General features: G+C 47.2%; 8 protein-coding genes, 8 long non-coding RNA genes and 2 pseudogenes across 77 annotated transcripts, besides 70 other annotated features; 8 read left to right on the forward strand and 10 right to left on the reverse strand.

Annotated features, from left to right (window-relative positions):
* Positions 2,824-4,023: an enhancer, noted in NCBI's record as "P300/CBP strongly-dependent group 1 enhancer chr1:23515051-23516250 (GRCh37/hg19 assembly coordinates)". NCBI's record gives its function as "activates an origin of replication core promoter dependent on BRD2, BRD4, P300/CBP, MED14 and CDK7 cofactors, with strong dependence on P300/CBP, by STARR-seq in HCT116 cells {active_cell/tissue: HCT116}" and the evidence as "EXISTENCE:reporter gene assay evidence [ECO:0000049][PMID:35650434]".
* HTR1D (5-hydroxytryptamine receptor 1D) lies at positions 6,161-31,768 on the reverse strand. The gene is made up of 2 exons (NM_000864.5): positions 31,557-31,768; positions 6,161-9,267 (listed from the first exon to the last, which is right to left on the reverse strand). The coding sequence occupies exon 2, from the start codon at positions 8,483-8,485 to the stop codon at positions 7,352-7,354; it is 1,134 nt and encodes a 377-aa protein (NP_000855.1). The 5' UTR covers positions 8,486-9,267; positions 31,557-31,768; the 3' UTR covers positions 6,161-7,351.
* Positions 56,748-56,948: a silencer, noted in NCBI's record as "peak115 fragment used in MPRA reporter construct". NCBI's record gives its function as "represses an SCP1 promoter by STARR-seq MPRAs in K562 erythroleukemia cells {active_cell/tissue: K562}" and the evidence as "EXISTENCE:reporter gene assay evidence [ECO:0000049][PMID:32103011]".
* Positions 58,995-59,612, forward strand: RPL29P6 (ribosomal protein L29 pseudogene 6; annotated as a pseudogene).
* Positions 60,608-60,808: a silencer, noted in NCBI's record as "peak116 fragment used in MPRA reporter construct". NCBI's record gives its function as "represses an SCP1 promoter by STARR-seq MPRAs in K562 erythroleukemia cells {active_cell/tissue: K562}" and the evidence as "EXISTENCE:reporter gene assay evidence [ECO:0000049][PMID:32103011]".
* Positions 62,742-63,036: a silencer, noted in NCBI's record as "tiled region #9970; HepG2 Repressive DNase matched - State 3:PromF". NCBI's record gives its function as "represses a minimal TATA promoter and a strong SV40 promoter by Sharpr-MPRA in HepG2 cells {active_cell/tissue: HepG2}" and the evidence as "EXISTENCE:reporter gene assay evidence [ECO:0000049][PMID:27701403]".
* Positions 77,543-78,377: an enhancer, noted in NCBI's record as "OCT4-NANOG hESC enhancer chr1:23589770-23590604 (GRCh37/hg19 assembly coordinates)". NCBI's record gives its function as "activates a minimal SCP1, AML or CMV promoter by ChIP-STARR-seq in naive and primed H9 embryonic stem cells {active_cell/tissue: H9 hESC(naive and primed)}" and the evidence as "EXISTENCE:reporter gene assay evidence [ECO:0000049][PMID:30033119]".
* Positions 95,575-99,784, reverse strand: LINC01355 (long intergenic non-protein coding RNA 1355). The gene is made up of 2 exons (NR_110616.1): positions 99,376-99,784; positions 95,575-98,676 (listed from the first exon to the last, which is right to left on the reverse strand). It is a non-coding gene; the product is annotated as a long intergenic non-protein coding RNA 1355 (long non-coding RNA).
* A 19,169-nt stretch (positions 99,785-118,953) lies between these two features.
* Positions 118,954-158,550, reverse strand: HNRNPR (heterogeneous nuclear ribonucleoprotein R). 23 transcript variants are annotated; one of them, NM_005826.5, is made up of 11 exons: positions 158,477-158,550; positions 155,118-155,283; positions 152,756-152,874; positions 152,020-152,127; positions 147,784-147,897; positions 137,822-137,998; positions 135,794-135,929; positions 132,749-132,954; positions 127,819-127,968; positions 125,467-125,588; positions 118,954-125,332 (listed from the first exon to the last, which is right to left on the reverse strand). In NM_005826.5, exons 2-11 carry the CDS (start codon positions 155,272-155,274, stop codon positions 124,720-124,722), a joined length of 1,902 nt encoding a protein of 633 aa, NP_005817.1. In that variant the 5' UTR covers positions 155,275-155,283; positions 158,477-158,550; the 3' UTR covers positions 118,954-124,719. The 23 variants fall into 23 exon arrangements, with proteins under 23 accessions (NP_005817.1, NP_001095868.1, NP_001425493.1 ...); NM_001102398.3 differs by having other exon boundaries at positions 132,749-132,963; NM_001438564.1 differs by having other exon boundaries at positions 155,118-155,286.
* Positions 158,023-158,092: a silencer, noted in NCBI's record as "silent region_409". NCBI's record gives its function as "represses an Ori minimal core promoter by ATAC-STARR-seq in GM12878 lymphoblastoid cells {active_cell/tissue: GM12878}" and the evidence as "EXISTENCE:reporter gene assay evidence [ECO:0000049][PMID:35858748]".
* Positions 158,103-158,462: a silencer, noted in NCBI's record as "silent region_410". NCBI's record gives its function as "represses an Ori minimal core promoter by ATAC-STARR-seq in GM12878 lymphoblastoid cells {active_cell/tissue: GM12878}" and the evidence as "EXISTENCE:reporter gene assay evidence [ECO:0000049][PMID:35858748]".
* Positions 158,483-159,067: an enhancer, noted in NCBI's record as "H3K27ac hESC enhancer chr1:23670710-23671294 (GRCh37/hg19 assembly coordinates)". NCBI's record gives its function as "activates a minimal SCP1, AML or CMV promoter by ChIP-STARR-seq in primed H9 embryonic stem cells {active_cell/tissue: H9 hESC(primed)}" and the evidence as "EXISTENCE:reporter gene assay evidence [ECO:0000049][PMID:30033119]".
* Positions 158,483-159,092: a biological region, named in NCBI's record as "H3K27ac hESC enhancer GRCh37_chr1:23670710-23671294".
* Positions 158,973-159,092: a silencer, noted in NCBI's record as "silent region_411". NCBI's record gives its function as "represses an Ori minimal core promoter by ATAC-STARR-seq in GM12878 lymphoblastoid cells {active_cell/tissue: GM12878}" and the evidence as "EXISTENCE:reporter gene assay evidence [ECO:0000049][PMID:35858748]".
* Positions 171,045-171,274: an enhancer blocking element, noted in NCBI's record as "230 bp MIR1 fragment used in the reporter constructs". NCBI's record gives its function as "blocks activation of a CMV promoter by a CMV enhancer when located between the enhancer and promoter in transfected HEK293 cells {active_cell/tissue: HEK293}" and the evidence as "EXISTENCE:reporter gene assay evidence [ECO:0000049][PMID:26216945]".
* Positions 171,100-171,233: a mobile genetic element.
* Positions 171,609-172,444: an enhancer, noted in NCBI's record as "OCT4-NANOG hESC enhancer chr1:23683836-23684671 (GRCh37/hg19 assembly coordinates)". NCBI's record gives its function as "activates a minimal SCP1, AML or CMV promoter by ChIP-STARR-seq in naive and primed H9 embryonic stem cells {active_cell/tissue: H9 hESC(naive and primed)}" and the evidence as "EXISTENCE:reporter gene assay evidence [ECO:0000049][PMID:30033119]".
* ZNF436 (zinc finger protein 436) lies at positions 173,714-184,102 on the reverse strand. Of its 3 annotated transcripts, NM_001077195.2 has the most exons (4): positions 183,632-184,102; positions 182,239-182,331; positions 181,308-181,434; positions 173,714-177,487 (listed from the first exon to the last, which is right to left on the reverse strand). In NM_001077195.2, the coding sequence occupies exons 2-4, from the start codon at positions 182,269-182,271 to the stop codon at positions 176,235-176,237; spliced, it is 1,413 nt and encodes a 470-aa protein (NP_001070663.1). In that variant the 5' UTR covers positions 182,272-182,331; positions 183,632-184,102; the 3' UTR covers positions 173,714-176,234. The 3 variants fall into 3 exon arrangements, with proteins under 3 accessions (NP_001070663.1, NP_001357581.1, NP_085137.1); NM_001370652.1 differs by lacking the exon at positions 182,239-182,331; NM_030634.3 differs by lacking the exon at positions 183,632-184,102 and having other exon boundaries at positions 182,239-182,601.
* Positions 181,802-182,096: a silencer, noted in NCBI's record as "tiled region #11811; K562 Repressive DNase matched - State 1:Tss". NCBI's record gives its function as "represses a minimal TATA promoter and a strong SV40 promoter by Sharpr-MPRA in K562 cells {active_cell/tissue: K562}" and the evidence as "EXISTENCE:reporter gene assay evidence [ECO:0000049][PMID:27701403]".
* Positions 181,802-182,241: a biological region, named in NCBI's record as "Sharpr-MPRA regulatory region 11811".
* Positions 182,042-182,241: an enhancer, noted in NCBI's record as "active region_358". NCBI's record gives its function as "activates an Ori minimal core promoter by ATAC-STARR-seq in GM12878 lymphoblastoid cells {active_cell/tissue: GM12878}" and the evidence as "EXISTENCE:reporter gene assay evidence [ECO:0000049][PMID:35858748]".
* Positions 182,562-182,821: an enhancer, noted in NCBI's record as "active region_359". NCBI's record gives its function as "activates an Ori minimal core promoter by ATAC-STARR-seq in GM12878 lymphoblastoid cells {active_cell/tissue: GM12878}" and the evidence as "EXISTENCE:reporter gene assay evidence [ECO:0000049][PMID:35858748]".
* Positions 183,237-186,105, forward strand: ZNF436-AS1 (ZNF436 antisense RNA 1). 2 transcript variants are annotated; one of them, NR_033691.1, is made up of 3 exons: positions 183,484-183,779; positions 185,405-185,475; positions 185,779-186,105. It is a non-coding gene; the product is annotated as a ZNF436 antisense RNA 1 (long non-coding RNA). The 2 variants fall into 2 exon arrangements; NR_033690.1 differs by having other exon boundaries at positions 183,237-186,105.
* Positions 183,392-183,461: an enhancer, noted in NCBI's record as "active region_360". NCBI's record gives its function as "activates an Ori minimal core promoter by ATAC-STARR-seq in GM12878 lymphoblastoid cells {active_cell/tissue: GM12878}" and the evidence as "EXISTENCE:reporter gene assay evidence [ECO:0000049][PMID:35858748]".
* Positions 183,552-183,621: an enhancer, noted in NCBI's record as "active region_361". NCBI's record gives its function as "activates an Ori minimal core promoter by ATAC-STARR-seq in GM12878 lymphoblastoid cells {active_cell/tissue: GM12878}" and the evidence as "EXISTENCE:reporter gene assay evidence [ECO:0000049][PMID:35858748]".
* Positions 184,983-185,568: an enhancer, noted in NCBI's record as "NANOG hESC enhancer chr1:23697210-23697795 (GRCh37/hg19 assembly coordinates)". NCBI's record gives its function as "activates a minimal SCP1, AML or CMV promoter by ChIP-STARR-seq in naive H9 embryonic stem cells {active_cell/tissue: H9 hESC(naive)}" and the evidence as "EXISTENCE:reporter gene assay evidence [ECO:0000049][PMID:30033119]".
* Positions 191,662-191,956: an enhancer, noted in NCBI's record as "tiled region #9848; HepG2 Activating DNase matched - State 1:Tss". NCBI's record gives its function as "activates a minimal TATA promoter and a strong SV40 promoter by Sharpr-MPRA in HepG2 cells {active_cell/tissue: HepG2}" and the evidence as "EXISTENCE:reporter gene assay evidence [ECO:0000049][PMID:27701403]".
* Positions 192,451-192,520: an enhancer, noted in NCBI's record as "active region_362". NCBI's record gives its function as "activates an Ori minimal core promoter by ATAC-STARR-seq in GM12878 lymphoblastoid cells {active_cell/tissue: GM12878}" and the evidence as "EXISTENCE:reporter gene assay evidence [ECO:0000049][PMID:35858748]".
* TCEA3 (transcription elongation factor A3) lies at positions 195,175-239,014 on the reverse strand. 7 transcript variants are annotated; one of them, NM_003196.3, is made up of 11 exons: positions 238,831-239,014; positions 233,343-233,405; positions 232,170-232,275; positions 231,515-231,656; positions 222,930-222,992; positions 212,058-212,221; positions 211,811-211,867; positions 208,145-208,299; positions 201,539-201,685; positions 198,612-198,683; positions 195,175-195,740 (listed from the first exon to the last, which is right to left on the reverse strand). In NM_003196.3, exons 1-11 carry the CDS (start codon positions 238,897-238,899, stop codon positions 195,732-195,734), a joined length of 1,047 nt encoding a protein of 348 aa, NP_003187.1. In that variant the 5' UTR covers positions 238,900-239,014; the 3' UTR covers positions 195,175-195,731. The 7 variants fall into 7 exon arrangements, with proteins under 7 accessions (NP_003187.1, XP_011540355.1, XP_006710927.1 ...); XM_011542053.4 differs by having other exon boundaries at positions 195,637-195,797; XM_006710864.3 differs by lacking the exon at positions 195,175-195,740 and adding an exon at positions 197,696-198,334.
* Positions 197,382-197,598: a silencer, noted in NCBI's record as "fragment chr1:23709609-23709825 (GRCh37/hg19 assembly coordinates)". NCBI's record gives its function as "represses an EF-1alpha promoter that drives an FKBP-Casp9 reporter gene in an ReSE screen in K562 erythroleukemia cells {active_cell/tissue: K562}" and the evidence as "EXISTENCE:reporter gene assay evidence [ECO:0000049][PMID:32094911]".
* Positions 218,296-218,345: an enhancer, noted in NCBI's record as "active region_363". NCBI's record gives its function as "activates an Ori minimal core promoter by ATAC-STARR-seq in GM12878 lymphoblastoid cells {active_cell/tissue: GM12878}" and the evidence as "EXISTENCE:reporter gene assay evidence [ECO:0000049][PMID:35858748]".
* Positions 233,408-233,966: an enhancer, noted in NCBI's record as "NANOG hESC enhancer chr1:23745635-23746193 (GRCh37/hg19 assembly coordinates)". NCBI's record gives its function as "activates a minimal SCP1, AML or CMV promoter by ChIP-STARR-seq in naive H9 embryonic stem cells {active_cell/tissue: H9 hESC(naive)}" and the evidence as "EXISTENCE:reporter gene assay evidence [ECO:0000049][PMID:30033119]".
* A 117-nt stretch (positions 239,015-239,131) lies between the features above and the next one.
* On the forward strand, positions 239,132-243,249 carry LOC124903875 (uncharacterized). Its single transcript, XR_007065535.1, has 3 exons — positions 239,132-239,427; positions 240,444-240,526; positions 241,978-243,249. It is a non-coding gene; the product is annotated as an uncharacterized LOC124903875 (long non-coding RNA).
* ASAP3 (ArfGAP with SH3 domain, ankyrin repeat and PH domain 3) lies at positions 242,829-298,897 on the reverse strand. 9 transcript variants are annotated; one of them, XM_017001687.1, is made up of 25 exons: positions 298,738-298,897; positions 270,388-270,460; positions 270,147-270,292; positions 266,963-267,037; positions 265,745-265,794; positions 256,767-256,878; positions 256,452-256,537; positions 255,921-255,996; positions 255,653-255,739; positions 255,368-255,477; positions 253,427-253,496; positions 253,013-253,100; positions 251,690-251,738; positions 251,396-251,586; positions 251,177-251,310; positions 250,826-250,920; positions 250,117-250,294; positions 248,799-248,884; positions 248,520-248,635; positions 247,892-247,959; positions 247,691-247,798; positions 247,343-247,538; positions 245,962-246,184; positions 245,301-245,391; positions 242,829-244,196 (listed from the first exon to the last, which is right to left on the reverse strand). In XM_017001687.1, exons 1-25 carry the CDS (start codon positions 298,804-298,806, stop codon positions 244,122-244,124), a joined length of 2,652 nt encoding a protein of 883 aa, XP_016857176.1. In that variant the 5' UTR covers positions 298,807-298,897; the 3' UTR covers positions 242,829-244,121. The 9 variants fall into 9 exon arrangements, with proteins under 9 accessions (XP_016857176.1, XP_047280437.1, XP_016857177.1 ...); XM_047424481.1 differs by lacking the exon at positions 298,738-298,897 and adding an exon at positions 298,302-298,445; XM_017001688.3 differs by lacking the exon at positions 298,738-298,897 and adding an exon at positions 298,302-298,445 and having other exon boundaries at positions 247,628-247,798.
* Positions 258,462-258,756: a silencer, noted in NCBI's record as "tiled region #12987; K562 Repressive DNase matched - State 8:EnhW". NCBI's record gives its function as "represses a minimal TATA promoter and a strong SV40 promoter by Sharpr-MPRA in K562 cells {active_cell/tissue: K562}" and the evidence as "EXISTENCE:reporter gene assay evidence [ECO:0000049][PMID:27701403]".
* Positions 288,604-289,105: an enhancer, noted in NCBI's record as "H3K4me1 hESC enhancer chr1:23800831-23801332 (GRCh37/hg19 assembly coordinates)". NCBI's record gives its function as "activates a minimal SCP1, AML or CMV promoter by ChIP-STARR-seq in naive H9 embryonic stem cells {active_cell/tissue: H9 hESC(naive)}" and the evidence as "EXISTENCE:reporter gene assay evidence [ECO:0000049][PMID:30033119]".
* Positions 289,106-289,605: an enhancer, noted in NCBI's record as "H3K4me1 hESC enhancer chr1:23801333-23801832 (GRCh37/hg19 assembly coordinates)". NCBI's record gives its function as "activates a minimal SCP1, AML or CMV promoter by ChIP-STARR-seq in naive H9 embryonic stem cells {active_cell/tissue: H9 hESC(naive)}" and the evidence as "EXISTENCE:reporter gene assay evidence [ECO:0000049][PMID:30033119]".
* Positions 298,280-298,729: a silencer, noted in NCBI's record as "silent region_412". NCBI's record gives its function as "represses an Ori minimal core promoter by ATAC-STARR-seq in GM12878 lymphoblastoid cells {active_cell/tissue: GM12878}" and the evidence as "EXISTENCE:reporter gene assay evidence [ECO:0000049][PMID:35858748]".
* Positions 298,850-298,959: a silencer, noted in NCBI's record as "silent region_413". NCBI's record gives its function as "represses an Ori minimal core promoter by ATAC-STARR-seq in GM12878 lymphoblastoid cells {active_cell/tissue: GM12878}" and the evidence as "EXISTENCE:reporter gene assay evidence [ECO:0000049][PMID:35858748]".
* Positions 298,970-299,019: a silencer, noted in NCBI's record as "silent region_414". NCBI's record gives its function as "represses an Ori minimal core promoter by ATAC-STARR-seq in GM12878 lymphoblastoid cells {active_cell/tissue: GM12878}" and the evidence as "EXISTENCE:reporter gene assay evidence [ECO:0000049][PMID:35858748]".
* Positions 299,210-299,309: an enhancer, noted in NCBI's record as "active region_364". NCBI's record gives its function as "activates an Ori minimal core promoter by ATAC-STARR-seq in GM12878 lymphoblastoid cells {active_cell/tissue: GM12878}" and the evidence as "EXISTENCE:reporter gene assay evidence [ECO:0000049][PMID:35858748]".
* Positions 317,628-318,462: an enhancer, noted in NCBI's record as "H3K27ac-H3K4me1 hESC enhancer chr1:23829854-23830688 (GRCh37/hg19 assembly coordinates)". NCBI's record gives its function as "activates a minimal SCP1, AML or CMV promoter by ChIP-STARR-seq in naive and primed H9 embryonic stem cells {active_cell/tissue: H9 hESC(naive and primed)}" and the evidence as "EXISTENCE:reporter gene assay evidence [ECO:0000049][PMID:30033119]".
* Positions 318,463-319,296: an enhancer, noted in NCBI's record as "NANOG-H3K27ac-H3K4me1 hESC enhancer chr1:23830689-23831522 (GRCh37/hg19 assembly coordinates)". NCBI's record gives its function as "activates a minimal SCP1, AML or CMV promoter by ChIP-STARR-seq in naive H9 embryonic stem cells {active_cell/tissue: H9 hESC(naive)}" and the evidence as "EXISTENCE:reporter gene assay evidence [ECO:0000049][PMID:30033119]".
* Positions 319,478-345,499, reverse strand: E2F2 (E2F transcription factor 2). 10 transcript variants are annotated; one of them, XM_047448091.1, is made up of 8 exons: positions 344,808-345,499; positions 338,649-338,754; positions 336,103-336,322; positions 335,179-335,337; positions 333,282-333,396; positions 330,601-330,793; positions 324,205-324,414; positions 319,478-320,451 (listed from the first exon to the last, which is right to left on the reverse strand). In XM_047448091.1, the coding sequence occupies exons 1-8, from the start codon at positions 345,057-345,059 to the stop codon at positions 320,444-320,446; spliced, it is 1,263 nt and encodes a 420-aa protein (XP_047304047.1). In that variant the 5' UTR covers positions 345,060-345,499; the 3' UTR covers positions 319,478-320,443. The 10 variants fall into 10 exon arrangements, with proteins under 10 accessions (XP_047304047.1, XP_047304048.1, XP_011539172.1 ...); XM_047448092.1 differs by lacking the exon at positions 324,205-324,414 and having other exon boundaries at positions 336,109-336,322; XM_011540870.4 differs by lacking the exon at positions 324,205-324,414.
* Positions 335,067-336,266: an enhancer, noted in NCBI's record as "BRD4-independent group 4 enhancer chr1:23847293-23848492 (GRCh37/hg19 assembly coordinates)". NCBI's record gives its function as "activates an origin of replication core promoter dependent on BRD2, P300/CBP, MED14 and CDK7 cofactors, and independent of BRD4, by STARR-seq in HCT116 cells {active_cell/tissue: HCT116}" and the evidence as "EXISTENCE:reporter gene assay evidence [ECO:0000049][PMID:35650434]".
* On the forward strand, positions 336,196-342,685 carry LOC101928163 (uncharacterized). Its single transcript, NR_110799.1, has 3 exons — positions 336,196-336,251; positions 341,196-341,336; positions 341,671-342,685. It is a non-coding gene; the product is annotated as an uncharacterized LOC101928163 (long non-coding RNA).
* Positions 342,553-342,749: a silencer, noted in NCBI's record as "fragment chr1:23854779-23854975 (GRCh37/hg19 assembly coordinates)". NCBI's record gives its function as "represses an EF-1alpha promoter that drives an FKBP-Casp9 reporter gene in an ReSE screen in K562 erythroleukemia cells {active_cell/tissue: K562}" and the evidence as "EXISTENCE:reporter gene assay evidence [ECO:0000049][PMID:32094911]".
* Positions 342,768-342,897: an enhancer, noted in NCBI's record as "active region_365". NCBI's record gives its function as "activates an Ori minimal core promoter by ATAC-STARR-seq in GM12878 lymphoblastoid cells {active_cell/tissue: GM12878}" and the evidence as "EXISTENCE:reporter gene assay evidence [ECO:0000049][PMID:35858748]".
* Positions 344,905-345,053: a silencer, noted in NCBI's record as "fragment chr1:23857131-23857279 (GRCh37/hg19 assembly coordinates)". NCBI's record gives its function as "represses an EF-1alpha promoter that drives an FKBP-Casp9 reporter gene in an ReSE screen in HepG2 liver carcinoma cells {active_cell/tissue: HepG2}" and the evidence as "EXISTENCE:reporter gene assay evidence [ECO:0000049][PMID:32094911]".
* Positions 345,591-345,730: a silencer, noted in NCBI's record as "silent region_415". NCBI's record gives its function as "represses an Ori minimal core promoter by ATAC-STARR-seq in GM12878 lymphoblastoid cells {active_cell/tissue: GM12878}" and the evidence as "EXISTENCE:reporter gene assay evidence [ECO:0000049][PMID:35858748]".
* Positions 354,103-354,397: an enhancer, noted in NCBI's record as "tiled region #6048; K562 Activating DNase unmatched - State 1:Tss". NCBI's record gives its function as "activates a minimal TATA promoter and a strong SV40 promoter by Sharpr-MPRA in K562 cells {active_cell/tissue: K562}" and the evidence as "EXISTENCE:reporter gene assay evidence [ECO:0000049][PMID:27701403]".
* Positions 354,149-387,966, forward strand: LOC124903876 (uncharacterized). Of its 2 annotated transcripts, XR_007065538.1 has the most exons (4): positions 354,152-354,318; positions 366,250-366,361; positions 366,567-366,681; positions 367,836-367,920. It is a non-coding gene; the product is annotated as an uncharacterized LOC124903876 (long non-coding RNA). The 2 variants fall into 2 exon arrangements; XR_007065537.1 differs by lacking the exons at positions 366,567-366,681; positions 367,836-367,920 and adding an exon at positions 387,013-387,966 and having other exon boundaries at positions 354,149-354,318.
* Positions 359,004-359,298: an enhancer, noted in NCBI's record as "tiled region #7496; K562 Activating DNase unmatched - State 12:CtcfO, and HepG2 Activating DNase unmatched - State 8:EnhW". NCBI's record gives its function as "activates a minimal TATA promoter and a strong SV40 promoter by Sharpr-MPRA in K562 cells, with weak activation in HepG2 cells {active_cell/tissue: HepG2 | K562}" and the evidence as "EXISTENCE:reporter gene assay evidence [ECO:0000049][PMID:27701403]".
* Positions 362,760-369,208, reverse strand: LOC105376859 (uncharacterized). 2 transcript variants are annotated; one of them, NR_188656.1, is made up of 5 exons: positions 368,738-369,208; positions 366,186-366,339; positions 365,887-365,979; positions 365,031-365,722; positions 362,760-363,709 (listed from the first exon to the last, which is right to left on the reverse strand). It is a non-coding gene; the product is annotated as an uncharacterized LOC105376859 (long non-coding RNA). The 2 variants fall into 2 exon arrangements; NR_188655.1 differs by having other exon boundaries at positions 368,524-369,208.
* Positions 363,159-363,709: an enhancer, noted in NCBI's record as "H3K4me1 hESC enhancer chr1:23875384-23875934 (GRCh37/hg19 assembly coordinates)". NCBI's record gives its function as "activates a minimal SCP1, AML or CMV promoter by ChIP-STARR-seq in primed H9 embryonic stem cells {active_cell/tissue: H9 hESC(primed)}" and the evidence as "EXISTENCE:reporter gene assay evidence [ECO:0000049][PMID:30033119]".
* Positions 368,887-369,376: a silencer, noted in NCBI's record as "silent region_416". NCBI's record gives its function as "represses an Ori minimal core promoter by ATAC-STARR-seq in GM12878 lymphoblastoid cells {active_cell/tissue: GM12878}" and the evidence as "EXISTENCE:reporter gene assay evidence [ECO:0000049][PMID:35858748]".
* ID3 (inhibitor of DNA binding 3) lies at positions 372,192-373,767 on the reverse strand. Its single transcript, NM_002167.5, has 3 exons — positions 373,393-373,767; positions 373,201-373,285; positions 372,192-372,681 (listed from the first exon to the last, which is right to left on the reverse strand). Exons 1-2 carry the CDS (start codon positions 373,690-373,692, stop codon positions 373,226-373,228), a joined length of 360 nt encoding a protein of 119 aa, NP_002158.3. The 5' UTR covers positions 373,693-373,767; the 3' UTR covers positions 372,192-372,681; positions 373,201-373,225.
* Positions 372,637-372,766: an enhancer, noted in NCBI's record as "active region_366". NCBI's record gives its function as "activates an Ori minimal core promoter by ATAC-STARR-seq in GM12878 lymphoblastoid cells {active_cell/tissue: GM12878}" and the evidence as "EXISTENCE:reporter gene assay evidence [ECO:0000049][PMID:35858748]".
* Positions 373,707-373,966: a silencer, noted in NCBI's record as "silent region_417". NCBI's record gives its function as "represses an Ori minimal core promoter by ATAC-STARR-seq in GM12878 lymphoblastoid cells {active_cell/tissue: GM12878}" and the evidence as "EXISTENCE:reporter gene assay evidence [ECO:0000049][PMID:35858748]".
* Positions 373,707-374,080: a biological region, named in NCBI's record as "ReSE screen-validated silencer GRCh37_chr1:23886059-23886305".
* Positions 373,834-374,080: a silencer, noted in NCBI's record as "fragment chr1:23886059-23886305 (GRCh37/hg19 assembly coordinates)". NCBI's record gives its function as "represses an EF-1alpha promoter that drives an FKBP-Casp9 reporter gene in an ReSE screen in K562 erythroleukemia cells {active_cell/tissue: K562}" and the evidence as "EXISTENCE:reporter gene assay evidence [ECO:0000049][PMID:32094911]".
* Positions 383,325-383,859: an enhancer, noted in NCBI's record as "H3K27ac-H3K4me1 hESC enhancer chr1:23895549-23896083 (GRCh37/hg19 assembly coordinates)". NCBI's record gives its function as "activates a minimal SCP1, AML or CMV promoter by ChIP-STARR-seq in primed H9 embryonic stem cells {active_cell/tissue: H9 hESC(primed)}" and the evidence as "EXISTENCE:reporter gene assay evidence [ECO:0000049][PMID:30033119]".
* Positions 389,023-389,112: an enhancer, noted in NCBI's record as "active region_367". NCBI's record gives its function as "activates an Ori minimal core promoter by ATAC-STARR-seq in GM12878 lymphoblastoid cells {active_cell/tissue: GM12878}" and the evidence as "EXISTENCE:reporter gene assay evidence [ECO:0000049][PMID:35858748]".
* Positions 390,702-391,973, reverse strand: LOC107984928 (uncharacterized). Of its 2 annotated transcripts, none has more exons than XR_007065539.1 (2): positions 391,703-391,973; positions 390,702-391,599 (listed from the first exon to the last, which is right to left on the reverse strand). It is a non-coding gene; the product is annotated as an uncharacterized LOC107984928 (long non-coding RNA). The 2 variants fall into 2 exon arrangements; XR_007065540.1 differs by having other exon boundaries at positions 391,693-391,973.
* Positions 406,510-407,709: an enhancer, noted in NCBI's record as "MED14-independent group 3 enhancer chr1:23918734-23919933 (GRCh37/hg19 assembly coordinates)". NCBI's record gives its function as "activates an origin of replication core promoter dependent on BRD2, BRD4, P300/CBP and CDK7 cofactors, and independent of MED14, by STARR-seq in HCT116 cells {active_cell/tissue: HCT116}" and the evidence as "EXISTENCE:reporter gene assay evidence [ECO:0000049][PMID:35650434]".
* Positions 406,510-407,737: a biological region, named in NCBI's record as "MED14-independent group 3 enhancer GRCh37_chr1:23918734-23919933".
* Positions 406,963-407,242: an enhancer, noted in NCBI's record as "active region_368". NCBI's record gives its function as "activates an Ori minimal core promoter by ATAC-STARR-seq in GM12878 lymphoblastoid cells {active_cell/tissue: GM12878}" and the evidence as "EXISTENCE:reporter gene assay evidence [ECO:0000049][PMID:35858748]".
* Positions 406,966-407,737: an enhancer, noted in NCBI's record as "H3K27ac-H3K4me1 hESC enhancer chr1:23919190-23919961 (GRCh37/hg19 assembly coordinates)". NCBI's record gives its function as "activates a minimal SCP1, AML or CMV promoter by ChIP-STARR-seq in naive H9 embryonic stem cells {active_cell/tissue: H9 hESC(naive)}" and the evidence as "EXISTENCE:reporter gene assay evidence [ECO:0000049][PMID:30033119]".
* Positions 407,738-408,508: an enhancer, noted in NCBI's record as "H3K27ac-H3K4me1 hESC enhancer chr1:23919962-23920732 (GRCh37/hg19 assembly coordinates)". NCBI's record gives its function as "activates a minimal SCP1, AML or CMV promoter by ChIP-STARR-seq in naive H9 embryonic stem cells {active_cell/tissue: H9 hESC(naive)}" and the evidence as "EXISTENCE:reporter gene assay evidence [ECO:0000049][PMID:30033119]".
* Positions 409,467-409,656: an enhancer, noted in NCBI's record as "active region_369". NCBI's record gives its function as "activates an Ori minimal core promoter by ATAC-STARR-seq in GM12878 lymphoblastoid cells {active_cell/tissue: GM12878}" and the evidence as "EXISTENCE:reporter gene assay evidence [ECO:0000049][PMID:35858748]".
* Positions 411,055-411,852: an enhancer, noted in NCBI's record as "NANOG-H3K27ac hESC enhancer chr1:23923279-23924076 (GRCh37/hg19 assembly coordinates)". NCBI's record gives its function as "activates a minimal SCP1, AML or CMV promoter by ChIP-STARR-seq in naive H9 embryonic stem cells {active_cell/tissue: H9 hESC(naive)}" and the evidence as "EXISTENCE:reporter gene assay evidence [ECO:0000049][PMID:30033119]".
* Positions 412,651-413,448: an enhancer, noted in NCBI's record as "OCT4-NANOG-H3K27ac hESC enhancer chr1:23924875-23925672 (GRCh37/hg19 assembly coordinates)". NCBI's record gives its function as "activates a minimal SCP1, AML or CMV promoter by ChIP-STARR-seq in naive H9 embryonic stem cells {active_cell/tissue: H9 hESC(naive)}" and the evidence as "EXISTENCE:reporter gene assay evidence [ECO:0000049][PMID:30033119]".
* Positions 413,449-414,246: an enhancer, noted in NCBI's record as "H3K27ac-H3K4me1 hESC enhancer chr1:23925673-23926470 (GRCh37/hg19 assembly coordinates)". NCBI's record gives its function as "activates a minimal SCP1, AML or CMV promoter by ChIP-STARR-seq in primed H9 embryonic stem cells {active_cell/tissue: H9 hESC(primed)}" and the evidence as "EXISTENCE:reporter gene assay evidence [ECO:0000049][PMID:30033119]".
* Positions 414,247-415,044: an enhancer, noted in NCBI's record as "H3K27ac-H3K4me1 hESC enhancer chr1:23926471-23927268 (GRCh37/hg19 assembly coordinates)". NCBI's record gives its function as "activates a minimal SCP1, AML or CMV promoter by ChIP-STARR-seq in primed H9 embryonic stem cells {active_cell/tissue: H9 hESC(primed)}" and the evidence as "EXISTENCE:reporter gene assay evidence [ECO:0000049][PMID:30033119]".
* Positions 415,410-415,469: an enhancer, noted in NCBI's record as "active region_370". NCBI's record gives its function as "activates an Ori minimal core promoter by ATAC-STARR-seq in GM12878 lymphoblastoid cells {active_cell/tissue: GM12878}" and the evidence as "EXISTENCE:reporter gene assay evidence [ECO:0000049][PMID:35858748]".
* Positions 427,086-427,135: an enhancer, noted in NCBI's record as "active region_371". NCBI's record gives its function as "activates an Ori minimal core promoter by ATAC-STARR-seq in GM12878 lymphoblastoid cells {active_cell/tissue: GM12878}" and the evidence as "EXISTENCE:reporter gene assay evidence [ECO:0000049][PMID:35858748]".
* Positions 433,278-433,778: an enhancer, noted in NCBI's record as "H3K4me1 hESC enhancer chr1:23945502-23946002 (GRCh37/hg19 assembly coordinates)". NCBI's record gives its function as "activates a minimal SCP1, AML or CMV promoter by ChIP-STARR-seq in naive H9 embryonic stem cells {active_cell/tissue: H9 hESC(naive)}" and the evidence as "EXISTENCE:reporter gene assay evidence [ECO:0000049][PMID:30033119]".
* Positions 433,779-434,279: an enhancer, noted in NCBI's record as "H3K4me1 hESC enhancer chr1:23946003-23946503 (GRCh37/hg19 assembly coordinates)". NCBI's record gives its function as "activates a minimal SCP1, AML or CMV promoter by ChIP-STARR-seq in naive H9 embryonic stem cells {active_cell/tissue: H9 hESC(naive)}" and the evidence as "EXISTENCE:reporter gene assay evidence [ECO:0000049][PMID:30033119]".
* Positions 433,785-434,054: a silencer, noted in NCBI's record as "silent region_418". NCBI's record gives its function as "represses an Ori minimal core promoter by ATAC-STARR-seq in GM12878 lymphoblastoid cells {active_cell/tissue: GM12878}" and the evidence as "EXISTENCE:reporter gene assay evidence [ECO:0000049][PMID:35858748]".
* Positions 440,054-440,173: an enhancer, noted in NCBI's record as "active region_372". NCBI's record gives its function as "activates an Ori minimal core promoter by ATAC-STARR-seq in GM12878 lymphoblastoid cells {active_cell/tissue: GM12878}" and the evidence as "EXISTENCE:reporter gene assay evidence [ECO:0000049][PMID:35858748]".
* On the forward strand, positions 441,600-454,834 carry MDS2 (myelodysplastic syndrome 2 translocation associated). 10 transcript variants are annotated; one of them, NR_167901.1, is made up of 7 exons: positions 441,600-441,803; positions 442,047-442,264; positions 442,773-442,863; positions 443,747-443,823; positions 453,375-453,517; positions 453,946-454,061; positions 454,655-454,834. It is a non-coding gene; the product is annotated as a myelodysplastic syndrome 2 translocation associated (long non-coding RNA). The 10 variants fall into 10 exon arrangements; NR_167910.1 differs by lacking the exon at positions 453,375-453,517 and having other exon boundaries at positions 454,594-454,834; NR_167909.1 differs by lacking the exon at positions 453,375-453,517.
* Positions 472,041-472,090: an enhancer, noted in NCBI's record as "active region_373". NCBI's record gives its function as "activates an Ori minimal core promoter by ATAC-STARR-seq in GM12878 lymphoblastoid cells {active_cell/tissue: GM12878}" and the evidence as "EXISTENCE:reporter gene assay evidence [ECO:0000049][PMID:35858748]".
* On the forward strand, positions 485,043-485,510 carry EEF1A1P48 (eukaryotic translation elongation factor 1 alpha 1 pseudogene 48; annotated as a pseudogene).
* Positions 506,034-506,353: an enhancer, noted in NCBI's record as "active region_374". NCBI's record gives its function as "activates an Ori minimal core promoter by ATAC-STARR-seq in GM12878 lymphoblastoid cells {active_cell/tissue: GM12878}" and the evidence as "EXISTENCE:reporter gene assay evidence [ECO:0000049][PMID:35858748]".
* On the forward strand, positions 506,045-511,101 carry RPL11 (ribosomal protein L11). Of its 2 annotated transcripts, none has more exons than NM_001199802.1 (6): positions 506,045-506,095; positions 506,878-507,025; positions 508,073-508,179; positions 508,926-509,057; positions 510,064-510,174; positions 510,610-510,691. In NM_001199802.1, the coding sequence occupies exons 1-6, from the start codon at positions 506,090-506,092 to the stop codon at positions 510,637-510,639; spliced, it is 534 nt and encodes a 177-aa protein (NP_001186731.1). In that variant the 5' UTR covers positions 506,045-506,089; the 3' UTR covers positions 510,640-510,691. The 2 variants fall into 2 exon arrangements, with proteins under 2 accessions (NP_001186731.1, NP_000966.2); NM_000975.5 differs by having other exon boundaries at positions 506,072-506,095; positions 506,875-507,025; positions 510,610-511,101.
* Positions 511,816-512,437: an enhancer, noted in NCBI's record as "H3K27ac-H3K4me1 hESC enhancer chr1:24024040-24024661 (GRCh37/hg19 assembly coordinates)". NCBI's record gives its function as "activates a minimal SCP1, AML or CMV promoter by ChIP-STARR-seq in primed H9 embryonic stem cells {active_cell/tissue: H9 hESC(primed)}" and the evidence as "EXISTENCE:reporter gene assay evidence [ECO:0000049][PMID:30033119]".
* Positions 538,261-538,320: an enhancer, noted in NCBI's record as "active region_375". NCBI's record gives its function as "activates an Ori minimal core promoter by ATAC-STARR-seq in GM12878 lymphoblastoid cells {active_cell/tissue: GM12878}" and the evidence as "EXISTENCE:reporter gene assay evidence [ECO:0000049][PMID:35858748]".
* Positions 542,617-542,766: an enhancer, noted in NCBI's record as "active region_376". NCBI's record gives its function as "activates an Ori minimal core promoter by ATAC-STARR-seq in GM12878 lymphoblastoid cells {active_cell/tissue: GM12878}" and the evidence as "EXISTENCE:reporter gene assay evidence [ECO:0000049][PMID:35858748]".

Consider the following 549,358-nt stretch of genomic DNA (forward strand, 5'->3'; position numbering starts at 1 on the left):
ATGAACAAGATGATGGCTGGGGGGACCTCAAAATCACATTTTATGGGGAAGAGTTGAAGGAGCCACTCTCTGACTGTGGTATATAAAATACTGAAGGGGTGCAATGTGTCCACTTCAAACATCTGAAGAGAGCACGTGGGCTTTGAGAACTAGGAACCAGGGGCTGCCACTTCTGGGAGACAGATTTTTCTTTCCCCAAAACCAAGGGAAGCTTTCAGTCAGAGCTCAATAAAGAACAAATATGCATTTGATCTCAGTCTGTCCCTAATGTGCTTTTAAGCTTGGCAAGTTCCCTCATGACTTTGAACCTCAGTTTTCTCACATATAAAATGGGCATAATATGGAACATGCAGGAACATGCAGGCCTCCCAAAGTGCTGGGATTACAGGCATGAGCCACCACGCCTGGCCAAGTTCTAAGTTTATCTTCAATTTGACTTTTTTTTTTTATGTTATGAGGGAATCATAGAAAGCATGTTTAAAGTGCCGAGTGGGCCAGGCACAGTGGCTCATGCCTGTAATCCCAGCACTTTGGGAGGCTGAGGTGGGCGGATCACGAGGTCAGGAGTTTGAGACCAGCCTGGCCAGTATGGTGAAACGCCCATCCCTACTAAAAATACAAAAATTAGCTGGGCATGGCGGCAGGTGCCTGTAATCCCAGTTACTCAGGAGGCTGAGGCAGGAGAATCGCTTGAACCCGGGAGGTGGAGGTTGCAGTGAGTTGAGATTGCGCCATTGCCCTCCACCCTGGCAACAAGAGTGGAACTCTGTCTCAAAAATAAATAATAAAAATAAATAAAGTGCCAAGTGCAAGGCCTGGCACCTGACTAGTTTTGGGTTAGTGTAGCTATGGTTAAAAAAATACAGAAAGGGTAGGGAGCGGTGGCTCATGCCTGTAATCCCAGCACTTTGGGAGGCCGAGGCGGTCGGATCACGAGGTCAAGAGATCAAGACCATCCTGGCCAACATGGTGAAACCCCGTCTCTACTAAAAATACAAAAAAAAAAAAATTATCTGGGTGTGGTGGCGCATGCCTGTGGTCCCAGCTATTCAGGAGGCTGAGGCAGAATAATCGCTTGAACCCAGGAGGCGGAGTTTGCAGTGAGCCGGGATCGTGCCACGGCACTGCAGCCTCGCGATAGAGCGAAACTCTGTCTTAAAAAAAAAATAGAGAAAGGTGATGAGCACCCTCTCAAACAACTGGTACAAGTGTTGCCAAGGAGGTGGTAGAGGCTGATGGCTAGCCATGCTGGCTCTCAGGTCATACTGCTAGATGTAATTCTGACTTTGCTATTTATTTATTTTTGTTTTATTTTTTGAGATAGGGTATTGCTCTGTCACCCAGGCTACAGTGCAGTGGCATGAACATGGCTCACTACAGCTTCAACCTCTCAGGTTCAAGGGATTCTCCCACCTCAGCCTCCTGAGTAGCTGGGACTACAGGTGCATGCCACCAAACCTGTCTAGTTTTTGTGTTTTTTTGTAGAGATGGGGTTTCACCATGTTGCCCAGGCTGGTATCAAACTCCTGAGCTCAAGGAATCCGCCCACCTAGGCCTCAGAAAGTACTGGGATTACAGGCTTGAACTATCATGCCCGCTGTCTTTGCTATTTAGTTGCAGCAATACCTTGAGTGAATTACTTAACCATTCTGAGTCTCAGTTTACCCATCTGCAAAATGGGGATAATAGTAGTTCCCACTTCACCAATTATAATGCATAAGCTGCTGCTCTGATGTTAGAGATCTGATTGGGATTGTCCTGGATGACCTTGAAGGCCCTCTCCCATCTGATACCCTCTAGGTCTAGAATTCCTACTCCTTCCCTTGGGAGCAAAATAGACGGGGGCCAGGGAAGCAGGTAAATGCACTATCTTAAGACCCTCAGATGCAGAGGACTACTCACATCTATCCTTGCCAGTGACCGTGTAAAAAGGGCACTTCTGCCTTCCTCCCCTCAGTCCACCTCTTCCTGTGACAGGTGGCTGGAATGCACCTGAGGGAGCTGAGGGCGTGGGGTGCGGCACAGGCTTGGTGGAGGACCGGCTGTCTGGCTTTGTAATCTGTTTCATGCACTTTGGTCCCCAGAGGAACTGTGAGCTCCATGAGGGACCCAGCTGCTGTATGGAGAACAGAAATTAGTCAACAGCATGGGGAGGATCAATGGGGAGGATCAGAGGTTGCCAACTGGTGGCCCAGAGGCCAAACCTTGTTCACAGGCTTGTTTGGTGATCTACATAGTTGCACCGTGTTTTCTGTGTGTGTGTGTGTGTGTGTGTGTGTGTGTGTATGTGTTTAGTTAATTCCTTATAAGCTAACTGTGGCCTAGTCTCATTCAATAACCTCCCCCAGTTTTGAACGCTCCAGAGTTGAGCATAGGCCCCAACCACCCTGAGGTTAACATTATTATTACCCACATTGTACAGAACAAACTGAGGCAGAGAGACATGAAGCAAGACTGTGGAAAAACTGGGACAGGTTCATTGGTTCTCAGATCAGTGCTTTCTTCACTGCTTTATGCTGCTCCTCAAAGCCACATGCCATTTTGACCCTGGCCATATCCCCTGGGGGTTAAGAGTGAGGATTCTGGGCTGCAGCTGTGTCTTGAATTCTGGTCCCACCACTTATCAGCAGGTGAAAATGGGCAAAGTATTTAATTTCTTGGGGCTTCCAGTTCCTCATCTGGAGGATAGTAATAGGACCAACTTCATGCAGGTTAAATGAGTTAATGCTCATAAAATGCTTAGGGCAGTACCTAGGTACACAGTAAGTGCTCAATAGACACTTGCTATTATCGTTACTTGAGTACTGGCTGTGTGCCAGGTACTAAGAGTACAAAGATCAATGAAATACCCTGCGGGGCTCCTAGTCTGATGAGAGATCATGGGACAGTGACATGCACCCTAAGGATGCTGACTGAGAAAGCAGAGGTGGGCCACGGTGCCCAAATATTTACTCAAACGTCAGGATTCACCTCCTGCGGGCTGCAGCCTGTTGCCATTTAAGCTGACCTGAGGCCTGGTGTGATGGTGCATGCCTGTAGTCCCAGCTACTTGGGAGGCAGGGGCAGGAGGATCGCCTGAGACCAGGAGTTCCAGGCTGTAGTATGCCATGATCATACCTGTGAATAGCCACTGTACTCCAGCCTAGGCAACATAGTGAGACCTCACCTCTAAAAAAAAACAAAAACAAAAAAATGGACTTAGGGTCCTGTGACCAGGGAACAGGATTGGCTGCAGGGTGGGCACTCTGCAGTGTCTGCCCACTTACATACACCATAAATTAGCAGAGTCCTGTGTTAGACAGGAACCTGCATCGTCACCATCACGCTGTGTGTGTGTCTGTGACTAAGCGTGAAGGAATTAGGGGCATGACAGGGATGGGTGGGAAGAAGAGGAGAAAGGCTCTAAACACAGGCTTCCCCTATGGTCATGAGAAACAAGTTTCTCTTTTTTTTTTTTCAGATGGAGTTTCGCTCTTGTTGTCCAGGCTGGAGTGCAATGGCGCAATCTCGGCTTGCTGCAACCTCCGCCTCCCAGTTCAAGCAATTCTGCCTCAGCCTCCCAAGTAGCTGGGATTACAGGCGCGTGCCGCCATGCCTGGCTAATTTTGTATTTTTAGTAGTGATGGGGTTTCTCCAGGTTGGTCAGACTGGTCTCAAACTCCCGACCTCAGGTGATCCACCCGCCCCGGCCTCCCAAAGTGCTGTGATTATAGGCATGAGCCACCGCGCCCGGCCTAAGTTCTAAGTTTACCTTCAATTTGACTTTTTTTTTTTTTGAGACAGGGTCTTGCTCTGTCACCCAGGCTGAAGTGCAGTGACACGATCATAGCTCACTGCAGTCTCAACCTCCCCGGCTCAAGCAATCCTCCCACCTTAGCCTCCCCAGTAGCTGAGACTACAGGTGTGTACCACCATACCCGCCTAATTTTTGCATTTTTAGTAGAGATGGGGTTTCACCATGTTGCCCAGGCTGGTCTCGAACTCTTGGGCTCAAGTGATCCTCCAGCTTTGCCCTCCCAAAGTGCTGGGATTACAGGAGTGTGCCACTGTGCCCAGCCCTGCCTGGGTGATTCTAATGCAGGTGGTACAGGGCTGCGCTGGATGATGTCTAGCATAAGCTTCAAATCAGCATGAGATTCCTCTGGATAACCAACCATCCCCTAAATCTTCGCCTCCCGCCTTTCCCTTTCCTTCCTGACACCCCATATTCCTGCCCCTCATTCTTCTTTCTGTGCCCAGAGACCCCACCAAATATTACAGGTCTCTGGGGCTCTGTTACTGCTCTTTTCTCCACCTGGTGTGGCCCTCCCTACCTTCCTCTGCTCTGTCCCATCTCCCCCAAGAGGTCTTGTCATACCTCCCCTCTCTTGGGCTCCTATCTATTCCACATGGGCTCAGCTTTTGGCAGTCTGCTGAAGTGTTCTCTCTTTATGAAACCTTCTCTAATATCACCTAACCATAAGCAGGTTTCTTTTATTTTTCTTTTTTCTTTTCTTTTTTTATTTTGAGACAGGGTCTCATTCTGTCTCTTAGGCTGGAGTGCAGTGGCATGATCAGGGCTCACTGTAGCCACAGCCTCTCGAGTAGCTGGGACTACTGGTGCGCTCCACCATGTCCGGTAATTTCTGTTGTTGTCGTTAGAGACGGGGTCTCCCTATGTTGCCCAGGCTGGTCTCAAACTCCTGAGCTCAAGTAGTCCTCCTCTTCAGCTTCCCAAAGTGCTGGGATCACAGGCATGAGCCACCATGCCCAGCCCATAAGCAGGTTTCTTTACCTCATCTATAAAATCAAGATGACAAGTAAATGAGAAAGTGTAAGCAAGGAGCATTATAGGCACTTAATAAATCATAGGTACTATTTTTATATTGCTGTTTGACGTTGAGTAGGTCAGTTTAAGAGCTCTTGTGCCAAGCACTGTAGTAACTTATACAGTAACTTATCTATTATTATCCCCGTTGTATATTTGAAAATGAGACAAAGAGAGATAAAGAAACTTTTCTAGGCCATGTGTGGTGGCTCATGCCTGTATTCCCAGCATTTTGGGAGGCCGAGGTGGGAGAATTGCTTGAGCCCAGAAGTTTGAAACCAGCCTGGGCAACATAGTGAGATCCCCATCTCTACCGAAAATTTTAAAAATTAGCCAGTCATAGTGGTGTGAGCCTGTGGTTCCAGCTACTCAGAAGGCTGAGCCTGGGAGGTCGAGGCTGCAGTGAGTCCCGATTGTGCCACTGTACTCCAGCCTGGGCAACAGAGCGAGACCTTGTCTTAAAAAGAAAAGAAAAGGGCCGGGCTTGGTGGCTCACACCTGTAATCCCAGCACTTTGGGAGGCTGAGGAGGGTGGATCACCTGAGGTCAGGAGTTCGAGACCAGCCTGGCCAACATGGTGAAACCCCATCTCTACTAAAAATACAAAAATTAGCCAGGTATGGTGGTGCATGCCTGTAATCCAAGCTACTCGGGAGGCTGAGGCAGAAGAATCGCTTGAACCCAGGGGGTGGAGATTGCAGAGAGCCGAGATCAGGCCATTGCACTCCAGCCTGGGCAACAAGAGCAAAACTCTGTCTGAAAAAAAAAAAAAGAAGAAAGAAAGAAAGAAAAAGAAAGAAACCTATCCAGGTTCATCCAGGAGAAACTGGCTGCAGTCGGATTTGAGCTGAGGCATCAGGTCCTGAGCCTTTTTTTTTTTTTTTCTTTTTGAGATAGGATCTTGCTCTGTCACCCAGGCCAGAGTGCAGTGACATGATCATGGCACACTGCAGCCTCAACCTCCCATGCTCAAGCAATCCTCCCACCTCAGCCTCCCAAGCAGCTGGTACTACAGGTGCACACCACCATGTCTGGATAATTTTTGTATTTTTTTGTAGAGGCAGGGTTTTGACATGTTTCCCATGCTGGTCTTGAACTCCTGGGCTCAAGCAATCCTCCCACCTTAGCCTCCCAAAGTGCTGGGATTATAGGTATGAGCCACTGAGGGTGGCCACTGAGCTCTTAATCATCATGCTATCCTTACTTTCTCACATCCTGATAGGAGATAACAAGTGCCAAGGCTGGAGCGTGGGACCTGGCCTGTGGTAGGTGCTCAACAAATGCTAGAGACTGAATTGAGTTGAATGGTTTCTACATCCAGGGAGAGGGGGAAAAATCACCCAAAGACATTACTGGCCATGATGTCTCATGCTTTTTATTTGATAAGACTCAACATCTCTAATGAGTTTTCAGATCTCTAATGAGAAAGAGATGTTAAAAAAAAATTCAGAAAAAAAATTCAGAATGGTGTCCCACTCAAAGCTTGCGGTGGGTGGGGGGTGGGCGTCTAAAGCCGGTCAATCTACCTCAAAGGGGTGATCATGGGTTTCAACTTCAGAATGTGAAGATGGCGCAGGCATATTGGGGAAGAAGGAAGGGTACAGGGTAGTCAATCTGGTCCCAACCATCCTACCCCCGCTACCCCTAACTTCTGAATCTCTCTCCAAGTCACTCTATATCATCGGCACTGCAAATACTGTCTTTCTCTTCACGGACAACTGGGAGAGATTTAATCTAAGAAAGACTCAGTGGAAGAAACGCATGGATATTATTTTCCAATCAAGGTGCCACACAGAATGGAGACCCATCCTGGCTCCAAATTCTCTTTCAATTCAGGTCATTAATCTTATTCACCCTCCTTTAAGCTCCATATAGATCTCAGGTAGACCAGAGAGCCTTCCCTCTGAGTCTGGGGTCTTTTCTATAATCAAACAGTTTCTCACCTGAACTGTATCAACCAGGAATCTTGTAGGTCACACACTTCTTCCAACAAAGAGGAACTGTGAAAACATTATGTTGGCCAGGCACAGTGGCTCATGCCTGTAATCCCAGCACTTTGGGATGCTGAGGCGGGCGGATCACGAGGTCAAGAGATCGAGACCACCCTGGCCAACATGATGAAACCCCGTCTTTATTAAAAATACAAAAATTAGCTGGGCCTGGTGACACACGTTTGTAGTCCCAGCTACTCTGGAGGCTGAGGCAGAATCTCTTGAACCCGGGATGCGGAGGTTGCAGTGAGCTGAGATTGTGCCACTACACTCCAGCCTGGCGAGAGGGCAAGACTCCGTCTCAAAAAAAAAAAAAAAGAAAGAAAATATTATGCTAAGTAGTGAAATCTTCAGTCCTGCCCCCCGCCCCCCACCACCCACAGCTCTTTCAGAAGTTAAGAAAACAACAGGAAAAAGAACAATTCTGTTGATTGAACCAAGACTCAAGATACCATGAATTAATCCAAGTCTCAGAAAATAATTAAAAAAAAAAAAGACAATCCCGATGAGGTTACAGGACACAAAAGATAACAAGAGTCATCACCGAATAAGACTAGGAGGCCTTCCGGAAAGGGACAATTTTCTGAAAAGCTTGCCGAAACTCTTCATTAAACACAGTGTAGATTATTGGATTGATGAGGGAGTTTAAATAGCCTAGCCAGGTGAAGAAGTCAAAGAGCGCCGGGTGGATCCAGCAGGAGTCCCGGCAGATGGGGAGGACCAGAGACACCACGAAGAAGGGCAGCCAGCAGATGATAAAGGCCCCCAGAATGATGCCCAGGATTTTAGTGGCTTTCCTTTCTCGAGCAGCAGAAATCCTCTTGCGTTCCAGGGCACTGTCAGCAAGCTTGATTTTCACGTGGTTGAAAAAGAGAGGGGAGCCAGCCGAGTGCGAGTGCCCCTCATGGAGGCTGGAGTTGAGCGAGCAGAGCGAGGACCCGGCAGAGCCTGTGATGAGGTGGGCCGTGGTGAAGCGCTTCCCATAGAGTGAGGGTGGATTCAGGATGCGGTTCCGGGCAGCCCGGTAGATCCGGCCATATAGGATGATGAGCAACACCGAGGGAATGTAGAAGGCCCCACAGGTGGAGTAGATGGTGTAGGAGATCTGAGAGGTGTTCACCAGACAGTCCGACATCTCCTCCTGGGCCTTGGCCTGCCGCCAGAAGAGCGGGGGGATGGAGATGCAGATGGAGATGGCCCAGACAATGGCGATCATGGTGGCCGCGTGGCCAGCCGTCCTGCGTTTACTGTATTCCAGGGCATCTGTGATTGCCCAGTACCTGTCCAGAGCAATGACACAGAGATGCAGGATGGAGGCTGTGCAGCACGTGATGTCAGAGGACAGCCAGATGTCACACAAGATTTGGCCAAAGTTCCAGGTGTGGGTGATGGTATAGGCGATGCTGATGGGCATTACCAAGATGGAAACCAAGAGGTCGGTGGTGGCCAGGGAGCCAATCAGGTAGTTGGCAGGGGTGTGGAGCTTCCTGGTGAGTAAGATGGTGGTGAGTACAAAGGCATTGGAGAGGACTGTGGCCAGTGTGATGACGGAAAGGACCACGGCAAGGGAGATCTTGAGCGCCTGGAGGGTCCTGGGATCCCAAGCCTCTGAGGTTTCTGTGGCATTCAGGGATCTGTTGGAGGCCTCCTGGGGAAGGCCTTCTGCTGACTGGTTCAGTGGGGACATGCTAGGTGGCTCTCTCTTCCCACAGACCTCCACACATTTGGCTCCTTCCTTCAAGGTTGTCCTGACAACAGAGCAAAGTCATCCTTCTGCTTCACACTGGTGGGAGCCGTACACCAGAACAGACCACAGTGAAAAGGTCTCAAGACCAGACTATTCTCTAAGTACAGTTGCAATAAAATAAAATTAAATAACAATAATAATAATAATATTAAACAAGACCGGACTATTTGAAGAATGCTGAGACAACTACCAGCTGGTAGTTAAAGGTCTTTCCTAAACCACAGGAATCCCAAGATGTCTCAGGGTCCTGGAACTTTTCCCAGCAGATGGTCATGCCCAGGGGACACATGCTGAATTTGTTAGACAATTATCAGGGGATCACACCCAGGTGGGCAATGCCCTGGGATTCTTGCCTTTGGCATCTGGCTCTTTTCAAAGCTTGAGACATTCGTGTGTTTAATGAGAACTTCAGAATTCCCCTCACAGTAATTGAAACGATTCTGGATTTAGGGTTGCTTCTGAGGAGCTTTTAAAACTAGACACAAAAAGAAGTTCCAGCCGATTCAGAGAAGCAGTCCAGTCAGCACAGCAGCTCGCGGTTTTCCCAGGTTCATCTTGACGCATCCTGAGCTACTTAACTTCGGTTCCTATCCCACTGATCGTTTTAGAGCCTGAACAGACAAAACATCCTGGTTACCAAGACTCGAAGAATGCATAAGCTGGGACCAGGCAAAACAAACAGATCACTGTGGGCTCACAGAGCAGGGACACATTCAGAAGATCTGGGATTTAAAAAAGAAAAAAAATAGAGTTAGGTTCTAGAAGGACAATGTGGAAGCCTGAAATGAACTATATGATTAAAAAGATACTACTTAAAGCTGGCCATGGTGCTGTGAAACTGGCATTCTAAAAAGTATCAGAATACAGGGAGGGTGATGTGCCCCACCCATGCAATTCCCAGAGGGGACAAAGAGTCGTAGCTTTTGGAATCATCACAAGCTTGTTAGAAGTACATGAAATCAGCTCTGTAAGTTGTGAATCAGAAAGCATCATTTTATTTATTTAGCAACAATGGAAACAAAATAAAACTGTACACAGGGAACGATAAAGGCCATCAGGAAAGAAACCAAATTGTTACAATGTATTTCTCTACAAAGTATGGGGGGGGGTGGCCCTTTTTCTACTCATTTGAATTTTCCAAATGTCCTATAGTGAGCATGAATAATTTTTTTTTTTTTGAGACAGAGTCTCGCTCTGTTGCCAGGCTAGAGTGCAGTGACGCAATCTCGGCTCACTGCAACCTCTGCCTCCTGGGTTCAAGCGATTGTCCTGCCTCAGTCTCCCAAGTAGCTGGGACTACAGGCACATGCCATCACGCCCAACTAATTTTTGTATTTTTAGTAGAGATGGGGTTTCACCATGTTGGCCAGTCTGGTCTCAAACTCCTGACCTCATGATCCGCTGCCTCGGCCGCCCAAAGTGCTGGGATTACAGGCATGAACTACTGTGGCTGGCCCCTTGAAGCTTTTTCAGACCTTGTCCTATGTACCTTTTCTTCTGGTTGTTCATTTGAATCCTATATAATAAACCAGTAATTTTAAAAATCATTTGTTTATTTATTCATTTTGAGATAGGATCTAGCTCTGTCCCCCAGGCTAGAGTGCGGTGGCATGACCACAGCTCACTGCAGCCTCGACCTCCTGGATCAAGTGACCCTCCAACCTTAGCCTCCCAAGTAGCTGGAATTACAGGTGCACACCACCGTGCCCAGCTAATTGTTTTTTATTTGTTTGTTTGTTTTCACAGAGGCAGGGTCTTGCTATGTTGCCACGGCTGGTCTCAAACTCCTGGACTTAAGCGATCCTCCAGCCTTGACCTCCCAAAGTGCTGGGATTACAGGTGTGAGCGGCTTTAGCTTCTTAACGTTTTAAAAATCAATCACCAGCTGGGTGCGGTGGCTCTTGACTGTAATCCCAGCACTTTGGGAGGCCGAGGTGGGTGGATCACCTGAGGTCGGGAGTTCGAGACCAGCCTGACCAACATGGAGATACCCCGTCTCTACTAAAAAAACAAAATTAGCCATGCGTGGTGGTGCATGCCTGTAATCCCAGCTACTCGGGAGGCTGAGGCAGGGGAATTGCTTGAACCCAGGAGGTGGAGGTTGCAGTGAGTCAAGATCGTGCCATTATACTCTAGCCTGGGCAACCAGAGTGAAACTCTGCCAAAAAAAAAAAAAAAGAAGGAGCAGCAGCTAAACCTGCAATGCAGTATTTTCCCTCCCACTCCCCAAATTTGTGGGTGCTTCATTAAAAAAAAATCTGCCTGGAGGAGAGGGGAAAGCCTCAGTTTAAGAAAACCAATCCTAAGCCACCAACTCCAAAACATATATTACAGTTTAAAGGATATTATAACAATATCTTTTGAAGAGCTCTTGCTATATTTCAGGCACTGAGCTAGCTTTGGGGCTAAGAGTCATCCAACCTGTAAAGTGGGCAACGTGGCTCCCAACTTATAATGACCCGACCAATGCTCAGAGAGGTGATGTCACCTGCCCAAGGCCACCTGGCTGGAAGTGGAAAAACCAGGTCCAGAGCTCTCAAGAAATTTCTACCCTTGCCTACATTGCCTCAGTTGAGGATGAAAAGCCTTAAGGCACGCGTGTATAGCTGGTGTGATGACCCCCTCCTGCCCCCACTCGCCCCAGGCTCCACCCCAAAAGCCTCCGGCTGAAGTTTTGCTCCCATTTTGGTTCATATGGAAAATGTGAACTCTGGTTGGCTCGTTTGAAACTTTCTTCCCTGCAGACAGTCTGGGTGACTGAGGTGCGTCATTTCCCAAGGAAGCCTGGTGTGCCTGCCCCACAAACTCATGCGGTCACTCCTTGAGTTCCAAGCATTCCAGTGACCTAATTTCAGTGAAAGGCGTGGGTTCAGAAAGGCTCAAGGGGCTGGTGTGTGTGTAAGCCCTCCAGCCCTCAGCAACATCTTGGGAAAAGGGACAGGGACACAGGGACAGGAGCAGACAGACTTGGTTAGGAAGGCTAGGCTGTAGCTTTGCAAGAAGTAACACAATTGAGAGGCTATCTCCCCTCCTGCCTGCTATCCTTCCCCATTGTGAACAAAGGTAGGAGAATTTCTCATAATCTAGCTACCTTTGGAGACATGGACTGTAGCTCTATAAGCAACTGTCTCTTTCCCGTCACACTTCAAATAATAAAATAAAAAATACAGGCCAGGCGTGGTGGCTCACACCTGTAATCCCAGCACTTTGGGAGGCTGAGGCGTGTGGATCACCTGAGGTCAGGAGGTCGAGACCAGCCTGGCCAACATGGTGAAACCCCATCTCTACTAAAATGCAAAAATTAGCTGGGCATGGTGGTGGGCACCCAGCTACTCGGGAGGCTGAGGCAGGAGAATCACTCGAATCCGTGAGGCAGAGGTTGCAGTGAGCCAAGATTGCACCATTGCACTCCAGCCTGGGCGACAGAGCAAGACTCTACCTAAAAAAAAAAAAAAAAAATTAAAATGACAATGAAGGCTGGGTGTGGTGGCGTATGCCAGTAATCCCAACACTTTGGGAGGCCCAGGTGGGAGGATCACTTGGGCCCAGGAGTTCAAGACCAGCCTGGGCAACATAGCAAGACTATCTATTTTAAACAAAAGAAAAAAGAAAGAAAAATTAAAATGACAAGAAGATACCATTTTCACCTAGTAGAAAAGTACAACATTTTAAATCTGATCATGTCATGTCAGTTAATAAGAGTGTGGAGCTTGGGAGACTGAGGCAGGAGGACTGCTTGAGCCCAGGAGTTCAAGATCAGCCTGGGCAGCACAGTGAGATCCTGTCTCTTAAAAAAAAAAAAAAAGTGTGGGCCGGGCGCAATGGCTCACGCCTGTAATCCCAGCACTTTGGGAGGCCAAGGCAGGAGGATCATGAGGTCAGGAGATCAAGACCACGGTGAAACCCCGTCTCTACTAAAAATACAAAAAAAAAAAAATTAGCCGGGCACAGTGGTGGGCGCCTGTAGTCCCAGCTACTCGGGAGGCTGAGGCAGGAGAATGGCGTGAACCCAGGAGGCGGAGCTTGCAGTGAGCCGAGATCGCGCCACTGCACTCCAGCCTGGGTGATGGAGCGAGACTCCGTCTCAAAAAAAAAAAAAAAAAAAAAAGTGTAGAGCAATTTTCTACCACTAGTAGAGTAAAAATTGGAGAAACTTCATAAGCAAACAATGTGGTATTATTTCATAAAACTAAAGATGTGATGACTACCTCATGATTCAGCAATTCCGCTGCTGGGTATGCATGGCAGAGAAACTCTTCTGTGTTCACTAGAAGACAGCAACAAGAATGGTCCTAGTAGCATGAAATAGCAAACAACTAAAAACAACCAAACGTCCATCAACAGCAGAATGGTAGCATATGGCGTATTCCTATGATGGAGGGCTACAGAGAAGCAAAACAGAGTAAACCACAGCTACACATACCAAAATGGTGATTGTCACAAACAAGGCAGAGTGCCAAAGTCAAAAACACGCAAGAAGAAACAAACTGTTAGGGAGATAAATATATGTGGCAAAACCATAAGGAAAAGCAAAGAAATTATAAATATAAAATTCAGGATAGTGGTTACTCCTGGAGGGAAAAGGAAGAAGGAATATAATCATAAAGGGTTTTAAAAGTTTCAATTATGTTCTTTTCACGATCTCGGCTCACTGCAACCTCCACCTCCCAGGTTTAAGCGATTCTCCTGCCTCAGCATCCCAAGTAGCTGGGATTACAGGTGTGTACCACCATGCCCGGCTAATTTTTGTATTTTTTTTTAGTAGAGATGGGGTTTCGCCATGTTGGCCAGCCTGCCTTGGCCTCCCAAAGTGCTGGGATTATAGGCGTGAGCCACCATGCCGGGCCTTTTTGAGAAAGGGTCTCACTCTGTCACCTAGGCTGGAGTGCAGGGGCATGATCACAGCTCACTGCAGTCTTGACCTCCTGGGCTTAAGTGATCCTCCCACCTCAGCCTCCTGAGTAGCTGGGACCACAGATACACACTACCACTCCCAAGTGATTTTTAAATTTTTTTGTAGAGGTGGGGTCTCCCTATGTTGTCCAGGCTTGTCTTCAAACTCCTGGACTCAAGCAATTCTCCCACCTTGGCCTTCTAAAGTGCTGGGATTACAGGTGTGAGCCGCCATGTGTGGTCTTTTTTTTTTTTTTTTTTTTTTTTTTTTTTTTTTTTTTAGAGAGAGGGTCTTGCTCTGTCACCCAGATATAGTGGCACAGTCATAGCTCACTGCAGCCTTGAACTTCTGGGCTCAAGTGATCCTCCCAACTTGGCCTCCCAAAGTTGGGATTATAGGCATCAGCCACCATGCCCAGCCTGATGTTGTATTTTTTAAGTAGGTGGTGAGTACATTAATATTAATTGTTATTCGTGTGTGTGTGTTTGTACTGCTTTGTAGGGAATGATGTATTTGTGATTTTTCTTTCTTTCTTTCTTTTTCTTGGCGGGGAAGGAGTCTTCCTCTGTCACCCAGCCTGGAATGCAGTGATGCAAATCTTCGCTCACTGCAGCCTCCGCCTTCCGGGTTCAAGTGATCCTCCCACCTCAGCCTCCTGAGTAGCTGGGACTACAAGCACGTACCACCATGCCTGGCTAATCTTTGTATTTTTAGTAAAGATGGGGTTTCACCATGTTGGCCAGGCTGGTGTTGAGTTCCTGACCTCAGGTGATCTGCCCACCTCAGCCTCCCAAAGTGCTGGGATTACAGGCATGAGCCACCGTGCTCGGTAGTATATGTAATTTTTCTCAATCTATTTTGTATATTATGAAAAAGAACCCTATCACCAGCAATAATATATTGATACATTAATACCTATTGATAATTTTTAGTGCAGAAGATCTGCACTCTGGTCCCAGCTCTGCCACTGACCAGCTGGGTAACCATGGGCAAAGCACAGTCTCTTTGACCCTTAGTTACTTCCTTGGTGAAATGGGAACAAAAGCCTGGCTCTGCTGTCCGAAAGGAGTATTGAGTAGCGCCAGCAAGATCATGTATGTGTTGTGTTGTAAACAGTGGAGTCCTGAACAATTGTCATGATGCTAACAAAGAAGGAATACAGTGGCTAAGAGCAGGCATTCTCAGCTCCCAATTCCTACTGCTTCGCTTTCTTGCTGTGGCCACTGGGCAAATCACTTCACCTCTCTGAGCCTGCACAGCCTCAGTGATGGAGATGATAATCCAAATCTCACAGGAGTTTGGGGAGAACTGTCAATATCATGGAAACCAAACGCTCAATATAGTCAATGGTTTCTTTTTGTTTGTTTATTTATTTATTTATTTATGGATAGGGTCTCCCTGTGTCGCCCAGGCTGGTCTCAAATTCCTGGCCTCAAGTGATCCTTTCACCTTGGCCTCCCAAACTGTTGGGATTATAGACCTGAGCCACCGTGCCTGGCCTTGTAATAAAATGGTGACCACAAATGTGACTTCTCTGGTTCTCTATGGTGCATCCAACCAAATTCAGGTCTCCAGGCAACAACATCACTTCCCTCACCAGAAACAAAGTATCACTGCCCGTTTTGGTGAGAGATGTCTGCCATTGTCAGAAACCCAGACATACCAAGGAGCTTCCTCCCTGCCCACCCATTTTCCCAGGGGCCATGACAGCAGCAGCAGAAGCAAGGACCTTTCTCGGCCCCCACCTCCACCTCCAGGCCACAGCATCTCCCCTGAAGTCCAGATCACATGGACTCCAGCCACACCATGCCTCTCCCAGCTCTGGCATCTCTGAAGAGGGGTGGAAAGAGAAAAGCAGACAGACAGACTTATGACCCAATCCCAGCCTGTTCCAGAGACCACTTTTGATCACAGCTGATTGGACCAGGGTGGACATGTGACCCAAAATGAGCCAATCAGATTCTCTCTTGGGAATTTAGAATGGAGACCATGGGGAGCTGGGCTGGATAGAAGATGGGGGAAGATAAATCTGCAGGCCAAGGGTCCTGAGGCTGGAGTCAGGCTGCAGCCTTTACCAAAGCCAAGGAAGGTTTTGGGGGAATAGAAAAGCCAAAGGTAAACAAAAAGCAGGTCTGTAGAGAGGGGCAGGAGAATGGAGCAGAGAAAGAAGCTGAGGGAGAGGAACCACCTGTCCTGGGAGAGGAGAATGAAGGAGGCTTCCAGGCCAGGGAATACTCCTTCCCATCCCTGTATGTCCATGAGCGACCTTCTATCCAGGAAACCTCATTTGTACCAACTCATGTTTTCCCAGCTGAGCCAGTTTACACGGACACAGCAGCCTCTGAGAAATGGTAGTAAGACAAGGAACTTTCTTCTTCTTCTTTTTCATTTTAAGAGGCAGGGACTTCCTCTGTTGTCCAGGTTGGAGTGCAGTGGCATGATCATGGCTCTCACTGCAGCCTCGATCTCCCAGGTTCAAGTGATCCTTCCACCTCAGCCCTCCAAGTAGCTGGGACTACAGACACAAGCCACCATGCCCAGCAAATTTTCAATATTTTTTTGTAGAGATGGGGTCTTCCTGTGTTGCCCAGGCTGGTATGGAACTCCTGGGCTCAAGTGATCCTCCTGCCTCAGCCTCCCAAAGTGCTGGGATTAGAGGCTGAGCCACTGTGCCCAGCCAAGACAGGGGACTTTTGGTTCCTTCCCACCAACCAATCCCTACTGTGGGGTCCAAGTCCTTTCACCTCCTGGGCCCTTCTTCCTCATCTGTAAATTGGGATAATGACATCTTTCACCCAGAATTGTGATGCGGCTTCAATGAAGTAGGGAGAACATGCCTAGCACAGTGGCTGGCACACAGCAGGTGTTTTTTTAATTTTTGTTTTATTTTTCGTGGTTTTTTGTTGTTGTTGTTGTTGTTTTGTTTGTTTGTTTGTTTTTTGAGACAGAGTCTCACTCTGTTGCCCAGGCTGGAGTGTAGTGACCCAATCTCAGCTCACTGCAACCTTTGCCTCCCAGGTTCAACCTATTCTCCTGCCTCAGCCTCCTGTGTAGCTGAGATTACAGGCATGCACCACCACAACCGACTAATTTTTCTATTTTTAGTAGGGGGTTTCACCATGTTGGCCAGGCTGGTTTCGTACTCCTGGCCTCAAGGGATCTGCCCGTCTGAGCCTCCCAAAGTGCTGGGGTTACATGCATGAGCCACCGCACCTGGCCAGCAAAAGCTGGCCTCTTACAAAAGCAAAAGCTGGCCTCTTACAAAAGCTTCCTATCCAGGGCTCATTCAGCCTGCAGGAAGATCTGTTGCCTCCACTTTCTGAGGGCTCTTTAACTAAGTGAGTCATAAAACCTTGCCAGGAACAAAAAGGATGTATGGGTTTAATGTGTCCTTAGAAGCCAGTCTCATCTTTTTGGAAGAAAAAAATAAGGCTCTGTGATAAAAAGATTTGTTGCAGTAGAATACATCCCCCACACAGTAATTTGTGGCTGTTCTTTCTGTAGAAGCTGTGTACACAGATGAGTGAGCTCTGGATGGAGAAATCACTCTGCACAAATCAGGACAGGGCTTTATATTTTACAAAATGCACCCACAGGTGTTATTTCATCTCATTCTCTCTCCTGCATGGGACCTCCTACAGCCTCAGTTTTCTCCTCTGCAAAAATCAGGGTATCAAGTCTACCTCCCAGAGATATAATGAGGATTGGATAGAATACATGTGGGAAGAATCTGGAAAGTTTCTTTCTTCTTTTTTTTTTGAGACAGAGTCTCACTCTGTCACCAAGGCTGGTGTGCAGTGGGGCAATCTCGGCTCAATGCTACCTCCGCCTCCCAGGTTCAGGCGATTCTCCTGTCTCAGCCTCCGGAGTAGCCGGCCACCACGCCTGGCTAATTTTTTTATTTTTAGTAGGGATGGGGTTTCACAATGTTGGCCAGGCTGGTCTCGAACTACTGACCTCAGGTGATCCCCCACCTCGGCTTCCCAAAGTGCTGGGATTACAGGCATCAGCCACCGCGCCCGGCCAAATCTGGAAAGTTTTAACATGGGTATGGGTGTGTGTGTACGTGTATGCATCTCCCCCATCTCATGCTCTCTCTTTCTACCTGTATCTGAGTGCCAGTTTTAAAATCTAATCACTGTCTTGAGGTGTAAGCAAATCAGTCTTGCACCTCAGTTTCTCTAATCATAAAATCTGGAAAATGAGCAGGGCATGGTGGCTCACGCCTGTAATCCCAGTGCTTTGGGAGGATGAAGTGAGATCACTTGAGGCCAGGAGTTTGAGACCAGCATGAGCAACATAGCGAGACCTCATCTCTCCAAAATATTTAACAATTAGCCAGGCATGGTGGCATGCATCTGTAGTCTTAGCTACTTGGGAGGCTGAGGTGGGAGAACTGCTTGAGCCCAAGAGTTTGAGGTTACAGTGAGCTATGATGGTACCACTGCACTCTAGCCTGGGCAACAGAGTGAGCCCCTGTCTTAAAACAAACAAACAAAAACCTCTGTGAAACATAGAAAATAAAAAGTCACCAAACTTCCAGCCCAGTACTTCCATTCCTAGCTGTACATCCAAGAAAAACATGTGTGTACGTCCACCAAAAGATACATGCAAGAATTGTTCACAGCAGCACTATTCATAACAACCCCAAATTGCAAACTACCTAAACAAACATCTACAGTAGAACGGGGCCAGGCACAGTGGCTCATACCTATAATCCCAGCACTTTGGGAGGCCAAGGCAGAAGGACTGCTTGAGGTTAGGAGTTTGAGATCAGCCTGGGCAATACAGGGAGACCGTCTCTAGAAAAAAATGTTAAAAAAAATTAGCGCTTGCCTACTGCCATGTAAGACATGACTTTGCTCCTCCTTCGCCTTTCACCATGATTGTGAGGCCTCCGCAGCCATGTGGAACTGTGAGTCAATTCAGCCTCTTTCTTTATAAGTTACCCAGTCTCTTTTTTTTTTTTTGAGACGGAGTCTCACTCTGTCACCCAGGCTGGAGTGCAGTGGCACAATCTCGGCTCACTGCAAGCTCCGCCTCCCAGGTTCACGCCATTCTCCTGCCTCAGCCTCCCGAGTAGCTGGGACTACAGGCACTGGCCACCACGCCTGGATAATTTTTGTATTTTTTAGTAGAGACGGGGTTTCACCGTGTTAGCCAGGATGGTCTCGATCTCCTGACCTCGTGATCCACCCGCCTCGGCCTCCCAAAGTGCTGGGATTACAGGCATGAGCCACCATGCCCGGCCACACTCATTTTTTTCATGTGGAAAATGCGAACAATAACAGCACCAATGTCACATGACTGTCACATGAGTGACAGGTAGGTGACTTGCCCAAGATCACATGGCAGTTTAGTGTCCCTCTCAGCTCAGCTCAATGCTTCTACTGCCCTGTGCCACCTCTCCCTGCCCCCATCAAAAGGAGTATTTTTTTTGTCCCTTGATTCTGGGTTCAGCATGGACTCGCTATGGCCAACAGAATGAGGCAGAAGTGACAGTAAGCCAGTGCCAAATGTAGTCCTCTAGAGGCTGTGCATGTTTCTGCTTGCACTCTGTCATTGCCATCCCTGGGCTATGCGCACTGGTCCCTGCAGGGAGAGACAAGGACGTGGAGCAGAGCTGTTCCAGCCAAACCCGGCCTAGAACAGAGCCTCTCACACAACCAGCAGACACATGTGCGAGCCCAGCTAAGATCAGCAGAAATGCCCAGCCAAGGGTATCTATCCAGAGGAAAAGAAGTCATTATACAAAAAAGATACTTGCACATGCATGTTTATAGCAGCACAATTCGCAACTGCAAAATCATAGAACCAACCCAAATGCCCATCAATCAACAAGTAGATAAAGAAACTGTGATTTATATGATGGAATACTATCCAGTCATAAAAAGGACTGAATTAACAGCATTTGCAACTACCTGGATGAAACTGGAGACTATTATATTCTAAGTGAAGTAACTCAGGAATGGAAAACCAAACATTGTATGTTCTCACTGATATGTGGGAACTAAACAATGAGGATGCAAAGGCATAAGAATGATACAATGGACTTCGGGGACTTGGGGGGAAGGGTGGGAGGGGGAAAGGGATAAAAGACTACGAATAGGGTGCAGTGTGTGCTGCTTAGGTGATGGGTGCACCAAAATCTGACGAATCACCTCTAAAGAACTTATTCATGTAACCAAATACCACCTGTACCCCAATAACCTATGGGAAAAAAAAGTACTCAGCCAAGTTCAGATTAAATCAGCCAACCTCCAAATACATGATTTGTAGTAATAAATGCTGTTGTTTTAATTCACTGAGTTTGAGGGTAGCTTGTTACACAGCAATGCCAATTGATAAAGTCCCTTCATTCATTAAGTGTGTGTTTTTGTTTTGTTTTTGAGACAGTTTCACTCTTGTTGCCCAGGCTGGAGTGCAATGGCGCTATCTTAGCTCATTGCAACTTCCGCCTCCCGGGTTCAAGTGATTCTCCTGCCTCAGCCTCCCGAGTAGCTGGGATTACAGGCATGCGCCACCAGGTCCAGCTAGTTTTGTATTTTTAGTAGAGATGGGGTTTCATCAGTTGGTCAGGCTGGTCTCGAACTCCTGACCTCAGGTGACCCACCCTCCTCAGCCTCCCAAAGTGTTGGGATTACAGGCGTGTGCCACTGCACCTGGCCTCTCCATTCATTGAATGACTTGATTCTGTCCATTCTACTGCCCACACCTAACTGTGCCTTGACTCTTCTCTCCCCCTCCACTCCCACTGCCACTGTTCTGTTTCAGGAGAGTGAAACCATCCTTCTTGGCTTCAATGGTCTCCCAGCCTCTACCCCTGGCTCCTCTCCATTCTCTAACCATATCCCACCCAGAATCTTCCTTCCTTTCTTTTTTTTTTGAGATGGAGTCTCGTTCCGTCACCCAGGCTGCAGTGCAGTGGTGCGATCTCGGCTCACTGCAAGCTCCGCCTCCTGGGTTCACGCCATTCTCCTGCCTCAGCCTCCCGAGTAGCTGGGACTACAGATGCCCACCACCATACCCAGCTAATTTTTTTGTATTTTTAGTAGAGACGGGGTTTCACCGTGGTTTCGATCTCCTGACCTCGTGATCCACCCACCTCGGCCTCCCAAAGTGCTGGGATTACGGGCGTGAGCCAACGCGCCGGGCCCAGAATCTTCCTTTCAACTAACAGTCTGACCAGGTCACTCCCTTAAAATCCTCCAGTGGCTCCCACTGCACCTGGGATTAAGCCCAGGCTTCACAGCTTGGTTTAAGAGACTCTTCATGAACTGGTGTTTCCTTCCATCTCCAGCCCCATCTCCCAGCATAGCTGGCTGTGAACTGCATACTCCAGCAGCACAGACCTGCCTGTTCTTCTGCCAGTACCCTCCTGCCATACCCCAGGCTCCGGTGCTGTTTCCTGCTGATCCTTTGTCCCTGCTGTGTCCTCTGACTGGAAAATGTCCTTTCTTCAGTCCCCTGGCTACCTAATTCCAAGTCACCCTTCAGAGCTAGGCTCTGGTGTCTCCCCAGGAAGCCTTCCCTAACCTCCCCCCAAGCCCGGCTTGGCTCAGGTACCCCTTTCCTGAGAGCCTGCCACCCTAGCTCTCACCATATTAGACTGACTCTGACACAGTAACAGGAGCTCCTTGAGTGTCTCATTCACCCCTATAGCCCTGACGCCTGGCCCAGAGCAAGGGATCCATACCTGTCTATGAAAGGCTCCAGGAACTGGTGGGGAATGGGCCCTGAGAACAGAGCACACGCCTGAGAGGCAGAGGCCCTGGGCTTTAGCTTGGCTTTGCTGCGAACTTTCTGTGTGACCTAAGATAAGTCAGTTCCTCCTCCGAGCCTCAGTTTCTCCAACTTGAAAATGAGGTAGTTGGACCAGATCAGAGATTCTCTTGGTGAGCATCAGAATCACCTACCTTGAAGAGCTTTAAAAATACAAGTCAGGCCGGGCACAGTGGCTCACATCTGTAATCTCAGGACATTGGGAGGCCAAGGCAGGCAGATCACTTGAGGTCAGGAGTTCGAGACCAGCTGGCCAACATGGAGAAACCCCGTCTCTACTAAAAAAAAATACAAAAATTATCTGGGTGTGGTGTGTGGTGGTACGTGCCTGTAGTCCCTGCTAGTCAGGAGGCTGAGGCAGGAGAATCGCTTGAACCCAGGAGGCAGAGGTTGCAGTGAGCTGAGATCGTGCTACTGCACTCCAGCCTCGGTAACAGAATGAGACTCCATCTCAAGAAAAAAAAAAAATCTGTTAAAAACAACAACAGATATCTAGGCCTCACCCTCCAGGGGGCAGAGCCCAGGCACTGATTTTTGAAAACTTCTCAAGTGCTTCTAAGGTAAAACCAAGAAGAAAAACCACTGGCCTGGATGATACCTAGTTATCTTCATCACTGACAATTTGGCTACCTTAAAAAAGTCAAAGACAGGTGAAACCTGTTTTCAAGGCCTTTGCAATGCTTAGGGAAATAAGAGGCCCCCAGTGCCTTCCTGCTTTCAGCCTTGCACTGGATCTCTACAAGTCTTCAACAGGCAAGAGACCACCTCAAACAACCAAACACACTGTTAAAAGGCAAGAGCCTCTTTTTTTTTTTTTTTTTTTTGAGGCGGAGTCTTGCTCTGTCACCAAGACTGGAGTACAGTGGTGCGATCTCAGCTCACTGCAACCTCCGCCCACCAGGGTCAAGCAATTCTCCTGCCTTAGCCTCCTGAGTAACTGGGATTACACCATGCACCACCACACCTTGCTAAATTTTGTATGTTTTTAGTAGAGACAGGGTTTCACCATGTTGGTCAGGCTGGTCTCGAACTCTTGACCTCAGGTGATCCGCCCACCTTGGCCTCCCAAAGTGCTGGGATTATAGGCGTGAGCCACTGCACCCGGCCTGCAAGAGCCTTTGAAGTTAACAACTCACTATATTCGCCCATGCTGTGGGAAAGTGGGTAAAGAGGTTTTAAATTCTTACCATCTGGCCAGGCACGGTGGCTCATGCCTGAATCCCAGCACTTTCGGAGATGGAGGTGGGCAGATTGCTTGAGCCCAGGAGTTCAAGACCAGCCTGGGCAACATGGCAAAAGCCCATCTCTACAAAAAATACAAAAATTAGCCAGGTGGCTGGGCATGATGGCTCACGCCTGTAATCCCATCACTTTGGGAGGTCGAGGCGGGTGGAACACCTGAGATCAGGAGTTTGAGACCAGCCTGACCAACATGGTGAAACCCTGTCTCTAATAAAAATACAAAAGTAGCTGGGCATGGAGGCACATGCCTGTAATCCCAGCTACTTGGGAGGCTGGGGCAGGAAAATCGCTTGAACCCAGGAGGCGGAGGTTGCAGTGAGCCGAGATCATGCCATTGCACTCTAGCCTGGGCAACAAGAGCGAAACCCCATCTCAAAAGAAAAAAAAAAGAAAGAAAGAAAAAAAAAATTAGCCAGGCATGGTGTCTCAAAAGAAAAGAAAAGAAAAGAAAAATCACCAACTGCTCCTATCATTACTAACTGGGGGTGGGGGAAATGAATTAGTGCACCCATTTTACAGACGAAGAAACTGAGGTCCAGAGAGGTAAAATGACTGGCTCCCAGCCACACAGGTAATATATGGCACAGCTGGGATTGAGAGCCAAAGTTCAGAAATAAAATAGCCACTATTGGCCATGTGTGGCCATTGGGCACTTGAAATGTAGCCCCTGAGATGTACCTGGTTCAAAAAAAGAATGTAAAAAAAGAATATAAAATATCTCACTAATAAATGTATTAGTTACATGTTGAAATGGTAATATTTTGGGTGTAGTAGGTTAATAGAATATATAAAATTTTCACTTTTTTTTTTTTTTTTTTGAGACAGTCTTGCTCTGTCACCCAGGCTGGAGTGAAGTGGCACAATCTCAGCTGACTGCAACCTCTTCCTCTCTGGTTCAAGCAATTCTCCTGCCTCAGCCTCCTGGGTAGCTGAAATTACAGGTGCGCACCACCAGCATGCCTGGCTAATTTTTGTATTTTTAGTAGAGACAGGGTTTCACCATGTTGGCTAGGCTGGTCTCCAAATCCTGACCTCAGGTGATCCGTCCGCCTCGGCCTCCCAAAGTGCCTGGGATTACAGGCGTGAGCTACCGCACTCAGCCTAGTTTCACTTTTTAAAAATGTGGCTACTTTGAAATTTCCTAAATTGAAAAATCACATTTGTCACTCTTGTTATATTTCTATTGGTCAGTCCTGCTCTAGCAGTGGCTCTCAGTACAGGTGATATTACTCCCTAGGGCTCACATCAGGAGTCTGTCCTCAGGGAACTGCATTTCCAGGGAGGGGGTTGGGACAGTAGGGGGGGAGGGCGCTATGTGGGCATGGGGATGAGGAGGGGTCATAATGGCCCCAGTAGTAAAGTAGTGGCCAACATTTATTGAGAGTTTACTATCTGCCAGGCACTGTTCTAAGCTTCTCATGTATTAACTCATTTAAGTCTGACCGCAACCCTCTGTAGTCAATCCTATTATTATTATCAATTATTCCCACTTCCCAGGGGAGGAAAGTGAGGCTCAGAGAAATGGCTTGCCTAAGACCCCAGAGATAGGGCACTGTGGATCTAGGATTGGAATCTGGGCTTGCCCGACTCCATGCTCCACCATCCATAAAAGGTGCCAGGTAAAGTCAATTCCACTTCTTTCTTTCCACAAATACCTACCCCACACATTCAAGAAATCTGTACTGGGTACCTGTGATGTGCCAGGCTCCATCACTATCACCTGAGCAGGCCCTCTCTCTGACAGGCCTGGTGACGGCAGCTTGGCACAACCCAAAGGAAGGGGAAGGAAGTGGTGACTGGGCGCTTCTCACACTTGAATGTGTACATGCATTACCTAGGGATCTTATTAAAAATGAGGATTCTGATTCTGTGGGTCTGCAGGGTTTTGTTTGCTTGTTTGTTTTGGGACAGGGTCTCACTCTGTCACCTAGGCTGGAGTGCAATGATGTGATCTCGGCTCACTGCAATCTCCCAGGTTCAAGTGATCCTCCTGCCTCTGTTTCTTTAGTAGCTGGGACTACAGGTATGTGCCACCATGCCCGGCTAATTTTTGTAGTTTTAATAGAGACAGGGTTTCACCATGTTGGCCAGGCTGGTCTCGAACTCTTGGCCTCAAGTGATTCACTCGCCTCAACCTCCCAAAATGCTGGGATTATAGGCGTGAGCCACCACGCCCAGCCAGGTCTGCAGTTCTGACAAGCTCTCAGGTGATGCCTGCCACACGGTGGTTGTGTGAGGGGTAGCAGTAGTGTCAGCCCTGGGATTTCAGAAGGGTATCAGGGTGTCAGATGGGAAGGACTCTTAGGAATCATCTAGTCCGACTCCCTCATGATGCTGACAGGAATTGGGCTCAGAGAGGGCAAGACACTTGCTCAAGGTAACACAGTGTGTTACAGGCTGAGACCAAGTCTTCAGACTCCCACCAGCGCTCCTTCTACTGGCTCCTGCTTGCAACAGGAATTTGAGATGAAAGAGAGAAGGCTCTCAGGCCCATTTCACACTATATGCTTCTGGCATTTTCAAGTCTCCCCCCCAGCTCTCATCTGAGTTTCCACACCAGGTGAGTAATCCTGGGAGCCGACTGGCAGGGCTGACCATACTTTGCAAGAAGCCTTTAGAACTGCATCCCCCCTATACTGGAGCCCAACCTCTCTCTTCTCTTCTCCCCCAGATGCTGCACACCTGGGTCCGCAGAGAACACTTTGAGCTGATGGAGTGAATATTTCCAGGACAGAGGAGAAGCTATCTTCTCTAGACTGGATAAACAAGGTACTAACAACAGGAATTCATTTTCTTGAAACCAAACACCAAATTTGTTAGTGTTTACAGGATACAAACTTGCTATTCATCATCTGCTTTTTCTTTTGGGAGCCACAATACAGGTGTGATTCAGAGCACAAGCTTTGGAGCTAGATACAGCTATGGAGTCAGGTAGACTGAACTCACGTGTCAGCTCAGCCGTTTTTCTAGCTTTGTGACCTTAGGCAAGTTACTCAACCTCTCTGTTTCCTCATCTATTCAACTACAATATACTTAAAGCCTACCACATGTTGGCATGAGCAATGCAGATGTGGACTCTCCTCTTAGGAGGACTTACAATGGCCCTGGGGAAATGATCCTGCAATGAGGACCACAGATATGATGAGGATAACAGTGGGGCATGCAGGGAGCTATGGGAAGGAAAGTAGGGGGACAGGTAGCCTGCTGCAACCCTGAGGTTTCACTGTGAAAGTGGCTTTGAAGCTGAGCGTGGGAGGACAAATAAAATTAACAAGTGAAACTGAAATTTCATACCATGTCCCGAGTTAAAAACAAGGAATTAGCAAGTGAAGAGAAGCTGGGTCCAATGATACCTATTCCACAGGATTGAACCTTGGAGAACTCTTCCCTGCAATACACTCCAAATCCTTTTTATGTATGTATGTATGTATGTATGTATGTATGTATGTATGTATGTATGTATTTTTATTTATTTATTTTTAGGCAGGCTCACTCTCTCTGTTGCCTAGGCTGGAGTACAGTGGCATGATCATGGCTCACTGCAGCCTCAACCTCCTGAGCTCAAGCCTTCCTCCTGCCTCAGCCTCCCAAGTTGCTAGAACTGCAGGTGCACCATCATGCCTGGCAAATTTTAAAAAAATTTTTTTATAGAGATGGGGTCTCCCTATGTTGCCCAGGCTGATCTTGAACTCCTAAGTTCAAGTGATCTTCCTGCCTCAGCCTCCCAAAGTACCAGATTACAGTTGTGAATCATCATGCCCAGCCCCAAATCCTTTTCTACATTTCCTATTGTTTACCTATCCAGACATCACACAGCCCGGTCATTTCCTCTCATCCTCCTATTCACCTGGACTGAACAAAAGACCCCACCTCCAGCCCACCTCTTGGCTGAGACCTTTGGCTGCAAAAACACTGCAGTTCTGTCACTTCCTTGAGTCTCTGCGCAGGCTATTCCCTCTATCTGCTCATCTCCCCCACCCTCTCGGGAAGTTTCCTGGTAACTAGGGAGGGACCTGATCACTTCCCTTCTCTCCACGCCACTGGTCTTCTAATGTATACATCACACTGGACTCCCCTGGACTGGAATCTCTTGCTTACCCCACCCCTGTCTCCTTGCTGGACTTGAATTCTGGAAGGAAGGGGCAACTCATGCCATGAAGCCCAGTGCCCTGTGTGTGGGTGCCCATCCCTCTCACTTACCATCCAGCTCCAACTTCACTCTCAAGACCAAGTTTAACTCTCCCCTCTTTACTGAAACTTGTCCTCCTCCTTCTGCCCAAGTGGAGCCAGCCTCTCTCTGTGCCAACACAGTGCCTCGCGTTTAGGATTTGTAATACACATCTCATTATCCTGCAGTCCAATGCCTGTGGTCTGTCTCCCCATAAGATGGTGCATTCCCAAGGCAGGGATACGGCTTTGTTCATAGCTATATATTTTAGGCTTAATACTTACAGATGCTGAGATTTACTCAAAGAATGAATAAAAAAAGAATACTGACAGTTTCACCTTTCTTTGACCCCTCTCTCTGTACCTCTGGCCCCAAATATCCTTTGGTCATCCCTCCTTTATGTCCCACAGGGGCTCCAAACTCAAGCCACCTCACTCACAGCAAGCCCTCCTGAGTGCCTCTTTTTTTTTTTTTTCTTAAGACGGGAGTCTCACTCTGTTGTCTAGGCTGGAGCACAGCGGCTCAATCTCCACTCACTGCAACCTCTGCCTCCCGGGTTCAAGCGATTCTCCTGCCTCAGCCTCCCAAGCAGCTGGGATTACAGGTGCATGCCACCACATCCAGCTAATTTCTGTATTTTTGTAGAGACAGGGTTTCACCATGTTGGCCAGGCTGGTCTCGAACTCCTGACCTCAAGTAATCCACCTGCCTCAGCTTCCCAAAGTGCTGGGATTACAGGAGTGAACCACCATATCTGGCCAGCGCCTCCTTTGTAGCAGACCTTATCCTGTTCTTCCACACCTAGCCCAAGCTTTGAATTCTTCCTTACTCTCTTCCCCAGCACTTAACCAGTTATTTCATAAAAACAATAAGGGTTGGGAGGTCGAGGCTGGCGGATCATGAGGTCAGATCAAGACCATCCTGGCCAACATGGTGAAACCCCGTCTCTACTAAAAACACAAAAATTAGCTGTGCGTGGTGGTGTGCGCCTATAGTCCCAGCTACTTGGGAGGCTGAGGCAGGAGAATCGCTTGAGCCTGTGAGACAGAGGTTGCAGTGAGCTGAAATCGCACCATTGCACTCCAGCCTGGGCGACAGAGACAGACTCCGTCTAAAAACAAAACAAAACAAAAACAATAAGGAAGCAGAGGCTCACATATCAATGGCAAAGTCTAGGGTCTTTCTCTTAATAGGCCAGACCTTTCACTCCCCTACACATTCTGTATTCTCTCCCTTGTCTTCACTAAACATGTTTGGGGCATTCATGTCTTAGTTCAGGCTGTTCCATCTGCCTAGAAGAGCAATCTTTCCCATTCCCTTTCATACATATCTGTTGTACTCCTGTCTGCTTTCTAAATTTTTTTTGTTTGTTTTTTAGAGATGGGGTCTCATCATGTTGCACAGGCTAATCTCAAACTCCTGGGCTCCAGCAGTTTGCCCACCTGGGCTTCCCAAAGTGGTGGGATACAGGTGTGAGCCACGCTACCCAGCCCCTCTCTCTGCTTTCTGAGGTCCTTTTCAAAAGCTACCTCCTCCAGGAAGTCTTCCCTGGACAACTGAGTGCAAAATCTCTCTCCTTTAAGCCCTCTCCCGACTCCAGGTTTGTTTGTGTCTCTCATTGCCTACTGCTGGAAGTTCCTTGAAGATTTACCTATTTTCTTCCCACTCCAGTGTTCAGAGCACAGTAGACTGGCAAATAATAGGAAATAACTTCTCTTGTAAGGCTCAAGTAGGCCCTGGAGAAAGATCAGTATTTCCTCTTCTCCATTTAAAGTTTTTGGCTGGGTGCAATGGCTCACGCCTGTAATTCCAACACTTCGGGAGGCTGAGGTAGGAGGATCACTTGAGCTCAGGAGTTCAAGACCAGCCAGGGCAACATGGCGAAACCCCATCTCTACAAAAAATACAAAAATTAGCTGGGCATGATGGTGCGTGCCTGTAGTCCCAGCTACTCTGGAGGCTGAGGTGGAAGGATGTCTTGAGCCCAAAAGGTGGAAGTTGCAGTGAGCCCAGAGTGCACTGCTGCACTCTAGCCTGGGTGACAAAGCCAGACTCTGTCATCATTCATTCATTCATTCATTCATAAATAAATACATTTCTCCAACAGCTCCCACTTCACTCTGAATAAAATTCAAAACTCCCATGGCTTACAAGGCCCTACGTGATCTGCTGCCACCCCGGCCGTCTCTCTGACCTCATCTCCTACCAGCTGCCCGTCTTAAATATCACCCCTTTGGCAACACCTTGACCAGCCAACATAAAGCAGCTCCCCTCCTCCACCACATCACCCTGGTTTATGCTAATTTTAGCACTTAACCTGATCTGATATTTTCTGCCTGTTTGTTTATTGCGTATCTTTCCCCACACACCCTCCACCTGCCCCATGCCCTGCTAACATACACCTCCTGTCTAGCTCATCCCTATATCCCCAGAGCCTAGAACAGTGCCTGGCTGAAAATAAATAGGTGGGTCAACAGCCTGAGGAGCGATCTGGGCTAGAGGCATACATGTATGAGTCATGTGCATAGAGGTGATAACTAAAGCCAATGGGGTGGGTGAGATCACCCAGAGAGAGTGTCTACTAGGAGAGGAGCAGAGGGCCTGGGGGAGCAGAGCATCTAAGGGCTGTAGAAAGGAGAATGAAGCCGCAAAAAGATGAGGGAACAACGTAACAGTGTCAAGTCACAGGGGCCCAGAGAAGAGAGTGTTTTGGGGAGAAGAAACAGTCAGCAGTGTCAACTGCTGCTGAGAGCAGTGAAAGACTGAGCAGGCCAGGCTCCATGGCTCATACCTGTAGTCCCAGCATTTTGGGAGGCCAAGGAGGGTGGATTCTTTGAGCCCAAGAGTTCGAGGCCAGCCTGGGCAACATGGCGACACCCTGTCTCTACAAAAAATGCAAAAATTAGCCAGGCATGGAGTCGCATGCCTGTAGTCCCAGCTACTGGGGAGGCTGAGGCAGGAGGATCACTTGAACTCAGGAAGTTGAGGTTGCAGTGAGCCATGATCACACCACTACACTCCAGCCTGGGTGACAGAGCACCACCCTGTCTCAAAAACAAAAACAAATAAGCAAAAAGACTGAGTGGTGTCTGCTGAATTCAGCTTCCTGGAAGACATGGCTGACCCCTGCCCCTCTGTGGGCCTTAGACGGGAAACATCTGTGCAATGAAAGAGACCTCTCAGGTCTGGGAACTCCATACTCTGAGAATCTGTATTTCTGCTCACATTCACATTACTCTCACCAAAAAGAATAGTCATCCATCCGTGGCCTAGGAGAGAAGGGATGAGCCAGTGGTCCCGCCCTCATTATTGATCCATCAGGTAACTGACAAACTCTAAGGAAGCATCTCTGTTTTTCTGGCCCTGTACTAGGTTCTGGAAGGCGGTGAGCCAGCAGGCAGGCCTGGGACTGGGAAGCCAGCACTAGGGCTCAGGGCTTCTGTGGCTGCAGAGACATGATCTCCATCCCCCACCCACGGGCTGCACTGGGACTTACTTGTTCATGAGATCAAAGCCTTGGTCTGACAGCAGGGCCCTGAAGTGCTTGTAGAGGTTGTTGTAGGGGTAGAGGCCCTAGCCCCTGCCAGTCAAGTCCAGCTGGCCTGGTCCCTCCCTCCTAGCCACCCTCTAGGTCCCAGCTTCCTGGATGTCTCAATGACAAAGGCTGCCTACTTCTCCCCACCAGTGGAGCAGGACTAAAGACTGAAAAAGGCTGGCTACCCCAATGGCCTCACTTGCTGCTGATAAAGTGTCCCCAAATGTCCTTGTGAGGAGGGCTGAGACCCCAGCCAGTGGCTGTGTGATCCAGAGGACAGCGCAGACCCACACCACGGGCTCAACTGGAAAACACTGGAAGCTGGTTGCAAGGAAGAGTGGAGGGGTTGCTGCTGCTGCTACTCAGAGAAATGATGGCCACTAGTGGCTGAGCTCTGGTTTGGAGCCAGGGGCTGTGCTGAGTGACAATCCCATTAGATTTGTACAGTAAGCCTGTGGGGTGAGAATTGTTGTCCCCACTTCATATGGGAGGAAACCACACCTCAAAGAAGGTAAGGGCTTTCCTGAGATCACACAGCTAGTAGGTGGCCAAGGCCAGTTTGCTAATGCAACCGGGACCCTGACTGAGAGCCCTGCTCTTAATCCCGAACTTTCCCAGACCTGGGGACTTTAGTCTTAGATTCTTCTACTGGTAGTGTGACCTTGGGCAAGACGGATTCCCCACTCTCCCCATTTGTAATAAAGCAGATTTCTCAGTGCCCTTCCAGTTCCGGCATTATGTGATTAGCTAGGATTTATACAGAACTTTACAGTTTCTAAAAAAAGCATCTAGCGGGGATCTCACTTATTTCCAGGGACCCTGCAAAGTGAGAGAATGCCCCTCTATTTGACAGACGTGCAAACTGAGGCTTGGAGAGATGCAGTGACCTGCCCAAGGTCACAGAGCCGGTCAGCCCCAGCCCGGAGCCAGCCGGGGCTCCACACCGGACCCCCTTCAACTCTCTCCAGAGAGGGGAGGCCCCTCCGCGGCGCCGCGCCCGAACCTGGCCAGCAGGGGGCAGCGCCCGGCTTCCCTTGGCGCCCGGGGCCCCTCGGGGGGCGTCGCGGTCCCCGGCCCGGGGGTGCTTCCTGCCCCTCCAGTTCTCGCCTGGGCGCTGGGCACCCCCAACGCGCGCGTGGGATCCCGCAGCCTCCCTGGGCGCTGCCTCAGTCCTCCCTTTTCTCCCGGGGCTCTGGACGGCCACCCCCGGTGGCCTCCCTCCGGCCGGGCAGGTCCTCCGGGACCCTCTCCCTGGCGCGCGCCCGTCCGAGGGCACAGAGAGGCGGGACGCCCCGGGCCCCCGAGGCCCCAGGAGGGGCGCCGCTCCCGGCCTCAGTTCCCCGCGGACGGCCGCTGGGGCCAGGCTGCAGACGCGGCCCCGAGAGCTTACCCGCTGCCCGGCGGGCAGGTGCGCACACCCGGCGTACCCGCCCGATCCACTTCCTCGCGCGGCGTCTCCCCGTCGCGGCCGCCTTGTCTCCGCCGCGACCCCCGCCGAACTCGGGGGCCGCCCGCCCCGCCGCCCCGGGGCCCTTTCCGGCTCGCGCCCTCGCGATCCCGCACCTGCCTCCGCCTCTCCCAGAGCCCTGCGGCTCCTTCTCCGCGCTCCCCTTCCCGCGCCCGCCGCTCCTCCTTGCTCCCTCCTCCAGCTCCTCCCTCGCCGGGCTCCCTCCCTACTCGGCCCCCCGCCCGCCCGGAGGAAGGCTTGGCCCCCGGCCTCCCCGCTCGGGATGGTCCGGAGCTCCGAGCCCCGGCCTGCGACTCGTAGCAGCCCCCGCCCAGCACCCGGGGTGGGTACGCGCAGCGGAAGGGAGGTGGAAAAGGCCCCGGGCCAGCGCTCTCCGGCCCCCACCTGTAGGAGGGCAGGTGGGCTGGCTCTGGGGTAGGGGTCTGCAGGGAGGTGGGCCATGCCCAGAGACACTTGGTGAAAGTCCAGCCTCCCCTATCCGTCCGGGTCCCCGGTGTTCATTCCTAGTTGGATTTTTGTTTTCTTCGTCTAACAAATATTGATTGATCTACTGTGTCAGGCATGTTCTAGGCACTGGGGATACAGCAGTGAACAAAACAGAGGTAGACCTAAGGGAGCTTCCGTTCTGTTGCGGGGAGACAACACATTTAATACGCAAAATGCATAAAATATTTATAGAGGTAAAGGGTAGGGAGGATAAGAAAGCAGAGAAAGAAGGTAGGGAGTGGAAGTGAGGGCTCAGGGGCACCTCCCTGCAAAAGTAGCATTTGAGCAAAGTTAGGAGGTGAAGGAGTGGGTCTTGGGAAAGACCCTGAGCCGGATGGTGTCCAAGCTGGATGAATGGAAGGGGGCGGGGGGGGGGGGCGGTCAGAGAGGTAGGGGAGGGACAGCTCCCAGCATCCTTCAAAGGACAGATTCCGAGTGCCAGCCCCCAGCCCCCAGCAGGTGTTTGGGATGCTGAGATGAACCAGCCTGGTTGCAGAGAACCAGGGGAGAGAGAAGACTTGAGCACAAAGACAGGACCAGCAAGAGGCTTCCACTGAAGACAGTGAAGAGGCACGAACACCGGCCATGGCTTGTGTCCAGGTTTCTCGCAGCTCATGAGGAACTGGCCTTGCCTTCTGTGTCCTTACCGGTTTTTTGGTTGGTTGGTTGGTTGGTTGGTTGGTTGGTTTGGAGACGGAGTCTTGCTCTGTCGCCCAGGCTGGAGCGCAGTGGCGCGATCTCGGCTCACTGCCACCTCCGCCTCCCGGGTTCAAGCGATTCTCCTGCCTCAGCCTCCTGAGTAGCTGGGACTACAGAAGCGTGCCACCTGCCCGGCTAATTTTTTGTATTTTTAATAGAGACGGGGTTTCACCGTATTAGCCAGGATGGTCTGCATCTTCTGACCTCGTGATCCGCCCGCCTCGGCCTCCCATAGTGCTGGGATTACAGGCATGAGCCACTGCGCTCAGCTCCTTACTGGGTCTTTATCTGCTTGTTCTTCATGTGTTTTGAAGCCTGTTATTAGTTAGGGGCATTAAGATTGTTATGTTATGTTTGTTTGTTTTTTGTTTTTGTTTGTTTGTTTGTTTTTTAGAGACGGGGTCTTGCTATGTTGTTCAGGCTGGTTTCAAACTCCTGGGCTCAAGTGATCCTCCCGCCTTGGCCTCCCAAAGTGCTGAGATTACAGGTGTAAGCCACTGTGGCCAACCCTGTTATTTCTTCTTGATGAATTGACCCTTTTATCATTACGAAATGACCCTCTGTCCCTGGTAACATTCTTTGTCTTGAAGTCTCCTTCACTGGGTGTAGGGAGAGGCCAGCAGCACCTGCCGGCATTGGTTTATTCGCAGCCCACACAGCTGTTGGACATCTGGCACACCCAAAACTCAGCAGCTCATCTAGACTTTCTATTCTGTGTCCTTCTGTGTCCTTCTGTCTCCACATAACTCTCTACAAACCTAGCCCTCCCCTCCTTTCTTCATGCCCCACCCTCTTGGTTTACCATTTGATGATTGGCCTGGAGCCTACATCTCTCTCAATCTCTCTCTTTTTTGGAAGCCTGTGATCAATGATCATTAATAATGCAAACATTCTTTTCGTCTTAGCACAAATCCCAGGCAAATAAATCACTGGCAAATAGGAGTTATCGGCAACCACACCTCGGCCTCCACTCTACTCAGGCCCTAGGTTCTTTTCCCAAATAGGAAATAGGAAGGTTGAGCAATGAAAAATGTAGGCATTTCCCAAAATAGGCACTGCGGCTCATGCCCCAGGTTGAAGTCAGGAAGGAGGAAAGGGTCCTGTCTACACAGCCGAAGCACTTGCAGCTGCTGTTGGGGTCCTAGCCTAAGATCCTGCAGTTGAAAAATCCAAATGGCAGAGTAAATACAGACACATCCTGGGTGTGTGTCCTCAATGAAAAGACCCTGACAGCCCCAGAAGCTGCCCTGGTCAGGGCGAACCTTGGGCAAAACTTGTATGGCGGCCGGGCGCGGTGGCTCACGCCTGTAATCCCAGCACTTTGGGAGGCCGAGGCGGGCAGATCATGAGGTTAGGAGATCGAGACCATCCCGGCTAAAACGGTGAAACCCCGTCTCTACTAAAAATACAAAAAATAGCCGGGCGTAGTGGCGGGCACCTGTAGTCCTAGCTACTTGGGAGGCTGAGGCAGGAGAATGGCGTGAACCCAGGAGGCGGAGCTTGCAGTGAGCCGAGATCGTGCCACTGCACTCCAGCCTGGGCGACAGAGCGAGACTCCGTCTCAAAAAACAAAAACAAAAACAAAAACAAAAAAAAAACTTGTATGGCATCTCAGCACCTTCTAACAAAACATCTGCTAACAATGTTGAACAATACAAGCCACTGAAGATGGTAAATGACACTGGAAAGCTGGCTGAAGGAAAAGGCTGGGTCTGCTGGAGAGGGTTCACTTCAGCGTCTGAGCCCTTACCCTGGGCCCGTGGATGTGTTAAGCACAGTCCCTGCCCTCAAGAAGCTCACAATCCCCAAGGGAAAACCCACACACAGTTAAGCATAGCACAGTGGGGAAGACCAGGAGAGAGGTAGCAGGGGGCCCACGGGGCTCAGAGTGGAGCACCTGGGAGGTGGGCAAGCAGTCAGGAAGCAGCTGGGAAGGGTACCCCTGTGCTGAGTCTTGAAGGATGAGTGGGAGGCATCTAAGCAAAGAAAGAGCAAGGGACGTGGAGAAATTCCCTGGCAGAAGGAATATTTGTGCAAAGGCATGGAGGCTAAAGAGAATTCAGTTAGGGCCACTGCAAGTCTTTTGGTATTACTAGAGTTGTGGAGAGTGGTTGACACGAGGCTGGAGGAGTAGGAAGGGGCCAGCACGTGAAGAGCCTTGAATGCTAGGAAAAGAAGCTGGGCTTTATCCTTAGAGTGATGGGAGCCAGGGAAGGGCTTTGAGCAAGGGAATGACATGATTAGACAGGACAGATTGCTAATCCCTGATGCCCTGAAACTTAATACTCAATTTTTCCTATCAATTGCCCAAGATCCCTCTTAAATTATAACCAATATATTTATTTGAAAGCTTGGTTTTTCTCAGTTTCTTACCCTATATATGCATCTCAAAAATGTGTAAAGTACTCCAGCATCAGGGGAAAAGCACAAAACTCTAGGAACTTGTATGTGTGAAACAAAGTGGCTCATTAAAAGCTCAGAATTATTTTGAAATCTCATTTTTATTTTTAAAATCTACAAAATTTTTTGTTTTACTATATCAATGTTTAATAGAAATAAAATATTTCAAGTTACTCACCATTGAATAAACTTGACACTATTGGGGAAAAAAAACTATAAGTCCAGTGATCAGACTGGGTCTGAATCTCAATTTTGCTGTTTAATAGCTGTGCAATCCTGGACAAGTTATCTAAATTCTGCGAGCCTCATTCTGCCCATCTGTAAAATGGTCACAATTAAGCATACCTATCTCATGGGGTTAGTTATGATGAGGGCCACGTTGAAATCATGCATCTGAAGTACACAACACAGGACCTTGCACACAGGAAGCTCTTCAGGAGTATTCCCCATGACTCTACTTATAGTTGGGATGCCACACTTTTCACAATGATTTTGTGTTTACCTCCCCCAATATTATGAGTTTCTAGAGGCCAGCTTGTGTCTTACTCACCTAGGTATCCCCAGTGCCTAGCACTGAATCTGGTACATTGTAAGCATTCAACCAAGGATGGATGGATGGATGGATGAATGGATGGATGGATGGATAAATTAATGAAAAAAGAAGACACCCCGCCACTCCTATGCCCATAGAGTGCCCCTCTGCTTCAGAGGTGGGAGTCAGGCTTATTCTTTTTTAAAGAGGGTTAAATGAATCGTGTGTCTGGGGACAGGTGTCTGGGGCAAGCTTTGTCATTAGACAGTCTGTGGTTTGCAGTTTCTTCAGGAGAGAGCTGTCTAGACAGAAGGGAGGAACAAGGACTGCATGGGAATCAGGATCCTGGGGAGGGCTTCTCAGGGAATGGGAAGCCCGGGCTTCTCGCTCTTTTTTTCTTTCTCATCACTCAGGATCTGGCTGAGAAAATATGCTACCTGCCCCTAGCAGTGGAAATAGGTTCATAGCTTTTACCTGAGGATGACAAAGAGGGGTACAGCAAACCCCTCACTAGCTAGCAACAGGGTAAAGTTTTTTGTTTGTTTTTGTTTTTGTTTTGAGACAGAGTCTCATTGTGTTGTCCAGGCTGGAGTGCAGTGGTGCGATCTCAGCCCACTGCAACCTCTGCCTCCCAGGTTCAAGTGATTCTCATGCCTCAGCCTCCCGAGTAGCTGGGATTACAGACACGTGCCATCACGTCTGGATAAATTTTTGTATGTTAGTAGAGATGGGGTTTCACCAGGTTGCCCAGGCTGGTCTTGAACTCCTGAGCTCATGTAATTCACCCGCCTAGGCCTCCCAAAATCCTGGGATTACAGGTGTGAGCCACCATGCCTGGCCTTTGTGTGTGTGTGTGCATGTGTGTGTATGTGTGTATGTGTGCGCCAAGCACTGCACTAAGGGCCTAACATGCATTCTCCTCTCCATTGCCCTCTGGGGAAAGTACTATTGTGTATTTCCACTCTATAGATGAAGGAACAGACTCAGAGATTAAGTAACTTTCTCTTGCAAGGGTAGTAACAGGACAAGGTCCTCAGTTACATCAGACTCCCCATGAATCAGGTATCTGTCTAGTCAACAAATAATTTGAGCATCTTCTCTTTACACATTGCTGTGGCAAGTGGGGTGGGCCAGTAAGGATAAGTAAGATGTGATTTCTACTTTGAAGAAGTTTCTAACTTGAAGACGGAGATGAAGGCTTCCTTATCTTTGTATTCCCAGTTCAGGGCCTGGCAATACAGTGACTGTTGAATAAAGCACAGGTCGTTAGAGCTAGAAGGGTCTTTGGAGTTTGAGTGTGTTAATCCTGTTAATTTACAGTTGGGAAAACTGAGACCTAGAAGGAGGAATTACCTGGAAAACACAGTTAGGAGAGGAGCTTGGGCTCTGCAGCCAGCCTACTTAGTTTGAATCTCAGCTCTACCACTTATTAGCTGTGTGACTTTGAGTTGGTCACTTAACCTCTCTGATTCTCAGTTTTCTTGTCCAAGAAAGAGGGAATAAAGTTGTGAGAATTAAGTGAGATCATCCATGCTTAGGGTTTAGTATCATCCTCATTATTATTATTGTTATTTGAGATGGGGTCTTATTCTGTCACCCAGGCTGGGGTGCAGTGGCACGTTCTCAGCTCACTACAACCTCCGCTTCCTGGGCTCAAGTGATTCTCCTGCCTCAGCCTCCTGACTAACTGGAACTACAGGCACACGCCAGCATGCCTAGCTAATTTTTTATATTTTTGGTAGAGATGGGGTTTTGCCATGTTGCCCAGGCTGGTCTGGAACTCCTGAGCTCAAGTGATCTGCCCACCTTGGCCTCTGAAAGTGCTGGGATTACAGACGTGAACCACTATGCCTGGCCCATTATTATTATCATTATTTTATTTTATTTTTTTGAGAAGGGGTATTGGGGGAACCTGCCCCCAATATTTCAGCATAGGTTCTTTCTATTTTCCCTAAGTGTTGGCTGGCCTGAGAAATAAAGAGGAAGAGTACAAAGAGAAGAGTTTTACAGCTGGGCCACTGGGGGTGACATCACTTATCAGTAGGTCTCTGATGCTCACCTGAGCTGCAAAACCAACAAGTTTGTATTAGGGATTTCAAAAGGGGAGAGGGTGTACGAACAGGGAGTAGGTCACAAAGATCACATGCTTCAAAGGGCAAAAAGAGAACAAAGATCACATGCTTCTGAGGAAACAGGGCAAGGACAAAAGCAAAGATGACAAGGCAAAGGGCAAAATTAGAATTACTGATGAGGGTCTATGTTCAGCTGTGCACATATTGTCTTGATAAACATCTTAAACAACAGAAAACAGGGTTTCAGAGCAGAGAACCAGTCTGACCTCAAATTCACCAGGGTGGGGTTTTTTTCCTACCCTAATAAGCCTGAGAGTACTGCAGGGGACCAGGGCATATTTCAGTCCATAGGACAGACACTCTCAGAGTGGGCATTTATAGACCTCCTCCCAGGAACGCAATTCTTTTCCCAGAGTATTAATTATCAATATTCCTTGCTGGGAAAAGAATTTAGCAATAGCTCTCCTACTTGCACATCCGTTTATAGGCTCTCTGCAAGAAGAAAAATATGGCTCTTTTTGCCCGACCCCGCAGGCAGGCAGACCTTATGGTTGTCTTCCCTTGTTCCCTAAAAATTGCTATTATTCTGTTCTTTTTCAAGGTGCACTGATTTCATATTGTTCAAACATACATGTTTTACCATCAATTTGTACAGTTAGATACAATTATCACAGTGGTCCCGAGGTGACATACATCCTCAGCTTACGAAGATAACAGGATTAAGAGATTAAAATAAGACAGGCGTAAGAAATTATAAGAGTATTATTTGGGAAGTGATAAATGTCCACATTAAAATGAAATCTTCACAATTTATGTTCAGAGATTGAAGTAAAGACAGGCATAAGAAATTATAAAACTCTTAATTTTGGGAACTGATATATGTCAATATTAAAATGAAATCTTCACAATTTATGTTCTTCTGCCATGGCTCCAGTCGGTCCCTCTGTTTGGGGTCCCTGACTTCCCGCAACAAAGGGGTTTTACTCTGTCATCCAAGCTGGAATGCAGTGGCTCAATCATAGCTCACTGCAGGCTCAAACTCCTAGGCTCAAACAATCCTCCTGCCTCAACCTCCCAAGCAGCTGGGACTACAGGCACATGCCACCACAACTGGCTAAATTTTAAATTTTATGTAGAAATAGGATCTCCCTATGCCCAAGCTGGTCTCAAACTCCTGGACTCAAGAGATCCTCCCATCTCAGCTTCCCAAAGTGTAGGATTACAGGCATGAGCCACCACACCCAGCATGTGTGGGGTTTAGCATAACGCTTAGCACACAATCCCGCAATACATTTTGCTCTGATTACTATTAAACAATTGCATAGTGAGTTAGTAACTCAGGGCTTCCTGACTCCCAGTCCAGTGCTCTTTCCAGTTCCCCATGGTTCCTGCATCTACTGGAGTATAATCAGGGGAGGTGTGGGGGTGGTATGTGTGTGATCACATGTCCGCTGTCCTTGGGGACAAGTGCCTTGTGTCCCCCAGCCCATATCTCAGTGCCTCTCGCCATGCCTCTTCTCTGTCTTTGAAGCCTTCCCCGTTCTCCCCCCTTGACCAGAGTCCAGAGACTCAACCCTAAATGAAACACGCAATGAAATGCCTGATAACATCCTTTCACCTCCCATTGCAATTTCCTCTGGGCCAGATGGGGTGAGGCTGAGCCTGGGAAGGAGCCAACAGGAAATTCCCGGGGAGCAGCAAGGGATGGGTGTCCAAGGGCAGTCAGTGATACCATCTCCAGCATCGAGCCTCTGAGCCAGGAAGAGACAAGTCTCGCAGGAGAGGTTTTGCTGTTTGTTTTCCTCGGGCTTGACTTCTAACGAGAGAATTTAATTAAGAGCTCGATTGCCTCGCCTGGGGAATAGGAATCCGAGGGGATGGCAGAGCTGAGGCCGGTGGCCGAGGGGAAGGGAGGGAGGGGCCTCTTTGGACTCAGATTGAACTGTGATGGGCTTAAACTGCCCCAGAGAAGTTCGGCTCACAGGGTCTTTTGGTCTAATCCCAAAACAAGATTCTTCTCCTACAGGAACTTGTAAGTTTTAGATTCTGTGGTGCAAATTAAAAGACATTTAAACCAGTCAAGGAAACAGGCAAAGTTTGATATTCCCAATTGTTCCCACTCACACTGTTAAAGAAAAAATTATTCTTATTAATAATAAGGCAATGGTGGGCTGGGCATGGTGGCTCACACCTGTAATCCCAGCACTTTGGGAGGCCGAGGCAGGTGGATCACTTGAGGTCACGAGTTTGAGACCAGCCTGGCCAACATGGTGAAACTCTCTCACCTGGGCCTCCCAAAGTGCTGAGATTGCAGGCATGCACCACACCATACCCGGTTCCCCCGGACCTAGAAGGAGGCCTGCACACATTAGACCCACAGTAAGTATTATTTCCTGAATGAATAAAATAATATAAAGCAGGCTTATTAGTTTCCTCACAGGACTGTGTGAGGTTTCCAGTTTGTTCACAACCCAACTCCTCCCTCCCCTGCTCATCTGCGAAATGAGCATAGTAAAAGTATTTACCTGTGTTGGCAGGCGCATGTGAAACCATGCCGGTCAAGTGTTTAGCATGGGCCAGGTGCATAGTAAGTGCCCCAGAAAAATCAGGGGGTTGAATAGACAGTAAAGGTTTACTCCACACTTGTGTGTGATATGGAGAAAACTCCAGAACTCAGGTATAGGATGCAGGAAGACAAGGGTCTGCAATGGGGGAGTCCAGGCAGGAGGCTGTCGCGAGAGGTGTGGGTCCTGACTCCAGGCAGTGGTGTGGGGAAAAAGATGAGGAGACAAAAATTAGGACTATTTCTGAGAAGTTCACTAGTTTTTTGTTTGTTTGTTTTGTTTTGTTTTGTTTTTTGAGACAGAGTCTTGCTCTGTCACCCCGGCTAGAGTGGGTGATCTCGGCTCACTGCAACCTCCGTCTCCCGGATTCAAGCGATTCTCCTGCCTCAGCCTCCCAGATTCAAGCGATTCTCCTGCTTCAGCCTCCCAAGTCGCTGGGACTACAGGTGTGCATTACAATGCCCAGCTAATTTTTGTATTTTTAGTAGAGACCGGGTTTCACCATGTTGGCCAGGCTGGTCTCAAACTACTGACCTCAAGTGATCCCCCCACCTCGGCCTCCCAAAGTGCTGGGGTTACAGGCATGAGCTACCATGCCTGGCTGAAGTCCGCTAGGTTCTAACTGGACTGATCCCAGACTTAGGGAGAGACACAGAGAGCATCCTCAGATAACCCCACCACCTTCCAGTCTTGTAAGTCACCCCCCATGTATTGGGCTAACAGAGTATTCCAGGACAACACTCCTCTGAACATTTCAATCAATAAGAGAAGGCACTGAGGTCACTCAGGGAAACAGAGGAAGCTAGGAAGTTGCAAGCACTGCTTCCCTCTCTGCTATGTTCTTCCGCACCAGGCACAGCACTTAAGTAATTCCTTAATTAATCTATATAACAGCCTTTGGGGAGGGGATTATCATGCCCCATGCCCATTTTATGGATGAACAATCTGAGGCTCAGAGGACTGAAAAAGCTCTCCCCAGGTTATCTCGGGGAGCTGCAAAACAACAACAACAACAACAACAACAACAAGAGCCACCTGTTAACAGGGGATTACTGGATACCAGGTGCTGTCTTCAGAAGTACTTTGCATATGAAGTCTCCCAGTCCACCCGTGAGGTCTGTGTACTTTGTTATCCCCATTTTATAGGTGAGGAAATAGCACAAGAAGGGTGGACACTTGCCCAAGGTCTCACGGCAAATAAGTGACATTGCCAGGATTCTAGTGTAGGGGGCTGGCTCTGGGGCCCACATCGCTTGGTCTGAGTCTATTTCTCCAGCTATGAAATAGGAATCGTAGGCTGGGTGCAGTGGCTCATGCCTGTAATTTCAGCACTTTGGGAGGCCAAAGCAGGTGGATCGCTTGAGCCCAGGAGTTTGAGACCAGCCTGGGCAACAGGGTAAAACCCCATCTCTACAAAAAAAATCAAAATTATCCAGGTGTGGTGGTGTGCACCTGTAGTCCTAGCTATTTGGGATGCTGAGGTGGGAAGATTGTTTGAGCCCAGGAGGTCGAGGCTGCAGTGAGCCATGATCACACCACTGTACTCCAGCCTGGGCGACAGAGTGAGACCTTGTTTTAAAAAAAAAAGCAATAATAACATCTACCTTTATAAGATTGAGGTTAAAGGAGCTTAGGGAGAGTAGCCAGCAGTGTGCCTGGCGCCACTGACAGCTCTGAAAAGTTACTTCCCTGCCTTTCTCTTCATTATACCCCTGAAGTGCACAAGGGCCTTGTTCTTGAAGGGTTTTCCTGCTGAGTGCATGCGTGTTACATTCTCATTATAGAGAGGAATCTGGTAATCTGGTAAGGAGTGGGTTCTTTCTCTATGTTGAGTTGAGCAGAGAGAAAAAGGGCTGATGTGGTAAACCCACACACATACCAGTCTCATCACCTTGCAGTCTCATCATACCACTCCCACAGGGATCCAGCTAAGCTGAAAAGCAGGACTGAATTCTAAAAAGTGGCTTGGAAAAAAATAATAATAATACATGAATGCCGCTTCTAAATTTAACCTTCAGATATTGTGGAAAGAGCAACTCTCATCTCTCCAATGACAAGACAGTTTGACAGTCTCTGAAATTCAAGGGAACTTTCTGGAATGGATAATTAACAGACACATTTGAGATTCCTGAGCATCCTTTCAAAATCTCAGGTATTCTTTTCAAAACATAAAGAACCTCCAAATTCCATGTAGAAATAAACATCCAGGCCAGGCGCAGTGGCTCACACCTGTAATACCAACACTTTGGGAGGCAGAGCGGGGAGGATTGCCTGAGGCCAGGGGTTCAAGACCAGCTTGGACAACATGGGGAGACCTCATCTCTACAAAAAATAAAAAATTAGCTGGGTGTGGTGGCATGCACCTATATAGTTTTAACTACTCAGGAGGCAGAAGCAGGAGGATCGCTTGAGCCCAGGAGTTAGAGGCTGCAGTGAGCTATGCAGTGAGCTGCAGTTCAAGACCAGCCTGTGTGACAGAGTGAGACCCTATCTCTAAAAAAAAAAAAAAAAAAAAAAAAAAAAAAAAAAAAAAAAAAAAAAAAAAAAAATTCAAAAGATAATTTCGGTCCAGACCCAGTGGCTCATGCCTGTAATCCCAGCACTTTGAGGCCAAGGCAAGTGGATCACCTGAGGTCAGAAGTTCGAGACCAGCCTGGCCAACATGGCGAAACCCTGTCTCTACTAAAAATACAAAAATTAGCCGGGTGTGGCGGTGCACTCCTGTAGTCCCAGCTACCTGAGAGGCTGAGACAGGAGAATCGCTTGAACCCAGGAGGCAGAGGTTGAAGTGAGGTAAGATCAAGCCACCGCACTCCAGCCTGGGCAACAGAGTGATACTCCTCAAAAACAAACAAACAAAAAAGATAATTTTGAATTAGAGTTGATTTTCACCCATCAGACTGGAGAATTTAAGAAAGATTGATAATATTGAGTATTGGCTAGGGTGTGAGGAAATGCCCCAGGATTAACTACTGGGAGAAATGCATATTCAGGCAGTCTTTTTTTGGAGAACAATTTGGCAGCATCTATCAAAATTGTAAGTAAGCATGCCTTTTGATAATTTTATTGCTAAATACCATCTTACAAAAATACCCTCCTAAATACACACAGTTGAATGTTTATCATAGTGAAAAAAACGAAAATGCCCTAAATGCCTTTGACTTGCCTTTGGTTAAATAGATGATACTGTATCTACATTATGAACAACCATAAAGAAATTAAAAATAACTCAGTAGATTTCTATATATCGATATGATAATTTTCTGTGCTAAGTATGGTAAGTTTCTAGCATTTAGCTAGAAAAGTAATCCTGAAAAGAATCATAGCAAATTGCTAACAGTGGCCAGCTGCAGGGAGAAGGGGATGGGGCCAGTGCAAGGAACTTTCCCTTTTATTCTCCTATGTACAGCATTGTTGGCATTTTTTTACAGCCCTGTAATTTGTATGATTTAAATAAAAGAAACATATTTGAGGGACTGAGGCAGGAGGATCACCTGAGCCCAGGAGTTTGAGACCAGCCTGGGCAACTTGGGGAGACTCTGTCTCTACAAAAAAAAATTTTTTTTTTGAGATGAAGTTTCACTCTTGTTGCCCAGATTGGAGTGCAATGGCGCCATCTTGTCTCACTGCAACCTCCGCCTCCCAAGTTCAAGCAATTCTCCTGCCTCAGCCTCTCGAGTAGCTGTGATTACATTTGCTCGCCACCACATCCAACTAATTTTTGTATTTTTAGTAGAGAACGGGGTTTCACCACATTGGCCAGGCAGGTCTTGAACTTCTGACCTCAGGTGATCACCCGCCTCAGCCTCCCAAAGTGTTGGGATTACAGTTGTGAACCACTGTGCCCGGCCCAAAAAATTTTTTTAAATTAGCCAGGTGCAATGGTGTACACCTTTAGTCCCAGCTATTTGGGAGGCCGAGGTGAGAGGATGGGTTGGATCCAGGAGTTGGAGGTTACCGTAAGGTATGATTGCACCACTGCCCTCCAACCTGGGTGACAGAGCAAGACCCTGTCTCTAAAAAAATAAATTAAATAAAGAAACAAAGGAGAAAACAGTAATCCTGAAGCTTGTGAGCAAGCTGCTTTATATCAGCAAGGTTCATGCTTTACCTTATGTAAGAAAAGTTACTAAAGTTATTTCTGGCTCTACTATTCTACATTACTTCTTCTTTTTTAAAAAGCATTTTCTTTTCTTTGTTTCTTTTTCTTTTTGAGGCAGGGTCATGCTCTGTCACCTAGGCTGGAGTGCAGTGGCACTATCTCAGCTCACTGCGGCCTGGACCTCCCAGACTCAGGTGGACCTCCCAGACTCAGGTGGTCCTCCCACTTCAGCCTCCCGAGTAGCTGGGACTGTAGGCACATGCCACCACATCAGCATTTTCAGTGAAGCAAAAAAAAAAAAAATTTCTTTTTTTTTTTTTTTTTGAGACAGAGTCTCACTCAGTCACCCAGGCTGGAGTGCAGTGTCCCGATCTCCACTCACTGCAACCTCTGCCTCCGGGGTTTGAGCAATTCTGGTGCCCCAGCCTCCTGAGTAGCTGGGACCACAGGCCTGCGCCACCACGCCCAGCTAATTTTTATATTTTTAGTAGAGATGAGATTTTACCATGTTGGCCAAGCTGGTCTCGAACTCCTGGCCTCAAGTAATCCACATGCCTTGGACTCCCAAAGTGCTGGAATATACAGGCATGAGCCACCCCACCCGGCCCAAAAAATGCTTTTAAACTAAAGGTTTTCCAGCCTGGCTTGAGTCAGGATCACCTGTGAAGCTTGTTCAGCATCTCCGAGGATTCTGAATCTATAGGGCTGATCTCAAAACTATTGCTGAGTTGTTTTATTTTCATGTATTATTATTTTTGTTTCAATAAATGTGATAACTGAGGCTCAAAATGGGGGAGACCTTCTCAAAACCACAAAGCAAGTCATCCCTTGAGTTAGTGGCTCCTCCCCTCCTGCCCCAGGACTTAGTCAAAAAAAAAAAAAAAAAAAAAAAAAAGCTTCCCCCTTTTTACCCCTCAGCCTCCTCCAGATTGGACCAGCTGTGAGCATCACAGAATTAAACTTCAAATATTCTAAAGCAGCTCCGAAAACATTTCCTCCCGTGTGCAGGAAGAGCATCCTTTGAGAAAGATGCTAAATTGCCTTAATTATATTTCTTTCGAAGGCAAGACGTGCCCATCTGCTTTCGTGGTAGGGGGTGTGGATGCATGCTGGGCACAAATATACATCAACCCCAATACAAACACAATTATCAGGTCTATGCCTGCCTCATAATCTTGAAAAAGAAGGAGCACGGTGCCCATGGAGTGGGTGGCAGGTCAGCTCCAGGGCTCCTCTTGAACGTGGGTTCTCATTGGAGCATGCTGGGGCCGCGGCGGACACCGACTTTTAACAATGGGGCCTGGGGAGTGGAGAGCACAGTGCTATACTGAGGAGAGGCTGCAGGAATGGGGGCCCCAGCTAGGACAGTGCTGGCCCCATGCAACAGCAAGGCTGTAAAAGTCACAGCAGGCTGGGCGCGGTGGCTCACGCCTGTAATCCCAGCACTTTGGGAGGCCGAGGCGGGCGGATCACGAGGTCAGGAGACCGAGACCATCCTGGCTTACACGGTGAAAGTCCATCTCTACTAAAAACACAAAAAATTAGCCCGGCGTGGTGGCGGGCGCCTGTAGTCCCAGCTACTCGGGAGGCTGAGACAGGAGAATGGCGTGAACCCCAGGGGGCTGAGCCTGCAGTGAGCCGAGATGGCGCCACTGCACTCCAGCCTGGGCGACAGAGCGAGACTCCGTCTCAAAAAAAAAAAAAGTCACAGCAGCACTGGAACCCAATGGAACCCACTGGAACTTTCCAATGAAAGTTTTGGGTTTTCATAGAGGAAAGAGTATACGTGCTAAATCAGACAGCTCTAGATTCAGACCGTGGCCCTGGCAAGCTATGTGACTTTGGGTAAGATATGTTACCTTCTCTGGGATTTCCTCTTCCGTAAGATGGGGATAGTCATACCTACTTCATTCAGGGGCGGAGAGGTGATATGTGTACAGCTCTTGAGGCCAGGCATAATCAAATGCTTAATATTTGGCTCTTGTTATTGTTATTTTAAAATTATTATTATCTTTTTTGAAACAAAGTCTCACTCTGTCACCCAGGCTGGAGTGCAGTGGCACGATCTCGGCTCACTGCAACCTCCGCCTCCCAGGTTCAAGTGATTCTCCTGCCTCAGGCACCTACCACTGCACCCTTTTTGTATTTTTAATAGAGACGGGGTTTCACCATGTTGGCCAGGCTGGTCTCGAACTCCTGACCTCAGGTGATCCACCTGCCTCGGCCTCCCAAAGTGCTGGGATTACAGGCGTGAGCCACCGTGCCTGTCCTGGCTCTTATTATTTTCTGTTTGTATTCACCCATGCATTCCTGAAAAGCCTAGAGTTGACCCTGCATGGTCTTTCTGTCTCCTTTCTTGCTTCTTAGGCAGGAAGAATGCAGAGAAGAGATGAGGCAATTTGTACAAAGGACAGCAACTGTATCCATGTCCCAGAAGGAAATCTATACAACCTTGAGTAAGTGCCTTCACTCTCTTGGGACTCAGTTTCCCCATTTATAACACAAGGTCTAGAGGACATTTCAGCTCTGGTGGGCCTGGTGGGCCTTTTGGTTTTGTTTTAAGAGACAGGTCTCTTTCTGTCACCCAGGCTGGAGTGCAGTGGCACGATCACGGCTCACTCGAACTCCTGGACTCAAGAGATCCTCTTGCCTTAGCCTCCTAAGTAGCTGGGATTGCAGGCGTGAGCCACTGTGCCTGGCTCACCTGGTGTTTTATGCATAATGACAGCACCAAGTTTGTCCTGCTGGGCTGCCTCCAGAGCTCATGTTGAGGGGGTGACAGGGGGACAGCAGATCAGGGAGGAGAGACCCCCTAAACACTTGCTTATCACTTAGGAGAGGGTGACTGGGACCATTCAGGGATGGGCTGAGGATGAGAGTGATTCTCTAGCAAAGAAAAAGACTTGGTGTGTGCTAGGCAGTGTCCAGGAACTGATGGGACCATCGATGATGATGGCAGCTTCTATTTTTTGAAACCCACTCGGTGCCAGGCTATGTAGGGCATTTTACATATTTAAGATCTTCATCCTTGTAACACTGCTAGAAAGAAGTGACCCCTTTTAAAAGATGAGGAAACAGATTTAGAGAGGTTAAGTCCCTCAGCTAAAATGGCAGAAATGGGATTTGAACCCAGGAAGATCTGGCATCAAATTCTTGTGGTTTCCAAGGCACCACTAGTTGGGAATTGCCAGAGATGGAGGAAGAGAAGTCAGCATGTACACATTTCTTCCCATATGTTAAGCAGGCAGACACTATGCATATTTCATCTAAACATTGTAGCAATTTTATGAGATAGGTATTGATGTTCCCATTTTTGTAGATGGGCAGGCTGAGGTTCACTGAGGCTAAGAATTAGAATCGTGGAATAACAGCAGGGCTAGTTAGGGATTCCTAACCTGCTTTTATGCTGTGGACCCCTTTGGCAATCTGGTAAAACCTATGGACTCCTCCCCAGAACATGCTTTTAGTTTTTTATTTTATTTATTATTATTATTATTATTTTCAGACAGGGTCTTGCTCTGTCACCCAGGCTGGAGTGCAGTGGCAGCATCTTGGCTCACTGCAACCTCTGCCACCCGGGCTCAAGTGATCCTCTCACCTCAGCCTCCTGAGTAGCTGGGATCACAAGCGTGTGCCACCATGCCCGACTAACTTTGTATTTTTAGTAGAGATGGGGTCTCACCATGTTATTCAGGCTGGTCTCGAACTCCTGAGCACAAGTGATCTGCCTGCCTTGGCCTCCCAAAGTGCTAGGATTATAGGCATGTGCCGCCGCGCCTGGCCTATTTATTTTTATTTTTTGAGACAGGTTATTGCTCTGTCACCCTGGCTGTAGTGTCGTGTCATGAACATAGCTCACTGCAGCTTCAACCTCCCAGGCTCAAGGGATTCTCCTGCCTCAGCCTCCTAAGTAGCTGGGACTACAGGCATGTACCACCGCACCTAGCTAGTTTTTGTGTTTTTTTGTAGAGACAGAGTTTCCCATGTTGGCCAGGCTGGTCTCAAACTCCTAAGGTCAAGGGATCCTCCTGCCTCTGCCTCCAAAAGTGCTGGGATTACAGGTGTGAGCCACCATGCCCAGCCTTTATTTTATTTTTAAAATTTCAACTTTTATTTTAGATTCAAGGGGTACAATGTGTTGGTTTGTTACATGTGTATATTGGGTGATGCTGAGATTTAGGATATGAGTGATCCCATCACCCAGGTACTGAGCATAGTACCCAATAGGCAGTTTTTCAACCCTTGCCCCCTCCTTTCCTCCCTGCTCTAGGAGTCCCCAGTCTCTATTGTTCCCATCTTTATGTCCATGTTTACCCAGTGCTTAGCTGCCATTTATAAGTGAGAACATTTCACATTTGGTTTTCTGCTTCTGTGTTAATCACTTGGGATAATGGCCTCCAGCTGCATTCATGTTGCTACAAAAGTAATGATTTTGTTCTTTTTTTTTTTAGATAGAGTCTCCCTCTGTCACCCAGGCTGAAGTGCAGTGACACGATCTTGGCTCACTGCAACCTCTGCCTCCTGGGTTCAAGCGATTCTCCTCCCTCAGCCTCCTCAAGTAGCTGGGACTACAGGAGCGTGTCACCACCCCAACTAATTTTTTTTGTATTTTTAGTAGAGACGAGGTTTCACCATGTTGGCCAGGCTGGTCTTGAACTCTTGACCTCAGGTAATCCACCTGCCTCGTCCTCCCAAGGCGTTGGGATTACAGGCGTGAGCCACCATGCCCCGCCATGTTTTCTTTATCCAGTCCATTGAAGGGCATCTAGGTTGATTCCATGTCTTTGCTATTATAAATAGTACTGTGATGAACACACAAGTGCATGTGTCTCTTTGGTAGAATAATTTATTATCCTGTGGGTACATACCCAGTAATGGGATTGCTATGTTGAATGGAACACCTCCCAGGTTCAAGCAATTCTCCTGTCTCAGCCTCCTGAGTAGCTGGGACTATAGGTGTGCACCACCATGCCTGGCTAATTTTTGTATTTTTTTGTAGAGATGGAGTTTCACCATGTTGGCTAGGCTGGTCTGGAACTCCGGACCTCAAGTGATCCACCCACCTTGGCCTCCCAAAGTGCTGGGATTACAGGCATGAGACACCATGCCCAGTGGTAGTGTTATTTTTAAGAACATGTTTTAAAATGCATAAAATAAAATACATAGAATTGCTAAGGAAACCAATTATAAGGAAATACAGTTGTCAAAATATATATATTTTTAAACCCTGACAAATCCATGACATAATAATAAAAGTGCTGCTTTATTAACACATTACATAACAAGATCTAACGGCTGGTCTAATAACCACTCTAATTTCAAAGTAGTGATGAGCATAAAATATATTTTCTGTGATAACCATAAAGTGATACAAAAATATCTGTGATTTTTCATGGGTATGAAAGCCACAGAAATTACTAATAATAAGTGGTTTATAACCTCCATTCATAATTGAAGTGATGCTAACTTTCAAATACATAATGATGAGAACACAGATGTAATTTTTCCCTATCCTGGCTCCACCGGAATTCTCTCCATGGAGCTATTGTGGGGGTTCATGGGCCCAGCTTAACACCTCTTCCCAGACTGTAACTGTGGTCACTAGATTGAACTATTTTATTTATTTATTTAAATTATTATTATTTTTATTTTATTTTATTTTATTTTATTTATTTTTTCTTAGACGAAGTCTTGCTCTTGTCCCCCCAGGCTAGAGTGTGATGGCACGATCTCGGCTCACTGCAACCTCCGCCTCCCGGGTTCAAGCAATTCTCCTGCCTTGGTCCCCCCAAGTAGCTGGGATTACGGGCGCCTGCCACCATGCCTGGCTAATTTTTCTATTTTTAGCAGAGATGGGGTTTCACCATGTTGGCCAGGCTGGTCTAGAACTCCTGACCTCAGGTGATCCACCCGCTTCGGCCTCCCAAAGTGCTTGGATTACAGGCATGAGCCACCGAGCCCGGCCTATTATTATTATTTTTTTTTAGTTTTTGAGACTGGGTTTTGCTCTGTTGCCCAGGCTGGAGTGCAGTGGCGCAATCTCAGCTCGCTGCAACCTCTGCCTCCTGAGTTCAAGCAAGCAATTCTCTCACCTCAGCCTCTGAAGTAGCTGGGACTACAGGCGTGTCCCACCATGCCCAGCTAATTTTTTTTTTTTTTTTTTTTTTTTTGAGAGAGATCCTCACGCTGTCACCCAGGCTGGAGTGCAGTGGCACGATCTCAGCTCACTACAACCTTTGCCTCCCAGGTTCAAGGGATTCTCGTGCCTCAGCCTCCCAAGTGGCTGGGATTACAGGTGCCCGCCACCCTGCCCGGCTAATTTTTGTATTTTTAGCAGAGACGGGGTTTCGCCATGTTGATCAGGCTGGTCTTGAACTCCTGACCTCAGGTGATCCACCCACTTCAGCCTCCCAAAGTGCTGGGATTACAAGCGTGAGCCACTGCGCCAGGCCTATTTTTGTATTTTTAGTAGAGACAGGGTTTCACCATGTGGGCCAGGCTGGTCTAGAACTCCTGGGCTCAGGCAATCCGCCCACCTCAGCTTCTCAAAGTGCTGGGATTACAGGTGTGAGCCACTGCACCTGGCCTGAACTATTTTAGAAATGAGACTTTGTTGTGCTTTGGTAACCTCCCGATGGCTTGTTTCATTGAAGACTGAATGACCAAACGTGTGATGCTCTCCAGCTCCACTGTACACACCTGGGGAAGGAAGCCTTGTGCTTGGATGACCCATACTAGGGGACAGGACCAGCAAGAGACTGTGATACCGATACAGGGAGGGTCCGCCTGGGCAGACCAATTCTTTCTGGTTCTTAGTGGCTTCCTTGGGGATCTTGAGTACGTGACAATGTGCTGCCCAAAGTTTTCTTTCTTTTAATAGGCAAGATCTCATTCTGTCACCCAGGCTGCAATGCAGTAGCACGATCATAGCTCACTGCAGCCTTAAACTCCTGGGCTCAACCCCACCCTCCTGAGGAGCTAGTACTACAGGTGTGCACCACTACACCTGGCTAATTATTTAATTTTAATTTTAATTTTTTTTGAGATGGAGTCTTTTTCTATCACCCAGTCTGGAGTGCAGTGGCACAATCTCGGCTCACTGCAACCTCTGCCTCCTGGGTTCAAGTGATTCTCCTGCCTCAGCCTCCCAAGGAGCTGGAATTACAGGCATGTGCCATCATGCCCAGCTAAATTTTGTATTTTTAGTAGAGACGGGGTTTCGCCATGTTGGCCAGGCTGATCTCGAACTCTTGACCTTAAGTGATCCGCTCACCTCTGCCTCCCAAAGTGCTGGGATTATAGGATTTTTTTTTTAAGAGATAGGTCTCTCTATATTGCCCCAAATGATCTCATATTGCTGGCCTCAAATGATCCTCCTGTCTTAGCCTCCCAGTGTGTTAGAATTACAGGCGTGAGCCACTGTGCCTAGCCCCAAGTTTTTTCACACTCTCTTAGATCAACTTTTTTCATATTAACTTAGACTTCTTATCTTAGACCTGGCTCTGTTTCCAACAGATAAGTTTTCTTCTCTCCTAAATGAAGGCCTTCATTAGATTAAGACCTACCATGTGCCAAGAAGCATAGCAGCAACTGGGAATGCATTTATTCATTCAATCTGCGTTTTTTTGAGTGTATTGTTAGTCAAGACTCTTTTGCACTAAGATTCCAAAAAAGTGGGAGGGGAAGAGAATACTTATTGGCTCACATAACTGAAAATGTCTAGGAATAGCACCAACTCAAATATAGCTGGATTCATTCTCTATTTTTTCTACCTGAACCACAAGGCCTGAGTGGGAGAAGGAGAGGGAGAGAGGGACTCCCTACAGGAAAATCAAGTTGCTGACCCCATGAGAAAAGGGAACGGATGCTGAGAAAGGGAAGCAGATGCCCTCTGATCTAGTTACCTCCTATGCAGCCCATTGGTGACAGAAAGACATCACCCCGAATAGCACAAAATGGCAGAACACACGACAACTAAAATTAAGCAGAAGAAACCAATGAGCAGGCTGGGCATGGTGGCTCACTCCCGTAATCCCAGCAGTTTGGTAGGCCAAGGTGGGAGGATTGCTTGAGCCCAGGAGTTCAAGGCTACAGTGAGCTATGATTGTGCCACTGCACTCCAGCCTGGGTGACAGAGCAAGACCCTGTCTCAGAAAAAGATAAAAGAAAAATTTTTAAAAAAAAAAGAAAGAAAGAAAAAAGAAAAGAAAACACCAAAAAAGAAAACAAACAGAAGCGGATTGCAGGGCCACAGAAGGGTTGCACTCAGGGACAGAACAAACAGGGGCCATGGGAGGTGGGCCTGGCAGTAAACAAGAGGGTGTGGTGACTCCCAGTTTCCAAGAGAGGATGTGATTGGCTTGTTTGAATGATTCCCTGGGCTGGCAGGAAGGTGAAACTGGGTATGTTGAGGACCAGGTGGGTGAAGCTCTTCTGGCTGATGGGGGAACTAGCAGGGTGGGAACTGGCCTTTGGGGCCCCATGAGGCTCAAAGATGCCAGGGCAGCAAATGAATGTCAGACCTTACAACACATCACCTAAAGGGCCTACTGTGTGCCCGGTGTGCTCTTAAACAAGGGGGTTGCTGAGCTGGGTGGTGCCACACACATCTGGTGCTCCTAACTTTGAACTGGAGTCCCTGGCTCCAATAGGTCTGTTCTGAATCCAACTCTTTAAGACCGTCTCTGCTGCCTGCCCTCAGCTTGACTACTTCCCATGGAATCCTGACCCACTTTCAGATATTTAGGAACTTAGAAATCACTTCCTCATATGGAGTTGTCTTTGTTTTGCCCTAAATTCGATTAAAAAAAAAAAAAAAAACCCTAACTATTGAATGACCCATAAAGCCTAAAATATTTACTATCTGGCCTTTTTCAGAATAGCGTACTAGTTCCTGGTCTAGAACAATGAATCTCACTGAGAAGGATGACACCCCACGCCATGGGGCTTAGGCTCAAACCCAGACCTGGCTGTGGGGTCTTGGCCAGTTTACTTTGCCTCTCTGAGCCTCAGTTTCCTCATCTGTAAAATGGTGATGAAAACTACCTACCACAGGATTTGTTTCTGGGATGATGAACATGTTCTGGGTTTAAATAATGGTGATGATTGCACAACTTTGTGAATATACTAAAAAAAATCACTGAATGGTACACTTTATTTTTTAAATCTTTTTCTTTTTCTTTGAGACAGAGTCTCACTCTGTCACCCAGGCTGGAGTGCAATGGCACGATCTCAGCTCACTGCAACCTCCACCTCTAAAACGTTCAAGCAATTCTCCTGCCTTAGCCTCCCAAATAGCTGAGATTACAGGCATGCACCACCACACCCAGCTAATTTTGTATTTTTAGTAGAGACAGGGTTTCTCCATGTTGGTCAGGCTGGTCTCGAACTCCTGACCTCAGGTGATCTGCCCGCCTCGGCCTCCCAAAGTGCTAGGATTACAGGCATGAGCCACTGCACCCGGCCTGAATGGTACACTTTAAAAGGATAAGCTTATGATCTGTGAATTGTATTTCGATTTAAAAAATGATCCTGGACAACACAGTGAGACCCCTCTGTCTCAAAAAAAAAAAAAAAATTAGTGGGGCATGGTGGAGTACGCCTGTAGTCCCAGTCACTCAGGAGGTTGAGGTGGGAGGCTGACTTGAGCCCAGGAATTCAAGGTTACAGTGAGCTATGATTGTGCCACTGCACTCCAGCCTGGACAACAGAGCCAGATGCTGTCTCTAAATAAATAAATAAAAAGGTACAAAAAACCAAACCAAACCAAAACAAAAAAACCCTACCTCCAAAGGCTGCTGTAAGGATGAAGTGAGATAATGTGTGTGAAGAGTTTAGCACAGCACCTGGTACAGGGTAGGTGTTTTCATCATCACCATCATCATCATCGTCTGGAGGCAGGAGAGTCATTTGAAACAAAGGAATGTAAACAAGCTTGATGTTATCAACTGATTGTTATTTTCTATTTTCCACTTTACCTAGAATAGTAAAGCATATGGCTAGCAAGCAAAATCAACATTCATAGAAATCACACTATTAAAAATGTGTATTTTTACAGATAAAAATAAATTTATTTTTCTTAAAATATTATGCTTGACAGATTTGACTATGCAAAAAATAAATTTTTCTTTATGGCAACGACACTGTTAACAAAGCCAAAATAATAGATTAGGGACAAATTTTTCCACATAAAACAAAGGGTTCGCCGGGCGCGGTGGCTCACGCCTGTAATCCCAGCACTCTGGGAGGCCGAGGCGGGCGGATCACGAGGTCAGGAGATCAAGACCATCCTGGCTAACATGGTGAAACCCCGTCTCTACTAAAAATACAAAAAAAAATTTAGCCGGGCGTGGCGGCGGGCGCTTGTAGTCCCAGCTACTCGGGAGGCTGAGGCAGGAGAATGGCGTGAACCCGGGAGGCGGAGCTTGCAGTGAGCGAAGATCGCACCACTGCACTCCAGCCTGGGGGACAGAGCGAGACTCCGTCTCAAAAAACAAAACAAAACAAAAACAAAACAAAAACAAAGGGTTCATACAAAGAATTATCCTAAGAAGTGCATAGGAGCTGGGCGAGGTGGCTCACGCCTGTAATCCCAGCACTTTGGGAGGCCGAGGCAGGCGGATCACCTGAGGTCAGGAGTTTGAGACCAGCCTGGCCAACGTGGTGAAACCCTGTCTCTACTAAAAATACAAAAATTAGCCAGGCGTGATGGTGGGTGCCTGTAATCTCAGCTACTTGGGAAGCTGAGGCAGGAGAATCACTTGAACCTGGGAGGTGGAGGTTGCCGTGAGCGGAGATTGCGCCACTGCACTCCAGCCTGGGTGACAGAGCGAGACTCCGTCTCAAAAAACAAACAAGCAAAAAAACCCCACAAAAATTAGCTGGGCATGGTGGCACATGCCTGTAATCCCAACTACTTGGGAGGCTGAGGCACGAGAATCGCTTGAATCCCGGGGGGGCAGAGGGTGCAGTAAGCTGAGATCATGCCACTGCACTCTAGCCTGGGAGACAGAGGGAGATTCCATCTCAAAAAAAAAAAAAAAAAAAAAAACAGTTCATAGGAAGAAGACAAAGAACCCACTAGAAAAATGGGCAAATGCCCGGGTGCGGTGGCTCACGGATCACGAGGTCAGGAGATCGAGACCACGGTGAAACCCCGTTTCTACTAAAAATACAAAAAAAAAAAAAATTAGCTGGGCGCGGTGGAGGGCGCCTGTAGTCCCAGTTGCTCGGGAGGCTGAGGCAGGAAAATGGCGTGATCCCGGAAGGCGGAGCTTGCAGTGAGCCGAGATCACACCACTGCACTCCAGCCTGGGCGACATATCGAGACTCCGTCTCAAAAAAAAAAAAAAAGAAAAGAAAAAGAAAAATGGGCAAAGGACACAGAGAATTCATAGCAGTTGACTGCAAGTGGCCAAAACACTTAGGAGATCGTGCTCACCCTCACAGGGAGGTCAGGGAATACACATTTACAACCAGAAGATACTATTTTTCTCTTACAATATTGACAACAATTTAAACAATTAGTAATATATGGGGAAGTGTTAATGAGCCACAAATCGCTACCCTTTTTTTTTTTTAGAGACGGGGCCTCCCTATGTTGCCCAGCATAAAATACAGTGGCTACTCACAGGCACCATCAAAGTGCACTGCAGCCTCAAACCCCTGGGCTCCCACCTCAGCCTCTTGAGTAGCTGGGACTACGGGCATGCACTACACACCCAGCTAATATTTTTTAAAAATCGCTCTTTTTTAAAAACTGAAATACAATTCAGATCATAAACTCATGCTTTAAAGCTTGCTACAACCTTTGAGAAAATCATCTGACATTATTTATTAAAATTTAAAACATGCATACATAACTAAATTATTAAAAATTAAAATGCATACTTTTTGACACAGCAATTCCACTTCTAGGAAATAAAACTATGAGTGCTTTTATTAACGATATGTGTGCAAGGAGATTCACTGAAGCACTCATAACCGCAACAAGCAAAAAAACTGGACCCAAGCTACAAGGCCACCAGTGAGAGAAAGCTGCATGAATGAGTCTACATATCTCACATAGGATGTTACTAGCTACTAAAAAGAATGAAATATTGCATATGAATATGAATGACCGCTAGGACATGGTATTATAGTGAAAAAAGCAAGGTGCAGGCTGGGTGCGGTGGCTCATGCCTGTAATCCCAGCAATTTGGGTGTGCAAAGTGGTCGAATCCTTTGAGCCTAGGGGTTTGAGACCAGCCTGGGCAACATGGCGAAATCCCATCTCTCCAAAAAACTTACAAAAAGTAGCTGAGTGTGATGGCACACGCCTGTGGTCCCAACTACTTGGGAGGCTGAGGCGGGAGAACTGCTTGAACCCAGGAAGTCGAGGCTGCAGTGAGTCATGATTGTGTCACTGCACTCTAAGTCTGGGCCTAGAGTGCAGTGGCACAATCATGAGCCTTTAAGAGCCTGTCCCGAAAAAAAAAAAAAAAAAAAAAAAAAAGCAAGGCGCAGAACAGTATTATATGTACAAGATATACAGTATATCCTGTTATGTAAAACTGGGGATGGGGGGCAATGCATATACATAATTGCTTATCCATGCTTAATGCAGCCCTGGAAGGATGCACAAGAAAGGTAACACTGGAAGCTTTTGGGGAGATAACCGGGTACCTGGGGTAGGGGTGAGAGGGAGGCTCATTTTTGAATATTCTTGTGTACCTCTGGAGTTTTGAATCATGTGAATTACTTAATATAATTGTAGATTAATTAATATATCTAAATATATTGGAAAGCTGTCTGCTATGTATTGTTAAATGAAAAAAGTATATTCCAGAACAGTATAGAATGATTCTTTTTGTAGAAAAAGGAAAGAAAGCAAAAGAAAGGAACAAACATCCTAACACTATACACACATACACGCACATATCTTTGTTTAGGCATTAAAAAAAAAAGAAGAATGGGCAGGTGCAGCGGCCCACACCTGTAACCCCAGCACTTTGGGAGGCCAAGGTGGGAGGATGCTTGAGGCCAGGAGTTCAAGACAAGCCTGGGCAACATAGTGAGATCTCATCTCTACAAAAAACTTCAAAAATTAGCCAGGAACGGTGGCTCAAGGCTGTAGTCCCAGCTACTCAATAGTCTGAGGCAGGGGGATCGCTTGAGCCCAGCAGTTCGGGGCTACAGTGAGTTATAATTGTGCCAATGCACTCCAGGCTAGGTGACAAATGCAAAACCCCATCTCAAACTAAACAACTAAACTAAACTAAACTAAAAACAACAGCAACAAAAAAAAGAAAAATGTTCTTTACACATGACCATGCATAACTTCCATAATTTAAAAAAGAGTATTAAAAATAAATTGCCTTTGTTTTTATTTGTTGTCACAATGCTTAATAGTTTTGAGCTGATGACTCTGGTCTGGAAGATTTTCATGCAAATTCTCAGTATCTCAGACACAGCAGGAAGAGCTTCTCTTGTCACCCTGAGACCTACTCTGCAGGTTGGACGTTGCTTTCCCTGTCCTCAGAAATTTCAAGTTCTGTATTTTTAACCCAACAGCCTTGGCTCTCCAAGCACCTTCCTGCAGAGGTGAGAAAGATGCAGACTTCCCAGGATGTTAAAGAGATCAGAGGAGATGTTTTGGGAAACAGAATGAGAGAGACAGGAGCAGGGGGAGGCACGGGAGGCTCCTGGAACCCAGTGCCAGCCTCTGCCCTCAAGGAGCTGGGTAGAAGCCCTTCCAGCTCCCCACGGCTGCCTGGGTGTCAGTTCTGTTCCGGCCCCTAAGAGTCGCATTTTTGTTATTTTGGCAGGGGTAGACAGTTATAGGGCTTCATTCCTCAGTGACATCCCTGTGATGCTTCATTCCCACATATCATGAAGGGCTGGGCTGAGTCTTACATGGTTAGTCGCAGTGGAATCTCCAGCCAGCTTGGTTTCCACTAACCTGCTGGCTTTCTTGGATTGATTTACCGGTTATGTGCATCAGAGTCCCAGAGACTTGGTCTTCAACCCTATCTCTGCCACATACTATGTATGGGATTCCGGCCAGGTGACTTAACTTCTCTAAGCCTCAGTCTCCTCATCTGGAAATTGGGGGTGAGGGCGAATAAGCTCCTTTTCATGAAGATTTTGTGAGAGGCATGATGCTTCTAGTGAGCCTGGCACAGGGTGGATGCCACATCTGAAGCCACTGGCCTTAGGCTCAGTGGAGTCACAGCAAGTGGGAGGTGGCAGTGTGAGGTCACAGCAGTTCCTCTGTCCTGAATGAGCTGTAACCCTGGGAGTAACCTCATGATGTGAGCTGGATGGGCACTGCATGCATGTGCATTTGTGTGGGAATGCGTGGGCCTGAGTAGGAGGGAAAGCATGTCTAGAGTTGTCTCTTCCAGGTAATAACATAACTAGCTGGTTCAGTGAGAACTGCGGGCCAACTGTCTGCCATCTTGAAGCCCGAAAAGCAAGAATCAAGGGGCTGTCTCAGCCAAGGCTCTAAGGCCCAGTTTATCAACATAGGCCTTTAGGGGAGCCGCGGCTTAAGGTGCAGATATGGCCAAGTCCAAGAACCACACCACACACAACCAGTCCCGAAAATGGCAAAGAAATGGTCTCAAGAAACCCCGATCACAAAGATACGAATCCCTTAAGGGGGTGGACCCCAAGTTCCTGAGGAACACGTGTTTGCCAAGAAGCACAACAAGAAGGTCCTAAAGAAGATGCAGGCCAACAGTGCCAAGGCCGTGAGTGCACGTGCCGAGGCTATCGAGGCCCTCGTAAACCCCAAGGAGGTTAAGCCCAAGATCCCAAAGGGTGTTAGCCGCAAGCTTGATCGACTTGCCTACATTGCCCACCCCAAGCTTGGGAAGCGTGCTCATGCCCGCATTGTCAAGGGGCTCAGGCTGTGCCGGCCAAAGGCCAAGGCCAAGGATCAAATGAAGGCCCAGGCTACAGCTGCAGCTTCAGTTCCAGTTCGGGCTCCCAGAGGTGCCCAGGCCCCTACAAAGGCTTCAGAGTAGAGATCTCTGTCTGCCAGTGTGAGGACAGAAGGACTGCTGCGATCCCTCTGGGCTGCCGTCTGCATGGGGCTGGGGTCCTACTGTGCTATTTATACAAATAAACCTGAGGCAGGATGAAAAAAAAAAGATCGCCCTCTAAGTCCCTCGTGGGGCATAGTCAGCAACTCTCCCCCTTGTTCTTCTGCTCCTCACACCTCAAGTGAGATTGGACAAGCACTGTCATTAATTATTTCAGAGGTAACCGAAGCAGTGCTCGCCACCCCAACAGCTGAGGCTGCAAATGCCAGGTTGGTTTTATTTTTCAGGGAAATAGTTGCATCCACCAATCACAAGCCCATCCTGTTGAGTGCCCAGCGGTGGGTTGGGCTGGGTGAGGGGATGGTACCTAGTTCTGGCCCTGATGGGGCTTTTGGGGTGGCCTAGAGGGGTAGGGAGAAAGGTCACCTGAGAACAAGCTAGTCCCCTGCTCTGGGAGGCTGGCTCAGTGCGAGAGCTGGGCCTTTGAGAGTGGGAAGGACTGGGATAGGTGGGGATGAGAACCTGGGTTTGTGTCCAGGCTCCTCACTTCTTAGCCGTGTGACCTTGAGCAAGGTCAAACACCTTGCCTCCATTTCCTCATTCTAGGCAATTGGTCAGGCATTTGGAAACATCACGCTGGGCACGGTGGCTCACACCTGTAATCCATGCACTTTGGGAGGCCGAGGCAGGCAGATCATTTGAGGCCAGGAGTTTGAGACCCTGGCCAACATGGTGAAACCCCGTCTCTACTAAAAATACACAAAAATTAGCCGGGCATGGTGGTGGCACGCGCCTGTAGTCCCAGATACTCAGGAGGCTGAGGCGGGAGAATTGCTTGAACCCAGGAGCCGGAGATCACAGTGAGCTGAGATCACGCCACTGCACTCCAGCCTGGGCGACAGAATGAGACTCCGTCTCAAAAACAAACAAATAAACAAAAAAGCATTTGGGTGGGAAGGGGGTGAGGGATAAAAGACTACAAATTGGGTGCAGTGTATACTGCTCAGGTGATGGGTGCACCAAAATCTCAGAAATCACCACTAAAGGACTTACTCATGCAACCAAATACCACCTGTTCCCCAATAACCTATAGAAATAAACAATTAAAAAACAAAACAACCCATTGTACTGTGGAAGCAGTGGGAATAGCCAGAAGAGGAAACCGAGGTTCAGGCAAGCACAGTGACTGCCCGAAGCCACACAGTGAGTCACTTCCAAGCAGGACCCACAAGAGTCCCAGCCCAGGGTTGTAGCCTCTGTAACCTCTTTCCCATGGCCTCCTATGGTTCTCTCCTGTTCCCAGGCCCATCCCCATGGGCCCCATGTGCTTGGTGGCTGCTCTCTTCCTGTGATCCTGGAAACAGGCCTGGCACTGCCCAACTAATCTGGGTGCCCCATAACTGTCCTTCCCCTCCAGTGCATGAAGTTTGTTAAATGCTTCCTCTGAGTTCTCAGAGTAGGTCCAAATGGTGGCTCATCTGAAAAATGATGGGGTAAGATATGCTAAACTCCAACACTGGGGAATGGAAGGGATTTTCTTTTTGCCCAGGAACCCCTCCGAACCTTGGGGATTTCTGTCCTGAATTCAAGCTATTCCCACCACTTCTGTAGTATGATGCTTCCAAATTTCTGACCAAGAGCCTAAGAAGTTTCAAACAGCGGCTCACACAGCCGGATTGGCAGCACACAGCCTGGCAGCGAGGCCCTGAAACCTCACTGTCTGGATTTAAATCTCCAATCCACCACTAACTAGTTGTGTGACCTTGAGCAAGTTGCTTCACTAATCTGTGACTCCATTTCCCATATGAAAAATCGGCTGGTGGCCGGGCACGGTGGCTCACGCCTATAATCCCAGTACTTAGGGAGGCCAAGGTGGGTGGATCACCTGAGGTCAGGAGCTCGAGACCAGCCTGGCCAACATGGTGAAACCCCGTCTCTACTAAAAATACAAAAATTAGCTGGGTGTGGTGACAAGCACCTGTAATCCCAGCTACTCGGGAGGCTGAGGTAGGAGAATCGGTTGAACCTGGAAGACGGAGATTGCAGTGAGCCGAGATAGCACCATTGCACTCCAGCCTGGATGACAAAGTGAGACTCCGTCAAAAAAATTAAAAAAAGAAAAAAGAAAAATGGGCTGGCTTCTTTGGTTTCCTTGTTAAAAAAAAATTTTTTTTTAAAAAAGACAAATGGGGATAATAATAGTACCTATCTGATAAAGTTAGTGTGAAGTTTAAATGAGATAATACACGTAAGTGCTTCACCTGGTGCCAGGCCCATAATAAGGGCTCAATATCTGTCTCCCCACTTAGAGTGCAAGCTTGTTGAGGACAAGGATCATGTCTGTTTCGGACCTCGCACATAATGGACACTAAAATAAACAAACAAACAATTTAAATTTAAATTTGCTAGACCAGGCAGGGTGGCTCACATCTATAATCCCAACACTTTGTGAGGCTGAGGCAGGCAGACAGCTTGAGCCTAGGAGTTTAAGACCAGCCTGGGCAACATGGCAAAACCCCATCTCTACAAAAAAAATGCAGAAATTAGCTGGGCATGGTGGTGTGCATACCTGTAGTCCCAGCTACTCGGGGGGCTAAGGTGGGAGGATTACCAGAGCCCAAGAGGTCAAGTCTGCAGTGAGACATGATCGTGCCATTGCACTCCAGCCTGGGTGACAAAATGAGACCCTGTCTGAAAAAAAAAAAGCCAGGCATGGTGGCTCACGCCTGTAATCCCAGCACTTTAGGAGACCGAGGCCAGTGGATCACTTTGAGATCAGGAGTTTGAGACCAGCCTGGGCAACAGGGTGAAACCCAATCTTTACAAAAAACACAAAAATTAGCTGGGCACGCCTGTGGTCCCAGCTACTCGGGAGGCTGAGGCACGAAAATCGCTTGAACCTGGGAGGTGGAGGTTGGAGTGAGCCAAGAGCGCGCCACTGCACTCCAGCCTGGGTGACAGAGTGAGACCCTGTCTCAAAAATAAATAAATAAAAATAAATAAATAAATGTGCAGAATCGGAAAGCATGTGCACAGGATTCCAGTTCTTAGTTCTGAGACTCACGTTTGGAATGAATGATGTTTCATACTTGCTTTTAGACTCATACTTCTCACATTCTGCTCGCACAAGATTGCGCATCATTAGATTTGTGCTTTTTGGCCTTTACCACAACTGTAATACAATTATGTAATTTTTCATCGACGATTTGCCTTCCTTTCTAGACTATAAAATCCATTCAGGAAAGGCCCCTGCCTACTTTGATTACCCCCTACTATACCCATAGGCTTAGCACTGGCTCTGGCAAACATTAAACACTCAACAAATATTTTTCAACTGACTGATGGCTCAAAAGCTTAGCAGAAGATTAGTTAGTGAATGGAGTGGTTAATGAATAGAGAAAACTTGCTTTTTAAAAAGACTAATGAGGCCGGGCGTGGTGGCTAACACCTGCTGAGGCAGGAGAATGGCGTGAACCCGGGAGGCGGAGCTTGCAGTGAGCCGAGATAGAGCCACTGCACTCCAGCCTGGGCGACAGAGCGAGACTCTGTCTCAAAAAAAAAAAAGACTAATGAGCTGGGTGTGGTCACGTGTGCCTGCAGTCCCAGCTACTTGGGAGGCTAAGGAGACTGGATCCCTTGAGTCCAGGAGTTTGAGGCTAGCCTGGGTAACACAGACAGACCTCATCTCTAAAACATAAATAAATAAAAAGCAAAAGACTAGCCAGGTACAGTGGCTCACACCTGTAATCCCAACACTTTGGGAGGCCAAGGTGGGAAGATACTTGAGCTCAGGAGTTCAAGACCAGCCTGGGCAACAAACACAGCAAAACCCTGTCTTTACAAAAAATTTTAAAAATTAGCCAGACATAATGGTGCACACCTGTAGTTCCAGCTACTCAGGAGGCCGAGGTGAGAGGATTGCTTGAGCCCAGGAATTTTAGGCGGCAGTGAGCTTTGATCAACCGTGCCACTGCGCTCCAGCCTGGGTAACAAAATGAGACCCTGTCTCTAAAAAAAAAAAAATAAAATAAATAAAGAATAAAGAATTTTAAAAGACCAATAAAACACTAGTAAAATGTTAATACTCTATATAATAATATATTAAGATATATGCAGTTAGTGCAAGAATTCATTTAATATAAATAGCCAGGTATCACTAATTCTTACGTATTATTTGTTACTGCTAGGCTTAACCTTGACTTAGAGCTCTGGCTAGAAGAGAATATATCTTTTAATCAATTTTTCAACTCTTAACAGTCTAAAACTTCCCGGGATGTATATCTAAATATCTCCGTGGGGCTTAAAAACACCTTAGCAATAAAAGCCCTTATACATGGCTTTCCTTAGGAGCCAATGCTGTCCTATTCATAGCCATAAAGACTACATCCTTTCAACTGGGAGTACTAATCAGCTTTGCTGTTTCCTCTTCTTTCTCTACTCCTATTTTCCCCCCTGTATTTCAATCCACAGAAAGAAGAAAAAAACAAGAAAGGAAAGAAAGTGCCAAATCATGCAGTTTCTGCCCTTACCAGAAGCGTGAACCTTTTAATTGCCGTTCCCTGAGTGGAAAAAGATTTCTCTTCATCTGCTAGCTTTTCTCTAGTGATTTTTTTTTTCCTCTTCTTTTTTTGGAGGAAATTGCTTGTAGCTTCTCCCCTTCCCTTCTGACCAATTACTTAGCTGGGCATGCTGTAAAATAAAGTTTACATTAAATCGTCTCCATGGCAACCTCACACACCAGATCTCTAGTTTTAAAGCAATCATATCCCTTTTCCCATTCAAGCTTGCCAAAAAGTAACTTTTCTTGAAAGTACACAGACAGAACCTAATAAGGTTTGTAAAGAGAGATAAATTGGTTGCACAAGATAGGGGTCCCTTGATGGAGAACATGAGATGAATTCCTGAAAAAATATCTCCTGTAAACCATGGTTATTTACAGTGTGCTCAAACCATTTTAAGTCTCCATAAGAAAGCTTGTTGAATTGTAAATATCAGGGGGAGCTCTCATTTTTGGAGCACCACCCAGTCCGTGCTAGACACTGGTCTGAGCACTTTCTATCCATGAATTACCTCATTTGATTTAATCCTAGATGTATCCTGCAGAGATTTTTTTTTTTGCCCACAGATTGTCATTAGCGCCACTGGGCATCTGCTCATGTCGAAAATGTTTCAGTCTCCAAATTAACTACTTAGAGACGAAGTGTTCTTACACATACCTCCTAATAACAATAACAGCTGCCATTTACTGTGCTATGTCCACTGCCTGGAGATGTGCCTACCTCATCTCAGTTAATCATGAGAACAAGCTTAGGAGATCCTATTATCCCCTATTACAGATGAAGTAATTGAGGTTCACGGAGGGAAGGCAACTTGCTTACACAGCTAGGAAGTTGCAAAGTTGGGATTTGAACCAAGGTGGGTTTGGTCCCTGTCTTAGTTTGTTCTGGCTGCTATAACAAAAGACCATAGACTGGGTAGTTTGTAAACAACAGAAGTTGGCCAGGCGCGGTGGCTCACACCTGTAATCCCAGCACTTTGGGAGGCCGAGGCAGGTGGATCCTTACCTGAGGTAAGGAGTTTGAGACCAGCCTGACCAACATGGTGAAACACCGTCTCCAAATACAAAAATTAGCCGGGCGTGGTGGCAAGAGCCTGTAATTCCAGCTACTTGGGAGGCTGAGGCAGGAGAATCACTTGAACCCGGGAGGCAGAGGTTGCAATGAGCCGAGATTGTGCCATTGCACTCCAGCCTAGGTGACAAGAGTGAAACTTTGTCTCAAAACAAACAAACAAACAAACAAACAGCCAGAAATTTATTTCTCTCGCTTCTGGACACCGGGAAGTCCAAGACCAAAGCACTGGCAGATTCAGTGTCTGGTGAGGGCCCAGATGGGAACACAGCAAGGAGGCCCTGATCGTGCCTTCTTTATATCTTCAGATTAGACTTTATGGCTATGAGGACACCATTGGCTCCTTAGGAAAGCCACGTATAAGGAGTTTCACTGCTAAGGTGCTTTTAATCCCCACAGAGATATTTAGAGATACATCTCAGGAAGTTTTAGACTGTTAAGAGGTGAAAAATGGGTTAAAAAATATTTTCTCTCCTAGCCAGAGCCCTAAGTCAAGGTTAAGCCTAGAAGTAATAAGTAATAATAATTATGATACCTGGCTATTAACATTAAACTAGTTCTTGCTCTAACTGCACGTATCTTAATATATTATTAAATAGAGCATTAACATGCTCACACATGGTAGGAGTGAGGGGTCTCTCTTGGGTCTCTTTCATCAGGGCACTAATCCCAGCCATGAGGGCTCCATCCCCAAACCTAATCAGCTCCAAAAGGCCACACCTCCTAATAGCATCATATAGGGAGTGAGGATTTCAACATAGGAATCGAGGGGGTGGGACATAAACATTCAGACCATGGCTGTCCCAGAACAGGTACTCTTGTCACTCTGCCTCCCAGAAATTCTCCCAGCTAGGGAAACAAGGAAGAGAACATCCCTCTGCAGATGACATGGGTTTCCAGGTGTGGGTGTGAATGCCCTGGGCAGGCTCTGGACCAGGGGTGAGCAACTCTGGACCATGGGAGGTGAAGAAAAGAAGGAGTAGTCGCTCTCCCCTACTCCTTAAAGTTGCTGAGTTTTCATTGGTTCTCACCAACTGTAGTACTCATCTTTCTCTCTCCTCTCCCTCAACTTTTTGATCTGGCCACCTCCTACTCAACCTCCAAGTCTCAATTTAAAAGCTACCTCCTCTATGAAGCTTCCCTGTCTTTTCAGACAGAGTTCAGCCTGACAGATCTGGCTTAGTCACTTATGAGCTGTAGGACTTGTGCCAGATTTCTGTAGTTCTCAGAGCCCCAATTTGCTCATGTGTAAAATGGGGGCTTCACAGGGTCATCATGAGGTTTCAATGTGTTCATGGATGATAAAAGTACATAGCAGAGCTCCCAGCCAAGGGAGTTCAGCAAATGTCAGTTCCTGTTATTGGCCTTCTGTGGCATTTTATTCCCTTTTCTATTATCATAATTATCTTATTTGTAGCTTGCACATCTCCCCAATAATTGGTGAGGCTTTGAGGGCAGGATCCTTATTTTCTCTTTTGTATCTCCAGCCCTGGCACCAGCAAACATTTGTTGATTGAATGTATGAAAGATTATCTGGTACCATCTCCCAGAGCATTGGGCTCCTGGGAACTGTGGCCTGGAAGGAGTGGGGTGCTGGGGCTTCCCATGCTTCTCAAATGCAAATAGTTCTGAGAAAGATCACTAGACCAGCCAACCCTCAGCTGGGCTTGGTTGGTGTGCAGCTGAGAGAGACCACCATCTAGGGACCTGGGTTAGGAAGATGTATGCCCTGGGGGCAGGAAGATGGAAAACAACTTTGACCACTGCCAGCCTAGGCTAGGTCACTCTGAATAACCTTATGGTGTTTTGAATCAATTTTTTTTTTAAAAAGCAGAGCATATACAAATAAATAAAATAACAACAATCATCTTTTAGGCCTCCCAAATCTTGTGTGTTTCTGGTTCTCCATCCATTGATGCCAGAGGTTCCTAAGACTGGTCCATGAAGGCAAAAATAAAAATAAAAAAGGTTGCAACCTGTGGGCAAATGTGTGTGGGGAGGGACATGGGAGGGAGGGAACTGCCCACTCACAGCAGACTCCAGGTCTCCCTGCAAGGCTGCGGGCATTTTGTTTGGCCCAGCCTCTCTCCTCCTGTGTCTAACACTGTGGCCACCCGAGGAAACTGAAGAAAGGGCTTCCTCTGGGCTGGTCAGCTGCTGACCTGCTCAGGCTCATGACAGCTTTCAGACAGTGGATCCTCAGCAAACCCCTAAAGGGGATGGCTGAGGCTGAAAAGAGAGGAGGCAGGATGGTTTCTGCAAAGAACCAGGATCGCAGATGCGGCGCTTGGCCACGCTCCCCACCAGTCCGAGCTTGCGTGTGCTCAAATCACTGTCTACGCCGCTGTAGCTGCTGCCTGGCTTTCCCTGTTCCATCTCACCACTGGCACAACCTTGGGGCATGGGCAGAACTGGAAAGAACTTAGGCCGGGTGCAGTGGCTCATGCCTGTAATCCCAGCCCTATGGGAGGCCGAGGCAGGTGGATCACCTGAGGTCGGGAGTTCTAGACCAGCCTGGCCAACATGGTGAAACCCCGTCTCTACTAAAAATATAAAAATTAGTTGGACGTGGTGGAGGATGCCTGTAATCTCAGCTACTCGGGAGGCTGAGGCAGGAGAATCACTTGAACCTGGGAGGCAGAGGTTGCAGTGAGCCAAGATCAAGCCACTGCACTCCAGCCTGGGTGACAGAGCAAAACTCTGTCTCAAAAAAAAAAAAAAAAAAAGCATGTGCAGAACTGGAAAGAACTTAGGCCAGGCGCAGTGGCTCACGCCTGTAATCCCCAACACTTTGGGAGGCTGAAGTGGGCGGATCACCTGAGGTCAGGAGTTCAAGGCCAGCCTGACCAACATGGAGAAACCTCATCTCTACTAAAAATAAAAAATAGCCAGTTGTGGTGGCGCACGCCTGGAATCCCAGCTACTCAGGAGGCTGAGGCAAGAGAATCACTTGAACCCGGGAGGCAGAGGTTGCAGTGAGCCGAGATTGAGCCATTGCACTCCAGGCTGGGCAACAAGTGTGAAACTCTGTCTCAAAAAAAAAGAACTGGAAATCACCTGATTTCCATCAACACTTTCACAAGTGCCTGTTGTGTGCCTGACCCTGAGGATACAAATAATGATGCTGATAATTAGTATTAAATATGTGCTTACCTCATGCCAGGCCCAGCCTAAGCACTTTACAGATAACAGCTCATTTAGTTATAACGCTGGACGACAGATGTTATTCTTGTTACTTTCATTTTACAGATGAGGAAACTGAAGCACAAAAAGGGTAAGTAACTGTCCCAAAGCCACATAGACAGTAAGTGGCAGAGCCTTGATTTGAACCCAAGCAGTCAGACTCCAGGCTCTTGGCCACTTGAGGTGCTCATGGGTTGGTGGGTTTCTGTGGATGACAGACAAAGAAACAGGCCATTTCAGGGATATTATAGATTTAGTTTCTCTAAGCCACTTAAAACAAAATGCATTTGCCTGTCGTCAGGGTGTCAGCTACTAGCCCCACCCTGGGAGTTAGGTAAAGGATCTCTGGAAGACATAGGTAAGCTGAGATTGGAGAAGGGAGAGAGGGTGGAAAGGAGACCCAAGACAAGAGAGCAGCATGGGCAACGGTGTGTGGACAGGAGTGAGGTGCAGAGAAGAGCAGTGTCTGGCTCCGGGGCCGACAGAGAGCTGGTGGTACAGCCAGACCCAGAACCCAGGTCTCCAAACCCCTATACCTATCCCACATTGTCTGTTAGGATTCCCGCTGCAGCAAGCCCAGCCAGTGTTGTAAAACTGCTGCTAAGTACTGGGAGACTCAGAAGAGCAGAATATGGACCTTCTAGCTGGGAGCATCCTACAGATTTGTACGGATTGATTGAGGAACAAGACCAAGTAGTAGAGGGCAATTACTCAGCATTTTGGCAGAGATGAGCAGCTCCTAAATCAGTGCTTGTGGTGCCCTTCCCCATCTTTCAACTTCATTTCTCTCTCTGTCTTTCCCCTCTGTAGTAGGTTGAAAAATTGTCCCTCAAAATACGTCCAGGCCAGAGACAGTGGCTTACGCTTGTAATCCTAGCACTTTGGGAAGCTGAGACAGAAGGATCGCTTGAAGCCAGGAGGATCGCTTGAAGCCAGGAGTTCCAGACCAGCTTGGGCAACATAGCGAGACCTCATTTCTACAAAATTTAAAAATTAGCCAGGCATGTTAGTGCATGCCTGTAGTCCTAGCTATTCAGGAGGCTGAGGCAGGAAGATGGCTTGAGCCTAGGAGTTCAAGGGTGCAGTAAGCTCCGATCACTCCACTGCACTCCAGCCTGAGATCCTGTATCAAAAAAAAAAAAACTATATCCTAATTCTGAAAACCTGTGAATATTACCTTATTTTGTAAAAGGGTCTTTGCAGATTTAATTAAGTTTAGGGTTTGAGATTGGGAAGATTATCTTTGATTATCCCGGTGGGCCCTAAATCCAATCACAAGTAACCTTATAAGAGAAAGGCAAGGGATGTTGGCCAGACAGAGGAGAAAGCCATGTGAAGACAGAGAAGAGACAAAGCAGCCACAAGCCAAGGAAGGCCACCAGCTACCAAAAGCTGAAGAGGCAAGGAATAGACTCACCCCTTGAGACTCCTTAGGGAGTACTGCCTTGATTTAGGACTTCTGGCCTCTAGAATTGTGAGAAAATAAACTTCTGTGGCTGTTGCTGTTGTTGAGACAGTCTCATTCTGTCGCCCAGGATGGAGTGCAGTGGTGCGATCATGGCTCACTGCAACCTTTACCTCCTGGGTTCAAGCAATTCTTGTGCCTCAGCCTCCAGAGTAGGTGAGATTACAGACATGTACCACCACACCCAGCTAATTTTCATATTTTTAGTAGAGACAGGGTTTTGCCGTGTTGGCCAGGCTGGTCTTGAACTCCTGGCCTCATGTGATCCACCCACCTCGGCCTCCCAAAGTGCTGGGATTACAGGCATGAACCACCACACCCAGCCATTGTTTTTTGAGACAGAGTCTTGCTCTGTCACCTGGGCTGGAGTGCAGTGGCATGATCATGGCCCACTGCAGCCTCAACCTTCTGGGCTCAAGCGATCTTCCTGCCTTAGCCTCCCATGTAGCTGGGACCACAGGCACATACTGCAACATGGGCTAATTTTTTGATTTTTTTTTTTTTTTTTTTTTTTTTTTTTTGTAGAGCAAGTCTCATTATATTGCCCAGGCTGGTCTTGAACTCCTGGGCTCAAACAATCCTCCTGCCTCGACCTCCCAACTTGCTGGGATTACTGGCGTGAGCCACTGCACCTGGCAACTTCTCTTGTTTTAAGTCATCAAGTTTGTGGAGATGTGTTACAGTGGTCACAGGAAACTTAATAGGCCTTCCCCCAGCCCTTTTTTCTCACCTCCTTTTCTGATCTTTCTCCTCTGGGAAGAAGTGAGGAAACAGTGATGGAGAAAGGGGGTTTTTCTGATTTAAGCTTCAGGTCATTTCCACCCTGAAGGTCTTCTGTCCTCCTTGGGAGTCTGATCATTTAAAGCCTCCTCTTCTGCTCTTTGCCAAGCCCTATATCCTTATCCTATGTCACCAGACATGTCCTGGCCACAGTCTGGGACATCGCTCAGCCTCTCACTTACACATGGGACTTGGGACCCAGAGAGAGGCTCTGACTTGCCTCAGGTCACACAGTGAATTAGTGGCAGCTCCAGGGCAAAGACAGGTGCATCCTTCTCCAACATCTCTCCTACTTTGTTTCCCAGCTGCTGCTAGCACAGAGCGGGGCTCACAGTAGCCATTTGGTAACTGACCAAGAGAGGCAATATGGGACAATGGTGAACAGCATGGGCTTTGAAAACACATGAACCGGTGCATTGGACTCTCTCTCTCTCTCTCTCTCTCTCTCTCCCTCTCCCTCTCCCTCTCCCTCTCCCTCTCTCCCTCTCCGTCTCCCTCTCCCCTTTCCATGGTCTCCCCTCTCCCTCTCTTTCCACGGTCTCCCTCTCATGCCAAGCCGAAGCTGGACTGTACTGCCACCATCTCGGCTCACTGCAGCCTCCCTGGTTGATTCTCCTGCCTCAGCCTGCCCAGTGCCTGCGATTGCAGGCACGCGCCGCCACGCCTGACTGGTTTTCGTATGTTTTTGGTGGAGACGGGGTTTCGCTGTGTTGGCCGGGCTGGTCTCCAGCTCCTAACCGCGAGTGATCCGCCAGCCTCAGCCTCCTGAGGTGCCAGGATTGCAGACGGAGTCTGGTTCACTCAGTGCTCAATGGTGCCCAGGCTGGAGTGCAGTGGCGTGATCTCGGCTCACTACAACCTCCACCTCCCAGCCGCCTGCCTTGGCCTCCCAAAGTGCCGAGATTGCAGCCTCTGCCCGGCCGCCACCCCGTCTGGGAAGTGAGGAGCATCTCTGCCTGGCTGCCCATCGTCTGGGATGTGAGGAGCCCCTCTGCCTGGCTGCCCAGTCTGGAAAGTGAGGAGCCTCTCTGCCCGGCCACCATCCCACCTAGGAAGTGAGGAGCGCCTCTTCCCGGCCGCCATCACATCTAGGAAGTGAGGAGCGTCTCTGCCTGGCCGCCCATCGTCTGAGATGTGGGAAGCGCCTCAGCCCCGCCGCCCCGTCTGGGATGTGAGAAGCGCCTCTGCCCTGCCGCGACCCCATCTGGGAGGTGAGGAGCGTCTCTGCCCGGCCGCCCCGTCTGAGAAGTGAGGAGACCCTCCGCCTGGCAACCGCCCCGTCTGAGAAGTGAGGAGCCCCTCCGCCCCGCAGCCGCCCCGTCTGAGAAGTGAGGAGCGTCTCCGCCCGGCAGCCACCCCGTCCAGGAGGGAGGTGGGGGTCAGCCCCGCCAGGCCAGCCGCCCCGTCTGGGAGGTGAGGGGCGCCTCTGCCCGGCCGCCCCTACTGGGAAGTGAGGAGCCCCTCTGCCCGACCAGCCGCCCCGTCCAGGAGGGAGGTGGGGGAGTCAGCCCCCCGCCTGGCCAGCCACCCCGTCCGGGAGGTGAGGGGTGCCTCTGCCCGGCCGCCCCTACTGGGAAGTGAGGAGCCCCTCTGCCCGGCCGCCACCCCGTCTGGGAGGTGTGCCCAGCAGCTCATTGAGAACGGGCCATGATGGCAATGGCGGTTTTGTGGAATAGAAAAGGGGGAAAGGTGGGGAAAAGATTGAGAAATCGGATGGTTGCTGTGTCTGTGTAGAAAGAAGTAGACATGGGAGACTTTTCATTTTGTTCTGTACTAAGAAAAATTCTTCTGCCTTGGGATCCTGTTGATCTATGACCTTACCCCCAACCCTGTGCTCTCTGAAACATGTGCTGTGTCCACTCAGGGTTAAATGGATTAAGGGCAGTGCAAGATGTGCTTTGTTTAACAGATGCTTGAAGGCAGCATGCTCGTTAAGAGTCATCACCACTCCCTAATCTCAAGTACCCAGGGACACAAACACTCTGCCTAGGAAAACCAGAGACCTTTGTTCACTTGTTTATCTGCTGACCTTCCCTCTACTATTGTCCTATGACCCTGCCAAATTCCCCTCTGCGAGAAACACCCAAGAATGATCAATTAAAAAAAGAAAACACATGAACCAGAAATTGAGGCCTGGCTCTGCCATTTACACACTATGCAGCCTTAGGGAAGTCACTTCATCAATCTGAGCCTCAGTTTCCTCATCCATAAACTGGAAATAATAATAGCACTCCTTCAGAGCTATCCTGGAAGACAGTAGAGTATGGATGTTAACAGCATGGGGTCTGGCTGGGTGCAGTGGCTTAAGCCTGTAATCCCACCACTTTGGGAGGCTGAGGCAGGCGAGTCACCTAAGTTCAGAAGTTTGAGACCAGCCTGGCCAACATAGTGAAACCCCATCTCTACTAAAAATACAAAAATTAGCCAGGCGTGATGCCGTGCACCTGTAGTCCCACCTACTTGGGAAGCTAAGGCAGGAGAGTGCTTAAACCTGGGAGGCGGAGGTTGCAGTGAGCCGAGATCTTGCCACTGCACTCCAGCCTGGGCAACAGAGTGAGACTCCATCTTAAAAAGAAAAAAAAAAAAAAGAGCATGGACTCTGGAGCCAGAATGCTTGGTTCAGGTCTCAGCTCCATCATACATTAGTTATTTGATGTGGGGCCAGGCATGTTGACTCACACTTGTAATCCCAGCACTTTGGGAGGCTGAGGCGGGAGGATCACTTGAGCCCAGGAGTTCCAGACCAGCCCGGGCAACATGGTGAAACCCCACCTCTACAAAAAATACAAAAGTTACCCAGGCATGGTGGCACATGCCTATAGTCCCAGCTGCTGGGAGGGTTGAGGTGGGAGGATCACTTGAGCCAGGGAGGTGGAGACTGCAGTGAGCCATGATCACACCACTGCATTCAAGCCTAGGCTGCAACCTCGAGATTTTTTTTTTTTTTGAGATCCTGTCTCAAAAAAAATTTTTTTTGGCCAGGTGCGGTGGCTCACGCCTGTAATCCCAGCACTTTGGGAGGCTGAGGCGGGCGGATCACAAGGTCAGGAGATTGAAACCATCCTGGCTAACACGGTGAAACCCTGTCTCTGATAAAAAAAAAATACAAAAAATTAGCCTGGCGTGGTGGCAGGAGCCTGTAGTCCCAGCTACTCGGGAGACTGAGGCAGGAGAATGGCGTGAGCCTGGGAGGCGGAGCTTGCAGTGAGCCGAGATCACGCCACTGCACTCCAGCCTGGATGACAGAGCAAGACTCCGTCGCAAAAAAAAAAAAAAAAAAAATTAGCTGGGCGTGGTGGCGCATGCATGTAGTCCCAGCTACTCAGGAGGCTGAGGCAGGGGAATTGCTTGAACCCAGGAGGCGGAGGTACATTTTTTTAATAAATAAATAAAAATAAATACTTTTTTTTATTTGGGCAACTGTGCCTCAGTTTCTCCACCTGTGATTTGGTGATAATAAGAGTCCCTACCTCATAGACTAAATGAGATATTTTATGTGTAAGATAGAGCCTGGCAATACTAACTTCTGGATAAATGATACTTCTCATTAAATAGTACCAGAGGGTTGTCAGAAGCACTACATGACCATGAAAGCAACTAGCTCAGCGATAGGGGATCATAAATGTCTTATAAATGGCACCTGTTGTCTTTGCTGTCACTTCTTACTGAAGGACTGTGGGGAACAGGGCTGCAATTCCCGGGCCCCACAGGTTTCCTGGCCAGGCTGAGGGTCCTCCCATCACCTGTAGGCCCCTTACTTCATTCCCTGAAGCCCAACTTTCTAGAGCATCTTCTGATGTTCCGATGTACGTTATAGATTTAGTTTCTCTAAATCCACCCAAAATGCATTTACCAGTTGTCAACCACTTATCAGCAATTAAGCTTCCATTTTAGATGTCAAGACAGAAATACATTTTGCTGCAGAGTGGGGAGGTGTTCAGACAGGTTGTCAGACTCAAGTTCTTATTGTTCTGTTCGGTTTAGCAAATAATTCATAGACTTATACACTTATATACACTTCCATAGACTTAAAGCCAGAAGAGACCCTAGAGAGGTCCATTTTACAAAAGTGGAAATGGAGGCCCTGGAGATTACAGTGAATCAGGGACAGAGATAAGGGAGGACCATACTGCACGCTTTTATTGTTGCTGTTTGAGACAGAGTCTCTCTCTGTCACTCATACTGAAGTGCAGTTGTGTGATTGCAGCTCACTAGAGCCTTGACCTCCCTTTTTTTTTTTTTTTCCCCCAAGAAATGAGGTCTCACTGCTGGGCGCGGTGGCTCACACCTGTAATCCCAGCACTTTGGGAGTCCGAGGAGGGCGGATCTCGAGGTCAGGAGATCCAGACCATCCTGGCTAACACAGTGAAACCCCATCTCTACTTAAAATACAAAAAAATTAGCCAGGCGTGGTGGTGGACGCCTGTAGTCCCAGCTACTTGGGAGGCTGAGGCAGGAGAATGGCGTGAACCCAGGAGGCGGAGCTTGCAGTGAGCCGAGATTGCGCCACTGCACTCCAGCCTGGGCGACAGAGCTAGACTCTGTCTCAATTAAAAAAATAAAAAGAAAAAGAAATGAGGTCTCACTATGTTGCAGAGGCTGGTCTCAAACTCCTGGCTCAAGTGATCCTCCTGCCTTGGCCTCCCAAGTGCTGAGATTACAGGTGTGAGCCACTGCACCTGGCCTGCAGTTATTTTTTTAAGCTTAAACAAATTTGCAAAAATACCACACACATAAAGAAAGTTTACATAATATATCTTACTGTTTAGAAAACAATACTGTAATCCCCGAACCTGCCATCCAGTGCAAGAAATAGAATTGATACCAACACCTGTAAGGCCTCTAATGCTGTATCTGTTTAAATAAGGGGTCTGTACAGCCTGGGCAACATAGCAAAGCCCTGTCTCTACTAAAAATACAAAAAATTAGCCAGGTGTGGTGGCACACTCCTGTAATCCTAGCTACTCAGGAGGCAGAGGTTGCAGTGAGCTGAGATCATACCATTGCACTCTGGCCTGGGTGACAGAGTGAAACCCTATCTCAAAAATTAAAATAAATAAATAAGTAAATAAATAAATAAATGGGTCTGCAGAGGGGTCAGCTGCCCATAGAACACAGAAAGAATCCATTAAAAGAGATTCTTCTAGAAAGAAACCCATGAAGGTAGTTCTGGGTTCTCTGTTCTTCATTTTTCCTCTATGGTGGAGCCTAGACTGTAAGCTTGAATATTCCATCATCATTTGCTTTTTCTTTTTTTTTTTCTTGAGACAGGGTCTTGCTCTGTCATCCAGGCTAGAGTGCAGTGGCATGATCACTGCTCACTGCAGCCTTGACCTCCTGGGCTCAAGCAATCTTCCCACCTCAGACTCCCAAGTAGCTGGGACTACAGGCACATGCCACCACACTCAGCTAATTTTTGTATTTTTTGTAGAGATGAGGTCTCACTATGTTGCAATGCTAGAGACAGGGTTTTGCCATGTTGCCCAGGCAGGTCTTGAACTCCTGGGCTGAAGCAATATGCTTGCCTTGGCCTCCCAAAGCGCTGGGATTACAGATGTGAGCCACCGTGCCTGGCATCATTTTCAAAACCAGACTTTTTCCTTGGTGATGGTTCTAGCCAAATGTTTTAGCTCCTCAGTGTCATCGTGGTTTCCCGCCATCAGGAAGCTGGTAGTCCTTCTCCCAACTGAAGCGGTCACCACATTTGATTTCCACTATCAGGAAATGAATATATCACTATTTTCATAACAGCTACCATGTATTGAGTGTGTGGTTGTTCTAGGCAGTAGGCTAAGCAGTTTCCATTTTATCACTTAGTTTTCACAAGAATCTTAGGAAATCACCATTAATAAACCAATTTTTCAAATGAAACTGATGCCTAAAGAGGTTTAAAAACTTTGAGTATGTGAGGATGGGGTAGAAGCAAGGATTGTCTTACTCTAGGGTCAGATCTGGGTTTTGTGGGGCCTGAAGCTTAGGCTACTGGGGGGGACCATCTTTAAGAAAATGATAAAAAAGGCCGGGCGCGGTGGCTCACGCCTGTAATCCCAGCACTTTGGGAGGCCGAGGCGGGTGGATCATGAGGTCAGGAGATCGAGACCATCCTGGCTAACATGGTAAAACCCCGTTTCTACTAAAAATACAACAAATTAGCCGAGCGTGGTGGCGGGCGCCTGTAGTCCCAGCTACTCGGGAGGCTGAGGCAGGAGAGTGCGGTGAACCCGGTAGGCGGAGCTTGCAGTGAGCTGAGATCGCGCCACTGCACTCCAGCCTGGGCGACAGAGCGAGACTCTGTATGAATTAAAAAAAAAAAAAAAGAAAAATGATTAAAAATTACAAATACAAATTTTGGCTGTGTGTGGTGACTCATGCCTGTAATCTCAGCACTTTGGCAGGTTCACTTGAGGCTAGGAATTCAAGACCAGTCCGGGCAACACAGTGAGCCCCGACTCTACTTTGGGAGGCCAAGGCAGGCAGATCACGTGGTCAAGAAAGCGAGACTATCCTGGCCAACACGGCGAAACCCCGTCTCTACTAAAAATACAAAAATTAGCTGGGTGTGGTGGCGTGCGCCTGTAGTCCCAGCTACTCGCTTGAACTCAGCAACCAAGGAGAATCGCTTGAACTCAGGAGGCAGAGGTTGCAGTGAGCCGAGATCGCACCATTGCACTCCAGCCTGGTGACAGAGCGAGACTCCGTCTCAAAAAAAAAAAAAAAAAAAATTATCAGACATAGTAGTGGCTCCCGTCTGCAGTCCCAGCTACTTGGGAAGCTTAGGTGGAAGGATCCCTTGAGCCCAGGAATTGGAGGTTGCAATGAGCCATGGTTGAGCCACTGCACTCCAGCCTTGGGGTGACAGAGCAAGACCCCCTCTCTAAAAAAAAAAAAGCCACAAAAATACAAATTTTTATAAGAAAGTGCTGGAGTAAAAGGAGATAATGTGTGACTGAGTGATCTTAACCAATTGCAGTTAAAAAATGTTTTTAACAAATTTTACAAAAAACGTTCACTCTGTGAACACATCATTCATTAGGACCTCCCTCAGCTCTTTGGAAGGAGCTAATAGTGTAAATGAAGGGTTTTGAGGCCACGACTTCATTAGCAACTCAATAAATCCACCTGTGCCTCTGCTGGAGCCGTGGTTTTCCACAAAGAATTGACAGGCCTAAAAGGTCAATAGTGCCTTGGCTGAGAAAGCTTGTGCTCCAGGGAGGAAACCTGAAGAAAGAGGTTGCCAAACTCTTCTTGGGTGGTCATTGATTGCACCCAAATTGCATTTTATGAGACTCTCAGATCCATTATCTCTCTTGGTCTTGGGAAGACAGTAGAGGGAGTTGGGATGGATTGTTCAGCTCTTTGCATTACAAATGTATCCTGGGTGACAGAGAGGGTGTCCTGCAGTTGCTCCCATGCTCCCTGACTCTCTTCTCTCTTCTCATTGTTGTCTCTCTTTAGGCCAGCCCTGTCCAATGCAAAGGCGAGCCCTGGTTCCATGGGTGAGGAAGGGATCTCTGGGTGCTTCCAGGCTGAACCTCTAGTCTGGTAAACATCTGAAAGCAAACACTCCTCTCCCATGAGAATTGGTCTCCTGGAGAGCATGCCTTTCTGAGTGACAAGTTAGTATTCTTCTGTTACCCTGATTTGTATCCTATTTGCTGTTAGATAGCTCTGGTCTTATTATGCAAAAGGTGCCTTTCCCCCGTCTTGCCCTGAATTGTATTACAAAGCTTCCTCAAATTAGGAAACATTAAAAGGTGCCCAGCTCAGCCCAAGCTTCTCCCCTCATCTTGGAGGAGGAAAGGGGAGCTGTTTCAGTTTATGCTGCCATATAAAGGGCTGTTGTTTGTTTAAGTTGCTGTATTCCATCCCTGGCACTGTCTCCAAGCATGATACTATGACGAAGCTTGTTTTTGTTTTGTTTTGTTTTGTTTTTTACAGCTCTTTTCTCTTTTCCTTCCTTCCTTCCTTTTTTTTTTTTTTTTTAACGAGGTCTTGCTTCATTGCTCAGGCTGGAGTGCAGTGGCATGATTATGGCAGCCTCAACCTCCAGGATCAAGTGGTCCTCCTACCTCAGCCTCCCAAGTAGCTGGGACCACAGACATAGGCTACCACGCCCAATTAATTGAAAAAATTTTTTTCAGCCTGGCCAACATGGTGAAACCCCATCTCTACCAAAAAGCACAAAAATTAGCCAGGCATGGTGGCAAGTGCCTGTAGTCCAAGTTACTCAGGAGGCTGAGGCAGGAGAATCGCTTGAACCTGGGAGGCAAAAGTTGCAGTGAGCTGAGATCACGCCACTGCCCTCCAGCCTAGGCGACAGACTGAGACCCTGTCTCAAAAAAATAAATAAAAATTTTATTTATTTATTTATTTATTTATTTTTTGTAGAGATTGGATCTCACTATGTTGTTCAGGCTGGTCTCGAATTCCTGGGCTCAAGCTATCCTCCTGCTTTGGCTTCTCAAAGTGTTAGGATTATAGGCGTGAGCCTCCGGGCCTGGCCTGATGAAGCTTCTTATTTAATTTTTGCTGCACTTAGGATGAATGAAGTGTGGAACCCTGAAAGACTGATTTAGGGAAAATCTATACACCCTGCCCCTAGCAGGTGTCTCTCTGCAGGTGATGGCTGAGGAATGCCGAAAACATGAAAGCCATGCCCTCCTTCCCCTCAAGGGGAGCTTGCAGATGAATTAGGGAAGGAGAGCTTGTGACAGATTTGGTAACACCTCTCTGACTTCTACCAACAGGTGCAAATTAACCTAATTCCCAAGCCACTATCAAAGTAACATCAAGGTGAAAATAATATACTTGGCCTAGGTGGTGAAGTGGTAGCAGTGATACTTCCTTGATCTGCACGTTTGGACTTGCCCATGTGGGGAGTTATCCAAATTATCCAAAAAAACTGAATCTTAACCCATCTTAACCCATTCTTTAAGACAATTTTCTTGATTTTTAATTAATTTTTTTTTAGATGGGGTCTTGCTCTGTTGCCCAAGCTGGGGTGCAGTGGCACAATCTCCGCTCACTGCAGGCTCCGCCTCCTGGGTTCAAGTGATTCTCCTGCCTCAGCCTCCTGAGTAGCTGGGATTACAGGTGCACATCACCACGCCTGGCTAATTTTTGTATTTTTAGTAGAGATGGGGTTTCACCATGTTAGCCAGGCTGGTCTCGAACTCTTGACTTCAAGTGATCCACCTGCTTTGGCCTCTCAAATGCTGGGATTACAAAGCATGAGCCACCACACCCAGCCCAATTTTTATTTTAGATGGAAGTCTTTCTTAAAAGGTTCATGTGCCGCAGCTCTACTGGAAAAGGAAGACGCTGAGTATGCAGTGAAAATCTCTAGACTTTCATCCTGTAAGCTAAGAATCAAAAGTCCCAAATTAAAATCCTAATTTTGCTCTCAAGACAATGCAATTGTTGAGTCCAGGAGTTCTGAGCTGTAGCATACTATGCCAGAATCCTCAGATGGGTTTCGCTATGTTGGCCAGGTTGGTCTCAAACTCCTGGCCTCAAGCAATCTGCCTGCCTCGGTCTCCCAAAGTGCTGGGATTATAGGCATGAGCCACCGCACCCGGCCTGTTGTTTTTGAGACAGGGTCTTGTTCTGTTGCCCAGGCTGGCGTGCAGTGGCACTATCATGGCTCACTGTAGCCTCAGCCCCCTGGGCTCAAGTGATTCTCCTGCCTCAGCCTCTTCAGTAGAAATTTTTTTTTAATTTTAATTTTTTTTGGTCTTGCTCTGTTGCTCAGGCTGGAGTGCAGTGGCGCAATCTCAGCTCACTGCGAGCTCCGCCTCCCGGGTTCACGCCATTCTCCTGCCTCAGCCTCCTGAGCAGCTGGGACTACAGCCGCCCACAACCACACCTGGCTAATTTTTTGTATTTTTAGTAGAGATGGGGTTTCACCATGTTAGCCAGGAGGGTCTCGATCTCCTGACCTCGTGATCTGCCCGCCTCGGCCTCCCAAAGTGCTGGGATTACAGGCATGAGCCACTGCACCCAGCCGAGTAGAAATTTTTTGTCTTGGCCTAAGCAGCAATGAGAAACCATGAGTCTATGATGGCAGAGGTACAGGGTCTTAGACTATGAGATTCAGAAGGCATCGTCAGGACTGTCTAAAACATTCTCTTCTCCCCATCTTTCACATCTTTTGAAATGAAGGCCCAGAAAGGGGCCCAGATGGATTGGGATTCATGAATCTTCAAGCATACACATTTTGGACTGCCCTCTTTAAAGAATGCAAAGTTACCAATACAGAATTAGGTACAGGGCCTTAAGCAGCCCATGCAAATGAGGGCTTGGGTTACAAGCTCACCCTTCTGATGGGGGAATGAATGGGATCTATTTTGGAAAAGAGTGAGCATGGGGCCTGGGGAACGTGTGAAAGGGGATGCCCATCCTCCAATTTGTACCTACTATAAGACAGAACAAACAGAGGAACATAAAGCCGGGGTGCTTTTTAGAGACCACAGAGATTAGAAGGGCTTCTGAGTGGCAAAGAATGATTGAGGTTATAGGACAGTGTAAGGATTTAGGGGATCAGTGACAAAGCTCCCATTTTTGATCCCCTTTCCAGCAAAAGTGATCCAGAATCTGAATGGAAAGGAATCTGGAGATCATCTAGTCCCAACTCCTATATAACACAGTTCGTCTTCAGTATTACCCAAAATGTGTATAGTCTGTGCTTGAACACCGTGTGTCACAGAGAATTCACTGACTCACATCACTCCTCGCCATTGTGCATCAGCTTCAGATATTAAAACGCCTTCCCTTGAACCAAACTGATCTTCTGGCAACTTCCACCAGCTGGGGTAAGTTTGGACTTTTGGGGCCATGGTTAAGTCAATTCCCTTTTCCCCATGGCAATACTTCATCAATAAACTATGGGTTTTTTGCTTTTTTGTTCTTGTTGTTTTTGAGACAGGGTCTCACTCTGCCGCCCAGGCTGGAGTGCAGTGGCACAATCTCGGCTTACTGCAGCCTCTGCCTCCCAGGCTCAGGTGATCCTCCCACCTCAGCCTCAGTCCCAGTAGCTGGGACTACAGGCGTGCACCACCATGCCTGTTAGTTTTTGAATTTTTGGTGGAGATGAGGTTTCACCATGTTGCCCATGGCTGGTCTTGAACTCCTGGACTCAAGCAATCTGCTTGCCTCGGCCTTCCAAAGTGCTGGGATTACAGGTGTTAGCCACTGCGCCTGGCCTAATAAAATAAACTATGTTCTATTAGTGCCTGCTTCCTGGGGATACTGTGAGGACTAAATGAGGACCTGCCCATAGTGAGGACTCAGGAAATGTTCGCAATGATTACATAATTTGAATAGCATTCATGGGCTCCATCAACCCTGGCTAGTTGCTACCCCCTGGTAATAATAACAGCGAATATTTATTGAAGGCTTACTGAGAGGCCTTGTACCAACTCTCCTCTATGTAGTCCTCAAAACAACTCTGTAATTTGGATTATGCCCACAGAGAAGATACATCACTTGTCCAAGATGACATTATGGCAAAACTAAGGCAGGAACTGGGCTGTTTGATTCCAAGCCCATGTACTTTGCCTCATCTTTTTTTTTTTTTTTTTTGTAAGCGATAGGGGTCTCACTCTGTGGTCCAGCCTGGGGTCTAGTGTTGCAATCACAGTTCATTGTATCCTCGAACTCCTGGGTTCAAGGGATCCTCCTTCCTTAGCCTCGCAAGTAGCTGGGAATGCAGACGTGCATCACCATGCCAGGCTAATTCTTTTTTTTTTTTTTTTGGTAGCGATGGGGTCTCCTTATGTTGCCCAGACTCGTCTTGAACTCCTGGCCTCAAGCAATCCACCTGCCTTGGCCTCCCAAAGTGCTGGGATTACAGGTGTGAGCCACTGTGCCTGACCTGCCTCATCTTTAAAAAAAGTTTTAAAATTAATTTTAAATTTAAAAAAATTGCCTCATATTTTGTGCACTCAAGTCTCAGACTATTGCCACTCACCTCTGGGCAGGTTCCAATGGGAAGCGCTCTTCTGTGCGACTCCTCGTGCAGGTCCTTGGGTCCTGGTGTTGGCCACCATAACAGGCCATAGCAGAATGATTTCTGTGGTATCCCTGGGAGCTTTGGCAATTTCAGAGCCAAAGGAGATGCCAGACTGCCTGGCTCCAAAGGGGCCGAGACTGGGTCTCAACTGTCTTTCCTCATTGGATAGCCTACATTAAAGGATCATTTTCAAAAAAGAGTAAAATCACGATTCTCATTGGGATATTAAAAAAACACATGTTAAAGATTTTATTTATTCTTTTTTTAAATTATTTATTTATTTTTTTGAGATGGAGTTTTGCTCTTGTTGCCCAGGCTGGAGTACAGTGGCCCAGTCTCAGCTCACTGCAACCTCTGCCTCCTGGGTTCAAGCGATTCTCATGCCTCAGCCTCCCGAGTAGCTGGGATTACAGGCATGCGCCACCATGCCTGGCTAATTTTTTGTATTTTTAGTAGAGACAGGGTTTCCCCATGTTGGCCAGGCTGATCCGCCCACCTTGGCCTCCCAAAGTGCTGGAATTACAGGCTTGAGCCACCGAGCCCAACCCCTAATTCATTATTAATGAGGGAGCCAGTAAGCTGTTACAACCAGTTCACAGGAGAATTCAAAGAACAGACACATTTTTTGATCAAAAATATTCACATAAATGTGCAAATGGAAGCAAAATTGGCTTCTTCCGCAGTCAGGGAGAGAAGTTAATGTAACCTCTGCTAGACAGAATTTGCACGTCAATAGACAGGAATTATTTTACCTTGCTATGAGGTTTTTTACAATTTATAGAGTTGTGAAATAGCTCAAAAGCAATGAGAGGCTAGAATCAGATAACCTGGAAGGGTGTGTGCTAGACCAGGGATCAGCAAACTTTTACTGTAAAGGGCCAGATAGTAGATATTTTGTGGACCATATAATTTTTGTTTGAACTATTTAATTCTGTCCTTGTACTATAAAACAACCACAGATAATACATAAACACATGAGCATGGCTGTATTCCAATAAAACTTTATTTGTCGACACTGAAATTTGAATTTTATACCTTTTTTTTTTTTTTTTTTGAGACAGAGTCTCACTCTGTCGCCCAGGCTGGAGTGCAGTGGTGCCATCTTGGCTCACTGCAAGCTCTGCCTCCTGGGTACACGCCATTCTCCTGCCTCAGCCTCCCAAGTAGCTCGGACTACACGCGCCCGCCACCACGCCCAGCTAATTTCTTTTTTTGTATTTTTAGTAGAGATGGGGTTTCACCATGTTAGCCAGGATGGTCTCGATCTCCTGACCTCGTGATCTGCCTGCCTCAGCCTCCCAAAGTGCTGGGATTACAGGCGTGAGCCACCGCGCCCAGCCTGAATTTTATACAATTTTTACATCACACAATATTGTTGTTCTAATTTTCTTAAGCATTTAAAAATGTAAAATCCATTCATAGGATGAATACAAAAACACGTGGCTGCTGGATTTACCCCATAGGAAGCAGTTTGCCAACTACTGCTCTAGACAATGCAATTTTCCCTTAAAGCACAAATTTTCCCTAGACTCTATGGTAGGCAGAATAATGATTCCCTAAAGATGCCTATATCTTTTTTTTTTTTTTAAGCAAAGTCTCGCTTTGTCGCCCAGGCTGGAGTGCAGTGGCGCAATCTTGGCTCACTGCAACCTCCGCCTCCTGGGTTCAAGTGATTCTCCTCCTTAGCCTCTGGAGTAGCTGGGATTACAGGCACACGCCACCAAGCCTGGCTAATTTTTGTTTCACCATGTTGGCCAGGCTGGTCGGAAACTCCTGACCTGAAGTGATCCGCCCGCCTTGGCCTCCCAAAGTGCTGGGATTACAGCCGTGAGCCACCGCACCTGGCCAAAGATGCCTGTATCTTAACCCTGGAATCTGTGAATATGTTATTAGGTTGGTGCAAAAGTAATTGCAATTTCTGCAATTAAAAATAAAGGGGGAGGGGCAAAAACCGAAATTACTTTTGCACCAACCTAGTACGTTACATGGCAGGAGATAATTCAAGTTGTTCACCAGATGACCTTGAGATGAGGTGTTACCCTGGGTGGAATGAGCCAAATGTAATCCAAAGGGTGCTTAAATGGGAAAGAGGGAGGCTTAGCAGTCAGAACAGAGAGATGGATAGAATCATGAGAAAGACTTGACTATCTATTGCTGGCTTGGAAGTTGGAAGGGGACCATGAGCCAAGGAATGCAGGACACCTCTAGAAGCTGGAAACGACAAGGAAATGGCCTCTCCCCTGGAGCCTCTGGAAGGAAAATCCTTCTGACACCTTGATTTTAGCCCAGGGAGAGCCATTTTGGGCTTTTTAATTTTTTATTTATTATTTTTTTGAGACGGAGCCTCACTCTGTCACCCAGGCTGCAGTGCAGTGGCACAATCTGGATTCACTGCAACCTCCGCCTCCCAGGTTTAAGCAATTCTCTCCTCAGCCTCCCCAACAGGTGGGATTACAGGCACGTGTCACCACGCCCGGCTAATTTTTTGTATTTTTAGTAGAGATGGGGTTTCATTATCTTGGCCAGGCTGGTCTTGAACTCCTGACCTTGTGATCCACCAGCCTCGACCTCCCAAAGTGCTGGGATTACAGGTGTAAGCCACCATGCCCGGCCCCCCCTTTTTTTTTTGAACTTAAAAAATTTTTTGTGGGTACCTAGTAGGTATATATATTTACAGTGTACATGAAATATTTCAATACAGACATATGGAGCATAATAATGACATCAGGGTGGGCCAGGCATGGTGGTTCACACCTGTAATCTCAGCACTTTGGGAAGCTGCGGTGGGTGAATCATCTGAGATCAGGAGTTCAAGACCAGCCTGACAAACATGGTGACACCCCAACTCTACTAAAAATACAAAAATTAGCCGGGTGTGGTGGTGTGCGCCTGTAGTCCCAGCTACTTGGGAGGCTGAGGCAGGAGAATCACTTGAACCCGGGAGGCAGAGGTTGCAGTGAGCCGAGATCGGCCCATTGCACCCCAGTCTGGGCAAGAAGAGCAAAATTCCGCCTCAATAATAATAATAATAACACCAGGGTAAATGGGGTATCCAATATCTCAAGCATTTGTCCTTTCTTTGTATTACAAACAATCCAATTATTATCTTTCAATTATTATTTTTTCTTTCTTTCTTGTTATATCCACCTGAATTTAAATCTTTCAGTTATTTTTAAATGTACAATAAATTATTGTTGGCTGTAGTCACCCTGTTGTGTTGTCAAATACTAGATCTTATTCATTCTAACTACATTTTTATACCCATTTACCATCCCCATTTATCATCCTCCCCATTACCCTTCCCAGCCTCTGGGAGTTCAATTAATTTTTTTTAGCTCCCAGAAATAAATAATAACATGTGAAGTTTGTTTTTCTGTGCCTGGCTTCTATCACTTAACATAATGACCTCCAGTTCCATCCCTGTTGTTGTAAATGACAGGATCTCATTCTTTTTATGGACAAATAGTACTTCATTGTGTGTATGTACCATACTTTATTTATCCATTCATCTGTTGATGGACACTTAGGTTGCTTCTAAATCTTGGCTACTGTGGATAGTGCTAACATGGAAGTATAGCTACCTCTTTGATATATTGATTTCCTTTCTTTTCTTTTCTTTTTCTTTTTCTTTTTTTTTTTTGAGACAGAGTCGCGCTGTGTCTCCAGGCTGGAGTGCAGTGGCTCGATCTCAGCTCACTGCAACCTCCGCCTCCCAGGTTCAACTGATTCTCCTGCCTCAGCCTCCCAAGTAGCTGGGACTACAGGCGTATGCCACCACGCCTGGCTAATTTTTTGTATTTTTAGTAGAGACGGGGTTTCACCGTGTTAGCCAGGATGGTCTCGCTCTCCGGACCTCGTGATCCGCCCCTCTCAGCCTCCCAAAGTGCTGGGATTACAGGCATGAGCCACTGCGCCCAGTCTTGATTTCCTTTCTTTTGGGCATATACCTAGCAGTGAGACTGCTGGATCATATGGTAGCTGTATTTTTAGTTTTTTGAAGAACCTCCAAACTGTTCTTCATAGTGGTCGTACTAATTTATATTTCCACCAAGAGTGCGTGAGGTTTCCCTTTCTCCACATCCTCACCAGCACAAGTTATTCCCTGTCTTTTGGATAAAAGCCATTTTAACTGGGGTGAGATGATATCTCCTAGTAGTTTTGATTTGCATTTCTCTGATGGTCAGTGATGTTGAGCACCTTTTCGTGTATCTGTTGGCCATTTGTACAACTTCTTTTCAGAAATGTCTACTCAGATCTTTTGTCCATTTTTAAATTGGATTATTAGATTTTTTTCCTATTGAGTTGTCTGAGCTTCTTAATATATTCTGGTTATTAATTCCTTGCTATTTTGGACATCTGATCTCCAGAACTATAGGATAATAAATTTGTGTTAAGTCACTGAGTTTGTGATAATTTATGACAGCAGCAATAGGAAATTAATACACCCCTTGTGATAAAAAAAATCTTGAAAAATGATGTTTCTGATCACAAAATAAGGCTGGTCTTATTAGGTCTGACCTGATTATATACATAGGTGCAACAAGAACATTAATTTATCACACAGACCTTAAAAATTTGCTGGAAATGGGCCAGGCACGGTGGCTCACGCCTGTAATCCCAGCATTTTCGGAGGCTGAGGCAGGTGAATCACCTGACGTCAGAAGACCAACCTGGCCAACGTGGCAAAACCCTGTCTCTATATAAATACAAAAATTAGCCAGGCGTGGTGGCAGGTGCCTGTAATCCCAGCTACTTGGGAGGCTGAGGCAGGAGAATTTCTTGGACCTGGGAGGCGGAGGTTGCAGTGAGCCGAGATCGCACCACCACACTCCAGCATGGGCGACACAGTCAGACCCCATCTCAAAAAAAAAAAAAAAAAAAGATGGTGGCCAGACGCTGTGGCTCAAGCCTGTAATCCCAACACTTTGGAAGGCCGAGGCAGGTGTATCACGAGGTCAGGAGTTTGAGACCAGCCTGGCCAATATGGTGAAACCCCATCTCTACTAAAAATACAAAAATTAGCCGGGTGTGGTGGCTCATGCCTGTAATCTCAGCTACTCGGGAGGCTGAGGCAGGAGAAGAGCTTGAACCCAGGAGGCGGAGGTTGCAGCAAGTTGAGATCACACCACTGCACTCCGGCCTGGGCAACAGAGCAAGACTCTGTCTTAAAAAAAAAAAAAAATTGCTGGAAATTTTCAGAAGGAATCTCAGACTGGACTTTACGTTTTGCTGAATTCCTGTTTACTTGAGCAAATATCTAAGATTTGGGCGCCTGCCAAGAAGTGGCCTTCCTTACTCATCTGTAAGCTGTGCCCCAGGACCATTTTTCTGAGAGGGCTTTGAAAGTGCTGGCTCCATGAAAGCCAAATGTGTTTCCTCAGAAAGACTGGTCATACTTGATTAAATAAGCAACATTTTCAAATATGACAAGGCAAGGCCTTGGTTGCAAAGCCAATTTTTCCAATTATAGTCTGGTGAAAAGGACATTTATAACAAACCTATGCAAATAACTATACTGCCATTCAGCAAAGACCCAGTAAGAGTTTCTGGAAGAGGAGGAGGAGATGGGCCTATGAGAATGAGATATTTTTATTTTTACTTACATATTCATTTTTTAGACACAGAGTGTTGATTCTGTCATCCAGGCTGGAGTGCAGTGGCGTAATCATAGCTCACTATAACCTCGAACTGGGCTCAGGCAATCCTCCTGCCTCAGCCTCCCGAGTAGCTAGGACTACAGGCACATACCATTACATCCATCTAATTTTCAAAAAATTTTTGTAGAGACGAAGTTTTGCTATGTTGCCGGGTGGTCTCAAACTCCTGGACTCAAGCAACCCTCCTGCTTCAGCCTCCCAAAGTGCTGGGATTACAGGCTTGAGCCACCGCGCCCAGCCTGGAATGAAATATTTTAAAATGGTATCTTAGGCTGACATTTTGATTTTATGATTAGCCATCATTTCTCCCACTACCTTCATGCATTGCCCCGCCCTCAGCTCCAGGGCTGAAACAACTCAGCAGCTCAAGCAGCATTTTTCCTTCTTTTTTCTAATAAGGATACGCCTATCCTCATTCCTTACACTGAAATTCACTGCTGAGTGGCTGTGCTATTTTTCTTGTTATTTTAACACATTTCAGTATATAGGGTGTTTTTGTTATTGAAAATTGCCCAAAGTGATTTTCCTACTAGTTATTTCTACCTTCCAGTAACCTAAATTCTACCTTTTCAATTTGGACCCATTACCTCTTTGAAAACCCAACTTGGAGACTATATGGTTCATGTAAACTTGTTTTTGAGGCAAAGGGATGACCAGAAATCTAGGACAATTGGCATCAAAATAATTAACAATAGCAATGGATTACAAACCACAGAATAAAATACAAGTCCATGAGTCCATACTGACATAAGTGAATGGGGAGAAGGGAAAGCTCTTCCTTACAGTAGATTGACAGCTAATAAATACAAAAGGAATGATGTTAAAACCAGTAGGTGCAAGTTTAATGAGGAACATAGTCTCAAAGAATATCCTCACTAATTGGCCGGGTGTGGTGACTCACGCCTGGAATCCCAGCACTTTGGAAGGCCGAGTCGGACAGATCACTTGAGGCCAAGAGTTCGAGACCAGCCTGGGCAGCATAGCAAAACCCCATCTCTACTGAGGCGGCAGGATTGCTTGAACCTTCGAGGCAGAGGTTGCAGTGAGCTGAGATGGGGCCTCTGCACTCCAGCCTGGAGGACAGAGCCAGACTCCATCTCAAAACAAAGAAACAAACAAAAACACAAAGAAAGGCTGAAAGATGATTTCAGATTAAAGGAGACTAAGAGCAGTGTATGATCCTGACTTCGATGCAAGATTGGGAAAAAATTGCTATAAATGACATTACTGGGACAGTGGATGAAATTTGAAAATGGGCAATGAGCTGGATGTGGTGGCTCACACCTGTAATCCCAACACTTTCAGAGGCTAAGGTGGGCAGATCGCTTGAGGCCAGGAGATCAAAACCAGCCTGGGCAACAAAGTGAGATGGCATCTCTACATAAAATTAAAAATTTGCTGGGCGTGGAGGCGCGTGCCTGAGGTCCCAGCTACTTGGGGGGCTGAGGTGGGAGGATCGTTTGAGCCCAAGAGGTGGAGGCTGCAGTGATCTATGATCACCCCACTGCACTCCAGCCTGGGCAATAGAGCAAGACCAGGAAAGAAAATGGGCTATGGGAGGTTGTGCCATTGCACTCCAGCTTGGGCAACAAGAGTGAAACTGTCTCAAAAAAAAACAAAAAACAAAAAGGTGGGGGGGCTATGGATTAGATAATTCTATTGTATCAATGTTCGATTTTCTGATATTGACAACTGTAAGATAACGTCCTCACTTTTAAAAGACACACTTGAAATATTTATGGGTACAGGTACACAATGTTTCCAATTTACTCAGAAGTTTTAGGAACACACAAGCACATGCACACACACACACACACACACACACAGAGGAAATGATAAATAATGTAGACAATTGGTGAATCTGGGTAGAGGGTATAGGAAGTTCCTTGTATCATTCTTGCAACTTTTCCATAAGTTTGAAATTATATAAAAATAAATTATAACAAAAATGGTTGACCAGAAACTTTTTTTTTTTTTTAGACAGAGTCTTGCTCTGTCACCCAGGCTGGAGTGCAGTGGCACGATCTCTGCTCACTGCAAGCTCTGCCTCCCGGGTTCATGCCATTCTCCTGCCTCAGCCTCCCGAGTAGCTGGGACCACAGGCACCTGCCACCACGCCCGGCTAATTTTTTGTATTTTTAGTAGAGACGGGGTTTCACCGTGTTAGCCAGGATGGTCTGGATCTCCTGACCTCGTGATCCGCCCTCCTCAGCCTCCCAAAGTGCTGGGATTACAAGCTTGAGCCACTGTGCCCGGCCAACCAGAAACTTTTAATTTCACCCCACAGTGCTAAAAATATTCCTAAACTATGAGTCTACTTTCTTGGTTTGGTAAACACTCTCTAAGAAACATAACCGTAGCTCTCTGAAATAATTAAGAAATTCTTCAAGATCCTAAATCTTCAATAACCATTTATGCATGATGAGAAAAAGTTAGTAAATTTAATTTTCCATATAACCAAAACTTATTCCTTTAAGTCATTCTTTTAGCAAGTGTGTGGGAAACTTCTATGTACCAGATACACTCTAGGTGTTGATCCCTGCACTTGTGGAGTTTATATCTAGCAGAGAGAGAGAGACAACAATAAATGTAATTAATAAGTAAATTATATACTGTAGGATAAAAAATGATAAGTGCTGGAGAAGCAGCAGAGCAGATGATGATAAGTGCAAGGGCAAGGGAGGTCGGGCTGGGCTGCAATCTCAAATAGGGCCTTCTTGTGGAGAAGGCCTTTGAGTATAGGCTTGGAGGTGAGGGAGTGAGCTGTGCAGATACTCTGCCTAAAGGCTCTCCAGGCAGAGGGAACAGCCAGTGCAGAGACCCTGGGGTAGAAGTTGCCCAGAGTTTCAAGGAGCAGTAAGGAAGCCACTGTGGCTACAGTGAAGTGAAAAAGTAATATTTTAGCTCAAAATCCTCCACTGCCTTCCCATTTGTCTCAAAAATCCTCGCAGCAGGTTTTAAGGTCCTACAGACCTGATTTCACTACCTTTCTGATTTCACCTCTTACTTCTCTTTTAAGTTCATAAACATTTTTATTTATTAATATTGGAACAAAAATATCTTTTAAAAAATGCATTATTGGCTGGGTACGGTGGCTCACGCCTGTAATCCAGCACTTTGGGAGGCCGAGGTGGGCAGATCACCTGAGGTCAGGAGTTTGAGACCAGCCTGGCCAACATGGTGAAACCCTGTCTCTACTAAAAATACAAAAATTAGCTGGTCGTGGTGGTGCATGCCTGTGGTCCCAGCTACTCAGGAGGCTGAGGCATGAGAATTGCTTGAACCTGGGAGACGGAGGTTGCAGTGAGCCAAGATCGCGCCACTGCACTCCAGCCTGGACAACAAAGCGAGACTCCATCTCAAAAAAAAAAAAAAAACAGTCTCACTATGTTGCTCAGGCTGAAGGGCAATGGCTATTCAGAGGCATGAACATTGCACACTACAGCCTCAAGCTCCCAGGCTCAAGCAATCCTTCTGCCTCAGCTTCCAAGTGCCACTGGTGTGCATGACCACACCTGGCTTTAGTTGAGCAAGTACTGAGCACCTTACATATGTTAAAACATACTACAATTCATCCTGGTGTAGATATTAAACTCCCTTTTAGAAAAATGTATGCATAGTGAATGATATATTTACATTTAGGTCAAAATGCTTCTGAAGAAATCACTATAGAGTATTAAAGTGTATCAGGAATCATAAATAGGTATTACTAAGTTTGCATGTCAAAGGTCAGCTTTATACACTTAATAGGAAAGTAGCCTCAAATTCATCCTAAGTTTTGGCAGCCAGCCTCCAAGGTGGCCCTGATGATTCTCACTTCATGGTATTCTAGCCCTGGGTAGTCTCCTCCCATACTGAAGAGGGTTGACCTGTGTGGTCAATGAGATACTGTGGAAATGGAGTCTTCCTATTCACTTTGTGGGGGAAGCCAGCTACATGAGAATATTCAGTATATGCAGAAGTCCACTTGCCTAGGAAGTGAGGTGTAGTCATGCACGTGAGCCACCTTGAAAGCAAATCCTGCAACCCTAGTCAAGCCTTCAGATTACTTTTTAAAAAAAAAAAAAAAAAGACATGGTCTTCCTCTGTCACCCAGGCTGGAATGCAGTGGCACAACCACAGCTCACTGAAGCCTCAACCTGTCGATCTGCTGGGCTCAAGCAGTCCTCCCACCTCAGCCTCCCGAGCAGCTGGGACTACAAGTGTGTGCCACCATGCCTGGCTAATTTTTAAATTTTTTTGTAGAGACGAGGTCTCACTATTGTTGCCCAGGCTGGTCTTGAACTCCTGAGCTCAAGCGATTCTCCTACCTTGGCCTCCCAAAGTGCTGGGATTACAGGTGTTAGCCACCGCACCCAGCCTGCAACCTCTTAAGAGTCAGAATCACTCAGCTAAGTGACTCTTGGATTCTTCACCCAGAGTAATTGTAGAGGATAATAAATGTTTGTTTTAAGCTGCTAAGTTTTAGGGGGGTAATTTGTTATGCAACAACAGGTAATGCATAGAAACCTGTCCAATATAACTCATGGAAATTTTGTCTTGCCATTTCATCTATTGGGATGGGAAAAGATTGAAGGACTCTTAATTGTGAACAGTCAAAAGGTTGAAAATGTTATAAGAAGTTGCTTTAAAGAGCAGCTCATAAATCAATCTTTGTAGGAAAGCTGACAATTTCCAACTATGGGGTACAGAAGTTGGGCCTTGGAGTATACTAGGTAATTCATTTTCTTAAAACTGAGGACCAGACCAGGTACTCTGTACCTCCAGTAAAGATCAATGATCACAAGGGAGAGTCACACAGGAACTAATGGAAGAAAAGGAACCCAAACTCAGACTCCTGCTGCTCCCCTCTCATTACTCGTCACATGCTTAGTTTTTTAGACCATTTCTGCCAAAGTAAACAACAGTAAATAACAGCCCAACTTACCTTTACATCTGTATTTCCTACTCCTTTTATTTCAGGCACCCATGAGTCAAACCAAACAGAACCAACCACCAGTCAAGAAAATTACGCCTTCTTAAAAACTAATCTATACCTCCTACCACACACACAATGTGATTTTTCATACAAATCACATTGTATTACACTTCAAACATCTCACTTGAGTTCTAATTATGAAGGCAGGGTCATGTTTTATGTTTTTGTGTACCTGAGGCTTAACACAGCACCTCTAGGCATATTTCAGTAAATACAGCTGGTATACGTCGTGCCATTTGACTTCTGTATTTTAGTTCCTTCTGCTTTATCATCTTAGAACACACCCTTCTCATATACCTCTGTATCTAAAATCCTGGCTTACTTCAAGTATCATCCCAAAGAAATATTCTAATTTCTACTACCACCTACCCCCATTGTCATCCTACCTCATATAAAACAGAAGTAATCCCTACCTCATCTGAACCCCCACAGAATCTAGATCTCCTACATTAAATCTTAGTTGAATGAATTAAGAGATTGAGTTCAGGACTCGTCTCCTGGAAGTCTTCCTTGAATCTGCCCTCCTTTGCTCTATCCCAACATGCACTACAATGTATTAAATCATTTGTGTGCATGCTCCACCAGCATACCCTTCCTTCTCTGATGGCACCTAGAAAGGATCAACATGCTTTCAGGACACTATCAAAAACAGTGTTACCACACTGACAGTATGGCCATTCTCATCTTAGAAATGCCTCTTTCAACTAAAAATGAATATTCTTTCTTTTTTAGATAGCAGATATATCAATTTACATGAAGAGTTCGAAGGCTAGAACAATAAGCCCAGGTACATTAAGACTAATGGTAGAAAATCGGAGGTACCAAGGCCCTATGAAAACCAAAACCACCCCACCTTCTTTGCTGCTGGCCAGATTTTGGCAGCTGAACTCAGTTAAAGTTCATGTTCCTGTTTTCTTGATAGATGTCAAAATGTAATCTAGAGCCTGCTATTCAGTATCACCTGGATGCTTGTCAGGAATGCACTCTCAAATGGTCCAGCCACCTTAGAAAATAGTTTCCCGGTTCTTTAAAATGTTAGTTACCATATGACCCAATAATTCCACTCCTAGGTATATTCCCAACAGAAATGAAAACATACTTTCACACAAAATCTTGTACATAAATGTTCATAGCTGTATTATTCATAATAGCCAAAAAATGGAAACTGATGCAGGGACACAGAAAACGTGCTATAGCCATACAATGGAGTATTATTCAGCCACAAAAAGGAATGAAGTACTGATACATGCTACAACATCGATGAACCTTGAACACTAAGTGAAAGACGCCAGGTACAGAAGTCTATAAAACGTTATGAAATGTCCAGAAGATATAAATTAAGGCAGAAAGTGGATTAACAGTTGCCAGATGCTGGTGGAGGGGAAAAGGGTGGAAGGGAGAGGGGGATGGGGAGTGATAGGTACAAGGTTTCTTTTTCAGCACGGTGAAAATGTCCTGAAATTAGAATGGTGATAGTGGAACAACTCTACATGCTAAAAAACAGTTAATTGGACAGTTTTAAAGAGTGAATTTTATGGTATGTGAAATATATTTCAAACTACTTTTAAAAAAAGAGAAAATAAATTCAAATTCTCCAGGTTGACCCCAGACCTACTAAATCAAAATCTGCATTTTAACAAGATCCCTGGTGATTCCCATACACACTGAAGTTTGAGAAACAGTGATTTAAAAGATACATGGTCAAAATTGTTCCTCTGGTTAATCTCATTCACAGAATAGTTAACTTGATTTCACTAGGGTGAATTTTTTCTGCCACAATTGCTTGCTATACAATTAAATGCTCATATTGATTCTACAACTTCTGGTTTTTCCCTCAAAAATTTGCAAAGTTTTAGTACTGGTTGGAACCTGCACCGAACTAGGAGCAAAGCCTTGGCACTTTTTCTTTTTTCTATTGAGACAGGGTCTCGCTTTGTCGCCCAGGCTGGAGTGCAGTGGCTTGTTCTCAGCTCACTGCAGCGTTGACCTCCCAGGATCAAGTGACCCTCCCACCTCTCAGCCTCCCAAGTAGCTGGGGTGAGAGGTGCACAACATCAGGCCCAGTTAACTTTCTGTCTTTTTAGTAGAGATGGGGTTTTGCCACGTTGACCAGGCTGGTCTCGAACTCCTTAGCTCAAGCAATCCTCCTGCCTGAGGCCTCCCAAAGTGCTAGGATTATAGGTGTGTGCCACCACATCCGGCACACATGTATTTTTTAATCCTCAACAGTACTGGGTATATAGAAGATGCTGTCACTTTAATTAAACCACCAGTTTTGAAGGGAGTGGCAATAACATACGTAAAGTGAACAAAGAAGGTAGAGAATCTAATGGGAAATAAGACAAAAAAAACTCACTCACTTCAGAAAAGTTTATTAAAGGTAAAATCAGATTTACAGAGTATAAAACAATAAGGGATAGAGGTGAAGAGGTTTCAAACAAACTATGAGTACAATAGAAAGTAAATTACCTACCTGGGGTTCTCACAGCACTTTTTCTTTACTTCTGCACAAAGCCTAATGTGTTTTTTAAAAAATCCTTGGAAAAGTCTCAGCAGTCATATATTCTCATGATTTAGCAGTTAAACAAAATGTCCACAATCCACAAAGAAAGAGGGGTGGACCTAAGTGACAGGGTACTAAACATATATACTATGATAAGCTCTGCTTCCTCTGTTCCAGTTCTTTAAATTTTGTGTCTGTGTTTTTTGGGGAAACGGTTATCATGCAAAATGACTGTCTTGGAAGCAGGAGTTGAGGAAAGGAAATTCTGGGCTCTCTAAAAAGCCTTCTTGCCTCCTTGGTGCAGTAAGCAGCATGTCTTGTAAAAAGCCTAACTTCTACCAGACTTATAACCATATTATGCAATTGGTACTTTTTTAACTAAGCAAATTTTATAAAGAATTTGAAACGTTTTGTGGGTACTTATAGCCAGGTACTGCACATAAATATCACACTCAAATTAAGAGTGCAGGCTCTGCAATCAGCCTGTATGGGTTCAAATATTGATCCCAGATCACAGTTATGCAAACTTAGGCCAAGTTACTTAATTTTTCTGCCTTCCTTTAACAATAAGCTTTAGTATTAGTACATACCTCAGAGAACAGTTATGAGAATTAAAAAAATATACGTAGTTTAAAACAGTACCTGGCACACACGAGTATTTAGTGTAGATGCACACAGAGCTTCTTTCATATAGAATGTGTCATATTCAGATTTACACACTAGTTATTAGTGTTAATGGGAAAATGGAATTAGCCTCATTTTATTAGATTTTGATTCCCTAAACTACAATTCTATCTGTATCATGTCAATAAAAATGAACTCCTTGAGCACATGAACTATATGCTAGTCTACCTTTGTATACTCCAGGATGGCGGAATGTGTCTTTTTACCACATGAGGTGATGCCATTAGTATATTCCAGGGCCTGGCACGACATCTATTACATGGGTGTGTAATAAATGTGGAATAATTTATTTCTGGTAATTTATGGATTATCTACAAAACCAATATAAGTGGATGTTATTAGAGACCTTTAAAAACCTATAATTTTACTCATATTTGCTGCAAATAAGAGTAATGCAAATGTAATGCTGAATGGAACTTTTGAGGCATTAAAGATTTTTTTCCTATATAGTGAGGAATAAAACTAAGACTTGATTGAAATAACTTTTTTAAAAAAAAGGATTTGAGCACAACAGGACAACAAAAATTGGCCCTTTGTACACTTCGGTGCAATTTCTGTCTTAGCTGCTGAGAAGCAGAGGAAAAGCACCACCTTGCTCAGAAACTACCTTCTCCACAATACTGAGAAACACACCAAACAGGGGCAAGGCTTTTTGAAGCTAGGAATAAAGAAGCTGCCCATCTTTACTAATAGGAAACAACGGGTTTTAAGGTACCCAGTAAGAGTCTTTCTTCAAAACAGACATCTCACTTACCTTTTCAGTATACTTCCTAAAAACATTAAAGACAGATGTAAGGCTTAGCTGGTAATTTCCATGAACTCAGTCTTTTCCTCTGACTGTGGTGGAGCAGACACGATTAAGCAGGTTTGGAAATGCTAGAAATGAATTCCTACTTCCCCTTGTATTCTTCAGATCTCATTTTCCCCCAAATTTCTGCAGTGGTTGGCTTCCATTTCAGCATCAGTCACGAAATCTTGAAGGTCAGACACAGTAAACAGGGAAGGACATAAAATTAAGTGATTTGGGCGTAGTTTTGAGTCTCACAACTTTAACAGGGATGAGTCATACATTAAAGTATGTCGAAATAAATTACAAGTTCTGTTCCTTAACGAAAATCAACTCTTAGTCAAGCTAAAGGTATTAGTTTGCTATAGTCTGAAATTCTGTATGTTCCTTTAATAAATGTTGAGGGGAAAAAAGATGTAATTCCCATGAAGACCAAACACAAGTTGATCAATTCAGTGTGAGTCTTTGTCCTTGATTTATTTTGCAGTACAAATGTGTAAAGGAAAAAACAAAGGGAATAAAAAATACTAGCAGATTGTTCTAAGTGATTTTCCAATTTGCCAATCAAATTTGAAGTATTTTATTTACCTACCAATTAAGTCAGAAAAAAGGAAGTGAATGTTAAATGATTATTAGTAGTATAAGCTTTAAGTTTAAAAGATAAGGGTTATTTAATTCAACTGTTTTCTTGGTTATAGGAAATTAGCATTCAAATTAACTTCATTAAGATAGGAGAAAAAATACTGAATAATTCATCTGGATGGAGTTAGCCAGGAAATGTCTTTATATTTTGCAAAATTATAAATTGAAACCAAAATCTGATATACTTCTAGGTTAGCAAACAAAATTCTTTTTATTTGCTTCCTATAAATCATTAAACAGGTTTGCTGTACTCACTCAGTGACACTTCAACTCCCTTTGAAACCCAAGTGACAGAACTAGGTCACTACTTTGGGAATGGAATTGTGAGTAGCTAGATCAGAGAAACACTGAGACTGACAAAACTTGCTTTTTTGGAAAATGGAAGAAAAAGTCATCAGTATGCCATAAGAGTTAGAGCATTCTGACCATAAAATCAGGCAGTTATCCTTGCTGACTGGTCCTGGATTCCAAATGACACATTCCTTCTCAATGTATTCAATCCATCAGCAGCTCAGAAGCAATCCACACTGGAGACCATTTAAAAACGTGCATTTTGCAATAACCATTATCTATCTTAGCAGCTAGAAAGGCAAAACAAAAGTTAGCATATCAAACTATCTTTAGGGGCTAGAGCAGAATATGAATTCATTAACGATAAATATAATTACTAGAAACAATGAAAACTGATCCAGAGGAATTTTAAGAAAACAAAAAAACCCTCAAAATGTCTATTATGCCAAGTACGGTCAAAGTATTCAAGCATCCTCCTCCCTCTCCACAACTTCTATTTTTTTCTCTCTTCTTTTTTCTTAAGGGGTGGGAGTCTTGCTATGTTGCCCAGGCTGGAGTGCAGTGGCTATTCACAAGTACAGTCATTGTGCACTACAGCCTTGAAGGCCTGGGCTCAAGCCTCAGCCTCCCAACTAGCTGAGACTAGAGGCACATACCACCGTCCCTGACTTACAACTTCTATTTTCAGGTTAGATTCCAGAAGTGTAAGAAGTATAAAATATCATGGATGATATTTAGTATTCACTAAACTGGAAGGAGAGCCAATGAATTTACTTATACTGCCCAATTAAATAATCAACATTGAACTCATCTTCAATCCCAGAAAAATCCATGAATGAAAACTGGACATAGCAACAATTGCTACTGATGCCAGACTGAAATAGCAAAGGGCAAGAGGAATTCATGCTACCTACTCTTCACTTTATAAAGAAAAATAAAGAAAAAATAAATTTAAAAAAGAAAAGGAATTTCATTTTTTCTGAGGAAAAAAACTGAGAAATTAAGTAAGACAGAGTTTGCAAATATATGAATGCTGGGCTCAATGTTTCTTAGTTTGCAGTTAAAAAGAAACATTCACAAGGAAAACAAATGTACATGTAAGTCACTTTCAAAGCAAAAAGATACTGCTTGGCCGGGGATGGTGGCTCACGCCTGTAGACTCAGCTACTTGGGAGGCTGAGGCAGGAGACTCGCTTGAACCCGGGAGGCAGAGGTTGCAGTGAGCCAAAGTCACACCACTGCACTCCAGCCTGGAGGACTGAGACTCAGTCTCAAAACAAACCAAACAAATAAAAAAACCAAAGCAAAAAGACACTGCTCAAAGCTAATCCATGGGCAGTACCTGCATTAAAACTGTTATCTGCAAATAAGGCAAAAATAAATACTGTTTGTTGCAGAGTGGAAATGCATCCTAGATTGGATTAAGCTAAGAGGCTTGAGAGGTGGCAACCACGGACTTCTGCTCTTAGACATCCTGGTTTGTAATATTTTGTTGTTCTGACAGCCAACTTGATCATTCTTCCTTGCATTATAAATTTTCACAGTAAATCTTACCTTCGGGGTCAGTGGTAACACCTATAATACTTGTTTGTATTTAAAATCCTCTAATATCCAATACATTTAATCACAGCCTCACTGACATCTCAATTGCCCTTGAGACTCAAAACAGAGGGGGAACTTCTGAGAAATGTAATTATTATACCTCTGTGCTTAGGTTGAAGACAACTTCATGATCTGGAGAATTAATTACTTTTTGTTTCTCTTCATGCCTGGTTTATAAGAAACTGAACATTGGACATGAGAAAAAGTAGAGGTCCTATCACTTTACAGGTGTTTTTATCATTCATTTGAAGTCTATTCCAAAGACATCAGTTATCCCACATATAAAGGTGCATATAAACTCTCACTTCAAAGTTAAACTACTCTGAGCTATTCATATTTGCATTCTTCTCTAATGGTGTAAATAATCAAGAACCAGAGAAGTTACGCCTTCATCGTAACAGCCATATTTCTCTGGCCTATATAGCAAATCCAGTTACATTTTAAAGTGTGTGCGTGGTTCTTTAAAACATTAATTTCAAACACATGAATAACATTATTGTTTTATTTAACCCAATATTCAGTGATCCCTGACTGGGTTGGGCTCAGTAACATGTCTTTCAAAAACAAAAAAAATACTAGACTCATATATATTTTTTGAGTAAAGCTGCTGGCTTTGTCTCCATACTTCCACTCTGTTCTCTTGACTCAGTTCTCAATTCAGGGCCAAAGTCAAGAGCAAAACTGAACCTGTAGGCTAGTCCTTGGTAAAAGTAAGGCAAAATGGCAACTGACTTGGCAATCTCTCCCAATTTGGGGATGCCCTGGACACAGTAAGCAGAGTCAAATGTAAACTACGTCCTAAGAAAATGGCAATTTCTGTAGTCTCAGGTCATGAAAATACATTTTTAAAAACTAATTGTCTGTTAAAATTATTTTAGTTGTGAAATGTTAACAATATCAGGATAAGGAGTTAGACAAAAAATCTTGGACATAATTTCCAGTTTTTTCCTATATATACTTTCTCAACAATCTAAAGCCACCAAAATTCTCTTCATGAAGTCTTATCCTATCTGTTGCCTAATGATGATGAAGGAGATCAGATTTGGGATTTACAGATGTCCTCCTCTGGAGACGCTTTTGCTCTGGGACTGATGGATACCAGTGCTGTTAGTCATTTCTGCTACCTGGATACAGAGCATCTGGTGTAAATTTGTGCATCCAGCCTGGCTCCCATTTTCCCCCAACAGCATGCTTAAGGAATGAAATGCTCATTTCATGTTAGTTGTAAGCAATCTACATACAAAGCATATCAGGGTACAAATTACTTAATATGTATTTTTATCATCTCCTACCTCCCTAATGCTGAACCCCACTCCATTCCCTGCAAACTTTTGTTTTAAATTTTAATTTGAGAAAATATTTTTCCTACATAATTGTCTTCTCCTAACATCTGTGGACATTCTTCCCACTTTCTTTGAAAAAGATATTATATCATGCTTCTGGAAATTAAGGGGAAAAAATCAGTGCTAAAACTAGAGGTTGAAACTAGAGGCAGATCTATAGTAGAAGTATATATTACTTTTCATAAAAATTCTCACCCAAAAAGTCCTATCAAAGGGGTTGCAAAGTTTATCTGGTTACCACCCTCCTCCCTTTCTTCTTGCCTTTGGTCCCATGAGTGAGCCTTAGAAATCATGGTCACCAGCAGACTGCCAGGGACAAAGTGAATGGAAGTTACTTTTGAGAAGGGGGATTCAGGCTGGGCATGGTGGCTCACGCCTGTACTCCCAGAACTTTGGGAGGCTGAGACGGGTGGATGACCTGAGGTCAAAAGTTCGAGACCAGCGTGACCAACGCAGTGAAACCCCATCTCTACCAAAAAGACAAAAATCAGCCAGGTGTGGTGGCAGGCACCTGTAGTCCCAGCTACTCAGGAAGCTGAGGCAGGAGAACTGCTTGAACCTGAAAGGTGGAAGTTGCAGTGAGCCAAGATTATGCCACTGCACTCTAGCCCGGGCGACAGAGTGAGATTCAGTCTCAGAAAAAAAAAAAAAAAAAAAAAAGAGAAGGCGGATTCCATCTTCCCTTTAGGTAGAGATGTGGCATGGAAGCAGTGACTGAAGCTACTGTAGTTTCATTGGCCAAAGGTTATAAATTTCTAGCCCAAACTTTCAAAGGAAAATGTCACCACTATCTTTTAATCATAGGTAAATCAGTTATTACCCTCTTCCTCTTTCATGAAAATACTAACATATGTACTCTAATACCATGATACAGCGCTATTAATCAGGCCCTTATTTTTCAATCTAAACTGAACTTTCAAGTAACTTTTAAAAAAATGCCAAAGCAAGGAAGAAAAGTGAGAAAATTTGTATTCGATTCTACAGTTATATAATCTGTGGGGGTAGTCACTTTCAAAATAAATGGACATTTTCATATGTCAATAGCCACACTTGTATTATTTACACCATTTCTCCTTGCTTTATGAAACAAATTTATATATATATATATCAGATGAAATTTCCTACTGACAACAATTTCAAAGATGCCTTACCATCTTTGTATTTTTTTTTTACAAAATTGACGAAACTTGTATATATTTACCATATGATGCTTACCATCTTTATTTCTGATTACTCTTAAGCAGCATCTTCTCCTTTCCTCCACTAACTTTTTTAAAAAGTAAATTCTTCAGTGGACTAATGGTTCCATCTGATTGATACCTTGGGTGAAATTCCTAATTTTATCTTGCTAAATAACTTAGTTTACTATAATATAAACAGAATGTACAAAGTGGAATATTTTTAATATATTCTTAATCTCAACCTTTCCTAGAATTCCATCAAAGGTTTGTTCTGAAAGATATGATAAAGACAAATCAAAGCAGGAAGAGATCTAGGTTTGTAAAAATACAGTTTAAAAAAAAAAGGAAGAGAATTTATATTATGCATTTGCAGAAGCTCTTGTTCTCATAGATTTTGCAGAACTAGTCCTTTTCAATCATTTAACTAGGAAGTTCTACTCCAAGTGAATAAAGTTTAAGCAAACTTCAAGTAACTCCAAGTAAAAGACATTGAAGACAACTAGTTTCCAAAGAACACTTGTTTGACAGAATTAATGACTAAATTAACCTTAAAATTTAAAAATGTGTGACATACCTTGTTAATAATTAAAATAAAGGCTGTTTTAAAGCAACTTTATGAAGCAAAAGAGTAAGTCACTTCCAAGGTTCCTTGGTCTTCTGCAACTTCTAGGCACGGAAAAGAACTTACAAGGACATGCAGGGTTCACTGTGGTATGTCTGTCTCAGGTATGTGAGATATGATATGGGGCTTAAATCCAATAAGGGCTCTGGGGAAATAAGAAAGCATTTAGGGACAAAGCAGGCCTGATTCTGAAAAACTGAAACCATGTTTTAGATTCACGTTTGCTATTCACTTTACGATTAAGTAATTCAAGTCTTCTGGATAAAATTTCACACAGAAGGGAAATACTACGAAGTCCTAAGTATGTCCTAATGTAACATGAGATAACCTTTCTTGACCTTTGTGATTAAGGGAATTGATGCTCTATTTATAAAAATAAAAGAGAAATGAAATATAAGTAACTGTTTTGGCTTAAACAATATCATTTAAATTGTTTCATAAACAATTTTTTTTCAGATTGAACATGCCAAGTATGCAACTAAACAATAAGAAAATTTTCACAACCCTAATGTTAGAAAATGTTCCATTTTATACTTTTTACCTATGTCCTTCTTCAAGCCTGAGTGCTCCAATACATGCTAGTGGAAAAAAAAATCAAAATTAGCATTAACATAAAGATTTTCAATTAATACTATAAATAGAATCCCCAGAGGGGAAAAAGGCCAGAATAAAATAAACTCAAATATGTGACTGAATGAGTAACCCTTGAGACATACAAAATCAAACTGTATTACTTACCAAACCTCTACACCATCTCCTGACAGATATCCAGAAAAAAACTGGGAAATCTAAAATGTATCATAAATTGGCAGAGAACACTTTAATAGCCCTCCCCCTAAACAATATAATTCAAAATGGAAATTTCTAAAATAATTAAGTATTATCATTCTGAAGTGTCTTATATAATTTCTAAACTTATGAATACATTTCCAGAGTTTTCTGCGCCCAAGGATGCTAAAACCATTCAAAAAGAAAGGGGGAGAAAAAAAGAAGAAAAGCAAAAGTTAAAGCTTATATATAACGAGAAAAATCCAAAACAGACCATAGGGTAGAGAGAAGATGAGGGGAGAAGAAAGAAAGGAAAAGAGACAACACCAAAGTTAAAAAGCAAAGCAAAATGAAAACCTTTTATCTATAGCACTTTGGGGCTCTATTTTGTAAAGACTAGTTATTATGATTTGAATGATAGCTCAATGACTAAATACTTGCTGTAAACTTGAAAAAAAAAAAAAAGGTGAATTAAACCTCCCTGCACCTCAGTGTCTTCATCTGTAAAGTGGAATTATTATTTTAAAGAACACCTAAAAAGTACTTTAAAAAAAAAATTTCAAGATGGCAGTCCTCTCACCTTGGCCTCAGAAAGTGCTGGGATTATACAGGTGTGAGCCTAAAAAGCAATTTGAACAGCACTTGGCACTTACTAAGCACTTAACAAATACTAGCTATTAGAATTAGATAAGAGTATATATTTAAATAGTATTTTATACACTATTTTTATTTTTGCAAGGGAAAAGCAGTGATCTCCCTGAGGGGCTCCCTGAATGGCTGGAATTTCAGCTTCAGGGTTTGACAATGTATCTAATGATATTTAACTTTCAGAATAGCTTCAGGTACATTCTGCAAAATACTCTTGACGAAGTAGCTGACCCAAATATGGCAGCACTCCTCTTGCCTGGCATCAATTAATACTATTGATATTAGAAAAGAGATGGAAGGCAGAACGCCCTTAAATATAGTATCAGCACCCTTAATCATGGGTAAACTGAATGCTCAAGTTTGCTGTGGGGATAACCAAATCCACCAAGACATACTTAATTCAACCAACTTAATTTATTTTATTCCTTTCCTCTAAAAAACTCAAGCTCAAGCTTTTGTACATACAAAGAATCACACATATATCAATCACAAAATATGGAAAAGAAAGTATCCTGCAATGCTAACTAAGGTCAGGGGTAACAGAAGCACACAACAGCAGATTAAATTTTAAAAATTTAAACCTTTAGAATAAACCTTCTGGTGTTTTTTTTTTTTAGTTTTTAAATTCAAAACTCCCCACACAGTAAGTCTAACATAAAAAATATATTGTAACTAGCTCTAAAGAGCTAAATATGTATTGCTAGAGAAAGGTAAGAATGAAAAAAAAGAACCAGAAAGGTAAATTTTTAGTTGTAGTATCTATAGTTATCACAAACTAGCCATACAATTATCACTTAACCTTTCTGGGCCTCAGTTTTCTCACAGTAAAACAGGGATACTACTACCTAAATCAAGGTTATTGTGGATATAAAGATAATACAAACCACCTAGCGTCGTGTGTCTGGCATATAATAGTACTCAATGAATGAGTACTATTCCTATAAATGGGGGAGGAAGGGTGTTGCATTAGATATCAAGTCTAAGGTCAAAATATCAAGAAGCCTTTCTTATTCATACATTTCCTCAGGAAGAGACAGCTAAGGCATAAACACCATAAGAAGGCACGTCTAACAGACTCCGTCTAAGGCAGTTTATCACCACAATTAAATAATTCTTTTCAACAGTTTTACCTATAGCATGGATAACTACAGCGATATGCACATAGACCACAATAACATGACAGTACCTTTGCTTTCAGAAAACACAACAGAATACGATATGTACCCACCTATGCAATTTTTAGGAATAGAAACAACTGGGAAAACAACTGGGTTGTTTTCTGCCATTTGGTCTGTGATCGTTCATGAAGTGGGATTTTGACAACTGTGAAGCAAGAGACTGCTCTATAATAGTCAAGAGCAGGAAATCGTCAGTTTTGCCCTCCAAACCTCTGAACGCAAACTCTCATATGGACTAATCCTAACCATTTTATTATTTTCTATTTACAGATTTTGTTACCCACAGAATCTAGATATTAAGATTCAGTCCAAATTTGTTGTCTGTCACTTAAATAATTCCAAATACCCCCTGAAGAGGGCCACTGGTTGGGGCCTGTAAGTTATTTTGTACATGACTCAACCATATATTTCTATTATTTCATCAGTGACAACACATTCCAATCTTTGTCTTAGGAAAATGAAATAACTGCCAAAATAATTGCTAGAAAGTAATGGGTTAAAGAAAGGTGGACCAAAGTATGGGGAAAAAAATCAGCATCACCTTCCTAAGGATGACAGAAAAGTCTTAGGCAGAATTGCAGACAGATTGGGAAATTAATAAAAGGTTTAAAGGAAACATAAGATGCCAAGGAAGTATATGAAAGTTCTCAAACTTCAAGAATTTAAACTTGACACCATGACATAGTAGGCATGTGGGTGTCTGTGTGATGATTATGACAACTGCGTAGGACAAATAGGGTAGTATGAGGGATTGGGCAGGATGACGAGGAAGAGGAATAATAATCTAGCAACCAACTTTTAAGGCCCACAGCAGTGCTTCCTACCCTATTAAGTCTTGGATTTTGGAATATATTAGACTAAATATGAATTAATTTTGTCTCCTTTAACAGAACATTAGCTCCATAGGAGAGAGCCTGTCTTACTCACTGTCGTATTTTCAGTACCTAGAATATCTAACATAAAAATGACCTTCTAACATTCAAAATAGTCTGAATCTGATATAAAAGCTGTTGTAATTAATAAAAGATAATTCACTTACAAAATATTGCTGAATTCCTAGAATCTTTTTAATGTAAGTTTTCTAATCAACTGATTACAACTCCAATCAAGTACTAAACTATAGCTGTTATTTCTTATGGCTGGTCTGGTATTTTTTTCTACATTGGTTCCAAGTCATTATCCTAAAAGAAAGGTTAAAAAACACCACCTTAGGATATTGGATTAATGACTAGAGATATTAAGAAAAAGACATCATAGAGAAGAATCACCACGACTTAACAGAAAATTCAACAAAAAGAACTATTAAGATTTCAATTGGTGGGATCAAAAGGTGTTTCTCAAACTCACAATTTTCATGGCTAAGCCTATAAGGTTTTCTTTCCTTTGCCAAATGTTCCCCCTGTATACCCGTGACTGCACAGTGCCAGTGCCTGGAACACTGATATTCACTACATGTTTCTAAGTGAACAAATGCTTGTAACTGTCTTTTAACATTATCAAGTTTCATGTGATCTGGAGGCACATACGAGATTGTAGACTGAAAGACTGGGGTTAGAGATATGACTTGAGAGTATATTAAAATCCAGTAGAGCCCCAACCAATGGATGAAGCCCCTAATGAGGGATAAAAAGACATGGGAAGAGGTGTTATAGGGCCAACAAAATACACGGAATTATGGATCAAACAGAACCAGCAAAAGCTAGAACAGTTTGGAAGTTTATCCAACTGTGTCAAAAATAAAGGATCAAGAATAACAACCGGGAGGAAAAAGGCAGCTGAAATGACCTGAAGATTACTGCTGCTATCACCCACTGGCTTTGACTGAACAGCAACTAAATTCTGTAACTAATCCCAGGCAGAACACAGCTAGATAGAACCCCAAAGCAACTGAGGGCACCTTGTAAGTCAGATAGATACCCATTTGAAATTCTGAAGTTGGTCTTGGTGCTAAATATAACTACAGCCAGTCTGGCTTTCATTAATACCTTCCAGGTCATTAAGTAAGTCCCAGTTCTGATATTGCTGGCTATTTATTCAATCAACAAGATATACATATGACCTGTTACTATTAGAGAACAAATTTTCTTGGCTGGATGAGGTGGCTCATGCCTGGAATCCCAGCACTTTGGGAGGCCAAGGTGGGCGGATCACTTGAAGTCAGCAGTTCTGAGACCCGCCTGGTCAACATGGTGAAACTCCATCTCTATTAAAAACGCAAAAATTAGCCGTGTGTGGTGGTGCACACCTATAGTCCCAGCTTCTCGGGAGGCTGAGGTGGGAGAACTGCTTGAACCCAGGAGGCGGACGCTGCAGTGAGCTGAGATCAAGCCACTGCACTCCAGCCTTGGCGACAGAGCAAGATTCTGTCTCAAAAAAAAAAAAAGAAAAGAAAAAAAAAAGCCAATAGGTTTTCTCAAAGTTAACAGGAGATCAGGATGCCATTTAGCTTTGCTTATGAATTCCACTACAGCCTTTCTCCAGGAATCAAAGTTAGTGAAAAACTACCAGGAAATAAATTCTGGTTCTTTTTTTTTTTTTGGGACAGTCTTGCTCTGTCGCCCAGGCTGGAGTGCAGTGGCATGATCTCGGCTCACTGCAACCTCTGCCTCCCAGGTTCAAGTGATTCTCTTGCCTCAGCCTCCCGAGTAGCTGGGATTCGAGGCATGCACCATCATGCCCGGCTAATTTTTTGTATTTTTAGTAGAGATGGAGTTTCACTATGTTGTCCAGGCTGGTCTTGAACTCCTGACCTCATAATCCACCCACCTCGGCCTCCCAAAGTGCTGGGATTATAGGCGTGAGCCACCGCATCTGGCCCTGTTTTATCTTTCTTCTATGATGCATGCCTAGGCAAATCATGAAGTGAAATGGGAATAATGCCCCATTTCTTTTTTTTTTTTTTTGGAGATGGAGTCTTGCTCTGTCGCCCAGGTTGGAGTGCAATGGTGTGATCTCGGCTCACTGCAACCTCCACCTCCCAGGCTCAAGCAATTCTCCTGCCTCAGCCTCCCGAGTAGCTGGGATTACAGGTGTCTGCCACCACGCCCAGCTATTTTTTTGTATTTTTAGTAGAGACGGGGTTTCACCATGTTGGCCAGGCTGGTCTTGAACTCCTGACCTCAGGTAATCCACCCACTTCAGCCTCCAAAAATGCTGGGATTATAGGCATGAGCCACCGCACCCAGCCTAATGCCTCACTTCTAAAACACACACACACACAAACAGAAAGATAACAACTGGGGATAATTTGGAAGGATTTTTTTTTTTAAGGATGATTAACACGACACAAAACCATGGTTAATACATATGCATCCAGCATACTTCATTACCTTCCAGTAGCCACTTCAAAGACGTAATAGAAAGCCAGGGAAGGTACAAAACAGTGAAAAGGAAGTATTCACAGAAATAAAGTGGCTTTTGACTTCAAAGAATAAGAACTCCAATCTGGAGAGAAGAAGTTAAGGATAAAATTGAATTACACGTAAAATTGTAGTAAGTTGCAGATAAAATACCACAGCCTGGCTCAATCTTATTAAAAACAATTTGAAACAAATTCTGAAACACTCTAACTAGGAGATAATTGGAAACTGGCGAAAGTGTTGAATCACAAAATGTTTAGTAAATGTGTGACAAAAGTCACAAGCACGAAAAAAGCAGTTTGAGAAATTAGTAAAGTCTCAAAAAGGGCATTGTTCAATTAGTGAAGGCTTACTGACAGCACACAATTTACAAAACGGAAGTTTCTGAGCTATTGAGAGGCTATCATTAATCTTAATATCACAACAGAAAATAATTTTTGTTCTTTTTTCTGGAATACCAGTTGTTGGCCCCACCTATAGTCCCGGGCTGGAGAAACTATTAGCATAACCAGCTAGTGAGTAGTATCCCAGTTTTTCAAAGAAGCCTAATGACATTTACCTAACATGACTGCACAGAACAAGTAAAATCCAGAAGGCAGTACACAGTGGTGTTATATATGAGTTCTGGGCCAGGTGCAGTGGCTCAAATCTATAATCCCAGCACTTTGGGAGGCTGAGGCAGGAGGATCGCTTTGAGCCCAGGAATTCGTGCCACTGCACTCCAGCCTGGGCGACGAAGTAAGACCCCATCTCGTAAAACAAACAAAAAATGAGTTCTGGTATCAGATCTACCTGGGTTCAATACTAGATGGGCGACTTCTAGTTGGCACGCCTTAGACTAAAATATGTGTGTCTAGTATCCACATTTATACTTACTTTACAGGGTTAGTATGAAGTTCAGTAAGTTAACATAAGGTATTTAAGACAATGGCAGCATGCTGGAAATACTCAGTATTAGTTTGCTTTTGAATGAAATTATAACCATTTCAATGTGTTAACCTCAGTTCTCTCATGCTAGAAGTTCCAGATGGCAGTTTATGGGTCTTAGAACTCTTTTTGTTAAAGATAGGGTCTCGTTCTGTCATCCAGGCTGGAGTGCAGCAGCAAGTGGCACCATTATGGCTCACTGGAGCCTCAACCTCCCCAGCTCAAGTGATCCTCCCACCTCAGCTGGGACTATAGGCATGATCTACCACACCCAGCTAATTTTTGTATTTTTTGTAGAGATGGGGTTTCGCCACGTCGCCTAGGCTAGTCTCGAACTCCTGGGCTCAAGCAATCTGCCTGCATTGGCCTCACAAAGTGTGGGGATTACAGGTACGAGCCATTGCGCCTGGCTGGTCTTAGAACTCCTTAAAAAAGAAAATGTTTATGGGTGAAAAATAATAAATAGAGAATGAAGAGCTGAAAAGGCTGGTTTAGCCACTAGGCTAAACTATGTATTCTTAGGAGACATGTAGTCCTGAGTTTTTTGTTTTGTTTTTAAATAGGAGCTATTATCATCTATGTTTTCTTTCTAAAGAAATCACCTCAGCAGTCACTTCTGTCAAATGTACTAATGTTCTATAATATAAAAAATGTATATCAGACACTAGATTAACCAGTTTCATAAGTCATAGTGAGGAATGGAAAAGCTTGATTTCATCGGGAACCTTATGAGTTACAGGAAATGGATTAAACTGTTATTTTTGGTAAATCTATTCCATTTTAACCAAGCAACATCTGTATGTCTGTTTTTCTTCAGGGAGGGAGAAATGGTTCAGAAAAGTGATCATTACTTCAGTTCTGACCAAGGATTTCTCACATGAAGCTTTAAGTTTTCAGCAATGGAAAAATATTAGGAAACCTACCTTCACCTTTGTTCCTTCAGATTCACACAATCACTCCACCTTTACATTTTAATATTTTCTTTAAATAAAATTTGAACTAGATAGGTGAAAATTCTTAAAAATCAAGTTACTTGATCATATCCAGTGAACATTAAGCTTAATTTTTTTTAGTCAGCTAAAAAAAAATCAGAATATACATTTTACAAACTCTTCTGCTGTCCTAATCTAAATTATATACATTATTCATGTATTGCAATTACAATCTGAATATTTTATTAGGAGCACAGGACACCTTTCAAACTTCCAGTGGTGTTTCTGGAACATTTGGTTTGATGATTATCACTACTATTTATAAACCTTTTATTATCTCCTACAATCTTCTCTAAATTATTTGAAGACAATGACCATAACTTACTAATTTTGTATTCCTAACTCCTGAAACAAATACCCAATGGCCATGAAATTTAGAATGAATATCATATCAATTATCAATGTTAGGTATAAACTAGACTTAACATTTTCAATATATGGCTGACTTTGAACTAGTTATCTACATTTGATTGATGATGTTTAAGATCAATCCATTTAATGATATCCCTTCCTAAGCATTAACAGGTTGCTCGAGATGTTACTGCACTTTCTGAAAAGAAAAGTTAAATACTTTTATAATACTTCTTAAGGACAAAAGCCAGGAGGGGAATTTCTGGAAATTCCTATTATCGTATCACACTATGAAGAAATAAACTAGCAATTGTCATATAGGTCTTGCAATCCTCATTTTCAAGACAAAAAACCCCATGTTACATCAATAAAAACAAGATTAGAATTAAGAATTTCCAACAATATTGCAAGCCATGATAAAGGTTTCAACAGAACTCAATTTGGGTTCTGTTATCTTATTAGAATTAAACATTTTTCTCAAATGTTTATTGGTAGGCAAGATCACATAAGTTATATACTGAGAATAACATGTTGAGTGTTCAGCTAGTGGAGTACTCACACTTCTTTATTCAAGGCTACATATATTTATATACACTTAAGCAATCTGCCACAGCCAGAATCTTTTTTTTTTTTTTTTTTGAAACAGGGTCTCACTCTGTCATCCAGGCTGGAGGGCAATGGCATAATCTCAGCTCACTGCAGCCTCTGCCTCCCAGATTCAAGTGATTCTCCCACCTCAGCCTCCTGAGTAGCTGGTGCTACAGGTGCACTCCACCACACTCGGCTAACTTTTGTGTTTTTTGGTAGAGATGGGGTTTCACCATGTTGGCCAGGCTGGTCTTAAACTCCTGACCTCAAGTGACCTGCCTGCCTCAGCCTCTCAAAGTGCTGGGATTACAGGCATGAGCCACCATGCCTGGCCCAATTACAATCTTTTGAAAAAATTTTATGAAACATTTATCCTTGTTTTGACTTACTTTCCAGATTAAAAGATAAGCAGGCACAGTGGCTCACACCTGTATAATCCCAGCACTTTGGGAGGCTAAGGCGGGCAGATCACTTGAGACCAGGAGTTCGTGACCAGCCTAGCCAACATGGTGAAACCCCATCTCTACTAAAAACACAAAAATTAGCTGGGCATGGTGGTGCGCACCTGTAATCCCAGCTACTCGGGAGGCCAGGCAGGAGAATCGCTTGAACCACGGAGGCAGAGGTTGCAGTGAGCCGAGATCATGCCACTGCACTCCAGCCTGGCGAAAGAGCAAGACTCCGTCTTAAAAAAAAAAAAAAAAAAAAAGAGTTTTTAAAACCATCTTTCTTTCTGTATCAGAGAAGATAACATTTCCTGTAAGAATACATATGGAAAGCAGGTTCTCTACACCCACCAATTTTACGGCCCAGCATAGTGGCTTCCGTTATGTGTAATTCTGTATCTTGCATACAAATGCACACACACACTCAGGTCTGATAAGTAAACCTTTTAACAAACTCTTCTATAATGGCCTTGAAAAATATAGGACTAAGTCCCAGCGCGCTGGCTCACGCCTGTAATCCCAGTACTTTGGGAGGTCGAGGCAGGCGGATCACCTGAGGTAAGGAGTTCAAGACCAGCCTGCCTGAAGTGGGGAAACCTGTCTCTACTATAAATTAAAAAATTAGCCAGGTGTGGTGGTACGCGCCTGGAATCCCAGCTACTCAGGAGGCTGAGGCAAGATAATCGATTGAACCTGGAAGGCAGAGGTTGCAGTGGGCTGAGATCATGCCACTGCACTCCAGCCTGGGCAACAGAGTGAGACCCTGTCTCAAAAAAAAAAAAAATGTATAGGACTGAAACTAAAAATTAGGCGATGGGATAGCTTAAAATATTTGCTTTTTGTTTTTGTTTTTTGAGATGATGTCTCACTGTATTGCCAAGGCTGGTCTCCAGGGATCCTCCTGCAATCTTTTCCAAACAAGTATTAAGTTTACCTAGGTTAAAAACTTTTTTTTTTTTTGAGACAGGGTCTCACTCTGTCACCCAAGTTGGAGTACAGGGGCCTGATCGCAGCTCACTACAACCTCGACTTCCCGGCCTCAAGTGATCCTCCTACCTCAGCCTCCCAGGTCTGGGTCTACAGAGGTGTGTCACCATGCCCAGCTAGTTTTTTAAATTTTTTGTAGAGATGGGGTTTCGCCATGTTGCCCAGGACAGTCTTGAACTTCTAGGCTCAAGCAATCCTCCCACCTTGGCCTCCCAAAGTGCTGGGATTACAGGCGTGAGCTACCATGCCCAGCCCAAAAGTGGCTTCCTAAAGACCAAAATCCAGTACGTTTTGGCTTAAATTTTTATAAATGATGAAAAAAGAGCAAAACAAATGACAACTATCAACATAAAACAAACAAAAAAGCCTAAGTAATCCTTAATTTCAGACAAAACTATATTAAATTCTAATTAGGTTAGCTTTATTTTAGACATAAAGAGCTTTTAAGTACACATAAACTTTACCACTTAGTTCTAACCTCACATTAGGTCTTTCTAATCTAGCAGTAAAGAATGTACACTTTAAGTCAGGCAGAAGAGGGTTTGAATCCTGGCCTTGCCACTTCATAGACAGGTGGTCAATAGCCACAAATATGAAATTACCTAATCTCAATCTTTGAGTTCCTTATATGTAAAGTAGGTAGGAAAAATACCACCTACCTTGCAGGGTTGTAAACTACATGATATACACAGAATATAAAATGCCTCCTTAGTACAGAGCATGGTACATAGCACTTACACCATAGTAGGTGTTATTAATCTATCATTTTAAAAAAAGCTCACCATGAAAAAAGAAACAGCAGAATGTTTTCCACCCATACTTCATCTACACTATTTTTATTTTTCAAGATAAAATTCTAGAGTGAAAATCAGACTTTAAAAAAAAATCACTGTTTTCAGGGATCACCGTCTAGCTCCTAACTTTATATAAAGATGGATACATTTGTCGTCTCTATTCTTCATGAGAATTTCCCAGCTGTTGATCTATGAAAATTGTTTTTATTTTATTTTTTGAGACAGGGTCTCACTCTGTAGCCCAAGCTGTAGTACAGTGGCGTGATCTCAGCTCACTGCAACCGCCGCCTCCAAGGCTCAAGCGATTCTCAAGCCTCAGCCTCCTGAGCAGCTGGGACTACAGGCGTGCACCACCATGCCTGGCTAAATTTTTGTATTTTAGTAGAGATGGAGTTTCACCATGTTGCCCAGGGTGGTCCAGAACTCCTGAGCTCAGGCGATCCGCCAGCCTCGGCTTCCCAAAGTGCTGAGATTACAGGTGTGAGTGACAGTGCCCGGCTGAAAGTTGTTTTTAAAAAGTCACCTTTAGGGCTGGGCATGGTGGCTCATGCCTGTAATCCCAGCACTTTGGGAGGCCGAGATTACTTGAGGTCAGGAGTTTCAGAGCAGCCTGGCCAACATGGTGAAACCCTATCTCTACTAAAAATACAAAAATTGTTGGGGCGTGGTGGCAGGTGCCTGTAATCCCAGCTACTCGGGAGGCTGAGGCAGGGAGAGAATCGCTTGAACCCAGGAGGCAGAAGTTGCAGTTAGCTGAGATCGCGCCACCACACTCCAGCCTGGGCGACAGAGCTAGGCTCTGTCTCAAAAAAAAAAAAAAAAAAAAAAAGTTAGGCCTGGCACAGTGGCTCATGCCTGTAATCCCAGCACTTTGGAAGGCCGAGGTGAGGGGTTCACGAGGTCAGGAGCTCAAGATCAGTCTGACCAACATGGCAAAACCCCATCTCTTACTAAAAATACAAAAATTAGCCGGGCATGGTGGCATGTGCCTGTAATCCCAGCTACTCAGGAGGCTGAGGCAGTAGAATCACTTGAACCCGGGAAGCGGACGTTGTAGTGAGCCAAGATCGCACCATCGCACTCCAGCCTCGGTGACAGAGCGAGACTCCATCTCAAAAAAAAAAAAAAAGTCACCTTTAACAATTTTCTTCATTAGTCTGCTTTCACTTACTACCCAAGATTTACTTTGATTTTTTTTTTTTTGGTGGCGGGGGTGTTGGTTAGTTGGTTGTTTTTTTGAGACAGAGACTCACTCTCTCGCCCAGGCTGGAGGGCAGTGGTGCGATCTCGCCTCAGTGCAACCTCTGCCTCCCGGTTTTAAGTGATTCTCCTGTCTCAGCCTCCCAAGTAGCTAGGTACAGGTGCACGCCCGCCTGACCTCAAGTGATCCACCTGCCCTGGCCTCCAAAAGTGCTGGGATTACAGGAATGAGCCACCACACTTGGCCCAAGATTTACTTTGAACTAGTTAGTGAAAACCTTCCTGGGGAGACAAAGTTACAGATTCCAAAAATAAAACCACATAGGCATTTTTAGTAACCTATCAATCCTTCCTTTCTGAGCTTTATTTTTTCTATAACTCATGTAACTGTTTTCAGATCTAATTCCTAAATAAACATGCCATGACATTTTCTCAGCATCCTGATCTTTTCTGCATATGCCTTCCCATTATTTTCTAGCAATTCCTTGAAACTATTAAAGCCTGTTTTTCTAAATTCATTTCATTTTTTTGCAGACAATGTTCCTAATCTTTCCTTGGGGTCCCAAACACTATTAAACATTTGTGGCAACATTTATCATAGTTTTAAATCTCAGACCAACTACATCCAGGCAAATCACTGCAAACATCTGTTGTTATCTTTTCTACTAAGATCATTCTCCAAAATCCCCCAAAATGTGGGATAATCTGTAACTCTGCTACTGAAAGTGTAGTCAGGAACACTGGCATCACCTATGAGCTTGTCAGAAATGCAGACTCTTGCCCATCTCAGATTTAATGAGTCAGAATCTGCATCTTAATCAAAATCCCCAGAAATTCCTACCCACTTCAAGTTTGAGCAGCATTTTTGAATGATGAATTCTGACCTAGACAGCTTAACTAGAAAATTTAAATAATCACCAGAAATTCCTTAAAAATCATTTGATATGTCCAAGAAATGGTCTTTCATCTTTTCTTTCACATTTAGGAAAGTAAAATAGAAATGACATTACAACTAATGAAGACATCCATATTACTACTCATCAATTAAAAGGAAGTTTCAATAAAAATATTTATTGTTGGTTGTATTTAGATCAAATCGTTTTCCATACCAACTCTATACAGATTATATTTAAATATGACTAATTTGGTAAGGTTCTATTTCTTAACAGGAAGCATGGAAAAATTTCAAAATGACAAGCCAATGCTAAACATGTACCACTTAACCAAAAATATTTAGTTATACGACAGCTAGCTAGAACACCCAAGTCCTTCTGACCAAGCCAATTCAGGTACTTGAACAACAGCCAAATAAATAAGCACCATTCTAATCAATAGGTTCAAATGAAAACAGAATGTTTTGATAATATTTTGAGTATAACACATAACACACAAAATTTTCAAAAGTGATTTAGCTGATAAAAATAGTGGCCTTTTAAAACGTATTAATGGCTGGGTGTGGCGGCTCACGCCTGTAATCCCAGCACTTTGGGAGGCTGAGGCAGGCAGATCACGAGGTCAGGAGATCAAGACCATCCTGGCTAACACAGTGAAACCCTGTCTCTACTAAAAATACAAAAACAAAATTAGCCAGGTGTGGTGGCGGGCGCCTGTAGTCCCAGCTACTCGGGAGGCTGAGGCAGGAGAATGGCGTGAACCCGGGAGGCGGAGCTTGCACTGAGCCAAGATCGCGCCACTGCACTCCAGCCTGGGCGACACAGGGAGACTCTGTCTCAAAAAGAAAAGAAAAGAAAAGAAAAGTATTAACTTTGCTTAATCTACTTAAAAACCTAGGCTGAAACTGAAGTTTACAGACTTAAAGGATTCCTAACTGAAGTACAGAATAATCTCCCAAGAACACGCGTACAGGAATGTTTCCAAATTCTATTAAACAGTATTGAGATCTGCAATAACGCAGTATTTTTGTAACTAAGGAAATATTACCCCTTAACATACTTAAAAACTGAGCTCCTTTTCTCACCACCGTTACCATACTTGACAATACTGATTCTCACCTTTACCCCATGGGAAAGAATCTTAAAATGATCAAACTCCTTGTTATTTTAAAAGGCATGACTAAACTGTGTCTAATTTAATCTCTTGCCTCTTTTTTTTTTGGAGACAGCGTCTCACTCTGTCACCCAGGCTAGAGTGCAGTGGCAGGATCACAGCTCACTACAGCATCTACCTCCCAGGCCCAAACAATACTCCCACCTCAGCCTCCACGGTGGCTGGGACTACAGGTGTGTGCCACCATGCTCAGCTAAGTTTCTGATTTTTTGTAGAGATGGGGTCTCCCTATGTTGCCCAGGCTGATCTTGAACTCCGGGGCTCAAGCAATCCTCCCACCTGGGCCTCCCAAAGTGCTAGGATTACCAGCAAGAACCACCACCACACAGAGCCCCTCCTGCCTCTTAACAAATAGACATCTAGGCCTAAAAGTCACCATTTGGAATTTTAAGTAAACAGCTGAATAAAACACTACTCTTGCTTATGAGCTAGAGGAAATGTCTACACATGGTCTTGATTTTGGTCACAACTTTCAATTACAAGGAAATAGAAATTTAATTTCTTTTCATAGCTATAGACAGAAGATATCTCCCTAGGTGAATATAATATACTCCACAGGAAAATACCTAACAAAATCTTGTTATTTCTAAAACTAAACTAAATAAATTCGGGGCTTTTGGTACAGCTAAAGCTTAAGCAACCCTTTATTTTTGGAAGAAATACATCGCAAATCAGTGAGCTGCCCCACCTTTCATTCCACCTCCCATTCTGCAAACATCTAAAGATGCCCAAGTTTAGATATTTCTGCTGTTAGAACATTCCTTCCTGTTTCAGTGAGTGATCTTTTGATCTTGGAACAAAAAGAACATAACACAACAAGAACAGTAAATTCTGGAAAACACTAACCAAAAGGAAGTATACTGTTTACTCTTTATTACCTTGAAACAATAGGGTATTCACTTTTTCTTCCCCGTAACTCAGTTTAACAGTCTTCATTTGAAAGAAACAAGGCAGAATACATTACTAGTCCTTCTTAATGCTTTCTTACTCAATTTGTTTATAGACTATTAGGTCCCAATCATCTTCCTTTTAAATATTTTTTGCTATTAATGGCACTGATTACAGAGGAATCACACATTACTTCAAGTGAATTTCCATTCTGAGTTGCAGAACTTCTATGTTTTTGACTGGTGAGAAACGAAGTACACCCTCAAGAAAAATAAGTCATAAGAAAAACCACTGTATTAGGGCTACCTGCAAGAGAAGAGGAAATCTTATAAAATTAAGACACAAAGAGAGAACTCTTTATACAGTACTTCCTGTAAATTGGCAGTATCTCCCGATGATGCATCCAAACTGTCCAACAAAGCTTTCCTCAAATAATCCCCTCACCACTTCTCCTTCACTTGTGGCATGTCACATCGAGGGCACAAGGGCACTGGGGCAATAAAAAGCCTACTGAAAGCACTGTACAAGTGTTTACGTTTGCCCACCTCTGTAGATTCTCTAGGATCATTTCCAAAATGCCACAATTTCCTCACAAAAACGCTATTGGCAGCCTGTTATGCCACAGCCAATATTCCTATCTGCCACCTGTAGATCTAGTTCTAACCTCAGTCAAGCTTCCTGGCAATTTAATAAATCTCTGGGGAGTTCAGCCTTTTCATTTTTACTATCCTACTCCTTCACTACCTTCCTTAGAACAGGTACAGTATCTAGTACTAAATTTGAAGACAGAAACTCCATTTAACTACAAAAGCCTAAATCACATAACTACTAAATCTGTTTTGCACAATCAAACCCATCACACCCCACCCAAAATCACCAACACAACATTTTGAACATGTTAAATTTTATTAAAAATATTTAACATCGTACAAATATTCCAATACAGTTATGGTACATGAACACTGTACCAAAAGCATGATTTTTATTAAACTGATGATTAAATGGAAAAGGTCTTGCAAATGTCCCTATTTTGGTATTTCTTATGTTACTATATCCATATCAGCAATTTATGTTTGCAGGAGCCTTCAGTCCAATTATAGAAATAGTCTTAGAACATAGTACCTAACATTATAATGGGATTCACTAAGTACAAGTCTACCTACATTATCGAAGAGGCTAGAGAAGTCCCTTTTGCCCAACCCTCATATGTGAGAAATCAAGAAAAGCAATGTTCATGGGATCCTGACAAATCTACTATATAAAGTGAGAGCCCTTATTTAAATTTGAGCAATTTAAGTTTTTCCCCAGAATGTCTCCTTTGTTGGTTCCACAAAATGTATTTTGTTTTTAGTGTTTAAAGTCAACAAACTGGCATTGCATTTTCCTTAACTTACATAAACTCATCAGAATTACATGAATATTCCTACTGCTTACCTTAAAACTTCCTAAGGAGCATGCTATTTAGTGCTAAGTTTTATACCCTGATCCTTTCTGTCACTGACACATGCATAAAATGTTACCTTAACACAACCCTGCAATCACTACAATTCTTAAAAGTATTACATAATTTCATTCTAGTGTTGTACAACTAGTCTATAGCAAACTTACAAGTAAGGGTTTATATTCATGACACTGACTAGCACATTTAACATCTAGGAAAGTCTTTCTAGACTGATATTCTCAACCAATAAAGAAGATACAGTGCTGTAAGAATACTGAGAAGGTTCTTCAGGCATGAAAATCCATAATTACTTTTAATCAGTGTTTATACCATATTACAATTATTTTTTATATGGTATGGTCAGAAATGCCTAGTTACTAAATTTAATTTCAATCTATACCTTACCATCATGGAATCCCCTACAAACTATAAGATGAGGGATTTTAATCTTTAGCAATAATTTAAATATTGACTCTTAATTCTACCAATATCTGCTAATCCTATCAGCTACCCTAGCTTTCACACAAAACACAAGTTGTTCATAGGTTTATGTTTCTGCTATGTTCAAGGTCTTAATATTTCAGCTATGTAATTTCCTCTTGACCCAAAGTCATTGTCTCAACATATCTCTAAATTGAGGCCATTATTGTCAAACTGCTAAAACTTTTTAAAGTTTCATTTTACAGTGTTAAGATTACTTTGGAAGATTTTTAAAAATAGTATCTTTGGTGTTTAAGCCCTCCATTCTATCAATGTCTTCTTGTTTTCACTAAAATTAGTGTGCAATAAATATCTCTTTAAGATGCATTATATGTTAATCTATCCAACAAAATATAGAAAATATAATACTAGACTGAAATGACAGTTAAAGCAAATTTATTGTCTCTCCAAGAGACTTTTTAAGATTATAAGGTGTCTATTTTGCTCACTTAAAATATACCCTGAGTATTTCATTACTTCATACTTGCAGGCCTTTCCTGCTGATCTGCTACCAATTTAAAAGTAAGTGAAGTGTTATTATATGTTCCTATTAAGAACAAAATAATTTAATATTAAAGTCCTATTTTTCTACAAGGCTGACATAATTGCCCACTTATAGGATATGGGCATTCTCCCACACTTAATGCCCCACTACTGATAAAAAAAAAAATAGGAAAAAAAAGTTCTTACCAACAATTCCACTGGTTATCGTCCCCAGCGAACCCCACCTAGCAAGTCGACATCATGACATGTCAGGTCAGGGCAGCCTCAACCTCGCTTCCCTGATAGTCAGGTGATAAAAGGAAGGAGTTAAAACAGGAAAAGTACACTTGCAGATTTCTGGATAACATCTGAAAATGATTAAAAAAACAAAAAAACAAAACAAAACAAAACAAAACCAGAGCTTCTGGTAACCTCTAAATAAAAAAGTATATATATGTACTTTTATTTAAAGAAAAAAAACTTTTCTAGAAGGATTAACAATAATTAACTTCAAATTAAATATTATTAAATTGCTGACCAATACATTGTATATGCAATATTTTTAAAGCTTGGTGTTTGCGTTTGAAAATTAAGACCTAATCAACAAACTTCTAATATAAAAGTAAACATGTCTGGCTAATGGATTTGTTATTCTGGATTCTCCAGTCAGTCATCCAATCTACTGGTTTCCTCAGAACAACTCCACCCCTAAGTTAACAGAAGCTCCCATTCTTAGAGAAACATAAACACACTTATAAATCCAGTGTAGTCTTTCTATAAGGCTTTTTCTTAGTTGCTCACTTAAGAGATTCCACATAATAATTGTCCACATAATAATGGACTACACTAATATTAACTTTGGTTAGTTTTCTTTAAGAATATTGGTAGCTCAGTATAATAAAATTATCTTTGAAAAATCAAAATGACAAGTTTTAACATATTTAGAAGCCTTGATAATTGACAAGCAATAGCCTTATAGCAAGTATTTACTGGAAGGGTTTGGTTTTACAAATGCACAATTAATAAAACGTAGGTATGATTATATTCAAATGGGCAGGAGGCAAATGATGTAATGAGTTTCAAGAATAATATTATATGGCTTTATGCTAGGAGTGAAATTTTATGTCCCTTCTCTTTTAGAATTTAAAATATATAATTTATTTTTTTGCATGCTGACCTTTTTAAAAAGAATTCATCTCCTAAGTCAGATTTCAAAGTCAAAAGAGAGAAAAATTATCTCCTACTATCAGAAAGCATTGGGCTTTCTTATGCAGAATAACCCCAGTAACTAAAAAAACCTGAAAAACAATTATGCTGAACTCATTTTAAAAAAACTACAGAATCATAACTCATTTTCCTTATCTTTTCACCAAATAAACCTGCATTTATTAGAAATCTGGCAACTTATTAGAACTTTTTTGCTCTTAAAAATTAAAATACCTTCATATAAATACATACATTTAAGCAACTGCTATAAATGAGTGATCAAATAAAAATTAGTATTCCATTATGGGGAGGGGCATATTTGTATCGGTCTCACCAGGGTACCTACAAAGAATAGCTCTATACCTCAATATATTTCCCAACACACACTTTACTGTAACAGGCTCATAAATAAAGCCAAATCAATTAGCTTGGGGAACAAAAAAGATGGAAAGACAGGAGAGCAGGAAACCAAATTCCTTACACTCATAATTTGTACCTAATTTAAAAAAAAAAAAATGCCAATCTAGAATAAAGACCTCCCTCAACTGACATTTTTCAGGTTTATATATTACACTGTTAGATTTATTTATGTGAAAAGTTGAGCTCTGAATCTATTTTCTCTGAATGCTGCTACAGTGTTAATTTACAAGACATGAAAGAAGAAAAGCTCTTGAGTTTTAATGTTTATAGGATTATGCTTTACAATTTAAAATAGCCACAAAACCTATAAACCAAATATTAGAGGGTACCTCTGCAAATATATTTTTAATTAGTGAAAAGGACAGAGGAGGAGGTGGCCACTTTAAAATTCAAAATATAATTTGCAATTAAAGGAAAGGATTTTGACATGGAACCCAAGTTTTAATCTTATGTTTTTGCGAGGGTTTGTTTTCTCAGAATCATTTCTATCCCCATTCTTAGCATTCTTTATGACAACTTTGTAGCTTGTAACACCTAATTAAGAAATACAAACAACTCAAATTTTATTTGTAGATTTTGTTCTTTCCAGGAAAAAAATCAGGGTTTTACTTAAGTCTAATTAGATGTATAGTTACAACTTCAAATTGTACTTTCAAAGTTTAAAAGCAGCATTTAAAGAATGTTTGGTGTCTTTACTTGCATACATGGGCATAAGAAAAACAACTGGATCTGTCTTACCAAAGAAATACCCATGTTAACTCAAAACTATCATACAACAGACCATAATTCCTTTATCAGTTTCCAAAAAACTAAAATATCAATAAGGTCTGTTAAATGACTATACTGTGTAATGAGTGTACTTTGAAAAAGAAATGAAATATATTGACTTTCATCAGTAAATAGTAATCTTAAATTGAAATGAAAAGAAGCCATGAAACCCAATATGATCTAGCCAAGATTACACGGAATTAAGTGGCTTATGATTTTGAAATCTAATATTCCTATCACAAAGACACCAAACAGGAACAAAACACAGAATAATGGTGTATCCATTTTAATTATTCCCCAATGGCTTCTGATATTTTTATCATTATAAAAACATTTGAGAACCACGTAAGAATAAGATGGAGGGGAAAACTTAATAGTAATTTGAAAGTGATTCACTTTTCTGTACCGTAAAGCTTAGATTCTTTTGTTCCTCTCATTCTCAAGCAAAAAAGTCATTAGAATAAATCAGAATTTCTAAAGGAAATAGGGAAATAGATGTTATGTCTTGGCCAACAAAAAATTTGGGCATCAGGGATAGCAGATAAATAAAAATAAACGAAGTGTTAACAGAAAGTCAAAGGTATTACTACTGGATATTTTTAAGCCTCTCTTACAAGGCATGAATGTTTCTCAAAGCAAATTTACATAGTAATAGGAAATTATATTCCTAAACCAGTAACTGAAATGGTAGTCACGATCATTTTCACTAAAACTAAAGTCCGCAGTGCAATTGACGCCACAGTACTAACAATTTTCCCTGTATGTACATTCACTTATCCAGCAAATAAGGTCTTCAGTCACAAATTATCCCTTATAAAGAATGTGGGTCAAAATAAATTGCAGTCTGCTTTCCCAGCCACATTTTATTTGTTTTAATGCAAATTATCCAATGCCTGCAAGAATGCTCAAAAGTCTATGAACCTGTTTTTTTTTTTTTAATAAAAGATAAAATTTCAAAATTAGAAGAGACTATGAGAGAACACCAATCAATGAAAGTGCTAATTGGAATAAATACTTGAATTTAGACTAATCCTCAGTCTAATATCCACAACACATGTTGGAATAAACAAGAAATTTTGCATGAATTTGATCACTCACATAGGCAGTTATACTTTGAAAACAATATTCCTTGCAAGGATTACGAATAAAATAATGTTTTAGGACACAATTGAATTTGAAATAGGTAATGTTTTGAATAGATTTTTTAGTTTTATTGAAATCTTACATGAACAAGAAATTGGAAATACAATCACATCAAAGAACAAATTGTCACGGCTTTTGACGTTTAAGCCAAACAAATTTTGTAGGGCAGATTTCAAAAAGGTGTGAAGTTATAACAATTTAAAAACACAGTTAACCTACTTCTAGGAATGCAAAACATACAATCATAGGTTATTTTCAATACAAGAAAACTTAAATTTGTTTGCTTTAATTTCTTAAAACTACTAAGACAAAGCACTAGCTTGTATTTTTATTTACAGCATACTCCATACTCCTATGTAATCTATCCCAAATCCAAAAAAATGAAACTGTCCAAAACCAAAGGTTCTGCAAAATCATGATTTAACAGTGTGCCCAGCTTGTTTTGAAGCTAAAATGAAGCCTGAAACGATAAAAGCATTGTAATCCCCAGAATAAGGGAACTCTGCAAGCCCAATAATGTCCAAGAGCATTTATGAAAAGAGGAAAAATAAAAAGACTTGAGTATATACACAATAGTGATTTCTTCAGCCCAATACAAATGGCAGCAAAATGCTACTTAAAGATGAAACAGTTAAGCCAATTTTTTTTTTTGAAGAATGTAGATCTAGAGCCAATCGTATCTTGCCAGTATCATTTTCAAGCCCTTACTTGTCTACTTCCACTGTTGCCCATAAGTATCCTGATAAAATTCCTGGTTGTCATTATTGTAACCATAGTTACCAGAATAGTCACCACCTTGCTGAAGCGGCTGCTGAGCGATGGGTTGGGAACCCCAGTTCTGTTGGTTGTTGGTCTGACGACGCTTGGAATCAGGCTGGTTGTACCCATCTGCCTTTCTCTTGCCTCCTACATTGCCCCCACGATTGCCCCGAGATCCACGGGAACCACGGCCTCTCTGCTGTTGAGCAGGACCCCCTCTGCCACCCCTAGAGCCTCTTGGTGGTCCCAAAGGTGCCCCCCTCTGTGAATAGCCAGCTCTACCTCTTGGAGGTGGTGCTCCCCTCCCCCTTGGTGGTGGTGGAGCACCTCGCCCTCCCCTTCCTCCTCCTCTTCCTCTTACTGCATAGCCATCATCATAGCCGTAGTAGGGATCTTCATAGCCTCCACGATAGTCGTGATAATCATAACCATAGTAATCATCATAGTAATCTTCATAGCCGTAGTAATCTGGAGGGTAGCCATATCCACCTCTCCCCCCACCACGACCCCGACCTCTAATTGGAGGTGGCATGCGAGGAGGAGGGTGGTAGTAATAATCTTCATACCTAGCAAAGTAGAGAAGGGAGAAAAGAAAAAACAAATCAGTTTGCTTCAAGACTCTGATTTTGTTTTATTAATCTGATCTCCATTATCACGTTATTCCTTGTCCAAAGATATATCTACTAAAATGTAGACTCACGCAGTGCTTCTGGAGGCCTGTCTAGCAGCTTGGCGCTCTTTCCTTTTCTTGTCTGGTGGCTTGGCTAAGACTATTTCAATTTCTTCCCCTTCTATTTCTTTGCCATTCATTTCATCCATAGCCTATAAAAAATTAGAAAAATTATTTTACAACGATATAAAACTGTATTTTGTTTTATATAGTATGTAAGCTATTATACTTGTGTAATTTAATACACTTAACAATTTACTTCACAATTATTTTAAATGGCAAAAGGTGAATCTAGCCAGAAAGTTAAACACAAACACACAAAGAAAATACGTTTCCCTTGACCTTATCTTTTTATACATAAATTACATTTAGAACAAAACCGACCACCTGATATTATATTTTAAAAGGTAAAAGGGCTGCCACCTATTGCTGCTCCTTAATTCCAAATAACTCCTTAAAAGATAAGCCATACCAAAGAAGCAAATCCATACCGGGGAAAAATGCCAGTATTAATACGAGCCAGACAAAGATTAACTTCTCAGGATTAGAATTTTAAAATAAACATGTAGCATACAACATACAGGTCTTCCACTGTTCTTATACGACAATTTCAAGGATTTGAAGCACAAATGAGGTTACTGAGTGAGATTATCTGTAAAATTCAAGAAGATACTAACACAAAAAAGCCTAGGTTTCCCTCACAATGCTTAACCCAAAATGTACTTTGCTTGAACAGTTAAAAGTACAGAGCCAGAAAAGGCCTGGACTAATGAAGACTCAAGCAATTATGTAGAAAGCAGTAATCAAACATTCCATGTTCTAGCCCTTTGTTCACGTTGTTCCACCTAACAACCTCTGCCATACATCAAAAGGTTCAGGTACTCAGTAACAAAATGTCACCTCCTCATGATATTTTATTTTTTGTTTCCCTATACCTTTCCCCACTCTGGGCACACATAAAAAAATGTTCTATTGGAGCTATCAGTGATTTATAAGTATCTAGACAAAAACGAAACTAGTCCTCAAGACTGCAATTTTCCCTTTTACCACCTCAGCTTTGCGTTGCTTCAGTTAAAGCAACTAAACAAGTTTACAAAAGCTTCCTGGCATAAATTAAAAAATGAAACATCTACCCTCTGCCCTGACCATCCTGGTGACTCCCAGTTCCTGGACTAGATATTTTATAATTTCATAGGCTTCTTTGGCAAACCATCCTATAAATATTTTCAATCAGGACAACCAGTTATTTGAAACCAGTCGAGTCAGGAGGAATATTTAGACAGCATAAAATTATTAGTTATCTGCATTCTATACCAGTGAAATTTCAGAAGCCACAAATGAACGGATAAGAGTATAACAGCATAACAGATAAGACTCCATACTTCAAAGCCAGATTATTACTGAGTTTGTGATCTTGGACAAGTTATGAATTTTATGAACAATACTGCCTCATTAATTAGCTACCATCAATGAGCAAGCCAATTAATTATAAACCAATCAGGGATTCTATAAAGCCTGTTTTAAAAGCAGTAGCCTGGGCAAAAAACAAAACCAAAAAATGCTCAGATTAGAGATGGCAGTATCCCACCGACCAAACATGCAGAAAAAGAACCATGCCTGTGTCACTAAGCATTCTGGATCTATCTTCCTAATAACATAAATAAGATTTTAGTAGTGTTTTGTCTTGCTCCCACCCCCCCAAGGAAGGAGAGATGAATAAAAAAAAGAAACTGAAAATTTCACCCATTAAAGATAGTCCTAAACCATTGTCGATAGAAAGCAGGTTTTGTGTTCCAGATACCATATGAAAATACTTTCTTCAAACTTTTCATTATCATCAAAGACTAAATCAACTATTATACACAAGTGATATCTCTAACAATTACCGAAATCAGTAAAACATAGTGAATGCTATTTTAACTCTAAAATGATTAAATAAAGGTAAAACTAATCATACCCTCAAAATCTATCTACTCAATTAAACATGGTATACTGTATGAGTCATGTACACCACTCAGTTTCCTTCATAGGTACACAAACTGAGGTCAACTAAGTAGTTATAATGCATTCATTACCTATTCAGTGTTTACAGCAGCTAATTTTTATACCTTGTAATACTTCCAAGGCATCATGCTATCGAATCTTACAAAACAATACAGAGATTAAAAATAACTTGCCTAAGATCACAAACTCAGTAATAACCTGGCTTTGAAATATGGAGTCTTATCTGTTACATACTATTACCACTTTACAGAGATTAAATAGAAAGAGTTCAGCAAAAGCTGACAACCAATATTGTTTCAGTTTTTAAAGTTACTTTGTGTTTGGCAAGTTTCAAAAACAAAATTCAAATATCAAGAACCAAAATTTCAAAATTCCTACCTTAACAGCTGCTCCTCTGTCTTCAAAATGAACAAATGCATAATCTTTCAACTTCTTTACTCTTTCGAGTTTTCCAAATTCAGAAAATGACTTTTCCAATATTTCTTCTGTCACCGTAGTAGCCAAGTTTCTCACAAACAAAACTTTTACCTAGTAAGCAACAAATAAACAAAACCGTCATTGGCTACTTAATTTTACCTGAAAAGTGTTTCTTCCTGTCTTCATAGCATAGCTTTTCTCCTCTAAAACATTAAGTGCTAAAAGTGTTGTTACAGGTAGTAAGAGAAATTGCTAGGAAAATGACACTGATATCAGTCACCAATTTACAAAAATTATTGGTTCCTGCCTTCTCCTATGTTGTCATTAAAGCACCTAACACTGAGTAGAACCTTCAAGGAACCAACACATAATTATTATTACCAAGTTAATCAACAAAAAGTCCCTTTCAAAACAAGTTTTTCTGTTTCTTTCCTCTAAAACTGAGTAACTTTCAAAAGTTCATATGAAAAAATAAATAAGCAAGAATAACCAGGAAAAAAAAGAGTGAAATTTAGAGGCTGGCCCTACCAAATATAAACAAACTATAATGCTTAAATCATTAAATCAGGTAGTGTTAAATTAGAAAAAAAGGAGAAAAGCTGGTCCATGCCTTACACTATACACAAGGATAAACTCCAAATAGATTGAAAATTTAAATAATAAAAGGGTGGAGGGAGGACTGTGAAATTTTAGAACAAGAATGATTCCTTTATATAACACTGGAGTGGGGATGACCTTATGACTTAAAATCTAGGAGCCATAAGAATGTTATACTCAACTACTAAAAATAAATGACTTCTATATGGCAAAAAAATACTATAAGCAAAGACAATAAATATGGATGAAAAATTTGCAACATGTATCACAAACAGCTAATCTCTCTTTTATATCAGAGCACCAGAAAATAACAAAAAGCTCAACAACTGAATAGAAAAATAGGCAAAATTCCTGAATACATGGTTCATACACAGAAACACATATGGCTCTTAAAATATATTTAAAGTTCAAACCATTCATAGTAAGAGAAGCAAATCATTAATCATTAATGGCACTGAGACATTTGTTATCAGGCTGGCAAAATTCAAAAGTTTGATTATACACTATTTTGTCAAGAATGAGGAAAATAATTCTCTTGTATTTTGCTGGTAGGAATGTAAAATAGTGTATCTCCTACAGAAAGGAATATGGCAGTATCTTAACAATTACAGATATATCTACCCTTTGGCCCACAATTCTACCCCTAAGAATCTATCCTACAGATATATCTCCACTTGTATCAACTAACATAAGCTTATTCCTTCCAGCACTGTAAGAGCAAAAGATTAGAAACAATATCCAGCTGGTTAAATACACTATAGTACCTCCACAGAATAGACTACTATGTAGTCATAAAAAATGAAGAAGAGGGCTGGGCGCGGTGGCTCACGCCTGTAATCCCAGCACTTTGGGAGGCCGAGGTGGGCAGATCACCTGAGGTTGGGAGTTCAAGACCAGCCTGGCCAGCATGGTGAAACCCTGTCTCTACTAAAAATACAAAAATTAGCCGGGCGTGGTAGGAGGCACCTATAACCCCAGCTACTCGGGAAGCTGAGGCAGGAGAATCACTTGAACCCGGGAGGCAGAGGCTGCAGTGAGCCAAGATTACACCACTGCACTCCAGCCTGGGTGACAGAGCAAGGCTCCGTCTCAAAAAAAAAAAAAAAAAAAAAAAAAACAAAAACCCAAAAAATGAAGAGGAGCTCTATGAGTTGTAGGATAGGACAACTTACAGTCAATGTGATAAGCAAGTACTGTGCCATAGTTTAGTTGGCAGTGTTTTTTAACTATTTAGTAGTACATATAGTAATGATGTATTTCCTCAGAGCTGATGAAACAGGATGGTGAATAAACAAAAGGTAGATCAGTGGATATGGTAGGCTACCAACATTACTACCACTCATCTAAGAATTAAGGAAGTATATCCATATTTGCCGAAGGAAATACTAAAAGGAAACCAGCAACTATTAAAACTGGATGCCTTATAGGAGACAAAGGGGATTTGGTAGACACAGGGATAGGGGTAGAAAGGAAATTTCTTTGTCTATACTTTTCTATATAACTTTTGAACTAAGAAAACATAGTACCTATCCAAATAAAAAACTAACATATTGAACAAATTGTTGCTTCAGATAAAGGGCTATCTAATAAGAAGATACTAATTTAAGGAGGAAAAAAACTAACATTTTCCACAAACGCTCCATCCCCTTTATTATTCTCAATTTGTCATACTAAGGTCCAGCCTCTATGTTACACAGACTCCCACTGGTTTAGTTGCTTTTTAAAAAAAATTCAACATGGACTTTTCTATGATGAAACGATAACATACTATGTGAAAATTACTTACTGAAATTGTGTTTAAAATGTTCAACAGGAAAAAGGGTCCCTTTAAGAGACATATATTTAGGCTTTTAGGTTATGGTACATTGTAAAACTGACCCAACTTGGCAAAAAAAATCTTCAGTGAATTGTAAATTGATAGTGTGAATAACAGAAGCTTTACTCAAATGGATAAACTTTTCTTTTCAATTAGGAAACAATAAAGGAGCTGGATGGGGTTGCAAGCACCCGGGAGGCTGAAGCAGGAGGGACGCTTAAGCCCAGGAGTTCAAGGCTGCAGTGTGCTATGACTGCACATGTGGGCAGCTACTGCACTCCAGCCTGGGCAACATGAGACCCCATCTTTTAAAAAAAAGAAACAATAAAGGGCTCCATAATATTTAATCCTAAGTTTATAGAGACCTCCTTTTCATTCTGAAACCTGTTTTAGATCTAGGAAAAAGGAGTTACCAGAATGAAATCTTGAAGTTTTCTAACCCTAAAAAAAGATTAGGATGAACTTCCATCTGAGCAGTTACTAAAGGTTATGTGAGAAGTGGCTGGTAAGCAAATTACAAGCTATACTTTTGGTTTTCATGGGATTTTATTCCTCTTTTATAATATTTTATTCCTCTATTATAATACATCTATAATACTATTTTAAAATATTTTTACAGAAAAAGTAATACAGGCTATACTTAGTTACTACAGGTAGATTCAAAGTTGTGGTGGATCTTAGAGATTGATCCAGGCTCAATAAAATAGATGACATTCATGTTCAGTAGTTTACCCAAAGTCATAGTTGTATTAGGAGAAGAAACAATAGGAATTAAAATCAAGCTAGTAAAAAATCAAAATAAAAACTCAGAGCTATTTAAATTCTCTATCCCTTTCCTAGACACCCATCTACTCAAGGAATATGAGATAAAAGATACTGAGTAGCACTTCTGAGAGCCTCTCTGGTTCATTCTGAATAGAACTTATCTGATTAACCCAAAGATGTCACTGCCAACCCAGACTTTATACAAGTATAAACCAGAGTTCTCCTCCAAACTACTTAGAACGAGGGTTTGCCTCCTCAAATTCTGGAATAAAAACCTTGACTTCTGACTTATCAAGAAGAATCCAACCATTAACTCATGGCCATTCAGAGTTGCTGCCTCCCTGTGAAGGGAAGAGACAACTAAAATGCTCAAGAGCTCATTGCAAGCAGCAGAAATGCAACTCTGAGGCCGGGCGCAGTGGCTCACACCTGTAACCCCAGCACTTTGGGAGGCCGAGGCGGGCGGTTCACAGGGTCAGGAGATGGACACCACCCTGGCTAACATGGTGAAACCCCGTCTCTACTAAAAATACAAAAAATTAGCCAGCTGTGGTGGCGGGCACCTGTAGTCCCAGCTACTTGGGAGGCTGAGGCAGGAGAATGGCGTGAACCCAGGAGGCAGAGCTTGCCGTGAGTGGAGATCGCGCCACTGCACTCCAGCCTGGGACAAAGCAAGACTCCATCTCAAAAAAAAAGAAATGCAACTCTGATGTGTCCCAGGAGTCGCCCAAAGGAAAACTTAAGAACCAGTACTCAAGGCACCACTATTAAGATCCTGGCAACGCAAGTACAGGAATCAGGAGGGAATTGAGGGCCCTTTACAGGACTTGCCATGCATATTTTGCCACTAACAAATAAGAGCAAACATGACAATCTTTTGCCTTTCTTCATGGGGACAATACACTAAGGGAATCTGATCATTTAAAAACAAGAGGCGGGGCACGGTGGCTCATGCCTTAATCCCAGCACTTTGGGAGGCCAAGGCGGGTAGATCATGAGCTTAGGAGTTCGAGACCAGCCTGCAATATGGTGAAATGCTGTCTCTACTAAAAATACAAAATTTAGCCGGGCATGGTGGCAGGCGCCTGTAGTCCCAGCTACTTGGGAGGCTGAGGAAGGAGAATCGCTTGAACCTGGGAGGTGGAGGTTGCAGTGAGCCGAGATCGTACCACTGCACTCCAGCCTGGGCAACACAGCAAGACTCTGTCTCAAAAAATAATAATAATAAATAAAATATTTTTAAAAATAAAAACTACAAAAAAAGCTTAAAAAAAGAAAAATTAGCTATAAATCTAAATAAAACATAATTCATGGCCAAGTAATAAAGTCATAATATAGTCAATGAAGATTATAACTTATAATCTCCAAAACATTACTTCTCTCTTTACTCAGGACTTTTAAAAAAAAAAAAAACCTCTATCCCTCACAGTGCCTAGCACTAAACAAACACCCAGTGTGTATGGGACTACTTAATTGAAGGAATTTCATTTCAGTTCCTTTTGCACATTTAATCTGCAGGAAAAGGGATTGTTAATGGAAATTCCTGGATACCAAGACAGGCTGTTAACTTTAGTGTTAAAGCCGCTCCTTGCCAAACAGTTGAAGTCTAAAGCTACAATTTCTATTTATCATAAAACTCAAAATATTTGAGCTTTATTCTGAGTACAAAATTTAAATGATGACCCTATGCCCATTCCAAGCAACTGTATTTACCTTAGCCATGACTTCTGGATCTGGTTCTTCCACAGGGTCAGCCCATTCAACTGTAACTACATTTCCCCACACTTTTACTTTTCCACTCATCAGCCGGCGTCTGGCTTGTGCTGCTGACTTGTGATCCTCATATTCAAGGAAGCAGAACCCCCGATTCTTCTTTTTGTCATCGGGTTGATGATAGAGAATAACGTCCACCAAACCCTCTGTTAAACCAACAGCCAGATATATAAGCCAAAAGCATCCACCACACATCTAGCGATTAGGCAGACCTAAATCCACTTGACGATGAGCAAAATATAAGTGAAGCAGCCTCAACATGAGTCACTAATTTTGTAGACAATTAGATCAACATAATTAGATATGGGGTTTGGGACAGTATTTGATGTTCCTTTTTAATTTTAGGGGTTCTGAAGGTACAGCCATATACAACAAATCTACTATATTCTGACATTTAACATGCTACAATGTTTTAGAGCGTTTGATATAACATGACTTTATTAAAGCACTAACAAGGATCTTAAAAACAAAATTAGTAATATAAACCCAAGAGAACTAACTTTTGACAACTAATCATGGCCAAAAATCTTCCTTGAAGCTAACTTAAAAGTTACTATTTTTACCAAGAATGGAAGTGATCACTAAATATTAGTGTTCCTCTGGTCTTAGTCCTTTGCCCTTATCTCTCCGTATGTGTTCTTTCTAAATAATGTCAGCTAGCCCTACTTTTAAATGTTACCTATACCCTTATAAATACTTAGATTTTTTTCCTACCCCAGACTTCTCTAAGCTCTAGATGTGCCTACGTTCTTACCCGATGTATCCTCTTTGATGTCTTAGACATTGCAAATTTAACTTTTCCAAAACTGAACCACCATGGCCAAAATCTGCCTTCCCTAGACTTCCTATCTAATAAACAGTGCCATCCACCTGGTTCTGAAGCCAGAAATTGGTTAGCCATTCTTGATTTCTTCCTTCATCTCTCCTATCCAATTCCAAACTCATTTACTTCTTTCTATCTCCACTGCTATTACCCTAGTCTAATCCTGTATCTGTACTAGTATGACAGCTTCAACTAATTTATCAGCTTCCACTCACACCCCTTCTCTCCAAGCCCCTATCCACAGAGCGCTAGGAATAATATCCCATAAACAAGAAATAGGTGTTATTTCCTGCTTAAAACCTTTAAATACCTTCTCATTATATATACAATAAAAACCCAACTCCTTACATGGCCTACAGAAGCCCTGCCTACTTCATTTCATACAACTCTACTCCTAATTCTACCTTTTAATAATACTGGCCTCCTCAGTTACTGTAATATACTGACTTCTTTCTTGCCTTGGAACCTTGGCACGTGTTGCTGTCTTGGAATGCACTTCCTTTTGCTCTTTGTATGCTACAACCTCTTCATCCTTCAGGTGCTGGTTGACATGTCATCTTATCAGAAAAGTCTTCCAAAACCATGGAAACAGGGATAGTAGCTATTCTCTAGCTAAATATCCTGTATTTCCTGCTTCAGTGTCTTATCACAATGTCTAAATATTCCTTTAATTTTTATTTTTTATATTCTTGGTCTTATCTCCTTTCTCAGGATATAGGATCTATGAAAGCAGAGAATATGTCTCTTAGCCATCAGTGTATCCCAGGCACATAGCACAATGCCAGCACTTAACAGGAACTTTAATAAACACCTGCTGAAAGAATGAATAAATGATCATGAAGCCAGAAGGAGCTATAGATAATAAAGTGATGAGGTCAAAGAACTGTGCCAGCAGTTGACAACACAATACTTGACAACACAATATAGCGGGTGGTAGCAGTGGTTACAAAGTGGGACGCTAGAAATCAAGAGTTCAGAGTGCATAGAATTTCTGGTGACTAGATCCAGAATGTAATCTGGATATGGTGGAGCTGAAGTAAAGGACTAAAGATGAGGTAGACATAGAAGTAGGTAGGAGTCTAAAGCCCTGGATGGTTCACCAATGTAGATGTTAAAGGTATTAGAAAGAAGCCAATTTAGGGCAGAAGAGGAAGACAGTGAGCCAGAAGCAATCTTTAGATTAATGAAAGGCTGAAACCACAAGAGCAACGAATGACAGCTTCAACAAAAGGGAAAGGATATGTCTGGATGATAAAAATGTAAAGAAACAGTGGTTTTTACAAGGGGAGGCAGCGGTCTAACGCAGTGTTTTTAAATCATAGGTAGTATTAGATCACAATTGGCATTTTAAAAAATGAAATAGAATAAGAAATATCAAAATAAATCATGTATAATAAATAAAAGTACAGTTTTGTTAAATTGTTTCAGTTATATATAAATGTGTATAGAACTGTGATATAAAATCTACTTCTCAATCAATTCCATGGATTTAGAATTGGATATTTAAAAAAATCTGATCAGCCAGGCACTGTGGCTCACGCCTGTAATCCCAGCACTTTGGGAGGCCGAGGCGGGAGGATCACCAGAGGTCGGGAGTTCTAGACTAGCCTGACCAACATAGAGAAACCCCGTCTCTACTAAAAATACAAAATTAGCCAGGCGTGGTGGCACATGCTAGTCCCAGCTACTCGGGAGGCTGAGGCAGGAGAATTGCTTGAACCAAGGAGGCGGAGGTTGCAGTGAGCCGAGATCGTACCATTGCACTCCAGCCTAGGCAACAAGAGCGAAACTCCGTCTCAAAAAAAAAAAAAATCTGATCTAGACAAGGCAGCAGGGAGAGAGTAAAAACTTTCATCCTCTTGGTCCTAAAATACACTAATTGTCAAGGGGAAAAAAAGCATTCACTTGAGGGCTATAGAGCAAAAGCTCCAGCAAAAGCCAAGGTTCAATTAAGACAAAGAAGTGAAGGGGACATTCCAAGAAATGAAGGATATAAGGGAACTTGCTTAAACCCAAACCACTATAAAGCAGAAAGGAAGCAATTTAGATACTTCAGACCTGAATTCTTAATTTAATACATACAACCCCTCAGTTTTTTTGAGCACTTGTAAGTAGTACAACATATTTCGCAAAAGTAATTTCTAAATACATTTTTGTTTTACCTGTGACTTTACTGAATTCTTCCAAAATGTTTTCTTTAGTCTTATTCTTCGGAATGGATCCAACAAAAAGTCTGTTGTTTGCCACAGAAATGCACACTCCAAGGTGTTTACCAGGGCGAATTTCATAGCTGTCACACTGCAATAAGAAAAGAACCAGAGACCCCAAAACCACCCCAAACTCAGGACAATTGATCTTAATCTAAAAAATTCAACAATTTAAGGCCAAACGCTCCCTGCTTCATCAACTCACCAAGTTCCCTCATGCTTTCCATAATATGAATGTATATTTTAAACTTCATTGTTACAGTCTCTTGTTTTAGTTTGGTTTTGTTAACCTTCACTACTCTTCCATATAAAAAGGACTCACTTTATTGTTTAAAATATCTTATTTCATATTTTAATTTTATCTATCTGAAAATGTTTTTCCACAGATTTTTCAGAAAAAAATACCTGAGACTGATCATTCAGGGTCCTTGGAAATGTAATTGCATATAGGTAAGCCATACTCAAAATAACAATATGTAAAGGGTAACAACTATGTTTAATCAATGCAAAGATATTAGAAAAATTTCAAATTCTACAGAAGTCACAGAATTCTAAATATATAGTTTTAAATTGTCTACCAAACACAATACTTTCAAAATTTTATAAAATTTTGAAAAATGTTTTATTTAAATCACTATAGTGGATTTTCTTGATAAATTGTAGCCCTTTTTTTTTTTTCTTAAGATGGAGTCTCGCTCTGTCATCCAAGCTGGAGGGCAGTAGCATGATCTTTGCTCACTGCAACCTCCACCTCCTGGGTTGAAGTGATTCTCCTGCCTCAGCCTCCCAAGTAGCTGGGACTACAGGCGTGCGCCACCACGCCCAGCTAATTTTTGTATTTTTAGTAAAGACAGGGTTTCACCACGTTGGCCAGGCTGATCTTGAACTCCTGACCTCAGGTGATCTGCCTGCCTCAGCCTCCCAAAGTGCTGGGATTACAGGCGTGAGCCACCACACCTGGCCAATTTTAGCTTCTTATACTTTAATATTATTTAACCATTAGTTTACTAAGAGATATGATTATTAAAAATAAAATCATCCATATGCTGCCAAAAATGAAAACTTAATATTAAATAAACAAGTTTGAAGAAAAAATCCATAATAAAAACTAAAATCTGGGTCAAGCTAGGAGTGGAACTAATTCAGACACCAGTAATGAAACCAAAGCCTTGATGAAAGAAGTTGACCATTCTACAAAGGCTAGAACTAGACTTAGTGAGGTCCTCAGAAGTCAGGCAAGGGTATGCCAAAAAATAATTACATTGTTATTTTAAGATACTGAGATAGCTGTGTCTTAAATACAGCAGGAGTGAAGATACATTTGATTTGCAGAACTTTGTTGCTACTACTACTGGTCTGAAATGAGCACCAAGTGGTTAAAGGCCCTAGAGAAAGGAAATTAATATGAGACTGGCTATAAATAGTAGGAGAGGAGAGAAAGATTAAAGACAGAGAAGACTCAAGGGCCAAGAAACATACAGGAAGAACAAAAATACACTTAGAAAATATGAAATAAATCGTATGAGTAGGCTGTAACCAAAATAAAACAGATTCACAACTATTTTCTGAATTGAATCCTAAGTCACTGTCATCCACTATTATGTTCCCCACAGCCCATTCCAGTCTTCATTATACTTTAAGAATCCTAAAGTTTAACATCAAGAATTGACATCCTTTTGCCTAAAACCAAAAGACAGAAATGCATAAGCCAAATACTCATATGAAACTTCTGATATCAATCTAATAGATAACTTCTTAAATCAATGGGAGACTTTCTATAAAACATTACTTTTTGGGTATTTTCAGTTCTTTTTTACTTTTATAGTCAGAGAAAAATAAACGTCACATACCAACTTGGTCAGTATAAAAACATTCCAAGCAACAACTGAAGAAATCAAAATAATGTTAACTACAAACATTTTTGAATTAAAGTTTATTTCCTCAAATAGTGACTTGCTAAGACAGTGGATAATTATCACATACCAGTTTCACGGCTTCCTGTGCAGCTTCCTTTCCACAGAAGGTGATAAATGCATACCCTCTATTCTGACCGGACAGTGGATCCATCATAAGACGTAGATCCCAAATGGGTCCGGCCTTCTCAAAAAGGGGCACCAACTCATCCTCATATAAATCCCTTGGTATTTTGCCTACAAATACCTGAAATAAAACCCCCTTATTAGAATCCAACATAAGCATTTGATTTTAGAGCCATAAAGCCTACTGCCTTTTTTTTTTAAAGATGGGGGCAGAAGAAGATGGTTAAGAAAGAATGGAAACAATCTGAAACTTACAGTTGACTTGCAGAGCTAATCCTAATTTTTATTATAATGACCTTAGGGTTATCAAAGAACAAGTCTCTTGAAAAATGGAAACTAATAAGAGTGTAAAATTTGTATTTACTCTAAATTTTAAATTTTTATAACTTGACTTTTTCTCATAAAAACAGAATAAAGGAGGCTGGACGCAGCAGCTCACGCCTGTAATCCTAGCACTTTGAGAGGCCAAGGAAGGCGGATCACTTGAGTCTAGGAGTTCAAAACTAGCCTAGGCAACATGGCAAAACCCCATTTCTATTATTTAAAATTAAAAAATTAATTTATAAATTAAAAATAAAAATGAATAAAAATAAAATAATTGAATAAAAGATTGACATAGCTCTCCTCAAGTTATCTCCTCAACTCTAAAATCTTTACTACTTAAAAAGCAACCTCGGCCGGGCGCGGCAGCTCACGCCTGTAATCCCAGCACTTTGGGAGGCCGAGGTGGGTGGATCACAAGGTCAGGAGATCGAGACTATCCTGGCTAACATGGTGAAACCCCGTCTCCACTAAAAATACAAAAAATTCTCCGGGCATGGTGGCAGGCGCCTGTACTCCCAGCTACTTGGGAGGCTGAGGCAGGAGAATGGCGTGAGCCCGGGAGGTGGAGCTTGCAGCGAGCCGAGATCGTGCCACTGCACTCCAGCCTGGGCAACAGAGCAAGACTCCATCTCTAAATAAATAAATAAATAAATAAAAAGCAATCTCAATATTTTTCAGAAACTCCAGTGCTTCAATCTATTCCTCTCTCTATCCAGATATTAAATATTAAATTTTAAGGTATGAAAAAAAACCTCTTCACCATTTGAAGAATTTGTGATCTTTAATTACAAAATTATATACGATTAAATTATAATATACAATGATAAATTAAAAATTATACAGTCAAAAACCCTCATTTGATACCAGATTACAATTTTCTTCAAGTTTTTCCAATGTAAGCAACATTAAAAATGTTTTATGTTGGCCGGGCGCGGTGGCTCACGCCTGTAATCCCAGCACTTTGGGAGGCTGAGGCGGGCGGATCACGAAGTCAGGAGACCGAGACCATCCTGGCTAACATGGTGAAACCCTGTCTCTACTAAAAATACAAAAAATTAGCCGGGCGTGGTGGCCGGCGCCTGTAGCCCCAGCTACTCAGGAGGCTGAGGCAGGAGAATGGCATGAACCCGGGAGGCGGAGCTTGCAGGGAGCCGAGATCGCGCCACTACACTCCAGCCTGGGCAACAGAGGGAGACTCCATCTCAAAAAAAAAACAAAAAATTTTATATTAAAACATTTGTAATCCACAAAGTCTGAATGAGTAAAATTAGTATTTGCATGACAAATTTTCTAGTGAAACTCATCTACATCACCATTTCACAGTCTGAAAAATAGCTGGAATAATAGGTAAATATAGAAGTAATAATAGCAATCCAATCCAAAATATGCCGACATTATTATGGACATTAAGTTTCTGAAGTTAAGCTCTACAACAGATGTACTATCTAGAGATAATCCTTTCCAAAATAATCAAGACTCACTTTCACTGCTATCTGGTAAAACTTGAGGTATTCTTTTGACTCCTTGGCATGATTCTCACACAATAGTTATTGCAATTCTTCTACCTCCTTAAGGTCCCCAATCCTCATTCACTAAACCTCATTCTAAGGATATCACCTGAGAAAGTCATTGGTTTCTTCATATTCTTACCTCTCACAATGTCTACTTTCACTTCTATCGCACCTCAGAGAAAGAGATCTACCTCCTTTCTAAGGTTAACTCCTTAGCCACAATAAATAAGCCCATTTCTTCTTACCACTTTCTGGAAATAACTGCAAATCGTTATTCCTTCAACTCTCATATTTTGCTCAGTACCATCCTTCCCTTCCCACTGGCTCCTTCCTGTCTCCAAACAATCCAAAAACAAAACACAACAAAACACCCCTTACTTTAGATTGTATTATATTTATTTCCTTTCACTGATAAATGTTTGGTTTGTTTTTGAGACAGGGTCTCACCTTGTCGCCCAGGCTGCAGCGCAGTGGCATGATCATGGCTCACTATATCCTCACACTCCCAGACTCAAGTAATCCTCCCACCTCAGCCTCTCAAGTAGCTGGGACCAGAGGCTCTTGCCACTATGCCCAGCTAATATCTGGGGGTGGCGGTTGGGGGAAGAGAGAGGCTCTCACTATGATGCTCAGGGTGGTCTCAAACTCCTGGACTCAAGTGATCTTCCTGTTCCTTTCTTGGCCCTCCAAAGTACTGGGATTACAGGTGTGAGCCACTGCGCCCGGCCTGTTTTGAACACGCCATCCGTACGTTTTTTTTTTTACTCACACAGTTATTATTTTCAACACATCTACTACATGCTTAATACCGTGAAGCCAAAGAGAAGTAGAAACAAGACATCTATGGCATCATCACAACTAGGGATACAAGATACTGTTATATGTGATTTAAGTGATGTCCCTGCAGAACAATCTTTGTAACAAAAACATACTGAGAAAAGCACACAGCATCTATGTTCTCTTTAACCCTCTATAATTGGCTTCTTCCTCTAACTCGAGCTGTATACCCAGATGTCACTAATAAACTTCTAATAACCAAATTCAAGTCTTTTTCCAGGCCGGGCACAGTGACTTATGCCTGTAATCCCAGCACTTTGGGAGGCTGAGACGGGCGGAATACTTGAGGTCAGGAGTTCAAGACCAGCCTGGCCAACATGGTGAAACCCCATCTCTACTAAAAATACAAAAATTGGCCAGGCATGGTGGCAGGCACCTGTAATTCCAGCCACTCGGGAGGCTGAGGCAGGATAATTGCTTGAACCTGAGAGGCGGAGGTTGCAGCGAGCTGAGATCGCGCCATTGCACCCCAGCCTGGGTGACAAGAGTGAAACTGTCTCAGGAAGAAAAATAAAAGTATTTTTCCCCCTCAGTTCTCATCATCCTTGCCTTCTCTACAAGTATTAACACTGGTGATGCAACTACCACCGTCAAAACCTTTTCTTACCTGAAGTATTCAGAATACCAATCTCATCTTTATACCTTGAAATCTATGATGAAGACATGTTTGTAACAAATGATTTTTTCTAAAAATCAAAATGATTAAAACCCAGCCTTGTCAACTGGCTCCTCTGATTGCCCCCGTCTACCTTTAGAAGAATATAATTTCTGTTTCTCTCCCCTCCTAGCCCCCACCTCCAGGTGACTGAGGAACTACTTCCATAAACAGACATCTCAGATGTTTTCAATTCCTCCCATTACCACCCATATCCAATTAATCTTTAAAGTATCTGCTTGAAGTTGCTCCACGTAAATGCCTAGCCTATACAAACACATGGCTCCCACCCTACTCAGAACTTGTATAATACAAATCTTTCAAGAGACAAGTAATTAGATATACCTTGGACTCATGTGCCATATATTTTTCTAGATTCTAGAAATATAGTGACTACCACAGACAAGGTCTAGGCATTCATGAAGTTTATATTCTACTGAGAGAGACAGACAAAAGTAAACAATATGGGTCATGCGCAGTGGCTCATGTGTGCAATCCTAGCACTTTGGGAGGCCAAGGTGGGCAGATCACTTTAAGTCAGGAGTTTGAGACCAGCCTGGCCAATATGGTGAAACCCTGTCTGTAACTAAAAATACAAAAAATTAGTCAGGCATGGTGGCACAAGCCTGTAATCCCAGCTACTCTGGAGGCTTAGGCAGAAGAATCACTTGAACCAGGAAGGTGGAGGTTGCAGTGAGCGGAGATCACGCCACTGCACTCCAGCCTATGCAACAGAGTGAGACTCTGTCTTAAATAAATAAATAAATAAATAAATAAATAGTGATTATATGATTTTAAGAGGTATTAAATGTTAAGAAGAAGGAAAAAACAGAAAAAGGGGCTAAATGATGGGGCTGAGTTTTCACTAGGAGGGCTTCCCTACAGGGGTAAATTTGAGCTGAGATCTAAGAGAAAATTAAGTAAAAACCTGAGGAAGGTGAGGGGGCAGTGTCTCATGCCTATAATCCCAGCATTTTGGGAGGCCAAGGCAGAAGTATCACTTGAGGCCAGCCAGGAGTTCTAGACCAGCCTGAGAAACACAGCAAGACTCTGTCTCAAAAAAAAAAAAAAAAAAGAAAAGAAAAAAGAAGTCTGAAGAAAGAGCATTCCAAGTTGATGGAACAGGTACAAAAGGCCATGAGATGTGAGATGGGAGTACACTCAACATATCTGAAGAACAGCACACAGGCCAATGGCTAGAATGAAAGTGACAGTGGTGGGAAAACAGAGAACGGGGCCAGAGTAAGTTAAACCATGGTTAGGCATTTCTGCTCCCAGATGTGTTGGGAAGCCATCAGAGAGTTTAGAGCAGAAAAATGACTGGGTATGACTTATGTTCTAAAAGGTACATTTCAGCGATTGGGTAGAAAATGGATTGTATGGAGAAATAGGCTGACTGGTCAGGTGAACAGGGCAATCTGGGAAAGAGATGAAAAGTGGCTTGGTATAGTAGGGTGATAGCTATGAAGGTGGTAAGAATGTGAGCAACAGTGAGTTTTCGGTTATACTGGATTCAAATCTACATTTTAGTTACCTTGAGCAAGTTTCGTTTTTTGTTGTTGTTGTTGTTGCTGTTTTTGAGATGGAGTCTTGCTCTGTCGCCCAGGCCGGAGTGCAGTGGCGCCATCTCGGCTTACTGCAACCTCCACCTCCCAGATTCAAGCAATTCTCCTGTGTTGGCTTCCTGAGTAGCTGGGACTACAGGCATGTGCCACCACGCCTGACTAATTTTTGTATTTTTAGGAGAGATGGGGTTTCAACATGTTGGCCAGGCTGGTCTCGAACTCCTGACCTCAAGTGATCTGCCAGCCTCAGCCTTCCAAAGTTTTGGGATTACAGGCGTGAGCCACCGCACCCGGCCAAGTTTCTTAAGCAATGAGTCTCAACTTCCTAGTGTGGGTTGGGCATGGTGACTCACACTTGTAAACCCAACTCTCGAGGAGGCCAAGGCAGGAGGATTGCTTGAGCCCAGGAGTTTGAGACCAGGCTGAGCAACAAAGCGAGACCCTGCCTCTATAAAAAAATTTAAAAAATTGGCTCAGTGTGGTGCCATGTACCTGTAATCCCAGTTACTTGGGAAGCTAAGGCAGGAGGTTCCCCTAAACCCAGGAGTTTGAGGTTGCAGTGAGCTACGATTGTGCCACTGTACTCCAGCCTGGGCAAGAGTGAGATCTTGTTTTTATAAATAAATAAATATAGAAGAAACATCAACAAATCTGTGGCCAATAAAGTCCCCAATACTATAGTCACGTGAGTCCATGAAGAAACAGACCACGAATCGAAAACACTGGTTTATCTAAGAAACAGGAAATATCTTCATTTCAAGATCAATTTAACTTAGGACCTAAAAAGAATTTAAAAGGCTAAAGTTTTCAAAAACTAATTCAGCACTGTTCCTTTTAAAGTTTTTAAGCTCAATTTTTAATTAACTAAAATGAAATAGGAATACTTTCCTTTTATTAACTTTTTAGTCTCTGAGTCATTCTGGATCCATGTGAGCCCTTTCAGAGCAAGCACTCAGTCATCTTCAGGTAACCCTCCTCCCTTTTCAGAACCAACAGAATCTACTGAATACCACAGTAACATTTCTTTCTTCACTCACTGGCCATGAAGACCCAGAAAAAGTTTTAGCTGTCTACAATTTATCCATCAAGTACTTCAACAGTAATAAAGGAAGTAACCAAGTCATTCAACAGTCTTTTCTTTTTTTGAGACAAGGTACTTGCTCCGTCACCCAGGCTGGAATACAGTGGCACAATAACAGCTCACTGTAGTGACCTCCAGACTCAACTGATCTTTCCACCTCAGCCTCCCAAGTAGCTAGGGCCATAGCTGTGCGCATGCCACCATGCCTGGCTAATTTTTTATTTTTTATAGAGACAGGGTCTCCTTATGTTAGCCAGGTTGGTCTCAAACACCTGGGTTCAAATGATTCTCCTGCCTCAGCCTCCTGAAATGCTAGGATTACAAGCATGAGCCACCACACCCAGCCAACAGAGTCTTTTGGGTATCTATTAGGATTCTTATATTATCTAGCTCCTATTTACATTTGCTATCTTGCAAATATATCAGTTTCTCATACATAATACAATTCAGGTGCCACAAAGTCATATACTTTAGGGCTCTGTTAAATACACTGGGGTTCTGTGACACCACCATGAATAAACCAAAGAATGAGATCTCAATCTACCATTTCTTTTCATTACTCTGCAAAACATCAGTGGTAGGCTCTGCAAACAGATAAGAATTTATTATACACAGTCATGACCTCCAAGAATACTGCTTACATTAATGGAAACGAGTACAAACAGAACTTGGCCAGGCGAGGTTGCTCACTCCTGTAATCCCAGCACTTTGGGAGGCCGAGGCGGGTGGATCATGAGGTCAAGAGTTTGAGACCAGCCTGGCCAACATGGTGAAACCCCGTCTCTCCTAAAAATACAAAAATTAGCTGAGCATGGTGGTGCATGCTTGCAGTCCCAGCTACTTGGGAGGCTCAGGCAGGAGGATCGCTTGAACCTGGGAGGCGGAGGTTGCAGTGAGCCGAGATCGTGCCATTACACTCCAGCCTGGGCGACAGAGTGAGACTCCATCTCAAAAAAACAAAAACAAAAACAGAACTTGCTTCCCAAAGCAGCTTAACAATACTAGCTGAAGAATACAAAAATACTACAACTAGAGTAGGTCTGAGAGCTCAGACACACTAAAAAATATATTTCAAAATTACTACCTATCATCCTTGCATATTTCTCATCTCAGAACAATACTTAGCAACAATGTCTGTTAATGAGTGCTCATCTAATGGGTTAATTTACAGATTTTACCCAAAAATGAGATATCATAGTCCTCTCATAATTTTAATACTGCACAGTCTCAGGCACTGACTCTAACTTCAACCTCCTCAATCAAGACCTAAAAATGTTTAATGATGACTGAAAGAACATATAAAAGAACAAAATCCAAACCTCACAACATCAAAAATCACAATTAAAACCAATTTATTATATCTACTAGCAACACATTAAAAACCTACTTTTCCTGAGTTTTCAAAACTTTGTCAACAAGTACTTGCACAATCTCATGAACTTTAACTTTATGAGAGAAATCTGAAACTTTCCATTAGGACTTTGCTGAAAGTGATTGCTTGACAGGAGTGGTTTTAGGCTAGTGATCACATATAGGGATTTTGCTGGAATCATATTTGCTGTATACAACAACATTTAACATACAGAAGAATGCATCTTTCTCCTAAAGGAACAATGCAATCTAAGAGAATGCGTATGTGTTTTACAATTAACATATCAACTATTTGTTTCGAATTGGTTATCTCCGAGTTTATTAGGCCAGACATGGTGACTCACGCCTGTAATCCCAGCATTTTGGGAGACCAAAGTGGGAAGATCACTTCAGCCCATGAGTTGGAGACCAGTTGGGCAACACAGGGAGACTCCATCTCCACAAAAAATTAAAAAAAAAAAAAAAAATAGCTGGGCTTCACTTTGGGAGGCCGAGGCAGGCAGATCACCTGATGTCAGGAGTTCGAGACCAGCCTGACCAACATGGAGAAACCCCTCCTCTACTAAAAATACCAAAACTACAAAATTAGCCAGGTGTGGCGGCGGATGCCTGTAATCCCAGCTACTGAGGCTGAGGTAGGAGAATCGCTTGAACCCGGGAGGCAGAGGTTGCAGTGAGACGAAATTGCACCATTACACTCCAGCCTGGGCAACAAGAGCAAAACACAAAATAGCTGGGTTTGGTGGCATGAGTCCATAGTCCCAGCTACTGGGGAGGCTGAGGCAGGAGGGCTGCTTGAGCCAGGAGGAGTCTGAGGCTGCAGTGTGCTATGATCACACCACTAAACTCCAGTCTGGGTGACAGTGAGACTGTTTCTTTAAAAAAAAAAAAAAAAAAAAAAAAAAAAGGTCCCTGGTGTAACAGGTTACTTTTCAGCACACAGTTTTCTCCATTTGAAGGATGAGCAGGAGTTCATGACCCGCCTGGCCAACTTGGCGCAACCCCGTCTCCACTACAAATAGAAAAATTAGCCAGGCGTGGTGGCAGGCATCTGTAGTCCCAGCTACTCGGGAGGTTAAGGCAGGAGAATCGCTTGAACCTGCGAGGCAGAGGTTGCAGTGGGCTGAGATCCCACCACTGCACTCCAGCCTGGGCGACAGAGCGAGACTGAATGGAGAGAGGGGAGAGGGGAGAGGGGAGGAGAAGAGAAGGAAGGAATAGAACAGGCTAGCAATAAGGCAAATGGAAAAAGCTTTAAGAAGACAGATGGGGAAAGAATTGCTTCTTTGTTCAAGTATGGACTAACATACTCAATCTTTTATCTGATTCCACATCCTTCCCTTGTGCAATCCACGCCCATCAATAATATCTCTCCATAAATACTAAGTCCCTTCTGAGTGATAGGTGAGGCAAGGGAGAGGACAAGCACAGTTCTAAATTATTGATATTAAAAAAAAAAAAACTTGGCCAGGCGCGGTGGCTCACGCCTGTAATCCCAGCACTTTGGGAAGTCAAGGCAGGTGGATCACCTGAGGTCATGAGTTCAAGACCAGCCTGACCAACATGGTGAAATCCTCTTTAGTAAATACAAAAAATTAGCCAGGTGTGGTGGTGCATGCCAGTAATCCCAGTTACTTGGGAGGCTGAGGCAGGAGAATCGCTTGAACTTAGGAGGTGGAGGTTGCAGTGAGCCGAGATTGCACCATTGCACTCCAGCCTAGGCAACAAGAGCAAAAATTCCATCTCAAAAAAAAAAAAACAAAACCAAACCAAAAAAAAAACAAAACAAAAACAAAAAAACTTGGTTGGGCACTGTGGCTCATGCCTGTAATCCCAGCACTTTGGGAAGCCAAGGCCAGCAGTTCAAGACCAGCCTGGGCAACACAGTGAGACCTGGTCTCTACAGAAACAAAAACAATCCCCAAAAAGCAAAAACCAAAAAAAGCAGCCGGGTGTGGAGGCTAACGCCTGTAATCCCAGCACTTTGGGAGACCAAGGTGGGTGGATAACTTGAGGTCAGGAGTTCGAGACCAGCCTGACCAACATGGTGAAACCCCGTCTCCACTAAAATACAAAATTAGCCAGGTGTGGTGGCACGCACCTGTAATCCCAGCTACTCAGGAGGCTGAGGCAGGAGAATCACTTGAACCCAGGAGGCCGAGGTTGCAGTTTGCTGAGACCGTGTCACTGCACTCCAGCCTGGACAACAAGAGCGAAACTCCATCTCAGGGGAGGGGAAAAAAAAAGACAGAATAAAGCAATTGCGTCTTCCAAATAACTTTACTCCAAGTATCTAAAATGGTGTGCTGCTAGTAGCATGGTTTTAGCAACCTGTTCCAAAAACTCTATATTATATTCCTATATAAAGTGTTCGGGTATCTACCAGTCACAAGATTATCCATCCTCATGATGGCAGCAAAATACAAATGGATATCTAAAAACTAACAACAGCTACACTTTGAAAGGGATCAAGAATTTTCCCCCGTCTGTACAGTATCTGCATAGTAGATAAAACACTTTCCAAACTGGAAAGATCTTGGTAAACTGCTAAAGAACACTTACCTCCGTTCCAATTCCAGGTTGCACGCCAGAGTACACACTGTCTGGTGGAGGACCACCATACTTCCTCTGTCCTGTGGTTACATCCAGAGTATAACCAGTTCTCTCAAGCAAGGCCTAGAGATAATTATACATCTCTTTATACTTGAGTACTAAATCTCACACACAAGCATCAGTGTATTAATCTTTTCCAAAAAGGACTCCAACTTCCTAGGAGATATATTTTTATGGTTAGGTAAAAAAAAAAGTCAAAATTCGCACTGGTTCCCCATACATGTTTCTACTGGTGAGTCTTTTCAAATAAAATGTTCTCTATCCTTAAAAAAATTAGCACAAGTCTTACCTCCTTCATGCAGCTTCTCTCATTTACTATTACTCACATCCATTTCTCCCTACTGTCTTTTCTTCTTTTTTTTTGAGATGGAGTCTTGCTCTGTTGCCCAGGCTGGAGTGCAGTGGCATCGTCTCGGCTCACTGCAACCTCTGCCTCCCGGGTCTAAGAGATTCTCTTGTCTCAGCCTCCCAAGTAGCTGGGATTACAGGCATGTGCCACCACGCCCAGCTAATTTTTGTATTTTTAGTAGAGATGGGGTTTCACCATGTTGGCCAGGCTGGTCAGGAACTCCTGGCCTCATGAGATCCGCCTGTCTTGGCCTCCCAAAGTGCTAGGAGTACAGGTGTGAGCCACTGTGCCCAGCCCCCACTGTCTTTCTAGTGTACTTTTTTTTTTTTTTTTTTTTGAGACGGAGTCTCGCTGTGTCACCCAGGCTGGAGTGCAGTAGCGCGATCTCGGCTCACTGCAAGCTCCGCCTCCCAGGTTCACGCCCTTTTCCTGCCTCAGCCTCCCGAGCAGCTGGGACTACAGGCACCCGCCACAACGCCCGGCTAATTTTTTGTATTTTTAGTAAAGACAGGGTTTCACCGTGTTAGCCAGGATGGTCTCAATCTCCTGATCTCGTGATCCACCCGACTTGGCCTCCCAAAGTGCTGGGATTACAGGAATGAGCCACCATACCCAGCCTCTAGTGTACTTAAAGTTCCATCATTTAAGCTTGATTTTGTTTGATCCTTCTGGTTTGTACTCCTGCCATATCATAAGCTCCACAAGAATCAGGTAATCAGACAAGAATCATACAGTACAGACTAAAAATATTTGGCAATTACCAAATAAGTATAGTCAGGTTCCGAAAAATAAGTAAAATCTTGTGTTTCCTGATTACCAACCTTCCTTACATTCTATTAGGTATTAAGAGCAATCATAGAAAAGAAGATAATCTCCTTGCTCTCAGGAATTTATGTTATAATTGAGGCAACATCTATATAAAGAGCTTAGAGAAGAAAAGATACAATGGTAAACAAAGAAACACAATCTACCTAGAAAAGAGAAATTTACACTTCAGTTTTTTTGGTTTTTTTTTTTTGAGACGGAGTCTCGCTCTGTCGCTCAGGCTGGAGTGCAGTGGCGCGATCTTGGCTCACTGCAAGCTCCGCCTCCCGGGTTCACGCCATTCTCCTGCCTCAGCCTCCCAAGTAGCTGGGACTACAGGCGCCTGCCACCACACCCGGCTAATTTTTTGTATTTTTAGTAGACAGGTGGCCTCACCGTTGTTAGCCAGGATGGTCTCGATCTCCTGACCTCGTGATCCACCCGCCTCAGCCTCCCAAAGTGCTGGGATTACAGGCGTGAGCCACAGAGCCCAGCCAGGTTTTTAAAATTACACAATGTCAGAACAATAAGAGACTTTAGATATCATCAAGTTCAGTGAACACTAGGATTTCACAGGGATGCATGCCTTCGGCCTTCCATTCTTCTACCTTTGACTGAAACAGAGCCATAAATGTAATATAAAACAGGGGTCCCCACACCCCTGGGCCACAGACCCGTACTGGTCCATGGCCTGTTAGGAACCGGGCTGCATAGCAGGAGGTAAATAGCGGGCAAGTGAGAACAAAGCTTCATCTGTATTTACAGCCGCTCCTCATCCTCCCTATCATTGGCATTACTGCCTGAGCTGTGAGCTCCACCTCCTGTCAGATCAGCAGCCGCATTAGGTTCTCACAGGAGGGTGAATCCTATTGTGAAGTGTGCATACAAGGGATCTAGGTTGCATGCTCCTTATGAGAATCTAATGCTTGAAGATCTGTCACCATCTACCAGTATGCCCAGATGGCACCATCTAGTTGCAGGAAAACAAGCTCAGGGATCCCACTGATTCTACATTATGGTGAGTTGTATAATTATTTCATTACATATTACAATGTAATAATAATAGAAATAACTTCAACATACAATAACTATTTCTAATTAAAAAGTCTATCACAGCCGGGCGCGGTGGCTCACGCCTGTAATCCCAGCACTTTGGGAGGCTGAGGCGGGCGGATCACGAGGTCAGGAGATCGAGACCATCCCGGCTAAAATGGTGAAACCCCGTCTCTACTAAAAATACAAAAAATTAGCCGGGCGTAGTGGCGGGCGCCTGTAGTCCCAGCTACTCGGGAGGCTGAGGGAGGAGAATGGCGTGAACCCGGGAGGCGGAGCTTGCAGTGAGCCGAGATCCCGCCACTGCACTCCAGCCTGGGCGACAGAGCGAGACTCCGTCTCAAAAAAAAAAAAAAAAGTCTATCACAGGCCGGATATGGTGGCTCACACCTGTAATCCCAGCACTTTGGGGAGGGTGAGGTAGGCAGATCCCCCAAGGTCAGGAGTTTGAGACCAGCCTGGCTAACACAGTGAAACCCCGACTCTACCAAAAAACAAAAAAAATTAGCAGCCAGGCACGGTGGCTCACGCCTGTAATCCCAGCACTTTGGGAGGCCGAGGCGGGCGGATCATGAGGTCAGGAGATTGAGACCATCCTGGCTAACATAGTGAAACCCTGTCTCTACTAAAAATACAAGAAAAAAAAAATTAGCCGGGCATGGTAGCAGGCACCTGTGGTCCCAGCTGCTCAGGAGGCTGAGGCAGGAGAATGGCGTGAACCCAGGAGGCAGACCTTGCAATGAGCTGAGATCGCGCCACTGCACTCCAGCCTGGGCGACAGAGGGAGACTCCGTCTCAAAAAAAAAAAAAAAAAAAAAAAAAAAAATTAGCTGGATGTGGTGGCGCACGCCTGTAGTCCCAGCTACTCAGGAGGCTGAGGCAGGAGAATCGCTTGAACCCAGGAGACAGAGGTTGAAGTGAGCTGAGATGAGCTGAGATGGCGCTACTGCACTCCAGCACTCCAGCCTGGGCCACAGAGTGAGACTCTGTCTCAAAAAAAAAAAAAAAAAAGAAAAGTATGTCACTACAGCAAGACACGAGTATCCATTTAACTAAGGAATTAGGTTCACTGGTCTTTCATTAAAAGCTGTATATTTACCTTTTCAAAGCTGTTTATCTAAGTAATAAAATGGTAATAATAATAATGGTTCATGGTTATATAGTTCTTGCTACATTCCAGGCATTATTCTAAGTGCTTTATATATGTTAATTCATTTACTCCTTACAATAACTCTGTAAGGTAGTCACTATTACTATCCCCATTTTATAAATAAAGAAACTGAGGTAACTGAATATTCAAAAGGAGGAAAGCAGTTATAACAACTTTTTATCAAGTTATAACCTTTTTATCAAGAGAAAAGAAACAAAGTGGCTGGAAAATAACTGAACCAAGAGACATTACTGGATCAATCCAAGAAACTACCAGCGAAGCATCAATAAATATACGTCATTCATGGCCACAAAAGAGGGAATGAGGAAGAGTATGAATTAGGGCTTTTCATTAAACATGCAATTGAGTGTCGATCCCCAAAATTATCCTTCTTATGTAATTCCTCTAAATTATTTCATTTCTAAACACTAGTTTTGAAAAGTGAAACTTTCAGCTGGGCGTGGTGGCTCACGTCTGTAATCCCAGCACTTTGAAGGCCGAGGTGGGCGGATCACAAGGTCAGGAGATCGAGACCAATCTGGCCAACACAGTGAAACCCTATCTTTCCTAAAAATACAAATAATTAGCTGGGTGTGGTGGTGCATGGCTGTAATCCCAGCTACTTGGGAGGCTGAGGCAGGAGAATGGCATGAACTTGGGAGGTGGAGCTTGCAGTGATCCAAGACTGCGCCGCTACTCCAGCCTGGGCGACAGAGCAAGACTCCGTCTCAAAAAAAAAAAAAGTGAAACTTTCTAGGAAACATGGAAAGAGGCATTTGACCTCATCATTAAATGCAATTTCATTACAACTACCCAAGTCAAGTTTTACCTTGATCTTCGCTTCATCAGGTCCCTTTGTGGACTCTTGCACCTTGCTCCCCTGTTTCTCTCTCTGCCTGTAGGTCTTCATAACTCCACATAAAAATGCACTTTTGTTCTAGAACAGACAAGTAATTCAATAAAAAGAATCACCAAAAATATCTGAAGGGTCAGATACATAATTAAATTTAAATTTCAGAAAACCAGGATTTTAACAAAAGATTTACTGATTCATTCAACAAGTATTTGCCGAGTGGTTACTATGTGCCAGAGATTGGAGCAGACAGCAGTAAGGCAGTATAGACCTCAGGGAGCTTACCTTCTACCCTGGGAAAACACAGTCTTCCACTTGTTGATATGTGACTGTATCTAGACTGTCTTTGCCAGATGTCGGAAACTATTCCTCCCACCTACATTTTCCTCCAAGATAATAAAACAGGATCAAATAACCCCCAAATGTTAAAAAGCTGAGTAACATGTAAAAACCTATAGTAACAACCATCAAAACTTGGCTTTAATTTTAAGTTTTTAAAATAACTTACTGCACAAGGGGGTGGGAGAAAACTTTTGCTTTATACTTGGGCTTCTGAAACTCTGCCACAAGCAGTTTTTTTCCTTTAAACTAATTTTTTAAAAGAAGAGGTAGTCACAAACAAAAAATACCACTTCTCCATAGGAAAAAAAGTAATAGTAAAATAATTTCAGATTACTAATTGTTCAAAGACATTTCTGAGTAACGACCTTACCTGAACATGTGATAAGTCACTTTCCTTGAACTGCTGTAGTACAGACAGAGCTCCTTCTTCATTAAATTCCCTGAGAGCATCAATTGCTCTTTCATCAAGATCGACATAAGCTACCAATCCTAAAAATTAAATTGAAAGGGGTAACGTTATTGCAACAAAAGGGGTAATCTAAGCTCTACTGACGTTTAATCAAGAATTGTTACATTCAATATGATCACTAACAAACTGTATTTTCATTTAACTATATGCATATACGCAGCTATCCAAATACTACATAGAAAGGTCCAGGACAAATATGAAAATAAAGATAAAATGTCAACAACCAAAAACATGAATTTCAATCTCCATATCCACAAACCTCCCCCGCCAAATCCTAACATCCATTTCCCACTCCCCCAAAGGTATAAGTCTTGAAAGTTAAATCTGATGTACATACTGTATTACAGATTATGCATTAATACAACAAATTTTGGTTTATATTAGAGTGATAAGAATACATTGCGTTTTCCAAGGATAAACCTTCAAATTACAGACGGTTACAGTTGATGCTAACCACCTAAGAGGTGGAGGAAAATCTGAAAACAAATTTTACTAAGTAATTCTTTCCACTCTCCAAAAAGTGTCAAAAGGCTTTCCCTCCTGAACACCAAAGATAAACTGAAATGCATTTGTTTATCTGAGCATCCACTTTGCTGCAGTCAGAATGTGGAAAGGCATAATTTTAAACTTCTACAAATGCAAGTGCAGCTTGATTAATCAATTCTGAAAGTCATACTTTAAGGCATTCTTTGTTCTTCTGAAGTGACAAGCTGAGATTTAAAAGATGCTGTGGCATTCACATTGACTGTCAAGAACGACAATCATTTTCAAATGGCAATAAAGACTTTATGGTCTTACAAGTAAACTTGACAGAAAATATATACACTGCATTTCATATATGTAAGTATATTCAACTGCACACAGAACATCTACTAAGTTTAAAATATAATTTCTTAAGTCTGTTAAGTTTGTGTCATATTTACATATGGAATATATTTCAGAATTGATCCAACGTAAAATGCAAGTATTTCGTAGATTAAAACCCCCAAGTTCATATGAACATGAAAAGTGACTCCATTTTGATAAAGCTAAAAAGAACTTTATTCCATATAGTAAATTTTAAATAAATGTAATGCCACTTCCAAAGTTACTTTTTAAAAAAGTTGCCATGATTTGTTTCAAAAGCTCGAAATGAGCATGTGTAAATAACTGGAGCTGCCTCACTTGAATATTCCATACCACCACCCGAAGCCACAACTCAGGACACCCATCAATCCATTTTGTCAAACCAAGTCTACGCCCAAACCATCAGCCTCTTATCAATAACAAAACACTCTACAAGAGAGCATCTCTAAGCAGATCACTGCCAATTCTCTATGGCAGAATGTCACAGAAAGTTCCTGAGGACTGATTTTCAAATGCGACCATGACCCAGGAGTCATTTTTATAAGTCATTTTAATGTCTAAAATTATGCTAAGCTTCCCAGATTTAAAAATTTTTTAAGGACAAAAAAAAAAAAACAGCTATTTGCTACTACTGTACTTAAGACACATTTGTGAGTGAGACAATTCAATTCTCTCTCAGAATCTGAATAGGCACACACAACACAGAGGAAGAAAGTTTCCATCTATGTCCCCAAAGGAGGAGGACACATTCATTTATGAACAACGCTCCCTAAGGGTAAATATTTCTCTCCCTCTTTAAAACTTCAAACCACTTACAACCAACTATATTAAGATGTTCAAATTTGCTTAAGCACTTAACCATGGCACTTCTGGATTAAAAAAAAAAAAAAGAAGCAGCTGTTACAACCAAACACTTCCAAATTACGGAGAGATGTGGATTTCTATTAGAAACTAGACAAGCCACAAACTCTCAAGGAGTCTGACATTTATTATGGTTTCAGACGATACAGCTATCCTCTTGTTATGCCACCTAATCAGACCTAAGCTGATTTAACAATCACTTTAAGAAGGTAAAAGTAGAAAAGCAAAAGCAAAATGATGACTGATTTTGATTAAGAAAAAAATGTAAAATTTGGTATGCAGAAACATACATTTTTATGGGTGGTAAATCTAAGACAAATCGATGTGCTGTTCTGAAACAACTAAGACTGCATATTCAACACTAAGAAGGCTTCAAAATAATGAAATAAGAGTATCAAAGTCAAACCCAATATGCCTTCAATGAAGGGAAAGTAACAAACATTCAGCTCTACAGATCAGAAACAATAAGTATTATTTAACCTTAAAAAACTATAAAATTCAAAGTGGTTTGCCCTCACTTTCATAACCAGTCAGAAACAAGAAATGCATATTATACCTGTCTGAAATATTTCATCAAGTCTTTCTGCCACCTTCTGTGGGAGGCCTGCCTCTATCAGTGTCTTGTAGTGTTCTGTGTGAGTTACACTGGAAGTATCCATTGGTTCTTCCTCTTCTTTTAACTGTACCGCATTACCATTCACCTGATTAGCCATTTTATTATGCTGCTGGAAAAAATTCAGGAGCTATATTACATTAAGCCAGAAATAACTAGTTTGTAGGACAATGCATGATTTATCTAAACTAATTTGTATACATGCTGCTAATAACCTCTATCAAAATAATAATTTATTCCTCCTGTGATGTATCTGACCTAAATTGGCAATAATAATCCTGTAAAACCATAGAAAATGTACATGGAAGCATTAGATCTTTAAGGAACTTCATGTACACCGGGTAAGATAAAGGCTTTAATTTACTGAAGGTAGAATTGCTGATTAACAAAAGCAGCTGTTCTGTCCTGGTGAAAAGATCAAAATCACTACAAAATCCTTTACTAAAAAGCCCCTCAGCTCTCGGGTCTTACACAGTTTTAAAAAGTTTTGTTTTAAAAACAGAATGAACACCCACAGACCACTTAATCAAGATTTAAGGACTTTCAAATTTTCCTGGCTCTGCTTCAAATACAGTATCGGTGTGAAATAAGTGCCCTGTTTTCTCTAGTTCAACATGCTGGTGGTTTGGGTTTTCTCCACCTAACAATACAAAACGAAAACAAAAAAAAACCAACTTGACATTAATTTTTGTTCTAAGATTAATTCGCTATTCCCACAGATTTAAAAGAAAAAATGACCAAGTTTAAAAGCGAAACAATTGTTTTCAGTCCAAATAAAATACTAAGTGAGCTATAGTTTAGGTTGCTTCTTAAAAAAAAAGAGTACATGTTGAAATTTTCATATCAGTAAAATAAAGATGTAAAAACATACTGAAGAATGGACAACTTCTTCCAAATATTTCAAAAACCGTTACCTAATTAGGCTAAACTTCAGCCAGATTTCTCAGATTAACCTATCAAAAATAATTTTGTACATTCAGCCTGTAGGTAATGCTGAAATGGACTGACTCCCTGAAGAGAGAGAGTAAACAATAAACCATACAAGGCCAGTCTGTGTACTGCCTCAAAAGACAGGGAATTAAAGTGCATTTGTCTGTGGTGAAATTACAATGTGATGAAGATAATAGGCAGCAGAACAAGACATTGCAACACATACTAAATAAAAGACATAAAGGTGGATCTCAAGAAAAAGCCTACTTTTCTTGATGAAACTCAAGATACCTAGTCATCTATAAAGAAAATACAAGTCTCCTACAAAGTACTAAGACACATAAGATAACCACACTTCCCGACAGCTTATCGAACATTGTGCAAATGCACCAGGTGCAGTTTTCTGGCTTAAAACAACTTCTTTTCATTTCAAAGTCCACTGATACTTAGTTGAAGTTAACGAAAGAGGGAGGAAGACCAAGAGGGGAAGGAGGTAATAGAGAGTAGGAAGAAGAAGAAAATGCAAAGGATTACTCTGAAAATGAGATAAACATGACTCCTCACAATTACAAAACACTATTAAGACTCGATAGCCCTTAATAGACGCAGACTGTGGTTAAATTCTGGGTGGATGTTTCTCAAGACAAGCTTCAAATTCTGATGAACTAGCAAAAACGGAAACATTCGAAATGTCACACTTTTGATCAAGAAACTGTATTGTGTGAGATGAATACGTTTACTGATTAACACGACCTATTTCTATAAAGATGCATCCTAAAACACAAAATCTCCTTGCGAACATAAGGTTCTGTTTTCCCATGCTCCCCCATCCCCACATACTACCTTAAGATCATCAGAACTCAAAAGTTCTCAGTATCACAAGACCCTTACAGCATTGTACCTAGGAATACTATCAGTCACAGAAAAGAGGCAAATTTTTAACAGAAAAGTTCAATGAACATCTGTTAAGGTGGGGTTTTTAAGTATGTGTAAAGCAAAAAGACAAGTTGTGTATTAAGTACAAGACAGAAATATTTATGCCTACCATTTCATTGCAAAGGCTCTACAAGTTGATACTGAAATTGGTTAAAATTTTCAAAAAAAGTTTGTAAATTTTAACAAAAAAACCGTAAAATAATTAGATTCCAGAAAATAAAACCTTCGGATCAAGGAAAGCCCTCTCTCTTCAAGCCAAATACAAAATGCTCATTTTGAAAAGACTTTTTATGTCATATGAGACCATTTGAAACTCATTCAAATGTGGCATTCAACACAATGCCACACAGCCAAACCATATTTCTGGATGCAGCAAATATACTAACGTGACTGGAGTCATTTGATCTAAACATTTTTGCAAAAAAAAAGGAGACATTTAAAGATTTAAAAGGGCTGCTGGGAGATTCGGGATGTCAGCACTAACTCCTCCCTGACTTTTTCTGAACCTCTCTGTGCAAATTCTTCATATTAAGAGACGGGCTTTAAAAGAACCAACGAAATGAGACTAACGGTTATCTCATGGCTTAGGAGTGTCGAGCTCTCATCCTACGACTGACTCATGAGACATCAATTCAGCCACTTGAGGACTGCAAAAATCTCAAACAGGTAGTGTGAAAGGACTGAACCTTCCAAGAAGCCCTGGGCTTTTTTAAAAATTTGGCAATACGGCCACTACCGTGTAAGAAAAAGGATCGCCTTTCCAATTTGGTGCGCCTCTGACAGTCTCAGAATTATCCATTTCAGGCGCCGCTTGGAGCCTAAGTTCTACGGCCTCTAGTAGTCATTTTTTCCTTCAAATCTCAGCCCGCGGCATGCAGAATGTGGGAGGGGAGGGAGGCTTCCCACACAAATCGGCCTTTCGGTTTCTGCTCACACAAAACTTTTCTCCCGGCTCAGATAACCCTGGGATCTGCACCCCGCCTTCCGCCCCCCACCCCCATCCCCTCAGGCCCGTCCGGATCATCAGCACATCCCTCTCGGGCTAGGCCGGCCGCGGCGGGAGCGAAGCGGCTCCGGCGGGGAGAAGCGGCAGGGCCGCGGGCGCCTCAGGCCCTTCGCGGGATCCGGCCGCATGGAGCAGCGAGCGGAGGCGGGAAAAGCACGGCCGGCCCCAGCAGGCCGCGCGGAGAGCGCCCAGCGGGCCGGACCGCGGGCTAAAGGGGCGGGGGGAGGAAGAGCGAGGGCGAGAAGCGTTTCGGCCGGGCTAGGCCCACAGCCGCGCGGGCGGACTAGACCGAAGCCGCCCCCAGCCCGTCCCCACCCCCACCCCGGGGCCTCGGAGCGCAAACGAAACGGGACCAGGCACGGAGCCCGGGCTGAGTCGGGTCGCATCGGGGCTCCCGGCCCCTCCCCCCACGGGCCGGCGCGAGACTCACCAGGGCAGAGCGGGGGCCGGCAGCCGGGCCCGTGAGAATCAGCGCGAGGCGCTTTGAAAACGACTAGAAATGGCGCGCGCGCCACCCCCTCCCCCCCCTGATGGACTGAGACGCGATCCCGGCAGCACGCGGGGTTTCCCGGAACTGCTTCCAGGGACTCCGAGCTACGGGGCAATCGCTTGGCGAGGCGGCCTGACAGGCAGCTCAGACGACCAGTAGTATCCAGGCAAAACGGACCACGCCGGACGACTCGAGAGCCAATCGATGAAGCTGCCGGCTGAACCAATGAGGGTGCTCAGCGCCCCTGGCTGGGGCGCCTCCGGGGCGGGGGCAGGCACACAAAGGGGTCTGTGGTGGAAGCCCTTGGTGGCTGCAAGGCTTGGGGGCGCTGGGTCCTGGGTGGACGAAGCTCCTCCCTCTTCGTCTGCCGCCGATGCGAGGCCGAAAATCTAGGCCTCGCGCCGCGTGGCCGCCTCCGGAGCCCCGCCCCCTATGGTCAGCACTGGCCCAGCTCCGCCATGGCGCTTGCGTCCCGCCACCGGCCGCCCTTAGCCCCCGAGTCCTCCCTCGCACCCCCGCGGCCGGCGTTCCCCCCAGACACGCCCATAGCCACGCGTTCGGGCCTCTTTCGGTCATCTTTTCGCCTCTAGTGAGCACACGATTTAAGGATGATTTGGCTCGTCATTTTGCTGAGGATTTTGTCTAGATAATCATTCCTTGGAACGATCGGAGAAATGCCTCTTTCCCTCCCTGGCTGCCGTCCACACATCGTTGGTGGCAGACTGTGAGGGAAATCGTTAAAATGACTCAAAAGCAATGTGTAACACAAGTGATAGAGCAGGGAGCTTTTCCCCACAGGGTTTGGAGCTACTTGATATTCATAAAATAAAGCAGCTATATACATCTCTGAAGCCAAAAGAGCCATGCAGGGGAAAGGGGTAATTCCCAAAGGACACTATAATTCGTGTTAGTCCTAAACCTATTTCTCACCTGCCATTCCTACTGATTTGTTCCCTGTCCTTAGTCCAAACCTGTCTCGTCTCATAGAAACCTTCCGAACTCACTTCTGTGGTGCAAGCGCTTTTTTCCCAACCCCAAACTCCAATGCCCCACCCTTAGGAAGTGGAGGAAGTCAAGCAGTGGTCTGCAGATTTCCAGATGCACTCAAGGATGATTAAATTTCTCAGAACCTACAAACCTATATTTAATTATTGAAAACGGGCGGGGCGTGGTAGCTCATGCCTGTAATCCCAGCACTTTGGGAGGCCGAGGCGGGTGTATCGGTCAGAAGTTCGAGACCAGCCTGATCAACATGGTGAAACCCTGCCTCTACTAAAAATACAAAAATTAGCCCGGTGTGGTGGCACGTGCCTGTAAACCCACCTACTCCGGAGGCTGAGGCAGAAAAATCGCTTGAACCCGGGAGGCGGAGGTTGCAGTGAGCCAATATCGCACCACTGCACTCCACCCTAGGGAACAACAGCGAAACTCCGTCTTAAAAAAAAAAAAAAAGAAAAAGAAATATTGAAAACGACTACTATGTGCCCAGTACCAAGTTAAATCTCTGGGTAGATCCAAGTTTTGTGTTATGGGGTGTGAGATTTACAGAAATGCTGGGAGTCTTAGGCCGGGCGCGGTGGCTCACGCCTGTAATTCCAGCACTTAGGGAGGCCGAAGTGGACGATCACTTGAGCACAGGAGTTCGAGACCAGCCTGGCCAACATAGTGAAACCCCGTCTCTACTAAAAATACACAAATTAGCCGAGCGTGGTGGCGCGTGCATGTAATTCCAGCTACTTGAGAGGCTGAGGCAGGAGTATCGCTTGAACCCGGGAGGCGGAGGTTGCAGTAGCCGGGATTGCGCCATTGCACTCCAACCTGGGCGACAAGAGTGAAACTCCTTCTAGAAAGAAAGAGAGAAAGACAGAGAGAGAGAAGAAAAGGAAAGAAAAGGAAAAGAAAGGAAGAAGGAAAGAAAGAAATGTTGGGAGTCTTTAAGAAAAATCATATTAAATGACGAATACAAATTTAGGAACAGAGTCTTGGAAGGGCATTGTAAAAGTGAGGGAGGACCCCGAAGCTTAACTTTTTTTTTTTAATAGAGACACGGGAGGTGCGGAGGGAATCTCGCTATGTTGCCCAGGCCGGTCTTGGCCGGTCTTGAATTCCTGGCCTCAAATGATCCTTCTGCTTCGGCCTCCCAAAGTGCTGAGATTACAGGCGCCCAGCCTGAAGCTTAAATTTTACTAGCTTCACATAAATCTGCCTCTAGCGCCATAATTCTTAACCTATTTTGTGCCATTTGGAAGTCTGGTAAAAGCTATGAATCTCTTCTCAGTTTTTAAATGCATGAAACAAAATACAGAGCAATACGAAAGAAACCATTTATATTGAAATACAATTAGGAAATATATTTTAAAACACATTCGTGATATAGTAAGGTTTTACTTTTTTATTTTTTATTTATTTTATTTTTATTTTTTTTTTTTTGAGATGGAGTCTCGCTCTGTCGCCCAGGCTGGAGTGCAGTGGCGCGAACTCGGCTCACTGCAAGCTCCGCCTCCCGGGTTCATGCCATTCTCCCGCCTCAGCCTCTCGAGTAGCTGGGACTATATAGCCTGCCATCATGCCCAGCTAATTTTTTTTTTTTTTTTTTTTTAGTTGAGACGGGGTTTTCACCGTGTTAGCCAGGATGGTCTTGATCTCCTGACCTCATGATCCGCCCGCCTCGGCCTCCCAAAGTGCTGGGATTACAGGCATGAGCCACCGCGCCCAGCTTATTTTTTTATTTTTTTTTGAGACAGAGTCTCGCTGTGTCGCCCAGGCTGGAGTGCAGTGGCGCAATCTCGGCTCACTGCAAGCTCCGCCTCCCGGGTTCACGCCATTCTTCTGCCTCAGCCTCCCGAGTAGCTGGGACTACAGGCGCCAGCCACCACGCCCAGCTAATTTTTTGTATTTTTAGTAGAGACGGGGTTTAACCGTGTTAGCCAGGATGGTCTCGATCTCCTGACCTCGTGATTCGTCCGCCTCAGCCTCCCAAAGTGCTGGGATTACAGGCGTGAGCCACCGCACCCAGCCCAGCTTTTACTTTTTAATTTTTTTTTTTTTTTTTAAACATGTGCTCACTTTATCACCCAGGCTGGAGTGCAATGGTGCAATCTGGGCTCACGGCAACCTCTGCCTCCAGGGCTCAAGCGATCCTCTGACCTCAGCTTCCCCAGTGGCTTGTAGGAACTACAAGCGCTGGCCACCGCTCTGGGCTAATTGTTGTTTTTGTTTTTTTGTGTTTTTTTTTTTTTTCTTTTTTTCAGAGACGGGGTTTCACCATGTTACCCAGGCAGGAACTTTTTCTTTATTAACACAATAACTATTAAGATCTTAGAGCAGATCTAATAACTACAGAAATTGTAGAGTGATATTTCAAGAAATCCATGAGTAGTAAAGTGATATGAAAATGATTTCTATTGGTGACAGAGGGAAAGCTGTTACTAATTCTACTGTGATATGTTGTCTACATTCACAATGGGGAAAAATGCTAAATTTCAGTTAGATGTTAGAGAAAACAAAGATGTAATTTTTTTCCCCATCCAAGTTTAAGTACTCCTTACTTGCATTCAGAGACTCCTTCAAGTCCATTGATGAGAACCCGTGGGTCAGATATGTAATTTTTTTTTTTTTGAGACAGTCTCACTCTGTGGCCCATACTGGAGTGCAGTGGTGCAATCTCAGCTCAATGCAACTTCCACCTCCCGGATTCAAGCGATTCTCCTGCCTCAGCCTCCCAAGTAGCTGGGATTACAGATGCCTGCCATGCATGACATCTGGCTAATTTTTGTATTTTTAGTAGAGGCAGGGTTTCACCATGTTGTCCAGGCTGGTCTCAAACTCCTGACCTCAAATGATCCGCCCACCTCGGCCTCCCAAAGTGTTGGGATTACAGGTGTGAGCCACCGCACCTGGCCTAGATATGTAATTTAAAACGATTCTATCACCCAGTATTTTCTGGGATAATATTTCAAATGTTCTGCTATGTAGTCATCAAAGGTATACTCCACATTTCAGACCATATGTCTTGATTTTTTTACTTGGAAAGAAAATTATTGTATAGATACAGATATTCATGAATTCAATATTCCACAAATATGTATTGCATGCCTCTATATAAAAATCATGGAGTTGGCCAGCATGGTGGCTCATGCCTGTGGTCCCAACACTTTGGGAGGCCAAGGCAGGCAGATCACCTGAGGTCGGAAGTTCAAGACCAGCCTGACCAACATGGAGAAACCCGGTCTCTACTACAAATACAAAAATTAGCTGGGCATGGTGGCGCATGCCTGTAATCCCAGCTACTCAGGAGGCTGAGGCAGGAGAATCACTTGAACCCGGGAGTCAGAGGTTGTGGTGAGCTGAGATCGCGCCATTGCACTCCAGCCTGGGCAACAAGAGTGAAACTCCAACTCAAAAAAAAAAAAGAAAGAAAGAAAAATCATGGAGTTAAGAGTAGAGAAAGCCAGGCACAGTGGCTCATGCCTGTAATTCCAGCACTTTGGGAGGCCGAGGCAGGTGGATCATGTGGTCAAGAGATCTAGACAATTCTAGCCAGTATGGTGAAACCCCATCTCTACTGAAAATACAAAAATTAGCTGGGCATGGTGGCGCACGTCTGTAGTCCCAGCTACTTAGGAGGCTGAGGCAGTAGAATCGCTTGAACCCAGGAGGCAGAGGTTGCAGTGAGCCAAGATCACGCCACTGCATTCCAGCCTGGCGACAGAGCAAGACTCCATCTCAAAAAAAAAAAAAAAAAAAAGCCAGGCACGGTGGCTCATGCCTGTAATCCCACCACTTTGGGAGGCTGAGGCGGGAGGATTGTTTGTGTTCAGGTGTTCAAGACCAGCCCAGGCAACATGCTGAAACCCCGTCTCAACAAAAGTTGCAAAAATTAGCCGGCTGTGGTGGCACATGCCTGTAGTACCAGCTACCCAGGAGGCTGAGGTAGGAGGATCACTTGAGACTGGGAGGTGGAGGTTGCAGTGAGCAAGTGAATGCACCACTGCACTCCAGCCTGGGCAACAGAATGAGATCCTGTCTTAAAAATAAATAAATAAATAAATAAATAAATAAACAAACAAACAAATAACCTAGGGAATATAAAATGAATAAAACACAATCCCTGTCCTCCATCCTAGGTGAGAGGTAGGACAAGTATAAACATTTAAAAAAAAATGGGGGCTGGGTGCAGTGGCTCATACCTGTAATCCCAGCACTTTGGGAGGCCGAGGCAGGTAGATTGCCTGAGGTCAGGAGTTTGAGACCAGTCTGGCCAACATGGTGAAACTCTGTCTCTACTAAAAATACAAAAAATACAAAAAAAAAATTAACTGGGTGCGGTGGCATGCACCTGTAATCCCAGCTACTCATGAGGCTGAGGCAGGGGAATTGCTTGAAGCAGGGGGGTAGAGGTTGCAGTGAGCTGAGATCGCGTCACTGCACTCGAGCCTGGGCAACAGAGTGAGGCTCCATCTCAAGAAAAAAAAAATGGGTTGCTAAGGGAAGCTCCAGCTATACCCATAATTTCTGAAATTAGGTAACATAGTGCAGCCAGGCCCTTCTGCATCTCTTCCCTGTTACAGACCAAACCTGTTGTCTGAGCTGGTATATCAATGAATATACTTTTGCTTCTTATAACAATTATAGGGGCCAGGCATGGTGGCTTATGCCTGTAATCCCAGCACTTTGGGAGGCCGAGGTGGGCAGATGTCCTGAGTTTAGGAGTTTAAGACCAGCGTGGGCAACATGGTGAAACCCCATTTCTACAAAAAATACAAAAATTATGGCTCACACCTGTAATCCCAGCACTTTGGGAGGCTGAGTCAGGTGGATCACCTGAAGTCAGGAGTTCGAGACCAGCTTAGCCAACATGGTAAAACCTTGTCTCTACAAAAAATTAGCTGGGCATGGTGGCTCACACCTGTAGTTCCAGACACTCGGGAGGCTGCGGCGCGAGAATCACTTGAACCTGGGAGGTGGAGATTGCAGTGAGCCGAGATTGTGTCACTACACTCCAGCTTGGGCAACAGAGCAAGACTCTACCTAAAACAAAACAAAACAAACAAAAAACGAAGAAACAAAAAAAACTAGAATCATTTTTATTATTTTAAAACACTTTGCAAAATGGTGGAGTTCCAACTAAGATTGATCAGCACTTAAGCTGTTTGTCTTTCATTTATACCTCCTAAGATGATGCTTCTTTTACAAAAATAAAATGCCATGTGGATGACTTGCAAATGGCTTATAGTTAGCTTACCTCAAGATCTTATTGCAGTGCCTGCCTTATCATTATTTTTTTAATAATTTTTTTTTTTTTTTGAGACGGAGTCTTGCTCTGTCACCTACGCTGGAGTGCAGTGGCACAATCTAGGCTCACTACAACCTCCACCTCCCAGGTTCAAGCGATTCTCTTGCCTCAGCCTCCTGAGTAGCTGGGATTACAGGCACCCACCATCATGCCCAGCTAATTTTTGTATTTTTGTAGAGATGGGGTTTCACCATGTTGGCCCGGCTGGTCTTGAACTCCTGACCTCAGGTGATCTGCCCTCCTTGGCCTCCCAAAGTGCTGGGATTACAGGCGTGAGCCACCATGCCCAGCTTTATCATCATTTTTACAGCATTTTTTCTTTTGAAGATTATCCTTGAACTGGTCTATTGAATGCCCTTCTAGTTCTCAAATGTATCAAAGCCATTTTAAAATGAAAAGAAAGTGTATTTCCATTTTAGTGGCACTATTGCTACCATTTTTGAGCTCCTACTGTGTGTCGAGTGTTCCACATATGCTATCGCTGATCCTTATATGGAACCTGCAACCTCAGTAATATTATCCCATTTTTTTGAGGAAATAGGCTTACAGAGATTGAAATGTTCGCTTAAAGGCACACCACACTCCTGAACCAAGACTCAAACACATGTCGTCTGTGTAACTCCAAAGCTACTTTACCGAGCAACTTTTCAATTATTGTCTCAGTGTTGGCAGATTCTTCTCTTGAAGGGACCAGTCAAGTAATCATATAGGTGGCCAGGAGTGGTGGCTCACATCTATAATCCCAGCACTTTGGGAGGCTGAGGCAGGTGGATCGCTTGAGTGCAGGAGTTTGAGACCAGCCTGGGCAACATAGTGAAATGCCATCTCTACAAAAACTACAAAAAATTAGCTGGGTGTGGTGGCACACAACTGTAGCTCTAGCTACCTGGGAGGCTGAGGTGGGAGGATCACCTAGCCTGGGGAGGTCAAGGCTTCAGCAAGTCGCGTTTGCACCACTGCAATTGGCCCTGTCTCAAAAAAAAAAAAAAAATCGTCTGTTTGATCTGATGAATAAGTTAGAAAACACTAGTTAGGGACCAAAGCCAACTGTGATATTATATAATGAGTTCTCACATTTACCTTGTGTGGTTTGCAAATTGGCCTTATAACACAATTTAAACTTGTTCTGAGAAATGAACAGTGCAAGAATAAAATTGTAGCCTCACAAGGTCTCAACTTTGGAAAGCAACACCCGTTTGGGTAGATTTGTTAGAAAAGAACATGTCTTGGCCAGGCGCAGTGGCTCACTGCTGTAATCCCAACACTTCAAGAGGCCTAGGAAGATGGATCTCATGAGGCCAGGAGTTAGAGACCAGCCTGGCCAACATGGTGAGACCCTGTCTCTACTAAAAATGCAAAAATTAGCTGGGAGTGGTGGTGCCTGCCTGTAATCCCACCTGTAATCCAGTGATAGAGCAAAACTCTGTCTCAAAAATAAATAAGCAAATAAAAATAAGTCCTCTTAGGATTGTTAAATCCAATTTAAGAGTGCTGAACACTCAGTCACAACATTCTCTCACTCCACAACAGTGGAATTCCCTGGCAACTCTTCACCAGGACTTTGGTGCACCCACTCACTGACAGTAAACTCTGCAGCCTTTTCCTTTTAAGCCAGGTTCTCACTCTAGTCTGTTGCCCAGACTGGAGTGCAGTGGCACCATCATGGCTCACTGCAGCCTTTACCTCCTGGGCTCAAGTGATCCTCCTGCCTTGGCCTCCCAAAGTGCTAGGATTACAGGCCTGAGCCTTTAAAAAGTCTGCAGGTGGCTGGGCGTGGTGACTCATGCCTGTAATCCCAGCACTTTGGGAGGCTGAGGTGGGAAGATCACTTGAGCCCAGGAGTTCAAGGCTGCAATAAGCCTTGATTGTACCACTGCAGCCTGGATGACAGAGTGAGTCCCTGTTTCAAAAGAAGGGGGGGAGGGGGGAAGGGAGAAAGAGGCAACAGCAACAGCTGCAGCCTAATTCCATCAGTTGAATTCTAGGAGACTTGTACATAACTCCATTGAGTTCTCATTATTATCAGGCTTCCCTATAGACAGACAGAAGAGCCACATGCTGCAAATCTTTGGTGGAGGTGTTGCTGTGAGGTTTTCACTAAAATCTGGTAGAAATCTAAGATAAGTATTATTACTCATATTCAAATATACAAGTTGAATATACAGTTCCACAATTCAGATTCTGCAGGGATTGTGAGTCCTGTTCCCAATATCAGTGTAGTGTCATGGAGTAATTATAGCATTCAGTATAACTTGCATATGTTTTGAAAATTCAATAAAACAATAAGAATTGGTTATAAATAGATTGTGGATATAACTAAATTCTCACTACCCTAAAGTTAAAATATCCATTAGAGGCTGGGTGGCTCACGCCTGTAATCCCAGCACTTTGGGAGGCCAAGGCGGGCGGATCACAAGGTCAGGAGATCCAGACCATCCTGGCTAATACGGTGAAACCCCGTCTCTACTAAAAATACAAAAAATTAGCCGGGCGTTGTGGCGGGCGCCTGTAGTCCCAGCTACTCGGGAGGCTGAGGCAGGAGAATGGCGAGAACCCGGGAGGCAGAGCTTGCAGTGAGCCAAGATCACGCCTCACGCCACTGCACTCCAGCCTGGGCGACAGAGCAACACTCCATCTCAAAAAAAAAAAAAAAAAAAAAAAATCCATTCGAGGAGGGGGCAAGTGCTCTCTAATTATCATTAATGATAACAACACCTTGCACTTAACAGTTTTCCCCTGTAAATGAGTTTCAAGTACTGTATCTCATGAGATATCTCTGCTGCAGTTGAACATCTTAAAATGTGCCATGACCTTGGCTTGTGACTCTCCTCTCCTGGTTCTTCTCCGGACCCTGTAATACGTCCTTGTAGGTCCTCTCCTCTGCCCATCATTATCTGTTGGTGTTCCCAGGACTTCATCCCTGACAACTGTTCTCACATTGTGCCACGGTCATCTCATTCACTTGCATGGTTTCACTACTACTACCATCTCCGTGCAGATACTAGCTATTCCCATCTCTCTTTTTTTTTTCCTTGTATGTATTTATTTTTAATACAGGGTCTTGTCACCCAGGCTGGAGTGCAATAGCACGATCTCTGCTCACTGCAACCTGTCTCCCAGGCTCAAGTGATCCTCTCACCTCAGCCTCTCAAGTAGCTGGGATTACAGGCGTGTGCCACCATGCCCAGCCAATTTTTTCAAAAAAATTTTTTTTGTAGAGATGGGGTTTTACCATGTTGTCTGGGGTGGTTTCAAACTCCTGGGCTCGAGCAACCCACCCTCCTTGGCCTTCCAAAGTGCTGAGATTACCGGTGTGAGCCACTGTGCCCGGCCTATTCCCTATTTTTTTTTTTTTTTTAGCGAAGTTTCGCTCTTGCTGCCCAGGCTGGAGTGCAATGTGCAATGACCTGATCTCGGTTCACTGCAACCTTCGCCTCCCAGGTTCAAGCGATTCTCCTGCCTTAGCCTCCCGAGTAGCTGGGATTACAGGCATGTGCCACCATGCCCAGCTAATTTTGTATTCTTAGTAGAGACGGGGTTTCTTCATGTTGGTCAGACTGGTCTAAACTCCCGACCTCAAGTGATCCGCCTGCCTCGGCCTCCCAAAGTGCTGGGATTACAGGCGTGAGCCACTGCTCCCGGCCTCCCATTTATTTATAGTACCACGTTTGGTCCTGAGCTCTGGATTCATATTTCCAACTGCCTGCTGGGCATATGAATATATGCTTGGATGTAACAGTTTCCTCAAACTAAATGACTATAAGATGATTTTTATCTCCTACCGTGTGATCCCTTCCTCACTGAGCCCCACTCATAGCGACCCCCTGGTGGTGGTTTCTCCAGCATACCAACTGCTGCTTCAGCATCTTCACATTTGCTCTTCAATAAACTGAGTAGTTAGAACACTTACCCCAGATATCCTGATGTCTTAGTCAGAGATATGCTCAAACGCCACCTCTTTAGAGAGGTTTTCCATGACCACTTCCTCTAAAAGCAGTCTCTTTTATTTGTCTTCATTATGCTTGTTACCAGCTAACATTATACATGTCTTTGTTTATTGTCCCTCTCCCCAGAAAATAGAAATTCAACAAGGGCAGAATCTTTGTCTCATTCGGTTTTATACCAGGCACATAAGTTGGTGCTCAATGAATTTTTTTTATTATTTTTTTATTTTTATTTGTATTTATTTTTTTGAGACGGAGTCTCCCTCTGTTGCCCAGGCTGGAGGGCAGTGGTGCAATCTCGGCTCACTGCAGTCTCCACCTCCTGGGTTCAAGTGACCCTCCCACCTCAGCCTCCCGAGTAGCTGGGACTACAGGCATGTGCCACCACGCCCAGCTAATTTTTTTGTAGTTTTAGTAGAGACGGGGTTTCACCATGTTTGTCAGGCTGGTCCCAAACTCTTGACCTCGTGATTTGCCCACCTTGGCCTCCCAAAGTGCTGGGATTACGGGCATGAGCCACTGCGCCCGGCTTTTTTTTTTTTTTTTTTTGAGACGGAGTCTCGCCCTGTCACCCAGGCTGGAGTACAGTGGCCCAATCTTGGCTCACTGCAACCTCCGCCCCCCAGGTTCAAGCGATTCTCCGGCCTCAGCCTCCCGAGTAGCTGGGATTATAGATGCCCACCACCGCACCCAGCTAATTTTTGTATTTTTAGTAGAGATGGGGTTTCACCATGATGGCCAGGCTGGTCTCGAACTCCTGACTTCAGGTGATCCACCTGCCTCAGCCTCCCAAAGTGATGGGATTACAGGCATGAGCCAGAACGCCCGGCGGTGCTCAATGAATTTTTGTTAAGTGACTTCATTTACTTGTAATCTTTATCCCTAATCCCAGACTCCTCCTCTTTGCATGTTCTGGTTCCTTTAATAGCATACTCTGCTGAGTGCATTGGTTCATTCCTGCAATCCCAGCACTTTGGGAGGCTGATGCAGGAGGATCCCTAGAGCCCAGGAGTTCAACACCAGCCTGGGCAACATAGGGAGACCCCACCCCTACAAATAATGAAAAACAAAATTAGCTGGGCATGGTGGTGCATGCCCGTGGTCCTAGCTACTGGGAAGGCTGAGGTAAGAGGATCCCTTTAGCCCAGAAGGTTGAGGCTGCAGTGAGCTGTGTTCGTGCCACTGCACTCCAGCCTGGGTGACAGAGTGAGAGTCTTTACCTCAGCTTTACCTGGAGGATCTTAGATGGGTCACATTACTTCTGGAAGCCTTCTTCCTCTTTCCAGAAGGCCTCATCAGATGCACTAATGACAGAATTTCTACAGTTCTTTTAATGAGTACCGGCCGGGCGCAGTGGCTCACAGCCTGTAATCCCAGCACTTTGGGAGGCCGAGGTGAGCTGATCACTTGAGGCCAGGAGTTCGAGAGCAGCCTGGCCAACATGGCGAAACCCCGTCTCTACTAAAAATACTGAAACAGCTGGGCGTGACAGCAGGCACCTGTAATCCCAGTTACTCGGGAGGCTGAGGCACAAGAATCAGCTTGAACCTGGGAGGTGGAAGTTGCAGTGAGCCGAGATCACACCACTGCACTCCACCCTGGGTGACAGAGTGAGACTCTGCCTACCAAAAAAGAGTAGCTTGGTGTGGTGACAATCAGAAATATGAAGGGAATAAAGTTTATGTATATTCTCCTTATTTTATTGTTGCCTGCTTATTCTACGCCAAACATTTGCTGGGGGTTGAAGACACAATGGTGAGCAAGACAGTGACTTCTTCAAAGATATCAAAGTTTAATGGAGGAGACAAAAAAGTAAGCAGGCAATTACAAAACAGGGATAAAGTGCTTTGATTGGGATAAACCCAGGAAAAACAGAAAAGGAACACCTGATCCAGTCTTATGGGATTGGGAAAGGTTTCCTAGAGCAAGTCAGGTATTTGACCTGAAGGCTGAGTAGGAGTTGGCCAGAAGAGTGGAGAGAGAGATGCAGCTTGGAGTGTGCAGGAAAGAGCAAGTGCAGGAAAAGAGGAGGGAACCAGAGCTGGGGAGAGCGGCAGAGGCCAGATCATGAATGACCTCCTCAGAAATCACACCAAAGGAGGTTCACTGTTTGCTGCTGGCAATGGGAAGCATGACAGGGCTTTACACAGAAGAGCGGCATGAAAGGATTTGCCTTTCAGAAAGATTGTTCTAGCAGAAAGGGAGAAAAGACTGACGGGAATCAAAATAGAAAAGAGGAGACTCATTAGGAGGTCGTTTCAGTAAGCGAGATATGGCCCAGTGATGGTCTGAATAATTGCTGCTAATAATTTGAGCCCCGTGATCTCATTTAATCTTTGCAACTCTATGAGGTAGACATAATTACTCCCATTTGCGGATGGGGAATCCAAGGAACAGAAAAGCTAAATAATTGCCCAAAGTCACATGGTAAGTGGTGGCAGTAGAGAGAACCAGGCAGAAGGATCTGAGAACTATTTAGGAGGTGGTATGGGCATGACTGGATACATAGTTACACAGTATTTGTTACTGATTTGGGGAGGGTGGCTAAAGGAACGGGAGTTAAGTATGATGTGCAAGTTTCTAGCTTGGATAAGTGGGCAATGACTGAGTTAGGAACAGGAGAAGCAGGCAGGGAGTAGGGGAAAATGTGGCAAGTTGAGTTCAGGGTTTGATTTCAAGATGTCTGGGTAATTTCCTATTATAATTTTTTAACTTAGTTTTGTTATTTTGTTCATGCTTTGATGGATAATTTCCAAGCAGAGCTGTCCAGAAAGCAGCTGCAGGGGCTGGTGTGAAACTCTGCCAGATTTTGGTGTCATCAGCCTCAATCTTTCCCAAAAGGAAAAAATAAAACAAAACCACTTTTAGAGAAGCTGAAAATGATATAAACTTTGGGAATGAAGCATTTAGAAAAACAGATCATGCAATGGGATTTCCCACGGACCCATTTTAGGTCATTACAGGGTAATTGTCTCCCATTAATTCAGCTGTTTTTCACTAACGATCTTAACAGTCTTTCAGTTCTTGAAGTCTCCTATTGATAAGCAGGGCCTACATCTGCTACTCTACTGCAGAGGTGGGTATCTAACAACTGCTTCCAAAGAGTCAGTTTCTCCCAGGGCTTGGGAACTCCTTTGGGAGCTACACTAACTTCTAAAACACCAGGGAACCACTTAACAAATTATCATTTCAGTGCACTCAGTGATATCCTAACGGCCTGGAAACACAGTCCTAACCTACCTCTAGGGTCTTAGAGAACAGTTCACACAGAAGGAAATTTGCTCAATAATAATAACAATGTCAAGATACTAACATATCAAATAGTCTTAGAGGGAGGCTCTTGAGCTACACTTCTCCAGGTGAATTAGCATCTTCCCTTAACTTTCCTTCCCAGCAATGAAAAATGCTCAACATGCAGTAAGAAGAGTTTTTTGTTTGTTTTTTGCTTTTGTTTTTAAGGTATGAGGTCTTGCTCTGCAGCCTCGAACTCAGCCTCAGCCTCCCAAGTAGTTGGGACTACAGGCGCTTGCTACCACGCCCGGCTAAGAGTTTACATGTATATATACTTTTGGCTGCTCTATAGATAGAGTAGGGTTCACCCACAGGCAGAGTGGCCTAGAGTAGCCTAAATAATATTCTGGGGCCAGGCCTGGTGGCTCACACCTGCAAGCCATCATTTTAGGAGGCTGACTCGGAGCACTTGAGCTGCAGAGTTTGAGACCAGCCTCGGCGAAATATGGAGACCCCATCTCTAAAAAAATAATAAAAAGAATTAGCTAGGTGTAGTGGCACACACCTGTGGTCCCAGCTACTCAGGAGGCTGAGGTGGGGAGGATCACTTGGGCCTGGGGAGGTCCAGGCTGCAATGAGCTGTGATCATGTCACTGCATTCCAGCCTGGGTGACAGAGCAAAACTCTGTCCCAAAAAAAAAAAAAAAAAAAAGTGTTGTGTTTTTTTTTTGATAAAGTTTCTCCTATTGCAAGTCTTGGCTACAAAATTAAAAACATTTCTTTGATATTTATATTCTCCCCCAATGTAAAACACTTCCATCCCTACCTTTGCCAAGGCTGGCTGTCCATTTAAAAAAAGATTTGAGAGAAAATTACTTGTAAGTAATTTGAAAATTGTGGCCACACCCTGGTAATACCTAATTACAGCCTTAGGCAGACTGTACAACTGTTACGAATAGAGAACCTTTGCTTCTAAGAAGTATCTGTTCTAGGAACCCAATCCTAGTGTGGTAGAAACTGTTTTAGTTGTATTTTTGTTTTGTTTTGTTCTTTTGAGATAGAGTCTCGCTCTGCTGCCTAGGCTGGAGTACAGTGGTGTGATCTCGGCTCACTGCAACCTCTGCCTCCCAGGTTCAAGCTACTCTCCTGCCTCAGCCTCCCGAGTAATGGGGATTACAGGCGCATGCCACCACGCCCAGCTAATTTTTGTATTTTTACTGGAGATGGGGTTTCACTATATTGGCCACACTGGTCTCGAAATACAGACCTTAGGTGATCCACCCGCATCAGCCTCCCAAAGTGCTGGGATTACAGGCGTGAGCCACCGCACCCAGACTTAGTATTCTTAATGAATACTCCAAAATATCTCCTTAAAGCAACAAGGCCTTCTCTCATTTTTCTTTTTGGATTTTTTTTCCTTCCCCAAAGCTAATGAGTCACCCATACCAAATATTCCTATGTGGCTTCTGTCACCAGCATAACCTTCGTAGAAAACTACTCAGGTTTTTTCATCTTCCCAAGATATGGCAATAACCAAAGGGCTCAAGATACTGTACTCCCAAATTCCTACAGAACATCTGTGTAATATATCTGTACATCTGTACGGAATGCATCAGTGTAAAGACAATCATGCCCAATTTTAATGACTCTGATGAAAAGCCATTAAATGAATCAGTGCTGGGTTACTAAAATAATTCTCAGGTTTGCTGACTTTAAAAATTATATTTTTAATTATAGAATATTGTTAGAATAATACAAACACTAGGATAACTGTGACCAATACCATAAGGAAAACTGTTCTACATATTGATTTGTTCATTAATTCTCCACAACCATAGAAAACAGGCACAAAGTGTTCACGGGATGTGCAGAGGCAGCCAGGGACTTGGGAGCAGAAGGCATGCAAAAAGCATTAGTGAAGGGAGTCTGATGCATGAGTTCTATACAAAGTTCAACACAGCAAACGGGCAACAATTGGCAGAAAGAGGAGACAGCTGGTGTGGCCCTTGTCCCTTAAGTTTCCCAGCTAGATTGTTCATGTATGGAGATAGCTGGGTGCTTAGAAGCCTTGTTTTAAGCCCTTCACCTCCAAGAAGCCAAAAGCAGCAGCAGGAACTGGTTGGGGTGGGGCAAGAACAGTAGGGAAGGAAAAGGGGGTGAAATACAGTTAGGTCATGGAAATGCGGTCATCTATGGCCACTCCCAAGCTGATACCCATAGTGGCTCACAGAAGCAACAGGAGAACTTTGACATTTATTAAAACCATCAGCAACATATATGAGAAAAGACATATTTGAGTTTAGTTACCAAGAACATGTGTCACCCGACAATTAAAATATGGATACCCACAGTCTGCTAGATTTTGTAAATAACAAAAAAACATGCTCCTTGCCTGAGTTTGTCCTTAAAAAGGAGTGGCAACATGAAGGAACCCCCCTGGAAGATGGGTTACTTTAAAGGTTGTGTTATTAACAAGTGATGTGGTCCCACACAGCTGTGGGTCACAATAACTCATTATAGTACCCACCCAGAGAGACCACTGGCTCCTTTAACACCAAGTCCTAAAAAGCTATGGCAAAACATTTTTAAAATGTTACAACATTCACAATAAAGAACAGTAGCAATAAAGCACAGTAGAAATAAACTGGGGGTACTCTCAAAAGAAAAGATATTCCTCACTCCAGTCCCATTTTCTGGGCACCAATTCCCTTCCACCCCAACATGCTTGGATAGCATCAACACTTGAGATATTTCTTAATTCCTACCTGGACTGAGATTAGGAAAACTGACACTACTGGGCTTAAATTGGGCGAACTGTTATTTTAACCTCTTATATCTGTAGGGTGGGAGGATGGAAATACATTCCTACCGAGGTTCGTTAATTCCTTCTGACTAAGCCAAAGAGTTCTTCATTACCATAGAAGATAATTCATTCTGAGAATAGGACAATCGACCTATTTGTCTGGTCATTATCTTCCACAATTGACAAACACATACAAACAAGTGCTTAGCTCTGTACAAAGACAGACCTTACAGGAGAGTGCACACTAAAGCACTAGTGTTTAAATTATTTTCCATAATGAAAAAAGGACATTTCTCACATTGGAGTTATGTCTGTACTTCTGTCACATGACTCACATCACCCAAGAACATGCTAAGTCTCTGTAAATTCAGTTTCTATTAGAAAAACCACAGGAATACACATTACTGTACATACACATGCCCTGATGCAAGCTAAGATAAACACTGGGATGTGGCCCTTATCAAATCTTAGAGTTAGCAGGATAGGAAGAGTTGATCTTAAAGATTAGAAGGGAAAGAACACAGAAACGACCTACATTCCTTGGGAAGGGACTCTGTGGTTCCTTCCCTGAAGGACTCAATTCCACTTGCTCCTTACACTTAACTGTCACTGATGGTCCTATCTTTTCTTGAAGATATTTTCTATACAATATTCCCTATAGTGATCCCCAAAGAAAATTCATAAATCTGATTAATGGCAGTAATAACTGTGGGCATCTTCTGCTAAAGTCACCATCATTGATGGGTCCTTGGTCCCCAAACCTGTGTCTCATTTTTCCTTTCCAACCGTATCTTCAGTTAGCCTTCACAAAGATGCAAGCTTTAAAGGAGCTAATTAGAAACAATGAGAAGGAGAAAAGTTACAATCATTGCCTTCATCGTGCAAAATCTTGCCCTCAGGAAGATGGAAAAGATACAAATGCATGAGCAACTCAAGGAAAAAGCCCTTTGGAAGGGAAGATGTGTGTGCCCAACTACTATGGTGTGTGAATAGGTGTGGCAATTTAGGCAGAGTCTCTAGTTGCCTTTTTCCAAAGCAGCCATTACCACCCTATTACAGTCCCACGTTTCACTTAGCATAGTTCCTTGGGCCAAGGATGGGAGAAAATAACATTGAAAGATTTACTCCATTTCCAGGCCTAAGCATTCACCAGCATTTGTCCCCTGGTCTTCAGATTTCCAGTTACTTGTGGGGCTGCTTTTAATGAAGTAACCCATTGAGTGAATAAAAATCACCATTTTGGAGGAGATAACATTCCCAAAGCTGAGGGTCAGAATTTCAAATGGCTTGTCATCTCTGATGGTTTAAATCGTGGCCCACAACTAGGAGAGTATGATAAAAGCAGCTCAGTCTTGAGGGCGTTCATTGATATCAAATAAAATTGTATCTTCAAATGAATCATTTCTCAGCCATCATAATTACAGCTTAGTCCGTATGAACTCTCTTATGTTTAATAAGAGCTGAGCTCCTGCTGAAACTCTTCTCACATTCGGTACATTCATAAGGTTTCTCTCCCGTGTGAACTCTTTGATGTGTGATGAGGTTGGAGCTCTGGGTGAAACCTTTCCCACACTGCACACACTCGTAGGGCTTCTCCCCTGTGTGGGTTCTCTGATGTTTAATTAGATCTGACCTTTCACCAAAGCTTCGCCAACACTCATTACACTCATAAGGCTTCTCTCCAGTGTGAATTTTCTGGTGTGTGATGAGATGAGAGCTCCGGCTGAAGCTTTTCCCACAAGCATTGCATTCATATGGCTTCTCTCCAGTGTGAGTTCTCTGGTGCTGAACCAAGTGTGAGATGCGGCTGAAATTTTCCCCACATTCGTTACAGTGGTATGGCTTCTCTCCCGTGTGGGCTCTGCGATGACGCACAAGGTCGGAGTTCTGACTGAAATTCTTCCCACACTCATCACACTTGTAGGGCCTCTCCCCTGTGTGGACTCGATAGTGTTTGATGAGATCAGATCTCTCACTGAAGCCTCGGCCACATTCGTTACATTCATAAGGTTTCTCACCCGTGTGGGTCCTCTGGTGCTGAGCTAGGTGAGAGCTCCGGCTGAAGCTTTTCCCACACTCCTCACACTCATAGGGTTTCTCACCACTGTGGGTCCTTTGGTGTTGGATTAGGTGAGAGAGACGGCAGAAACTTTTTCCACACTCATTACATTTGTGAGGCTTCTCTCCAGTGTGGATTGTCTGATGCTGAATCAGGTGAGAACTTCTTCCAAAACTTTTCCCACACTCGTTACAGTCATAAGGCCTCTCCCCAGTATGTGTTCTTTGATGCTGAATAAGGTGTGAGCTGCGACTGAAGCCTTTTCCACATTCATAACATTTATAGGGTCTGTCTCCAGTGTGGGTCTTCTGATGTCGATTAAGGTCTGAGATCTGACTGAAGGCCTTTCCACAATGAGAACATATATGATAGCGGATGCCTGTGTGGACTTCTTTGTGGACAAGTAGATCAGTGACTGGTTGGAGAGGATAGCTTACCCACTCTTCTGCTGTTAAATCTCCCCATTGTCTTTCTGACCTATCTCCGCTTTCAAAGCCCTCTTCACTTTCAGGATTTTCCTCAGCATTCTCAGCAGGTCTTTCAGATGTAGTCCCAAATTGTACATCTTCACTAATCTCTTGCTTGGGATTTACCTCGTTCTCACTCCTGATCTCAAAATCTGTAATAAAAAGTAAACAATAAGACTAGTAAGTACAAAAATTACCTATTGTGTGCCAGGCACTATACTAAATTTTTTTTTTTTTTAGACAGAGTCTCACTGTGTTGCCTTGGCTGGAGTGCAGTGGTGTGATCTTGGCTCACTGCAACCTCTGCCTCCTGGGTTCAAGCAATTCTCCTGTCTCAGCCTCCTGAGTAGCTGGGACTACAGGTGCACGCCACCATGCCCGGCTAATTTTTTTATTTTTAGTAGACACAGGGTTTCACTATATTGGTCAGGCTGGTATTGAACTTCTGAGCCACTGTGGCCAGCCTAAATTATTTATATTCTTCGTCACATATATTCTTTATCACAGCTATTCTGAGAGTCAGGAATTGTGATTATTTCTACTTCATTAATGAGAAATCCAAGACCCAGACAAGTGAATTGACTTGCTCAAGGCCATAGTAAATGGTAGAGCCAGTATTCAAACTCAGGTCTGTCAAAATTCACATTCTGTATCGCTGTAATTAATGATTCATTAAGAAAACTATACAGGCCAGGTGCCGTGGCTCACGCATGTAATCCTAACACTTTAGGAGGCCAAGTCAGGAGGAACACTTAAGGCCAGGAGTTCAAGACCAGCCTGGGCAATATAGGGAGAACCCATCTCTACAAAAAAATTTAAAAAATTAGGTGGATGTGGTGGCATGCAACTGTAGTCCCAGCTACTCAGGAGGCTGAGGTAAGAGGATCACTTGAGCCCAGGAGTTCAAGGCTGCAATAAGCTGTGATTGTGCCACCGCACACCAATATGGGTGACAGAACGAGACCCTGTCTCTTAAAAAAAAAACTATATATATTCGTGTTTTGAAAGAACACTGGAAGCAGAAAATATGAGACTCTAAATTAGAATATCTAAAAGGCAAGATTCTAGGTATTTTGTGAGTATGTATTTTTTAACTTGCCAAGCCTTCATCATTAGTAGCATCATAAAATATTTACTAAGAAGCCACTATGTTTTTGTTTGTTTGTTTGTTTTGTTTTGTTTTTTGAGATGGAATTTCACTCTTGTTGCCCAGGCCGGAGTGCAATGGCGCAATCTCCGCTCACTGTAACCTCTGCCTCCTGGGTTCAAGCGATTCTCCTGCCTCATCTTTCCGAGTAGCTGGGATTACAGGTGCCCGCCACCACATCCAGCTATTTTCTTGTATTTTTAGTAGAGACAGGTTTTACCATGTTGGCCAGGCGGGTCTTGAACTCCTGATCTCAGGTGATCTGCCCGCCTCAGCCTCCCAAACTGCTAGGATTACAGGCGTGAGCCACCGTGCCTGGCCAGAACCAACTATGTTAATATGGAGAAAAATGAATCTTTACCTATGTCATAGTTGACAGAAAAGTGACTGACAAATGTCACTTCCTACTTTTCAGTGACCTTTTAATGAAAATAGGAGTGGGAAAGTTGAAGAAGGCAAAAAAGATGTCTGGCTGAGAACATTCTTGGCATTGTCTAAGTATATTTCACATGCAGTCTTCAAATGAAAATCAAAATACACAACCACTGTCTACAAGGAGTTTTATACCAGACACTGCATTCTCCAAATTGGGTTTCTTAGTACACTCTTCAGAAAGAAAGTATGTATTTTGGGAGAAAAGGGTTCATGGATAAACTGGGTTGGTAAATGGTACATACAATATCATTTCCTTCAAAATTCACAATGCCTAATAACACATTAAAGGTTCTAAGGAATCCTGAGGTAAAAAGGCCTTATAAGGCCAGATGCAGTAGCTCAGGCCTCTAATCCCAGCACTTTGGGAGGCTGATGCAGGAGGATCACTTGAGCCTAGGAGTTTGAGACCAGCCTGTGCAACATAGGGAGGTCTCACTTCTATTAAAAATAAAAAGAGGCAGGCCGGGCGCGGTGGCTCACGTCTATAATCCCAGCACTTTGGGAGGCCGAGGTGGGCAGATCACGAGGTCAGGAGATCGAGACCATCCTGGCTAACACGGTGAAACCCCATCTCTAAAAAAAAAAAACGCAAAAACTAGCCGAGTGTGGTGGCGGGCACCTGTAGTCCCAGCTACTCAGGAGGCTAAGGCAGGAGAATGGCGTGAACCTGGGAGGCAGAGCTTGCAGTGAGCTGAGATCGCGCCACTGCACTCCAGCCTGGGCAACAGAGCAAGACTCCATCTCACAAAAAAATAAATAAATAATAAAAAAATAAAAAGAAGCTGAGCATGGTGCCTGACACCTGTATTCCTAGCACTTTGGGAGGCCGAGGTGGGCGGATCACTTGAGGTCAGGAGTTCAAGACCAGCCTGACCAACATGGTGAAACCCCGTCTCCACTAAAAATACAAAAATTAGCTGAGCGTGGTGGCATGCACCTGTAATCACAGCTAGTCGGGAGGCTGAGGCAGGAGAATTGCTTGAACTCAGGAGGCAGAGGTTGCAGTGAGCCAAGATTGGGCCACTGCACTCCAGTCTGGGCAACAGACTGAGACTCTGTTTCAAAAAAATTAATTAATTAATTAATTAATTTAAAATTTTTTAAAAAATAAAAAGAATTAGCCGGGCAAGGTGGTACGCATCTGTGATCCCAGCTACTCAGGAAGCTGAGATGGGAGGATGACCTGGGCCTGGGAAGTCAAGGCTGCAATGAGTTGTGATCGTGCCACTGCACTCCAGCCTGGGCAACAGAACAAGATCCTGTCTCAAAAAAAAAAAAAAAAAAGCCTTGTAATCATTTTTAAACCCATTCCCATTCCCAAACTTATTTGGGCAAGAAACCAGTTTTTTGGCGCTTTCATCCTTCTAACAAGTGCTTTTGGGGCTAAACTGTAGAATTGTAAATTCACATTTTTTAAAGATTGTCATTTTTTGCTTTTGTTGGATTCAGTGGAATATTTGGGTTACAGACTGCAATAGATCTGGATAGATAACTATTTATGGTTACTTTTATAAAGAAAGGATTCAAGAAACTAGGGACATCAGAGAAAGCTCAAGTTAAAAAGGAAAGCCCTCAGAGTTGCCTTTTGTTCTGAAAAAGGCTATGGGAATAAAGATTTCAAAAACAGGATTAATCCTAATGAATGGCAAATGACCTAGTGACCCATACACGCTTGCTAATGTCTGTCAAGTCTTGACAGGAGGCAAAGTGAGGCAAAGTGAGTCAAAAGACCGTTCAGCTCAAGAATATACTCTTTATTCTAGTTACACCCAGACCAAAGTACAGCAAAGAGAGAAGACAGGCTTGCAGACCATGAAAAAAAAATCAGCTGCCCTCTCTAATAGAATTTGTGATCTATTTCAGCATTCTTCTGGAACAGCATTTGACACACTACAAATCTATCATCATCAACACTGAAACATCTCTAGATGAGAATCTACTCAGCTAAGGAACTTGAGGCAAAGCTAGGGCTCTGAAGCCAAAACAAACACAAAAAGGTGGCTTTCGCCCTCCCATGAACCTGGGTTAGAATCCCCTCATCTTTTAGCACCCTAGAGTAAAAGCACTAGTTACGGGGCATTTATATTCTGGCAAGCACTATTATGCCAGACCTGTTTGGTCAGTGATCTGTACAAACAGGCTGGAGATTGGAAAATGACTCAGGGCACAAGAAATCTGAACGTCTAAGACGTGCAGAAGCAGTTTTTTTCTTTTTAGACAATATGACCTGGATGTTCCCATATTCAAAGATCTGCCTGAGGACTCAAGTCAAGCCAATATCCAATTAAGTGCTTTAAAAAATCAAACCACTAGGCTGTGTTGAAAGAACTAAGTCATTTTGACACGATCTCAAAAACGTGGAGGCAAAGAAAGGTAGAATCCTTACTTACCTAGTGAGACAACATTTCCATAATTCTCCTGCATAACATCCCGGTAAAGGTCCCTCTGTGCAGCGTCCAGAGGTCTCCATTCTTCCCGGGTGAGATACATGGCCATATCTTCAAACGTCACAGGTGCCTGAAATCACACGATACTTCCCTACTATTCTGTATTTAGGACTTCTTGAAATTAGAAACATGATTAGAAATATTCAGGAGGAAAAATATATTAAATGTGACCTATAGAGTCCAAATAAGAAATAAACAAGCAAAAAAGAGATGTGGTAAAGAAGGCAGCAATTTATGAGCTGATTGCTCTGGTCCCATGGCCAGCTATCCCTGCCCCACTCAGGAACTTTATCCTCTGGCTGTGACTTTCTCAGGACATATCTGGCACTTGCATCGCTCCATACCTTTACTCATAATGTTCCTCTTTTCCTGGAATATTCTTCTCACACTAGAGAAATTCTACTACTCTTTAAGGTCCCGCTGCAGTACTAACTGTTCTTCAATGCCCCCTACCCCTCTGCACGGCTCCACTCCCCTTGGATGCCCCAGATAGACTTAATCACGCCGACTTCTTGGGAGTGATTCCCACACTACAGCACTTTGTTCCTACAGCAAGTAGAGCACTTACTACGTTGTGCCACGCTTAAGTGGATGCGCCTTTCTCCCTACAGATTGTGAACTGTGAGCTGTGAGCTAGAAGGTAGCGCCCATCTCGTCCATCTTTTATCTCCCCAGTATTTAAAGGCATACAGCAGGTGTTCGATATATGTTTGTTTGTGACTATACTGGCCTGGTACTAGGCCCCTGGAGGCAGAATATCGAAGCCAGCGAATTACTAATCCCAGGGAATTTCCCACAGGGACTTGCAGAGCAGAGAAACGCCGGACGAGGTGGGTAAGCAGAGACAAGGTCTGAGAAGCCACCTCCGGCTTACCTGGGACCCAGCCATGAGCAGGGTGGCTGCCATCTCGAGCACAAGGGTTCGCCTCCAGGGAGAGAGAGCAGGAAAAGCAGCTAGCAGACAGCGCTGAAGGAGGCGAAAAGCAGGGCGTGAGGCACGGAAAACAGGCCCTGCCCACTCCCCAGGGCTGGAGTTCTGGCCCCAAGGCGGGCAGGGAGGGCCCTGGACCAGGGCCGGGTCACTCTCCTCCCTGACCCTCGAGCGCGACCCGCCCTCTGCGTCTCCGCCACAGCGGGGTGGAGGCAATGCCGGAATCTACTAGGACAGCCCCCTGGCTGGGTCCCTCCCGCGCCGGGGGTTAGACCGCTGCTGTCTCAGGGAGGAGGTGCTCAGCTCAGCCCAGGGAACGCCTCCGCTCTGCCATCTCGAGGCCGGGTCCTTTCCGGCAGCTGCCTCAGCCAATCAGCGAGCGAAGTTCGTGAACCACTCTGCCAATCAGAGGCGGAACACTATGCCCGCCTCCCACAGCCTGGCCAAGAGCCTCTAGTGCGCCTGTGCCTGCCCCCATGGCCTGCCGGGAGTTGGAGTTCCACTCCCGCGTACAAAAGCTAGCCAGAGGCCAAAAGCCAAGGAGGGAAAAGAACAAAAGGGTGAAAAAGTAAGCGCGTCCTCCCAGTCAGGGCGGAGTATTCTCGCTTTTTTCTTATGGAGACTGCAGCACGATTAAGCTAGAGGCTGCCCTGCTTCGCCTCACGTCCCTAGAAGCTTCTCTTGAGTCGGGCCTTATTATCTGCGAAGTCAGGCCAATTTAGGCGCTGGCCTGTGTTGAGCTGAGCTAGAATGAGCCCCTGCTTGACAGCACAGGCTGGAGAGGGAAGCGGCAGCCGCCCACTCCCCAGGGGAGACTCGGAGGCCGCGCTGGAACTTTGAGCCCCGCCCACGCACTACATCTCCCAACAGCGCCTGCGGCGGCGCGGCTCTGTACGCAATACAACTCCCGAGAGGCCCCGCGCCGCCCCGCGCCGGGGCGACTCGGGAGTGCGGTCGGCAGTAGAGCCTGGCGGTGTCTTGGCTTCGGCGCTTTAACCCTGTAGGGGCGTGCGACTGCGTCCTTCTCAAGGGGGCGCCCCTCGAGCGGCGGGCTGAGTGGCGTCCAGCGGCGGGGAGGCGAAAACCCTGGGGGACTCAGAAGCGGGTGGCGGTGTAGGGCGTGTAAGGAGGAGATAGCCAGGCCCCTGCGGGGGGGGCGGGCCCTCCTTAGCGTCCCAGAGGGCTTGTCTGCTACAGGGGCTCCCAGCGGCCTCCCGCACCGAAGGGACCCTGGGCGTCTGAGGCCCTGATCCGGGCGGGCCTTCAGGATGTTAGCAGTCCCTGTCCGGTTGAAGGTAGGAAGCCGAAAACCCGAGTGGGGGACGAACAGACTTACCTCCTGTCCCGCAAAAGATCCACTAGATCGTCGTCTCCAAAACCTGAGAGACCGCGAACGGGTTCCAGAGCCGCAGCGTTCTCTCAGACCTGGCGTTCAGGAAGATTCTAGAGAGCACGGGCAGGTCCCGGAGGTCTCAGACCCGCAGGTAGATCTCGAATTCGTAGACTTGCAGGCGAAGCCCAGATATCGTAGGCTGATCCTAAAGACTCAGATTCCCGAGGCCTCAGACTCGCAGGCAGCTCAGAAACCACAGGCTCATAGGCAGATCCCTGAGACCACAGAGGCTGGCCGAGAAACCACCAGCAACTAAGCTGCATTCAGCTGGAGTTCCTCGGAACGGGAGGACTCGCAGCTCTCCCTTTCCCCAGCCAGGATGAGGGAATTAGACAATGGAAGTCGAGCACTGGGGAAAGCAGGCATTCTGCGTGGGGAAGAGCTCCCAGCTCGCTGTAGCCTTGGAGAGGGAAGTGATGGAAAAAGAATATAGCAGCTTATTAGGGACTCCCACCCTCTTCAAGTTATAAATATCCCCAGAACCTTGGCTACGTGCCCGGAAGCCTGTTGTCTCTAACTGTACAGGAGACTTCTCTGCCTGGGCTGGGAAAGGGGCCTTTCTTTTGTTTTGCAGATAGATCCACCCACTGAGGAACTTGAAAATTTTTTTCAAACATAACTCCAGGCCTTGCTTTTATTAGTGAGTGTCCTGTTCCCAGTGCCCGGTTATTTATGATTAAATTACTGAAGTGTCTAAAAAGAACAGAAGGACCCACCCCAGCCATAATGCAGACTTTCCCATTCCTTCTCTTTCCACCCGCAACTGTGGGGCTAAGAATTCTTAAGATGTCACAGAATTATACCATCCTACCTCATCTAAAGTCGATCCGAGGCTGGTCCGATGGTAGTGGGTTACCAGAACTTAATAACATTAATAACTCTAAAGTTAGTATACAACCCCCCACTGCTAAATTTGGCTATAAAAATAAAATTGATCTGAGCACCATATAAAATGGAATCCTGGAGGGTCCCCTAGAGGCAGTATCCCCAGTGGAAAGAGCGTGGGCCTCAAGGTCAGACAAGCCTGGTTTGGAATCCAGGCTGTGTATCCTTTGGAAAGTCATTGAATCCAGGCCCATTTCCTTTTCTCTAAAATGAGGGTCATCATACCTAAGGATGTTGTGAGGCGTGAGTGAGATGATTAAAGCGTTCCAGAGAGTGCGCTCTTGGATGATAGCCGTTACTTTTTATTAACCCTGGCTTTGGTGGTAAGGGAAACTTCCAGAAATGCTTGTGGGTATATTGGATAGCTCAGAAAATCTGGGAAATCAAAGTGGCTCAATAGCTGTGAGGAACTGTGGGTGACTTTATCCTCACATCGTGTTTCTTCCAGAAATTCAGACGCAACAGAGGTTAGGCCAGTTTGGTGGGTTCCAGTGAGCGGTGTGTTGAGCCTAGTAGAGCATAGGTACTTGGGGTTGCCAAAACCCCAGCAAGTTGAGGCTTCACGCTCAGGGAAACTTCTGGGTCAGAGGTTAATAACCACGCTCCTTGGAGCAAGGAGGAGGGGAGCCTTTCTGACTAGCTGAAGTAATTGCAGGTTTCTAACTGGGCCTAAGGTGAGCTGAGGGCTTGAGCCCCTCAGCCCAGCGGGGGTCCCTTTTCATCCCTTCTCTGACAGATTGCTTTGTAAACTTTCTTAGGCCTTCCCCCCACCCCTTTGCCCCAGTGCTTTAAGCCCTTCTTTGTCTTCTTGCTGTTTCTTTTATTCCTCAGGCCTGCGGGGCGGGGGCGGGGTGGCGCCCAGGACGACTCCCCGGGCTCAGCTTGGCTGCCTGCCTCCTTCTGTAAGTGCTTTTTTTTTCTTCACCTGGGACCCTCTAGAGGTTGGAAAGAGAAGAGAGGCTGGGAGCGGATGGAAAGCATGACTGCATCTGGAGCCCCTGGGGGGAGTGGGGAAGAGGGAGTGGAAGGACAGTGGCTGAGGGGCTTCCTGTTGCAGCCTTCAGCTGGACTCAGGGTTGGGGTCACTGGAGGAGGAGGTGGCTTCCTGCCCCATTGTTCTGGACTGCAGTGTTTCTTGGGAATACTTACTGTATGTGGATTTTCAGTAACCAACTTGGAAAGCTGTATTTGTTCCCATGATTCAGCAAACAATGAGTACCTACTGTGTGTAGAAGCAGCAGGACAGCCTGTCATCACTGGGAAAGAGGCCAGAAGAGCCGTTTGGCCAGGGTCTCCAATTTAGGCTTTCAACATTATCTCTAAAGAAGGTTATACATTATGTCGGCTCCACTGGCTGATGGGATCAAAGACCCTCCTTGTATATCCTTAAACCTGTACTCTATTACCAGGCCACTGTGCCTGTGGAGCACTGTAAGTTCCTACCTTTTAATAAATTTTATAATTATCTTGTGAGCAGCACAATTGTCATAGTTTTTTGTATCAGAAACATTAATTTGTTAAACATTTTAAAACATGCCTTGATGTGTGTAATCCTGTTTTGTCATCTCTTCATTTTCAAACAGATGGGGCACCTCAAAAAATCAAAATGACCTGGGCTTCTCGTGAGCCCTGCTAGGAGGGGTGATAAAGGCTCATCACTGCACAAGGAGTTGGGGACGTGGGGGACACACTGACTTGCAAACAGTCATTGCAGTCCAAGTGCTATAATAAGGGGTGAGCTCGTCTGCACCCAGGAGTGGGTGGACTCCTAGCTGGCGGGGAAGGGGGGAGGCTTCACGGAGGAGGTGACGTCTGAGCTGGTAAGACTGTAGGAGTTTGGAGGTGGAGAAGGTGGGAGGGAAAGCATTCCAGTCTTCAAGAACAGCATGTGCGAAGGCACGGAGGCGTGAAAGGCCAGAGCATGTTCCAGGCTGGTCAGGATTGGTTATGGCTAGAGGGAATAGTGTGGGGGTGGAGCAGCAGGGGGAGGAAGCAGAGCACGGAGAGTCTCCTATGTCCCCTTGCCTGTCTCCCTGTTTGTCTCTGCCTTTGGCTGTGAATCGCAATGCTAATGATGAGGTAAAGATGCGGGGCTGCCCAGGGACTGGCCTGGGGTGAGGCAGCAGATTGACTCTGCAGAGGAGGGGGAAGTGGAGATGATTGGGAAGCTCTTATGACCTCATGCATTTCAGCTGGTTTTCTCCAAAAAGAATCAATATTTTCTAAAAATGTAGACAATTGCATTAAAAATGCAATACAAACTTATTTAGTATTATTTGGCCTACTTAAAGATATCAAACAGACCCATACTCACTGAACCCTATTCTGTAGCAGCTGCTGAGCTGGGAAATAGGACACCACCCCTCACGACTGCAGGGCTGCTGCGTGGATTAAATGTGAGAATGGTACAGAGGATGGCCTTGGCATACCATGGCCATCACTATTATGGGGGGAGGAAAAACACATCACAGATGTTCTGTGAGGTGAACATATTGCAAAGTGGCTCAGAGCATGACCTGGGCTCTGGGTTCAAATCCAGGTTCTTTCTCCAAAAACAAATGACTTGGCTCACGCCTGTAATCCTAGCACTTTGGGAGGCTGAGGTGGGCGGATCATGAAGTCAGGAGTTTGAGACAAGCCTGATCAACATGGTGAAAGCCGTATCTACTAAAAATACAAAAATTAGCTTGGTATGGTGGCATGGGCCTGTAATCCCAGCTACTCAGGAGGCTGATGCAGGAGAATTGCTTGAACCTGGGAGGCGGAGGTTGCAGTGAGCCAAGATTGTGCCACGCAGTCCAGCCTGGACGACAGAGTGAGATTCTGTCTCAAAAAAAAAAAAAAAAAATTACTCTCAGAACCTTAGTTTTCTCAGTCTGCAAAGACTATAATAATACAAATTCATAGAAAGTAGAATAGTGCTTTCCAGGGCTTGAGGGGAGGAGGAAATGAGTTATTTAAGGAGTATAAAGGTTCAGTTTGCAAGATGAAGAGTTCTAGAGACTGGTTGTACAACAGTATGAATGTACTTAACCTTACTGAACTATATACTTAAACATTTTTAAGATGGGCTGGGCGCGGTGGCTTATGCCTGTAATCCGAGCACTTTGGGGGGCTGAGGCGGGTGGGTCACATGAAGCCAGGAGTTCCAGACCAGCCTGGCCAAGGTGTTGAAACCCCGTCTCTACTAAAAATATGAAAGTTAGCTAGGTCTGGTGGTATGCACCTGTAATCTCAGCTGCTTAGAAGGCTAAGGCACAAGAATCACTTGAACCCACGAGGCAGAGGTTGTAATGAGCCGAGATCGCGCCACTGCTCTCCAGTCTGGGCAACAGAGAGAGACTGTCTCAAAATAGATTTTTAAAAAACTGCTAAGGTGGTTTATGTCATGTGTAGTTTACTACAATTTTTAAAAAACAGTATAATAATAGTAACCTAGTTCATGAGGTCAGAGGGCTCACTGAGGCAATCAATGTAATGTGCTACCCTGCACTCATAGTAACAATAGCTAATATTTACTAATCAGTCACTATGTGTCAGGCCTGATTCTGCTGCTCTCTTTGTATTAACTAAATGAATCCTCACAACAACCCTTTGAGCTAGGAGCTGTTATTACCACTGTTTAACCGATGAAACCAGAAGCATGCAGAAGTTGTATAATGTGCCCAAGATATCCAGCTAGTAAATGCTCAATGATTAATAGATATTACTGACACTGTCATACAAAGAAATTTTAAAGGAATCATCATCATGAAGGTTGAATGCAATGTGTGCTAAGAGAATTTCACGATGCTATGGGAGTTCTGAGGAACCATCTCATGTTGCTAGGGGATCGGAGACCTCATAAGAAGATGTGCATCTGAGGTGAGCCTTGAAGAATGGATAAGATTTGGATCTGGCTGAGGAGAAGGAAGCAGTATAGGTATTCACAAATGGGAAGGCCCATTGGGTATTCAAACACAGGGCAAATATCTCCTTTAGCCTGGAGCATAAGGGACAGCAGAGGTGGACGATGAACCACCAAAGCCAAGCAGAGGGCAAGGGCCTGTCAGGCCTCTGAGCCCAAGCCTGCACGTATACATCCAGATGGCCTGAAGTAACTGAAGAATCACAAAAGAAGTGAAAATGGCTGGTTCCTGCCTTAACTAATGACATTACCTTGTGAAATTCCTTCTCCTGGCTCAGAAGCTCCCCCACTGAGCACCTTGTGTCCCCCACCCTTCCCCCTGCAGAGAACAACCCCCTTTGACTGTAATTTTCCATTACCTACCCAAATCCTATACAACGGCCCCACCCCTATCTCCCTTCACTGACTCTCTTTTCGGACTCAGCCCGCCTGCACCCAGGTGAAATAAACAGACTTGTTGCTCACACAAAGCCTGTTTGGTAGTCTCTTCAGACGGACGCGCGTGACAGGGCCCATCGGCACAGTCAGACATAAAAGCCTCTAGGCCCCCTCGCCACCCCCAGAAAAGGCAGAGGGCAGATAGAGCTTTGAAAATCAAACCAAATAGTTGAATTTTGATAGCTGGTGGAACCTGCTGAAGACAAGGAATGATGCTCAGAGTCAGGCAGGGTAGATGCAGGGAAGATAGTGCTCTGAGTTGGAGGATCAGTAGAAGACCTTTGCACCAGTCCTAGAAAAAAAAAAAACCTGGGCCGGGTGCAGTGGCTCATGCCTGTAATCCCAGCACTTTGGAAGGCCAAGGCAGGCGGATCACAAGGTCAGGAGATCAAGACCATCCTGGCTAACACGGTGAAACCCCGTCTCTACTAAAAATACAAAAAATTAGCCAGGCGTGATGGAGGGTGCCTGTAGTCCCAGCTACTCAGGAGGCTGAGGCAGGATAATGGCATGAACCCAGGAGGCAGAGCTTGCAGTGAGCAGAGATCGCGCCACTGCACTCCAGCCTGGGTGACAGAGAGAGACTCCATCTCAAAAAAGAAAAAAAAAAAGAAAAGAAAAAAGAAAAAGAAAAAAGGAAACCTGAAAGGCCATGTTGACAGTGATGGGAATGGAGATAAGGGTTGGTCAAGGGAGAGACTATAGAATTGGGAAATAAGAGAAGAGGACAAGGGGAAAGAGTCACAGATGGTTTTAAGGAATGAATTATCTGACAAATAGGAAAGACAGAAGAGGGGACCAAAGAAAGAAAAGATGCATGGGGTGCAGTGGCTCACGCCTGTAATCTCAACACTTTGGGAGGCCCAGGTGGGAGGATCGCTTGAGGTCAGTCAGGAGTTGGAGACCAGGCTTGGTAACATAGGGAGACCCCCCTCGCATGCCCATCTCTACAAAAAAAATTTTTTTTTTGAGACGGATTCTTACTCTGTCACCCAGATTGAAGTGCAGTGGCGCTGTACTGCAACCTCCACCTCCCAGGTTCAAGCGATTCTTGTGCCTCAGCCTTCTGAGTAGCTGGGATTACAGGCATGCGACACTGCGTCTGGATAATTTTTGTATGTTTAGTAGATGTTTAGTACATGTTGGCCAGGCTGGTCTCGAACTTCTGATCTCAGGTGATCTGCCCGCCTTGGCCTCCCAAAATGCTGGGATTACAGGCATGAGCCACTGTGCCTGACAAAAAAAAAAAAAATTAGCCAGATGTGGTGGCATGTGCCTGTAGTCCCAGCTACTCAGGAAGCTGAGGTGGGAGGATCACTTAAGCCTAGGAGTTCAAGACTGCAGTGAGCTATGATCACACCACTGCACTCTAGCCCAGGCAACAGAGTCAGACCCTGTCTCTCAAAAAACAAACAAACAAACAATGTCGGGGTATGGTGGCTCACACCTGTAATCCCAGCACTTTGGGAGGCTGAGGTGGGAGGATCACTTGAGCACAAGAGTTCAAGACCAGCCTGGAAAACACAGCGAGATCTCATCTCTACAAATAAAAAAAATTAGTGGGGGGTGGTGGTGCACACCTGTGGTTCTAGCTACTTGGGAGGCAAAGGCGGGAGGATCACTTGATCCTGAAACATCAAGACTTCGGTGAACTGTGATTGCACCACTGCTTTCCAGCCTAGGTGACGGGATGAGACCCTATCTCAAAAAAATATTTTTAAATTAAAAAACAGAGATGTGAGTTCAATTTCAGATTAACTGTATTATAGCATTGAGAGGGTCAGTGGGGTGCTTGCGAGGAGATATCCAAATAGGCACTTGGCAATGTAAGTCTTGAGCTAAAGAAAAAACGAGGCTAATAAGAGATTTGGTAGTCTGGATGAAAATACTAAGAAAGACTTCTCATCCTATACAGTATTTTAGGTTCCTGGAACCTTTTTAAAACACCCAAATTGGCCATAGGATCTTCAACGACCCTCCATTCTTCCATTTTCAAGTTTTTTTTTTTTTTTTTTTTTTGAGGTAGAGTCTCACTCTTGTCGTCCAGGCTGGAGTGCAGTGGCAATCTCGGCTCACTGCAACCTCTGCTTTCTGGGTTCAAGTGATTCTTCTGCCTCAGCCTCCAGAGTAGCTGGGATTACAGGCGTGTGCCACCATGCCCAGCTATTTTTTTTTTTTTTTTTTTGTATTTTTAATAGGGATGGGTTTTCACCATGTTGGCCAGGCTGGTCTCGAACTCCTGACCTCAAGTGATCCGCCCACCTTGGCCTCCTAAAGTGCTGGGATTACAGGCGTGAGCCACCGCAGCCAGCCTATTTTCAAGTTCTTTTGGCCATAACATTCTGGTGAGCTCTTTCATTCCAAGCGTGTTGCCTGTTTTACCTCATTTGACCTTGTCTTTTTCCTCCAGTATGGTAACCACCTCCCCTCCCCTAGGAAGCCCTCCTGGGTGGCAGAGGTGAATGCTAACTCCTTGTAGCTCGCACCTTCTTCATCTTTGGTTATGAAGGAGATGGGGTTAAACCACTTGTTCCAGCCAACAGCATGTGGAAAGACTCTGTGACAAGGAGGAGCACAGCATGTCGTGAAGAACTGAGAGAAGGCCAGTGTGATTGCAGCACAAAGTGCGGGGGCGAGGTACAGGCCCGCGCTGCAGGGCCCTGTAGACCTTGCCAAGAGCAGTAGGGGGGAAAAAAGGAAAGGTTTTAAATGGGGGTGTAGAGTGGAGGATTCTAAGGATCAGTTTTACAATGTGGAAAAGCCTGTTCTGGTCAGTTGGATCCGGAGTGGACACGGGAAGGCCCGCAGTGAGGGTTTTGCCGCCTGCTGATGACAGTCTGTGGCCTATTCATACTCTTTTGTGTCCTTTTGTGAATGTGGATGTATACTGTATAGATGTGTGGACTTGAGCTGACTTGTTCTTTTGCTGTTTAATCTGACTCATCTCCTTTGTAAACAGTAAGGTTATTGAGGGTGAAGATTAGTTTTCTTTTTTTTTTTTCTATGCTCTAAATCCCTATGCTATGACACAGGAAACACAACAGTTATTTAGATTGTGACTACTGAAAATTGCCCCAAGGTGCCGCGTTTATAAAACTCACCCAAGGTTGGCCGGACGCAGTGGCTTACGCCTGTAATCCCAGCACTTTGGGAGGCTGAGGCGGGCGGATCATGAGGTCAGGAGTTCGAGACCAGCCTGACCAACATGGTGAAACCCCGTCTCTACTAAAAATACAAAAATACAAAAAAAAAAAAAAATTAACCAGGCGTGGTGGCAGGTGCCTGTAATCTCAACTACCCAGGAGGCTGAGGCAGGAGAATTGCTTGAACCCGGGAGGTGGAGGTTACAGTGAGCCGAGATCACACCGCTGTACTCCAGCCTGGGCGACAGTGCAAGACTCTGTCTCAAAAAAAAAAACCTCACTCAAGGCCAGGCGTGGTGGTTCACACCTGTAATCCTAGCACTTTGGGAGGCTGAGACGGGCGGATCACCTGAGGTCAGGAGTTTGAGACCAGCCTGGCCAACATGGTGAAACCCCATCTCTATTAAAAGCACAAAAATTAGCCGGGTGTGGTGGTTCCAGTACTGGGGTTCTAGTACTTGGGAGGCTGAGGCAGGAGAATGTCTTGAACCCGGGAGGTGGAGGTTGCAGTGAGCCGAGATTGCGCCAGCCTGGGCGACAGAGCAAGACTCTGTCTCAAAACAAAACCAAACAAAACAAAAAACTCACCCGAAAGTAACCTTTATTGGCCTTATTAAATTGACAGTGGTTGCTTTTTGTTCTGCTTTTGGTTTCTAGACATTTGGATGGAGGATTACATAATACAGAGAAAAATCTGGACATCTAAGGCCTTCCTACTCAAAGTGTGGTCTGTGGACCAGCTGCATTGGGGTTAGAAATGAAAAATCAGCTGGGTGCGGTGGCTCATGCCTATAATCCCAGCGCTTTGGGAGGCTGAGGCAGGAGGATTGCTTGAGCCCAGGAGTTTGAGACCAGCCTCGACTACATAGGGAGACCCCATCTCTATAAAAAATAAAAAATTAGCCAGGCGTGGTGGTGCATGCCTATAGTCTCAGCTACTCCAGCAGCTGAGGTGGAAGGATCGCCTGAGCCTAGAAGGTCAAGTCTGCAGTGAGCCATGATGGCATTACTGCACTCCAGTCTGGGCAACAGAGTGAGACCCTGTCTTAAAAAAAAAAAAAAAGAAAAAGAAAAAAAGAAAGAAAGAATTGAACAATCTCAAGGCCCACCCCAGACCCATTGAATTGGAATCTGCATTTCAGCACAATGCCCAGTGAATTCTCACCTATATTAAAGTTTAAGAAACATCTGGGTTTCTCAGCAACATCCCCCTGCACGTCTGTGGATAATGTTGGTCCCTCAGATGTATGTGGCATTTATCGCATCCCGTCTGGTGTGGAAATCTGTGCCTATGGTTTCTTTCCCTGCCAGGCTGTGACTTCCTGGAAGGTAAGGGCTGAGCGCTGTGTATAGCTCTGGATCTCTTATAGCACAATGACAGGAAGCAGAAGACCTGGGTTTCTGTCCTGGCTCTGCCATTTATGAGCTCTTTGTGTTGTATCATCTGTGAGAGGATTTTCGATCTTTCCAAGAAAGGGATTCACCCCAAATCTAACTGTTTAAAAGTCAGAGACAGGCCAGGCGCGGTGGCTCACGCCTGCAATCCCAGCATTTTGGGAGGCCAAGGTGGGTGGATCACCTGAGATCAGGAGTTCGAGACCAGCCTGGCCGACATGGTGAAACCCCATTTCTACTAAAAATACAAAAAAAATTAGCCGGGTGTGGTGGTGGGCACCTGTAATCCCAGCTACTCAGGAGGCTGAGGCAGGAGAATCTCTTGAACTCAGGAGGTGGAGGTTGCAGTGAGCCAAAATCGTGCCATTTCACTCCACCCTGGGCAACAAGAGTGAAACTCTGTCTCAGAAAAAAAAAAAAAAAGTCAAAGATGGGGCCGGGCACAGTGGCTTATGCTTGTAATCCCAGCACTTTGGGAGGCCAAAGTGGGCGGATCATTTGAGGTCAGGAATTCAAGACTAGCCTGGCCAACATGGTGAAACCCTGTCTCTAATAAAAATACAAAAACTAGCCAGGTGGTAGTTGTGCGTGCCTGTAATCCCAGCTACTCAAGAGGCTGAGGCAGGAGGATCACTTGAGCCTGGGAGGCAGAGGTTGCGGTGAGCCAAGATTGCACCGCTGCACTCCAGTCTGGGTGACAGAGAGAGACCCTGTCTCAAAAATAAATAAATAAATAAAAATAAATAAAAGTCAAAGAAGGTGGAAGACTCCTGTACCTAGTTTATTTCCGGGCTTCATCTACAGGAGAAGGCACTTATGGATGGAAGGAAGAAGACAGTAACCAATTCTAGAGTAAATGATATCCAGGGTATATGAGGAACTTGGGTTATAGTTGCCCCAACAGCTTCCCCAAGGCTTTTCTAGAAGTTTCCAGCTTTGCTGAAAGTTCCTGTCAGCATCAAAAGCAAGCCGAGGCCAGGTGCAGTGGCTCACACCTATAATCCCAGCACTCTGGGAGGCCGAGGAGGGTGGATCACTTGAGCCCAGGAATTTGAGACTAGCCTGGCCAACAGGGCGAAAACCCGTCTCTACTAAAAATACAAAAAATTAGCCGGGTTTGGTGGCTTATGCCTGTAGTCCCAGCTACTTAGGAGGCTGAGGCAGGAGAATTGCTTGAACCTGGGAGGTGGAAATTGCAGTGAGCCAAGATCACACCACTGCATTCCAGCCTCTAAAAAAACAAAACAAAACAAAACAAACAAACAAAAAAAGCAAGCCAATAATTATCATGGGAGAAGCACGGCAAGGTCTCTGTGCTCTGCAGATGTGTTCTGAAGCTCAGGTCACAGATGGAGCTGTGAGGGACACATTGCTAGGGCCTGGGCAGGTTCTGAGGCTCAGGACTTTCAAAGGGCCATGGAAGTCAGAGTGCTGCTGTAATCTTCAGAAAGCCCACTCAAGAAAGCCCACTCAGAAAGCCCAGCTCAAGAGGATCTGTTCCCTGCCTAGAGGGATATGATCTGGAGTCCTCAAAGGCCCCCACAGCCAGCTGTGAACAGGGAATAGCAGAGAGTTTGGGAAGAGATGAGGAAAGAGTAGGGAAGAAATATTTCTATTAGGCCACTGCAAAAGTAACTGCAAAAACCACAATTACTTTTGCAGCAACCTAATACGTAGTATGGAAGTAATATCTGCTGAAGCCAAATGGTGTATCAACAGTTCTGCACGTGTGACTCGGAGGTGGGGGTGGGGTAAGGTTTGTGTTGATCTGGCATTTTTCAATTTGGAAAAGGCTGGGAGATCCAGATGGGAGAGAAGGAACTCAAAGCAAACGTCTGCCAGCCCACTGTCAAAGATATGACACCTCAGGTCTAAGGCGCTGCAGTTTCTTTATTTTTTCTTTTTATAGAGATGGGGTCTTGCTGTGTTGCCTGGGCTGGACTCAAACTTCTGGGGTTAAGCGATTCTCCCACCTCAGCCTCCCAGAGTTTGCAGATTACAGCCATAAACCACCGTGCCCAGCCCTCTGCAGTTTCTAAAAGAGGTTCATCAATACAAATTCTCAGCATCATTCTCCAATTAGGCTCCCCCATTAACCAATTGTTTCTAATGACCGATTATTAATTTGCAAGAGAATTCTTCCTCTAACTCATACCATCCCACTCAGACAGAGTTCAGTATTTTCCTTCACTTTAATTTTTATTGCTTCTCCAGTTCAGATAATTCAGCGCTTCCTCTTTCTTCTTCCTCACCTTGTTCATGGCTGGCTGTTCCATCAGCAGAACTACAAAACCAGAAAGGCAACAAAATTTGAAAGGTTTCTCGGCATCCTCCAAGGAGGCTGTGGGGGAATATGAAAAAGAAGGTGGTGTCTGGAGCCACACAGACCAGAGTCCAAAGCCCAGCTCTGCCATTATTAGCTGTGTGATCTTGAACAAATCACTCACCTGTAAAATGAGCTCATAAAGCTTGTGAATGTGAGAATGATATCAGGTAATAAATGAATGGCAATTCGGTGCCAGGAATGTGCTGAGCTCTCAATTTATGGTCAAGAACATCACTGGGATGGCTACTAATCACTTGGTTAGACTTTTGGTCTCCCACATGGCAACGGAGACCAACTGAAAATGTGTTCAGAAGTCTGTAGTTGTTACCTCTAGTGGATCCTGTCCCTCCAACTAGTAAGAGTCAAGGAAGAGGAGCTGGATTTAAAGCATTCAGAATGTCCTTTCTCTAACAGTAACAAAATCACAAGAGCTACATTTATTGAGCATTTATTCTGTGCTAGGCAGTATTAACATGTATTAACTCATTTCACCCTTACAATCACTCTGAGATAGGCACTAATATCACTCCCAATTTTTTTTTTTTTTTTGAAACGGAGTTTCACTTGTCACCCAGGCTGGAGTGCAATGGCATGATCTTGGCTCACCGCAATCTCCGCCTCCTGAGTTCAAGCGAGTCTCCTGCCTCAGCCTCCCGAGTAGCTGGGATTACAGGCATGTGTCACCACGCCTGGCTAATTTTGTATTTTTAGTAGAGACGGGGTTTCTCCATGTTGGTCAGGCTGGTCTCAAACTCCCGACCTCAGGTGATCCACCGGCCTCCCAAAGTGCTGGAATTACAGGCACGAGCCACTGCGCCTGGCCTATCACTCCTATTTTTACAGGTAAGGAAGCAGATCAGAGAGGTTAAGTGACTTGCCCAAACTCCCGTAATACTAGTAGATGACATACCCAAAATAGTAAGAATAGTGGTTTTATGTACCAGGCATGTCTGTACTCAGGGCTTTTTTTGTATGGTTGTATAATTTGTTGACTGCACAAAAGAGCCTGGCCAAAGGGGCAAGCTGAGGCTGAAACGTAGCCCCTGCTCTGTTTGCTCCGTACCCTGGCATGAGGCTGTGCCGCCTGGAGGAAGGGACACCTTTTTCTAATTTGACAAAGATGCCATATGAGCTCTCAGAGGCTCTGTTAATGCTTTATGTGTGTTACCTTCTCTACTCCTCAAAACAGCTCTGTGGGCTAGATATGAATACCCTCATTTTATAGATGAGGAAATCCAGGCTTAGTGAGTTCAGGTCACTGAGTTAAGTCACTTGGTAAGGGATAAAGCTAGGATTTGAGCCTGATGCCAAAGCCCATGCTCTAAACCAGTAGGCCACTATACTGGCCCCATCCCTAAGTGCTCAATAAGTGAAAAAAGGAAAAAATACATAATCATCTGGTTTTTACCTTAAAAAATATGGCAGTTCTAATGAGGCCCCAGTAAGGGCTACTGAGGTCCTTAGTAAGAAAAATAATTAGAGGCCGGGCGCGGCGGCTCACGCCTGTAATCCCAGCACTTTGGGAGGCCGAGGCGGGCGGATCACGAGGTCAGGAGATCAAGACCATCCTGGCTAACACGGTGAAACCCCGTCTCTACTAAAAATACAAAAAAATTAGCCGGGTGTGGTGGCCGGCGCCTTTAGTCCCAGCTACTCAGGAGGCTGAGGCAGGAGAATGGTGTGAACCTGGGGGGTGGAGCTTGCAGTGAGCAGAGATCACACCACTGCACTCCAGCCTGGGCAACAGAGCGAGACTCCATCTCAAAAAAAAAAAAAAAAAAAGTAAAAGAATTGATCAGGAAGTCGGAGCATCGGCTTTCAGTGCTCCAAACTGTGGCTTTATGCTTATTAACTATTTCTGTATTTCAATTTCCTTGTCTGAAAGTAAGAATAACATTATAAAGGAACAATTCTTGTAGTTGTTTGCAAAGTGTTTATGCATACATGATAACCCTCATATCAAAATGATCCTCACATCATCAAACCTGGGAGAAAGGCATTATTATTACTCTTTTGCTCAATGAGGTGAGTAACATGCTCAGCATGAGTAGGGCAGAATGGGACCTGAAACCAGGGATCCTGACTTATCTTGTACTTCTTGCTAAGTACCTTAGAACTTTTGGAGCACCTGCAGCCTGCCTGGTGGCCCAGACATCACATGGTGCACATGCAAGTCAGAGAGCAGTTGGAAACTGACAATAGGCACGTGACCACACTCTGTTCCTTCAGGAGACTTGGCAGGAAGGAGCACTCTGGGAGGAGTCTTTGTTTGGCTCCCATGCGTGAAAACAAAACTTCTGCCTTTGCAGGAGCTGGGGCAGTCTGAGTTACAGACTTGGGTAAGACTTTCAGAGCTTCCTTAGGAGGGAAGGATGGCCTGGTGGCATTTAGGTTCAACTCCTTTCTGACAGGGCTCAGCCTTCCTGTTTCCCATCCTTGGCTGTGGCCAGGTTCAAAGGAAATACCATCTGTGGAAGCACTTTCCAAAGAGGCGTGGTCCAAGTGCAGAATGTTTTTCCTCTCCTCTGTGGATCTCAGGAAGCCGATTCCATCTGTGCTCAAATGACAGACTTGCTCATCCTGTGATAAAATGTGGGCTGCTGCCCCCACCCCAGCTTGGTGCCCTTCTAAAATGAAAACATGCATGTGTGTTCTCTCCCCACCTCCCCAACAGCAATCCGCCACTATCTCTGGCTCTGCAGACCTACTCTGTGCAGGCTGGCAAGTGCTGCCATGCACAAGGCCCCTTCTGGGTTGTGGGTACACTACGCCTTATGCGGGCGAGGTATGTGGATAACAGGGAAGGGGGAAATACATAAACATACAGACCTTCCAGCGATTGCCACATTCATTGCATAAGACAAAGGTAGTCATGGGCTCATCAGCACTGCGTGTCTGCACCTGAGAGAGAGAAGAACCACTCATGAAGTCACTCCCCTGTTCTAGGACCTGCCATGGCTCCCACTGTCTTTAGGAGTAGGTCCAAATCCCAGAGGTTGGCACTGAGATTCCCACCCCCCGCTGGCAATTTCCTTATCACTGACAACTCCATAATATTAGTATTATGCTTTCCTCTCCTCTGGCAGGCAGTCCATCAGCTCACTCCCAGTATCTTACTGGCTTAACCTGGCCTTTTGCACTTCCGCTTTTTTTTTTTTTTTTTTTTTGACAGTGGAGTCTCGCTCTGTTGCCCAGACTGGAGTGCAGTGGTGCCATCTCGGCTCACTGCAACCTCCACCTCCTGGGTTCAAGCAATTCTCCTGCCTCAGCCTCCTGAATAGCTGGGATTACAGGCGCCCGCCACCACGCCCGGCTAATTTGGACTTTCACTCTTGTTGGTCACTCTTGTTGATCTTTTGTAACAGACCTCTCTTCTCTTGCCTCAAGACTTATCTCCTACAGGAAGTATTCCCTGACTCACCCCTGAACACATCCTACTGGACAAGTTCACAGGAGTGAGCTGCAAGCAGGCTTAGCGGTCTAGTTCATCTTCCTTATTTTACTGGTGGAAGACCTGAGGCCCAGAGAGGGAAAGTCCTAAATATCATTGGGACTATTTAATGTTACATTTTCTCATCCTCTTAGCCTCATCATTCAGGTGCAGGAACCGGGTATCCCACAGTAAAGCCCTGGCATTTCCAGGTTTAACAGCTCCTGTTCTGGTTTTCTAAGGCTGTCCTTGGCTGGCCACGACATGTAGCAAGTCATTACTTTGCTGACAATCAGCTACGAATGATGTCAGCTGGGAATCTGTGGTGTGGGACGAGTTATGCCCGCCACCCTCCTTGGGTGAGCCCCAGCAGCCCAGCAGTCTGCCAGGCGGACACAGCTTAGCGCAGCCTGGTCACTGGAAAGCAGTGACGAGCAGAGAGAAAACTTTGCTAGTGGGCAGTTTACTTCTAGAAAGAAGTGAGGCACAGGAAGCGCATCACTCCACACGGAAAGGTGCTTGGGAGAGAGCAGAAGCTTGCACAAACATCTCCGGATTCCAGAACTGGAATTCTCCAAGGGACTCCTCCGGAATGGCAAGGCTGACTGCATTTCTGCCCTGGCCACAGAATGCCGCAGGCAAGGTGCTCTTGATAAATGGTGTGTGCCGAACAGACGGAGAACTCTGAATAGAGTTCTAGAATGACTAGACACCAGTTAGAATCCAAGGATATTTGTGCTCTAAGGGCATACCATGTGCAACCCAGAAAGAGGAGGCCATTCTCTGGTTTTAAGAGAAGGGGCCTCCACAGCCTTCCCAAGTTCCCCATGCCAGGGCAATGGTCTTCAACTTTAGGACTCAGAGCTAAAGCCCTTAGGCTTTATTGACCAAGTTAGCTGGATTGCAGGCAGAATGGTGTGGATCTTGTTTATTACTACCTCTGACATTGGCCTCCTTTCTTGGGCAAGGCTAAAAAGCCCATCTGTGGCCTGTGTGGGCCTCAGTTTCCCTGGGTGTGTAATGAGGGAGCTGGGTTTCACATTGCCAAGTTCCCTTCCAACTGTCTATGACTCTTCAGCCGCCATGAGTCTGATTCTTCTTATTGTCACGTCAGGGCAGACCAGAACACACTGACCAAGCCTCGTAGACACATAGCAGGGATGATTCTAAACTCAGAGGAACATTGTCTAGAAGCCACAGGTGCACCACATTAGTGTACCAAGGCTTGCCCTTCTCTCTGCAGCCTGGAGAGTTTTTAAGGTTTTCTTTGTTTTGTTGAGTCAGGGTCTCATTCTGTCACCCAGGCTGGAGTGCAGTGGTGCAATCATAGCTCATTGCAGCCTCAATTCACTGTAGCCTCAACCTCCTGGGCTCCAGTGATTCTCCTGCCTCATCGCCACCCATTTCCCCCGCATCCAGTAGCTGGGACTACAGGCACACACTACCAAGCCTGGCTAATTTTTGTATTTTTAGCAGAGATGACGTTTCACCACGTTGCCCAGGCTGCTCTCAAACTCCTAGGCTCAAGCAATCTGCCTGCCTCGGCCTCCCAAAGTGCTGGGATTACAGGCGTGAGCCACTGAGCTGGCCCAGCCTAGAGAGGTTTTCTTTTTGTTGTTTGTTTGGTTTGAGACAGAGTCTCCCTCTGTCGCCCAGGCTGGAGTACAGTGGTGCAATCTCGGCTCACTGCAGCCTCCACCTCCCAGGTTCCAGTGATTCTCCTGCCTCAGCCTCCAGGGTAGCTGGGATTACAGGCACGTGCCACCATGCCTGGCTAATTTTTTTTTTCTTTCAGATGGAGTCTCACTCTGTCGCCCAAGCTGGAGTGCAGTGGCATGATCTCGGTTCACTGCAAGCTCCACCTCCCGGGTTCACGCCATTCTCCTGCCTCAGCCTCCTGAGTAGCTGGGACTACAGGTGCCCGCCACCACACCCTGCTAATTTTTTGAATTTTTAGCAGAGACGGGGTTTCACCGTGTTTGCCAGGATGGTCTCAATCTCCTGACCTCGTGATCCGCCCGTCTTGGCCTCCCAAAGTGCTGGGATTATAGGCGTGAGCCACCGCGCCCGGCATTTTTGTATTTTTAGTAGAGATGGGGTTTCACTGTGTTGGCCAGGCTGGTCTCAAACTCCTGGCCTCAGGTGATCCACTCGCCTTGGCCTCCCAAAGTGCTGTGATTACAGACATGAGCCACCGCACCCGGCAAAGCCTAGAGAGTTTTAACGCTTTCTCCCCTCTGGCTCTTCCCTAAGCTTCTCTCTGATTTTCCACCTCTATGCCCCTGCGGCCTCCTGCACCTCCGGCCCGTCCCCTCACTGTCCTTACCTGGTTATAGGTGCAGTTCTTCTTCTTGCATTTGCTGCACTGGAAGAGGTCAGTGGTGGTGCCGCCAGTCTTGGCCATCTGGTGCTCACGGATGGCCTCCTGGGTCATGGCATTCCTCAACTCCCTCAGTTCATCACTGGCCATTTCCTGGAGAAAAAAGAGTCTACCCTTCAGGGCTGAGGAGTTTCAGGGGCCCTGCCCTACACCCGGTTTCTAGAAAGCCTGAACAGAAAAGGAGGTAACATGCTTTATTGACTGCAAGGAGCTGGAAGGAGGCCTGGATTCCGGGTCCTGCCCCAGCTGGGAGAAAGCTGTCCCCGCAGAGTCCTCCTGCCGCCCACGGCTGGAAGGTCATAATGCACATTCAGGTGAGCAGCAGGCAAACAGCCTCTGCCCGAGGACGAGCACTCCTGTGTACATTTCTTCAGATCTGGGGCTCATCCTGCCTGCCAGGACCTTGGCCTTGGCCTGAACCTTCCTGCTTGAGCTGACTTGATCACTGCCACCTGGTCTATGATGTTCCCCTTAGCCTTCCTCTCTAGACTTGACCCAGTGCTCTTTTACGCTGTGATCACTGCCCTGCTGTTCTGCTTAGTGGGAACCTTGGCGCAACTACCCATGACTTGCTGCTGCTACCCCCATCCTGAAGCTCCTGGGCTCACACAACTAACTGTTCATCTGATGAGCATGCATCCAAGATCATCTTTTTCTGAGAGTTTCTACAGAAGAGTCTCCAGTCTCCCACCAGCTCACAGTAGACACTCCGGGTCTGCATCACCCACACCTTTGCTTTCTCTGTCCATCTCCCTGGCCACTTGTCTCCCCTTAAGCCTCTGCCAGAGGACAGCAGAGAGGGAGCTCCAGTTAAGGGTTGGTGGAAGGGGAAGGAGGGTGGCTGACGCGAATCTCAAAATGAGGATTTTAAACTTTTTTTTTTTTTTTTTGAGATGGAGTCTCGCTCTGTCACCAGGCTGAAGTGCAGTGGTGCGATCTCGGCTCACTGCAACCTCCACCTCCTGGGTTCAAGCGATTCTCCTGCCTCAGCCTCCCGAGTAGCTGGGACTACAGGCTCATGCCACCACACCCAGCTAATTTTTGTATTTTTAGTAGAGACGGGGTTTCACCATATTGGCCAGGATGGTCTCGATCTCCTGACCTTGTGATCCACCCACCTCATCCTTCCAAAGTGCTGGGATTACAGGTATGAACCACTATGCCTGGCTTAAACATTTTAATTGTTGCTGTCTGTCCTGAGTCCTTAAACCATGGAGAAGAATGCTGGCATAAAGGTCAAAGCATTTTAGTGTGCTCACCTTTCATTATAACCACTTAGGCTTCTTGATAAAATGCAGATTCCTATGAATCTGAATTGCTAAGGGCAGGCCCAGGAATATGCATTTTTTAAAGTTCTTTATTTGGTTATTTTTGGGACAGGATCTTGCTGTCACCTAGGCTGGAGTGCAGTGGTGCGATCGTGACTCATGGCAGCCTCAACCTCCCCAGGCTCAAACGATTCTCCCACCTCAGCCTCCCAAGTAGCTGGGACTACACCCAGCATGCACCACCAAACCTGGTTAATTATTTTTTGTATATTTTTGTAGAGATGGGGTTTTCCCATGTTGCCTAGGCTGGTCTCCTGAGCTCAAGTGATCTGCCTACTTTGGACTCCCGAAGTGCCGGGATTACAGGCATGAGCCACTGCGCCTGGCCAGAATATGCATTTTCACTAGTGTCCTCAAGTTATTCTGGTACGTATTAATGTTTAAGTCCTAGTGTGTTAAATTCAAAGGCTAGGCCCTAACCAATGGCAGGAGAATATAGAAAAACAAGTCAATGAAAGCCATTTACCCATATGAGTAAAAAGTAGCTGACTTTAATTTGAGGGGATTTTCCAGAGCATAAAGCATTTGCCCATTCAAAATTTATTGGATGTGGCCAGGTGCAGTGGCTTACACCTGTAATCTCAGCACTTTGGGAGGCTGGGACAGGTGGATCACCTGAGGTCAGGAGTTGGAGACCAGCCAGGTCAACATGGTGAAACCCCATCTGTACTAAAAATACAAAAAATTAGCTGGGTGTGGTGGCGGGCACCTGTAATCCCAGCTACTTGGAAGGCTGAAGCAGGACAATTGCTTGAACCTGGGAGGTTTAAGTTGCAGTGAGCTGAGACTGCACCATTGCACTCCCGCCTGGGCAACAACAGCGAGATTCCATCAAAAAAAAAAAAAAAGCCAGGCATTGGTGGTGCATGCCTGTAATCTCAGCTATTTAGGAGGCTGAGGCAGGAGAATCGCTTGAACCTGGGAGGTGGAGGGTGCAGTGAGCCGAGATCACGTCACTGCACTCCAGCCTGGGTGACAGAGTGAGACTCCGTCTCAAAAAACAAAAACAAAATCTATTGGATGCCAATTTACTGAATGCCTTTAACTGTATCAGTTTGCAGGTAAACCAGCTTTGGTTGTGGGGATGCCTTGATTTGTAGTGTTTGTCAGCTTCCATGGGACAAAATGCTATGGTCAATGGGACAAAATTCCATGGCCAATTTCAAGCTGCTAATGTGATATAACTGAACGCAGAGTTGGGAAGAGCTACACATCACCAGCTCCCTTGAGCTGGTAGGAGCTAGCTCAAGCATGCTACTGCCTCTGAGTCCAACGGATTCAGAAAGGAAGATCTGGTTCCTCCTCCCAAGTAGTGCTAATCTGATAGGGTAGCCAAGCATTTACACGAGATTGCAAGAGAGGGAAGGAAGTACTAAAGTGAAGGCATATAAGGTGCAGGGGAAAGCAACAGGGTATGGTGGTTAACTGTTTGGGGTCTGGTGGGTCATGAAGAAGCTAGTACTTTAACCAGTCTTGAAAGATAGGAGTTCCTGGGGTGGGTGGTGGCACATTCCAGACAAATAAAACAGCAGGGCCGGGCGCAGTGGCTCACACATGTAATCCCAGCACTTCAGGAAGCCGAGGCGGGCAGATCACCTGAGGTCAGGAGTTTGAGACCAACCTGGCCAACATGGCGAAACTTCGTCTCTACTAAAAATAGAAAAATTAGCCAGGCATGGTTACATGGTTACAGGTGCATGCCTGCAGTCCTAACTACTTGGGAGGCTGAGGCAGGAGAATCTCTTGAACCTGGGAGGTGGAGGTTGCAGTGAGCTGAGATTATGCCATTGCACTCCAGCCTGGGTGACAGCCAGACTCCATCTCAAAAGAAAAAACAAAAAACAAAAAACAGCAGGCACAAAAGATCAGAGGACAAGAATAGCATGTTTGGGGAAAAGTATTTGGGGTAGGTTCAAGTCAAGCATGGGAGATGTGGCTGGAGGTCAGATTGTGGAAGGAAGGTCTTGTGTGCCAGCTAAGAAATAGAGAACAGAAAAATCTATCCAGCCACACGCCAATTCATTGACTTCTCTGCCCTGCCTCATTAGAATGAGGCAGCATCAGAGACACGGAGAATAAATACAACACTGTAGAAAATAAGGTGGAAAATGAAGGAAATGAGAGTCAGAGACCACAATTCTATCCCTATTTGTTGAGCCCTGTGATGTACCAGACACTGTTGTCAGTGCTGGGTGGACTGTGAATGCCGGTTCTCAGGGGACTGACAGGATGCTATGTCCACTCAGCAGCGCTCATGGGTATCTCAGAGCCTACTCCATTCTTTGCTATGTCTGAGTAGGGAAGAAAAGAGAAGAAGAAAGAATGAGGGAGTCAGGTAAACAAGGAAAGAGGCATAAAAAGGGAGTCAGGGAAGGGAGTTCTGAGAGAGACACCGTCCACATGGGTTCCTGATGGGCGCTTCCCCTCACAGCAGGCAGCCCAAGCCCAAGCTAAGATTTTTCTGTTTTTTTTTCTTTTTTTCTTTCTTTCTTTCTTTTTTTTTTTTTTTTTTGAGATGGAGGATCTCAGCTCACTGCAACCTCTGCCTCCTGGGTTCAAGCGATTCTCCTGCCTCAGCCTCCCGAGTAGCTGGGACTACAGGTGTGTGCCACCACGCCCGGCTAATTTTTGTATTTTTAGTAGAGACAGGGTTTTGCCATCTTGAACTCCTGAGCTCAGGAGTTCTGCCCACCTCGGCCTCCCAAAGTGCTGGGATTACAGGCATGAGCCACCTCACGTGGCCTGTTGAAATCCTAACCCCAAGGCAATGGTTATTAGGGGGTCTTTGGGAGGTGATTAGCTCTCAAGGGCAGAGCTCTGGTGCAGGGGATTAGTGCTCCTCTAATAGGGGCCTGAGAAAGACCCCTCCACCATGTGAGGTTACAGTGAGAAGATGGCTGTCTATGAGGAAGCAGGCCCTCACTAGACACTGAATCTGCTGCTGCCCTGATGTTGGACTGTCCAATCTCTAGAAATGTGAGAACTAGGCCAGGTGTCATGGTTCACGCCTGTAATCCCAGCACTTTGGGAGGCTGAGGCAGGTGGATTATCTGAGGTCAGGAGTTTGAGACCAGCCTGGCCAACATGGTGAAATCCCATCTCTACTAAAAATACAAAAATTAGCCGGGCATGGTGGCACACCCCTGTAATCCCAGCTACTCGGGAGGCTGAGGCAGTAGAATCGCTTGAACCTGGGAGGTGGAGGCTGCAGTGAGCCCAGATTGTGCCACTACACTCCAGCCTGGGCAAAAGAGTGGACTCCATCTCAAAAAAACAAGCAAACAAAAAAAAAGAAATGTGAGGAATAAATGCCTGTTGTTTATAAACTACCCAGGCGATGTTCGTTATAGCAGTCTGAACTGACGAAAGACACACTGTAAAGCCAAGTTGCAATTTATAACTCCAGGCATATGTTGCTATTTACCCAAAAAGATCAGATATTTTAAATTAGGCAGAAAGATAACCCTGGTCTACCTGTGCCAAGTTCCCCATTTCATCCTAAAGCCAAGGCTCTTTGCTGTTTGTTTTGGGTGTTTGAGGAAAGCAGTGAACCCTCTCCTCAGAAGAATGTACATACACACACTACATAACACAGACACACACTTCCACATGCCACACATACACAAACCACACATGCCACACATATGCTAATCACACACCACACACATACTTCACATGACATCATACACACACACTCCACACATCATACACACACACTCCACACATCATACACAAAACACACTCCACACATCATCATGCACAATACACACACACTCCACACATCATGCACAATACACACACACTCCACACATCATACACACCACACACTCCACACATCACACACTCACACTCCATACATCATACACACATATTCCACACATCATACACGCCACATACACTCCACACATCAGACACACACACTCCACACATCATACACACACACTCCACACATCATACACACACACACACACTCCACACATCATACACACACACTCCACACATCATACACACCACACACACTCCACACATCACACACACACACTCCACATATCATACATGCCACACACATATACTATACACCAAACACACCTCACACATCATACACACCACACACACACCCACTCCACACATACACAGCCCCCACACTCCACACATCATATATACCAGTGGTCCCCAACATTTTTGGCGCCAGGGACTGGTTTCCTGGAAGACAGTTTTTCCATGGACAGGGTGGGGGATGGTTTCAGGATGATTCAAGTACATTACATTTATTGTGCACTTTATTTCTATTATTATTACAGTGTGATATATATAATGAAATAATTATCCAACTCACCATAATGTAGAATTAGTGGGAGCCCTGAGATCCCTTGTTTTCCTGCAACTAGATGGTTCCCACTTGGGGTGCTGGGAGACAGTGACAGATCATCAGGCATTAGATTCTCATGAGAAGCATGCAACTTGGTTTCCTCGAATGCACAGTTCACAATAGGGTTCGTGCTCCTATGAGAATCTAATGCCGTCACTGATCTGACAGGAGGCGGAGCTCAGGCAGTAATGCGAGTGATGGGGAGAGGCTGTAAATACAGATGAAGCTTCGCTCACTTGCCCACTGCTCACCTCCTGTTGTGTGGCCTGGTTCCCAACAGGTACCAGCTGGTGGCCTGAGGGTTAGGGATCCCTAATATATACCATACGCACATGCTCCATACATACACACACATACATACCACACATGCACTCCACATATACACACCACACACACACCCCACATATACCCTCTACACACCTCACACATCATACGTACCACATAGACACGCACTCCACACGTACAGCCCCCACACATGCCACACAACCTAGCGCTGGGGCCAGACAGCTTGCCTCCTGGCTCCGACTCTTTCTAGCTGTGTGCATGGGCAAATTCGTTTACTCCTCTGAGCCTCAGGATCCTCATCTGTAGAATGGGGATAATACACCTTTCTATCTCAGTTGGTGTGAACATAAACTTGGCCAATTCGCTGAACACACTTAGCACAGCACTTAGAACCTATTAGCTGTGTTCAGTATCCTGCTAGTCCAGAGCCCAGGGGGGAGGCTGAGATGAGGCTGGTTTGAAAAGCTCCCTGGCTCACTGCTGATGAGTCACGAGCCACTGACCCTCTGCACTAGGCAGGGCTAGGGGGACCTGGCTTCCTGCCTCACCATGCAGATGCCCTGCTCTCACCTCTGCCGTCATCTTGGCTATAAGCCCTGCGGAGATGGCCCCACTGAGCACGTTCCGCCGCAGGCCGGGGTTCCTGGGGTCCTTGAGGTTGCTTATGCGGCTGCGCACGCGGTTCCGGTACTTCATGTCCGTGCTCTTGAGCTCTTGGTAGATATGTGACACAGTCAAGGGCCGGCCAGCCATTCATGGAGGGGCACAGAAGGGTGCAGGCCTGGCCCTGACGCCTGAGAGCTCCAGAACCCTTTCTTCCTCTCCTCGGACTTCTACAGGAGTTGGGCCCCTCTTTTGTGACCTCTGACTCTCCAAGTGGTGATGTCTCTTGGGCATTTGTGGTCAGCCAAGTAGCAGAGAAAGAAAATAGCTTCTGGGGTAAGATCAGATCATAGCAAGCACTATAGTGTCAGGGACACCAGGACCCTGGGTTTGTCTGAGCCTCTTGTGTGACCTCAGGTGAGTCACACAACCTCTACACGCCTGAGTTTCCTTATTTATAAAATACAAGGATTCTGTGAGCTAAGCCACGTGATGCACTAGTGTGGTGTCTGGGATATATCAAATGCTCAACATGTATGGGCTGCTAAGATGATGACAAGGATGCGGATAACTTCTAGTTTGGAAGGGCCCCTGGAGGTTGTGAGTCCAGCTGTCAGAGGAAAAGATTAAGAGCCACATGTTTAAGGCTCTACGAAGTATTGCAAAAAAGAAACCACTGAGCTTTGTTTAATCTGGTGTTCCCAATAAATTTGATTATAGAGTCCCCTTCCCCTCTGTCCTTTCCCCTACAAGACCTGTTACCATCCCATGGAACCCACGCTGGGAATTGCTGGTCAGAGTTACTTCTCCCATTAACAGATGAGGAAGCTGGGGCTTAGAAAGGGTGTAGGACCTTGCTCAAGGCCACCAGGCAAATTCCCGGCAGAGACAGGGCTGGAAGCCAGACCCCTCCTGACGGTAACTCTCTCCACTCACCCGGCAGGAAGTCATCCCTGGCCACCAACCACAGAGTTTCTGTCCAAACACTGCATCCTAGGCAGGCTTCCGAGCCTCCCACTCCCTCCACCCTCTGGAGGAGCTCGGGGAACACAGCCTCATTTTCTTGGTCTCCTGAGCCAAAGAAGATCAGGAAGACAAAGCTGTTGCTGGGAAGAGCCATATACAATAAAGAGACTGCGGAGAATGTGGAAAAATGAAAACAGATGACTTGCTAGAAGTGGTGGGAGGGGAGGTGGTATTCTTTCTTTTTTCTGTTATTGTTTTAATGTTGTTTGTACAATAAAAGTGTGAAAAGCAAAGAATATGCCACAATGCATGTGAAAGCCAAAAAATGTGTTTTAAAATGTACCACTTGGGATTCCTGGGGTGTATTGATATGCGGAGCCAGCAGGGCTGGCGATACTTTCACCAGCCTCTTTCTGACTCTGTCTCCATGTCCCAAGGCCACAGAGGGGACGAGGCAGAGAGCAGACCGGGGGCACCGGCCCCTCAGAGGAACTTTTGGCTGCATTGTTAGCACAGGGCCACTCCAAAGAGGACAGATCTATTTTAGGACATAGAGCAGTCAAGCCCCCAAATGTACCCTCCCCCTGACCTCCAGCTGGCTAAAAACAAAGAGCTAAAGTGTTTGATGCAGCTTTGATTTCCTCTCCTTTAGAAGAGGGACATTCAGGCTGGGGGTGGTGGCTCACGCCTGTAATCCCAGCATTTTACGAGGCTGAGGAGGGAGGATCACCTGAGGTCAGGAGTTCAAGACCAGCCTGGCCAACATGGTGAAACCCCATGTCTACAAAAAATACAACAAAATTAGCCAGGTGTGGTGGCGGGCACCTGTAATCCCAGCTACTTGGGAGGCTGAGGCAGCAGAATCACTTGAACCCAGAAGGCAGAGGTTGCAGTGAGCTGAGATCATGCCACTGCACTCCAGCCTGGGCAACAGAGCAAGATTCCATCTCAAAAAAAAAAAAAAAAAGGAACTTTCAGTGGATGGAGGAAAGGCTGGGAGTGGAACTTTGTACTGGACCATCTGCTGTTGTTTCAAACTGGGCTTAAAGGTGGAAAGGACCTGCTTGGAGGGATGACTGTTCAGGAGAAAATGAAGATGAAACTCGTGATAGTTCTCATACCTTGTGTTCTGCCTTCTTGAATTAACAGGAAATGATGAAAATGTACTTTTTGAGGTGCTGAATGGCTCCAGACTTGTTGAGGTATTGCTGATTAATCATTAAATGAGAGTAGAGAGAAACCACCAGAAAATAAGTTGGAGGGAATCAGGGTAGGCCACAGGAAGAAGATGGAAACGCAAATTTGTCGTCTGCAGATTGGCCCCTGGCTCTCCTCAACAGACCCTGCTGAACTCCGCAGGTAGAACCCAGGAGCCCTCAAAAGGGTCGCTCACACCTCGGTGTGACACTTAGACTTCCTGTCCCCTGACTGTCTCCCCGCTCCAATACCATGCAAACCTTTGTCTCTAGTAAAAGAAGCTCCATGTTTTCATTCAGTGGGGGCCAAGTGGGGTGGGATTTTTTTTCTCCCAAGCCAAACACCTTTTGGTGCAACAGATCTATGAATACATCCCAGTGGTGGCCACCTCTCCTGTCTACACAAGGCCCCTTTCAGGTGAGAAGTTGGGGAGCAGGGGGCACATGGAAAGGATTCAATACATGGAATCCAAAGACAAAGTCTCCAGTCCCGCTTTGACAGTTCTGAGCCTCAGACTCCTCATCTGTAAAATGGGAACAGTCCCTGCCTCACAGAGAATGCTGTGAGAGCTAACAGAGGTAGGAAGTGTCAATTGGCCATTGCAGTGCTTGATATATATTTGGGAGTAAAAAAACAGAGGGCAGGGCGCTGGGTGTGATGGCTCACACCTGTAATCCCAGCACTTTGGGATGCAAAGGTGGGTGGTGCATCACCTGAGGTCAGGAGTTCAAGACCAGCCTGACCAACATCGTGAAACCCCATCCCTACTAAAAGTACAAAATTAACCAGGTGTGATGGTGCATGCCTGTAATTCCAGCTACTTGAGAGGCTGAGGCAGGAGAATCGCTTGAACCCAGAAGTTGTAGGTTGCAGTGAGGCGAGATTGCGCCATCGCACTCCAGCCTGGGCAACAGGAGTGAAACTCCGTCTCAAAAAAAAAAAAAAAAAAAAAAGGGCGCTGTTAACATCAGAGGATGGGAGAAGGGAAAAGGCTGAGCATGGGAAATGCTGACCTCTCAATCTAGTCTGTTCCTGGAAGTAACGACTTGGCCAACTGAGGCACGCTATTACACAGCCTAGCTGGCACAGCCGCTGAGCCTCCAGGTTCCAGGGTCACAATTTCTGGATTCAGATCCCATCTCTGCTACTACTGTTAGCTGTATGGGCTTTGGGAAATGATTTGACCTCTCTGAGTCTTAGTGACTTCACCCATGAAACTGGATAAATCAGGGAACCTACTGTGGGGTTGTTATCAACACTGAATGAGGTACTGCTCATTTTCAAGTTTTGCTGGCAGGTGTAAAATAATAATGAATGTTAGATAGAATTAAGAACTCTGGTTCAGGGGCAGAGCAGGGGCTGTTCCCGGAGCCCTTCCTCTCCTTCCTCACTCTCCCAGCTCGCTTGCACCTTGGATGGGTGCTGCTAGACGGTGCAGACACCCACAGCCCCGGCACAGTTCAAGGATATGATCTTCGATTTCTGATGCCATCTTGTCACAGTTGACTCCATAGTCCTTGTAATCATCTAAAAGAGATTCGAGAAATACAGGTATCAGCCAGACACAACGTAGGCAGTGAAGCCTGCTTGTACCTGGGACTAGAGTGTTCCTGTACCATCCCTTGGGGTGCTGAGAAAGACTGAATTTCATCTGCCCTCAGTGAGATTGGGAAAAGGGACTCCTTCCCTCCCTCATCCCTAGCCCAGGCTCTCTCACCGTCCGCCTTCAGGGCTGCTGACAGCATCTCCACACACTTGTCCCGGACAGAGTCCCCTGTGAGATAGCAGGGGGCCAGGAGACACATGGAAGAGGCAAACGTGGGGGTCAAGGGGCTGCTAGGTGTTTTGGGGCTCTCCGCTTTTGATTTGCTGCTGTTTGATCTGAGGATGACAATAAGTAACAGACATTTGACATTAAGAGAGTAAAGCATTTATTGAGCAGCATTCTAGATGTCTTGATGGATGATCTCCTATAATCCTCATAACAACCTCATGAGGTAGGTACTATTTTAGGCACTTGACATGGATCATCTCATTTAATCCTCGTGACAACCCCATGAGGTTGATACTATTCTCATCCCCATTCGAGAGATGCATTTTAAAGTGCATGGTAGAGAAAGATGTATCTAAAGGTGCACTTGGCTCAGATAACACATCGACGAACCAGTAGAAACAGAATTCAAACCCAGGCAGTCGGCTCTTAACCAGCCACTGTGCGTTACTCATTATAGAACAGTGTAACACCACCAATAATTATATGCAATTGATTAGGCACTGTGCTAGCTGCTCTCTATCTATGCTCTCCTAAATGTATGAACTGTTTATTCACTCATTCACTAAATATTTATTACAAACCTATTCTCCAGGCGCTTGTCAAGAACAAAGGATAATGCAGATAAGTCAGCAAAGCTCCTTCCCTTAAGGGGCTTACAGTCTAGTGAATAGTGACTATCTACCACCATTTAAAAGGGCTGGCTTTGCTAGATGCCAGAACTGTGCCAGGCACTTTAAAAGAATTTTCCAATTTAATCTTCATAGCAGTCCCAGGAGGTATACTCTCATCATCTCTATTTTAAGACGAGGAAATAAACCCAGAGAGGTACACCACTGAGATTTGCCTAAGGCTATACACCACCAGGATTTGAATCCACATCTGTCTAATTCCAACATCTATGCTCTTTTTATTAATTTATTTTATTTTTTGAGACAGGGTCTCTCTCTCTCTCTCTGTCACCCAGGCTGGAGTGCAGTGGTGCAGTCATGGCTCACTACAGCCTTGACCTCCTGGGCTCAGGCAATCCTCCCACCTTAGCCTCCAAGGAGCTGGGACCACAGGAGCACGCCATCATGCCTGGCTAATTTTTACCTTTTTTTGCAGAGATGGGATCTCACCATGTTTCCCAGGCTGATCTAAAACTCCTGGACTCAAGCAATCCATCTGCCTTGGCCTCCCAAAGTGCTGGGATTACAGGTGTGAGCCACCACACCCAGCCAACACCTATGCTATAATCTATGATGTACTATCTAAGAATTATCTCATTCAGGTTTTGTTTATATATATGTATATATGTATATATATATATATATATATATATATATATATATCCATATGTGCACAGACATTTAGAAGGCTAACTATGTGGCTCAATCTGTCATAACAAAATATCAGACTGGGAGGCTTCACTAGCAGAAATTTATTTCTCATGGTTCTGGAGGCTGGGAAGCCCAAGATCAAGTTGCTGGCCAATTTGCTTTCTCATGAGGGCTCTCTCTTTGCTTGTGAATGGCAGTCTTCTCATTGTATTCACATGGTGTCTCTTCTCATAGGGACACTAATCCTATTGGATCAGGGCTCCACCCTTATGACCTCATTTAACCTTAATGAAGGCCCTATCCCCAAATACAGTCACAATGGGGTTTGGGATTTCAACATATGAATTTTAGGGGGTCACAAACATTCAGCCCATAATACCATGTTAATAGCAATTATCTCTCTGAGGTGGAATGATAGGAGATTTTCATTTTCTTCGTTTGCTTATGCCTATTTGCTAAATCTTCTATACAGAATTTATCTACTTTTGCGATGTGAGAAACCTTTTTTTTTTTTTTTTGAGAGGGTGTCTCACTCTGTCATCCAGGCTGCCAGGCTGGAGTGCAGTGGCACAATCTTGGCTCACTGTAACCTCCACCTCCCGGATTCAAGTGATTCTCCTGCCTCAGCCTACCTAGAAGCTGGGATTACAGGCATGCACCACCACGCCCAGCTAATTTTTGTATTTTTAGTAGAGATGGGGTTTTGCCATGTTGGCCAGGCTGGTCTTGAACCCCTGACTTCAGGTGATCCACCTGCCTTGGCCTCCCAAAGTGTTGGGATTACAGGCATGAGCTACTGTGCCCGGCCAAAAAAATGCATTCTTGGCAGAAATGATGGAAGTGTAGAAGGCCAAGGTTTGCATGGGCAATGTCAAAGGGCTCAATGCAGCTGGAGCGTGAGGGTGAGGGAGCTTGTAAGAAGGAGAGGGAGTTGGAGAGAAAGGATCTAACCAGACTCTGGGGTTTGTTAAGGATGGTAAAACAAAAGCCACCATTTACCACTGCTCTGCTGTTTATTCTTTTTGGTAACCCTAAAAGTCACAAATTACTGGGCCCATTTTACAGATGATGGAATGGAGCCTTGAAGAAGTGAAGTGTGTCAATCATAGCTCACTGCAATCTCGAACTCCTGGGCTCAAACAATCCTCCTGCCTCAGCCTCCCAAGTAGCTAGGACTGACTACAGGCAGATGCCGCCACACCAGGCTTTTTTTTTTTTTTTGTAGAAATGGGGGTCTCAATATGTTGCTCAGGCTGGACTCAAACTCCTGGCCTCAAGTGATCCATTCGCCTTGGCCTCCCAATGTGCTGAGATTACAGGCATGAGCCACTGTGCCTGGCAAGACTTTGTGATAGTTGCACAACTCCCTCCCTCCCAAGATGTTTTTGCACTATTCTTTAGGGTAGGAGCCAGGAAGTCAGGAAGTCTCTGTCTTCATTCCTCTGCTCTTCTCACCTCCTTTTTCAATAACCCATCAGAATCTGCCAGCCAGCCCCTATATCTCTGTTGAGAAAAAAGTGGACTCATCAGAGTTGAAAAAATTAAGGTCCCCTCCTGGAGTGAAATTAAGACCCACTCGAGGGTCTTACCAAACTGAGCCCTTGTGGAAGCGCCCAGAGAGCTGCTGCATTTCCTCACTCCAGGAGGCACCATTTACATTAGTAGCTTGGTACCTCCTGTAATTATACAGTGCACAGCCTGGGCAGCTGCGCCAGGCAGCCTTGGGGCCTGGATCCACAGCTGCTTCTCATGTTCACTTTCAGGCTGTGGACATGCTACTTCCTTTCAGGAAGAAGAGGATTCTGGACTTCTGACAAAGTCTCTCAGGCCCAGGGAGTTGTGTCTGAGAGTGAGGCTAACTGAGTAGCCCAGGCTTCTCAGGATCAACAACCTGGAGTTACCAGAGAATCCCATCCAACATCCTGCTGGGCACAGCTCAGTGTGGACTCTGCTGGTGACCTCCCTGTCCCCCACCTCTTGCTGTTTGGCCTGACCTTGGATCTCCTCTTTCACCCCAGACCCCTGGACCTTTGGGATTTTTGCATTCTCTAGAGACTTGAGGTTCCTCAAAAGTGCCTCCATGCATACCGGTGAGGTGGGCTGGGGATGGTAAACTCTGTTCTTGTAAGGTTTACATTTTGAATTTCTAAAAATTTTGTCCAAAGGGATTCATTTCCTAGCTTTTATTTATTTTTAATGCAGTTTGAAACTTACTGTCCTAGATTAATCTAGCCTTAATTCTACCCGACCCTGCCTGACAACTGGGTTGCCTGGCAGCATGGTGGAGGGACAGGGAAGCTGAGATCCAAGCAGATTTCTCCTGGAGTCAGATTGCAGCAGGAGGTTTGGGTGAGGAAAGGCTGGACAGGGCGTGAACTCGCGGGGCTGTTGGCATCCAAAACGGATGTTCCTGCCCCCAAGCCTGATCCTGGTCACAGGGTTCCCACCTGAACAGTCACAATAGCCCCAAAACTGGTTTCCCTGTGTCCTCTTCCCCCACTATAATCCATTTGCCAAAGAGCCGCCAGAGGGACTTTTCAAAAATTCACAGCGGATCAAGTCACTCCCCTGCCTCTAACCCTCCAACACAGGGGTTCCCACCCCCTGGGGCCACGGACTGGTACCAGTCTGTGGCCTGTTAGGAACCGGGCCACACATCAGGAGGTGGGCCCTGTTGTGAACTGCGCATGTGAGGGATCTAGGTTGCACGCTCCTTACGAGAATCTAATGCCTGATGATCAGAGGTGGAACAGTTTCGTCTTGAAACCATCCCCTACAAACCCTGGTCCATGGAAAAACCGTCTTCTATGAAACCAGTCCCTGGTGCCAAAAAGGTTGGGGACTGGTGGTGTAACAGCTTCCAATTATTTTTAGCATAAAGTAAAACTCCTGGCCGGGTGCAGTGGCTCATGCCTAAAGTCCCAGCACTTTGGCAGATCGAGGTGGGAGGATCACTTTGGTCAGGAGTTTGAGACCAGCCTGGCCAACATGGCGAAACACTGTCTGTACTAAACATATAAAAATTAGCTGGGTATGGTGGCGCATGCCTGTAATCCCAGCTACTCAAAAGGCTGAGGCACAAGAATCGCTTGAACCCGGGAGGTGGAGGCTGTAGTGAGCTGAGATCATGCCATTGCACATCAGCCTGAGTGACCGAGTGAGACTGTGTTTCCAAAAAAACAAACAAAAACAAAACCAAAAGCTCACCACAGCCTCCCAGCCCCTGCACGTCCTGCCCCTACCCACTTTCTGATGTAATCTCATGCCATGCTCTCCGCATGGTTTACGGAAGGCCTCCACAGCACTGCTTCTTTCTGTTCCTTAAACATACCCATCCCTCCCACTGCCGGGCCTTTGCACAGGCTGGTCTTCCTTCCTGGAATGCTCTTCCTCCTCCAGGTCTCAGCTCGCATGAGGGAGGCCTTCCCTCACCACCTCAGCTGAGGCTGATGGTCCCCGCCCTGTAATTCTCTAGCACATCACCTGATTTCTCGCTTTTACAGCACTTATCCAAGTGTATGATTAGCTTGTTTATGTGTTTATAAACATCGTCTGCCTCCATCTCCAGATTACAGGCTCCAGAGTATTGGGACCCTGTCACGGGTTCACCACTGCATTCCAGCTCCTGTAACAGTGCTCTAGGTGGACACTTGATACATCATTGCTAAATGGATGGATAAATGAATAAATGAATGAATACATGATGAATTGAGGAACTGACCACAGAGAGATGAAAGGCACACCCAGAGGGTCCCCCAGGGCTGAAATGTGGAAAGAGGAAGGTCCTCTTTGGAAGGACAGTGGCCCCACTCTCTGGGCCTAAGAGAGGGATCTCTCTCTCTGGGAGTACGAGAGGGATCTCTCTCAAAGCCAGCCTCTGTCAACTCCCAGGACCCAGGCAACGCCATCTCCTGCAGCTGGGATGGTGTCTCGCTGACCTGTGCGTGCCATTGCACATTCTCAACAGCTATGACTCACCACAGGAAAACTGTCAGGGGAGCCTGCAGCATGCTGCTTTGAAGGAGCCCCAACGAATGACAGTAATAATGGTGGTCGTTTTTGAAACGACTGCACTGAGTTGGTTTACTTATTAAGAACCTAGTCTCTGGAGCCAAACTCCCAGGTTCACAGCCTGAGACCAACACTTTGTAGCTATGTGACCTTGGGTGAGTTCCTTAACCCCTAGGTGCCTCAGTTTTTTTCACACGTAAAATCGGAATAATAATAGTACCCATCTTATGGGGCAGATGAAAGCAACTAAGTGACAAAGTATTAGGCAGTTTACATAGATAACCAGGTTTCATATGAGTATTATTACAAAGTATTATGTATTTATTGAGCATTTACATGGTTTGGGAACAGTGCTGGGTATTTCATTACCTCATTTAATCCTCACAATGACCTTGAAAGGGGTTCATAATTGTCTCCATTTTACAGATCAGTAGACTGAAGCTCAGAGAGCTGAACTGAATTATCCATCCAAGTTACTGCCCCAAGTTATCCATCCAACTAGCAAAGGGTATAGTCAGACCACGAACCTGCCTGTCGCCCTTCCAAATTCTTTTCAACACATCAACTGTGTCTTTAAAAGAGAGGTTTCCAGAGTCCTCCTACCTGAGCAAGACTAGGCTGTTTGGAGCATTTCTTCCCACCTTCCTGGCAGGGCACACCCAGCCCTGGTCCCGCCTCCCCGGTTAGGAGCTGGCTGGCTGGCTGGAATTCGTGTCTGGGCAGCATTTCAGGCAGCCACACTCATTTTGCTTTCAATGCACACGCCTGGGAACTGAGCCAAACTGCAGAGAGGGCATCATCGGCCGGGGTGGGAGGTTGGATTTATCAACAGCTTCCTTCTGCTCCCCGGATGTGCCCGCACCGCACCAGTCCTTAGAAAATCCTCCTGCCCCAGGTCTGAGTAGAGGCATCTGGAGGCCGGGCCCGCTGCTTCTGTGCGCCACCTCGAGGGCATTTCAGTTACTGCATCAGCGAGCATGCTCTGCAAATGGCAAATCATTCTGATAGCCAGGTAAAAGGACAACTGAGAACAGTCAACTTTCTCCCCTGTCAACATGGTATCCTCCGTGGTCTGCTTCCTGGTACTCCAGCTACAGTTCCCAGAGCATCGTGCTCACTCCCACTTCCACACCTTTGGGTGTGCCATTTCTTTCTGCTTGAAATGACTCTCCTGACTCGCCTCCCAAACTCCTCCTATTGACTTTCCATTCTCAGCTCAAATACTTTCTCTTCCACGAAGCCTCCTTTGACTTTTATAGTCATATTGAGACATGCTTCCTATGTTCCCACGGTGTTTTATACCTACCCCTTTCTAAAAACATGCATTTTGGTGTCTGCCTCTGCACTCATGGTTAGCCCTAAGAAGGGAGAGGTGATGAGTTTCAACCTTTGCCTGGCCTTACAGGTCAAAAATGGGTGAGCTACAAATATGTTTTGTCTCCCTATTGTGTCTTAGAAAAATGTGAATATGTTGCTGATACTGAAAACTGGGAGTTTTGGCCAGGCGCGGTGGCTCACACCTGTAATCCCAGCACTTTGGGTGGTTGAGGCAGGAGGATTTCTTGAGCCCAGGAGTTCGAGACCAGCCTGGGCAACAAAGTGAGACTCTGTCTCTACAAAAAAAAAATTTTTTTTAAGTTAGCTGGGTGTGGTGGTGTGCACCTGTGGTCCTAGCTACACGGGAGGCTGGAGCAGGAGGATTGCTTGAGCCCAGGAGGTTGAGGCTGCAGTGAGCCCTGTTTATACCACTGCACTCCAGCCTGGGTGAGATCCTGTCTCAGAAAAGGTGGTGTCGGGGAGTTCCATATGAAAATCTAGGTGTCTGGCTTTTCTTTAAAAAATTGGAAGACATGGCACCCTGGACCTGCATTTCCCCAAAGCAACAATCAGCTGCAGTGGGGTAGTGGCTGCCCCCTTCAGACAGGCACATACTTTCTAGTTTGCCATGATCTCCACTAGTCACCCCGTGTATGCATGTGCTCTTGATCCCCAGAGAATGTTGAATTTGCAAGGAAGTGCTCAATAGATGTGCTTGCCAAATCAATGAATGGATGAAAGAACGGAAGAGAAAAATGAAATAGAGAAGTAAATCATGCAGGAAACAGTCTGGGTAGGAGACAAATTAATGAGATTTGCTGCCTGGCACGGTGGCTCACACCTGTAATACCAGCACTTTGGGGGGCCGAAGAGGGTGGATCACAAGGTCAAGAGATCGAGACCATCCTGGCCAACATGGTAAAACCCCGTCTCTACTAAAAATACAAAAAATTAGGTGGGCATGGTGGCACATGCCTGTAGTCCCAGCTACTTTGGAGGCTGAGGCAGGAGAATCACTTGAATCCGGGAGATGGAAGTTGCACTGAGCCGAGATCGTGCCACTGCACTCCAGCCTGGCAACAGAGCGAGACTTCATCTCAAAAAAAAAAAAAAATTAATGAGACTTCCTTGTGTCCCTTTTGGTTTCCTACCCTCAGTACTGAACCAGCAGGAAATGGCACAGCTTCTGGAAGGACAAACAGATTCTGTTTGACTGACCTTCAGAGAAAGAATGCATTAGGGGAGGGAGCCAGGAGATTTCAAGACCATGAAGACAAAGTCAGGAGAGGAGTCTGGAGGCTCAAATCCTTACATGAATGTCGAGTGTTTTGATTACAGCATCAAACCTAGAATGTCATTAGTGACCAGTGTTTCATCTGGGGATAGGATGACGCTTCATTATCCAGGAAAGTCCTTCACTCTCCGGGGCACTTGGCATCTCTGGTTCCTGCCACGAAATGTCAGGAGTATCCCCCTCCTTCTCACCTTACCCCTACTTTGGCCCAAGTCATAGTGACAACCATAAACGCCTCCACACATTTCTAAATGACCCCTGCTGAGATCCACTGGTCTAGAACCAGGATGACACTGGAACCACCATTTCTAGGCCTGACCCACATCAGACATTGCTAATTGACTACAGAACTTTTTCTACAGCCTCAGACTCCCTCTCCAATCAGCACTCCAGATAGCTTCCATGCATCAGCTGGAGCTGGCTGCCATGTTGGAGGTGTGCAATACAGCCTAGGCCCGTTGAATCTTCATAAAACCTTAAACAACCTAATTTTTGTGTCTCTAATTTTCTTTCCAATGGCAATCTTACTGATACATTAGGCTTAAAATAATTCTGCAGCTCTCACACCTACTCTCCCAGAGGCCAACACCCTTATCATCCCACCAAGGTGCCCCAAAACCCAATGTGGCCCATGGACCCTAATCGTTCTCCTTGATCTGCTGCTTGGCCACTTCCTGGCCTGGCCTGCTCTCCTTGGCCCTGTTTCTCCTGCTCTGACCTCTGACCACTCTCTTGGACCACACTTCACACCCACTCCTTTATCCACAATCTTTCCTTGGTGCCCTCATCCAGGTTCTTCAGATGTCAGTTACACACTAATGACTCTACAATTTTTGTTTTGTTTTGTTTTGTTGTGTTGTGTTTTGTTTTGTTTTGAGATGGAGTCTCGTTCCATCCCCCAGACTGGAGTGCAATGGCGCAATCTCAGCTCATGGCAACCTCCGCCTCCCGGGTTCAAGTGATTCTTTTGCCTCAGCCTCCTGCCACCACGCCCACTAACTGTTGTATTTTTAGTGCAGACGGGGTTTTGCCATGTTGGCCAGGCTGGTCTCGAACTCCTGGCTTCAAGTGATCTGCCCGCCTCGGCCTCCTAAAGTGCTGGGATTACCGGCATGAGCCACCGCACCTGGCCTTGACTCTGCAATTTATATTTCCAGCTGAGACTTTCTTCCTGAGTTGTAGCCTCATATAATCCAACTGCATATTTGACTTCTCCAACTGAATGACTAACACACGCCTCAAATCCAACACATCGAGACCTGAACTCTGGATTTTCCACCCCAAGCCTGATTTGCATAAGCACAGTCTTCCCCATGCCAATTCATGGCAACTCCATCCTTGCAGATGCTCAAGTGAAAAATCTTGGACTCATCCCTGACTCCTCTGTTTCTCTCATTCCTCACATCCAATCTGTCAGGAAGTTCTGTCAGCTTTCCTGTCAAGATATATCCGGAAACCACCCCTTCACCCCACTTCCACCATTACCTCCCTGATCCAAGCCACCATGATATCTTGCCTGAATTACCGCAACAGCCTCCTGGCTGGTGTTGCTGTTCCTTCATTCCTGGCACAGCAGCCAGAGCCATCCTGATAAATTTGGTGACATCATTCCCGCCCTCAGTACCCTCCAATAGCTCCAGCTTTACTCATTCCCCCAACCCTCCCCTTCGCTTAAACTGCTCCAGCCCTCAGCCACTTCACTGTTCCTTGACTCTGCCAGGCACACCCCCACCTCAGGGCACTTGGCTTGGAATGACCCCAGTATCTGCTTGGCTAAATCCCTCTTTCAAGCTTTTGCCTAACGATCACTTCCTCGATGAGGACTTTTCTGACAACTCCATGAATATCCTTCCCCGATCCTCTTCCCTCTCCTCTTTTGATTTCCACAGGACTTGTCACCTTCTGAACTTTACCTGTCTCCCCCTACTTAGAATAAAGGCCCCCATCACTGCAGGGATTTTTGTCTCTTTTGTGCATGTCTGTATCCCTGGCACCTAGGATAGTTCTTGACACATAATAGGCCCTCAATAAATATTTGATGACTAAATGACTTGATGATTTATGCTAATTTTGGGTAGACATCCTAGCCAGTTCAGCCCAAATCCAGAGAGAGCCCATTCCAGGTATAGGCTTTCTTTCTTTTTCTTTCTTTTCTTTTCTTTTTTGTTTTGTTTTGTTTGTTTTGTTTTTGAGATGGGGTCTCACTCTGTTGCCCAGGTTGGATTGCAGTGGCGCGATCTCGGCTCACTGCAACCTCTGCCTCCTGGGTTCAAGCGATTCTCCTGCCTCAGCCTCCCGAGTAGCTGGGATTACAGGTGCCCACCACCATGCCTGGCTAATTTTTGTATTTTTAGTAGAGGCGGGGTTTTGCCATGTTGGCCAGGCTGGTCTCAAACTCCTGACCTCAAGTGATCCGCCTGCCTCGGCCTTCCAAAGTGCTGGGATTACAGGCATGAGCCACTGTGCCCAGCCTAGGTATCGGCTTTCAAGACCTCTGTCCCCACTGGGTTCAATCGGACCTTGAGACTGGTCCCCTGACAGTGATGGGGCAACAGCAACCAGTCAGCCACCCCAGGGAAGGAGCCACACCCCTGATTCGGGGGCACACTTGCTAAATGGATGGATGAATGAATAAATGAATGAATACATGATGAATTGAAGAATTGACCACAGAGAGATCAAAGGCACATCCAGAGGGTCCCCCAGGGCTGAAATGTGGAAAGACTGTGTGGGTCTTAGAATACGGGGGCAACATAATGTAGGAGGTTTCTTCCTTCCCTCCTTTCCTCTGCCTTGGGCTTCCTCCATAAAAACAGAGAAGGGGACACAGGCTGAATAGGACACTGGGATGGAGAAAGCTGTGGTTTCCTTTACCTTTCCACCGATGGTCTTTTTGGAGAGGAGGAGGCAGAAGACTTGGAGTCCACAGAGTCTCTCCTGAAAGAAGAAAATTGGCAAGGAGACTGCTTTGTAGACTAGCATCAGTACTGACAGGAAGGTGGGGAGAAAGCATCCTGGGAAAAGGCCAGCTGGCTTGAGGCTAAGGAAGCCCACCCGGGCCACAGCTACTTGGGAGAGGGAGCTCCAGGCGGTGCCGGCTGGTCATGACCTTCACCTACCCTCCATCAAGTGAACCAATACAAGGGAAGGAAGTCGATATCTGCCAAGGGCCTAACACATGCCATGTATGTGACATGGGTTGTGTTGCTCATTATTTACAACTATTCTCAGCAGGTCCCTGTCCTCCTGGCTGTCAGGCAGGCCTTAGCTAACTGGAGTCCACAGAGACTGGATTCCTGGAGTTGTCTGTACTCATCTGGAACCAGAGAAACAGAGAAATCAGCTTCAGCCTCCCCGGCAGGCACTTTAGGAGGAGGAGAGGAGAAACACATGGGCCTTGGGGATAGAAGAGCTGAGTTAAAATAGCAATCAAAAAAGCAGGAGACAAAATTAGATGCGGACTGTGCCTAAAGTCACGCAAGAAAACCAATGCATAGGAGGAAAAGCAGATCTAAAGAAAATATACTCAAATGCTAACCACTGTTACAGCTAGGGTGATGGGATTAAAGGTGATTTTTTCCCAATTTTTCCAAAATGCATTCAGCTACATTATTTTTATGATATATAATATAGTTATTCCTTTTACTGGTTTTAAAAAATCAATCTGTTTGTTAATTGCAAACCCCACTCCCCATCTCACTTACCCTGCCTTCCTTTTAATTCCATAGCACGTGTCACCTTCTAGCATACTACATAATTGACTTTTTTTCTTTGAGACAGAGTCTCACTCTGTCACCCAGGCTGGAGTGCAGTGGTGCTATCTCGGCGGCTCACTGCGACCTCCACCTCCTGGGTTCAAGTGACTCTCCTGCCTCAGCCTCCTGGGTAGCTGGGACTTACAGGCGTGTGCCACCATGCCTAGCTAATTTTTATATTCTTAGTAGAGAGGGGGTTTCACCATGTTGGCCAGGCTGGTCTCAAACTCCTGACATCAGGTGATCTGCCCACCTCGGCCTCCCAAAGTGTTGGGATTACAGGTGTGAGCCACTGTGTCTGGCCAATTTACTTATTTATATTTAATTATATTTATTGTCCGACACCCCATGTAAATTCCACAAGAGCAGCATTTGGTGGGTTTTGGTCACTGTGGTGAACATTGTCTGTGCTCAGCCCAGTTTCCCTTGGGTGCTCACTCTCTCAGTGCCTCTGGACCCAAGAGCTGCCTCCTGCAAGCTCCCCAGGGCCTCTGTCTGAGGGAGTTCTTCCCCACAGCTAGGCTGGCTGGAAGTGCTGGTCACTAATTAATGACCCCAGGAACAGCCCTCCACCAGACACATGGGAGAGGGGAAGAGAGGTCCTCATTCACATGCCCCTGCACTCCCACAACAGGCCCTGGGAGTTCTTCTGTGGGGCTTCTCCCTAGTGCACCTTGGGGATAGACAATGCAAGCAGGAACCATAAGCTGGAATTCCTACAGTGGGAGAGGGGAGAGAAGACACGAGACTCCACCCTGGAGAACCACTTTCTGACTCTTCCTCATTGCTTTTCTTTTTAGAATAAATCAGAAATACTCCGCAGTTATTGCAAATGACTGTTATGAAAACTGTTCAGGAACATAAAAAAATGCTTAGAATACAATAGCAAGATAAATAAAAAGGTGACATATTAGTCGATACTAGAGCTAGAGCATCAGGAAAAGTCTAAAGATTAGACCGTAAGAAAATAGAAACCAGCTGGGCGCAGTGGCTCACACCTGTAATCCCAGCACTTTGGGAGGCCAAAGTGGGCAGATCACTTGAGTCAGGAGTTCAAAACCAGCCTGGCCAACATGGTGAAACCCCATCTCTACTAAAAATACAAAAATTAGCCGGGCATGGTGGTGTGCACGTGTAATCCCAGCTACTCGGAGGCTGAGGCAGAGGAATCACTTGAACCTGGGAGATGGTGGTTCCAGTGAGCTGAGATTGTGCCACTGCACTCCAGCCTAGGCAACAGAGGGAGACTCCATCTCAAAAGAAAAGAAAAGAAAGAAAATAGAAACCATGTTTCAAAGACCTGTATTACAGGTACTTCATCAGTTTGTAAGGCATGAGTCCAAAACAGCTAGCAGTTTGGTTCTTGAAAGATCCCTGAATTGTATGCAGTTACTTGGACAAGTGGGTTAGGACCTTATCATGAGACAGATGGAAGGAAATACTCCAGCACAATATTTTCTCTAGCAACAAATGAGATGTGGTGATCAGGGGACAGGAAAGTGTACCAAATGGGTGATGTCTGTCAAGATGACATGGCACAGAATATCAGCATTCTAGCCAGGCCCTGGAGATGTGGCACATCAGTGAAAAAGGGGTCTGGAATTTATGTTTATTTTTATTTATTTATTTTGAGATGGAGTCTCAATCTGTCACCCAGGCTGGAGTGCAGGGGCACCATCTTGGCTCACTGCAACCTCCATCCCCTGGGTTCAAGAGATTCCCATGCCTCAGCCTCCCGAGTAGCTGGGATTACAGGCACGCGCCACCATTCCCGGCTAATTTTTTGTATTTTTAGTAGAGATGGGGTTTTGCCATGTTGGCCAGGCTGGTCTCGAACTTCTGACCTCAAGTGATCTGCCTGCCTTGGCCTCCCAAAGTGCTGGGATTACAAGCATGAGTCACTGCACCCAGCCAGAGGTCTCGAATTTATGCAGAAGAAAAAGTAGACTATGGTGAATACACGGATAAAAATAATGGGAGGCGACAAGCAACAACAATCATAGTGAGGCAGAAATTTAAAAATAAATATGCATTCATTCACCCCAAGAAAAGTAACAGGCAAGGCAAGGGTTAAAAAGAAAAGAACAGGTTTTCCTCTGCCTAGCAAGCTCACTTCAAGGACAGTTATAAGATAATGCTGTTTGGGAAACCAAGGCCAAAGGAATGGGCTCCAGACACCCCTCCCCTCCAGAGCAAGGTTGAAGGAAAAAAAGAGAGAAAGACAAATTCCTTTACTATTACTCCTTTCCCTGACTTCTTAAGCATGACTATGTTTTACAAATGTCTGTATTTAGCCAGTTCTTGTTTTTCTTTCAATGCAGCTACAAGGCTGCCAGCTATGCAAGGCCACAAGTTATGCTATGCTATAGATTATGTGACCTATCATATGATTAACTGCTTTTGTTTTGCTTCTGTAAGCCTGCTTGTAAAAACCCCGCTCTGTCTTTGCTAAAATGCTCAGCTGTTTAGATACGAATCCACTGAGCCGGTGCATACCTTAAATAAACAACCCTCCTGCTCTCCTATTGGTCTCTCTGGTCCTCAGTTTCCTGCAATGATAGCTGATAGTAGGATATTTCTGAGTGACCAGACAAAGGAGAAGGCATAGAATGGGTGATTCTTCTTCGGCCATTGTTTGCTACAGTCTCATTTCCAAATCACGTATAATCTTTATAGTTCCTAAGGACAAAAATTCAAATACTGTTTTATATTTAAAAAAATAATTTGCACCCATAGTCCCAGCTACTCAGGAGGCTGAGGTGAGAGGATCACTTGAGCCTAGGAGTTGCAGGCTGCAGTGAGCTGTGATTGCGCCACTGCACTCCAGCCTGGGCAACATGGTGAGACTCTGTCTCAAAAAAAAAAAAAAAAAAAATGGCCGGGCATGGTGGCTCACACCTGTAATCCCAGCACTTTGGGAGGCTGAGGTGGGCGGATCACTTGAGGTCAGGAGTTCGAGACCAGCCTGAGCAACATGGAGAAACCCCTTCTCTACTAAAAAAAAAATACAAAAATTAGCTGGGCATGGAGGCACATGCCTGTAATCCCAGCTACTCGGGAGGCTGAGGCAGAAGAATCACTTGAACCTGGGAGGCGGAGGTTGCTGTGAGCTGAGATCGTGCCATTGCACTCCAGCCTGGGCAACAAGAGTGAAACTCCATCTCAAAAAAAAAAAAATTGTACAGTCTGCCTAAAGGAATGGAAAAATTATGTATGTAGTTAAACCAGGCCTGGGAGAGGAGAGGAAGAAAAATAAAAGCTGCTTAATTTGTCTGATGTGCACAAATATTTCCCATGCTTATTCTAAGTTTCACTAATGTGGTTACAGTGTTTGTATAATGAATTATCATTAAGAAAACTAAAAAGGAAGGAAATTAATTAACTGAGCTGAAATAGGACCCCCGACAACTGGCTTCTCCCAGCAGAATGAGGAGATACCTCTCCATTTTCTGCTCAGCACCAGCGACAGCTTCATTTCTGAGCCCCATGGCTGTGAAAAGTGAGTGGGCATAACAATTTAGTGTCCCAGGAAAATGTATAGTGCATTTCAAATTTTATTAACAAAATATAAATATAAATGTACATATGAATGTTCTTTTTTTCTTTTTTTTTAGACTGAGTCTCACTCCTCACCCAGGCTGGAGTGCAGTAGTGCGATCTCGGCTCACTGCAACCTCCTCCTCCCAGGCTCAAGTGATCCTCCCACCTCAGCCTCCCAAGTGGCTGAGAACACAGGTGCACGCCACCACGCCCGGCTAATTTTTTTTTACTTTTAATAGAGATAGGGTTTCGCCATTGGTCTCTAACTCCTGAGCTCAAGTAATCCACCTGCCTCCACCTCCCAAAGTGCTGGGATTACAAGCATGAGCCACTTTGCCCAGCCCATATGTATGTTCTTTTTGTTTTAAAGACAGAATCTCGCTCTGTCATCCAGGCTGGAGTGCAGTGGGGTGATCTTGGCTCACTGCAACCTCAGCCTCCCAAATTCAAGCGATCCTCCTGCCTCAGCCTCCCAAGTAGCTGGGATTACAGGTACCCACTACCATGCCCAGCTAATATTTGTATTTTTAGTAGAGACAGGGTTTCACCATGTAGGCCAGGCTGGTCTTGAACTCCTGACCTCAAGTGATCTGCCCGCCTTGGCCTCCCAAAGTGCTGGGATTAAGGGCGTGAGCCACTGAGCCTGGCCTGGCCTGTATGTTCTTAAAAAACTACAAAGATATACATTAAAATGTTAACAATGGTTATTTCTGTTATTTTCTTCTTGTGCTTGATTTTCTAAACTTTTTACACTAAACACACCTTGCTACTGAAATGAATACATTTATGTACATGAAAAGGTTACAAAATAGTATACAGAGTGTAATTCAATTTTATTAAAACAAATAGGTATTTTATACCTATTTATAGGTAGTAATGCATAGGAATAGTCTAGCAGGATGTATATATATATATATATATATATAAATTTTATATGTATATATACACACAATTATATGTGAGTGCTTGTTTCTAGATAATAAATGATATTTTATTTTACTTTATTTTATTTTATTTTTTGAGACAGAGTCTCATTCTGTAGCACAGGCTGGCGTGCAGTGGCACGCTCTCAGCTCACTGAAACCTCCGCCTCCTGGGTCCCGGTTCAAACAATTCTCCTCCTCAGCCTCCCAAGTAGCTGGAATTACAGGCATGTACCACCATGCCCAGCTAATTTTTGTATATTTGGTAGAGATGGGGTTTCACCATGTTGGCCAGGCTGGTCTCGAACTCCTGACCTCATGATCTGCCCGCCTCAGCCTCCCAAAGTGCTAGGATTATAGGCATGAGCCACCGTGCCTGGCCCTTATCTTTTGTTTTGTTTTGTTTTGTTTTTAAGACGGAGTCTAGTTCTGTCGCCCAGGCTGGAGTGCAGTGGCACGATCTTGGCTCACTGACACTTCTGCCTCCTGGGTTCAAGTGATTTCCTGCCTCAGTCTCCTGAGTAGCTGGGATTACGGGGCACCCGCCAACAGGCCCAGCTAATTTTTGTATTTTTAGTAGAGACAGGGTTTCACTGGGTTGGCCAGGCTTGTCTTGAACTCCTGACCTTGTGATCCACCTGCCTCAGCCTCCCAAAGTGCTGAAATTACAAGCATGAGACACTGCACCCGGCCTATTTTCTTATTTATTTGTATTTTTAAAACTTTCTACAATGAGCAAGTAATTATCTGTATTATAAAAAATACAAAATCGCTAAACTAAGACAACTAAAATATAATTAAAGACTATTACAAATAAAACATTTTATTTTTAAGAAGAAAGAACGGAGAAAATGATGTCTGTGTTTCAGGCCATAATACTGAGTCTCAGAGAAGAAGGCCATAAGTGACAAGTTCAGCCCAGAACCTGGCTTTCTGCTTTTTCATTGTTACCTCTCCTACACCTGTTGTTCTCATACAGGCCTTTAAAAGAAATCCCTTTACTGTTCTTTTTTTTTTTTTTTTTTTTTTTTTTTTAAACAGAGTCTCACTCTGTTGTCCACGCTTGAGTGCAGTGGCGGGATCTCAGCTCACTGCAACCTCTGCTCCCGGGTTCAAGTGATTCTCCCGCCTCAGCCTCCTGAGTGGCTGGGACTACAGGCGTGCACCACTACCCCTGGTTAATTTTTGTATTTTTAGTAGAGACGGGGTTTCACCATCTTGGCCAGGCTGGTCTCGAACTCCTGACCTCAGGTGATCCACCCACCTCGGCCTCCCAAAGCGCTGGGATTACAGGCATGGGCCACTGCGCCCAGCCTCTTTACTGTTCATTCAGTGGGGCTTGGGGATGGAGCAAACAAAAACAAAAACTGCATGTGTTCAGGCTGCCACTTTTACCTGGATGCCTACACTCCCCATGTGACAGATTAGTCCCAAATCCCATTTGGTCCCTCCCCAGTAGTTCAGCCTCTAGTCCTTCAACTTCATCTCATAAGAGCTCTCCTGCTCCTGGTCCTTCATTTGCCAAGGTTCTCATAACCACACAGGTGCTCCAGACATGGCCAGACCAGCCAGGGCATGAACAGGAGGTAATCCACAGGGCAGGGGACCATGCTGCTACAAATGGGCTAGCAGTATTCAGTAAATGTTCACTCCGTGCTAGGCACTGTGGAGATGGTCAGGGATTCCCCGAGCCAAACTTCTAACCCCTTTGGGAAAAGAAAACACACTCGTGTGAAAAGTTAGATGCCAATTAGGGTTTTTCCAAGTAGGATACACTTGCAAAATGAGCAATGGAAAGGAACAGAACATAGAAAATGTGACAAAACCATTTCACAGGCATTACCTTTTAAAAAGCAGGCTATTAAAATTGGGGATGACTATAGAAAACAAGTCAGAGAACAGAAAGAAAAGCCATACACTAACTCATCAAGAGTGATTGTCTTTGGGTGGTGGGAATGTGGGTGATTTTTTTTTCTACTTTTCTACATTTTCCTTTTTTTTTTTTTTTTTTTTTGTGAGACGGAGTTTCGCTCTTATTGCCCAGGCTGGAGTGCAATGGTGCAATCTTGGCTCACTGCAACCTCCGACTTCCAGGTTCAAGTGATTCTCCTGCCTCAGCCTCCCGAGTAGCTGGGATTACAGGCATGTGCCACCACACCCAGCTAATTTTGTATTTTTAGTAGAGATGGGATTTCTCCATGTTGGTCAGGCTGGTCTCGAACTCCCAACCTCAAGTGATCCGCCCACCTCGGCCTCCCAAAGTGCTGGGATTACAGGGGTGAGATACCGTACCCGGCCTTCCATTATTTTCTACAACAGATTTTTATCACTCTTATTTGTTTAGTTTTTAAAAGCACTATTATTATTTTTTGTTTCAAAAGCAGTACAGGATCATTGTGAAAAAACCCAACAATTCAGATTTAAAATTTTTATTGTATAATACAGAAAGTAGAGATCCTTTTAATTTATAATATATGTCTTGGTTTTTGTTTGTTTGTTTTTGAGACAGGTTCTTGCTCTGTTGCTCAGGCTGGAGTGCAGTGGCGCAATCTCAGCTCACTGCAACCTCCATCTCCCGGGCACAAGCGATTCTCCCACCTCAGCCTCCAGAGTAGTTAGGATTACAGGTGTGCGCTACCATGCCTGGCTAATTTTTGTATTTTTTGTAGAGGCGGAGTTTTGCCATGTTGCCCAGGCTTGTCTCAAACTCGTGGGCTCAAGTGATCCTCCCGCCTCAGCCTCCCAAAGTGCTGGGATTACATGTGTGAGCCACTGCGCCAGGTGCAATGAATCTTATAAGTGGCTATTGCCTTTGCTAGCATCTTGGAATCTTTGTCTTTGGGACTGTTACAAGATTCGGGATGTGAGGCTTATACCCGCTGTGGTCTTGTTTCCCCGCACCTAGGCTGTTGCCTGGGTGGGCCAGAGAAGAGCTCTAGACTGCCGTGCGGTCTCCTATGGGAACTCTCTGTAGAGAAATGCTGGAGGCCCTCCCGCAGACGCACTCTTTCCTGTCCCTGCATCCTTCTAGGCAAAGCCAGTGCCATTTATGTCCTATTTGGGTCTTGTGAGTCTAACATCTGGTTGAGCCAAAGAAGACCCCCAGAGGGGGCACTGCAGGAGATAATACCAATATCTTCCTCCCCAGGATGAAAGGTTTAAATGAGATAATATACACTGAGTTGCTGTCAGAGGACGTGACAAGTGTCAGCTCCCTTCTCTCCATCCCAAAAAAGAATACCTGGTTTTGGGGTCTTCTCGTTTTTTCCTTGGTGGAGAAAGGCCTGCTTCTGGCTTCCAGTCTGAACACTCAAGCCCTTTTTCCTTCTTCTTTGCCTTTTCTCTTTCCTCTCCTTTTTCTCCTTTTGGGGGTCCAGGGGAGTCTGAAAACAAAAGGGTGGCATTGTCCCTCAGCTAAGCTCTGTCTCAGCAGAACCCAGCATGACTTAGTGGGGAGAGAGCAAAGGGCAGGGACGAGGACAGCTGCACACACACTCCCAACACACACACAAACACATTTACACACAAATGCACAAACAACAGGAACGTGTGTACAAATACACAGTCTCACATGGGGACATTAATACATTGGCAAACACATCTCTGCACATATTAAGACAAATGTGTGCATGTAGACATGTACTATATAGACAAATGCATGAGAGCACAAACACGTAAGTGGCACATGTACACAAAACTCACAAGTCTACAAATCTTGCACTTGTGTACACAAACATTGGCAGTCCCCCACTAGCTACCTCCCGGATCCAGAGGCCATCTGTCACTGATTAAGTCACTCAACAGACATACACTGAGTGCTGGCTATGAGCCAGGCCCAGTCCTGTCCCAAGTGCTAGGAGAAAAACAGGGCTCAAGACAACCTTGTCCTCTCTCACCTAGCAGCCGCTTCCAGTTTTTGATAAGGACTTTGGCCAAGGACACCACCTCCTTGTCTGAGCAGTGCTTGCGGACCCCATTAACAGCAACTCCAATCCTGGTTGTCTGCAAAGTGAGAGGGTTAAGGCATAATCTGGGAATGGATACACAGGAATGGCTGCCATCATTGGCAGATCCTGCCCCAGCTCTACCACCACCTCCCCTTCCAACCTGGACCCCCAGAGTCCTAGCCCTGACTCCTGGCTGAGGTCAGAACCCCACTACTGTAACTAAGGCCCTGCTCTGCACGAGGCCGAGGGCCCAGGGCTAAGCCTGACATGGAGGATATCTGTAGCTTTGGTGAAACCTGAACCTAGGGTTGGGGGTGGCACTTGGCTGACTGTCAGGACCCCTCCCATTCCCAACCCTCTAGTGTCTATTTTTTTGAGATGGAGTCTCGCTATGTTGCCCAGGCTGGAGTGCAGTGGTGCAATCTCAGCTCACTGCAACCTCCACCTCCCAGGTTCAAGCGATTCTCGTGCCTCAGCCTCCTGAGTAGCTGGGATTATAGGTGTGCATCATCGTGCCCAGCTAATTTTTGTATCTTTAGTAGAAACGGGGTTTCACCATGTTGGCCAGGCTGGTCTCGAACTCCTGACCTCAGGTGATCTGCCTGCCTCGGCCTCCCAAAGTGATGGGATTACAGGTATGAGCCACCGTGGCCAGCTCACTCTAGTGTCTTTGAGCTCCAGTTTCAACTGAGACAGCAGCTCCGGCTATGAGACCTTGCATCTGTCTGTGCTGATTTTTCAGGGCCAGGAGCTTTTGGTAAATCTGGGGACTTTAAGGGCTACACAGGGATTTTAAATGGGGGCTTTTCCCTCTCCCTGGATCATTGGCCTCTTGGATCCCACAGGCCCAGGGCCTTGGGAATTGGGGTATTCAAGAAAAGCGAACCAGTCTTGCTCCAAGGCCCAGAGGTCCCCTACACCTAGAAGATACCCTCTCCGCCCCCGAGATGCCCCTGTGTCCCCCTCAGTCCCTCCCTGGGAGGTCTCCACCTCAAGATCCCCTCCCCACAGGCCCCCCTCAGAAATTCCTCCCAGACTCCACCTTCCCCCACCAGGGGTCTTTCCCTCCCCCACCAGCTCTCCCCCCAGGCACTGTCCCAAGGCTTCCCACCCCCGCCCCACCTGTAGTAGCTGGATGGACATCTGGCAGCTGTGCAGCTTCTTCAGAAGGTCCAGGGCCCCTTCCTGTGGGAGGCCACAAGGTGAGGACTGGGGCCTGGGTCCTGACCAGGCTTCTCTGACTATTGTGTGGTCTTGGTACAGAGAGCAGGAGGATACAGACAGACATGTGGCCGAAGGACAGGCAAGGGGCAGAAGGAAGGAGAGAGACGAGAAACAATCTGTCCTAGGTGGTGCTCTAACTTCATCCCCCGCCACCTGCTGGGTTCAAACCCTCTGAGCCAGGCTCCTGACCTCCAGCCTTTGGTTCTGCTGTGCCTCTCCCCAGGAATGCCCTCCCCCTTCCCCATCTTTCCTCCCAAATGAATTCCTTCCTGGCTTATTGTTGCTCGTGTGCCTGTAGCGTCCTTCCCTTACCTCCCCACTGTGAACTTCGCAGGGTGAGGACTGGGAGCCTTTTAAAAAACAAAACAGAACAGTTTGGCCAGCATGGTGGCTCACACCTATAATTCCGGCACTTTGGGAGGCTGAGGTGGGCGGGTCACTTGAGGCCAGGAGTTCAAGACCAGCCTGGCCAACATGGTGAAGCCCCATCTCTATTAAAATACAAAAATTAGCCAGGCGTGGTGGCGCATGCCTGTAATCCCAGTTACTCAGGAGGCTGAGGCAGGAAAATCGCTTGAGCCCAGGAGATGGAGGTTACAGTGAGCCAAGATCACACCACTGCACTCCAGCCTGGGTGACAGAGCGAGACTCCAACTCGAACAAAACAAAACAAACAAAAAACAGCTTTTTTGAGGTATAATTCACATACAATAACTGCACACTTTGCAGTGTAAAATTTGATAAGTTTCAACATACGTGTACACCCATGGAACCCTCACCACAATCAAGATAAAAGCACAGCCACCAGCCCCAAAAGCTTCTTCCTGTCCCCTTTCTAATCCATCCCTCCCCATCCCCAATCCTAAACAACCACAATTCTGCCTTCTGTTACTATAGTTGACCTTGTATCTTTAAGGATTTTATGTAAAGAGTATGTAGGGCAAAAACCCTTTTTTATCTGGCTTATTTCGGCATAATGATTTTGGAGACTCATCCATGTTGTCTCGTGGATCAGTAGTTCCTTTTTATTACTGAGTGGTTTCCACTGTATGTATGTACCACAGTTTGCCTGGCATTTTTTGAGACAAGATCTCACTCTGTTGCCCAGGCTGGAGCGCAGTGGCACAATCACAGTTCACTGCAGCTTCGACTTTCCAGGCTCAGGTGATCCTCCCACCTCAGCCTCCCGAATAGCTGGGACCACAGGTATGCACCACCACATCTGGCTAATTTTTTGCATTGTTTCGTAGAGATAGGGTTTTGCCATGTTGCCCAAGCTGGTCTCAAACTTCTGGCCTCAAGTGATCCTCCTGCCTCGGCCTCCCAAAGTGCTGGGATTACAGGCGTGAGCCACCACACCCAGTCTACCACAATGTTTTAAATTCATTCACCGGTTGATGGGACTTATGGATAGGTTCCAGTTTGGGGCTGCTAGAAATAAAGCTTCTAGGTACATTCATTTCAAGTCTTTGTGTGAACAGGTACTTTAACTTCTCTCGGGTAAAGAGAACCGTTCTAATCTCTGAGAACTTAGGGCTCAGCAGAGAGTCCAGTGCTCCCTGAGTGGATGAACTTGTGCAGAACTAAAGCAGAAAGAAGGCAGGAGGCAGAAAAAGGCTTAGGTTTGAAAATCTGTGAGCTGCCAGGCCCTGGACACCCTCCGACCCATTTCAGCCTTCTCCTTTCCCCCAGCCCCTTCCTAGAAGCCATACCTGCCTGCTGTCCTGAGATCAGTTCCCTGGGGAGCACCAGGGGACGGTGTCCTGTATGTTCCTATCCTTGGCCCACAGTTCATGGTTCCAGCTGCCAATCCCCACCCTGGCAGGACCTGGACCATGTCCTAAGAGCTGCCCTCTGTCAGTCCTTAGCCTCCCTGAGAACTTGGGTTCACAGTAGGTTTTCAGAAGCGTGACCTGCAGATGTGTGTGTATGTGAACTTGGGGGTACACAACTCCAAGTGTAACATTAATTAAAGGCTTGCTATGTACTAGGCACTCTTCTAAGTTTTTTACCTGTATTATCTCATTTAACATTCACAATGGCCCTATCGGGTAGGTCCTGTGTATTATTCCCATTCTTACAGAATTATTATCCTGTGTTCACCAAAGAGCAATCCAAGAAAGAGAGAGGTTAAATAATTTTCTCAAGGTCACATGCTTTATAAGGAGCCAAGTTGGGATTCAAACTCAGTCCTTTTGGGCTCTAACCACTATACAAATTGTGTTAGCATGGGCGCAGATCTGTCTAGACATACACAATCATGGAATATCAACATGGGTAAGTGCAGTGGTGTGCTGGCCAACGTTTAACAACCAGTTCTCAAGGAAAAAAAAAAAACTGACCTGTAGTGTTTGCCAATTTCTGTGGTGTAAACACTCATCCCATGGCCAATTTCAAGCTACCAACATGCTGTCACTGAACTGAAGGAAGTTTTGGGAGGAGACGTACACTACCATACCATTATATAATATTTCCACTGTACAGATAACAATAGAAGTAAATTATCTCTGACCATACATGACAGTACAATGTAGTAAAACAATCAGGAAGTGATTATTTTGGAGGATTCCTTACCTTTGTTTTTAATATAATTTATTTATTGTAAGCAGATAATGTAGTTTTTTGAAACAATTGCTGTGTTTAACCACCAGGTTGCAAAATTCCTGAAAACGCAACAATCTGTGTTAAGCCAGTTCCAGCTCTCCACTGGGTGTATGCCTCGTGTGTCACAGCTGTATAACTGGGTCATATTGGAGGAGAATAGCCATGAGCCTGGATTGTAGCTGGATAAACAAAGCCTTGTGCAAATGTTGCTGGGTGTATCTCTCTGAACATACAAATGGGTTCTGTAGCCAGTAGTATCTCTGGTCTAAGTGTGCAGCTGTGAATATGCAGCTCCGGGCACAGCTGTGTCTATTTGGCTTTGTGGGATGACGCCTGTGTTATAAGATCTGAATGTATAAATGTGGCTGTTTGCTAAGTCTGTAGCATTGCATGTCTGGGTGTAGCTGTGCTGCGTGCATACGTGTGTGGCTGTCTTTGTGTATCATTCTATAACTATAATGGTCAATGTGGGTCATATGGGTCAGTATGCTTGTCATGTTGGTGTCAGTAGCCGTGTCTCATACGCAGTTAGGTTCAGTTGCTTGTTTAACTACTGTGTTGTGGCCACATGTTATAGCTATGTGTGTGTATGTAGCTGTGACCGTAGGCACTTGGTTGCATGTTTGAAGTTGCTTCTGTTAGTGCATGCTCAGAGGATGTGACAAAGCCTTAAGTGGCTGAGACTTCAGCAACCGGCAGTAAACCCCGGGCCTGAGCTGCAACGTGGAGGATCCGTCTTATTACAGGAAGTATGTCCTCCTCTGCCTAACCACTGCTGGGCGGGTCCACTTTCACTCCCAGAGCAGGCCCCACCTTTCTCGGCCAGACGCCCAGAGCTCCATGCCCACCCAGACACTGCCGAGAGCCCAGGCGCAGACGTGGCTGTAAACTGGCTCCATGCTGCAGGGACCCTGCGGCCAGACTTGCATCTTTTCAGGGGACAGCTCTGGGCACTTCCACAGGAATCCATCTCCAAAAGACACCATTTCCTCTTCCCATTTCACAGAAGAGGAAACTCGAGGTCCAGAAAGGGAAGGTTGAGTGGCTTTTGCCTAGGGCCATAAAAGGAGTGAGGGGGAGGCCAGGGCAGGTCCCGTCCTCTTCAGCCAGAGCTCTATCCCAAGCAGCCTGCCTCTCCTCCGGTCTCTAGGCGTCCCCACCCTACCCCTCTTACCCAGGGGCCCAGAATTTCTTTCCTGGCCCAAGCTTGGGGGTCAGTAAGGAGCTGGGCTGGGATAACCCGTCTATTTGAACTGGAATTTGGCTCAGAATCCCTGGCTGCGCTCTGCCAACCCCAGCTGAGAAAATGCTCCCCCAAGACTTGTGGCTCAGTTGTACTGAGGATTGTGGAGGAGTCTGGAACGGGGAGTGCATGGAGGTTGGGAGTGTCAGGTGAGAAGCTCCCAGCACTCTGCAGGTTTGTGCTGTATCTTTCTGTGTTGGACCTGGCTGCGTAGAAGCAGGTCTTGTTCGCCAGTTCTTAGCAAGCACAGGTCTGAGTCCTACTAAGGGCTTTACATCTCTGTCTCATCTCTCCAATCCTCACCGCTGCCAGCAGAGACAAGAATCCAGTGACATCCCTTCTCCAGAGGCAGATAATCTCATCTCTTTCTTACAGATGAAGAAACTGAGGCTCTGGCCTTTATATGGACACCAACTCATGACTGCCCAGTGTCCACTCTAGGGCTCCCTGCCACTTCATGGTTCCAGTGACCCTTCCCTGGGCCTTGGCTACTCTTCCTGGCTCTAAAACTTCCCTTAGTGTCTCTTCCTTTCCCAGGCTCCTAAGTGTCCTGGAAATGCAGGTGGCTGCAGCACATGGCTACGGATGGTGGGAGGAAGAGGACCCTGGAACAGGAACGGGAGGTGGGAAGGGCATGCTCACCAGGCTCCCTTTTTTTCCCTCCCAGGGTGAGCGCAGGCCCTCCAGGACCCAAGGCCAAATTTGCTCTGGCCAGGCGACCAGTCGGCCGCCAGCCCCAGGCAAAGATCACGGGGAAGATCAAACATTAACTTCCAGCTGGGTCTGCGCTCTGGCCAGGACCCTCCGGTAGGGCTGTCAGCCCTGCTCCCAACCTCCCGCCGAGCCCGCTCCTCCCTCCGCCCTCGCCCTCGCTGCACAGGCCTCCAGCCCGGCCCCCTTCCCCCGCCCCGCGGGCCCCCGCACCTGTTCGGCCCCCGCCCGTCCGGGCCGCACCCCAAGGCCAAGGAAAGGGAAAATTGCCAAAAGAACCGCTCCTGACGCACCAAGCGGTGGGGTCGCAGGATCCACGGCCTTTTACTTCTCTCCCGCAGACCCACTCCGGGGTGCAGGGATGCAGCTCAGTACCCCCGTCAGCCCAAGTTTCTCTGCCACTTCTCGGGCCACCCGGATTTGCCCCCCGCCCCGCCCCCGCCATCGCCGCCGCTCCCCGGGCTTTGCACACGCCAAGCCCTGGGACTCCCAAAGTCCTTTCCCACGTCCAGCTCTCTTCGCCCGCTTTCCTGGGCCCTGCACTAGCTGCCCAGGGTGAACCCTACACGTCCAAAGGGACGTGCACAAGTCGCGCCTCCGGGACCCGCACGATCCCCCTGGCGTCCTGGGCCACGCACACGCCCACCTCGAGGTGCTCAGCAAGGGTCCCCAAGGGGCCTTGGGCCCTGCACCAGCCGCTCCTCCCTCGGGTCCCCGAGTCCCGTACGCGCCCCCATGGCGCCCCGCCAGTACGTCCCCACCCCGGAATCCGGGGCTTGCCCGCGCCTCCCGGGGGCGGGGGCCGTGGCCCAAACTCTGCAGCCTCACCGTGTTCTTCCTGGCCACCATCTTCTCCAGCTTTTTGGCGATCCTCAGCAGCTCCTCTTCCTGGCCCATGTTGGCCCGCGACGCCCGGCGGGGCGAGGGGCACAGGGGCAGCAGTAGGGCCTCGGGGGCAGGAGGCGCGAAGGCGGAGGGCGCGCAACCCGCGCGGGCCCCAAACACACACGACACACACGCCCGGCGGGGGCGGGGCTCTCCCCACCCCCACCCCCCCACCGCCCGCCTCCCAACTGTGCGGGGGAGGGGTGGCGGGCACTAAATATAGACTTCAAGGACTTGCCCGGGCACTGATTGCCCGCGCCGGCCGATCGGGCCTCAGGGGAGGGACGAGGCTGAGAGAGGGGACCCTCCAACTCCGGCCCTTCCAGGGGCGCCGGGGGACCGAAGAGAGATTTGGGAAGGAGGGCTCTCTGGCGAGCTGGGAGGCTGTGACCTGGCCACAGGCGGCGGTCGCGGCGCGGAGGGCGCCCGAGGGTGTCCCAGGGGCCCTGGGAAGCGTTCTGGGCTCCCGCGTCTCTGCACCGTTGCATCTCAAAGCGGGAGGACACAGTTCCGCGCCTATGCCCAAGTGGAGGCAACTCGGTGCGCTCGAATCCCGTGTGTGTGTGTGTGTGTGTGTGTGTGTGTGTGTGTGTGTGTGTGTGTAGATCACTAAATCCAGCTCTGCTTTAACCTGCACTCACTCCATCGTGCACACGGCCTGTGCATGCCACGTGTATCCAGGCTCCTGTTTGCCTCTGTCTACCTAAAACTTCCTTTGCTGGCTGTTTTGTTAGTAAGGCTTTGCATTTTTAACAAGCTCCTATGTGCTGGGGGTGCTGCTGGTCCCAGAACTACACTCTCGAGTAGTGAGAGCTTATCGGGGAGATTCTTTTTATTTTTTTGAGACAGGGTCTCCCTCTGTGGCTGAGGCCAGAGTGGAGTGGAGCAATCAGGCTCACTGCCTCGACTTCCCCAGCTCAAGTGATCCTTTCTGCCTCAGCCTCCTGAGTAGCTAGGACTACAGGCGTGAGCCATCCATCATGCCCAGCTAATTTTTTAATTTTTTGTAAAGACTAGGTCTTACTACGTTGCCCAGGCTGGTCTGGAACTCCTGGTCTCAAGCGATCCGCCTGCCTTGGCCTCCCAAAGTGCTGTAATTACAGATGAGATTCTTTTTTTTTTTTTTTGAGACGCAGTCTCGCACTGTCGCCCAGGCTGGAGTGCAGTGCCACGATCTCGGCTCACTGCAAGCTCTGCCTCCCGGGTTCACACCATTCTCCTGCCTCAGCCTCCTGAGTAGCTGGGACTACAGGCGCCCGCCACCACGCCCGGCCAATTTTTTTGTATTTTTAGTAGAGATGGGGTTTCACCATGTTATCCGGAATAGTCTCGATCTCCTGACCCCGTGATCTGCCTGCCTCGGCCTCCCAAAGTGCTGGGATTACAGGCGTGAGCCACCGCACCCCGCCGAGATTCATTCTTAAGTGCACCAAATTTTGAGAAATATTGATCCAGGTGCAAGGCTGCCAGGTCAGGCCAGTATCCCCTCAGTGGGGTTGGGTTTGGAAGTCATCTTAGTGGAGGGGTGGAAACACAATTGTGCCTATCTTCCCCAGCCATGCAGGGATCTGCCTTCCTGTGGAATGATCTCCAATGATCTTCAAGTATCTCCTGCAGACCCAGTTCTCTTGCTAAATAAGTGAGTTTAATGGACAGAAAATGATCTTCCTGTGATGGGGGTGGGGCTCAGGAACCTGGAGGGAAGGCATGAAAAGTGGTCCACAGTGTGTGGGAGCTGGGGTTGGGGTGTCGAGTGAAATCTCCTGATTTTCCTGAGAGAACCGCATTTCAGCTTGGGTCGCAGAGGCAGCTTGGTGTGGACACCTATCTTCTAATTGCTATGTGACGGGGATCAAGGTAGGACAGAGTGGGTTTTTTTCATCCATTCAACAAATACGTATTGAGTGTCCAAGCAATGAACAAGACAGACCCAGTCCCAGAAAGCTTGAGACTCAGTCTATGGGCAAGAGAAACCTTAAACAAAAACAGACATAGTCAATTAATGCATTTATCATAGCTGGGGTGAAGGGCAGGAAGCAGTGGAGGATAGCTTAAGGACACATTTGAGGGGACCTGCACTATTTAGGGTGTCAACTTCTCTGAAGAAACGAAGTTTAAACTTTGGGCTGAAGTACACAGTGGCCGTTGAGGGGAGGAGGAAGAGTGTTCACGGAAGAAAGGAAGAGGCATTCAACATATATTTATGGAGCACCTAATATGTGCCAGGTAGTTCTTGTTCTGGACATCCAGAGAGGAACAAAACAGTCCTCCCCTCTTGGAGTTCCAAATGTGCAAAGCTTAGGGATGGGAGGGTGCCTGGCCTGCCTGACAGTGTTGGAGGAACTGAAAAATTGGCGTGGCTGCAGCACAGAGGTGAGGAGTGTGGGGAGAGGCAGTGGGTGGGACCTGAGCATGCAGTGCCTGCCGGTCACATTTGGGAAGTTAGACTCTAATGGTTTGGGATTCTCTGGGAGGCCTTTTGGCCAATCCCAGCCAAGCCCTTCTGGGTTGAAGAGACTCAACCTCAGCAGCCTGAGGCTACTTAGGATTGCCTTATTAAAAAAAAGGCCAGGAGCAGTGGCTCATGCCTGTAATCCTAGCACTTTGGGAGGCCAAAGCAGGAGGATTGCTTGAAGCCAGGAGTTCAAGACTAGCCTGGGCAACAGAGAGAGACCTCGTCTCTACAAAATATTTTAAAAAGCTGGGCATGGTGGCGTGGGCCTATAGTCCCAGCTACTCGGAAGGCTGAGGCAGGAGGCTTGCCTGAGCCCAGGAGTTCAAGGTTACAGTGAGCTCTGATTGTGCCACTGTACTCCAGTATGGGAGACAGAGCCATCAAAAAAAAAAAAAAAAGAGAGAGAGAGAGATTTTTCTCAAACTTCCACCCAGTCACCACCCTGAGATGCGCGACATCAAAAAAAAGTTAAGACTCCTAGAATGTCAGGGTATGAAGGCCCCTAAGAAAACATGGAGTCCAACCTCTTTATTGTATAGATGGGAAGACCGAGGCCTAAAGAGGGTGATGATTCTCTCAGGGTTGGACCCTGTTGATACCATCATATCCCCTCTGCCTACCTGTCCACCCTACAGGTCACTGGAAGATAATTCCTGGACACACCTTGGACAGCTCCCCACATTTCTCTATTTGGAGCTTTGGGGTGGTAGGAAATTGATGCCCTCAGAAAGGACACCCCCAACCAGCAAGAAACCAGAGTTGGTGGAAAACATCATTTCTTCACTCTCGATGGGACAACCTGAAGGCATGTTCTAGTCAATACTCCTTCTCACAGGTCCCCAACAAGAGTTAGAGACAGAGTCTCGCTCTGTTGTTCAGGCTGGAGTGCAGTGGCGCCATCATGGCTCACTGCAGCCTTGAACTCCTGGGCTCAAGCAATTCTCCCACCCGAGTAGCTGGAGTATAGGTTCTCACCAACACGCACAGCTCTTTATCTTTGACTTTCTGTTTCATTTCTCTATTCCCTCATTATGCTTCCTGGGATCATTTCACAGATAAGCTACTTGCTCCCAAATCCTTGTCTCAGGGGCAGTCAACAGAGACAGTGGCAGAGGACCATGGGAGAGCTAGAATTTCAGGTCTCCAGACTCCTAGTCCAGTGCTCTTTCCAGGGTTTCTCAACCTTGGCACTATTAACATTTTGGACTGGATAATGCATTGCTAGGGAGGGTTGACCTATGCACCGTAGGATGTTTAGTAGCATCCCTGACCTTTGTCCACTAAATGCCACTAGCATCCTCCAGTTGGGAACAGTCAAAACTGTTTTCTGCTTTATCAGAAGTTCCCCGGGGCAAAACACTGTGGTTGCAAACCACTATTCCACATCAGGCCATCTCCCTTGCCAGGTCCAGAGAAAGAATTTCAAGCCCCAAGATTCCTTTCCCCTCCCTGTTGCTCTTTAGATCACATAAATGAAACCACTGGAAACTGACCCCCCAATCCTTTATTAGAGATGAGTGAAATAACAAGTCTGAGATGAATGAAACCAGACACTGGGGGCTCAAAAGACAACCCTGTTCCTGTGGGAACCACAGACCAGTCAGGTCTCCAGGGGAAACAGCACAGCCTCCCCAGCCAGGCAGCTGTGTTGGCCATTGGTGCTCTCTAGTCTCCCCTGCTTGGCTTGGCCCATTCCTGCCAGGGCCCAGCACCCAGCAACTGGCAAGTTGAGATGTTAGTGGTTGATGATGGCTTAGGTGTATCTGCTTTCTCATTGGGGCTGAGCAATGATAGAATTTCTAGGGCTGGGAAGCAGAACCCTTAAGTCTCTGCCCTCCCAATTCTATTACTCTCCCTTCTTTCTTTGCCTCTCCATTCCCTCAGACTAAAAGGCTCCTGAGTTGACCAAGAGAAAGAGAAGAGAAGTGGGCATCCATCAACCCTGACTATTCCTTTCCTTCCTGCTAAATCAAGGACACAGGCAAATGTGGGTGCATCTGACTCTACAATTTGGCTGGGGAATATAGGAGAATGCCTAGGGAAGGCTGTGCTGTCCCTCAAAAGGAGTGACATTCAGAATATTTTTATTTAACAGCCAGTACAGCATGCATGTTGACCAGCCAGAATGGATGTGATCTGTAGACAATTGTAATGGTCATATAGGTATAAACCAGCTGAGTCCAGAGCCATGCCCTGGAATCTGACCCTGCCTATTCCCAAGCCCAACCCTTAAGACCAGCTTTCCACCAAAGGACCACCCCTGCAGGGCCCTTGTCTTACTCGTGTGGTATCTGAAGTGCCTAACACAGGTCCAGACATAGAGTTGGAATTTAGTGAAGGAATATTAGACTAATAAATGGCTGGCTGAGAAGACAGTCCCTACTTGGCAGGGTCCCTGATCTGGAAGTCAGTGATGGAGGGCTCTCCTGCCCTTGTGAAGCCCCCAGACTGACGGGGGAAATAGAGTCTCGATCTGATGAGGGACTGAGAGTTCTGCAGCTGAAGCCAGCTCAGGAGCACTCAGATCCAGCCACAGGGCTCCCAGGCCCCTAGCGGGTAATGAGATAGGAAAGAACCGCCATCAGTCCTAACAGGGAAAGGCCATGTGTCCTTGGTAGAGGCATGGCCTGTGGCAGGAAGAAGGCCAGCTACAGAGGCACAAGGGACAGAGAGAGTGAGATCCAAGAGAACAAATGTCTCAGCTCCCCAGTTTTGTGAGCTCAAGTCCCAGCTCTGAACATTGGGGCCTAGCATGGGGCATGTGGGGGCCAGCAAGGAGCTAGTCTTGCAAAAGTTGCACAGAACTTGCTGGGAGACTCCCAGTCCTTGAGCCATCTCCTTCAGTGATGCCAACCTGCAGAAAGAAGGATGAAACTGACATTTTCAAAGCACCTGTAACATACCAGGTGTTCATCTCACTCAGTTTCACATCTGTCCTATTGTAGATAAATTAAATTATTCTCATTTTACAGACAAAGAAACTGAGGCTTGAGGAAGTGAAGCCACTTATCCAAAGTCTCCTTACTCTAAAGCCCAAGCTCTTGCTATCATACACACCACAATCACAGGCATCAATTAAATGCCATCTGATGGATACTTGGTTTTCAGGGCAATAGTGGAACCAGAATATGGACATAGATTTGTGTCTGCTGACTAACTCTGGTGGACTAAAGATGACGATTCCCCAGACAGAACCAGCTTTTGCCCCTGCCATCCTGACTCCCAACACAACCAATGCCATTCTGAGGAATTCCCAGAGGAACAAGGGACAGAAGAGGCTTCTTTCCCAACACAACTGGCTCTGATCTGTGCCCACTCCTAGGTTCAACTAATATATGCCATTGTTGGAGACTTGGTGATTCAGCAGGGAGAAGCTGGATTAAGGATGACAGCTCTTGCCCTGTCCCTGTCACATCCCTCTATGCCTGGGATCTGAAAGTCCCTGTGGATTCCAGGAGACTCATGAACAAGGGGAGAGTTAGGCAAACAAGGGCTGGTACACGGCCACCTAATCCTGCCTCTTCTGCAGGGAAGTGATGCCTTCTCTGAGCGACTGGCCTGGCTAACACAACTTTCCTCATCCTCCCCTGGGGAGAAGCCAGAGCTTGGGCCTCATGATCACTGCCATCCCTCAAGGCCTGGGCTCTCCTCAGCTTCACCCAGCCCTGGGCTGGAGCATGGAAAGAGGAGCACCAGGACAGGGACTGGCCAAACTGCAGCCACCTGGGCACCAGGACAGGGACTGGCCAAACCGTGGCCACCTGGGCACCAGGACAGGGACTGGCCAAACCGTGCCCACCTGGGCACCAGGACAGGGACTGTCCAAACTGTGGCTGCCTGGGCCCATCTGTACCCCAACCATGGGGAGGTCTCCCACCCCAATACGCCTACTCTTGACTAACTCTGCCTCCCAGGCACCCTGCCACCGCCCCTCAAACCATGGTCCCAGAGTTCCTACCGGCACGTTCCTTCTGGGCAGAGGCTGCCTGGCTGAGGGACCATCTTCAGGGCTCCGCGCCCCCCGCCGATAGGAGCGAGTGCTCTCGGAGCTGGAAGGCAGGGAAAGGCCAACATGACCCTCATGTCCAGAGAGCCCCTCAGAGTGGGGAGAAAGGGCTCAGGAACAGAGCCAGTCTGGGGGCTTAGGATGGGTGGGTAGAGTCCACAAGGCCCCCAGGCCAGGTCCATCACAGGCCCAAGAAGGCTGGAACTGACCTCCAGAAGACTCTGTGGATATCTGCAGGTCTACTTCTCCCCAAACTCCAGACTGAATGGGTTTGTATGGAAGGGAGAAGACTGGATCCTGGGTTGGAGGTGGGGACAGAGTGAAGACCCCACTGAGAGCCTCTAGAATAAGCCACACAGGGGGCTAAGCCTACTTTACTCCAACATCAGCAGGGAGGATCCCTGGCTCCTCCTCAGCTCTCCATGCAGGATTTGGGAGCAAGTGTGTGAAGGGGGAAGGGGTCCCAGGGTTCAGCATTTCTGCATAAGTGATGGGCCCAGAGATGGCGTGTGACCCAGTCTTTAGGCAGGTACTATTTAGAGGTGTGGAAATCAATGGATGCTCAGAGAAGTCAGGGGATTTGCCCTGGTTGCACAGCTGGGCCCTCACCAACCTGAATCTGACGGGGAGGTACATCTCCGAAGGGGTGGTCCCGGATGTCAGGCTGGGTCTGGAGGTGCCTGGGGGCTCTCGGAGGCCCTCTTCAGAGTTGGGTGGGGCTTGGCTGGGATCCCCAGGTTCCAAGGGGCTCATCAGACTGGAGGAGGAGGCTGGACTGCCCAGGCTCTCAGGGGTCTCAGGGGCCTCTGAACTCAGGCTGGAGACTTCAGAACGATCTGGAATCAGAAACATCAGAAATGATAAAGCTTTTCTTTATCACTTGCTCTGTGCCCAACCTCAAAGCAGTCTCTGGCCTCTAGGATTTTTTTTTTTTTTTTTTTTGAGACAGAGTCTCACTCTGTCACCCAGGCTGGAGTGCAGTGGTGCAATCTCGGCTCATTGCAACCTCCGCCTCCCAGGTTCAAGAGATTCTCCTGCCTCAGCCTCCAGAGTAGCTGGGATTACAGGTGCATGCCACCACACCTGGCTAATTTTTGCATTTTTAGTAGAGATGGGGTTTCACCATGTTGGCTGGGCTGGTCTCAAAATCCTTACCTGGGGTGATCCGCCTGCTTCGGCCTCCCAAAGTGCAGAGATTACAGGCACGAGCCACCACATCTGGCCTAGGATCTCTTCTGGTTCTCTGCCAATAGTCCATTCCCCATCTACCTGTCCAGTATTCTCCTTCAACTGATGAAGCCTTTGTTCGCGGTGGCCAGGGCCATGCTGACTCACTTTTTTGCTTGTGCTCATACCCTGTCCCAGTTTGGATTCTCCTGCTCATCCCTCAGGTTCACTCATATGCTATCCTCACCAGGAAGCCTTCTTAAACCAACCCCCAATCCCAGCAGGACATGCTCCCTCTCCAACTGCCCCAACCTCCCACAACAAGTCTGTTCCTTCATTCGACAAATAGTTCTTGAGAACAGCCAGGCTCTGCGCTAGGCACTGGACAAATAGTATTCAATGAAACACTCAAAGTCCTTGTCCTTTTGGGATTTACATTCTATATCACATTGTGCCTTGTATTATAATGAATTGCATTCCAGTTTTTATCTCCCCTACTAGACTGTGTCTTGGTAGCCCTCAAAGGACTCAGGATGAAGGGGATGCTCAATAAACTCGTTTCTCTCTTGTTAAGTGGAGCATTGAGGAATTTGGAATAAGATGGGCTGAGATTTGAATCCTACATCAGAGACTTATTAGCTGTGGGATCTTAAACATGTGACTTAACACCTCTGTTCTTTTATCTGTAAGGGGAAGATGAGAACCCCTTCCTGGGAGGTCATCATAAGGATAGTACGGACTAACATATGCACTCAGCTCAGTGCCCCAGCATATACAGGTCCTCTGTGAATGGCATGGTGAGCATTTATCTGGGCATCCAACTGTACCTCCACTGGCATGTCTTGCACACCCTTGGACCAAAGTCCGAGAAGAGTTTTTGACTGGCAAGGGCGGGGGACAGTCCTCACTCTCGCCCTGAGGGGTGGCTGCTCCCAGGCTGGCGACAGTCTCATAGGTCTTGTTGCTGATGTCCAGCCTCCCACTGGCCCAGTGAGCCTGGGCCGGGAGCTTCAGCAAGCAGCGCTGCCAGAGCAAAAGATTGAGGATGAGGACAGCCTGGTTCCTCCGGTGTAGCCCTGTCCCCCCGCCTCACCGCCCCCGCCAACACACACCAGGCCCAATCTGGCTCTTTCCTTCTGCCATCCAGAGGCCTGAGGGACAGGGCTGGGACCCACCTTCTCTTCCTCATCCTCCTCACTGTCAGAGCCAGGCTCTGTGGAAATTACCCAGGAGTAGTCCACATGTAGAGGGAAGGCAAAGGTCCCCGCCTGGGCCTGCTCCAGCTGCCAAAAACAAAGGCTTGGTGGTTCAGAGGGTTGGGGGCTCAGCAGGGAGAGAGAAAGAGTCAGGGGCCCCTTGCCTCCCCGAGTCCTCACCAGCTCCTCACACTCCTTGTGGTGCTTCTTCCTGGCTATGTCCAGAGCTGTCTCGCCTGCTTCATTTACTGTGAGCGGGGAAAGTCAGGGTTCATGGTCATAGTCAAAGAAACATTACAGCTTAGAGATTAAGACGGGCCTCTGGAATCAGAATGTATGGGTTTGAATCCTGGCTCTGCCATTTTCTGGCTATGTGACCATAGGCAAGTTATATAACCTTTTGGGACAAAATTGTTTATGAAATGAGTATAATACTTGGAACTACCTGATGAAGTGGTTGTGAGGATTCAATTAATTAACATACAAAAAGCACTTGTCCCATTGCCAGGCATATGTTAAACAATACATATTAGCTATTACAATCATTATCATTCAGATCTAGCTAATATTTATTTGCCTAAGTACTCCCAGAAATATTATTTTCTTTTTTCTTTAGCAGTCCTGCTAGGTCAGTGGTATTATTCCCATTTTACAGATGAGGAAGCTGAAATTCAAGAGCTGAATGACAAACCCCTAAGATCACAGAGGTGGTCAGAAGCAAGCCAGGATTAGAGCCCGAGACCATCGGAAGTCCACATAAGGGGTAGTCAGGAATAGGAGTCTGACGGAGGAGGTATTCAAGCCCCACCTGTGCCAACCAAAGCTCTCCCCTTCAGCAGCAGCTTGAGGCAGTCGGGCTGGTTGTAGAGTGCTGCGTAGTGCAGAGCCGTGTTCCCGTCAGCAGCCTTGGCATCCAGGTGACCACTGGGGAGAGGAGGGTTCAGGGAGAAAGGAAGGGGAACAGATCAATGAGGGGATCAAAGTCAGGGGAAAAAGTGGGAGGGGAAAGGAGGGAAGAGAATGGGAGAAGAGGAAGGAAAGGAGAGGGAGTGTGAGGAGCCAGACAGACAGGCAGGGAGGCTCTCACCCGTTCTGGATGATGAAATCCACCAGAGGCAGGGAAGCCTGGTTGGCGACTTTGACAGCCAAATGCAAGACGAGTTCTTCAGGTGCCTGAAAACACATCCACACCTCTGAGATTCCCCCCCCAGTGCACCTGCCTCCAACCCAGTATTTCCCTCTTGAACTCTTGCTAACCCCTTATCCCCCCATAGGAAGCTGCCAGAACCCTGGAGAGATGAGACTGCAAGGGCAGAGCCTCATGTCTGGGAGGAAGGTGAAGGGCCATTCTCCCATTGTTCCCATTCACGGCTCTTCCTCCTCTGCCCCCAACAAGTGTTTCCCAAACTTCTTTCTCAGCTCTCGGCTCCTCTCCCTGATCGCACTTCCCCACCAAGACCTCAGCAACCTCACATTTTCAACTATCACACATGTGCAGGCTGTTCCAAATTCTTACCTCACCTAAGTGCTGCACTGCCCATTGGATAGCCCACCAAGATATCAGACAGACAGTTCAAAGATACCCGTTTTTAGTTTTTCTGAGACAGGGTCTCGCTTTGTCACCCAAGCTGGAGAGCAGTGGCGCAATCACAGCTCTCTGTAGCCTCAACCTCCTGGGCTCAAGCCACCCTCCCACCTCAGCCTTCTGAGTAGCTGGGACCACAGGTGTGTGCCACCATACCCAGCTAATTTTAGTTGTTGTTGTAGAGATGGGGGTTTCCTTATTTTGCCCAAGCTGATTCTGAACTCCTGGGCTCAAGTGATCCTTTCACTTTGGCCTCCCAAAGTGTTGGGATTACAGGCGTGAGCCACCACACCCAGCCAACATCCAATTTTTGATGTCGAATCAGTCAGCAACTCCTGTTGATTTACTTTTTCAAATGTCTCTGATATCCTTTCTCCATGCTCATGTGTTTGTTCTTGGAATAGCCAAAGCAATGTGGCCTTCCTGGCTCTAAACTGACATGCCCTTATATTTCAGGGCTATTTAGGTGAAAGAAAAAGATATTAACGTTTATTGCATGCCCATTGTACACTAAGCCCTTTATATACATGACTTCTCACTTCATCACCGTGGGTGCTATTATTAACCCCTTTTATAGATGAGGAAATGAGACTCAGAGAAGTAACCTGCCCTAGATCACACAGCTAGGAAAAAACAGAGCCAGGATTCCCACCCAGGTCTGCCTGACTGAAGCTGTGCTCTTTCCCACTTACCACTCTGATGGGTGAGATCTGAGCAGATGTCAGAGGTGGGGTGGAGGGGAGTAACAGCTGGTCCTGGAGAAGAACTGGGGAATATGTTAGACAGGTGGGTTATAAGTGGCCCTTGGAGGGGTTCTCACCTGTGCATCAGGCCCTGGCAGCGGCTGTCCAAAGTCCTGCCCATTGGCAAAGGCCTCCAGTACCGACAGGAGGTCCCTGTTGCAAATGGCTGTCCAGAGTCGCTGAGGCTCAGGTGTGCACCGGCGTGCAAACCTATGCTCCACATACTTGGCCATAATGTAGTCCCTGCGGGTGCCCCTACCAAAAACAACCACAGGATCTCAGAGCATGGACCGTGTCTGCCCAGCTGATCCCTGGGGCCCTCCCACAGGAGATACAGCTCTCTTTTTCTCCAGAACCATGTCCTGAAGACGTCTAGATCTGAGGCTCCCCTCTCCCCAGGCTTTTTTTTTAGACAGTCTCACTCTATTGCCCAGGAGGGAGTGCAGTGGCGCAATCTCGTTTCACTACAACCTCTGCTTCCAGGGTTCAAGCAATTCTAGTGCCTCAACCTCCTGAGTAGCTGGAATTACAGGCGTGTGCCACCACGCCCAGCTAATTCTTGTATTTTGAGTACAGGCGGGGTTTTGCCATCTTAGCCGGGCTGGTCTCAAATTCCTGACCTCAAGTGATCCGCCCGCCTTGGCCTCCCAAAGTGCTGGGATTACAGGCGTGAGCCACTGCGCCCAGCCTCCCCAGACTTCTGATCCAAGACTTTTCTACGACCCTGGACACTGCGGAGGCAGAATCCCCTAGGCAGGGTGCCCCTCTCTCTGAGAATCCCCTTACATGTCACTCTCAGCTGAGGGTTTAGGGCCGCCGTGTGAGGGTAGCTGGGCCTCCATGACCTCATTGAAGCTCGTGTTTCCCATGTTCAAGGCCAGCTGGAGTCGTAGGAAAATAGACGTGGGGCGGAGTAAGACCGGGCGGTTAAGCCTGCATAGGGTGGAGCTCCAAGCCCCCAGAGTCCCGCCCCTCGGCCGCCCTCCCGGTTCAGGCCCCGCCCCTGACCACCCGCTACCTGGCTTGTCCCAGCCCACCTCGGCCAGGTCCCACCCACAACCTGCAAGCCCCGCCCCCGGATGAAACTACACCCCTAACTCCGCTTCTGGCCCCTTCCAGGCCCCGCCCCGCCCTCACCAACAACTCGGAGGGGCCCAGCAGGTCCAAGGTGAGTGACTGCATGCGCGAAAAGCGCACGCCCAGTTCGCGGTGGACGCCCGAGCACTGGATGCAGGTGAGCACGCCCAGGTTGGTGCTGAGCCACGTGGGGTCTGCAGAGGAAAGCAGCTGGAGCCTGGAGGTGCAGCCCCTCCCCTCCACTTAAGCCTCCCTCCTGCCCCGGCCCCGGGGACCGACCTGCAGCCCCGCAGTCGCAGCACTGGCTATTCCCAGGCCTGCTCTTCACCTCCGCGATGAGCAGCTTTGTGAGGTCGTGCGGCTCCCCATCATGGCCGGCGGACCCCCAGGACCCCGGGCCAGCGCTGGGCTCCCCGAGGAAGGCGCTGCTCAGGGCTTCGTCCTTGCTGTTCTGCAACACTGACACCCACCTGCGGAGATTGAACGGGGTGGGATGGGGATGTCAAGTGGGAAGAGATAGGGCCGCCGGCCCCCACCCACAAGGCTGGCCGGGCTGGCCGAGGGGGCACTCACGCCTCACACTCGTGCTCGTCCTCTGCCTGAAAGTGGTACGTCCGGTTGTCTGTCGGGAGAGAAGGGGGCTTCTGACCCACAGAAATGCTGCTGGCCTTCCCGGAGCCCAGGGAGCCCCCACCAAAGCCGCTGGGGCCACATGGAGATGTGTCCCTGACAAGTCGGACTCTCAAGCTAGGAGTGGGAAGGGAGTGGAATGACAGTGGCCAGCACCAGGGGCAGTTTCTCAGAACTGGCCTCCGAAGTAGGATCCCAACAAAGCTCCCTCTGCGTGAAGCCCTGGTTCCAGGCTCAGACGAGGTCTCAAAGGGCTTGGAACCCCAGAGAACCCAGCTCTGAGGCAGGGCATCCTCTGAACCAACTGTCACCACCCCACTGGGCCCTTCCTGGTCTCCTCCTGGGCGACCAGGCCTCCTGTCTGGTCTCCCTGCTTCCCATTTCCCCTTTCCCCTAGCCTGTACCAGCTCCCAACTGTTGTGCCCAAGGCTCTGCTCTAATTACACCACTGCCCTGCCCCAAGATCTCCCATGGCTCTCTATTGCCAGGAAATAAGGTCCAAACTTTTAAGAGGGATTTCCAGGCCTCATCTCTCACTCTGCTACATGAACCCTCCACTCTGGCCAAACCGGCCAGACCCACTCTCCTGCTTCCATGCCTTTCATCATGCTAATCCTGTCTCCTCAAAAGCCCCCACCCCACAAACTCTTCATTCTACATGTCCTTCAAGGCTAAACTCAAATACTGTCTCCTCCAGGAGCCTTTCCTGATTCCCCACAGCAGTGCAGGCCTTCCTGCTCCCTAATCTTCTATGGGGCTATATCTGCACCCATCTTCTGGACAGCCCCCTCATCTTACAGTCCTGGGTACCCACCCCACACCCCTGCCAGAGAGTTTCCTGAGGACAAGATCTAGGTCTTTCTCAGCCTGTGTCTGCTCTCACACAAAGCCTGCACCAAAGGCTCTGAAGAACGAAAAGTAGAAAATGTAAAGAAACAATAATTTCATCTCCTTCAAGTCTGGGTATTTGGGAAAAAAAGGTAAAATTTTAAAAAAAGAAATAATTTCAAAACCCAGATGACCCAAATCCACTCAAATATGCTCTGTATAAATAGCCACATTTATTATGTAAAGTGGGTGCATTTTGACATTTAATGTGATGTGGGTATCCTAGACCTAAGGATTCTTATGTCTGCAGTAGCAGCAATTCGACACCATGTGTGGAACTGGACACAGACCCCTCACTGAAGCCCCCCGGGAGCTGACAGGTGTCTTAGAGAAGCCCTGAGCAGCTGTGGGTGGGGGAGAGGCACAGGGACCACTCACGGGTCACCAGGTCGAAGCACTTTTTCTCCTCAGGGTTTGGCCTCACTTGGCACGTCAGCAGGGTCAGCTTCACCGGGGGCCGGTTTATCTGTGGGAATTTAGGGGCGGAGGATGTATGCATTACCTCTGGCCCTCCACATTCTTTAGGCCTCCATTTCCCACTCTGTTAAATGGGCATAATCATCCTGTTCCATTTGTGTTTCTCCTCACCCAGCAGCACCTCAAGGATGTGAAGTGTAGACTAAGACTAGATTGGGGCCTTCAGGTCCCATCTGTCCTCCCAAACGGGTCTCCAGCTCCCTGGACCTAGGTTTGGGGGCCAGTCTTAGAGGGAGGGCTTGACATTATTTGCTCAGAACACCAGAAGAAGAGGGTCCATCGTGCCCTGAGACTCCCACCACCTCTAGGCCTCACCGTGCTGTGTGAGATGGTCAGGCAGCCATACTTGACTCCACACTTCCTTTTCTGCCAGACTCTTCGAATTCTAAAGCCCAGAGGGATAGAAGGACAGTGACCCAAGGCTCACACCTAGTTCGCAGGTGTCAGAGAACAGAAATTTGCCCCCACCTGTATGATCTCTAGCCACATCCCTTTACCTCTTTCTTCTCCTAACCCTACACCCCCACCCCTGACCCCTGACTCTCTGGGGCTCCCTTCTGATGGAGGAGACACAGTTCTGCTCTTAGGAAGATGCCAGTCTGATGGAGAAACACAGCCTCACTCCCTGGGAATCCTTATTCTAAGGGGATGATGTGACTTTGGCCCTCTGAGAGCTCCCAGTCTGATGGGGGAGACATAGCTTATATCATTAGGGAGCTCCTAGTCTGAGAGGCACAGGCTCTTGACAACAACAAATAAATTGTGGTTCAACTAAGCAAGATCAATATTAATATCCCCAAAATAAAATTAGCAAGTCCATGATCCAAAACTCCGTAACACTTCTCCTGTAACAGGTAAATATTCATTGGTTTCTTCTTCAAAGTTATTCTTCTCCGATTAAACTGATTGGTAGGTAGAAACATGAATATATCCCACAAGGGCCTTTGCATTTCACAGCAGTTTTGTTTTTTTGTTTTGTTTTGTTTTGAGACAGGATCTTTCTCTGTCACCCAGGCTGGAATACAGTGGCACGATCTCGGCTCATTGCAATCCCTGCCTCCCAGGTTCAAGCAATTCTCATGCCTCAGCCTCCCAAGCAGCTGGGACTACAGGCTCACGCCACCATACCCAGCTAATTTTTTGTATTTTTAGTAGAGATGGGGTTTCACTATGTTGGCTGGGCTGGTCTTGAACTCCTGGCCTCAAGTGATCTGCCTGCCTTGGCCTCCCAAAGTGCTGGGATTACAGGTGTGAGCCACTGCACCTGGCCCACAGACTGATTTTTTTTTTTTTTTTTACACTAGGAAGCAAGGCACAGCCAATACTTTCATTTCTAGGCATATTCAGTATATTGCAGAGATTAATTAGGGCATAGGCTGGGCGCAGTGGCTCACGCCTGTAATCCCAGCACTTTGGGAGGCTGAGGCTGGCAGATCACAAGGTCAGAAGATTGAGACCATCCTGGCTAACACGGTGAAACCCCGTCTCTACTAAAAATACAAAAAATTAGCTGGGCGTAGTGGCGGGCACCTGTAGTCCCAGCTACTCGGGAGGCTGAGGCAGGAGAATCGCTTGAACCCAGGAGGCGGAGGTTGCAGTGAGCTGAGATCACGTCACTGCACTCCAGCCTGGGTGACGGAGGGAGACTCCATCTCAAAAAAAAAAAAAAAAAAAAAAAAAAAAAAGAATGAGGGCATAGTAAGTGTTGCAATAAGTGTTAGCTACTGCCAGCCGGGCGCGGTGGCTCATGCCTGTAATCCCAGCACTTTGGGAGGCTGAGGCGGGCGGATCACAAGGTCAGGAGATCGAGACCATCCTGGCTAACATAGTGAAACCCCGTCTCTACTAAAAATACAAAAAAATTAGCCGAGTGTGGTGGCGAGTGCCTGTAGTCCCAGCTACTCGGGAGGCTGAGGCAGGAGAATGACATGACCCGGAAGGCGGAGCTTACAGTGAGCCGAGATCATGGCACTGCACTCCAGCCTGGGCGACAGAGTGAGACTCTATCTCAAAAAAAAAAAAAAAAAAAAGTGTTAGCTACTGCTATTCTTCTTCTTTAACTTAAAATAACCAGTCACCTTTAGCAGAAGTTCACATGCCCAGGTGTCCTGGACAACCCAGGAATTGAGGATTTTACATTGCAACCCTCGGTGTCTACACAAATGATTAGAACAGTTCCTTTGGGCAGCTTCCCCAACCCTGTCATTTACTTGCAGTGTGACATTGGGCAAATTATGTAAGCTCTGAATCACTTACCCGTCACTTTTCTTGTATAGAAAGCCCACTTTCTCCGTCCCAAACTGCTTGTTGCCTTGGTGCTGGTGGATGCTATAGCCACATCCTGAGTTCTTCCGGCTCAGGTGTTCCTGTCCCTCGGACATGCAAAGGAGACCTCAGGGCATCTCAGTGGGAAGAGCCCCATTCTGCGGGGGCTCACTCAGGGAGACTTCTCCAGGGGACCCTGTGGGTCTTCCTTCTCTCCCTCCCTCCACGGTGGGCCTTGGGGGAGGGCATTCCTTTTGGGATAGTTCAGGGGCTGACCTCTCTGCTCTCAAGCTGCAGTGTCCCTCGGAGGGAGTCCCGGAGCTGGGTCAGCTTCTGTAGCTCGTCCTCCTGGGCCTGATGGAGCTATGGGACAGAGGATGGGATCCCATCACCAGCCAACAAATATGTCAGGCACAGAGCCCAGACCCAGAAGAGCAGAGCAGTAGCCTCACTCTGTGGGCAGAAGCCAGCTCTTCCACACCCACAGATTTTCCTGGAAGGACAGGGGGCTTGATCACGTGCCCAAGGGTGAGACCCAACTTACTGCATGTACTGAGGCCGCCAGCTTCTCGATGAAGGGGAACAGGCTCTGGGCAGCCTTCCAGCCATCTTGGAAAAAGCTAAGAGGTGTCAGAGGCCAAACAAGGGTCCAGATAAAGATGGAAATGAGAGATGAAGCCAGAAGTGTGGGAGAAGCTGCCGTAAGGATCACAGGGCACCTCAGGGAATTGTAGTCTGACGGTCAAGAACAGACACTCCATAGACAAGAGTCTCTCTTGACTAGGTTCAAATCCCACTTACTAGCTATGTAATCTTGGAAAATAAGCCTCAGTTTTCTCATCTATAAAATGGGGATAATAGAGTACCTGCTCCCAGAAGTGTTGGGGAATTGAGCGAATTGATGTTTGTAAAGTACTCATGCCTGACACCCGGTGAGCACTCAATGAGGAACTATGAAAGTTCTGCCAAAAAGATGCAGGCCTCCAAAGAGACTCTCAGGTCTATCACACCTTGAGAGGGGCCTTGTTCTGTGACACTGGAAGGGTTAGTGGCAGGGACGCGGGAAGATACCTACTTGTGCTGGGCGTGGAAGAACTTGATGAGGCTCTGAAGGAAGTCAGGACCTTGCTTCATCTGGCTCTCCCCGGCTTTGAGCAGATACTAGGAGGAGGGCAGGGCAAGATACGTGATGTGAGCTGAAGCAGAATCCTGGGAACGAGGGGCTGCAGTCCCCATCCCAGGCTAATCCTCCTGGCTGCGACTGGGCCTTGGTGACATCCCACAGGGCCATGTGGCCAGGACCTGAGCTGAGGCTGTGACTGGTCCCCTGGAGAGGCAGACAGGAAGACACATCCCACGCCCCCCCTCCCTCATCCAGAGCACCCCTTACCTCACACATGTGCAGCTGGAAGATGCGCCGCTCTCTCTGCATGTCCTGGGCCACCTCCCCAGGGATCCCTCCTGTCACCCTGGCCCGATCGCGCTCCTTCTCCAGCTTGGCCCTAGACCCCAAGGAAAGAGAAGCCTGAACAAGTCTCACCAGCCCCTATATCCTCTTCTGCCAAGGATGCATGAGCAAAGGGGCCACATGGTGCAGGAGGCCCTCCTGTGCCAGCTGTGTGGTGGGGCTGGGTACAATGAACAAGACAGTTTAGGGAATCCACAGAGTGGTGGGGGAGAAAGACATGAATCAAATCACAGCCACGCAGAGAACTATGGGAGAGAAAATGGGGATCCAACCTCGTTGGGGCTAGTTGGGAAGTGATGTCTGAGCTGGGATCTGAAGCCTGAGAAGCTTGGAGGAAGCTACTGCTGGGCAAGAGGGATGGACCATGTGATGGCCCCAAGGCAGGAGCGAGTGCCAAGATGGAGAGGGCTGGTGCCAGCTAAGGTAAGGAGGTGCCAGACCATGCAGGGTCTAATTCACACCATGTTAATATATTCTTGGTCTTTATCCCAAGAGTAATGGGAAGGATTTGAAGGTGTTTATTCAGGGGGATGAAGGACTCAAACAAGGGCCAAGTGAGATTTGGGGCAAACAGTTCTGATTTTCCTGGAAAGGATTTAAGAACACAGGTGCCTTCAATCTTTTTTATTTGTATTAATTTTATAGATTCAGGGGGTACAAGTGCAGTTTTGTTTCGTGGATATACTGTGCAGTGGTGAAGCCTGGGCTTTTAGAGTACCCATCACCCGAATAGTGTACATGGTACCCAATAGGTAATTTTTCATCTCTCACCTATCCTCCCACCTTTTGAAGTCTCCAATGTCTACTATTCTGCTCTGTCTGTCCACATGTACCCATTGCTTACCCCCCTACTTATAAGGGAGAAAGAACATGCAGTGTTTGACTTTCTGTTTCTGAGTTATTTCAAAGTGCTTTCATTCTTCTGAGCCCATGGAGCTTCATACTTAAAGCTCAGAAAACCTTTGTTCTTTTATTTTCTTTTTCTTTCTTTTTCTTTTTTTTAGTGCAGTGGTGCGATCTCAGCTCACTGCAACCTCCACCTCCCAGGTTCAAGCCATTCTCATGCCTCAGCCTCCTGAGTAGCTGGGATTACAGGTGCCCACCTCCATGCCCAGCTAATCTTTTTTTTTTTTTTTCAGACGGAGTCTCGCTCTGTTGCCCAGGCTGGAGTGCAGTGGTACGATCTTGGCTCACTGCAACGGCATGATCTTGGCTCACTGCAACCTCGGCCTCCTGGGTTCAAGCGATTCTCCTGCCTCAGCCTCCCGAGTAGGTGGGAGTACAGGTGGGTGTCACCATGCCTGGCTAATTTTTTTGTATTTTTAGTAGAGATGGGGTTTCACCGTGTTAGCCAGGATGGTCTTGATCTCCTGACCTCAGGTGATCCACCCACCTCAGCCTCCCAAAGTGCTGGGATTACAGGCATGAGCCACCGTGCCTGGCCAACACCCAGCTAACTTTTGTATTTTTAGTAGAGACGGAGTTTCACCATGTTGGCCAGGCTGGTCTTTGAACTCGGGCCTCAAGTGATCTGTCCACCTCAGCCTCTGAAAGTGCTGAAATTACAGGCATGAGCCACCACGCCCCACCGTGCTCTTCTCTTTTTAAGTGGAGACAGAAAGCGCTTCCCATCCTTGTAGCTAAGAGTAACTGGGGCCTTCCCCCTCAGAGGTTGGCTGTTTTCCCTCTTTGGGGATGGGTGGATCTGTGTGTAAATGGTTTCCTGGAAATCCCACGCCCAGCAGACTACCCACTCACAGCCAGGAGAGTATTTCCACATCTCAGGCTGGGTGCATGTGACTCCAAATCCCATGTAAAGGAAAGGGCTTGCTTAATAGTTCTGCTCTCAAGTGGGGGCCAGCCCTGAGCAGAGAAGACAAAGACAGAGTGGGATTAATACAAACTCTGCTGCTTGCTGGCTGCATTTATTCCCCTCTCTGAGCCTTGGTCTCCTCATCTGGAAAACGGAGATTCTTATCTGTACCCAGATGAGGCACAGCATGGAAAAGACTCAGCACATAGAAGACACATGGCAGCTTTTACTGTAGGCCCCTCAAGGCCTCTGTTTTCCCATCTGTAAATGGAGGAAGCAATGGTCTACGGTAAGTTCTCAGGTCCCTTCTGACTCTAAAGTTCTGGGCCCTCCTGAGTAGGTAAGACCTCTGGGATAGTGTTCATATACAGAATCTGTCCCTGGGGACCTGTAGAGCAGTTTCTCAACCATGGAACTGATAACATTTTTGGCCAGATGATTCTTTGTTATGGGGGGCTGCCTGGTGGTTTGTATGTTTAGCAGCCTCCCTGACCTCCACCCACTAGCTGCCAGTAGCATCCCCCCAGCTGTGACAACCAGAAATGTCTCCAGACATTGCAGGCTCTGTAGGCTTTTTTTTTTTTTTTTAATTTTAAAGAGGGGGTTATTTTTTATTTCCTTAAGCTTTCTGATACCCCAAGCAAGAGTTTGTAAAGAGTGGTAGAAGTAGGGTAGGAACTGATCCTGTGAACCAGGCCTGAGGGTCAGGACAGACTTCTTTGTGAATCTGAAAAAAAGCAGCAGAGAGGGGAGGTGATGGCTGGGCCTGCAGCATCTCAGCAGCAGTGCCTGGCAGCTTGCTATGGAATTAGGGAGGGCTGGGCGTGGAAGCTTATGCTTGTAATCCCAGCACTTTGTGAGGCCAAGGTGAGAGGATTGCTTGAGCCCAGAAGTTCGAAACCAGCTCGGGCATCATGGTGAAACCCTGTCTCTACAGAAAAATTTAAAAATGATCCAGGCATGGTGGTGTGTGCCTATAGTCCCAGCTACTCAAAAGGTTGAGGTAGGAGGATCCCTTGAGCCCAAGAAGTCAAGGCTGCAGTGAGCTGTGATTGTGCCACTGCACTCCAGCCTGGGTGACAGAGCAAGACCCTGTCTCTCCAAAAAAAAAAAGGAATGAGGGAGACCAAGTGACATCAGGTGGGCTGGCGTAGGGGAAGTCTCCCAGTGTACACTGTTACCATATCTTTCAATAGTCAAAAATGGAAAATAAGCTAAATGTCCATCAGTAGGAAGTAGTTAGACAAATAATAGTATGGCGATATATAGAAATATCATGCAGCTGTTAGAATGAAGATTGGCCAGGTGCAGTGGCTCATGCCTGTAATCCAAGTGCTTTGGGAGGCTGAGGTGGGAGGATCATTTGAGGCCAGGAGTTCAAGACCAGCCTAGGCAACATAGCAAGACCCCGTTTCTACTTTAAAACAAAATTTTAAACCATTATCCAGGCATGGTAGCATGGTCCTGTAAGTCCCAGCGACATGGGAGGCTGAGGTAGGAGGATCACTTGAGCCCAGGAGTTCAAGGCTGCAGTGAGCCATGATTGCACCACTGCACCCCAGCCTGGGCAACAGAGTAGACTCTGTCTCAAGAAAAAAAAAAAAGAAGAAGGAATATCTGTACATGTGATTGGCCCTCCATATCTGTGGGTGTAAAGCCTGAGGATATAGGCAGCTGACTAAGGGGCTTTAGCATCCTCAGATTTTGGTATCTGCGGGGGTCCTGGAACCAATCCCCCATGGATAATGAGGGATGACTGTACTGACATGGAAATATATCTGCTCCAGAGTAAATGGACAAAAAGCAAACCACAATACAGTACAGTGGTTAGAAATGTAGATTCTGGATTTGAATGGCAGCTCCTTCACTTACTTAACCTTTATAAAACTTTCTGAGCTTGTTTCCCCATTTGGAAAATGAGAATAATACTGTAGTCCCCCCTTCTCTGTAGTTTTGCTTTCTGTGGTTTCAGTTATTCATGGTCAACCCCTGTCCAAAAATATTAAATGGAAAATTCCAGAAATAAACAATTCATAAGTTTTTTTGTCTTTTTTTTTTTTTTTTTGAGATGGAGTTTTGCTTGTCACCCAGGCTAGAGTGCCATGGCGCCATCTCAGCTCACTGCAACCTCTGCCTCCCAGGTTCAAGCGATTCTCCTGCCTCAGCCTCCCAAGTAGCTGGGATTACAGGCGCCCACAACCACACCCAGCTAATTTTCGTATTTTTAGTAGAGCCGGGGTTTCACAATGTGTTTCAGGCTGGTCTCGAACTCCTGACCTCAGGTGATCTGCCTGCCTCGGCCTCCCAAAGTGCTGGAATTACAGGCATGAGCCACCATGCCCAGCCCAATTTGTAAGTTTTAAATTATGCATCATTATGAGTGGCATGTGAAATCCTGCATCCTTCTGCTCCATCCTGCCTGGAACATCAATCATCCTTTTGTTCAGTGTATTTACACTGTCTATCCAGCAGTCTCCAACATCTTGGCACCAGGGACTGGTTTCATGGAAGACAATATTTCCACGGATAGCAGGGTGGGGGAGGGTGGTTTTGGGATGGAACTGTTCCAGCTCAGATCATCAGGCTTAGATTCTCATAAGGAGCATGCAACCTAGATCCCTGGCATGTGAAGCTCACAATAGGGTTCGTGCTTCTATGAAAATCTAATGCCATGCTGATCTGACAGGAGGCGGAACTCAGGCGGTAATCTCGCTCGCCTGCCAACGCTCACCTCCTGCTGTTCAGTCCAGGTTCCTAACAGGCCTTGGACCTGTACCAGTCCATGGCCCAGGGGTTGAGGACCCCTGGTCTATACCACCTGCCATTAGTCATTCAGTAGCCTTCTTGGTTATCAGATTAGCTGTTTTACTATTGCAGTGCTTGTGTTCAAGTAACCCTTAGTTTACTTCATAATGGCCCCAGAGTGCAAGAGTAGTGATGCTACTATGTTCTGTTTTATTACTATTATTGTTCATCTCTTACTGTGCTTAATTTTTATCATAGGTACGTATATATAGGAAAAAGCACAGATTACATTTTAATGCCAAAAACTGCCGGAATTACTTTTGCACCAACCTAATGTAAGGTTCAGTATCATCTTCAGTTTCAAGCATCCACTGGGGGTCTCGGAACGTATCCCCCAAGGATAAGGGGGAACCACTGTAATGACACCTAGTCCTTGGATAATATAATGCATAGGAAACAGTACAGTTCCTGGCATATGGCAAGCCCTCAATGAATGGTAGGATTATGATGATTCAAGTGATGGCAATGATGACAGAGTAGTAAATACTGGTGATCCCTTTTAGATAATTTTTTTCAGCATATGGTACTTTCTTCTTTCTTTCTTTTATTTTTTGAATGCTAGTAGAGATTAAAAGATGCTACTTAACTCAAGGTGTAGATAAGCCGTGAAGTACACAACTTTGTCAATGTACTTCAGCTTTGACAAAATGTACACAGCTGTGACAAAATGGCTTTGTCAATTATCACAGTTCTGTCCCTCAGCCTCAGCTAAGATAATTCATAGAGATTTTCCCTACAAAGTCTGACATAGTCATTCTGAGATGACCTAATAGCTGGGGAGTGCTTTTCTTCCCCTATAAAATAACAAGTCCCATTCCTTCCCTATCCTCAAAGGATCACCAACATTTTTAAAACATTTCTAAAACATTTCAAATGTTAGAAACATTTTTCTGTCTTATGAGTGGAATTGCAATAGAAGGAATGAAATGAAATAGTGGGTGAAAGTACTTAAATGCTAGTTACTAAGACCGAGATCATTGCAGAAGGAGACTACAGCAACAGTCCAGTGTTATTCATGGGATGGGTACAGGTACTCCTGGTGCAGGCAGGAAAGTATTTAAATACCACACACCCACCAACCTTGAAACCTTGAGCCACGCTTAGGTGGCAGGGATTCCTCACTACTTACCTATAAATTGGGAATAACAATAGCAGCTTTCCCTGCCAGGGAGAATAAATCTGGTAATAGATGCAAAGACCTTACTCCACTGCCTGGCACAAAGGAAACTCTAAAGTAGAAGCTGCTATTATTACTAATTATTATTATTATTCTTTTTTAGAGACAAGGTCTAGCTCTGTCTCCCAAGCTGGTCTCAAATTTCCTGGCCTTAAGCAATCCTCCTGCCTCAGCCTCCCAAGTAGCTGAGATTACAGTCATTAGCCACCATGTGTGGCTTCTAAATATATGTATTATATTTATTATATATGTATTATTATTATCAATTTTTTAAATAGAGGCAAGGTCTCACTATGTTGCCCAGGCTGGTTTCGAACTCCTGAGCCCAAGTGATCCTCCTGTCTTGGCCTCCCAAAGTGCTAGGATTACAGGCTCCTAGTTATAATTTTTAGGCCCAGGCACTCTGCTAGGCCCTTCATATGTTAAAATTATAGCCCCATAAGGCAGGATCATTATCCCATTTTATAGAAGAGGAGCCTATGGCTGAGATAAGTCATTTGTCCAAGTCACACAGCTGTTAAGTGGTGGGGCCAGGAGTTGAACCCAGGACTGGCTGGTGCCTAAGCCTTAGGGGCAGCCCAAGCAACCAACACTGTGACTCAGGTTTGTTCCATTCCTCCTTCCCTGCCTCATTCCTGCGAGCTGCTGACAGTCACACTGTTTATTTTCTGAGAGATAACAGTCTCTCTCAGAACAGGGACCATTTTACAGATGATGAAGCTGAGATCCAGAGAAGGAAAATGGCTTGCACAAGATTAAAAGCTGGCTAGGGTAAATGCTACCAGCAGATGTGTGGGTTTCTGCCTGTCAATCTCTTCCTGTGTTATTCTGGTCCTAGTTCTGGCTCATATAGGTGGTCAATAAATACTTGCTGAACTGAAGTGCTGAGTGCTTTATATGCACCGTGCTTATTCATCGCCGCATTGACCCTGAAAGGTATTACTGTCCCTATTGTACAGATGAGGAAACAGACCTGTACATGGAACTGCCTAGATAAATTTGGCCTCTGTACAGGGCCCGGGATGCCTTTCTCAGCAGCCCCACGTGGAGAGGTAATCCTCCTCCTATATGAACAGCCAGGGGTGAAGCTCCCAGTGGTATTTGACAGATGCTATCAGGGCCCTGGGCCCTTCCAGCTGGGGCTCAGACTTGTTTGGTAGGAATGTGGTGAAATTACATAGGAACTTACGGCTCACGCATATCTGGCTACACCTGGAGCCCGTATGAAAAGGAGTGTACAGTCACCCGTGCCAAGACATTAGCTCAAACTATGTGGCTCCATGGTGGGAGCCAGGAGACCACATGGCAGAAATAGCACTAGACTCAGAAGCCCTGGGTTCTAGTCCAGGTCCTATCGATAACTCACCGAATAACCTCAGCCAAGCCCCCTTTCCCATCAACTAAATGGAGTCTGGCCTGTAAATGAAATGCTACAGGAAGGCTCAATATAGAAACCTAGGAAAAGCAGACCTGCTTTGGGAAGGTCAGCAGAGTAGAGCTTATTATTTCTATTTGGTAGACGATCCCCGAAAGTCTAACGGCTTAGTTAAGGTAACTCAGGAAGAAGAGGGCCATGTGGCCCCACAGCAAATCATGAAGACAAGGTCAGCCTGTGCCCTCACTACCCGTCCCTGGGCCTCCAGTGAGAGCAGATGGCCGTGCCCCATCACAGGCAGGGATAGGGCCCCACAGGGATGGCCACACAGTGTCTACACCCTTCATCACAGGATCTATGCCCACAGCTGGGGCTGGAGATGCTTGTGCAGGGACAAGATGTGACCTTGCCTCAGACTTGGAGCGGTGCCATGGCTCTGGGAGCTGAGGGAACAATAAAAAGCTCCAGGATCTACTTCTTGAAATTGATCCTGCAAAAATAATTATGAGTAGGGACAAATATTTAAATCCAAGGATGCTTCTCCAATGACAGGAACAGATTAAATACATAATGGCTTATGCAGGTTTTGGCACACCCGTTTGATTGATGTGGAAGAATATGTAATGGTGTACAAAGATGGCCACAATGTATTTTTTGAATGAAAAAAGCAGATTACAAAACAGTATGTTGTTATGATCTCATTTTTATAAAAACATTTCTTCATACATAGAAAAATAAATGTTAAAATGTTAATATTTTAGGCTTGAAAATTAAGAATTTTTCTCCTATTTTTGGGTAGTTTCTCCCCATCCAACCTTTTTTTTTTAATGATGAAAACTGCAATGTTACCCAGACCTTGTAAAAAAAAAAATTCAAACAACAGAGAGTATTATCCGCCTGCCATAACCCTAAGCCTCTGCTAAGGATGATTAATTTTTTTTCTTCTTTTACTTCTCCATATTTTCAAAATTATTCATAATAAGCATAAATTGCTTTGGCAAAATGCAAGAGAAAACAAAATTTTACAAAAAAGCACAAACAATGCTCTACAGTATGGGCCTGGCTGGGCAGAGGGCAAAGGCTGGGATCTGGACAGACTCCTCATAAGACAGAGCCCAAGGAGTCTCTGCCCAGGAGGAATTGGCCACTGGTTGACTGAGGCTCCTTCTTTCCCCATGATGTCCCAGTAGCTGGTGAGAGATCTGGAGTATCGTGTGGTGTGCACAGGACACAGAAAGCCATTTCCTTCTCTAGATATACCAACTGACACTGAGGAACGAGGAGCAAGGGGCATAAACCCCAGTTCTGCCTCTGCCAAGCTGTGGGGCCTTGGGCAAGTGACTTAACCTCTCTGAGTCCTCCTGTGGTAATTGTGATACTAATACCTCTCTCACACATGACAGGGTGACTGTGAAGATTAAATGGCCAGCACGCGGAGGTGTTTGGTCAGTGCTAGCTCCTTCCCATCCCTGCCCATGTCTGGCACCACTGAGCAGATGGGACTCTGAGAGCAGCATCCTGAGGTCCCTTCACAATAGCTCCTTTGGTGGTCTCGTGGCCCAGTCCCCAGAATCCAGTCAGGTCTGGGTATAAACAATCTGCTGTAAATGCCTCTACAGAGCCAGATGTCACCCAATTCTGGATGACATGTCTCGGCAGCATTTAGGTTCTTCCCTATCCAGCCTAAGTGCTACTCTCCCAGACAAACGACCCTGGCTGTGGCCACTTACATTTTGGCTTCATAGTCCTTCCATGCCTTCTCCAGCTGTTTTTTGGAATCCTGTGGGTTAAAAAAGGACAATTTGCCCAGAGGGAAGCTGGAGCACTGGAATAAACAGTATGCTCTGCTGCCTGTAGGAGGACCTGCTAGTGTGCTCCCCTGAGCTGCTCAGAGCCCTTCTCTAACCAGCCCCTGCCCCCACAGTCCTGCTGCAAACCTGCCCCCACCAAACAGGCTCAGCTGACCCCATTTCTCAGAGCTAAGGCCCTCCTCCCAGCAGACCTTCTCCTCCCCAGAGATGCCAAGAATCAGTCAGGTTTGGTGGGCCATGGCTTGGGGTGTGAAGAGATCTTTGGGCTCTACCCTGAGTCCTCTTGCTCAGAAGAGAGATCAGTCATGACCATGAGGATGGGAGGATGAAGGCCAAATTCCCCCTGCCTAACTTTAGCCCAGCATTTTCTCCTGCCTGGTGCTAGATCATCCTCTTAGAGCAAGGGTACAGGTCAAGGAACATGCACAGAGAGGTTGAGAAGTCTACCCCAGGCCATACAGCAAACCAGGGAGACCTGACTACCCCCTGCCTAGCTTGCCTAAGCCTCATCCAGCCAGGCTGCTCACACCCTTCTGAACAACCCCGAGACTCCCAAGGTGAAAAAGCTGCCTGTCTGGTTTGTGTGGTTAGCAGGCTGGTGCCACGCTGGCAGCCTAGGGCAGGGAGGGAACCCTCTTGGGGGAGCACGGCTCCTCCCCTGGGCCGTCTGGGGCAGATTGCCCAGAGAGATTATTCTGTCACCTTCTTTGAGCTCCACTCTGCATCCAGCCAAGGGCTGCCAGGCACAGAGAAAGCAGCTCGAGTATGGGATTCAGGATCCCTGGATTCCCACATGGGCTCTCTACTTCCTAGTTATGTAAACCATCAGCAGGTTACCTAACTCCCTTGGCCTCGAATTTCAACTGCAAAATGGGGATGAGTGTACCCACAAAGCCTACCTCATAGGATGGTTGTAAGATTTACATGACATGTTTCACACAAGGGGCCTGGCAGACAGCAGGTCAGCCATCCTAGGCTGACCCGAGCCAGGTCCTCCAGACCTCCCCAGGCTCATCACTCCCGCTAAGACAGCCCCTTCACCTGGCCTCCACCCTCAGTCCAGCCCTGCCCCCCAACAGTCTCCTGCCCACCCCTCTTTTACTCTGTCCCACCACCACTCCCAGCATGGAGACTCACCTGTCGACCGTCCCTCAGCTGCCCCTTCATCAGACTGTCCAGGGGGAAAGAGACAATGTTGTTCAAGTTCTGAATCTGGAAAAAACAGAGACGCTCATTCCCGCCTCAGGTGACCGGCATCCAGCCCCTAGGGATTCGGTGTACAGTGAAGCATCACTTGGCAAAGAGAGCAGCGGGGAAGGGAAGTAGGGGAGAGGAAAAGATGTTATCAAAGAGATGACAGCCAAGTAAGGGGGACCGTCATGGCAGGAGTGCTGAGCCTGCGGGGGGGGACTAGAGGATCCAGCTCTGGGGTCTGCTTAGGATGGCTGACCTGCTGCCCGCCAGGCTTCCTGTGTGAAAGGGGGCAGGAGGGGAGGCCGAGGTGTGTCAGAGTGAGCCCCTTCCCTGATGGCTCCAGCCTCATCGCTGCACTGCTCCAGCAGCATCCCACAGTCAATCTCTCCCCTGTTCCTCGCCAGGAGCAGCCTCCCTTCTCCTCTCTGACTCTCTCAAGTTGACCTGTAGTGCACGTCTGTTGTTCTGGGCTGGCTAACGCTTCAGAGCCTCCCCTATTAATGGTCATAGAACCCCCTTTCCTGTGGGGAACTCCTCCTCTGTGGTCAGATGGGGTAAACGCAGAAGTCAGATCTGAGCAGGGCACCCCAGCCCCAGGATAGAGGGACTGGATAGGGAACAGGCACGCACCCAAGCCAGCCAATCACAATCCTCGCTGGGATTTTTCTGCCTAAGTTGTGGGAGAAAGACCATCTTTATTTTGGTAAGATGGGCATCTGGGCCTGCTGGGCTATCCTGTCCACTGAGCAGAGACAGAGAAACTACCTTAAGAGGAAAGGATAGAGCCTAAGCCAGCTGCGCCCCTGGACTTCTCATTACAGGGGCTAATGAATTCCCTTTTAAAAATTTAACCTAGTTTGAGTTGGGTTTCTGTGATTTCGCAACCTAAAGAGGCCTAATATTTCAACCAGCTTCCAAGGTACAGCTTGGGTCTCTCCTCCTCCAGGAAGTCTCTCCTGGCTACTCCTCCCGCCTGGTCTATGCTGATCTCCCCTTTTCTGAACCATGGCAGCACTAGGCCTCTGACACCAGCTGCTGGGTCCTTGAGTTTGTGCCATGCTGCTGGTATTTCTTGACACTAGTCCACACCCTAGTTTTTCTCTCCCCCACTAGACTGTGGCTCTCTGAGGCAGTCTGACACTTTCCTGTGTCACCAACCCCTGGTACAATGTCCACTAGACAGCAGACCCCCAGGAAACACTAGTTTGACTGAAACAGGGAGAGAAGAGGTGAAGACAAAGAAGGACACTAATTCAATTGAACTCAAACACTATTTTTTTTTTTGAGACAGGGTCTTGCTTTGTCACCCAGGCTGGAGCACAGTGGTGTGATCACACTCACTACAGCCTCAACTTCCCCCAGGCTAAACTGATCTTCCTACTTCAGCATCCCGAGTAGCTGGGACCACAGGCATACGCCCCCACACCTGGCATTTTTTTTTTTTTTTTTTTGAGATGGAATCTCGCTCTGTCACCCAGGCTGGAGTGCAGTGGCATGATCTCAGCTCACTGCCACCTCCGCCTCCCGGGTTCAAGTGATTCTCCTGCCTCAGCCTCCTGAGTAGCTGGGATTACAGGCACCTGATACCACACCCAACTAATTTTTGTATTTTTTCGCAAAGACAGTTTCACCATGTTGGCCAGGCTGGTCTCGAATCTCTGACCTCAAGTGATCCGCCCACCTTGGCCTCCCAAAGTGCTGGGATTACAGGCGTGAGCCACCGCACCCGGCAATTTTCATACTTTTGTAGAGTCAGGGTCTCACTACATTGCCCAGGCTGGTCTAGAGCTTCTGGGCTCAAGCGATCCACACACCTCAGGCTCCTAAACCACTGGGATTAAGGTTTGAAATGTTGCACCCAGCCTCAAACACTGTTAAAGGCTTTTTACATGCAGGACAGTGTACGAGGCACAGCTATGCCAAGAGCTATAACAATGATAGATTTTATTAGGTTGGTGCAAAAGTAATTGCTGTTTTGCCATTAATATAATATTAGCCAACATTTACTGAGCGCTTACCATAAAGTAGGCACTAACTTGCTTAATCCTCATTACCGCTCTGTGAGGTAGGCAGCATTATTATCCCAGTTTCACAGATGAGAGACCTGGGGCTTGGGCAGACTGAGTGACTTGACCTAGTAAGCAGCAGAGTGAAGATTCCAAGCTGGAGTCTAGGTCCAAGGTTGGGTGCTTAACCACTGAGCACACTGCCTCTCAAGGATGATGTGGCCCCTGCCAACCAGGGAGGATGCTGGGTAGGACTGGAGCCACAAGAGCTGGTCCAGTGCCATGGAGCCTGGAGGGAGATGAGAGGCTTTCCTGGGAGGCAGTGTAGCCAGGCTTATGCTTGGACTCTGGAGCCAGACAACCTGGGTTCAAACCGAACCGTGTGACCTCGGGCAAGCTGCTTAACCTTGAGGTCCTAGTTTCCTAGCCTGTAAGGTGGAGACAACAGTCACACCAGCCCCACAGAGCTGTGCATCCGGATCGAATGAGTGAACACATGAACTAGTGAGAACTGTGCCTGCACATGGGAAGAGCTGCTGTCACAGGGTGGCCTTGAGGAAAGGACTTGAAGGACCAGAGAGGAGGCAGTCACCAAGGAGGCCATCGGGAAGCAACCCGAGGCCACTGGGCCATGTACAGGGGCTGAGACGCTTGTGGAGGCAGGGACAGGTCCTGGGATTTAAGTACGAAGCAGATGTGGATTGGGAAAGCAGAGGACAAAGAGGGAGTGAGGAGAGGAGGAGGCGGTGGCAGCGGTGGTGGTGGCAGTGGCAGCAGTAGTGGTATAAAGGTAGGAACCCCCGAGCCTGTCTCTCCTTTATCCCAAAGCTCCTCCAGGGAACCCTCCCTTGCACGGGGCTCTTCCCTGCTGTGAGACCCCCTCTGCTCCTGGGTGAAGAGAAGGAGGAGAACAGAGAGAAGAGTTAGTTGGGTAAGAAGCCAGAGAGAAAGGAGGATTATCCAAAAGAAGGGTCAGGGCTGGAAAGGGACCTCAGGTCTGAACTCAGGTCAGAGATCAAGGGCAAATTGGGAGAAGGAAGGAAACGGACCCTTTCCCAGTCAGGTTCTTAAGACCACTAGATTTACCCTGAGTCTGGGCAAGGAAGAGACAGGGGCCTCACCAGGTTCTTGAAGAGCGCAGCAACCTCGCGGGTGAACACGGCCAAGTTTAGGAAGCCTGTGGACAGCTCATGGCTGTTCTGGGACAGGTGGCTGTTGCCTAAGGATTCCACGGCCTCTCGGTACTGCTCTTCATTCTCCACATGGCCTGTGGAGGTACAGACGGGAGCTTGGAGTTAGCTCCAGGCTGGGGCTGGGAGAGGGGCTTCCTGACCAGGCGGGGCACCCAGGAGGCTCACTTACCAAGGCCGGAGCTATGGATTGCCCGCACAGCCTTCTTTATTCTCTGCAGGATGGCTTGGTCTCCTTCCAAGATCTGGAAGCAAATGTGGACAGAGGTTCAGGGATGCCAAGCTGGAATAGGGTGCTTCCTTCAGGAACGCTGTATCTATGATTTCCACCCCCCAACCGCCCTCCAAACAAATACATTGAGTTTTGCTGTCCTCTGGAACTTATCCCTAGGGTCTTCCTGTTTACCCCACCAAACAAAAAACCACACAGAAACCACAGACCAGTCACACCACTCCAAGAAGACCACAGACTTTTCTCCCTGAATCCAATGCAGCGTAAATGTAGTGAGTCAAAGGTACGTGGCATGACAGGGTGTGCCAGGCCTGGGTTTGAATCTTGCCTCTGGCAGTAGCTGGTGTGTCCGTTAGACAAATCTGTTAACTTCTCTGAGCCTTGAGTGCCTTGTCTACAAAATGGGGATGATACTAGGGGACTTGTGGAGTTGCTGAGAAGATGAATGATTTGTAAATATGTACAAAATGCTGAGCAAAAGGCCAGAGGGGAGAACACACACATCTCTATCTTCCCTTAAGATACAAAGCAGGGTACACTTGTTCACCAAACCCCAGGCTCAATAAACAGTTATGTCAGGACAAGGAGGAAGAGGCCAGGATGCTATGGGTGAGCAGAGAGGGGTTGGAGGCATTCAGTTACCTGAGTCTGGGGAGATGGCAGAGGGTGGCGGGAGCACACTCCATCACCACTGGGGAGAACTGGAGAGACAACACCAGATAACCCCAAAGCCCAGAGGCTGCAGAACAAACATCAGAATGTGGGAAAGGCCAGAGATGTGATGGCAAGAAGCAAGTCTCACATGCCCCAAGCAGGCTCAGCCTAGATGGGAAACACTCCCCCTTTCAGTGGGGCATGGAAGTTGACAACCTCATGAAATCCTTGCGAAATGCACAGTTAACTTGGAAAACACAGAATGTCGAGCTGGAAGGGGCCCACAGATGAGAAAACTGAAGCCAAGAGATGGGAGGCCCTTACCGAGAGACACATGGTGGGGAAGCCACAGAGCTGGACTTCCCGGGTGCAACAGAACAGTGTTCCATCCATGTACCACAGCCCCACCCTGACCCCAGCCCAGCTGTTCTTCCCAGTGACAAAAATAAAATGGGATCAGAGTCTGATTTCCAGAGTTACATGACAAGAGTTAGTAAACACATTGGAAATGGTACTGCCAAAGATTCAAAATGATACCCACAGGAGAACATGCATAGGGCAGAACTCAGAGGCAATGTGGAGTGTTCTCAGAGGCCGGTGGCATGTGGGAAGCCTCTGGAGGAAGGGGGGTCTAGTTACGAAGCTCAGCTCCACTACTCGGGGGCTATGTGACCTTGAACAAGTTGCCTATTTTTTTTGAGACCAAGTTTTGCTCTTGTTGCTCAGGCTGGAGTGCAGTTGCACAATCTTGGCTCACTGCAACCTCTGCCTGCCAGGTTCAAGCAATTCTCCTGCCTCAGCCTTCTGACTAGCTGGGATTACAGGTGCCCACCACCTGGCTAATTTTTTGTATTTTTAGTAGAGACGGGGTTTCATTGTGTTGGCCAGGTTGGTCTCAAACTCCTGACCTCAAGTGATCCACCCGCTTCGGCCTCCCAAGGTGCTGCGATTACAGGCATGAGCCACCGTGCCCGGGCACAAGTTGCCTATTCTTTCTGAGCTTCCTGATTAGCCATGTGTAAAATGGGGAAATCGATGCCTACCTCTCAGGGTTGGTATGAGGGCTATATGTATGAGAGGATGCAAATACAGGATTTAGCTTGGTGCTAGGCATGGAGTATGTTCAAAATGAACAGCACCTGTGATCGTTATCATCAGCTGCTGCTGATGCTAGGAAGGTCTGCCAAGTTCCAGGTGCTTTTCCTACAGGGGCTAGAAATCTAACATTCTCCTCCTCGGGTGTGAACTTGAGACACTTTCATATTTGAGATCCGTGGAGGCCCATCCCAGGGCTGAAGAAAGAAAACAAAAGAATCAGGAAGATTAAGGAGACGGCATCATATTTGAGTTGGTTAAAACATGAGGCTGGGCATGGTGGCTCATGCCTATAATCCCAGCACTTTGGGAGGCAGAAACAGGAGGATCACTTGAGGCCAGGAGTTCAAGACCAGCCTAGGCAATATAGTGAGACCTTGTCTCTACCGAAAAGAAAAAATAAATAAATTAGCTGGGTGTGGTGGGGTGCACCTGTAATTCCAGCACTTGGGGAGGCCAAAGCAGGAGGATCACTTGAGCCAAGGAGTTCAAGACCAGCCTGGACAGCTTGGCGAAACCCCATCTCCATGTGGTGGCATGCACCTATAGTCCCAGCTACTTGGGAGGCTGAGGTGGGAGGATCACCTGAGCCTGGGGAGGTCAAAACTGCAGTGAGCCCTGATTGCGCCACTGCACTCCAGCATGGGTGACAGAGAGAGCCCTGTCTCAAAAAGCAAAGCAAACAAACAAAAAACAACCAAAATGTTTCTTACTAAAGAGACAAAGAGGTGGAGGGGAGAACGTTTCTTTCTAAACTGGCCAACAGAAAAAGAAAAAAAAAAAGAGGCAAGAACATGGCCACTTCTATGGTTCCCCAAAATCCAGATGGGGAAACAGAAGCATGTGTTTACCAAATCCCTTGATCCCCATCTTGAAACCTGGAAAGCTAAAAGGTGAGTAATTTAAGGAGCTATGATTTCGCTCTAAAAGACAATTCAGGTTAAAGATATGAACAACTGGGCCAGCACAGTGGCTCACGCCTGTAATCCTAGCACTCTGGGAGGCCAAGGCAGTGGATCACCTGAGGTCAGGAGTTCAAGACCAGCCTGACCAACATGGCGAAACACTGTCTCTACTAAAAATACAAAAATTAGCTGGGCGTGGTGGTGCACACCTGTAATCCCAGCTACTCAGGAGGCTGAGGAAGGAGAATCTCTTGAACCCGAGAGGTGGAGGTTGCAGTGAGCTGAGATGGTACCACTGCACTCCAGCCTGCACAATGGGAGCGAGACTCCATCTCAAAAAAAAAAAAAAAAAAAAAAGATATGAACAATTTCCAAAAAAATTTCCAAAATCCCTAGAGGGCAGATCCATGTACCTAGCACACAGAAGGTGCCCAATAAATGTTTACCTAAATGAATGATGGTTTGCAAAGTCCTGGGACATGGACCTGAGAGGAGTATGTTCATGCTCTAGATACATTCTGAGGAGTCTTCCCATCCCATGACACCCATTTTCTGAAAACTGCCCTCCCTTCCTCTGGAGGTGGGCCCCTGCAGCCTTGTTTGTTCTAGCCAGAGTCGACAGACACCTGGTTCAAGCTAAACCAATCAGATTCTCTCTCCCACCTGACCCAAGCTGGACCAATCAGATTCTCTCTCCAAGGACTTTGGAATTGGGCTCTGGAAAGCTAGTTGACTGACTGAAATGCTAAAGCTGGGATGTCCTTCCTGCCACATGCAGAGAGAAAAGAACAGAGCAGATGTGTAGAAAGACATGAACAAGCCCCACACCGCCACAGCAAGGCAGAAGAGGAAGAGTGGTGCTGGTTTCTGGCAACTTTCCAGATGCTACCTCTTCAGAGGCAACCTCCACACATTATGTCTTTGGTGAAATTCCATGAAATACCCCTGAATCCACCCAACGAAGTTCCTTTAAGCAAGTTTGAGAAGATTTCCCTTCCCTGCAGTGTGGCAGAGATCACTGGGTGGCTCCCAGTGTCCATTCTCTCTTCTTCCTTCACAAGAAACCTGACTTTTCAGATGGCCACTTGGCGACCTAGAATAAAGACTACATTTCCTACCTTGCAGCTAACTGTGGTCATGGGACTAAGTCCTGGCCATGGAATATAATATTTTAATTGTTAACTTCCAAAAAGTATCTTACAAAGAAGGGAGATAACCCCCAAACTCATCAAGTTGTATACACTGACTATGTATAGCTTTTTACATGTCAATCCTACCTCAATAAAGTGGCTTTAAAAAATTGAAAAATAAAAAGGAAGGGAGGGACTACACACCTGTTAGAATGGCCAAAATCCAAAACACTGACAACACCAAATACTGGCAAAGGGAGGCCGGGCACGGTGGTTCACGCCTATAATCCCAGCACTTTGGGAGGCTGAGGCTGGTGGATCACTTGAGGCCAGGAGTTCAAGACCAGCCTGGCAAACATGGTGAAACCCTGTCTCTACTAAAAATACAAAAATTAGCCAGGCGTGGTGGCACACCGCTGTAGTCCCAGCTACTCGGGAGGCTAAGGCAGGAGAATCATTTGAACCTAGGAGGCGGAGGTTGCAGTGAGCTGAGACAGTGCCACTGCACTCCAGCCCAGGTGACAGAGTGAGACTCCATCTCAAAAAAAAAAAAAAAAAAAACCAAACAAAAACACACACACACACAAATAAATAAATAAATAACCCCAAAACACAAATACTGACAAAGATGTGGAGCAACAGAAACTCCCATTGTTGGTGGGAATGCAAAATGGTACAGCCACTTCGGAAGACAGTTTGACAGTTTCTTAACTAAACGTACTCTTGCCAAATGAGTCAGCAATCATACTCCTTCATATTTTCTCAATGAGTTGAAAACGTATACATACCTGCACACGGATGTTTACATCAGCTTTATTCATAATTACCAAAATTTGGAAACAACCAAGATGTCCTTCAGTAGGTGAATGGATAAAGAAATTGTCATGCATCCAGAGAGTGAAATATTATTCATCACTGAAAAGAAATGAGCTATCAAACCATGAAAAGATGCAGAGGAAAGTTACATGCACATCACTAAGTGAAAGAAGCCAATTTGAAAAGGCTACTACATGATTTCAACTATACGATATTCTGGAAAAGGCAAAACTATGGAGACAGTAAAAAGATCAGTGGTGGCCAGGGATGGGGGTAGTGAGGAGGAACAGGTGAAGCACAGAGGGTTTTTAGGGCAGGGAAACATTTCTGTATGATGCTATAATGGTGGATACATGGAATTATACACTTGTCCAATCCCACAGAATGTACAACACTAAGAGTGAACCCTAATGTAAACTATGGACTTTTGGTGATGATGTGTCAATGTATGGTCATTGAAACAAATGTACCACTCTGGTAAGAGCTGTTGACAGAGGGGGAGGCTGTGTGTATATGGTAACTCTATGTACTTCCTGCCCAATTTTGCTGTGAACCTAAAACTGCTCTAAAAAATAAAGTCGATTTTTTTTAATTTAGAAAAAAAGGGCCTGGGGTGGGGTGGCTCACGGCTGTAATCTCACACTTTGGGAAGCTGGGGCGGGAGGATTGCTTGAGCCTAGTTCGAGGCCAGCCTGGGCAACATAGTGAGAGTCTGTCTCTACAAAAAATTAAAAACCAGGCATGGGGCATGGGCCTATAATTCCAGCTACTCAGGAGGCTGAGGTGGGAGGACTGTTTGACCCCAGGGAGTTGAGGCTATAGTGAGCTGTGATCGTGCCACTGCACTCCAGCCTGGGCAACAGAGCAAGACCCTGTCTCAAACGCACCCCCCCACAAAAAAAAAAAACAAAAGAAAAAAGGGGAATGCAAGGGTACCCTCTGTCACCCCTTTCTTCTGGCTACAATGTGCTGGCGATGTCTAGAGCTCAGGCAGCAATCCTGGACCATGAAGTAGAAGCCATTTGTTATGGATGGCGGAGCAACAAGATATCAGCCTTGTCCCTAGTGATTAGGAAACTACCCTAGCAGCCCCAGTCTACTTATCTGTGGAATTCTTTAATATGAAAGAGAAATCTCTTATTTGAGCCACTGTTATACTGGGTATTCTGCCACTTGTGGCTGAAACTAGCTCTAACTGGTAAAGGGAGACAAGTCACCCGAATCACTCACAGACTGTTTTTCTTTTCTTTTTTTTTTTTTGAGATGGAGTCTCGCTTTGTAGCCCAGGCTGGAGTGCAGTGGCACAATCTCGGCTCACTGCAAGCTCTGCCTCCCGGGTTCACGCCATTCTCCTGACTCAGCCTCCCGAGTAGCTGGGACTATAGGCGCCCGCCACCACGCCCGGCTAATTTTTTGTATTTTTTAGTAGAGACGGGGTTTCACCGTGTTAGCCAGGATGGTCTCGATCTCCTGACCTCATGATCCGCCTGCCTCGGCCTCCCAAAGTGCTGGGATTACAGGCGTGAGCCACCGCGCCCGGCCACAAACTGTTTTTCGATGCCCTTGTCAGACATCTATCAGGAAACAGCTTCCCAGCCAGATACCATTCCCGTCCCTACTGCTCTTGGCAGCCAAGTTCACATGGCTGTTTATTCATTCAATTAGTTATTGAGTGCCCACTACACCCTGTGTAAAAAAGACACAATCTCAGCCGGGCACAGTGGCTCACACCTGTAATCCCAGCACTTTGGGAGGCTGAGGCTGGCAGATCACGAAGTCAAGATCGAGACCATCCTGGCTAACACGTCTCTACTAAAAATACAAAAAATTAGCCGGGCATGGTGGCATGTGCCTGTAGTCCCAGCTACTAGGGAGGCGGAGGCAGGAGAATCGCTTGAACCTGGGAGGCGGAGGCTGCAGTGAGCTGAGATCACGCCATTGCACCCCAGCCAGGAGGGCAGTGTGAGACTCCGTCTCAAAAAACAAACAAAAAAGACACAATCTCAGCTCTCAAGGACATCATCATTGAAGGGAAGAAAAAGCCATTATAAGCAGACACTTATCATGCAATGTGATGAGGGCTATGATGGAAGGTTCCTGGGAGTCCAGGGAAAACAGAGCCATGTCTGCTTTGAAGGAATGGGGAAGGCGTCCCTTAAGCTGTGTTGCTTAACTCTGGCCCCTGGACAGGCAGAAAAGAGACTAAAGAGACTACACTATGAGGTAGAGGGGAGGGAATGCTTGGTAAAAAATGGTAGGACTGCCAGGAAGGGAGGCGTGCTCTGGGAAGAATGGACAAGGACAGGAACATAGTTCCTCCATTCATTCATTCATTTCAACAAGCATTTCTTGGTGACTGTTTCAGCCAGGCATGGTGCCAGATGGTGGGGACACATAAGACATGGCCCCTTCCTTCAAGAGAACCACAGACTTAAGAACATGCAAGTGCCCATAGGGAGCATGAAAAGGGAAAAGTTCTAATTACTCCTTTCTCAAGAAAATATCTGAAAATCATTTACACTGGTTGATAACACCTATCCTGTGGTATAATAGGGCTCAAAGATTTAAGCTAAAGAAATGCAGGTTTTTTTTTTTAATCCACTCATCCACACACTCATAAAAAAATTTAGTTTTAAGGAGACGATTCTGATAGTAGCCTGGGGAAAGGAAGGTATTTTGAGGAAAGGCAGAGGTTTCCAGAGTGCTATGATGAGTCAGTAACTAAGATTCTAGCCCCAGCATCTCCAAAATTATCTCCTTGGGTGATACTAGCCCAGCTAGTTTTCTAAACTTCCTCTCCTTTAAAATAGATTTTTATTTTTTTATTTTTTTATTTTTGAGATGGAATCTCGCCCTGTTGCCCAGCCTGGAGTGCAATGGCACAATCTCGGCTCACTGCAACCTCCGTCTCCCAGGTTCAAATGATTCTCCTGCCTCAGCCTCCCGAGTAGCTAGGATTACAGGTGCCCGCCACCATGCCTGGCTAATTTTTATCTTTAGTAGAGACGGGGTTTCACCATGTTGGCCAGGCTGGTCTCAAACTCCTGACCTCGTGATCCGCCTGCCTCGGCCTCCCAAAGTGCTGGGATTACAGGCAGAAAAATCCATTCTCTGCTTAACTCACAGAATTACTGTGAGGCTTAATGAGATCACAAACATGGCAAGGCTTGAGGCATTTGGAAAACATGAGTATGGTTCTTACTGTGGTTTGTTTTCTGCCTCTGTGTGAGATCAGCCCTCGTTTCCCATGAAACTGGATAGATGAAGGAAAAGCCAGGTGTGGCGGCTCCCTCCTATCATCCCAGCACTTTGGGAGGCCAAGGTGAGAGGATCGCTTGAGCCCAGGAGTTCAAGACCAGCCTCGGCAACAAAGTGAGACCCCCACCCCGATCTATACCAAAAAAAAAAAAAATTTTTTTTTTTGAGACACAGTCTCTCTCTGTTGCCCAGGTTGGAGTGCAGTGGTGTGATCTCGGCTCACTGCAACCTCCACTTCCCAGGTTCAATCGATTCTCCTGCCTCAGGCTCCTAAGTAGTTGGGACTACAGGTGCCCGCCACCATGCCCGGCTAATTTTTGTATTTTTAGTAGAGATGGGGTTTCGCCATGTTGGCCAAGCTGGTTTCAAACTCCTGACCTCAACTGATCCTCCTGTCTTGGCCTCCCAAAGTGCTGGGATTACAGGCATGAGGCACTGCACCCGACCATTACAAAAAATTTTTTAAAAAAGTTAGCCAAGTGCTGTGACACACACCTGTAGTCCCAGCTATTTGGGAGGCTGGGATGAGAGGAGCCCTTGAGCCCAGGAGTTCGAGGTTGCAGTAAGCTATAATCATGCCACTGCACTCCAGCCTGAGTGACAGAATGAGACACTGTCTTAAAAAAAAAAAAAAAAAAAAAAAAAAAAAAAAAAATCAGCTTCTGGGTTCAGGTGGGCCCATTTAATCCCTGATAGTCAGAGATTCTCAAGGTGGGGGCCCTCAACCAGCAGCAGGCATCATCCAGGAACTTGTTAGAAAAGCAAATTCTCCAGCTGAATCAGAAAATCTGGGGGTGAGGTCCAGCAATCTGTGGTTTAACAAGCCCTCCAGGTGATTCTAATGCATGCTAAAGTTTGGGAATTACTGTTCTAATTCTCTTCAGAGATGCAGTACATCATCATTGCTAAAAGTATGGGGCTGTCCCCAAACTACCTGGATTTGAATTCCAGCTCCACCAGGTACCTGATGTGATCTCTCAGTCCCTCAATTTCCCCATTCATAAAATGAAGATGATAATATTGCGTACCACATAAGGTTACTGGGGAGATTAAGTAAATTCTATAGGTAAAGTGCTTAGAATACTGTCCACTATTTGATAACTAAAAATGTTATCTACTTCAAAATTAAATTGAATTTGGTTTAGGAATTTCTCAACTTTCATTGAATTAATTAAACATATCTCCCCACACCCCCAACTCCATGTTGATCCTCGTCAGCAAGCTGTGGGGAAGCACAGGTGGAGAGGGACCACAGCAGACCTCTGCCGCCGGGCAGGGAGAGTGCAAGCAGCATGTCCCAAGTGCCTGCTCTGTGCAGCCTCATTACTTGTCACTATCCTGGCCACTCTTTGAGGAAGGCATTGCCATTCCCATTTTAAAGATGAAGCTGTCAGGAGGAGGAACATGTCCAAGTCACACAGTGATGAACAGTGGCAGAGCTGTAACTTTTTTTCTTTTTTTTCTTTCTTTTTTTTTGGGGGGGGGATAGACTCTCACTCTCGCCCAGGCTAGAGTGCAGACACACAATCTCAGCTCACTGCCACCTCTGCCTCCTGGGTTCAAGCGATCCTCCTGCCTCAGCCTCCTGAGTAGCTGGGTTTACAGGCGTGTGCCACCATGCCCAGCTAATTTTTGTATTTTTAGTAGAGACAGGGTTTCGCCATCTTGACCAGGCTGGTCTCGAACTCCCGACCTCAGATGATCTGCCCACCTCGGCCTCCCAAAGTGCTGGGATTACAGACATGAGCCACTGCACCTGGCCCAGAGTTACAATTTAAATCCAGGACTAGCCAAATCCAGGGCCAATGTTCTTTCCCCATCTCTAAGCTGCCCCACAAAGTTAGGGGGCACAGCTTATTTGATCTTGGGACTGGATCTGCCTCCAAACCTAAATCCCAATTCTACCACCTCTACCATATTCCCTCACCATCCCCTCAGGCTTAGGAAAGGGAGAAGGCAGGGCACAGAGGGAGATCTGTCCAAGGAAAACAAGGTTGACAGCAATGGTGAGGCCCCGAATACAAACACTGTAAAGGATGTCCTACTGAAAAGAAAACGGATTTGTTCAGGCTGGCCTCAGAGAGGATTCCCAGGACTGAGAGGTGGAAGTTAGGGAGGCAGAAACAGACTTCAGCTCAAACAGGGGACATTTCTAAGGAAGAACAGGCCACCCCTGAAGGCAGTGAGCTCCCTGTCACTTGAAGTATTCAAATACTTTAGGTGCTAGAGAGTGATTCAGACACTGGATTTTGGATTAGAATGGACAGCTATTTAGATTTCATTCAAAGCTAAGAGTCAATGGATCCATGCAAGAGCCTGGCAGGCACTGGGCAAAGGTGGCTGAAACACATCTTAGTGTAAGAGACACGTCTGAGCTTGGAAAGCCCACTGGAGTCCTTTGGGCAGCCTACCCTGGCTGGCCCTAAACAAGGCCTAAATTCCAGCTGCTGGCACTGCCCTTTGTGTCCCCTACCCTGATCCCAACATACACACACACCATGCTCTGGCTCTCTGGTTTGTGTTCTCTGCAGGCAAAAGACCACAGATGGCAGCACTAGGCCATGCCCAGCTGCCCTGCCTAGAAGGGCCTTCTGCATGCCCCCTTCTGGGTCAGGATTCATCAATAGGACCCATTCTTCATTCCCATGGTTTCTCAGAGCCAGCTGTGGTTACCAAGGCAACTCAAGCCAAGGGGGCAGAGCTGCTAGAGCTAAGGCCTTGGGAGATACAGATTACATTTCACCATTAGACATTCATTCCTTTGGACCATTATAATATAGTACATAGTTATCACTTCTGTGTCATCCCATGACCATTACAGCCATTATTATTATTATTATTATTTTGAGATGAAATCTCGCTCTGTAGCCCAGGCTGGAGTGCAGTGGTGTGATCTCAGTTCACCGCAACCTCCGCCTCCCAGGTTCAAGCAATTATCCTGCCTCAGCCTCCAGAGTAGCTGGGATTACAGGCATGCGCCACTGCACCTGGCTAATTTTCTGTAGTAGAGACAGGGGTTTCACCATGTTGGCCAGGCTGGTCTTGAACTCCTGACCTCAGGTAATCCGCCCGCCTCAGCCTCCCAAAGTGCTAGGACTACAGGCGTGAGCCACCTCACCCGGCCCATTACAGCCATTATTATTATTATTATTATTATTATTATTACTATTTTTGAAATGGAGTCTTGCTCTGTTGCCTAGGCTGAAGTGCTGAAGTGCAGTGGCGTGATCTCGGCTCACTGCAAGCTCCACCTCCTGGGTTCATGCCATTCTCCTGCCTCAGCCTCCCAAGTAGCTGGGACTACAGGCGTGAGCCACCACGCCTGGCCCATTATAGCCATTATTAATCGATCACAGTGTTTTCCCCACTGACTGTGGATTTGGTTCATCATTCTGTTAAGATATGATGGTAGCCTCTACCAATTAAACTAGAGTTGGCAGAGGAGATGAAAAACATTTTCTATCTTTGCTTTGGACTATGGTGTTGTTCCTTAAGAGACGAAGTCACAGAATATTAGAGATTATCTAACATTACCTCCTCATTTTACAGACTGCAAAATAAAGGCTCAGGTGAGTTTCTTGCCCCAGGTTTCACTGGAAATGCAAACAAACTAAGAAACAAATACAAACTAGGTCGGCGTGGTGGCTCACGCCTGTAATCCCAGCACTTTGGGAGGCAGAGGGAGGTGGATCACGAGGTCAGGAGTTCAAGACCACCCTGGTCAAGAGGGTGAAACTCCGTCTCTACTAAAAATACAAAAAAAATTAGCTGGGTGTGGTGGCAGGTGCCTGTAGTCCCGGCTACTCAGGAGGCTGAGGCAGAGAACTGCTTGAACCCGGGAGGCAGAGGTTGCAGTGAGCCGAGATCACGCCACTGCACTCTAGCCTGGGTGACAGAGTGAGACTCCGTCTCAAAAAAAAAAAAAAAAAGAAAAAGAAAAAAAAAATACAACCTAAAACTTGTATAGAGCTTTACAGTTTGTAAGGGAGTTTGACACCCACCATTTCAGACACACAGCATCTTAATGGGGCAGTCATCATTTTTGTTCCCATCTGGCTGATGAGTCAGCGAGGCACAGAACAGTGAAGATCATTGCCTGAGCTCACACAGCCAAAATGTGGACCTGGGAACTAAACCGTTAAGACTCTAACTCCCTTGTTCATTTCCAGGCAATGGACCCAGACCCTGAAGGTCCATGGTGTTACTAGCAGGACACTGTGAAGCCACACTCATCATGAGCACTACTGACGAGTATAAAAATGTTTCACAAATTAGTCTGACCACATTCCAAATATGTGCAACTCTATGATCAATAAGACACAGAACCCTTTAAAAGCATTCTTGAATTCATTTGTTCTTTCCCATATTTTTCAATCAATCAATACTAACAGTATACGTGATGTGGGAAGATCAATGAAACTCCAACGCTAAAAAGGAGTTTTCCTGTGGGATGGCTGAATCCTGGCTCTTTGGTCTCTGACGCCAGTGTCCACAAAGATGATTAAATTATATGTACTACATATTAAACATGATGCTAAAAATACAACGTTTGGCAGGGTGCGGTGGCTCACGCCTGTAATCCCAGCACTTTGGGAGGCTGAGGTGGGAGGATCACGAGGTCAGGAGTTTGAGACCATCCTTTAGTTGAGATAGGGTGAAACCCTATCTCTACTAAAAATACAAAAATTAGCCGGGTGTGGTGGCTAATTTTTGTAGTCCCAGCTACTTGGGAGGCTGAGGCGAATCACTTGAATCCAGGAGGTGGGGGTTGTAGTGAGCCGAGATCACACCACTGCACTCCAGCCTGGGTGACAGAGTGAGACTCCATCTCAAAAAAAAAAAAAAAAAAAAAGTACAATACCTGAATGAGCAAACCAAGTTACACTTAAAATATTTAACAAAATGATAAAGTACAAAAAAAAAAACAAAAAAAACCCAGGGCTTCTCACTTCTAGATCCAATTACCAATTTACAGAAAATGCAGGTCAGGTGTTGTGGCTCCTGCCTGTAATCCCAGCACTTTGGGAGGCCCAAGTGGGTGGATTGCTTGAGCCCAGAAGTTTGAGACCAGCCTGGGCAACATGGCGAAACCCTGTCTCTACAAAAAATACAAAACAATTTTCCAGGCATGGTGGCACACACCTGTAGTCCCAGCCACTTGGGAAGCTAAGGTAGGGTATCACTTGAGCCCAGGAGTCCAAGGCTGCAGTGAGCTCTGATTGCACCACTGCACTCCAGCCTGAGCAACAGAGCGAGACCCTATCTCAAAAATAATAATAACAATAATAATAAATAAAATAAACTCAAACCCAGGCAGTTGGGCTCCAGAGTCCATGCTTTTAACCAAACCTCTAGGTTTTATTCTATAAGTGATGGGGTGCTCCTGAAGGGTTCTGAACAGGGCAGTTACTTGGTAATTCTCAACATAGAAAGTTTAACTCCAGGGCTGGGCTGCAGATCCATGTTCAAGCGGGACAAAGAGGGTTCAGCCTTGTCCCCCAGGCATGACAGGGTGATAGGAACACAGCCAGGCCCTGGCCCGGAGCAGATCACCCAACAGGAAGGACTCCCATTCCAAGCTCCCAGCTTGAGTCTATTATTAGCATGAATTCAACTACCTATCGCCCCACTAACTGACTGCTCACTTTGGGGCAGGCATTTTATGTTTGTTACCTGGCCTATTCCTCCCAACAACTCTGTGAGGTAGTTATTATCCTCCCCATCTTACAGATGAAGAAACTGAGGCTGGGGTAGGTTAGGCAGTTTGCTCAAGGTCATGTAGGAAGTTCTAAGAAACGCAGAGACCTCTGCCTCCAGAGCCCTTTCTTGCTATCACACTAAAGCAAACTACGAGCTAAATCTTCTCTCTCTGAGCCCCAGTTATCTCTGTAAGGATTGCTGTGAAAAGAAATTGAGGTAATGTTTTTTCTAATGGTGGAAGCCAGGCATCTTCAGAGGTGCTGCAGAAACATTCTGAGAGAATGGCCTTCTACTGCATATAGAACAAGGCCATGAGACCAAGAGCCCTGAACTGGAAAGTGCTGAATTTTAGGGCTGTCTCTGCCATTAAGCCCTCAGTGTGCCTCTGAGCGAGTTCCTTCCTCCTTCTATGCCTCAGTTTCCTCATCTGTCCAATTTTGAGCTAACAGACACGAGCTCTAAATCCCCTTCCAGGCCAAAGCGCTAGGACACAGTTGAGGTTAGTCATACCCTACAAGGCTGCTCCAACCTCAGCCACCAGCAAGAGTGAGCCAAAGACTCCAAATGGTTTTCCTCTGGATCAGCCCCCACCCCCAGCACCTGAGAGTCCAGGCTGGGGCAGAAGGGGGTGCCAGAGGAGGGCAGTGCTCTTCCCAGCTACCCCTCTGCCTCATCCATACCAAGGTGGCCCTTGGCCCTGCTTGCCACCCCACAGCCCCTACGGTGGCTACACTGCAAGGCCTGGGAGCCAGGACCCAGGGCCAGCCCCAGCCCTGCCCCTGTCTCGCGGTGTGACCTGGCCAGTCTCCTTCCCACCCTGAGCCTCTGACTCCTCTTCTGGAATGAAGGGTTTGGGTGGTGACAGGGAAGGCTCCTGTATGCTCTGACATTTATTATTTCAGGATCCCCTGGCCTCTTGCTGTTTTCCTTCCTGCACTGCTGGGGCCTGTGACTGGCCGTGCGCCCCTTGGTCAGGCCTCTGCAGACGTCTTCCCAGCCTGGGCACTTGTCCAGCCTCACCAGCTCAGCCTTACCGGCTGTCCCTTGTGGGGTGGTGGGAAGCAGGGAGGAAGAGGGGTTGCAAGAAGGGAGCCACACCCTCGATGTATGCTGAGGCCTCTGCAAACCCCAAGTTTCCTGGCTGGGATTTTCCTCAGGAGATTGCTTGGCGGTGATGAGCTAAGAGAACAAGAACTTTGCTGGACTAACCGCGGAAGGTTCCTCCTACCCGACCCCTGGCCTCAAGCCCTGAATTCCACCCAATCCTGGGGAAGAACCTGGCCTGCCCTCTTGGACAGAGCAGCAAACAGTACTTCCCACCTTCTGGGTTCCCTTGTTGGCCAGGATGAATCCCTCCCTGCCCCCCACTTGGGCTTGCTATCCATCACTGGTCCCTTAAAACCATCCCTATTGAACTCTTGGCAATTTCCTAAATATGCCAAACTGTTTCCAGCCATCAGACCTTTGCTCATGCTGCTCCCTCTGCCTGGAGGGCCCTTGCCCCATTCTGTCTAGTAAACACTTCATCTTTCCCGACTCAACTTACAGGTCACCCCCTCCCCACCACAACAGAACTGATCCTGCCTACCTTTATTCCATCCTATGCCCACTACAGGCTTTCATTAGAGTATCCTGGCCCTTATTTGCCATACATGTCTGATCTCTACGGGGCTGAAAACTCCAGAAAGGCAGGGAATGGCTCATTTACCTTTGTATCTGCAGCACTCAACACAAAACTCAGGATGTGGGTGTTAATAAGCATGTGTGGAATGAATGAATGATTAAATGTATGAATACATACTAGCAAGGCCCAGTGGCAATATAGAAAAGACAGCAAGGGTTAAGGACTCCGGCTTTCAAGTCATACTGTCCTAAAGTCCAAATTCTGGTTCCAGTCCTCTTAGCTGTGTGACCTGAGGCAAGTGACACAGCTTCTCTGATAGATGTTCCCCATCTGTCAAATGGCATAATAACAGCATCTATCTAATCAGACTGAACTCAGTCAGGCATTTAAGCACGTGGCCCAGCATAATACACACAGAAAGGGCTTCATGGTAGCTATTCCTGCCCAGCAGACACCTTCTCTGTATCCAAATAACTGGACAGGCCCTGTGTTATGATGTGCTAATATCTGAAAAGTGCTTACAACACTGCCTGGTGTGTTTGTTTTTCCTATTTTTATTGCTTTTTAACACAACCCAGACAACACGGATGAACCTTGAAAACACTGTGCAACTGAAAGAGATCAGACAAAAAAGGCCACATATAGTAGGATTTCATTCACATGAACTGTCCAGAATAGGTAAAGCCATAGAGATGGAAAGTTGTCGGGGGCCGGGGAAAAGGAGTGGAGAGTAACTACTAATCAATACAGGGTTTCTTTTTGGGATGATGGAAATGTTCTGGAATTACATAGTGGTGATGACTACACAACACTGTGAATATACTTAAGGCCACTGAATTGTACATTTTAAAATGGTGAGTTTTATGTTATGTGAATTTTACCTGAATGAGAGGAAATCTACCTAAAAGCAACCTAAGGGATTGTAGGGTGCAGCCAGGACTGAGAACTGCTAGGTAGCCTCTCAGCAAATGTTTTGTTTTGTTTTCGTAGAGACAGGGTCTTGCTTTGTTGTTTGAGACCAGGGTGGTCTCAAACTCCTGGCTTCAAGTGATCCTCCCACCTTGGCGTCCCACAGTGCTGGGATTACGGGTATGAGCCACCACACTGGCCTCAGCAAATGTTTGACAAAGAAATGAACAGGAGGCAGAGAGCAAAGGGCAGAGCTGAGGGAAGACCCTGCCTTGTCCAAAATCAGGCTTAGCTGTTCATTCCCCAAAACCTCCAAGGTACATAAGGTTTCTCTTTTTGCTCTGGTGCCAGGACCGCACAGATAATCTCAACACTCACTCATGGTAATTACCTCATCCCTATTGCAATTACTTTCCTCTTTTCTCTGTATGTTTCCTGATCTTTTTAACTACCCTATGTGCAGGTGTACTTGTGTTTACAGTAAGAGGGAATTTTAAAAAATTACTAAGTACCTGTTACGTGCTAGGTTCATGCTTGCTAGATTTTCTATGTGTTATCCCCTCAAACAAACCCATAAGACAATTATCTTCATCCCTAATTCACAGATCAGAAAACTGAGATTCAGAAAGGTTAAGTCATTTGCCCAAAGTCACACAGCCAATAGGAATTCAAACCCAAGTCTGTCTGACTTTAGTTACTGGACTCTCGCCACAGACCTCAGCCACATCCCTGTATGCTACAGGTTGTCAATCAACTTTTCACTGGCAGAGTCCTCCCACCCAGAAGGAGACCTTGTCTAGTTCTCTCCGTGCCCTCAGAGCCTGCCTTTGTACACCACAGGCATTCAGTAAATATGGCTTAATGGATTACTAACCTTCAGTGGGCATGCAATAGCTTACCACAATAGTTTTCACCCCAACTGCTCATCAGTTACCTGGGAACTTCTGAACTGCACACTTGCCCAGGCCTCGCCCCTGGGAGATTCTGATTCAGTGGGTCTGGGTGTAGCCCGCAGCAGCTGAGATTCTTAAAAGCTCTTTCAAGGTCTAAAACCAGTCAAGTTAGAGAACCTTCAGCAGCTGTTCCCAGCTCAGCCTCCCATGCCCTCCAAAGCACCTCCTGTGACGTTGGTGAGGTGGAATCAGTTTTTCCAGGGCCCTGACCTAGAGTCACAGAAGCCACTCACTGTTCCCCTGTGGGTCTCACTCCCTCATCTGCCCTGGGCCCAAGTTCTAGGCCCATCGAAGGGACCTTCTAGCAGCATCTTGTCTGAGAATGATATGATCAAATTGCCTTCAGGGAAAGCATGTTCCTTCTGCTCTGACCTAAAGTTACAGTTTCTGCCTCCAAATCTGCCTGAGTCATCTGTCTCCTTGTACCTCAGTGGCCAGAAACAGCTGAACACTAGGCAAGGAAGTGAGCACAAAAAAAGACAAATTTGGGGAGAGAAGGAGACTTTGAGAGACAGGCTCAAGGTTGACAACTCTGGGAAGACCCTCGGCCCCCTGTGCAGAGGCTGTTGGTAGGGAGGAGGCTGGTTCAGTGGAGTTGGGTCCCCAGTCCATCCTAGAAAACCCTGCTGATCCCAGGGCCCTAGCCACACCCTATGTCTCTGCTCCCCTTCTAGGGAGAACTTCTCATCTGCCCCCTCCTCAAATCAGTCCAGGATGGTGTGGAGGCGAAAATGGCATTAAATCTGCTCTTTTTTTTTTTTTTTTTTTTTTTTGAGATGGAGCCTTGCTGTGTCTGCAGTGGCACAATCTCGGCTCACTGAAACATCCACCTCCCGGGTTCAAGCAATTCTCCTGCCTCAGCCTCCTGAGTAGCTGGGATTACAGGTGCCTGCCACCATGGCTGGCTAATTTTTGTATTTTTAGTAGAGATGGGGTTTTGCCATGTTGGCCAGGCTGGTCTCGAACTCCTGACCTCAGGTGATCCACCCGCCTTAGTCCCCCAAACTGCTGGGATTACAGGCGTGAGCCATAAATCTGCTCTTAAGGTTCCCAATGACCTCCGTGTTGCCAAAGCCAGAGGCTGTGTCTCTGTCATTGTCTTATTTTACCTCTGGGCATCTGGGCAGCATCTAACAGAGCCGAGCACCCCTTCTCCTCGGAACACTTCTCTCCTGGCTTCTGAGGCACAACACTGTCTTATTTCCTTCCTTCCCCACTGACAGCCCGTTCTTGGTCTCCTTTATTAATTCCTCTTCCTATCCCAATCTCTTGATACCGAGGGTCCCCAGGGCTTGGGTCTGGGCCTTCTTCGTTCCTCTCTCTAGGTGATCTTGTCCATTCCACAGCTTTATTTATTTATTTATTTTTATTTTTTTGAGACATAGTCTTGCCCTTTCACCCAGGCTGGAGTGCAGTGGCGCAATCTCGGCTCACTGCAACCTCCACCTCCCGGGTTCAAGCGATTCTCCTGCCTCAGCCTCCGAATAGCTGGGACTACAGGTGCGTGCCACCACGCCCGGCTAATTTTTTGCATTTTTAGTGAGACGGGGTTTCGCCATGTTGGCCAGGCTGGTCTCAAACTCCTGACCTCAAGTGGTCCCCCTGCCTCAGCCTCCCAAAGTGCTGGGATTACGGGTGTGGGCCACCGCGCCCAGCCCCCACAGCTTTAAGTACCAGTTCAAGCAATGGATGCAAATGTGGTTCAGGCAGCACCTGCATGGGAATTTCCAGGGTGCTGGTTTAAATGCAGATTCCCAGACAATCCCACAAGCTGGCAAACTTGCTGTCAAGTACATCTGTCATTGTGTGCCAGTCTGGCATCTGACCTCCTTCCTATGTCTGGGGACTTCCTCACTGCACAGGTCTTGGCAGAGTTCACCTCCTGTGAAAGCTGAAAACAACAAATTCTTGCTTTTCCAGCCTCCCTTACACCTAAGCTCAACCAATCAGAAGCCCTCACTACAGACTTTGAATCAGGAGCACAGTGGAAGATCCATTCCAATGCTGGTGGCAACCACAGCAATGGTGTCTAGTGTTCAGGGAACAGTGACACAGCGATGGCATTTAGTGTGTGGCAGCAGTGTCCTGCCAAACTGGCTCGGTGGCATGATTTTGGCTGAGATCCTGCCTGCTGCCCAGCCCCAGTTTTCCAACTTCCCAGAAATTCTGTGAACTACTGAACATTCCCTTTCAGTGCAGCCCTTTTCTGCTTAAATCAGCTCAGGATGGTTTCTCTTGCTTGCCATAAAAAGCCTAAGATACCACCACTGAATCATACTCTCTGGGAATGACGCCAAGTGATTCTGACACAGATGCAGGTTTGAAACCCACGGTCTCGATGCTAACAGCTCTCAAATGTGTATCTCCAGCCCGCTCCTTTGAATTCCAAACTCACATACTGCCTTCTTGACATCTCCACTTGGATGTCTCAAGACCTATAAAGATATACAGATAGAATTCTTGGCCAGGCACAAGTGGCTCATGCTTGTAACCCTAACATTTTGGGAGGCCAAGGCAAGAGGATCACTTAAGCCCAAGAGTTTGAAACCAGCCTAGGCAACACAGCGAGACCTCATCTTTACCAAGAGAAGAAACAAATTAGCATGGATGTGGTGGCATGTGCCTGTGGAAGCACGAGGATTGCTTAAGCCCAGGAATTCAAGGCTGTGGTGAGCTATGACTGCACCACTGCATTCCAGCCTGGGCAAAAGAAGGAGACCCTGTCTCTAAAAAACAAAAAATTAAAAAAAAAAATAGAATTCTTGATTTCTCCCCAAACCTGTTCCCCTGCCAGATTTCCCCTTCTCGGTATATGGCACCCTTCCATCAGAAATTTAAGGCCGGGCACAGTGGCTCACACTTGTAATCTCAGCACTTTGGGAGGCTGAGGCGGGCAGATCATTTGAGGTCAGGAGTTTGAGAACAGCCTGGCCAACATGGTGAAACCTCATGTCTATTAAAAATACAAAAATTAGCTGGGTGTGGTAGCGGGCGCCTGTAGCCCCAGGTACTTGGGAGGCTGAGGCAGGAGAATCGCTTGAACCCGGGAGGTGGAGGTTGCAGTAAGCCGAGATGGTGCCACTGAACTCCAGCCTGGGCAATACAGTGAGACTCCATCCCAATCAAACAAAAAAAAAAAAGAAAAAAAGAAATGTGGGACACAATCTTGAGCACTGCCCACATGTACTCCATCGACAAATCTTGACTGCTTATAAAACACTTCTACAATCTGTGCACTTCTCTCCTCCTCCACCAACCACAACCCGATCCACACCACCATCATCTCTTCCCTAAATAACAGAATGGCCTCCTTGGGTCCTCTCCTGGCCCTTCCAATCTAGTTTCCATACAGCAACTGATATGATCTTTCTAAAATACAAACTGGATTATGCTGCTTGCCTGTGTACTAAATAAAACTTAAACTCACTACCAGGGCCATCAAACTTGAATATGGCCTTGCCACCACCACCCAAACTCAGCAGGTGCCACTCTTCCCTTTGCCCATCTCAGTGCTTTTGCCCCTTGGGCCCCCTTTCAGGGTCACATATATTTCAGCTTCTTTACTGCCTCAGGACCTTTGCCTAAGAGGTCCCCTCCATCTGGAGCACCCCCATACCATTATTCTCTATGAATGCTCCTTTTTAGTTTTTTTTTTTCTTTCATTTATTTGTTATTCAACCAACATTTTCTGAAAACACACTATGGTTCTATGGTAAATACTAGGGACACAACAGTGAGATTAGTTTCTATTCTCATAGAAGTCAAAATCTATTGACAAATTAGATCTTAATAAAATAATATTTTGTCGGGGGACAGAGTCTTGCTCTGTCGCCCAGGCTGGAGTACAATGGCGTGACCTGGGCTCACTGCAACCTCCACCTCCCGGGTTCAAGCAATTCTCGTGCCTCAGCCTCCCAAGTAGCTGGGATTACAGGCACGTGCCACCATACCCAGCTAATTTTTGTATTTTTAGGAGAGACAGGGTTTCGCCACGTTGGCCAGGCTGGTCTCGAACTCCTGACCTCCAGTGATCCATCTGCCTTGGGGAGGCTGAGGCAGGAGAATCACTTGAACCCAGGAGACAGAGGTTGCAGTGAGCCGAGATCACGCCACTGCACTCCAGCCTGAGCAACAGAGTGAGACTCCATCTCAAAAAAAAAAAAAAAAAAAAAAGAAGATGTTCCTTGGTGATGAGGGGCACACGTGGAGGTGAGAGGTCGCACCACTCATTGTGAAAACAGCTCTGGAAGGGAGCCTGAGGGAAGTTAGGAGTGTGGTCAAGTATGCACTGGGACATGAGGATCTAGGCTACAGGTACAAATGTGTGAGTCACCTGGAGATGGGAGGTAACTAAGGCCACACGTGTGGACAAGATTCCCTGAAGAGATGAGGACCCAGAACAAACCTCAAAGAAGGCCTTGACGAGGAGGATGAGTCTTCGTGCCACTTAGTACAATGAGCAACTTCTGACTTATTTGTTCTTTCTGTTTGTTTTGTTTTGTTTTGGAGACAGGGTCTTGCTCTATCACCTAGGCTAGCATGCAGTGGCACCATCGGAGTTCACTGCAGCCTCAATCTCCTGGGCTCAAGTGATCCTCTCACCTCGGCCTCCCAAAGTGCTGGCATTCAGGCATAAGCCACTGCACCCGGCTGTGACTTATTTGTTTACCTGCTTACTGTTGGGCTTTGCCAGAAGACTGTAAGGTCCACAGGGCAGGGACTGCATCTCTAACTGAGCGATGCATCTGCCCAGTGCCTCATACAGGGCCTGGCATGGAGCAGTCCCCCAGGCACTATGCTGGCAGGGCCAACCCCATCCATTCCTTGAGCAACATGATTGGGTCCACTGGTCCACACCGCCCAACAAAAAGTCAGAATGCTCAATTGGCATTCAAAACCCTCCAAGTCTTGCTGCACCCCCTTAGCATTCTAATCTCATCTTTTAAATCTTTTAAACTGCTGGGCACAGTGGCTCACGCCTGTAATCCCAGCACTTTGGGAAGCCGAGGTGGGTGGATCACCTGAGGTCAGGAGTTTGAGACAAGCCTGGCCAACATGGCAAAACCCCATCTCTACTGAAAATACAAAAATTAGCCAGGCATGGTGGCGGGCGCCTGTAATCCCAGCTACTCGGGAGGCTGAGGCAGGAGAATCGCTTGAACCTGGGAAGTGGAGGTTGCAGTGAGCCCAGATCGTGCCGTTGCACTCCAGCCTGGGTGACAAGAGTGAAACTCTATCTTAAAAAAAAACTCCAGCCAGGTGCAGTGGCTCATGCCTGTAATGCCAGCACTTTGAGAGGACGAGGCGGGTGGATCACGAGGTCAGGAGAACAAGACCATCCTGGCTAACACGGTGAAACCCTGTCTCTACTAGAAATACAAAAAATTATCCGGGCGTGGTGGTGGGCACCTGTAGTCCCAGCTACTCGGGAAGTTGAGGCAGAAGAATGGCGTGAACCTGGGAGGTGGAGGTCACAGTGAGCTGAGATCGTGCCACTGCACTCCAGCCTGCATGACAGAGTGAGACTCTGTCTCAAAAAAAAAATAAAAAATAAAAAATGAAAAAACTCCTATACCTGAGTTTTCTAAAGGGGTTCTTCTATACCTGAGAGTATGCATAAATGATCTAAACCAGGGAGGTACAGAACAGGATGGACACAGCACCTCTCCCTGGAACCTGGACTGTGTGAAATAAAGAGGAATCGCCATAGATACTTCTGAGGGGATTTTCCAGGCCCTGCCCCTCTTCTCTGAGAAGCGCCCCCTCCCACACCATAGGTCTCAATGGCCATGTTTACCCTGCCGGTCACTTTCCCTCCATGACCTCTGCTGATGAAACCAGGGGTGGAGACCCAGCCACTGGACCCAATCCAGAAACTGGGCCGGGCTGTCAACCTCTGCCAGGAACTTGGAAGTGGGACATGAGACTGGCTCAATCTAGTGTCCGGTTACCTTTAGACACTGGCCCAGTGAGGTCATGTGAGCATGGGGGCTGTGCTTTGGGGCCTATGTGATGATGAATGAGCGAAAGCACTGATCAGATGTGCAGAGGGAAGCAGAGGCAGGAGAGAACAAGAATGACGAAGCAGCTGCCTTAGTTCCTGACAACTTCCCAGCCTCCAGTTCCAGGCCCTGGAGAGGTGTACTTTTACCTCCGGCTCTTCAGTCTCATGAGGCACCTCTAATTCTTTAAAGCCAATTTCCCTCAATATTCTTCTCTGACGATCAAAAAACAAACAAACAAATTTCCCTCCAACAGAAACAAGCTTGACAGGGTTTATGTTTCTTGCAAACAATCTCTAAGATTACACAATTTTTACACTAAAATACATTTTACAAAGCAAACTGTAAAATTCACAAGAATATTAAAAATTAAGAAGGAAATCCTTTCTAAAACAAGATTCAAAAAAGCAAAAGTCACAAAGGAAAAGAAAAATGTAACTCCAAAACAATTTAAACTGTGCATTATAAGACCTGATACCAATTTAGGTAAACATTCCCCCAGCCACTCCCATTCCCCCACTGATAATATATTTTCCATGAGGAGATACATTGGGAAGCATGTACATTTCCATAGCAATTACCTCTGGGGAGAATACAGGGATTGAGATAGTTGTTCATAGGCCTTTTCTGTTATGTTTTAAATTACTTATTACAAATTATGCCCTGGCCGAGCATAGTGGCTCACGCCTGTAATCCTAACATTTTTGGAGGCTGAGGTGGGCAGATCACTTGAGCCCAGGAGTTCAAGACCAGCCGGGCAACATAGTGAAACCCCAACCCTACAAAAAATACAAAAATTAAGCCGGCGCCAGTAATCCTAGCTACTCAGGAGGCTGAGGTGGGAAAATCACCTGAGCCCAGGAGGTTGAGGCTGTGGTGAGCCATGATTGTGCCACTGTACTCTAGCCTGGGTGACAGAGTGAGACCCTGTCTCAAAAAATAAAATAATAATAAATTATGCCACTTGTCCAATTAAAACTTTCTTTTAAAATTTCAAAAATATATACAAAACAAGCCTTTGAAGATCTCCTATTTGTGGCAGACTGCTTCATCTGAGACCTACTGGAGGGGGTGTGTCCACTAGCAGTTTGAGGCACACAATATAGTATGAATTCTTAGCTCTGGTCAAAATGGCTTACTTGGTTCCCAATATGCTCTCTTCCCACCAGTCTCTGAATTCACTCCCTTGTCCTCTCCGATAAATGGGGTTCATCTATCCTTCCACCTGGAAGTGTCACCTCCTCCAGGAACTTCTCCCTCATTGCACCAGTCCTTACTGCTCTCTCCCTCTCCTGCTCCACTTGCCTCTTATGGCATTGACTGTACCTTTCTCTGGGGACTCAGGACAAACTCCTGGGGTTCTTACTGATCTCCCTGTAACAGGCTACTTCTCCCTAGTCAGTCAGCAAATCAAAGTAGCATCTTTATGTCCTTAGTGTCCTTTATGTCCATAGAGATGGCACAGAGAGCTGGACAGAGCCCAGGCAGAGCACAGCAGAGTCAGAGAGACCCACTGTGTGACACAGGGCAGCTGCCTCCACTGCCCTAGGCCCGGTTTCACCTGTTGTTGTGAATATCAATGAGATGATGGGCATAAAGGGGCCCAAGACAGGAAGAGGCTGGTTGACGTAATGACTATCTTAATATACTCCCTCACATTTGCATGGTGCTTCATAATTGAACACAAAAAACTTTAACAACCCAGTAAGGTAAGCAGGGAGTGATTAAGAGATCCATTTTAAGGATAAAATAACAAGGTTCAGAGAAGTTACGTAGGGAGGACAGACAGATGGACTTTAAAAGGAAAGAGAACAGGACCGGGGGTAGAACACGTGGGTAGAAATGCTAACTTTCCCACTATCCAGCCGCAGGAGCTTGGCCAAGTCTCTTGGCCTCTCTGGACATCAGTTACTCCATCTTATCTGAGAGAGTTTCTAGCTGGTCTCTATCTTAAAAGGGTCCCTCAGCCCTGACATTCTAGTTTCCTGTGATCTGCCCAGGGTCCTTCCCAGCAGGACTGTACAAAAGGGCTGCGAGTCCCAGGACAGGGTCCCTAGTTACTCCCAGGAAACCAGTCAGAACTGGAAGACTTGACTTAAGAATCAGTTGCATTTTGATTCAGTCAAATAGAGCTACAAGCCTGGGGGTGGGTTAGTCAAGCCCAGAACTGGGGGAAAAAATTGCAGCATCAAACTATATGTAAACACAATATAATCGCAAAATATAAATGCAAATGCAAAACCAAACAGGAAACCTCAGGGAAGTCTAATCCAAAGTTCAGACTCTAACTTTTTGGGCCCTGAGATGCTGAAGAGAAAAGCTGTGTTTGGGTGCCGCAAGCCTTTCTGTTGTAACAATGAACCTCTACGTGCACCAAACCAAAAATCTGAAGGCAAAGGAGGATGGGTTTTGTCTTGCCTGAACTGGGGCAAAGCTGAGCCCTGAACAGAGCCTGCTGTGGCCTCCAGACCCATTCTAAGGGTCCCTCCCCCAACACACAGTGCTTACACTTACACAGCCAGGCAAGGCCAGATGTATGGGCATAAATGGGCATTTCTGTCCATGGATAAGGTTCATATTGGAGCCCCTTCTCCTGCTCTAAGATTCTAATGAACAACCTGGGGAGGAGGATGAACCATGAAATCCCTAAGAATGTGGATGGCACTGAGCTATTCTGGGTCATGAAATGTGAGGCTATGAAGACAAATCTCAGGAAGCTCTCCAAAGGATGGGCTGGACAGCAGTGTTTCCCTGTGAGCCCCACAGTAAAATATAACCCACATCCACAGGCAGTGGACTCTGCCCAAGGAAGGAAGCCAAATCTGACCGGCTGCTTCTTATTTTAATAAAACATGTACCCCTACTATGTGCAAAGTAGTAGGCTAGGCTCCGTGAGACAAATGAGACAAGGTGAGGCTCTGTGAGACAAATGAAGACAAAAGAGACCCAATCACTGTCTAAAGAGATCTGCCGATTAATCTGACGATAATCATTCCATTTATCAAGAGGCATGGGCCAGTGCAGCGGCTCACACCTATAATCCTAGTACTTTGAGAGGCCAAGGCGGATAGACTGCCTGAGCTCAGGAGTTCAAGAACAGCCTGACCAACATGGTGAAACCCTGTCTCTACTAAAAATACAAATATTAGCCGGGTGTGGTGGAGCATGCCTGTAATTCCAGCTGCTTGGGAGGCTGAGGAATGAGAATTGCTTGAACCCGGGAGGCAGAGATTGCAGTCAGCTGAGATCGCACCACTGTACTCCAGCCTGGGAGACAGAGCAAGACTCTGTCTCCAAAAAAAAGATGCATGCTTTATATGCATTGTCTCATGTGAGGTACACATTATTACCCCCATTCCACAGATGACAGGACAGGTCACATGCCCACGTTCACCCAAATGGCAAACTGCAGAGCCAGCGTTTGAAAAAAGGTCTGCCTTGGCCGGCGCGGTGGCTCACGCCTGTAATCCCAGCACTTTGGGAGGCCGAGACGGGCGGATCATGAGGTCAGGAGATCGAGACCATCCTGGCTAACACGGTGAAACCCCGTCTCTACTAAAAATACAAAAAAAAAATTAGCCAGGCGTAGTGGCGGGAGCCTGTAGTCCCAGCTACTCGGGAGGCTGAGGCAGGAGAATGGTGTGAACCTGGGAGGCGGAGTTTGCATTGAGCCAAGATCGCGTCACTGCACTCCAGCCTGGGCGACACAGCGAGACTCCGTCTCAAAAAAAAAAAAGGAAAGAAAAAAGGTCTGCCTTCCCCAAAGTCGATGCTCCTTCCACAATCCTCTATCACCCTTACAAAGTGATACAAACAGACTCCGAGATGGAGGGTCACCCTGACAAGAGAGAAGAGGACAGATTTCCTGACACTGGCGCAGGGTGTTATGAACTACTGAGCTTTGTATCTGCCACGCAGTGGGTGCCTAGTACACTTAAGGTGAAGGGTGGAAGGCTAGAGCCGTTGCTGAGGTCCAAAATGCCACCCAAATTGAGGGCATCCTTTGGATGGGGAGCTGCAAAAACACATTATTCTCCGTTGGACCAAGGCCACGGGGTGTCTGTCCTAGAATATTCTTTGCAGAGGAGCTGCGGAAAGCTGCAGCAGGTTCAGAGAAGAGGAATGGAAGGAACTCCGAAGAGCATGGGAATGGGGTGGGGCAGCCTGCAAGACCGAAAGAAAAGGCCTGGGACGCTTTGCTGGGAAAGACAAAGAGGAGAGGGGAGGGGAGAGGAGACGATAAACTTGCCAACAGCCCGGCCAAGGTGAACCCCGGCTCCTGGCGCCTTCCCATCCGCATTCATTCCACAAACGCGGGCCAAATCTCCGAACCAGCCGCAAGCGGGAGGGGGCCTCTCTGCAGCCGGGGGGAAGAAAGTTCAGGACTGAGGCGGGAAGCCTGCCTCTCAGAAGGGGAGTGACTCGGGGGGCACACTTGTGGGGCTCCGAAGATGAAAACGCAAACTGAGGCTGGAAGGCGCTAGGCAAACACATATGTGATGAGGCGGTCACGCGGGGCACTTGGGGTACGTCCCCCGACCTGTGGAGTTTGTCATCGAAGAGACCTCGAGGCCCCCCAAAACGGTCCCTCGGGCCTTCCCCCGCCTCGACGGTGAGGACGCAGCTGTTGGAGATGCGCTCGGTCCTCCCAGACCTAGGGAGGGGGCAGGTTTCGGGGCGCGGTGAAGGGCCATCGCAGCTCGGGTGCGACACGCCTGTGGAGGTCAAGGCCAGGCCCGGCGCCGACCCCCGACCCCTCCCGCCTCGGCCCCCTCACCTCCTCCCGCGCCAGCGCCGCCCCTCGGTACCGGGGCATCTTGGCGGCGAAGGCGGCGGCCCCAGCCGGGGAGCTGAGGTCCTCCGCGGTGACGGCCAGGAACTCGGCGACGCTGAACTGCTCCGGCATGGCGGGCGCGAGCGTGGAGCTGCCGGAGCGGGGCGCGGGGGGCACTGAGCTGCTCCGCGCTGAGCCGGCCTCACCGCCGGCCGGGGGCGCCGTCCCGGCCTCCACACGCCCCGCCCCTCCGCACGCCCCGCCCCCGACCCTCCAGCCGCTCTCCGCTCCTCAGCTGGGACGGCCCCGCCCCCGGCTCCTCGCCTTCCTCCACCGCCAAGGTCCAGGCTCCGGCCCCGGTCCCGGCCCCGCACCGCGTCAGGCCGCTTCCCCGGCCCCTCGCCGGCCCCCTAGGCCACGCCCCCAGCCCCTCACCGCCTCAGACCCCGCCCCCTGGCGCGATGCCCCACCCCTGGCCTCAGTAGAAACTCCTCCGCCTTCCCCCATCCCTGCCCCTTCAGGGCTCTGTCCCGTTTCATCCCGCTCTGGGTCTTCCAAATCCTCCTCCCTTGCACGGCCCAGGCTGTTCCATCTCCGCGTCGAGTCTTAGAGCCCCCTCCCTCTTCCTCCCTCCTCTGCTGATTCGTTCCGAGTTCCCCATGACCTCGCCCCTTCTGCCCTACCACCCCCCCGCCACCCTTCCCTCCTCTCTCCCCAGTCCCGCCCAATCTCCTTGCCTCGCTCCGCCCCGAATCGCCCCACCCCTCCTTTGCTGCGTACGCCCAGCTCTCAGCCTCAGCTTTGCAGGCATCCGGAGACTCCCTCCTGATAACCCCCGCCGCCCCGGGGATGTGTGGATCGGGGCCCCTGGCTAGCTGTGTGACTTGGGGAAAATTACTTCTCTTCTGGAACCTCAGTTTCCTTATCTGTACAATGGGAAGCCTGATGCCCGCTTGATTGTGATGTTGCGAAGAACCGAACACGTGCGTGTACTAGTTCCCTCTTACCCGACCATAGATCGCACCCACGCCTTTACTCTTCCTGCTCCTGCCTTTCACCCCTTAATCTGGCTCACCATCCTTTGGGGCGGATGAGGGATGGGGTTCAGGATAGAAATCCACTTAGGTTTAGTTCTGAAGCCTGAGGTCCTCTGGGGAAAAGTTCTCCAAGTAAAAAGCTAGGAAAGCACCGCAGCAAGGAACATTGGTTTTGGAGTCAGAGGAACCTAGATTCCAATCTTGGTTACTTTGGATAAATTGCTTGCTTCTCTAAGCCTGCATTTCCCCCTCTTAAAATGGCCTCATGGTATTTTACCCCACAGGGCGGCGATTGAGAGAATCTTTTCTTTTCTCGCACAGAAAAGAAAAGAAAAGAAAAAATCCGGAAAGATATGCACTAAAATGTTGCACCAGCAACATTTTATGCACTAGCTGAAGACAGATATGCACTAGCTGAAGACATTATGAGTAACTTTCTTTTCTTTTGGTGAATCTGTATATCCTAACTTTTATACAATGACCATATACTACTGTGTAATAGAATTAAAAGTTGACGGGAGCGATGGCTCATGCCTGTAATCTTAGCACTTTGGGAAGCCGAGGTGAGCGGATTGTTCAGGAGTTCAAGGCCAACCTGAGCAACATGGCGAAACCTTGTCTCTACAAAATATACAAAAATTAGCCCGGCGTGGTGGCTCTTGCCTGTAGTCCCAGCTACTTGGTGGGCTGAGGCAGGAAAATGGCTTAAACCTGGGAGGTCAAGTTTGCAGTGAGCTGAGATCCTGCCATTGCACTCCAGCCTGGGTGACAAAGTGAGACCCTGTCTCAAAAAAAAAAAAAAAGAAAAAGAAAAAGAAAAGAAAGAAAAAAGAATTAAAAGTTGAAAAAAATGTGTACCATCTGATAGAGACGACAACTATTCCAAGAGTTCTTTCAAGGTCAACTTCTCCTGTTGAAACCAAATAGGCACTTTTCTTGTTATTTATTTTTAGAGACAAGGTCTCACTCTGTCGCCCAGGCTGAAGTGCAGTGCAATGATCATAGCTCAAGGCAGCCTCAAACTCCTGAGCTTAGGCACTTTTCTTGCTTGACTTTTAGGAGCATCTGACAATGTTAACCACTCCCTTCTCCTTGAAACACCCTTGCCCCTGAATCCTAGGAGAACTATTTTCTTTGGTGGCCCTCTCCCTCTGGCTGTTCCAAGAGCCCTTTCTGAGATGCACTTCCTCCGCAGGGATCTTAAATGCTGGAGTTGTTGGGAGCTCTCTGCTAAATCCTCTGCATGTCTCACTCTATCAGCCTTCCTGGATTTCTTCATCCAATCCCAACGGTAATGTTGATGTCTTCTGTACTAGTTTCCTGTTGCTACTATAACAAATCACCAATAACTTCCCTCAGCCTCCCGAGTAGCTGGGATTACAGGCACGTGCCACCACACCCAGCTAATTTTTGTATTTTTTAGTAGAGACGGGGTTTCGCCGTGTTGGCCAGGCTGGTCTTGAACTTCTGACCTCAGGTGATCCGCCCACCTCGGCCTCCCAGAGTGCTGGGATTACAGGCATGAGCCACTGCGCCTGGCCACATTTATTCTTTTACATGTCTGGAGGTCACAAGTCTGCAATAACTTTCACTGGGCTAAAATCAAGGTATCAGTGGGGCTGTACTTCCTCTGGATGCTATAAGGGAGCATCTGTTTTCTTGCTTTTGCAGCTTCGAGAGCTGTAGTTTTTGCATTCTTTGGCTTATGGCACCTTCCACCTTCAAGGGCAGCAGCATCTTCAAGCATCTTACTTGCCTTCTTCCCTGTGATCAAATTTCTCCCAGCCTCCCCACCCCTCTTCTTTTTGTTTTTTTTTTGTTTTTTTTGAGACGGAGTTTCACTCTTGTTGCCCAGGCTGAAGTGCAATGGTGCGATCTCAGCTCACCACAACCTCCGCCTCCCGGGTTCCAGCGATTCTCCTGCCTCAGCCTCCAGAGTAGCTGGGATTACAGGCATGCGCCACTATGCCCGGCTAATTTTGTATGTTTAGTAGAGATGGGGTTTCTCAATGTTGGTCCTCGAACTCCTGACCTTAGGAGATCCACCCGCGTCGGCCTCCGAAAGTTCTGGGATTACAGGCATGAGCCACGGCGCCCGGCCCCCTCTTTTTTTTTTTTTTTTTTTTTTTTTTTGAGGCAGGGTCTCATTCTGTCACTCCAAGCAGTGGAGTGATCACAGCTCCCTGAAGTCTCAACCTCCTGGGCTTTTGCGATCCTCCCACCTCAGCCTCCCAAGTAGCTGGGACTGCAGGTGCATGACACCACGCCCAGCTAGTTCAACCTCTCTCTTTTTTTTTTTTTTTTTTTTGAGACGTGATGCCTCTCTGTCGCCCAGGCTGGAGTGCAGTGGTGTGATCTCAGCTCACTGCAACCTCTGCTTCACAGGTTCAAGGGATTTTTGTGCCTCAGCCTCCTGAGTAGCTAGAATTACAGGCCCATGCCACCACACCCAGCTAATTTTTTATTTTTATTTTTTATTTACTTATATTTTTATTTTTTGTATTTTTAGTACAGACAGGGTTTCATCATGTTGGCCAGACTGGTCTCCAACTCCTGACCTCAAGTGGTCCACCCACCTGGACCTCTCAAAGTGCTCAGCCTCCCTCTTATAAGGACATTTGTGATTACATTTAGGGCCTATCCAGATAATCCAGGATAATCTCCCCATCTCAAAATCCTTAATTTAATCACACCTGCAAAATCTCTTTTGCTATATAAGTGCCATTTACAGGTTCCATGGATTAGGACCTGGATATCTTTGGGAGCCATTACTGAGCCAATCACATCTTCCAAGGCTGTATTTCCAGCCTGGACTCTTCTCTAGTTCAAGATCTATGTATCCAGCCACCTATGAGACAGTTTCATTTCACTGGCTCACAGACAGACACCTTAAACTCTACAGGTCCAAAACTGAACTCACCATCTCGTACGCCCACTCCTTGCACCAGATTGTTTTCTGTCCCTGTCTTGATGGAAGGCATTACCATGCACCCCCTCGGAGTCATCCTCTCCTCCCTTCTTCTACCAACCTCCCCTCAAACAAGTCTTGTCACTAGTCTCACCAGTGAGACCACCTTCTCCATCTGCAGGCCAACCCCAGTCCAGACCACTGCCACCTCTCACTTCCTCGCTGGTCTCCCTGCCCCTAATCTTGCATATCTGTTCTGTTGCTCCTCTACTTAGAACTCTTCAGTGCCCCCCGCATTGCTCTCTGAATAAAAGCCAAACTTGTTTTCATGGATGTCTAGCCCTGCATGGTCTTGCTGCTCCTGCCATTCACAGGCTGATCTCTTGCCTCTCTGTCCCCACTGTGATTGAGCCCCTTCACTGTTCTCCCCTCCGTCTGTAATGCTCTCCCACGTCCTTTCAGCAGGCCAACTTAGATGTCAATTCCTCCAAGAACCCTTCCTTGATGTACTTACTCTGGACTCCTACGGGATCCAGTATCTCCCACCACAGCAATTACCACTGTGGACTGTAATAATCAGTTTTCTGGTCTGGGGCTCTGGCCCACCTATTTATTTATTTATTTATTTACTACGTACTAGTCACAGGGCCAAGGGCTATACAAGCAATAGCTCACTCAATACCCACTCAATACTCACAGCAACCCTATGAGGTAGGTGACGTTATGCTTCCCATCTCACTGAAATTAAAGCTTAGAGAGATTAATTTGTATAAAGTCAGAATGAACAAGTAATATAACCAGGATTCCAACCCAGGTCTGCAAGACTTTAAAGCCTTCTTTGTTTTGTTTTATTGTTATTATTTTGAGACAGGGTCTCACTTTGTCACCCGGGCTGGAGTGCAGTGGCATGATCATGGCTCACTATAGTCTAAACCTCCTGGGCTCAAGGGATCCTCCCATCTCATCCTCCCAAGTACCTGGGACCACAGATGTGTGCCACCACACTGGGCTAACTTTTAATTTTTATTTATTTATTTATTTATTTTTGAGATGGAGTCTTGCTCTGTCACCCAGGCTGGAGTGCAGTGGCTCAATCTCGGCTCACTGCAAGCTCCGCCTCCCGGGTTCACAGCATTCTCCTGCCTCAGCCTCCCAAGTTGCTGGGACTACAGGTGCCCACCACCATGCCCAGCTAATTTTTTGTATTTTTAGTAGAGATGGGGTTTCACCCTGTTAGCCAGGATGGTCTCGATCTCCCTCCCGATCTCGTGATCCGCCCGCCTTGGCCTCCCAAAGTGCTGGGATTACAGGCGTGAGCCACCGCGCCTGCCACTTTTAATTTTTATATGGAGGTCGGGGGGCAGGGGTCTCACTTTGCCCAGGCTGGTCTCGAACTCTTGAGCTCAAGTGATCCTCCCTCCTCAGCCTCCCAAAGTGCTGGAATTATAGGTCTAAGCCACTGAGCCTGGCCATTCTCTCTCTCTCTCTTTTTAAGTAAAATAACTTTTTGTTTTTACTTAAATATGTGAACAATTCAATTACAGTGAAATTTTTTCTGAACCTCCAGGTTTAGGGTAATCTTTAAGTAATCTATAGGTATTTGATATTATGTCATGCCCGACTATGTTTATATTGGATCAAAATAGAGAAGGAGAGAAAACTGTAAGGATTCCAAGTGTTTGATATACCTAATGCAAATACTGTACTTTCAGTGCCATAATTTTTAAAATAGAACCTCTCAAGATAGCTTATCCTCATTTCTGCATACAATCAATAAATAGAGACTCAGGAGCAACTGCTTGAACAGTCCTCTGCTGGTACCGTTACCGGAAAGGGGTCCAGACCCCAAGAGAGGGTTCTTGGATCTCACACAAAGTCCATAAAGCGAAAGCAAGTTTATTAGGAAAGTGAAGGAATACAGAATGGATAACCTACAGGCAAAGCTGCCCCCAGGGGCTGCTGGTTGCGCATTTTTATGGTCATTTATTGATTATATGCTAAACAAGGGGTGGATTATTCATGAGTTTTCCCGGAAAGGGGTGCTCAGAACTGAGGGTTCCTCCCCTTTTTAGACCCTATAGGGTGACTTCCTGACGTTGCCATGGCATTTGTAAGCTGTCGGGGCACTGGTGGGAGTGTCTCTTAGCATGCTACTGTATTATAATTAGCATATAATGAGCAGTGAGGATGACCAGAGGTCACTTTGCAGCAATCTTGGTTTTGGTGGATTTTGGCTGGCTTCTTTACCACAGCCTGTTTTATCAGCAACGTCTTTGTGACCTGTATCTCATCCTGTGACTTAGAATGTCCTGCTTTCTGGGAGTGCAGGCCAGTAGGTCTCAGCCTTATTTTACCCAGACCCTATTCAAGATGGAGTCACTCTAGTTTAAACACCTCTGATGGTATTATTAGATTCTTGTGCTTGATTTTGGTTCACTGGCAAACTGCCATGTGCCAAGAGGAGAGTCCTCTGGGGTGAAGCAGTTGGGAGGGTAAGAAATGAGCTCAGAGAGGTCCTGGGATGCTTGCTCTCTGGAGCAAGTTTTTTTCCAGATAAAATCAAACCATCAAGGGGTTGGGCACAATGGGCAACATAGTGAGACTTCACTTCTACAAAAAATTTAAAAATTAGTCAGGTGTGATGGCACGTGTCTGTAGTCCTGCTACGTTCTGCTACTTGGGAGGCTGAGGTGGGAGGATTGCTTGAGCCCAGGAGTGTGAGGCTATACACAGCTTTGATCACGCCACTGGTTAGAGACAGGGTCTCGCTCTGTCACCCAGGCTGGAGCACAGTGGCATGATCATGGCTCTGTAACCTTGACCAATCCTCCTGCCTCAACCTCCAGATTCATTGCGACTACAGGTGCATGCCACCATGCCTGGCCTTGCTATATTCTCTTAAACTCTGCCTGATCAGAATTTTGCTCCCACCAGCCACTGAACTGCTCTCATCAAGGCCACCATGACCCCCCCACCTGCTGAACCCAGAGGTCAGTGCTCAGTCCTCATCCTGCAGCCCCTCCAGCAGCTGCCTAATGTCTCCCCCATTTCTTTACTTGGCCTCAAGACACCACACTGCTTTGATTTTCTTCCTCTCGTACTGGTGGCTCCTTCTTGAACTCCTTGGTTTGTTCCTCCTCTTCTTTCTGATTTCTCAGCACTGAGGACTCCTCTCCACTCTCCATGCTCACTCCCTTGGGATTCCACCCAGTCCCATGGCTTTAAATATCATCTAGATCCTGGTGATTCCCAACTTGTAACTCCAGCCTGGACCCTCTCCCTTGACCTGCAGATTACTATATCCAACTGCCTCCAGACACGTCTGCCTGGAAGTCTAAGGGGCCATCTTGAACTTAACCTATGCAAAGCTGAATTCCTGGCTTCCCTACCCAAAGTACCTATGCATACACACATGCACACACGCACGCACATGCACATGCACACACCTCTTCCTCATCTAAACTGGTGGCAACTTCCATTTTCTTCTTCTTCTTTTTTTTTTTTTTTTGAGACAGAGTCTCACTGTGCTGCCCAGGCTGGAGTGCAATGGCATAATCTCGGCTCACTGCAACCTCCGCCTCCCGGGTTCAAGCAATTCTCCTGCCTTAGCCTCCCGAATATCTGGGATTACAGGTGTGCGCCACCATGCCCGGCTAATTTTTGTATTTTTTAGTAGAGACAGTGTTTCACCATGTTGGTCATGCTGGTCTTGAACTCCTGACCTCGTGATCCGCCAGCCTCAGCCTCCCAAAGTGCTGGGATTACAGGTATGAGCCACTGCGCCCAGCCCACAACTTCCATTTTCTAGCGTTCAGGATGAACATTCTTGACTCTTCTCTTTCTCTCACACCCCACATCATGAAATCCATTGGCTCTATCCCTAAAATATATCTAGAACGCCACTCCTCATCACTGCACCGCTAGTGGCCTGGTCCAAGCCATTGTGATCTCTTGCCCGGATCACTGCAGGAGCCTTCATTGTGCTCTCTGCTTCCACCCTGGCTGCTCTACAGCCTATTCTTTTTTCTTTTTTCTTTTTTTTTTTTTTTTTTGAGAGAGAGGGTCTCGCTCTGTTGCCCAAGTTGTAGTGCAGTGGCAAAATCTTGGCTCACTGCAACCTCCCAACTTCAAGCAATTCTCATGCCTCATCCTTCCAAGTAGCTGGAATTACAGGCATGTGCCACCATGCCCAGCTAATTTTTCTATTTTTAGTAGAGATGGGGCTTCGCCATGTTGGCCAGGCTGGTCTTGAACTCCTGACCTCAAGTGATCCACCCATCTTGGCCTTTCAGAGTGCTAGGATTACAGGTGTGAGCCACCATGCCCGGCCTACAGCCTATTCTCAACTGAGCAGCAAGTGACTCTGATACCAGATCATGTCATTGCACTCTGCAAAACCCTCTAATGCCTCTCACTCAAGCCAAAAGCCAAGCCTTGCATGGCCTGAAGGTCTTACCTAATCTGCCTTCCTCTGACCTCATCCCTTCTCACTCTCCCTCTCCTCCCCTGCTCCAGTCACATTGACTTCCTTAGTGTTCCTTGAATATACTTGGCACACTTGTGCCCCAGGACCTTTGCACTGGCTGCTCCTCCTGCCTGGCATGGTCTTCCCACAGATATCCACATGGCCAGTGTTCTCACTTCTTTCTGCCAAGTCTTAGCCCAAATGCTACCATCTCAGGGAGGCTTATCCTGACCACCCAATTTAAACTGCTATTGGCCAGGTGTGGTAGCTCACGCTTGTAATCCCAGAACTTTGGGATACTGAGGTAGGCAAATCACCTGAGCCCAGGAGTTCAAGATCAGCCTGGGCAACATGGCAAAACTCCATCTCTACAAAAAATTTGCTGGGTGTGGTGGCACACACCTGTAGTCCCAACTACTCGGGAGGCTGAGGCAGGAGGATCACCTGGGCCAAGGGAGGTTGAGGCTGCAATGAACTGTGACTGCACCACTGCACTCCAGCCTGGGCGACAGAATGAGATCCTGTCTCAAAAAACAAAAAGACTATGATGATGATGATGATGATGATGATGATGATGATGATTATTTGAGACAGAGTCTCAAATTGTCACCCAGGCTGGAGTGCAGTGGTGTGATCTTGGCTCACTGCAACCTCCACCTCCCAGGCTGAAGCAATTCTCGTGCCTCAGCCTCCTGAGTCGCTGGGATTACAAGCGCACACCACCATGCTCGGCTAAATTTTTTTGTATTTTTAGTAGGGACCAGGTTTCACCATGTTGGTCAGGCTGGTCTCGAACTCCTAGCCTCAGATGATCCACCTGCCTCAGCCTCCCAAAATGCTAAGATTACAGGCATGAGCCACTGTGACCAGTCAGGATGATGATTATGTTAGGTCTACCTAGATAATCCAAGATAATCACCCATTTCAGGGTCAGCTGATTAGCTATCTTATCACCTGTAATCTTAATTTTCCCTTGCCATGTAATATCACATATTCACAGGTTCGGGGGATTAGGACATTGGATATCTTTTGGGAGTGGGGCATTATTCTGCCTACTGTGATGGGTAAGTAAGAAAACACTGTTGGCCAGGTGCAGTGGCTCATGCCTGTAATCCCAGCACTTTGGGAGGCTGAGGCGGGTGGATCATGAGGTCAGGAGTTCAAGACCAGCCTGGCCAAGATGGTGAAGACCCGTCTCTATTAAAAATACAAAAAAATTAGCCGAGCGTGATGGCAGCTCGGCTGAGTAGCTGTAATTCCAGCTACTCAGGAGGCTGAGGCAGAGAATTGTTTGAACCAAGGAGGCAGAAGTTGCAGTGAGCTGAGATCGTGCCACTGCACTCCAGCCTGGACGACAGAACGAGACTCCATCTCAAAAAAACACAAAACCCAAAAAAACGACAACAAAAAAAACACTGTTGTTGGGCAATGACATATAGGGACTTTGAGCTATGAGTATACCTGTGCTCAAAAAGCTACCAGGGGGCCGGGCGCAGTGGCTTACACCTGTAATCCCAGCACTTTGGGAGGCCGAGGCGGGCAGATCACGAGGTCAGGAGATCAAGACCATCCTGGCTAACATGGTGAAACCCCATCTCTACTAAAAATAAAAAAAAAATTAGCCGGGCCTGATGGCGGGAGCCTGTAGTCCCAGCTACTCGGGAGGCTGAGGCAGGAGAATGGCGTGAACCCGGGAGGTGGAGCTTGCAGTGAGCCAAGATCGCGCCACTGCACTCCAGCCTGGGAGACAGAGCGAGACTCTGTCTCAAAAAAAAAAAAAAAAAAAAAAGCTACCAGGGATCAGGGATCCCCACTGCTTCCAGGATAAGGGCAAGATCTCTCAGCCTAGCAGGCAAAGCATGTCATGAATTGACCTATATTCCCATTTTATGAACAGGTACTTTCTGGCTTCCTTGCTTCCACTCTACCTGAAAGCCCTTTTCTTCCATTTATGATCTTGAAAGTCCTTCCATTGATTATGGTCAAGTTCAAATGTTGCCTCTTCCATGAAACCTTTTCAGAACCCCCAGAATGAGTCTCCCTCCACTGTTGCTACTGTGGAATTTGTCTTGATGGGAGTCATTTGTGTATGTACCAGTTGGGGGTCGTTCCCATCTAAGCGTGGGCACCTGGACCATGGAGTCCACCTCAGCATAGGTCAGCAGTTCTCACACTTGAGTGTGCATCTGAATCACCTGGAGGACTTATTAAAATGCAGACTCCTGGGGCCAACATCCAGAATTTCAGATTCAGTTGATGTGGGATGGGACCTGGTCATCTGCATTTCTTTTTTTTTTTTTTAAGACAGAGCCTAGCTCTGTCGCCCAGGCTGGGGTGCAATGGTGCGATCTCGGCTCACTGCAACCTCCACCTCCCGAGTTCAAGTGATTCTCTCCTGTCTCAGCCTCCTGAGTAGCTGGGATTACAGGTGCCCGCCACTGCACCTGGCTAATTTTTGGTATTTTTAGTAGAGACAGGGTTTCACCATGTTGGCCAGGCTTGTCTCGAATTCCTGACCTCAGGTGATCCGCCCATCTCGGCCTCCTGAATTGCTGGGATTACAGGCGTGAGCCACCATGCCTGGCCAGTCATCTGCATTTCTAACAACTACCCAGGTAATTCTGATGCTGCTGGTCTGGGGAGTACACTTTGAGAACCACAGGCACAGAAGCTGAGATGTTGTCATCAGGCTAGACCTGGCTTCAAATCTCAGCTCTGCCTCTTACTCTGTGATTCTGGATATGTCCCTATCCCTCTCCGAGCTGCTTTCTCATCTATAAAAGGATTCATCTTCCCCTCCCCACTGGGGTGATGTGAAGAGTAACAGGCTTAGGACAATTCCAATTAGGACAATTGCAGGTTCTTAATAAAAGGCCTGAAGCTCTACCTCTAAAATTTTCCTCCCCCTGTGTTTTGGCTTCCTAGTAGGTGCTCAATAAAAACTTGTGAATTGGTTTTAGGGGAAACTACTGCCTTGGACACTTGGAAAAAAGGTGCTGGCAGCCGGGCGCGGTGGCTCACGCCTATAATCCCAGCACTTTGGGAGGCAGAGGACAGCGGTTCACTTGAGGTCAGGAGTTCAAGACCAGCCTGGTGAAACCCCATCTCTACTTAAAAAAAAAAAAAAAATTAGCTGGGCTTGGTGGCGTGTGCCTATAGTCCTGGCTACTCGAGAGGCTGAGGCATGAGAATCGCTTGAACCCAGGAGGTGGAGGTTGCAGTGAGCCAAGATTGTGCCACTGCACTCCAGTCTGGGCAACAGAGCAAGACTCTGTCTCAAAAAAAAAGCTGGCAACATGAGAAGTGGTGGGTATGTCTGGGTCAAAGGAATGAATGAACTTCACACTGGTGAGCATTTTCCTGACAATAACAATCACGTCAGAAGTGACAGCAGATCAACTGTATTGCAAGTTCATGGTTATTTATCCACAAAAGCTTCCCTAGTACCTCCAAGGAACCTGGTGGCTGGTGGCCCTGCCAGGGTTACAGAGCTCAAGGGAAGGTGGTGGTCCTCAAAGGGCTCAGACCATGAGGAAGATTTGTGTAAGTAGAGAAATAATGAGGCCAGGCTCATACCTGTAATCCCAAAACTTTGGGAAGCTGAGGCAGGAGGATGGCTTGAGCCCAGGAGTTTGAGAGCAGCCTGGGCAACTTAGCGAGACCCCATCTCTTAAAAAAAATACAAAAATTAGCCAGGCATGGTGGTGTGCATCTATAGTCCCAGCTACTTGAGAGGCTGAGATAGGAGGATGACCTGGACCCGGGAAGTCGATGCTGCAGTGAGCTGTGATTGTGCCACTGCACTTCAGTCTGGGCAACAGAGGTAGACCCTATCTCAAAAAAAAGAAAAAGAAAAGAAAAAAAAAAGGGGCCAGGAGCAGTAGCTCACGCCTGTAATCCCAGCACTTTGGGAGGCTGAGGCGGACAGATCACAAGGTCAGGAGTTCGAGACCAGCCTGGCCAATATGGTGAAACCCTGTCTCTACTAAAAATACAAAACTTAGCTGGGCGTGTGGCGGGCACCTGTAGTCCCAGCTACTTGGGAGGCTGAGGCAGGAGAATCGCTTGAACCCGGGAGGCAGAGGTTGCAGTGAGCCCAGGTCGTGCCATTGCACTCCAGCCTGGGCGACAGAACGAGTCTCCATCTCAAAAAAAAGAAGAAGAAAAGAAAGAAATAACAGGATCAGGCTTGTCCCAGGGACCTGAAAGTACAGCCTAGTAGTGGTGGTGGGATAGGGGATTGCTGGCCTTAGGGCACGCATTGTCTGGGAAGAGGATTCCCTGTGGCTGGGACACTGCCTACAGGCTTCCCCAAGGGCCTGTTTCCTTAGAATACCAAATACACACACATGCAAATCGTGCTTTCTTTGCTGCTCCTGAAGCCAGGTGTCTTCTCACAGTTTATATTTGAGGGACCACTAGTCAAACTGTTTGTGGGCAAAAGACTGTGTCTTTGTTTCCCCAGAATCTGGCAGTGTACACACACAGAAAATCTTAAAGGTCAGAATGGAGCCCCCATAATGCCAGTTAGGAGGCTGGACCACATGGAAGTCACAAGCATGGCCCTTGGAGCTTAGATGGCCACGTTGCAGTCTGGTTGTATCACCAGGACCGGGACTAGGGTGAGGCAGGTGAAGTGCCTCTCTTGCTCACCCTTACTAGCTGTGTGACCTCACATAAGTAAATTCACCTCTTTGAGCCTCACTGGCAATAATAATGCCTATTCTATAAGGTTTTTGAAAAGATTGCATAGAATAAAACCTGGTCACTAAAGAGATCTCAATAAAAGGTAGCTTTTCCCAATTTCTGCATTTGGCAGAGTGGCCAGCAGAGGGCAGTGGTCCCCATGCTGGGAAAATAACCTGCCTGGGCAGAGGCCTAGCTAGCGCTGACGGGGCAAACAGTTCGAGTGGTCAGGGATCCCTTTAATTGAGGGACTACACGCTCCAGGAAGGGGTGTGTGGCCATAACTGGGTCAACACAACCACTAGCCAACAGATACACTGGGCATCCTGCTGGTCACCCTTTGCTGTGGTCACTTGTTTCAAGCGATTCTCTTGCCTCAGCCTCCTGAGTAGCTGGGACTACAGGCACACGCCGCCACGCCTGGCTAATTTTTTGTATTTTAGTAGAGACGGGGTTTCACCGTGTTGCCCAGGCTGGTGGTGAACTCCTGAGCTCAGGCAATCCTCCCGCCTCAGCCTCCCAAAGTGCTGGGATTGTAGGCGTGAGCCACCACACTTGGCCCTGTTCTACATATTTTAACCATGGAGCCACCTGGCCTTTTCCCAAACAGCTCCTTCTGCCTGCTGTGCAGCCTTCTCCCCTTCTTTCCTTAGGCAAGCATCTCCTTCAGGCCCCATCCCCAACCCTCTCTGAGTCCATCTTTCCATAGATGGAGCCCATCCGAGCTCCCAGAGCATTCTATTCTTCCTTGATGGTGGCATTTATAACACTTTATTAAACGACATATTTATAAGACATGAAGTTTGGCTAGAGGTTAAGAGTAGGGTTTCCTGGGGCTGCATGGCCTGGGCTCTATCACATGTTGTGTGACTTTGTACACATTGCCCAACCTCTCTGAGTCTCAATTTCCTCATTTGTAAACATGGGGCTAATAACAATACCTACTTTATAGGGTTTTGCCAGAAACCATTTAGCCATAACTTTTAATGGCAAAAACCGCAATTACTTTTGCACCAACCTAATAAATGATTTTGTTGTTGTTGTTTGTTTGTTTGTGGTTTTTTTTTTTTGGTTGTTTGAGATGGGGTCTCACTCTGTTGCCCAGGCTGGAGTACAGTGGCATGCTTATGACTCACTGCACCCTAGACCTTCTGGGCTCAGGTGATCCTTCCAGCTCAGCCTCTCAAAGGGCTGGGACTACAGGCCACCACCATGCCTGGCTAATTTTTTGTATTTTTTGTAGAGATGGGGTTTCACTATGTTGTCCAGGCTGGTCTCAAACACATGGGCTTAAGTGATCCATCTGCCTCCCAAAGTGCTGGGATTACAGGTGTGAGCTACCACGCTTGGCCGGAAGCTAAATGATGTTATGCACACGAGGCCCTAATTTGTTGAATAAATGAATGAGCAAGTGAGTGAATCCACTGGGCTGTGAGCTCCTCAAGAATAAGGATTGTTTTCTTTCTTTTTTACATTTTGCAATGTCTGAATCCCAGTGTGGGCATTGCATGTTATCTGGTGCGGTGGTCCTCCTGACCAGTATTCTCAACATCACCTTGGAGCTTGTTAGAGATGCCCTTTTTTTTTTTTTTTTTTTTTTTTTTTTTTTTTCAGATGGAGTTTCACTCTTGTTGCCCAGGCTGGAGTGCAATGACACAATCTCAGCTCACCGCAACCGCCGCCTCCCAGGTTCAAGCAATTCTCTGGCCTCAGCCTCTCAAGTAGCTGGGATTACAGGCATACGCCACCACACCCGGCTAATTTTGTATTTTTAGTAGAGACAGGGTTTCTCCATGTTGGTCAGACTGGTCTCGAACTCCCCACTTCAGGTGAGCTGCCTGCCTTGGCCTCCCAAAGTGCTGGGATTACAGGCATGAGCCACCACGCCCAGCCCAGAAATGTCCATTTTTAGGTCCCACCTGTGACCTACTGAATCAGAAATTCTAGGGATGGAGCCCAGCAAGCTGTACTCTAACAAGCCCTCTGATTCTGATGAGCGCTAAAGTTTGGGATCTACCCAGCCAGCACATAGAGGCTCAAAGGTGTTTGTCTAAATATATGTTCAAATCCATAAGCTTTATGTGGTTTGAATTAGAATTGGCTGTAAGCTCCATAAAATGAGGGGGCATGGTTTCCCTAGCACCAGGTAGAGGCAGGCGCATAGTAGATGCTCAAAAAAGGTTTGTGGGCCGGGCTCAGTGGCTCATGCCTGTAATCCCTCCTGCTTGGGAGGCAGAGGCAAGCAGATCACTTGAGGTCAGGAGTTTGAGACCAACCTGTCCAACATGGCAAAACCCCACCTCTACTAAAAATACAAAAATTAGCCGGGTGTGGTGGTGGGCGCCTGTAGTCCCAGCTACTCAGGAGGCTGAGGCACGAGAATTTCTTGAACCCTGGAGGTGGAGGTTGCAGTGAGCCAAGATCGTGCCACTGCACTCTAGCCTGAGCAACATAGCAAGACTCTGTCTCAAAAAAAAAAAAAAAAAAAAAAGGAAAAGTTTTGTGAAACAAATGAACAAATGAGTGAAGAGCCCTTTTGGTTCTTTTTATGGTTCTCAGTATCTTAGATTTTCCAAAGTTCAGTTTCATTACCTGTTCTCTCTTCCAGGATCTGTGGAAGGATCTACAAGCAAAGTAAACAGCTTAATATACAAAACAAAAAAGTATTGTCACACTGTTGAGCACTTTGAAACTCTCAGTTAGAACCCCCGAAAGGTCTGGTTTTCTATCCCTGCTGCAACTCAGAGCTTGAGGCACCTCAAGAATCCTGCTGCGGCCGGGCACAGTGGCTCACACCTGTAATCCCAGCACTTTGGGAGGCCAAGGCAGGCGGATCACAAGGTCAGGAGTTCGAGACCATCCTGACTAACACGGTGAAACCCCGTCTCTACTAAAAATACAAAAAATTAGCCAGGCGTGGTGGTGGGCGCCTGTAGTCCCAGCTACTCGGGAGGCTGAGGCAGTAGCTGAGGCTGAGGCAGGAGAATGGCGTGAACCTGGGAGGCAGAGTTTGCAGTGAGCCGAGATTGTGCCACTGCACTCCAGCCTGGGTGACAGAGTGAGACCTTGTCTCAAAAAAAAAAAAAAAAAAAAAGAATCCTGCTGCAGACGCACACCTGCCAGGCCTTGGCCACCCAGGGAAAGAGGAAGCAATTTCTTAAGGCAGGTAAACACCCTTGACAAGGAGGGAGCAGTAGTTATGACCCCACCTTGGAACAGGGTAGATGCCCAATAAATGTCTGATAAATAAATGGCACTTGTTCAGGACAGCATTGTAGTTAATTGCATAAGTTCGAAACAGACTGGCAGGGGCTTTTTTCTTATTCCTTGTTTTATTGCTTTGTCCGGGATCACTAATACGATGTTGATTTGTAGGAATGATACTGGATGTCCTTCTCTCATTTCTAAAGTTTCACCATTAAGTTTGATATTTGCTGTGGAAAGTAATTCCTGTGTATTCTTATTTAGCTATCAGGTTTCTAAAAACCGTGAATGAGTGTTGAATTTTTCAAGTGTTTTTCCTGTATCTATGGAGATGGTCACATGGGTTTTTCCTTTAACTTGTTAATGTGAAGGGTTGAACTGATTGCTAAATAAGAATACCCGGGAACCATCACCATATCACTTTTAGAATATTTTAATCACACCCCCATAAGACTCTGTGTCCATTAGCAGTCTTCTCCCCTCCCCAACAACCTTAAATAACCATGAATCTCTATAAATTTGCCTATTCTGGATATTTTATGTAAGTGAGATCATATAGGTTGGGCATGGTGGCTCACACTTATAATCTCAGTACTTTGGGAGGCCAAGCCAGGAGGATCACTTGAACCCAGGAGTTTAAGATCAACCTGGGGAACATAGTGAGACTTCGTCTCTATAAAAAAAATCAAACAATTAGCTGTAGGTTGGTTTTTTACTTTCTTGATGATGTCCTTTGCAACAAAGAAGTTTTTAATTTTAGGCTGGGTGTGGTGGCTCACGCCTGTAATCCCAGCACTTTGGGAGGCTGAGGCGGGTGGATTATGAGGTCAAGAGATCGAGACCATCCTGGCCAACATGGTGAAACTCCAAATACAAAAAGTAGCCTGGCGTGGTGGCAAGCGCCTGTAGTCCCAGCTACTTGGGAGGCTGAGGCAGCAGAACCACTTGAACCTGGGAAGTGGAGGTTGCAGTGAGCCGAGATTGTGCCACCGCACTCCAGCCTGGCAGCAGAGAGAGACTCCATCTCAAAAAAAAAAAAAAAAAAAGCTTTTGATTTTAATGAAGTCCAATTTATCTATTTTCTTCCTTTTGTTACTTGTGCTTCTGGTGTCATATTTAAGAAATTATTACTTTGAGAGGTGAGGCAGGAGGATCACTTGAGGCCAGGAGTTCAAGACCAGCCTGAGCAACACAGGAAGAACCTGTCTCTATAAGAAATTTAAAAATTAACTAAGCATGGTGGCAGGCAAGTGCCTGTAGTCCCAGCTACACAGGAGGCTGAGGCAGGAGGATTGCTTGATCCCAGGAGGTCGAGGCTGCCGTGAGTTTTGTTCACACCACTGCACTCCAGCCTGGGCGACAGATGAGACCTTGTCTCAAAAAAAAAAAAAAAAAAAAAGTAAGAAATTGTTGCCTAATATAAGGTCACAAAGACTTATGTCTATGCTTTTTCCTAAAAGTTGTATAGTTTTAGCTCATATATTTAGATCTTTGATTCATTTCTGAGTCAAATTTTGTATATGTTGTGAGTTAGGGGTCCAACTTCATTCCTTTTTTTTTTTTTTTTTGAGATGGAGTCTCGCTCTGTCACCCAGGCTGGAGTGCAGTGGCGCCATCTCTGCTCACTGCAACCTCCACCTCCCGGGTTCAAGCAATTCTCCTGCCTCAGCCTCCCGAGTAGCTGGGATTACAGGCATGCACCACCATGCCTGGCTGATTTTTGTATTTTTAGTAGAGATGGGGTTTCACCATGTTGGCCAGGCTTGTCTTGAACTCCTGACCTCAGGTCTCCTCCTTCTTCTTTCTTCTTCTTCTCTCTCTTTCTGAGGCAGGGTGTCACTCTGTCACTCAGGCTGGAGTGCAGCTCCATCTTAGCTCATTGCAACCTCTGCTTCCTGGGTTCAAGTGATTCTCCTGCCTCAGCGGCCAAAGTAGCTGGAACCACAGGCATGCACCACCATACCCAGCTAGTTTTGTTTGTTTTTTGTAGAGACTAGGTCTCACTATGTTGCCCAGGCTGGTCTTGAACTCCTGAGCTCAGGTAATCCACCCGCCTTGGCCTCTCCAAGTGCTGGGATTACACGCGTGAGCCACCGCGCCTGGCCTACTTTTTGTCTTTGTAGGTTTTTCTATTCTTCATGTCTCATGTACATGGAATCATATGTGATTTTTTGTGACTCGCTTCTGTCATTTAGCACCATGTTTTTGAGGATCATATTGTAGAATGTATCAGTACCTCATTCCTCTATATAGTTGAATAGTATTCCATTGTATGAATCTAATACATTTTGTCTTTCTGTTCACCAGTTGATGGATATTTAGGTATTTCCAGTTTGGGGCTATTACGAATAATGCTGCTAGAACCATTTGTGTCCAAGTCTTGTCTTTGCATAGACATATGTTTTCATTTATCTTGAAGCAGAAATGATCCTACTGCAAGTAGAATAATTCTATACCTAGGAGTAAAATTACTGGGTCTTATGGTAGTTTTATGTTTATCTTTTTGAGGAGCTGCCAAACTTTTCCAAAGTGGCTACAAATTTTACATCCCCAACAATGTATGAGGAACTTCAACAATGTATTGGGAACTTCTGAGTGTTTCCTCATCTATAAAGTGGGAATAAGAGTAACTCTGATTTCCTGAGGTTGTTGTGAGCATTAAATGAGATTATGGTGTATGAAGGCCAGGAAACCTTCCAAAATGACCAACCCCCTCCCACCAACTCCTGTAATGTATACCAGTCACTACAATTGTTACATTATTTATAATTATATTTTTATGTGTTTGTGTTTTGTGAGCATCCTGAAAATGGGAACTAGGTCTTATTCATATTTATCTTCTCAGTGCCCAACATGTAATATTCAGTAAGCTATAACAATATCCATGTACAAAGTATTAATGATTACACGTTAATGTCAAGAAAACTACAAAAAGCTCTCCCTCTCCCTCTCCCTCCCCCTCCCCCTCCCCCTCCCTCTCCCCGTCCCCTCTTTCCACGGTCTCCCTCTGATGCCGAGCCGAAGCTGGACTGTACTGCTGCCATCTCGGCTCACTGCAACCTCCCTGCCTGATTCTCCTGCCTCAGCCTGCCTAGTGCCTGCGATTGCAGGCGCGCGCCGCCACGCCTGACTGGTTTTCGTATTTTTTTGGTGGAGACGGGGTTTCGCTGTGTTGGCCGGGCTGGTCTCCAGCTCCTAACAGCAAGTGATCCGCCAGCCTTGGCCTCCTGAGGTGCCGGGATTGCAGACGGAGTCTCCTTCACTCAGTGCTCAATGGTGCCCAGGCTGGAGCGCAGTGGCGTGATCTCGGCTGGCTAAAACCTCCACCTCCCACCCGCCTGCCTTGGCCTCCCAAAGTGCCGAGATTGCAGCCTCTGCCCGGCCGCCACCCCGTCTGGGAAGTGAGGAGCGTCTCTGCCTGGCCGCCCATCGTCTGGGACGTGAGGAGCCCCTCTGCCTGGCTGCCCAGTCTGGAAAGTGAGGAGCGTCTCTGGCCGGCCGCCATCCCATCTAGGAAGTGAGGAGCGCCTCTTCCCGGCCGCCATCCCATCTAGGAAGTGAGGAGCGTCTCTGCCCGGCCGCCCATCGTCTGAGATGTGGGGAGCGCCTTTGCCCCGCCGCCCCGTCTGGGATGTGAGGAGCGCCTCTACCCGGCCGCGACCCCGTCTGGGAGGTGAGGAGCGTCTCTGCCCGGCCGCCCCGTCTGAGAAGCGATGAGACCCTCCGCCCGGCAACCGCCCCGTCTGAGAAGTGAGGAGCCTCTCCGCCCGGCAGCCGCCCCGTCTGAGAAGTGAGGAGCCTCTCCGCCCGGCAGCCGCCCCGTCTGAGAAGTGAGGAGCCCCTCCGCCCGGCAGCCGCCCCGTCTGAGAAGTGAGGAGCCTCTCCGCCCGGCAGCCGCCCCGTCTGAGAAGTGAGGAGCCCCTCTGCCCGGCAGCCACCCCGTCCGGGAGGGAGGTGGGGGGGTCAGCCCCCCGCCCGGGAGCCGCCCCGTCCGGGAGGTGAGGGGCACCTCTGCCCAGCCGCCCCTACTGGGAAGTGAGGAGCTCCTCTGCCCAGCCAGCAGCCCCGTCCCGGAGGGAGGTGGGGGGGTCAGCTCCCCGCCCGGCCAGCCGCCCCTACTGGGAAGTGAGGAGCCCCTCTGCCCGGCCACCACCCGGTCTGGGAGGTGTACCCAACAGCTCATTGAGAACGGGCCATGATGACAATGGCGGTTTTGTGGAATAGAAAGAGGGGAAAGGTGGGGAAAAGATTGAGAAATCGGATGGTTGCCGTGTCTGTGTAGAAAGAGGTAGACATGGGAGACTTTTCATTTTGTTCTGTACTAAGAAAAATTCTTCTGCCTTGTGATCCTGTTGATCTGTGACCTTACCCCCAACCCTGTGCTCTCTGAAACATGTGCTGCGTCCACTCAGGGTTAAATGGATTAAGGGCGGTGCAAGATGTGCTTTGTTAAACAGATGCTTGAAGGCAGCATGCTCTTTAAGAGTCATCACCACTCCCTAATCTCAAGTACCCAGGGACACAAACACTTCGGAAGGCCGCAGGTCCTCTGCCTAGGAAAACCAGAGACCTTTGTTCACTTGTTTATCTGCTGACCTTCCCTCCACTATTGTCCTATGACCCTGCCAAATACCCCTCTGCGAGAAACACCCAAGAATGATCAATTAAAAAAAAAAAAAAAGAAAGAAAACTACAAAAAAAGATTCTTGAACTGGGCCTTCAAGAATAAGTAGGCACCCACTCAGCTCAAATGGAGCACAGGGCATCCTAGGTGGAAGGAACAGCATGTGGACAGGCCCAGAAGAGGGAAGACGTGTCGATTTCAGGAAATGACAAGGAAGCCCAGTGTGGCAATGGTGCTGGGAAAGGGTGGCCAGGGAGGCCACAGGTAAGGTAGAGGAAGCCAGTTGGAAGTTGTAAATAGCCATTTATACCATGCAAAAGGGTTAGAACTTCATCCCGAGGGCAGAGAGGAGCCATGGATGGGCATTAAGCAGGAGAGTAACGCGATTAGAACTACATTTTAGAAAGATCTTTCTGGGGATCGCTTCTCAGCCTTTTGGCTAAGATCAAGTGTAGAAAGATCTCTCTGGGGCAGCAGAAGGCATGCATTCTCAAACTTCAGCTGCATTAGACTCACCTGGGAGGTTCATGGAGCCTCAGAATACTGAGTCCCGCCCCATGAGTTTCTTATTCAGCAGGTCTGAGGCAAGGTCTCTTTTTTTTTTTGAGACGGAGTCTCGCTCTGTTGCCCAGGCTGGAATGCAATGGCGCCATCTCGGCTCACTGCAACCTCTGCCTCCTGGGTTAAAGTGATTCTCCTGACTCAGCCTCCTGAGTAGCTGGAGTTACAGGCGCCTGCAACCATGCCCGCTAATTTATTTTATTTTTTTAGTAGAGACGGGGTTTCACTGTGTTAGCCAGGATGATCTCAATCTCCTGACCTTGCGATCCGCCCGCCTTGGACTCTCGAAGTGTTGGGATTACAGGCGTGAGCCACTGCACCTGGCCTTTTTTTTTGCAGAGTCTCACTATGTAGCCCAGGCTGGAGTGCAGTGGTGTGATCTCACTGCATCCTCTGCCTCCTGGGTTCAAGCGATTCTCCTGCCTCAGCCTCTTCAGTAGCTTGGATTACAGGCACCCGCCACCAAGCCCGGCTAATTTTTTTATATTTTTAGCAGAGATGGGGTTTCACCATGCTGGCCAGACTGGTCTTGAACTCCTAACTTCAAGTGATCCACCGCACCCAGCGTGAGGCATGGTCTTGAATATGCATGTCTCACATTTCCAGGTGATACTGCTGCTGCTGGTCTGAGGACTACAGTTGGACCCACTGATGTAGAGGGTGGGAGGGAGAGTGTGGGCAGCAAGACCTTTCAGGAAGCTGTGGAAATAGATGGGGGAGACAGAGTCAGGGCTGATCACATTTTAGATCTGGGTGCTGCGAACTTTTCAGTGCCTTAATGGTGAGATTGCAGGCATGGTGATAAGAGACTGTATCTTGGAGGGAAATCCACTGGGCAATCATGTGCCCCCAGCATTGGCCAGGACAGCCCCCAACACCCAGCCTGCGGGGACCAGATCCACAGTTGGTAATGAGCTTCAGAAAGCACGACAAAGACAAGATGCCCAGAGCTGCAGTTTAATGTTTAATGCCCAATTATCTCAATACAAGGAGGCTTACATGGTGCTCATAAAGACACGACCAGGCGAAACCAGGCCGGCAGGAAATGACCCGCATGAGTCCCAGCACGGGGACCATGTTCTCTCGGTTCCAGCTCACCCTCGAAAAGTGCCACAGGCAAGGTTCTTCAGCTCACCCAGGAGCCAGCAGGCTGGCCAGGCGTGTGGCCACCATGGTCACTGAGGATCCTCGTGGGAGAATAGGGTTCTGGGACCTCAGGATACAATCACAAGAACCAGAAAGCTGCTTCCAAACAACCCCAGAAGGTTTTCACTTCACATGCGCTAAGCCACACAACACCTGGATGCTGGGGCACCCAAACCCTTTCCCTAAAACTCTGAACACTGCAGAATGGAGGTTGAGAACACTTGGGGAGGGAGAACAAAGTCAGAACCATCCTAAAGCCAGTTTTTCAAGCTTGACCACCTCCCTCTTCCTCCCTGAAGGCACACCAGCCGATCCCATTACTGTGGAAAAGGGACACCCTCTGGTCTATTCTAACACCTTTAATGGGAAAGGAGTTAGGAGCATGTCCCTGGCTTCAAGAAATCTCTGAATCTCCAACTCTACTGGATGATTTCCTGGAGCCCCAAGCTTTAGAAGTCCCTGGGGACACGAGTGATTTTTTTAGGGGGGCTGCTGGTGGGGCTGGGAAGTTTCCTGGCAGAAATTATTTACCTCAGAAAGACACTGGCTTTTCTCTTACCCTCGTTTTAAAGTCTACCTGGTCCCTAAAGAAAATACCACTCAGGCTGGGCCTGGTGGCTCGTGCCTGTCATCTCAACACTTTGGGAGGCCGAGGTGGTGGATCACTTGAGGTCAGGAGTTCAAGACCAGCCTGACTAACATGGCAAAACCCCGTCTCGACCAAAAATACAAAATTAGCCGGGCGTGGTGGTGCATGTCTATAGTCCCAGCTACTCTGGAGGCTGAGGCAGAAGAATCGCTTGAACCTGGGAGGCAGAGGTTGCAGTGAGCCGAGATCAGGCCACTGCACTCCAGCCTGGGCAACAGAGCGAGACTCCATCTCAAAAAAAAAAAAAAAGAAGAAAAAAAGAAAAGAAAATACCACTCAAAATGTGTCCTGAAGCACTCTGTGGAAGTCGGGAGGCTTCAAGTGTCACTGGCAAGACGGGGGCATGAGCTTGTGTCCTGCACTGAATCTGAGGCTTAGCCTGGGAGGTCTAGCCCCTTGGCCAGGCAAGGTGTGAAAGGGACAGTAGAGGGGGACAGAGGCAGCTGCTGAGCACACGGGGCACAAGCCTGAAGGCAGCTCCCCTGACCAGCCATATGGAGAGGCCTCTAGGGCATGAGCTTACATTCCAGACTTCAGTATTAAACTCATTCCCAATGGGTCCTGCAGGCCCCTTCTTCCTTTTCTCTGATGTAATTCTTGGGGAAAGCTCCAGAGCCCAAGGAATGGGAGTCAAACACCTCTGACTTCAGAGATGGCACATGGCTAAATGGCAGCCCAGTGGAGACCTCAGAGCAGCCCACTCACCACAAACGAGATCCTACACAGGGTCCCTGAGCATGCTGGACTTTAAGACGGGCGTCTGATAAGACCCTTGTGAGTATTTGGGTAGGAGACCAAAAGCATTTCTGCAAAGGGTACACAATTAGCCCTGCTTATAGAGTGGGGGCAGCTGTGACCCGCTGACCACTCCTGGGAGGGGGCTAACTTGGGGGCCCAGGAATTTGAGCAAATGATGAGGCACAATTGTCCCCAGCTGGGCATTAGATCACATTGGGCCCCACCCTGAAATAATCCCTCGTCTCAAACTTCAGACATCAGTCAGTCAGCTCAGGAGCCATCCAACAAAACCAACTTCATATTTTAAACCAGCTTAATGCTACAAACTTTTCTAAAAAGTGCTGTCCAGCTGAGCCTCTGAGAAAACCTAGCTCCCTGAGGGGTGGATGGCAGGCCTCTCAGACCAACCCCTGAGCCTCTCTCCAGAAGTCATAGCCTTGGTTCAGCCCAGAGCACCCACATCCCAGGGTGGGTGGGGGAGAAGAGCAGCTGAGCTGAAGGGACAATGTGGGATGATCAAGCCTCTGGGGGAACAGGCTGAAGCCAAAAGACCCCCTCAGGACCCCAGGCCTGCAGAGGTAACATGAGTTCCTCTCCCCATTAGCTGTGAAGGCCTGGTCTGCCATGAAGACCTCTCTCTGTCACCCCTTCAGTATACCTGGGAAAAAAGGAGTGAACAAGTCACCAAGCCCCAGTCACCTCTGTCCTTGGGGTCTGAGTGAGCTCTGAGGGGTGGAGTCCTTAATGAACCATCCCCTTCAATAACATGGTGAAAAAATTCCTCCCAGGGAAGCAGAGAATGATGCCAGTGCCACATGGGGGGCAGAGGGGATGCTTTTGGCAGTTTTTTGTTTTAATCTGACCCTTCTTTACAGTGGGGCTGCCTCTGCCTACCAAGTCCTTGGTGCAAAATGGCTCCTGGACCAGCGCAAGGCAGAAACTCTGAGGAAAAGTGCCCGCCACAGCCATGACAGCTGCCCCCATGCTCCTGTCTGTTTTCCACGGGAGCTTGTCTCTGCTGGACCATTTTTACATCTCAAGGGGAGAGGTAAGGACTTCCTCAGGAAAGGGGTCTCCTGAGCAGGTGGCTCCTGTTTCCACAGGAGCCTCAGTGCTACCTGCCCTAGGATGGCTCCCTGGGACCATCTCTGGGACAGAGGCGACCAGGAAGCCAAGACCGGCAGCTCAGCTGGAGATGTGAGGCCAAGAACAGGGGAAGAGGCAAAAGGGCCCACAGCTGCCGTTTACTAGAACCATGAGGCCTAAGTGCAATTAGCATTCTAGCAGACTGGACAGCCCCTCAGAGTCCCAGCCCCCACCACAGTGGGGAAACCAAGGATGTAGCCTGGGCCCCTCCCTTGGAAACCCAGACCTGCCCTGGAACATGGACAGTGATGGGCCTGTCTGCAGAGGTCTCACTAAAAACTAGAACAACCTCCCTGCTAAAACTCAGGGAGGACAAACAAACAACTCAACCTGAAATAAATACAAAGGCATTATGTGCTTCTTGGTACGTCGAGGGTCCTAATTACCCCTCAAAAGGAGGTAGCAGGGCCTTTCCCTGGACTTGGCCACCTCACCTGCAGCCTTCTTGTGAGAGGTCAGAAGTCAGAAGACTGGATGGGCCTCCCTAGGCCCAGCTTCCATTAGGAAGGTGAGGACCACCCCTTATCCACTCCTCACCCGTACCATTCATATCTCCCCACACAGCTTCTGCCGGCTGGGGCAGGAAAGGCGAGGAGACCCCATGCCCTGAGGGCAGCACCTAGTGTCCAATGTCCCTGTGCAGGCAGAGGGGCTGTCAGCCTGTCTGTGAGGAGGTAGAGTCGGGGGCAGGCTGCTGGGGGCAGGCAGGGCCACTCAATTAATCAACAGGTCCCCAAGGTCGTAGGAGTCGAAGAGATCGCTGATGCCCTCACCCGCCTCCAAGCCCCACAGGTAGTCGTCCTGGTCCAAGGATGGGGAGAAGCTGATCAGAGGGGAGCTGCACGCCAGGGTCGGGGACAGGAACTGGTCCTCAGTCTGCTGCAGGAGTGGGTGCGGCAGCTCCAGCAGGCTGTCAGTAGCCTCCAAGGGGACCAGGGATGGAGGCGGTGGGGCCTGCTGGGGGGTTGGCGCTGGTGCTGGCACTGGAGACAAACAGACAAAGGTTACGCCTGGCCCTAGCATCCAACTCCTCAGCACGCGAGGACAGACTTCCGGTTCTCTGGATGACTGCACCCTTCTTCTCTCTCCTTAGCCTGGGTGGACTGTCGTGCTCTCAAAATCCACCTTCCAGAGTCTACACCCAACCCTACAACTTTTCATGTATTTTTTATTTTTTTGAGACCGGGTCTCACTCTATCACCCAGGCTAGAGTGCAGTGTTGTGATCTTGGTTCACTGCAACCTCTGCCTCCCAGGTTCAAGCGATTCTCCCACCTGAGCCTCCCGAGTAGCTGGACTACAGGCATGCACCACCACACCCAGCTAATTTGTGTATTTTTAGTAGAGATGGGGTTTCACCATGTTGGCCAGGCTGGTCTCGAACTCCTGACCTCAAGTGATCGGCCTTCCAAAGTGTTGGGATTACAGGCCTGAGCCACTGTGCCCGGCCAAAAAGGAAAGAAATTCTGACACATGCTACAACATAGATGAACCCTGAGGACATTAAACTATGTGAAATAAGCCAATCACAAAAAAACAAATACTGTGTGATTCCACTTACATTAGATACTTAGTCAAAATCGCAGGGACAGAGAGTAGAAGGGTGGTTGTCAGGGGCTGGGCAGAGAGGGGAATGGGGAATAGGTACAGAGTTTCAGTTTTACAAGGTGAAAGGAGTTATGGAGATGAATGGTGATGGTTACACAACATTATGAATGTATTAATTACCACTGAACTGTACATTTAAAAATAGTTATGATGGTAAATTTTTGTTATGTTGCCTCTACTCTCCACCACACACAACTATACCTGACCTCATCACCCTCTCCAATTACTGGCCCATTTTTCTGCTCCTTTGCACAGTAAACTTTCTCCAGAGTAGCCTCAGCTTGTCTCCACTTCCCTATTACTATTCTCTCTTCAACTCACTCCAGTCTGGGGTCTCTCCCCACCATGTCCCTGAGCCAGTGACATCCATGCTGCTAAACCCAATGGTCATTTCTCTGGCTTCATCTTATTTGACCTTTCAGTAGCCATTCTCCAGCACTCTATGCTCATTTCTTTCTCGCCGCCTTCTTTTTTTTTTTTTGAAACAGGGTCTTGCCCAAGCTAGAGTACAGAGTGCAGTAGGGTGAACACGGCTCACTGCAGCCTCAACCTTCTGGGCTCAAGCAATCCTCTCGCCTCAGCCTCCTGAGTAGCTGGGACCACTGGTGCGTGCCACCATGCCCATCCAATTTTTAAACTTTTTTGTAGAGACAGGGTCTCACTCTGTTGCCCAGGCTGGTCTCGAACTCCCAGGCTCGAGCAATCCTCCTGCCTCAGCCTCCCAAAGTGCTGGGATTACAGACATGAGCCACCACACCCAACCTGCTCATTTCCACTTAGATGTTAAGACGGTGATTTCCCATACAGGGACATGCAATGAAGCACTGGAAATTGCCTGCCACATATATCCTGATGCTCAGAATCCCCCACATTGCAGTCACTCCTTAAGCCCCAGCCAAGTATTATTCTGAAGATACAACTGCGCTGGGATGCTAGGCTGCCTGTTGAGACTGGTGGTGCACCCATAGGCATGTGATTTCACATTTTATTTATTTATTTAATTTATTTTGAGATGGAGTCTTGCTCTGGACTTCACGTTTTAGAGCATCCATTTTCTCCCCTCTGCATGGGGCAGCATAGCACTACCTACCTCAAAGGGTTGCTCAGAGGACCGCATGGTAAGTGCATATGAAGCACTGGTTTGGCCTGGTGCGGTGGCTCATGCCTATAATACCAGCACTTTGGGAGGGCGAGGCAGGCAGATCACCTGAGGTCAGGAGTTCGAGACCAGCCTGGCCAACATGGTGAAACACCGTCTCTACTAAAAATACAGAAATTCGCTGGGTATGGTGGCAGGCATCTGTAATCCCAGTTAATAGGGAGGCTGAGGAAGGAGAATCATTGGAACCCAGGAGGTGGAGGTTGTAGTGAGGCAAGATCACGCCACTGCACTCCAGCCTGGGCAACAAGAGCGAGACTCGTGTCTCAAAATAAAAATAAATAAATAAACAAACAAATAAATAAATAAGCACTGGTTTGTCGGGTCTGCATGCTGCCCTTGCTCCTGTTAAAAATTGCTCCCATTTACCAAGGCTAATGGGGGAGGTGGTGGCACTGCCCTTGAGGCGAGGCGTGGTTCAGCCTCCTTGCACACTCAAATGGCCCTGAGGGAGTCCATGCTGTTACCCCTATTTACAGATGAGAAAACTAGGGCCCAAAGAAGTCCATTAAATGTATATTAATTAAAAAAAAAAATCTAAGGTTTGTTTGGCACGCTGCTGATGTTACAGTCAGAGGCCTGGCTTGGGAGCGGGGAGCATGTGGGCTCAGACTCTAGCGCCTCCTCTCACCAGCCATGGAACCCCAGAACTCTGTTTCCTCATGTGGAAAAACAGGGATGAGTATTAGAAGCAGTAACTGATAAAACACATGTGAAAATCTCTATTATAGGTCAGACCTTGCTGTCTCCTGCTGTTGATCACGTCCAGAAATAGAATCGCCTTTTGTAATATGTGTCTCTCCACCACACTCTGAATGGCTCTTACTGCTTTTCTGTCTCTAAAACAGCACCAGGCCCAGCTCAGTAGATGCTCTTCACACAAGCTTTTTTTTTTTTTTGAGACAGAGTCCCACTCTGTCGGTCAGGCTGGAGTGCAGTGGTGTAATCTCAGCTCACTGCAACGTCTGCTTTCCTGGTTCAAGTGACTATTGTGCCTCAGCCTCCTGAGTAACTGGGATTATAGGCATGCACCACCACCTCCGGCTAATTTTTGTATTTGTAGTAGAGACGGGGTTTCATCGTGTTGGCCAGGCTGGTCTGGAACTTCTGGCCTCAAGTGATCCACCTCCCTCGGCCTCTCCAAGTGCTGGATTACAGGTGTGTGCCACCGCGGCTGGCCACATAAGTTTTTTTTTTTTTTTTTTAAATCACATTTATGCCATGTCATCTTCTATAACCCATTCAATATTCATGAGGAAATTTCAAGTGTCCCCATTTGAGAGATGTGGGAACTGGGGCTTTGGGGGGTTAAAGTGATTCACTCACAGTCACCAAGTCACTAAGAAGTGAGATACAGGCTTGAACACAGGTCTCCCAATTTCAAATCCTGTGCCATCAGCTACATTTAGGTGTATCTCAGAATGTCAGAGCCTGGAGAAATGTCAGAGATGATGTTGTTGAAACCCCTTCCATTACAGATGAGGGAAACTGAGGCTGCAGAGAACACTTCCCCTGGTAATGCAGAACCAGGGCCAGGACCCAGGTCCCAAGACTGTAGTGGCTTCCTCTCTTACATGGCTTCTGGCACTCAGACCTCAAAATGATACTATTTCAGAACACAGCACGGAACATGTGTGTGTGTGTGTGTGTGTGTGTGTGTGTGTGTGTGTGTGTGTGTGTCTGTGCAGGAGAATCCCTTGAACCTGGGAGGCGGAGGTTGCAGTGAGCCAAGACCAGGAAAACTTCCTCCTCCTCCCTTCAGCAGGGATAATACTATGAGGCCATGTGACAAGGGTCGTGGGGACAGCCATGACATGAGAGCTGGCCCCACCAGACTGCTGTGTAAGCCTCTGCTCCTCTCTGGGCTTCAGGATCTTGATTTGTAAAACTCAGGTAAAAACTTCACACCCGGCTGGGCTCGGTGGCTCACACCTGTAATCCCAGCACTTTGGGAAGCTGAGGTGGGTGGATCACCTGAGATCAGGAGTTCGAGACCAGCCTGGCCAACATGGTGAAACCCTGTCTCTACTGAAAATACAAAAATTAGCCGGGCATGGTGGCATGTACCTGTACTCCTAGCTACTCGGGAGGCTGAGGCAGGAGAATTGCTTGAACTTGGGAGGCGGAGGTTGCAGTGAGCCAAGATTGTGCCACTGCACTCCAGCCTGGGTGATAGAGTGAGACTCTGTCTTAAAAAAAAAAAAACAACTTCACACCCTTGTTTATGCTTTGGGATCTGCCACCTCCACCCAAGGTCTCAGAGGACAACTGAAGCGAAGGTGGTTCCAGCTTCGGAGGGCTATGCGCATGCTGACACTTGAGTGAGGAGGCACAGCAGGAGGAGGATGGACCAGAGGGTGGGGCAGAGGTCTGGGATGGGAGATAGGCACTGGGGAGGTGTCCCAAGGGACAGATGGCTAGCACAGGGAGAAGCTCTGGTCCCTGATGAGGCCTGACAGACACAGGAGAGATCATTAGAGAAGAGTTGGGAGGCTGGGCTCTGGTCCCAGCTCTGCCATCAACTTGCTGTGTGACCTTAGGGAAGCCACTTGCCCTCTCTGGGCCTGTGTTCATTCATGTGTTAAAAGAAGGGTTGAGTTAGTTGGGGACAGCAAACTTCTATAAAGAGCTGGAGCCTGTAATCCCAGCACTTTGGGAAGCCAAGGCAGGTGGATCACCTGAGGTCAAGGGTTCAAGACCAGGCTGGCCAACATGGGGAAACCCTGTCTCTACTAAAAATACAAAAAAAAAAAAAATTAGCTGGGTGTGATGGCGGGCACCTGTAATCCCAGCTACTTGGGAGGCTGAGGCAGGAGAATTGATTGAACCCAGGAGGCAGAGGTTGCTGTGAGCCAAGATCATACCATTGCACTCCAGCCTGGTGACGGAGCGAGACTGTCTCAAAAAAAAAAAAAAAAAAAAAAGCTGGAGAGTATTTTAGGCTTTGTGGGACACTTGTGGTCTCTGTCACATAGTTGCCTTCTTTTTCTTTCTCCCACAACTCTTTAAAAATGTAAAACCATTCTTAGCTCATGGGTCATTAAAAGCAGGTCAGATTTGACCTGCAGGCAATAGTTTATTAACCTCTGAGTTAGAGAAATGGACACAACCAGTGTACTGCAGAGCCCTTCCAGCAAGCCTCTTCCATCAGCCCAGCTCTACCTCTACCTTGGTCTAAACGCTAGGGTTCTACTTAAGAGAATTCTGCTGCTAAGAAGACAAAAAGTGGAACACTGGCCTACATAGCCTTGAAGAATCCTGCCAGTCTAGCCGGATGTGTGATCCAGGAAAAGGCAAAAACTGTTCTGGAGAGGGGCCTTTACAGGCTTCCATTTGTACTCCTTCTGGACTCCCACCCTCCTTGGGAAGCTCTCAGGAACTTTGCTCCCTGGCAACTTACCTGTACTACCTTCCATCAGGGGTAGCCAGCTCTTAACCATACCGTCCACCTCCCAGCCAGAAGCCCCTTCTTCGATTTGATCTATGCCTTGTGGAGAGAGCACTGGGCTGGGAGTATGTAGACCAAGGTTCAAGACACAGCTCTGTTGCCTCCCAGCTGGGAGACCTTAGGTAAGACACATCACCTCTATGTCTTATTTTTTTTTTAATGGGCAAATTTTATTATTTTATTTTTATTAGAGATGGAGTCTCATTATGTTGCCCAGGCTGGTCTTGAACTCCTGGGCTCAAGTGATCCTCCCACCTCAGCTTCCCAGAGTGCTGGGATTATAGGTGGGGACCACAGCGCCTGGCCTATTTTTTAAAATTTTATTCTTATTTTTATTTTTGAGACAGGGTCTCCCTCTGTTGCCCACGCTGGAGTGCAGTGGCATGATCAGAGCTCACTGTAGCCTCAACCTCCATGGCTCAAGTGTTCCTCCCACCTCAGCTTCCCGAGTAGCTGGACTACAGGCGTGTGCCACCACACTCGGCTAATTTGTAAATTTTTTTATAGAGACAGGGTATCCCTATGTTGCCCGGGCTGCTCTTGAACTCCTGGTCTCAAATGATTCTCCTGCCTCAGTCTCCCAAACTGCTGGGATTATAGGCGTGAGCTATATAATCTCACAACAACCTATGAGTTAGACAGTATTAATTACTGCGCCCAACTCACAGATGAGAAAAATTGAGGCCAAGAGAGGTTAAGTAACTTGTCTAAGGTCACATAGCTGGTAAGTGGATGGGCTGGGATTCAAATCCAGGCCTTCCTCTGCCCTGGAGCAGCACCAGCCTTCCTAGTGAGGCTTTATAAAGCATTAAGTACAATGCACATGTGTGGGGTAGGATGACTACATCCCCAGCTGCTGGATAAAACAGGAGGTTTTCAACAAACATTGATATAGAAGAGAAAACTAAGGCCGGTCTCTCCCCCCACCTCCTGTCCCTCTGGACAAGGGACCTACCTGAGGATGCTGTGGGCTCCATGATGCTAGGGTCGGTGCTGCTGCTGGGCTGGGCAGAGTCAGGGCTGGGGCAGAGGGTGGAGGTAGAGGGGAGAGGCTCCTCGGAAGGACTGTCCGGCTCCTGCACCTCCTCTGGGCACAGGTAGACTTCGATGGGCCCTTGGGTGCTCTTGAGATATATCTGCAGGTTGTCCTGGAGGAGGAAGAGAAGCCAGGTCATTGCTCTGGGCAGCTGGACACTTACACTTAGTGTGTATGGACAGACGCACGTGGCTGCTGCCATCCATGGGTGCAAGCTCAAACCCTGGGCTGGCACTGAGACCAACTCCATCTGGCCTAACTAAGGTGGACTTCCGCTGTTTCTGCTGTCTGGCCCTGAAGCCCACTTCTTTTAGGGGGAACACCTTGATTTTCCTGTGGGAAATCACTCTTCCCCCCACTCTCAGGTCATCTAGTTTTGGGGCGGGGGGGGGGGGGCAGCACCCTTCCCCAATGCCAGTGGGTGAGCTTGTGACGCAGCCAGGAAAGTTAGTGTGACATGATTGGTTCAGGATGGCCCATGGCTCAGGTGGATCCAACCAGCACTAGGCCCAGGACTTTTGCTGGACTTGTGGGAAATGGAAGCCCCCTTCCCACTGGGGTTGCTGAGCTGGTATCATAAAAGCTACCTCTACCACCACAAGGAGAGAGCCCACCTGGGAATGGAGTCAGCACAGAGAAAAGCAGAGAGATGAAAAGCGTGAGACAGACCTGAAGTCATAGTTTGAGCATCTACATCCAACCTTGCCAGCAATCTCTGAATCTCCCCCAGGACTTGTCATTTGGTTCCCACCACCCCTACCCATACCTCCCGCTGAAGCCAGTTGGACTTGGCTTTCTGTTACCTGTAACCAAGAGTCCTAGTATTTGGTCTTCCCACCCTGTCCCTTCCCTACCACATAACCGCAACTTAAGCCACAACTGATGACATGCATGCCATCCAGGCACATGTCCAGGTCTCCATGCCTGTACTCACACAGAACTGCACCTAGCAAAAACCCTATTCATTCTTTAAGACCTAGTTTAACTGTCCCCACCTGGGATACCTCCTCTAACTACCCTTTCTCTATGCTTGCAAAGCACATCTTCAGTCTATAAATGACAGCGTCTTTTTCCCACTAAGTCGTGAACTCCTCCAAGGGTGGGGGCAGGACCTTAATTGTCTCTGCAGCCCCAGTTCTTCCTTTAAATAAATTATTTCTTGAGTCCTTATAATATGCCAGGCTCTGGGCAAGGGATACAAGGTGAGTAGAACATTCTCTTGTGAAGCTTACACCCTAATAGATGAAGCAGAATGCAATCGTGTAATCATGCCAAATATACCTCAGCAAATGGAGATTAAATTAAAGGCAGCGGAAAAGCACAGGTGTTTATGAAGTCTGGAGGTAATCAGAGAAGGCTTCCTTGAGGAAGTGACATTTGAGTTGAGACCTGTAGGATGAATAGCGGTAAATCAGGCAGAGAGGGAAGAACATTTCAGCTCGAGGGGAAGAGCATGTATGAGGGTCTTGCACGGCTAGGTGCGGTGGTTCACGCCTATAATCCCAGCACTTTGGGAGGCCAAGGCGGGCAAATCACTTCTATGCCGAAGTTCAAGACCAGCCTGGACAACGTGGCAAAACCTCGTCTCTACAAAAAAAACAAAAAATGTGCTAGGCATGGTGGCATGCACCTGTGGTCCCAGCTACTCAGGAGGGTGAGGTGGGAGGATGGCTTGAACCCGGGAGGCAGAGGTTGCAGTGAGCTGAGATCATGCCACTGCACTCCAGCCTGGGTGACAGAGCAAGACGCTGTCTTAAAAAAAATCAAATAGGTTGAGTGTGGTGGCTCATGCCTGTAATCCCAGCACTTTGGGAGGCCGAGGCAGGTGGATCATGAGGTCAGGAGTTCAAGACCAGCCTGACCAACATGGTGAAACCCCATCTCTACTAAAAAAAAAATACAAAACTTAGCCGGGAGTAGTGGCGGGCATCTGTAATCTCAGCTACTTGGGAGGCTGAGGCAGGAGAATCGCTTCAACCCAGGAGGCGGAGATTGCAGTCAGCCAAGATTGTGTCACTGCACTCCAGCCTGGGCAACAGAGTGAGACTCTGTCTCAAAAATAAATAAATAAATAAATAAATAAATCAAACAAAACAGAAGATCTCATACTAGGAATGAGCTTAGTGCAATGGGGAAACTGCAGACAGGTCAGTGTGGCCAAAACAAAGACAGATGGGGCAGCGGGGAAAAGGAGGTTGGCAACGTCAGCTGGGGTCTCAGAGCACCGAAGCCTCATAGGGAGTGTCAGGAATTTTGGTCTTTAACCTGGGAAAGCACGGTCAGCATGAAAGGATTTTCATGAGTATTGACACCGTCATACGTGGGCATGAGTGTGCATGTGCGCAGGAACCCAGGGCTGGTGGGATGCAGAAAGAAACCAGGAACAGAGATTTTCTCAGGCCACTACTCAGTCTCCGTTGCCCTTTCCAGCTTCTGCCATTTCTGCCCAAGCTTGAAGGCCACCAATATTGCCATGGACACCACAATGGGCCTGCAAAGCATGGGGCTAGGCAGTGCCAGGGACAGAGTCTGCAGAGCCGCCTGGAACGCTCCCTGGCAGGGTCTCAACCCTGCTCTCCACCAAATATTTCCCCTCTCACCTCAGTCCTGTCGGGCACTTCCAGTCTCGTCTGCGGAGGGGCCTTGACGGCAATCACTGTCTGCTCCTTAAAGTTGCCAACAGCACGGATATCCTGGTAAGTCACATAGGCCAGCGTAGGGCAGGAGAGTCAAGAAAAGTGACTGTCTGGTCAAAATTCAAACCCCAAACCTGCCAGGGAGCACCTTCACCCACCTCTCCTAAGCCTCTGAACATTACTTTCTCACTCCTTGTACAACTTAGAAATAATACAATCTGTAACCTGTTAATCTCATAAGCTACCTTAGATCCCTTTGGAAAGCAAATGGGAATATAAATCATAAAAAATGTTGCCTTACATTATAAATCATAAAAAATGTTGCCTTATGTAAAGGCTTCATCTCTCAAACTAGATCATTAGCTCTGAGAAGGCAGGAAGATGTGTTTTATTTCTTTATATTTCTCACAATGCCTAGCATCCTTCCAAAAATACAAGGTCAGATCCAAAACCAATTAGATATGAAATGATTTTGGAAAATGTATGAAAGAGCCTTAGCAAAGTCCATGCTCTTTGACCTCATCATTTCAATCCTAGGGATCTGACCTAGGAAACAAGTAAAAATATGGGAAAGCATTCTATGTATAAAGATATTCGGCCGAACGCGGCGGCTCATGCCTGTAATCCTAGCACTTTGGGAGGCTGAGGCGGGTGGATAACTTGAGGTCAGGAATTCAAGACCAGCCTGGCCAACATGGTGAAACTCCATCTCCACTAAAAATACAAAAATCAGCTGGGTGTGAAGGCCGGGTGCGGTATCTCACTCCTGTAACCCTAGCACTTACGAAGGCTGAGGTGGGTGGATCACCTGAGGTCAGGAGTTCGAGACCAGCCTGACCAACATGGTGAAACCCCGTCTCTACATAAAATACAAAAATTAGCCGGGTGTGGTGGCAGGCGCCTGTAATCTCAGCTACTTGGAAGGCTGAGGCAGGAGAATCGCTTGAACCCAGGGGGCAGAGGTTGCAGTGAGCCAAGATCATGGCACTGCACTCCAGCCTGGGCAGCAATAGTAAGACTCCATCTCAAAAAAAAAAAAAAAAAATTAGCCAGGCATGGTGGCGGGCACCTGTAATCCCAGCTACTTAGGAGGCTGAGGCAGGAGAGTCACTAGAACCCAGGAGGTGGAGGTTGCAGCGAGCCGAGATTGTGCCACTGCACTCCATCCTGGGCAAGAGTGAGACTCTGTCTCAAAAAAAAAAAAAAAAAAAAAAAAAAAAAAAAAAGCTATGTTCAGCAGGCACACAACTACATTACAACTATATTGAAATAAAACACATTCTGTGTGCAGTTCAAGAACAATGGCTATGTTAAGGTGGCAGCTCATCATTCTTTTTCTCCGTTTTCCAGATTTAAAGAAATTTACTTGGCTTATTTTCAATAATGAAAAAATACCTTTAATAAACTTGAGGCCAGGCACAGTGACTCATGCCTGTAATCTCAGCACTTTGGGAGACTGAGGCAGGAGGATCGACTGAAGCCAAGAGTTAGAGACCAGCCTGGGCAACAAAGCGAGACCCTGTCTATACAAAAAATAAAGAATTAGCCAGGCATGGTGGCACATGACTGTAGTTCCAGCTATTCAGGAGGCTGCGGTGGGAGGATCACTTGAACCCAGGAGGGCGAGGCTATAGCGAGCTATGATCATGCCATTGTACTACAGCCTGGATGACGGAATGAGTCCTTGTCTCTAAAAAAAATAAATAAATAATTTTAAAAATAGACTTGAGAAGAAAAGCCACCCAGGAAGGAAGAAACAGATGCCAGACCCTTAGGGTAAGTTACTGAATCAACTCAGGATAGATATAAACATGCAACAGGTTCCTGCTCCCTGACACCTTCCCCCAACCAAGGAGGATATCTCTTGTTGGCCTTGTCCTCAGTCAGGTGCTTGAAGCTCAGAGAGCAGCTCTGGATGAGCTGGTCCAAGGCCTGCTCCGTGTTCATCAGCTCCTTCAGCTCCTGCCCCAGCTGTTGCTGCTTCCCAGGTCTGGTGGGGTCTTCAAACATTCCCCTGCCTCTGGGAACAGAGCAGCCCCCCAGTGTCAGTCTGTGGGTGAAACTCCAGAACAAGGTCATTCAAAAAATAGTCTATGAGGGTGCTTCCCTGGGTTGTGGAAATCAGTGGTCATGCCTGTCTCTCAGGGAGCTACCAGGGATTGGAACCAGAGGTTTGGGGGTTGGGCTTGGGAGAAAAAACAAGTCAAGACCTGAACCCCATTTCTGAGGGGCTCTCGACTCTGTTCATCCCTATGCCCCAGCCTCCTCCAACTGGAGTAGCCTCAGTCCTGACTCCCTCCCCTGCCTGGTTTCTCTTAGGATTTATGCCAAGGGCTATAGGTCAGCTCTTTAAACCCTGTAGAAATGGAGAGAGGAGGCTGGAGTACTCCTATCTCAGATCTGGAAGGAGTCCGGGATCCCCCTACTTAGCTCCCAGGGGACTGCCCTAAGCTAGAAGAAGTGGATATTGGGATCTCTGACTCAAGAGGAAGAATCTGAGGTTCCCTTTGGCCTTTACACCTCCCAGATGTCATTCTCCACTCTGCCCCGCATCACGTTCTCCGATTACTTCAGCAGGTACACGGCGCTCTTCCTCACCATACATTGGCTCTACCCCCAGCAATAAGCCTATTGGATGTTGCTCTTGGTCCGCCTCAGCCCTTGTGCCCATTGGATGTTGCTCTCAGCCCCGCCCCTGCCACTCACACCCACTGGCTATTGCCTCTGGCTCCGCCCACAGCACAAGTACCCATTGGAGGGTACCACTGGCCGCCCAGGCACTCACACCCACTGGATGTTGTTCTTGGCCTTCTTGCGGATGAGCTGGATGCCTTCCAGCACGTTGGTGATGTCATAGATGCGCCGCTTCTGCACGTCCAGCACCTCAGCGGCCCAGTTCAGGTCCAGGACCCCATCCTCTGACTCGCTCAGGAGGTAAATGAACTTCTTGGTGAGCAGCCCCAGCGAAGTGTCATACCGAGTCTTCTCCCCGGGGGATTTGGGGGCTGAAGAAGAAAGGGACCCAGTCACAGCTCAGGGAGGGGAGGGCCCGCCCAGGACCCTCGTCCATTGACCTAGGCTCATTAAGTACCACCTTTCACCACCCACTTTCCAGTTTACAAAGCAGTGTGAGCCAGGGCATCCATCACCACCACTGTCCAGACAGGGAACCTGATACCTAAGAGGGAAGGTGACTTGCTTAAGGTCTCACGGCCAATGGGCAGTGTTGGAAGCCTAGTGTCCTGACTCCTGGTTAAATGCACATTTCCACCACAGCTTAGGGCTGCCAGACCACCACCCACAACTACTGTCACTGTTCTAAGTGCTTTCCATGTACGAACACATTTAAGCCCTACAACACCCTGTAAGGGTTGCTGTACAATCATCCCCATTTTATAGATGAGAATACTGAGGCACAGTTTAAGTAATTTGCTCAGCTCACTCAGCTAGAAAGTGGCAAAGCTGGAATTCAAATCCAGGCAGTCTGACTCCAGAGTTTTCCTTAACCATTACCCTATCCTGCCACTTAAATGTCCGGAGTTTGGAATTAGAATAGGGTAGAAATGATAAGCCTGGATTTAAGAGCATTTTTATAGACACACACTTGCTTTTTCTTCCCATGTGAATCACAATGATTATCTGAGAAAAATCGGTCCTGTAACATCAAGTCGGGGAGGTTCATGAGAAAGGTCCCTTTCTCAATGAGGTTGATGTTGCAAGACCACATCTCAGCTGCAGCATCTTAAACCACGAGGGGACTTTTGTAATCGAGTGACTTCCAAGTCATATAGCAAGTTAGTGGCCAATCCAGTAATTCTGGAACCTGAATTTTAGAGTCTTAGGTTCCTCTGGAGGAGGACCAGTTATCATGAGCCTCAGGATCCTTCAAGACAGTGCTCTGGGCAGCCTTGACCAATCAAATGTAGAGGAAACTTTCTTGCCATTCCTGATCTAGCTGTGTCTTCTTTTACACAAGACAACTAAGGTTCACAACAACTAAGGTTCACAGGAGTGACCTGTCAGGTCGGAGCAGAATCCTACCTGGACCCCCAAAACTAGTGTTCCTCCCAAACACAGTTGCTTTAACTCCTGCTCTAACCAGGATTTTTTTTTTTTTTTGGAGATGGAGTCTCACTCTCTCTCCCAGGCTGGAGTGGAGTGCAGTGGTGCGATCTTGGCTCACTGCAACCTGCCTCCCAGGTTCAAGTGATTCTCCTGCCTTGGCCTCCTGAGTAGCTGGGATTACAGGCATGCGCCACCACACCCGGCTAATTTTTGTATTTTTAGTATAGACGGGGTTTCACCACGTTGGCCAGGCTGGTCTGGAACTCCTGACCTCAGGTTATCTGCCCACCTTGGCCTCCCAAAGTGCTGGGATTATAGGTGTGAGCCACCACGCTCAGCCTATCCAGGATATTGACTGAAAATATCAAGAGGCAGCAACCCCCTCCAACTTAGCTTTAGGAAGGCACCACCTGGGCAGCCTCTGGATCTTAAAAACCTTTGGGGTGGCAGAGACTGGATTAATCTGTGCTTCCCTTCCCTTTGAATCACTTATTCAGCTCCTTGTCTGCATGTGGGAGAAAGACCCTGGTTAGCCCCTGCTCTTCTGATTTAGAAAAATTTACCTTGACCTAAACATTAAAACGTTTTAAAAATAATAAATTCCCAAATAAAACACTGGTCATTGAGTTTAGATCATGAGAGCAGTACATGGTATGGTAGAAGTAGTGCGAGACTGGCCAGGCATGGTGGCTCACGCCTGTAATCCCACCACTTTGGGAGGCCGAGGCGGGTGGATCATTTGAGGTCAGGAGTTTAAGACCAGCCTGGCCAACATGGTGAAACTGTGTCTCTACTAAAAATACAAAAATTAGGCAGGGATGGTGGCATGTACCTGTAGTCCCAGCTACCTGGGAGGCTGAGGTGAGAGAGTTGCTTGAACCCCAGAGGTGGAGGTTGCAGGGAGCCAAGATGGCACCACTGCAATCCACATTTGGTGACAGAGCGAGACCTGTCTCACAACAACAACAACAACAACAACAACAACAACAAAAAAAAACACAGAAGTAATGCAAGATTTACATGTCCAGGCTCTAGTCCTGACTCCACTCTGAGACTATGGGCAAGTCACTCAAGCTCTCTGAGTCTCAAGTTGCCTGATTAGTAAAGACAGACAAGCCTACCTACCTGGCAGGATCAAATAATAAAATACGCAGGAAGCTTTTGTAAACTGGAAAGTGATCCAAATATGACTACCAGTGATTGGGCAGGGCACTGCCCTCTGCCCCTGCCCCACCCCACCCCAGAGGCCCCATCAGCACTGCTTACTTTTGGGGCTGGGGAGGCCATCCACTCTGATGCACTTCCCCTTGGGGGTTGGGAACTCAGGGACGACGGGCCTCCCAATCCCCTCCAGATCCAGCTTCCTTTTGGCCTTGGAGAAAAGGGGGAGAGAGAGGCAGAGTTTGAGAATCATTCCTCCTTTAGCCTTTCCCTGATGTGGGGCCAAAGCAATGAAGCCACTTAGCAGCCACCTCTGTGCCTCAGTTTACCGCCAGTCCTGGTGAAGCACTGCTGTACTTGATAGGAAAACATCAGTGACCTGAGAAGTGAGCTTTCAGGGGAAATCTTGTTTTCTGAAGGGCAAATAAAACTCCCATCCTCTGAGGCCCAGGCACTTGAGACCCTACCAAAGCCAGTCTGGCCAAGGGCTCAGAGCTCCTTAACCACGGGCCCTAAGCCGGCTCCTATACCTGCTCCTCACCCCACCACACCCAGAGGATGATACCAGGAGGAAGCAGTGGGTGGGGCCTAAACCACATCAGGGTGGGGAAAGGGCCCCCCTACAGAAGCAGCTGGCCCAGCTAGACTGAGTGCCCATCACAGTCCCACAGCTGGTCCTTATCAGGGCGGGGCTGGGCATCCGCCCAGACCCAGGGGACTTCCTGGCTCAGTGCCACAACCCAGGGAGGTGCCCACAGTGGGAAGCAGTGCAAACATCCCCACCCCCATGTTTGGGCTCCAGCTTGAGGGCCCCAGGGCCTCCTGAATAGACTGCATTTGCCATTCTTTCTTTGCCGAGAGGGGCAGACAATGAATCCTTCCCGTGTCTTAAGGACAAGCAGCTGAGGCCACCCCCCCCCTCCAGCTCCCCCTTTCTGTTCCCGCCAAGCTTGGGAAACACCTGCTGGGGAAATCAAACCACAGACCCATCTGCTCCTCTCCACCCTGTTGCCACCCGGGCCCCAATTAGGCCCAGAGCTGCACTGGCCCGGAAAGGGCCTCTCTCCTGGTTAGGGCTGGGCAGGGGCAGGGCAGGGGCAGAGCTGGGGCACTGGGACACTGGGACATAGGTCAGAGACCCATGCTTGAATCTCCAGCTCCTTCGCAGGCTCACGGTACAAGTTGGGGGAAATGTTACACATCTAAGGAGCCTCAGTTTCTTCCTCTGTAAATGGGGTAAAAATGCCTACCTCAAGGGGCTATTGTAAGGATTCAAGGAAGGCACTACCTGGGCAGCCTCTGCATCTTAAAAACCCTGGAACAGGCTGAATTAATCCCCGCGTGGCTTCCCTTTGAAGCACTTATTTAGCTCCCTGTCTGCATGTGGGAGAAAGACCCTGGTTAGCTCCTGCTCCTTTAACTTCTGTAAAGTTCTCAGCCTGTGTCTCAGCACACAGTAGGTGTTCAGGAAACACAGAGTCCCTTCCCTAAAATCTAATCTCGACCTCTTCCTTCATACATCCTTCTGGGGGTCATCGAGCCCATTTCTTTCCTCTTTCCAACTCTGGATCCCCCAGACACCCCTACCCTGGCTTGGACAGAGAGGCCTATTTTAACATTTAGTGGTGAGGTCATGCTCAGCAGGGCTGAGACTTCTAACTGCTGCTGAGCACAGCTGGGCTGACAGGTGTTGGAGGTGGTGACAGCTCTTCCTGCTGTCAGTTCCCCTTCCCCCACTCCTGCCCCCTCCAGGAAGTCTTCCTGGGCTGATGTGAGGAGCCCTGCTCCTTGGTTTGAGGAGCCTGGATATAACACTCTTGCTTTCCACCACTACCGAGACCTGGAAACCATCCAAACACTTTACTGCTCATTCTTGAATGAGTCTCTTGAATATTCCTTTTCTACCTTCCTAACTGGTGAAATCCTATATTCTAGAGATTTAGCCCCATGCTGTCACTAGAGAAAGGGCCAGTCACTGGCTGAGACCTTCCACATGCCCTGAACCACGCCCCAACATTCATCACTTCACTGAATCTTCCCATACCACTAATCCCCATTGTACAGCTGAAGTAATTGAGGCTTGGGGAGCTCCGAGGCCTCCATCAATCCTGACCAAGGCTGCACATCCTAGTATTCTTCATATATCCCCCAGCAGGAGCACCAAGGGCAGGGAGAGGAAGGGAAGCTCAGGTGGAGTTCTACCTGAGGCAGAGGTGGGGCAGCCCAGAGCCTCCCCAGCCACACCTGTCTCCCCCGCCAGAACAAACCAGAAAGAATCCCAGGAAGACCTTGAACAGAATATCTATGCTGAGCCTGTTACATGCTCGTAACAGTCCTACCACATCAGTATTGGCACTGGCTCTCGGAAGCCAAAAAATGGAGACTTACAGAGAGTAAGCACATGCCCAAGGTCACACAAAGGCCGGAGCCAGGGTTTGAACCCAGGCCTGTCTGACTGCAAAGCCATGTACCAGGCTGCCTCAGCTGCATCCCACACACGCTGCCCCAGGATTTGCTAGAATTTGGGCCAAGGCCTGGGCTACGCCCACCTGCCCCCATCACTGCATGTACTTGCACACACACACACACACACACACACACACAGCCTTCTCTCTTTTCTCACTCTCCTTCACCCTTATTCTGCACTCCCAGGGTCCCAATGCGGCAAGTGTCCCCCTAAGGATACCTCCCTGACACCTTTGGACAGTGCCCAGAGGAAAGTCAGCCTATGGCTTGGGCTGAACCTGCAGAACACAGGTGGCAGAGGACAAGCCCAGGAGGATCAGCATCAAGGTGAGGCTGAGCACAGGTCTTGGAGTCAGACTGGCCTGGCTTTGCATCTAGGCCTTCCCCTTCTTAGCTGGGAAATCAGTTGACGTCAAGTCACCTATAAAATGGGCATCATTGTCTCCACCTATGCTGAGGATTCAGTGAGATAGTGCAGCAAAGCGCTTTGCCCATAGGGAGTGCCCCCACCAGGGAGCTGCTAGCACTGATGTATGGGGAGCACCAGTGGGAAAAGGGGAAAGTTCAAGGGTGAGCTGAAAAGAGACTGCGATGAGGGGAGGAGAGCAAAGGCTATGGCCACAGCCAGAGGCCAGCTTAGCCCTATCCTGGACGCTCTTAGGCAGCCCCTTTGGCTGGATCTTCAAGGCCTGGTCAGGACGCAAGCCCACCCTGCCAACCCCTATGGAGAAGAGTACAGCTCCTTCCTCAGGCAGCTGCAGAAGTGCAGAGGGTCAGAGATCACCAGGCACAACCCCCTTACGGGCACCACGGTGAGGAAACTGGGACTTGGGGAAGAGGAATTGACTTGCCCAAGGTCACGCAGAGTGGAGCCTGGTCTCTCCTAAGCCCTAAGTCAGATGGTGGGGGTAGGAGCAAATGTAAGGGGTCGAACCTTGCTTTCAGATCCCAGCTCTGCCACTTCGTAGCTGAACAGCCTGGGATTCACTGTCTTGCCTCTCTGAGCCTACACCTCCTCACCTGACCTGCCTTGTAGAGTTGTGTGTTAAAATGTTTATTTTCTTTCATGCCTCACAAGAGGAAATCTGGAAAATGTAGACAAATTGAAAGAAAAGGAGGACCGGGCGTGGTGGCTCACGCTTGTAATCCCAGCACTTTGGGAGGCCAAGGCGGGTGGATCACCTGAGGTCAGGAGTTCGAAGCTAGCCTGGCCAACATGGTGAAACCCCATCTCTACTAAAAATACAAAAAGTAATCCCAGCTACTTGGGAGGCTGAGACAGGAGAATCATTTGAACCTGGGAGGTGGAGTTTGCAGTGAGCAGAGATGGCGCTATTGCAAGCCAGCCTGGGCAGAGCTTCCTGCAGGCGTGAAAGAGAATGATGCCATGCGCCTGGCCAGAGGAGGCATGCGATAAAGGGGCATTCCCTGAGCCTTCCTCAGAGGACTTGGAAAGAGCTCTGGACAGGGAGCCAGGAGATCTGGGTTGTGGCCTTCATTCTGCCATTGAACTTGGTTGCCATCCTTGGACAGTGCCTGAGGTCCCTTTAAACAGAAGCTCCACAACAAATCCTGCTCACCCTGCACTTTGCAGCCCGGCCACAAAGCAAGCGGCCACACCCAGGGTTGGGTTTGGAGCTGTTCCAGGTCACGCCCTTGTAAAATGAGTAAGCAGAGGGCAGGCCTGCCCACGGGGCTGGGCCCCGGGCATCTGGGGATTGACAGGAGCGGGAGCTCTGGGCCTGGCAGGGCTTTAGGGTGGTCTGCTGCAAGGAGACTCCCCTGCTTCTTCACTTGTGACCCAGGCAAGTGACTTCCTTTCTTTGCTCAGTTTCCTTATCTGCAAGGTGCCTCATTCTGGACATCCTGACCAAGATAATGAACGTGAAGAGTGCCAAGCAGTGTCTGGCACACGAGAGGCACTCAGTAAAAGAGAGACCTTCTTGCTAAGATCACTGAGCCCTTCTGGGAGGGAGGTACAGACAGATGTACTTGGGCTCCTCTGGGAGGGTTCAAAGCAGTGTAAAACCACAGCTGTTACTGAAACTTCCAGTCTGAAAGCAGCTGGCCAGAGGAGAGTGGGCCTGCCGCAAAGCTCCCTTCCCTGGGGGGAGCTCAGCTCCTAAGTTAGGCAGTATTAAAAAAAGTCAAGGCTACATAGAGAAGAGCCTGCTGCCTGACCAGGTGCATTAGAGTAGCTAGCTCATGCCTGTAATCCCAGCACTTTGGGAGGCTGAGGCAAGAGGATTGCTTGAGCCCAGGAGTTTGAGACCAGCCTGGGGAACATAGGGAGACCCCTGTCTCTACAAAAAATAAAAAATAAAAGACAGAAGAGCTGACTGCCTTGTGAGTCCCATCACTCTACCCCATCCCCATCTCTGACCTTAGGTCACATCCCCTCTCTGAGCCTCAGTTTCCCCCTGTAACATGGAGCTATTAATGCCATCTATTTCACGAACTACAAAGATGTTTTAGGCTATAAAACACTGAACACAAGATACCCAATCCCAGTTATCCTCGGTTGCTTAACCTGTAAAATGGGGATAATACCATTCCTGCCCACTGCCCTCCTAGTTAGAAATCATGTGCAGGAAGGGTCTCCAGGAAGGTTAACGTTTTGAACATGGGCAAAGCCTGAGTCCACTGGCAGGGAGTGGTGGCTCTGCCTGCATCCAGAGCTGGCTGGGCATCCGTGCTTGCTGACTAGCACAGGTCTGACCAGATGCCTCTGGGGCAGTGGGGGGTGGTCTTATCCCTGTACCCGAACTTATTCACCAAACTCACAACTAAGCAAACCTACAACACCCCCTTCCTCTCCCTGGAGCCTGCTTCCAAAACCCAGGACCTGGAGCTGAATGTGGCTGAGAAGAGCTAGCCCCACAGCCACCCTGTGCACACACGCATTGTGAAGGAGAGAACACTGAAGCCCAGACTGGGTCCAAGACTTGTCCAAGGACACACAGAGAATTAGTGGCAGAGTCACACCAGAAACCAGGCTCCTCAACCACCACCACCTCCACTCCCCCAGGCTTTTCCCACTCCACCCCCCACCCTAAAGTTGTTTTGATTCACACGGGCTCCAGGAATTCCACTCCCACAAAACACACCCTGAGCCCAGGTCAGCAGGCAGCCTGGTGCCACTACACTTTGGGCCCTCTCTGGCAACGAGCCTGGGAGCTTGAGGAGAGAGCAGCCAATCTGAACAGAACCCAAGGGGGCTGCCCACATTTGTATCTGCTACATGGCTGTCTGGGAGGGAAGACTGGGCCTGGGGGAGGACCTAGGGCAGATACTTGGGGCTATCTCAGGAGCTGGCTGGACAATTTGGAGTCTGTCCATGGCAGATTGGATGTGAGAGACCCACTAGACCTATCCCTCTGTCTTACCAAAGTCCCACAGTGTCCCCAGGCCATACTCTTTGCCTGGACAATAGCAGGCACCCAGTACTGGTTTCTGGCCAAACAATGAAGTAATGAATGAATGGCGGCAACGCTGGCTGCATGGACTTCCCCAAGGTCACACAGTGCACTGGGAGTAGTGAGTTGGGTCTCCCTCCAGACTCGCAATCCAGTGCTCATTCCACTCCACTAGAATGGATGAGATTATTTCATCCAAAGTCTGAAAATGAAGGGGTCTTCTACTCAGATATTGGGGGCACTGGGTCCTGGAAACTGAAAGCTCATCTTCCCTCTTCCCAAAACTCTACCTGCTCCACTCAAACTGGATCTCAGGCACCCCTCCCTCCTTTCCCACACCTGGAAAAGCATAGGGGGAAGCGGTGGGGGCCCCCAGCATTACCGGCAGCCGGCCTGCCGGCAGGCATCGCACAACTTGGCCCTCGGGTCCGTGGGGAGTGGCGTCGAGGCAGGTGCCTGGCGCCGCTGCGGGAGGCGCCGTCTGCGGGTACAGCGGTGTGTAGTAGGTAGCAGTAGCTGGGCAGAGCTGGGGGCTGCTGAGGCCGGATGGCCACAGCTCTGTGGGGCTCATCGCGGGCACCACCTTCGGGGTCTGCCCAGCGGCCGAAGCCAAGGCCCGGGGCCCTTGCAGCATAGCGAGTAAGGCGCCCCCTACCCAAAAGGGCTTGGCGCGCCCGCGGACACCTGCGGGTTCCGGTGCTGCCGCCTTTCACACGGCCCGCGGCATGGCGCGGAGGCCGGGGGAAGCCGCCAATGGACGCCTGCGGGGCAAGGCCGGACCCTCCCCTCCTGGCCCGCGGCCGAGCAGAGAGCAGCGCTTAGAGATCGCCGCTTGGAGATCGCCCGGCGGCTGCGGTGGTGGCACTGCCAGGGGCTGTCTCGTCCCGAGGGCACCGCGACCCGGGACGCCCCGCGCTCCCCAAGGCCTCGGCACCTGGGGTCCGGCCGGCTCTGGGGAGGGGTCCCCGGCGTGCCCTCAAGCTCGGCGGAGACGCGATGCGCTGGGATGGGGAGGGGGGTCTCGACTGCACCGACTTCCTTGCGGCTCGCTCTCTAGTCCTTGAGTCTTTCTCTGCCTCTTTTTTTTCTTCTTTTTTTTTTTTTTTTAGCGCCAAACGTCGTGCCGCGAAATTCGGATCTCCCGCGGAAAATGCCGCGCTCCGGTTGGCTGCTGCGACAGTACAGGCTCCACCCCCCCCCCCCCCCCCGGAAAGAACGCGTCCTCGAGGCGGCGATTGCAACACTAGCTTCGCTGCTTAAAGGGGCAGCCACACCTGCTGTTGGTGCCGCCAGCCGCCGGCCGCGCTAGTTAGCAGCCGGCGAGACGGAGACAGAGGGTGGTTCCGGGATTCACAGTGCAGAGGCGGCCAGAGCAGTGCACAGCGCCCCGAGAAATGGGCCCGGATTCCCTGGGATTGAAGGGAAACATTTTGGCGCGGGGTCCCAGCCTGAGCCCAGACCCAGCAGTGTATTCCCCAGGCCACAGGCCCTTTTGTTAGTTTGCATTGTTGCTTAGCTAGCACATGTGCATTCATATCCCCTTTCCTGCTAAAATGAAGGCCAGGAACCTGTTCCCTTTAATGGCAGAGGGGTGAGGGACGGAGGCAAACTAGTCTACTTCTTTGTAGGGAAAACTAACATCTATTCAGCGCCTACAGGATGCCAGGCACCATGCTAGATCCTTACAAGCGTTGTTTTAGTTAATTTATTCCAACAATCCTGGGAAGAGGAATGATGATCCCCATGATAAAGACTGACAGTCTGAAAGGCTGGGTAACTTGCCCAAGGTCATACAGAGAGATTCCCTGATTTGAGAGCTGGCAACAGAATCTGGGACAGGTCCCAGCTCTGGAGCCCTTGTTTTTCCAGTTAAGGGGTTCTTCTACTCTCCCAAGCTGCCTGGGGGCACAGCAGGGTCAGAGTCCCACTGCAGAGCTTTGTCTTGTTCACAGTTGTATTATTAGGACCCAATACTCAGTAAATGTTTGAACATCTCTAGGTTTCTTTTAAACAATCCTTTTGTCACAAGAGCCTCTCTGCCTCATTCAAAAACCTTCATTGCTGATAATACATTCCTCATCACTCCGGTTTAGAGAGGCTCAGAGAAGCAAACTTGGGTAGTGAGTGGTAAAAAGTTGCTAGAAGCTGCTGCTAGATTTCAGGTCTGATTTCTTGCCTGGTGCTGTGTGATTTTTATGCAAGTCTGAGCCTTGGCATTCAAAGCCCTCCAGAGACAGTCCACAGCTTAATTCCTCATTAGATGGTTGAGGCCAAGGTGGCAATAACCCATGATGATTAAGAGCCCAGGCTTTGTAGCCAACAGCCCCGAATTCAAACCCAGGCCCAGACACTTTATTATTCATTGTGTGACCAAGGCAAATTTTGTAAATTCTCTGATCCTTGATCCTTGATTTTCTCCTCCTAATAGCACTTACCTCATATGATCATGAGGAAATCTCATGAGATAATGCATATAAAGCTTTCATCACAGAACCTGGATCATAAGGAGCCTCAAGAATTGGCAGCTGTTGTTATATCTCTGACTTTTTTTTTTTAGACAGAGTCTCACTCTGTCACCAGGTTGGAGTGCAGCGGTGCAATTCTCCTGCCTCAGGTTCAAGTGAGTCTCCTGCCTCAGCCTCCCGAGTAGCTGGGATTACAGGCGCCAGCCACCATGCCTGGCTAATTTTTGTATTTTCAGTAGAGGCAGGGTTTCACCATGTTGGCCACGCTGGTCTCGGACTCCTGACCTCAGGCAATCCGCCCTACTTGGCCTCCCAAAGTGCTGGGATTACAGGTGTGAGTCACCGCTCCCGGTCACATCTCTGACCTTATCTCCAGTGCATAAGACCCTTTTACTCTAGTCTACGTATCTCATTGGTCCTTTTTGGTCCTTTGAGGGCCAGCTTAAATCTCACCTCCTCCAAGAAGCCTCCCCTGCCTGCTTCCTCTCAGCCAGAATGGCTCTTACCCTCTTGGGACCCTTAGTGTGTTCTACCTCAACAAAACAAGGCTTCGTTTTCATACCTTGTTTATCAGTTAGGTTCTATGCTCCTTCAAGAATCTAGGTCAGATCTCTCTAGAATGCCCCTTAGCATCTAGGGCCTGGCTTGGAGTGCAGAAGGCAGGTAATAAATACTGATTATGATTCACTCATCTGCCTGGCTGCAAAGAATAGGAGAAGTTAATGAGATCTGAAGTCAGAAAGTCAGGAGGCCCAGATTAAGTAAGTCCCGCTCTCTACTTCCTAGTTAAGTGACACTGGACAGCCGCTGCTTCACTTCTCTTAACCACAATTTCCTCAACCATCAAATGTGGATAATGCTATCACTCAGTCAATTTCACATTACTTCAGAGACACTACTTAAATGACAGTGGTGGCGATGATCACTGATTTTTATTGAGAACCTACTATACACTGGGCTCTAAGCACCTTGAGCCCCTCCTCTGATCCTCACAACACTGCTCTGAGACGGACACTATTATTATCCCCATTTTACAGATGAGGGAACCTGGAAGGAATTGTGGCAGAGCAGGTTTGGGGAAGCAGCAGGGCCCCAGGGCCAGGGAGGGAAATGGGGGTGGCAGGGTGGAGCTGGGAGAAAAGAAGGGAGCCAGTGAGGGGCTGAGAGCCAGCTCTCTGTGGTTGAGTTTCGGGCAGCTGGGGCTGGCTTTAGAGTTTCACTGCCTGGGAACTGACTAATTCTTGCAATAGGTGTGGGGCACAGATCTGAAATCTGCCTCCCTGAGCTTGAATTCCTGCCCCATTCATTCCTAGCATTGTGATCATGGTCAGGTTGCTGGACCATTCTGAGTCTCAATTTCCTCATCTTTGAAATGGAGGCGGCACAAGTGACCTCTCCATTTACTGTGAGGCCTTAGTAAGGTGTTGGTTATAAAGTCCTTAGAGAAATGTCAGGTGCATGGTAGGTACTTAATATATTTTGGCTAAGGTTTATGTGAAATGGACCCGAAGAGGCCCTCACATGGAACCAGACTAAATACTTGCAGTTTCAGGCCGGGCACATTGGTTCATGCCTGTGAACCCAGCACTTTGGGAGGCCAAGGTGGACAGATCTGTTGAGCCCAGGAGTTTGAGACCAGCCTGGGCAACATGGCAAAACTCTGTCTCTCCAAAATACAGAAAAATTAGCTGGGCGTGGTGGCACACGCCTGTAATCCCAGCTGCTCGGGAGGCTGAGGTGGGAGGATCACCTGAGCCCAGGGAGGTCAAGGCTGCAGTGAGCCATGATCATGTCACTGCACTCCAGCCTGGGTGACACAGTAAGACTGTCTCAAAATAAACAAACAGGCCGGGCACGGTGGCTCATGCCTGTAATCCCAGCACTTTGGGAGGCCGAGGTGGGTGGATCACTTGAGACCAGGAGCTTGAGATCAGCATGGTCAACATGGCAAAAACCTGTCTCTACTAAAAATACAAAAAAAAAAAAAATTAGCCAGGCGTGGTGGTGTGTGCTTGTAATCCCAGCTACTCGGGAGGCTGAGGCAGGAGAATCGCTTGAACCCAGGAGGTGGAGGTTGCAATGAGCCAAGATCGTGCCACTGCACTCCAGCCTGGGTCACAGAGCGAGACCCTGTCTCAAACACACACACACACATACACACACACACACACACACACACACACACACAAAACCCTCAGAGTTTCTGCCGTACACGCCCTACACTTTCCCATCTCCCAGGCTTTGCTTACCTGGCTCCATATCCTCCTATTCTTCAGGCCCCGCCTCCCCTCCAGGCCCCTCCTCCCCTCCATCCCCATGTGCCCAAATCTGACTCATCCTTCAAGGTCCAACTCAAATGGAGTGGAAGGAGCAAAGAATCTGAAGTCAGACATCCCAGGGTTCAAACCCAGGCCCTGACACTTTATTAGCTGTGTGACCCAGGCAAAATTTCCTAAATTCTCTGATCTTTGATCCTTGATTTTCTAATCCTAATAGCACTTACCTCATAGGATTGTGAAGAAATCTCATAGATAATGCATATAAAGCTTTCAGCATGGAACCTGGTTTATAAGGAGCCTCAAGAATTGGCAGTTTTCTTACGTCTCTGATCCTATCTCCAGTGCATAAGACCCTTTTACTTTAATCTACCTATCAACAAATCTTCAGACTCCTTGGGGGCAGGACCCAGGCTTTGTTTTCACTTTTGCGCCTTCCTCCCCTGAGATGCCAGGCACAAAGTAGGCCTGAAATAAATGATAATAGTTCACATTTCCTGAGAACTTCCTAGGCGTAAACACCCAGCTAGGTATTTTACATACATTATTTTGTCGAAACCTCCCAACTACCCTGTAACACAGGTACATTTTGGACAGATGAAGAAATTGAAGCTGAAATATGTAAAGGAACTTGACAACTGTTTGAAGATGAAATCAGGATCTGAACTCAGATCTCTCCCAAGGCACTGCGCTGTTGTGAACAGTGAACTCAGCCCCAAAACCCCATGTGAAGGAGGGTACATTCTGCTAATGAACCAGGGGTTCCAGTGCTGCACACATTGCTGGAAGTGGAAAGACTGTGTCCCACAACTGGATGAGTTGGGGATGCTTAGTACTATTTTCCAGATGAGGAAGCCATGACTTGCCTGAGGCCACAGAGCAGGTAAGTGAGGAAGTTCCTGTTCCAGGCAACCCCAGATAGTCCTGGAAAAATCCCCAAACTAAAGCAAACTTCCATTCCAGCTGGTGTATCTTCTCCTGAAAAATTCCACAGATTCCCTGTGCTCAAAGTCCTGTTAATCAGAATACAAACTGCTTGACAGACACTTCCTGAAGGTACATATTCCCTGTCCCGGGCTCCTCAGCACATCACCTGTTCACACGAATCCCAAATCACAGAGAAACCAGATCAGAGCTATGGGAAACAAGGGAGAAAAATCCCTGCTCCATCTTCTTTGTGCTTTTCCTATTCTACAATAAACATGTATTACTTTGGTGATTGGAGAAAAAAAAGTTGTTTTTTAAAAAGAGAAACAAGGTATTGCTTTAAGGAAGTTCTGCTAGTGGTAACCTTTTTACTGGAACATTGTTGGAAGATGGGTTCGTGGGCTTTTCTAACAGTGACTGGCATGTAGTAAACACTATATGAATGTTTGTTAAATACATAAAATTCTAGGTGCAGGCCGGGCGCGGTGGCTCACGCCTGTAATCTCAGCACTTTGGGAGGCTGAGGCGGGCGGATCATGAGGTCAGGAGATTGAGACCATCCTGGCTAACACGGTGAAACCCCGTCTCTACTAAAAATACAAAAAATTAGCCGGGCGAGATGGCAGGCGCCTGTAGTCCCAGCTACTCGGGAGGCTGAGGCAGGAGAATGGCGTGAACCCAGGGGCGGAGCCTGCAGTGAGCCGAGATCTCGACACTGCACTCCAGCCTGGGCGACAGTGACTCTGTCTCAAAAAAAAAAAAAAAAAAAAAATCTAGGTGCAGTGGTTCGTGCCTGTAATCCCAACACTTTGGGAGCCCGAGGTGGGTGGATCAGTTGAGGCCAGGAGTTCGACACCAGCCTGGCCAACATGGAAAAACCCTGTCTCTACTGAAAATATAAAAATTAGCTAGGTGTGGTGGTGCACACCTGTAATTCCAGCTACTCGGAAGGCTAAGGCAGGAGAATCGCTTGAACCCAGGAAGCGGAGGTTGCAGTGAGCCAAGATTGCACCACTGCACTCCAGCTTGGGAGACAGAGTGAGAACCCGTCTCAAAAAAATAAAAATAAAGAAAAATAAAGAAAAAAACATAAAATTCTAAATCTTGGCACTCCATAAGCTATGTGCTCTTGGACATATCATTGCATTACTCTGGGCCTCTGTTCCTTCATCTGATAAACAGGGCTAATCACAGCTGTCTCGGGTTTATTGCGTTGAAGTGAATCTGGGATGGGATGTGAATGTGCTGTGTGTGTGTGTGTGTGTGTGTGTGTGTACCAAAATTTATTAAGAAGGCAAACAATTTGGTTGGACAACTCTTCAAAGAAAATATACAGAGGCCAGGCCGGACGCAGTGGCTCACACACTTGTAATCCCAGCACTTTGGGAGCCTGAGGCAGGTGGATCACCTGAGGTCAGGCGTTCGAGACCAGCCTGGCTAACATGGTGAAACCCTGACTCTACTAAAAATACAAAAATTAGCTGGGCGTGATGGCGGGCGCCTGTAGTACCAGCTACTCAGGAGGCTGATGCAGGAGAATCGCTTGAACCCAGGAGGCAAAGGTTGCAGTGGGCCGAGATTGTGCTATTGCACTCCAGCCTGGGAGACAAGAGCCAAAGTCCGTCTCAAAAAAAACAGGAAATATACAGAGGCCAATAAGCACGTGAAAAGATGCTCAACATCATTAGTCATTAGGGAAATGCAAATCAAAACTACAATGAGATGACACTTCACTAACCCACTAGAATGGTTATAATAGAAAAGAGAGACAATAACTAGTGTCGTCCAGGATGTGGAGAACCCTCATACATTGGAACCCTCATTCATTGCTGGTGGGATTGTAAATGGGTATAACTGCTTTGGAAAATAGTTCAGCAGTTTTTAAAAAAGTTATACAGAGTTAACCACATGACTCAGCAATTCTACTCCCATATACCCAAGAGAATTGAAAACATATGTTCACACAAAAATGTGTACACAGATGTTCATAGCAGCATTATCCATAATAACCAGAAAGTAGAAACAACCCAAATGCCCATTAACTGATGATTGGATAAGCAAAATGTGGAGTCCAGGCACAGTGGCACATGCCTGTAATCCCAGCACTTTGGGAGACCAAGGCGGGTGCATCAATTGAGCCCAGAAGTTTGAGACCAGCTTGGGTAGCACAGTGAGACCCCATCTCTACAAAAAAAATACAAAAATCAGCTGGGTGTGGTGGCGTGCACCTGTAGTTCCAGCTACTTGGGAGGCTGAGGTGGGAGAATTGCTTGAACCTGGGAGGCAGAAGTCATGCCACTGCATCCCAGCCTGGATGACAGAGCAAGACCCTGCCTCAAAAAAAAAGTGGTATATTTATATAATAGAATATTATTCAGCCAAAAAAAGGAAAAAAAAATTTTTTTTTTTTTGAGATGGAGTCTCGCTCTGTCATCCAGGCTGGAGTGCAGTGGTGCGATCTCGGCTCACTGCAAGCTCTGCCTCCTGGGTTCACACCATTCTCCCGCCTCAGCCTCCCGAGTAGCTGGGACTACAGGTGCATGCCACCACGCCCGGTGAATTTTTGTATTTTTAGTAGAGACAGGGTTTCACCGTGCTGGCCAGGCTGGCCTCAAACTCCTGACCTCAGGTGATGGTGATCCACCACCTCAGCCTCCCAAAGTGCTGGGATTACAGGTGTGAGCCACCGTGCCCAGCCTTTTTTTTCTTAATAGTGACGGGGGTCTCACTATATCCCGTGGTCTGGTCTTGGACTCCTGGGCTCAAGTAATCCTCCTGCCTCGGCTCCCAAAGTGTTGGGATTATAGGCATGAGCCACCACGCCTGGCCCCATAAAAAGGAATGAGGTACTGATACATGCTATGACATGGAAGACTCTTCAAGACATTATGCTAAGTGAAAGAAACCAGACACAAAAGGCTATGTTTGTATGATCCCATTTAGTGAAATGTCTAGAATAGATAAATCTTTTTTTTTTTTTTTTTTTTTTTGAGACAGAGTCTTGCTCTGTCACCCAGGCTGGAGTGCAGTGGCATGATCTTGGCTCACTGCAACCTTCACCTCCCAGGTTCAAGGGATTCTCCTGCCTCAGCCTCCCAAGTAGCTGGGACTACAGTTGTGCACTACCACGCCTGGCTAATTTTTGTATTTTTAGTAGAGATGGGGTTTCACCCTGTTGGCCAGGCTGGTCTTGAACTCTTGACCTCAGGTGATCCGCCCACCTCGGCCTCCCAAAGTACTGGGATTACAGACTAGAATAGATAAATCTATAGAAACAAAAAGTAGATTAGTGGGGCTGGGCGTGGTGGTTCACGCCTGTAATCCCAGCCCTTTGGGAGGCTGAGGTGGGCAGATCACCTAAGGTCAGGAGTTTGAGACTAGCCTGGCCAACATGGTGAAACTCCGTCCCTACTAAAAATACAAAAATTAGCTGGGCGTGGTGGCAGGCACCTGTAATCCCAGCACTTTGGGAGGCTGAGGCAGGAGAATCGCTTGAACCGGGAGGTGGAGGTTGCAGTGAGCCAAGATCGTGCTACTGCACTCCAGCCTGGGCGAGAGTGAGACTTTGCCTCGGAAAAAAAAAAGGCCAGGCACAGTGGCTCAATCCCAGCACCTGTAATCCCAGCACCTTGGAAGGCTGAGGTGGGTGGATCACTTGAGGTCAAGAGTTCGAGACCAGCCTGGCCAACATGGTGAAACCATGTCTCTACTAAAAATACAATAATTAGCCAGGCATGGTAGCGCATGCCTGTAATCCCAGCTACTTGGGAGGCTGAGGCAGGAGAATTGTATGAACCCGGGAGGTAGAGGCTGCAGTGAGCCGAGATCACGCCACTGCACTCCAGCCTGGGTGACAGAGCAAGACTCTGTCTCAGGAAAAAAAAAAAGTAGATTAGTGATTGCTGGGAATGGGTCAGTCTCTGTACAGATGAAGAACATGAGGCTCAGAGAAGCCAATTGCCACCCATCTGTGTGACTTTGGACCAGTGACTTCACGTCTCTCAGTTGTGACGTGGAGAGAATGACGTGCGCCTGAGATGGTGGCTCTGCAGCTCAGTAAATGTGCCTGCGGCGCCTGGTGGGTCCCCCTGCGTCTTCGTTAGTTCCTTTTCCTTCTCTCAGACCTTTGGCTGGAAGCTGGTGGGGCTGAAAGGTGAAGGCTGCCACCTAGAGGTGAACTCTGGCACCTGCCAAAGCCTGCGAGGCGTCTTATCTTCTCATCAAGGTAACTCACCCGCTATGGGCTTGGGGAGGAGAAACAGGATGTGAAAGAAGCAGCCCCGCTGAGGACAGGGCTACTAGACTGGCCAGATTCTTTCCAGATGTTTGTAGGCCCTGGGAATGCTTTTCACAGATGTTGGGTCCCGTGGAGGTGATCCCATGCGGGAAGAGGGACATCCCATGCGGGAGTCAGGTCCCAGCAGAGCTGCTTAGCGTCTCTTGGGGAAATGCCACCTATAATTCCTTCTTCTTCTTTTTTTTTTTTTTTTTTTGAGATGGAGTCTCGTTCTGTCGCCCAGGCTGGAGTCCCGTGGCGCGATCTCGGCTCACTGCAAGCTCCGCCTCCCGGGTTCACGCCATTCTCCTGCCTCAGCCTCCCGTGTAGCTGGGACTACAGGCGCCCGCCACCACACCCGGCTAATTTCTTTTGCATTTTTAGTAGAGACGGGGTTTCACCATGTTAGCCAGGATGGTCTCGATCTCCTGACCTCGTGATCCGCCCCTATAATTCCTGTAATTGTCAGTTTATTCCCTCGTTTTCCTGAGGGATCTCTTTAACACACACACCTGACCTTGTCTCTCTCTAGTTCAAGGTCTGGCAACTAGCTCCCCACCACGGCCCAGCCACCCCCACCACCAGGTCCCTCCGATCTTCAGACCCTTCACACATGGGCCTTAGGTTTTTTTTTTTTTTTTTTTTTTTTTTTGAGACAGGCTCTCACCCTCTCACCCTGGCTGAAGTGCAGTGGCACAGTCTCTGCTTATTGCAACCTCTGCCTCCCAGGCTCAAGCGATTCTCCTGCCTCAGCCTCCCAAGTAGCTGGGATTACAGGCACGCACCACTACTGCCCAGCTAATTTTATATTCTTAGTAGAGACGAGTTTTTACCATGTTGGCCAGGCTGGTCTCGAACTCCTGACCTCAAATGATCCACCTGCCTTGGCCTCTCAAAGTGCTAGGATTACAGGTGTGAGCCACTGCACCCGGCCCCCTTACGTTCTAATCCAACACACTCTTCCTAACTCCCCTCTGACCTCTCAGCTCTCTCTATTGCCCATGCTGTTCTCCCTGCTTCACATGTCTCTCTCCATCTCTTCCACCAGAAAAAACTGTTCTGCTCTCAGATAGAAGTTTCTTCCTTCTTTTCTTTCTTAAACCAGATAAATAAATCATTGAGAATGCTGTGTACCCCCATATCCCCCACGTGATCTTAAACAGCACTCAATTTTAAAAGGGTGCATTTTTAACTCCTCAGGCTAAGAGAACAGAAACCTGGGACAAAATTAGGAATCCAGCTCACATGCCTGTAATCCTAGCACTTTGGGAGGCCAAGGCGGGCGGATCACGAGGTCAGGAGATGGAGACCATCCTGGCTAACATGGTGAAACCCCGTCTCTACTAAAATTACAAAAAATTAGCTGGGCGTGGTAGCGGGCGCATGTAGTCCCAACTACTCAGGAGGCTGAGGCAGGAGAATGGCGTGAACCCGGGAGGCGGAGCTTGCAGTGAGCCGAGATCGTGCCACTGCACTCCAGCCTGGGCGACAGAGCGAGACTCTGTCTCAAAAAAAAAAAAAAAAAAATGAAGCCAGCTCAATTGCTAACATTGAAAAATGACTCAGAACTCTTTTTTTTTTTTGAGATGGAGTCTCACTCTGCAGCCCAGGCTGGAGTGCAGTGGCGCAATCCCAGCTCGATGCAAGCTCTGCCTCCCGGGTTCACGCCATTCTCCTGCCTCAGCCTCCCGAGTAGCTGGGACTACAGGTGCCTGCCACCACGCCTGGCTAATTTTTTTTTTTTGTATTTTTTAGTAGTGACGGGGTTTCACCGTGTTAGCCAGGCTGGTCTCGAACTCCTGACCTCAAATGATCCACCCGCCTCGGCCTCCTGAAGTGCTGGGATTACAGGCGTGAGCCACCGTGCCCGGCCAGAACTTTTTTTTTTTTTTTTTTTTGAGACAGGGTCTCGCTCTGTCCCCCAGGCTGGAATGCAGTGGAGTGATCTTGGCTCACTGCAACCTCCACCTGCTGGGTTCAAGCAATTCTCGTGCTTCAGCCTCCCGAGTAGCTGGGACTACAGGCATCCACCGCCACGCCCAGCTAATTTTTGTGGTTTTTTTTTTTTCTTTCTTTTTAGTAGAAACAGGGTTTCACCATGTTGGCCAGGCTGGTCTTGAACTCCTGACCTTAAGTGATCCACCTGCCTCAACCTCCCAACATGCTGAGATTACAGGCGTGAGCCACCACACCCAGCCCAGATCTCTTTTGAAATAAGCAAGACATTCAGTTTTGAAATCGAGGTGGTTTTGGTGTTGGCCACAGTTGGGGTGGTGGTAGATTATGCCAGCCATCTTTTGGAAGCTGACCCTGAGCCCTGCACCCCACCTCTTGTTAGGAATCTCAATCTATCATTGTTTTTGTTTGTATGTTTGTTTGAGGCGGAGTCTTGCTCTGTCACCCAGGCTTGAGTTCAGTGGCGCGATCTCAGCTCACTGCAAGCTCCGCCTCCCAGGTTCACGCCATTCTCCTGCCTCAGCCTCCCGAGTAGCTGGAACTACAGGTGCCCGCCACCATGCCCAGCTAATTTTTTGTATTTTTAGTAGAGACGGGGTTTCACCGTGTTAGCCAGGATGGTCTCGATCTCCTGACTCGTGATCTGCCCGCCTCAGCCTCCCAAAGTGCTGGGATTACAGGCGTGAGACACCGCGCCCGGCCCGTTTGTTTGTTTTTGTAGAGAAGGGGTTTCACCATGTTGCCCAGACTGGTCTTGAACTGGAATCAAGTGATCTGCCTTGGCCTCCCAAGGCGCTGGGATCACAGGGGTGAGCAACCACACCGGCCCTCTATAATCGTTTTGCAATTGTAATTACAGTTGTTTTAATGTTCTTCCTCCCCACCCCACCCCCAGATTTAAGCTTCTCCTTGTCTTTTTAATTTTCACACCCCAATATCCAGCATAGTACCCACTGCAGAGTACAAGCACAAGAATTGCTTATTGAACTAAACTCAACAAAAGGTTTGTTTGTTTGTTTTGAGATGGAGTCTTGCTCTGTCGCCCACTGGAATGCAGTGGCCCAATCTTGGCTCACTGCAACCTCCGCCTCCCACAGGTTCAAGTGATTCTCCTGCTGCAGCCTCCCGAGTAGCTGGGATTACAGTCACGCACCACCACACCTGGCTAATTTTGTATTTTTAGTAGAGATGGGGTTTCTCCATGTTGGTCAGGCTGGTCTCAAACTCCCAATCTCAGGTGATCTGCCCACCTCGGCCTCCCAAAGTGCTGGGATTACAGGCATGAGCCACTGCGCCTGGCTAATTTGTATTTTTAGTAGAGACAGTTTCACCACATTGGCCAGGCTGGTCTCCAACTCCTGACCTCAGGTGATCCGCCTGCCTCGGCCTTCCAAAGTGCTGGGATTACAGGCGTGAGCCATGCGGCCTGGCCAATGAAAGGTTTTTTGGAATAGGTGCAAGATCACTCACAATCCCCTTCCAAGAGACTTTCCAAGAAAGTCTCTGGCCACTGTCAGAGTCCCTCTGTAACTCTGCTTGGGGGGAAATGGTGAGTTGGGGGCCTTATGAGGCCAAAGAGGTAGTCACAGGAGCCAGAATTCTCACGTACCTCCTCCAGGCTCATGAAGAGAGGCACAACTCACTTTTTTCCTCCCACTCCCTCCCCTCCATCTCTCCCTATTCTCTCTCTTTCCTTTATTTCTCTTTTTTTAGAGATAAGAGTCTTGCTATGTTGCCCAGGCTGGTCTTGAACTCCTATATTCAAGCAATCCTCCCACCTCAGCCTCCCAAAATGCTGGGATTACAAGAGTGAGCCACCATACCTAGCCTATAATTCACTTTCTAACCCACCTCCCCGCCCACTGCTCTCCCCCACGCCCTGCCCTATACACTGCCCCACCCCTGTGATTATTCCTCCCCAAACAAGCAGATCAAAAGTGATGCTAAGAAGTCGGGCACAGTGGCTCACTCCTATAATCCCTGCACTTTGAGAGGCCAAGGCGGGAGGATGGCTTGAGTCCAGGAGTTCAAGGCCAGTCTAGGCTACCTGGCGAGACTCTGTCTTTACAAAAATATTTAAAAATTAGCTGGGCGTAGTGGTATATGCCTGTAGTCACAGCTCCTCAAGAGGCTGAGACTGGAGGATCTCTTGAGCCCAGGAGGTCATGGCTGCAATGAGCTGTGATTGTGTCACTGCATTCCAGCCTGGATGACAGAGGGAAACCCTGTCTAAAAAAAAAAAAAAAAAAGCTAATAGTTGCAAAGCAAGCACATTCATGCCCGATCTGCTTAATTATCACAACAGCCCTATGAGGAAGCCACCATTAGCCCCACAGAACAGATGAAGGAACTGAGCCCAGGAGTAGTTCGATGATTATGCCTGAAGGACAGCTTGTGTGTCAGGGCCCTGAATTTTATTTACTATGTGTGGGTCACCTTTCTGAAGGCTCATAAACTTCCACGCATATGATCCTCATATCATCCCCATGAGATGTGTAATATCATCACCCCCATTTTATAGATGAAGAAACTGAGACTCTGAGCATTTACGTAACTTACCCAAGGCCACAGGGCTGGTGACAGTAGAGGTGGTTTTGAGCCAGGGCTGTCCAGGTACACCCTCTCAACCACTTTGTCATCCTTCCTCTGGATATTCTCTGGACACCTTGGCTTTAGCATGTGCAAGTAGGACGACACCCCCCTCACCAAGAGGTAGTAAGGATTAGATCTAATATGTGTGTGTATCTGGATCACAGTAAATACCCAGGAAAAGAGGTCATCATTTTTGTTCCTCTCTGACAATTGCAGCAACTGGCCGCCAGAGGGGAGTCATGCACTGAAGACCTAAGCCCTTCCCAGGTGACTGGTTGACCATTCAACGGTTAAGAATTGTGCTGGGCCCTTTTATCTCTGTGCCCAAATGTGGGATCAAGGACAGATCTCACCAGTACGGAACTACAAGGATCTTTTGACTCTTGCAAAAGAAATACAGCTTAGGCCTTAAAACCCATCTAAGGCCCCTTTACCAACACCAATTCTAGGACTGGGAGGGTGGGGGAGATCCCTGTGGAGGGAGGCCCAGCTGTGTCCCATTTGGTGGTGGCAGTGCTGGGGGAGCAGCAATTATCAGTAATTCCTCTCCTGCTGGAGGCTGGGCTCCTGGAGCCACAGCTGCAAGGTGGGAGGTGGCAAGGAGGATTTTGGAATTGTCTCCCTAAGGGGTTTCCATGGTTACAGATGGATACAGGCAGCCCACTAGGCTGGGTCCTTTCTCCATATTGTCTCCTGGGGAGACAATGGGCTTTGGGGATGGGGCGGCATGCCACGCAGATCATTTCTAGAGCAGGGACCATGAGTGCCTGCTCTGTGAACCCCTGGACCCCAGCTGCTGGGACAGAGGGAGTTGGGCACAGGGATCAGCCTTGGTAACCGACTGCTTGCTTTGGGGTACAACACTACTGCTACAGCAACTCAAGAGAGGCTGTCCGCTGAGCCACTCAAGCAAATCTGAGGCTCCAAAACAGCCAAACTGCAGAGGCCTCCAGGTATTTAAAAAGCATGCATTTTGGAGTCAGATAGTCATGTCATGATTCTGTCCCTTGCTAGCTGTGTGACTTGGGCAAGTTATTTTACCTTCCTGAGTCCCCGTGTCCTTATCGCGAAAGTGGGACAACACCCACTTTATAAAATTGGTGTGAGGAAGCAATAAGCACAAAGCCTAGTGCCAAGAAAATGCTCAGAGAGTTCCTAAGCTCAGGTGGGTTGATGGGGTCCTGGGATGTGGGACTGGCTCTGTACCCACTCTGTGGCCTTAGACAAGGCCCTTCTTATTTCTGGGTCTCAGCTGCTCCATCTATGACTTGGAGACTTTGAAAGGCTTATAAAGGATGAAAGCTACTCAGGAGGCTGAGGTGGGAGGATCCCTTGAGTCCTGGATCCAAGACCCGCTTGGGCAACATAGTGAGACCCGCCCTGCCTCGAAAGAAAAGGAAGTACCTGGCCAGGCGCGGTGGCTCATGTCTGTAATCCCAGCACTTTGGGAGACCGAGGTGGGCAGATCACGAGGTCAAGAGTTTGAGACTAGCCTGGCCAATGTGGTGAAACCCTAACTAAAAATACAAAAAACATTACCGGGCATGGCCAGGCGTGGTGGCTCACACCTGTAATCCCAGCACCTTGGGAGGCCAAGGCAGGCAGATCACAAGGTCAGGAGATCGAGACCATCCTGGCTAACACGGTGAAATCCCGTCTGTACTAAAAATACAAAAAAAAATAGCCAGGCGTGGTGGCAGGTGCCTGTAGTCCCAGCTACTCGGGAGGCTGAGGCAGGAGAATGGTGTGAACCCGGGAGGCAGAGCTTGCAGTGAGTTGAGATTCCGCCACTACACTCCAGCCTAGGCAACAGAGAGAGACTCCGTTTAAAAAATAAATAAATAAATTTCCTGGGCGTGGTGGCGGGTGCCTATAGTCCCAGCTACTCCGGATGCTGAGGCAGGAGAATTGCTTGAACCTGGGAGGTAGAGGTTGGAGTGAGCTGAGATCACGCCACTGCAGTCTAGCCTGGTGACAGAGCAAGACTCTGTCTCAAAAAAAAAAAAAAAGAAAAGAAAAGTACTTGGCCGAGCACAGTGGCTCATACCTGTAATCCAAGCACTGTAGGAGGCTGAGGCAGGAGGATCACAAGGTCAGGAGCTCAAGACCAGCCTGGGTAACACAGCAAGACCTCCCAATCTCTACACATTTTTTTTTTTAAAGTAGCTGGGTATGGTGGTGTGCACCTGCAGTCTCAGACTTAGGAGGCTGAGGTGGGAGGATCTCTTGAGCCCAGGGGTTTGAAGCTACAGTAAGCTATGACTGCACCACTGCACTCCAGCCTGGGTGACAGATTGAGACCCTGTCTCAGAAAGAAAAGAGGGGAGGGAACGGGAGGTGAGGGGAGAAAAGAAAAGTGCGAGCTTGGGAAAACAGAAATCAAAACACTAACACAACAACCCCATCTTCCAGGACTTAAATCCAGTTGGAATATGCAACATGTGATCACAGGGGCATGTGGTATTTGTGTAAGTAGACTCTGTGCTGTGGCAATTAAGGGAGATTTTTCTGAGGGAGGCAGGACTTAAGTTAGGCCTTCGAGAGTCTCAGAATCAGGAAAATATTCCAGAAAAATCTCCCACGCTATGCCAAGGAGAAACAGAATCCCAGAAGGGCGAAGGGACTCAGTTCTCTGCCACTCAGTTTCAAATCCTTCCTAGTCACTGCCTTTTCCCCAAGGAAGGGTGTGTGTACGTGGGGAGGAAAGGAAGGAGTAAGCAAAAACCATTGTCATTTATGTCCAATTTATGGGACACCTTTACATGAGTCAAGTTAATCATTAGCCCCATTTTATAGATAAGTAAACTAAGGATTGCTCTAATTTTTATCCAACTGATTTGGCGAAACAACGTACATGGCCCAAGAATAAACTTTGTCTCCAGTATGGAATACAAAACTTCCCCAAGGGAAATGTAAAACAATTCCTTCATGTTTAAATCATCAGCAGAGAAAATCAAATCGTTTACATGTCTATTACTTGTCCTTCTATTAAGAGGCACTTAGCACAGAGCCTCGAACATGGTAAGTGTTAAGTAAATGAAAGTTGTTGTCACTGTCACTGCTATTATTAAATGTATTACTACATATTCAATGCTGGGGATACAGAGGTCAATAAAACTCTCTCCCTGTAGTCCCAGCTACTCTGGAGGCTGACATGAGAGGATCGACTGAGCCCTGTTGGTGGAGGTTGCAGTGAGCCGAGATGGTGTCACTGCACTACAGCCTGGATGACAGAGAGAGACCCTGTCTTAAAAATAATGATAATAATAATAAAAATAACTCCCTTCTGTCTTTGAGAAATTCAGCCTAGTGAGAGAAAACGGGCTGCAAAAAAAATGATCTCTTACTTCCTGGACACACATATACCATCTCGTTAAATTCTCCAAACAACCTTGTGAGGAAGGTTTTTTCTTTCTCTCATTTTAGAAATAAGGAAACTGAGGTTCAGTGGGCTTCATTGACTTGCCCAGACATTGTAAAATATGAATAAAATATGAAATAAAATAGTGTTAGAAGACAAACACCTTTATTGGATTAACAGATACATCAAAAAGCAATAAAGTCTATTAATTACGTAAGGCACATAGACCATAGCCCATTTTATTTATTATTATTATTATTTTTTGAGACAAGAGTCTCACTCTGTCGCCCAGGCTGGAGTGCAGTGGTGTGATCTTGGCTCACTGCAATCTCCGCCTCCTGGGCTCACGCCATTCTCCTGCTTCAGCTTCCTGAGTAGCTGGGACTACAGGCGCCTGCCACCACACCCGGCTAATTTTTTTGTATTTTTTTTAGTAGAGATGGGGTTTCACCATGTTATCCAGGATGGTCTCGATCTCCTGACCTCGTGATCCACCCACCTCAGCCTCCCAAAGTGCTGGGATTACAGGCGTGAGCCACCACGCCCGGCCAGCCCCATTTTATTAAAGACTATGAAAGATAGCTTTTACTGAGCTAAAAAATGAGCCAGACTTTTGAGAGCTCTCATTTATGGAGCAACAACGAAGTGCCAGGCACTTTCCATGTGTCTGTCAAATCCTCATAACCCTGAGAGGTAGGAACAGTTAGCTCCCTTTCACAAATGACAAAGCTGGGGCTCAGAGAGGTGAAGTTACATGGCCAGGGTTGCACAGCAAAAGAGGGCATCGAGCCAGTGCTGGGACCCAGGCTCTGACACTTGGGCTAGGAGCTGGAGCCAGGCCTTTCTCCCAAGTCAGGTTTACTAAGAGCTATGCTGCTGCTGTGAGCCAATCACCCTTTCCTGCCTCACTCCACGGAGCGCGATGAGTGGGCGGGAGAGGGGACAGGCGGTTCTTCAGGGCAAGAGGACTTGTTTCAGCCCATTTGGGAAGCAGCCCGGCGTAGCATGGCCTTCTCAAAGTGTGTGTGTCTGCATGCATGTGTGCTCATGCATGCACACATGTGACTGTGTGTGATGTTGGCTGGCTGTCGGGTCTCACAAAGCCATGTGATAAAAATCTGGTACATCTTTCTGAAATGTCCGTTTTACTCAAAAAATACAAATAAAAGAAAGAGAGACATCACAATTTTATATTAAAACACAGAGGGCTATAGAATGTAAGAGAACACAACCTTCACATGGTATGTTAAGATAATGAATGACAACTAGCATTTGGGGGCTGTGGTTATTATTATGTGCCAGGCACTAATCTAAGAATTTTGTATGGTAACTAAGCCTCACAACAACCATCTGTGTAGGGACTGTTAGCAGACACGGAGAAGAGAAGTTAAGTCACTTGTCCAAGTTCACACAGCTAGTATGTGGAAGAGCCTGGGAACACAAAGCATTTCATTAGACAAATCTTAGAACATCTCTATTATCCATTGTTTGTTCAATTAAAAGTTTGTAACAAGGGTCAGGCGCAGTGGCTCATACTCCTGTAATCCCAGCACTTTGGGAGACCAAGGTGGGTGGATCACTTGAGGTCAGGAGTTCAAGACCAGCCTGGACAACATGGAGAAACCCTGTCTCTATTAAAAATACAAAACCCCATCTCTACTAAAAATACAAATCATGGTGATGGGTGCCTGTAATCCCAGCTACTTGGGAGGCTGAGGCAGGAGAATTGCTTGAACCTCAGAGGTGGAGGTTGCAGTGAGCCGAGATCGCGCCACTGCACTTCAGCCTGGACGACAGAGCAAGACACCACCTCAAAAAAAAAAAAAGTTTACAAGGACGGGTGAGGTGGCTCATACCTGTAATCCTAGCACTTTGGGAGGCCAAGGCAAGTGGATTGCTTCAGCCCAGGAGTTAGAGACCAGCCTGGGCAATATGGCAAAACCTTGTCTCCATTAAAAATATAAAAATTAGCCAGGTGTGATGATGGGTACCTGTAGTCCCAGCTACTTGGGAGGCTGAGGTGGGAGGATCACTTGAGCCTGGAAGGCCGAGGTCACAGTGAGTTGTGATCATGCCACTGCATTCTAGCCTGGATGACAGAGAGAGACCCTGTCTCAAATATAAACAATAAAAATAAAACAAAAAATTGTTTAAAAGTTTACAACAAGATTTATACACAAGAATGAGGATAAGAAGTAGCTGGCTCCGGCCAGGCACGGTGGCTCACACCCATAATCCCAGCACTTTGGGAGGCCGAGGCAGGTGGATCACTTGAGGTCAGGAGTTCAAGACCAGCCTGGCCAACATGGTGAAACCCCGTCTCTACTAAAAATACAAAAATTAGCCTGGCATGGTGGTGTCCACCTGTAATCCCAGCTATTCAGGAGGCTGAAGCACAAGAATCGCTGGAACCCAGGAGGCAGAGGTTGCAGCAAGCCGAGATCACACTACCACCCTCCAGCCTGAGTGACAGAAAGAGGCTCTGTCTCAAAAAAAAAAAAAAAAAGGTAGCTGGCTCCCCTTTTGCTTCCTCTTCATGAAATTATAAGGGCTGCCAGTTGGGAGCAGGTACTCTACCTCTGTTGTCTTATTTAATTCCTACAACAACCCTATGGGAGAGGTAGCATTGAAAGTTTACAGATGAAAACCTGAGGCTCAGGGAGGTGGTGTCATGTAGCTGGTCACACAGCTAAGAAGTGGCAGAGAAGGATTTAAATGCAGGTCTGGCTGATCACGAAGCTGCTGCTCTTACCTACACAGTTACACCAACCCTGGCCTCCACGTTCTCTGGCCTCTGGGTTATGTTCTTCCTCCCCACAACTCCTATTCTCTTCAAGAGAGGGTAGTTTCATGAGTGAGCTGGTTCTGGGTCAGGCTGAGCCAGGGGAGGCTCACAACCTCTGAAGCTCTGTCCCTCCAGCAGCCAAAAGCACACTTGTCATGAAATAATTACAAATTCCAAGAATGAGAAAGTAGTAATTAGGCACTGACTGGGAGCTTGAAGATCTGGATTTTTATCCCCAGTTCTGTGAGGGAATCTTTGCCTGAGTCACTTTCCCACTCTGGGACTCAGTTTCTCCATGTGTGAAATGAATCTAGTAATGCTTCTTGAGTGCCTGCCACGTCCTGGCAGGCTTTTAGGTGCTTTACATTCAGTATATCGGCACACAACTGTGGACAGGGTTCTTACAGTATTACAGGGAGGAGACTGAGGCTCAGAGAGGGGAAGGAGCTTGTCCAGGGTGGCAGAGCTTGGGAGTAGATGTGCTGGACCAGAGCTCTGCTTTTAGTCTCTGCACTGTTTATATTTATTCCTCAAGCCACTGGGCTTCGACGCTGATCAGATGCTGCCAGGCTGAGTGAAAGGGCTCTGCATATAGAGCGCCAATGCTGGACAAGAGTCCCGGGGTGCTGTGACTGGGTCATGCCAACCACATTGCCACTCTGGAAAGAAGAAGAAGGAATAAGGCTAGGAATCTGACACCAAGCCCAGCAAACTCTGTGGTGGGGGTCATCTGGAGCCTACCAAGTACCAGATGCTTTACATATGTCATCTAATTTAATCATCAATTCAACCATGTGAGGCTCAGAGACGACAAATAACTTACCTGTGGCCCGGTTCGGTGGTTCAGACCTGTAATCCCAGCACTTTGGGAAGCCAATGTGGGAGAACTGCTTGAGCCCAGGAGTTTCAGACCAGCCTAAGCAACATACAAAAAAAAAAAATTAGCCAGGCATGCTGGCGCACACCTGTAGTCCCAATTACTTAGAAGGCTGAGGTGGAAGGATCACTCGAGCCCGGGAGGTCAGGGCTGCAGTAAGAGCAGCGATCATGTCACTGCAGTCCTGCATGGGTAACAGATTGAGACCCTGTCTCAAAAAAACAAAAAGAAAACAAAAAACTTACCTGTGATAGCACAGCTGGTAAATGACAAAGCTGAAGTTTCAACCAGTGTCTGTATGTTTCCCAGACTCACAGAGAGAACGTAACAGGATTACTGCTGTGGCTGGAAGAGGCCAATTCTGCAGCACCCACCGGTTTGCATGAAGTTTCAAAACAGCTGCAGACATCCAAAGCACTGGGTAAGGAGGCCATCCTGTAGACTGTGGCTCTGACAGTTACTCCAGGGTGACCTTTAGCAGGTCCCCTAACACCTATGAGCCCTGAGGGGGGTGAAATGGAAGCACCCCCCAACCAGTCCACGTTACCACATAGACTGTAAAATGCCGCCCACTAGTGAATGGCCTCTTTTGAAACACTTTCTTGCTGTTCTCTTTGTATATGGAGTTGAACCTGCAGTGGAAAATGTGATTGACAGGGATTAACATCTAGGCCCCTTGGGGCCCACCTGGATGAACCCTCAGTGGAAGCTGGGATCATGAACAATGGATATGGAACCACTGTAAGACCAGGTGGCCCCTGGCCCTGATGAAGAGAGTCAGGGTGTATGTGGGGTGGGGAATGGAGCAATATGGTTGTCTGTCCTGATGGTCCTGAATCTCTCATCTCTTCCCTGCATAACCTACAGTGGCATGTCTTGAAACCCCCTTTTTTTTTTGGAGATGGAATCTCACTCTGTTGCCCAGATGCTCAGCTCACTGTAACCTCTGCCTCCTGGGTTCAAGTGATTCTCCTGCCTCAACCTTCCCTTCCCAGTAGCTGGGATTACAGGCACGTGGCACCATGTCCAGCTAATGTTTGTATTTTTAGTAGAGACGAGGTTTATCATGTTGGCCAGGCTCGTCTTGAACTCCTCCCCTCAGGTGATGTGCCCCCCTTGGCCTCCCAAAGTGCTGGAATTACAGGTGTGAGCCACCGGCCCGGCCTTGAAACCCTTTTTTTGATGCTAGAAATGGCATAGGTATAGGAGGCCGGGCGCGGTGGCTCACGCCTGTAATCCCAGCTCTTTGGGAGGCCGAGGAGGGCGGATCACGAGGTCAGGAGATCGAGACCATCCTGGCTAACATGGCAAAACCCCGTCTCTACTAAAAATACAAAAAAAATAGCCAGGCGTGGTGGTGGGTGCCTGTGGTCTCAGCTACTCGGGAGGCTGAGGCAGGAGAATGGCGTGAACCAGGGAGGCGGAGGTTGCAGTGAGCTGAGATCGCGCCACTGCACTACAGCCTGGGCGACAGTACGAGACTCGGTTAAAAAAAAAAAAAAAGACGAAAAAAAGAAATGGCACAGGCATAGGAAACAAACCAGTATTCAGAAATAACTTGGATCGGTGAGTGGGGAGGTTATTCTGGGGAGTCTGCCGTGCCTTGGGTACCCTCATTGCCACACAAGGCACATTTTTAGCCCCAAAGGGACCAACTGCCAGCTGGCCAGCGACCACCTCAACTCCGGGTAATGAGTTCCATATGTTTCCATAAGAGCCCAGCTAAGCTTTTCCCCAGCAGTTCTTACAGTGTTCTCTCCCTCCCTGCCTCATCTCGATGCTTGGCCACCCTTGTTCTATTTGCTCCTAACGAGGGTGGCAGGGAGGGGGCTAGGTGGGCAATGCCAAGAGACAATGCTTTGGGAAGTCACCCTTCCCTGACTTCATTTTTGCAGATCCTCAAGCTAAGAGGCAGTCTCTCGGCCTCTCCAGGCTTCCGCTGCCCCATCTCTATAGTGGGAAAAACAACCCTTACTCAGGGTAGGGAGAGCATCACGAAAAGAGCCCTGGATAGTAAAGTGGGAGGCTGGTGTTCCAATCCCAACGTGAACACTAACTTGCTGTGTGTCCCTGAGCAGGTTCCTGCCCCTCTCTGGGCTACATTTGTGACCTCTAAGGGCCCGCCCTTCCATCCCTGACAAGCTTCAGAATTACAACAAATGACTTAAACAGCAAGGAAGAACATCTGCTTTCCTGGGTGGCTTCAGGGTAGGGGTCCCCAGGAAGCCTAAGGCCTCCCTACCCTGGCCACCCTCACTCTAAGCCCAGGCTCCCTTTGACAAGTCTGGCCGGGTGAGAGCTTCTGCCTGCAGCATCGGGCACAAAGTAGAAGCAGGGTAGCAGTGAGGAGAGGCGTCCCCCGATGGAAGCACAGCTCCACAGCTCAGAAGGCGGAGGCGGGGGGGCGCCTATGGTCAGCCCCCAACGACGGCGAGAGGTGAATATGAGTTCAGGGGACTTCAGAGAACTCCTCCCTCCTTAATCTGGTTTGTCAAAGGCAACCCCCAAAGTCCCGGTCTCAAGGTGTCTCACTACCCTGATCCCGACTGCCCACCGACCCTACCCAAACACGGACTCACTAACCTTGGCTTTTGACACTGCCCACAGACGGACCCCCACAGCCTGACTACCCACATTTATCCCTAAAGCCTGCCCCAGGCTGGCGAAACCCCAAATCCGGCCACGCTCTGACCCCCGATCTCAGCCACAAAGAGACTCCGTGACCTTGCCACTGACTGACCCCTAAGAGGAGAACTAATCAGAGAACAATTAAATTGCTCGACTCTCAGCGAAGCACCTCATGGAACAGAGGGGCGGAGGTGGGGAAGGACTTCGAGAGGGCAGAGGCTTCCCGGAGGAGCCCAGCGGGCCTGGGGCCACACTCGGAAGGCCGGGAAGGCCCTGTGCAGGGCACGTCGCAGGCGCTCGAGGAATGCGAGTTGCCTGAAAGAACGAAGGAAGGAAGGAACCGGGTGCGATCCAGGGCGGCCTCGCGGACGGGGCAGGAAGCGGGTGGGGGTGCGCAGAGGCTGCAGCGGCCCGAGCGCAGCTGGGGGCAGCGGGAGAGGAGTGGGGTCAGCGACTCCGCTGGGTGGGGGGCCCCCCAGGCCGCGAGGCTGGGAACCGGGAGGCCGCGCTGCTGGCGGAGCGGCGGGGGCGCCGCGAGGCTCCGGATGGGCTGCGAGCCCCGCCCGCAGGCTGCGGAGGGAGCCGGAGCCAGAGCGGAGCCAGAGCTCAGACATCCGGGCGCCAGCGAACACCTGCGAGCGGCCCCCAGGGCCCGCGGGGGGAGCGTGGGGCGCCGGGAGGGGCGGGGCGGGGAGGAGGCGGGGCCGGCTCGGCTCCGCCCTGCCGGGCTCCAGGCCACGTGGGCCGAGGCTCTGCCCCAGCCCGGGCGCCGCAGCGCCGCCGGTGGGGAGCGGCTGTCTCCGGGGAGGTCTGGGAGTGGGCAGAGTGGAGCCCTTGGAAGCAGCGCTGCGGGAAAGAGCGCGGCAGGAGGTTCTCAGGTTTAGCCTGGGGCATGGGGAAGAGTCGTGGCCACGAGGGGTGATGAGGCCGGGAAGACAGATAATTGAAGGTTGTCCGGCGCGTCCACAGCTAGAGAGCTATAACTGGCTTTCTGAAAAGGGCACCATTTCTGGTGTCACAGACATGAATTTGAATTCTGGCTTTGTTACTTAGAAGCCGTGTGGCCACCGGCAAGTTACTTCGCCTGTTCTGAGCTAGTTCATTTATAAAATAAAGACACCTCCCAAATGTCTGTATTTCACAGCCGATGCGATCAGCTCTGAATCCGATCGCATGCGACAATTTGCACAAGACACTCAGCAGTGAATCTTGTAGTTAAGGAAGCCTCGTGGATACTTTATGCGCCTTATAGTTTATCCGAACAACACACATGGAAGGGAGGTACCGACATCCCCCTTTCACAGATGAGGGGGAGTCCTAGGTCTTTCATTCCACAAGCGCTCCCTGGGACAAGCACCCCCTGGGGACCAAGCATGTGCCAGGCTTTGGGAATGGCGAGGGAAAAGAGCCAATTTGAAGAGAAGGCAAGAACATGAGCTTTGAAGCTAGAGGAAGCTGGGGTTCCTAAACTCTGCTCTGCTACTTTCTTGCTGTGTGAACTGTTTCTTGCTGTGTGCCACTTTCTTGCTGGGTGATCAAGTTATTCAGCCTGAGTCTTTTTTCTATAAACCAAGGAATGTTACCCATCACGGTGGTTTGTGAGGATTAGAACAAAAATGGAAGATAAAATAGTCTGGAACCTGGCAGGCACTTCCATAGGTGATTATGACAGAAGACACTATCCTCTCTGGGAGTTATCTGACCTAGGGCCAAATTGCTTTCACTCTCTAATGACTAATGGATTGGCATGCTGGTCTTTCTTTTGTCCTGGCCACCTGAACAACTCAGTCCTGGGAGTCCTGACAGGCAATTTCCTTGGAATTAGCTTAATAATACCTCGTAGGTGTGTGATGCATTTCAAAGAACTTTCCCACCATTATCTTCTGTCCTGGGAGGCAGCAGGGCACAGAAGGAGCATGGCTCAGAGAGGTGGAATGCTTGCTCAAGGTCACTCGGCAGATGACCACCGCAGCCCTTTTTAGCCTTCCACGGTACTGAAACTTCCGAGCAAACGGGAGGCAACATGCTGTGGCAGAAAAGGGTATAAGACGTTGAGCTCAATGCCTGGCTCTACTGCAGTTCATGGTGTAATGTGGGGCCTAGGACCTCAGAACCGCTGCCTTAGAATCAGCTTCCTTTACAGATGCAGAAACTGGGGCTCAAGAGAGGCAAAGTCCCTAGCCTGAAGTTATACAGGTAAGAGGTGACAGAGCAGGGATTTATGTCCCTTTATGGTCGTCTCTAAAGCCAGCACAGCACACCTAAAAAACAATCCAAGATAGACCCAACCCAGGCCTTGTAGGTGGTTTGGGGCAAGGGTTCCTCACATGAGGATTGAAGTCTGCTATTGCTCTGCACTGTGTGTGTATTTTTTTAAGAGAGTGTTCATATCTTCCTTCAGATCAGAGTGACCAGGACACAGAACAGGTTAAGAACCACTGATCAGGCTGGGAGTTTGGTTGGCAATGCCAGAGGTTCTCCTCCTCCCCCATGCCCCTGTTCACCCCAGCAAGCTCACCAGGGTTAAGGCACTAAAGGTGATGACGTGACCTGTTTGTTATGAAATATTGAAGTAATTCATGCCAGGGACCAACACACAGATGAGATCATACCATAAACAGGAATCTCTAGTAAGGCCAGGCACCTGGTGAAGCCCACCTGGGGAGCCACCAGGGGTGTGGGGGAAGGCATGGGTTGGGATCTTGCTCTCTGCCCCACTGCCAGGCCTGGCCTCAAGGAATGGCCAGTCCCCAGCCCTGCTCCTGTTCACCACAATCAAGTCACGGTTCAAATCCCATCTCTACCTCTCAAAGGCTGTGAAAACCTGGTTCAGAAGCATTACCCACAGAGGTTCCCTTTCCCCATTTCTGAAATAGGGATAGGGATGCTTACAGAATAGGTTCCCAATGGAGGTGATGTAGAAATACCAGCAGAAATGAGGACTGTGGAGTCTCTGCCTCACATTCCTTGTTCAGGGTCGGACTCCACAACCACCTAGCATTAAAGAAGGGATTACTATCAGTACTTCCCAACCAGCATCCAAATCTTTATCCATTTCAGGAGACCTCCCTCTTTTTTCCAACTTTGGAAGCCCGCAAGGAAGCCAGCCCAGAGAGCAAGAAGGAAATGAAACCAGGCCCAGTTATCAGTTTATTCATTTTTGGAATTGGTCTATCAACCACCACCCATGCCTGGGCACCAGGTGAAGCAAACTTGAGGCTCTCCTCTTACCACATCCCCTGCTAGAAAGGCATAGTCAATAGTAACAATAAAGAGGAAAGCTACTGCTAGATCTCAAGGGACATGAAAACTCAGTTTTCAAGTTGCCTGAGCCACCAACTTTCAAGTTGCCTGAGCCACCAACTTGCTGGGCAAGCTTGCACCAGTCTCTGGTTTCATCTCTGAAATAATGAGCAGAGCCCAGAACTTTTCTCTGCACCCATCCCTCAATGGACATGAGACTCCCATCATGAACCCTTCTCTCTCCACCCCATCCCCTCTCAACCAGGCAGTTTTTCATTTCCCTCTCGTAGAATAAGCAAGTTCACTTTCCCAAAGCTCCCAAAATTCGGCCATGTGCGAGAAAGCATCATTAGTACTTAATGGAGACGGGTGTCATCATATACACAAGTGTTTAAAAATCGTTTATTATGCAAAATGTTAACTTTTATAAAAAGTTTAATATACATCGCATTGTTACAGAAAGTCACCTTCCTGTAAAAAAGGTACAAAACCTATATACTCTATTATAGAGTTCATAAATCAGGGCAACAGAACCTTTCTCCAAGGAGACCAGAAGACCAGCTCTGCCGCCGCCTTGGCATAGTTTGGAGAGCAGCCACTCCTTCCACACCTCCACGCTCTGAAGAGACCTTAGAACTTGGGGGTGGGGTGGGAGCAGGGTGACGTCGCCCAGCTGGTGGCCAGAGCTAGCTCTGGCTCTTCAGGCCACAAGTTCACAGTCCTTCGCTCCTGAGCACCAGGTTTAGTCTCCAGGAAGGGATTTGGTGAAGTCAAGTGGGCAGGGCGAAGTTGGGGCCCATCCCTGCCGTCCGGCTTCCGGCAGGAGAGGTTCCCGGGGTCCCAGGCAGAACGGGCGCCAGCACCTGCGTTCTGGGCGGGGGAGGAAAGAAGACCAAGGAGCAGTCAGTTTCCGCCGAGCGTGCCGAGGCGGGGGCCGTCCGCAGACTGGCCGGCGCCAGGGAGGAAACTTGGTCTGTACCTCCAGCTGATAACTCCGCGCCCCACGCTGCCCCCACCCAGTTGGCGCCAAAGACCACAGGCGGAGCTTGCGCTACCCCTCCTACTTGGAATTGACACTAGCTGGGAGGGGGCTGCCGAAGACAGCTCCCTATACAACATGGAACAGAAAGACTTGTATTTAGTCGGACCCATGTCTACTTTGCCAGACCCTCGGCCACTGCGGGAGGGCAGGGCCCAGGCGCATTTAAGGCTTAAATGCACATCACATGGAAACTGACTCTGCCATTCATTTGATGCAACCATGGGCAAGTCACTTGTCCCTCTCTGGCCTCAGTTTCCCTAAACCGAGTGAGTGGCAATTTTTCAAAACGTCTGCCAACTCCAGGACTTGCCGTTTAAACCTCCCTCTCCAAGAGAGGAGATACTCACCTGGAGGTGTCAGGACACGGCCGAGTCAGTGGCAAAAGCTCCTTTTGTCGTTGGAGATGACAAGTTCCGGAGTGAGCTCGGCTGTCTGATTAGAGGAAAAGAGGGAAGAGTTACGCGAGGCAATCGGGAGCTCCGAGGGTCCCGCAGCATCCTTGCCTGGGTGTTCAGCCCTGTCCCGACTTCGAGGCTTACCTGGATGGGAAGGTGGGGGCCATCAGGGGGTCCAGGGGCTGGCTCGGCCAGGACTACCTGCAGGTCGAGAATGTAGTCGATGACGCGCTGTAGGATTTCCACCTGGCTAAGCTGAGTGCCTCTCGGGACTCCGGGTACCAGTTCCCGCAGGCGGGAGTAGCAGTGGTTCATGTCGTCCAGCAAGCTCAGCGGCTCCTCAGCTGCCGGGCCCTTCCCTCGGCCCCGGGCGATGGCCAGACTGCGTTCCGACAGGCAGCACACCGCCTCGTAGCAGCCGCGCACCGGGCTCAGCGCCTTCATGCTGGGGAGTGAGTCCAGAGGTGCCCCAAAGAGAAAGAAAACCAAAAGAAGTCCCGCTACAGTGACCTGCAACGCGCGCACGCTCGCCGCGGCGGTCACTTATAGAGCCTGCCTGGAAGGCACGCCTCTTTATTCAAAATGGCCCGCCTCGGCCCTGCCCCCGCCGGCCCTGGGCGTTCACAGCCCGCTTAAATTGCAAACAGGCTTCCTCCGGCTGGTCTGACGCCGAAGACCGCGGAGCCGCGGATTCAAAGAATGAGGAAGCGCTGATACCGGGGAGAGGCGGGCCTCTCCGCCAGCAAGGATTTAAAAATCACTCAAAACCATTAACTTCCAGAATTTGCTTTTTCCTGGCAGCACCCCAGATCTTTGAGCTTCCCTGCCCCCTGCCAGTCCGCCTTTAGCCCAACACTGGTTCGAGCCACAGCTCCTCCGAGGTCATAAATCCCTGAACAGCAAAGAAGCTCCCCCCACCCCCCGTTTTTTTTAAGCGAAAGATTTTTCAAGGGAAACTTGTAAGGAATTAGTGCCGCCTTGTTCCCCAATTTGCTGTTCGTCTGACCTCCAGACTCACTGGCGTCAGGAATTATCTTGTGACCAGAGGGAAAAAAAATTAATTGCGGTGAAGCTGAGGTTACAATGAAGAAAACAGATTTGCGCTAGGCGCTGAGATTGCAGAAGGAGGAGGGAAAGGGGGTTTGAGCAAAGAACACTATTTATTTGAGCAACAGGGGAAAAGAAGAAAGCTTGAGCCCATGCTTTTTGCATGGGGAAAAAAGGAGCCTGGACCCTCTGCCCCATAAACTCCATAACGAACTAAATATATGCACAGTTGTGCTTTGTGAGTTCAATTAGAATTTTGGACAAGGTTTTAAATATGGAGGCACAGATGGGACAATTTCTACATAAACCTTTTTAAGAGCCCCCCCCCACCCAATTGGGTCAGCAAATTTCTTAACTTCCCCTCTCTTCACTTTCCACACACCTCTGTGTAGAAAACAGTGGTAATTTCATTGCTCTATTGTCTGTCCCTTTCTGCTATGGAAGGGCAGGCCACCTGGACTTGATTATTCTTAGCCCTGCTGAAGTAGCTCCAGCTCCATCTGAAAGACCAGGAAAGGAACCAGAGGGCCGGCAAACTAAGTCCTGTATTGCAACAGGACACTGTGCTCAGTATTCTTTGATTCTTTGCTTGCCTTCTTGTCACCTCCCTAGACATTTGGGGACCTGCACTTCCAAGATGCTGCTTTCCATTTTGGAAATGACCAAGTGGGATTCCCCCAATAGTTGCTTTCCTAATGAATCATTGGTGAATATTTATGGAGTCCCTCCGCATAAAACAGTGGCTCCTGCTTTCAAGAATCTCACAATTTGGGGAGACAAGATTAACACAGGAAACAAGAGTTCGATAATGTGTGGCACTGATTAACAGGACAAGGGGGGCTCAGAGCCAAAGAGAGTCGCAAAACGGTTGAAAAGGACACTGACTGGGAATTGAGAGCCCTGGGTTCATCATGCTAGCCCTGACAATAATTTGTCATGTAATCTTGAACAAGCCCAGGTACTCTGGCTTTAATTGCCTTGTGAGTAAAATAGACGATGGTACTAAGTGATTATTTAAAATCCTTTCCAATTGTAGAAGTCCAAGGTTGTGTGAAATTTGGATATGTAGGTGAAAGATGCTGAGGGGCCCAAGGAAGGCATTTAAGACATGCCCAATGTCACACTACAAGTAATAGCAGAGCCAGTCTTGAAGCCTCGTTCTTTTCCATCAAACCACAGGGCTCTGTGGCCCAAGAAAGATTTCTTCCTGGAATGTTTTTTTCAAGGACAGGCTCTTCAGTAAGAAAAGAGGAAGAAAACCTGTGAGTGGGCAAGTCAGTCTTTACATGCTACAGCCGTCAAGTGCCAGCTATTTGGTCAGGAAAGGCAAAATAATGGCTGTAGGAACTCCTGAATAACCGAAGAGAAGATCCTTCTTTTCCTATCTTGCAGACTTCTGTGGCAAAACGGTCAAGTCCAGAGGGTTCTAGAAAAATCACGGGCCAGGCAGATTTCTGTGCAAATGCCCATTCTTCTTCTTCTTCTTCTTTTTTTGTTTAAACTAATTGTGTAGACTTTGGCTGAGTTATCCTGGGTGCTTCTATTTTCCCATCTATAAAATGGAACTAATTGGGTCTACTCATTCATTCATTCGATAATTATTGAATGCCTCTTCTCTGCAAAGCACTTGATGTGTTCACTCCATCTGATCTTAGTCTTCTTACTGCCTGGGGGACCCAGCATGGGCCAGTTGTGTGGAAGGTGCTCAGTCTACCCAGATTCTCCTCCCTTCTTTTCCTTCCTCTACTACTGCAGCTGATGCCTCAGGCTTGTATAGTGATTTAGGTTTGCAAAGCACCTTCGCATTTATTATTTCCCAGGATGCTTCCAGGCTGAAATGCCCATGGGCTGTGTGACATAAGGCAGAAGGATGCTGTGGAATTAGCAAGCAAAATTCTGTTCTGTGCATGCCAATAATTTGCAGTGTGCCCTTGGACGAATTTCCTCCCTTCCTGGGCTTCATTTTCTCTTTAAAAAAAAAAAAAAAAAAAAGATAGTGGGTAGGTTGGGAGGAAGCAAGTGCCCTTTAATGGTCCTCTCTAGCCTAAGATTCTAATTCTGAAAGAAGCAGGTTATGGTTAGGAACACTGAATAGTGTTTAAACCCAAGAGACTTCTTTTTCCCCACAGCAGACTGGACAGGCTAGCTCAGGCCTTCTGCAACTTGTTTAGCAGTGGTGGGGCCTCAGCCTCTTATTCCAAATGCCTCTGAACTTTCTGTTCCCAGTTCTGCTCCTTTTACCAGCTTTTTCCCCCCTCTTGCATTTTTTATTTTTATGAAAGGATGTCATTAAGGCTTTTGTCTGCGCTGTTTTTGTTTCAGAACTTTTCTCACAATCCTATTTTTTGTTGAGGAATCCGCTCCTTTGCCCAGCTGTGGGTCCCGGTCCCACAGCTGTGTTGATCTAAGACTCAGCCCCAGACAGCCTGGCGCCAGGGTGGGACGTCATGCGTTCACACAGGGATGCGTGTCCCAGGCAACCTTTCCTCGGGCAGTCACCGGCCGGCGACTGCCTCCCCCACCAATGAGCGCCGGACACCCGAGAAAGGGGCGGGGTCTGCATCGCCCCAACCGCGAGCGGCTTGTGAATTGCAGATGCTGAGAACTTGATAATGTTGCTTCAATTGGGGCCCTTTAAAGTCTTTTTTTTTCTTTCTCTTTTAGTTCTTTATTTTCTTTTGTCTATTCCCTTTCTTTCCACCTTCTTCCTTTATCTATATATGTGTATAATTTTTCTTCTTCTTTTTTCTAACTATCTCCTCCCAGTGTCAGGAATCATTTTGTAAGCATTTCCAGGAACTCAATCTTCCTCTGCCAAAATAAAAAAAAGAAAAAAAAATTCAATGTTGTGCTCTCTGATTTTTTTTTTTTTGAGAAGTTGGCAGAACTCTTTAAGTTATACTGTTTTGTTTTTTAAAAAATTTTAGAATTTTTTAATTTCGTGGTAGTGGGCTCTCTAAATTGTTGATTTCAAAGTCAAAGTAATGATGACAAGGATTGCAGATGCCTTTTTGTCTAAGCTGAGCCTCTATTTATTATCTATCTATCATCTTTTTCCCATTTATGTCCCAGACATGGGGATCATGGGGACCTCAGAAACTTGCTCACGTTTACTTGGGATGTCAGTAGCTGGCCTATGGCCAGAACCCAGACCTCCTCTCATTTGACTCTCTGTCCACTCTGCCCTCTCTCTCTTTTTTTTTTTTGGGATGGAGTCTCACTCCGTCGCCCAGGGTGGAGTGCAGTGTTGTGATCTCGGCTCACCGCAACCTCCACCTCCTGGGTTCAAACGATTCTTCTGTCTCAGTCTCCTGAGTAGCTGGGACTACAGGCGCACGCCACCACACCCGGCTAATTTTTGTATTTTTAGTAGAGACAGGGTTTCACCATATTGGTCAGGCTGGTCTCGAACTCCTGACCTCATGATCCGCCCGACTTGGTCTCCCAAAGTGCTGGGATTACAGGTGTGAGCCACCGCGCCCGGCACTCTTAATAGCATTAGGGTGGTCTTAGAACATTCCCAAATGCCACATTTCATAATATGTATCTCCTTGCTCATAAGTGCCTAGAAGGTGTGGTGAGGACTTTGCAGTCACACACATAGAACATCCCTTCTCCTTCTCCTCCCCTCAGAGAGTCTGGAGCCCAAAGTATTGCTTGAGATTCAGGTGATACAAGGAAAGCACAGGGGATTCAGAATCAAGACCAGGCTCAATCCTTGCCCTGACTTCTCCTACCTTCACTCTGTCTCAGCTGTCTCTTCTATTAAATTGGGAGGAAAATACCATCCATCTACCTCACAGCTGGGAGAGTCAAAGGGGACAAGGGATGGAAAATGGTGTGGGAAACAGTTATTTTTATGTGCTGTAATGTGATGTAGCCCCTGTTGAGTGGGATAGGTGGTACCAAGTGAGTTGAGTGGTCCCTGCTGAGGCTGTTGTCAGGAATGTGAGGAGCATCAGGATCTAAGGCATGAGTCCTTACAGGGGTGGGGATTTCAAAGGCCTCCAGGATGGGCTACTCTCTAACTCAGAAGCACTCAGCGCCACCGCCACCATCATCATTCATTGAGTTCTGTTTGCCAAGTCCTGTTTGCCTTCTTACACATTTTCCCGCTGATCCCTTTTATAGACAGAGAGACAGTGGCTCAGAAAGGTGAATGTGCTTGCCCAAGGTCACATAGCTAGATAAGTGGCAGGTCCAAGATTTGCACCCAGGTCTGCCTGTCTCCCAAAGCCTGTATCCTCCTGCACCTATGCTTCTCCTTCTGCCCTCACAAAGGACCTCCTGGGAAGGTAGCTTGGACTTGAGAGGGTTTTATTCTACCAGATAGGGAAAAGCAAAGGTAAATCCATTAGGTAGGGAGACAGACACCGAAGTGTTGGGGTACTAGGGGAAAACATTGTTTTCTGTGCAGAGAGACTCAGAAAGCATTGGAATTTGTTGGAAATCTAAAGCTTTTCCTCCCTCAAATCCTCCCTCAAAGACCTTCCTATCCATACTTACGTTTTAGGAGATGTTTATTCTTTTTTTTTTTTTTGGAGACAGAGTTTCACTCTGTCACCCAGGCTGGAGTGCAATGGCATGATCTCGGCTCACTGCAATCTCTGCCTCCTGGGTTCTAAGCTATTCTCCTGCCTCAGCCTCTGGAGTAGCTGGGATTACAGGCACGAGCCACCACGCCCGGGCTAATTCCAGGCTGGTCTCAAATTCCTGACCTCAAGTGATCCACCCACCTAGGCGTCCCAAAGTGCTGGGATTTCAGGTGTGAGCCACTGTGCCCGGCCAGATTATTCTTAAAGCAAGTACACAGTAACTATTCCTGTTTTTAGGAGTCAGCTTTAGAGTTGAGCTCCCTCTTCTAACCCAGAGTCAGCCTAGCTTCAGTCAGCCACAACGCCCTGAAGTTAATTAACCCCTTACTTCAGCAGGCAGGCAGTAACTACAGAATGCCCACGGACCATCTGGGATTGAGGGCTGAGCACCCACAGGGAAGCAGGAAGGGAATTCATTTTCTGAGGAACTGTCATGTGTTCAAAGTTTCATAAATTTTATTTTAATAATTGGCCCTCGAGTTTTTTTGGGTAGGTATTATCATGATCATTTTCTCCACAAAAATACTGAAATTCAGCTGGGCATGGTGGCTCACATCCGTAATCCCAGCCCTTTGGGAGGCTGAGGTGGGCGGATCACCTGAGGTCAGGAGTTTGGAACCAGCCCGGCCAACATGATGAAACCCCATCTCTACTAAAAATACAAAATTTAGCCGGGTGTGGTGGCGGGTGCCTGTAATCCCAGCTACTCAGGAGGCTGAGGCAGGAGAATCGCTTGAACCCAGGAGGCGGAGGTTGCAGTGAGCCGAGATCACACCGCTGCACTCCAGCCTGGGCAACAGAGCGAGACTCCGTCTCAAAAAAACAAAAAACAAAAACCAAAAAAACGAAACAAAACAAAAACTGAAGTTCAAAGAGATTTATCCACACAGCTGACGGGGAAAAGGAGAAAACAATCAGAATTTGAATCCAGGCCTATGGCTCAAACACTGATACACACAAAGACAGAGATCTTCAAGCTGCTCAGTGTCCAGACACAAAAGGACTGGTTCCCTCATCCTTGCACTTCTAGGCTAATGAGTACAGAGACAGCCTTTGCCTCATTTCTCTGTTAAGGGAAAAGTTTGAAACTTCTAGACTTTGGAGAGCATCAGTAGGTTATGTAGGAATTTAACTCAGACTTAACAAACAGCAAAAGAAAAAGAATTATGAACTCATAATGCAGAGTTTCACTACTTCCAAAGCAATTTCATTCAGTTTCATTGAACATTCCCCGCAACCTTGTGGGGCACACAGCTCACCTGCTTCGTAATCAAGTCTTATTTGTCTCCCTGGAGTCAGTATCCTTCACGGTGCCTGGCACCAAGTAGGCACTTAATAAAGTTGTACTGAATTAAGTTCCACCCCATTAATTGCTTTTGGGAGACAACTTAGAGGGGGGATTTGAGACTCAAATGCAGGCTGTGCTGGATGACTGATTCTATGACTCCCAGGCATAATGTTCTTTGCTGTAGACAGATGCTGATGGTTGGATTTGGGACCCCACTAATCAGGGTTCAGGAAAGGCCTTAGAATGATGGGGTCCAAGGTAAGAAAAGATGAAGTCCAAAAAAGGCCTTGAAAAGCAATATTCACCTGCCCAAATGTGTTGGCCTAGGTCTCAGCAGTAGTTCAATGGCTGAGAGAGTAGAGAGGTCGGGAAGGGAGGGATGTGGCCTGGGGACCGAGCTGACCCTGCCTGAGAGGAAAGGGCTTCCCTGACCCTAACCGGGCCAGAGCTCTGCAGTGAGCTAGAGATACGGGGGTGCCAGAAAGCAGAGGTAGGGGCGCAGCTCAGAGAGAGCCTCCTGCTGGCCACAGCTATCCCTGAGTGTAATCAAGTGGCCCAAGCATCAGCAGGCTTAGGAGGATCTTTTGCAAAGTGCCAGTCATGAACCAGACATTTTACATGTATTATCGCCCTCAATTCTCATATCAGTTGAGGCTCAGAGAGGTGAAGTGACTTGCCCAAGGTCACACAGCAACTGGGAGGCAGAACAGAGTCCAGAGTTTATGGTTTGCAGCATGAGCCAGGCCACCAATTGGCGGGAGAAAGGAATCAAATGCTGGAGAATGGGAACTGTCTTAATAAGAAACTGGGGGCTGGGCATGGTGGCTCAGACCTGTAATCCTAGCACTTTGGGAGGCCGAGGTGGGCGGATCACCTGAGGTCAGGAGTTTGAGACCAGCCTGGCCAACATGGTGAAACCCCATCTGTACTAAAAATACGTAAGTTCGGCTGGGCGCGGTGGCTCACGCCTCTAATCGCAGCACTTTGGGAGGCTGAGGTGGGTGGATCATGAGGTCAGGAGATCGAGACCATCCAGGCTAACGCTGTGAAACCCCGTCTCTACTAAAAATACAAAAAATTAGCCGTGTGTGGTGCTGGGCGCCTGTAGTCCCAGCTACTCGGGAGGCTGAGGCAGGAGAATGGTGTGAACCCAGGAGGCGGAGCTTGCAGTGAGCCGAGATCGCAAGCCACTGAACTCCAGCCTGGGCGACAGAGCGAGACTCTGTCTCAAAACAACAACAACAACAACATAAGTTCGCTGGACGTGGTGGCTCATGCCTAAAATCCTAGCTACTCAGTAGACTGAGGCAGGAGAATCGCTTGAACCTCGGCAGTGGAGGTTGCAGTGAGCCGAGATCATGCCACTGCACTCCAGCCTGGGTGACAGAGTGACTCCGTCTCAAAAAAAGGAAGTATGTATTTGACATGGATTTTGTTTCACAGAACTTTATGGTGTCAGGCAGTGTGTGTGTGTGTGTGTGTGTGTGTGTGTGTGTGTCTCAGTTTCTTTCTTTTTTTGAGAGGAAGTCCCACTCTGCTGCCCAGGCTGGACTTTAGTGGCGCAATATTGGCTCACTGCAGACTCCAACTTCCGGATTCAAGGGATTCTCCTACCTCAGCCTCCTGAGTAGCTGGGATTACAGGCGTGCGCCACCACGCCCAGCTAATTTTTATATTTTTTGTAAAGACGGTGTTTCGCCATGTTGGCCAGGCTGGTCTCAAACTCCTGACCTCAAGTGATCCGCCCGCCTCAGCCTCCCAAAAGTGCTGGGATCACAGGCGTGAGCCACCGCGCCCGACCTCAGTTTCTGAGTGTATTCCTACCTGAGAATATGCTGTCCACCCTTGTCTGAGTGTGGGGCTGTCCTTGGGGGCTGTGCGCGGGGTGCGCCTATGTGTCTTCCTCCCTGGGTGTTTCAGCCTGCTGTGTGTGATGTGTCCCCGGGTCTAGTATAGGATCTTCCCTGGGTGTGCGGCTTTCTATGTGCGTGCTTCAGTGTATGTCCATCTTCCCCCAATCTCCTAGCCAGGTGCGGAACAGGGCCAAGAGGACAATAGGCTCGAGCGCCCAGGTGGCCTTTTCCTCCACTCCCTCACCCACCGCGACCCTCCCCTCCTGCACCCCGCGCCCTGACTGCCCCCTCTCTGGCCCTGCCCGACCTTCCGCGGCCCTCCCTGCCCGCGCCCCGGCGGCCCCACCCTGGCCCTACCCGGCCCTCCCCGCCCGCGCCCCGCGCCCGGCGGCCCCAACCCCCGGCGGTCCCGGACGCGCAGCTGCGGGACACACAATCGCCGGCGCCCCCTCTCCGCCCCCCGCGCAGCCCCTCGTCCAACAAAAGCCGCTTTCTTTCCCCACAACAGATTAAAGACCAGGAGGGGGTGAAAAATAGCTTCTCCGGCCACTGGCGGGGGAGGGGCGCGGGAAAAGCTGGGACTTTGGGGACTCTTTGATAGCGAGTGTGTGGGAAACCCGAAGGAATGTGGCTGTTCGGACCGCCGCGGCGGGGCCAGGCGCCGGGAGGAGGGTCCGCACCTCCCCCGCTGGGACTCCCGGGACCTCCCGGACCCCCGCGGCCCCAGCGTCCCTGCGGCCCCGGCGTCCCCACGCCCCACGCCGCCAGCGCCCTGCACGCCGCCTCCCGCCAGCTGAGCGTCTCCCGCGCCCCCTGCTTTTCCTCCCCTAGTCAATTTCCTCACATTCTAATTTCCTTACTTTCTTCTCACTTTCCCTTCCAATTCTCCTTTTCGCGAGTCCCCTATTCTCGTCCTCCACCTCTTTCTCTATGTCTTTTGCTCAAGTCTGTTCCCCTCGTCTCCCTCCCCGGGTCTTTATCTTGATCTATACATTCTTTTTTTTTTCTCTTTGTCTGGGACACACTCTGTGTCTCTTTGTTTCCGTGTCTCTTGCTATTTCTTGGTGGCTTTCCTGGGTTGGGTCCCAGGGATGGTGGATTTAGCACCGTCGCTGTCGCCCTTTCTCCTGCCCATCTGGAAGGGCTGGGAAAAGCAGGCCAGGGTGTGGGCAGTTTGTTTAAATGTCCCTCTCCCGCCACACACGTGTGAGTGCAGGTGGGCGCTGGGCAGGGAAGTCTGGGGAGCCCAGGAACACCCAGGGAGGAGCTGTGGGGAGGCCTGGCCAGCTAGACCAGGATGGAGCAGGGATGGGGGGACTCGTGGAAGCCTCCAAGGGTTTGGAATTATTTTTGGCCCGGTATAATTCAGTCTCTGAAAGGAATTCCTGGCCCAGGACCGGATGGTGGCCTTGGGACCCTTATGGGAAATGAGTTGGGTCTCCTGGCCCCCTCCTCTCTAGTCCTTGGGACAGGCTAGTGGGAGGAAGGGGGCTGGTTCAAGACAAAGGGCTTCCAGGTGGCTGAGGAAGGAGACCTTCCATGTGAAGACAGCGTGGTACAGTGGGGAACTCAGCCCTGGATCTTGGAATCCCAGCTTTCCCCTGGGCTCTGCCACTCCCTGACAACCTGGGCGAATCCCTTCTTCCTCTCTGGGCGTCAGTTTCCCCACCTGTAAAATGAGATGTTTGGACCAGTGGCCTTCAGCCTTTTTTTCCACCCTCAGATTGTAAGGTCTGATTTGTTCCAAATGCATTGCTTATATTAATGAATCTGCTTTCATATTTTGTGTTTATGAAAGACAAGCATTCAGTCAGGCTTTCTGATTAGCATGCTTCATTACCATGCAGAACTGGTCTAATTCAAAGAACAAAGACACCCCAGCCAAAGATACCCTAGACAGACTCTCGAACAGAGATACCCCAATTCCAGCTAAAGACACCCCAGACAGACCCCAAAAGCTCTTGGTGTTTTAGTAGTCTGTGCAGCAAAATCCCATGGAAGAAGAGCACAGGCTTTGCAGTCAGACAGCTTGGGTTTGAATCCTGACTCTGCCAGTGTCCAGCTGTGACCTTGGGGAGGTCACACACACCCTCCCTCAGTTTTCTTATCTGGAAAAAAGAAATATTCATGATATCCACCCCCACATAATTGTATTATATCAGATAACAGATACAAAAATTTAAGAAATAGGTGCTCAATGAGAGTTAGGATGTTGATGCTTTATACGAATGCTGTCCAATAGAACAATAATGCAAGCCACAAATGTAATTTTAAATTTTCCAGCAGCTATAGTTAAAAAAGCAAGGACAGTGAAATTAATTTTTTTTTGAGATAGGGTCTTGCTCTGTTGCCCAGGCTAGAGTGCAGTGGTGTGATCATGTTCAAACTGCAGCCTCGATGTCCTGGGTTCAAGTGATCCTCCCACCTCAGCCTCCTGAGTAACTGGAACCACAGATGCGTGCCACCAAGCCCGGCTCATTTTAAAATTATTTGTAGAGACAGGGTCTCACTATGTTGCCCAGGCTGGTCTCAAAACCCTGGACTCAAGCTATCCTCCCACCTCAACCTCTCAAAGTGTTGGGATTACAGGTGTGAGCCACTGTATCTGGCCTTAAAATTAATTTCAGTAATATACTTTACCTAATCCAATATATTCAAAACATTATTTCAACATGTGATGAACACAGAAAAACTATTATTCCTACATTATTTTTTATACTTAGTCATCAAAATCTCGTGTCTTTAATTCAGCACATCTCAGTTTGGACTAGATACATTTCAAATGCTCTGTAGCCACACATAGCTAGTGGCTACCAATTGAAAAACTCTGGTACTCCAGATGTGTGCCACCACACCTGGCTAATTTTTTTTAAAAAATTGTGTAGAGATGAGGTCTTGCTATGTTGCCCAGGCTGGTCTCAAACTCTTGGCCTCAAGCAGTCCTATCATCTCAGCCTCCCAAAGGAATTACAGTCATGAGCCACCATGCCCAGCCCAGATGAGATTTTGGTACGTGAAGACAGGGCAGGAGAAAGACTGGAGGGAAGGGGGCAGAGAATGGTATGAACAAAGCTGCTCAGGTGCAGATCACTTGATTGGGCAGGAGCGAGGAGGTGGAGAGGTGCAGGCCAGGATTGCAGAAGTAGATGGAGGTGGGGTATCTGGAGAGCTTTGAATGCCAGGCTAAAGAGCACAAATAATGTAAGCATACTTCCAGGGGGAAAAAAAAAAGAATTTGGTCAGTTTTTTCAGAGTGACTGTGGTTATGAGATCCACTTTATTCAGGGAAGAAGGCAGCCGTTCTCTGGGTACTGTAACTATTCCTGTTTCTATTGAAACCTGTTAGTGCTAACTATCATTTACTGAGGATTTACTATGACCAGGCGCTATGCCAAGCACTTTGTGTTAATAATCCTGTTTAATTATCTCAGCGAACCCTCATATGCTGCTGATGGGAAGGTAAAACTTCGGAAAACAGCTTGGCCATTTTTAAAAGTTAAATATCAGCCGGGTGTGGTGGCTCACGCCTGTAATCCCAGCACTTTGGGAGGCCGAGGCGGGCGGATCACCTGAGGTCAGGAGTTCGAGACCAGCTAACCAACATGGAAAAACCTCGTCTCTACTAAAAATACAAAATTAGCCGGGTATGGTGGCACATGCCTGTAATCCCACTGTAATCCCAGCTGCTCGGGAGGCTGAGGCAGGAGAATCACTTGAACCCAGGAGGCAGAGGTTGCAGTGAGCTGAGATCGCTCCGTTGCACTCCAGCCTGAGCAACAAGAGCAAAACTCCGTCTCAAAAAAAAAAAAAAAGTTAAACAGCAATTTATCACATGACCTAGCAGTTCTTCTCCTAGATCTCTACCCAAGAGAAATGAAAACAAGTCTACCCAGAAACTCATACAGGGATGTTCACAGCAGCATTGTTCATGATAGCAAAAAAGTGGAAATGACTCAAATGGCCATCAGCTGATGAATGGATCAACAAAATGTGGTGTATTCATACAATGGAATATTATTCAGCTATAAAAAAGGAATGAACTACTAATCTACACAATAAATAGATGGACCTCAAAAAATATGCTTACATGAAAGGAGCAAGACACAAAGGACCACATACTGTGCAGTTCCATTTATGTGAAATTTCTAAAAGAAATTTCTATAAATTTCTAAAAATTTATAGAGACAGAAAGTAGATTAATGGTTGCCTGGGACTGGGGGACAGAAGGGGAGTGACTGCTAATGGATACAGGGTTTTATGTGGGGGTGATGAAAGTATTCTGGAATTGATGTGATGGTTGCACGACTCTGTAAATGTGCTAAAAATCATTGAATTATATACATAAATATTGGTGAATTTTCTAGTATGTAAATTAAACACCAATAAATCTCTTTTTAAAAATTCTCCCAACAACTTTTTTTTTTTTTTTTTTGGAGACAGGGTCTTGCTCTGTTGCCCAGGCTGGAGTGCAGTGGCCTGATCATGGCTCACTGCAGCCTCAACCTTCATGCTTAGGCAATCCTCCTGCCTCAGCCTCCCGAGTAGCTGGAACCACAGGTACATGCCACCACAGCTGGCAAATTTTTTTTTTTTTTTTTGAGATGAAGTCTCACTCTGTCGCCCAGGCTGGAGTGCAGTGGTGCAATCTCGGCTCACTGCAAGCTCCGCCTCCTGGGTTCACACCATTCTCCTGCCTCAGCCTCCTGAATAGCTGGGATTACAGGCGCCCACCACCATACCCAGCTAATTTTTTTGTATTTTTAGTAGAGACGGGGTTTCACCATGTTAGCTAGGATGGTCTCGATTTCCTGACCTCGTGATCTGCCTGCCTGGTCCTCCCAAAGTGCTGTGATTATAGGATTATAGACCACTGCGCCCGGCCCAATTTTTTTGTACTTATTTGTAGAGACAGGGTCTCTCTATGCTGCCCAGGCTTCCAAACAACTTTTGTGACAGATACTATTATCATCCCATTTCACAGTTGCGGAAGCATCAGAAAGGTGAAGCCACCCGCCTAAGACCGAAGAGCTAGAAGCAAAAGAGCCAAATTTCAAAACTGCAAAGTGTTCCTGACCTCTGGGCTGTCCTGCTTCCTGGAAATTGCTTGGGCAGTGCGCTCCATCTTCCTGGGGCATTTAACCCACAAGTTTGCTAGCAGCCATGTTTTCAAGCTGCAACAACTACTTCTTGGATGGTGAGAATTGGGAGAGATGGCAGAAGGCCTGGGGAAGAGTGGGGATGCTGGGAAAGCCTCCTGGTGAGAAAGCTCAGGCCACAGCTGGGCCAGGGACATCCACAGCAGTCTCCAGGCTCTGACACCCCCTCCCCAACCCTGACTCCCTCCCAGGGGAGAGAATAACTTGGCTCCAAAGCTGAGGCCAGAATATAAGCCAGAGACCTGCTGACCTGACCCCCCCACCCTGGAATCTACTGAATCTGGGGCCAGGAGCAAGGAAGGGCTGACCCCAAACTGAACAAATCAAAAAGCCAAGTTCCCCTCTGAGCCCTGCAATTTTTTTTTCTTTTGGACCAAATAAGGAAGGAGCACCTGTTACTTTATAATCATACTGTAGGACAGCCTCGAGTTGAAAGCCATGGGATCTGGAGTCTTGAAAACGCGGTTCAAGCTCCTATCTTTTCTATTTCCAAACTCAGTGTCCTAGAGCAACTCACTCACTTTCCCCAAGCTTCAGTTTTTCTATCTATGAAATAGACAATGATACTCCTGTTAAGAGGGCGCTTGTAAGGATTTGGGGGACCAGAGGTTAAATTCGCTTCATTTTAGTTCACCTACGTTACTTATGTTTTGTTACATGTCTTAAGTTATGGTTTTAATAATCCCCCCACTCAAAAATAAACAAGATTAAAAGAATAATGAAAATAGTTAATAATAAGTGTCAACATTTATGGGCACTGATTTTGTGCTGTTTCAAGTGCTTTATACACATTAACTCATTTATCTTCATAAAAAGCCTATGAAGCCATTATACAGATGAGGAAACAGGCTCAGAGAGGCTAAGCATGTTGTTCAAGGTCACACAGCATGGAAGAGGCAAGCCGACTGACTCCAGAGCCTTAGCTTTGTGCCAGTCAGAATGGAAAAGAACTCCAAAAGACACCAACCTGGTTTATTCAAGTGCTGGCATGTAAGGATAAGGAAAAGCAGCCATCAGTTTGAATGACAGGCGATGGGTCCGGAGTAATTAGCCAAATGTATGAAGATTTCACCATTTCTAAACCATCCTGTTATATGACCACACATACCATCTTCATGGAAGTGCAGTAGCATCACCATGACAACTACTTTTGTGTTTTTACCTCTAATGTAATCGATTGTATTTTAAAATATTTTTAAATGAATAAAAGCTTTTGAATTTAATGTTTTAAGTAGGTAATACTTTCACCTGGTTAAAAACTCAAAAAGCTCGAGAGGCATAAAGTGAAAGGCCTCCTTCTCACCCCGGCCCCTGCCATCCTCTTCTCACAGTCAGCCAATGTTGCTAGTTTTGTGGGGAGGGGAAGAACTGATACTTTTTGAAAGTAGAAAGAGTGTGCTTGATTTGTTCTGAGGTCACAAGCCATAAAGCCCACCTTACTCTGGTTGATTTCTTCAGGTCGGCCTCAGCCTGATTTCCTGTACCCTTTGAGGCACTGCTGCTTCCTGCAGGTGATGGTTAGTCCCTTAGGGAGATGGTCAGTCCCTTCTCCCTCTGAACTTTCCCCTGAGGCACCCCCTTCAGTACCCGCTATGCTCCTGACCACATTCTCTCTGGCCTCTAGGCCTGACTGGTTCTCCATCCCCCAGAACCTGCAGAGCCTGTAAATGCCAGAGAAATCTCATCATCTCACACAGCTGATGTGGTAGAGGTGGACCCAGAGGTCACACCTGGGTGGCTTCAGGCTATATCTAGCCTATGAGATTTTTTGTTCTTTTTTGGTCTGCACAGTGATGTCAGAATTGGAAATCTTCACCTGAAAGTCCAATTTTCTGATTTCACTTGAAATATTGGCAGACTCAGCCACACTGAACCCATACTGATGCATGATGATGACAGCTGGAGCTGAGCAGCAGTTGCTCCCTTGAGAAGGAGCACAAGCTCTCTGGGTTGTATGGTCCCCGCCACTCTGGGTTGGTTAACATGGTAGGCAGGATCATAGTCACCTCCAAAGATGTCTGTGTCCTAATCCCTATAATTTGTGAATGTACTGTTACACGGCAAGTGGGAATTAAGTTTGCAGATGGAATGAAGGTTGCTATGCAGGATTATCTAGGTGGGTCCAATGGAATCAGAAGGGTCCTTAAAAGTGGGAGAGGGCAGCAGAAAAGAGTCAGAGAAAGAGAGGCAACCACGAAAACAGGGTCAGAGAGATGCCATGTTGCTGGCTTTGAAAATGAAGGAAGGGGTCACAACCCAAGGAATGTTGGCAGCCTCCAGAAGCTGGAAAAGGCAAGGAAATCAATTATCTTCCAGATTCTCCGAAAGGGAAGTCCCTGCAAACACCCTGATTTTAGCCCAGTGAGATCAGGTTGGTTTGAGAGCATAAACTTAAGTTGTTTTAAGTGACTAAGTTTGTAGTCATTTTGTTATAGCAGCAATAGAGAAGTAATACAGTTAATATGGGCCCTTGTAGGTCTCCAGGGATGGGGGAGTGGGGCACAGCTGTGAGAGCTGTTGTAAGTGTGCAAGACTCATAGCTTAAAGAGCTCGGTAAATGGCCATGAATGTTCTAATGAATAGGCGTAGCAGGCGGGTTCTGGGCAGAGTAGAGATATGGGTGACCCTTGCTTTGGTTTTTTCTCCCTCCACTCTTGTGACACCCTCTGCCCAGTTTCCTTCACAGCCCTGGGGCTTGCTGAGAGAGCCGGGCTGATATGTCAGGCCTTCAGCATTGAGTAGGGCAATCACTTAGCAAGTTGGCAGGTCTCAGCAGCTGGTGGAGGAATCTGGGCTCTGACTGAGGACAGGATTAGAGGTCAAAGTGGGAAAGTAGGGAATAGGCCCCAGACTGAGTAAAAAGACCAGGAGAGCTGAAGGTGGGGGAGGGTCAGGAGCAGGTTCTGAAAGGGGGTGCAAAGCTAGGCAGGGCCCAGACTTGAGGCCTGTTCTAGGTGGTGCTGGCTGGTAGGGGAATGACTGATGGTCTAGGATTGCTGAGGACAACTGTGCACCTGCCAGCACTGTCCTAAGCCTGCCTCTGAACACTAAGCTGTCAGCCTCTGTTTACCTTCCACTCTCAGTATAACCTGCATTCGGCCTATTTGTTGGGAGGCAACTGAAAAACTAATTTATCCTGAATTATTCTTAGTGACTGATAGTGGCTTACTGTGTCAGATACTTGCCAAGGAGATTCATGTTGAAGTGCATATCATTTTAACCTAAAAAGATGAAGTGCATTTAAGGTAGCAGTGTCTGAGAAGGAAAACCTCATGGCTACTGGTGGTGGGGGGTGGCAGGGAACATAGGATGTCACACGGTGGACAGCCTTACCTGCTCACAGGGCTGTACACCCCCAGGAGGTCTCTCATATTCCAGCCCCCATGTCCTTAAGTCTCTTTAGATTTTTTTCACCTGGGCTTTCATTACAATTCTTTTACTTTCCGTGTTTCCTGGGTAAGCTTGTTTATATATTTTTAGCAAACATTCATGTAACACTATGTGCCAGGCACCATTCTAAGTGCTTTACAAATGTTTATTTAGGTAACAGAGGTACTGTTGCCTCCATTTTACAGATAAGGAAACTGAGACACAGAGAGGCTAATTTGCCCAAGACCACGTGGCTAGCGAGTGGCTACACTTTCTGAGCCTCGGCTTTCTTGGCTGTTAAATTGATATGTATATACAAGCGCCCTCTGCATAGCAGGGCTTCTCAGACCCAACACTATTGACATTTTGGGCTGGATAATTCTTTGTTGTGAGGCTGTCCTGTGCATTGCAGGATGTTTAGCGGTATCCCTGGCCTCTACCACATAGGGTATTCACTGCCAAGAGATGCCAGTAGCAACTCCCACTCAAGCTGTGACAAACCTAAAATGTCCCCTGATCTTGCCAAATGTCCTCTGGGGGCAAAATCAACCCTAGTTTAGAACCACTGCCTAATAGGATCCTGGGGAGGATTAAATGAGCTATTTCATATAAAATACCTTCCGGCAATCCCTTCCCCATTCCTTCCATAACTCTATGGTGAGTTCTAACTCCTCAGAACCCTCTTGTTCTTTCTGTTCCTCTACTGTTTGGAAAATGTGCCCACCTATGGAGACTGGGTGCTTGAGAGCTTCTTGCAAATCCAAAGCTGTTCCAGGAGCTAGACCTGATTCCAGTCCTGTCATTTCCACAGACATGCTGTGGGACCTTGGCTGAAGTCCTTCCCCTCCTTGAGCCTCGGTTTCCCCATGTGTACGAGGGGGCTGACCCAGAAGCTTTCCGAAAGGTCTTCTCACTGCAGGAATCAGTGACTGGGTGATTCATACCAAGTGCAAATTCCCCTCACAAAGTCCAAATTCTTCCAGCGACTTAGTCATTCCAGGGTTTGAACTTTCTCGCAAAAACCATTTGAAAAATTCTTCCAGCTTAAAAAAAAAAAAAAAAAGCTATTAAAAGAAAGTAAAAGTTTCAAAACCAAATCCTAGGCAAACAACCCTGAAAACAATACACACACATACATATACATACAGCACCCAAGGTAGCTCTGAGAACAGGATATGAAACCTTGCAGGCCGGCACTAAGAAATGATTCACAGGCCTTTGAGATGCTTCTATTTCAAGACACAGTCCACCCACTGGATCTGGTGGCTCCAAAAACAAACTTTCAGCTGCTGTTTCTTATCGCAGTGTGGTTCGCCTGGCCAGTATCCTTGGGTCTCAAGAGCTCCAGACAGAAGACAAGGTTGAGTCCTGTGAATTCCCTTTCTGTTCTATTTCAAGCCTCAAGCTGCTGGCTTGTTTAAAGAAAGTCTTTTGCATCCACCTTTTGGTTGGCTGACCCGAGTTTAAAGCAACATAGCCTAATGGGTTCGTAGCACAGCCTGCGAATTCATAATTTTAGTTTAGCAAGGCCTCTGTGTGGCTCCAGCAAGTCCTACTGGATCCTGGGCTGGTCATTCTAGAAGCTGTCTCCAGCTAAACAATCCTGCCTGGCTTTCCTTATACATATCAATATTATACTTGCCCTAGGCCAGGATTAAGAATTTTAGCACAAATTCAAAATTTCATGCTTTTATGTAAAATAGAAATATAAAAGTAATTCATTCGATGAAATGCTTACTGAGTGCTCACTATATGCCAAGCACCAGCAATGTACTGGCGATAAAATACAGCCCCTGCCTTCAGGAGCCACATTGAACAGGAAAAGCAGACAATCTAAATATACATAGTAGAAACACATGGAACTATTCCCTATGGGAAATGCCCTGCATAAAAAGTGATACCAAAGTTGGAGCAAAATTGAAAGAAATGCAAATGCTTGTGATACGGTTAAGTACATTTTCATCTGTACTTACCCTTGATTTTGTTTTAGATTTAGAAAATCTTGAACTTTCACTGTTGCTTCATTTGCCCTCCAAAAATCCAGAATCTTACAGAAAGGGTCAGTGTCTGGATCAAACATGTTTCTTATCTAATTTCCTTGCCCCAGTTTTTGTTTATGCCATCATTGCTGCATGGAGTCCTCCCTCCTCTCCTTGTGTATCCTCCAAGTTCTGATGCAAAGCCCACTTCCTCCAGGAAGCATTCGCAGACCCATCTGGCCACATCCTCGCTGTTCTCTAAACACACATATCTCATGCTCTTGACTTGGCCTTTAGCCTGTCCTGCCTTATGATCTCTCTTGTACTTCTGTCCTGAAGTTTTATCTAACTTATGAATTGGGGGAAAGAGGACAGGCACTGACATTTATTAAGTGTTTTATTGGTGACGGGCATTTTGCTAGCTCTTTACTGTATATAATGTGCCTGGTATGTAGAAGATGTTCAATAAATATTTGTTCAACGAATGCTTCAGTGATTTGGCTTAAACCTAACAATAACCCTATGAGACCAATTCTATTAGTATTCCCATTTTACAGATAAGAGAACTGAGGCACAGACAGGTAAAGTCTGCATTTGAGGGCTTTCTGTCTTAAAAGTTGAAGTTCAGACTTTCTCTTCTTCTCTGTTGCTTTTTTCTGCAAATAGATTTCCCTGAAGTGTCTTGATTAATTAATAGGACATATACTGTGCTCCCTGCTTTATCCCATCTCAGGCAATATTACCTGTTCTCTCCGTTGTGAGCCCATATTTGTATTTCTACAGTTAGTTTAGAAACCACTCTGCATCAGGCGTGGTGACTCACGCCTATAGTCCCAACACTTTGGGGAGGCTGAGGCGGGTAGATTGCTTGAACTCAGGAGTTCGACATCAGCCTGAGCAACATGGCAAAACCCCATCTCTACAAAAAAATGAAAAATTAGCCAGGCCTGGTAGTGCACATCTGTGGTCTCAGCTACTGGGGAGGCTGAGGTGGGAGGATCATTTGAGCCCAAAAGGTGGAGGCTGCATTGAGCGAAGATTGTGCCACTGTACTCCAGCCTGGGTGACAGAGTGAGACCCCATCTCAAATAAAAAAAATCATCACCCCACCATTACCTGTGCCTTGTCTACCTTTCCCACTAGACCATAGGCAGCACTAATGTAGTATGACTGCTGTGCCCCTGGCTGGCACACTGCTCATGCTCAGTGAAGATTTGCTGAGCCAGGGTGGTAGTGGTGGTGGTGGTGGTGATAACAATAGGTTGAGTAGTGATGTTCCCCAAAAGATATGTGTTAATTTTTTTTTTTTTTTTTTTTTTTTTTTTTAGATAGAGTCTTGCTCTGTTGCCCAGGCTGGAGTGCAGTGGTGCGATCTCGGCTCACTGCAAGCTCTGACTCCCGAGTTCACACCATACTCCTGCCTCAGCCTCCTGAGTAGCTGGGACTACAGGCGCCGGCCACCATGCCTGGCTAAGTTTTTGTATTTTTAGTAGAGACGGGGTTTCACCGTGTTAGCCAGGATGGTCTAGATCTCCTGACCATGTGATCCACCTGCCTCGGCTTCCCAAAGTGTTGGGATTACAGGCGTGAGCCACTGTGCCCGGCCAGATATGTGTTAAATTTTAATACCCAGTACCTGTGAATGGGACCTTATTTGGAAATAGGGTATCTAAAGATAGAATTAAGGATCTTGAAATGATATCCTGTATTTTTGGTGGGACCTAAATCCAAGGACTGATGTGCTTATAAGAGAAAGGAGACCAGGCACGGTGGCTCACATCTGTAATCACAGCACTTTGGGAGGCCGAGATGGGCGGATCATGAGGTCAGGAGTTTGAGACCAGCCTGGCTAACATAGTGAAACCCCATCTCTACTAAAAATACAAAAATTAGCCGGACGTGGTGGTGCAAGCCTGTAATCCCAGCTACTCAGGAGGCTGAGGCAGGAGAATTGCTTGAAATCAGGAGGTGGAGGTTGCAGTGAGCCGAGATGGTGCCACTGCACTCCAGCCTGGGTGACAGAGCGAGATTCCATCTCAAAAAGAAAAAAAAAAGAGAGAGAAAGGAAAGTAAGATTTAAGACACAGAGACACAGTGAGAAGAAGTACAATTGAAGATGGAGGCCGAAATTGGACTTATGAAGCCTCAAACCAAGGCATGTTAAGGCCACCTGTAGAAGCTAGCAGAGGGGCATGGAGCAGATTCCCCCTCAGAGCCTTCAGGGTAACCCCACCCTGGCGACACCTGCTTTTGGACTGCTGGCCTCTAGAACTGTGAGAGAACAAATTTCTATTGTTTTAAGCCACTGAGTTTGTGGTAGTTTGTAACAGCAACCCTACGAGATGAGCACAGAAGGTGAGCAGGACTTTCCCGCCTATGAAATTCAGGGTTTTGGGGAAACAGCTTCCACTCTGGGGCCTGACAGACCTGGGGTTGGCACCTGCCTGTCCTATGGTCTTGACTTTGCTCCCCTGAGCCTCAGTTTCTTCCTTTGTAAAGGGGAGAGCCAGAGTAAAGCTGCATTTGTAGAGTGCCAGACAGTGTGCTAAGCCCTTTATCGCATCCTAAGACTCCGCTTGGATGATAATAGGCCAGGAACGCCATTAACAAAGAAACTGTGTTTGAAATTGACAGCTTCACATTGCCACATAAGAAGCAACCTCCACCTCGTGTTTTTGCTTTGAATCTGACCATGTGGTAACTCAAGAAAACTCATGAATATTGGAGTCAGACAGGACAAGGTTCAAAGCCTGGCTCTGGTGTTTACCAGCTGGGTGAAACTGTGTGATCTGTCTTGCACTTCTGAGCCTCTCATAGTTTGCAAAATGGGAATGGTACTGGTCCCTACTTGATGTTGATGTGATGATTAAATTAAACGATAATTTTAAAAGCATGCTGTTACGAGCTGTGCCACAGAGGGTAGCACAGTTCCAGCACATAGGGGAGGCTTCTCTCTGAAGATGCTACTGCTGAAGATGCTGGTTCAGGAGGGGACAATCCAGGAAGAGTAAGCCAGTACACAGAGGACGGCAACAGCTGGGGACTGATTTTCCCAGAGGAGGAATGAGGGACAGCGCAGGCCTCTTGGGCAGCTGCTTCCTGGGGTTGTGATGTCACCGGCCCATCCAGGAGGCCACAGTACCAGCGCCTGTTACTGCCTCCCAGCTGGCCGGCTCCACTTCCTGCGCCCTGAGCCTGCCCTTGCCTTCTTTCTCATGACCCTCGGGAGGCAGCTGGGCTGCAGCTCAGAAAGCAACGCTCATCTGCAAGTTGGGACAGCAGAGGCCCTTCATTCCTCCCCAGGGCTCCCACACCTTGGGAGGGACTGTGAAGAGTGACTCTTGTCCAGTGGTTTTCAAACTGGGTTCCTCTAAGCCCTGGGGTATTAGTGCCCCAGGGACCCCTGAAGGTAAGGAGGTGGCGCGTGGTGGAAGCAAGGGGCACCCTAAGAAGGCTCAATTCTTTTTTTTTTTTTTTTTTTTTTGAGATGGAGTCTCTGTCGCCCAGGCTGGATTGCAGTGGCGTGATCTCAGCTCACTGCAAGCTCTGCCTCCCGGGTTCATGCCATTCTCCTGCCTCAGCCTCCCAAGTAGCTGGAACTACAGGCGCGTGCCACCACGCCCGGCTAATTTTTTGTATTTTTTAGTAGAGACGGGGTTTCACCATGTTAGCCAGGATGGTCTCGATCTCCTGACCTTGTGATCCACCCACCTCGGCCTCCCAAAGTGCTGGGATTACAGGCGTGAGCCACCATACCCGGCAGCAGGCTCAATTCTAATGCCACTCCCTTCACTCTCCAAAGCAGCTTTTTTTTTTTTTTTTTTTTTTTTTTTTGAGATGGGGTCTTACTCTGTCACTCAGGCTGAAGTACAGTGGCATGATCTGGGTTTATTGCAGCCTCGACCTCCTGGGATCAAGCAATCCTCCAACCTCAGCCTCCTGAGTAGCTGGGACTACAGGTACATGCCACAATGATCAGCTAATTTTTTATTTTTATTTTTGTATGGACGGGGTCTCCTCATATTGCTCAGGCTGGGCTCGAACTCTTGCTCCAGTGATCTTCCCACCTGGGCCTCCCAAAATGCTGGAATTACAGGTGTAAGCCACTGTACCTGCCTAACAGCCCCACTTATTATTATATTTTTTTAGACTGAGTCTCGCTCTATCACCCAGGCTAGAGAGCAGTAGCACGATCTTGGCTCACTGCAAGCTCTGCCTCCCGGGTTGACACCATTCTCCTGCCTCAGCCTCCTGAGTAGCTGGGACTACAGGTGCCCACCACCATGCATGGCTATTTTTTTTTTTTTTTTTTTTTGTAATAGAGACAGGGTTTCACCGTGTTGGCCAGGATGGTCTAGATCTCCTGACCTTGTGATCTGCCCACCTTGGCCTCCCAAAGTGCTGGGATTACAGGCGTGAGCCACTGTGCCCGGCCACAGCCCCACTTTTTATCTTGTTTATGAATTGAGTCTTCATATCAAATTTAATTTGGGAAAAAAAGACTGTGACAAAAGAAAGTTCAAAAAACCTCTGATCTTATGCATATGGGAATTAAATCCCAGTTTAAAAAAACGCTCCAAACTATTCTACTCATTTCATTTTCTAGATGGGAGACTGAGGCCAAGTGAGGAGGGGGGGCTCATTTGCAGCCACCCAGTGAATCAGTGTCAGAATCAGGAACCAGGCCTCCTGCTATACCAGATTCTGTTTCTACATCATTTGGTACCAGGTGTGGGGTGGGGGGCAGACAACTCTGATTCTCACACCTGGCAATCACCACCTTACTTCTGTCACTCCGGGAGGCACAGCTCAGAGGCAAAGTGAATCCAACTCAGTGACAGAAAACTGAGCCTGAAGCTAAACATGCAATCATCTCACCTCACTGAGCCTCAGTTACCTTCCTCTGTCAAAAGATAATACCGGTACATAGGCCTGGTGTGGTGGCTGACGCCTGTAATTGCAGCACTTTGGGAGGCTGAGGTGGGCGGATTACTCAAGGTAAGGAGTTTGAGACCAGCCTGGCTAACATGGCAAAGTCCCGTCTCTAATAAAAATACAAAAATTAGCCGGTGTGCTACAAGCATGTGCCTGTAACCCCAGCTACTCGGGAGGCCAAGACAGGAGAATTGCTTGAATTTGGGAGGCAGAGGTAGCAGTGAGCTGAGATCGCACCACTGCATTCCAGCCCGGGTAATAGAGACTGTCTCAAAAACAACAACAAAAAACTGGTGCCTGAAGAGGAGTACTGAGAGGACCTAACTTATTAGTTGTTCTTTCAACAAACATTTTGAAAACAACTACTATGTCCCAGGCAATGTGTGTGGCTTTGGGAACCAAAACAGAATCAGGATGTCAGGCTCTTGCTCTCATGGAAACCTATATTTTTATGGGAAAGACCAATAATACACAAGTAATCAAAGAAATCAATAAGAAAATATCAGAGAATAAATTCTATTATTAAAATAAAAAGAGTAATCAGAGGATATTTCTGATTAGATTGGGCAGTTGGAGAGAATGCTCTAAAGAGGTGATATTTGGGGCCAGGCATAGTGGCTCATGCTGGTAATCACAGCATGTTGGGATTACTAGGTGGGAGCTGAGGTGGAAGGATCACTTGAGGCCAAGAGCTTGAGACCAGCCTGGGCAACATAGTGAGACCCCATCTCTACAAAAATTAGCCAGGTGTGGTGGTACATGCTTGTAGTTCTACCTACTTGGGAGGCTAGGGCAGGAGGATCACTTGAGTCCAGGAGTTTGAGGTTACAGTGAGCTATGATTGTGCCACTGTACTCCAGCCTGGGCAACAGAGTAAGACCTTGTCTCTAAAAAAATAGGCAATATTTGAACTGAGACCTCAATGAGCAAACACCTAACTTATTAATACTAAATGTTAATGCTAAAATAGCAACATGTGAAGGACAAAACTGATAACCATGAGTGTTTATTTGCATTACAATTGAATTTTTGGAAATGTATGTAATGTATATGGATCATGTGTCTGTTTCTCCACTTGAGTTTAATGATGGTAATAACTATTAACATTTTTTGCACACTGGTAATATGCAGTGTCCTCTTCTAGGCATTTCGATGTTTTGCTTCATTTAATTCTCACAGCAATCTTGTAAGGTAGGCACTGATATTTTTCAATTTTACGATTTTTTTTCTTTTGAGACAGGGTCTTACTCTGTTACCCAGGCTGGAGTGCAGTGGCACCATCTTGGCTCACTGTAACCTCTGGCTCTCAGGCTCAAGTGATCCTCCCACCTCAGCCTCCGAGTAGCTGGGACTACAGGCGTGTGCCACCATGCCTGGCTAATTTTTTTGTATTTTTGGTAGAGATGGGGTTTTGCCATGTTGCCTAGACTGGTCTTGAACTCCTGAGCTCAAATGACCCATCCACCTTGGCCTCTCAAAGTGCTGGGATTACAGGCATGAGCCACTGTGCCCAGCCTCAATTTTACAATTTTTTTTTTTTTTTGAGACGGAGTCTCACTCTGTCACCCAGGCTGGAGTCCAGTGGCGCGATCTCAGCTCACTGCAAGCTCTGCCTCCGGGGTTCACGCCATTCTCCTGCCTCAGCCTCCCGAGTAGCTGGAACTACAGGTGCCCGCCACCATGCCCGGCTAATTTTTTTGTATTTTTTTGGTAGAGACAGGGTTTCACCGTGTTAGCCGGGATGGTCTCAACCTCCTGACCTCGTGATCCACCTACCTCGGCCTCCCAAAGTGCTGGGATTACAGGCGTGAGCCACCACACACACCCCCCTTTTTTTTTTTGAGACAGAGTCTCCCTGTTTCACCAGGCTGGAGTGCAGTGGTGTGATCTCGGCTCACTGCAACCTCTGCCTCCCGGGTTCAAGCAATTCTCCTGCTTCAGCCTCCCGAGTAGCTGGGACTACCAGTGGGCACCACCACGCCCAGCTAATTTTTGTATTTTTAGTAGAGAGGGGGTTTTACCATGTTGGCCAGGAAGGTCTCGATCTCTTGACCTCGTGATCCATCTGCCTCAGCCTCCCAAAGTGCTGGGATTACAGGCATAAGCCACCGCGCCTGGACAATTTTACAATTTTTTTAACCACGATTTATTGTTTTACAAATAAGGAAATTGAGATGCAGAGAGGTGAATTGACTTGCCTGAGGTCACACAGCTAGAAAGTGGCAGAGCTCCACCTTGAATTCAGTCAATCTGGGACCCATGGTTTTAGCCATTGCGCAGCTTTGCCTGGTCCTCTAGACAGTCTGCCCATAGTAGGTGCACAATGAAGAGGATGTCTGCTTCTGTTTGGAGAGAGGGAGCTCTGACCAGGTTATTTAGGGTGTTCAAGACCCTTGACATGACTGCCCTTTGAGTGGCACATGAAGTCTTGTGCTTTCCCTGCCTTGCTCTCTCCAACCTTCCAAAATAAATCCTTGACGGCCCAGGGGCTGGGGGAAGGTGGATAATGACTTGAAAATATGCTGGCATGACACACGATAGCATCTGCAATCATGGATTGTGAAATCTAGACAAGTTCTGAGACTGTGACTCACAAATTTTACGTCAAAAAGGAAATTACAAAGGAATAACTAGGAGCATCTTTTACAGAGCGTCCTTCTCTGGCTGTGTCACCCTGAGCCCTTGATCCTACATTTTAGTCATGGCAGGCGTCTGGAATACAGATGCGAACCTTGCACCACCATCCCTGGCTCAAAGCACCCGGCTCTCAGGTTCTCTCTCTCTTGAGGATTGGCTCTGGCTCTTCCCGAGCTACCTCCTGATCCTCCTGTAGTTCCTCTAAGGTGATGGCTCCAGCTGAGAAGCCTGGCAGGTCTGGGTTCAAATCCTGACTCAGTCACTTACCGGCTGGTACCCTTGGCCACTTTCTGGATCTCCATATTAAATCCATATTCAAGGATTAATTAGGGCTGCAGATGCTCACCTTCTAGGGCTTTTTTTTTTTTTTTTTTTTTTGAGACGGAGTCTCACCCTGTCAGCCAGGCTGGAGTCCAATGGTGTGATCTCAGCTCACTGCAACCTCCGCCTCCCGGGTTCAAACGATTCTCCTGCCTCAGCCTCCCGAGTAGCTGGGATTACAGGCGCCCGCCACCATGCCCAGATAATTTTTGTATTTTTACAAATAGAGACAGGGTTTCACCATGTTGGCCAGGCTGGTCTCGAACACCTGACCTCGTGATCCACCCACCTTGGCCTCCCAAAGTGCGAGATTACAGGTGTGATCCACGGCACCCAGCCCTTCTAGGGCTCTTGCACAGGATGACAGCTCCAATATCCTCCAAGAAGGAATTGTCTATTGTGTTCATTGCTATATCCCAGGGCCTGCCTAGAATGGTACTTGGCAAATAGTAGACCCTTAATAAATAACTGCCAAGCAAATGAATAAAAGTCCTAGTACAGTGTCTGGCACATAGTAGATACTCAGTATCTGATCACTTTTTTTTTTTTTTGAGACAGGGTCTCACTCTGTCGCCCAGACTGGAGTGCATTGGTGCAATCTCAGCTCACTACAACCTCCGCCTCCCAGGCTCAAGCAATTCCCCTGCTTCAGCCTCCCAAGTAGCTGGGATTAGAGGTGCATGCCATCACTAATTTTTCTATTTTTAGTAGAGACAGGGTTTCATCATGTTGGCCAGGCTGGTCTCTAAGTCCTGACCTCAGATGATCCACCCGCCTTGGACTTTTTTTTTGAGACAGGATCTCGCTCTGTCAGCCAGGCTGGAATACAGTGGTGTGATCATGGCTCACTATAGCCTCAACCTCTCAGGTTCAAGCGATCCTCCTGCCTCAGCCTCTTGAGTAGCTAGGACTACAGGAGTGCACCATCATGTCCGGCTAATTTTTGTATTTTTTGTAGAGACAGGGTTTTACCATGTTTCCCAGGCTGGGCTCAAACTCTTGGACACAAGCAACTCATTCATCTTGGCCTCTCAGTGTTGAGATTCCAGGTGTGAGCCACCGCACCCGGCCATCACATCACTGTTATTATTACTACTAATTCCTGAAAGAGACCCCCCTGATCAGCTGACCTCAGAATTCCTGTTGCTCAGCCTCTAACTCTCTCAGGATCCATTAATGTACCAGTTTCTTGTATATTGGTTGGTCTCGGATGGGTTAACTTGTGTGAGTTGGTGTCCCAGAGTCAGGACACCTGGGCTGTTGGAAGCAGGTTGGGCAAAAAAGACTTTGATCTTGCAAAGTTCAGGAGGAGGATTGGGGCATCAGGGCCTTGCTGAGGGCTGCTGCTTGTGGGGCTCAGCTGGTACAGGCAGCTCTTCAAAGACTCTTCTCTCAGGCCTCTCCTTCCAATTTCATACCTCTGGAGATGGTCTCCATGAGTGATCTAGCCTTTGGAGTATAGGAACCTTCCTTTTGCAGCTGCGGTGAGGGACAGAGAAAGCACTTTGATAAAAATAGGAAAACCGGTGCTGGGCGTGGTGTCTCACACCTGTAATCCCAGCACTTTGGGAGGCTGAGGCCTCACTTGAGCCCAGGAGTTCAAGACCCAGCCAGGTAACATGGTGACATGGTGAAATCCCATCTCTACCCCAAAAAAAGGGAAATTGGCTACTGGCTCCTTGTATCAGTCAAGGTTCCAGCCATCCAATAGGTGGCTCACTCAAAGGAGCCTCCGGAGAGAGCTGAATGAAGGGACTTATCTATAAAGGGAGGAGTAAGGGGGCACCCAGGGACTAGTAGCAGCAGGAAGTCCTGGCACCATTATCCTGAAGGCAGGAAGGGAAGGGGTGGTGAAGGCTGTAGCTGCAAGATAGGAGCTGTGGAGAGGGACTCAACACAGCCAACCAGCCCAGCAGGAAAGAAGGAGCCAGGACAATCCACTCCCCCAACACTTGCTCTTCCTTGAGACCCCAGTTTTTTGCCATTGCTTCCATTGGCCAAACCCAAGTGCAAGCCAGACCCAAGTGAAAGCCAGAGGCCAGGGAAGCCCAGATGCTTCCCCAGGTAGAGAAGAAGGGGCTGCTCTGGAGGGGCAAAGGCAGAATACACGGCATGCCTTGTTTCTGTTTTGTTTTGTTTTGTGCCTTGGGAGGATTTACATATATTATTGTTATATGTATTACATATATTCTGACAGTCCCTCTGGGAGGTGAGGAAACCAGAGAGGTGAAGTCACTTGCCCCAGGTCACACAGAAACCAGAGAGGTGAAGTCACCTGCCCCAGGTCTTTTGATCCCCAAATCCATGTTTTTTCTATGCAGTATCCCCCTGATGGAGCTCACACTGACTTTCTGGCTGATATGTTCTACTTTCCAATGGAAATCTCTCTTGACCAGGTGATGCTAAGACTCAAATGGGAGGAAACTGGGGGAACAGGGTTGACTGATGATGGGGAAGGTGTTTTGCTGTGGAGTGTCTGTCGTGCTTATCAGAGCAGAGGCCAGCCCTGTGGCTGGCTCCATCATTCTGTGATTCAATGGCCGTGAAACCGACAGGGCAGGGGGAGCAGAGGCTGGGCTTGGGAGGGGGCATTGCACTCATAGAGATGAATAAATAATTAGGTAATTACCACCTTACAGTTCCTCTCCTAGGGAAATACGCATACGCATTACCAAGATGACAGCTGCAGCTTTTCTATAACAGAAAAGTTCAGACCCTCTACATGCCCATCATTCAGGGTTCTAATGGTGGCTAGGATTTAATTTAGAGAGATGATGATGCAACGAGGTCAAGGCCATTGAAAAAGTTTTACTCCTTACAGTTCCCAAGCGGGGGCGAGGCAGGCACACTGTGTCACGCAGGGCCACATGGGGAATCTCTGGGGTCGGTCAGAAGGCAGGGATGCAAAGAGAGCATGGCCCAGAGCCTTTAGTGCGGTTTTTGCGGAAAGGAATGGGCGAGGTAGGGTAGGCAAGTTTGAGCAAGTTTAGGACTGGACAGTTTGAGTACTGTTAGCAGGCTCTAGGCTCTAGGTATGGTCTCTAGTTGTCTAGTACCTGACCCTGGGGTGATGTAGGGCAGGGGAGATATTGGCTTGGTGTGTGAGAGTGGTTAGTTAGTATATGAAAGGCATGTTCACAGGCAAGTTGTTTACCATCTCTAGGAATTAGCTAGCCTGGGAGAGGCCATCTCTCCAGGATTAGCAAGGCCCCAGATGTCAAAGCATTGTAAAATACAGAAAATAAAAAACATGATTCATACATTCAGGGAATGATTGGAAAACGACATTATGTTCATACTTTGGAATACTATGAGGTAGGTAAAAATAGTAAGGTAGGTCTACTTACTTACACAGATGACCTCCAAGACATTAAGGCTTTTTGTTGTTTGTTTGTTTGTTTGTTTCTGAGAGGGGGTCTTGCTCTGTTACACAGGCTGGAGTGCAGCAGTGCAATCACAGCTCACTGCAGGCTTGACTGCCCAGGCTCAAGCAATCCTCCTGCTTCAGCTACCACGCCTGGCTAATTTTCTTTTTTTGTAGAGACAAGATCTCGCTATTTGGCCAGGCTGATCTCAAACTCCTGGGCTCGAGTGATCTGCCTGTCTCGGCCTCTCAAAGTGCTGGGATTATAGGCGTGAGCCACTGTGCCTGGCCAAGACATTAAGTAGAAAAAAGAAGTTGTGGAACAATACTTACCCATATGATTCCATTTACAAGTGGAAAAAATGAACAAATAAACCTTAAATTTCTATGTATTTCTGTATATGTGTGCAATGCCCCAAAGAATGTGTAAGTGGATAGACACCAAACTAGCATCAATGGTTATTCTTGGAAAGCGGGAGAGTGGAATTGGAAAAGGATCAGAAGGAGGTCTTTTACTACATCTGTATGTTTGAAGTTTTTACAATAAATACATGTTCATGTATTATCTGTGTAATTTAATATAAAGTAAGTAAATCCTCCCTTTTCCTCTAGATAATGTTAAACCCATTTGATGAACACTGTGATGGGGAAGTACAGGGGCTGACTGGTGTGTAAGCAGAGAGGCAGGGTCCCTTACCCTGATTAGGCAACCAGGGAGGACTTCCTGAAGGAGGTGAGTCCTGGGTTATGTTTTGAAGGATGGATTAAAATTAGCCAGATGAAGAAGTAGAGAAAGAGTATTCTAGATAAAGGGGACGGTGTGTCTGGAGAAGTGATGGAGCAGCTATATTTAGGAGTATAAGATTGTGAGAAAGAGGAGGGCCAGGGATGAAGTGGGAGATGTGAATGGAAGCAGATCTTGAGGAGCCTCATAAGCCCAGCTGAGAGGTTCCAATTTCACCCAGAAGGCAATGGGGAGGCCTCAGAAGGGCTTTAAGGTTTGCCATGAGTGGGCCAGGATGGAGAAGCAGGGAGGAGGAGGCGGGGCTGTGAATGAACAGACTGGAGTGACGCTAAGATCAGCTGCCATCAACCTCACCCTCCCACACTCCAGCCACATGGCTTGCTTTCTGAGCTCTAACTCACTGACCCTAAACTTTCAGGTGCATCAGAACCGCCTGGAGGGTTTGTTAAAAACTCAGCTTGCTGGGTCTCACCCTCAGAGTTTTAGCAAGTCTAGGGTGTATCCCAAAAGTGGACATTTCTAGCAAGGTCCCAGTGATGCTGATGCTGCTGGCTGGGGGACCCTACTATGAGAACCACTGCTCTAACATACCTTTCCCTTCCCACCTCAATGCCTTTGTTTGTTTGTTTTGTTTTGTTTGTTTTTGAGATGGAGTTTCACTCTTGTCGCCCAGGCTGGAGTGCAGTGGGGAGGTCTCACCTCACTGCAACCTCCGCCTCCCGGGTTCAAGCAATTCTCCTGCCTCAGCCTCCTGAGTAGCTGGGATTACAGGCATGTGCCACCACACCCGGCTAAGTTTTGTATTTTTAGTAGAGATGGGGTTTCACCACGTTGGCCAGGCTGGTCTCGAACTCCTGACTTCAGGTGATCCGCCCGTCTCGGCCTCCCAAAGTGCTGGGATTACAGGCGTGAGCCACTGCGCCCGGCCAACCTCAACGCCTTTGCACTTGCCTTTCCTTCGCCTTGAAATGTCTTCCCCACATCTTTGTCACCTCCTTAGGAAGCCTTCTTTGACCACTCACTCAATTAGCCACTTGGTCACTATCTTCTTGTCCTGTTTTACTTTCTTTAGGGCACTGGCCACCCCTAGAGATGATCTTGGTACAGTACCGGTTGGCTTGTTTGTTGTCTGTTTGCCTCTATTAAAATGTAAGCTCTAAGAAGGCAGGGATCTATCCCTGCGCACCTAGGGCCGTGTCCGGCCCTCAGCAGATGCTCAGGAGTCTGTGAAGCTAACAGCTGCTAGGGTGGGTTTCTGCAGCCTGGAAGAGCCTGACAGGGCTGCGGCTTTCTGATGGTGGAGGGCTGGTGATGGGCACCAGGAGGGACAGATGTTTGGATATTGAACTGAGCTGTTGACACAGGTTAGAAAAACTCGTCCTCTTTTGGGGGAAGGGCAGGGTGGGGTGAGAAAGAGTTTAAAATAGGTGACCTTTTCAAGCAGATGCGGGAGGAAGGAAGAGCCCGCTGACATCACAGCTGAGAGGCCCAGAGCTCGGTTGTGGCCCAGGGGCCAGCGCTACCAGGGCAGGCCCCCAGCCTGAGTCACTCCCACCTGTAAGTCAGGCGACCAGGCCAAGCCTGGGGGTGGGGGCACTGTTCTGAGAGGCATAGGGCGGGCAGAGAGAGGTGGCAGCTGCTGCCCACCCGGGACCTCCTCCTTTCGTCCCTCAGGCCTCCTCCAGCCATTCACTGTCCTCGGCATTATGGAGGCCTGGGCAAGGCACAGGTCCTCGGTTTCCCCATCTGGAAAGGGGAGTGGAGGGGGAGGAAGGATTTGGGCTCAAAGGTCTCAGAGGATCAAATCCAGGCATCTCTGTTTGTCATAGATGACCTCACCCCAGCTATTGATCTCCACTCCCTTGCACCCACATCTGCCTTGTGTTCCTGTCTCTGGGCCCCCATTCAAGCTCTTCATCCTCCTCTTCCCCCGTTCCCCAATATACTAGTACCTCCTCTCCTAAGCAAACACTTTCCACCCTCCAGGCTTGGGGAGGCTGGGTGCAGGAGAGGAAGGAACATGGGCTTTGGAGCCTGACAGCTGGTTCCAGATCCGGCCTTGTCCCTGACACCTTTCGTCTATTGTCACCCTTTTGACCTCAGTTTTCCTTTCTGTAGAGTGGGTATATCTACCTTCTACATTGTGGTAAAGATTTTTTTTAAAAGCCTGTTGTGAAAGTTTGTTTCCTTTGCCTTTTTTTTTTTTCTAGTTTGTTACTGCTGCTCTGAAGCTTTTCAGCATTTCTTGAAATAATGAATTCCAGTAACACTGATAGCTCTTGGCCGGCCCACCATGAAGCCCTTGATCCCAGCCTGGCTGAGAATAGACTGTTTCACACATCACTAACTCTGCCCCAGCCTCTGGCTCAGAGCTAGTAGCAGGACATGAAGGTTTACTGAACACCAAACAGATGGTGAGTGCCCTGCTAAGAACTTCACATACATCTGCCCCCTCCATCCTCCTCACTGTGAGGAAGTGTCATCGTCCCCACCAGAAAAACAAGGACTGGGAGGTGTCCTGACTTGCCCAGGCAGAGACTGGTGAGTGATGAGGCTGGAAAAGTGACAGGGCCCAGTTCTTGAAGGGCTCTGAATATATTTTATCTTTTTAATCATTTTATTATTTTTATAGAGATGGGGGCCTCACTATGTTATCTAGGCTGGTATCCAACTCCTGGCCTCAAGTGATGCTCCCACCTCAGTCTCCCAGAGTGCTGAAATTACAGGCATGAGCCACCATGCCCAGCTGAATACACTACCTTAAGGGCAGTGGAGAGGTTTTAGACAGGGAGGCAACATGATCAGACTTGGGCTGAAGGCTGGGTGGGGTTGAGATAGGTAGGGAGGAAAGAGAAGGGTAATAGTTTGATTTCTGCTTCCCAGAGTTGTAAGAAGGGTGAGCTTGCCTTGTCAAAGAGGGAAGGTGATTGGGCAGGGCAGATGGGAACACAGCTAACACCTGTGAACTGGAATGAGCCATGTGAGCTGGGATTGGGTGAGAAGCTTGGGATGGGCGCACGTTGCCTAATACATGGCCTTAGGCAAGTTATTTGGCTTCTCTGAATCTCAAGTTTCTCATCTGTAAAATGGGCTTAATCACAGTATAACTTCCTGAGGAGCCGTGAGACTTCAGCAAGATAATTAAGACATGCAAAGCACTTACTTGGACCAGGGCCTGGCATAGAACAAGTGCTCAAGAACCACCAAGCACTGTGAAAAGCGAGACATCATCGTGATTTTTATTGTAATCCTCATGGCTCTTGGGATAGCCTTTCCAGTCGGCTGGGGGCTTCAACTCCCAGGAGCATTCCCAAGCCCAGCAGTTTCAGGTGGGCTCTGTTAGCTGATGTTTCCCTGCTTCCTGGCAGGGAGGGTGGGAATGGCAGCCAAGAGTGCAGGTGTCACGTCCCCTCCCTCCCCATCTATTTCCAGCGTAGCTGCCTGAGGCCACTGCCAGGTGTGGGTGGTGAGTCAGAGCCAGGCTGAGAGGACAAGGCAGCCCCGGGGGCCTGAAGCTGTCTCAGCCTCCCTCCCTCGGCCTTTCCCATGGGCATTTTGAAGGGGGAAGGCTGGGCCAGTGCCCAAGGGTCCTCCATCAGTGTCACATAGAGGACACAGGGTAGAGACCCAAGGTCCCCCAATCTACCTCTTTGCTGGCTGGAGGTGGGGGCAGAGGCCATGTTCTATTCATCTCTACCTCCAAGAATATCTAAGACAGGGCTTGGCACATAATAGGGATGCAAGAAATGCACGTTGACTGAATGAAGCAATGTTTGTTCAGGACTTTAGAGGAGCAGGATTTGTTCATGAGAACAGACTATGAGCTCTGCAGACAGACAGACAGACAGAGAGATAGACAGGGTTTATATGACCCCGGATAGGGGAATTTGCCTCTCTGAGCCTCAGTTTGCTCATCAGTGAAATGGGGATAACAATGTGTACTTTATATTAAGGACTGTTGTGAGGTGTAAGTGGGGCAACCTCAGGAAACTGTCTACTGTGCCTGAGACTATATCTATAATAACATTGATCACATTTTGTTGCAAGTATGTATTGCCATATTTGCCCCTCTCTGGATGGTGAGCTCCCCTTGGGTCAGGACAATAGTAAGTAGAGGCTTCTGAGACAGGAAGGTATGAACTTGAATCCTGGACCTATTTTTACTTTACTGTGTGACCTTGGACAAATCACACACCCTCTCTGAGCCTCAGTTTATTTATGAAACAGAAATGGTGACTGTAGAGGCCGTGGTGAGGATTAAAAGAGGCATGTTGTGCAAAGCACCCAGTCCAGTATCTGGTACCTGAAGGCAACTATATCATGGAATAGGAACAGGCTTCAAATGGATCAACAAGGACCAGCCCTCATGGCTGGGTGAATGGAAAGATCTTGGGCTGGCAGTGAAGAGACGTGGGCTCTGGAACTGACTTTGAAGCCAACTGGCTGAGAGTCCTGGGACAAGTCCTTCAGCTTCTCTGGGCTGAGCCTCACATCTGTAAAATGAAGGGCTTGGATCCCGTGGCCCAAGGGTCCTTCTGGCTCAGCATACTCTGGCTGAGGCAGGTAACCTTGGCCAGACCCTGTGAGCTGACTCCTCAGTAAGAAGCAGAACATGGAAGATCCTGGTGTGTCCCAGATGTGTCTTGAGTCCATGAAGGTAGTCAGTCAAGTACACCCTGGCCCTGGCCCCAGCAAGCCACAGGGATGAGCCTGGGGCCTCTGCAGGCAAAGAAGATGTGCCCAATGCACACAGCTAATGAGCAAGCAGGCAGGTGAACCATGCATGGCTGGCCCCAAGATCAAGGCTCGCCACACTGCTTCCCGTAGGCTGCCCTCCCCCAACCCTGCCCTTATGCACCTCTCATCCTGGTCTGTCCTCAGGGCACGCTGTGAAGCAGGCCTTGTTCCTCATTTTATTAATGCAGAAACAGGCCCAGCAGCGCTCAACTGCAAAGTCAAGGAGACAAAACTTGAACTTGGGGCCTCCTGCTCCCAGGCCTTTCCTGCTACACTTAGGGCCTTTCGCAGGGAACTTTCGTTTTCTTTTTTTTTTTGAGATGGAGTCTCGCTCTGTCACCCAGGCTGGAGTGCAGTGGCGAGATCTCGGCTCACTGCAAGCTCCGCCTCCCGGGTTCACACCATTCTCCTGCCTCAGCCTCCCGAATAGCTGGGACTACAGGCGCCCGCCACTGCGCCTGGCTAATTTTTTGTATTTTTAGCAGAGACAGGGTTTCACCATGTTAGCCAGGATGGTCTCGATCTCCTGACCTCGTGTTCCACCCGCCTCGGCCTCCCAAAGTGCTGGGATTACAAGCGTGAGCCACCGCGCCTGGCCGGAACTTTCTTTACCTGAATGTCACTGCCCCCTGCTCTGACCCTCTCACCCACCCAATGTCCTCTCCTTGTCCTCAGCTCGTCTTCCTCCAGGCCATCATCCCCCTGGCTCTGACTGCATTTCCTAAAGTGACTCTGACAATCTTGTTCTCACCTAATGGCATTCATTCATTCATTCATTCATTCTCTCAACAAGTATTTGTTGAATGGTTTCTATGGTGCCTGGCTCTGTTCCAAGCCACCAGGAACACAAAAAGATGAACAAAACAAAGTCCCTATCGTCATTTTACAAAACAAAATAAAAATCTCTTGTCTTTATAAATTACCCAGTCCCTGGTATTCCTTTATAGCAGTACAAGAATGTACTAACAGGGGCTGGGCCTAGTGGCTCATGCCTGTAAACCCAGCACTTTGGGAGGCCGAGTGGGAGGATCATTTAAGGCCAGGAGTTCAAGGCCAGCCTGGGCAACATAGCGAGACCCTCTCTCTACAAAAAAAAAAAAAAAAAAAAGTTAGGTGGGCATGGTGGCACATGCCTGTAGTCCCAGATACTCAGGAGGCTGAGGAGGGAGGATTGCTTGAGCCCAGGAGTTTGAGGCTGCAGTGAGCTATGATCACACCACTGCACTCCAGCCTGGGTGACAGGGAGACCCTATCCCAAAAAAAAAAAAAAAAAAAAAATTGGAATAACACATGTGGCACAAACTGACAAAGCCTCAGACTGTGTCGCCTTCACCATGGGAAGTTCAGTGCCAAGCACAGGGTCTAGTGTATAATAGGTGCTTAATATGAGTTTCCTGGGTGAATGAGTAGCCTTTGACCTTCTCTGTTGACTGGGTCCCACACTGTTGGGACAGCACAAACAACTTTACTTAAAGGTAGTTTCTGGGTACCAGTGCAACCCAGGCTGGCGACAGCAGGCGTAGAAGCAGGGCTAAGCTGGCTTCTTAGTCATGGCCAACACTTTCCTCCATTTTGGATTCTGTCTGTCCAGCCCCCAAGCTTAGCCTTTCCCAGACTGAATCTCTCTGCCTTCTAAGACACTGGAATGCTTCTTCCCCCACCCCATGACAGCTCTCACACTTGGCAAAGCCCAGTCACTGAAGTAGTTATGTCAGGTAGGCTGGGCCTTTTACTTAGTTCCTTCGAGTCTCTGAGCCTTTGGCTATTGCTAGCACAGTGGTGGGCCCATAATAGGTGCCCAGTAAGTATTTGTTAAATGAATGAACAAACGAATGATGAATGAATGAGAGAGTGAATCAGGACTCAGTGAATCTGCAGCTCTACTGAGCTCTCTGCTGGTAAAGCTCTGGATTGATGTGTGTGTGTGTGACCTTGGCACTTCTGGGCCCTGGTTTACCTTGGAAATGAATAGGTTTGATGGAACTGTCAGAGGCATTTGAACCAGGAACTCCATCTTGAATAGGGGCTGGGTAAAATAAGGCTGAGATCTACGGAGCTGCCTTCCCAGGAGGTTAAGGCATTCTTAGTCACAGGATGAGATACGACGTTGGCAGAAGATACAGGTCATAAAGACCTCGCTGATAAAACAAGTTGTAGTAAAGAAGCCGGCCAAAACCCACCAAAACCAAGATGGCGATGAGAGTGACCTCTGGTCATCCTCAGTGCTACACTCCCACCAGCACCATGACAATTTAAACACAAATGCCATGGCAATGTCAGGAAGTTACCCTATATGGTCTAAAAAAGGGAGGAATCCTCAGTTCCAGGAATTGCCCACCCCTTTCCCAGAAAACTCATGAATAATCCATCCCTTGTTTAGCATATAATCAAGAAATAACCATAAAAATGGGCAACCAGCAGCCCTCAGGGATGCTCTACGTATGGAGTAGCCACTCTTTAATTCCTTTACTTTCTTAATAAACTTGCTTTCACTTTACTGTATGGATTCACCTCAAATTCTTTCTTGTGCAAGATCCAGGAACCCTCTCTTGGCATCTGGATTGGGACCCCTTTCTGGTAACAGAACTAGCCCCATCCACCCGTGTCCATAGTGGCATGCTGGACAGACAGGGAACATTGCCATGCTTGGCCTCCCCACCATGTACACACCCAGATTTTGATGAAACTCAAAAATTGTTGTGTGGAAAGCAAAGCCCTAAAATGATTTGCAACCATCACAATTGTTGACCCAGGAAATAGCAGCTCACTGTGGGTTGGGGCTTACAATCCTCAGTGCAAGAGCAAGACTTCCTTTTGTTCTCCTCAAGGAAGCAGATGGCAGAGCCTAGGGTGTGAATGACATTATTACAGGGATTCAAGTGTTCGTCTCTTTATCTAGTTAACGACTATTTATGGAGCATTTTCTAAGTCCTTGGCCCTGGGGATGCAACAATGAGCAAGAAGCCCTTTTGGAGCTTACATTCTGGTGGGAGAGACAGGAAGTTCAAAAATAAAGATACATATTAAATGAGAGGATCTCTGATAATAAGTGTCATGAAGGAAATCACCCAGTGCTGGGTTAGAGGGGGAAAGGGAAAGTGGGTTACCTTAGCAGGTTCCCAGAGCTTCACTGAAGAGTTTTATTTGAGCTGCAACTAGAGGATGAGAAGGAGCTGACCTTGCAAAAAGCAGAGGAAAGAGCACGGCAGGCGGAAGGAACAGCATATGCAAAAAGCTGTGAGGGGGAAAAGGGATGGTTGGGAATCCTTTTTATTTTTCTAAACAAGCAAATCAATATGAAACTATAATTATTTAGTTATTAGTAGTGCCAGATTAATTTTTTCATTCAGCAAAACAAGCCCCTACTGTGTAGCCAGCCCTGGTTTAGGCCCTGGGGACAAACAATGATGAATGAAAGCGACATTCTTGTCGCACAGGTCCTGGGCCTGGCACCCCATGGAGATGAGCTGGTCTGATGTTTGCAAAGGGCTCCCCAGCTTGGATCCTTGGGGAATCCAAATAAACCCTGCGGGTTCTGGCATCCCAGGCCTCCCTCCAGCCGGCTGGCGGCTCCAGGCCTCCATAGGCAGGCGGTTTCTCTGTTTCCTGCCTTTCCCTCCCCCACCCACCTGGGCACAGAGGGTCTTTCATCCATTGTTACTGCTTCCTGCCCATCCATCTCCAGCTGCTGGTCTGAACCCTGCAGATTTACACTGACAAGCGGATGCTTTTACCAGGACCCTCGAGGGGGATAGGGAGGGGAGTGGTGTGGAGTGTTAGGGGGAGGGGGGGAAGGAGGACCAGAGCTCTGTGACAAGGAAGAGTTTCCTGCTCTGAAGAGGTGTTAGACCCTGAGGGCTGAGAGGACGGGAAGCAGGCCTCTGTCCCCAAAGCCTCCCTGACCACGCTGGGGGAGGGGGTGATTTATGACCCCTGACCTGGCAGGGCCTCCAGTCCCCTTGGACTGGGTTTGGGTTCAGCTACATCTTCCCTGGCTAAGGGATGCACTGGGCTTGGAGTCAGGAGACCTGGGTTTCCGTACCCTTTCCACCAACTATCAGCTGAGTGACTTAGGAAAGTTTCTTAGCCTCTCTGGGCCTCAGTTTCCTCACTGGACAGGGGGGTCTGATAACCCATGCCTAGCAGAGGTTATTGTGAAAATGAATATGATCATGTAGGATAGATGGTTGCAAAATACCATAAAATGAAGAGCATTTTCTCCCCTGGAGCTCTTTCTCCTTCTATCCAAAGAAGAAGGTTATAAGCTGGCTTCTGTTAAGGCAGACTTGATTTAGCACCTACTGTGTGCCAGCTGCTGTTTGGGGTATTGAGGATAAGGAGACACAAGTTCTTGCTCTTAAATGAGACAGACAAACGAACAGACATGCAGCATGCAATTGACTGCAGCATTTGGACACAGTGGCCAAAAATGTGGCTCTGGAGCCAGGCTGCCTGGGTTCATTTCCCAGCTCTGCCACTTGCTGGTTGTGTGGTCTTAGGCAAATTATTTAACCTTTCTGCACCTCAGTTTCCAAAGTCTGTACAGTGGAGGCAATAATTGCCCACTGCATAAGATTGTTGTGAGGACGAAATTATTTAATACTTGTAAAGCATTTAGTTTATGCCTGTCATACAGAAAGTGCTCAATAAATAAAGTTATTATAGGTGCTGATGAAGTCAACATGGAGTGGGGAGGGCATGGCCAGCCAGTACTATAGATGAGGAAGACTTTATGAGGAGCTGAGTCTTAAATGATAGGTGTGAATGAATCAGCAACAGGAAGGACGCGGTGGCTCACGCCTCTAATCCCAGCACTTTGGGAGGCCGAGGCACGTCGACCACCTGAGGTCAGGAGTTCGAGACCAGCCTGGCCAACATGGTGAAATCCCATCTCTACTAAAAATACAAAAATTAGCCGGGCGTGGTGGCACCTGCCTGTGGTCCCAGCTACTCGGGAGGTTGAGGCAGGAGAATCGCTTGAACCCGGGAGGCGGTGGTTGCAGTGAGCCGAGATCACGCCATTACACTCCAGCCTGGGGTGACAGAGCGAGACTCCTCTCAAAAAAAAAAAAAAAAATGCCAGGCACGGTGGCCTACACCTGTAATCCCAGCACTTTGGGAGGCCAAGGTGGGCAAATCACTTGAGGTCAGGAGAGTGCCTGTAGTCCCAGCTCCTTGGAAGGCTAAGGTGAGAGGATCACTTGAGCCCAGGAGGCGGAGGTTGCAGTGAGCCGAGATGGTGCCACGGCACTCCAGCCTGGGTGATGGAGCAAGACTCTGTCTCAAAAACAAACAAACAAACAACAACAGAAGAAACATCACCATGTCTGTGAGCTGATTCATTCAGCTGGTGGTCTAGCTTCCGGCTTCATTCATCCACCAACTCTTCCGTGAGCATCTACATAGTGCAAGGCACGTTCCTCTCTGCTGGGGCTATAAAACAAAGCAGAGTTGGTCCCTGGCCCTGGAGCTCACCATTCATACGGGGAGGAAATGAGGAAATAACCTGTTTCATCAAATGACCAGAGACTGCTACGGCCTCTGGAGCTGCCCCCAGGCAGATTCTCGGTGGTTTGCAGACTTCTCAAATGAACATGCCCCAAACCAGATTCCCACACCCAACCCTCCTGCTTGCAGGTTCCCCTGATTAGGAAATGGCACCAACACCCTGCAGGCGCTCAGGCCAGAAACCTGTGTGTCCCCTCCAGTACCCTCCACACTAACCCACCACTCATCCCATCCATCTGCAGCTCCTGTGACTTTTGTTTCAAGGACATGTTTGTAATCCATCTTCTGTTCTCTCTGTTTTCCCATCTTAGTCCAGGCTGCCATCACTCCTGCCTGGATGCCACGTCGGTTGCCTAACTTGCCTTCTTGCGGCCTTTGCCTCTAATCCTTATCCCACACAGCAGTCAAGAACAGGCTTCTTCAAGCCAGGCACAGTGGCTCACGCCTGTAATCCCAGCACTTTGGGAGGCCGAGGCGGGCAGATCACCTGAGGTCAGTAGTTCGAGACCAGCCTGGCCAACATGGTGAAACCCTGTCTCTACTAAAAATACAAAAATTAGCTGGGCGTGGTGGCGGGCGCCTGTAATCCTAGTTACTCCGGAGGCTGAGGCAGGCGAATTGCCTAAGCCCTGGAGGCGGAGGTTTGCAGTGAACAGAGTTGGAGCTACTGCACTCCAGCCCAGGCGACAGAGCAAGACTCCATCTCAAAAAAAAAAAAAAAAAAAGAACAGGCTTCTTCAAAGGCAAACCACATCCCCCAGTTTCACTGCTGAAAACCTTGCTTCAGTAGCTTCCCACCGCTCTGGAATCAAACCAGAAGCCTATGCACATCCTTAAAGCCAGCACACATCTGGCCTTGCCCTCTTCCAGCCTCCTCCTGCACGTCTACACCCTTTTCCCCATGTGCGCTGGCTTTTTAGTTTCTTGAGCCACCAAACTCACTCTCCTGGAGATGCTCTTCCGCTCTTTCTTTGCTGGGCTGGCTTCTTCTCACCCTTCCGGTCTCAGCTTATATCTTCCCTCCTTCCAGAGGCTTCCCTGCCCATCCCAGCTAAAGTAAATCTCCCCTGTCAGTTTTTTGTGCTTTTTTTTTTTGTTTGAGACAGAGTTTCACAATCTCGGCTCACTGCAACCTCCACCTCCCCGGTTCAAGCGATTCTTCTGCCTCAGCCTTCCTATTAGCTGGGATTACAGGCATGCACCACCATGCCTGGCTAATTTTTGTATTTTCAGTAGAGACAATGTTTTGCCATGTTGGTCAGGCTGGTCTTGAACTCCTGACCTCTCATGATCCACCTGCCTCAGTCTTTCAAAGTGCTGGGATTACAGGCATCAGCCACCACACCTGGCTCCCTGTCAGTCTTTCTCAGCACTGTTTCCTTCATAGCACTTTGTAATTATTTTATTTGTTGACTTTTATGTCTGTCTACCCCCTCTAGAGATCAGGAGCGCCTAAATGCAGCATCCAGGCCTGTCTTGTTCCTTAGGGTTCCTACAGCCGACAGCCTACTAGCCTCCAGCCTCCAGCCTCCAGTGCCTGCCAGAACTGGCCCTCTGTTCATGTTGCCAAATACTGAGACTCGATGGGTCCAGACCACTCTGTTCAGTCACCCGCAGTGACTCCCAGCTCCCCTTTTGCTCACCCAGAATCACGCTCTCTCCTCTCCCCAGCCTCAGTGGAATAACTTGTGGGTTATCTTGTCATTTATCAATCTCTAATAAAAGCCAGATTATATTTAGAACAGGTGAAAGCAACGATCTAACATCTCTGAGAGGATTTTCCACTCCCATCTGCCTTTCTACTACAATTTGGTTTCCTGTGGTGGTTGCAGAGACTGCCGAGCCAGCCAGCTTTGTTATTCTGGGGTGCAGAAAAGAGCCTCAAAAGAAAGCCAAGCCCCTCTTCTTCCACCCTGCACAGAGAAAGAAATGAGGTGTCTAGTGCATGCGCCTGGTGTACAGTGGGAAGCCTGGGATGAGGCCTTGTGCTCATTTGCTGTGTGACCTTTCCCTCTCTGAGCCTCAGTTACCCACCTGTAAAAGGAAGGGGTTGGAGCATTAATTACTAAAGGCCTGTGACAGCTAAGATTTGGATGGCACCATGAGCCAACGGTTCTTTTACACTCCTGGGCATCGGTTATATGGCAGTCCCAGTTCTTTCTATGAAATGAAATGTAGTTGATGCCTTTTTTAGTGTATGTGCAGATGCATGCAAATTAACACAAAATAAGAACCCCAGAGGCTCTCGTTCACAGGACCAAGGTCTGGCCAGACCTGGGATGAAAGAAGAAATGTAGTTCATGTTTCCAACACTGCTTGGTGTCTTTCCCAACATCCCACTCTACAGAGAGGAAACTGAGGAGGGAAAGTGACTTGCCTGAGGCCATGCAGCAAGACACTGACAAAGTACAATTAGCAGCCAGGTCTCCTTTCTAGCACTTTCCTTACCTCATCTTCCTGCCGTTTAGCCATAGGCCTGGGGATAGGAACCTAGCTCTAAGGAAAGTTTGTCCTCTAGTTGACACAAAGTGAACTTGGATAAGCTTCCTAAAGTTCAAACAAAATACTTTTTTTTTTGACAGTATCACTATGTTTCCAAGCCAGAGTGCAGTGGCGTGATCATTGCTCACTACAGCCTCCATTTCCCCGGCTCAAGCAATCCTCCCACCTCAGCCTCCTGAGTAGCTGGGACTATAGGTGCGTGCCACCACACTCAGCTATGTTTAAAAAATGTTTGTAGAGATGAGGTCTCACTATGTTCCCCAGGCTGGTCTCAAACTCCTGGGCTTAAGCAATCTTCCCAGAGTGCTAGGGTTACAGGCGTGAGCCACCACACCCAGCCCCCAAATACTCTGTCTTTGGAGCAGGGAGAGGTGAGTTATTTTGGTTATGTGATTGGGGGGATGAATCAGAATGGAGTTGCGGAGAGACCATTCCATGTAGGGGGACCAGCATATGCTAAGATGTAGACGCAGAAAAAAAGCACAGCCAAGCTCAGAAGTTGTTTATAAAGACAACTTCAAGACGTGCCGGCCAGGCATGGTGGCTCATACCTGTAATCCCAGTACTTTGGGAGGCTGAAGCGGGTGGATCACCTGAGGTCAGGAGTTTGAGACCAGCCTGGACAACATGGCGAAACCCCATCTCTATTAAAAATACAAAAATTAGCTGGGTGTGGTGGCACATGCCTATAATTCCAGCTACTCAGGAGGCTGAGGCAGGAGAATCACTTGAACCTGGGAGGCGGAGGTTGCAGTGAGCCAAGACCACATCACTGCACTCCAGCCTGGGTGACAGAATGAGACTTGGTCTCAAAAAAAAAAAAAAAAAAAGACATGCCTCCCCACTGTGTCCCCTTCTAATCAGAATGCACCCCTCACCCACCACCAACGGAGTCTCTTTTAATTAGAAATTCCAGAAACTCCATTACCTGTAAGATAGAGCACATGTAGAGAAATCATGAAAAACAAGCCTGGGGACCAAATTGTAAAGCCTGAAATGGCAAGCTTAGGAATACGGACTTTATTCTGAAAGCAATAGGGAGCCATCGAAAGTTTTATGGCAGTGAGAGAAGTGATCAGATTCATATTTAGGGTGACCTGATTGCCTGCTGGTAGCAAGGAAATCAGTCTGAAGACTGAGGCAATAGTTCCAGAGGTAAAGGCAAAGGCCTGAACCGGGTCTACATGGCAGGGATGGAGATGGGCATTTGTCTGAATGGAGCAGACTGAGCCTGTTTGGATGGGGAAGCGAGGGAGAGGACTGAGAACTGTGGGTTCGCTTAATCCAGTGAGCAAGGGTGCTGAGGTCCCTCTGTCCTTTTCACTACTGGCTATTTCCCCAAGCTAGTGCCCATGCAGAAGGTGAGGCTGGGGGTCAGTGGAGCAACTGCCTGCCGGCTATACAGGACAGAGGGCAGCTTGACTTTGTTCCCTGGAGATGTTTATTCTATTCTTTGGGCTTATTAAGGAAAGACCTCAGGGCCTTAGGGGACCACAAGTCAAGTATTTCTCAAACCTTCATTTAGTACCCACTAGGGTAAAGTTCTAGTGTAGTGGACAGATATATTGAGGCTATATTTTCTGAACATCAAACTGGGACACATGAACTGCATAGAAGTTTTTCAGATTTGACATTTGTTTATATGAAAAGTCCTTTAATGACATTTTATGGGTTGAATTGTGTCCCCCCAAAATATATGTTGAGGTCCTAACCCGTAGTACCTCAGAATGTGACCTTACTTGGAAATAAGGTCGTGGCAGGTATAATTAGTTCAGATGAGGTCATACTGAAGCAGGATGGGCCCTTCATCCCATATGACTGGTGTCATTATACGAAGAGGAGAGAGACACACAGGGAGAATGCCACAAGATGACGGAGGCTGAAACTGGAGGGGTGTTTGTCGAAAACCAGGGAATGCCAAGAACTGACGGCCACCACCAGAAGCTAGGAAGGGGCAAGGAAGGACTCTACTCAGATTCTTAGGGATAGCACAGCCCTGAAGACGTCTGGATTTCAATCTCAGGTCTTTGGAACTGGGAGAGAAAACGTTTTTGTTGGTTTAGGCCTCCCAGCTTGTGGTACTTTGTTATAGCAGCCTAGGAAACTAATAGCATCTAAATCAGGCCAGGCGCAGTGGCTCACGCCTGTAATCCCAGCACTTTGGGAGGCCGAGGCGGGTGGATCACCTGAGGTCAGGAGTTTGAGACCAGCCTAGCCAATATGGTGAAACTCCATCTCCACTAAAAATACAAAAATTAGCCAGGCGTGGTGGTGCACACATATAGTCCCAACTACTTGGGAGGCTGAGGCAGGAGAATCGCTTGAATCCGGGAGGCGGAGGTTGCAGTGAGACAAGATCATGCCACCACACTCCAGTCTGGGTGACAGAGCGAGACCCTGTCTCAAAAAAAAAAAAAAAGGCCGGGCTCAGTGGCTCACGCCCAGTAATCCCAGCACTTTGGGAGGCCGAGGCGGGTGGATCACGAGGTCAGGAGATCTAGACCATCCTGGCTAACACGGTGAAACCCCGTCTCTACTAAAAATACAAAAAAAATAGCCAGGCATTGTAGCGGGCACCTGTAGTCCCAGCTACTCGGGAGGCTGAGGCAGAAGAATGGCGTGAACCCAGAAGGCGGAGCTTGCAGTGATCCGAGATGCCGCCACTGCACTCCAGCCTGGGGGACAGAGCGAGACTCCGTCTAAAAAAAAAAAAATTAAATCACATGTAATTGTCTGTTTGGGCCCCCACTGATCACCACTTCTAAGGGGGGGCTCTTCTCTGGAACAACCGTGTATAGGTCCCCATTCCCACGGCAATGCTTTGAGGGGCTTTTTGCCTGGGCTCTGGCTGCTCCCTGGCCCCTCCACTCAGCGACTTCCCTCCCCTCCCCTCTCGGCTCCAGCACATCATCTTCTGTTTGGGCTTTTCCTCCGGTTGCTCCCTCCATGTTCCCCCCCGCCTTTTCTCCCAACACCAGCTCCCACTTCCCCTTCCTTAGTGGAGTAGGTAAGAGCAGACCGCCTGGTTTCAAGTCCTGGCCGTGCCATTTCCTAGCATCTAGCAGTGAGAACTTGGGCAAGTTCTTCCCTTCTCAATGCCTCAATTTCCTCAACTGTAAAAGGGGAATACTAGCAGTTCCTAGCTCACAGGGTTGTTTGAGGATGGAAAGGTATTAAAAAGCCTTACGGGGCCTTAGCTCTTTAATTTGGCTTGTAGTAAGCACACAAAAGTGGTTATTATTATTATATTATTTTAGAGATAGGGATGATTTTAGAATGCAGTAGCACGATCATTGTGCGCTACAGTTTCAAACTCCTGGGCTCAGGTGATCCTCCCATCTCAGACTCCACAGTAGCTAGGACTACAGGCACATGACACCACACCTGGCTAATGTTTAAATTTTTTGTAGAGATGGGGTCTCGCAATGTTGCCCAGGCTGGTCTGAAACTCTTGGCCTTAAGTGATCCTCCCACCTCAGCCTCCCAAAGTGCTAGGATAACGGGTGTGGGCCTCCATGAGTGGCCTAGAGTGGTTATTATTACCTGCTTGGCCTACTGGCCTCCAGAATGCCTCCCTGACCACTGACTCAGCCTCTCGCTGGATTGTGTTACCCACATGGTATTGGAGCTCTCTGCCTTGCCTGTCTCTTCCAGACTGTACTCTTCTCTGGGTAGGAAAGGGGCTATTCTGCATCCTTGGGTCCTAGCATGCAGCAGGTGCTCAATGCACGCTTGTTGAATGACCCACTGAGCAGAGAATTGGCTGAGGCCAAGAAGGTCTGGGATGTAGAGGTTGGGGACAGCTTTCATAGGACAGTGTGCCCATCCTTCTAGAAGTGAGAGTCTTTTTTTTTTTTTTGAGACAGAGTCTCGCTCTGTCGCCCAGACTGGAGTGCAGTGATATGATCTCGGCTCACTGCAACCTCTGTCTCCCGTATTCAAGCGATCCCCCGCCTCAGCCTCCCGAGTAGCTGGGACTACAGGCATGTGCCACCACGCCCGGCTAATTTTTTTGTATTTTTAGTAGAGATGGGGTTTCACCATGTTAGCCAGGATGGTCTCGATCTCCTGACCTCGTGATCCACCCGCCTTGGCCTCCCAAAGTGCTAGGATTACAGGCGTGAACCACCACGCCTGGCCCAGAAGTGAGAGTCTTACTCTAGGTTCTTGAACCCTGCTCCAGCACCCCTGACCTTGCCCCCAACCCCAGCACATCCTGCCCTCCCGTGGCGCCCCCTCCACACACTGTTGCCCACGCACACCTGCCTGGTCCCCAGGCAGCAGCTTCCCCTGACACACATTTTCCACTGCTGGGCGGGGCAGAGCAGGTTACAGGTGAAAACAAGGTTTCCTTTCCTGAGTCCTTCCCCCACCTCCCAGCCCTGTTCCCTGGTTTGGTTTCTGTCCCTGCAGAACATACCTGTCCACAGTCCCTGACTTCAATGGCACAGGGTCCATTGGGGGCCAGAACATTCAAGGCTATGTGAGTGCCACCTAGGGTCTTAGATCAAGTACAGGGTATAGTCAGGACCTTGGCTCTGCTGCATTTGAACTGTGTGACTCTGGGCAAACCCGTTCCCCAGTCTGAGCTGGGTGACTCTGGGCAAGCCCCTTCTGCCCTCTTTCCCCATCTGCAAAAAGGAATAGTAATTCCAGTCCCCTGGGACTGTTATGGGGATTAAATGGGAGAATAGAGGGAGTGTGAATGAGTTCTATCAATCTGATTATTTGTGGGGACAGGGCAGGTACCCAGTGGAAGTAGGAGAGGTCACTTTCTCTGGGCCCAGCACTATGCCAGCCACTGAGGGGTTGTGAGTGTTTAGAATCTAGTGTGTGCTCCGGATGGGGGAGGGAGACTCCAGTGGACAGTACACTAGCCTGAGAGTAAGAGACCTGGGTTTGGATCCCCTAACTCTCTGTGTAACTTTGGCATGTCTCATCGCCACTTCAGGCCTCAGTTTCCCTGACTTGAAATAAGGGGACTAACTTGGATGCTCCTCAGGTCTGATGTCCTGGAGACTGCACTGTGCCAAGAGAAGGCAAGGCCAGGTAAAAATGGTGCAAACTTCCAAGTTGACACCATTCCTAAGTCACTCCTGCTGAGAACCTGGGGTGAAATCTTGGCTAGAGGCCAGTTCTCCTTGATTTCCTCCCATCGGCTTCTGTGACAAGTTCTTTTGTGTCCCTAGCTGGTCTGAATCGCTGCCCATCTCATCAGCCAGGCTTCCTTCTTCTGGCTTCATGAGCCCCTGCTCCTCTATGAAGACCAGCTGCAGTGTTCCTTCCTCCGGGAAGCCTTTTCTGACTCCCTCCAGCAGAATTAGGCATTTCCTCCTTGGAGCTCTCACTGCCCCTCCTAGAACACTCCATCACCGCACTTACCTCTCTTGCTTAGACTAAGTGTCTGAATACCTCACCAGGTTTGAAGGCAAGATCTGAGTCTTGTAGTTGCATGTCAGGCATCCAGCACAGGACCATGTGCAGAGTCAATGGTGGAGGATGGATGGGGGAATGGGGAGAAAATGAATGAATGGATGAATGAAGGAATTGAGAGGTGGATGGCTGTGTAGGCTATGGACAGATGATTTGATGGGGGGATGAATAATTGTTAAAGTGAAGAGGTCAGCGAATAATTAGCTACTGATAATTATTGTTGGCACCACACATCACTGGAGTCACCAAACACACGCCTGGACATACCAGCGAATGCTCCTTGCTTCCATGATTCCAGGGCTCTGGTTTCCCCTCCAATGCATGGATGTTGGCCAGAGAACCCTCCTATGGCTCTCTCCACATGAGAGCCTGGGGTCAGCTGCCCATTAGAATGTCTTACCTTTCTCAACACATTTTAATTTCTCAACTATCAGGGTTAAGATGATGGTGACTAATTCACTGTGAACTCTGCGTACTACACGAGGCTCGGGAGTGGGTGTTTCTGGATGTTTTGGTGAGGAGGGAATTGCTGACCATGACACTGGCAAAGATGCCAAGATGACCCACTGGCCACTTTTCCTGCCTCGTCTACTTTCCCTTCCTCTCCCCACCATCCAGTACAGCCTGTACCTTCACCCATGAACAACCCTCTCATCTGCTAAAAGAGAATTTTACAACTGACCTTGAGTCGCCAGTTATCTTCTGCAACCTACTCCATGCCACCTCAGAGACCCAAGAAGAATAGGGGTCAGAACCCAATTTAAGCCTGGGCATAGTGGCTCACGCCTACAATCCCAACACTTTGGGAGGCCGAGGAGGGCAGATCACCTGAGGTCAGGAGTTCGAGACCAGCCTGGCCAATATGGTGAAACCCCGTCTCTACTAAAAATACAAAAATTAACCGGGTGTGGTGGCAGGCGCCTGTAGTTCCAGCTACTTGGGAGGCTGAGGCAGGAGAATCGCTTGAACCTGGGAGGTGGAGGTTGCGGTGAGCTGAGTCGTGCCACTGCACTCCAGCCTGGGCGACAGAGCGAGACTCTGTCTCAAAATAAATAAATAAAAATAAAAATGGAACCCAGTTTGGAGGGTTGCTGCCTTTCCCTCAGTCTGTCCCCTAGAGTCGGTTGATAGCAGGAACACTATGGGACTTGGGGGCAGAAGACTTCAGTTTAAGTTTTGACTTTTCAGCCCTTGTCAACTGCTTCCTTCTGGGAGGAGGGGCCCAGAGGTGGACAGAGCAGCAAGGAGAGACAGGCTTTGGAATGACACAACAGCAGGTTCGAATCCTGCTCTGCCAGGGAGTTACTGTGACCTCAGGCAAGTGATTAACTCTTCTGAGTCTCTGCTTCCTCATCCGTAAAATGGGAGAATACCATCACCTCCCACCTCCCAGATGCTGCTCAACCTCTAGCCATGTGTGATGATGGAAATGCCTAATTCTGCCCAAGAAAGTCACAGAAAGCTTCCTGGACATTTTTCTATGTCTTTTAAAATCTCAAGAATTTTTATATCTATTATAATGGATAATATTTCATATTGATAATATTTTGAGACATTGGATTAAATATGTTACTAAAATAGAATTTAAAAAAAGATGCTGCTCAAAAATCCTTCTGCTATGCAGCCATCCCAGCCTCTCCCAGAGTTTGGTGGCTTCTCTCCTGCCTTGTCACAGGGTTTGCATGTGTCTCTATTATAGCTTTTATTTTTTTATAGCTCTGTCACCCAGGCTGGAATGTAGTGGCGTGATCTCGGCTTACTGCAACCTCCGCTCTCGGTTCAAGCGATTCTCATGCCTCAGCCTCCTGGGTAGCTGGGATTACAGGCACATGCCACCATGCCCAACTAATTTTTGTGTTTTTTGGTGGAGATGGGGTTTCACCATGTTGGCCAGGCTGGTTCAAGACCTCAAGCAATCCACCCATCTCAGCCTCCCAAAGTGCTGGGATTACAGGCATGAGCCACCACACCCGGCCTGTTACAGCTTTTAGAAGTTATATTGTAGTTGTCTGTTTAGGGTCTGTCTCTCTGACTAGCCCAGGAGCTCCTTGAGGGCAGGAACTATATCTTGGTCATCTCTACTCCTAATTCCTTGCATACAGCCTGGCACACAGCAGATGCTCAGCAGTAATTAATAAAGTGGATGACTACATGTATGTGAAAGCAGTGTGAATTGCAGTGAGAATTTTATTATTCTTCCATACCTGGAGTTCTAGGTGAAAACAACAGGATACATGCCACATAAACCCTGATCAAGGCTCTGGCAGGGAACAGATGGTATAACCAAATGGGTAATTTGTAAAAAGTTTAATGAAGGGACTACTAACAAAGGTGTGGACAAGGTTTAGGAAAACCAGGGGGAATGGTGCAGTACCCCAGGGCTGGCAGGCAATATGAGGAGCTGTTACCACCTGTGGCCTGAAGGGTGGGGAGGGAGAGGTCACCTGGACCCATGGCCAGAGATGTATGCACAGGGCTGCCTGATAGGAGCTGTAGGCTTCGGGTGAGGGACACAGCCAAGGTGGCAACCCTGTAGGAAGGGGCTGGGGAATAAATACCAGTCCCCACTTGCCACCTGTCCTCTGTCCTCTTGCCTCACCCAGCCAGAAGCCAGAGGGCAATGGGGGCCATTGATGTCACCCACAAAGGTCACCTAATCAAGGTACAGAACAGGTTGAGGAAGGGCAGAGGAGAGTTCTAGAGGGGCAAACAGAGAGATCCAGCATGAGAAAGAACATAATACCCTCAGGATCTTTAAAGGACTTCTGGATATGCTTATAAAATACAATAAATGCTGGGTGCAGTGGCTCATGCCTGTAATCCAAGCACTTTGGGAGGCCAAGGCGGGTGGATCACGAGGTCAGGAGATCGAGACCATCCTGGCTAACACGGTGAAACCCCATCTCTACTAAAAATACAAAAAATTACACAGGTGTGGTGGCACACACCTGTAATCCCAGCTACTCGGGAGGCTGAGGTAGGAGAATTGCTTGAACCTGGGAGGTGGAGGTTGCAGTGAGCCAAGATCGCACCACTGCAAATCCAGCCTGGGCAACAGAGTGAGACTCCATTTCCAAAAAAAAAAAAAATTAGCTGGCTGTGGTGACACACACCTGTAATCCCAGCTACTCAGGAGGCTGAGGCAGGAGAATTGCTTGAACCCAGGAGGCAGAGGTTGCAGTGAGCTGAGATGGCATCATTGCACTCCAGCCTGGGAGACAGAGTGAGACTCCATTTCAAAAACCAAAAAAAAAAATACAATAAATGGCCATACACAACAATAATCATTAGCACTTAAGCACCTACTGTGTGTCAGGTGCTGTGCTAATCCATTTTCCAGTTGTGGAAACTGAGTCTCAGAGAGGCTAAGCAACCTGCCCAAGGTCACACAACAGGAAGTAGCATAGCCAGGACTGGAACACAAGTGGGCCTCAAAGTGCAGGTTCTCATCACCTGGTAGCAACTACCTATTGCTAGGCACTATTTCCAATCCAACAAAGCTCTACAAGGTCAGTGTTTTTTTCCAGAAACTTAGAGAGGTCAGATGATTTCTCCAGGGCCACACAGCTCATAGGGGGTGGGGGTAGGGGCAGGGAAGCAGGGTTGGAGAGTTTGCCATTAGTTGGAGCAGGTGACTGGCAGATTGCACGGTGGCAGCCTCAGGGATTTTTTTAGCCCCAACGGGTGGAGCCACCTCTCACCAGGTGCCTCCCGGAGTCACTCCCCAGCTGCAACCACAGGATTTAGACTTTCAAAGCTGGGCAGGGCCCTCAGCATCCTCTAGGCTGCCTCTTGCCTGTGACTTTAAAACTAATAATAATGATCGCAGTCAGCCATGGCTTCCTGAACCCCTGGTGTACTCATTCATTGTCTTTCTCTACATTGTCGCTAATCTGACCACAACTCTCCTTTAGGATTGTACAACATCTACAGGCAGGTATCATGGGCTGCTCATTTTGTAGAAGAAGTCTGAGGCTTAGAAGGCAAATGACTTGTCCACGATCGCGAGGCAAGTCAGACCCTTCAGAGCCAGACCCTGACCCCAGGGCAGTGTATGCAGCTTAGAGCACCGATCCTGGACCTGGAAAGGCTGCATCCACATCCCCAATTGCACCTACCAGCTGTGCTGACCTTGGACAAGTCATTTCTCTGCATCTTAGTTTCCTCATCTATGAAATAGGAACAGCAATAGCATCTGCTTCATCTGGTTGTGGTAAGGATGAAATGAATGATAATACATAAAGCACTCAGAGCAGTTATTAGAAACACACCAAGGGCTTTATAAGCATTGTATCCTGGAGTCCACTGAGCTTTCCAACCTTGTCTGAGGAGGCTCTTAAAATTGCTTCTGTGTGACCCTGGCTTTCATAGTAATCAACTGAATGGTTCCCACCAGGGCCATGCACTATGCTTCACAGGCCATGCTTGCCCCATTCAGCCCTCACCATCACCCTGTCCCCATTTTGCAGACAAGGAAACTGAGGCCCAGAGAGGAGTTATGACCTGCTCAGGCCTCCACATCTCAGAAACTGCAGAGCCAGGGGGACTTCTCCCAAGTCGAAGCTGGTAGTCCCCCCCTCCCAACCGCAGGAAACCCAGATTGTTATGATTACTGGTATTGTTGTCCAAAACAATACTGGAGACGATGACAATACAACAATCATGGAGGGTGCTTATTTCCACTGGCTCAACAATTATCCCAACGCCCATATGGAGGGGGCCTGGGGCTTCAAGAAGAGGCTTCTCGAGGCAGGATGAACAAACAAGCAGTGAAAAGCCTGCAGCTGGGCCCCAGGTGCTGGAAGAGAGAGTGGGGCAGGAAGCGGGCAGGCCATTTCTTTCCTCTTCTTTCTTATTTGTTTGAGAAGCAACTTTACTTTCTAAATCGGTCATTGTCACCCGTTAGCCCCCGCCCCACCTGGGCCAGGGCCTCTGGTGACGGGAGCTCAGGAGGAAGCTCTAGGGGGCAGGAGGGATGAGGGTGCGAGGTGGGGCAGGGCCTGGGCCCAGCTGGACATGGGGGCTTCTTTCCTGCAGGGGCCTCATAGGCCACCTTCAGGTGACCTGGGCCTGGCAGACAGTACCTGCTGGAGGTGTGACCTGAGTCCTCCAGGTTCAGCTGCCAGTGGGGAGGGGAGGGAACCCTCATCAACAGGGAAGTAGCTGGCACGGTGGTCAGGGGCCTGGCTCTGGAGTCAGACCCATTTGGCTTCCACAGTCTGTCACCTCGGGCAAGTTACTTCACCTCTCTGAAAATGGGATGGTTTGTTGTGAAGATTAAAAATAATGAAACCACATGACACATGGAAAGCATTTAACACGTTTACTAGCACTTAAGCACATTTACCACTGGAGATTTACTTAAGAAGCCAATAGGTATTGGGCATTTACTATGCACCAGGCACTTTTAAAGCATTCTACACGTATTAATTCATTTATTTGGCACAATTAACATTCTTCCCACTTAACAGATGAGAAAACTGAGGCACACAGAGAGGTAGAGTTCCTCACACAGGGGCAGATCCAGGCTTGGCAGGATGTCAGTAAAGGTTATACAATACTGAGGGCGGGGGGGTCTCTTTAAATAATGAAGTACAAGGCCATGCCAATGAGGGACCCAGGACTTAAACCTCACCATCCTCACCTTAAATCTCCCTCTAAGCTCTGCCGCCCTGCTAGGAAGTGGTAGCAGAGGCCAGGTGGCTAGCTCCAGAACCCGTAAGAGTTATAAGCACTATTGAGAGTACACGAGACAGTCACTGCAGAATGCCACACAAATAAGAGGCAGCACTTCCATTGCATGTACCATGGGCTACACACTCATTTAACCCTTCCAGGAACCTAATGAGGGTGGCATATTATTACCACGCCCATTTTACAGATAAGGAAGTCAAGGCTCAGAGCGGACCAATGGTTTGCCTGAACGCACAGTGCTAAGGAGTGGTAGACCAGGATTCCAGCCCAGGCAGCCTGATCTCAGGGGCCACCTGTTTAGCCACTACAATAACTGTCACCTCGCTCATGACTGGGGCTCAGCACCTTCCTCTCACCTCCCCTTGCAGGCTCTCCCATCTGTTCCCTGACAGCAGCTTGGGGTGTGGACAAGACACCCCTGCTTTGGAGTCAGAGATGCCTGGATACTAATCCTCACCCTGTTGCTTGCTCGCTGTGTGTCCCTGAGACAGTCTTTTCCCATCTCTGAGCCTTAATTTTCTCATCTGTAAAATAGGAATTGTGCAATTTATAGGGTGGTCATGAAATGCAGATACATCAATTATTATTTTATGTGTTTTGTAACATACTATCAATAAGCCATGTATTTAAGTAAGTAAGTTGCCTTTGGATACCACTTCATAGGGTGGCTTGGAGAGTCAGAGTAAGGCGAAGAGTCTGGCCCATATTAAATGCTCAGGACCGGTAGAGATCACCATGCTGGGGACAAGGGGACAAGTCATTTGTGAGGAGTCAGGGGAATGGAGAAATGGACAAAACCAGATGTTGGGATGCCTGCATTCTGGAGGGATTTCTACCACCAGCTTGTGGTGTGACCTTGGACAAGTCACTCCCTCCTTTCTGAACTCAGTTTCTCCATTTGCAAGTTGTAGGCATCGCTCCTCACTAATGCATGAATGAAACTGTCTCTAAGGTCCTTAAGAGACTGAATTTCTGGGTAGGAGCACAGGAGCATCTTCTGGGTCTCTCTGAGGGCTGCTCCCATGAAGTCTCCCCCCTACTCTTGGGGTGCTTTTCATGGCTCCCACTCTTGAGACAAACAGGAGGGTTTGCAGGGAACTCATACATCTCATCTGCTCCAGCAGAACCACAGTGCATGGCTCAGCTCGTGGGCTCTGCAACTGGATAGCCTTGATCTAATCTGTTTCTCACCTGTAAAATGGAGATGAAGATAATATAATAGATGTCCTTATCCTGAGTTCATAGAGGAGGAGACGGAGGTTCCAGGAGGCACAGGACTTGCTGGAGGTCATGGCTCTCACCTTGCCCTTGTCCTACTGCCTCTGGCCCACCCTTCTACAGATATGGGCTTTCCCTATGGGAATCCCAGCTTCCTCTCCCCATCCTAGAGGATTGGGTCACATTGTCTTTTGCCCTCTGCCTGACATCCTGTCTCTCCTCTCTCCCCATCTGGCAAACTCATCCAGTGGAGGTGGGCCAGCCCTGGTGTCCCCACTTACGAGCACGGTGACCCTGAGTAAGCCTCCCACCCTCTCTGGGCCCCATCCCCTCCCCGACGTCACAGGAACAACGTGGAAACGCTTGGCACACCCAGTGCCTGACCCATGGTGAGTGCTCATGAAATGTCATCTCAAATGTTGTCTCCTCAGGGGGCTGCCCTGGGGCCTCCATGTGGACCAAATTTCTCTGGGCTTGCAAAACCCAGTCCCTTCAGCACTTATCACCCTGTATCATAACCATCCACCATCAGGTCTGTATCCCACGCATCCTCAGATCCCTGTGTCTTCTTTACATCCACTGTGTTTGGCATAGGGACTGATACAAAGGAGGCACTCAGTTAAAGATTGTTCAATGAGTGAGTGAATGAATGAATGAATAAATGAATAAATGAATGAATGGTGCCTGAGTGGTGCTACATTGCACCGGGGTAAGCATTTCTCAGTGTCTCTCACTCAGCCTTCTCTGTCACCCTATGGGGTGGGTGTTCTGTCATTGCCCCCATTTCACAGATAAGCAAACAGACTCTGCTGGGGGAGGTGGCATAATCAGTGTTGGTGAAACCGGGTCCCAGAGCCTTTCCATGTCAGGTGAGGGTGGGTGGTTGGAGCCCAGAACAGTGAGTGTGAGTGACCCCTTCCAGAATTTGCCTTTGACCATTACCTCCTTGTAGAACTTCTCTCCTCCCTCGAAGACGCTGCTTCTCCCAGAACCTCTCTCATACCCCTCAGTCTCCTTCCCAAGTTCCAGCCAACCCTTGAATATTAGTGTTCCCCAGGGTTCTGCCCTCAAGCCTCATTGTAAACTGAGGCAGGGCTGGAACCTCTTTTGTCTGCCCGGCATATTTTTCCAATCTTCTCATTTCCTGTCCATGTGCTCTGGTCAGGTATCCCTCACAGGGCCCCACCCACTGGGAAGGCAAGTAGGCCAATTACAGTGTCCCATTTTCCTTGATATACAGTGATTGGTTTGGGCCTGGGCATGTGATACAAGCTGAGCCAATCAGAGCCCTCCCTGGAACTTTCGATGGAGCCAGTGGCGAAGCTTGGCTCTCTCCTGAAATGAGAGCTGGTAGGATGTAAACATTTGAGCATCTTTCCTGGGACTGGAGAATGCCTATCTGCCATGGGAGAGAAGGCCCATTCTTTTTTTTTTTTTTTTTTTGTTTGAGACAGAGTCTCACTCTGTCACCCATGCTGGAGTGTGGTGGTGCGATCTTGGCTCACTACAGCCTCCGCCTCCCGGGTTCAAGCAATTCTCCTGCCTCAGCCTCCCAAGTAGCTGGGATTATAGGCACTCACCACCACACCTGGCTAATTTTTGTATTTTTAGTAGAGTCAGGGTTTCACCATGCTGGCCAGGCTGGTCTTGAACTCCTGACCTCAAGTGATCCGCTTGGCTCAGCCTCACGAAGTGCTGGGATTACAGGCTTGAGCCACCATGCCCGGCCGAGAAGCCCCATTCTTAAAGAAAGGCAGAGACAAACAGAACTGACTGATGGGTGTGATGGGGAGATAACCCAATGTCATCACTGGAAACCCTGGATCCAGCAATGCCCGAAGTTTGACTCACCCTTGAAACTCTAAGATAAAGGGGCCACTACGTTTGTAGTATCGTTTTTCTTTTTGTTTTGTTTTCCATAACCTAATTTGAACTGAGTTTCTGTCACTTACGACCAAAAGATTCCTAATATTCTCTCTCTCTTGCCTCTCCCTCGATGATCTTGGGTCTTATCTAGTCCTATATCTGGGTGTGTAGTGCAGTCAGTTCTTGAGGAAATGGACATCTGGGAGGTACCTCAAAGGTGACCTCGCTCTGCCTGCCACCTTCCTGGGTTAATGCTGTCATCATCTACCTCAGCTCCTGATACAGGAAATTCTGTCACCTTTATTTTGTGTCTCTCCCTCTAATTGTTCTCCTGGATCTACTGCTGTTCAGTTTCAGAAAGTTCTTGCCCAACTCCCCCCCACCCCACCCCATTGCCATTACCTTGGTTCAGGCCTCCTTCAGCTCACCACAACAACTTGAATCTGTCCTCCCTTTCCTCCCCCTTTGTCCATCCTCCATACCTATTATGGAGATTTTTTTTTTTTTTGAGATGGAGTCTCACTCTGTTGGCCAGGCTGGAGTGTAGTGGTGCAATCTCGGCTCACGGCAACCTCCGCTTCGCGGGTCCAAGCAATTCTCCTGCCTCAGCCTCCCAAGTAGCTAGGACTATAGACACGTACCCCCACACCTGGCTAATTTTTGTATTTTTAGTAGAGACGGGGTTTCACTATGTTGGCTAGGCTGGTCTTGAATTCCTGACCTCAAGTGATCCACCTGCCTTGGCCTCCCAAGGTGCTGGGATTACAAGTGTGAGCCACCATGCCCAGCCTACCACAGAGATCTTTCTAGAACCCACAACTGACCATGTCACTCCTGCTGCAAACCCTGCGTGGCTCCCTGTCAACCTCAGGATAAAGTCTGAGCTTCCTAGGGTGGTAACTGGAGGCCATTCCCAATTCGACTTCATCTTTTTTTTTTTTTAAATTTTTTTTTTGAGACAGAGTCTCACTCTGTCACCCAGGCTGGAGTGCAGTGGTGTGATCTTGGCTCACTGCAAATTCTGCCTCTGGGGTTCAAGTGATTCTTCTGCCTCAGCCTCCCAAGTAGCTGGGATTACAGGCGTGCACCACCATGCCCGGCTCCAATTTGACTTTATCTTGAATCCATTTCCTCTCCCCATCCTGCATTTCAGTCACGTTTCACGCCCTTTTCCTGAGCACACTACCCCCTTTCTTGTCTCTGGACTTTTCTGCTGGAATCCGTCTCTGTCCAGCACGTGCCTTGCCCCTCTCCCCACCTGAGCTACAACCATTTTTCAGAGAGTCCCGTCAAGGCTGACTCCTCTGGGAAGTACCCCCTGTACCAGCCTGATCCCCCTTGCCCAGAGAGTCGGCTTCCCCCCTCTTCTGTGCTCCCATCACACCTGGGCCTTTGCGTCGTGGGCTAACTGGGACATGAGCCCCCAAGGGCAGGACCCAGCCTGACCTTCCTCTCCACCCTTGGGCCATCGCTGCACACTGCAGTGAGCTCCATGGGTAAAGGGGAATGCCATCCGGCCCTTCTCACAGGGATCCTCCTGGCTCATCTCATTTGGTTCTTGACTCATCCTTGACTCTTTAGGGCAAAGAGGCACCTGGAAGAAATAATTACAGTCTTTGCATGTGGGTAGTACTTCGCAGTTTACCAGGTGTTTCTGAGTTTCTCATTGGTCTTTATATGTCTGTGGGTTTCAGGGAAGTTGTTGTCAACCCCATTTTACAGATGGAAAGCTTGGTTCAGAGAGTTAGGGATGGAGCCAATCCCCAGTCTTGGGCAAGCCCCTGACCCTGAAAATCCTTTTGTGATCCAAGCCCCCCATTTCCTAAACGTGTGCTGAGAACCAGGGAAAACCGGGGTATCCAAGTAAGAAGAGGGAATGCAGATTCTGGCCTGGGCTAACAGCAACAGTAATAATGACCCCACGGCAGCCACTGCCCTTGTCCTGCTCTGCGTTCCATCCACGTCACGAGCATCATCTGCTTATGAGGAAGGGTTACTCATTCCCATGTTACAGATAAGGAAACCGAGGCCCAGCAAAGCTAAGAGACTTGCCTTTCTTGGCCAGTTTCCTTCCGATGCCTTGGTGATCGCTACAGCCCTTTACAGTTTGTAACTTTAGCACCCCTTTCCTGATCTCTCCAGTCTAGCACTGGTAGGTGGACGTGCTCCCATTTGACAGAAGCAGCAACTGAGGTTCAGAAGTCAAGGGTGGAGCTGGGAGACGGCTCTCAGCCTTCCGATCATGGGAGCGCGCCCAGAGCCTGGTGGCGCAGCTCTGGCGGGGAGGCGGGGAGCAAGCGATAGGGCCGCGAGTGGGAGTCCGCGTCTCCTCCCCGCCAGCCGCCGCCGCCGCCGCCGCCGCCACAGCAGAGCCTGGCTTCCCCGCAGCAAGCGCGGCAGGTGCGCAGCCGGTGGCGGCGTCGGCGCGGCGGGTGCGCCCGCGTGGGCGTGGGCGAGGGACCTGGGCGGGCGGGGCCCCACGCCCATCCTCCCTCCCCCCTGCCCTCTCTCCCGTGGCTGGCGGCAGGTGAGTGGGTGTCGAGGAACCGCCAGGCAGCGGAGAAAACAGGACGCCGCAGAAATCAGATTACTCACCTGCAGCTGCTACTACCCAGGGCTAATAAAAGCAGAGCTTCCTGTTGTTTCTTTATTACCGCCCTCTGCCTCCCTCCGCCCCAATCCGCTCCCAGCTGCAGCCAGAGCCCTAACTGATCGCCAGAAACCGGTTGCTTGGGGTCCAGACCAATCCAGTGCCTGAAATACCCTCTGTGCCGCACAGGGTTGGGTTAATGCTTCCTCAAGGGTGGACTTCGGTCACCTGCATGGGAACCACCTGGGGTGCTGGTTAACAACACACATCTCCAAATACGGCTTCACACCTGCTCGATCAATTCCTGCAGTTTGGGGCCCAAGAGCAGAATTCATAGGAATCTCAGGTGATTTGTAGGCAGGCTGAAGTTTGAGAACCACCGAGTCTGGATGTTGTAGGTTCAGATGATGTGGGTTTCCTGTTCTCAAATGCGACCCACAAGTTAGGGATGAAACCTATCCCCAGTCTTGGGCACGTGGGGCAGAGCCTCAGTCTGCTTATTTGTAAAATGGGGGTGAAAATAATACAGACCTCTCAGGACTGACTGAAACAAGGCTCAAATGGAGAATACACTTATCGTGATTCCTAGCGATTGCTCCTGGAGTGTATAGACCAACCAGGACTAGGCACGGAGTACCATCCATGGAGTGTGAGGGGCAGGATGAAGAAGCAGGCAGAATGGACCTCGGCTGGGAAGGGGCCATGATTCACCCTGGGTGCACTGAGAAAGACTTTTCACCGTTGAGCTTCTCCAGAGTCCAGTCCCCCTCACACCAGGAAAATGTTCCTGCCCAGGGCATGGACAACCCTGATGGCTAGATCCAGTGACCTCTTCTCAGCCCTTCTGTGACACCTGACTCTGGAGTGGACCTCACCTTTCTCCTCCAAGCTGTCACCTCCCTCAACTTCAGGGCAAGTTTGGATCCCCTTCTTCGTCTTCCTCCTATCTAGCTAGCAGCTCCCTTGCAGGCCCCCGCAGCCCTTCCTCCTCCTGCCTCCGCAGTCATGGGCACCTCGGCCTACTGCGCAGCCTCTACATCCTCCCAGGACAACTCACCCACTCCCAGTTACCTTCTTTAAGCTGAGCTCTGCCCTTCCTGAGTCCCTGATTCATAAACACAGCACCTCCTAGACATCTCTGCTTGGCAACTCCCCTGCATCCAACTCAACTTGACCAGCTCCAAACTCATCATCTCACTCTCCCCTGCCACCTGCCTCTTCTGGTTTCTCTGTCTCAGGGCAACACACCTGGATATTGTCCCAGGTGAGGTCTGCTCCTCAGCTCCTCATCCAGCTTTCCAATCCAATCCATTTTATCTCCCCAGTTTTGCTCCAGAATCTGTCCCCTTCTTCCTAGTCTTCCTGTCCCTCTGCACCCCAGGTCCCCTAGTTCAGGACTCCATAATCTCTCACCTGGATGATTCTAACAGCCTTTTTTTTTTTTTTTTTTGAGACCGAGTCTCACTCTGTCGCCCAGGCTGGAGTGCAGTGGCGCGATCTTGGCTCACTGCAAGCTCCGCCTCCTGGGTTCACGCCATTCTCCTGCCTCAGTGACATTTACTGAGCTCTTACCCAATGCTCAGTACCATGTCAAGCCAGTCAATCTTTGTAGCTTTAGCTCAGCCTCATACCATTTACATGATTATTATTCCTGACTTACAGATGAAAAAACTGAGGAAGAGGGAGGTTAGGTAGCTTGCCCAAGGTCACAAAGCTAGTAAGTAGCAGAGTTGGGATTTGTACCCAGGTCTCTCTGGATCCAAAGCTGGTACTGTTAGCTGTTCTAATCTTGAGCCACCTTGTCCCAGTTGCATAGTCTTCTCCTTTTTTGTATCTTCCCTGGCATCTCAGAGGATGCCTGGCATATGGCAGATGTTTGTTGAATGAATAAACAAATCTGTCTGCACTCCCATTTAATTCTTCTTTTTTTTGACAGAGTTTCGCTCTTGTCGCCCAGGTTGGAGTGCAGTGGCATGATCTCAGCTCACTGCAACCTCTGCTTCCTGGGTTCAAGCAATTCTCCTGCCTCAGCCTCTGAAGTAGCTAGGATTATAGGCATGAGCCACTACACCCAGCTAATTTTTGTATTTTTAGTAGGGCCTAGGTTTCACCATGTTGGCCAGGCTGGTCTCGAACTCCTGACCTCAGGTGATCCACCCACCTTGGCCTCCCAAAGTGCTGGGATAACAGGCATGAGCCTCCGTACCCGGCCCCATTTAATTTTTACAACAACCCTAGGAACTACATTTTTTTAAAAAAAACAAAACTTACTATGTAATATTTGATGATTACAAAAAATGTGTGTTGAATATCTGGCATATGAAGACAAACACCTGTGAACCCATGGCCCCAGCTTAGGAACTAGGCCTTCACCAGCACCACTGAGGCCACCTGTGTGTGCCTCCCCAGTCCTATTCCCTGCCTTCCTCCAGAAGTAAACACTATCCTGAATTTTGTGGTTATCATTCCATGCCCTTGCTTTGAAAAAAAAAATAATTTTACCAAATGGGGAGGATCCTGTGCAACACATTATTACGTTTGTTTTTTGATCTTTATATAAACAGCACAATGCATGTGCATTCTTCTTTGGCTTGATTTTTTCATGCATCACTATGTTTCTAAAATACGTACATGATTTTGCACTTTTGGCTGGCCTTCATTCCTTTTTCCTGCTGTCTAGTACTCCGTTGTCAAATAGAATTCAGTGACTTTATCCATTCTCCAGTTGATGAGCACATGGATTGTTTCCAGTTTTTCGCTATCACCAATAAGGCTGCCATGATCATTCTTACACCTATGTCTTGGTGCACACATGTAGGAGTTCCTCTAAGCTACCTACCTCAGACTGTAATTGTGGGTCATTGGGTATGCACATAATTAGCTTTACAAGATGCTGCCAAGTGATTTTCTGAAGTGCTTGTATTGACTAACATTCTTCCTTTCCTCTGCCACAGTGGATGAGAATTCCAGTACCTCCACATCATCCCCAACAGAGTATGATCAGATTCCTTCACTGTTCCTCACACGGTCTCCATTTGCACCTCTCTAATAAGATGAAACATCTTTTTTTTTTTTTTTTTTTTTTGAGGCGGAGTTTCACTCTTGTTGCTCAGGCTGGAGTGCAGTGGTGCGATCTCAGCTGACTGCAACCTCTGCCTCCCGGGTTCAAGCAATTCTCCTGCCTCAGCCTCCCGAGTAGCTGGGATTACAGGTGCCTGTCACCATGCCTGGCTCATTTTTTTTGTATTTTTATTTTTATTTTGAGACAGAGTCTCACTGCCTCCCAGGCTGGAGTGCAGTGGCGTGATCTCGACTCACTGCAAGCTCCACCTCCCGGGTTCACGCCATTCTCCTGCCTCAGCCTCCCGAGTAGCTGGGACTACAGGCGCCCGCCACCATGCCCGGCTAATTTTTTGTATTTTTAGTAGAGACGGGGTTTCACCGTGTTAGCCAGAATGGTCTCGATCTCCTGACCTCGTGATCTGCCTGCCTCAGCCTTCCCAAAGTGCTGGGATTACAGGCGTGAGCCACTGCACCCGGCCTTTTTTTGGATTTTTAGTAGTGATGAGGTTTCACCATATTGGCCAGGCTGGTCTTGAACTCCTGACCTCAGGTGATCTGCCTGCTTCATGCTGGGATCACAGGTGTGAGCCACCGTGCCCGGCCGAAACATCTTTTCATATGTTTATTTTGCATTCTGGTTTCTTTTTCTGTAAATTGGCTGTCCGGTCCTTTTGCCCACTTTTCTATTAGGTTGTTTAGCCTTTGCTTATTGGTTGGAGGCATTCTTGGAGAAGTTTTTTTTTTGTTTTTATTTTTTAGTAGAATTAGAATCTGGGACCCAAGTTCATGGAGGACAGAGCCAGCCTCAAACCTACATATGTCTGATTCCAGGGCCCTTAGTATCCACCCCTTTGTTTCTCATTCATTCATTTCTTTCTTTCTTTCCCTCTTTTTTTTTTGAGATGGAGTCTCACTCTGTCACCCAGGCTGGAGTACAGTAGTGTAATCTTGGCTCACTGCAACCTCTCCCTCCCAGGTTCAAATGATTCTCCTGCCTCAGCCTCCCGAGTAGCGGAGACTACAGGCACATGCCACCACACCCAGATAATTTTTGTATATTTTTTAGTAGAGTCAGGGTTTCACCATGTTAGCCAGGCTGGTTTTGAACTCCTGACCTCAAGGGCTTTGCCTGCCTCAGCCTCCCAAAGTGCTGGGATTACAGGTGTGAGCCACTGCACCTGGCTCATTTATTCATTTCTCAAATGTCTACTGATGACTTTCTCAGTAAACACTGGAGAGGGAGTAGATGGTTGTGGTTAAGAGCATAGATTCAGGACCCCCCTGACTAGATTTTCATCTCTGCCTCTCACTAGCTGTGACCTCGGGTAAATTTCTAACCTATCTGTGCCTTAGTTTCCTTTCTATAAAGTAAGGATGATAATAAAGTCCTCTCTTACAGGGTTGATATGTGAGGACTGATGAACGAGTTAATTCATATAAAGGGCTTTGGAGGTGGGGTGGTGCAGTCAGTGCTGAATAAATAAATAGTACATGCCAGGCACTGGGCCTGCAGCACACCATTCTGGGGACACAGGAATGAAAAGACAGACAATGACACTGACATCATGCAGCTCACTGTCCAACAGAAAGAGACAAACACAAAACAAGTAAATAAATAAAATAACGTGGTTGTGACAAAGGCAAGGAAGAAAACCACAAGGTGACGAGACAGAGGGTGACGAGACAGAGACCAGGCACTGACTCAGCTGAGGGGTCATGCAGGGAAAGCCCCCTGTAGGAGTTGACATTTAGGCCAAGGCATGGAGGAGGAGAAAGAGCCACCCAGGCAAAGAGCAGAAGAAGGTGGCCCAGAAGAGAAAAGGGCAGGTGCAAAGGCCCTGAGGCAGGAAGAGCTTGACATTTCAAGAACTGCAAGGAGAGCAGTGTGGCCATGGCTTTGGCTGTGGCTGTAGCCAAGTGAACACGGAGATGACAGCAGGAAGAAGGTGGGGAAGCACCAGGGCAAAGGGGCTGGAATTTTTTTTTTTTTTGAGACGGAGTCTAGCTCTGTCGCCCAGGCTGAAATGCAATGGTGCCATCTCTACTCAATGCAAGCTCCGCCTCCCAGGTACACACCATTCTCCTGCCTCAGCCTCCCGAGTAGCTGGGACTACAGGCGCCTGCCACCATGCCTGGCTAATTTTTTTTTTTTTTTGTATTTTTAGTAGAGATGGAGTTTCACCGTGTTAACCAGGATGGTCTCAATCTCCTGACCTCGTGATCCGCCCACCTCGGCCTCCCAAAGTGCTGGGATTACAGGCATGAGCCACCGCGCCTGGCCAGGGGCTGGATTTTATTCCAAGTGCAGTGGGTGGTTTTGGACAGCAGAGTGTTGTGATCTGATATATGTCTTTATTTTATTTTATTGAAACAAGAGTCTTGCTCTGTCACCCAGGCTGGAGTGCAGTGGTGTGATCTCGGCTTACTGCAACCTCTGTCTCCCAGGTTCAAGTGATTCTCATGCCTCAGCCTCCAGAGTAGCTGGGATTACAGGTGCCCACCACCACAACAAGGAAATTTTTTTTTTTTTTTTAGTAGAGGCAGGGTTTTGCCATGTTGGCTGGGCTGGTCTCAAACTCCTGACCTCAAGTGATCCGCCTGCCTTGGCCTCCCAAAGTGTTGGAATTACAGGCGTGAGCCACCATGCTCAGCCTAATTTATGTCTTTAAAAGATCACTCTGACTGCCTTGTGATCAACTATCTATGAACTGATCTAAATACTTCTTGAAGCCACTAGTATTTTTAGCCAGTACCCCCTCTGTGTGAAGCAAAACTTCCCTTTACTGGTCTTAAATTTACTTCTTTCGAGTTTCAAGGGGAGCCCCCTTCTGCCTCCTATCTTAGGGTTAGTGGCCCAATGCGAGATCTCTAGTAAAGGTTTTCACAGAGTGGGTGGGAGGAGGGTCTCCCAGTTTATACCTTACCTGCTCTGTGATGTTTCACCACCTGTAAAATGAAAATAATGAGAGTGGCCACCTCAAGAGGCTTTGATGATGAAATGGGACACAGCTTGGCAGCAGGGAGTAATCAATATAGGCTAGCTTCCATGCAGATGACAATTATGGTGATCAGGAGGAGGATGATAATGATAGGGATGATGGTGATGGTGATGATGATGGTGATGATGGGGATGATGGTGATGGTGATGATGGTGATGTTGATGGTGATGGTGATGATGGTGATGGGGATGATGATGATGGTGATGGTGATGGTGATGATGATGGGGATGATGATGATGGTGATGTTGGGGATGATGATGATGGTGGTGATGGTGATGATGATGGGGATGATGATGATGGTGATGATGATGATGGGGATGATGATGGTGGGGATGATGGTGATGGGGATGATGGTGATGGGGATGATGATGATGGGGATGATGGTGATGATGGGGATGATGATGGTGGGGATGATGGTGATGGGGATGATGGTGATGGGGATGATGATGATGGGGATGATGGTGATGGTGATGATGATGATGGGGATGATGATGATGGGGATGATGATGGGGATGATGAGGATTCTGTTGTGTGATATTGGGGGAGTCAGTGAATGACATTTTCCATGTCTGTCAAATAAGGGTGTTGGACCAAATGATCTGTGAAGGTCCATCGAGGTCTGATGTTCTAGAATTTTCTAGTTTAAGTGCTCTCTTCCTCCTTTCAGCCTGGGTTACCCTCTTCCCTGCAATTTTGGTGCTCCCTAGTGATGTGTGATGAGAGATGGAGTATTATAGTAGAGACAAAACTGATGTGGAGTCAGGAGGCCCGAGGTTCCAGCGGCACCATTTATAGTGGAGTCTTCATCATGGTGCATTTAACTTACACACATTTTTTTTTTCTCTTTGAGACAGGGTCTTGCTCTGTCACCCAGGCTGGGGTGCAATGGCGTGATCTCGGCTCACTGCAACCTCCACCTCCTGGGCTCAAGTGATTCTCATGCCTCAGCCTCCCAAGTAGCTGCGGTTATAGATGTGCACCACCACGCCCGGCTAATTTTTGTATTTTTCACAGAGACGGTGTTTCACCAGGTTGCCCAGGCTGGTCTCGAACTCCCGGCCTCAAGTGATCTGCCCACCTTGGCCTCCCAAAGTGCTGGGATTACGGGCGTGAGCCACTGCACCCAGCCTAATTTACACACATTTAAACACGCGTGTAAAGGGAGGGGAGAGAGAGAGAGAGCACGTTGTGCATGAATCACTGCTACAGAGTCACACTCCAATTCCACTTGGTGAGCACTCACCCCTTGAGAGGGAATGTGACCTGCCAGGTTCCCCCCGCCGGTCCAAGTTCCTGCACTTCCAGCCTCATGTGGGCTCTCATCATGCTGAGTGTGATCCTGCTGTTCAAATGGTTTTTATGTGGTGTGGCCCCAGATACAAGCCAACCATTTCACCTGTGGTGAGCGGAAGGCGCAGCTATCTATAACACCTGAGAAAAAAAGAACCTGCTGTACTAGCTGTCAGCTGCTGGAGACCTTGCTTTCTGTTTCACTGGGAAACAGAAGCAATCAGAAGGAAACTTCCTCAGACTCCACCTCTCCCTTCACTCCCGCCTGTATCCGTGCCTGTTACCTGGACGCCTTGTGGAACTTGAATTCTACGCCCTCCACTGGGACACTGCCCTTCATCCTCTCTCACCTCCTCCAGGACAACAGTGAGCAATTCCTTGCGTCTCTCCCACAGCTCCAGGGGTCCCCCTCTTCTGCTGGCTCATTCACATCACCACACAATCGGCTGCAGTTCTTCCAATTGTACACACACACACACACATGCACAAGCCCATGCACACACACCCCCACACCCACACCGTCATATTTCTTTGCTCCCCCTTCCAGGAAAACATCTCAGTGTTTTCTGAATTGACCATCTTCATCCCTCCTTCCTTTTCTCTCTCCAGCTCTCTCTGTGGGGCTTTCACCCCCATCGCTCCACTGAAACTGCTCTTGTCAAGGTCATCGATGACCTCCCGCTGACAAACTCAACTGTCCCATCTCTACACCCCAAACTGACCCATCAGGAATAGCATGAGCTCCACCTTCCAAAGCTTCCGCAATCTCACCGTCTCCACCGTTACTACCTGTGTCCGAGGCACCACTGTTTCTTGCCTGGAGTTGTGTAAGAGCCTCTCAGTGACGTTCCCTGCTTTCTTTCTTTTTTTTTTTTTTTTTTTTTGAGACGGAGTCTTGCTGTCGCCCAGGCTGGAGTGCCGTGGCGCCATCTCCTCTCACTGCAAGCTCCGCCTCCCGGGTTCACGACATTCTCTTGCCTCAGCCTCCCGCGTAGCTGGGAATACAGGCGCCCGCCACCTCGCCCGGCTAATTTTTTGTATTTTTAGTAGAGACGGGGTTTCACCGTGTTAGCCAGGATGGTCTCGATCTCCTGACCTCGTGATCCGCCCACCTCGGCCTCCCAAAGTGCTGGATTACAGGCGTGAGCCACCGCGCCCGGCCAATTTTTTTTTTTTAGACGGAGTCTCGCTCTGTTGCCCAGGCTGGAGGGCAGCTCGCTCCAAGCTCCGCCTCCTGGGTTCACACCATTCTCCTGCCTCAGCCTCCCGAGTAGCTGGGACTACAGGCGCCCACCACCACGCCTGGCTAATTTTTTTTATTTTTATTTTTAACAGAGACGGGATTTCACCGTGTTAGCCAGGATGGTCTCGATCTCCTGACCTCGTGATCCGCCTGTCTCGACCTCCCAAAGTGCTGGGATTACAGGTGTGAGCCACCGTGCTGGGCATCCCTGCTTTCATCCTAGCACTCCCTGCTGCCTTTATACCCCATAGAATAACCAATGTGATCTTTTCATTTATTCATTTATTATTATTATTATTATTATTATTTTGGAGGCAAAGTCTCGCTCTATCCCCCAGGCTGGAGTACAGTGGTGCAATCTCGGCTCACTGCAACCTTCACCTCCCGGGTTCAAGTGATTCTCATGCCTTAGCCTCCCCAGTAGCTAGGATTACAGGCCCCCACCACCACGCCCGGCTAATTTTTGTGTTTTTAGTAGAGACGGGGTTTCACCATGTTGGCCAGGCTGGTCTCGAACTCCTGACCTCAGATGATCTGCCCACCTCGGCCTCCCAAAGTGCTGGGATTACAAGCATGAGCCACCGCACCCAGCCAATGTGATCTTTTTAAAACATGAGTCAAATTACTTCCTTCCTCTGTTCAAATGCCCCAGTGGCTCCCCTCTCACTCAGAGAAAATCTTAACACCGTTCTGTGGCCTAGAAAGTCCTACCTGAGCTGTGCACACCCCTCCCCACCTTACCTCCTGTTGCTTTTCCCTCCCTTGCCCCAGCCCCACTGGCCTCCTTGCTGTTCTTCGAGCAGCCAAGCACAATCACGCCTCCCGGTCTTCGCCCTTGTATTCCCTCTGCCTAGAGAAGGTAACTGCCCCTGCCCATTTATCCATGACAGGGCTCACTTCCGCTCATCACTAGGCAAGTTTCTCTGGCCATCCTGTTATACATACAATAGCACCCTAATCCTCTCTCACCTCTCCCACTGTCTAGCCCTCTCTCCTGCTTGTCGTTTCTTCATGGCATTCATCACTGTAGAACTGACCTTTGTTTACTGTATGTCTCTCCCACTAGAATGTTGTAGTCCTCATCATCAGCAGAGACTTTGTGCCATCCTCTGCTATATTATCCTGAAGAGTGCCTGGCTCATGGTAGGTGTTGAATCAATATACGTTAAGTAGATGAAAGCGTTTGCATAACTGGGAAGCTATTTGTTGGTGTCCACTGCACTCCAGCCTGAGTAACACAGTGAGACCCTGTCTTAAAATAATAATAATAATAATAATAATAATAATAATAATAATAATAATAATAATATTGGTGAGGGCTGGGTGCGATGGCTGATGCCTATAATCCCAGTACTTTGGGAGGCTGAGGTGGGTGGATTGCTGGAACACAGGACTTCAAAACCAACCTGGGCAACATGGTGAGACCCTGGCTCTACAAAAAAATTTTAAAAAGTAGCCCTGCATGGTGGCACGTGCCTGTGGTCCCAGCTATGCAGGTGGCTGAAGTGGGAGGATGGCTTGAGCTCAGGAGGTCAAGGCTACAGTGAACCGTGATCATGCCACTGCACTCTAGCCTGGCAGTCTGAGGGAGACTGTTTCTATATTGCTGAGGATGTGGGTAGCTGGAGAGTCTCAGGCATTATCAGTGAAAGTGTGAATTGCTATTACCCTAGTGTGAGGCAAGTCCTTTGACTCCTGAATCCTCAGTCTAGGAATTTACCCTCAGGTAATTCTTACCCAATGTCAAAAAGATGCAGGGATGTTCACGGAACTTTTTTTATAGTAGTGAAAAATTGGAAATGACATCAATGTCCAACCATACAAGGGTTGGTTGTTAAAATTATGATAGAGCCATATAATGAATACTAAGGGGCCATCAAAAATGATATTGTGAAAGGATACTTCATGAAACTTGAGAATATGTTTATAATATATTATTAAGTGAACATTTTTTTAAAAACCAGCAGGCCAGGTGTGGCGCCTCATGCCTGTAATCCTAGCACTTTGGGAGGCTGAGGTGGGTGGATCACCTGAAGTCAGGAGTTCAGGACCAGCCTGGCCAACATGGTAAAACCTCGTCTCTACTAAAAATACAAAAATAAGCCAGGCGTGGTGGTGTGCGCCTGTAATCCCAGCTACCCAGGAGGCTGCAGCAGGAGAATCGCTGGAACCTGGGAGGCAGAGGTTGCAGTGAGCTGAGATTGGACTACTGCACTCCAGCCTGGGCAACAGAGCGAGACTCCATCTCAAAGAAAAAAAAAAAATTAAGAGCAATATGTAAAGTGTGATGTCATTCTTGTATACACATATCTGTGTGTGTTCAGACCCAGGAAGCTATTTAGGAAGAGGACACCAACATGTTTAAAATGTGGTGGTTTCCATTGTTGAATTGAGCTGGTGGGAGGTGTAGGGGGGTTCACTGTGTTATTCTTTCAACCTTTCTGTATGTTTAAAAAATCTGGGCCAGGCACAGTGGCTCACGCCTGTCATCCCAGCACTTTGGGAGGCCAAGGCAGGCCTTGGCAGGATCACTTGAGACGGGAGTTTCAGACCAGCCTGGGCAACATGGTGAAACCCCATCTCTACAAAAAAAATATAAAAATTAGCTGGAAATGGTGGTGTGCACCTGTAGTCCCAGACTCAGGAGGCTGAGGTGGGAGGATTGCTTGAGCCCTGGAGATTGAGGCTGCAGTGAGCCCAGATTGTACCATTGCACGCCAGCCTGGGTGACAGAGTGAGGCCCTGTCTCAAAAAAAAAGAAAAAGAAAAATCTAGTCAGGTGTGGTGGCTCATGCCTGTGGTCTCAGCACTTTGGGAGGCTGAGGCAGGAGAACCACTTGAGGCTAAGAGTTTGAGACTGGCCTGGGCAACGTAGTGAGATCCAGCCTCTAAAAAAAAAAATTAGCCAGATGTGGTGGCAAACGCCTGTGGTCCCAGTAGCTCTGGAGGCTGAGGTGAGAGGATTGCTTGAGCCCAGGAGGTCAAGGCTGCAGTGAGCTCTGATTGTGCCATTGCACTCCAGCCTGGGTGACAGAATGAGACCCTGTCAAGAAAGAAAGGAAGAAGGGAAAGGGAAAGGGAAAGAAAGAGAGAGAGAAAGAAAGATCTTACAATAAAAAATTGAAAGACCTATAATCCCAGCACTTTGGGAGGCTGAGGCCGGCGGATCACTTGAGGTCAGGAGTTCGAGACCAGCCTGGCCAACATGGTGAAACCCTGTCTCTACTAAAAATACAAAAATTAGCTGGGCATGATGGCATGTGCCTGTAATCCCAGCTACTTGGGAGGCTGAGGCAGGAGAATCGCTTGAACCCAGGAGGCAGAGGTTACAGTGAGCCAAGATCGCACCACTGCACTCCAGCCTGGGCGACAGAGTGAGACTCCGTCACAAAAAAAAAAAAAAATTTTTTTTGAAAGAAAATATGGTTATTTGGGGGTAGAGGGATTTGGGGAGATAGTTTTTCTTCTTTGCACATCGTGTATTTTATTTACTTTCCTATAATGAGCATCTACCACTTTTACAAAACTAATGAATTGATATCAAAATAAAATACAGCTCTTGTCACACAAAATGTTTAAATTAAAAAAATAAACAATAGTTGTCTTGATAGTTTAAAAAGATAGAAGACAACACAAATACCTGTGAGTAGAGAACTGAGCAAGTAAATTATAGTAGTCATACAAACATTGCACCCCCGTTTAAAAATATGTTATAGAAAAGATATTTACAGTAATTTGGTGAGTGAAAAAACAGGCCATAAAACAGACTGTAGAGTATTAACCCATTTTTGAAAAAAAATGTATATATGTTGCCCACCCATAGAAAAAACTGGAAATATCCATGCCAAAATGTTAGCAGTGGTATTCTTTGGAAAATGGAATGACAGGTGTTTTCCCTCCCTTCCTTTTGCTTATTTATATGTCATAAATCAGTTTTATCCAGTAGAACTTTCTGGGATGATGGAAATGTTCTCTATCTGCCTTGTTCAATATTATCATAGCCATTAGCCACATACAGAATACTTCACATATGGCTAGTTGGCCAGGCCCTGTGGCTCATGCCTGTAATCCCAGCACTTTGGGAGGTCCAGGTGGGCAGATCACTTGAGCCCAGGGGTTTGAGACCAGCCAGGGCAACATAGCAAAACCCTATCTCTATAAAAAAATACAAAAATTAGCTGGGTGTGGTGGTGTGTGACTGTAGTCCCAGCTACTTGGGAGGCGGAGGTGGGAGGATTGCCTGAGCCCAGGAGGTTGAGGCTGCAGTGAGCCATGATTGCACCACTGCACTCCAGCCTGGGCAACAGAGCAAGACCCTGCCTCAAAATAAAATAAATAAATGTGGCTAGTGAGACTGAAAAATGAAATTTTTATTGTATTTAATTCTAATTAATTTAAACTTAAGTGGCCACATGTGGCTAGTGGTTACTGCATTGGACAGCATAGTTCTCAAATGTTTACGAAGAACACACATATTGGCTTTGCAAAGAGGGAAAAGAGAGCTTTTCTTCCTTTTTTTTCCCTTGTGTGTTTATTTGTTCTGCCCTGGCTTCTTGAAGAGCTCCTCTGAAATCCCAGGGAGAGGCAGTGAATGCAAGGGCTTTGCAAACTGTTAAGTGCTGTACTCAGGAGATGCTGCTGTATGAGACTCTTTTTCCCCTTGCCTGGAACCCTTTTTCTCCTCTCCTCATGGGCTCCCAGCTAAGGTAGAGCCCTGACCAGAGAAAGCATCTTTGGGTGGTCTCTCAAGGGGGAACAGGGTATCCTGGGGTCTGGCCCCTGCAGCTAAGGCCCTCTCCTGAAAAGACTTTCCAGAAGGCATTCATTCACTCATGTATTCATTCAACAACCATTACTAACCATTCTCCTTCTCACCAGTCACTGCACTAGGCCCTGGGTACAGTGGCGTGGCTTAAAATCTAGGCTTTGGGAGGTATGGAGTGGTAACTGACAGGGCTGGGACACAGAAGGCCAGCTCAGCCACCCGTGGGCATGCCCCTTAATTTTCCTAAACCTCTATTTTTCTCTTCTGTAAAAGCAGGAAAATAGTGACACTGTCTTGCCAATCCCCTAGGGTCAATCAGGGCTGAGAAAGTTAATTACAGAGGCCTGCAGAGATATTCGTGATCAAAGAATATGCCTTCCTGGGAGAATAAGCGGGTAGTGACAGCCAGCTCCAATGCCCATGTAGATATTATTATTAATAATATTTTATCAGCCAGGCGCGGTGGCTCACGCCTGTAATCCCAGCACTTTGAGAGGCCGAGGCAGGCAGATTACGAGGTCAGGAGATCGAGACCATCCTGGCTAACAGAGTGAAACCTCATCTCTACTAAAAATACAAAAAATTAGCCAGGCGTGGTGGCAGGCGCCAGTGGTCCCAGCTACTCGAGAGGCTGAGGAAGGAGAATGGCGTGATCCCAGGAGGCGGAGCTTGCAATGAGCCAAAATCGAGCCACTGCACTCCAGCCTGGGCGACAGAGCAAGACTCCGTCTCAAAAAAAAAAAAAAAAAAAAAATTAGCCGGGCGTGGTGGCACACGCCTGTAGTCCCAGCTACTTGAGAGGCTGAGAATTGCTTCAACTTGAGAAGTGGAGGTTGCAGTGAGCCAAGATTGCACCACTGCACTCCAGCCTGGGTGACAGAGCAAGACTCCGTCTCAAAAATAAATAAATAAAATAATAATAATAATATTTTATCACAACACATCACAGTTTCTTTAAGAGTAGTTAAAATATCAACCTTAAGGAAACCAGGAAAAGGGTGTTATCATTCATCCATACAGCATTTGTTGATTCCCACTGAAGTTCCAGGCCAAGGTGGGGTAGGGGATCAGTCTGGGAATGGGGACCTGACATGCGAGAAAGACACATAAGGAAATATTCCCTTTTTATTCATTCACTCCTCTGGCATATGCCAACCCTCTGGGGACATAATGAAAGACATCCACAGCCTTGCTCTCAGGAAGCTTTTAAAGGAAGTGGGGAGGCAGATATTCCTCAAATAGCCATTCAACTGCATATTATAAACGGTGATAAGGGTTAAGGAGAGGAAGTACAGAGTGCTATGAAGACATCATGGGGGACCTTGATGTACTTGGTGGTGGGAGGGTCAGAGATGGCATCTCTGGGGAGGTCAGCATCTAAAGGAGTTGAATAAGGACTGATAGGGTGGGGAAAGAGGGTCCAGGAGGCAGAAACAGCATGTGCCAAGGCCCTGAGCTGGGAGAGGGCAGGGTGCTTGTGAGGCCAGTGTGGCTGGAACCCAGCTGGCAAAGGAAGGGGTGCGTTATGCAGCTGAGGCTCTAGTGGACCATACTTAGGAGCCAGTGAAGGCTTCAGGGAAGGACAGTGAGGACAGCTGTCCATTCTGGATGGAACACTGGAGGGGCAGAGTGGGCGAGGCATGGGCACAATGGCAGCTGGTGCCAGGGAGGCAGCAATGGGGTGGAGAGAAGGGGAGAGTGGGTGCGTAATGAGCGCGATGGCAGCCTGTGTCAGGGAGACAGCAGGGGGTTGAGAGAAGGGGAGAAATTTGAGGGCTGCTTGGGAGGTAAGTGGGGCAAGACGTGGGGTTGGATTGGCCCTGGGAGAGGTGGCACGAGAGGTCCCAGTGGGTAAGCTCTGTGACCCAGGAAGGGCTGGCTAAATCTGACCTGGGGAAGGCCTCCCAGATGGAGCACATCTCCCCGGTATCGTGAAATAGGTTGCAGCACCCCTAGTGGAGAAAAAGGGGAAAGACAGTCTATCCCTGGCGAGCAGAAATTCAGCTGGGAGTTGTCAGTGAAACGAAACTAACATTGAGTATGGACCGTGTACCAAGCCCTTTCTAAGTGCTTTACCTTCATCACCTCATTTAATCCTCCCAACAACTCTACAAGGTCGATGCTATTATCACTCTCATTTTACAGATGAGGAAGCTGAGGCTCAGAGAGGTGCTGCCACTGGGATGCGGACTCCAGGAAGCCTGACCCCGTCCTGCCTTTTAATCACGGCATCATACTGCTCTTGTGGTTTGGGATGATTAGAACCTGAGAGAGTTGGAGAGGGGAAGGAGCGGGTTGAGTCTGAGCCTAAGAAATGGGCTGGGACCAAATCCCGGGGGGCTGCTGGTGTTAGACTTGGGGGTGTTGACATCATTGCAGATGAGTGGGTAGCACATTCTTAGGGAGAGGGTGGTGGGATCACGTGTGCTTTTCTGAGAAGTCACTCTGGGATGGGGCAGAGAAGAAGTAAAAAAAAAAAAAAAAAACAGAAAAAAAAACAGAGGAGAGACAGTGAGGCAGGGCATGGGTGAGTACAAGGCCAGGGCAGCAGGGCTCTGGGAAGGGTGAACACCAGGCAGACAGTTCCAAGGTAGATCTAACAGGTGACTAGGTGGTGGGAGGTGAGGGGTGAACAATCAAATGTGGGTAAAGGGTCACGTTGGTTTTATTCATTCACTCAGCAAACTTTTTTTTTTTTTTTTTTTTTAGATGGAGTCTTGCTCCGTGGCCCAGGCTGGAGAGCAGTGGCGCCATCTCAGCTCGCTGCAACCTCCACCTCCCGGGTTCAAGCGATTCTCCTGCCTCAGCCTCCCAAGTAGCTGGGATTACAGGCACGCGCCACCATGCCCGGCTAATTTTTGTTATTTTTTCATAGAGATGGGTTTTCACCATGTTGGCCAGGCTGGTCTCGAACACCTGACCTCAAGTGATCTGCCCACCTCAGCCTCCCAAAGTGTTGAGATTACAGGTGTGAGCCATGTGCCTAGCCCACTTAGCAAACCTTTATTGAGCACCTACTATGTGCCAGGTCTCGAACAAAGTGCTAAGAACATAGAGAAAAAGGATGGGATTGCTGGCCAAGAAGGGACATGGGAGAGGAGAAGGGAAGGGAAGACAGTGATGGATCCGGCTGGGGATGTACTGAGTTGGCGGGGCAGGGGACAGCCAAGGGGCAACAGCCAAGGGGCAGCTGAACACATGGTCTGAGACTCAGGAAAGAGGTAGAATTTGAGATGCAGGATTTTAAAAATCAAATCTCGAGCACAACTTGGTAAACTTACTGAAAATCATTGACTTGTACCCTTAAAGTGAGTGAATTGTATGATCTATAAGTAATACCTGGATAAAGTTTTCAAAATACAATTAGGGAAAAACCCAAGAAGTCTCAAAGTTCCTAGGAAATCATGAAACAAGGAGGAAGAGAACATTCCAGTCAGAGGGCAGAGGGTGTGAGTGAAACCTGGAGGCCTGGCTGGAGTGGGCACGAGGTGTGGCTGAAACCAGGGGTGCTTAGCGGGGATAGACGGAGCTGCAGCCTCGCCCTTGAGTGGGTTGTACCAGTCATGTCACTGAGCACTGACGCTGCGCTCTGCATCCTGGAGAAAATCAATCTTCCAACAACCCCAGAAGAAGGGATGCCAGATGAGGAAACTGAGGTTCAGAGAGGTTAAGTAGCTTACCCAGTCACATTGCTATTAAGGAGGTATATATATATATATATATTTATATGGAGACGGAGTCTTGCTCTGTCGCCCAGGCTGGAGTGCAGTGGCTGGATCTCAGTTCACTGCAAGCTCCTCCTCCCAGATTCACGCCATTCTCCTGCCTCAGCCTTGCGAGTAGCTGGGACTACAGGCGCCCACCACCACGCCCGGCTAATTTTTTGTATTTTTAGTAGAGACGGGGTTTCACCTGTTAGCTAGGATGGTCTTGATCTCCTGACCTTGTGATCCACCGGCCTTGGCCTCCCAAAGTGCTGGGATTACAGGCGTGAGCCACCGCACCTGGCTTTTTTTTTTTTTTTTTTTTTTTTGGAGTCTCGCTTTGTCACCCAGGCTGGAGTGCAGTGGCACAATCTCGGCTCACTGCAACCTCTGCTTCCCGGGTTCAAGCAATTCTCGTGCCTCAGCCTCCTGAGTAGCTGAGATTACAGGTGCCCGCCACCAGGCCGGGCTAATTTTTGTATTTTTAGTAGAGATAGGGCTTCAGCCTGTTGGCCGGGCTGGTCTTGAACTCCTGACCTCATGACCCACCCACCTCGGCCTCCCAAAGTGCTGGGATTACAGGCATGAGCCACCGCGCGCAGCTTAAGGGGGTAGAATCTGAGATCCATCAGCTCTAGAGTTTGGGATCTTGAGTAACAGTTTCGCCACGTTTAACAAATGTCCGGGGCCTGGAACGGAGACACTGGCGCTTCTATCGCGCCATCTGCTGGCCAAAACGTAGAGCTCAACTGGCGACGGAAAGGCGTTGGTTCCCAGGCTTGACAGGATTCCCTTCTGCCCTCTTCTCAACTGTTTCTCCCAACAGCCCTGAGTGGGTGGTAGGCAGGAATTGTCCAGCCTCATCTTACCAATGAGGAGACCAAGGCTTGGAGAGAAGAGGCGACTTCTCAAAGATGATCCAGAGGAGTAAAGGAGGCCCCGGGATTCAAACCCCCCTCCGTGAGGTGCTCTCCACCTCCCGCTGTCCTCAGTGTGGACTTAGATCCCAGAGCATCTTCACCCCTCTGAGGGGGTGAGGCCAGTCCCCTCCCTGGCTGGCTTGCAGACAGCGACCCAGGTTCAGGTAGCGGCCTAACCCACCCAGCTCTGTCTCTGTGGGGGTGGTTTGACCTGATGCAGGTTTGAGCCTGTATCAGGCTCTGTGGGGGGTTAGGGCAGGGTTCTCAAGGCTGAGCAGAAAGCTTCCACCCCACCCCTCCACTGGGGACTCCAAGCAGGTGACATTTCTGTTTGGGGAGCTGGCTGCCCCTTCCCTGTCCCCAGCCCTTCAGGAATTCTGGGTCTCAGGCTCTGGAAGGAGGGAGAGGAGAGAGAGAGGAGGCCCAGGCAGAAGTGGGGAGACAGTAGGCTGGGAGAAGGAGGGGCATGGGGGTGGGGCCAGAGCAAGGCCACAGCGAATGATAGTGACAGCAACCGTGCTAAGAAGAGCTGCCACTGTGGAGGGACAGGCGCTGCAAAGGTGCTTTACGGGAATTATGAGCCTTAACCTTCTCTGTGGCCCTGAGAGGCAGGGAGGATCATGACCCTCACTGACAGTGGAGGAGCAGTATCCAGGAGCTTGAGTAATGTGCCCAGGGTCACATGGCCAGTGAATATGAAGCCAGAATCACAACCCAGGGAGTTGTGACTCCCAGAAGGAGGGGACTGATGGGAAGCAGAGTGAAGGAGCAAAGGACTGATGGGGTGGCCATCAGGCTGGGAGTGGGGGACAAAGACGTCCAGCTGCCTGGCCGTCCCATGGCTGTCATCGTGTGTACGAGTGTGTATGTGTGCCAGGGAGAGAGAGTGTCTGAGAGTCTCGGTTGTCAAATCTTGGTGACATCCTGGTGGCATGGGTTGTCTGACTGTGGCTGAGCAATCTGGGTTGTTGAGGGGCCAGGAAGGCTTCTTCTCTCCCTCAAGAAGTCTGGGTCAACTTTGAGTCATCCTTCTGAGCACATCTTAAAAGTCACCTCTCCTGGGAAGCCCTCCTGGATTGCTAAAATGGGGTCGAATTCCCATGTTACACACTTGCAATGCTTCTCCTGCCAAGTAGTCATCATATGTATAAGTGGTTAAATATTTGTATTTACTCGGTAGAAGCCCTGTGTTCTGACCCAGTTGGAGCTGGTAGTGGGCAGGTGCCAGGAATTTAGATAAAACCAGATGTGCGGGGGCAGGTTGCAGAGGGAAACCCTGGCTCTGAACATTCATTGTTTCCTGAGCTCCAGGCTGCGGATTTTATTGAGAGAACGGAGACTGCTGGTGAACTCTCAAGAGGGTTAATTGGAGTTTTATCAAGCCAGATTTCATGGTGTCTGCTTAATGTTAATCTCTCCAAGCTTCCCACCAGACTGCAAAGGCTGAGGTGACTGCCTTGACTCTACTATGTCCCTAGAACTTAAAGCCCCGTGGGTGGTTCTTGCACTTGACAAACACATATTAAAGGAAAGAACGAATCGATGAAGCATGGGTTTGGGTGCCGGGCTGGGGAAACCAGGTTTGTGAGTGAGGGGATGAGGTGACAGGACCCAAGCAGGGCTGGCATGGGTGGCAGCGGAGAACCACAAGACCACGTGTGGTCACCTATGTGATGATGCCTCCTGGAGTTGTTCAGAGCAGTGCACAGCCTGTGGTAGGGGGCTGGCTTCCCTTAAACGCTGTTTGGGGAAGTACAGCCTGACAGTAGGTTTTCAGGAACTGGGAGGACCAGAAGGTGCCCTGATTCCCTTCCTCCCTGATCTCCCCTGGCACCAGCTCCTTGCTCAGCCTCCTCGCTTCTCTAATTTCTTGCAGCTGCAGTGTTCTGAATAGCAGTCCAGCTATGAGGGGAGGTGCCCGTGGCAGGCCTCAGCTGACCCTGGAGAGGCCATTAAGACCTGGCTGTCGCCTCCACAGCTGCTCGGAGGCAGGTGAGTCTGGTTCTCTGAGTCTCCCTCCTAGAGGTGGGCACTGAAGTCAGGCCCAGCGGATGGGAAGGAAAGAGGCCAGGGCTGGAGAAGCAGCCAGCGTTTCCCACTTCCTCCCCAACTGCCACTCCAGGTGGTGGCCCAGGTGACTGGGTCTCTTTGTCCTCCTCCCTCCCAGACACACTCTTGCCCTGGGTTTTCAGGAAAGTGGGGAGGCTAAGCAGCTCATCCCAGGCAGTTGGGCAAACCATCCCACCAGGTACCTGGCCAGATGCTGTCCCAGACACCTCCCTCCAGGCTGTCATCCTCCACATCACTGGGACTAGTAGTAAGGGAAATAGAAAGCTCCCCAACGCCCTCCACCTGCACCCCAGGCCTGATCCTGAGGCATGGCTGGCTCAGAGACAGTGACAGTGGGGTCAAAGGGTATGAGACAGATTCTCCATCTACCAGGAACAGGCAAGTGAGCCTCAGCCTCCTCGTCTGGAATGAGGGACAATAGTACCTATTTCACAGTAAAGTTTCTGGAACATAGGTGTTCAATAAATGACAGACGCTACCATCACAGATTACCAATGTTACAAAACTGTAAACAGAGAAAGGTGGCTTTGTAAGAAGAAAAGAGATCATTCTTTTTCCACCATGTGAGGACCCAGCAAGAGGGTGGCTGTCTGCAAACCCAGGGAGAGAGCCCTCACCAGGAATCTGCTGGCACCTTAATCTTGGACTTCCCAGCCTCCACAACTGTGAGGAATAAATGTATGTTGTTTAAGCCACCCAGTTTGTGGTATTTTGTTATAGCAGTCCTAGCTGACTAAAAAATACTGTCTCCTATAACCCATGAGTTTTGTTTCAAAGCACTTAACACAATCTATAGTTATACATCTACCTATGCAATTTATCTTTTTAAATTTTATTTTGTTTTATTATTTTTGGGGGATGGAGTCTCACTCAGTCACCCAGGCTGGAGTGCAGTGGCATGATCTCGGCTCACTGCAACTTTCGCCTCCTGAGTTCAAGCAATTCTCCTGTCTCAGCCTCTGAGTAGCTGGGATTATAGGTGTGTACCACCACGCCTGGCTAATTTTTGTATTTTTATTAGAGACGGGGTTTCACCATGTTGGCCAGGTTGCTCTCAAACTCCTAACCTCAAGTGATCCAGCTGCCTTGGCCTCCCAAAGTCCTGGGATTACAGGCATGAGCCACCGCACCTGGCCTGTGCAATTTATCTTTTTAAGTTTTTCCTGAAGTATAACAAACACAAAAACACACAAATCCTGTGTACAGCTCAATATACCTTCACAAAATGAACCCATCTGCATAACCTGCCTCTAGGTCAAGAAGTGAACATAACCAGCTCCCCAGAAGCCTCCTTGTGACGCCTCCTCATCGCTACCTCTCCCTGGAGGTAGCTATCATATAATTATTCATTTAGTTATCAATGTGGGTGTCATGTGTGTCCTCTATGGATTATTTTCTTAGGGCTGCTGTAACAAATTACTACAGCCTTGGTAGCTGAAAGCAACAGAAACTTATTCTCATGGTTCTTCCAGAAGTCTGAAATCAAGGTGGGCTGGGCGCGGTGGCTTATACCTATAATCCCAGCACTTTGGGAGGCTGAGGTGGGAGGATTGCTTGAGCCCAGGAGTTTGAGACCAGCCTGGGCAACATGGTGAAACACCATCTCTACGAAAAAATACAAAAAATAGCCAGCCTGTAGTCCCAACTACTTGGGGGGCTGAGGCAGGAGGATTGCTTGAGTCCGGGAGGTGGAGGTTGCAATGCGCTGAGATCACGCCACTGTACTCCAGCCTGGGTGATGGAGGGTCTAAGGGAAGATCCATTCCATGCCTTTCTCCTAACTTTTGGTGGCTGCTGGCAAAATCCTTGGCATTTTGTGGAGTGCCCCTGCCCTCCAGTCTCTGCTTCTGTCTTCACAAGGCCTTTTCGTCTGTGTCTCTGTGCACTCTTCTGTCTCTTATCAAGACACTCTCATTGGATTTCAGGCCCACCCTAATCCAGCATGATTTTATTTTGATACTTATCTTAATTACACCTGCAAAGACCCTGTTTTCTTTTTCTTTTTTTTTCTTTTCTTTTTTTTTTTTTTGAGATGGAGTCTCACTCTGTCGCCCAGGCTGGAGTGCAGTGGCACTATCTCGGCTCACTGCAAGCTCTGCCTCCCGGGTTCAGGCCATTCTCCTGCCTCAGCCTCCCAAGTAGCTGGGACTACAGGCGCCCGCCACCACGCCTGGCTAATTTTTTTGTATTTTTAGTAGAGACGGGGTTTCACCGTGTTGGCCAGGATGGTCTCGATCTCCTGACCTCGTGATCCACCCACCTCGGCCTCCCAAAGTGCTGGGATTACAGGCGTGAGCCACCACGTCCGGCCAACCCTGTTTTCAAGTAAGGTCATATTCTGAAGTTCTAGGTGGACATGCATTTTTGGGAGACACGCTTTCACCCACCGTACCCTACAAGATTGCAAGCCCCAGGAGGACAAGTGGTGTCACTCATCTTTGGATCCCCAGAACGAGCCTAGCCTCAGAACCTAGCCTGGCAGATAGGAGCTGCTCACAAAATGTGGGCTGAATAGATGAATTATCAGTACATCTTCACATCAGGAGAACCAATGCTGTGTACCTGACACATGGTGGGTAGTGAGTAATTGATTGACAAGTGAATGACATTTAGACATCAATTGAGAGTGACTGCAGAGTATAGAAATAATGATAGGATGGCTGGGCGTGATGGCCATGCCTGTAATCCCAGGACTTTGGGAGGCTAAGGCAGGTGGATCACTTGAGGTCAGGAGTTCAAGACCAGCCTGGCCAACATGGTGAAGCCCTATCTCTACTAAAAATACAAAAATTAGCCAGGCATGGTGGCACATGCCTGTAATCCCAGCTACTTGGGAGGCTGATGCAGGAGAATCACTTGAACCTGCGAGGCAGAGGTTGCAGTGAGCCGAGATCATGCCATTGCACTCCAGCCTGTGCAATGAGCAAAACTCTGTCTAATAAATAAATAAATAATGATAAGATGGCCAGGCACGGTGGCTCATGCCTGTAATCCCAGCACTTTGAGAGGCCGAGGCAGGTGGATCACTTGAGGTCAGGAGTTCAAGACCAGCCTGGCCAACATGGTGAAACCTCATCTCTATTAAAAACACAGAAATTAGCCTGATGTCATGGCAGGTGCCTGTTTCCAGCTACTTAGGAGGCTGAGGCAAGAGAATGTCTTGAACCTGGGAAGCTGAGGTTGCAGTGAGCAGAGATCATGCCACTGCACTCCAGTGTGGGTGACAGAGCAAGACTATCTCAAAAAAAAAAAAAAAAGGCCGGGCGTGGTGGCTTATGCCTGTAATCCCAGCACTTTGGGAGGCCAAGGCTGGCAGATCACCTGAGGTCAGGAGTTCGAGATCAGCCTGGGCAACATGGTGGAACCCCGTCTCTACAAAAAACACAAAAAATTAGCTGGGCGTGGTGGCACGTACCTGTAGTCCCAGCTACTCAGGAGTCTGAGACATGAGAATTACTTGAACCGGGGAGGCGGAGGTTGCAGTGAGCCGAGATCATGCCACTGCACTCTAGCCTGGGCAACAGAGTGAGACTCCATCTCAAAAAAATAAAAATAAAAATAAAAAAATAAAAAGAAATAATGAAGGTGCTGCTCACTGAGCACTTACTTTGGCCCCCCTGTATTCTCTGCATGGTTCTATTTAATCCCATTTTACAGAAAAGTAGGGGATCATGTGTCCCAGTTTGGATGGGACAGATCCAGTTGGCACCTATTGTCCCAGCATAGGGAGTATTTTATTCCCACTTTCCCATTCTAGTCTTAGAAGCGTACTGAGCTGGTCAATAAAGTACATGGTCACCCCATAGATAAGGCAATGGAGCCTTAAAAATTCCTAAAGGCAATAAATTCAGCACCTGATTTGCTTTCTTCTCAGAGACTCTAAAGCCTTTGCCCTTAACTGCTAGTGGTGCTGAGGGTGTTAATTAGGAGGGTTGTTGTTTTTTTGTCCTTGTTTTAGTTTTGGCAGCAATAAGGCTGGTATCAAGTAACCATCTCAAGAGAGAGAGGTCGTAGGGAGGCCAGCTCCCTCCCTGCTCCAGTCTGGTGATCTGTGGAGGAGGAGAGAGGTTCACAGACCCCCATCCACGCAGAATGGCTCAAGAATTTGCAGGTCCCAGTGCAAAATCAAAATGCAGAGCCTCTTGTTAAACAGTTAAAAAACTGTTAATAATTCAAGACAGCAACAGCAGAGCATTAAACAAACGCTGGGCCCTTTGGTGTGTGGGACCATGCAGGTCACATGCCCATGAAACTGTCCCTGCATCCCCCTCTTACCCAAGCTGGGACTCTGGCAGTCATCCTTGACCTCTCCCCCTCTCTAAGCCCTCTTTTCACATTGAGTCCCGCGGATCCAAGCTTATTGAGCAGCTCCCCCACTCCCTTCCAAATGCCATGCCTCTGGTCCAGTGACACTTCTCACCGCTAGACTAGAGCAACCACTCAGACAGCTTCCAGTCCTGCCTGCTCTGGCCCATCCTCCCCTCTGCGGCCAGAAAGAGCTCCCCAAAGGCCAATCTTACCCTAGGACCTCCCTGCTTAAAACCTTCCATGGCCCCTGCTGTGGACTGAATTGTGTCCTCCCCAGAATCACATGTTGCAGCTTTAAGTCCCATTGCAACTGTGTTTGGAAAAGGGGCCTTTAGGAAGTAATTAAGGTTAAATGAGGTCATAAGAGTGGGACCCTGATCCCTTGGGATTCATGCCTTATAAGAGGAGACACTGCAGAGCTCACTCTCCTCTTCCCCACTGTGAGCACACACACAAAGAAAAGGCCATGTGAGGACACAGCAAGAAGGCAGCTGTCTACAAGCCAGGAAGAGAGCCCTCACCAGAAACTGAATCTGCTGGCACCTTGATCTTGGACTTCTGGCCTCCAGAACAGTGAGGCATCAATGTCTGTTATTTAGCTACGAAGTCTGTGGTATTTTGTTATGGCATCCCGAGCACACAAAGGCAGCTCCCCGCCGTCTGAGATCTGGGCATGATCTCCGTGGCTGTGTGTTAGGGACCCCACCTCTCCAGCCCTTGCCAGACCTTCTTTCCTGTCTCTGGGTGTTCTACAAGATCTCCTTCCTCTGGATCTTCCAACATATTCTTCCTCTACCCCTTTCTTACCTATTTATCTGGTCAACTCCTGCTTGGCTCTCAGTCCCCAGCTTAGAAATGAAGCCTCCCTGACCTCCCCACCCATGCACAGTCCATGGAGGGCTCCTCCTCCCTGCCCCCACAGCTCCTCCATGCTCCCTCCCTTGTGGGGAATTCTACTACACGTTTTGGGCCTCTCTTGCCCAATAGTTCAGGAGCTCCCTGAGAACCGGGACCTTATTCTGCTCAACCCTTGGTCCTGAGCATCTACAGGTCTGGAGGCCTCTCACCCCTCCCTGGTGTTCTTGACCTTTAAGAAGGATGCCAGGGGCTGACTGTGAGTTCCAAAGCCCCTCTGGGAAGCTGGGGGCTGAGGAACAGAGTTGGAGGCCAGACTGTGGGTAGAGGAGCAGGGCTGAGGGTGCAGGAAGAGACTTCAACGGCCTCTGTGGGTTCACTTTTCATCCACCTCCTTCCCAGGGAGAACCTGCAACTGGCTCTGCTTGGAATGCGTCATTCATTTATTTAGTCAACAAACATTCATTGTGCTTCCAATTAGGGTCAGGCCCTGGGCCAGGTACTAGGATGCTGCAGGGGAGGTTCCTGGGTCCCCACCAGGAGACACATGACATAAGCTATGACTTTGTGTTGAATGAGGGACTTCCCCCAGAGTAATGGGAAAGAGGACTTGGAGGTCAGATAAGCCTAGTGCGACTCCAGGCTCTGCTCTTCATTAGCTGGTAACATGGGACAATCCAAGCATGTGCCCTACTTTTTTAAATCTTGAAAATGGCTCTGACAGCAGAGCCTCTGGAGGCCTGGGGTGGGATGAGATCCTGGAACATGACCCCAGTTCCAGGCCTCTGCTTTCTCCCATTCAACTTGATATGCCTCATGCACGTCTTCCTCACAGTCACCTATTCCCCACATCATGGCCATGGTCAGGCTCATGTCCATGTGTGGGGTGTACTTGACCATGAGGAAGACATAGCAACAACCTACAGTAGCGACCTTCAGCCAACACCCCTGGTGAGACCTGTCCAGAGACTCAGGCAAAGAACCCCCATGTGACACATTCCTCCCAAACCAAGGTACCACATTCTGCAGAGGCCACCTCAGCCTCTCTCTTCCCTGGGTTCAAGTTTCTACTCTGACTGGGGTTCTTAGAGCTGCCTGACCTGGAGAGAAATCCCAGTGGATGAAACCTGTTATCAAGAAGGAGGAAATTCCCCTTTAAGTGGTCCCATTCAGGCAGGCGTCACTTGGGCAACAAATACCAGTTACCATCCAGATAAGTGTTTTCCATGTGTTAGGTCATTGAATGCATAAGATACCTTCATCTCATTTAATCATTGCGAAAAGCTCTGAAGCGAGTACTATTACTCACCCTATTTTACACATGGGAGGCTGAGGTTCAAAGAGGTGAAGTCACTTGCCTAAGGTCACACGACTTATTAGTGCTGCAGCAGGGATTTGAACCCAAAGACCAACCACTTAACTACTATTCTAATTGCCTCCTGTAAGCCTCAGTTTCCTTATCTGTAAAAGGGGAAAATAGTGTCTCTAACCTACTATTAATGTCTCTAACCTCTAACAACCTACTTCACAAGGTTGTTGATTATTAAATTATAAAGTTAAGATCTGGTGAAAGGTGAGAAGTTCTCTGGACTCAGACAGACTTGGGCTTTAATCCCAGCTCTGTAACTCACTAACTGGATGATCTTAGTCACATTACTTCCCCTCCCAGCGTGAATCTCTTCATTGTTGGAATGGGGAAACGTGGTCATACCTATCTGGACGGGTTGTCGGACGGAGTAAATGTGGACATCTATTGGCATGTGAAGCAGGATTTGGACTGTGGAGGGGAGTGCTACCAGCAGAGGAAAGAGCCCGAGCAAAGGCCTAGAGGTGGCATGTCATGGGGAACATTGCATTGAATGAGATCCAGCTTGACTCAAATCTCATTTGCTGATGGTTTGACCCCCAGAGGACACCCCCAATCCCTGTGCCTCCCCAAGTCTGGTGAAGATGTTAACTCAGCTTGTCTCAATCCATCAACAAATATACTGAGAGTGGCATACTGGCAAAGACCTCAGAAAATGAGGGACATGTATTGAAATCCCAGTCCCCCCACTTACCAGCAGTGTGACTTGGCATGAGTCATTTCACTTCTCTGAGTCTCAGTTTCCCCATCTGAAAATGGGGAGAATATACACAAACTGCAGGGCAACATGGAGTGGGCTAAATGGGCTAAGGTGGCAACCCTCCCACTGAGGGTCCCAGCCCTCCCATATTGCAAGTGCCTTTGAACAGCTGGAGCTCAGACAGGAGAGCCTCCTTCCTCTTCTGTGCCTTCTATGGCATCCTCATCACCTTGACTGCCATGATTTTGGCTGGAAGCGAGCCCTGGACATAGGGCTTCTGGTATCTTCCTTGCTGTGCCTTCTGGTGTCCACAGCCGCTGTGCTGGACCCTGGTGACCTTGTCCTGCTGCTGGTCCTGCAGATAGGAGCCCACCTGGAGTGCAGCCCCTGCATCTGTGCTCAACTAGAAAGGCAAGAACTCGCATTCCAGCTCCCACCTCTAATTTTATGAGGAAGAAGGAGCAACCCTTAATTTTTTTTTTTTTTTTTTTAGTTTTAAAAACTGGCATTGGCTGGGCGCAGTGGCTCACGCCTGTAATCCCATCACTTTGGGAGGCTGAGGAGGGCAGATCACTTGAGGTCAGGAGTCTGAGACCAGACTGGCCAACATGGTGAAACCCTGTCTCTACTAAAACTATAAAAATTAGCCGGGCATGGTGGCACGTGCCTGTAATCCCAGCTACTTAGGAGGCTGAGGCAGGAGAATCTCTTGAACCTGGGAGGCAGAGGTTGCAGTGAGCCAAGATTGCACCACTGCACTCCTGCCTGGAAAACAAGAGCGAGACTCTGTCTCAAAAACAAAACAAAACAAACAAATAAACAAAAAATGACATTGAATATGTGCAGTATGGTGGTATTGGTTGGTAAACTATGCAAATATTTCTGCTCCAGTTGTTAAACAGCAGCTGCCCCAAACCCTGTGAGTGCCCCCACCACCCTGGCAGTCTCAGCCCACCCCAGAGACACTCCCACTGTTGTAAATAACTCAGGAAAGAACACCTGTAATTATATTTCCTTTGAAAAGTATCTCAGGTTGAATTAATGAGTCAGAAGGATGCACATTTTAAGGCTTTAGATGCATATTTCCAAAATACCCTTCAGATAAATTATGTCATTTGAAACTCCTATCAGCAAAGTATGAGACTGTGAGAGTGCCCATTTTCTTTTTTTGTTTGTTTTTTGAGACGGAGTCTCGCTCTGTCGCCCAGACTGGAGTGCAGTGGTGCGATCTCGGCTCACTGCAAGCTCCGCCTTCCGGGTTCACACCGTTCTCCTGCCTCAGCCTCCGGAGTAGCTGGGACTACAGGCGTCCGCCACCATGCCCGGCTAATTTTTTGTATTTTTTAGTAGAGATGGGGTTTCACTGTGTTAGCCAGGATGGTCTCGATCTCCTGACCTCGTGATCCACCCACCTCAGCCTCCCAAAGTGCGGGGATTACAGGCATGAGCCACCACGCCCGGCGAGAGTGCCTGTTTTCCTGCATCTTCATCAACAATGGTTTTTATAATTTTTCTATTGCTTGAAAACCTGGAAGATAAAAAGAAATGATGTACTGTTTTAATTTGCCTTTTATTTAGAGAAACAGTCTTGCTCTTGCTCTGTCGCCCAGGCTGGAGTACAGTGGTGAGATCACAGCTCACTGCACACCCAAGCAATTCTCCTGAGTAGCTGGGACTACAGGTGTGTGTCACCATGCTTCACTAATTTTTATTTTTATTTATGTATTTATTTTTGAGACAGAGTCTTGCTCTGTCACCCAGGCTGGAGTGCAGTGACGCCTCCCGGGTTGAAGCGATTCTCCTGCCTCAGCCTCCGAGTAGCGCACACCACCATACCTGGCTGATATATATATATTTTTTTGAGCTGGAGTCTCACTCTCTTGCCCAGGCTGCAGTGCAGTGGTACGATCTCAGCTCACTGCAACCTCTGCCTCCTGGGTTCACACCATTCTCCTGCCTCAGCCTCCTGAGTAGCTGGGACTACAGGCGCCCACCACCATGCCCAGCTAATTTTTTGTATTTTTAGTAGAGACGGATTTTCACCCTTTTAGCCAGAATGTTCTCGATCTCCTGACCTCGTGATCCGCCTGTCTCGGCCTCCCAAAGTGTTAGGATTACAGGTGTGAGCCAACGCTCCTGGCCCTAATTTTTGTATGTTTTGCTAGAGACGGCGTTTCACCATGTTGGCCAGGCTGTTCTCAAACTCCTGACTTCAGGTGATCCGCCCGCCTTGGCCTCCCAGAGTGCTGTGATTACAGGCATGAGCCACTGTGCCCAACCAATTTTTTTTTTTTTTTGAGATGGAGTTTTGCTCTTGTTGCCCAGGCTGGAGTGCAATGGTGCCATCTTGGCTCACCGTAACCTCTCGAGTTCAAACAACTCTCCTGCCTCAGCCTCCCAAGTAGCTGAGATTAAAGGCATGTGCCACCATGCCTGGCTAATTTTGTATATTTAGCAGAGATGGGGTTTCTCCATGTTGGTCAGGCTGGTCTTGAACTCCCGACCTCAGATGATCCACCCACCTTGGCCTCCCAAAGTGTTGGGATTACAGGCATGAGACATCGTGCCCAACCAATTAAAAAAAATTTTTTTTTTTGTAGAGACGGAGTCTCCCTATATTGCCCAGACTGGTCTCCAACTTCTGGTCTCAAGTGATCCTCTTGCCTCAGCCTCCCAAAGTGCTGGGATTAGAGGCATGAGCTACCCCAGCCAGTGGCCTCCTCTTATTGATTTGAAAGAGATTTTTTTTTTTTTTTGAGACAGTCTTGCTCTGTCGCCCAGGCTGGAGTACAGTGGCATGATCTCAGCTCACTGCAACCTCCGTCTCCCGGGTTCAAGCGATTCTCCTGCCTCAGCCTCCCAAGTAGCTGGGATTACAGGCGCCTACCACCAAGCCTTGCTTTTTTTTTTTTTTTTTTTAGTAGAGACAGGTTTCACCGTGTTGGCCAGGTTGGTCTCAAACTCCTGACCTCAGGTGATTCGCCTGCTTCGGCCTCCCAAAGTGCTGGGATTACAGGTGTGAGCCACCGCACCTGGCCGTAAGAGATTTTTGTATATTAAGTCGAGCAACTGCAAAGTAAGCTCTTGATTCCAGAAGCAATTTTGGTATTGCCTCTTCCCTTCCTCCATGGAGCTAGGAGAGGAATGATTTGTACTCTCAATCCAGAAAGGCTTTTTTATAGGAGAAATCTGGAGAAGATGGAAAACAAGAGATCTTGAAAGATTCCAAGTATTTTTTACTTCGGAGGATTTTCTTCTTGAACCTACCCTTCCCGCTTCAAACCGTGGAAAGACCACTGTGCTCCCCTGTGGCCAGAATGACCGGGTTGCGCCCTCATGGCAGGGTGGGGTCTTTCTGGCTTGCTGCACTCTCTGAGCCAAGTGGGTCCCCACCCAAGAAATCTCCTTGCTCAGGAGCTGTGCTGATGTCAGAAAGACCCAGCTGACTGTCCTCTCGCCAAGCCCTGGCTCAAGTTGTCTCTGCTGCTGGCCAGCTGTGTGTCCTTGCCCTGTCCTTTAACCTCTCTGTGCCTCAATTCCCTTGTCTCTGAAATGGAGAAAACATTGCCCACCTTTCAAGGGTTGTAGGGAAGATTAGACAAGGTCATGTGTCTAAGGCTCTGGATACAATGCCTGGCATGGTGTAGGTGCTCCAGAAACACTTGTCAAATCAGTAACAAATAGCTGTTTTCCTTTCGTTTGTTCTTGTTAGTTTTGCGTGCATGACGTGTGTGTGTGTGTGTGTGTCCTTTTTTACCTTGCACTTTTTTCCAACTGAAAACTTACTCAACTTTTCAGAAAAGTAATAAAGCAAACCCCTTCACTTTAACCTATGTGGGTTAGGAATCTTTGGTGACAAGAAACAGAAATAAGTTGGAACTCGTAGAAATAATAGAAAGTGGGGAGAATGTATTAAAAAACACAAGGGTGTCACAGATTCCAAGAGCCTAAACTGGGGATTCTTCTCACTACTAATCCCTGGAGGTCGGCTGTGTTTTCCTCTCTCCTCCTCTCTCTCACCCTCTCCTGTCTTCTCTCCAGACTGGCATTCTCCTCCACTCAGTCACGCACAGCCTCATGGCTGCAGCCACCTGCTTCTCCCAGGGACAGTCTCAGCTACCTGCAAAGACTCACTAACTGACCCTAAGTCCCTAAACCAGGTTCTGGTTAGGGAGATTCTGATTGGCTCACACTGGGCCAGGTCCAGTCAGATGTTGTCCCTTGAGAAACACATAGTGCGTCACAGCCCGAGGGCAAGTGAGTTCATCTGATCTCCTCTTGGTAGACAGGAAAAGTCTGGGCCAGCTGAGACACTCCAGAGGGACTGGGGTGGAGGTAGCTGGAAACTGAATTCAGAGCTCATGGAATTCACCCCAGAAGGTCAGAGCTTGAAGGAGACTCACATATTGCCTGATCCCACCTCTGCCCACAGTTCATAGAGAGAATGAGGCGCAGAGGTATGTGGTTTGTCCAAGACTGCCTGGCCAGTCAGTGATGGGGCTGGACAGAAACTCAGGTCCCCTAGCACCATGGCTCAGGCTTACATTTTCAGACAGTCAGATGATTTCTCCAAGAGCAGTGCTGTTCAATAGAACCTTCTGGTTTTGCCAGGTGCAGTGGCGCATGCCTGTAATCCTAGCTCTCAGGGAGGCAGAGGTGGGAGGATAGCTTGAGCCCAGGAGTTCGAGACCTGCCTGGGCAACATAGCGAGACCCTATTCTCCACAAAAAGGAAAAAAAAAAGACAAAAAAAAAGAACTTTCTATTTTTGTGGTAACAAAAATATTTTATATCCATATTGTTGAATATTGGTTACGAGCCACATGTGGCTCTTAGCACTTGAAATTTAGCTGTTGTGGCTGAGGAATCAATTTTTTTCTTTTTTTTTTTTTTGAAACGAAGTCTCATTCTGTCACCCAGGCTGGAGTGTAATGGCGCAATCTCGGCTCACTGCAACCTCTGCCTCCCGGGTTCAAGCGAGTCTCCTGCTTCAGCCTCCCAAGTAGCTGGAGCTACAGGTGTGTGCCACCACACCAGGCTAATTTTCTATTTTTAGTAGAGACGGGGTTTCACCATGATGGCCAGGCTGGTCTTGAACTCCTGACCTCAGGTGATCCGCCTGCCTCGGCCTCCCAAAGTGCTGAGATTTCAGGCATGAACCACCACACCTGGCCACCCCATTCTCTTAATGAGTAAACTGAGGCAGAAAGAGACCAGGTGGCTCACTCAACTAGCCAGCCTCCTAAGTCTGGGTTCTTCTGGTGAATCCCTGCAGAAGAGGGGAAGGTGGGAAGAAGAAACAGAGAGGGAGAGGGAGGAGGGGGAAGGGCCAGAGTGGGGACTGAGGATAATGACTGGGAGGAGAAGTCCGGGAGGACTGAAGGGAGGAGGGAAGAGAGCGTCTAACCTGGACAGGATTGTCCATCGGTCCACTATTTCCCCCAAAATGCGAGGCCCTGCCCTATTGGTCTTGGCTGTGATCTATGGGGGCTGTGACTGCATCATCTCAGTCATCTCGTTCTTTCTCATCATGACCTTGACCACACTCAACCAAGCAGGCTTCTTGGTGAACCTGAAGACATCTCTCCCAGGTGGGGCCTCTCCTTCCCCTCCTCTATTCTCCCTACCCTCTCCACCCTTCCCACCCTGGGCAAAGGCTTGGCTCTGACTGGAAATAGGAGGTCAGAAGTAGATAGCCCAAACAGAGGACAAAAATGGGACCCATGGGCTAAATCCAATCGCAAAAGGTCTGGATTTAGCCTGAATAATGCTTTCATGAAATTTGAGACACCATTAAAAAATTAGGTCTGACAGGCCAGACACAGTGGCTCACACCTGTAATCCCAGCACTTTGGGAGGCTGAGGCAGGTGGATCACGAGGTCAGGAGATCAAGACCATCCTGGCTAACACGGCGAAACCCCATCTCTACTAAAAATACAAAAAATTAGCCAGACATGGTGGCAGGTGCCTGTAGTCCCAGCTACTGCGGAGGCTGAGGCAGGAGAATGGTGTGAACCTGGGAGGCGGAGCTTGAAGTGAGCCGAGATCGCACCACTGCACTCCAGCCTGGGCGACAGAGCGAGACTCCAAAAAAAAAAAAAAAAAAAAAATTAGGTCTGACAACACTCGGGTAGGTTTATGCCCTTTATGTGGTCTCTTAGCCACCAAAGCCAATTAAAGGTAAAGTCAGTTACCTTTCATTCTGCCTTTCATCCTATTTGAGCAGTCATTTGTCTTCACAGTAAAGAAATATTTCAGTTGGCTGTGGTGGCTCACGCCTGTAATCCCAGCAGGTGGATCACCTGAGGTCAGGAGTTCGAGACCAGCCTGGCCAACATGGCAAAACCCTGTCTCTACAAAAATAATAATAATAATAATAATAATACAAAAAATTAGCCAGCGTGCGTGGTTGCACACGCCTGTAATCCCAGCTATTCAGGAGGCTGAGGCAGGAGAGTTGCTTAAACTTGAGGGGGCAGAGGTTGCAGTGAGCTGAGATCGTGCCACTGCACACTCCAAAAAAAAAAAAAAGAGAAGAAAAAGAAATGTACCCAGGATCTCATAGCTATGGAAGATCAGGGCCAATATTTGAGCCCAGCTCCCCTGACTCTAAGACTAAGTGGTTTGTACCACATTAGAGCTGCCTCTAGGACCATGGGGGAAGCTAAAATGCCAGCTCCCCAGGGCTAGGGGCTTTGGTGCTTTCATTCACCAGTGACTAGAACAGTGCCTGGCACATGGTAGGTGCTCAATCATACTTGCTCAAAAAACAAAATAAATTAATGCATAGATGAACATGACATAGTCTATAGTCTATTACCATATTGTAACTGCTAGTTCAAGAAGTCTGACCTATGCTCTAGTAGAACCAGGAGGGAAGAGAGATGCTTCCTGCCCAGGGGCTCAGAGCAGCCTTCAGAAAGAGTGACCGATGGGTTGGGCCTTGGAAGATGAGATGCGCTAGGTGGGGATATTAGGAGAGAGCATTCTTGGCAGAGGGAAGCATGTTAGTAACGACCTGGAGGTGCGGAGAAAAGATGAGTCTCCTGAGGCCTCCCTGCAACTTAGTAGGTGGAATCAAGATTCAAACCCAGAAAACTCAACTTCAAAGCCCATGCTCGTAACCACTAACTACCTAGACTGCTTCCCATGCAGCAAATAGTGAGGGCTGACCCTGGGGCATTTCCGAGGAAGAACTGACAGAAGTGGGTGACAGAATGGATGACAGGGGAAGAAATGGAGAATGACTTCAGGTCACCAGTAAGTCACTCAATGAACAAGTAGTGAGCATCCACTCTGTGCCATGCTCTGGCTAGGAGTTAAGAGTCAGCGTTGAATGAGACCCACCCCTGCCTGCCAGAACTCACAGTCTGATGGGGGAGGTTGGCACACATGCACATGACCAGGCCCTAGGGAAGGAGGGAGGCAGAGGTGGGAGGTGTCTCCTGGCACAAATAATTAAATGGTATTTCTTCTCTCTCCTCCTCCTCCGCCAGGTACACAGCCTTCTTATTTGGCATCCCAGACACCACAGCAACAGATGGGGCATCTTGTCTCGCATGGCTGTGGGATATCTGACTGGCCAAGGCAAGGACCCTGTTGAGGGGGTAGGGATGCCAGCTTTGTCCACGGCACTACAGATTCTGTCCCCCCTCCCTGTGACTCACTTAAATCAGTTTGTTGGGTCAGATAGCTAGCAGCATTCCCTCTCCCTCTTCTAAAGCTGGTCTGAAATGGTTTCTCCAGGCAGAACTTCCCTACTCTGCCACAGACCATGCCAACTTGCAGCATTTCTGCTGCTGTTGGATGTAGAGAATCCCAGAATATCAGATTTAAGGCACTGATAGAGCTTCTGGAACCGTGAACCTCAAATCCTGTCCTTTAACCTGGGGAGCATCACCCCATGCCGTTGGGTGGACTTGCGGCTTCCTCAGAGTGGGGGGTTGAAACTCTTGTAAACTGTGCCATAGTCTGGGTGGTAGAGGGAATGAAAGACCTGGGAGTGTGCCTATGTATTGTTCTCTCACTTTTTTTTTTTGAGACTGAGTCTTGCTCTGTTGCCCAGGCTGGAGTGCAGTGGTACGATTTCAGCTCACTGCAACCTCCACCTCCCAGGTGCAAGCGATTTCTCCTGCCTCACCCTCTCGGGTAGCTGGGATTACAGGTGCCTGCCACCATGCCCGGCTAATTTTTGTATTTTTAGTAGAGACAGGGTTTCACCATGTTGGCCAGGCTGGTCTCCAACTCCTGATCTCAAGTGATCCACCTGCTTTGGCCTCCCAAAGTGCTGAGATTACAGGCATGAGCCACTCCCCAGCCTCTCCCCTTCTTTTTAACATAGATTCTAGTGTACAAGACACACTATTCCTAACCTTACTTTTTTCCCTTAACTAATTTTGAAAAGTCTTCTTTATTACAGCTGCATAGTATTCCATTGTGTATGAACCAGAATTTCAAAACCTATATAGAGAGAAAAGAGAAAAGCTCACGGGTGTTTTTAAATAGAGAAATTGAGAAGCCCTGAATTTTTGTCCAACTTCCTCCTTTTAATAAACAAGCAGAGGTTCACAGGAGAGAGAACTGTCATTTTTTGAATACTCAATATGTGTCAGGTGTGTTCACATACGTGACCTCAATGTATCCTCTCAATAGCTGCATGAAAGCTGGGAGTGGTGGTACTTGTAGTCCCAAGTATTCGGGAGGATCGCTTGAGCCCAGGAGTTTTGAGTCCAACCTGGGCCACGTAGCAAGACCTGGCCTCTTAAGAAAAAAAAACAAAAACAATTTATATTAAATACATATTAGTATTCTCATTTTTGGGAGGAGGAAACTGAGGCTCAGAGGTTAAGCCACTTGCCAAAGGCCACACAGATGACACAGCTAGTGAATAGCAAAGCTGGAATTTTTTGTTTTTGGTAGAGGTTTTTTAAATATATATATACAAGACACATTAATCCACGCATTTTTTTTTTTGAGATGCAATCTCGCTCTTGTTGCCCAGGCTGGAGTGCAATGGTGCAATCTGGGCTCACTGCAACCTCCGCCTCCCAGGTTCAAGCAATTCTCCTGCCTCAGCCTTCCAAGTAGCTGGGATTATAGGTGCCCACCACCATGCCTGACTAATTTTTGTATTTTTAGTAGAGACGAGATTTCACCATGTTGGCCAGGCTGGTCTCCAGCTCCTGACCTCAGGTGATCTGCCCACCTCGGCCTCCCAAAGTGCTGGGATTACAGGCGTGAGCCACTGCACCCGGCCTTTTAATCCATTAAATTTGAGGACACAGTACCAAAAAAAACCACTTCAACTAATTCATCTGACAATGCTGTTCATATTCATGACACCATTTTGTTGTTGTTGTTTTGTTTTCCTAACAGTAAAGAAGGCGGTTTAGGGCTGCTGGGCTGATGTATATTTGGGGTTTCCATCTCTATCTCCCCACCTCACCCATATACCACCAGGGTCAAAGCTGGAATTTATTTATCTATTTATTTATTTATTTGAGATGAAGTCTTGCTCTGTCACCCAGGCTGGTGTGCAGTGGCACCATCTCGGCTCCCTGCAACCTCCGCTTCCCAGGTTCAAGTGATTCTCCTGCCTCAGCCTCCTGAGTAGCTGGAATTACAGGTGTATGCTACCATGCCCGGCTAATTTTTGTATGTTTAGTAGAGACAGGGTTTCACCATGTTGGCCAGGTTGGTCTCGAATTCCTGACCTCAAATGATCCACCTGCCTCCGCCTCCCAAAGTGCTGGGATTATAGGAGTGAGTCACCATGCCTGGCCAAAGCTGGAATTTAAACTCAGGTCTGTGGACCTCCATGGCCTACAGACCACGTCCTTAGCCACAGGACTATATTGTTTTTCAGAAAAGCCAACTGTGCTGAGAGGCATATAGGCGAGGGATTTGGCCAGCATTTTAGAGGGGGAGCTACAAACTTCTAGAGGCAGGGTGTGGTGCTGGCCGTGGGGATTACAGAGAGGCCAAAAGTGGCTGGGTAAGAATTCAGGTGCGGCTTGCGGACTCCTCAGTCCTGCCTAGAGATCCCTGCAGCCCAACGCCCCACCTCAGTGCTCCTGAGCCCAATGGGGCTCCTGCGATCAAAGCAGGACTTGTCACTCCAGACCTGTGCTGTCTCCATCATAGACAGAAGCGCCGAGGCTCCGTCTATGTCCCTGTGCCTAGCAGGCTGGGAGGCAGTACAGCATGGTGGCTGGGAGCCTGGGCTAAGTTTGCAGCCTAGCCTGGCTTTTGCTGGCTGTGTGCCCTGAATAAGTCACTTCACTTCTCTGAGTCTGTTTCCCCACCTGTAAAATGGAAATGGTAATAAAATTGAACCTCATGTGATGTAGGAGGAATAAAGGCTAATGTGTGTAAAACACACTGCCTGGCACATGGTGCACACTTGTAAATATTGGTAATAATAGGACTAAGCATTGAACAAATTAGCTTTGGTGCGTTTGGTATTTGGGTTCCATAAAGGAATCCGCTTTATTACAAAAACACAATCTGAAGCGTCCTGACTTATGTCCCAGAATCTGCATTTATTCCCACTTTCCGCTCCCATCATCCCTTGCACCCCAGCACCAGGCAGCTCCAGGGCGAGAACCGCACTGGCAGCACCTTCTTGAGCCCAGTCCTGGCTGGGTTTCCCATCTGTGGGACACCCTGGCTTCCTGGAGGCTTGTCTTCCTCCTGTCCTGGGACTTTAATGCTTTTTCCCATGGCCAGCCTTGTACCAGAACTCCAGGCCTGGGCTTGAGTGGACAGCGCCCCTAGGGGCTGAAGGTGCAAGCTGCTTTCCAGGGGGCTCAGAAGCTCTGGGAGGGCCTTGGGTTGTGGAAACCTTGGCGCGACCTTTGGCAGTGTGGGTTTGGTTTTTGTTTTGTTTTGAATTTTTATAAAATTTTTCTGTTACAAAAATAATACATGCCATTGTAATAAAACAAACTAGATGGAAATACGAAAAGTCAATCTCTCTGTAGTTCCCTACAATCTAATGTTGGATTGTGAGACCTAATGTTGATTTTGGAATTTATTTATCCACACTATTCACTATATGTGTATATTTTGAGTTTTTTTTCATTTTTTGCTTTGTTACAAAGATGGAATGATACAATTTGCTTTGCAAGTTTTTTTTTGTTTTTTTTTTTAAGATACCGGTTCCCACTCTGTCCTCAGGCTACAATGTAGTGGCATTACCTTGGCTCACTGCAACCTCAACCTCCTGGGCTCAAACAATCCTACTGCCTCAGCCTCCCAAGTGGCTGGGACTGCAGGCACTGCCACCATGCCCAGCTAAACAATTTTTAAATTTTTTGTAGAGATGGGGGTCTCACTATGTTGCCCAGGCTGGTTTTTTTTTTCTTTTTTGAGACAGAGTCTCGCTCTGTTGCCCAGGCTAGAGTGCAGTGGCGCGATCTTGGCTCACTGCAACCTCAGCCTCCCAGATTGAAGCGATTTTCCTGCCTCAGCCTCCCAAGTAGCTGGGATTACAGGCGCCTGCCACCACAACCAGCTAATTTTTGTATTTTTAGTAGAGATGGGGTTTCACCATGTTGGTCAGGCTGGTCTCGAACTCCTGACCTCAGGCGATCCACCTGCCTTGGCTTCCCAAAGTGCTGGGATTATAGGTATGAGCCACTGTGCCCAGCCCCAACCCCCTTAATATTCCTCAAGGGCTAACTGAAGCAGAATTGGAACCCAAACCCAGCTCCTCGGAGTTTTCCTTTGGACCATGCAGTTCCATCACTTCTGTTCTGCTGGGTGGTTCCAGGCAGGAACACAGACAACTTTGTACAGAGGAAAGTTGATTATGCATGCTGTAGCTCTGGGATAAGCTGTCTCTTCGCTTCCTAGTGTGGTTTCAAAGTTAGGTTCATGGATTTTAGTGCTTGTGGTCTGTTGAAGTTTTTGGATCCGTAGGAGTACAGTTTTCATCAAGCTTGAAAAAAAATTGGCCATTATTTATTTAAATATTTTTTATCTTTCCTTTCCCTCTGCCTCCTTTGGGGACTTCATTTACATATATATTGGGCTGCTTGAAGTTGTTGCAAAGCTCCCTGATGCTCTGTAACTATTTTTAAATCTTTTTTTTTTAAATCCATTTCATTTTGGATACTTTCTATTGCTATGCCTTCAAGTTCACCAATCTTTTCATTGGCAGTATCTAACCTGCTGTCACTCCTAGCAAGGGTATTTTTCATTTTACATGTTGTTTTAATTTCTAGAAGTTTGATTTGGGTCTTTGAAAAGTCTTCCACGTCCAGGCTGGGCATGGTGGCTCACGCATGTAATCCCAGCAATTTAAGAGGCCAAGGTGAGAGGATTGCTTGAAGCCGGGAGTTCAAGACCAGCCTGGGCAACATAACAAGACTCCCCCTCTCCTGCCCATATCTACAAAATCTTCCATGTCTCTACTTATCATACTTAATCTTTCTTTTACCTGTTTGACCATGTGGGATACTGTATAGTTACAGTAACATTTAATTCCCTTTTCTGTTTTTTTCTTTTTCTTTCTTCTTTTTTTTTTTTTTTAGCCCAACCAGGATATCATGACATCCCTTTTCTATTAATTCTATCATCTGTATCATTTCTCAGTTTGTTTCTATTAATTTATTTTTCTTTTCATTTTAGGTCTTATTTACTTTCCTCTTTGCATACCTAGTAATTTTTAATTTGATGATGCCAGACATTGTGAATTGCACCTCTTCGGGTGCTAGATATTTTCGTGTTCCTATGAATATTCTTGAAATGTGTTATGGGATACTTAAGGTTACTTGGAAACAGTTTGATCCTTTTGAGGTTTACTTTGAGTCTTTTTTTTTTTTTTTTTTTTTGAGACGGAGTCTCACTCTGTCACCCAGGCTGGAGTGCAGTGGTGCGATCTCAGCTCACTGCAAACTCTGCCTCCCAGGTTCACACCATTCTCCTGCCTCAGCCTCCCGAGTAGCTGGGACTACATGCGCCGCCACCGCGCCTGGCTATTTTTTTGTATCTTTAGTAGAGACGGGGTTTCACCGTGGTCTCGATCTCCTGACCTCGTGATCCGCCCACCTCGGCCTCCCAAAGTGCTGGGATTACAGGCGTGAGCCACCGTGCCCGGGCTTTTTTTTTTTTTTTTTTTTTTTTTTTGAGATGGATTCTCACTCTGTCACCCAGGCTAGAGTGCAGTGGCATGATCTCAGCTCACTGCAACCTCCACCTCCTGGGTTCAAGCAATTCTCCTCCCTCAGCCTCCTGAGTAGCTGGGATTACAGGTGCCTGCCACCACGCCTGGCTAATTTTTGTATTTTTAGTAGAGACGGGGTTTCGCCACATTGGCCAGGCTGGTCTTGACCTCCTGACCTCAAGTGATCCCCACGCCTCCGCCTCCCAAAGTGCTGGGATTACAGGCGTGAGCCACTGTGCCTGGCCAGACTTTGAGGTTGTTAGGTGAGACCAGAGCAGCCTTTATTCTGGGGCTTATTTTGTCCCACTACTGAAACAATACACTTCTGAGGACTGTACCCAATCCCCCTGGAATTAAGAGGTTTTCTACTCTGCCTGGTGGGAACACAGAGTACTCCTGTCGCCATGTGAACTGTAGTGATTTTTTCCTCTGGTCCTTTCAGGTGATTCTTCCCCAGCCTCAGGAAGCTTCCTTACACACATGTGCTGATCAGTGAAGAGGGAGCTCTCTGCAGAGCTCTCTGCAGCTCTCTCCTCTCCAATACTCTGCCCTGAACTCCAGCCATCTGCGGCCTCCCTGGACTCTCAGCTCCAGCTGCTCAGCTCCAGAAGTCCATCAGGCTCCACCTGGGTGTGAGCCACGGTGCCCGGCCCCAACCCTCTTAATGCAGCTCCCTTCCACATGCCGCAGCTCAGAAACTCGTTCCAGGCAGCAAGGTGGGGGGCGGGCGGGCAATCATAAGACTCACCTCATTTGTTTCCCCTCTCTCGGGAATCACTGTCCTGCACTGGTGAGGTCCAATATCAGAAAACCATTGTTTCATAGATTTTGTCCAGTTTTTTCTATTGTTTCACTTGGGAGAATATATCTGGTCCCTGGTATCTCATCTTGGCCAGAAGCAGAAGTGTTCTGTATATTTAATGCACTATTTTAAAGTTTTTTAAAAGACTATCTTAAGGCCGGGCGCAGTGGCTCATGCCTGTAATCCCAGCACTTTGGGAGGCCGAGGCAGGTGGATTACTTTAGGTCGGGAGTTCCAGACCAGCCTGACCAACATGGAGAAACCCCATCTCTACTAAAAATACAAAATTAGCTGGGCATGGTGGTGCATGCCTGTAATCCCAACTACTCGGGAGGCAGAGGCGGGAGAATCGCTTGAACCCAGGAGGCGGAGGTTGCGGTGAGCCGAGATCGTGCCATTGCACTGCAGCCTGGGCAACAAGAGTGAAATTCCATCTCAAAAAAAAAAAAAAGACTATCGTAGTCTGTTTGGACTGCTGAAACAAAATACCATAAATTGGGTGCCTTATAAACAACAGACATTTATTTCTTATAGCTCTGGATGCTGGGAGGTCCAAGAACAAAGTGCTGGCAGATTTGGTGTCTGGTGAGGGCCCTCTTCCTGATTCATAGAGGGTGCCTTGTTGCTGTGTCCTGACATGGTACAAGGGGCTAGCTATCTCTTGGAGGTCTCTTTGATAAAGGCACTAATCCCTATCATAAGGGCTCCACTCTCATCACCCAATCACCTCCCAAATACCCCACCTCCTAATACCATCACCTTTGGGGTAAGGATTGTAATATATGAATTTGGAAGGACACAAACATTCCCTGTATAATCAGGATCAACTAAAGAGAAGGGTTCCAGGACTGTGCAGTCTTCAAAATATCCCCTAAGCATAATCACAGAAAGATTTGGAAAACCACATAATTCAATAAAAGGAGAGGTCTTTGTCTTAGGAGTCAGAGACCCAAGTCCCTCCTATTCCGTTCGGCATATGGGCTGATTTTCAGGCATGTTCAGGCTGGTCCTTGGTGCCATACCTGACTCATCTGTCTACAGTTGCCACTTCTTTTCTCTCTCCTTCCATCCACTCATCAGGTATTCCTGCCCCCACCATCCTCCACAGGTACCTGAAAAGTCCACATAAACATCAACCCCAGCTCCAAGCTGCAGGATGTTGGCAACGTGGCATCCCACTCTGCAGCGGGGGAATCCTTGCAATAAACACATTGGACAATGGTGGAGAGGTCTCACCTAGGTACTTCCCCCACCCAAATTTTAAGCTCTTTGTTTTGAAATAATTACACACTCAAAGGCAAGTGTTAGAGCAGCACACAGGGATTCACATATCAGTCACCCAGCTTCCCCAATGGTGAGATTTTTTTTTTTTCTTTTTTTTGAGATGGAGTCTTGCTCTGTTGCCCAGGCTGGAGTGTAGTGGCGTGATCTTGGCTCACTGCAACCTCTACCTCCCAGGTTCAAGTGATTCTCCTTCCTCAGCCTCCCAAATAGCTGGGACTACAGGCATGCGCCACCACACCCAGCTAATTTTTGTGTTTTTAGTAGAGATGGGATTTCGCCGTGTTGGCCAGGCTGGTCTTGAACTCCTGACCTCAGGTGATCTGCCTGCCTTGACTTCCCAAAGTGCTGGGATTATAGGCATGAGCCACCACACCCATCCCCAATGGTGAAATCTTATATAGCCATAGTATAACATCTAAACCAGAAAACTGACATTGCTCTTTGTGTATTACTATTAGCCAGTCTACAGACCTTACTCAGTTTTTACCATTTTTAAAAACTGCATTCATTTGTATGTATGTAGTTCTAGTTTTATCCTATGTACAAATCTGTGTAACCAGCACCACAGTTAAGATACAGAATCATTCCATCACCTCGAAATCACAGCCTCATGCTACCTCTTTGTATTCTCAGCCACCCTCACCCTCTCCCAGCTCCTCACCCCGTCTTCGTCCTCTGGCAACCACTAATCTGCTCTCCATCTCTATAGTTGTGTCACTTTGAGATGTTATGTAAATGGAATCACACAGTATGTAATCTTTTGACACTGGCTTTTTTTCACTAAGCATAACACTCTTGATGTCCATCTAGGTTGCTGCATGTATCAGTAGTTCATTCTTTGCTATTGCTGGGGAGTATTCCATGGTATGGATGTACCAGAGTTTGGTCAACCATTCTCCCACTGAAGGGTTGTTTCCAGTATTTTGTTGTTACAAATAAAGCTGCCATAAACATTTCTCAGGCCGGGCGCAGTGGCTCACGCCTGTAATCCCACCACTTTGGGAGGCCGAGGTGGGCGGATCACGAGGACAGGAGATCAAGACCATCCTGGCTAACATGGTGAAACCCCGTCTGTACTAAAAATACAAAAAATTAGTCGGGCGTGGTGGCGAGCGCCTATAGTCCCAGCTACTTGGGAGGCTGAGGCAGGAGAAGGCGTGAACCCGGGAGGCGGAGCTTGCAGTGAGCCGAGATGGTGCCACTGCACTCCAGCCTGGGAGACAGAGCGAGACACCATCTCAAAAACACAAAAAACAACATTTCTCTGCAAGTTTTTGTGTGAACTTAAATTTTAATTTATCTGGGATAAATGCACAAGAATACAGTTGCTGGGTTATATGATAATTGCATGTTTAGTCTTATAAGAAATTGCAGGCCGGGCGCGGTGGCTTATGCTTGTGATCCCAGCACTTTGGGAGGCCAAGGCGGGAGGATCACGAGGTCAGGAGCTCGAGACCAGCCTGGCCAACAAGGTGAAACCCTGCTTCTACTAAAAATACAAAAATTAACCGGATGTGGTGGTGCACCCCTGTAATCCCAGCAACTCAGGAGGCTGAGACAGGAGAATCACTTGAACCTGGGAGGCAGAGGTTGCAGTGAATCGAGATCATGCCACTGCACTGCAGCCTGGGTGACAGAGAAAGACGCCATCTCAAAAAAGAAATTGCCAAACTGTTTTCCAAAATGTCTATACCTTGTTACATTTATATATATATATATTTTTTTAAAAGTTATATATATATATTATATATTAAATATATATATATATATATATATATATATATATATATATATATATATATATATATATATATGCACCAGGCCCCAGTATTGGTTTTCCTTAGAGCTAGAAGCAGTTTTAGCTGGGAGCTGAAGTCTTAGACCAAATCAAAGTGCCTGAAAGTAGGCAGGGCGCAGTGGCTCACGCCTGTGATCCTGGCACTTGGGAAGGCCGAGGCAGCCGGATCACTTGAGGTCAGGAGTTTGAAACCAGCCTGGCCGACATGGTGACCCCATCTCTAATAAAATGCAAAATAAAAAAATTCACCAGCCATGGTGGCAGGCGCCTGTAATCCCAGCTACTTGGGAGGCTGAGGCAGGAGAATTGATTGAACCCTGGAGGTGGAGGTTGCAGTGAGCCAAGATCACTCAGTGATCTGAAAGTAGAATTTAAGGAATCAGCAAGCCAGTGGAAAAGGCTTTGGAAGGAGGGAAGAAAGAAAAGAAGAAGAGGAGATGTTGATGTTTTATAAGAAGAATGTAAAGCAGCAGATTGCCAATGGTGGGATTTCTGGCACTCTAACGGGCTGGTGCACAGAAAGACTTTCCAGACAATCGGGTCACTACCAACATCACCCTGGCCAAAAGCTCAGCCCTGTATTTTTTAAAGTCCAGATACCAGAAAAACCTCTTGAGAGGTAAAATGAAATTTCTGCAACAATAGGGAATTAGGACAGCAAAGAATCAGCATCTTTAAAAACCACATATTAGATATTTACTTATTTACATATTTCCACAGGCCAGTGTCATAACAAATATAGACCTTCCTACAGTACTTTACAGTTGACAAAGCCATTTTACTGCTCATCTGCTCTTCACAATAATTCTGTGAGGGCAGCTATTACCGTCCTTCTCTTAGTGGTGAGATAATGAGGCTCAGAGAGGTGAAAGGTCACACAGCCAGGAAGTGGTGAAGCTGAGACCTGGTGCCTAGTCTTTGGATGCCAAAGCCAGTTTCCTTCCCAACACTCCACAGATGCTTTCAGAAGCATAGCCTGAAAGGCCAGAGATGGGTGTCATAGGGCCTCACATTACCTTTTATGAACTTGTGGGAGTTATAGCCAAGAAATTACATCAATACACCAAGATGCAAAATAATTCATGGAAAACAAAGCTTACAGGAAGGTGAAATTAGCTACATTTCCCAACCATCCCTATCACTACCTGTAACCTAAGGGGAAAGACCAGAATTGGTGACAATGTGATCAGAAAAGTGTTGTAATAGCAGCCACCCAGGCATCCAAGGCCCTCCAATGTCCTTGGTTTTAAGATCATTTTTCTCTGCAGTTTGTGGCGAGAGCGCCCCCATGTGTTTCTTTTTTCTTTTCCTTTTTTTTTTTTTTTTTTGAGATGGAGTTGCCCAGGCTGGAGTGCAATGGCCCATCTTGGCTCACTGCAACTTCCACTTCCAGGGTTCAAGCAATTCTCATGCCTCAGCCTCTCGAGTAGCTGGGATTACAGGTGCGTGCCACCATGGCAGGCTAATTTTGGTATTTTTAGTAGAGATGGGGTTTCCCCACGTTGGCCAGGCTGGTCTCGAACTCCTGACCTCAAGTGATTGGCTTGCCTTGGCCTCCCAAAGTGCTGGGATTACAGGCATGGGCCACCGCTCCAGTTTTAATTATCGGCGGGGCGTGGTAGCTCATGCCTGTAATCCTAGCACTTTGGGAGGCCAAGGTGGGCCAATCACTTTAGGGCGGGAGTTCGAGACCAGCCTGGCCAACATGCAGAAACCCCGTCTCTACTAAAAATACAAAAATTAGCCAGACGTGGTGGCGCGTGCCTGGAATCTCAACTGCTCAGGAGGCTGAGGCACGAGAATCACTTGAGCCTGGGAGGCAGAGGTTGCAATGAGCCGGGATTGTGCCACTGCACTCCAGCCTGGGTGACAGAGTGAGACTCCATCTCAAAACAAAACAACTCAGTTTTAATTTTGAATATAGTGAATATAGATAGCTCTAATTTACATAATCAAATCCCTTTGGAGTCCCTTTAATAGTGTAAAGGGTTCCCAAGAGCAGAAAGTTGGAGAATCACCATATCATATCATTCTTTTTTCCATAATCTTCTTGGAAAACCCCCGTCTGTACTAAAAATACAAAAATTAGCCAAGCATGGTGGTGCGTGCCTGTATTCCCAGCTACTTAGGAGGCTGAGGCATGATAATTACTTGAACCCGTGAGGTGGAGGTTGCGGTGAGATGAGATCGCACCACTGCACTCCAGCCCAGGCAACGGGGTGAGACTCTGTCTCAAAAAAATAATAATAATAATAAATAAATAAAATATGAAATTTTTAAAAAATTAAAAATGTAATTATTTTAAAATAGCAGTATAAACTCCTTACATATTAACACATCACTTTTTGTTGTTGTTGTTGTTGGTTTTGAGACAGAGTTTCGCTCTTGTTGCCCAGACTGGAGTGCAATGGCGTGATCTTGGCCCACCACAACCTCTGCCTCCTGAGTTCAAGTGATTCTCCCGCCTCAGCCTCCCAAGTAGCTGGGATTACAGGCATAAGCCACAGCGCCCAGCAAATTTTTTTTTTTTTTTTTTTTTTGAGATGGAGTCTCACTGTCGCCCAGGCTGGAGTGCAGTGGTGCGATCTCAGCTCACTGCAAGCTCCGCCTCCTGGGTTCACACCATTCTCCTGCCTCAGCCTCCCAAGTAGCTGGGACTACAGCCGCCCGCCACCACGCCTGGCTAATTTTTTTTTTTTTTAATTTTTTGTATTTTTAGTAGAGACGGGGTTTCACCGTGTTAGCCAGGATGGTCTCGATCTCCTGACCTTATGATCCACCCACCTCAGCCTCCCAAAGTGCTGGGATTACAGGCGTGAGCCACCATGCCTGGCCTAATTTTGTATTTTTAGTAGAGACGGGGTTTCTCCATGTTGGTCAGGCTAGTCTCGAACTCCCAACCTAAAGTGATCCACCCACCTTGGCCTCCCTAAGTGCTGGGATTACAGGCGTGAGCCACCGCGCCCAGCCAACATACCACATTTTTAATTGTGAAGAATAACTATTTCCCAAAGCAAAAAATCACAGAAGGATGGCATTGTTTTACATTTTTGCAGATCTCTTTACTGTCTGGCTTAATAGAAGACAGCTAGATTCTCATATCTGCTTCTTCAGCCCATTGCAATTTTACATGTCATGTAGCCCCTAGAAAACACCACTGTGCACTCATGGGAGAATGAGAGGGAAAATGTCTTAGCATTGTTACAGAAATAGTTTTGACCTTGAAAACCCTTAGGTCCCTATGTGTCCCTAGACTACTCTTTGGGATCTGCTTATCTAATGTACATTCAAAACTACTTTGTAAACATTCCTATAGTAGCAAAAGTCAGGAGGCCTGGTGTTCTAGTCCTGTCTCTGAATGACCTGATTAGTTTTCTTGAGGAAGCCACCTGGTCTCTGGTCTGTTTTATCCTCCACTATGCCTCAGGGCTTAGCACAGCACTATAATTACGGCTGAAATAAACAAATAGCCAGGATCTCCCAGCTGGCGAGACTGATGTGGTAACCTATATGTTCTATTGACTTTTTTTAGTAGCCTCATTTTTACCAGTGCTGAAAGAAGTGCAACGTTCCCAGGTGTAACCATCAGTCATAGCTACCATTTACCATAGAGTAGCGTTCAAGGGCTTGAACTTTAGAGTCCAACACCCTGGGTTCAAATCCTGGTTCTGCTGTTTATTAGCTGTATGATCTTAAGCTAGTTCATTCCTCTCTTATTTCATTTGCAAAATGGAGGTAATAAAACTTCATTAATAAGTCACCACAGTGTTTTCAGAAAGAAAAAATAAAAATTAAAAATATGGCTGGGCACAGTGGCCCATGCTTGTAATCTCAGCCCTGTGGGAGATCAAGGTGGGTAGATTGCTTGAGCCCAGGAATTCAAGACCTGCCTGGGCAACTTGGTGAGACCCAGTCTACACACACACACACACACACACACACACACACACACACACACACACAAATTAGCTTGGCATGGTGGTGCCTGTGCCTGTTGTCCCAGCTACTCAAGAGCCGGGGGTGGGAGGATCACTTGAGCCCAGGAGGTCAAGGCTGCAGTGAGCGCTGATAGAGCCACCATTGCACTCCAGCCTAGAAGTGCTCTCTGTCGTACTTCTGGGCAACAGAGTGAGATCTTGTCTCAAAAGCTAAAAATAAAAAAATAATAAAAATTAGGCTGGGTGCAGTGGCACACACCTGTAATCCGAGCTACTTAGGAGGCTGAGGTTGGAGAATCGCTTGAACCTGGGAGCTGGAGGTTACAGTGAGCCAAGATGGTGCCACTGCACTCCAGCCTGGGCGAAAGAGTGTGACTCCATCTCAAAAATAAAACAATAACATAATAATTAAAATAAAAAAATAAAACTTCATTGAGTTGTTGTGAGAATTAAATGAGATAATCTGACTTAAGTGCTTAAAACAACACCAGATACATGGTGAGCATTACATAAGTGTTTGCTGCTATTGCTAATTTAAAGTCTTGCTGACCATGTGGTACGCCCATGTGCCAGGCTAGGCACTTTATGAATGGCCCTGGGTCACTTTGACTCTAAAACTTGCTCTTAAAGGAAAACCAGGCTGGGCACAATGACTCACGCCTGTAATCCCAGCACTTTGGGAGGCCGAGGCAGGTGGATTGCTTGAGCTCAGGAGTTGGAGACCAGCCTGGCCAATATGGTGAAACCTCATCTCTACTAAAAATACAAAAAATTAGCCGGGCATGATGGTAGGCACCTGTAATCAATCTCAGCTACTCTGGAGGCTGAGGCAGGAGAACTGCTTGAACCTGGGAGGTAGAGGGTGCAGTGAGCCAAGATTGTGCCGCTGCACTCCAGCCTGGGTGACAGAGCAAGACTCCATCAGAAAGAAAAGAAGAAAGAGAGAAAGAAGGAAGGAAGGAGAAAGAAAGGAAGGAAGGAAGGAAAGAAGGAAGGAAGGAGAAAGAAAGGAAGGAAGGAAGGGAGGGAGGGAGGGAGGAAGGGAGGAAGGAAGGGCCAGGCGCGGTGGCTCAAGCCTGTAATCCCAGCATTTTGGGAGGCCAAGGTGGGTGGATCACGAGGTCAGGAGATCGAGACCATCCTGGCTAACATGGTGAAACCCCGTCTCTACTAAAAATAAATAAAAAAAAAATTAGCCGGGCGTGGTGGCGGGCGCCTGTAGTCCCAACTACTTGGGAGGCTGAGGCAGGAGAATGGCGTGAACCCAGGAGGCAGAGCTGGCACTGAGCCGAGATCGCTCCACTGCACCCCAGCCTGGGTGACAGAGCGAGACTCCATCTCAAAAAAAAAAAAAAAAAGAAAAGAAAAAAGAAAAAAAAAGGAAAAAGAAGGGAGGGAGGGCGGGCGGGTGGGCCTAATTTTTCAAGTAATATATTCTGTTATTTTAAAAATTTGTGTCGGGGATGGTGGCTCACACCTATAATCCCAACACTTTGTGAGGCCAAAGCAGGTGGATTGCTCGAGCTCAGGGGTTTGAGACTAGCCTGGGCAATATGGCGAAACCCTGTCTCTACTAAAAATACAAAAATGAGCCGGGTATGATGGCATGTGCCTGTGGTCCCAGCTACTCGGGGCTCTGAGGAAGGGGGATCACTTAAGCCCAGCAAGTCGAAGAGGTCGAGGTTGCAGTTAGCCATGTTTACGCCATTGCACTCTAGCCTTGATGACAAAGTAAGACCTTGTCTCTAAAAATTTAAATTTAAATTTAAAAATTCAAAGACTTCTCCATCACACTGCCCTGTTACTGTCCCTTCTGACTCTCACCTTATTTGGGAACTTTCTTCTTGGTTGATGGGGAGCTTTAGAAGTAGAGGTAGGCCAGGTGCAGGGGCTCATGCCTGTAATCCCAGCACTTTGGGAGGCCGAGGAGGGCGGATCATGAGGTCAGGAGCTCGAGACCAGCCTGACCAACATGGTGAAACCCTGTTTCTACTAAAAATACAAAAATTAGCCGGGCATGGTGGCATGTGCCTGTAATCCCAGCTACTCAGGGGGCTGAGCCAGGAGAATCGCTTGAACTCAGGAGGTGGAGGTTGCAGTGAGCCAAGATCACGCCACTGTACTCCAGCCTGGGTGACAGAGCAAGACTCCATTAAAAAAAAAAAGTGACCGTGGAGTTCTCCTTCTCACTCCTGGTCCAGATGGGCAAAGGCTCCTTCACATGCTCCGGGGTGCTGGACAAGCTAAAGGCAGGGTGGAAACACTGCTAATGAAGACATACCTGAGACTGGGTAATTTACAAAGGAAAGAGGTTTAATTGACTCACAGTTCAGCATGGCTGGGGAGGCCTTAGGAAACTTACAATCATGGCAGAAGGGGAAGCAAACATGTCCTTCTTCATGTGACGTCAGGAAGAAGAATGAGAGCCAAGTGAAGGGGGAAGCTCCTTAAAAAAACCATCAGATCTTGTGAGAACTTACTATCATGATAATAGTATGAGGGAACTGCCCCCATGATTCAGTTACCTCCCACCATGTCCCTTCCACCACAGGTGGGGATTATGGGAATTACAGTTCAAGATGAGATTTGGGTGGGGACACAGCCAAACCATATGAGTGGCATCCCATCAACATCTTTCTGTAGAAGTTCGGGACAAAGCAATACTATGTCACCATCATTGATGCCATGGGTCACTGTGACTTCATCAAGAACATGATCACAGTCACCTTACAGCTACCACCAGGGTTGCCTCGGCCCTGCTGTGGGGATGGGCAGGGGGTGTCCCAGGCCAGGTCTGAGCTGGGCCTTCCTCTCTCAGGCCAGGAAGACTGTGCTGTGCTGATTGTGGCAAGTGGTGTAGGAGAGTGTGAGGCTGGCATCTCCAAGAACAAGCAGATCTGTGAGCACACACTGCTGGCCTATACACTGGGCATGAAGCAGCTCATTGTGACAGTCAACAAGATGGACATCACAGAGCCACCTTACAGTAGTACATGCTTTGAGGAGATCAGCAAGGAGGTGAAGGCTTACATCAAGAAGATTAGTTACAACTCCCAGACTCTGCCCTTTGTGCCCATCTCAGGCTGGCATGGGGACAACATGCTGGAACCTGGCAGCAAGGTGAGGGCCGGCTGGGCAGGGCCAATTAAATGAGACTTGCCCACTTAAATCTTTGAGCTTCTCCTGGAATAAATATCCAGTATTCACAGTGTGCTCATGGACTGATCACTGGGAACGATCTGCATCCCCTTTTGGGGGCTGCTTTGACCTCCATGTTACAGATGAGTGACATGAGTACACCCAAGACTATATAATCAGTAAGCATAAAACTGTGCGGACTGATGTTGTGGCCACTAGGTACGTGTGGCTATTTAAATTACTAACATGAAATCAAATGAAATAATTCCTTAGCTACATTTCAAGTGCCCAGCAACCACATATGGCTATCATATTGAACAGTGAGTGCAGTAAGAATATTTACATCGTTGCAGAAAGTTGGGCAGTGCTGGCTGGATCTAGAATTCTAGCCAATGCTTACAGTATCTAAGTTATCTGACCTTAGGCAATGTGGGCGCAATATAAATGTGTCTAAGACACAGTCCCTCTGCTCAGGGATCCCACATTCAAATAGCTTTTGACATTCCTAGACAAGAATCTCCCTACCAAAAGAGTTGAGTTCTAACATCAGACCTGAATTCAAGCCCCAACTCTATCCTTTGCCCACAGTAAAGGAGCAGGTGAGGTATTAATATTAATGCTCTGGGCCTTTGGACTCACTTTACGGGGTTGTAAGAATTAAACAAAAGACTTTACGTGGACATCCGCTCACACAGACAGTTGGTGCTCGCAGGCTAATTGTTATTACTTAGTACATTTGCCTAAAGCCTACCTTTTCTATAATTAACTTGAGAATTCTTAGTCTTTTCCTCCACGTGTACATAGCTATCTTTTTCTGATTATAAAATTAATGTCTAACATCTTTACAATAAGCATTTCCTGCAGATATGAAGCATAAACTGCCACCCCGTGACTTATAGATAACCTAGTTATAGATAACCTAGTTTTCATGCAATTCTTTCTAGGTATTCACAGCTGGACTCAAACTATACATAATGCTCTATACACATTTTTAAAACTTTCTTTGCCATTTAAACTGTTGGAGAGTTAATGGGTGTTTTATATCACATCTCACTACGTAGGTAGGTTGGCTATATCCATGATTCACTGTAAATGGTGATTAATGATTTAAGACTGAGTGCTTTACATGTATACAACCCCATGATGAAGGCATTTTATTCCCAGGTAAAGTAAGAAAACTGGGACACAGTGCAGTTAGGTGATAGCCTGAGGTCACCACCTTCTATTGTTTCTAAATTTATTAAAAACTGCCATAATTGGGCTGGGCATGGTGGCTCATGCCTGTAATCCTAGCACTTTGGGAGGCCAAGGTGGGAGGATTGCTTGAGCCCAGAAGTCCAAGATATCAGTTGGCCAACATAGTGAGAGCTTGTCTCTACAAAAAAAAAAGAAAGAAAGAAAGAAAGAAAGAAAGAAAGAAAGAAAGAAAGAAAGAAAGAAAGAAAGAAAGAAAGAAAGAAAGAAAGAAAGAAAAGGAAAGAAAACTTAGCCAGGCGTGATGGTGCATGCTACTGAGGAGGCTGGGATGGGAGGATTGCTTGAGCCTGGAAGGTCAAGGCTCAGTGAGCCATGATCATGCCACTGCACTCCAGCCTGGATGACAGAGTGAGACCCCGTCTCGGAAAACAAAAAACTGCCATAATTAAGAATGTTAACTCTACTAAAAAAATTAAAACCTGTCATAAGCATCTTGGTAAATAAATCTTTCCATGTGTCTTTGGTAGTTTAATTATAATCAACTCCTAATGAAATAAATTCCTCATGAACCACTGGGCATGGTGGCTCAAATCTGTAATCCCAGCACTTTGGGAGGCTGAGGCTGGAGCATTACTGGTGGCCGGGAGTTCGAGACTAGCCTGGGCAATGTAGCAAGACCCTGCCTCTACAAGAGTTTCATTAAAAAAAAAAAATGAAACAAAGGGTAGGCATTATTTTTGGAATCTTCTGACACAGACTGCCCAATTGCCCTTGAGAAAAGACTAGACCTGCAGGGGCAGGGTGTCCCTTCAAATGGTGACTGAGCGCCAGTGTGCCGGGCACTGTCCTTGGTGCTGAGAGTGCCGCAGTGAATAAGAAGCAACTCTGCTGTTGGAGCTCAGTCTCCTGGGAGACTGGGAAGAGATAAGGCAGACGATGACAAGTGCTTCAGAAAATTCTACAAAAAGGTGAAGGGACACAGTATGGGAGAGTTACTGTACATCAGGTATTCAAGCAGGGGTGGGCTCTGAGATAACATTAGAGCAGAAACCTGAAGCTTCAGTGCCTGTTTCCCATAACCTGAGTATTATCACACATCTCAGCTAGTGAGACACATGAGTTTCATCCCCACGTCCTCCAAGCATTTATTACACACCTACTGTATTCTAGATGCCAAAAGAACAAAGCATGTTAGCCTGCAGCTAGTGAACTAGATATTCAACTTGTAGTTTGCTGACCTCATAGGCTTGTAGTAGCAGGACCATGGATTGGCATAGAACCAAGTGAGTCACCAAGTTCATCAAACCAACGGGTAAAGTTCATCACTACCTCACCCTCACTGCAGGCTCAGTGGGAAGAGGCTTGTATTTGAGTCTGGGGAGTTGGTCTCATTTTCAACTTCTGATCTGGTCATTTGCCAGTCACTGGGCCTTGGGCAACCCACTTCTGATCCTCAATTATCCTTTCTGAGAAAGAAAAATATTCCTTTTACAAACTTGAATTATTTATGTAAAAGTGCTTACTAAAAAATGCTTTCAAAGCCTCTTATCCACTACTCCTCCACCCCAAAAAGAGTTGAATATGAATAGAAACAGTAGCTTTCTTCCTTGGGATACCAATTTTTGAGTCCATGAGGCAAGATATGCTTTGTGTGGCTTCTATACTGTGTAGCTCTGGTTCTCTGCCATGGAAGGTTTCCCTTGTCTAGAGCCCCCTTCCCCCACCTGTCAAAGCCTCCCCTGATGCAATCACTGCATCCTCCCATGTCTGAGGGTCGACCAGCTACTGAGAGGCCTTCCTCTATTGTGCTAAGGTTGGAGTTGGCATTGTTTTCAATGCTGATGGGAGACTGAAGTTTTGAAGCCTATAGATTTACTCCAGGACCTGTGACGGGAAAGGAGAAGCATTTTATTGAGTTTCTGGCAGTGTGTTGGATCTAAGCCTATGTGTCTACCAACTCTGCTGCTGTGATAGTCCGGCTGCCCACTTAGCCTTTAATATCAGCCACCTTTGTTCCTTCTATGCCTCTTCTGTCCTGTGTTTCCAGTCTTTGAAGGCAAAGATTATGTCTCTGAGCTTTGCACTTGATCTTAGCCAAAATGCCAAGAAGCAATTGTCTGTAAGCTTTGGCCAGGGTTTTTAGATGAGTAAATATTATATCTTCTTAAAAGGTATGTGTATAATGCATTGCCATACTGAAAATCATCCCCCTGGAAGGTCTTACACTCAACAATGGTGGCTTTGCTTACAAGTCAGCATCCTTAGGAACAGTTTTGAGACCCTGAAGCACATTCTTCAGGGCACTGATATGGTTTGCCTCTGTGTCCCCACCCAAATCTCACCTTGAATTGTAATAATCCCTATGTGTCAAGGGTGGGACCAGGTGGAGATAATTAAATAATGGAGGCGGCTTCCCCCATTATGTTCTCATGATAGTGAGTTAGTTCTCACGAGATCTGATGGTTTTATAAGGGGCTTTTCCCTCTTTGCTTGGCACTTCTCCTTCATGCTGCCACGTGATGAAGGACGTGTTTGCTTCCCCTTCCACAATGATTGTAAGTTTCTTGAGGCCTCCCCAGCCATGCAGAACTGTGAGTCAATTAAACCTCTTTTCTTTATAAATTACCCAGTCTTGGGTATCTCTTTATTAACAGCATGAGAACGGACTAATACAGGCAACTTCACTGGGAAATGTCTGAGTCTTTAGAAACTTTAGTCTTAGTATTTATTTATTTATTTATTTATTTATTTATTTATTTATTTATTATTTTGAGATGGAGTCTTGCTCTGTCGCCCAGGCTGAAGTGCAGTGGAGTGATCTTGGCTCACTGCAACCTCTGCCTCCCAGGTTCAAGTGATTCTCCTTCCTCAGCCTTCCCGAGTAGCTGGGACTACAGGCATGCACCACCGTGCCAGGCTGATTTTTGTATTTTTAGTGGAGACAAGGTTTTGCCATGTTGGCCAGGCTGGTCTTGAACTCCTGACCTCAGGTGATCCACCCACCTCAGCCTCCCAAAGTGCTGGGATTACAGGCATGAGCCACTGCACCAAACCGTCTTAGTTTTCAGAATGAGTGTTAGAGGCCAGGCGTGGTGGCTCATGCCTATAATCCCAGCACTTTGGGAGACTGAGGTGGGTGGATCACCTGAGGTCAGGAGTTCAAGGCCAGCCTGGCCAACATGGTGAAACCCCGTCTCTACTAAAAATACAAAACTTAGCCTGGCATGGTGGCGTGCATTTGTAGTCCCAGCTACTTGGGGAGGCTGAGGCAGGAGAATCGCTTGAACCCAGGAGGCGGAGGTTGAAGTGAGCCGAGATTGTGCCACTCCACTCCAGCCTGGGTGACAAAGTGAGACTGTGTCAAAAAAAAAAAAAGAAAAAAAGAAAAGAAAAGAAAAGAATGAGTGTTAGAGTATTTGAATCTTACTTTTATTTTTACTCCTGACACTTATTTAACTTGCTGTATGTTAACAAGTCCCTCCCTTCTCTGGACCTCAGTTTCTCCACCTGTGTAATGAACAGATAGAATGGGATCTAAGGGATATTCAGATTCCAGGAATCTCTGCTTTCTGAAATATATTAGCTTGATGCAGGGAGCCAATCTCACAGTGCCTGTGAGATTTAATCATCATCATTTAGCAAGTGCACAGTAGATGTCATGGGATGGCTCATGTGTGGTCTTCTGTGTCTTTACAACAGCCCGTAAGGTAGATGGTGAGATCTCTGTTTCACAGATGGGGAAACCAAGGTTTAGAATGCATCCCTTGAGGTTCATGTTAATTGCAGGCTGGGCCCTGGATCAGATCTGCGCTCTCTCTGGGCTGAGTGAGCTGCACATTTGGTGGCTTTTACAGATGCCCTGGTTTGAAGGCTGTAAGGTCACCAGGAAGGAATGGAATGTGGCAGGTGTGACACTGCTAAAAGCACTGGACTCAATCACACTGCTACCCACTCCACGGACAAGCCTCTGCAGCTGCCCCTGACAGGCAGGTACAAGACTGGGGATAAGTTCATGCCTTGTGGAGGTGCTTGGGGTTGGGGGCCTACTGGGGTCTGGTTGCTGATGGCCCTGGGTGCTCTGTCCCTCCAGGTATTGGCACTGTGCTTGTGGGGCAGGTGGAAGCAGGCATGGTGGTGACCTTCGCCCCATGCAACATCACCATGGAAGTCGAGTCTGTGGAGATGCACCAAGGCCCTGCCTGGTGACAAGGTGGGCTTCCATGTGAAGAACGTATCAGTAAAGGACATCAGGCGAGGTGACCTGGCAGGACAGCAAGAATGACCCGCCCTCAGAGGTGGCGAGCTTTGTCTCCCAGGTGAGACACCCACTGAGGGGCATGTCCCGCTGCTCCTAGGGCTGCCAGCTCACTCAGAGTGGTCACAGGGCATGGGCTCTGTATTAGACTCTTGACCACTGTGGAGGTGGAGTCAGACTGCCTGGGTTAGAATTCTTACTCTGCCTTTTATTTGTGTGCACCCTTGAACAAACCAATGTACTTCAATGAATCTGTTAGTTTCCACAACAACATCTTGAAAAGCAATATTTTTTTTTTTTTTTTTGAGAATGAGTCTCACTCTTGCCAAGACTAGAGTGCAGGGGCAGGATCTCAGCTCACTGCAACCTTGCCTCCCAAGTTCAAGCGATTCTCCTGCCTCAGCCTCCCGAGTTGCTGGGACTACAGGCATGTGCCACCACGCTCAGCTAATTTTTGTATTGTTAGTAGAGACGGGGCTTCACCATGTTGGCCAGGCTGGTCTTGAACTCCTGACCTCAAGTGATCCGCCCACCTCGGCCTCCCAAAGTGCTGGGATTACAGGCATGAGCCACCATGCCTGGCTGAAAAGCAGTATTTCTTAAACCAAGTGGTTTACAATCATCTGGGAAGGTGTTTCAAAAATACAGATTCTGGGGCTGGACACATGTTGGCCAGGCCAGACATGGCGAAACCCCATCTCTACTAAAAACACAAAAATCAGCTGGGCATGGTGGCATGTGCCTGTAATCCCAGCTACTAGGGTGGCTGAGGCAGGAGGATCAGTTGAACCTGGGAGGCGGAGGTTGCACTGAGCAGAGATCGTGCCACTGCACTCCAGCCTGGGCAACAGAGTGAGACTCTGTCTCAAAAAATTAAAAAATAAAATGTGCCCAAGGTGCCTGACCTCTTAGATGATCAGGGTCACCTCCTTTGCATGGGGCTTAGCTGATGCCCCCCTTTCTCCCCTCCCCATCCCACCGTGGCCTCCAGGTGATCATTCTCAACTACCTTGGCTGCACCACAGCTGGCTACTCACCAGTTTTGTACTGCCACACAGCCCACATTGCCTGCATGTTTGCAGAGCAGCAAGTTTGCAAACCAGCGCTTGGGCAACAAAGTGGAAGACAACCCCAGAGCTTTGAAGTCTGGGGACTTGGCCATCGCCCAGATGATCCTGGGCAAGCCCATGTGCGTGGAAAGCTTCTCAGACTACCCGCCCCTCAGTAAGACCCAACAGCACCTGGCCACTGGGGCTGCCCCTTCCTCCTTCTGGGTCCAGGAAGCCAGTTGGCCACCTGAGCCAGGCAGTAGAACCTAGTCACAAGGATCTGAGAGCCAGGTTAGAAGAGCCCACAGAGAGAAGGGGGCTTGCCTGGTATCACAGCAAGGTGGGGGCCACTCTAAAGCCTTGCTACTCAAAGTGTTGTTCATGGACATGCTTCACAGGCATGCTCTGGGAGTTAGATATGCAGAATCTGGCTGAGCGCAGTGGCTCATACCTGAAATCCTAGTGCTTTGGGAGGCTGAGGCAGGAGGATTGCTTGAGGCCAAGAGTTTGAGGCCAGCCTGAGCAAAATAGCGAGACCCCCATCTCTATAAAACATTTTAAAAATTGGCTGGGCATGGTGGTGCTTGGGGATACTGAGGTGGGGGGATGGCTTGGGCACAGGAGTTTGAGGCTGCAGTGAGCTATGATCACGCCACTGCACTCCAATCTTGGAGACACAGCAAGACCCTGTCTCAAAAAAAAAAAAAAAAAAAAAAGAAAAAGAAAAGAAAAGAAAAGAAAGATAAATAGAAGAATCTCATTCTCCATCTAGACCTGCTGAATTCAAATCTGCGTTTTAACAAGATCCCCCAGGTAAATGGACGTCACATCAATGTTTGAGAAACACTGCTCTAGAGAAGGTGAGTAGAGCAGAGATGGGTAGGGAGGTTTTTCCCTTCCTGCTGTCTAGGACGGTGGCTTTCAAACCTGCTGGATTATCATAACCACTGATGAAGCCTTTTAAACCTAGAGGCTCACACCCTGATAGAGTTACCTGGTTAAGGCTGCAGCCTAGGAGTATGTTTCTTAGACTCTCCAGGTATCACTTGCATGGCTGGGCTTGAACTACATTCTGAACTCAAATATCTAGGGAGTAGGCTCTTTCACGTAGTGCTTCTGTGCCAGGTTCTGTGCTATATGTTAGACATTTGTGCCTGAGCAAGAAGAACAAGTCCCTCAGGTCTCCCAGTTAATGGGGAAAAGGGTGAATCTATAAAGGCTAATTTTAGAGCTGGGCTAAAGAGGCTGCCAACATAAATCTTGCAATGTTGGGTTAGGTCTTCCTACCCATACCAAAAATATTATGAGACACAAAGCCAGGAGCCGAAGCCTTTTCTCTGCAACATGAAGTCAGGGATGCCTTCAAGAACCCTCAAGGGCTGGGCGCGGTGGCTCACGCCTGTAATCCCAGCACTTTGGGAGGCTGAGGTGGGTGGATCTTCTGAAGTCAGGAGTTCAAGACCAGCCTGGCCAACATGATGAAACCCTGTCTCTACTAAAAATACAAAAATTAGCCAGGCATGGTGGCAGGCGCCTGTAATCCCAGCTACTGGGAAGGCTGAGGCAGGAGAATCAATCGCTTGAACCCAGGAGGTGGAGGTTGCAGTGAGTTGAGATCGCGCCATTGCACTCCAGCCTGGGCAACAAGAGTGAAACTCCGTCTCCCAAAAACAAAAAACAAACAAACAAAAAACCTCAGGAGAAGCAACACCCAGGTTGCCAGTTGACTGTGAGAACCACCGCATGGGTTGTGATGGGCATGGGGGAATTGCTGGTTGCTTGGAGGCTGGGAGCATTCCTTTGCTAAGGTGACTGCACCAAAAGGAAAGCTTTCCCTGTCATCATTGCTGATGGCAGCAGGAGAGTTGGGCAGCTAAGAATATAAGCACTGGTGTGAGACTTCTAGTTTCTTTTTCTTTTTGTTTTTGAGACACAGTCTTGCTCTGTCACCCAGGCTGGAGTGCAATGGTGCAATCTCAGCTCACTGCAACCTCCGCTTCCCGGGTTCAAGCGATTCTCCTGCCTCAGCCTCTCCAGTAGCTGGGATTACAGGCGCCAATCACCACGCCCAGCTAATTTTTCTTTCTTTTTCTTTTTTTGTATTTTTAGTAGAAGCAGGGTTTCACCATGTTGGCTAGGCTGGTCTCAAACTCCCGACTTCAGGTGACCCACCCACCTCAGCCTCCCAAAGTGCTGGGATTACAAGTGTGAGCCACCGCTCCCGGCCAACTTCTAGGTTTTTAACCATTGCAGCCAAGTGACCTTCAACTTCTCTGCCTCACTTTTCTCACCTGTAAAATGGGTACAAGAGATGTACTGTGAATTATTGGGAGAATGAACATGAGCTCATGTATATAACTCAAATGATCACTTTTGGCCCACTTGACCTCTTCTGCAAGTGTCCCATAGCTCCTGCTCTGAAAAGTATTCCCCCTATTTCTTCACGCCCTATGTCCTAGGTCATTTCTCTGTGTGACATGAAGCAGACAGTGGCTGTTGGGGCCATCAAGATTGGAGAAAAAAGCAGCTACTGGCAGCAAGGTCACCAAGGCAGCCAGGAAGGCAGCCAGGAAGTGAGTGGTAGAGCCTCACCTGGGAAGAGTGGCTCAAGGAGAAGCCTTGGACTTGTTCTCTTGCCTAAACTGTCTTTTCTTTTCTTTTTCTTTTTCTTTTTTCTTTTTTCTTTTTTTTTTTGAGATGGAGTCTGGCTCTGTTGCCCAGGTTGGAGTGTAATGGCGCGATCTCAGCTCACTGCAAGCTCTGCCTCCTGGGTTCACGCCATTTTCCTGCCTCAGCCTCCCAAGTAGCTGGGACTACAGGCGCCCGCCACCACGCCCGGCTATTTTTTTTGTATTTTTAGTAGAGATGGGGTTTCACCGTGTTAGCCAGGATGGTCTCGATCTCCTGACCTTGTGATCCACCCAACTTGGCCTCCCAAAGTGCTGGGATTACAGGCGTGAGCCACCACGCCCGGCCCTGTCTTTTCTTTTTTGAGACAGAGTCTTGCTCTTCTCCCAGGCTGGAGTGCAATGATGCGATCTTGGCTCACTGCCACCTCCACTTCCCAAGTTCAAACAATTCTCCTGCCTCAGCCTCCCCAGTAGCTGGGATTACAGGCTCCCAACACCACGCCTGGCTAATTTGAGTATTTTTCATAGAGACAGGGTTTCACCCTGTTGGCCAGGCTGGTCTCAAACTCCTGACCTCATCCGCCCGTCTTGGCCTTTCAAAGTGCTGAGATTACAGGTGTAAACCACTGCGCCCGGCTGTCTGAACTATCTTAATCCTGATCCTGCTAATATGGTTTTCTCTCTGCTGATGAGCTTGAGGCGTTGGATAAAGCAAAGCAAGTCTTTTTGCCTCTGCCTCTACTGACCTCTGTCTCAAGCAGTGAGGAGGCAGGTGGGTTACTGGGAGTCCAGATGCAAGAGCCAGACAGCTGGGCTTGTAAAGAAGAAAACGCATGGAGGGAAAACTGAGGGGAAGGTCTGGGCCCTAGCCTGGTCTGTCGGCTTCTAAAATAGGACGGGACGCTGGTATTAGACTGCCTGATTTCATTACTGTCTTAAAAGTTACTAGACCAGGAGTGGTGGTGCATGCCTATAATCCCAGCACTTTGGGAGGCCGAGGTGGGTGGATCACTTGAGCTCAGGAGTTCAAGACTAGCCTGGGCAGTATAGTGAGACCTCATCTCTACAAAAAATACAAAAAAATTGGCCAGGTGTGATGGTGCATACCTGTGGTCCCAGCTACTTGGGAGGTTGAGGTGGTAGGATCACTTGAGCCCAGGAGGTCGAGGCTGCAGTGAGCTGAGATCGTGCCTCTGCACTCCAGCCTGGGCAACTGAGTGAAAAAAAGAAAAGAAAAAAAAAAAAAGGGCCAGGTGCAGTGGCGTATGCCTGTAATCCCAGCACTTTGGGAGGCTGAGGAGGGCAGATCACTTGAAGTCAGGAGTTTGAGACCATCCTAGCCAACATGGCAAAACACCATCTCTACTAAAATACAAAAATTAGCTAGGCATGGTGGTGCATGCCTGTAGTCCCAGCTACTCAGGAGGCTGAGGCACAAGAATTGATTGAACCCGGGAGGCAGAGGTTGCAGTGAGCTGAGATCACACCACTGCACTCCAACCTGGGTGACAGAGCAAGACTGTGTCTAAAAAAAGAAAAAAAAAAAAAGCTGGACACGGCTGGACACGGTGGCTCACACCTGTAATCCCAGCACTTTGGGAGTCTGAGGCGGGTAGATCACCTGAGGCCAGGAGTTCAAGACCACCCTGGCCAACATGGCGAAACCCTGTCTCTACCAAAAATACAAAAATTAGCCAGACGTGGTGGCGGGCACCTGTAATCCCAGCTACTTGGGAGGCTGAGGCAGGAGAATTGCTTGAACCCAGGAGATGGAGGTTGCAATGAGCCGAGACATCATGCCATTCCACTCCAGCCTAGGTGACAGAGTGAAACTCCTCCATCTCGAAAAAAAGAAAAAAAAGTTACTAAACTTCTATGTGTTTGTCTGCTCATCTGTAAAATGGGAAAGCAATAGTATCTGCCTCCACAGGGATGCTGAAGGTTGAGTGAGCTGGTGCCTGGTGGGGACAGTAAATTAGTTATTAATCAGCCACCCTCATTATCACAGTATGGGTAATACAGCCACTTAAGAGCTATTCTGGGAAGTTTGTTTGAAGAAAAGGTGGAGTTGGGGTGGGGATTGAGCTTTTGAGAATGAGTTCAATTTTATATCTCCCCAGGTACCTGTTTCCCTTTAAGTTACATAGAAGTTGCAAGAAGTCCCATATATCTTTCACCCAGATTCCCCAAGTCCTTTATTGATTGATTGATTGAGAGGGGGCCGGGTATGGTCTGGCTGTGTCACCCAAGCTAGGGTGCAGTGGTTGGATCATAGCTCATTGCAGTCTCAAACTCCTGGGCTCAAAGGATCCTCCTGCCTTAGCCTCTTCCACCACTGGAATTATAAATGTGTGCCACTATGCTCAGCAGATTCCCTAAAACTTAACTTCACCATGTTCTGCGGTGAGAAGGTATATCCAAACCTACCCCCAAAGGCCAAGGGAGCTGATGGGCTGAAGAAAGAGGATGACAAATCTAGTTTCTCAGAAAGAAACATGTAAGACACTTAGAAGAGAAGTCATGTCTCAGGCAGCCGTGAGACAGTGGGTCCCCGTACTATTACCCCCAAGACCCAGGGCTCATATACCATAGGGAAAGGGTATATGTGCTTCAGAAGAAATGTGTAGGACAATTGAGGTCAACCCTCTGGGAAAGGCAAAAATGCTATGTATGACATAGCCTATAATCTGCTTAAGAAGAGGATTTATATTAAGTGTTTACAATGCTAACATCATGGTTGTTTTGACCTAAAGGGCAGGATTTACAGCTCTTAATAGTAGATAAAGTAGAAATCATAGAGGCATTCCTGGAACTGGGGTTAATCAGAAGTCAGGAGCAGTGGCTCATGCCTGTAATCCTAGCACTTTGGGAGGCCAAGGTGTCCAGGAGTTCAAGACCAGCCTGGACAACATAGCAAGACTTGTCTCTAAAAAAAAAAAAAAAATCAGAAGTCAATATGGCAGATTAAAATCCAAGATGAAGTTCCCTTAGCCTCTACATGCTACATTTGCTTTATTATTTCCCCTCTAAATTTGTTTCATTCTGAGCCATTTCAGAGTAAGCTGCAGATACAATGCCCCTCTACTGCAAATACTGAATGTGCTTTTATTTAAACACAAGAACATTTTCTTACAAAACCAAGATCCAGTAATCAGAATGAGGACATAAACATGGTACATTTCTGAAATCTATAGACCTTATTCAGATTTTGCCAATTGTCCCAATAACATGCTTTATAGCAAAAGAAAATCCAGGACCATGTGTTACATTCAGTTGTTTCTTTTCTTTTCTTTTTTTCTTTTTTCTTTCTTTCTTTTTTTTTTTTTTTTTTGAGACAGAGTTTTGCTCTTGTTGCCCAGGTTGGAGTGCAATGGCACAGTCTCAGCTCACTGTAACCTCTGCCTCCCGGTTCAAGCGATTCTCCTGGCTCAGCCTCCCAAGTAGCTGGGACTACAGGTGCCCGCCACCACACCCAGCTAATTTTTTGTATTTTTAGTAGAGACAGGGTTTCATCATGTTGGCCAGGCTGGTCTTGAACTCCTGACCTCAGGTGATCCACCCACCTCGGCCTCCCAAAATGCTGGGATTACAGGCATGAGCCACAGTGTCTGGCCCATTCTGTTGTTTCTTTATTCCAAGTTTCGAAGCAGCCCCTCCTGGGAGTCTGGCTGAAACCCCAGCTCTGAGTTGGCCAGTGGGTACTTGAGGGTGGAGGCTCAAAGGAGGGGCGTTTTCCATTTGCCCTCCTCCATCAGCCCAGTTTCCCAGAAGTGCCCTCTGGTCCCTCTGGGTGAAATCAGGGGAGACTGGGGCTTCTATCTCACTTATGGCTTATGAGGATGAGAGAAGGGAATTGTGCCAGCAGAAGGAAGAGGCTTGGTTCCTTCCCTACCAAAACCTGCTGTGTTCTCCTCTTTCCATCAGTTTGTTCCTATTAAAGGAACTGGCTGACTCAAAGCTAGCTACAGCCTGGAACGTGGGTCCTGGTCTCCTATCCATGGGTCCTGCTGCTGAGGATTCAGTGCAAGCCAGGGGGACCTCTTACTGTCCGGGTTGAAGTCCTTGTGTATCAGAGGCTAACCTGCAGGCCATCTCTTGATTATAATACCATGTCTAACACTTTTTAGAAGACGGTGTTGCTTGGATATACCAGCTTTATATTAATAACAAGAGTCACAATTTATTTCAGGCTTATCATGTGCTTTACATAATTATCTTATGGTACCCATTTTACAGATGAGGAAAACTGAGGCTGATAGGATTCTAATTATAGACTGATCATCCATAATCTGAAAACCCCAAATCTGCAATGCTCTAAACTCTGAAACACTTTGAGCACTGACATGAAGCCACAGTGGAAAATTTCACACTTGACCTCATGTGACAGGTGGCAGTTAAAATGCAGGTACACAGCATACAGTTTATTCAGCATTCCTGAGGGAAAAAAGACGCTCCCAGCCCCCTTCAGCTGTGATATCTCTTTTCCACTCCCACTCAGATTCCGCCATGAAAGCATGTCCACAAGAGGTAACACAAGGCTGAGCATGGTGGCTCATGCCTGTAATCCCAGCACTTTGGGAGGCTGAGGTGGGAGGCTGAGTTCGAGACCAGCCTGGCCAACATGGTAGAAACCATTTCTACTAAAAATACAAAATTAGCTGGGTGTGGTGGTGCGCGCCTGTAATCCTAGCTACTTTGGAGGGTGAGGCAGGAGGATCACTTGAACCTGGGAGGCGGAGGTGGCAGTGAGCCGAGATCGCACCACTGCACTCCAGCCTGGGTGACAGAGCAAGATTCCATCTCAAAACAAAAAACAAAAAACAAAAAACAAAAAAAAAGGGGTAACATGATGGCACATGTGCAGGCCAGACATGCCAACTGCAGGTTCCCCACATGCCTCAAATAGGGAAGAGATCTATGCACATCACTCACTGTGTTTTTTTAATTATTATTTTCTGTTCCGTGGTGTAAAGATATTGTTGAAAGTGTAAAGAAAGGCCTGCAGATACCCCTACGAGTAATAGTGATAAGGAAAAGAGGAAGCAGGCCAGGCAAGGTGGCTCACGTCTGCAATCTCAACACTTTGGGAGGCCGAGGCGGGTGGATCACTTGAGGTCAGGAGTTCAAGACCAGCCTGGCCAACATGGTGAAACCCCTGTCTCTACCAAAAATACAAAAATTAGCTGGGTGTAGTGGCAGGCGCCTGTAATCAGCTACTCGGGAGGCTGAGGCAGGAGAATCGCTTGAACCCGGGAGGCAGAGGTTGCAGTGAGCCTATATGGCACCACTGCACTCCAGCCTGGGCAACAGAGTGAGACTCCATCTCAAAAAAAAAAAAAAAAAAAAGAAAAAGAGGAAGCAGTTATGTTTATAGCACAGAAAGTCAAGTTGCTGGAGAAATGGGACAGAAGTGTAGGTGTGAAATATCCTACAGAAGAGTATGGTGTTGGCATAAACACCGTAGATGACCTAAAGAAACAGAAGGATGGCCAGGCGTGGTGGCTCATGCCTGTAATCCCAGCACTTTGGGAGGCCAAGGTGGGCGGATCACCTGAGGTCAGGAGTTCGAGACCAGCCTGGCCAACATGGCGAAACCCCGTCTCTACTAAAAGTACAAAAAACTTGCCGGGTGTGGTGGTGCATGCCTGTAGTCCCAGCTACTTGGGAGGCTGAGGCAGGAGAATCGCGTGAACTCAGGAGGCGGAGGTTGCAGTGAGCCAAGATTGTGCCACTGTACTCCAGCCTGGGCAACAGAGGGAGACTCCAACTCAAAAAATGAAAAAAATGAAAAAAAAAAAGAGTACAAAAAAATTAGCCGTGTGCGGTGGCAGGCGCCTGTAATCCCAGCTACTCAGGAGGCTGAGGCAAGGGAATTGCTGAGGCAAGAGAATTGAAACCTGGGAGGCAGAGGTTGCAGTGAGCCGAGATCGCGCCTCTGCACTCCAGCCTGGACAACAAGAGCAAGAATCCATCTCAAAAAAAAAAAAAAAGAAAGAAAAAAACAGAAGGATAAACTGATGAAGTTCTATATGCTGAAAATGATGAACAGAAGTTAATGAAAAAGAGAAAAACAATGCATAAAGCAAAAAAAATGAAGATCTTCATTGTGTATTGAAAGAGTAGATCCATCTGGCTGGGCACGATGGCTCACACCTGTAGTCCCAGAACTTTGGGAGGCTGAGGTGGGTGGATCACTTGAGGTCAGGTGTTCAAGACCAGCTGGCCAACATGGTGAAACCCCATCTCTACTAAAACTACAAAAATTAGCTGGGCGTGGTGGCAGGTGCCTGTAATCCCAGCTACACAGGAGGCTGAGGCAGGAGAATTTCTTGAACCCCGGAGATGGAGGTTGCAGTGACTTGAGATCATGCCACTGCACTCCAGCCTGGATGACAGAGCAAGACTCTGTCTCAACAAAAAAGAAGAGTAGATCCATCAGCATTGCACTGATGGATCCATCCAACATGTGCCGCTTAATGGTATACTGAAGGTGAAACAAGCAAGATCTATCACGATGAACAGAAAATTTAAGGAAACTGAATATTCAACAGGCTGATTGCAGATTTTTTGGGGTGTGGGGACAGGTCTCACTCTATTACCCAGGCTGGAGTGCAGTGACATAAATATGGCTCACTGCAGACTCAGCCTCCTAGGCTCAAGCAGTCCTCCCACCTCAGCCTCCCAAGTAGCTGGGAACACACACACATACACCATCATGCCAGGCTAATAAATTTTTTGCAGAGACAGGGTCTTGCCATGTTGCCCAGGCTGGTCGTAAACTCCTAGGCTCAAGAAACCCTCCCACTTTGGCCTCCCAAACTGTTGGGATTACAGGTATGAGCCACTGCACCTGGCTGGTTGCAGAAATTTAAGACGAGACATGATGTTACATTTTTAAAGATTTGTAGGCCAGGTGCAGTGGCTCATGCCTGTAATCCCAGCACTTTGGGAGACTGAGGCGGGTGGATCACTTGAGGTCAGGAGTTTGAGACCAGCCTGGCCAACATGGTGAAACCCTGTCTCTACTAAAAAAAAACACAAAAATTAGCCGGGCATGGTGGTGGACGCCTGTAATCCCAGCTACTCCGGAGGCGGAGGCAGGAGAATTGCTTGAACCCAGGAGGTGGAGGTTGCAGTGAGCCGAGATGGAGCCACTGCACTCCAGCCTGGGCAACAGAGTGAGATTCTGTCTCAAAAAAAAAAAAAAGAAAAGAAAAAAAAAAGAGAAAATGCATGATGAGCTTATTGAGGGGCAAGAGCAGAATGCATTCATAACAAAATCATGTCTAAGACAAAAACCATTGGTAATGAAGCAGATGAAGCCTGGTGTGGCAGTTCATGCCTGTAATCCCAGCACTTTGGAAGGCAAAGGTGGGAGGATCGCTTGAGTCCAGGAGTTGGAGACCAGCCTGGGCAACATGGCAAGACCCCATCTCTACAAAAAATTTAAAAAATTAGCTGGGCATGGTAGTGTGCACCTGTGGTCCCAGCTACGTGGGAGGCTGAGGTGGGAGGATCATGTGAGCCCGGGAAGTCATGGCTGCAGTGAGCCAAGATCACACCACTGCACTCCAGCCTGGGCAACAGAGCAAGACCCTGCCACAAAACAAAACAAAAAACAAAAAACAAACAAAAAAAAATAGAAAAAAAAAAAAAAAGGCAGATGACTCTGGAGGAAACATTTTAAAAAGCCATCCAGGAGAATGCCTCCTTGTCCCTAGGGGACCCACTTCCTGCTCCCTCAACTGCTTCTGATGTTTCTTCTCACCTTAAAAAAAATACAGTGTAGTCCCCTCTCTCCTCTCCCTTCTCCCCTCTCCCCTCTCCCTCTCGGTCTCCCTCTCCCTCTCTTTCCACGGTCTCCCTCTGATGCCGAGCCGAGGCTGGACTGTACTGCTGCCATCTCGGCTCACTGCAGCCTCCCTGCCTGATTCTCCTGCCTCGGCCTGCCGAGTGCCTGCGGTTGCGGGCGCGCGCCGCCACGCCTGACTGGTTTTCATGCTTTTTTGGTGGAGACGGGGTTTCGCTGTGTTGGCCGGGCTGGTCTCCAGCTCCTGGCCGCGAGTGATCCGCCGGCCTCGGCCTCCCGGGGTGCCGGGATTGCAGACGGAGTCTGGTTCACTCGGTGCTCGGTGGTGCCCAGGCTGGAGTGCAGTGGCGTGATCTCGGCTCGCTACAGCCTCCATCTCCCAGCCGCCTGCCTTGGCCTCCCAGAGTGCCGAGATTGCAGCCTCTGCCCGGCCGCCACCCCGTCTGGGAGGTGGGGAGTGTCTCTGCCTGGCCGCCCATCGTCTGGGACGTGGGGAGCCCCTCTGCCTGGCTGCCCAGTCTGGAGAGTGAGGAGCGTCTCTGCCCGGCCGCCATCCCATCTGGGAAGTGAGGAGCGCCTCTTCCCGGCCGCCATCCCACCTGGGAGGTGAGGAGCGTCTCTGCCCGGCCGCCCATCGTCTGAGATGTGGGGAGCGCCTCTGCCCCGCCGCCCCGTCTGGGATGTGAGGAGCGCCTCTGCCCGGCCGCGACCCCGTCTGGGAGGTGAGGAGCGTCTCTGCCCAGCCGCCCCGTCTGAGAAGTGAGGAGACCCTCCGCCCAGCATCCGCCCCGTCTGCGAAGTGAGGAGCCCCTCCGCCCGGCAGCCGCCCCGTCTGAGAAGTGAGGAGCCCCTCTGCCCGGCAGCCACCCCGTCTGGGAAGTGAGGAGCGTCTCCGCCCGGCAGCCGCCCCGTCCGGGAGGGAGGTGGGGGGGTCAGCCCCCCGCCCAGCCAGCCGCCCCGTCCGGGAGGGAGGTGGGGGGGTCAGCCCCCCGTCCGGGAGGTGAGGGGCGCCTCTGCCCGGCCGCCCCTACTGGGAAGTGAGGAGCCCCTCTGCCCGGCCACCACCCCGTCTGGGAGGTGTACCCAACAGCTCATTGAGAACGGGCCGGGATGACAATGGCGGTTTTGTGGAATAGAAAGGGGGGAAAGGTGGGGAGAAGATTGAGAAATCGGATGGTTGCCGTGTCTGCGTAGAAAGACGTAGACATGGGAGACTTTTCATTTTGTTCTGTACTAAGATAAATTCTTCTGCCTTGGGATCCTGTTGATCGGTGACCTTACCCCCAACCCTGTGCTCTCTGAAACATGTGCTGTGTCCACTCAGGGTTAAATGGATTAAGGGCGGTGCAAGACGTGCTTTGCTAAACAGATGCTTGAAGGCAGCATGCTCGTTAAGAATCATCACCACTCCCTAATCTCAAGTACCCAGGGACACAAACACTGCGGAAGGCCGCAGGGTCCTCTGCCTAGGAAAACCAGAGACCTTTGTTCACTTGTTTATCTGCCGACCTTCCCTCCACTATTGTCCTATGACCCTGCCAAATCCCCCTCTGCGAGAAACATCCAAGAATGATCAATAAAAATTAAAAAAAAAAATACATTGTACAGTAATCTTTTAATCAAAACACTGCATCATAGGTGGAGACTGAAAGCCTGCCACTTGTGGTCGCTGTTTTTTGTTTGTTCGTTTGTTTGTTTTGAGACAGGGTCTTGCTCTATCACCCAGGCTGGAGTGCAGTGGTGTGATCTTGGCTCACTGCAAGCTTCTTCTCCTCGGTTCAAGCGATTCTCCTGCCTCAGCCTTCCGAGTAGCTCGGATTACAGGCATGCACCACCAGGCCCGGTTAATTTTTGTATTTTTAGTAGAGACGGGGTTTCACCCCGTTGGCCAGGCTGGTCTCGAACTCCTGACCTTAAGTGATCCACCCGCCTTAGCCTCCCAAAGCGCTGGGATTACAAGTGTGAGCCACAGCACCTGGCCTGGTTGGCGGGGCCGGGGTCGGGTGTGGTGGTGGGGGGAGGGGGGGTGGGTCGCTGTTGTTTCACAGCTGATCCAGGTTTTCTGGTGATGCTCCTCTGCTGCTTAGTTGCCCTGAACACATTACTTTTTCACTGTATTAATGACATAGCATATATTTTGCTGTTAAGAACTTATTTTTTATTTTTGAGACGGAGTCTCGCTCTGTCACCCAGGCTGGAGTGCAGTGGCGCGACCTCGGCTCACTGAAAGCTCCGCCTCCCAGGTTCACGCCATTCTCCTGCCTCAGCCTCCAGAGTAGCTGGGACTACAGGCGCCCGCCACCACGCCCGGCTAATTTTTTTTTTTTTTTTTTTTTGTATTTTTAGTAGAGACGGAGTTTCACCGTGTTAGCCAGGATGGTCTCGATTTCCTGACCTCGCGATCCGCCCGTCTCGGTCTCCCAAAGTGCTGGGATTACAGGCGTGAGCCACCGCGCCCGGCCGCTGTTAAGTACTTATATGTGAATAAGCGTAAGAAAGTATTGCTTATCAATAGCATATACATTTACAGTCTGGAAAAATGGTTAGGCCAACCAACCAGAGATTGTCCACAAGGGTGGCTGAGATAGTGACACCTTTGCTTTCTGATGGTTCAATGTACACAAACTTTGTTTCATGCACAAACTTACTTAAAATATTGTATAAAATTACCTTCAGACTATGTGTATAAGGTGTATATGGAACATAAATTAATTTCATATTCAGACTTGGGTTCCATCCCCAAGATATCTCATTATGTTTATGCGAATATTCCATAATCCGGAAAAATCCCAAATCTAAAAACCGTCTGGTCCCAGGCTTTTCAGGTTAGGAATACGCACCCTGTAGTAACTTGCCCAAGGTCACATAGCTACTAGCTGGTCGAGACAGGACCACATCTGCCTGTCTTCAAGCTCGGGACTCTTAAACCACCACTCCTTTCCGTTTGTATAAATTCTATTTGTGCCCGGAGTGGTGGCTCACGCCTGTAATCCCAGCACTTTGGGAGGCCAAGGCGGGTGGATCATTTGAGGTCAGGAGTTCCATACCAGCCCGACCAACATGGTGAAACCCCATCTCTACTAAAAATACAAACAAATTAGACCGGTATGGTGGTGCGTGCCTGTAATCCCAGCTACTTGGGAGGCTGAGGCAGGAGAATCGCTTGAACCCGGGAGGCGGAGGTTGCAGTGAGCCGATATCGCGCCACTGCACTTCAACCTGGGTGACACAGCGAGGCTCCGTCTCAAAAAATAAATAAATAAATAAATTATATTTGTTTACGTTGTTACAGAATAAATTTGCGTCATAATTTGCATGATTGATTTAATGTAGTTTTGGCGTTCTCATCACACAAGGACCACCAGCTCGTGACACTGGGAGGAGAGAACGTCCTCAAGGTCCGGAAACTCAAGGACGTGCTGATTCGGGAGCTTTCAAAAACTATTTTTGGAAAACCCAGATCCCGGTCTTCAGCCAGCGTCGCCTGCAGTGGCTAGCACTACCCACAAGGGAGAAGCCGACGCTGCAGGGCTTTGCCAAATGCGCCTCTCTTCCTCGTCTTCATCTCTGTGGTTAGCCTGGGAAAAGAGCCCGCCTCCTGGCCCATAAGGCCCTCGGCCGGAAGCTCCGCTTTCTCTTCCTGCTCTCCATCATGGCGGTGAGTAGCTGGGACCTGGATTTGCTTTCCTTTATCCGTCGCCATCCATGGCAGGCCGAGCCTGCGGGGGCTACTTCGCCCGCAGCCCGAGGAATATGGAGCCCGCAATGCCTGCTGGCCCAAAACTAGCAGAGCCGTTCGAGCCAAGGACGCAGGGTTGAATTCTGTCACTTTCCCTGCCATCGTTTTAGGAGCGGCTCCGGGCACTTGCCCGGAGTGCTCAGAAGCACGGTCAGGAGGCTGCAGCGGGGGCAGATGGGGTGAATGGAGGGTTCTGAGGCAGGGGGGTCCGGGCCTTTTCCTGGTCCCGGGGACTTGAGACTTGCTCGGTGCTAGGAAACCTTAGTCGGTTGCTCCGCTTAGGGAAGGTGCCAGCCTTTAGACAGCTTCCGAATAGGATGCTGGACGTCGCATAACCACGTGTTTCCTGTTAACTGAGCAATTAAGTTCTGTTTCTTCGCTCACTCCCCTTAGTTGGCCTTACAATGGGGGCGCTCTTTGTTACCCTGAGCCTCTTAGGGTTCGATCTCAGTGTCCGTATCTTTTAACACTCAATAACTGTCCTGAGTTTTCTCTTCACCCGTTCCGTTCGTGGAGGAAGGATAGGTTCCGAGCTGTCTTCTTCCCTTGATGTCCCCTAAACATTATACCTTTTAAACATTCAGGGTCTTCGTTACGATTTGGGATGAGCAGAAATAAAAATGCTGTGCAGATAGAAAGTAGTAAAACTCAGGGCCCTCAGCTGTGAGTGTATTGACTGCTGCTCTTCCCTGTTGCAGCAGGATCAAGGTGAAAAGGAGAACCCCATGCGGGAACTTCGCATCCGCAAACTCTGTCTCAACATCTGTGTTGGGGAGAGTGGAGACAGACTGACGCGAGCAGCCAAGGTGTTGGAGCAGCTCACAGGGCAGACCCCTGTGTTTTCCAAAGGTGAGTAGTCACAAGGACATACAGGGTTTGCCTGCTTGGGTCGCTTGGTTGTTTCTTGATTTACCTGCTGTCGAGTCTGTTTAGAAAGTGACAGTCGGCATCACTTAAAGCATTAAATTCATGAGCCGGCCAAGAGGTGTCTTTTTTTTTTTTTTTTATTCAAGATGGCGTGTGGGATTGGAACACTAGATTTTATTTGAGCAGATCTTAAGCTAAGACTAGCCCAAGTAAAGATTTTCCTAAGTAACTAGGATATGAGATAGAGTGGAAATGTCAGGAACGAAGTAAAGATCATTAGATCTGATTAGCAGTTAGGGTTATATAGGCTGCATTAAGAACAGGGCTGTACGGGAGCATGAGGCTTCAGTGGCCTATATTAGTGCCACTGCACTCCAGCCTGGTTGACCCTATCTCAAAAGTTGTATACAGATTGCCTGGGTTTGAGTGATGGCTTCACCATTTGCTGGTCTGACTCTGGGCTCTCTGGACCTCTGCTTTTTTCTTTGCATAAAGAGGGTAATACTTTATAATTGTGGAAGATAAAATGAGTTGTACATGTGTAGTTGCTTTAGGACAGTGAAATATGGCAAGTCTTTGGATTCCACTCCTGCTTTTTGTTACCAGCTGTGATGTTTGGCAAGTTAATAAACCTCTCAAAACCTCACCTGTAAAATATGGATAACAGTACAATAAGGTTTCAGCAAATAGTAGATGTTGTCAATAATGCTTTGTTTTCTTTGGAACATGATAATCTTACTAGTGGCTTCTTCGGCCTATTCTGGTTGTGACCTTGCCCTTCCTGGAACTTCGGCGTTATGACTGTTCTTAACTGCTGAAGGATGGCTGGATGTCTGGAAATGGGAAAATCTGTGCTGTGGATGAAATCTTATTAATAGATGTGGGAGACACTAATTAGAACACCACAACTTAAAAGAGTGTGGATGAATGCTTAATGTCTCTTTAAGTCATGGAGATGGTGTTCTGGGAAAGAGGTGAGTGTAGTGGGGGTATGATGGCATCTGACTCCTTGTTACCCACTTCCTGCAGCTAGATACACTGTCAGATCCTTTGGCATCCGGAGAAATGAAAAGATTGCTGTCCACTGCACAGTTCGAGGGGCCAAGGCAGAAGAAATCTTGGAGAAGGGTCTAAAGGTGAGCCTAATCCCCTAATGGAGTGATATTGATCAGCACTCCTTTAGTAACACATGTAGATAAGTTACATTTAATGTTCTGTTCTTTGGTGTCTTGATATTTATTTACTTAAGCTTCTAAAAGGCTTTTTCTACAATCAGCAGGGTTAAACTGTTCTTGGTGGTTTAAAAGATGCTTGAGGCTGGGCACGGTGGCTCAACGCCTGTAATCCCAACACTTTGGGAGGCCAAGGCGGTTGGATCATTTGTGGCCAGGAGTTCGAGACCATCCTGGCCAACATGGTGAAACACCATCTCTACTAAAAAAAGATAAAAATTAGCCGGGCTTGGTGGCGGGCTCCTGTAGTCCCAGCTACTCGGGAAGCTGAGGCACGACAATTGCTAGAACCTGGGAGGTAGAGGTTGCAGTGAGCTGATATTGTGCCACTGCACTCCAGCTTAGGCCACAGAGTGAGACTCTTGTCTCAAAAAAAAAAAAGAAAAAGGATGCTTGGGAGTCATTTCATGCCTCTGCTTTCTCTGGGTTTTTCTCTGCTCTTTGGAAGCTGGGAGAGGTCATACTGGGTAGTTGGGGTGTGAATCTATAGTCGAGGTATAGTGAGGAAGTCAGGTTGTGTTCTCAGCCAAGTTTCATTGACTTCTGTTTGCTCTGGGGTGCATGTTGCAGGCTGAGCTATTAATAGTTACTTGGGGGTGGGAGGGAGTTGAAGATGACAAGGAATGTTATTGCTGCATTTTTCTCCACAGGTGCGGGAGTATGAGTTAAGAAAAAACAACTTCTCAGATACTGGAAACTTTGGTTTTGGGATCCAGGAACACATCGATCTGGGTATCAAATATGACCCAAGCATTGGTATCTACGGCCTGGACTTCTATGTGGTATGAATATTTAATCTTTTCCCGCTCCTGGTCTGTGAGGAGAGGGGAATCTTTATTTCATATGTGGTATGTTGGTGTTCACATGTTGAGTTGCAGCTTTGAATATTGTCTGCCTTTGTGTTCTCCTCCCCCTTGGGGAAATGTGCCTCATTTGTGGCAAATGTAGGGGTGCAGCTCTGAACAAGGTGGACAAGATCCCTGCTGTTGGGGAACTTGCAGTCGAGGATCTGTAAAGCACCCACATGGCTTAAAGGTGGATGAAGGAAACTGTTCCCTCCAGCCAGTGATTTGAAACTTTGGAGAGAGGCAGTATTGGTGCCACATTTGGCCTATGGGTTGGTTGGCTGCACTGAGGCTGTTCTCCCCCTGGTTCTTCCTATAGAAACAGCTTTGGGTGATGCAGTGGTTTGCTCAGGAAGGGGGTTTTAACATAGAAATGACCTTTTGTGTTACTGCCGTGTTTTGGTCCAACAATAAAACTGAATAGCCTAAATCAGAAGTCCTGACTAGTGTGGAACCTGAAAGATGGTGGCACCCTCATTAGACAGACAAGTAATAAGACTTGGATACTCACAGGATGTTGGAGGAACAGCACACCTTTGGGAAGCATTTTTGAGCTGAAGCAGAAGGAAGAAAATATATATATTTGTGCTTCTCAGAGTTGTATGTTTTCTACACTGCTGGTGTGGCAATAGATTTTTAAATGTTACTTTTAAAAAGAAAAATGGAGATTTGGGAGCAGTAATGGAGGATCCTCAGCACCACTGGAAAATAGGCTGGGTTAGGGGGGTGCTGAAAGTTCCAGCCTCCAAAGCAAACTTACAGTATGGCTGTGTGTTGCGTGGGATGCTGGTGGCAGCTTTGTCAGACACAGATCATGGGTCTTGCTCCAGAATCCATTGGGCTGCCAAGTGACTCTTTGAAGATCTGTCTGTAATGTGTGAGTCTTGTCCATCTGCTCTTGACTCTGAGCTGGCTAGGTGACTGTTGGTTATTCCTGGGACAGGTGCTGGGTAGGCCAGGTTTCAGCATCGCAGACAAGAAGCGCAGGACAGGCTGCATTGGGGCCAAACACAGAATCAGCAAAGAGGAGGCCATGCGCTGGTTCCAGCAGAAGGTAAAGCTGATTTATCTCAAGTGAAGTGGTGGAATGTGATGTTGGTGAATGGAGTTGGGATTTGGGGATGCAAAATATAGTACTATTTGCTGGGTATCTTCTTTAAAGTTAGAATATTGGGCATCTTGACAAATCAGGGGCTTCCAGGGATGATGGTTTAAAAGAACATCCAGAACTAGGCCTTCTCCCTGTCACCATGAATGGGGGTAGATGGAAGGGGAGGAATATGGCTTTTAACAGGAGCCCCCTTTCTCAGATGATAGTGCAGTTCAGCACAGTGTAAAAACCAGCCAGCTTCCTATTTAGTCCAGAAAAGGATGGGATTCAGAGCCCAAGTTCATGTATCAATCAGATGTGAATTCTCAAAAGTTAGCCATTGCTGCAATCTCTGCTGTTGCCTCCTGTTCTGAAAAAATTAAATCTCTTCTCTTTCAGTATGATGGGATCATCCTTCCTGGCAAATAAATTCCCGTTTCTATCCAAAAGAGCAATAAAAAGTTTTCAGTGAAATGTGCAATTCTGTTGTGTGTTCTGTGAAAGGATCCTGGCCATATTCAAGTCCTTGGACCTCAAGCCACTTAAAGCTTCGATGGGAGTAGCTGGTAACAACCCCGTCATCCTCTGATTGGATGCCAGTATTTCCTGGCAGATCCAAGTCCAAGCTTCATAGCATTCATTGCCTGTGCTTGCCACACCTTGGTTGATGTGCTGTGGTGCAGTAGCCCCATTTGGAGGGGAGGGTTTGGTTGATGTTGGGGTTTGAATTTAGAGCCTTGGTTAAGCAGGGTGCAGTGCTCCTGTGTTCCAGGAGGCCCCCTGCTATTCAGTGATTCTGTTCTGTACTAGAAATTTTATCAGCATTGATGCGTCATGAAGGAATGACAGGCTTTGGTGTGATGGTTGAGATTAAATTTAGACTTAACTGTTCAGGCTCAGGTTTCTTTTACAATGAGAGTATAAGGTTCTTGGGAGGCAGTATGTGCAGATAAGAGGGCAGTCTTTCCGTTTCCAGCCCTTTCCTTTAACTGTTACCTCGGGTGAGTTGTTAATCTGCCTCAGTTTCCTTATCTGTATCAGGAGGCAGTAATAGTAGTATCTCTCAGAGGATTAAATGATTTAATACTTAACAAAATGCTCAGACTAGCACCAGCCACGTAGTGCTCAAAAGGGGTTTCATTTTTGTGTTTGGGTATAAGAAATATTACTTCTGCTAGCTTGCTTCCCTTTGGTGCAAAAATGAAAATACTTTCCCTGTGGTGATTGTCTTTTTTTTTTTTTTTTTTTTTTGAGACGAGTCTTGCTCTGTTGCCTGGGCTGGAGTGCAGTGGCGCGATCTCACTGCAAGCTCTGCCTCTGGGTTCACGCCGTTCTCCTGCCTCATCCTCCCGAGTAGCTGGGACTACAGGCGTCTGCCACCACGCCCGGCTGATTTTTTTTATTTAGTAGAGACGGGGTTTCACCGTGTCAGCCAGGAAGGTCTAGATCTTCTGACCTCGTGATCCGCCCGCCTTGGCCTCCCAAAGTGCTGGGATTACAGGTATGAGCCATCGCGCCCGGCCCCTGTAGTGATTTTCTATATCTAACTGAAGTCGATGCTCAAAAGCCGCCATTTTTGTTTGTTTGTTTTTGGTGGTGGTTTTTTTTGAGACAGAGTCTCTTTGTCACCCAGGCTGGAGTGTGCAGTGGCATGATCTCTGCAACCTCCGCCTCCTGGGTTCAAGCAATCCTCCCACCTCGGCGTCCCGAGTAATTAGGATTACAGCCATCCACCACCACGCCCAGCTAGTGTTTTTTTGTAGAGATGGGGTTTCACCATGTTGGCCAGGTTGGTCTTGAACTCACCATCCCAAAGTGTTGGGATTACAGGCGTGAGCCACTGCACCTGGCAAAAGCCATCATTTTTCTGACGCAATACTTGGCCATTGGTTCATCATTTTCAATTTCAGGTTTAAATTTTGGAGCGCATGTTAATTCAGTTAGATAATTTACTAATTTGTGACTAATTAGAGTTCAGTTGTCCTTGGGCCACCCGTTCATTGCTGTTCAGAGGTTCTCAAATTTGCTGCTTTTGTAGGTATTTTGAAACCTGGAAATAGATTATTTGGTGTGCCTCATTTTTAAATGAAAATAAAGTTACCTTATCCTGTAAGATGAGCTCTAGTTGGTGAAAGGGGAGAATCGTGGAACATGTTGCCATATACTTTTTATTTCATTTAAAATATGAGCTTTTCATTTCTCAATCTTTTACTACAGGGCCAGGGCCCCCACCTCAAATGGGGTGAAGGAGTCTCATTCTTAAAATTCATCTTCATGTTTATAGGGGGGAACCATACTTGTTTTTTACTAACTTCTGAATTAAATAACATGCCATAAACATGTTTAAGAACAGATCTGGTGAATGGATAGTTAATTAGTGCTGGGTGTGGAGAACAAATGCTGGTTTCATCTAAGTAAAGCATTTCAGAAATACAAAATGTAGAAAGTCTCTCAATTTTAATAATATAAACCTGCTAAGCCTTCATTTGGTCCTTGTGTATTGTCTGTGTACTCAGTTGACTTCTCATTAAAAACAAAACTGCTGTGCTCCTGACCCAGTGGAAGAAGCACTGTTGGGAGTTCAAAGAGCTAACCAGGTTTTAGTCCTAGCTCTAAATGGCATTGAGATTTTGGGCAGGTCATGAAACATCTGGAGGACTGCAACCACTAGAGACAGACAACCACCCAGTAGCTAGACAGCTAGCCCCTATTCTGGCTAGAAGCTTGACTTGCAAACAAATGTCCTATTGGTATCTAAAGCACTGTCATTTGTGGTTGAACTTGTACCAAGTGGGTAGATAGGATCGCCTGGGAGTTTGTTAAAACTCGTGGGCCCTACCTCAGACCTACTGAATTAGAATCTAATTTAACGAGATCTGCGGGTGATTTGTACGCATACTAAAGTGTAGAGGTAGTGGCCAAAAAAAGCAGGAAGGGCATGATACCCAAGGAGGTTTCCTTAATACATTTAGTTCTTATGAAGTTCTTACTGTGTGGTTATTTTTCTCGTTTCTTCAGCTGCTACCCATGAAAGTCTGGGAGTGGACCCTGTCTCAGAAAAAAAAAATGAATAAAAAATTATACACAATAATTACAATACTGAGGCGACAGTGGGTTCTCTTTTACTATTAGAAACACCAAATAGTAAACACAGCTAAGGCTTTTTTTTCCTTTAGACATAGTTGGGAGGTGTTTTTACTTTTTCCCTTTAACAGTTGCGTTCTCAGTACATTGCAGTGGCTATACAATATTTCATTTTGGAAATGTATGGGACATAATTATGTAGCTGGCACTAAATGTCAGGAATGTCAGTTTCATTAAACTATCCAATAGAGGCTCTTTTATCCTGCTGTCTTGCCCTCTGTCCAGTGAGTACCTTTAAGGTCCTTGCAAGGTGTCTTGAGCTGTTCAATGGTGTGGTATTGTGGAAAGAATGCTAAACAGGAAAAAGATTATCCATCTTCATTTGTTTTTGAGACAGGGTCTTGCACTGTCATGTGCTGGAGTGCAGTGGTACCATCACGACTCACTTCAGCCTCAACCTCCTGGGCTCAAGTGATCCTTCTACCTCGATCTCCCGAGTAGCTGGGACTACAGTTGCATGCCAGCATGCCCAACTATTTTTTTTTTTTTTTTTTTTTTTGGTAGAGAAGGGGTCTCACTGTGTTGCCAAGGCAAGTTATCCATGTTCTGATTTTGGTTCTGCTTTCCCTGCTAGCGTTACGACCATGGGCAAGAAACCTGGCAAGTTACAGTCTGGCCCTCTAAAGTGGAGTATGTTGGATTTTTGCGTATAACCCTTTATCTTCTAAACTGTGTGCTTAAGCTTCCTTTTCTTGCAGTTTAACACTCTGGCTAGTCCTAACCTGCTAAACTCAACGCAAATGCTGAGGTGCTCCAGCCAACTGGTGGTTGAAGACCAGAATGAGTAGTCTACCAAAGGCAACTGAGTGCTACAGGGTTAAGGCCCAAGCCTTCTAGGTACTCTGGCCCAGAAACCACCCACACATAGTTTAAGCTGCCAGCCACTGGGGACCATGCTAGTGCCTGGGGATACAGAACTAGTCAGAGCTGCTTGTTATGGAAACCACAATGTGGTTGTCAGAGGGGAATCCAGCCTAAGATACCTGGAGGGCACCAGGAGAACTGAACTTGACTCTGCTTAAGGTGGCAAATGCAGGAAAGCTTAGGAAACAAGTATAAATGGTTTATTTTCACAAATCAGTGAACCAAACTGATGTGTGATGATACCAGTTGACCTTTAACGATTTTAGGAAGTTTTGTAATTACCTTTTGTCAAGATTGATACTTTTTTTTTTTTTTCCCTGAGACGGAGTCTAGTTCTGTCACCCAGGCTGGAGTGCAGTGGTGCAGTCTCAGCTCACTGCAGCCTCTGCCTCCCGGGTTCAAGCTATTCTCTTGCCTCAGCCTCCCGAGGAGCTGGGATTACAGGCGTCCGCCACCATGCCCAGCTAATTTTTGTATTTTTAGTAGAGACAGGGTTTCGCTGTGTTGGCCAGGCTGGTCTCGAACTCCTGACCTCGTGGTCCACCTGGCTCAGCCTAAGATTGATACAATTTTTTATGCAATAAGTATGTAAGTAGTTAACCTGGAATCTAAAAGGAGCTTGAAAGGCAAAGGCATTCAACAATAGGCACAAATGAAATTCTAGACCCTCTCAGTTACCCTGCTTGAACGTATGGCTTTGATAACATGACTCAACTCTGAAATGCTCTGATGATTGCCTCTGGAACACAGTGCTTTATTTTTTGCTTTAAAGATCAGTTCTGTTCAAACATGACATGGCGTATCATAGTGGCTAAGAGCACAGAGTTTGGAATTTAAGGCTGGGGGGATGAAGAGGTTGATTAATGGGTGTAGAAATATAGTTAGAGGAAATAAGACCCAGTGTTTGATAGATCAATAGGGTGACTAGTTAATGATTTGTATTTTAAAATAGAAAATAATTCTTTTTTTTTTTTTTTTTTGAGACGGAATCTTATCGCTCTGTCGCCCAGGCTGGAGTGCAGTGGTGCGATCTCGGCTCACTGCAAGCTCCGCCTCCCAGGTTCATGCCATAAAATAGAGAATAATTCTAATGTTACCAGCATAAAGAAAGATAAATGTTTAAGGTAGCAGATATCCCAGTTACCCTGATTTGATCATTACACATTGTACGAATGTATCAGAATATCACATGTACTCCAAAATATGTACATCTATTTTGTTTCAATAAAAAAAACAGGCCAGGCATAGTGGCTCATGCCTGTGATCTCAGCACTTTGGGAGGCCTAGGTGGGCAGATCACTTGAGTGCAGGAATTCAAGACCAGCCTGGGAAACATGGAGAAACCCCACCGGGAGTGGTGTTGCGCACCTGTAGTCCCAGCTACTCAGGAGGCTGAGGTGAGAGGATTGCTTGAGCTGGAGAGGTGAAGGTTGCAGTGAGCTAGATCATGCCACTGCAATCCTGCCTGGGCAACAGAGGGAGACCCTGTCTCAAAAAAATAAAATAGGGCATGGTGGCTCACACCTATAGTCCCAGCACTTTGGGAGGCAGAGGCAGGAGGATGGATTGAGTCCAGGAGTTTGAGACTAGCCAGTGAGACCTTGACTCTACAAAAATTAGCCAGGTGTGGTGGCATGCACTTGTAGTCCTAATTACTTGAGTTTGAGGCTGAGGCAGGAGGATCCCTTGAACTCAGGAGTTTGAGGCTGCAGTGAGCCATGATCGCATCACTGGGCAACCAAGCAAGACCCTGTGTCTAATTAAAGTAAAAAATTTAGGCTGGGCATGGTGGCTCATGCCTATAATCCCAGCACTTTGGGAGGCCAAGGAGGGTGGATCACGAGGTCAGGAGATGGAGCCCATCCTGGCTAACATGGTGAAACCCTGTCTCTACTAAAAACACAAAAAATTGGCCGGGCTTGGTGGCGGGTGCCAGTAGTCCCAGCTACTCAGGAGGCTGAGGCAGGAGAATGGCGTGAACCTGGGAGGCGGCGCTTGCAGTGAGCTGAGATCGCTCCACTGCACTCCAGTCTGGATGACAGAGCGAGACTCCGTCTCAAAAAGATAAGAAATAAAAAAATTTTAAAGTGTAAGCATCTCAGATGCCTTGCAGGAATGTGGGATAAAGTGCTCAGAATGTTCCCTGGCAGATAGTATAGGCTTGTTTTCCGTGAAGAGCCTGTAACTGCCACTTGGTTCCCCTTCCACCCCTGACATTAGGAAATAGTTGTGCAATGGTTGTTACTCTCAGGGTGGTCACTTAGGCAAACTCCAGAGGAGGGTGTACTTCCACTGATTATCCTTCTAGCCCCTTTCCCCCAAATCCCCAAGGAAGGCTGGGAATCATCAAAATGGAGTTGGCCTTTACTTGTCAACAATTGAGTAAATCCTAAATACGGACGAACACCCAAGTAGCTCCTGAATTACAATTAAAGGAAAAACATTTCTTAAAATGGAAGGTGTATGTACTTTGTAGCGGATATTCTGTAATCTCAGTCACAGGGCCATGTCTTACTCTATATTGCTAGTGTCTGGCCCTTGAGACCAGCTTGTTGCTCAGATTGGACACAGACAGCAACACTGCCACTGACTACCTGGGTGAGAAGGTGGGCAAGTTAGCCAGCCTCTCTGGGCCTCAGATCTTGTGTAAAATAGGTATAACACCTACCTTACAGGGTTATTTTCAGAAATTAAAGATAGTATATGTAAATCACTCAGCATATATAGTAGGAGCTGTTTAAAGTATTGTAAATATTATGTAATAATTGAGTATATTCTTGGTATTCTGTGGTAAGCTTAAATTTAAGAGGCTTTATTCTGTGATTTGAGCATCATTCTTTGCTGGTGAAGAAAAGAAGACAAGGAATTCATTTAATATTTGAGTGCTTACCTACCTGAAGCATAGCATTGAACCAGATGGATATATAGTCCCTGCTGCTAGGTGAGCAAAAATAAGTATTAATACTTGTGCCTCTTCTGCCTGTTTTTCAGGTAGAAAAAAACCCAGTGCCCCTCTTTGACATTATTTAAATAAGATTTCTCCTCAATATAACAGTATAGTGACATTAACTATGTTTTTTCAAATCATTTCTTACCACCACCAAAAAAAAAAAAAAAAAAATTTTGTACCACCTGTGGGCATTCCAACCCCCTCCTTCCCAAGTATAGGAAAACACTGGATGAGTTGGGTCCTGGTACCTGTAGTCCCAGCTACTCAAGAGGCTGAGGGGTGAGGATCACTTGAGCCCAGGAATTTGAGGCTGCAGTGAGTCGTGATCACATCACTACACTCCACACCGGGTGACAGAGTAAGACCCTCTCTAAAGGAAAAAAAAAAAAGACCAGGGGCAGTGGCTCATTCCTGTGATCCCAGCACTTTGGGAGGCTGAGGCAGGTAGATCACCTGAGGTCAGGAGTTCAAGACCAGCCTGACCAACATGGTGAAACCCCGTCTACTAAATACAAAAAATTAGCCAGGCCTGGTCGTGGGTGCCTGTAATCCCAGCTACTTGGAAGGCTGAGGCAGGAGAATCGCTTGAACCCGGGAGGCGGAGGTTGCAGTGCACTGAGGTTGTGCCGTTGCACTCCAGCCTGGGCAACAAGAGCCAAACTCCCATCTCAAAACCATATATATAATATAAATAATATAATATATAATATATACAATATAAATATATATAGTATAATATATAATATACATATTAATATATAATATATAAATATATAAATACATATATAATATATAAATATATATTACATAAATACATATGTAATATATAAATATATATTACATAAATACATATATAATATATAAATATATATTACATAAATACATATATAATATATAAATATATATTATATAAATACATATATAATATATAAATATATATTATATAAATACATATATAATATATAAATATATATTATATAAATACATATATAAAAATATATATAAATACATATATAATATATACACAGATTCCTGAACTCTTCTCAGAAACTTGGTTTTTGTAGGGCTCAAGAATTCACATTCTTACAACACTGAAGGTTGAGAATCATTGTTTTCTCAACAGCAGTGGCTTTCAAAGGTTTTTGACTACAGTTCACAGTAAAAAAAAAAAAATCCCTTCAGAGTAGCGGAAGGGCAAAAAATGTATTTTGTATATCACTACATACATATATACTCACCTCTGGAAAAAGCTTCATGAAACAACCTTACTACAGGTAATGCAGTCCTATTGTATAGTTGTTTACTTTTTTTTCCTAATGCTGATCTCTCTCTCTCTCTTATTTATTTATTTATTTTTTTGTTTGTTTGTTTTTAGACAAGGTCTTGCTTTGTTGTCCAGGCAGGAATGCAGTGGTGTGATCTCAGCTCACTGCAACCTCTGCCTCCCAGGTTCAAGCGATTTTCCTGCCTCAGTTTCCTTAGTTGGGACTACAGGTGTGCATCACCACGCCCGGCTAATTTTTGTAATTTTAGTCGGGTTTTCAGCATGTTGGCCAGTCTGGTCTTGAACTCCTGATCTCAAGTGATCTGCCCGCCTTGGCCTCCCAAAGTGCTGGGATTACAGGTGTGAGCCACAGTGCCCGGCCCCTAATGCTGATTCTAACCCATTGTATTAGTCTGTTTTCACACTGCTATAAAGAACTACCTGAGACTGGGTAATTAAGAAAAAGAGATTTTAATTGACTCATAGTTCCGCATGGCTGGGGAGGCATCAGGAAACTTAAAATTATGGTGGAAGGGGAAGCAAGGCATGTCTTACAGGGTGGCAGGCGAGAGAGAGCACAAAGGGTGAAGTTTTAAACCATCAGATCTCTGAGAACTCTATCACGAGAACAGCATGGAGGAAACCACCCCCATGATCCAGTCACCTCTCACCAGGTCCCTCCCTCCACACGTGGGGATTACAATTTGAGATGAGATTTGGGTGGGGCACAGGGCCAAATCATATCACCTATTAAGGAGCTTGTTTTTTGTGACAGGGACTTGTTCTGTCACCCAGGCTGGAGTGCAGTGGTGTGTTCACAGCTCACTGTAACCTCTAACTGGGCTCAAGTGAGCCTGCCTTGGCTTCCCAAGGTGCTGGAATTATAGGCATGAGCCACTACGCCCAGCCCAGTAAGTAGATTTTAATCCGCAATTTGAAAAACGCTGCAGTGTGTGATGTGTTGATCAAGTTTCAACCACAGAGGCAGAAGTTCTGAGCTAGAAGAGCCCTCAGAGGTCATTTAATCCACCAGTCCTTAAGCCTTGCACAGTACTGGGCTGGGTATAGGAGAATCACCTGAGATATTTGTTTAAAATGTGCATTCCAGGCCCCAACTCCCGAGAACTTAAAATGGAACAAAGGACTCTGTTTAAAGTTTAACGAGCTTCCTAGGTGAGTTGTATGCACAGCCAGATTTGGGAGTTCTCCAATGCAACCCTTACCAGTAAAGGCCCTCCAGAATGGTGGAGGGTTTGAATTTGCCTCTGCTGTGTGGAGGGCAGGCTTTCTCAGTTTGAAGTAACACCTTCAGGTTACTTAGGAAATACAATTATTTACCTGATACTTTGTTTAAAAGTTATAAAAGAACTCTGTTACTACTGAATTTGCAGGTTTGACATGTTTATTGTATTACTTTCTAGTATACTAAAATAAAGATGTAACTGTTTAAAAAATGTGACTGGCTGGGTGTTGTGGCTCATTTGGAAGGATTGCATGAAGCCAGAAGTTTGAGACCAGCCTGGGCAACATAGCAAGACCCCCCATTGCTACATATTTTTTTATCTAAATTAGCCGGCTGGGTGAGGTGGCTCACGCCTGTAATCCCAGCACTTTGGAAGGCTGAGGCAGGTGGGTCACCTGAGGTCAGGAGTTTGAGACCAGCCTGACAAATATGGTGAAACCCCGCCTCTAATGAAAATACAAAAATTAGCGGGGTGTTGGCAGGTGCCCGTAATCCCAGCTGCTTGGGAGGCTGAGACAGGAGAATCGCTTGAACCCGGGAGGCAGAGGTTGCAGTGAGCCGAGATTGTGCCATTGCACTCCAGCCTGGGTAACAGAGTGAGATTCCATTTCAAACAAACAAAAATTAAAAATAGGCCGGGCGTGGTGGCTCACGCCTGTAATCCCAGCACTTTGGGAGGCCGAGGCAGGCAGATCACAAGGTCAAGAGATCAAGACCAACCTGGCGAACATGGTGAAACCCCATCTCTACTAAAAATACAAAAAAATTAGCTAGGCGTGGTGGGCGCCTGTAGTCCCAGCTACTCAGGAGGCTGGGGCAGGAGAATAACTTGAACCCGGGAGGCAGAGGTTGCAGTGAGCCAAGATTGCGCCACTGCACTCCAGCCTGGGTGACAGAGTGAGACTCTGTCTCAAAAAATTAAAAATAAAAATAAAAATTAGCCAGGTGTAGTGGTGCATGTCTTTGGTCCCAGCTACTTGGGAGGCTGAGGCAGGAGGATTGCTTGATCTCAGGAGTTGAAGGCTGCAGTGAGCTGTGATCACACCACTGCACTTCATCCTGGGTAAGAGTGGGACACCTGTGTCTTAAAAAAAATAAAATAAAAAGGCCAGGCACGGTGGCTCACGCCTGTAATCCCAGCACTTTGGGAGGCTGAGGCAGGTGGACTGCTTGAGCTCAGGAGACCAGCTTGGGCAACATCAGTGAAACCCTGTTTCTACCACAAAAATTAGCCAGGCAGAGGCCGGGCATGGTGGCTCATGCCTGTAATCTCAGCACTTTGGGAGGCCGAGACGGGAGGATCATCTGAGGTCGGGAGTTCGAGACCAGCCTGACCAACATGGAGAAACTCCATCTCTACTAAAAAAAAATACAAAATTAGCCGAGCGTGGTGGCACATGCCTGTAATCCCAGCTACTAGGGAGGCTGAGGCAGGAGAATCGCTTGAACCCGGGAGGCGGAGGTTGCGGTGAGCTGAGATTGCGCCATTGCACTCCAGCCTGGGCAACAAGAGCGAAAACTCCATCTCAAAAAAAAAAAAAATTAGCCAGGCATGGTGGCGGGTACCTATAGTCCCAACTACTGCAGGAGAATTGCTTGAACCTGGGAGGCAGAGGTTGCAGTGAGCCAAGATCACACCACTGCACTCCAGCCTGGGAGACAGAGCAAGCAAGCCTTTGTCTCAAAAAAAAAAGAGAAAAAACAAAAAGAAAAATTTTTTAAAAGTGTGTCCACGGCCGGGCGCGCTGGCTCATGCCTGTAATCCCAGCACTTTGGGAGGCCGAGGCGGGCAGATCACCAGATCAGGAGATCGAGACCACCCTGGCTAACACGGTGAAACCCCGTCTGTACTAAAAATACAAAAAAAAATTAGCCGGGCGTGGCGGCGGGCGCCTGTAGTCCCAGCTACTCGGGAGGCTGAGGCAGGAGAATGGTGTGAACCTGGGAGGCGGAGCTTGCAGTGAGCCGAGATCGCACCACTGCACTCCAGCCTGGGTGACAGCGCGAGACTCCATCTCAAAAACAAAACAAAAGTGTGTCCACTAAAGTCACTTATCCAGTAACTTTTTTTTGAGCGTCTACCATGTGCTGGGCACTGTTTAAGGGGCATAGGATACATCAGTGAACAAAGACAAAGATCCCTGCCTTGGAGCTTACATTCTAATGGAGGGAGACAGACAATAAGCAATCCACGAGTAAATTACAGAGAATGTTATAGGATGGTATGTGTGTTGGGAAAAGAAAAAGTAGAGTGGGGTGAGGGGGTGAGGAAAGGCTGGTCAGAGGAGGCCTCACTGAGAAGATGAGATTTGAAGTGGGTAAGGGTTGGGCACTTGGATCTGTGAGGAGGAGCTTTTGGAGAGATGGAAGACTAGAGCAAAGGCCTTCAGGCAGAGGTGCGTTATAGCACTGAGCCCACTACAGCCAGGCAGTGTGAGAGGGCAAGAGGAGGAGGGGGTCAGAGATGATGGGCAGCCGCTGTGCAGGCTGTGTAGGGTGTTAGAAAGACTATGGCCTTTACTGGGAGCGAAATGAATCACTCCTTGCTAGGTTGGCAGAGGCATCACATGATCTGACTTCCATTTTAAAACTGTAACTGCATATTAAAAACAGAATATGGGGGGTAAGGGTGGAAGCAGGAAGACTTATCAGAAAGTATTGTCAGCTCAGTGCTCTTGTGCAACTGTAGTCCTATCTGCTTGGGAGGCTGAGGCAGGAAGATGGCTTGAGCCCGGGAGGTTGAGGCCAGGCATTCATGCTGGTCCAGACGTCGTGGCAGCATTGGAGGTGGTGAGACATGGGCAGATGATAGATACATCTTGAAGGTAAACCAGCAAGATTTCCATGGACAACTGGATGAAAGATAAGAGAGAAAGTGAAGTTGAGAATGACTCAAGTTTCTGGCCCCTAGCAAAAGAAGTATGGAGTTGCTGTTAATTTCGATGGAGAAGGTAGCATGGAACAGATTTGACAGTTAGGAATTCCATTTTGAACATGCGTAACTTAAAATCTATCATCTAAAGGAAGATGTTGAGTAGGCATTCTGGAGGCTGGTCTGCAGATATCTGTTTGGAGGTCTTCAGCATAGGGAGGTCCGTATTTACAGTCTTGAGACTGGATGAAGTCATAGGGGAGTGAGTATGACAGAAAGGGAAAAGGACCCAGGACTGAACCTTAGGGTACTTAAGCATTAAGAGGCCTGAGAGGCGGCCGGGCACAGTGTCTCACACCTGTAATCCCAGCACTTTGGGAGGCCAAAGTGCGAGGATTGCTTGAGGCCAGGCATTCGAGACCAGCCTGGGCAACATAGCAAAGCCTCATAGTGAGTCTCTATTAAAATTGTTTTAAAAAAACTAGCCAGGCATGGTGGTGCATACCTGTAGTCCTAGCCACTTGGGAGGCCAAGACAGGAGGATTGCTTGAGTCCAGCAGTACAACACTGCACTGAGCTGAAATCACACCACTGGACTCCAGCCTCAGCAAAAGAACAAGACCCTGTCTTGGCCGGGCGCAGTGGCTCACGCCTGTAATCCCAGCACTTTGGGAGGCTGAGGCGGGCAGATCACAAGGTCAGGAGATCAAGACCATCCTGGCTAACACGGTGAAACCCTGTCTCTACTAAAAATACAAAAAATTAGCCGGGCGTGGTAGCGGGCATCTGTAGTCCCAGCTACTCGGGAGGCTGACGCAGGAGAATGGCGTGAACCCGGGAGGCAGAGCTTGCAGTGAGCCGAGATCGCACCACTGCACTCCAGCCTGGGCGACAGAGCGAGACTCCGTCTCAAAAAAAAAAAAAGAAAAAAAAGAACAAGACCCTGTCTCAACTCAAAAAATAAGAATAATAATAGTAATAAAAAGAGTTGTGAGGAAACAAGAGGAATTGGCAAAGGAGAAAGAGGGACCGGTAAAGTAGGAGATAAACCAAGTGCCTGGTAACCTGGAAGTAAAGTCAGGGTGTGTGAAGGAGGAGGGATGATGAACTGAGGTGAGTGCTCCCAAAGAGTCCGGTAAAACGAGGACTTTGAATTAGGCATTGGACTTCACAGCATGAAGGCCTCTCGTGGCCTCTCTGGAGCAGTGCTGCCAGGGTGATGGGCCAGAAAGCCTGAGTATAGTGGGCTTCAGAGAGAAGGTGAGGAGAGTGACTGGGGACAACTGGTAGACAATGCTTCCAAGGAGTTCTGCTGTCAAGGGGAACAAAAGTGGGAAAAAAACTTTCTATGACTGAGAAAATCCAGTAGAGAGAAAAATTGATGTGGGAGAAGGGAGACCTGCAGTAGCAATATCCTTGAGTGGGTGAGAAGGGTTGGCTTGTAGCACACAGAGGGGGTTTAGACTTGGATAGAAGCGTGGCTGGGGTGTTGGTGATAAGTTGGGAGCCTGCCTGTGTGAGTGCACATGTTGGCTGGTGGTAGATACGGGATGGAGTTCTGTGGATGTGCCCGGCCGCCTCTCAGGCCTCTTAATGCTGAAGTACCCTAAGATTCAGTCCTGGGTTCAGTTCTCTTCAGTTCTCTTCGCATTGCTTTCATTTTCTCAGTGAAGTAGAAATAAAGGTAGGGATGAGTCACTGGGAGAGTCCTGCGCCATGTGTGGGGAACTCTACCTGAGGGCAGGACCCTCAATGCAGCCTCTATGGGTAAAGAAATAGGTTTGAGAGGTAAAGAGCCATGCGCAGGATCACACAGCTGGTTAGTAGCAGAGCCAAGCCTAACCCAGATGGCCTGGTTTCCTGCCTAGCATCTGACAGATCCATAAGAGACAAATCATTTCACCATCTTGACAAGGTTGAACTCTCATGGCTCTTCCTAGTAGTGTCTCAATCTGCAGGTCTGTTCTGATACAGAGATGTCCTGCAAGCAGCTCTTTCCTCTCTGTCTGTGCTTTCTGGGTTCTGCCTTGCCTGCCTTCCAGCTGCTCTGCATCTTTGTCCTACAAGATCAGTGATGCTCAAATTTGAGAGTACATTAGAATCTCCTGTACGGCTTGTAAAAGCTGGATTGTTGGGCCCCCACCCTCAGAATCTCTGATTCAGTAAATCTGGGGTGTCTGAGAATCTGCATTTCTAGCAAGTTCCCAGGTGATGCTGAGGCTGATCCCGGAACCAAGCTTTGAGAACCACTGTGTTAGACTATAAATATCCCTCTTGGATTCAGGTTCATGAAGGAACTGTGTTAGATTATATACATCCCTCTTGGATTCAGGCTCATGAAGGAACTGTGTTAGACTATATACCTCTCTCTTGGATTCAGGTTCATAAAGGAACTGTGTTAGACTATATACATCCCTCTTGGATTCAGGTTCATCCCTCTTGGATTCAGGTTCGTGAAGGAACTGTGTTAGATTATATACATCCCTCTTGGATTCAGGTTCGTGAAGGAACTGTGTTAGAGTATATACATCTCTCTTGGATTCAGGTTCGTGAAGGAACTGTGTTAGACTATATACATCTCTCTTGGATTCAGGTTCGTGAAGGAACTGTGTTAGACTATATACATCCCTCCTGGATTCAGGTTCGTGAAGGAACTGTGTTAGACTATATACATCCCTCCTGGATTCAGGTTCGTGAAGGAACTGTGTTAGACTGTATACATCTCTCTTGGATTCAGGTTCGTGAAGGAACTGTGTTAGACTGTATACATCCCTCTTGGATTCAGGTTCGTGAAGGAACTGTGTTAGACTGTATACATCCCTCTTGGATTCAGGTTCGTGAAGGAACTGTGTTAGACTGTATACATCCCTCTTGGATTCAGGTTCGTGAAGGAACTGTGTTAGACTATATACATCCTCTTGGATTCAGGTTCGTGAAGGAACTGTGTTAGATTATATACATCCCTCTTGGATTCAGGTTCGTGAAGGAACTGTGTTAGACTATAAACATCTCTCTTGGATTCAGGTTCATGAACTCGGAAGGCATCTATCTGTCCTCTGTCAAGCCTTAGGAGTGCCTCCCATTGATTCTGTTCTAAGAATGTTTGCTGAACTCATTCATTTGGCAAATTTTTATTGTGTGCCTGGCTGTGTGTTGGGATCTGGGGGATACAGCACAGAGAACCCATTCAGCTGTTAAGTGGTATAGCAGAGATTGAACCCAGGCAGTCTGGCTCCAGAGGCCATGCTGTTAATCACCACCTTAATACACCAGCACCATACTGACCCTTCCTCATTGTCGTCAGAGAGATTGAAAGAGAACTGGAAAGAGAATGACTTTCTCACTTTGTGATTCATTGTTAATTAATATGGTATCCATGTGCCATCTAAAATCATTTGGGCTGCCAGTAGTGCCACCCCACACTGTAGGATACAGCAGGTTAGAACACAGGGTGACATATGGTGTGGCAGGAGTTTGCTTAGGTAGTTCTGTGAGCACTGTGTGAAGGAGTGGTGGGGCGGGAGGTGGTGGGGGGAGCGGATTACAAAAAACCCGTTTGATTTAAATCTATTATCATGACAAACCAGGCAAAGAAAAGAGTTTGGAGAAAAGTCATCTCAGGCAAGGCAATAGGGATCACCAAGTTATGGAAGCAAGAAGGATATTAGGTATTTGGTATGCCTGGAGTTGAGAGAGTGTTGGGGGCCTGACAGGAAATGGGACTGAATTGACTAGATTTTTGAAGGGCCTTGAACATCAACCTAAAGAGCCTGAGCCTGATCTTGAAATCCAGTCAGCTGCATTGGGAAGGGCATGGGCTCTGGAGCCATCGAGATCTGGGATGGAATCCTAGTTCTGGCTCTTAATAACCTTGTGATCTTCATGACTTTCTTAATTTATCTGAATTCAGTTTCTTTGGTAAATAGAAATAAATAGTCCTATCTGACTTGGTTATGAGGAGCAAAAATAATGTAAATACCTGGCATATAACTATGACACAAATGGTCATAACTATTATCAGTTACCTTCATGTTTAGAAAGCTCATCCTAGGCCAGGCGCGATGGCTCATGTCTGTAATCCCAGCACTTTGGGAGGCCGAGGCAGGCGGATCATGAGGTCAGGAGATCAAGACCATCCTGGCTAACACGGTGAAACCCCATCTCTACTAAAAATACAAAAAATTAGCCGGGTGTGGTGGCGGGCTCCTGTAGTCCCAGCTACTCGGGAGGCTGATGCAGGAGAAAGGCGTGAACCCGGGAGGCGGAGCTTGCAGTGAGCCGAGACCGCGCCACTGCACTCCAGCCGGGGCGAGAGAGTGACTCCATCTCAAAAAAAAAAAAAAAAAAAAAAAAGAAAGCTCATCCTAGCAACAGTGTACAGGGAACAAGGGCAGTGTACAGGGCAAAGGCAGAAGCAGCAGGAACATTTTGCCATATTCCTGATGAGAGATGATTTGGCCTAATTGAGGCAGTTGGAGAGGGGGTGGCAAGTAAAGCTAGTCAAGTGACATCTGGTGTTAATTACTGCTGTTTACGTGCAACCCTGAAAGTCCATAGCAAATTTTAATTTATAATTTTGCTGAGATACCGTAACCGACATCTATATGAAAGTCACCTGCTAGTGAAGGTGATGGAAGACGAGAGAAAATGAGGCAATCTAAAGAAAACGGTTTCTGAGATGGAAATCAGCTGGAGATAGAGGTCAGCTTCATCAGAGACTTGGATCCATGATGGGAGGCAGCCTCTGTATAGACAGTACTGTTCATTCTGCAGCAGAGGAAAAGCCATTTGTTCTCATCATTTACATCCAGTATAAAAATTACTGGGCGGGCACGGTGGCTCATGCCTGTAATCCCAGCACTTTGGGAGGCTGAGGTGGGCAGATCACAAAGTCAAGAGATCGAGACCATCTTGCCTAACATGGTGAAACCCCGCCTCTACTAAAAATACAAAAAATTAGCTGAGCGTGGTGGCGGGCGCCTGTGGTCCCAGCTACGCAGGAGGCTGAGGCAGGAGAATGGTGTGAACCCGGGAGGCAGAGCTTGCAGTGAGCCAAGATTGCGCCACTGCACTCCAGCCTGGGTGACAGAGCGAGACTCCCTCTCACAAAAAAAAAAAAAAAAAAAATTATCAAAGAAGAAAAAGGTCAGGCAAAAGTTGGAAAGATAATTTAACTAACTCTATAAAGCACTGTAGTCCTGGATTTATATGATCAGTGGGTATCCGAGAGTCTTTTTCTAGTTATATTTTATTTCATATTCTAGAGACAGTTATATGGAGGCATATACTTGGGAATTCTCAAAAGTCTTTTATCCTCTAGAATATCAGATGTTTTCAGTAGAATTGACAAGCGTTGGTCTATAATTTTCAAGTCAATACTTTTCTTATGTTTTTGAAGATGGTAACAACAAATTTGAAGTTATCTAATGTAGGTTCTATAAAGCAATTACAGAATAAAGAGCTTGGCTTGAGATAGTTAATCTAGTATCCTGGTCCAGTCTTTCAAAGTACCTGCCACTGATCAGAGCATATCTGGAAGACTATGGTCAGTTTGGAGGTTTATATTTTAAGAGGGAAGTTGACATATTAAAGCAAGGTCCAGGCCGGGTGCAGTGGCTCACACTTGTAATCTCAGCACTTTGGGAGGCCGAGGTGGGTGGATCACTTGAGGCCAGGAGTTTGAAACCAACCTGGCCAACATGGTGAAACCCCGTCTCTACCCAAAATACAAAAATTAGCTGGGTGTGGTGGCAGGCATCTCTAGTCCCCCCAGCTACTCGGGAGTCTGAGGCAGGAGAATCGCTTGAACCCGGGAAGCAGACCTTGCAGTGAGCCGAGATTGCACTACTGCACTCCAGCCTGGGCGACAGAGTGAGACTCCATCTCAAAAAAAAAAGAACATAGACTCCTGGGCCCCCTAGGGATTCCGATTCAGTAGATCTTAAATGGGGATGAAAATTTGCATTTCTAGGCCTGGCGTGGTGGCTCACACCTGTAATCCCAGCACTTTGGGAGGCCAAGGCAGGTGGATCACCTGAGGTCAGGAGTTCGAGACCAGCCTGACCAACATGGTGAAACCCTGTCTCTACTAAAAATACAAAATAAGCTGGGTGTGGTGGTGCATGTCTGTAATCCCAGCTACTTGGGAGGCTGAGGCAGGAGAATTGCTTGAACCCGGGAGGAGGAGGTTGCAGTGAGCCGAGATTGCGCCATTGCACTCCAGCCTGGGCAACAAGAGCAAAACTCTGTCTCAAAAAAAAAAAGAATTTGCATTTCTAACAAGTTCCCAGGTGATGCTGATGCCACTGGTCTTCTAAGCATTATTTATTTGGTTGTTTGTTTGTTTATGAAGTGAGATCAGGAGCTGTTAGAGAGTTTTCAGCTGTGGAGGGCATATGGCTGCATTTTCTTTTATTTAAGTTTTAAATATGGGATCTTGCTATATTGCTTAGCCTGGTTTTGAACCCCTGACCTCAAGCGATCCTCCTGCCTGGGCCTCTCCAGTGGCTGGGACTACAGGCATGGACCACGGTGCCCAGCCCTCATTTTCAATTTTGAAAAGGTGACTGTAGTGGCAGTGTGGAGAATGAATTGCAGGGGTGGGTATGGCAGAAGCAGAGAAACCAGGTGGAAGCTTTGGTCATAGTTGCATCAAGATGCTAAGGCTTAGGCTTGCTTGGGCTTATGCGGTGAGCACCAAGTCTCCTGTAGGGATCAACCCTTGTGTGGTTACTATGACGTTGGCTTACTTTTAAAGGTCTCTAGGTGCTGTTCTGCCTGGTGTCCTGCTCTTTTCCATAGAGGGCTCAGTCCCATAAGACTGCCCCCACTTCAAATGCCAGTCACAACTTGGTTATCACTTATACTTCTGACCAACAGACTATAAATCACGGTTCCACTACCCCTCCTTGAGTTCAATTAATTTGCCTAGAATGGCTCACAGAACACAGGGAGACACTTAAATTTGTGAACAGCCGGATGAAGAGATGCAAAGGCAAGGTATGGGGGAGAGGACACAGATTCCATGCCCTCCCTCGACACACCACCCTCCCAGCACCTCTCCCCAAGCATCCTTTGGGTGGAACTTGATGCTCGCCTTTCCCCCTCTGCATTCAGTTTGTCCTTTCTCTCTCTCAAAGAAGGTACAGTATCATACTGTAGAGGACAAGTGTCTAAAAATCATATGCCTCAAGTAATTATCTTTTTTTAAACAGATAATCAGAGTCTCATTTACTTTATATCGCTTTAAGTCACAGAATGAGGGAATGACAGAGTCAGAATTTGAACCCAAATCTCCTGAATGCTTTGCATTATACCCTACTGCCTTATGCAGGCCGTGTAACCTTAGGTAAATCTTTATGCTTTCCATCTGTTTCCTGCCCGGTTCAAGAGAGATCATGTATGTGACAGTGCCAGGCAAACCCCACCACAGTGTAGACCTGTGAGTTGCTGCCATCATCCATGTGGTCATGTGGTCAGTGTTTGTCAATGTGTCTAACATTTCTTATCTGGGAATTGTAAAGAATTTCTCAGTTTTTTTTTTTTTTTATTATTTTGTTTTTAAGACAGAGTCTTGCTCTGTTGCCCAGGCTGAAGTGCAATGGCACGATCTTGGCTCACTGCAACCTCCACCTCCCAGGTTCAAGTGATTCTCCTGCCTCAGCCTCCCGAGTAGCTGGGACTACAGGCACCCACTACTGCGCCCAGCTAATTTTTGTAGTTTTAGTAGAAATGGGGTTTTGCCATGTTGGCCAGGCTGGTCTCGAACTCCTGACCCCAGGTGATCTGCCCACCTCGGCCTCCCAAAGTGCTAGGATTACAGGCGCGAGCCACTGCGCCGGGCCAGAATCTCTCAGCTTTAATTGTGGACTGAACCTCTATGGAGAGAATGTGTGTATAATGAATTCCTCTGTGCTCCAGGATATATTCCTTTGGTCCTTGTTTTATAAATTTCCCTCATGCTGATGTAAAAAAAAAGATATTATCATGTCTATCAGCTGAGCACACACAGGGGGATTGAGAGGAATGGAGAAAGACAGGAGGAGGAGGAGATAAGGGAGAACTAACATGGCCAGTATGTATCTCCTTTGTTCTAGGTGTTTGACATATTTGAGATCATCTTTACAGTTGTCCTATGAATTATATATAACATTCCTATTTTACAAGGAAAAGAGGGCCTCAGAGTCACCACCAGGAAGTGGTGGAACTTGAATGCTAACCCTGATCCTTCTGATTCACAGTGACCCCTCACACTGTGCTCTGTTGCCCCAAGAGGAGATACGAAGCATAGATCCGTGGGCTCAATTTTGTTTGGTTTGGTTTTTGAGACGGGGTCTTGCTATATTGCCCAGGCTGTTCTCACACTCCTGGGCTCAAGCAATCCTCCCACTCATTCTCCCAAGTAGCTGGGATTGCAGGCATGTGCCACAGTGCCTGGCTCAGTTTTATATGATTCTACCAAATAGCTTCAGATAAGAACATAGGGAGTATGAAACCCCATGTAAAGGCATGAATGTCAGAAAACTTAAGGAAACAAAAACATGGCTTGCATCTGTAGTCTCAGCTACGTGGGAGGCTGAGCCCATGAGTTGAAGACCATAGCATGCTGTGATTGAACCTGTGAATAGCCACTGCGTTCCAGCCAGGCAGCATGGCGAGAGCTCATCTCTGGGCACGGTGGCTCGCGCCTGTAATACCAGCACTTTGGGAGGCCGAGGCAGGCAGATCACGAGGGAGTTCGAGACCAGCCTGACCAACATGGTGAAACCTTATCTCTACTGAAAATACAAAAATTAGCCGGGTATGGTGGTGTGCACCTGTAATCCCAGCTACTCAGTCAGGAGGCTGAGGCAGGTGAATCTCTTGAATCCGGGAGGCAGAGGTTGCAGTGAGCCGAGATCACGCCATGGCACTCCAGCCTGGGCGACAGAGTGAGACTCCATCTCGGAAAAAAAAAAAAAAAAGAAAGAAAGAAAAAGAAAGGGAGAAAACCAGGCAGATCTATGGCCAGTCATAGAAAGAAAAAGAAAGGGAGAAAACCAGGCAGATCTATGGCCAGTCAGTCTCTTTGGGACCTCTGGGAGTGAAAATCCCCGTCAGGAATTGTTGTCACTTTTCTTCTGTGACATCTGCTTCAGGCTTCCAGCCTTCACCCAAGTCAGCTAAATTGCCATTGTTTCATTAATTTAACAAATGTTGATTGAAGGGCCAAGCCCATGCTGGACCCATCGATGTATCGCCTTTATTTTAGGCGCTTTGCTCTAGTTCACTTACTTATGGGTTCACCAACTATTTAGTGCCCCCACCAGGGATATAGAGATGGTTTAGTCACAATCTGTGCCTGCAGGGAGCTCACAGTCTAGTGAGGGTACCACACAATGAAACACAGAGGAAGACAGACGTGGCTTCTACCCTCATGGTGCTAGACTACAGTGGAGGAAGTGGGGAGGGAGCATAAACCAATAAAAAGTGGACAAAAAGTAATACATATTAAGTATAGAGTTACCATTTGATCCAGCAATTCCACTTCTGGGCATATTCCCAAAAGAATGGAAAGCCCAGGAACCAATATGTGTACACTGATGTTCATAGCACCCCTATTCGTAATAGCCAAAAGTGGAAACAACCCAAATATCCATCAGCAAATGAATAGATGAACAAAACGTGGTCTGTCCATACAATGAAATATTACTCAGCCTTAAAAAAAAAGGAATGAAATCCTGATACGTGCTACCATTTGGGTGAACCTCGAAAACACTATACTAAGTGAAATAGGCCAATCAGAACAGGACAAATATTCTATGATTCCACTTGTGTGAGGTACCTAGAGTAGTCACAGTCACAGAGATAAAAATAGAACTATGGTTGCCAGGGGCTGGGGGAGGGAAAAATAGGGAGTTATTGTTTATTGGGTGCATAGTTTGAGCATGGGATGGAAAAAGTCCTGGAGATGGATAAGATGGATACTGGTGATGGTTGCAGTGTGGATCTACAGAATGCCACTGACTGAATGGCATAGCTAAATGTTAGATATATGTATTTATTTTACCACAACACAAAAATAATACATTTGAGACTTTGTCTTGAAGAACATGAAATTTAAAATTATGAAAATAAATTCATTTTATATTTAACCAACAAAAGGTAATACAAATAGTAGTCATATAATAGCCATCATGGTCAGTGCTACAGAGAGTCCTATCTGGTGTTGGGAGAGAAGATGGCAGGTAAACCTGCTCAGGTTAGTGGGGTTCTGAAACCGAGAAGGGCTTCACCAGGAGAATGGCATTTCAACTAAGCCCTGAAAGAGAAAGCTTGGTGAGAAGGGGTGGGTGTTTGTGGAAGACAAGACATTCCAGGCAGCAGGAACAGCAAGGCGAAGGCCAGAAGCAGGAGCGCCCCTTTGGTGGAGTTGAGGAATTACAAGGTTTGTATGTGGAACACAGAGTGGGGTGGAGGTTGGGCTTGCAAAGGATTTTAGGCCCCTCCTAGGAGCAGATGGAATCCATCAAAGAGTTTGGGCAAGGGATTTTTATTTTTAATTGGTAAGCCCCTTGATTTGGTTAAGTAGAAAGGAATGGAAAATAAAGTTTATTGAGGGGTTTCTATGTGTCAGCTGCTTTACCTACCATTCCCTTCTTGGGTAGAAGCCCTGTGAGGTCAGAATTACTAGGAGATGAGTTCCTTGAGGACAAGGATGAGGCATTCTCAAATCTCTGATACTAAGTAGGACACTTGGCTCAGATGATGTGCTCAATAATGATCCACATGGTTGATTTTACAGATGAGGCTCAGGGAGGTGAAGCCATTTACCCCAAGTGAGCAGGTGAGGAGGCCGTGCAGCCTAGGAGCTGTGCCAACCCTAAGCCCATACCCCTTTCTAGACCATGCTACACATGTCACAACCCCAGATTTCCCTGCTGTTTTCCAGAGCCTCTTCCCTGGGTCCCTCCTCCCCAGAACACTGGTGTGTGTACCCCTAGGCCCAAGGGGTGGCCAAGGGGCATCTGTCTGTGAGTGTGACTTTGCACTTAGGAGCTGGTGTGACCCCTGGGCTGAACGTGAGGCCCTGTGGTGCAGGACAGAGACTAAGGCAGTGTATTCATTTCCTATTTCTGCTGTAAAAAAATTACCGCAAACTTACTATCTGACATTTATGGAGGCCAGAGGTCCAAAATGGGTCTCACTGGGCTATAATCAAGGTATAGCCATGGCTGTGTCCTTCCTGAGGCTCCAGGGAGAATCTGTTTGCTTGCCTTTTCCAGCTTCTAGAGGCCACCTGTGTTCCTTGGCTGGTGGCCACCTTCAAAGCCAGCAATCCCATCACTCCAGCCTTTGCCTCTGTCATCACATCTTCTCTGACTCTGACTCATGCTTCTCGCTTTCACTTAGAAGCACCCTTGTGATTATTTTGGGCTACCTCAATAATCCAGGATAATCTCCCTATCTTGAGGTCAGCTGATTAGCAATTTTTATTGTATTAAAATAAATAAATTTGTAATATAAATTGAAATGAGGTCTTGCAATGTTGCCCAGGCTGGTCTCAAACCTCTGAGTTCAAGTGATCCTCCTGCCTCGGCCTCCCAAAGTGCTGGGATTACAGGTGTGAGCCACCATGCTTGGCCTGATTAGCAATTTTAATTCCCCCTTGCCATGTAAGATAACATATTCACAGGTTCCTGGGATCAGGGTGTGGACACCTGGGGTGGGGAGGGGACATTATTCTGCCTAATGCAGGTGGGAAGAACAGCATGTAGGTTAGGGGCTAGTTCTCCTTGTGCCACCACATCCCCAAGAACTCTTAGGAATCTGAGAATGTTAAATTTAAACCTAGCCCCAGGTCATTATGAAGGTATATTCATCGAAGTAAGAGAACAGAATAGGATAGGATAGAGTAAAAACTGTATTTAATGGTTTGTTAGTTTTTAACTTTTAAATATTTAGATAAATGGTATGTGGGCCTCTGTATACACTTTTGCCATCAGCCATGCAAATATTAGAGGTCCGTCTAACCCAAAGTCACATAGCCGGTGAGGAGTCAAATTAGAACACAGATGTGTTACTTTCACCACACAAGGCCCCTCTTCAAGGAGAAGTAAGGCACTGTCTTTCTCAGCTTCGAGGCTCTGTATCTCTGCCTGTTTCCTGGTGGTTACAGGCTATGTGCTCTGGAAACTCCTGCTGAGAACCTGGCCTCCTAGCCCTTCTGAAGCTGCAGTTCTTCTCTCACACCGTGTATTGCCCTATGCGGATACCTCTCATACAGACCCTCCACTGGGCCGTTCAAGTCCACGTACTTATGGGTTCACCAGCTAGTTAGTGCCCCCAGCAGGGATACAGAGATGGTTTAGTCACAGTCCCTGCTTGCAAGGAGCTCACAGTCTAGTGAGGACATCACACAAAGAAATGGACAGTGACGACCACACGAGAGACTCCTCCAGTGATGGGTGCACGATAATCTGGGGCAGATCTGGGGTGGGGTTAGGTACAGGCTGCTCAGAGGAAGTGATTCTCAAACTGAGTCTTAATGAGGCCAGGAGGCTGAGGGCTGGAATTTTGGGTTGGCATATTTATAGACCCTGAGGCTGCAATGGGGCAAGTTTGGGAAATCCCAACTCTGTCATGATGACTAGAACAAAGAGTAAGAGGTGAGAGGGGCCAGAAGTAAGGCTTAAAACACTAAGAGCCACAAAAAAAAAAAAAAAAAAAAAAAAAAAGCAAACAAACAAAAAAAACACTAAGAGCCTCAGCCCAGGAATGGTGGCTCATGCCTGTAATCCCAGCACTTTGGGAGGCCAAGGCAGGTGGATCACCTGAGGTCAGGAGTTCGAGACCAGCCTGGCCAACATGGTGAAACCCCATCTCTCCTAAAAATAGAAAAAAAATTAGCCAGGCATGGTGGCACACATCTGTAATTCCAGCTACTCGGGAGGCTGAGACAGGAGAATCGCTTGAACCTGGGAGGTGGAAGTTGCAGTGAGCCGAGATTGTGCCACTGCACTCCAGCCTGGGCAAGAGACTCTATCTCAAAAAAAAAAAAAAAAAAAAAAAAACCCAAAAAACACTAAGAGCCTCATTGACCCTAACAGGCTGTAGGCTTTATGAGGGGCCTAAATGTTACTGTTCATACTGTGCCTATGTACCAGGCACATCAGTGCAAGCAAGGCACGTGGCACATAGTAGATGCTTAGTAAATTTTTGCTGAAAGAATGAATGACAGGGCCAGGCACGGTGGCTTACACCTGTAATCTCAGCACTTTGGGAGGCCGAGGTGGGCAGATCACTTGAGTTCAGGAGTTCGAGACCAGCCTGGCCAACATGGTGAAACGATGTCTCTACTAAAAATACAAAAATTAGCTGGGCGTGGTGGTGTGTGCCTATAATCCCAGCTACTCGGGAGGCTAAGGCAGGAGAATCGCTTGAACCCAGGAGGCAGAGGTTACTGTGAGCTGAGATTGCACCACTGCTATCCAGCCTGGGTGACAAAGCGAGACTCCATCTCAAAAAAAAAAAAAAAAAAAAAAAGAATGATGAATGACAGGCTAGGCACTGTGGCTCATGCCTGTAATCCCAGCACTTTGAGAGGCTGAGGCAGGCAGATTGCTTGAGCCCAGGAGTTCGAGACCAGCCTGAGCAACATAGTGAAACCCCATCTCTACAAAAAATAAAAAAATAAGGTGGGCATGGTGGCATGCACCTGTAGTCCCAGCTACTTGGGAGGTAGGTGGGAGGTTGAGGCTGCAGTGAGCTGTGATCACACCACTGCACTGCAGCCTAAGTGGCAGCAAGACCTTGTCTCAAAAAAGAAAAAGAATGACATGGGCTGGGCGTGGTGGCTCACTCCTGTAATCCCAGCACTTTGGGAGGCTGAGGCAGGTGGATCACGAGGTCAGGGGTTCGAGGCCAGCCTGGCCAAGATGGTGAAACCCCATCTCTACTAAAAATACAAAAATTAGCCGGGCGCAGTGGCGGGCGCCTGTAATCCCAGCTACTCAAGAGGCTGAGGCACAAGAATCGCTTGAACCTGGGATGCGGAGGTTGCAGTGAGCTGAGATCGTGCCACTGCACTCTAGCCTGGGTGACAGAGCAAGACTCTGTCTTAAAAAAAAAAAAATGCTGGGCGCAGTGGCTCATGCCTGTAATACACTTTAGGAGGCTAAGGTGGGCAGATCACCTGAGGTAAGGAGTTCGAGACCAGCCTGACCAATATGGAGAAATCCTGTCTCTACTGAAAATACAAAATTAGCCGAGCATGGTGGCACGTGCCTGTAATCCCAGCTACTCGGCAGGCTGAGGCAGGAGAATCGCTTGGACCCGGGAGGTGGAGGTTGCGGTGGGCTGAGATCGTGCCATTGCACTCCATCCTGGGCAACAAGAGCAAAACTCCATCTCAAAAAAAAAAAAAAAAAGAACTAAAAACATTTGGTCTGAGTCTCTTAAGATATGGGGACTTCGTGTTGGGATCAGTTTTAAAGCTCCCCAAGTGACTGTAATGTGTAGCCAGGGTTGAGAGTACCAGGGCTGCAGGCCACAGGGGAGCACTGAAGGGTTTTACTCGAAATCAGATTTGCATATCAGAGTCAATTTGAATTGACAGCTCTGCAGGAGATGGGTGGAACAGGGTGCAGAGGGCAGTTGTGGAGAGGCAGTTGCAGCTTAATCCACGTTAGAGAGAATGAGATGGAAGAAGCAAATAGGTTTTGAGGGAGTTGGAAGATAACATCAGTAGGATCTGGTGAATGGAGGTGGATGGGTAGGTATGTCAGAGTCCAGGATAGCCCCTTGACTTCAGACTTGAGCCACTTGGCAAATAATGGTGCCCTTTGCTGGAGTGGGAAGTAGGGGCAGAAACAGGTTTAGGGAGGGTTTCCTTGCTGAGTAAAGTTCTTTTTTTTTTTTTTTTTGAGACAGAGTCTCGCTCTGTCGCCCAGGCTGGAGTGCAGTGGCGCCATCTCGGCTCACTGCAAGCTCCGCCTCCCAGATTCACGCCAGTCTCCTGCCTCAGCCTCCCGAATAGCTGGGACTACAGGCGCCCACCACCATGCCCAGCTAATTTTTTTTGTATTTTTAGTAGAGACGGGGTTTCACCACATTAGCCAGGATGGTCTCCATCTCCTGACCTCGTGATCCACCCGCCTCGGCCTCCCAAAGTGTTGGGATTACAGGCGTGAGCCACCGCGCCCTGCCTCTTGCTGAGTAAAGTTCTAACCGGCCTCTATAAACAGCTGTCTGATCTCTTTTTGGGCTTTTTTGGTTTTTTTTTTTTTTTTTAGACGGATTCTCGCTCTGTCACCCAGGCTGGAGTGCAGTGGTGTGATCTCGGCTCACTGCAACCTCTGCCTCCTGGGTTCAAGCTATTCCCCTTCCTCAGCCTCCTGAGTAGCTGGGATTACAGCTGCCCACCACCATGCCCAGCTAATTTTTGTATTTTTAGTAGAGACGGGGTTTCACCATGCTAGTCAGGCTGGGCTCTAACTCCTGACCTCATGATCCGCCCCACCTCGGCCTCCCAAAGTGCTGGGATTACAGGCATGAGCCACTGCACCCAGCCCCTTTTCGGGCTTCTTACTCTTTTTCACCTTGCCTCAGGCCCTGAGTAGTTCCAGCTACTTTCACTTCTTCTTTACCACCTTCCCTATTCAGTCCATCCACTTGTGAGAGTTGTGGAGGGCAGCAGGGGAAGCATCAGTTGTCCTACAAAACCTGACTGCACTACAGGGCAACAGTCTCTTTAGCCACTCTCCTCCATGTTGCCCTGAAGATTAACACTCTGGGCATTTTTCTTCTTTTAAATAAAAAATAAAGGGATGGGTGGGGGAAAAGGGAGAAAATTTCTGCAATACTCACTTAAGAGCATTTAGAAAATACTGAAAAAAAAAATCACTTATAGGCCGGGCTCGGTGGCCCACGCCTGTAATCCCAGCACTTTGGGAGGCCGAGGCAGGCGGATCACCTGAGGTCAGGGGTTCGAGATCAGCCTGACCAACATGGAGAAACCCCCGTCTCTACTAAAAATACCCAATTAGCTGGGCATGGTGGCGCATGCCTGTAATCCCAGCTACTCGGGAGGCTGAGACAGGAGAATTGCTTGAACCTGGGAGGCGGAGGTTGCAGTGAGCCAAGATTGCATCATTGCACTCCAGCCTGGGCAACAGGAGCGAAACTCCATCTCAAAAAAAAAAAAAAATCACTTATGTCATGCCCACATAAATCCAATCACTGCCATCATTTTGGTGTGTTTCCTAGACGTAGATTATTTTGTTTTGTTCCTTTTATAGTTGTAATCATGCTGGTGAAACTGAACAAATTATAAAAACAAGAAGGCAGCTTAAGGGAGGCAGTTTATGTGTGGTACAGAAAAAGCAACAGGAAAATGTACCCATCGTAGGCAAGGGCATGGAAAACAGGCACTTCTTACAGTGTTGGTGGAAATGTACATTGGCAGAGCCTTTCTGGAGGAGAATTTTACAGTATCTATCAAAATCTTATAGATGCATGACTTTGACTCCAGAATTCTACTTAGAATTATCCTACAGTGTCCAACCGCACAAATTTAGGTGAATGCATCAGTTGTTTTTTAAAGAAGGAAAAACTAGGCCGGGCGCAGTGGCTCACGCCTGTAATCCCAGCACTTTGGGAGTCTGAGGCGGGCAGACTCACTTGAGGTCAGGAGTTCGACACCAGCCTGGCCAACATGGTGAAACCCTGTCTCTACTAAAAATATAAAAATTAGCCAGGCATGGTGGTGGGCGCCTGTAATCCCAGCTACTTGGGAGGCTGAGGCAGGAGACTGGCGTGAATCTGGGAGGCGGAGCTTGCAGTGAGCCGAGATGGCGCCACCGCACTCCAGCCTGGGCGACAGAGCGAGACTCTGTCTCAAAAAAAAAAAGGCCGGGCGCGGTGGCTCATGCCTGTAATCCCAGCACTTTGGGAGGCCAATGCAGGCGGATCACAAGGTCAGAAGATCGAGACCATCCTGGCTAACATGGTGAAACCCCGTCTCTACTAAAAATACAAAAAAAAAAAAAAAAAAAAATTATCCAGGTGTGGTGGCAGGTGCCTGTAGTCCCAGCTACTCAGGAGGCTGAAGCAGGAAAATGGCGTGAACCCGGGAGGCAGAGCTTGCAGTGAGCCGAGACCACGCCACTGCACTACAGCCTGGGTGACAGAGCGAGACTCCATCTCAAAAAAAAGAAAAAGAAAAAAACAGAGGACAACATAAATAAATATTTATTTATTTATTTATTTTGAGACGGAGTCTCGCTCTGTCGCCCAGGCTGGAGTGCAGTGGCATGATCTCAGCTCACTGCAGCCTCTGCCTCCTGAGTTCAAGTGATTCTCCTGCCTTAGCCTCCCGAGTAGTTGGGACTACAGGCACGTGCCACCACACCTGGCTAATTTTTATATTTTTAGTACAGACAGGGTTTCACCATGTTGGCTAGGCTGGTCTCCATCTCCTGACCTCATGATCTACCCGCCTCAGCCTCCCAAAGTGCTGGGATTACAGGTGTGAGCCACCACACCTGCCTTATTTATTTATTTATTTATTTACTTATTTATTTTGAGATGGAATCTTGCTCTGTCGCCTAGGCTGGAATGGCACGATCTCGGCTCACTGCAGCCTCCATCTCCCAGGTTCAAGCAATTCTCCCGCCTCAGCCTCCCAAGTAGCTGGGATTACAGGCACCTGCCATCACGCCTGGCTAATTTTTGTATTTTTAGTAGAGATGGGGTTTCCCCATGTTGGCCTGGCTGGTCTTGAACTCCTGATCTCAGGTGATCCGCCTGCCTTCACCTCCCAAAGTGCTGGGATTAGAGGCGTGAGCCACCGCACCTGGCCTAAAATTTTTTTTTTTGTAGAGACTGGGTCTCGCTCGCTTTGTTACCTGGGTTGGTCTTAAATTCCTGGGCTCAAGTGCTCCTCCCGTCTTGGCCTCCCAAAGTGTTGGGATAATAGGAATGATCCACCTTACCCTGCCTTAAATATTTATAAGTTAAATAAATTACAGTAAGTCTACAAAATGGAATAGCATGCTGATATGGAAGGTGCTCCACAGTGTATTATTAAGAGAAGGATAAGCGGGCCGGGCGCGCTGGCTCACACCTGTAATCCCAGCACTTTGGGAGGCCGAGGTGGGTGGATCACCTGAGGTCGGGAGTTCAAGACCAGCCTGACCAATATGGAGAAACCCCGTCTCTACTAAAAATAAAAAAATTAGCTGGGCGTGGTGGCGCATGCCTGTAATCCCAGCTACTCGGGATGCTGAAGCAGGAGAATTGCTTGAACCCAGGAGGCAGAGGTTGCGGTGATCGGAGATTGCACCGTTGCACTCCAGCCTGGGCAACAAGAGTGAAACTCCGTCTGAAAAAAAAAAAAAAAAAAGAGAAGGGTAAGCATGTTGCAGGATGGTATGTGGCATCCCATTGGGGTATTAAAAGCCACCATAGACAGTGCTTCTGTCTTGAAAAAAAGGCACTGAACTGGTAACAGTGGTGAACATGAAGAGGGAATTGGTGGGGTTGGTGAAGTGGGGACTCACTCTGCAGAAGCTACTAGAGGCAGGCAGCCACCTGCCTTGCGAGATTCAAGCTGTGTTGTAAGACTGCTGGATTCAAATCTCAGTTCTGCCTCCAATTAGCTGTGTGGCCTTTGACTAGTCATGAACCTTCTGTGCCATAGTTTCCTCACAAGTAAAATGGGCTTAGTAATTGTTTCTATCCCACAGGGTTGAAGTGAGAATCAAATTATTTAGCTCACGTGATACATTTAAGTGCTTAGCATATTAATATGCTTAATTAATATTAGCTAAGTCAGAAATTCTTGAGTTTCCATTCCTGTTTTGCCACCCATTGGGCAAATTTCTTAACTTCTTTATGCCTCAGTTTCCAATTGTGAATGAACAATGTTGATGATAGCATCAACCCTGTAGGGTTTTAAGGATTTGGGATAATAGGATGTCAGTATCTCACTGAAGAAACTGTCCCTGGCCGTAGTTCCTGGCTCCATTGCAGAGTTGGTAATACCAGTCTCTGAATTTTCTTCCTGAGAGTGGATCCCATTAAATCTCTAGCCAAGGAGGAGCGTACTTCTGTGCTTCTAGGGCTAGACAGAACGGAAGATGGTGCAGCAGCCCCAGCGTGGGAGGCCGGGGCTGTAGTGGGGATGTGGTGAAAGACGTAGGGCTCTCTCTGTTGCTCTCAGCTGCAGCCACGTGTTGCCCCATGGAGACTGGGCCAGGAGCTGCTGGATCTTACTGTTTCTCAAGAGAAGTTGTGAAATCTCCTCATTTTAAACTCTTGGCAATTATTTCATTTTTGTAAACATTGGGAGAGCAAACAAAACATGTCGGTAGGCTGTATTTAGCCCACAAGCTGCCAGTTTGCTATCTATGTTCTAGGCTTTCTGTGCTTGACTTAGCAAAATATTTACTAAGCGCCTGCTGTACCTGTAGCTCCTCAGTACCTGGTCATGTTTACTGTTCTGCCACCTCAGGCGTGCTGGCTCAGTCATCCTATCAGGTACTAAATCAGTTTAGTGGGCTTGAAATGGTGTTTCAATTCAAATTAAAATGCAATTTGCATTTCCCTGATTACTGCTGAGATTGAACATTTAAAAAAAATACATCTATAGAACTTTCTTCTCCCTCAGTAGAATTTTTGTTTTAAGTCTTCAGATCATCCTTTAGGTATGGAGAGATTTAGGGCTTCCCTAGTGAAATATTTCTTTTGAATAACATCACATCCACTAGCCTGGACTCTTGTTTAGGTTTGGGGCTGTCTGCACATCTCAGGAGGCCAAGCATCAAGCCCAGTACCGCCACAGAGGGGGGGTTCAATAAATATTTGAATGAATCTTTATTCCTATTTCAAGAGCGTATTTCTTCTTTATTCTCTAGTTCTTGGCACAAGTATTATTGATTTAGTTATCAGCGTATTCAACAATCACAACTCCCCACTTTGGTGAGGAAACACACTTTCTAGAGGTTTGCCTGTGTCCTGCCCCATTCAAACCAGGAAGTGAAAGGGGAATCTGCTGGCCTTAAGGGAACAATGATTCTTTTTTCTTTTCTTTCTTTCTTTCTTTCTTTTTTTTTTTTTTGAGATGGAGTCTTGCTCTGTTGCCTAGGCTAGAGTGCAGTGGGGCAATCTCAGCTCACTGCAATCTCCGCCTCCCAGGTTCAAGTAATTATCCTGCCTCAGCTTCCCGAGTAGCTGGAATTAGAGGTGCCTGTTACCACGCCCAGCTAATTTTTGTATTTTTAGTAGAGACGGGGTTTCACCATGTTGGCCAGGCTGGCCTCGAACTTCTGACCTCAGGTGATCCACCCACCTCAGCCTCCCAAAGTGCTGGGATGACAGGCGTGAGTCACCGCGCCCGGCCTACAGTGACTTCTCTAGAGAGTAGTTCCTTGAGGGCTGCAGAAGGTCATGCTAGTTTGAACATAGTGGTTCCATGTGGCTGGTTTTACATCTGTGCTCAGATGATTTGTTTTTTTTTTGTTTTTTTGTTTTTGTCTTCAAGGTAGAAGAACACTCTAGTCCCACAGGCCCTTTAATCAGTACCCACTGGGGAGTATTTGTGGATGTGTTTATCAGTTTCAGGGTGTCTTGACCAAGATTCAGGAGGGAGGGTATCCCCTATGAAGATGGCCTTTTTCTCTTGGCTCTCCTTCATGCACCCTTCTCAAGCCGTGCTTACATTTCCTCTAACACTGCAGGCTCCATTGGAACTCCAGCCCCTTTACACCTGCTGTCACCTCAACTGGAGTATCCTTCCACTCACTTATCATCTGGCAAATTCCTTCCTCCTCCTCCTTCAAGATCTAGGTCAGATGGTCCCTTTCTGAAACCTTCTGTGGCTCTCCCGGCAGAGTTAGGCCTCCCTTCTTTGTAGATATTCATTAACTCACATATTTGGTTAGCTACCAAAAAATCGTCCTTGCCCTAGAGGAGTTCATAGGCTAGTGGGGTAGACAAACCTAAACATTTAGACAGCCATGCTGACTGCATTAGGGAAGCACTGAGGAGGAGCACTTCACCTGCCTTGGGGGACAGATGACAGGGAAGGTTCCAGAAGGTGGGGACACCTGAATCCTAAGAGTGTGTGGGTATCCAGATAAGGAACTGGCTTGGGCAAAGGCACAGAGGCAACAAATAATGTTGCAGGTGCACAACAATGACAAGCAGTTGGTTTTGCTGGAACATAGGGGCCTGAAAATGTAGGACTTTCTATTATATTGACCCATATGAAACTGCTTTTTTTTTTTTGAGATCAAGTCTCACTCTGTCACCCAGGCTGGAGTGCAGTGGCATGATCTCAGCTCACTGCAACCTCCGCCTCCCAAGTTCAAGTGATTTTCCTGCCTCAGCCTCCCATCTAGCTGGGACTACAGGCATGCACCATCATGCCTAGCTAATTTTTGTATTTTTATTTTTATGGAGACGGAGTTTCACCATGTTGGCCAAGCTGGTCATGAACTCCTGACCTCAGATGACCCACCCGCCTCAGCCTCCCAAAGTGCTGGGATTACAGGTGTGAGCCACCGCGCTGGACCTAAAACTGCCATTTTTTTTTTTCCCCGAGACGGAGTTTTCACTCTTGTTGCCCAGGCTGAAGTGCAGTGGCATGATCTCAGCTCACTGCAACCTCCACCTCCCAGGTTCAAGCGATTCTCCTGCCTCAGCCTCCCAAGTAGCTGGGATTACAGGCACCCACCACACCTGGCTAATTTTGTATTTTTAGTAGAGACAGGGTTTCACCATGTTGGCCAGGCTGGTCTCGAACTCCTGTCCTCAGGTGATCCGCCTGCCTTAGCCTCCCAAAGTGCTGGGATTACAGGCGTGAGCCATCATGCCCGGCCATGAAACTGCCATTTTTTGTATATCAAAATAGATATCATCAATTTCATGTGGTTTCAAGCTAATATGTCACCCTAAGAGTTTTGGACTTTATATTGTTTCCCAAACTTCTGTTATTATTATTATTATTATTATTATTATTATTATTATTATTATTATTAGAGACAGGGTCTCACTCTTTCTCCCAGGGTGGAGTGCAGTGGTGCAATCAAGGCTCACTGCAGCCTCGAACTCCTGGGCCCAAGGGATCCTCCTGCTTCAGCCTCCTGAGTAGCTGAGCCTTCAGGTGCCACCATCATGCCCAGCTAACTTCTGTCATTTTTTATCCACCTTCATGATTTTTACCTTCTCTGAGTTCCTACCAACCTACTATGATCCACTTAATTTTTATTCAGAGAGACTCACTTCCTTTTCTTCTTCTTCTTCTTCTTTTTTTTTTTTTTCTGAGACAGAGTCTTGCTCTGTCCCCCAGGTTGGAGTGCCGTGGTACAATCTCAGCTCACTGTAACCTCCACCTCCTGGGTTCAAGAAATTCTCCTGCCTCAGCCTCCTGAGTAGCTCGGATTACAGGCATATGCCACCACACCCAGCTAATTTTTGTATTTTTAGTAGAGATGGGGTTTCACCATGTTGGCCAGGCTGGTCTCACACTTCTGACTTCACGATCCACCTGCCTTGGCCTCCCAAAGTGCTGGGATTACAGGCATGAGCCACTGCGCCCAGCCAAGACTCACTTTTCTAACTTAAATTTATTTTAAAAGGAAAGTTTAGGTCAAAAATTTAAAAAGTATTATCACCTGCCATATAAAGAAGGTAATTGTAAAAAGAAATTCAATAAAAACAAATCTCTTGCTAGATTCTGTTGCCCACCAACCTCTGCCTATAAATTTCCCCTTCCACAAACAATAGAAGTCTAAGAAATTATTAAAGAAGCATGTTGGCTGGGCGTGGTAAGGCACGCATATAATCTCAGCACTTTGGGAGGCTGAGGCGGGTGGATCACAAGGTCAGGAGATCGAGACCATCCTGGCCAACATGGTGAAACTCTGTCTCTATGAAAAATACAAAAATTAGCTGGGTGTGGTGGCGCATGCCTGTAGTCCCAGCTACTCGAGAAGCCAAGGCAGGAGAATCGCTTGAACCTGGGAGGTAGAGGTTGCAGTGAGCAGAGATCGAGTCACTGCACTCCAGCCTGGGTGACACAGTGAGACTCCGTCTCAAGAAGAAGCATGTCAGCTGGATGCGGTGGCTCACGCCTGTAATCCTAGCACTTTGGGAGGCCAAGGCAGGTGGATCACCTGCGGTCAGGAGTTCGAGACGAGCCTGGCCAACATGGCGAAACCCCATTTATACTAAAAATAACAAAAATTAGGTGGACGTGGTGGCAGGTGCCTTTAATCCCAGCGACTCGGGACGCTGAGGCAGGAGAATCGCTTGAATCCAGGAGGCAGGGGTTGCAGTGAGCCGAGATCATGCCATTGCACTCCAGCCTGGGCAACAAGGGTGAAACTCTGTGTCAAAAAAAAAAAAGAAGAAGCAGCAGCATGTAATTGGACATTTTGAGAGCACAGACATCAGTTAAGAGGCTAAGAAGGTTCATGGCAATAAGAATATAGAAGAGAAAATGGAAACAAGAAATGTTTGAGAATGAAAATCACTAGGACTGTTTGGATATGGTGGGAGAGAAAAGAAGAATCAAGAATGACTTTCAGGGCCAGGTGCGGTGGCTCACTCCTGTAATCCCAGCACTTTGGGAGGCTGAGGCAGGTGGATCACTTGAGGTCAGGAGTTCGAGACCAGCCTGGCCAACATGGTGAAACCCCATCTCTACTTAAAAAAATACAAAACTTAGCTGGGCGTGGTAGCAGGCACCTGTAATCCCAGCTACTTGGGAGGCTGAGGCAGGAGAAACTCTTGAATCCGGGAGGTGGAGGTTGCAGTGAGCTGAGATTGTCCCACTGCACTCTGGCCTGGGCGACAGAGTGAGACTCTGACTCAAAAAAAAAAAAAGGACTTTTAGGGTTCTATCCTGGAGGGTTAGGGGCAGGTGATGGTGCCAGCTATAGAGGGGGGAAGTGATGATTTAGGAGGGAAGATAATGAGGTAATCTTGCACATCTTACATTTGAGGTGCCCATGGTGCCCTCCAATTGGAGATGCCCAGGGTGAGGGTTCAGAGCAGAGCCACTGGGTACAGATAGTCCTCAAGACTGGGGTATCAGCCCTCCAATAGAGGAGCTAAGGAAGCAGCCATTTTGATGAGTGTTTTCCTGCAAATCCTCCCAGCCTAAGAGTAGATTTTTGCCTTCCCTTATGGAGCAGATGGAGGTCTTGAGGGCAGCAAGGTGCTTAGTCCTCTCTGTCTCAACAGCTTCTAGCTCACCAGAAGAGAGGAAATTTAAGAAAAAGATGACACATTCCATCTCTAACCTGCTGAGTCATAGAGACGGGGGAGTACCAATGGGGAAATGTCCATTCAGATGGATTCTGAACTCTATCCAGGCAACTGAAAGCCTGGGACTAGACCTATAGACTTGGGTAGTACCAGCCTATAGATGGTGGTAGCAACCATGAGAGTAGATGAGAATGCCCAAAAAGGGTGTGTATTGTCATAAAAGTCATGCGCCCAGGACTACATCCTGAAGAACTACAGCATTCAAGGTAGAGAAGTAGCAAAAAGGGAGAGCATAAAGGTGACAGAGGGAATAGTCAGAAACTTTTTTTTTTTGAGACAGAGTCTCATTCTGTCACCCAGGCTGGAGTGCACTGGCGCCATCTCAGCTCACTGCAAATCACTGCAACCTCCACCTCCCAGGCTCAAGTGATTCTCATGCCTCAGCCTCCCAAGTAGCTGGGACTACAGGCTCACGCCACCACGCCTAGCTAATTTTTGTATTTTTAGTAGAGATGGAGTTTCACCATGTTGACCAGGCTGGTCTCAAACTCCTGACCTCAGGTGATCCGCCCGCCTTGGTCTCTCAAAGGGTTGGGATTACAGGCGTGAGCCACCACGTCCAGCCAATAGTCAGAAACTTTGGAAGTTATTCAGGAGAGTAAAGTGTCATAGAAGCCAACAGAACGGAATTTCATGGAGTGGAGTGATCACAAATGTCAGATATAGCAGAGATCTGCCACAACAAAAACACCTTCAGGTATTGTCATTGGGATTTCACTGGTGACCTTACAAAAGTTTTTTCCAGTAGACTGGTGAGAATGGAAACCGAAATTCAAATTGCACTGACGGGTGGCTGAGAGACAAGCATAGACAGTGAGCATAGACTGTTATTTGGGGGAAGTATAATATACCTTTGTTTATTCATTCAATAAAGATTTATTGGCCAGGTGTGGTGGCTTATGCCTGTTCGGAGCACTCTGGGAGGCTGAGATGGGTGGATCACCTGAGGTCCGGAGTTCAAGACCAGACTGGCCAATATGGTGAAACCCTGTCTCTACTAAAATTACAAAAATTAGCCAGGTGTGGTGGCACATGCCTGTAATCCCAGCTGCTTGAGAGGCTGAGGCATGAGAATCGCTTGAAACTGGGAGGCAGAGGTTGCAATGAGCTGAGATCGCGCCATTGCACTCCAGCCTGGGTGACAGAGTGAGACTCTGTCTCAAAAAAAAAAAAAAAAAAAAAAAAAATTGATGGCCTATCTGGCCCTGTACTAGGTGATGATGAACAACAAAGCAACGAACAGAAACAAAGTCTAGCCAGGCACCATGGCTCATGTTAATTCCAGCATTTTGGAAGGCTGAGGCAGGTGGATTGCTTGAGCTCAGAGGTTTGAGACCAGGCTGGGCAACATTGAGACCCTATCTCTATTAAAAAATAAAAAATTTAAAAATTAAAAAAAAATTTTGGCTGGGCGCTGTGGCTCACGCCTGTAATCCCAGCACTTTGGGAGGCCGAGGTGGGCGGATCACCTGAGGTCGGGAGTTTGAGACTAGCCTGACCAACATGGAGAAACCCCATCTCTACTAAAAATACAAAATTAGCCAGGTGTGGTGGCACATGCCTGTAATCCCAGCTACTCGGAGGCTGAGGCAGGAGAGTCGCTTGAATCTAAGAGGTGGAGGTTGCAGTGAGCTGAGATCATGCCACTGCACTCCAGCCTGGGCAACAAGAGTGAAACTGTCAAAAAAAAAAAAATTTAAACACCAAAACTAACATTCCTGCTTTCACAGAGCTTATATTCTAGGGGTGGACAGAGAAACGATACAAAATATGCAAGATAGTGTTAAGTACTTTGAAGAAAAGCTATTTTGCATAGGGTGATTAGGAAAGGTCTCTGTGATCAGGTGACTTTTACAAGGGATTGTTGAGTTTGTTTTAAAGTACAGTACAGTATCAGATAGATTGTAGTCCTTAATTTTTATTTTATTTTTTTTGAGACAGAGTCTTTCTCTGTCTCCCTGGCTGAAGTTCAGTGGCACGATCTTGGCTCCCTGCAACCTCTGTCCCCTGGTTCAAGCAATTCTTCTGCCTCAGCCTCCCTAGTAGCTGGGATTACAGGTGTGCACTACCACACTTGGCTAATTTTTGTATTTTCAGTAGAGACGGAGTTTTGCCATGTTGGCCAGGCTGGTCTTGAACTCCTGACCTCAAGTGATCCGCTGGCCTCGGCCTCCCAAAGTGCTGGGATTACAGGCAGCACTTTGATTACAGGCATGAGCCACTGTGCTTGGCCCTTAATTCTTGATATACTGTGTTCAGTGTTAAGATAATTGTACATTTTGCTACTCCTCTACTTAGAATCCACAAAACTTTACAATAAAATTCAAATTCCTTATCATGGATCCTACATAAGGTTCCGAGACCCTGTAATCTACCTCTGCCTTTCTTGCCAAGTTTATCTTATACCACCCTTCCCCTTTCTTATTCCACTCCAGCCACATGCACCAAAGCTGCATTGAATGAACGAATGAAGTGTTGGAAGTATCTTCCCAGGTGGCT

The sequence above is a fragment of the Homo sapiens genome, chromosome 1, assembly GCF_000001405.40.
Source record: "Homo sapiens chromosome 1, GRCh38.p14 Primary Assembly".
In the NCBI taxonomy this organism is placed as follows: domain Eukaryota; kingdom Metazoa; phylum Chordata; class Mammalia; order Primates; family Hominidae; genus Homo; species Homo sapiens.

Bases quoted from the DNA above. Each gene is read 5' to 3' on its own strand.
- HTR1D (NM_000864.5), bottom strand. From the start codon at position 8,485: ATGTCCCCACTGAACCAGTCAGCAGAAGGCCTTCCCCAGGAGGCCTCC.
- HNRNPR (XM_047424699.1), bottom strand. From the start codon at position 157,839: ATGGATAATTCTGAGACTGTCAGAGGCGCACCAAATTGGAAAGGCGAT. The intron at 147,898-152,019 runs GTAAAACTTGAC...AATTATCTCTAG, and splicing joins CTGATGAAGCGAAGATCAAG to GCCTTGCTTGAGAGAACTGG. The intron at 127,969-132,748 runs GTAAATACAGTT...GTTGCTTACTAG, and splicing joins ATCCAGAAGTCATGGCTAAG to GTAAAAGTTTTGTTTGTGAG.
- ZNF436 (NM_001077195.2), bottom strand. From the start codon at position 182,271: ATGGCAGCCACCCTGCTCATGGCTGGGTCCCAG. The intron at 181,435-182,238 runs GTAAGCCGGAGG...GTGTGATTTCAG, and splicing joins TGCTCATGGCTGGGTCCCAG to GCACCTGTGACGTTTGAAGA. The intron at 177,488-181,307 runs GTAAGTAAGGAT...TTTTTATTACAG, and splicing joins TGGAAATGTTGTCTCACTAG to ATTTTGAGATCAGGAGTGAG.
- TCEA3 (XM_017002200.3), bottom strand. From the start codon at position 238,899: ATGGGCCAGGAAGAGGAGCTGCTGAGGATCGCCAAAAAGCTGGAGAAG. The intron at 211,868-212,057 runs GTGAGAGAGCCT...AATCTCTTTTAG, and splicing joins AGCAGCCCTGAAGGCGGACG to ATGATTACAAGGACTATGGA. The intron at 201,686-208,144 runs GTGAGAGCAGGG...TTTTTTCTCCAG, and splicing joins TAGCCAAGATGACGGCAGAG to GAAATGGCCAGTGATGAACT.
- ASAP3 (XM_011541755.3), bottom strand. From the start codon at position 298,399: ATGCCGGAGCAGTTCAGCGTCGCCGAGTTCCTGGCCGTCACCGCGGAG. The intron at 265,795-266,962 runs GTGAGTCTCCAT...TTTAACCCACAG, and splicing joins AGCTGAGGGACGGTCGACAG to GATTCCAAAAAACAGCTGGA. The intron at 247,799-247,891 runs GTGAGGACTCGG...TGTTTTTGGCAG, and splicing joins ACAAGGAGTGTGAGGAGCTG to CTGGAGCAGGCCCAGGCGGG.
- E2F2 (NM_004091.4), bottom strand. From the start codon at position 345,059: ATGCTGCAAGGGCCCCGGGCCTTGGCTTCGGCCGCTGGGCAGACCCCG. The intron at 333,397-335,178 runs ATATCCTCCTTG...CTCCTGCCCTAC, and splicing joins GAGGACAAGGCCAACAAGAG to GCTGGCCTATGTGACTTACC. The intron at 330,794-333,281 runs GTGAGAGGGGAA...TTCCTCCTCCAG, and splicing joins AAGTGCCCGACAGGACTGAG to GACAACCTGCAGATATATCT.
- ID3 (NM_002167.5), bottom strand. From the start codon at position 373,692: ATGAAGGCGCTGAGCCCGGTGCGCGGCTGCTACGAGGCGGTGTGCTGC. The intron at 373,286-373,392 runs GTAAGCCTCGAA...TCCTCTAATCAG, and splicing joins GCCCCCACCTTCCCATCCAG to ACAGCCGAGCTCACTCCGGA.
- RPL11 (NM_000975.5), top strand. The intron at 507,026-508,072 runs GTGAGTAGTCAC...CACTTCCTGCAG, and splicing joins GACCCCTGTGTTTTCCAAAG to CTAGATACACTGTCAGATCC. The intron at 509,058-510,063 runs GTATGAATATTT...TTCCTGGGACAG, and splicing joins ACGGCCTGGACTTCTATGTG to GTGCTGGGTAGGCCAGGTTT.